The sequence below is a fragment of the Dermacentor variabilis genome, chromosome 7 (genome assembly GCF_050947875.1).
Source record: "Dermacentor variabilis isolate Ectoservices chromosome 7, ASM5094787v1, whole genome shotgun sequence".
Classification (NCBI taxonomy): Eukaryota; Metazoa; Arthropoda; class Arachnida; order Ixodida; family Ixodidae; genus Dermacentor; species Dermacentor variabilis.
In genome coordinates, this window is record NC_134574.1 from 113,386,911 (window position 1) to 113,963,626 (window position 576,716).

The 576,716-nt window shown below is 45.8% G+C and overlaps 19 protein-coding genes across 42 annotated transcripts; 15 read left to right on the forward strand and 4 right to left on the reverse strand.

Moving 5' to 3' along the window:
- Positions 1-2,787: 2,787 nt before the first annotated feature.
- LOC142588792 (endochitinase-like) lies at positions 2,788-21,267 on the forward strand. Its single transcript, XM_075700612.1, has 9 exons — positions 2,788-2,798; positions 3,434-3,492; positions 5,414-5,611; positions 12,320-12,588; positions 14,654-14,763; positions 15,955-16,048; positions 16,819-16,995; positions 19,610-19,729; positions 21,253-21,267. The coding sequence occupies exons 1-9, from the start codon at positions 2,788-2,790 to the stop codon at positions 21,265-21,267; spliced, it is 1,053 nt and encodes a 350-aa protein (XP_075556727.1).
- Positions 21,268-21,300: 33 nt separating this feature from the next.
- LOC142587772 (uncharacterized) lies at positions 21,301-22,053 on the forward strand. The gene has a single exon (XM_075699014.1). The coding sequence runs from the start codon at positions 21,301-21,303 to the stop codon at positions 22,012-22,014; it is 714 nt and encodes a 237-aa protein (XP_075555129.1). The 3' UTR covers positions 22,015-22,053.
- A 3,387-nt stretch (positions 22,054-25,440) lies between these two features.
- Positions 25,441-36,768, forward strand: LOC142588793 (endochitinase-like). The gene is made up of 7 exons (XM_075700613.1): positions 25,441-25,489; positions 27,942-28,136; positions 34,081-34,146; positions 34,247-34,515; positions 35,346-35,455; positions 36,286-36,379; positions 36,751-36,768. Exons 1-7 carry the CDS (start codon positions 25,441-25,443, stop codon positions 36,766-36,768), a joined length of 801 nt encoding a protein of 266 aa, XP_075556728.1.
- A 7,252-nt stretch (positions 36,769-44,020) lies between these two features.
- On the forward strand, positions 44,021-72,373 carry LOC142588794 (uncharacterized). Its single transcript, XM_075700614.1, has 4 exons — positions 44,021-44,435; positions 66,430-66,693; positions 69,344-69,610; positions 71,371-72,373. Exons 1-4 carry the CDS (start codon positions 44,021-44,023, stop codon positions 71,934-71,936), a joined length of 1,512 nt encoding a protein of 503 aa, XP_075556729.1. The 3' UTR covers positions 71,937-72,373.
- A 31,517-nt stretch (positions 72,374-103,890) lies between these two features.
- On the forward strand, positions 103,891-107,203 carry LOC142587773 (uncharacterized). Its single transcript, XM_075699015.1, has 2 exons — positions 103,891-104,083; positions 105,803-107,203. Exons 1-2 carry the CDS (start codon positions 104,074-104,076, stop codon positions 106,366-106,368), a joined length of 576 nt encoding a protein of 191 aa, XP_075555130.1. The 5' UTR covers positions 103,891-104,073; the 3' UTR covers positions 106,369-107,203.
- A 3,748-nt stretch (positions 107,204-110,951) lies between these two features.
- LOC142588795 (uncharacterized) lies at positions 110,952-116,833 on the forward strand. The gene is made up of 3 exons (XM_075700615.1): positions 110,952-110,989; positions 111,877-111,932; positions 116,580-116,833. Exons 1-3 carry the CDS (start codon positions 110,952-110,954, stop codon positions 116,831-116,833), a joined length of 348 nt encoding a protein of 115 aa, XP_075556730.1.
- Positions 116,834-124,821: 7,988 nt separating this feature from the next.
- On the forward strand, positions 124,822-187,553 carry LOC142588796 (sperm-specific sodium:proton exchanger-like). The gene is made up of 19 exons (XM_075700616.1): positions 124,822-125,018; positions 127,777-127,923; positions 129,538-129,703; positions 131,809-131,890; positions 135,352-135,551; positions 137,568-137,669; positions 139,910-139,996; positions 142,314-142,408; positions 150,293-150,353; positions 152,755-153,039; positions 155,513-155,719; positions 161,255-161,440; positions 164,712-164,876; positions 169,158-169,283; positions 171,464-171,556; positions 174,074-174,259; positions 181,182-181,319; positions 185,743-185,943; positions 186,445-187,553. The coding sequence occupies exons 1-19, from the start codon at positions 124,822-124,824 to the stop codon at positions 186,634-186,636; spliced, it is 2,916 nt and encodes a 971-aa protein (XP_075556731.1). The 3' UTR covers positions 186,637-187,553.
- A 392-nt stretch (positions 187,554-187,945) lies between these two features.
- LOC142587774 (retinoblastoma-like protein 1) lies at positions 187,946-221,956 on the reverse strand. Its single transcript, XM_075699017.1, has 15 exons — positions 221,590-221,956; positions 219,235-219,316; positions 215,250-215,387; positions 212,643-212,725; positions 210,528-210,648; positions 210,035-210,133; positions 209,019-209,154; positions 204,514-204,644; positions 203,846-204,022; positions 198,984-199,055; positions 198,845-198,884; positions 198,462-198,496; positions 197,476-197,532; positions 196,986-197,150; positions 187,946-191,420 (listed from the first exon to the last, which is right to left on the reverse strand). The coding sequence occupies exons 1-15, from the start codon at positions 221,772-221,774 to the stop codon at positions 191,235-191,237; spliced, it is 1,707 nt and encodes a 568-aa protein (XP_075555132.1). The 5' UTR covers positions 221,775-221,956; the 3' UTR covers positions 187,946-191,234.
- A 180-nt stretch (positions 221,957-222,136) lies between these two features.
- Bka (FCF1 rRNA-processing protein Bka) lies at positions 222,137-232,248 on the forward strand. Its single transcript, XM_075699018.1, has 8 exons — positions 222,137-222,259; positions 222,455-222,522; positions 223,867-223,938; positions 227,438-227,586; positions 228,327-228,399; positions 231,025-231,112; positions 231,674-231,768; positions 232,141-232,248. The coding sequence occupies exons 1-8, from the start codon at positions 222,257-222,259 to the stop codon at positions 232,187-232,189; spliced, it is 597 nt and encodes a 198-aa protein (XP_075555133.1). The 5' UTR covers positions 222,137-222,256; the 3' UTR covers positions 232,190-232,248.
- A 9,425-nt stretch (positions 232,249-241,673) lies between these two features.
- Positions 241,674-350,562, reverse strand: Cka (Connector of kinase to AP-1). Of its 6 annotated transcripts, none has more exons than XM_075699020.1 (21): positions 350,299-350,562; positions 293,909-294,012; positions 286,234-286,316; positions 284,610-284,688; positions 283,333-283,539; positions 280,192-280,320; positions 275,698-275,773; positions 274,431-274,563; positions 272,432-272,587; positions 268,271-268,630; positions 266,522-266,640; positions 266,115-266,173; positions 264,314-264,430; positions 263,403-263,444; positions 263,240-263,287; positions 262,815-262,936; positions 257,979-258,149; positions 256,419-256,559; positions 251,620-251,730; positions 251,116-251,202; positions 241,674-246,341 (listed from the first exon to the last, which is right to left on the reverse strand). In XM_075699020.1, the coding sequence occupies exons 1-21, from the start codon at positions 350,503-350,505 to the stop codon at positions 246,172-246,174; spliced, it is 2,721 nt and encodes a 906-aa protein (XP_075555135.1). In that variant the 5' UTR covers positions 350,506-350,562; the 3' UTR covers positions 241,674-246,171. The 6 variants fall into 6 exon arrangements, with proteins under 6 accessions (XP_075555135.1, XP_075555137.1, XP_075555136.1 ...); XM_075699022.1 differs by having other exon boundaries at positions 268,541-268,630; positions 350,299-350,561; XM_075699021.1 differs by lacking the exon at positions 272,432-272,587 and having other exon boundaries at positions 350,299-350,561.
- LOC142587777 (AP-4 complex subunit sigma-1-like) lies at positions 350,033-358,159 on the forward strand. 4 transcript variants are annotated; one of them, XM_075699025.1, is made up of 6 exons: positions 350,033-350,174; positions 351,448-351,611; positions 352,662-352,748; positions 355,170-355,238; positions 355,302-355,313; positions 357,266-358,157. In XM_075699025.1, the coding sequence occupies exons 1-6, from the start codon at positions 350,105-350,107 to the stop codon at positions 357,383-357,385; spliced, it is 522 nt and encodes a 173-aa protein (XP_075555140.1). In that variant the 5' UTR covers positions 350,033-350,104; the 3' UTR covers positions 357,386-358,157. The 4 variants fall into 4 exon arrangements, with proteins under 4 accessions (XP_075555140.1, XP_075555143.1, XP_075555142.1 ...); XM_075699028.1 differs by lacking the exon at positions 350,033-350,174 and adding an exon at positions 350,340-350,473; XM_075699027.1 differs by lacking the exon at positions 350,033-350,174 and adding an exon at positions 350,754-350,896.
- A 7,265-nt stretch (positions 358,160-365,424) lies between these two features.
- On the reverse strand, positions 365,425-381,345 carry cnir (cornichon-like protein). Of its 2 annotated transcripts, none has more exons than XR_012829622.1 (6): positions 381,107-381,345; positions 380,676-380,744; positions 374,203-374,318; positions 373,003-373,143; positions 370,999-371,104; positions 365,425-368,167 (listed from the first exon to the last, which is right to left on the reverse strand). XR_012829622.1 is itself a non-coding variant. In XM_075699042.1 (6 exons), exons 1-5 carry the CDS (start codon positions 381,179-381,181, stop codon positions 371,050-371,052), a joined length of 456 nt encoding a protein of 151 aa, XP_075555157.1. In that variant the 5' UTR covers positions 381,182-381,345; the 3' UTR covers positions 365,425-368,167; positions 371,047-371,049. The 2 variants fall into 2 exon arrangements, 1 of the variants encoding a protein (XP_075555157.1); XM_075699042.1 differs by having other exon boundaries at positions 371,047-371,104.
- A 112-nt stretch (positions 381,346-381,457) lies between these two features.
- Positions 381,458-403,137, forward strand: LOC142587780 (deubiquitinase DESI2-like). Of its 7 annotated transcripts, none has more exons than XM_075699036.1 (8): positions 381,458-381,660; positions 387,086-387,147; positions 387,916-387,988; positions 389,611-389,704; positions 392,740-392,881; positions 393,733-393,849; positions 398,973-399,241; positions 401,965-403,137. In XM_075699036.1, exons 2-7 carry the CDS (start codon positions 387,109-387,111, stop codon positions 399,090-399,092), a joined length of 585 nt encoding a protein of 194 aa, XP_075555151.1. In that variant the 5' UTR covers positions 381,458-381,660; positions 387,086-387,108; the 3' UTR covers positions 399,093-399,241; positions 401,965-403,137. The 7 variants fall into 7 exon arrangements, with proteins under 7 accessions (XP_075555151.1, XP_075555148.1, XP_075555153.1 ...); XM_075699033.1 differs by lacking the exon at positions 381,458-381,660 and adding an exon at positions 382,621-382,732; XM_075699038.1 differs by lacking the exon at positions 381,458-381,660 and adding an exon at positions 382,746-382,925.
- Positions 403,138-410,037: 6,900 nt separating this feature from the next.
- On the reverse strand, positions 410,038-443,039 carry LOC142587779 (tubulin-specific chaperone E-like). Of its 3 annotated transcripts, none has more exons than XM_075699029.1 (14): positions 442,757-443,039; positions 441,434-441,553; positions 439,497-439,581; positions 437,470-437,676; positions 433,172-433,360; positions 428,913-429,015; positions 426,352-426,527; positions 424,528-424,657; positions 421,839-421,988; positions 416,898-417,045; positions 416,482-416,544; positions 414,741-414,800; positions 413,576-413,667; positions 410,038-412,328 (listed from the first exon to the last, which is right to left on the reverse strand). In XM_075699029.1, the coding sequence occupies exons 2-14, from the start codon at positions 441,531-441,533 to the stop codon at positions 412,239-412,241; spliced, it is 1,593 nt and encodes a 530-aa protein (XP_075555144.1). In that variant the 5' UTR covers positions 441,534-441,553; positions 442,757-443,039; the 3' UTR covers positions 410,038-412,238. The 3 variants fall into 3 exon arrangements, with proteins under 3 accessions (XP_075555144.1, XP_075555146.1, XP_075555147.1); XM_075699031.1 differs by lacking the exon at positions 442,757-443,039 and adding an exon at positions 442,538-442,736; XM_075699032.1 differs by lacking the exon at positions 442,757-443,039 and adding an exon at positions 441,879-442,447.
- Positions 443,040-443,455: 416 nt separating this feature from the next.
- On the forward strand, positions 443,456-452,516 carry mRpS10 (mitochondrial ribosomal protein S10). The gene is made up of 6 exons (XM_075699041.1): positions 443,456-443,609; positions 443,948-444,109; positions 444,851-445,032; positions 446,839-446,947; positions 450,015-450,104; positions 452,302-452,516. Exons 1-6 carry the CDS (start codon positions 443,580-443,582, stop codon positions 452,392-452,394), a joined length of 666 nt encoding a protein of 221 aa, XP_075555156.1. The 5' UTR covers positions 443,456-443,579; the 3' UTR covers positions 452,395-452,516.
- A 7,669-nt stretch (positions 452,517-460,185) lies between these two features.
- On the forward strand, positions 460,186-495,078 carry LOC142587784 (uncharacterized). Of its 2 annotated transcripts, none has more exons than XM_075699048.1 (14): positions 460,186-460,621; positions 461,104-461,247; positions 464,786-464,871; positions 466,950-467,227; positions 471,961-472,355; positions 472,779-472,878; positions 473,745-473,850; positions 474,727-474,850; positions 476,381-476,438; positions 477,084-477,254; positions 478,760-478,840; positions 482,226-482,317; positions 482,954-483,142; positions 486,014-495,078. In XM_075699048.1, exons 2-14 carry the CDS (start codon positions 461,171-461,173, stop codon positions 486,072-486,074), a joined length of 1,818 nt encoding a protein of 605 aa, XP_075555163.1. In that variant the 5' UTR covers positions 460,186-460,621; positions 461,104-461,170; the 3' UTR covers positions 486,075-495,078. The 2 variants fall into 2 exon arrangements, with proteins under 2 accessions (XP_075555163.1, XP_075555166.1); XM_075699051.1 differs by lacking the exon at positions 460,186-460,621 and adding an exon at positions 460,664-461,007.
- Positions 495,079-498,936: 3,858 nt separating this feature from the next.
- On the forward strand, positions 498,937-513,962 carry LOC142587785 (JNK1/MAPK8-associated membrane protein). Its single transcript, XM_075699052.1, has 7 exons — positions 498,937-499,262; positions 499,346-499,422; positions 501,508-501,665; positions 502,593-502,805; positions 505,451-505,620; positions 510,957-511,033; positions 513,146-513,962. Exons 1-7 carry the CDS (start codon positions 499,241-499,243, stop codon positions 513,359-513,361), a joined length of 933 nt encoding a protein of 310 aa, XP_075555167.1. The 5' UTR covers positions 498,937-499,240; the 3' UTR covers positions 513,362-513,962.
- A 177-nt stretch (positions 513,963-514,139) lies between these two features.
- Positions 514,140-528,203, forward strand: angel (protein). Of its 5 annotated transcripts, none has more exons than XM_075699044.1 (6): positions 514,140-514,272; positions 516,845-517,174; positions 518,917-519,225; positions 522,327-522,568; positions 523,640-523,709; positions 526,486-528,203. In XM_075699044.1, the coding sequence occupies exons 2-6, from the start codon at positions 517,024-517,026 to the stop codon at positions 527,655-527,657; spliced, it is 1,944 nt and encodes a 647-aa protein (XP_075555159.1). In that variant the 5' UTR covers positions 514,140-514,272; positions 516,845-517,023; the 3' UTR covers positions 527,658-528,203. The 5 variants fall into 5 exon arrangements, with proteins under 5 accessions (XP_075555159.1, XP_075555162.1, XP_075555158.1 ...); XM_075699043.1 differs by lacking the exon at positions 514,140-514,272 and adding an exon at positions 514,308-514,456; XM_075699045.1 differs by lacking the exon at positions 514,140-514,272 and adding an exon at positions 514,557-514,973.
- A 5,675-nt stretch (positions 528,204-533,878) lies between these two features.
- Positions 533,879-571,722, forward strand: LOC142587786 (medium-chain acyl-CoA ligase ACSF2, mitochondrial-like). Of its 2 annotated transcripts, XM_075699053.1 has the most exons (17): positions 533,879-534,139; positions 536,589-536,769; positions 537,260-537,388; positions 539,073-539,126; positions 541,564-541,682; positions 543,139-543,186; positions 544,593-544,698; positions 544,784-544,876; positions 548,459-548,607; positions 553,845-553,936; positions 555,569-555,642; positions 557,002-557,109; positions 557,354-557,422; positions 562,447-562,598; positions 569,186-569,327; positions 569,798-569,908; positions 571,543-571,722. In XM_075699053.1, the coding sequence occupies exons 1-17, from the start codon at positions 534,057-534,059 to the stop codon at positions 571,666-571,668; spliced, it is 1,836 nt and encodes a 611-aa protein (XP_075555168.1). In that variant the 5' UTR covers positions 533,879-534,056; the 3' UTR covers positions 571,669-571,722. The 2 variants fall into 2 exon arrangements, with proteins under 2 accessions (XP_075555168.1, XP_075555169.1); XM_075699054.1 differs by lacking the exon at positions 557,354-557,422 and having other exon boundaries at positions 533,882-534,139.
- The last annotated feature ends 4,994 nt before the right edge of the window (positions 571,723-576,716 follow it).

Genomic DNA, 576,716 nt, shown 5'->3' on the forward strand with positions numbered 1-576,716 from the left:
TTGGCTTGCTGCGCTGTCATGCAGTTCAACAGTATTTCGACCTGCTCACGAGAAACGCGTAGGCCGCGGCTGCAATGGCGTACAAAGCACGCCGCCTGTGCCGCACTTCATGCCTATTTCGGGAGCGCATGCAAACTAACCAATACGTGGCGCGAAATAAGGCCATGCAATTTGTCCACACTACACACAGAGTTAATTGTTCTGATTTGAGTGCACATCCGTTTCTTCGTCGTATTTTTTTTTACAGTCTTTGTTTCTTTTTTTCTATGTGCGCGTTGCCCAAGGCTGCCGGAACAGAATAACCTAAAATTTGGCTGCATTTTTACAGCTAAGCTGTTTATGACTCGGTTCCCGGGATTCCTTCATCTCCGTCGACAGAACAGTCGACATAAAACCATTCCACAAACTGAAGCGAAAGTGCCTACCTCCGTTGGAATTACGCATGCAAAACACACGCCAGTATTCGTTTCAATAAAAAAATCCAAAAACAAGGGTCATAACCACATGATAACGATAAGGCGCGTCCAAGCAATGCGAAACACGTAGCGATTGCTGCATGCGCTTGCCGGTAAAGATTACGGTTGCATAAGGTATGGTTGCCCGGAAGCCGCACTTTCATACCTAAAAGAAGAAGCCTAACAAGTGATTTTATTTGTGTTGTGATTGCGATATAAAAAGGCCACGCATAGTTAGGACTACTGAAGATCAGCGTGGGCACTATCAGTGACGACAGTACCGTGCATATAGTCATCTTGATATCAATCATTTCATGTAGTGCATTGCCCAAGCGTTCGAGATTAGGTATCATTGGTCTATCGGACCAGGTAATATCACAGCTTCTTTTGCCAACCACCTTCACAGCGTAGATTGTAACCTAATCTTTCTGTTAGCAAAAGCTGTATTTCTTTATTTTACTACGCTAAGCAGAATACATGTTTAAAATACTTGAAATCTGTTTATAATATGGCATGTGAATGGCAAAAATATTACGCCTACGTTCCTTGTCTTGCCTGTCTGGCCTGTGAAACCACTGTTACCAAATATTCGATACCAAATATTCGATGGTCATCTTAACCAAAAGCAGCGAAACTTACGTTTCATTGCGATACTTACACCTCATTATTTTATTTTTCTTATTTGACTTTTACTGGAAATTTGCGTTGTGGTACACGTTTATTGCATTTTCTTCACCAACTCATCGGGTTAAGCCTGCCATGGCATTGATACCGTAAGCTTCCCTCGTAATCAACTGTATTTATTTATTTATTTATTTATTTATTTATTTATTTATTTATTTATTTATTTATTTAGAGCGCATCACAGAGCATTGTGTGAGAGGGAGGCTAAAAAAATTATGGGGTTTTACGTGCCGAAACCACTTTCTGATTATGAGGCACGCCATAGTGGAGGGCTCCGTAAATTTCTACCACCTGGGTTTCTTTAACGTGCACCTAAATCTAAGTACACGGGTGTTTTCGCATTTCGCCACCACCGAAATGCGGCCGCCGTGGCCGGGATCCGATCCGGCGACCTCATGCTCAGCAGCCCAACACCATAGCCACTGAGCAACCACGGCGGGTGAGAGGGAGGTTACACTCATGAAAAGAGTTTAGATGTACTAGGTACTGACATGTGCTACATGTCCATCATTTGTATTATGGCGATAGCAATTACACGAACACTCCAGGCGCATTTCTGCCGTCGGCGTGGGCGTCGCCGTAATGTTCCGTTTAAAGTGCGAAAGTGGTAACACCGTTGCCGCGCGCTGAAAGCTGTATGCGCGAGTGAAAGCGTGCGAGGGGGAGCAGACGATCGCGGCTAAATTAGACGCGCGCAAGGAAGGAAAGCGGGGAGGAAGCGCGCCGTCTTCCGCCGCGCGCACGATACTGGGCGGAGGGCAGTTAAGGGGGGGAGGGGGGGGCGTTGTACTGCGGCAGCAACTGCGTTGGTGCGTACCCGGGCGGACGCGCGGGCTTTATGTTGAAAGCGATCTGCGGCTTGGGGGCAGAGTCTAGGCAGGCCGAGGGCTCGTAGCATTGCGCGTGCTGTGTTCTCGCCGCTCAGTTTGCGTTGAAGCGATAGAAAGCGCGAAGGTCACATCGGTCGCTGCTGCTGCCGCAATTCCTCACGTCAGCGTTGTCACAGCGAGTGTCCGCGGCCATCGAGTGTGACGTGTGCATGTTTGCCTGTCCGCGCTGATACCATGCTTGTTAATTTAGTTAGTAAGTCAGTGTTCCCAAGCTTGTACGACCGATAAAATTACTATCCTTACTTATTATGACTGTCTACCAATTTGATATCGCAATCGATGCTTCGCCTTTCGGGCGGAACTGCGACTTTTTCGACAACGAGAGAATTTAACAAACATCCCAGCCAACCAGTCATGCCATGCCGGTGAAGCAGAGGATGACGAATTGCTCGGAGGAAGACGGCACGACGCAACGAAGAGGATGGACGGACGGACAGAAGATCCCAATTTCCAGCGTTGGTTACTCTTCTGACATGCTTCATCAATTCCTTGATCACGGGCAGAGTCCCATAGAAGCAGATGAACTTGTAATCTCACTGAACAGCCAATCTCGCCGCATGGTCTTTCGTTAAACGAGGGCACGATAAAGTGCTGATAAGAGTGCGGAATAATTGAGATTGATGCAACGTGCAAGCGCTGCGAAGTGCCCCTTGAGACAAAGCGACATATTCCGGCCGATTGTTCGTACTGCAGTTCGACACTAAACGATGTCTCTTTAGTTTTCCTCGGAAGGGCGCTTCATCACATTCAACGTAGCCATGGCATACAGGTGAGTACTTTAATTTCGCCTTACACTTGACAGCTCAAGCGGATAAATCATGTCATGTGCAGTGACAAGTCAGCGGTACGAAGGGGTTCAAACTATTATAAGCGGTATTTTGGTTTGCTACTTCCATCGAATCGCGTGTAAAATTATTCAGTGGGTCTTTCAGGTTGGTAGAGATTATTTAGGTTTATTGGTTCTAGTATAACTTAGTTCTGTACTTTCTATTCATATAAGGCTTGTGTCACGCTTTGATTTTCCAGGTGGCCAGAACTGGATCGTTTATTTTGAGCATAACACATGGTCAAGACAAGGTGTACAAACGTTCAATCATCACCATTCCCTTCACTCGGAATAGCTAAATTTGTAGCAAACCAAACTTAAATTTGTGTTGCCAGATTTTTTACCACTTCCTTGCTATTGCTTTAGAATCACTATTCTCTATAAAATTCTAACCTATACATATCTTAATACCAGAGAAGGTGAACACGTTTTTTGGACAAGAGGCTCAGTTTCCTTTGAGTTAACCTTTGGCAAGTCGCGCTACATGTTACAGCTCATTTTCAGTGTCGCGTCTTCTGTCTGACCCGACTTCATCTGAGTGGTGCCTTCTGAACTCGCCATTCTCTCCTATGTTACAGGTCTTCGTCTAAAGCCCTCATATTCTTCGCGGTTGCGTACATCGTCGTTTGCTGTTACGGTACGTTCTAAATCCACTAGTCCATGCCACAATTTCATTGACTACAAATGATATCAAGCGGACTTTTTCTCACAAGTCTGCTAGACTTGACATATCTCTGAATTTCTTCAGCTACTACTTCTACTCGCCCTAAGTAATTGTCGAGGCCTGAAAGAAATTGTGTTCACTCGTTGCTTCGTATTTACTTTTCCTTTTGGCTTTGCTTTACGAGTGATAGTAAATATTTTCAGGAAATGCAAGAAACTTTCACTCTGAATTAAGAAACGTAAATTTCCGAGACCTCTCGCTGGTCGTGCACACGGTGCGGTGCACATCAATGTTCCTGAGAATACTTTCCACTGACAGCGAGAAAAAATTACAGTAGACAAACGAATTATCATTGCCTAACTTAATGCGTAATGATATAAAAAATTTCAATTTTTGTTATGAGACCTCCGAGCGGCATAAATGTCCTTTCTAACCGTACGACGCAATATCCTCTCCGTAGCTTGCCAATATAAACGCATATTTCGGTAACGTATTCTGTTTCATTAAGAACTAAGTAAAGCCGCGCACCCGCTGCTGGGTAAAGTAGGATAAAGTAGGGTAAACTAGGGTAAAGTAGGGTAAAGCAGGAGCAACTGCTCCCTGGCGGCTGATAGGCGTCTCTCAACGCTGGCATCGGTGAGGAGCACACCGGCATCGGAGACGTGGCACCCCGATTCCGCACGAGATGAGAACCGACGATGCACCGTCGGCGTGAGTCAGAGCACCCGGTGAAATGTAAGATAACGCTTAGCCTTGACGCTAAGCGCCCAGACCACTGAGCACAGGTGCAAGCAGCTCAGCTTGTGCGCCAATGATGAGCGCGCGCACGACACTCGTGCCAGTGGCCGAAAGCCGAACGCAGCCCTGCTATGTGTACACATCTACGCCGAGCCGAGCCCCCATAGCGGCAAACACTGATGGCGCGTCCACTTGGCCTCGTTGTCGCCGCTGCCAAACGCACTGCTCTTCTCGGGAGTCACTGTAACTGTGCTTCAGCGCGGGCCGCGCCCGCACCGTCGAAAGCGGGACAGCACGGCGACGGCGACGGTGGCATCGAGGGTCCGAATTGCGCCTCAAGCGTCGTCATAGTTGCAATAAAAAGCTGTCTGAGCAGCTTGACGAGTTCAGATTTTAATACTTTGGGACAGTGAATTCGTGTAATATGTGCAACATACCGACCCGCAATATAATGGCGAATCAACGCGCAATTGTTGCAAACAATCGTAGAAGCATTGATGAGCGCTGATAATTAGACTGTCACTGTAGTTACATGCGTTTTATTTGCAGCCTCCCACTATTGACGCATTTTGAAAAAAAGAAACTTTGATTTTTAGTTCGTTGATAGTGCAGTTTGTTCGCATATGCGTGTGGCGGTGCGCGCTACAGATAAGGAGCTCCTGCAGTACTAACCACAGGCGTTACTAAATTAAGGCTTGTGTTGTCTCCCTTACTATTTGGCCTCGTCTTACTGCACTGTCTCACGTTTCAGAAACACCAACCAGCGCAACGCGGCACATTGCTGCGCATATGTATTGAACATTTCCCGGTAATTAGAGACGAATAATTGCAACTTAACATTTCCGTCATTATTTGAAGTGGAGCCAGAAGGATTTCATCCAAATCTAAACGAAATCCTGGCGCAACCAACGTTCCACTGTTTCGTGTAGCGCAACCCGGAATTTTTTTTTAATGGTGCTACCATAAACAAATTTTTTGTCTTATTTGTGGTCCATATTTCGACTGACATGCTTAGCCTCTATGCATTCCGTCGGAACGCAGCCAAAAATTGCTGGGCGCCGAACCGACGACGTCGTGCTCGTCCTCGGAGGGACGCATACGCTGTAGCAGTGATGCGCAACGCGTGACTTACACTGCTTCTCGATCATGTTCGCAGCCGCTGCAGCTTCTGCGAAGAAACCCACGTTCTACACGTTCTGCGTCTGGGACGCCTTCTCCCGCTGGCGGCCAGCGCCGCACAACTTCAGCGCGAAAGACATTCCCGCCGAACTGTGCGATGCGGTCATCTACTCGCACGTGACCATCGACAACGCCACCGGCAAGATAAAGCTGACCGAGAAGGAGCTGAGCCTAGGTAAAGACATCGTGCTCCTGTTACACTCAGCGTGTGTTGATTACTGCCTCTTGTAGTAGTGGCACACACCCACCTTGAGTAAATCGGATAGCCCCTAAACAGATTATTTATTTATTTATTTATTTATTTATTTATTTATTTATTTATTTATTTATTTATTTATTTGTTTGTTTATTTATTTATTTCCACCTACAGCACCATTTAGTCATTGCAGTGAGGGGGCTCACACACAGTGAAGCGAACAAACTACAGCAGTACCTGTGGAGCACTCGGTGCTGCAAAACAATCGAAATAGAAAGGAACAGTAAATTTAATATATGAGAAGAGTAACGCATGTGTAAAAAGTGAAGGAAGCGCTTTAGGAGCTTCAGTAAAACGAAAGTGTCCTCACGCAACAACACAAGAACTTCACTCCAGTGCAACCGCAGTCACTACACATACTGAAGGTAAAACATTAGTCAGAGTTGGTTCCCACATAAAAAAAAGATCTGCTGTTATTGCTTCATTGTGAAGCATGCTAACAGCTATAGCGCACGAATATCACAGAAACTGAATAATTCAGATTTCAAAATAAAGGCATGAACTAAAGGGAAGAAAGGGCTTAATTCAGAAAAGAAGCTGTCGTAAACGACTAAGAAGCTAAAAGTCGTAAACGACTAATCGAAGGTTGACGTCATTCTACCCAAAACTTGATGTGCATTAGCAAAGCAGCACACCAACGTCTAACGTCTAACAAGTCCATGTAGAAAGCCGGTCATTCATACAGCTTCGTAGTAGGAGTATAGTACACCCACTCCGTGTCCGCCATTTTTCTTTCAAAGTGAAAGGGTGAAATATGACCAATTTTCTGAGAAAATTTGCCGCAATACGGCATAACTTGCTATACATGAAACGCCCACCTACCAGGAAGCACTGAGATTCAAAGCCGATGGGAGCCTTAACGGGTCAGTGATCGAGATAACCAAAACACACTTAGGGTGTTAGTGGGGCAAAGCACGAAAGATGAGATCGATACAGATATAGATACGGTTACGTTATAGAAATAGAAATTTTAGCGAAGAGAACAACGGTAAAGCCAAGACGGGCAAAATACTAGACTGCAGTGTACGAAGCAAATGTTGAAGCTATAACGTAAAACTATTCCAAACTCTTCTATTCCAATTCTGCAATCAGCCCTCCATGATAGGTGAGAAACCTTTTTGGACAACACCGCCTTCACCTGTCAGTCGCGCGAAGTCACAAATCCGCGATAGCTTCCCATCATATACGATGTGTACACACTGATTATGCATGATTTGACCGAACAAAAGAAAAATACTTATTTCTGATTCGGCGCCTTTTCGCCTTTGGCCTTCGGCTATTGGTAATATCCTTTCGGGCTGCACCCGCTTCTCCTGCCTGTCACGCGACGTCACAAAAACCGCAATAGCTCACCGCGTCAAAGTGACGTGTACGCGTTAAAGATGCATTACTATGCCGAACAAAACTGAATTTTCTTCTGGATAGCCCCAGGCTGCCCCGTTCCGAAAGGAATAAAATATGGCTGCCGCTCACCGCTCAGGCACTGGCTACTCGCACCTACCGGCGAGCATGGGTTTATTTGCGTGTAAGAAAACTTTTTTGCGTGGCCGTGTAACGTTTTCGAGCACTTCCGGCACATTTACGACCTCGTTCTTCCAACTCTTCTTTGCTGATGATTCGCTTTACCATCATTTTTAACCTTCTGTTGCATGCCGCCGCGATTTTCGACCAGCCACCGCAAGCTAAGTAATGGAAAGTGGACCAATCACAGACGCCGGCACCACCCTCTTCGTCCGGTTGACGATTTTCAGTGCACTGGCTCGGCCCCATCGAGACCTTCTCTACTTGAGTTTGCTCCTCGTCTCTTGTCAGCCAATCAGATAAGCCAAGCCGCTAAGTGTAGGCAATGTTATTCGTTTTTCAAGTTAACAAGAGACCTTCTAGAACGAGTAGAGCATTTGATTGGTTTGTTCAGACAACCCTGCGGGTCACCGCCCGATGTTTGCGTCGGCGGTTACGCAAATTTGACGTCAGATTGGAATAAAAATATATTGGAATAGTTTTACGGTGCAGGGCCCCAGGCTACGTGACTATTTGCTTCATGAACCTTCATAGCATTTCGTTTCTTTTGTTTTCTGCATAATTAAAATTGGGCAGCGCCTGCAAACTTTCTTAATTTTTATGAACAATTGGGCATAGCATACATTGTGTCCCAGCTACCACGCACCGAGCTTTAAAAAAACACGGATAATTGCACACAATTAAAACGAAGTGAATGTTGATTAGAGTCTCGTCGAGAAACCGCCAATAATTCTTTTTATTTACTGGCATTCCATTATTTATTTAAAGGTGATTATATAACTCTGTAGCGACCGTCCGTCCCCGTCCGTCTAGTGCGCATCTTCGTAGCTAAAGCCCACACCCGACGGCGACGTAGGCCAGTCATCCCGTCATCCCGGCGTCAATCCATCACGCTAATTAGGCAAGCCCCACTCTTTTGCCATCGATAAAACGTTCCCTCGCTTTCGGGATATTTTTGTCACATGGCGTTCCTTGCCGCTAACTCTCCCAAAATGCACATGCTTTTTCTTCTCTTCCCGGTATACCTTTCTATTGACAACAAAAGCAGTACTTTCTGTCCTCGAGCTGTAAAGCCATGTTTCTTTTCTCCGTCAGAAACAACATCCGATAACTTTTTAACTCTTGTTCTAATTATCAAGGTGTGTAATAGGTTACTACAACTCGGCGTACACAACGCGCCAGATGAAGTCGCGGAAGCACAGAGGGTAGCGCAACTCGAAAGACTCTCCGTAACCAAGGACAGCGTAATCCTCGAAAAGATCGGCATAAACTACCGCGGATTGAGGGGCCCCAAGGCGCAGATTCGTGCGGATGTCCCGAGCCGTAATAAACACGGAAAATATCCAGAAGAACGTGTACGCCGTGCACAATGTCGAGAGAAAAAAATACAGTATAGGAAAACGATCCTCAAAAACCACGGCGCGCGGGAGGGGGTACTTTTCGTAGACGCCGCCCGGTACCCCAGAAACCGGGACGACAATAGTGGTGTCGGTGGTGGCGAGGGTACCTCCCTCTTGGCGATGGTGGTCATGGACGCGAAAGGAAAGACCGTGAATGCGGGCTCTGTAAGGACCAGATCGTCCGAGGCAGCGCAAGAAACGGCAACGCATTGGCTGTAATCAACGGTCGCCGACAAGACAGAACAATAATCAGCGACTCCAAGACGGCTGTTAGGAACTTCACAAAGGGCTGGGTCTCCACCGAGGCGGCCAAAATCCTGAAGCGCAGAGCAGAAGACTTCAACAACGGCAAAATCACACCTAAATACCTCAACTGGATCCCGGCACATATGGGAGAAGTAACCACAGGATACCCGAGCGCCCCTCCCAAGCTCAACGAGAAGGCCCTCTGAGCCGGGCGAGAACCAACCTCCCGCGGCTCGGACAGTGACGGCACAACATCCCGCAATCCCCGGGGAAGCGGGGAGGACTGCGGCGGAGGCGATTGAGAACACGGAGGAGGCGACGGCGACGAAGTAGTGACACAAGACGACAGGGACAGACTGGCCATGTACCACGACATACTGATACACTATGCGAAAAAAAGAGAAGCATACCCACAACCCCATAAACAACTCGACAGGTCTCGAGAAAGAGATCGGAGGAGGTTGCAAACCAGAACGTTCCAAAACCCAGCACATTTAAACAGAGTAAATGCACGACAATACCCAGACGCGAGCTGCAAGCTCTGCAAGCACGAACACGCAGACATGGCACACATCTTATGGAAATGCACAGAGATCAGAGCAATATATGCAGAGGACAACAAAGAACCGGACCTTCTCGAGGAGCAATGGCTAAGCGCTCTGACTAGCTCGGAACTACACGACCAACTATGGGCTATCCAGCGAGCCCGGGCAGCGGTGGAAAGGCTATGCCTTACCGCACATAATGCCCAGGTGGCCTGAGCCCGGGCTGGCAACCTCGTAGGTCCTTTTCTCATTAAAGTTTTTTCCGACCGTCCGTATAGTCACGCGACTCTATTTAGTATTTCGCGGGCTTTCCGTCGGGCTTGTAAAGTAACTTTTATGTGGCGCGTATCGAGCAACAGAAAGCTGGGTTGGGAAAATTTTCGTTATGGTCTCCAATTTTCTCATATACACTTTTGCTCTCAACATAACACATGAGTAGCTTATCAAGTAACAGTAACTACTTCTGTAATTAGGCGAAATACAAAAAGAATTGTCTGGCTTGCTCCAATCAGAGGCAAACAGCATTACCTTGCTCCTGTCCAGCTGTCGTGAATGGAAGGCATCTTTTCGACTCTTGGGGTCGCAGACTGAAAGACTCCGGTCCTTTCACGTATTTCTCAAAAATACAGCGCTTACAATCGCAATGACCGTGTCAGGCACGACCTCCGCTTTCGCGTGCAACAATTAACTCGAATACCTATTCCGTCTCAGTGTCTCTGATGCAAGAAGCGAACGGTCATATGTTTTGATTGCCACCAGGTTGCTCAGCACCAGCAAACTTGTCTTCTTTTTATCCAGATCCAGAGGCCCGATCTTACTCTAAATCATTCCTCTACAATCCGATATGGATGCTACCTCCACATCGTAAGTCATTCCTCTGTGTCTTTCCCTTTTCCAGGGGGGGCGGGGGGGGGGGGTAAAACTTATGTTTTAGATATATTTACGGCGTTCACAGCATCCCCGACGCGCAGTGGTTACAAAAACAAAAACGGCCGTGTACCATACACTGGGTGGACGTTAAGAACCACAGGTGGTGAAAATTATTCCGGAGTCTCGCACTACGTCGTGCCTTATAATCATATGCGGCTTTTGGCACTTAAAACTTCATAATAACATTTTGATTTTAGCGTTGTTCAGCAGAATTGATGGCTAGACGACACTCGTTTCAACGATTGGCGTAAAATGTTGACAGGGTACAAAATCATCTTAAAATTAAATTTCCGCACAGCCTACCTACACAGCTTAGAAATGATAGGAGTGTGTGGCTGCGTTTAACTTGGCCCTTCCTTACTTTGCGGCTGCGCGCCCGGAATAAGCAGAAATTCCGCTTCGAGGCGCAAGCATCCCCCTGTAAGCTCCTGACAATGATTGTACACGGTGCACAAATCTAAAATGAACATTTATCCTGCGTTCAAATGACATTTCCTGCTGGCATGCGAGTCCGAGTTGTTGCGATAAGGATTGTGCGTTTCGAACATTTCTGATTTGGCCGCAAGAATAAGGAAAATAGGGGGTGTTGAAATACAGTTTAGTGTTCCTTGGAGAATAAGGGGAGCTTACGGTTTGTCAGGCATGTGACTACCTTTGTGCCTGCATTCTACGCAACTACGTTTTGTTTCGCGTTACCTAAATACGCAGACTATCTATCTATCCATCTATCTATCTATCTATCCATCTATCTATCTATCTATCTATCTATCTATCACTCTATCTATCTATCACTCTATCTACCGGTCTGTCTGTCTGTCTGTCTGTCTGTCTGTCTGTCTGTCTGTCTGTCTGTCTGTCTGTCTGTCTGTCTGTCTGTCTGTCTGTCTGTCTGTCTGTCTGTCTGTCTGTCTGTCTGTCTGTCTGTCTGTCTGTCTGTCTGTCTGTCTGTCTGTCTGTCTGTCTGTCTGTCTGTCTGTCAATCTAATGGCACGCCTTATACTTTATCTCCTGGCGAATATACATCAAGATAATCATAAGCAGCTGAGTCTGTGCACCGGCACTGAGAAAGCCTCTTACAGCAATCTCCAATTACTTCTTCATTTAACGCGACAGCGTTAAGGGCCCCATGTCGCAGGAAATCCGGGGTCGGTGTCGGCGGCAGTGTCCCCGGCCAAGAAAGTAATCTCAAATAACGCATCCCTATACACGCAGGCCCTCCGCGTGGCGCAGATGCGTTATTGAAGTAATTGAATTTCTCGAAGTGAAATGCGCCAGAAAATTCGTAAAGTACGACTCGCAATCAACCTACAGAACGATAGCGTCGGATTGTAATTTGAATGTATGAGAAAACATAATTCCGTTACGAGGGAACTCAAACGCAAACCCCTCTTAACGCGAGAGCGTTTTCCAGCTGCCGTTTGAGGTTTATCTTAGTAGGACTGGCACTGCCCGCTCGGTTCCTTGCAACACCGTCATAACAAGAACCATGGAAGCTCGCTTTCGTGCGTATATAGCGTTCGCCGCCAGTTTTTCCAGGAAAACATTACGGGTACATAAACAGCAGCTGCCCGGAAGCGTGAGAAGCAGTCGGCGATCTCTGAATGATATCGTGTTCCATCCTCAAGGCGAAGTTTAAGCGTCCTCCAAATTTTTCTCAGTCGACTACGTTTTACGCCAGCATTCCAAATCTCGTCACACCTCATAAACTCGACGGCCTTTCGGTTCCGTTCATGCTCTATCTGTAACTATAACAAACCGCTGGTCATCCGCTCTAAACGCATAGCATCGCAGACTGGCCAGCTCCAGTTCTTCCGGTCAGTCTCAAATATTCGAGCTTCGGCTACACCAGGGTGCTCTCTAATCCATGCCGCTATCTTTTGAAGTTCTCTAACGTTACTCTTAGTGTCAACTTCCCTTATTTTTTTTTTCTTTCCGTCAATCTTGAGTAAAATGCGCGTTTTTGTTTCCTTATTCTTCCCCACAAGGCGGCTTTCGTGAATTGAGCGAGCTGAAGAAGAGGAACCCGAAACTGAAGTTGCTGCTCGGCATCGGTGGCCCGCACGAGACGGTGGAGAGGTACTGGCAGTTCCTGCGTCAGATGCACCTCTACAGGGACATGGTGATCAGCATCTCGCAGTGGGTCAAGACTTACGGCTTGGACGGCATCGTCGTCGACTTCTTTTCCGGCTCAAGGACGGCGCAGGACACGGTCTGGACGTGGGACACGGCTAAATTGATAAACCCTTTCTTGTGGGTAAGGCTTAAGCGCCACTCTAACATAGCAGACATTCCACGAGACAGGGGTAGGTCCGCGAAATCGAAGCGCGCGCTGCTCCCCCGAGTATAGCCTTTTTTTTTTCGTTGTTGTTTGCATAACTGCACACAGATGGGAACGCAGGCTACATTATAGAGCCGGCAATCTAAATACGCATGCAACTGAGAAATTGCAACTACCCATTCCCCTCATAAAGATTCACATGCGCGCCATAAATAAACGGACGTACTAAGTATACGAGAACTCAATGTAGAGAACGGAATGGCTCCAAACCAAGTCGATATATAGGTTACCCATATTCACCCGCGTTGAATGAAAGTTCATGTACACGGTTGATTAAAAAGGGCTACTATACGCGTAGCACGCTAGTGTCAGTTTTCAAGTACTCCTGTCATCAAACACTCGGTTAACATAGAGTTCATAAAAAAAAGAAATATCTACAAACTAAATTATACAGATAGCTGTCTACGAGGAAATCTCTCAAGACACACGTCTGTTTAGCGGGGCAAGACAATGGACTAAGTAGTTTCGTAAGGGAAAATTCACGTTTGCTAAATGCTGCGCGCGAAATTTAATTCCTGCGTTGATGCAGGACGTCCAACATCGCCAATGGGACAACGCAAATGAAAGAAAACGTCTGAGCGTAATTATCCGCGAGGAAACGCACACAGTGAAGGCCCTTAGGCAAACTCGTTGAGTACGCGTTACGGAAACAGCTGCAGTTCAGGTCCAACTTCCTTATCGGGCTTCACTAAAAAATTTCCTTGATAGCTTTGCAGTTCTCTCGGTAAAAGCAGCAACGAGCATTCTTCACTTATTCTAGAATGCACTGCTGGTTCAAATGACATCTCACACTGGCTCCAATGAATTGGAGCCCCTCGCACCCGAAGCCTCGCCTTAGAGGTAGCGTTTATAAAGAAGCAATGCCTGTCGCAGTATTTGTGCGCGCTTTAAGCTCTTTAGCCCCAAATCGAATTTTCTTGAGCGGAAAAAAAAATTTGACTAAAAAACTTCGGCTTTCATTCGGTGTTCTAGTATTTTTTATTTTACACGTCGGAGCTGAATTAAGTACTCAATAGGCCCCAGACTCTCCGTACAGCCATCTAAGTTTGAGTAAATCGCAAGATAAGTATTTGTTGTTTATGACGAATGTTTTGGTTACGGTTCGTTAAGATAGCGGTGAGAGAGCGCGGTATGAAATGTATGCATGATCAAAAGAAGCGGCGGGATCTGCGGAGTCCTTTGTATTTTTTCCTGTTCGTAGTAGACAAGCTTTTTCTTTCCTGTGTTTTACTTAAGCATCTTGTATGCCGTCAAATTTGTTCTTCACTCCTTCCTTCCCTTCTTCCGGAATATTGTAATGAATATAAGTCGAGCTGCTTTAGTATGTTACGCCTCTACAATAATGAAAATCCAGAACAGACGCCAATACAAAAGGCGGGTGGCGAGGCCACTTTTTTTCTGAGAGAGAGAGAGAGAGAGAGAGAGAGAGAGAGAGAGAGAGAGAGAGAGACTGAGAGAGATGGACCACATTGCATTCGAAAGGATCCAAGGAGGATCCAACGACTGAATTTAGACAAACGCTAAAGTTATAATTGCTCCCCACAACGGACGCAACTATTTGAAAATACGTTGAAATGTATACGAAGTCACATTGACTTAGCTGCGCTAGTGTTTCGGCGAAAAGTTAAAAAAAATGTCGGCATTTCGTCCTTTATTTTTATTTTTACATGCAATCAAGCTCGTGCCGCAAAATTAACGAAAACTAAGTTGTAGAAGAGTACTTCATTATTCCGAAGTATTTTTGTGCTAACCTTTATGTGTCCCTATAATATGGTTCTACACCCTTCTTTCTGGAATGTCGGCAGGCGCTGTGCGGTGTTGTAGTTGCTGCTTGCTCCATCCACTTTTCGCATTCGTTTCGATGTGTTCACGCGTTTGTATGTCTCCGAATATCTTATTTGCCCCCGCCCCCATGCTTTCCATATTTATTTATTTTTCTTTATTTATTTATTTATTTATTTACTTATTTATTTATTTGCAGGAAATACGTGAGAGGTTCAAAGGATACATAGCAAAGTGGCACATCATCCTGACGCTGCCCGCTTTCGACAGTTCCACGCACCACCTGTTCGACTTCAACAGGCTCTCAGAGTGAGTGCGGAACAAGCCTTGCTTGCGCGAATCGAACTTCGCTGCATCCTGACTAGGGGAAAATTATAAGGCGCAGCATCTAAGATCTTTTTTTTTTTTTGCATTACCAAAATGTCGCAAATGGTTATCCTACACAAAACAAAGGCTGCAAGCCTGCGCGGCCGCTCGCAGCACAGTCAGTCACCGCGTAAGCTGCAGGACTCCATAGGATCTCCATCTTTCGGCTCCACGTACAGCAGGGCACATGAACAGTCCGCCCGGCTTCGACGGCGAGCTGCGGCTTGTACTGCTGCTCTCTGCACAGTGGTTGGCTGAGCGCGATGTTGCCTGGTTTGCAGCCGCGCCCGTAGATCTACGTTTTGCTTCTTCAGCAGCGATTCGTCACTTGCGAGGCGGCACGACGCGTGCGCCAGACTACGCGATGTCACATCGTCGATGTTATCGATGTCGTCATCGATGTCATGATGTGACATCGATGTCACATCATAACGATGCTGTTGATGGTGACGATGGTAATTCATTTTCACATCCTTTGAAACGTGCGGTGACAAACGATCACCCAGCCTGCTTGACTTAAACAGGTCCAGCCACATGCAGATGCAAGTGCTACGTCCAACTGCTACGTGCAACTGCTGCATGCCGGGACACCTGGTGGAATACAACCACAACTGCAATGCAAAGTGTGACACGTATCGACGTCACGCGGTGCGCGTGTCACATCGCCTGACAAATGGCGCGACGCGATGCTAAATGCCATGCTAAATGCATTTCTTGGCGTGGCCTTTGAAACGGTACAGTGATAAACAGTCACCTAGCCCTGTTGCGCCAATCGCGTTTCTCCGTTTCTCTATGCGCCTTTCGCGGTGTTGCCTCGCCATCATACCAAACGCAGCAGCATAAGACGACGACGAAAAGCAGGCGATTAGTATAGCAAGTGCGTACGCATTTTTTAGATAGCTGCCGCGGGAGTTTCTGCGTCAAATTTTTTTTTCACTCTGTCGTTTTGTTTGCGCATTACTTATGGGAATGCTGTACCAGTAAGCCTAATCCTCCTCGTTGCTGTGTTTCTAACCCTCCTCTCTTGGATGCGCGTACGCTGGGCTTGTCTTTGTTTCACAGCATGGCTGCAGACATATTCCTGGAAGCGCAGATCACATTCGTGCGACTGTTACCTTTTATTTTTTTTTTCAGACTGGTCAACTTCTTTTTTGTAAAAAGCAGCGACTGCCAAGAGTTTCCGAAAGGCGCAGGGCTGAACGTGTCAAAGACCATGGATATGTCTGATGTGAGCATGTAATTTCTCTAAGTGTGACTTGTTTCTTAGCGAGCTGGTTGAATACTAAGGAATGAATAATAGCACGACCAGGAAATAAACGTCTGAGTAAAATTAGGAAACAGAGTGGCGGATAATTCTTTTTCCTTTATGATTTCATATGGACGGATCGATATCGGCATGGGAGAACCTTAACGCAAAAAAAATACACTCAAATATCATATTCCCAGCACGAAACCACGGAATAATTGCGTCTCATACGCTTGCATGTCGCTCTGATCCTCCCTGTATTTGCTTCGTTTTCCTGATTATCATGATTGCGAAATCTGTAATATGAGCAAGGAAGGCATCTTTGTTTAAAGAAAGTTTAAGTGAATCACCCACATAACAATTAAGCAGTCGTAAGGCTATCTCAAGAATTCTTACAGACCCGCTTTGTCTTCCGATATATTTAAGTTGTCTAGCGAAGAAGATACACTGGCAGTTTTAATGGTGTGACACGCATCAGCTATGGCACATGTACTTCCACAAGAAGCGTTCACTAAGAGTTCAACTACAATATCCCACAAATCGTCGAAGTTGTAAATAAATTAAGTTTCCTCCACACAACTAGTACACAGACTTTATGCCGAAATCGTCCCTAAGATTTCTACTCAGTGCTCATTGCAGCTTTGTGTCGTCGTTCCGTCACGTTCTGATAGATGCCTGCGCATACATCTCATTTAAGAGACCCGCATCAATATGTAGCCCAATTTCCTTGTTCTCCGTTCCGTTCCTCGCAGATTGACAGACTTGAGCTCATCGTGAAGAGGGGCGCCGAGCGCACGAGGGTGGTGCCGGAAGTTGTGCTGTCGGGTCGCACGTACTCGGCTACGGGCTCAGGCTTCGGAAGGCACATTGTGTTCGAGGGCCGACAAGCTAATTACACCAAGCAGAATGGATTCCTGTCATCCTTCGAGGTGAGAAGACGCAGGGTGACTCTGCTGTAACGAACTCTGAGGCGCTGCATTGCTGCTCCAGTCGAACTACCGGAACGCAGCGCGTGTTATTAATGTATGCACGAAGGCATCCTACGTCGTCCTTCAAGCCAACAAGTATTTATTATTCAAGTTACCGTTGAAGGTTCGATATATGAAGAGGGGGCGGGGGACAAATGACAAATAAAGAAGCGATACAGTTGCGTTGATTCTATAAAGCAACAATACTCAAGTTTAACAGTGCAGGCATACACAAACTTCCTGAGACAAAAACGACGCAGTAAAACGAGTACAAAATAAAATTTAATAGTCGTAAAGATGCGTTTATGTGTAATTTATCTTTGACATCAGAAATTGTCGATCAACTTAGAATTGCAAAAGTAAATTGTGAGTAAACGTGTACGCATTCGAGCGAAAATAAAAAAAGCAGCATAATTATATTATTGTGCACTCTGGAAAAATGAAATGTGCAGAAATTCTAATGGAGGTGAAAATAAACGGTAAAACATTGTGCTGGCTTTCCCAATGCAAACATAAAGTAGGTACCTTCTTTCTTCGAGCTAAAGGAAAGGCTAAATGAACACTGTTATTACAAATTTTCATTAAACAAATAATGGTTGAAACGAGATACTGCCTATATTGCAGAATCAACAGCGATCAATGTTCCTCATTATCAGTTAAACCTTCAGAGCTATTTTCACTAGTGAATGAAGACCACCTTTAGCTATATGTAGGGTATCGCCCCAATTCCGTGCGCATCGAACCCCGACCTACTCCCACAAATTTTCTCATCTAACACCTTCATCTTATCTCCTACCATCTTCGACTGCAGTTCCCTTCACTTGCCGCACGTTCTATTGCTCCAATAAGCCATCTGCAGTAGCGCGCGCACAACATATGACCTGCCTGACGCCACTTTTTCACCATTAAGGAGAAAGCCTTAAGTGGCTCATCGAAATTACTCATACCTAAAAAGCCCGGCGTCTAGTCGAGCGGTACAAAAAATATCATAATCAGCAATGGCTCGTGCTAAGATGCAATCGTTCATACCCCCGTAAGCAATGGCTCATACCCCGTAAGCAAGCAAAAAGATGCAATGGCTCAGACTCCCTTAAGGAAGAGGCTACAAGCGTTTAGAAAAGGGAAGCGTACAGGGCATGCATTCATTGAAATCACCCATACAACACACAGAACAGCATACGTTTCAATAAAGAACAACCTCAAAACAAGCATCCAAACAATGAATAAAACGTTGCCTACCCCTCTGGGATCGAACTACGCTCGCCAAGCGAGAAACGTGGGCGGACGTGTGAAGCAGCGGCAGCAAGGCGTTCGACCGTTAGTGCTGTTTCCCCCGGCTAAGAGGATCCAACGCAAAGTCGAAAAGAAACGTCGTTGTCGCTAGTCTGACCCTGATATACGAGTGCGTGAAGCCGTAGCTAAGCGTCGCAAACTAGCCGGGGAAGCTCAACTGCGAAAGCAGCAACGCGGCGATGCCAGACAGAAACGTAGGGAGGAGGCCGAAGCTCGCAGACAACGGCTTGCCTGACGTGTACGTAACGCCGCGGCTCGTTATGACTTGCACGAAGTCTGACCCCCTGATCAATCGCTTAATACATTACCAAGTGTACCGCAGGCTTTCGCCTTCAAGTGTTACAGTAGTGTAACATGCTGCCGGACTTTTTGCTAGTCAAGCTCTGTCTTTCTCTTATTTATAAAAAAAAACTCGCCGAAAGCTTCATTTCGGTCGGCTAGACGAGCTGGACTCAACATATGCTACGCACTTGGTATCAACACGGTGGAGACTACGACTATTTCCGCTATGTATGGATAGCGTCCAGAAACTTAGGGTGTCAGATTTTTCATAGAATATTCTTGAAATACCAATAAGTGCAAAGGCTTGGCCGGCACAAAGAAACACGTACATCGTAGAGCAACTCCGTAGTTACCTATATAGCCCACATTGTCTATACACGGGCAAGGGTCCAAATTAAGTAAGTTTTTGTTCGTACGGCGTTCATTAATAATATCTCAAGCATCACGATAGGCTGCCAACTGCTCCTTCAAACAAGTTTCGATTTTTTTTTTAATGCAAGGCTCAGGTTTATTTAATGAGCGTTTGCTGCGGATGTCACTGAGAAATAGTATGACACCTTTGCTTCGATCTATTTGCCACATTTATGCGCAGCACTGAATATGCGCCAAGGGCGACTTCACAATGACAAAAATATTACTTATTACAGGAAGACCAGCGTACATATGAACAAAGCTTTTTCGTTCGGAGCTGCTATTTGCTTTTCGTGCGGTCGCATTCGCTAGTGATGTATCCACCTTGAACACTGGCTAGCATTTCCTCTTACGAAAAATAGCTCTAGCGTAAGCGTTTTCTTTTTCTTTCTTTTCTTCTTTTGTGAATTCGGGCACCGAGTTCGCGCAGTTTGGCAGAGGACATCAGGAATACAGCAAGACAGAGCGAGCAAGAAAAATGCGTGCCTATAAGCATCGCCATGCTGCCACTCTTGTGTCAGAAATAAGTGTCTAAAAGAATGGCTGTTGAAATGCTTTTCTCGAGACTTCGTGCTCACCTGTGTTCCAGGTATGCTCCGAGATGCAAAGCGGCTGGGAGCAGGGACGCTCCAGCCAGGGAGCCTGTCCGTTTCTGAAGAAGGATGAAGAATACGTGGCCTACGAGGACGACGAGAGCATTCGCCTCAAGGTAGCGCGCATTAATACCATAAAACCTTTTCCTTCGGTTCACATACACCTGGAAGCGGAAAAAGCGGCGGCAGCAGGTGTGAACTCCAATTTTTTTTTTTTTTTTTTTTTTGGGGGGGGGGGGTCGTAGGAGCTCTTCATTTTTGGCAGGCCGCTTCCGGTACTCTAATGCCCGTGCCACGATTGACTGTGGCATATTCTTACAAAATCCAGTGTACAAATATTTTTTTTTTTGCATTCTGGCCTTAGTGTCTGTCGGCGCTGGTATAAGGTCAAGCCAAAAGCAAGTTTGTCGGTCACGGTCACAAAACCCTCAGGCACCGCCTGAAAGATGGCACTTTCGAGGGACGGTAGATAAAACTATACCCCACGGCTTAACGAGGTAACCTTAAAGGCAAAGCGTGCTCCTCTGAGACATTATTCCTTATTAGGCGTTCTCAGATAATATAAAGCTGGAGAACTGTTATGGGCCATAGTAGAAGAAAGCTTGAGGACTGCGTTTTGGTGCGTGCCAATTTCTGTTCTGCCGGTTTATTAGCTTGCTAAAATGCGCAGATGATAAGCACAATTGCTCAAGAACAGGCAAAATAAATTGTCACATACCAACCAACCAGTCGTTAGGCTGTAACATGTACACAGTGACCCACATAACTTGAGTCAAGATTTTAAAAATGAATGCGCGTCGGAAGCGAATTGAACATAACGCATGCTTTCGCAGTAGCCTACAGTAACTCATACAATTCTTTGTTTTCCCCATAACTCCCTAATTAATTAGGTTTAATTATCCAACTTTCTAATTATTGGCTGAGGAGCCCAACTATGATACGCAGATTTGTAGAGCACCTTCAGAAGCCACCGATCGAGTTATTTCCTTTACGATACGTCTCACGTAGCCCTTTTGTCGGGGTTGCAGAAAAAGCCGGCAAAATATGAAAAAAAAAGCCACGTGATGGAGCGTTTGCGCAGTGGTATTATGCTCCACTCAAGCGTGCATGTGGTGAAGAAGGTCGGCTGCATCGTGACTGGCGACGAGGAAACGGCAAGGCGTTCTTTACCTCATCGACAGCGCTCGGCCATCAGCGTGCATTTTCGTCGCCATCCGACGGGAGCCGACCAAGTTGACGTAACACAGGCTCATTGAAGCGGCTCTGGTGGCATATACCGAACATAACATATCCAGTGACCCAGGCTAGCGCGATGGTTGGTTTGAAATCCGGTTCACTCACAGAACAGCAGTCCGATGCTCTACCCATTAAACCATGGGCAACATATTGACTCAAGTTGGTGGCGGAACGGTAAGGTGTGGACAGAGAAACATGCCAAACGCTGGCTTAAGTTCCCCAAAGAATAATAATCCCATTAATAACGTGGGCGTGTTGCCTATATCCGGAAAAAAAATGTGGTATTAATGCGCTAGCTTTCTTAGGGTACATCATGCACTTTCCGGGAGCATAAGAAATAGGCTGTACCGGAAAGGAAAATGTGGTATTTCAGTAAAGCCTATTTCTTCTGCTGTGGTCGTAGTTCCTCGCTCTTTGATGCTCGTTTTGTTTTGCTGCATCGCAGGCAAAAATGATCATGGGTCGCAAGTACCGCGGCGCTGTCATCAGAAGCGTGGACCTGGACGACTACAACTCGCAATGCGCGGGAAAGTCTAACCTCCTCAACGGCCTTCGCTCCAGCTTCAAGGAAGCAACTCACGACATGGACTATCCTTACGATCCTCCGAACGCGGCGTGGTGGGACGCAGACATTTCCAAAATGAGGCCCACCGTGGCACCGCTACCAAAGCCAACAACGACCAACGCAAAGGAGGTATCGACGCGATCCCAGCTCGAGACCAACACGTCAACGAACCCGCAGAAAGGTCCAACGGGCAAGGAAACAACTCCTTCACCAAACACTGCTGCGACGTCGCCGGCAGACGTACCTGCGTCGAAAGTTCCAGCGGAAGTTCAGAGTACGCCTGCGAAGGTGCTACCAACAGAGACCGCCACCTCGCCCGGTCGCGGTGACCTACTGACAGTGACGTCCACAGAATCGTCTGTGACGTCATCGAAACTCGCAACCGGTGCAACGACAGTGACGGAGACGAGCAAGAATGTCTGCAAAGGAGTCAAGGACAACATGATGCTGCCGCACGAGTCAGACTGCAGCAAGTACTATCACTGCGTGCATTCGACACCGCATCTCAAGGACTGCGCGCCGAATACAATTTTTGACATTGAGCGCCAAATATGCAACTGGCCGGCGATCACCAACCGGCCCGAATGCAAGTTGTCTTGATGTCCTGCTTTTAGCTCAACGCATGTTTGTGTACCACAGTGCTCTGGTGATATCCTTGTTTTCGTTTCAATAAATCATATATCTTCATTTCCATTGAGTGTAGTGAGTGACACGCTAGACATATAGATACATAGCATAATAGTGCGAACGCCAGAGTTCGTTCAAATATTCAAGTGACGATGACTGACGTGCTCCAAGTTATAAGCGTTTTTACCTTAAACACATCTGAAATGGAAAGCAGTAGATTTACACTGAGCTGCAGCTATGAATTAGGTGCCGTACTTACTGAACAACACCTTAGAATCTAGGCACACGATCAGCGCCAGAAATGGATCATAAAGGTAGACAACTCCTTATCGTGCTTCATCAGTCATGGCTGAGATAACCTTCTTGCGCCATTCACGTGGCTCTGCATTTCTCTTTCTTAATCTTGGTCGATTTTAGGCATACAGCAGCTGCAAGTTCGTGTATATGGTGCGCCCTTCTTCTAAGTTCATTTCTCAATGCAAGCTGCAGCCACGGCAAATAAAAACTATCAAAAAACAAGCGTGGTGTGAACACGCAGATCTTGCCTACACCTTCCTATGCAAAATCGTGTGACGTACCGGCAGATGTACTGACATTTTTATTTTTCATTTAATTTAGTTTGTTTCCTCGTAGAAACAAAAACAATTTCGAGGCAGCAGGCCACCCTTGTGGCCATGCTCGCGGATTCACAACCAAACTGAGGAACCGTATTCAAAACAGCGCTCGATGAATCTCTAGGTATGCGACTCCAGCGTTGGTCAGGAACTCAAATCCTGTCCTTTCCTTGTATTGTTCTCGCCTTTGCTTCTCCCCCAATATACTGCAGCCAAAGAGGCTCTGTCCCGGTTACGCTTCCTGGCTTTGGTTATGCCACTGGCTCCTTTCTACCTGCCCCTCTCCTTGCGCGATTCGACATACGTATACGCATCGTATACAAGCCATAAACACTTCCCATGCGCTTTTAACGCCGTCATCAACCACTGTTACACATGACTACCGGGCGATAAGGGCCAGCATCGACAGACACAACGCTGCCCCAGAGAAGCTAGGCCTCAGAGTTCAGCGACTTGAAACACGCGAACCGTACAGGCAAAAATAATCGTGCCAAGCACGAGGAGCAACCAGTAGAAAAGGCCCAAATATTACACAGAGAGCCGAGGTGTTATCGCTTTTAACACCACACTATAGCGGCACTATAGGCAAACGGTAATCTTCCCACAACCGCAGTAAACAAAGCGTGTTTTACGTCTTAGAAGAGTAAAATATGTCTCTAAAGCTTTCGAACACTTGTAAAGTAAATTTCTGCAAGTGATGTAATAATTCAACGTACTTCAAGCGTGCGGTCGTACGCGTCATCACCGATAACAAGGCCCTCATTCTGTGCTAATTGAATTGTTACTGCTTCTTATTTTCCTTTCTTTACTTATTTTTTTAGGATAGTGGGAAAAGTTTGTAGGCGTTGCAAGCAGGCATAAACAAGGATTTAGCAATTTTTCATTTAGTTTTTATTTAACCCACTCACATCACAATTTTTCCGAGCATTTGCACTAACGTTCGCTACATTCCCTTTGAAGACAAACTGTGAGGAATCATTTATTTGTCCACGCAGACCATGAAAAGCCACTTATAAACTTTTGGGGTGCTTCTAGTCGCACTAACGCTGTCGCTGTAAATGGAGTTTGCGGTGCCGAGTTTGCATAACTTGTGCCTCCTCTGCAAGCTTGCGTGTCATTACTTTCCGAGGCAACACCAGGAGCCAGATTTCGCAGCAAAGCTAGTCACATTAAATTATATTCATACTCGGTGCTTGAGGGAACGAGAAACAAGTAACGTTGAATAGTTGCAAAGAAACTGAGGCCCCGAGATCCGGGTCTCTGCGTTCCGCCCTAAGATTCCTGACAAAGTAAATTATTTATGTATAATACATCAGGCGCCGGAGTTCACAAAGCTTTCCGATCGTCAGAGCTGTTCGCCGCTGACCGGTCGCCTTGTATAATGATTTGTCCCACGTCACCAGTGGTTGGCATCTTCTTTTGCGAAAAGTTCTAGAGCAATCATTTTTCTTTTAATGCGTTTAACATACTTTGGGAACTAACCACGATTTCTTGCGACTGCCAACTGTCTTCGTGGGCCGATCATGAAGATAATCAGCCTAACGCATGAGTGAAATCCCCATGGTCGTACCGGTGCTGAGGGGAGCATTCTCTCATACTCCCCTGCTGTCGTTGACGCTGAAAGGCTGCGCCTACGGTCGCGGACGCCACCCGGGATGGCGAACTGATCTTTGGTGAAGTGGCCAGTTGGCCGCCCGCGCGAATGTGAGGAACGACATGTAGGGGGGGGGAGGGCACCACCCGTAACACGTAGCGCCACAGTGAGGCACAAATAACCTCCTCCCAAAGCGCGCTACGCACATACTTGGATAGCAAGCGAGGATGTTTCTTTACAATTTTTTTGTGGGTCGTTTGGAGCCACCATACATCTGCTAACGGTTGTGGAGACACTTTCCGATCCTACCATGGAGCTTTCGGGACGCTTATCGGATGGTAACGCTGATCGAAAGACACCGTTGTATGCGCTCTCGTATCGTAGCATCTGTGTTACGGCCATGTTTCGCATTACGACCTAACAAATTATAAGGAATGAACTATATCATCTATGATTAAAATCTATTATAAAATACGCTAAGTCTGTCTAGAGCTTTGAGTACAATCTGGTTTTTGTTGGCAGCGAAATATATTCTGTTAAAATAACTACATTCACGGTATGCTGCAGAAGTTCAGAGGGGCGGCTGCACGGGGTAATAATCCCGCAGCAGCTTGATTAGTATTTCACCAGTGACAGAGTCGCTTTGGCAAGGCATTGTTACGGAACACGCGTGACCTCTTTATCCAAAGATAACAGCGTCAATTAGAAGAATGGCGCAGCGCAGGCATGAGCGTCGACAGTCGTCCGTTATCACGAGTTATCTATTTGGATGTAAATGTTTCATCAAAGCCAGCTAGTTCGGCTGAAGCCTTCACATCGCCGAAAGAGGGCTCGGTACGGGGAGTGTGGCGTAATACCAGTGACATATGAATCACCTTTTCTAAGTCTCATTTTTTTTTTTTTACATTGCCATCAGTGCTCGCCTGCCAGCACCAGTTGGTCCATTCACAACGTGCGCTCTGGCTCTGTTTTAGAATGCACGCCCGATATTTTTGATAAGCATCTTATTCCTCTTTGCTTGGAACCGAAACATCGATTACAGGTGAACATTTCGTTCTTTTTTTTTTTTTTGCTTATGTCAGTCACGCTGGAAGTACTAATAGTACTGAAAGGAGGGGGGGGGGGGGGGGTGCACGATGCGCTATCATACACAATTCACTTTCTTTATTTCCGTGTTTCAGGAGTTCAGCTATGGTTCCCGGATTACGTTTGGCTGCATGCATTTTTCTCCTGACCGGAGGTACGTTTCGTGGGTCTCAGCACCTTCCGCGTTCGGATTAGAGCTGACGAGCTCCACTGTCGTCTTCATCGAGCTTTCCTTACGCACGACAAACCTCTTTATCATGTTTTATGCTTTCAGGCACATATATAACTACAGGAGACACACCGAGGCGCGCGGTAACGCATCTGGATTTATTTTTGTGTAGGAAGCCGACTTTATATCAACTGCTTATTCACCTATCAAATGCAATACCTAATGTATTTAGACTGAAAAATAGTCTCTTACAATATTCATTGTAGATATACTTTTTCGTCAACACACGCTTGAAACCCGCACGTGCATTTTTGTATGTTGTGATTAACACTTTGGAGTGAGGGCTACTGAAGGCGTTGTTGCAGTCTCTAAAGATATGACGGCCCAAGCAACTGTATCCTGAATTGGTGTTCTTTGTTCTACAAGTGATACTGCGCCGTGGGGGTCTGTGGTGATATTGAGCGGCCATGATCGCGTGTATGTGCTCCCTGTCCTCTCTCTCTCTCTCTCTGCCTTCTTTATGCCTTTCTACCTCCCTCTCTCCCGTTCCTCCGTGTAGAGTAGTGTACCAGATTTCCCGCTCTGGTTGACTCCCTGCCTTTTTCCTTCCTTCTGTCTCTCTTGAATGCAGTGTCTGTGAAGCGCACGTTTACATTTTCTTATGGGTACGTTCTTAATATAGTACACCATCGCAGCCAGCTTATTTTACCTCCATTGCAGAACGGAGGCCTTTCCTAACAACTTCTAGCTACCCCTGCCTTGCGTCAGCTTGCTTCATTCTAAGCCTGTCATTCTCCTAGTCTATTCACATCACGTTACCCTCACTCTTTCCGTTACCCTAACAGACCACTGTTCTTCTGCTCTACATATTTCTTCACCTGATAAACACGAAGTTTTTCCTCTTAAGCTACACTGGACTATCCGCTAAACCCGTCTGCTTTCTCATCCACGCCTCTGCCTCCCTGTCTCCTAATGTGAAGCCCACCGTGTTTCACTTCATCGCTAATTGCGCTCCACTTAGCTTCATCTCAAGCATCTTTGTTGCCATGGCAACCAAGTTCCCATCTAGTTGTTATCTCATACTTCCCATCTAGTTGATATCTCACACTAAAAGGTAGAGTGCTGTTATGTTACAATTGCTTTTTTTTATTGATGATGGACTGCTGGTCAGAACTTGGTAGTAGCTGCCATATGAGCTCCAACCATTGTTATTCATCTGAACGTTTCTATCTCACGAAAGCGTTTTCCCAGTGACAATTTGGTCCAGACAAGCACACTCTTCAGAGCTTTTAGAAGCGGAAAACCGTGAGCTCTTAATTATCTTGCAAGGCTATTTTGAACCTTACCGCAGTGTTCTCTATATGTTTCGTCGACCTTACACTTCGCCAGTTCAAATCTTCAATCATTCATCATTAATCTCCAGCGCCGATGAACAGGACGATGTCATCTGCAAACGAAAGCTTGTTGAGGGGTCCCGATTAATTATCGCATCTGATTCTTCTCACTCTAACTTCTTCTTACGCTGCATGCTTGGATGAAGCATTCAAGCTGCTAGATTAGGTTACGTCTCCAGGCATTGCATAGATGAGTCGTGTTGCCACATGAGTCGTGTTGCCACATGAGTCGTGTTCATTAGGCACCTTATCCTCTTTTCTTGTGTAGAATTACAATTGCTGTGGTATCTTCGTACACATATTCTAAGTGTTCTCGAATGCTTTCTCTACTCCTTTTAAATTTAATGGCTCTACGACTACTTTCATGTGTAATGAATCGAATGCCTTTTTATATCCTATGTCGGCCATATAAAAGCGTTGGTTATATTTCACGGGCGCCTAACTACCTGGTGGATAACGTGGATCCGGTTCATTGCTGAGTATGCCCTTCTACATGGTACTTTTTTTCGAGAAGCGTGCCCTACTGCATGGATGTGTATATAAATGAAAGTGTTTGTACTTAAGAACTCAAAGTGCCAAAACACACATGAATATGTCCTTCCATAAGGAAGAATCACATCTTAAAGATGCCGCACCTGAAGCTATTATTCGCCAGTGCTGAGGTCACAACGCTTCCGAGCTACACCGCCGTTATTCAGCTCACCATGCATTTCCTGCTGCTTAAGTGACACTAATTTTCTCTTACTCACTCGTGTTCGTCATTCAATGACGCCCTGAAATGTTTGCGCAGGTCGAATTTAATAACATTTGAAACCATTCTTCTGACACGGCTGTAAGTTGGAAGGGCATTATGCTAGATTCGCGCATACAAACATTACTTGTTTCTTGCAGCGCAGTACTACACAGCGACACTGCCAACTCGCAGCGCGAAAGTGCTGTCCGATGTCGCTGCCAACGTTGAAAGCACATGTCTGCCACTCCGTTAGACGTGTTTATGCAACGCTGTTTAAGTTCCCTGCGCTGCATTTCTTTTTCTTTTTCAGCCGCAGTGGCGGCTCAGAAGCCCAACTACTACACCTTCTGCTTCTGGGACGGCTTCTCCCGCTGGCGGCCCGATCCTTACAAGTCCACAGTTCGCGACATCCCCGCCGAACTGTGCAACGCAGTCGTGTACTCACACGTGACCGTCAACGAAAAAAATGGCTGGATCAAGCTCACCGACAAGGAGCTGACGCTCGGTACGCGCGAATTACTTGTTTCTCTTCGTAGCTCCTCGCTTGTCAACTTCATTCAGAAAAATTACAGGGTCTCTAAAGATCTCCCTTAAGAGGTGGACAGCGAAAACCTACGCTTCTTCCTATCATTCGCCTATTCCTCTTTGCCTCGTCTCTTTCTCTTCTTTCTTTTAGTCCTTTTTGCTCACTACTAAGCATATTTAGTGAGGCGAGTCTAGCAGTATTATTGGAGGAATTAGAGGGTAGTAAATGGGATATAATAGGGCTCAGTGAGGTTAGGAGGACAAAAGAAGCATATACAGTGCTAAAAAGCGGGCATGTACTGTGTTACCGGGGCTTAGCGGAGAGGCGAGAACTAGGAGTCGGATTCCTGATTAATAAGGAAATAGCTGGTAACATACAGGAATTCTATAGCATTAACGAGAGGGTGGCAGGTCTTGTTGTTAAACTTAATAAGAGGTACAAATTGAAGGTGGTACAAGTCTATGCCCCTACATGCAGTCATGATGACCAGGAAGTCGAAAGCTTTTATGAAGACGTGGAATCGGCGATGGGTAAAGTCAAAACAAAATACACTATACTGATGGGCGACTTCAATGCCAGGGTAGGCAAGAAGCAGGCTGGAGACAAGTCAGTGGGGGAATATGGCATAGGCTCTAGGAATAACAGAGGAGAATTATTAGTAGAGTTTGCAGAACAGAATAATATGCGGATAATGAACACCTTTTTCCGCAAGCGGGTTAGTCGAAAGTGGACGTGGAGGAGCCCGAATGGTGAGACTAGAAATGAAATCGACTTCATACTCTGCGCGAACCCTGGCATCATACAAGATGTAGACGTACTCGGCAAGGTACGCTGCAGTGACCATAGGATGGTAAGAACTCGAATTAGCCTAGACTTGAGGAGGGAACGGAAGAAACTGGTACACAAGAAGCCAATCAATGAATTAGCGGTAAGAGGGAAACTAGAGGAATTCCGGATCAAGCTACAGAACAGGTATTCGGCTTTAACTCAGGAAGAGGACCTTAGTGTTGAAGCAATGAACGACTATCTCATGGGAACCATTAAGGAGTGCGCAATAGAAGTCGGTGGTAACTCCGTTAGACAGGAAACCAGTAAGCTATCGCAGGAGACGAAAGATCTGATCAAGAAACGCCAATGTATGAAAGCCTCTAACCCTACAGCTAGAATAGAACTGGCAGAACTTTCTAAGTTAATCAACAAGCGTAAGACAGCGGACATCAGGAACTATAATATGGATAGAATTGAACAGGCTCTCAGGAACGGAGGAAGCCTAAAAACAGTGAAGAAGAAACTAGGAATAGGCAAGAATCAGATGTGTGCGTTAAGAGACAAAGCCGGCAATATCGTTACTAATATGGATGAGATAGTTCAAGTGGCTGAGGAGTTCTATAGAGATTTATACAGTACCAGTGGCACCCACGACGATAGTGGAAGAGAGAATAGCCTAGAGGAATTCGAAATCCCACAGGTAACGCCAGAAGAAGTAAAGAAAGCCTTAGGAGCTATGCAAAGGGGGAAGGCAGCCGGGGAGGATCAGGTAACAGCAGATTTGTTGAAGGATGGTGGTCAGATTGTTCTAGAGAAACTGGCCACCCTGTATACGCAATGCCTCATAACCTCGAGCGTACCGGAATCTTGGAAGAACGCTAACATAATCCTAATCCATAAGAAAGGGGACGCCAAAGACTTGAAAAATTATAGACCGATCAGCTTACTGTCCGTTGCCTACAAAGTATTTACTAAGGTAATCGCAAATAGAATCAGGAACACCTTAGACTTCTGTCAACCAAAGGACCAGGCAGGATTCCGTAAAGGCTACTCAACAATAGACCATATTCACACTATCAATCAAGTGATACAGAAATGTGCAGAATATAACCAACCCTTATATATAGCTTTCATTGATTACGAGAAAGCGTTTGATTCAGTCGAAACCTCAGCAGTCACGGAGGCATTACGGAATCAGGGTGTAGATGAGCCATATGTAAAGATACTGGAAGATATCTATAGCGGCTCCACAGCCACCGTAGTCCTCCACAAAGAAAGCAACAAAATCCCTATAAAGAAAGGCGTCAGACAGGGAGATACGATATCTCCAATGCTATTCACAGCATGTTTACAGGAGGTATTCAGAGGCCTGGAGTGGGAAGAATTGGGGATAAAAGTTGATGGAGAATACCTTAGCAACTTGCGATTCGCTGATGATATTGCCTTGCTTAGTAACTCAGGAGACCAATTGCAATGCATGCTCACTGACCTGGAGAGGCAAAGCAGAAGGGTGGGTCTGAAAATTAATCTGCAGAAAACTAAAGTAATGTTTAACAGGCTCGGAAGAGAACAGCAGTTTACGATAGGTAGCGAAGCACTGGAAGGAGTAAGGGACTACATCTACTTAGGGCAGGTAGTGACCACGGATCCGGATCATGAGACTGAAATAACCAGAAGAATAAGAATGGGCTGGGGTGCGTTTGGGAGGCATTCTCAAATCATGAACAGCAGGTTGCCACTATCCCTCAAAAGGAAAGTGTATAACAGCTGTGTGTTACCAGTACTCACATATGGGGCAGAAACCTGGAGACTTACGAAAAGGGTTCTGCTGAAATTGAGGACGACGCAACGAGCTATGGAAAGAAGAATGATGGGTGTGACGTTAAGGGATAAGAAAAGAGCAGATTGGGTGAGGCAACAAACGCGGGTAAACGACATCTTAGTTGAAATCAAGAAAAAGAAATGGGCATGGGCCGGACATGTAATGAGGAGGGAAGATAACCGATGGTCACTAAGGGTTACGGACTGGATTCCAAGGGAAGGGATGCGTAGCAGGGGGCGGCAGAAAGTTAGGTGGGCGGATGACATTAAGACGTTTGCAGGGACAACATGGCCACAATTAGTACATGACCTGGGTAGTTGGAGAAGTATGGGAGAGGCCTTTGCCCTGCAGTGGGCGTAACAAGGCTGATGATGATGATGATGATGATGATGATGAATCAGTTGTGGTCATTACAAGCCGTCGTTAGACATGTTGGTCATATCATAGTCAATAGCAGTCATTACTGGTCGTTATTAAGCATGTTTATTCATTTCTAATGATTAGTAGTCGTTACAAGTTGTCGTTAGACATATTGGTCATTTCGGAGTCATTAGTAGTCATTATTAGTAATTACTAGTCATTATTAGCCTCTAACAATCTCTATTATAACGTTATCATTCACTAACTGTCCCTATCAATCATTTTTCATCCTTTAAACTGTCTCTAATCTGCCTTCATATGGCATGATGACGCTTCAGCGGACACTCCGGAGGTCAGGTCTGCTGACACAAACTTCACCAAGAGCCTAGAAAGGATTTCGCCTTAAAAGGAACTTATTATGTAAGTCCAACGAACATGTTGGAGCCCACGTGAAGCGAAACTTCAGTCAAGCTCTTTATGATCGCGTTCGCAGTGTCAGACGTCTACACAGCCGTGCTCGGGAGGACGAATGCGATGGCGCTCGTCGAGGCAGGAATGGTGATGGCAGTGGCGTGCATAAAGAAATACGACCATATTTTGCTACATTTAAAGATTATCTGCTCCCTACGTGATAGTGGCACAAGCCCATTCTAGAGAACTGCTCAAGAATGGGCCACACGCGCAGTGCCTAACACCTAAATCAACTAAAATTATGTAAATCACAGAATGTGTACAATAAAATGCGCTATTCTAATAGCTAGACCGACTCTGGAGATACCTGTGAGCCGATAACGTGTGGTGCGGGTTTCGTGTAGAAACTTGTCTCTTATTACGCAGAACAGAGGTTCGGAGGGTTAATTTAACGAACAATTAAATTATGGGGTTTGACATGCCAAAACTACAATCTGATTATGAGGCGCGCCGTATTGATGGACTCCAGAATACTTTGCACCACCAGGGGTTCTTTAGCGCGCACCTGAATCGAAGTAAATGGATGTTTTCGCATTTCGCCCCCATCGAAATGCGGCTGCCGTGGCTGGCATTTGATCCGGCGAAGAGGGCCGGAAGCTTCCTTGTGCCGTTTGGTCTATCAGTATACGGTGGTTATGATATAAGCCAGTGAGCTGCTACTAGCATTCGGCGCACGTTTAAACATCGTATATCCACAAATATATCCACCCAGATGATGACCGACCCAACAGCAGCTATGCGAAAGCAGGGAATGTGTGCAAAGAAGGCGTTGCTTTAAAAAAAATAAGCAACACGGCCGTTAGACGACCGCGTGACTTCATTTTGGAAACTTCATTTTTTTTAACTGTGTTCGTTTCATTCTTTCCAATTTTAACCGAGGAGGAAGCATGACAGCAATGAAAACTAATCTTGAATCTTCCGTTGTTGACTTCACGACGAGAAATTTGTCGGCTCACTGATGCTCCACAAGTTATATTATCATTCCGCTTTGCACAATAGCTTCTTCCATCGGCCCGATTACACATTGCGCCGCAATAGGCCATTCTCACAGAGTAGCCATACTGTTAAGCAGAACAACCGTTTTTCTATCCTCATTTGTTTCTTGCACTTCAAAGGAATGGAACGATCTTCCCAATGAAATCGTATCTATCACCGACATCAGTCATTTTCGCAAAGTTTTCATTGGTATTGTATGAACATTGACAGTTCTGTGTTTTGTGTTTACTAACGATTTCATTGTTAGTTCTTTAACTAACATTGAGCATATACGAGCGAGCATTTATTTGTCTGCATTTTTCCCGCTGTCTGCTTTAGTTTTCTTTCTGCCGAGTCCCCTCTGTAACGCCTGCATGACCCTGAGGGTAAAAGAATTAAGTAGGTATGTAATTAATTAAGTAATTAACCAATTAATCAACTAATTAATAATTCAATAATTACTTAATTCGTTTCTTCATTTATTACTTAACGCATCATGGCCAGAATTCACAGCGAAATCGTACGCTATCGAGCTTCGTAAAAGCAGGGCTCCAACAATCGACACCTCGAATGTGTTATTGAGATAACAATTATGCCGACATTCGAGACGTGAAAACACGGGAAAATGCCACCCCCTACTTGCCTTTTGTAAAGATCAATTTCATTTTTTTTTATTCTTCATTTCTTATCTGTCCCGTCGAGTGGCTGATCTCATCGATAACGGTGGCGCGGTTGATGACGTCCGAAGAAATGACGCCAGCCTAAAGGACGGAAAAAATGAAATGAATCGTTACAAAATACGGCTTCTGCCTTGTAATGGGATGTTGTTGTATTTCTGCATTTTCCATATTCGTGTCGCGTTTAATGATCATCTTTGCGCCATATAGAGTTCTTAGAATTCAGATAATGCACCAAGGTCCCACGTATTTCTAGGAAGTTGAAGAAAAAGAGGAATAAAATGCATTCCACAAAAAACGTGTCAATGTTACGTCAGCAACCACCCACTCTCGGCTGTATCGCTTCCCGCTATCGTTGATTTAGAGCCCTCGTGAACGAAAGATAGGAATCTATAAAAAAGATAGGAATCCATAGGAATCTAGATAGGAAACATAGGAACGAAAGATAGGAATCTCAGGGCTCTAGCTGCTAAATTTATCTCATGAAAGTGCCTCCCGTGGTTGATTGCCAAGGTACGGGACCACTCTTTTGTGACACCGATCGTAATCATGAGTGGCGTTTGCCCAAGTTCTTGCCAACGAGGATACACGATCGTTTTTAATAATATAATCCCAGACAACATGGCAATATTTCAGTTGACTAGCCGCGTAGCATTACTGCAGCCAAAGCTAGTTGTAATAAGAGGAAGGTAATACCCTCTACTATCGAAAGAGCTAAGCATAAGCAAAAAAATTCAGATTCTTTCATTTCCCTCCTGACTCAAGGTGTCTTTTTAAAATTCCGTCTCACTGATTATGCGGAATGTGCATAAACATAGTGGGGCTTCTTTTTTCTTTTTTTTTTACTCAGATCCAGATGCAAAATCGTATGCCAATTCCTTCCTCTACAACCCGATCTGGCTTCTGCCACCGAACAGTAAGTGAACAACTGGCTTTACACAACGTCCTTAGCGTTATTGCCTGCATCAATGCTTCGTATTTACCAAGGCTCTCCCTTCCTCCTTGCGTATTGAAAGGAGTCTTCGCCCAGCTTAGGGAGCTCAAAGATCGCAACCCAAAGCTGAAGCTGCTTCTCGCTGTGGGCGGCCCCCACGATCCAGTGGAAAAGTACTGGCAGCTCTTTCCAGAAGTGCACCTCTGGAAGGACCTGACAGAGAGCCTGGCGCAGTGGCTCAGGGCGTACGACTTCGACGGCGTCGTCCTAGACTTCTTTTCGGGGTCCCAGTCGCTTCAGGATTCGATACGCAGTTGGGACAACGCTCTCTACATCCATCCGTTCATTAGGGTGAGAGCGCTTTACCCTATGTATGTTCATAACAGTAGCCCCACTGAGTGACGTGGACAATCTGGTGAAGCACAGTGCGGCGAAGACCTGTGTGCCTCATATCGAGTTCGCACGCGTAAGCCACTGTACTCTTCGCACTGTTTTATTCTGCATATTCTATCTGTTCTCACTTCTTTTCCTAACCTCAGCTTCCCCTCGGCTGCAAAGTTCAGTGAAGAAAAAAAACTGTTTCTCCGGCCGAGCTCGCCGGTTTCCTATAATTTAAAATTTTGTCTCACTGAATTCTGTACACTCAAGAGAGATAGCAGTGATTGAAGTTGTTGTACGGAGTTCATTCTGAACCCTCTAACCAATCTAGCCTTTTACCTTCCCATCACTCTCGCTGGCCAGCACATGCGATTCGCCCTCTGTTAATGCTTGCGCAAGAGGCAAGCAGCTAATGGTCCAATAGTAGGAACTTATTTCATTATTTGAAACAGCAAAAAAGGAAAGACGATAATAAATTCTCACTTTTCCACCAACCGTTTAACCGCTTATTAACAAGACGAACCACTTGCTGAAACCACTCTTAGATAAGGACAATGATATCTCGAAAGCATCTATCCGCCCGTCTTGAATGGGATGATTGAAATAAAACATAAAATAGAGTGCCTGAACTTATGGGCGCTTGACTTACTCAAAGTAGGTGTGTGTGTGTGTGAAAACATTTATTGTAATGAGGTCCGGAGGCTCGACTTCTTAAGCCAAGTAGGTTCTTAGAGAAAAAACAGTGAAGGACGGGAAGGAAGCGTATACTTACCAGATCATGTTCCTCGCTTGCGGACGTGCAGCAAATCAACCGCGGTCTGCAAGAGCATCGCAAGAGTTGGAGTATCACATTCACGCTGCCGGCATTCGACAGCACTACTCATCACCTGTTCGACATCGAGAAACTGACGCAGTGAGTATTCAGGAATGCAGTACACTCTACATAAGGCAAATATCGCCCAACGCCCGCCTGTGGATATGTGTATGAATACGACTTAGTACCATTGCGCGAAACAGCAAAACTAAATAATTTGCTTTCAGTGAGGATAACAGTCATGTCTTGATCAACCTGTGACAGAGAGAGGCGAAGTGATGGTTCTCACACAAGCAGTGTTCATAAAGTCTTTACCGTTCGTGAATCCTTAGGCATACCCGGCGCCAGCAAGACAGTTTTGTACAGATACATTGCTAAACGTGGTGGTTGCCAAGATGTCCCTGCTGTTTATTACCATAAAACATTAGATGAATCGCTGCCTCGAAGACAGCTATAGCCCGTAGCCTTTCTACGGAAAATAATCTGCTCGTGATTTGGGGCCACTCACTGACATCTGCTCTCGCTACTTTTCTTATAGCTTCTTTCCGGAACCGCCACGTAATTTCTATAGATTAAACGACATTCTTTCATTACAGTCACAGTGTCAACGCTTTGAGCTCTGCTGTTAAATTGATTCGCGATAACGCATTTATCTTTACTTTGCGACGTGAACTCCTTCTCGTCACGAAACTTTTGCGCTTTTCCCGAGCCTTGTCGATCACAATTATATTACCTGACATTTCATTTTTCTCAGTGATATATTATTTCTGTTCTTGTTCATCGTACAAACTCAGAAAGTGGACATTTCATCGCAATGTAGTTTTAAGATTTTTAGACGCAAATCCTACTGCAGAAGAGCACCGGCATCCTCCCAAAACGTGACTTTATTTCCTGCTTTCTTCTCGGCTCTTTTCTTTTTTTCTTCTCAGAGAAGTCAACTTCTTCTTGGTTAAAACTAGTGACTGCCTGGAATTTCCAAAGGGCGCATTCTTAAACGTAACAAGGACCATGGACATGACCGATGCAAGTATAACTAGCCTTTCTACTCCTTGTTTGTCCACCTTCGTAAACATTGTTCTGGTCTTCAGCGCTGTATAGAAATGTGCATAGTTAGCAAAAGCCTGCTCGCTTCTAAAGTCTGGTGCGTGTCACTAAATGGCACCTTGTAAGTCGTGCCTAAAGGATCTATGATTAAGTGCTGCACGTCGAAATAACACAAGCTGACGCTTCCGTTTGCCAAAGTGATGGAGCGTACAGATTGTTTAAAAAATTACGCGTTCTTTAGAACAGCATCCATTCAAGGGCCACTCGGCGAGGCATGTTTGGCAACGATGAGGTGACTAGACGTCATTGCGACGTACCAGAATTCGTGGACCTCGAATTCTCATTCTTAGGTGCACGTGAAAGACTAGCAGCGTATCACTTCTTTGTCAATGCGGACTGTGTATTTAGTAAGCGTAGAGCAGCGTAACTCAGGAGGTGGCCTCTCCAGTCGAGGGATCGCCAAGGGGACTCGAAAAAAGACGACCGAGAGACGTGACCCGAGTGGTCAGCTCCTGTGACAGCGTCAGATGCTCGGCAACACCTGCTTTTGATGTGTCCTACAACGCGGACGCGGAGAATTAAGAATTTTAGAAAGGCCGGACTGAAGCCGAACCTACCTGAAAGCTACCACCTTTCGGTGACACGCAATAAATTCGCATAGACACGGCTGGGGTTTTTCCAGTCGGAGGCTATTATTTGGCTTTCTTTCATTATTTCTGCCTCGCGGCAAATACACCCACATAAAAATGATAGCTCGCCCGCCAATAACATACCTCTGTCCTTAGGTGCGTCCCTAAAAGTATTCCAACAGTGAAGTTCTTAGCCGACAGCATTAAACAGTAGGGTTCAGGCCGGGGCGAGAATGCAGTCGTACGCAGAGCCACCTATTCCAGGCGTCCTCGAGTACGTCCAACAACGTCCGCGAGCAGCGCAATCGAGAAACGCCTTTGGCGAGCACAATAAATAAGCGAAGCAGGCGTCTGGAGGGTAATTTACGACGACCTGTGTCAAGCCGCTTCCTTCGCTCGATTGACATTACAGCCAGAACAATCAAAATTTTTTTCGAAGAGATGTAACACAGCAACCGCGTTTCGGGTAAGCAGCATCAGATTTTTTTTATCAGGCGTCGGGGGGAGGGGGGGGGCAGTAGATTTTCATACAACATTCATTCAGCGTTACAATCCCACTCCATGGCATGATTTTTTTTCTAAAACACGAAGAAATAAGTTTACTCATCGGGGTCACTGAATCGCCATTCTATATAGCGAGGGCGCACGACAGCAAATAATTTAAGAAATACTGGACTAATACGCATTGCAACAGGCGTCTCGAAGGGAGAATACGAATATGTAGCCAGAACCCGCAGAGAATGACGTTCAGGTCAATTATCACTTGTTGCGCTTGACCTTTACCTAGCAAGCGTTCTCTCATTGTATAATTCTGTCACAAACTTCGACCGTTTCTACAAACCAGAAGTGTGCAATCGCATTTACACATAGCAAACTCCATTTACTGTTTCGTGCTAGCCAATGACACTAAATGTGTTGACTCAGTCAATGCCATAAAAAAAAACAAGCACGAGAGTTGTAAGCAGACGCTGCGAAATACGAGAGCCGTGATGCGCCAGTTATGGTAAGAAGCAGCACAGCGACAGTCTGTGTATTTCGTCCCCGTGCAGTTATACGATATTCGATTCTTACATCGTAACGTAGTGTTGCATGGTGTCCTTGTGACAAATCCATGGTCCTCGCGCGACAAATCCTAAAACGCAACACGTTTCCCTTTGTCTTGCAGATCGACAGAGCGGAGTTCATAGTTGAGAAAGGTGCCCCACGACAACGAATAGTGCTCGACATTCCGCTGTCCGGTCGAACATACACAGCGGTGGCTGCGCCCTCCGGCAATCACATAGTGTTCCCCGGTCACGCTGGGCCCTACACGAAGCTGCAAGGTTTTCTCGCATTTTTCGAGGTAATTATGCAGTGTAGTACAGACATCGAGTGGGTTGATGATGCTCTGCAGTCTTCCATCTACCAAATCAAATGAATGTTGTCATGGTGCTGTGAGCAGAGTGACAGCTACGACGATGACAAGTGCTGTGAAGTACACCCCGCAGCGTTTTCTAGGCCAAACGGACATCTTGGTTGCTTCGCGAAAATTTGTGTAGAATCTCTACATTTGCATTTATATTTCTGCCTGCGACAACATCGTATTACTCTTTTTACCACGAGGAGGTTACTACGAAGGAGGAGAATGAGGAGGAAAGAAAGAGGGAAAGCAATGACCCAGAAATGCATCTGTTTGGCTACCCTACTCGTGGGGACGGGAAAGAGGGAATAGAAAATGAGATAGCGAGAGGTAGGAGGGGAGAGGAAAGCCGCGGTGAGCTCGCGCACGCAAGCGAAGGTCCCGAGCAAGTCAAAGGCGTTCACATAGGCCAGTCGTCCTCAAGAAAGTCAAAAGTGCCTTCACAGCTTTGTTGCCCGACCAGCGATGGCCACGGTAGCATGTGCGCGGACAAGGGCGATCGTCGAGGCGCGGCAATGCGATAGATAATGTTTGTCTTTCCGACTTGACGTTTCCGACAGTAAACGTTAGATGTTACCTTCCACGCCGCAGACATCGCATGCACCACTGTCGGTAATTGCAATCAAAGTAGTGTACGCCTTCGTGAAAGCCACTCCCAACCACAGCGGGTACAAAAGCGATGCCTCACGGTGGTGAAGGCCTGGGTGGAGGTCGGAACTGGAGCGAAGGGTTCAGTTCGTGCAACCAGCTGCGCCTTATATAAGGAGTGTTCCACCCTGTTAAATCGAGCTTGCGTGCCAGGTGACGAAGCTGCCTTGCATCGTCTGTCCTGGAAACAGGAATGGAATCACTGTGTTGTTCTTGATGCGACTCTCGGGCAGCTTTGTCTGCGTGATCATTTCCACGGATCCCGCAAGGGCCAAGTAGCCAGTGGAAAATAATTTTGTGGCCTTTCTGTTTGACGTCGTGGTGAAGTTTCACAAATTCAGACGTTAGCTCTTCGAGAGCTCCACGTTTGAGAATTGATTGCATGCGGTGTAAAGCCTGTCCCGAGTCGGAAATAACAGCTCACGTACCAGGACTATCCGTGTCAATAAATCAAAGTGCACTGCGCAGAGCCGTGAGTTCTGCAGCAGTGGACGTCGTGATATGTGACGTCCTGAATCGCAGTGCTATTCCTCTCGTCGGTATAAACACAGCACCGCCACAACCGGTCGATGTAGTCTATCCGTCAATAGAGATGTGTACGTGGCTGCTGCATTTCTCATACAACAGGGGTAAGCTCAATTGGTTTAGTGCAGACGGTGGTAGATCTGACCTTTTCTGAGGCCCCGAAATTCGGAGGTGCACTTCAAGATGGCACAATCACCCTGGAAGAGACCCCGACCTTGCCGCAGGTGTGTACCCCAATGCAAGTGAGGCATGATATGCACTGACAATTGTGCTAAATGGCGTGCGGGGTCTTTCCCCGGTGAGTGTGGTGAGGTGGTGGCAAGGGGCCCGGGCAATGTGCCTGACATGCGCACGCGATTTGCGACGTGATTGAATACGAAGGAAAGCTGCTGCGGCGAGTATTCTAGCGAACTGACAGCGACAGTGCATGGCACAATCGTTTTACGGGATTGCTAACACGCTTCCTATGTTCACCCAAAGTAGAACATTTAAGGTAAATTATATATGAAGCAAAGATTTACAATGGGTGTGTAACACGAATGAAGAAACAAAGTTAAATTGTTTAAAGTGTTACTACAATCCGTAGGAGTTGGCTGCTCGTAGAAAGAAAAAGAAAGAAAACACCAGATTGTGTTTGTTCGGACTGGTTAATTAGGTATGTAGAGAAAGCGCACGCATTTTTCAATGCCCAAATTCACAAAAAATCACGTCGTGAGTACGTTTTACCATTGGTTGTCAGCTTTCGCTAACACTGTGTCCAGCATCAGGATTGGCTGAGGCTTTCTCTTACGAACAATTCTGGCGTAAGATATCTTTTTGTGAATGCGGACACAGGGCCCTCTTTAAAGAAGCTTATATTATATGTAAGTGCCATCCACAATTGTCCGACACCTCATCAATCGTGTCATTATCGAAACGATCGCTGTCATTAAAGGCAAACGATTGAGCACCGGCCAGTGTGGAAATGCTGTTGAATAAAACCTAAGTGAAACGCACTTTGTGATTGCCGGCCTTTCAACCTTGCTACGCCTGTAGCGCCAACATTCACAGAGCTTATGATATGTGAAAGTGTTTTCTCATCAGGGGTAATGAGGTTGCCGAAGCGAAGGCTAATTACGAAAGCATACCGTGTGTCTCAACTAACGCTAGCCAAGCTGTTCAACTAAAAAAAATTTGAAACATGATGCAAAGTACAATTATAAAGCTTATGTGTTCGGTCCGTGGAGGTCCGATAACCAAACACCGTATGTGTTAAAATCCTATATTGCACCGTGTTTTTCTATCTTCTTCTTTCGCTCAACAGCTTGGCTAACGTTAGCTGGGACACCCTATATACGTATATGTGTTTGCTTCAGGAAATATGTATTTTCAGTCTATATAGTTCGTATTTTCAGGAGTGTACGCCATCGGCCTCGAAAAAGTATCGCAGACCTCTTCAAAGCCCTGAGTCGAAAACGGAGAAAAGCAATGTTTTTAAGCTGTGGCACCAACCATGAGGGAGCTCATGTCACCATCCCACTTACATTTACTGCGCTATTTTTCACTGTCCAGTGAGCATGTCACCCGTCAGTCAGCCTTTAGTGAAGTCTACAAATGCAACTGCGGAGAGCTTTGAAGGCTTTCATTTTGCAATAGACGCTAAAAAGAGCTGTTGACCTTCAGCTGCTGTGCAGCGGCCAAGTTGGATGCAGCGTCGTCAGAGCCATAAACCTCCATTTCCTTTGCCATGCACTCAGGAGCACAGCAGGCGATTATCTTTTCTCTGATGTGAGAAAGATATTTACTGTATTACTAGACTAAAGCTGCCGTAGCCCCGTCGAATACGTCTGTCAGCCTGTCATAGCGGAAGGTACAGCTGGTCAGTCTTTTTGTCACAACGACTCTTAATTGCCTCCTAATGACGTTGATTTTTATTGCACGCCTCTCGCCTTCCTGCGACAGAGCCTGTCCGAAACTTTGCTTTCGCAACAGTGCGGACAATGGGGCTCGCAGTGGTTTGTCGCGGGAACACGGGACGCACGGGAGCACTGTGTGCGTCAGCCCGCGTTCACCTGGTGCTCCTGCAGTCTAAATAGAGTCTGTCTTAGCCGCAATGCGCAAGAGGTGCGTGACGTGAATCTTCGTCGTGCTTCGAGACGTGCTCTGTCATGATCCTCACACAGATCATCTTTTTTTCCGGCCTGCGATCTCGCGAACGCAGTTGTGCAGCCACATCAAGGCCGGCTGGAAGCGAGAACGGTTCGGTGAAGAGGCCTGCTCGTTCCTCGAGCAGGCTGACCAGTACGTGTCCTACGAGGATGACGACAGCATACGCCGCAAGGTAAGCCGTGCCCCTGCCATGTTTGGAGGCCCTTTGCGACAGTACCAGCGAAGCGGTCTTAGTATAAAGTGGTTTCTTTTCTTTCTTGTTCCCTTTTCTTATATATTTAAGCGAATGTTTACAGTACCAGCGAAGCGGTTTTAGTATAAAGTGGTTTCTTTTCTTTCTTGTTCCCTTTTCTTATATATTTAAGCGAATGTTTACTTGCCTACCTCCCTGCGACGTCTGGCGTGGATGAGTCGGTCGGTCGGATTCTTGCCGAACAGTTCAGAGGGGATTTAAGAAAAAGTGTCCTTTCGTCAAAACATTAATACGTCTTCGATGGCGGATATTGAATGATAGTCTCTAGGCACAATAGCCCGATTCTCCTTTGCGCGAGACGCGAGGAAGGACCTCACTGAGTCGCCTATTGTGTGGTGTCGCTTTGTCTTGCCCAGCTCACGAAAACTTCGCTTACACCGATTCCCACGACGCGCGAAGTCTACATGATTTTGTAAAAATAATCACTGCCTTGTGTATATATCCCCCAAATCGTGTTTCCGTAGAATCGGCTGCACACTCAAATGCGTCCTGGTGTACAGCTGAAAGTGCTGCAGACGCTCCTGTTAGCTTCGGCGACCTTGGGGACATTAGCTCTCTGATAGCTGAGTGACGCGTTAGCTGTAGCGGTCACGCCCGTGGAATAATATACTTAGTCATGTTGCGCTACCGGAGGAGTAGCCTCGGCTGTTACCTTGACAAAGTTATAGTTCGCGTGTATAGTGCCAATGCACGCCGCATCCGCAACGTAATCGCTGGCGCAGCGACGACGACGTCATAAGAACATCACGTGGTAAAAGGCCCTTTTCGTCGCTGAGACGGATAAGGCAACTGGCTGGTCCTTGTCTGAATGGCGAGCGCACCGTACCGCCCGGAAGTGCTCGAAACCCGCCGCCGATGGAGGCGGTGCGAACACCCGCGTTAATACGAAGACACTGCGAAGGATGAAACGTGGTCAAATGCCTTTTCCTTGTAGCGCAACTACAGTACATGTACGCAGAGGAAGAAAAAGACAGACAGAAACCGCCGACTTCGAACAACGACCAGTTGGGAGTTAGCTTAATAGTTGAACTACCCCGAGGGGCCTTCGTGAGGACCGACGTACCAACGAGCCCGAATCTCAAAAACGAGCGAGGTCATATGAGCGGTATCCGCGATGGCTGCTCGATCGGATGCCAGCCACTTGAGAGGGAAACACTCTAACGGGTGTTTCGAACAAACAGCGCGGGGTCACCTGTTGTACCCAAACGGGACCGTTGCAGTCCCTCCAGGCTCACCGTCGCGTCCACGGGACCTGTAGGGTGCGAGTCTCCGAGCCACACCTTTGTTCGCAATGGAAACTCCGTCTCTTGACAGTACAAAAAGCAGTTAAGGAAAATTCCGCGCTGGGATGGTTGGTTCCACTTAACACTGTTGCGCAGAGCGACGAAGGTACAGGACTTAAGCGAGAAAACAACGCACAACACCTGAGCGCAACCTATCGACTCGTTTATTTTTCAGCAAACTAAGCGCACATATAGCCTGCACGCATGCGCAAGGATGCTCTTCACTTCCCTTCTGCTCCATCACTAACTGTAGGAACCGCTCATGTACCAATTAAACGTAATTTATAACAGAAATTAAATAAATGTAGTATTCTGCCGACAAACCTGCTCGGCGAGGTAAATGCGTTTCTTTATATTAAATATGGTCGTCTATCAAACATGCACATTTTTATAGGCTGTAGGACTCTATCTTCATCATTTTTACACTATGCAGCTCTTTGTTAGCGCATTTGTACTATATTAAGCAAGGTAATTCTCAGCGTAAATACAGCGTATTTCGCGGTGTAAGACTGATAAATTGTTGGGCCGCGTACAATCACAGATTTTGCCAACGTTCGTGCATTTGAATATTTCAATTCAAACTAGCCTAATCGCACGTTTGGCGCGGTACTTCACGCTCGTATTGCAAATCTCGAATTAATATCTAATCGAAGCGGAGCTTCCCATTCCGCATTACCTTTCTCACGCGTTGATTTTACAAAATACTGTTGTTATTTCTTTTTTATTCAGGCGAGAATGGTAATGGGACGGCAGTACCGCGGAGCCGCCGTCAGGTCAGTGGATCTCGGCGACTACACCGGAAGCTGCGCGCAGAAGTCACATCTCCTGAAGGCTCTCCGCTCAACCTTGGACATCACCAATCACTACGTGCACTTCTACTACGACCCGCCGAACACCACCTGGTGGGAGGACGTGCAGCGACGGAGAAAAAGTGCCCCCACCGAGCCCCCACCGAGTTCGACTGCCGAGCCGAGTGGCAGTGCAACGCAGGGTCCGGAGCGAAACGCTCCCTCGACCACGGAGCCGAAGGCACGCACCCATTTCGCGCCATTCATTCCGAGCGCTACGGAGAAGCATTCGACGGCAACAACGGCGACTCCTGGAGCAACCACGCAAGCGGAGTCGACAACGGAATCACTCATGTCACGAGGTACACCGAAAATTACGAGCATGATGAGGATTGTCATATTTATTGACATCCCCTTGGCGCCGCCGCGACGGCGAGTAGTAATCTTGCCTGCACGATCTAATCTGGCTTTACTACACCTGTCACGGTCTAGCATTTTCCTACATTTCCTTCATGGTTCAACGCGATTCGCATTCTTTGGGATACGCGTACTTCACGCGCTTTCCAGGTGTCTACCTGTATTTCTGCTATCTCTATGTGTGTCCGCCTGTCTGTGTCTCTAACCGCATTCCCGCCAACGAGCGTCATTTAGTGGTCAATTGTCTAATGAGTAGAGCATCTGACTGCGGCGCTGAGAGAACGAGGTTTGGAAGACATCCATTGAAGCAACTTGGCTCACTGCACATGTGACGCTCTTCGGTGAACCTCTCTGACGCCAACTTGCGTGACTAGATGTCACCACTACATATGTGCTGCTCTTCAATTATAGAATATTAGCTGACGCGCAAGTGCGGGAAGTTTTTTTTTTTTCGCTGCGTCAGCTCTCGAAAAAGGAATGGCAACGTAGTTAACGCCGTCATGGGCAGATCGGGGATCTCCGTCCGATCGATCATTGCCATGTGTGCGACAGTGACTAGTCATCCACTGATATATCGCGTGCTTCGTCCGAATTCATCTGAATGCACAAGTGCGCACATTCACACCATAGACCCTGATTTACAGCTCCGTATTCCGCCCGACCTTCCACGACATAACTGCACCCTTCTAGTGCGTCTATGCCTTGGAGGGGCACTTTCAAATGCGTACTCCTTTCTTAATGAAATGGCCAACAGCCCACTTTGTGTCTTCTGCGGGTGCGACGAAACAATCACGCACCTTCTTTGTGAGTGCCCCCGTTTCAACCAACAAAGAACAGGTTTCTCAGCCACCCTAGACCAACTGGACAAGCGCCCAATAACGGAAAGCGACATCCTTGGCAACAGGCCTACGCGAACATCAGCGCGATCCGCTATGAAGGCGCTGCTGCGTTACTTAAAAGATAGCGGACTTCGTGACAAATTGTGACTGTACACTGTGTGACGTAGGATTGGACGGTGGCACTGCGTGACACAAGGAACGCCTTCGCAAACCGCGTGATAGTACCCACAAGAACAGTTTTGTATCGTAGTTATGTGTATGCGTATGGTTTTCTTTTATTCTTTTTCTCTCTCTCACCTATCGCATCCCTTTGCCCCTCCCCCGGTACAGGGTAGCCGATCGCAGATAATCTCTGGTTAACCTCCTGGTCTTTCCTTTATCTTTCTCTCTCTCTCAATTACCGAAAAGTTAGAGTGACTTTTCACTTCGTGAACGCGGCTGACGCGCAAGCGTGTGGGTCCCATAGCGCACACGACGCTATCGGCCCTCGGTGCGCTTTTACGCCTACACTGACCGCATCATACGTCTTATTCAAGATAGGACTCGCGGGGCCGCGCCACATAGGCGTAGCCGCCGGAGTAGAACTCCCCGTTAACATTTGCTTACTATCTAAATTACCTAGCCCGGCGTCAGCGCGCTAAGGCAAACAGCAAGTGTCTGCAGTTGATAACTGTAGACGCCCGCTGTCAAACCGCTGGCATGAGGAGCCGCGGCAGCAGCGGCGAGCGAAGTGACCTTCGCGCTGTCCATCGCTTCAACATAAACTCAGCGGGGAGTACACAGCGCACCGAGAAGATACATGTCGTTGGCCCACCTAGATTTCTGCAAAACAAATCTCACGATGACTGTCGACGTAATGCTTTTATCATTCAATCAACGTAAGACGCAGCCTATTGCCACAGTAAAAATTAGTTATGTATCAGGCGTGTACTGCAGCGGGACTCTTCTTTCGCGGTGCCCTGAGCATACTAGGCGCCCTCTAGCGGCGCCACTGCGAAGTCTGAGTGGCGCGCCCGAGAGGCATGGCACGCCGGTGCATACGAACGCTCAGAAACATGTCATGTGGCAACTGGACTCCTCTATAGCGCTTATTTGTGGACACGCTGCGCCTTCTAGTGGCACTGACGAGTAGCGCGGGGCTCAGGCGCGTGCGAACGCTGAGAGTTCCTCCCTCGCTTGTCTTACAACCATCGACACACACTCAGTGACCCAAGTTGGCAAGAGTTTCGTTATAAAGCGGCACATACCCGACGCACTTGTGGCGCAGCTTGCTAAACATTCGGGTTGCTTCCCTTGATGAGCCCTTCCTTGTGAAGTGGATCCGATGCCGCCCAGCATCGAAAAATTTAAAGGATGTTTTATTGCGAAAGCGATTGCGGACACTCCAGGCGCATTTCTGGCGTCGACGTCGCCGTGATGTTCCGTATGAAGTCCAAGGGCGATAAAATCGTCGCCGCGCGCCGTATGCTGTATGTGCGAGGGAAATCGTGCGAAGGTGAACTGGCGATCGCGGCTCAATCTCGCTCACGCAAAGGAGGCTTTGGGAGGAGGACAGGAAAGCGGGAGGGGGGGCAATCTACCCTGTTCCCTCAGCACAGCAGCCCGATGCGCTACCGATTCGACCATGCGTATCCATTGTACCCAAGTAAGCGGGTTACATACATACATACATACATACACACATACATACATACATACATACATACATACATACACACATACATACATACATACATACATACATACATACATACATACATACATACATACATACATACATACATACATACATACATACAGGCGCCGACAAAAGTGGTATACTCCACACAGTCCACGCAGCGGGAGCCGGACCAGCGGCACACTACATCGCGACGACATCTACAGGCGGCGTCTGAGATCGAGACAGCCAATGGGTGCCCTTTATTATCGGCAGACATGATCCCAGGTGCTGCCTGTAGATGGCGTTGCGAGGCAGTTTGCCGTTGCTCCGGCTTCCGCTGCGTGGACTGCGTGGAGTATACCACTTTTGTCGGCCCCTGTACAAACATACATACATACATACATACATACATACATACATACATACATACATACATACATACATACATACATACATACATACATACATACATACATACATACATACATACATACATACATACATACATACATACATACATACATACATACATACATACATACGTTGGGTCCACTACAATGCTTCAGTATGTCTCTTCGTATCTTCTTCGTATCTCCCTTCGTATCTCTCTGAATTTTACTTTCTTCATTGAAATCACTACATTTTATTGTACAGTTACCTATACCATAACGACTATAGTTTTATCAATGTCCTCTTTAAGTTTTTGCACCAATACTCTAAACGTGTCTTGCTTATCTCGACTGCTGACCAGTTAATCCTTCCATGCGCTTTGGATCGCAGCGCTTCAGCAAGTTGGGCGTTTTCTATGGTTCTTGCTCCGAAACTATCTTGGCGGCAACTCCCGATCAAGCACTCCGGGCCAAGCAGTGCCACCTACCACGCGGGGTCCGCCACAAAACACGCCTAAAACCCCGGAGTCGAATGCTCGTACTCCGCTTGTACCAGTCATTCCGAGCGCAAGGGAGAGCATTTGGCGGCAACAACTGCTGCTCCTGGAGCAAGTACGCGAGCGGCGTCAACAACGGAATCCTTCATGTCACGAGGTACACCAGGAAATCGAAGCATGATGAGGATGATTACTTTTATTTGCACCCCCTTTGCGACGGGGCGACGACAAATAGTAACCTAGCCTACTTGATCTAATCTGGCTTTACTACATATATCACCGTATAGCATTTTACCTGCGTCTCCTCGATCTTTTAATGCAATTATCATTCTCGGGATACTTCACGCACTTTCCAGATGTCTACCTGTATTTCTGCTACCTCTAACCGCGTTCCCACCAACGAGGGTCACTGGGTAGTCCATGGTCCAATGGGTAGAGCACTGGACTGCGGTCCTGAGAGAAGCAGACTTGAAACCAAACGTTCGACCCACTTGGGTCACAGAGTACGTGCCGGTCATCTCAACAGGCGACAGGCGAGGAAGTTTCGCCCTATACAAACAAACAACCACCCACATTTACATAGACTCCGCAATTTTTTTTCCGCCAAACACAGTGACCGACGTCCGTGGTGCGACTTCACTCGGACACTCGAACACATGACTTACCAACGCACGCACCGTCTGGCCGACGCCGTCTCGGTGCTACTCAGTGACACACTCAGCAATTGGTCATGGGAGGCGCGACTCTCCGAACGGGACTTGGGAAGCCAATTGGAAATACTCCACCAGGCCTGGCGAGCCGCAATGGCCAGTGTGGCACTCGAAGAGGGGCTCCAGCAGCAGTAACCAAACACAATCTTCATTTCTATAAAGTTGTTTCTCTCTCTCTTTCTCCTTAACGCAAGTCTTTGACGCAAACTTTCTTCACTGCTTCTGTGCAACTAGATATGTGCTGCTCCTCAACTAGAAACAAAAAATTCGGCAGAACCATGGCTATGGGCGTAATGCGTTTACTATTGAATCAACACAGAGACACAACTTATTCCCACCGTCGAAACGAGTTATATGCGAGGCGTGGCGGTACTCTTGTTTCGCGGTTCCCTGAGCCTACGTGGCGCCATCTAGCGATGCCGCTGCGAAGTCTGCGCGTCGGGCCCGAAAGACATGGCGCACCGGTTAGGTGCGAGTGCTGAGAAATGTGTCGTGCGTCAACCGCGCTCTTCTCTCGCGCTCATTTAAAAACACGCTGCGCCTTCAAGTAGCGCTGGCGGGAAGCATGGGACGCCGGTGAGCGCGGACGCTGAGAAATGTTCCCTCGCTTGTCGCACATCGAATGACACATACTCGGTCAGCGAAGTTGACGAGAGGTTCAGTGAAAAGCGGCATATGCCCAATGCATTTGTGGCGCAGCCTGCTAAACTATCGACTTGCTGTCCCTGAGGAGCCCTTGTGGCGTTGATTTCATTCCGCCCAGCATCAACAATACTTTAAAGGATCGTTCTTCTCATTGAAGAGCGGCACACTTTCAGTTGCACATATGTCTACATTGCGCCATGCAACGCAAGTTGCTCGGACGTTTGTTTTCGATCCCTGTTCCCTCAGCACAGCCGCTCGATGCGCTAGACACACGACCATGGGCTACCCATTCTACCCAGACAGGCGGGAAAACGGTTACATACATACATACATACATACATACATACATACATACATACATACATACATACATACATACATACATACATACATACATACATACATACATACATACATACATACATACATACATACATACATACATACATACATACATACATACATACATGCGCAGCCCCAGAATTGCGTGAAGTACCTTAAGAATGCAGATCCATTAAAAGTCAATTAAAACGTTTCCAGTGCATCGCGGAAAGGAATCCAAGTCATATGCTTTGTTCAGAAAATCTTCTCTGATTATATATTCACACACGCGCCGCGTGCGGACTTCGCGGCGACACCACTGGATGGCGCAGTATGTCCAAGTTGAAAGGAGAGAAAGCATCAGCGATGCAAATACGCCTCGTACATGACGCGTCTCTGCAGTGGTGGTACGTTGTGCCGCTACAGCAATTACGTGCTAAGTATATAAATATAGACATTATTTGAGAGATGGTATCTCTCGGAATTTTTACCTTATTCATTGAAATCTTCGTATATATATTGTACAGTTAACTATGACAATAACTACTGCAGTACTGTCAATCTCCTCAAGTTATTTTGCATCAATAACCTAAACCTATCTTGCTTATTTCGACTGCTCACCAGTTAATGCTTCCATGCGCTTTCGATCACAGCACTTCAGCAAGTTGGGCATTTTCTATGGTTCTTGCTCTGAAACTATCTTGGCAGCAACTCCCGATCAAGCACTCCGGGCCAAACAGCGCCACCTACCACACGGGGTCCGCCACAAAACACGCCTAAGACCCCGGAGTCGAATGTTCGTACTCCGCTTGTACCAGTCATTCCGAGCGCAAGGGAGAAGCATTTGACGGCAACAACTGCTGCTCCTGGAGCAAGTACGCGAGCGGCGTCAACAACGGAATCCTTCATGTCACGAGGTACACCAGAAAATCGAAGCATGATGAGGATGATTACTTTTATTTGCACCCCCTTTGCGACGGGGCGACGACAATTAGTAACCTAGCCTACTTTATCTAATCTGGTTTTCCAACATATATCACCGTCTAGCATTTTACCTGCGTCTCCTTGATCTTTTAATGTGATTATCATTCTCGGGATACTTCACGCGCTTTCCAGATGTCTATCTGTATTTCTGCTATCTCTAACCGCGTTCCCGCCAACGAGCGTCGCTGGGTAGTCCATGGCCCAATGGGTAGAGCACTGGACTACGGTGCTGAGAGAAGCAGACTTGAAACCAAACGTTCGACAAAGTAGGGTCACTGAGTACGTGCCCGTCATCTCAACAGGCGACAGGCGAGGAAGTTTCACCGAATACAAACAAACAACTACCCACATTTACATAGACACCGCAAATTTTTTTTTCGGCAAACACAGTGACCGATGTCCGTGGTGCGACTCCACTCGGACACTCGAACACATAAATTACGAAGGAACGCAGCGTCTGGCAAACGCCGTCTCGGTGCTACTCAGTGACACATTCAGCAATTGGTCATGGGAGGCGCGACTCTCAGAACGGGACTTCGGAAGCCAATTGGCAATACTCCACCAGGCCTGGCGAGGCGCAATGGCCAGTGAGGCACTCGAAGAGGGGCTCCAACAGCAGTAACCAAACACAATCTTCATTTCTATAAAGTTGTTTCTCTCTCTCTTTCTCCTTAATGCAACTCTTTGGTGCAAACTTTCTTCACTGGCTCTGTGTAACAAGATATGTGCAGCTCCTCAATTACAAACGAAAAATTCGGCAGAACCCATCTCACGATGGCTATCAGCGTAATGCGTTTACTATTGAATCAACACATGGACACAACCTATTCCCACCGTCGAAACGAGTTATATGTGAGACGTGTATTGCAGCGGTACTCCTCTTTCGCGGTGCCCTGAGCCTACTTGTCGCCATCTAGCGGTGTTGCTGCGAAGTCTGCGCATCGGCCCCGAAAGACATGGCACACAGGTTAGGTGCGAATGCTGAGAAATGTTCCCTCGCTTGTCGCACAGCAAATGACACAAACTCGGTGAGCCAAGTTGACGAGAGGTTCATTGAAAAGCGGCATATGCCCAATGCATTTGTGGTGCAGCCTGCTAAACCATCGACTTGCTGTCCCTGAGGAGCCCTTGTGCCGTTGATTTCATTCAGCCCAGCATCGGAAAATTTTTAAAGGATCATTCTTCTCATTGTAGAGCGGCACACTTTCAGTTGCACATATGTCTGTCTACATTGCGCCATGCAACGCAAGTTGTTCCGACGTTTGTTTTCGATCCCTGTTCCCTCAGCACAGCCACCCGATGCGCTAGACATTCGACTATGGCCTACCCAATCTACCCAGGCAGGTGGGAAAACGGTTACATACATACATACATACATACATACATACATACATACATACATACATACATACATACATACATACATACATACATACATACATACATACATACATACATACATACATACATACATACATACATACATACATACATACATACATACATACATACATACATACATACATACATACATGCAATTTCATGTGCGTACGTACAGGCGCTGACAAAAGTGGTGTACTCCGCGCAGCGGGAGCCGGAGCAACGGCAAACTGCATCGCAACGCCATTCACAGGCAGCATCTGGGATCGAGACCGCCAATTGGCGCCCTTTATTATCTGCAGGCATGTCGCTTGACTCGCGTCAATGTTTCGTGCTTCATCTCGCCAAAATGCCAAGCGACGCTGGTGCTCCGGCTGCCGCTGCGTGGAGTATACCACTTTTGTCGGCGCCTGTACATACATACATACATACATACATACATACATACATACATACATACATACATACATACATACATACATACATACATACATACATACATACATACATACATACACACACACATACATACATACATACATACATACATACATACATACATACATACATACATACATACATACATACATACATACATACATACATACATACATACATACATACATACATACATACATACATACATGTATGTGCGTATGTATGTGTGCATACATGCGTAGCCCCAGAATTGCGTGAAGCGCCCTAAGAATGCAGATGTACTAAAAGTCCAAACTTTTCCAGTGCAGCGCTTAAATGATTCCGCGTCATATGCTCTGTTCAGAAAATCTTGTCTGAATATATATTCACACACACGCCACGTGCGGCCTTTGCGGCGACACCACTGGATGGCGCAGTATGCCCAAATTGAAAGGAGAGAAAGCATCCACGATGCAAATACGCCTCATACACGACGCGTCTCTGCAGTGGTGGTACGTTGTGCCGCTACAACAGTTACGTGCCAGGTGTATAAATATAGACATTATTTGAGAGAGGGTTCCTCTCGGAATTTTTACCTCCTTCACTGAACTCTTTGTATTTATATTGTACAGTTAACTATGCCAGTAACGACTGCAGTACTGCAATCTCCGCAAGTTACTTCGCATCAATAACCTAAACGTATCTTGCTGATCTCGACTTCCGACCAGTTAATGTTTTCATGCGCTTTGGATCACAGCACTTCAGCAAGGTGGGCGCTTTCTATGGTTCTTGCTCGGAAACTATCTTGGCAACAACTCCGGATCAAGCACTCCGGGTCAAGCAGTGCCACCTACCACGCAGGCTTCGCCACAAAACACGCCTGAGACCACGGTGTCGAATGCTCGTACTCCGCTTGTACCATCCATTCCGAGCGCAACGGAGAAGCATTTGACGGCAACAACTGCTGCTCCTGAAGCAACTACGCGAGCGACGTCAGCAACGGAATCGCTCATTTCACGAGGTACACTGGAAAATCTAAACATGATTAGGATTATTACCTATCTGTATCTAGCTGCATTATATCCATCTGTATTTCTGCTATCTCTCTGTGTGTCTGCCTCTCTGTGCCTCTAACCGTATACCCGCCAAGGAGCGTTACTGGGTAGTTCGTGGTCTAACGTGTAGAACATCGGACTGCGGTGCTGAGGTAACCAGGTTTTACACCAACCATTGGACCAACTTGGCTCACCGGGAATTCGGGAGAACCCATCTCACGATGGCTGTCGGCGTAATGCGTTCAGCGATGAATCAACATACAGACAATTAGCCTAATGGCACATTCGAATTGAGTTCTGTATCAGGTGTGTACTGCAGCAGCACTCCTCTTTCACAGTGCCCTAAGAACACTCCGCACCATCTAGCGGCGCCGCTGCGAAGTCTGCGCGTCATCACCGAAAGGCAGTGCACAGCGGTGCGGCGAACGCTGAGAATTGTTCCCTCGCTTGTCACCCAACCATTGGCTCATACTAAGTGAGCCAAGTTGACATGAGGTTCATTCAAAAGCGACACATACCCAAATCATTTGTGGCGCAGTTGGCTAAGCATTCTGGTTGCTGGCCTTCCGGATCCCTTGTGACGTGGATTTGATTCTGCCGGGCATCGGAAAATTTTAAAGGATCCTTTGTGTCGTTGTAGAGCGGCACATTTTCAGTGCAAATTCCCAGTTATCCATGTTGGCATCAAAGAGGTTCATTTAAGGCTAGCACAGATCAAGTGGCACACACTCGGTGGTCCACGACGGCGTCAAAGAATATCTTCGAAAAGTGGCACCTACCGACCCGCGCCAAAAGTGAGTCATGTCGGCATGAAAAAGTTTCGTTGAAAAGCCGAACATACGTACGCATTGCCCCATGCTCAGTGATGCAAGTTGTTCCGACGTTTGTTTTCGAACCCTGTTCCCTCAGCACAGCAACCCGAAGCGCTGCCGATTCGGCCTTGGGCTATGCATTGTACCCACGCAGGCGCGAAAACGGTTACATGCGTACGTATTCATACATACATACATACATACATACATACATACATACATACATACATACATACATACATACATACATACATACATACATACATACATACATACATACATACATACATACATACATACATACATACATACATACATACATAGAAGCAAACATACAAACATACATACATACATACATACATACATAGAAGCAAACATACAAACATGCGCAGCGCTGGAAATGCGTGAAGTACCCTAGGAATGCGAATGCATTAAAAGACCATGAACACTTTTCCAGTGGACGGCGGAAATGAATCCACGTCATATGCCCTATTGAGAAAATCTTGTCTGAATATATATTCAGATACGCGCCACGTGCAGACTTCGCGGTGACCCCACTGAATGGCCTAGTCTGTCCAAAGGCAAAGGAAAGAAAGCATCCCGGATGCAAATACCCCTCATACACGGCGCATCTCTGCGGTGGCGGTAGGTCGGGTGGCTACAATGGTTCAATTGTAATCGCATTAATATCGGCATTAACCGTGACATGGCATCTCTCGAAATTTTACTTTCTTCATTGAAATCTCTACATATTATTCTACAGTTACCTATACTTGTAACGACTGTAGTTTTATCAATGTCCTCTTTAAGGTTTTGCACCAATACTCTAAACGTGTCTTGCTTATGTAAACTGCTGAGCAGTTAATGCTTCCGTCTGCTTTGGATCGCAGCGCTTCAGCAAGGTGGGCGTTTTCTATGGGACTTGTTCGGAAACTATCTTGGCAACAACTCCGGATCAAGCACTCCGGGTGAAGCAGCGCCACCTACCACGCAGGCTCCGCCACAAAGCACGCCTGAGACCACGCAGTCGAATGCTCGTACTACGTTTGTGCCATCCATTCCGAGCGCAGCGGAGGAGCATTCGACGACAACAAGTGCGACTCCTGGAGCAACCACGCAAGCGGCGCCCACAACGGAATCCCTCATGTCACGAGGTACACCAGAAAATCGAAGCATGCTTAGGATTATTACCTATCTGTATCTAGCTGTATTATGTCCATCTGTATGTCTGCTACCTTCGTCATTCCACCTATGATCATCGCTCGCCGGTTTAAACTAGACCATAGCTCAACATCAACTGCCGCAGAACTTGTTGCTATCCGGGAAGCACTTCGATTTCTCTCCGAGGAGCGTCCTCACGCATGGACGATATTCTGCGATTGCAAGCCAGCTCTGCAAACGATTGACTGTGTCCTCAGACGGGGCCCGTATCATTCTATGGCTATAGAAATTACAGAGCATCTCGACCACGCAACTAGAAATGGCCACAATGTCACCTTTCAGTGGATACCGTCACACTGTGGCGTGATAGGGAACGAACAGGCAGACGCTGAAGCAAAAACTGCTTTAGATAATGCTTGTGAAGTACGCATTCCGTTCTCACGAACAGACACAAACGCCCTACTTCGTCGCGTAAACCACGACTCTACGTTGGAACACTGGGCCCAACCTGATCGCCGACACAAGCGATTACACAAATGGGACCAAGAAATGCGATTTCGTATGCCTCAAAAGTTCAATAGAAACCACACGAGCATGGTGCACCGGATTCGCCTTGGTGTCGCATTCACCAACCGTTATAGAAATATGATAGGTGCCAGTGATACTAGCCCAAACTGTGAATGCTGTGAGGTGCCAGAAACACTTGAACATATATTTTGCGTGTGTCCCGCGTACGCGCAAGAACGACAGCAACTTGTCTCTTCCATAGCAAACATCCATGAGAGACCGCTATCGGACGACTTTCTTTTAGGTCCTTGGCCTAATGCAACCAGCGCAGCCCTGGTCACAAGAGCCGCTGTAGCTTTTCTCCAAGCCACTGGGCTGGACGCACGCCTTTAGAGATACCACAACTCTGTGAATTTGTATATACGCATCTCTTCCTTATACCATCATCATTCATCAGCCCTTTCCCTCCCCGTCCCTTTTCCCCAGAGTAGAGTAGCAGGCCATAGCAAGTTATAGCTCAGGCCGACCTCTCTGCCTTTCTGTAAATAAATTTCTCTCTCTCTGCTACCTCTTTGTGTGTCTGCCTGTCGGTGCCTCTAACCGTATTCTCACCAACGAGCGTCACAAGGTAGTCCGTGGTCTAATGTGTAGATCATTGGACTGTGGTGCTGAGGTAACCAGGTCTGAAGCCAACCATTGGACCAACTTCAATCACTGGGTATGTGTCAGTGGGTGTGTGGCGCTGTTCAATTACAATAAAATTCGGCAGAACCCATCTCCGGCTGACTGTGGGCGTAATGCCTTTACTATTGAATCGACATAGTGACACAATCCTGTTACCACCGCCGAATCGAGTTACGTATGAGGCGTGTACTGCATCGGGATTCCTCTTTCGCGCTTCCCTAAGCCTACTTGGCGCCATCTAGTGGTGCCGCTGCGAAGTCTGCGCGTCGTCACCTAAAGACAGGGTACACCGGCGCATTCGAACGCCGAGAAACGTGTCGTGCGACAACCGGGCTCCTCTCTCGCGCTCATGAATGGATGGATGTTATGAGCGTTCCCTTTGTAACGGGGTGCTGGGTTGCGCCATCAAGCTCTTTCTATTATACTGCCTCACTTCCTACCTAGGCTAAAAAAGGCATAAAGAAAAAAACCAATATGATCTCTCATAACCAAATTTTCTGACCACCTATTGCAAACTGTGCTTTTGTACGTCTCCGTTTTCTGTTGTTTCCATACTTTTCTTCCACCGATCTTCCAATCACCTCTTACTAATCTCTATTGCGGACATGTTTGCTTTTCCCCTGCTCTCGCTGAACCCAAGGCTTTAAGAGGCTAGATGTGACTAAATCGACCACTGGGTAGACGTCTTCACATTCTAATAAAACATGCTCCGTCGTTTCCCTAGCTTTACCGCAGCCAATCACCTGCTTCTTCTTCCTTCTTATATCTCGCTTTATAGGTGCGTGTTCTAAGGCATCCCGATCTCGCTTCGAAAAGTAATGAGCTTCCCTTTCAGTTATCATAGATTGTTTCCCTCCTGATTTCGTATATTTTTTTCTCTTAAGTAGTTACTCATGGCAGGCTTCTTTTCCGTTGCCGCCACCCATGAGATTATTTCAGCCTCTCTGACTTCCTGCGTGACGTTCTTTGTTGCTGTGTTGCCCACCCTACAGGCCGCATACTTGTTGGTAAGCTTCCTAGTTCTTTTCCTCCACTGTGAATCAATGTTTTTCCTGTACAGATACCTCAACACTCTCCCAGCCCACTTACTTTCTTCCATATTCCTCAGTAGTCCTTCATAATCAATTTTGCTGTGAGCTTCCCTCACTTCAAAACTTTACTCCGACGCTTATTTCAGGACACGCTGCGCCATCTAGTGGCGCTGTTGAGAAGCATGCGATGCCGGTACGCGCGAACGCTGAGACTAGTCTGGCTTGTCGCACACCAAATGACACATACTAGGAGAGCCAAGTTGATGAGAGCTTCATTGAAAAGCTGCGCATGCCCAATGCATTTGTGGGACAGCCTGCTAAACCGCTGGCTTGCTGGCCATGAGGAGTCCTTGTGGCAAGGATTTGATTCCGCACTGCATCAGGAAAATTCGAAGGATCTTTGTTCTTATTGTAAAGGGACGCATTTCCAGCTGCACAAACCTAGTAATCCAAGCCTCCGTCAATGACGTTCCTAGTAGCGGGGCACACAACCTACTACCCAACACCCAGTGATTCAAGTTGGAACCAGAGGGGTTCATTGAAGACTAGCACAGACCAAGTGGTACATACTCAGTGTTCCAAGACATGCAGCGTCAAAGAATATCTTCGAAAAGTGGCATCTACCCAGTCCCGCGCCCACAGTGACTCATGTCGGCATCAAAGAGTTTCGTTGAAATGCCGCACATATATACGCATTGCCACATGCGCAGTGACGCAAGTTGTTCCGACGTTTGTTTTCGAACCCTGTTCCCTCAGCACACCAACACGATGTGCTACTGATTCGACAGTGGGCTATCCATTGCCATAATTACTTTATTTAGCGCAAAGCAACGGACACAAGAAAGACGACCAGGCCAAGGCGCTACTCTCAACCGACATCATTTTATTGCGTCACTCCTCTTTAGAGAGCAGAATCCAGAAGGACATGCGGAGTAAGCACCATGTGCAGGAACCATCACAATATCCCATCACCAGAGCGCACTCATGAGACAAAAACTTAAAAAAAACATATTCAGCCCTGTACAAGGGTTAAAGACGGCACACTAGCGGGCACTGCGAATGCAGTCTCTGTAAGGAAAAAGCTTCCGATAATTCTGACTGGGTTCGGAGGGCATTAGTGTGCCTTCTTTAACCTTGTACAGGGCTGAATATGCTTCTTTTTTTTTGTTTCTGTCACATGAGTGCACTCTGGTGATCGGTTATTGTGGTAGTTCCTGCACATGATGCTCACTCCGCATGTTCTTCTAGATTCTGCTCTTTATAAAGGAGTGACGCAATACGATGATGTCAGTTGAGAGTAGCGTTTTGTCCTGGTCGTCCTTCTTGTGTCCGCTGTTTGCGCTAAACAAAGTAATTATGGATTTGCACCAACTAGCCCGCCAACGCATTGTGCTGAGTTATCCGTTGTACCTACGAAGGCAGAAAAACGGTTACATACATACATACATACATACATACATACATACATACATACATACATACATACATACATACATACATACATACATACATACATACATACATACATACATACATACATACATACATACATACATGCATACATACATACATACATGCATACATACATACATACATACATACATACATACATACATACATACATACATACATACATACATACATACATACATACATACATACATACATACATACATACATACATGCGTAAAGTACCATAAGAATGCAGACATATTAAAAATTAAAGGTCAAAACTTTTCTAGCGCAGGGCGGAAATGAATCCGCGTCAGAAAATCTTGTCTGATTAACACACGCACGACGTGCTGACTAAGCGAAGACGCCACTGGATGGCGCAGTGTGCCAAAGGGAAAGGAGATAAAGCATCCAGGATGCAAATACGCCTCATAAACGACGCTTCTCTGCAGTGGTGGTACGTTGTGCCGCTACAACAATTCTGTGCTAGTTGTATGAATATAAACATTGTTCAAGAGAAGCTTTCTGTCATAATTGTTACGTTCTTCATTCAAATCTCTGTATTTATATTGTGCAGATAACTATGCCTGTAACGACCGTAGTTCTATCAATCTCCTCTTTAAGTTATTTTGCACCAATAATCTAAACGTCTCTCGCCTATCTCGACTGCAGACCAGTTAATGCTTCCATGCGCTTTGGATCGCAGCGATTCAGCAAGGTGGGCGCATTCTATGGGACTTCTTCGGAAACTATCTTGGCAACAACTCCGGATCAAGCACTCCGGCTCAAGCGGTGCCACCTACCACGCAGGCTCCGCCACAAAACACGCCTGAGACCATGGAGTCGAATCCTCGTACTCCGTTTGTACCATCCATTCCGAGCTCAACGGAGGAGCATTCGACGGCAACAAGTGCGACTCCTGGAGCAACTACGCAAGCCGTGCCAACAACGGAATCTCTCATGTCACGAGGTACACCAGAAAATCGAAGCATGCTTAGGATTATTACCTATCTGTGTCTATAGCTGTATTGTGTCCATCTGTATTTCTGCTACGTTCTCTGTGTGTCTGCGTGTCTGCGTGTCTAACCGTATTCGCACCAACGAGCGTCAGTGGTTAGTCCATGCTCTAATCTGTAGAGCATTGGACTGCGGTGCTGGGGTAACCAGTTCTGAAGCCAACCGTTGGACCAACTTCAGTCACTGTGTATATGCCACTGGCTATGTGCCGCTGTTCAATTACAATAAAATTCGGCCGAACCCATCTCGGGCTGACTATAGGTTTAATGCCTTTACTATTGAAGCGACATAAGAGACACAACCTGTTACCGCCGTCGAATCGCATTACGTACGAGGCGTGTACTGCAGCGGAATTCCTCTTTCGAGCTTCCCTAAGCCTACGTGGCGCCGTCTAGTGGTGCCGCTGAGAAGCCCCGCGTGGAGCCCAGCCAGATCCACCCATGCGACTGTAACCAAAGCGTTGGCTGCAGGCTACAAGATGCCACCCACGCGCCGCCATGCCAATCAGTTGGCGACGTCAAACTTGGCTTGACTCGTCTTGGCGCGGCATTTTCTGCGGCACTGCGAATGTAAGGGAGGAGTGCTCATAGATAATTCGGCGAAATTGTGCAGAAACTCTGCAGTGCACGAACAAAAAAACTAGAGTGAACTGTAGACAGCAAAAAAACTTTAGTTTTCTTGTGGCACCTAAAACTCCCGTCCTATGCTAAAAGGGCCTAGGAACTTTACTTCCTTACTTACTTACTTACTGACTTACTTATTTGCTTACTTACTTGCTTTACTTACTTAGTTACTTACCTACTTACTTACTTACTTACTTACTTACTTACTTGCTTACTTTACTTACTAACTTACCTACTCACTCACTCACTCACTTTACTCACTCACTTTACTCACTTGCTTACTTACTTACTTACTTACTTACTTACTTACTTACTTAATCACTCACTTTACTTACTTACTTACTTACTTTACATACTTTACTGACTTACTTACTTACTTAATTACTGACTCACTCACTCACTTTACTTACTTACTTTGCTTACTCACTTGCATACTAACTTACATTACTTACTTAACATACTTACTTTACTTACTTGCTTGCTTGCTTGCTTACTTGCTTACTTACTTGCTTGCTTACTTACTTACTTACTTACTTACTTACTTACTTACTTACTTACTTACTTACTTACTTACTTACTTACTTACTTACTTACTTACTAACTTACTTACTTACTTACTTACTCACTTACTTACTTACTTACTTACTTACTGACTTACTTACTTACTTACTTACATACTTACTTACTTACTCACTTATACCCCTGTTAAGCGGGCAAGTTAAGCGCACTTACGGGGAGTGCACTTCTGGGCCTCCAGTGACACTTCACGCTACACGGTGCTAAACAGTAAAACAGAGCGCACTCTCACTAAAAAATGGCGGCAGACTAAAACCACATTTTTTGAAGATGTAGATTAAAATAAAAAACCTACTATAAAGCGGTTGATTTAGTTGTATTAAAAATAAAAAACAATCTTAATCAATATTCACTCAACAAAAAAACGAAAATATCTTTATCATAAAAGCGTCACAAGTCAAAGCCGGCCAAGTCAATGCCTAGCCAATCCAGAACAATATGGTGGCGTGCGACGAGGAGGCATTTTCTACTGCTACAACAGAATATCAGCGTGTTCAGTTTTGATTATTTTGTTAAAAGCTCTACAGCTAGAATGAGCTTGTGTGTTTTTTTTCAATGCATTACATTTGATATCATTGAAGCCGCTGGCGGCAAGGCTACACACTTGATCAGCAAAGTGCGTTCTGTGAAGGCACTCCGACCGGAGTGCATTCTTCTGCGAGTACACTCCGCTTGCGACGTTTAGATTTGGGAAAGTGCACTTAAAACCGAGTGCCTTCTTCGTAAGTGCACTTAACATGCCCGCTTGACAGGGTTATTACTTATTTGCTTACTTCTTACACACTTACTTCACTGACTCATTCACTCACTCACCCACTCACTCACTCTCGAAGAATATCTTCTAAAAGTGGCATCTACCCAGTCCCCGCGCCTGCTCATGTCAGCATGAAAGAGTTTCGTTAAAAAACCGCACATATGTACGTATTGCCCCATGCTCGGAGACTCAAGTTGTTCCGACGTTTGCTTTCAAACCCTCATCCCTCAGCACACCAACACGATGCGCTACCGATTCGACAGTGGGCTACCCATTGTACCCACGCAGGCAAGAAAACGGTTACATACATACATACATACATACATACATACATACATACATACATACATACATACATATACATACATACATACACACACACACACACACACACACACACACATACATACATACATACATACATACATACATACATACATACATACATACATATATACATACATACATACATACATACATACATACATATACATACACACACACACACACACACACACACATACATACATACATACATACATACATACATACATACATACATACATACATACATACATACATACATACATACATACATACATACATACATACATACATACATACATACATACATACATACATACATACATACATACATACATACATACACACACACACATACATACATACATACATACATACATACATACATACATACATACATACATACATACATACATACATACATACATACATACATACATACGTGAAGTACCCTAAGAATGCAGACGTATTAAAAGTCAATTAAAGCTATTGCAGTGCAGGGCGGGCATGAAACCACGTCATATGCACAATTCAGAAAATTTTATCCGCGCGTCACATGTGGACTTCGCGGCGACACCACTAGATGGCGCACTGTGTCCTAAGGCAAAGGAGAGAGAGCATCCGAGATGAAAATGCGCTTCATACATGACGCGTCTCTGCAGTAGTGGTACGTTGAGCCGCTACAATTCAGTGCTAATCGCATAAATATAGACGTTATTTGAGAGATGGTTTCAAACGGAATTTTTACTTTCTTCATTGAAATCTTTGTGTTTATATTGTACAGTCAACGATGCCTGTAACGACTGTAGTTCAATCAATCTCCTCTTTAAGTTATTTTGCACCAATAATCTAAACGTCTCTCGCCTATCTCGACTGCAGACCAGTTAATGCTTCCATGCGCTTTGGATCGCAGCGCTTCAGCAAGGTGGGCGTTTTATATGGGACTTGTTCGGAAACTATCTTGGCAACAACTCCGGATCAAGCACTCCGGGTCAAGCGGTGCCACCTACCGCGCAGGCTCCCCCACAAAACACGCCTGAGACCACGGAGTCGAATCCTCGTACTCCGTTTGTACCATCCATTCCGAGCTCAACGGAGGAGCATTCGACGGCAACAAGTGCGACTCCTGGAGCAACTACGCAAGCGGTGCCAACAACGGAGTCTCTCATGTCACGAGGTACACCAGAAAATCGAAGCATGCTTAGGATTATTACCTACCTGTGTCTATAGCTGTATTGTGTCCATCTGTATTTCTGCTACGTTCTCTGTGTGTCTGCGTGTCTGCGTGTCTAACCGTATTCGCACCAACGAGCGTCAGTGTTTAGTCCATGCTCTAATCTGTAGAGCATTGGACTGCGGTGCTGGGGTAACCAGTTCTGAAGCCAACCGTTGGACCAACTTCAGTCACTGTGTATATGCCACTGGCTATGTGCCGCTGTTCAATTACAATAAAATTCGGCCGAACCCATCTCGGGCTGACTATAGGTTTAATGCCTTTACTATTGAAGCGACATAAGAGACACAACCTGTTACCGCCGTCGAATCGCATTACGTACGAGGCGTGTACTGCAGCGGAATTCCTCTTTCGAGCTTCCCTAAGCCTACGTGGCGCCGTCTAGTGGTGCCGCTGAGACGCCCCGCGTGGAGCCCAGCCAGATCCACCCATGCGACTGTAACCAAAGCGTTGGCTGCAGGCTACAAGATGCCACCCACGCGCCGCCATGCCAATCAGTTGGCGACGTCAAACTTGGCTTGACTCGTCTTGGCGCGGCATTTTCTGCGGCACTGCGAATGTAAGGGAGGAGTGCTCATAGATAATTCGGCGAAATTGTGCAGAAACTCTGCAGTGCACGAACAAAAAAACTAGAGTGAACTGTAGACAGCAAAAAAACTTTAGTTTTCTTGTGGCACCTAAAACTCCCGTCCTATGCTAAAAGGGCCTAGGAACTTTACTTCCTTACTTACTTACTTACTTACTTACTTATTTACTTACTTACTTGCTTTACTTACTTACTTACTTACCTACTTACTTACTTACTTACTTACTTGCTTACTTTACTTACTAACTTACCTACTCACTCACTCACTCACTTTACTCACTCACTTTACTCACTTGCTTACTTACTTACTTACTTACTTACTTACTTAATCACTCACTTTACTTACTTACTTACTTACTTTACATACTTTACTGACTTACTTACTTACTTAATTACTTACTCACTCACTCACTTTACTCACTTACTTTGCTTACTCACTTGCATACTAACTTACATTACTTACTTAACATACTTACTTTACTTACTTGCTTGCTTGCTTGCTTACTTGCTTACTTACTTGCTTACTTACTTACTTACTTACTTACTTACTTACTTACTTACTTACTTACTTACTTACTTACTTACTTACTTACTTACTTACATACTTACTTACTTACTCACTTATACCCCTGTTAAGCGGGCAAGTTAAGCGCACTTACGGGGAGTGCACTTCTGGGCCTCCAGTGACACTTCACGCTACACGGTGCTAAACAGTAAAACAGAGCGCACTCTCGCTAAAAAATGGCGGCAGACTAAAACCACATTTTTTGAAGATGTAGATTAAAATAAAAAACCTACTATAAAGCGGTTGATTTAGTTGTATTAAAAATAAAAAACAATCTTAATCAATATTCACTCAACAAAAAAACGAAAATATCTTTATCATAAAAGCGTCACAAGTCAAAGCCGGCCAAGTCAATGCCTAGCCAATCCAGAACAATATGGTGGCGTGCGACGAGGAGGCATTTTCTACTGCTACAACAGAATATCAGCGTGTTCAGTTTTGATTATTTTGTTAAAAGCTCTACAGCTAGAATGAGCTTGTGTGTTTTTTTTTCAATGCATTACATTTGATATCATTGAAGCCGCTGGCGGCAAGGCTACACACTTGATCAGCAAAGTGCGTTCTGTGAAGGCACTCCGACCGGAGTGCATTCTTCTGCGAGTACACTCCGCTTGCGACGTTTAGATTTGGGAAAGTGCACTTAAAACCGAGTGCCTTCTTCGTAAGTGCACTTAACATGCCCGCTTGACAGGGTTATTACTTATTTGCTTACTTCTTACACACTTACTTCACTGACTCATTCACTCACTCACCCACTCACTCACTCTCGAAGAATATCTTCTAAAAGTGGCATCTACCCAGTCCCCGCGCCTGCTCAGGTCAGCATGAAAGAGTTTCGTTAAAAAACCGCACATATGTACGTATTGCCCCATGCTCGGAGACTCAAGTTGTTCCGACGTTTGCTTTCAAACCCTCATCCCTCAGCACACCAACACGATGCGCTACCGATTCGACAGTGGGCTACCCATTGTACCCACGCAGGCAAGAAAACGGTTACATACATACATACATACATACATACATACATACATACATACATACATACATACATACATACATAAATACATACATACATACATACATACATACATACATATACATACATACATACATACATACACACACACACACACACACATACATACATACATACATACATACATACATACATACATACATACATACATACATACATACATACATACATACATACATACATACATACATACATACATACATACATACGTGAAGTACCCTAAGAATGCAGACGTATTAAAAGTCAATTAAAGCTATTGCAGTGCAGGGCGGGCATGAAACCACGTCATATGCACAATTCAGAAAATTTTATCCGCGCGTCACATGTGGACTTCGCGGCGACACCACTAGATGGCGCACTGTGTCCTAAGGCAAAGGAGAGAGAGCATCCGAGATGAAAATACGCTTCATACATGACGCGTCTCTGCAGTAGTGGTACGTTGAGCCGCTACAATTCAGTGCTAATCGCATAAATATAGACGTTATTTGAGAGATGGTTTCAAACGGAATTTTTACTTTCTTCATTGAAATCTTTGTGTTTATATTGTACAGTCAACGATGCCTGTAACGACTGTAGTTCAATCAATCTCCTCTTTAAGTTATTTTGCACCAATAATCTAAACGTCTCTCGCCTATCTCGACTGCAGACCAGTTAATGCTTCCATGCGCTTTGGATCGCAGCGCTTCAGCAAGGTGGGCGTTTTATATGGGACTTGTTCGGAAACTATCTTGGCAACAACTCCGGATCAAGCACTCCGGGTCAAGCGGTGCCACCTACCGCGCAGGCTCCCCCACAAAACACGCCTGAGACCACGGAGTCGAATCCTCGTACTCCGTTTGTACCATCCATTCCGAGCTCAACGGAGGAGCATTCGACGGCAACAAGTGCGACTCCTGGAGCAACTACGCAAGCCGTGCCAACAACGGAATCTCTCATGTCACGAGGTACACCAGAAAATCGAAGCATGCTTAGGATTATTACCTACCTGTGTCTATAGCTGTATTGTGTCCATCTGTATTTCTGCTACGTTCTCTGTGTGTCTGCGTGTCTGCGTGTCTAACCGTATTCGCACCAACGAGCGTCAGTGGTTAGTCCATGCTCTAATCTGTAGAGCATTGGACTGCGGTGCTGGGGTAACCAGTTCTGAAGCCAACCGTTGGACCAACTTCAGTCACTGGGTATATGTCACTGGCTATGTGCCGATGTTCAATTACAATAAAATTCGGCCGAACCCATCTCGGGCTGACTATAGGTGTAATGCCTTTACTATTGAATCGACATAAGAGACACAACCTGTTACCGCCGTCGAATCGCATTACGTACGAGGCGTGTACTGCAGCGGAATTCCTCTTTCGAGCTTCCCTAAGCCTACGTGGCGCCGTCTAGTGGTGCCGCTGAGAAGCCCCGCGTGGAGCCCAGCCAGATCCACCCATGCGACTGTAACCAAAGCGTTGGCTGCAGGCTACAAGATGCCACCCACGCGCCGCCATGCCAATCAGTTGGCGACGTCAAACTTGGCTTGACTCGTCTTGGCGCGGCATTTTCTGCGGCACTGCGAATGTAAGGGAGGAGTGCTCATAGATAATTCGGCGAAATTGTGCAGAAACTCTGCAGTGCACGAACAAAAAAACTAGAGTGAACTGTAGACAGCAAACAACTTTATTTTTTCTGTGGCACCTAAAACGCCCGTACTTTTACTTACTTACCTACTTACTTTACATACTTACTCACTCACTCACTCACTTACTTACTTACTTACTTAATTACTTACTTAATTACTTACTTACTTAATTACTTACATACTTACTTACCTACCTACTCACTTACTTACTTACTTACTTACTTACTTACTAACTTACTTACCTACTAACTTACTTACTTACTTAATTACTTACTCACTCACTCACTCACTCACTCACTCACTTACTTACATACTTACTAACTCACTCACTTACTTACTTACAGACTTACTTACTTACTTACTCACTCATTCACTCACTCACTCACTTACTCACTCACTCACTCACTCACTCACTCACTCACTCACTCACTCACTCACTTACTCACTCACTCACTCACTCCCTCACTCACTCACTTACTCACTCACTCACTCACTCACTCACTCACTCACTCACTCACTCACTTACTTACTCACTCACTTACTAACTCACTTACTCACTCACTCACTCACTTACTTACTTACTTACTTACTTACTTACTAACTTACTTACTTACTTACTTACTTACTTACTTACTTACTTACTTACTTACTTACTTACTTACTTACTTACTTACTTACTTACTTACTTACTTACTTACTGACTTACTTACTTACTAACTCGCTCGCTCACTCTTGAAGAATATCTTCGAAAAGTGGCATCTACCCAGTCCCGTGCCTATAGTGACTCATGTCGGCACGAAAAAGTTTCGTTGAAAAACCGCACATGTGTACGCATTGCCAAATGCTCAGTGATGCAAGTTGTTCCGACGTTTGTATTTGAACCCTGTTCCATCAGCAGAGCAACCCGATGCGCTACCGATTAAACCGTGCTCTATCCATTGTACCCACGCAGGCGGGAAAACGGTTACATACATACATACATACATACATACATACATACATACATACATACATACATACATACATACATACATACATACATACATACATACATACATACATACATACATACATACATACATACATACATACATACATACATACATACATACATACATACATACATACATACATACATACGTGAAGTACCCTAAGAATGCAGACGTATTAAAAGTCAATTAAAGCTATTCCAGTACAGGGCGGAATGGCGCAGTGTATCCTAAGGCAAAGGAGAGAAAGCATCCAGGATGCAAATACGCCTCATACACGACGCGTCTCTGCAGTTGTGGTACGTTGTGCCTCTACACCGCTCTGCGCGAGAACTGACCCGCCGCACAGAATCGGGGACCGCCTCTTCGAGTTCGGAACTGCTGGCTCAAAGCACGCGAGAACGCCTGGTCAGGTACAATGACATCACCAAGCACTACCAGCTAGGCAGGCGGTTGCTGCCCCCACCTCACCCCATGCTGGAACGTCGCCAGGCAGTCATCTGGCGACAATTGCAAACACAAACATTCCCCAGTCCAGTGCGATTGCAGCACATTTTCCCCGCGCAATACCCGAATGCTCTTTGCAAATTATGTCAGGACACTAGAGCGACGCTGTCACACATGTTGTGGAGTGTCGGGTTACATCAGCTACAATGGCAGTAGCTCCGGAGGCTCTTGCGTCGAAGTGGGCCGCCGCTCTGCGCAGCTCCAACCTCAAGACACAAGACTGGGCTGTCCAGCAAGCCCAAGAGGCGGCGACGAGGCAAGGCCTCGAAGTCCCCTCATGGGAGACCTGAGCCCGGGTCATCAAATTTGCCGGATTCAGAATAAAGTTGTTTCCATCCATCCATACAGTCAACTATGCCTGTAACAACTGTAGTTCGATCAATCTCCTCTTTAAGTTATTTTGCACCAATAATCTAAACGTCTCTCGTTTGTCTCGACTGCAGACCAGTTAATGCTTTCATGCGCTTTGGATCGCAGCGCTTCAGCAAGGTGGGCGCTTTCTATGGGACTTCCTCGGAAACTATCTTGGCAACAACTCCGGATCAAGCACTCCGGGTCAAGCAGCGCCACCTACCACGCAGGCTCCGCCACAAAACACGCCTGAGACCACGGAGTCGGATGCTCGTACTACGTTTTTACCGCTCATTACGAACGCGACGGAGGAGCCTCGTTCGACGGCAACAACTTCTACTCCTGGAGCAACTACGCGAGCGGCGTCAACAACGAAATCCCCCATGTCACGAGGTAATCCAGAAAATCGAAGCATGATTAGGATTATTATTTATCTTTATTATGTTCATCTGTATTTTCGCTACCTCTCTGTGTGTGTGCCTGTCTGTGTCTCTAACCGCATTGCCACCAACGAGCGTCACGGGGTAGTCCATAGACTAATGTGCAGAGCGTTGGGCTGCGGGCCCGATGTGACAACGTTTGAAACTAACCATTGGACCAACTTGGGTCTCTGGGTATGCGTGACTAGATATCTGCTCTTCAACTACAAAAAAAATATCGGCAGAACCCCTCTGACGATGAGTATGGGCGTAATGCCGTTACTATTGAATCAGCATAGAGACGCAACCTATTGCCACCGTCGAAACGGGTTATATGTGAGGCGTGTACTGCAGCGGAATTCCTATTTCGTGGTTCCCTAAGCCTAATTGGCGCCATCTAGCGGTGCCGCTGAGAAGTGTGCGCGTCATCACCGAAAGGCAGGGCAGAGCGGTGCGCGCGGACGCTGAGAAATGTTCCCTCGCTTGTCGCACAACCAATGGCACATATTGGGTGACCAATGTTTAGGTGAGGTTCATTGAAAAGCAACGCATACCCAATTCATTTGTGGGGCAGCTGGCTAAGCTGTCGAATTCCTGGCCACGAGCACCTCTTGTGGCATGGATTTGATCCACCCGGCATCGGGAAAATTTGAAGGATCTTTCTTGTCGTTTTAGAGCGGCATATTTCCGGTTTCGCATACCTAGTTTTCCAAGTCTCCGTCAAAGATGCTCCTAGAAGAGCGGCACACAAACTGCCACCATACACCCAGAGACTCAAGTTGGCATCAAAGAGGTTCATTGAAGGCTGCACCAGACCAAGTAACAGGTACTTAGTGTTCCAAGACAGCGTCAAAGAATCTCTTTGAAAAGTGTTGCCTACCCAGTCCCGCTCCATGTCGGCATGAAAGAGGTCCGTTGAAGACCACACATATGTACATATTACCACATGCGAGATGACCCAGTTTGTTTCGACGGTTTTCGAACGCGGTTCCCTAAACCAGCATCCCCGTGACCCATTAGACCATGGACTAGCCATTGTACCCAGGTAGGCGGGAAAACGGTTACATACATACATAAATACATACATACATACATACATACATACATACATACATACATACATACATACATACATACATACATACATACATACATACATACATACATACATACATACATACATACATACATACATACATACATACATACATACATACATACATACATACATACATACATACATACATGAAGCACACTAGAATGCAGACGTATTAAAAGCCAATTAAAACGTTTCCACTCTAGGTAGGAAATGAACCCACGTCATATGCTCTATTCAGAGAACCTCGTCTGATTATATATTCACACACGCGCCACGCTCGGACTTCGCGTCGACGCCACTGGTTGGCGCAGTGTGTCCAAAGGGAAAGGAGAGAAAGCATCCCGGATGCAAATACGCTTCATACATGACGCGTCTCTACAGTGGTGGTACGTTGTGCCGCTACAATAACTTCATGCTAATTGTATTAATGTAAACATCAATCGTGGTATGGTATCGCTCGGAATTTTTACTTTCTTCATTCAAATCTCTGCATTTATGTTGTGCAGTTACCTATGTCTGTAACGACTGTAGTTCTATGAATTACCTCTTCAATTTATTTTGCCCCAATAATCTAAACGTCGCTTTCTTATCTGGACTGCTGACCAGTTAATGCTTCCATCCGCTTTGTATCCCAGGGGATCAGGATGGTGGACGTTTTCGTTGGAAGTTGCTCGGAAATCTTAGTGGCGATCACTCAGAGTCAAGCACTCATGGTCAAGCCGCGCCACCTACCACGCAACCGGCCACAGCGACCGATAAAAGCAGTGACCTTGTCTTGGTGACTGCGCCTGTCTCGCCTAACACGCCAACAGAGAGTTCAACGCCTCAAGTCGAAACGTCGCCTGTCCCGACTACGACGCCATCGGTTCCTTCAACGCCTGAACTCGAGGCTTCGTCTGCCCTGCCCACAACTCCACCAGATCATCCGACGCCCAAAATCACGACGTCTTCTGCCCCGCCCACGGAGCCAGCGGATCGTCCAACGTCTGTTGTAGTGCCGGTAACCAGGAAGAACGAAGGCGACCTCTGCAAAGGTGTCGAAAGCGACAAACTTTTGCCTCACGAGTCGGACTGCGCCAAGTACTACCAGTGCGTCCATTCTAGATCGATCTTACGAACTTGCGCACAAAGCACCATTTTCGACATCCAGCGGCAGGCATGTAATTGGCCGGCGCTCGCGAACAGGCCCGAGTGCCTTTGAAGAGGGCCTTCCTGCCAGTGCTGTATGCAGGCACTTTCATACGAGCGCAGCAGTATATTGAGCGCCCATTAAAGTTCATAGGCTCCCTTTTGAGTTATCTCACGAACGCAGCATTCCGTGCCCAATGTAGGATGTGAGCTTCGTTCTGCAAGTCTTATGGGGTCGATTTCCACACCCTACGCCACGCGTAATTTCTTACACTCACTTCGTAGGCCAATGTTCTAACCGGTTACGTCGTCGTTGCAGCCTATACATACGCCAAGCTGCAGGTTCTAAAAGGACCGAAAAACAATTTTATGGTACCCGTTATTTAAGTGCAACGTGAAGTTCAGGAGTCATTGTGTCCAATCACAAAGTGCTAAAGAGGAAAATTGCACGGAACCTTTTCATCACAATTTTTCAATCTGCAATGAGGATGCAGTCGTACGCTAGAAACATGCTGGAAACAGCGCGACAGCGATTATACGGTGGTACTGGTGGGAAGCAGACAACTGCGGCCCTAGCTGTAGGAAAGCAATATCTTGTTCATCAAGCCAACGTTCTCACTGCTCATGGTTTCTGAAGCAGCGGCTTATTTCTGCAATTATAGGTGGTGTCCAAATTTACGTCCCAGCTACGGCTTCCTCCAAGTAACAGAAACTGATCCCTGAAGACCATGCTTTTGTTGGCTGCATGCGCCAGGTTTTGTTGGTGTTTTAGCGAAGCCAAGCTAAGTGGTAGGATATGAATCTAGTACTATTATTTTAAGAAAGTAATATTTTTTATAGGGCTGACGTTCTTGCTGTTCGTGTTTTTTGAAGTGGTTTGTTTCCTATAATAAACGGTTGAGTGCAAATTTTACGTCCTAGTGACGGCACCCTTCAAGTAACGGAAACTAATCTCGAAGACCATGTTTTCTGGCTGCATTAGCCAGGACTCTTTCTTTTTTCTGTCTTACTTTTTTGCTTTCTCTTTTTCTTTCTTTTTCTTCCTTCCTTCTTTTTTTTTTTTTTGCCATGCCAAGCTAAGGGGTAGGGTATGCGGGTGGTGCTATTATTGCAGTGCTGGCACCCATTCACGGCACAAATGATCGATGGCATTTTGTATCGCGATGGTATTTTGTATATATATAATGTAAGAAGCCAACAAACACTGACACCAAGGACAACATAGGTGAAATTACTTGTGCTTACTAAATGAATCAAAGAAATTATAAAGTAATGGAAAAGAAAGTCGGTGAAAGAACAACTTGCCGCCGGTATTCGCATTACGCGTGCGATGCTCTACCAATTGAGCTACCGCGGCTCCGTTCTCCCATCCACGTTCTTGGGTATTTATGTTTCCTACTAGAACCCTGGGCGTGTTAGCCAGCGCCACCACTCAGAAACCTTGGCAGCGGGTGTGGCACATCCTTTCAGTCACAGGCGTCACGAGTACGCAGGCGTCACATGTACGGGTACGTACACATGCTGCAAAATGCTCAGGCACCTAGCAGGTTTCACGCAGTTCGGGCTGTCCGTACGGCGAATAAAGTAGGCGGAGCACCGTGTGAAGTCGACGTCCAGGTGCATCTGGAGAAGTATACTTACTTGCCTTTACTTGGCTTTATCTGGGAGGCGAAATTTACTATCATGGTCTGTCTATTTCCCCCGCAGGCCCCTGTACCATAAGTCTGGTTGAGCCTAATGAGCCATTTCCCATGAGCAACGTCAGCAGAGTTTATATTGGTTATCGAGTACGGTATCTTGCTTGAGCGACTAACGCTGTTTGACGGCACATTAGTAATGGGACGTTAGATGCCTTAAACATGTGTCTGTCCCTAATAGATCCTACATTGTGTCTGTCCTAAATGTGTCTGTCCCTAATAGATCCTGCATTGAAGCGAGCGAGAGCAGCAGCTCTCAATGTTATGGCGCACTTTACACATTAAGCGGTTTCATATGGTCGAAATTGCTTCACAGTACCACGCAACAAATTGTGCTAGGTTCCACTGCACTTATCAGACGCGTGCTTCTGCACCTAACACTGTACATGACCACCCCGTATGCGTTCACAACTGTTCGCTGTGATTCGTTGTGCATAGTGGGCACCACCTGACATGCAGGCTCGTAACCGCCAGCTGCACCTCTATTTTACTTATTTTACCTCATTTAACTTATCTAACAACTTATTTTACTTCACGTAATTCGCCGTTGAAAACTACAATATTATGAAGTAAGGGCTATGGATATTTTAATACCCTTGCATTTTCAATATATTAAAGTTATTTCATCACCTTGGCCCATGGCACTTGGATAGCTCCAACCGTGCTGACAGTGCAGAAACGTTGAAATCTTTAAAATGCGAAAAGCAAGTAACTCGCGTTTAAGCGTAACGACCTTTGTGCCCTCTTCGCGGCATTGTGGTCAATCAATTCACGTAGCGCTCGCAAATGAGCCTCGAACTTCCATGCAGAACCGCTGAGACGTTACTGGCGATATCATCTCTCAAACTTGTGCCAGCCGATATTCACTACGCGTGCTCTTGGTTGACGCGCTCAACAACAGCCATGCGCAAGTGATATCGTACGACAGTATCTAAAGCACACTGCACATCCCTGCTTCACTAAATGGCGGGCACTGTACGAGTACGAGTACGAGTAACGAGTACGAGTACGAGCCCAAGTAATCTGGATCTCTGTAGTATATGTGTGCACCACACTAGCAGATCAATCTTTTGCCGTCAGCTCTACATCTCGTCTGCTCACTTTGCGCGATCACACTATGCCTCTTGCGATTCCCATTTCGTCTAAGGCGGATGAAGACGACGCCGTCAACGTCAAACCGAGTGGCACCAGTGGGGCACTTCTCTGATATTTGGCGGCCATGCTCACGCCGGGCTTCATGTACCAGGCTTCGAAGGCGGCCCTAAGAAATGTGAGAAGGGTGAACAAAAGTTTCAAAGACAAACCTGCTACGCGTGGTCAATCCATACAAAAGCAATGTACGAAGAAGGGAAACACGGATCAAAACGCGAAGCTTGTTGCGTTAAAAAATGAGTCTGATAACTTCATCAGCACTGCGTCTATCCCGCTCATTTAAGACGCAATGTGACTATCGGTGGCAAATGCCAGGCAGCGGCTTGCTGTGTCGGCCCTGGCACGACGTGCGCCCGCCGTTTGAAGCTCGGGCGCAGCCCGGTCCCGCGGCTCGAAGCCCAGTCCTGGTCCGGGCCCGCACGTACATGGCCGCGAGCGGATTGTGTGCGTGTGCGTGTGCGTGTGCGTGTGCGTGTGTGTGTGTGTGTGTGTGTGTGTGTGTGTGTGTGTGTGTGTGTGTGTGTGTGTGTGTGTGTCGTACAACTAACATGAAAAAGCCCACAAAAACGCTAGCTTGGTTAGAAATTCCTGGCAAAGCATTTTGTTTAACCACTTCAGGCGGTTATGCATACGTTGTACCTGCAGCTCCTCTGCACACTCTGCGTTGAAAGATTACAGGCGCTTGTAAAAGCGGATGTTGTTAATACACAGTTCTTGCTGCAAGGAAAAGCTTAAAATTATATTAGGTGAACCGCCAGCAAAAGTGGCTCAAATATCAAGCGCGGATATTTGAACTATGGAACCAAAATAATCGAGGAGGCCACAATGGAGAAAATAATAAAAGGGGTGAATAATAGCCAACCTTCCCACTGTCTTTCGCATCGTTTTGCGTACACCTCTCCTCACCTTGACTACTTCCACAAACATATAACAATCGCCTTCCTCATGAGTTGTTGTTGTTGTTGTTGTTGTTGTTGTTGTTGTTGTTGTTGTTGTTGTTGTTGTTGTTGTTGTTGTTGTTGTTGTTGTTGTTGTTGTTGTTGTTGTTGTTGTTGTTGTTGTTGTTGTTGTTGTTGTTGTTGTTGTTGTTGTTGTTGTTGTTGTTGTTGTTGTTGTTGTTTTGAAGTTTCGTTTGGTTCGGTGCCTATGGGGCATCACTCCACCCGCTACGAGTGTCATCGCAGCGTCGACGTTGTTGTTGTTGTTCCATAAAGATCTGGCGCAAGCCTCTCTCGAAGATCGGCTAGTAATGGGGTGGCGCAAGGGCTAAATAACAAATAGTAATAACAATTTCGAGGAATGTTATTTCATTAAAAACTGGTAACGTCTCACAGCGTGCATTCGCATGACCGGCTGTTTGCATTTCAGCGCCACTTGTGACCACAGTAGGGACTAGACGTAGCATTTTAAATTACTGCCAGTGCGGTGCATAAACATAATCATTACATGAAATTACATGTTGCATAGGACAACAATATGGGCAATTGCAGGAATTGCATTTACTTAATACACAGCGTGTCAATAACGGCCTCACAAAAGCTTCGTTTCACATATAGATTCCAACACGTTAGCTCGATATGCATTTTTTTTTCCGGTAAGATTTGAAAATTGTGGCGTCTCATTGTCCGTTCAAACATTTATGTTATAACACGCGTGCTGTCTCCTTGAACGCACTGAACCCGTGGTGGCTACGGAGGAGGAAGAAGAAGAAGGTCCCGCGAGCGCGAGCTGCCACGCCCTGCCGCGACCGCTAAGAAGACGAAGGACCGCCGCTTACGGAGGTCGGTCGAGAACGTTCGTCGCTTGGCCGCCTCATTTCTGCTGTGCTCTAGGAATGAATCAGCCGGACTCGACCAGAAGTTACGTCACCATGTAAGTATACTGCGGGCAGTCCGTCAGGCCTTCTGGCCGTTTCCTCGTCGGGCGTCACAATAGAAGCGGAAGCAGGATGTGCACCAGCTGGTGATGCATTTCTCGTCACCGTCTCTTTCCTATTACCCACTCGCCGTTCGCAAATCTTACTCTCGGCTCAGTACTGCTGTGATAGACGGGTGAGCCCCGGGGCCATCTTGTGTAGGACAACCTAATAGTGCAAGAAAGCCTACTTCCAAGTACTTCGCGTATCCCCTATTGGCGACTCGGGCAAAAAAAAAAAAAAGAGCGTCGTGTGATGCTATGTCGAGAATGTATTTTTGACAATGCATATGAAACCGCAATCCTATACTCTTGCAGTTGGGAATCTCAGCCATTTGTCACCTCTGTTTTCTTCTTCAGTCATCTTTCAGTCAAGCTGTTCTATGAATATGCCGATTTGGACACATCTCTCGCCTGATGCTTGAGGTGTTAGTGTTGGAAAACGCCTATATATAGGTTGTACCAGCTAGCATGAGCCAAGCTGCACAACGAAAAAAAAAGATTATAAAAGCACGGTGCAAGATTTCAAGACCTGTGGGGCTCAGTCGTCGGACCTCTGACTACCGAATACCGTTGGTCTTATAATTCTTTCTACCGCACCTTGTTTCTTTAATATTTTTTCTGTTTTAATTAAACAGCTTGGCTAGCGTTAGCTGGGACACACGGTATAGGCTGACAACGGACTTATACGTGCAGTAAGTTCCCGGATTTGTCACAATTCTGATAACTTGCGGAACCGCTTATCTTTGTTAGACTTCAACTGAGAGGCAATGCGCGTCACTTAGGATGAAGCGGTGACCTCAGCGGTGGTGCTCTTGAGCGGCAATGGCGTTTCTTATGCTTCGCAGGCCGCCCGACTACGAGGCAAAGCTGCTCGTGATCTGCGCCATCGTCATCATTGCAAGTGAGTTCGCTGTTTTAGACTCAACGGGAGATACGAAATATTCCGCAAGTTGAACACATCTCGTTTCCCCCGCACATGACGCTTTGGGCGTCACAATAGAAGCGGAAGCAGGACGAGCACCAGCTGGTGATGCATTTCTCGTCACCGTCTCTTTCCTATTACCCACTCGCCGTTCGTAAATCCTACTCTCGGCTCAGTACTGCTGTGATAGACGGGTGGGCCCCAGGGCCATCTTGTGTAGGACAACCTAATAGTGCAAGAAAGCCTACTTCCAAGTACTTCGCGTATCCCCTATTGGCGACTACGCTGTTCGGCTATGACAGATGACGCCGCAATGGCGGGAAATGCCGGGTTAATTTTACGCAATTGGAGTTGCTTCAACGTATTCCTTGTTCTGTATATACAGATTTACACCATTTCGGGTGAAGCTTTGTCCAACAGCAATAGCCATTTGCCTTGCTTGTGCTTCCTCTCTCGAAAACTCTGCGCTCACTACTTTCCTCTCGAGAATGCTATGTCACGCTGATACCGCGCATGCCGTTAGTGAACCTGGTGTACCCGGCACAAAACGTTAAACAAAAGAGAAAGCATGTCAGATTCATGCTGATTATCGTTGTGGTACCGAGATATGCCTCAAAGCGTGGAAACTATTCTTAAGTGTAGGCGCACTGCTATATATTTTTTTTTCATTGCGCCTACAGCGAAACGCTGCCATAGCAGCTGAACTGGAATCTGAGACCTCATCAGCAGCGGGACGATTGAAAGTTAAAAGCGAGCGTAGCATGCAGGTGTTTCTTCTATATTTATGAAAGCGATAAGCGTAACCCACCCGGCCGAAGCAGAAGGCCACAAAAGAAACCCAACGAGTTTCCTTTGTACGTGGTTGGATGACAATTTTTTTTTCTTTAGTGAACTTTCCTCCTCCTGCGGTCTTCCGCAGGAATAATTTGCCATACTCAGCATCCCTGCACTTAGAGAGATCAATAATTTCCGCCTCGCTCTGCAGCCTGCTAGCATACTGGTTAACTCAGATGCTAGAACGAGCGGCCGGAAAGGCATTGCTTCGGGCTTCGATCCTCGGACAGTCTTTTTCTTCAGTTGCGAATCTTTTTTTTTTCTGACAAACCCCTATGGGTTTCCTATAAAGCTAACTGCTGCAGTTCAGGCCCGATGCCGAAAACTCCCCTTTCGTGAAACTTCCTCCGCCTAACGGCCTTCTGCAGAACTGACTTGCCTTATTTCAATATAACGCGCACGCGTTCCGAAAATACCTTCAGCTCATTGTCGCTAAGCTGACTTAGTCAAAGCGTGCTTGCTGCGGGCCTGTTTTTCGACAACTAATTGCGGAGACTTACTCAAGCTTATAAAAAATGCGTTGAGAGTGCGTTGTGAGTGATTCTGTAGATGTGCGAGGTTATACCGATGACGCTTGCACGTGGCACAGTAACTTTCGCGTGTCCATCGTCAGTATTTTCAGGAGTTCTCCAGTTATGCCGCTGAGCTGTATACGTATTCTCGAATTGTTTGAGCTCGTATTCCAATGCTTGTCACTGGCTATACAGCCATCGAATGCTCTTCGTGTCTATGTCAGTCAGTCAGTCAGTCAGTCAGTTTTTATTTGCAGGAAAATCACATCATCCTGCGGGTGGCAGAGACTAAAGGCATGATTGCCTGACGAGGTCTCTGCCCCCGTAACAAAAGGAGCAGTCTACAGCAGTACAGCAGAGAGCTGGTAACAAAAGAGAGGCGGCGTTACAAATAGTACACGCACAGAACCTACATCATACATTCTATACAATATGGGTGTACTTAAACACTACGGACAGTTTATTTTTCAAAAATCACATTGAAGATTCGCTCGTATCACAAAAATACTGAAAAGGAAGTAAACAATTGAAACGGAAATTTACATTTGTCATTGTAACTTAACAATTTCAACCAAAAACAGAGTCGACGGAAAACAAAATGAGCCGCAGTTCACGTTTGAACGTTTTTCTGGGTAGGCAGAAATCCAGAATAGAAGCACAGTTATTTAACATGTCTATTACCTGATATTCCAGATCCTGTTTTCCATAATTTGTTCTGACTTTTTTATTTCTGCGGTTGGGGTTACGGATGTCATAATGCGCCAAGACAGGTGTGTAAATACTGTGGAGTTTCTGTTTATATATTCGCTGTGCCAGTGTCCATAAATATACTTTATTTGCAGGTAAAACATCAAATCTAGGAAAAAGTGGTTGTGTCGGCAACAAACTAATAGGGCCGGTGTGGTTCACAAAAATCCGGAGGACACGTTTTTGCAGCAGCTGTAGCCTATCGTAGTTCCCTTTTGTCGTTGTCCCCCAGACCAGAATGCCATACAAAAGTTTAGAATAGAACAGGGAGTAATATAGTGATTGCTTTAGCCAAAGGGGTAGAAGAGCAGCTATTTTTCTAATACATCCAACAGACTTCGCGAGTTCGGAGAGCAGATAATTGACATGGGGGGTCCAAGACAACTCTTCACTAAACCATACCCCAAGGAACTTTTGCACACTTACTTGTTCTAAGTTATGTCCTCTGTAGTGTAAGTTAATCATTTCTGTATGCTTATTGATTGGCTTAAATATCATGTACTTTGTTTTTACTGCATTTAACTGAAGTTTGTTTTGTTGCAACCATGCGGATAAATCATTTAAATACAGATTGGCCGAATGCTCAATGTCATGCAGTGTTCTACCTGTAAAGAATAAACTAGTGTCATCTGCAAACATGGTTATTGTGGGTGTTCTTTGTAGTTCCGTAATGTCATTAACATATAAGAGGAAAAGTAACGGGCCTAATATCGAACCTTGCGGGACACCTAGTTTAATGTCAAGCTGTTTTGAAGAACTGCAGTCTATTTTAACAAACTGACGCCGAAACGATAAGTAGCTCTTGATAAGGTCCAATGTGATACCTCGAATTCCATAGCAATCTAATTTTATAGCTAAGATTTCGTGGTCAACGGAATCAAAAGCTTTGCGCAGATCGAGAAATATGCCTAGGGTGAAGAGCTGATCTTCAATATTTCTGATTATTTGCTGCTTGACGGCAAGAAGAGCGTCCTGAGTTGTCTTGTTTTTCTGAAAACCATATTGTGAGGGTGATATTATATGATACTTGGTTATATATTTTGACAGTCTGTTATTGATTGACAATTCGTAAATCTTTGAAAACACCGGTAGCACTGAAATTGGCCGGTAATTACTAATATCGTCAATTCTACCTCCTTTGTGTATTGGAATTACTTTGGCCAGCTTTAATTTATCTGGGAAGACTCCAGTAGAAAATGCGAGACTAATGAGATAGGCTAGGACAGGGCTGATAATTAATGATACTCGCTTTACAGGTTCAACTCTAATTTCATCATACCCACTTGCGACATTATTTTTTAAGCATATTATAAGACCATTGATTTCTCTTTCGGTAACGGCATCCAAAACAAATGAATTTACTAGACGAGAAGGCCAGTAGAGCCCACTTTGTTGAATAGACGGCTGGGGTACGGCTGCATTAATGAAGTACTCGTTAATTTCATCTGCTAGCGTCTTACCTCCCATAGAGTCATTGATTACTATTTGGTCAGCCTTAACCGGTGATTGGTTCCTTCCAGTAAGGTAATTTACCTGTCTCCAGATCTTTGCCGGATCCGTTCTTATCCTAGCAAACATTGCTTCATAATATGCAAGTTTGGCTTTCTTTATATCGGCGTTTAATTGATTGCGATATTTTTTTAAATTCTTTGAGCAAGTCACCGTCTTTGCATTTTATGAATTTGTGGAACATATTATTTGTGGAACATATTATGACTGCAAACCGCATACGCGGACAGCGCCAGACACTGTTGCCAGTTTTAGCGCAAAGATACGTTAGGAGTTCAAAATCTTCACTTTCTGCTATCTTGATGAACACAGCGGAATCGCATCAGGAAGAAATTTGCGCGGTACTTTTCCGACCTCCTGAAGGTTGACAGTTCCTAGGCTGCCCGTGACTTGAGAAAGTACAAACTATCTGTAGACATATAAGTCGCTTATAAATTGGCCTCATGTGGTATACTGTCGTTTTTCTATAGATTATGCAAGTTAACTTCTCGACAGTCGAAGTACCGCGGCATAAGATACCGTCAAAGTTTCGTTTTTCAGTCTGCTAGTCAGGAACGCACCTCAAGGTAGTTCAAATGTCAACTATCTCGTGACTTACCATGGTCAAACAACAGCACCACGACGCGATGCTGCCTAACTATAACAATTACCTAACAATAACGTAACCTAACCAAACAATAAGAACATATTGACAGAGCGTGGACAACCAACTATTGAAGGGATACTAAAGGAAACACTAAAATCAGTTTACGCTGAAAATATTTTTTCGAACGTCAATTACTTTTTCGGAGTAAGAGGCAGATTACTGAAAGAGAAAATAAAGTTCGTACTTCATTTTTTTTAAATTTTGCCACTAAAGTCCAGTGCCAGTACGTTATTGTGACGTCACGGATGTCATAATCATCATCATCACCCTGGTTACGCCCACTGCAGGGCAAAGGCCTCTCCCATACTTCTCCAACAACCCCGGTCATGTACTAATTGTGGCCGTGTCGTCCCTGCAAACTTCTTACCGGATGTACATGAAGTTTTCTCGCATTTGGGACATCAAAGTAGTGTACGCCTTCGTGAAAGCCACTCCCAACCATAGCGGGTATAGAAGCGATGCCTTACGTCGGTGAAGCCCAGGTAGAGGTTGGAGCTGGAGCGAAGGGTTCAGTTCGTGCAACCAGATGAGCCTTATATTAGGAGTGTTCCACCCTGTTAAATGAACCTTGCGTGCCAGCTGACGAAGCTGCCTTGCAGCGTCTGTCCTGGAAAGAGGAATGGGATCGCGGTGTTGTTTTTGATGCGACTCTCGGGCAACTTTGTTTGCTTGATCATTTGCACGGATCCCGCAAGGGTCAGGTAGCCAATGGAAAATAATTTTGTGGCCTTTCTGTTTGACGTCATGGTGAAGTTTCACAATTTCATACGTTACCTGTTCGAGAGCTCCACGTTTGAAAATTGATTGCATGCTGTGTAAAGCCGGTCACGAGTCGGAAAACACAGCTCACGTACCAGGAATCTCCTTGTCAATAAATCGAAGGGCACTGCGCAGAGCCGTGAGTTCTGCAGCGGTGGACGTCGTGACATGTGACGTCCTGAATCGCAGCGCTATTCCTCTCGTTGGTATAAACACAGCACGGCCAGAACTGGTCGATGTAGTCTATCCGTCAATAGGGATGTGTACTTGGCTGCTGTATTTCTCATACAACAGGGGTAAGCTCCATTGGTTTAGTGCAGACGGTGGTAGATCTGACCTTTTCTGAGGTCCCGAAATTCTGAGGTGTACTTCAGGATGGCACAATCACCCTGGAAGAGACCCCGACCTTGCCGCAGGTGTGTACCCCAATGTAAGTGAGGCATGATATGCACTGACAATTGTGCTAAATGGCGTGCGGGGTCTTTCCCCGGTGAGTGCGGTGAGGTGGTGGCAAGGGGCCCGGGCAATGTGCCTGACATGCGCACGCGATTTGCGACGTGATTGAATACGAAGGAAAGCTGCTGCGGCGAGTATTCTAGCGAACTGACAGCGACAGTGCATGGCACAATCGTTTTACGGGATTGCTAACACGCTTCGTATGTTCACCCAAAGTAGAACATTTAAGGTAAGTTATATATGAAACAAAGATTTACAATAGGTGTGTAACACGGATGAAGAAACAAAGGTAAATTGTTTAAAGTGTTACTACAATCCGTAGGAGTTGGCTGCTCGTAGAAAGAAAAAGAAAGAAAACACCACATTGTGTTTGTTCGGACTGGTTAATTAGGTATGTAGAGAAAGCGCACGCACTTGTCAATGCCCAAATTCACAAAAATTCACGTTCGTGAGTACGCTTTAGCATTGGTTGTCCGCTTTCGCTAACATTGTGTCCAGCATCAGGAGTGGCTGCAGGGTTTCTCTTACGAACAATTCTGGCGTAAGATATTTTTTGTAAATGCGGGCACAGGGCCCTCTTTAAAGAAGCTTCTATTATATGTAAGTGCCATCCACAATTGTCCGACATCGCATCAATCGTGTCATTATCGAAACGATCACTGTCATTAAAGGCAAACGATTGAGAACCGGCCAGTGCGGAAATGCTGTTGAATAAAACCTAAGTGAAAGGCACTTTGTGATTGCCGGCCTTTCAACCTTGCTACGCCTGTAGCGCCAACATTCACAGAGCTTATGATATGTGAAAGTGTTTTCTCATCAGGGATAATGAGATTGCCGAAGCGAAGGCTAATCACGAAAGCATACCGTGTGTCCCAGCTAACGGTAGCCAAGCTGTTCAATAAAAAAAATTAAAAACACGATGCAAAGTACAATTATAAAACTTATGTGTTCGGTCCGTGGAGGTCCGATAACCAAACACAGTATGTGTTAAGATCCTGTATTGCACCGTGTTTTTCTATCTTCTTTTTTCGCTCAACAGCTTGGCTAACGTTAGCTGGGACACACTATATACGTATATGTGTTTGCTTAAGGAAATATGTATTTTCAGGCTATATAGTTCATATTTTCAGGAGTGTACCCCGTTGGCCTCGAAAAAGTATCGCAGACCTCTTCAAAGCCCAGAGTCGAAAACGGAGAAAAGCAATGTTTTTAAGCTGTGGCACCAACCATGTGGGAGCTCATGTCACCATTCCACTTAGATTTACTGCGCTATTTATCACTGTCCAGTGAGCATGTCACCCGTCAGTCAGCCTTCAGTGAAGTCTACAAATGCAACTGCAGAGAGCTTTGAAGACTTTCATTTTGCAATAGATGCTAAAAAGAGCTGTTGACCTTCAGCTGCTGTGCAGCGGCCAAGTTGGATGCAGCGTCGTCAGAGCCATAAACCTCAATTTCCTTTGCCATGCACTCAGGAGCCCAGCAGGCGATTATCTTTTCTCTGATGTGAGAAAGATATTTACTGTATTACTAGACTAAAGCTGCCGTAGCCCCGTCGAATACGTCCGTCAGCCTGTCAAAGCGGAAGGTACAGCTGGTCACAGTCTTTTTGTCACAACGACTCTTAATTGCCTCCTAATGACGTTGATTTTTATTGCACGCCTCTCGCCTTCCTGCGACAGAGCCTGTCCGAAACTTTGCTTTCGCAACAGTGCGGACAATGGGGCTCGCAGTGGTTTGTCGCGGGAACACGGGACGCACGGGAGCATTGTGTGCGTCAGCCCGCGTTCACCTGGTGCTGCTGCACTGTAAATATAGTCTGTCTTAGCCGCAATGCGTAAGAGGTGCGTGACGTAAATCTTCGTCGTGCTTCGAGACGTGCTCTGTCATGATCCTTACACAGATCATCTTTTTTTCCGGCCTCCGATCTCGCGAACGCAGTTGTGCAGCCACATCAAGGCCGGCTGGAAGCGAGAACGGTTCGGTGAAGAGGCCTGCTCGTTCCTCAAGCAGTCTGACCAGTACGTGTCCTACGAGGATGACGACAGCATACGCCGCAAGGTAAGCCGCGCCCCTGCCATGTTTGGAGGCCCCTTGGGACAGTACCAGCGAAGCGGTCTTAGTATAAAGTGGTTTCTTTTCTTTGTTCCCTTTTCTTATATATGTAAGCGAATGTTTACTCGCCTACCTCCCTGCGACGTCCGGCGTGGATGAGTCGGTCGGTCGAATACTTGCCGAGCAGGTTCAGCGGGGATTAAAGAAAAACTGTCTATTCGTCAAAAAAAATTAACATGTCTTCGATGACGGATCTCGAACGATAGTCTCTAGGCGTGATAGCCCGATGCTCCGCTGTGCGAGACACGACTAAAGACCTCAACGAGTAGCTTGTTGTGTCATGCCGTTTCGTCTTGCCAGCTCACCAAAACTTCGCTCTCACCGAAACCGACAATGCGCGAGGTCCAAATGATTTTTTAAAAATAATCACTGCCTTGTTTATGTATCTGTCAAATCGTGTTTCCATAGAATCGGCTGCATACTCAAATGCGTCCTGGTGTACAGCTAAAAGTGCTGCAGACGCTCCTGTTGGCTTCGGCGACCTTGGGACATTAGCTCTCCCATGGCTGAGTGACGCGTTAGCTGAAGCGGTCACGCCCGCGGAATAATATATTTAGTCATGTTGCGCTACCAGAGAAGTATACTATAGCCTCGGCTGTTACCTTGACATAAAATTATAGTTCGCGTGTAGTGCCAATGCATGCCGCATCCGCAGCGTAATCGCTGGCCCAGCGACGACGACGTCATAAGAGCATCACGTGGTAAAGCGCCCTTTTCGTCACTGAGACGGAGAAGGCAACTGGCTAGTCCTTATCTGAATGGCGAGCGCACCGTACCGCCCGAAAGTGCTCGAAACCCGCCGCCGATGGAGGTGGTGCGACCACCCGCGTTATTATGAAGACATTGCGAAGGATGAAACGGGGTCAAATGCCTTTTCGTTGTAGCGCAATTACAGTACATGTGCACAGAGGGATAACAAGACAGACAGAAAGCGCCAACTTCGAAGAACGACTAGTTGGAAGTTAGCTTAAATGTTGAACTACATCGAAAGGCCTTCATGAAGACGACGTACCAACGAGCCCGAATATGAAAAACGAGCGAGGTCATATGAGCGGTATCCGCGATGGCTGCTCGATCGGATGTCAGCCACTTGGAACGGAAACACTCTAACGGGTGTTTCGAACAAACAGCGCGGGGTCAGCTGTTGTACCCAAACGGGACCGTTGCAGCCCCTCCAGGCTCACCGTCCCGCCCCCGGGACCTGGGGTGCGAGTCTCCGAGCCACACCTTTGTTCGCAATGGAAACTCCGTCTCTTGACAGTACAAAAAGCAGTTAAGGAAAATTCCGCACTGGGATGGTTGGTTCCACTTAACACTGTTGCGCAGAGCGACGAAGGGACAGGACTTAAGCGAGAAAACAACGCACGACACCTGAGCCCAAACTATCGACTGGTTTATTTTTCAGCAAACTAAGCGCACATATGGCCTGCACGTATGCGCAGGGATGCTCTTCCCGGTCTACCTACGCCCTCTGTTGTCAGTGATTATGCTATTCTCTTTATTTCTGATTGAAATAGACGGCGCGCTAACACATACAACATGTGGAACCATAGGACATCAAGATGGACCCACAGGGCTCATGTGTCAGCGCGCCGTCAATTTCACTCAGCAGTAAAGAGATAATAATAATATTTGGGGTTTTACGTGCCAAAACCACTTTCTGATTATGAGGCACGCCGTAGTGGAGGACTCCGGAAATTTTGACCACCTGGGGTTCTTTAACGTGCACCTAAATCTAAGCACACGGGTGTTTTCGCATTTCGGCCCCAACGAAATGTGGCCGCCGTGGCCGGGATTCGATCCCGCGACCTCGTGCTCAGCAGCCCAACACCATAGCCACTGAGCAACCACGGCGGGTAGTAAAGAGATTAGCATAGTCACTGACACTAGCGGGCGTAGGTAGAGCGGGAAGAGCATCCCTGCGCATGCGTGTAGGCTATATGTACGCTTCGTTTGCTGAAAAATAAGCCAGTTGATAGGTTGCGCTCAGGTGTCGTGTGTTGTTTTCTCGCTTAAGTCCTGTCAACTCTGCGCAACAGTGTTAATAAAAACAGCCCTTACCTACTTACACCAAAGGTTACGCGCGCGCATATGACTGCAGTTTTAAGTTCCCTGGAATCCTAATTTCTTGCGTTCAGTGAAAAAACAGACGTAATGTAACTATGGACGTTATTTACAAACATTGTTACATTTTGCGAAGAAACCTTCATTCCACAAAAGAAAAAACGCATTAACCGAAAGAACGCGTAACTCGTGAAATAATCCAACTAAAAGTAAGACAAAACGACCGCGGAAAAGCGGAAAACACAGTGGCTCTGACAATCTTATCATTTACTTTACAGCATAAGACTGCAGAAGCTAAATCACGTTTCTTTTTTACACTAGTTTACCTTCAACTAAATTGTGCATATTTCACTCCGATATGCAATGGTGCGAGAAACACACCTAAAATAAGGCGAAATGAGCGTAGACTTCGTCACTCCCCTTCTGCTCCATCACTAACTGTAGGAACCGCTCATGTACCAATTAAACGTAATTTATAACAGAAATTAAATAAATGTAGTATTCTGCCGACAAACCTGCTCGGCGAGGTAAATGCGTTTCTTTATATTAAATATGGTCGTCTATGAAACATGCACATTTTTATAGGTTCTGGGACTCTATTCTCATCATTTTTACATCATGCAGTTCTTTGTTAGCGTACTTGTACTATATTTAGCAAGGTAATCCTCAGCGTAAATACAGCGTATTTCGCGGTGTAAGACGAACAAATTGCTGGGCCGCGTACAACCACAAATTTTCCCTACCTTCGTGCATTTGAATACTTCAATTCAAACTAGCCTAATCGCACCTTTGGCGTGGTACTTCACGCCGCTCGTATTGCAAATCTCGAATTATTATCTAATCGAAGCGCAGCTTCCCATTCCGGATTACCTTTCTCACGCGAGTACTCATTGATTTCACAAAATACTGTTGTCATTTTTTTTTATTCAGGCGAGAATGGTAATGGGACGGCAGTACCGCGGAGCCGCCGTCAGGTCAGTGGATCTCGGCGACTACACCGGCAGCTGCGCGCAGAAGTCACATCTCCTGAAGGCTCTCCGCTCAACCTTGGACATCACCAATCACTACGTGCACTTCTACTACGACGCGCCGAACACCACCTGGTGGGAGGACGTGCAACGACGGAGAAAAAGTGCCCCCACCCAGCCCCCACCGAGTTCGACTGCCGAGCCGAGTGCCAGTGCAACGCAGGGTCCAGCGCGAAACGCGCCCGCGACCACGGAGCCGGAGGCGCACACCCATTTCGCGCCATTCATTCCCAGCGCTACGGAGAAGCATTCGACGGCAACAACGGCGACTCCTGGAGCAACCACGCAAGCGGCGTCGACAACGGTATCACTCATGTCACGAGGTACACCGAAAATTACGAGCATGATGAGGATTGTCATACTTATCGACATCCCCTTGGCGCCGCCGCGACGGCGAGTAGTAATCTAGCCTGCACGATCTAATCTGGTTTTGCTACACCTGTCACGGTCTAGCATTTTCCTAAATTTCCTTCATGGTTCAACGTGATTCGCATTCCTTGGGATACGCGTACTTCACGTGCTTTCCAGGTGACTACCTGTATTTCCCGTATTTCTGCTATCTCTGTGTTTGTCTGCCTGTCTGTGTCTCTAACCGCATTCCCGCCAACGAGCGTCATTCGGTAGTCAATTGTCTAATGAGTAGAGCATCTGACTGCGGTGCTGAGAGAACCAGGTTTGAAAGACATCCATTGAAGCAACTTGGCTCACTGCACATGTGACGCTCTTCGGTGAACCTCTCTGACGCCAACTTGCGTGACTAAATGTCGCCACTACATATGTGCTGCTCTTCAATTACAGAATATTAGCTCACGCGCAAGTGCGGAAAGTTTTTTTTCGCCGCGTCAGCGCTCGAAAAAGGAATGGCAACGTAGTTAACGCCGTCATGGGCAGATCGGGCATCTGCGTCCGCTCGATCATTGCCGTGTGTGCGACAGTGACTAGTCATCCACTGATATATCGCGTGCTTCGTCCGAATTCATCCGAATGCACAAGTGCGCACCTTCATACCATAGACCCTAATTTACAACTCCCTATTCCCCCCTAGCTTCTACGACGTGATTGCACCCTTCTATAGTGCGTCTATGCCTTGGAGTAGCGTTTTCAAATGCGTACTCATTTCTTATCGGAATGTCCAACAGCCCACTTTGTGTCTTCTGCGGGTGCAACGAAACAATCACGCACCTTCTTTGTGAGTGCTCTCGCTTCAACCCGCAAAGAACAGGTTTCTTAGGCACCCTAGACCAACTGGACAAGCGCCCAATAACGGAAAGAAACACCCTTGGCGACAGGCCTACGCGAACATCAGCGCGATCCGCTATGAAGGCGCTGCTGCGCTACTTAAAAGATAGCAGACTTTGTGACAAATTGTGACTGTACACTGTGTGACGTAGGATTGGACGGTGGCACTGCGTGACACAAGGAACGCCTTCGCAAACTGCATGATAGTACCCACAAAAACAGTTCTATATCGTAGGTATGTGTATGTGTATGGTTTTCTTTTATTGTTTTTCTCTCTCTCACCTATCACCTACCCTGTTCCCTCAGCACAGCAGCCCGATGCGCTACCGATTCGACCATGCGTATCCATTGTACCCACGTAGGCGGGTTACATACATACATACATACATACATACATACATACATACATACATACATACATACATACATACATACATACATACATACATACATACATACATACATACATACATACATACATACATACATACATACATACATACATACATACATACATACATACGTAGGGTCCACTACAATGCTTTACATCGCATTATTGTCGACATTAACCGTCAGATGGTATCTCCCTGAATTTTACTTTGTTTATTGAAATCACTACATTTTATTGTACGGTTACCTATACTTGTAACGACTGTAGTTTTATCAATCCCCTCTTTAAGTTCTTGCGCCAATACTCTAAACGTGTCTTGCTTATCTCGACTGCTGACCAGTTAATGCTTCCATGCGCTTTGGATCGCAGCGCTTCAGCAAGTTGGGCGTTTTCTATGGTTCTTGCTCGGCAACCATCTTGGCAGCAACTCCCGATCAAGCACTTCGGGCCAAGCAGCGCCACCTACCACGCGGGGTCCGCCACAAAACACGCCTAAGACCCCGGAGTCGAATACTCGCACTCCGCTTGTACCAGTCATTTCGAGCCCAAGGGAGAAGCATTTGACGGCAACAACTGCTGCTCCTGGAGCAACTACGCGAGCGTCGTCAACAACAGAATCCTTCATGTCCCGAGGTACACCAGAAAATCGAAGCATGATGAGGATTATTTACTTTTATTTGCACCCCCTTTGCGATGGGGCGATGACAAATAGTAACCTAGCCTACTTGATCTAATCTGGTTTTACTACATATATCCCCGTCTAGCATTTTACCTGCGTCTCCTTGATCTTTTAATGCGATTAGCATTCTCGGGATACTTCACGCACTTTCCAGATGTCTATCTATATTTCTGCTATCTCTAACCGCGTTCCCACCAACGAGGGTCACTGGGTAGTCCATGGTACAATGGGTAGAGCATTGGACTGCGGTGCTGAGAGAAGCAGACTTGAAACCAAACGTTCGACCCACTTGGGTCACTGAGTACGTGCCGGTCATCTCAACAGGCGACAGGGGAGGAACTTCCGCCGAATACAAACAAACAACCACCCACATTTACATAGAATCCGCAAATTTTTCTTCCGCCAAACACAGTGACCGATGTCCGTGGTGCGACTTCACTCGGACACTCGAACACATGACTTACCAAGGCACGCAGAGTCTGGCAGACGCCGTCTCTGTGCTACTCAGTGACACACCCAGCAATTGGTCATGGGAGGCGCGAATCTCCGAACGGGACTTGGGAAGCCAATTGGCAATACTCCACCAGGCCTAGCGAGCCGCAATGGCCAGTGAGGCACTCGAAGAGGGGCTCCAACAGCAGTAACCAAACACAATCTTCATTTCTATAAGGTTGTTTCTCTCTCTCTTTCTCTTTAATGCAACTCTCTGGCGCAAACTTTCTTCACTGGTTCTGTGCAACTAGATATGTGCTGCTCCTCAATTACAAACAAAAAATTCTGCAGAACCATGGCTATGGGCGTAATGCGTTTACTATTGAATCAACACAGAGACACAACCTATTCCCACCGTCGAAACGAGTTATATGCGAGGCGTGGCGGTACTCCTCTTTCGCGGTTCCCTGAGCCTACTTGGCGCCATCTAGCGGTGCCGCTGCGAAGTCTGCGCGTCGGCCCCGAAAGACATGGCGCGCCGGTTAGGTGCGAACGCTCAGAAATGTGTCGTGCAACAACCGCGCTCTTCTCTCGCACTCATTTAAAAACACGCCGCGCCTTCTAGTAGTGCTGGCGGGAAGCGTGGGACGCCGGTGAGCGCGAACGCTGAGAATTGTTCCCTCGCTTGTCGCACACCAAATGACACATACTCGGTCAGCGAAGTTGACGAGAGGTTCACTGAAAAGCGGCATATGCCCAATGCATTTCTGGCGCAGCCTCCTAAACCATCGACTTGCTGTCCCTGAGGAGCCTTTGTGGCGTTGATTTCATTCCGCCCAGCATCGAAAAAATTTTAAAGGATCATTGTTCTCATTGTAGAGCAGCACACTTTCAGTCGCACATATGTCTACATTGCGCCATGCAACGCAAGTTGTTCGGACGTTTGTTTTCGATCCCTGTTCCCTCAGCACAGCCGCTCGATGCGCTAGACATACGACCATGGGCTACCCATTCTACCCAGACAGGTGGGAAAACGGTTACATACATACATACATACATACATACATACATACATACATACATACATACATACATACATACATACATACATACATACATACATACATACATACATACATACATACATACATACATACATACATACATACATATCTACATACCTACCTACATACATACATACATACATGCATGCATACATACACACATACATACGCACGTACATGTATAGACATCTATGTATGTATGTATGTATGTATGTATGTATGTATCTGCATATGTATGTGTGCATACATGTGTAGCCCCAGAATTGCCTGAAGTACCCTAAGAATGCAGATGTATTAAAAGTCAAAACTTTTCCAGTGCAGCGCTTAAATGAATCCGCGTCATATGCTCTGTTCAGAAAATCTTGTCTGAATATATATTCACACACACGCCACGTGTGGCCTTTGCGGCGACACCACTGGATGGCGCAGTATGTCCAAATTGAAAGGAGAGAAAGCATCCACGATGCAAATACGCCTCATACACGACGCGTCTCTGCAGTGGTGGTACGTTGTGCCGCTACAACAGTTACGTGCCAGGTGTATAAATATAGAGATTATTTGAGAGAGGGTTCCTCTCGGAATTTTCACCTCCTTCATCGAACTTTTTGTATTTATATTGTACAGTTAACTATGCCAGTAACGACTGCAGTACTGCAATCTCCGCAAGTTACTTTGCATCAATAACCTAAACGTATCTTGCTGATCTCGACTTCCGACCAGTTAATGCTTTCATGCGCTTTGGATCACAGCACTTCAGCAAGGTGGGCGCTTTCTATGGTTCTTGCTCGGAAACTATCTTGGCAACAACTCCGGATCAAGCACTCCGGGTCAAGCAGTGCCACCTACCACGCAGGCTTCGCCACAAAACACGCCTGAGACCACGGTGTCGAATGCTCGTACTCCGCTTGTACCATCCATTCCGAGCGCAACGGAGAAGCATTTGACGGCAACAACTGCTGCTCCTGAAGCAACTACGCGAGCGACGTCAGCAACGGAATCGCTCATTTCACGAGGTACACTGGAAAATCTAAACATGATTAGGATTATTACCTATCTGTATCTAGCTGCATTATATCCATCTGTATTTCTGCTATCTCTCTGTGTGTCTGCCTCTCTGTGCCTCTAACCGTATACCCGCCAAGGAGCGTTACTGGGTAGTTCGTGGTCTAACGTGTAGAACATCGGACTGCGGTGCTGAGGTAACCAGGTTTTACACCAACCATTGGACCAACTTGGCTCACCGGGAATTCGGGAGAACCCATCTCACGATGGCTGTCGGCGTAATGCGTTCAGCGATGAATCAACATACAGACAATTAGCCTAGTGGCACATTCGAATTGAGTTCTGTATCAGGTGTGTACTGCAGCAGCACTCCTCTTTCACAGTGCCCTAAGAACACTCCGCACCATCTAGCGGCGCCGCTGCGAAGTCTGCGCGTCATCACCGAAAGGCAGTGCACAGCGGTGCGGCGAACGCTGAGAATTGTTCCCTCGCTTGTCACCCAACCATTGGCTCATACTAAGTGAGCCAAGTTGACATGAGGTTCATTCAAAAGCGACACATACCCAAATCATTTGTGGCGCAGTTGGCTAAGCATTCTGGTTGCTGGCCTTCCGGATCCCTTGTGACGTGGATTTGATTCTGCCGGGCATCGGAAAATTTTAAAGGATCCTTTGTGTCGTTGTAGAGCGGCACATTTTCAGTGCAAATTCCCAGTTATCCATGTTGGCATCAAAGAGGTTCATTTAAGGCTAGCGCAGATCAAGTGGCACACACTCGGTGGTCCACGACGGCGTCAAAGAATATCTTCGAAAAGTGGCACCTACCGAGACCCGCGCCAAAAGTGAGTCATGTCGGCATGAAAGAGTTTCGTTGAAAAGCCGAACATACGTACGCATTGCCCCATGCTCAGTGATGCAAGTTGTTCCGACGTTTGTTTTCGAACCCTGTTCCCTCAGCACAGCAACCCGAAGCGCTGCCGATTCGGCCTTGGGCTATGCATTGTACCCACGCAGGCGGGAAAACGGTTACATGCGTACGTATTCATACATACATACATACATACATACATACATACATACATACATACATACATACATACATACATACATACATACATACATACATACATACATACATACATACATACATACATACACACACACACACACACACACACACACACACACACACATACCTACCTACCTACCTACCTACCTACCTACATACAGACATACATACATACATACATACATACATACATACATACATACATACATACATACATACATACATACATACATACATACATACATACATACATACATACATACATACATAGAAGCAAACATACAAACATGCGTAGCCCTGGAAATGCGTGAAGTACCCTAGGAATGCGAATGCATTAAAAGACCATGAACACTTTTCCAGTGGACGGCGGAAATGAATCCACGTCATATGCCCTATTGAGAAAATCTTGTCTGAATATATATTCAGATACGCGCCACGTGCAGACTTCGCGGTGACCCCACTGAATGGCCTAGTCTGTCCAAAGGCAAAGGAAAGAAAGCATCCCGGATGCAAATACCCCTCATACACGGCGCATCTCTGCGGTGGCGGTAGGTCGGGTGGTTACAATGGTTCAATTGTAATCGCATTAATATCGGCATTAACCCTGATATGGCATCTCTCGAAATTTTACTTTCTTCATTGAAATCTCTACATATTATTCGACAGTTACCTATACTTGTAACGACTGTAGTTTTATCAATGTCCTCTTTAAGGTTTTGCACCAATACTCTAAACGTGTCTTGCTTATCTCCACTGCTGACCAGTTAATGCTTCCGTCTGCTTTGGATCGCAGCGCTTCAGCAAGGTGGGCGTTTTCTATGGGACTTGCTCGGAAACTATCTTGGCAACAACTCCGGATCAAGCACTCCGGGTCAAGCAGCGCCACCTACCACGCAGGCTCCGCCACAAAGCACGCCTGAGACCACGCAGTCGAATGCTCGTACTACGTTTGTGCCATCCATACCGAGCGCAGCGGAGGAGCATTCGACGACAAGTGCGACTCCTGGAGCAACCACGCAAGCGGCGCCCACAACGGAATCCCTCATGTCACGAGGTACACCAGAAAATCGAAGCATGCTTAGGATTATTACCTATCTGTATCTAGCTGTATTATGTCCATCTGTATGTCTGCTACCTCTTTGTGTGTCTGCCTGTCGGTGCCTCTAACCGTATTCTCACCAACGAGCGTCACAAGGTAGTCCGTGGTCTAATGTGTAGATCATTGGACTGTGGTGCTGAGGTAACCAGGTCTGAAGCCAACCATTGGACCAACTTCAATCACTGGCTATGTGTCAGTGGGTATGTGGCGCTGTTCAATTACAATAAAATTCGGCAGAACCCATCTCCGGCTGACTATGGGCGTAATGCCTTTACTATTGAATCGACATAGTGACACAATCCTGTTACCACCGCCGAATCGAGTTACGTATGAGGCGTGTACTGCATCGGGATTCCTCTTTCGCGCTTCCCTAAGCCTACTTGGCGCCATCTAGTGGTGCCGCTGCGAAGTCTGCGCGTCGTCACCTAAAGACAGGGTACACCGGCACATTCGAACGCCGAGAAACGTGTCGTGCGACAACCGGGCTCCTCTCTCGCGCTCATGGATGGATGCATGTTATGAGCGTTCCCTTTGTAACTGGGTGGTGGGTTGCGCCATCAAGCTCTTTCTATTATACTGCCTAACTTCCTACCTAGGCTAAAAAAGGCATAAAGAACCCCCCCCCCCCATATGAACTCCCATAACCAAATTTTCTGACCACCTATTGCGAACTGTGCCTTTGTACGTCTCCGTTTTCTGTTGTTTCCATACTTTTCTTCCACCAATCTTCCAATCGCCTCTTACTAATCTCTGTTGCGGACATGTTTGCTTTTCCCCTGCTCTCGCTGAACCCAAGGCTTTAAGAGGCTAGATGTGCCTAAATCGACCACTGGTTAGACGTCTTCACATTCTAATAAAACATGCTCCGTCGTTTCCCTAGCTTTACCGCAGCCAATCTCATGCTTCTTCTTCCTTCTTATATCTCGCTTTATAGTTGCGTGTTCTAAGGCATCCCGATCTCGCTTCGAAAAGTAATGAGCTCCCCTTTCAGTTATCATAGATTGTTTCCCTCCTGATTTCGCATATTTTTTCTCTTAAGTAGTTACTCATGGCAGGCTTCTTTTCTGTTGCCGCCACCCGTGAGATTATTTCAGCCTCTCTGACTTCCTGCTTGACGTTCTTTGTTGCTGTGTTGCCCACCCTACAGGCCGCATACTTGTTGGTAAGCTTCCTAGTTCTTTCCCTCCACTGTGAATCAATGTTTTTCCTGTACAGATACCTCAACACTCTCCCAGCCCATTTACTTTCTTCCATATTCCTCAGTAGTCCTTCATAATCAATTTTGCTGTGAGCTTCCCTCACTTCAAAACTTTACTCCGACGCTTATTTCAGGACACGCTGCGCCATCTAGTGGCGCTGTTGAGAAGCATGCGATGCCGGTACGCGCGAACGCTGAGACTAGTCTCGCTTGTCGCACACCAAATGACACATACTAGGAGAGCCAAGCTGATGAGAGCTTCATTAAAAAGCTGCGCATGCACAATGCATTTGTGGGACAGCCTGCAAAGCCGCTGGCTTGCTGGCCATGAGGAGTCCTTGTGGCAAGGATTTGATTGCGCACTGCATCAGGAAAATTCGAAGGATCTTTGTTGTTATTGTAAAGGGACGCATTTCCACTTGCACAAACCTAGTAATCCAAGGCTCCGTCAATGACGTTCCTAGTAGCGGGGCACACAACCTACTACCCAACACCCAGTGACTCAAGTTGGAATCAGAGGGGTTCATTGAAGACTAGCACAGACCAAGTGGTACACACTCAGTGTTCCAAGACATGCAGCGTCAAAGAATATCTTCGAAAAGTGGCATCTACCCAATCCCGCGCCCACGGTGACTCATGTCGGCATGAAAGAGTTTCGTTGAAATGCCGCACATATATACGCATTGCCACATGCGCAGTGACGCAAGTTGTTCCGACGTTTGTTTTCGAACCCTGTTCCCTAAGCATACCAACACGATGTGCTGCTGATTCGACAGTGGGCTATCCATTGCCATAATTACTTTATTTAGCGCAAAGCAACGGACACAAGAAAGACGACCAGGCCAAGGCGCTACTCTCAACCGACATCATTTTATTGCGTCACTCCTTTATAGAGAGCAGAATCCAGAAGGACATACGGAGTAAGCACCATGTGCAGGAACCATCACAATATCCCATCACCAGAGTGCACTCATGAGACAAAAACTTAAAAAAACATATTCAGCCCTGTACAAGGGTTAAAGACGGCACACTAGCGGGCACTGCGAATGCAGTCACTGTAAGGAAAAAGCTTCCGATAATTCTGACTGGGTTCGGAGGGCATTAGTGTGCCTTCTTTAACCTTGCACAGGGCTGAATATGCTTTTTTTTTGTTTCTGTCAATGAGTGCACTCTGGTGATCGGTTGTTGTGGTAGTTCCTGCACATGATGCTCACTCCGCATGTTCTTCTGGATTCTGCTCTTTATAAAGGAGTGACGCAATACGATGATGTCAGTTGAGAGTAGCGCCTTGTCCTGGTCGTCCTTCTTGTGTCCGCTGTTTGCGCTAAACAAAGTAATTATGGATTTGCACCAACTAGCCCGCCAACGCATTGTGCTGAGTTATCCGTTGTACCTACGAAGGCAGAAAAACGGTTACATACATACATACATACATACATACATACATACATACATACATACATACATACATACATACATACATACATACATACATACATACATACATACGTACGTACGTACGTACGTACGTACATACATACATACATACATACATACATACATACATACATACATACATACATACATACATACATACATACATACATACATACATACATACATACATACATACATACATACATACATACATACATACATACATACATACATACATACATACATACATACATACGTACGTACATACATACATGCGTAAAGTACCATAAGAATGCAGACGTATTAAAATTTAAAGGTCAAAACTTTTCTAGCGCAGCGCGGAAATGAATTCGCGTCATATGCTCTGTTCAGAAAATCTTGTCTTAACACACGCACGACGTGCTGACTAAGCGAAGACGCCACTGGATATAAAGGGAAAGGAGATAAAGCATCCAGGATGCAAATACGCCTCATAAACGACGCTTCTCTGCAGTGGTGGTACGTTGTGCCGCTACAACAATTCTGTGCTAGTTGTATGAATATAAACATTGTTCAAGAGAAGCTTTCTGTCATAATTGTTACGTTCTTCATTCAAATCTCTGTATTTATATTGTGCAGATAACTATGCCTGTAACGACCATAGTTCTATCAATCTCCTCTTTAATATATTTTGCACCAATAATCTAAACGTCTCTCGCTTATCTCGACTGCTGACCAGTTAATGCTTTCGTCTGCTTTGGATCGCAGCGCTTCAGCAAGGTGGGCGTTTTATATGGGACTTGCTCGGAAACTATCTCGGCGGCAACTCCGGGTCAAGCACTCCGGGTCAAGCGGTGCCACCTACCGCGCAGGCTCCCCCACAAAACACGCCTGAGACCACGGAGTCGAATCCTCGTACTCCGTTTGTACCATCCATTCGGAGCTCAACGGAGGAGCATTCGACGGCAACAAGTGCGACTCCTGGAGCAACTACGCAAGCCGTGCCAACAACGGAATCTCTCATGTCACGAGGTACACCAGAAAATCGAAGCATGCTTAGGATTATTACCTATCTGTGTCTAAAGCTGTATTGTGTCCATCTGTATTTCTGCTACGTTCTCTGTGCGTCTGCGTCTCTGCGTGTCTAACCGTATTCGCACCAACGAGCGTCAGTGGTTAGTCCATGCTCTAATGTGTAGAGCATTGGACTGCGGTGCTGGGGTAAGCAGGTCTGAAGCCAACCGTTGGACCAACTTCAGTCACTGGGTATATGTCACTGGCTATGTGCCGCTGTTCAATTACGATAAAATTCGACCGAACCCATCTCGGGCTGACTATAGGTTTAATGCCTTTACTATTGAATCGACATAAGAGACACAACCTGTTATTGCCGTCGAATCGCATTACGTACGAGGCGTGTACTGCAGCGGAATTCCTCTTTCGAGCCTCCCTAAGCCTACGTGGCCCGTCTCGTGGTGTCGCTGAGAAGCCCCGCGTGGAGCCCAGCCAGATCCACCCATGCGACTGTAACCAAAGCGTTGGCTGCAGGCTACGAGACGCCACCCACGCGCCGCCATGCCAGTCAGTTAGCGACGTCAAACTTGGCTTGGCTCCTCTTGGCGCAGCATTGTCTGCGGAACTGCGAACGAAGGAGGGGAGTGCTCATAGATAGTTCTGCGAAATTGGAATGAAACTCTACAGTGCACGAACAAAGAAGAACCACAGTGAACTGTAGACAGCAAAAAAACTTTAGTTTTCTTGTGGCACCTAAAATTCCCGTCCTGTGTTAAAAGGACCTAGGAACTTTGCTTCCTTACTTACTTACTAACTTACTAACTTACTTACTTACTTACTTACTTACTCACTTACTTACTTACTTACTTACTTACTTACTTACTTACTTACTTAAACTTACTTACTTACTTACTTACTTACTTACTTACTTGCTTACTTTACTCACTTACTTACCTACTCACTTACTTACTTACTTACTCACTCATTTTACTTACTTACTTTACTTACTTACTTTACTTACTTACTTACATTACTACTTACTTTACTTACTTACTTTACTTACTTACTTTACTTACTTACTTACTTACTTGCTTGCTTGCTTGCTTGCTTGCTTGCTTGCTTGCTTGCTTACTTACTTACTTACTTACTTACTTACTTACTTACTTACTTACTTACTTACCTACTTACTTACTTACTTACTTACTTACTTACTTACTTACTTACTTACTTACTTACTTACTTATACCCCTGTTAAGCGGGCAAGTTAAGTGCACTTACGGGGAGCGCACTTCGGGGCCTCCAGTGACACTTCACGCTACGCGGTGCTAAACAGTAAAACAGAGCGCACTCTTACTAAAAAAATGGCGGCAGACTAAAATCACATTTTTTGAAGATTTAGATTAAAATAAAAAACCTACTATAATGCGGTTGATTTAGTTGTATTATAAATAAAAAACAATCTTACTCAATATTCACTCAACAAAAACACGAAAATATCTTTATCATAAAAGCGTCACAAGTCAAAGCCGGCCAACACGAATTCCTAGCCAATCCAGAACAAGATGGTGGCGTGCGACGAGGAGGCATTTTATACTGCTACAACAGAATATCAGCGAGTTCAGTTGTGATTATTTTGTTAAAAGCTCAACAGCTAGAATGAGCTTCTGTGTTTTTTTTTTTCAATGCATTACATTTGATATCATTGAAACCGCTGGCGGTGAGGCTACACACTTGATCAGCGAAGTGCGTTCTGTGAAGGCACTCCGACCGGAGTGCATTCCTCTGCGAGTACACTCCGCTTGCGACGTTTAGATTTGGGAAAGTGCACTTAAAACCGAGTGCCTTCTTCGTAAGTGCACTTAACTTGCCCGCTTGACAGGGTTATTACTTATTTGCTTACTTCTTACACACTTACTTCCCTCACTCACTCACTCACTCTCAAAGAATATCTTCTAAAAGTGGCATCTACCCAGTCCCGCGCCTGCTCATGTCAGCATGAAAGAGTTTCGTTAAAAAACTGCACATATGTACGTATTGCCCCATGCTCGGAGACTCAAGTTGTTCCGACGTTTGTTTTCGAACCCTCTTCCCTCAGCACACCAACACGATGCGCTACCGATTCGACAGTGGGCTACCCATTGTACCCACGCAGGCAAGAAAACGGTTACATACATACATACATACATACATACATACATACATACATACATACATACATACATACATACATACATACATACATACATACATACATACATACATACATACATACATACATACATACATACATACATACATACATACATACGTGAAGTACCCTAAGAATGCAGATGTATTAAAAGTCAATTAAAACTTTTCCAGTGCAGGGTGGGTATGAAACCACGTCCTATGCCCTATTCAGAAAATTTTATCCGCGCGTCACATGTGGACTTCGCGGCGACACCACTAGATGGCGCAGTGTGTACTAAGGCAAAGGAGAGAGAGCATCCGAGATGTAAATACGCTTCATACATGACGCGTCTCTGTAGTAGTGGTACGTTGAGCCGCTACAACAATTCAGTGCTAATCGCATAAATATAGACGTTATTTGAGAGATGGTTTCAATCGGAATTTTTACTTTCTTCATTGAAATCTTTGTGTTTATATTGTACAGTCAACGATGCCTGTAACGACTGTAGTACAATCAATCTCCTCTTTAAGTTATTTTGCACCAATAATCTAAACGTCTCTCGCCTATCTCGACTGCAGACCAGTTAATGCTTCCATGCGCTTTGGATCGCAGCGCTTCAGCAAGGTGGGCGCATTCTATGGGACTTCCTCGGAAACTATCTTGGCAACAACTCCGGATCAAGCACTCCGGGTCAAGCGGTGCCACCTACCACGCAGGCTTCGCCACAAAACACGCCTGAGACCACGGAGTCGAATGCTCGTACTCCGTTTGTACCATCCATTCCGAGCTCAACGGAGGAGCATTCGACGGCAACAAGTGCGACTCCTGGAGCAACTACGCAAGCGGTGCCAACAACGGAATCCCTCATGTCACGAGGTACACCAGAATATAGAAGCATGCTTAGGATTATTACCTATCTGTGTCTATAGCTGTATTGTGTCCATCTGTATTTCTGCTACGTTCTCTGTGTGTCTGCGTGTCTGTGTCTCTAACCGTATTCTCACCAACGAACGTCAGTGGATAGTCCATGCTCTAATGTGTAGAGCATTGGACTGCGGTGCTGGGGTAACCAGGTCTGAAGCCAACCGTTGGACCAACTTCAGTCGCTGGGTATATGTCACTGGCTATGTGCCGCTGTTCAATTACAATAAAATTCGGCCGAACCCATCTCGGGCTGACTATAGGTTTAATGCCTTTACTATTGGATCAACATAAGAGACACAACCTGTTACCGCCGTCGAATCGCGTTACGTATGAGGCGTGTACTGCAGCGGAATTCCTCTTTCGAGCTTCCCTAAGCCTACTTGGCGCCGTCTAGTGGTGCCTCTGAGAAGCCCCGCGTAGAGCCCAGCCAGATCCACCCATGCGACTGTAACCAAAGCGTTGGCTGCAGGCTACAAGATGCCACCCACGGGCCGCCATGCCAATCAGTTGGCGACGTCAAGCTTGGCTTGGCTCGTCTTGGCGCGGCATTGTCCGCGGCACTGCGAATGAAAGGGAGGAGTGCTCATAGATAGTTCGGCGAAATTGTGCAGAAACTCTACAGTGCACGAACAAAAAAACTAGAGTGAACTGTAGACAGCAAAAAAGTTTATTTTTTCTGTGGCACCTAAAACGCCCGTACTTTTACTTACTTACTTACTAACTTACTTACTTACTTACTTACTTATTTACTTTACATACTTATTTACTTACTTACTCACTCACTCACTCACTTACTTACTTACTTAATTACTTACTTATCTACTTAATTACATACTTACTTACCTACTTACTTACTTACTTACTTACTTACTTACTTACTTACTTACTTACTTACTTACTTACTTACTTACTTACTTACTTACTTACGTACTCACTTACCTACTTACTTACTTACTTACTTACTTACTTACCTACTTACTCGCTCGCTCACTCTCGAAGAATATCTTCGAAAAGTGGCATCTACCCAGTCCCGCACCTATAGTGACTCATGTCGGCACGAAAGAGTTTCGTTGAAAAACCGCACATGTGTACGCATTGCCAAATGCTCAGTGACGCAAGTTGTTCCGACGTTTGTATTCGAACCCTGTTCCATCAGCAGAGCAACCCGATGCACTACCGATTAAACCGTGCTCTATCCATTGTACCCACGCAGGCGAGAAAACGGTTACATACATACATACATACATACATACATACATACATACATACATACATACATACATACATACATACATACATACATACATACATACATACATACATACATACATACATACATACATACATACATACATACATACATACATACATACATACATACATACATACATACATACATACATACATACATACATACATACATACATACTTGAAGTACCCTAAGAATGCAGACGTATTAAAGTGAATTAAGGCTATTCCAGTACAGGGCAGAAATGAACCCATGTCATATGCCCTATTAAGAAAATTTTATTCGCGCGTCACATGCGGACTTCGCGGCGGCACCACTGGATGGTGCAGTGTATCCTAAGGCAATGGAGAGAGAGCATCCCGGATGCAAATACGCCTCATACATGACGCGTCTCTGCAGTGGTGGTACGTTGTGCCTCTACAACCATTCAGTGCTAATTGTATGAATATAAACATTATTTGAGAGAAGCTTTCTGCCAGAATTCTTACTTTCTTCATTGAAATCTTTGTATCTATATTGTACAGTCAACTATGCCTGTAACAACTGTAGTTCGATCAATCTCCTTTTTAAGTTATTTTGCACCGATAATCTAAACGCCTCTCGGTTTTCTCGACTGCAGACCAGTTAATGCTTCCATGCGCTTTGGATCGCAGCGCTTCAGCAAGGTGGCCGTTTTGTCTGGGACTTCCTCGGAAACTATCTTGGCAACAACTCCGGATCAAGCACTCCGGGTCAAGCAACGCCACCTACCACGCAGGCTCCGCCACAAAACACGCCTGAGATCACGGAGTCGGATGCTCGTACTACGTTTTTACCGCTCATTACGAACGCGACGGAGGAGCCCCGTTCGACGGCAACAACTTCTACTCCTGGAGCAACTACGCGAGCGGGGTCAACAACGAAATCCCCCATGTCACAAGGTAATCCAGAAAATCGAAGCATGATTAGGATTATTATTTATCTTTATTATGTTCATCTGTATTTTCGCTACCTCTGTGTGTCTGCCTGTCTGTGTCTCTAACCGTATTCCCACCAACGAGCGTCACGGGGTAGTCTATAGACTAATGTGCAGAGCGTTGGGCTGCGGGGCCGAGGTGACAACGTTTGAAACTAACCATTGGACCAACTTGGGTCTCTGGGTATGCGTCATTAGATATCTGCTCTTCAACTACAAAAAAAATATCGGCAGAGCCCCTCTCACGATGAGTATGGGCGTAATGCCGTTACTATTGAATCAGCATAGAGACGCAACCTATTGCCACCATCGAAACGGGTTATATGTGAGGCGTGTACTGCAGCGGAATTCCTATTTTGTGGTTCCCTAAGCCTAATTGGCGCCATCTAGCGGTGCCGCTGAGAAGTGTGCGCGTCATCACCGAAAGGCAGGGCAGAGCGGTGCGCGCGGACGCTGAAAATTGTTTCCTCGCTTGTCGCACAACCAATGGCACATATTGGGTGATCAATGTTTAGGTGAGGTTCATTGAAAAGCGGCGCATACCCAATTCATTAGCGGGGCACGTGGCTAGGCTGTCGGGTTCCTGGCCACGAGAAGCCCTTGCGGCATGGATTTGATTCCACCCGGCATCGGGAAAGCTTGAAGGATCTTTTTTGTCGTTGTAGAGTGGCAGATTTCCGGTTTCGCATACCTAGTTTTGCAAGTCTGCGTCAAAGGTGTTCTTAGAAGAGCGGCACACAACCTGCTACCACATACCCAGAGACCCAAGTTGGCATCAAAGAGGTTCATTGAAGGCTGCGCCAGACCAAGTAACAGGTACTTAGTGTTCCAAGACGGCGTCAAAGAATCTCTTTGAAAAGTGCTGCCTACCCAGTCCCGCTCCTACAGTGACCCATGTCGGCAGGAAAGAGGTCCGTTGAAGACCACACATATGTACATATTACCACATGCGAGATGACCCAGTTTGTTTCGACGGTTTTCGAACGCGGTTCCCTAAACCAGCATTCCCGTGACCCATAAGGCCATGGACCAGCCATTGTACCCAGGTAGGCGGGAAAACGGTTACATACATACATACATACATACATACATACATACATACATACATACATACATACATACATACATACATACATACATACATACATACATACATACATACATACATACATACATACATACATACATACATACATACATACATACATGAAGTACACTAGAATGCAGACGTATTAAAAGCCAATTAAAACGTTTCCACTGTAGGTAGGAAATGAACCCACGCCATGTGCTCTATTCAGAGAACCTTGTCTGATTATATATTCACGCTCGGACTTCGCGTCGACGCTACTGGTTGGCGCAGTGTGTCCAAAGGGAAAGGAGAGAAAGCATCCCGGATGCAAATACGCTTCATACATGACGCGTCTCTACAGTGGTGGTACGTTGTGCCGCTACAATAACTTCATGCTAATTGTATTAATGTCAACATCAATCATGATATGGTATCGCTCGGAATTTTTACTTTCTTCATTCAAATCACTGCATTTATGTTGTGCAGTTACCTATGTCTATAACGACTGTAGTTCTATGAATTACCTCTTTAATTTATTTTGCCCCAATAATCTAAACGTCGCTTTCTTATCTGGACTGCTGACCAGTTAATGCTTCCATCCGCTTTGTATCCCAGGGGATCAGGATGGTGGACGTTTTCGGTGGAAGTTGCTCGGAAATCTTAGTGGCGATCACTCAGAGTCAAGCACTCCTGGTCAAGCCGCGCCACCTACCACGCAACCGGCCACAGCGACCGATAAAAGCAGTGACCGTGTCTTGGTGACTGCGCCTGTCTCGCCTAACACGCCAACAGAGAGTTCAACGCCTCAAGTTGAAACATCGCCTGTCCCGACTACGACGCCATCGGTTCCTTCAACGCCTGAACTCGAGGCTTCGTCGGCCCTGCCCACAACTCCACCAGATCATCCGACGCCCAAAATCACGACGTCTTCTGCCCCGCCCACGAAGCCAGCGGATCGCCCAACGTCTGTTGTAGTGCCGGTAACCAGGAAGAACGAAGGCGACCTCTGCAAAGGTGTCGAAAGCGACAAACTTTTGCCTCACGAGTCGGACTGCGCCAAGTACTACCAGTGCGTCCATTCTAGATCGATCTTACGAACTTGCGCACAAAGCACCATTTTCGACATCCAGCGGCAGGCATGTAATTGGCCGGCGCTCGCGAACAGGCCCGAGTGCCTTTGAAGAGCGCCTTCCTGCCAGTGCTCTGTGCAGGCACTTTCATACGAGCGCAGCAGTACATTGAGAGCCCATTAAAGTTCATAGGCTCCCTTTTGAGTTATCTCACGAACGCAGCATTCCGTGCCCAATGTAGGATGCGAGCTTCGTTCTGCAAATCTTATCGGGTCGATTTCCACACCCTACGCCACGCGTAATTTCTTACGCTCACTTCGTAGGCCAATGTTCTAACCGGTTACGTCGTCGTTGCAGCCTATACATACGCCAAGCTGCAGGTTCTAAAAGGACCGAAAAACAATTTTATGGTACCCGTTATCTAAGTGCAACGTGAAGTTCAGGAGTCATTGTGTCCAATCACAAAGTGCTAAAGAGGAAAATTGCACGGAACCTTTTCATCACAATTTCTCAATCTGCAATGAGGATGCAGTCGTACGCTAGAAACATGCTGGAAACAGGGATAGGTAAGCGCGACAGCGATTATACGGTGGTACTGGTGGGAAGCAGACAACTGCGGCCCTAGCTGTAGGAAAGCAATATCTTGTTCATCAAGCCAATGTTCTCACTGCTCATGGTTTCTGAAGCAGCGGCTTATTTCTGCAATTATAGGTGGTGTCCAAATTTACGTCCCAGCTACGGCTTCCTCCAAGTAACAGAAACTGATCGCTGAAGACCATGCTTTTGTTGGCTGCATGCGCCAGGTTTTGTTGGTGTTTTAGCGAAGCCAAGCTAAGTGGTAGGATATGAATCTAGTACTATTATTTTAAGAAAGTAATATTTTTTATAGGGCTGACGTTCTTGCTGTTCGTGTTTTTTGAAGTGGTTTGTTTCCTATAATAAACGGTTGAGTGCAAATTTTACGTCCTAGTGACGGCTCCCTTCAAGTAACAGAAACTAATCTCGAAGACCATGTTTTCTGGCTGCATTAGCCAGGACTCTTTCTTTTTTCTGTCTTACTTTTTTGCTTTCTCTTTTTCTTTCTTTTTCTTCCTTCCTTCTTTTTTTTTGCCATGCCAAGCTAAGGGGTAGGGTATGCGGGTGGTGCTATTATTGCAGTGCTGGCACCCATTCACGGCACAAATGATCGATGGCATTTTGTATCGCGATGGCATTTTGTATATATATAATGTAAGAAGCCAACAAACACTGACACCAAGGACAACATAGGTGAAATTACTTGTGCTTACTAAATGAATCAAAGAAATTATGAAGTAATGGAAAAGAAAGTGGGTGAAAGAACAACTTGCCGCCGGTATTCGCATTACGCGTGCGATGCTCTACCAATTGAGCTACCGCGGCTCCGTTCTCCCATCCACGTTCTTGGGTATTTATGTTTCCTACTAGAACCCTGGGAGTGTTAGCCAGCGCCACCACTCAGAAACCTTGGCAGCGGGTGTGGGACATCCTTTCAGTCACAGGCGTCACGAGTACGCAGGCGTCACATGTACGGGTACGTACACATGCTGCAAAATGCTCAGGCACCTAGCAGGTTTCACGCAGTTCGGGCTGTCCGTACGGCGAATAAAGTAGGCGGAGCACCATGTGAAGTCGACGTCCAGGTGCATCTGGAGAAGTATACTTCCTTGCCTTTACTTGGCTTTATCTGGGAGGCGAAATTTACTATCATGGTCTGTCTATTTCCCCCGCAGGCCCCTGTACCATAAGTCTGGTTGAGCCTAATGAGCCATTTCCCATGAGCAACGTCAGCAGAGTTTATATTGGTTAACGAGTACGGTATCTTGCTTGAGCGACTAACGCTGTTTGACGGCACATTAGTAATGGGACGTTAGATGCCTTAAACATGTGTCTGTCCCTAATAGATCCTACATTGTGTCTGTCCTAAATGTGTCTGTCCCTAATAGATCCTACATTGAAGCGAGCGAGAGCAGCAGCTCTCAATGTTATGGCGCACTTTACACATTAAGCGGTTTCATATGGTCGAAATTGCTTCACAGTACCACGCAACAAATTGTGCTAGGTTCCACTGCACTTATAAGACGCGTGCTTCTGCACCTAACACTGTACATGACCACCCCGTATGCGTTCACAACTGTTCGCTGTGATTCGTTGTGCATAGTGGGCACCACCTGACATGCAGGCTCGTAACCGCCAGCTGCACCTCTATTTTACTTATTTTACCTCATTTAACTTATCTAACAACTTATTTTACTTCACACAATTCGCCGTTGAAAACTACAATATCATGAAGTAAGGGCTATGGATATTTTAATACCCTTGCATTTTCAATATATTAAAGTTATTTCATCACCTTGGCCCATGGCACTTGGATAGCTCCAACCGTGCTGACAGTGCAGAAACGTTGAAATCTTTAAAATACGAAAAGCAAGTAACTCGCGTTCAAGCGTAACGACCTTTGTGCCCTCTTCGCGGCATTGTGGTCAATCAATTCACGTAGCGCTCGCAAATGAGCCTCGAACTTCCATGCAGGACCGCTGAGACGTTACTGGCGATATCATCTCTCAAACTTGTGCCAGCCGATATTCACTACGCGTGCTCTTGGTTGACGCGCTCAACAACAGCCATGCGCAAGTGATATCGTACGACAGTATCTAAAGCACACTGCACATCCCTGCTTCACTAAATGGCGGGTACTGTACGAGTACGAGTACGAGTAACGAGTACGAGTACGAGCCCAAGTAATCTGCATCTCTGTAGTATATGTGTGTACCACACTAGCAGATCAATCTTTTGCCGTCAGCTCTACATCTCGTCTGCTCACTTTGCGCGATCACACTATGCCTCTTGCGATTCCCATTTCGTCTAAGGCGGATGAAGACGACGCCGTCAACGTCAAACCGAGTGGCACCAGTGGGGCACTTCTCTGTTATTTGGCGGCCATGCTCACGCCGGGCTTCATGTACCAGGCTTCGAAGGCGGCCCTAAGAAATGTGAGAAGGGTGAACAAAAGTTTCAAAGACAAACCTGCTACGCGTGGTCAATCCATACAAAAGCAATGTACGAAGAAGGGAAACACGGATCAAAACGCGAAGCTTGTTGCGTTAAAAAATGAGTCTGATAACTTCATCAGCACTGCGTCTATCCCGCTCATTTAAGACGCAATGTGACTATCGGTGGCAAATGCCAGGCAGCGGCTTGCTGTGTCGGCCCTGGCACGACGTGCGCCCGCCGTTTGAAGCTCGGGCGCAGCCCGGTCCCGCGGCTCGAAGCCCAGTCCTGGTCCGGGCCCGCACGTACATGGCCGCGAGCGGATTGTGTGCGTGTGCGTGTGCGTGTGCGTGTGCGTGTGTGTGTGTGTGTGTGTGTGTGTGTGTGTGTGTGTGTGTGTGTGTGTGTGTGTGTGTGTGTCGTACAACTAACATGAAAAAGCCCACAAAAACGCTAGCTTGGTTAGAAATTCCTGGCAAAGCATTTTGTTTAACCACTTCAGGCGGTTATGCATACGTTGTACCTGCAGCTCCTCTGCACACTCTGCGTTGAAAGATTACAGGCGCTTGTAAAAGCGGATGTTGTTAATACACAGTTCTTGCTGCAAGGAAAAGCTTAAAATTATATTAGGTGAACCGCCAGAAAAAGTGGCTCAAATATCAAGCGCGGATATTTGAACTATGGAACCAAAATAATCGAGGAGGCCACAATGGAGAAAATAATGAAAGGGGTGAATAATAGCCAACCTTCCCACTGTCTTTCGCATCGTTTTGCGTACACCTCTCCTCACCTTGACTACCTCCACAAACATATAACAATTGCCTTCCTCATGAGTTGTTGTTGTTGTTGTTGTTGTTGTTGTTGTTGTTGTTGTTGTTGTTGTTGTTGTTGTTGTTGTTGTTGTTGTTGTTGTTGTTGTTGTTGTTGTTGTTGTTGTTGTTGTTGTTGTTGTTGTTGTTGTTGTTGTTGTTGTTGTTTCGTTTGGTTCGGTGCCTATGGGGCATCACTCCACCCGCTACGAGTGTCATCGCAGCGTCGACGTTGTTGTTGTTGTTCCATAAAGATCTGGCGCAAGCCTCTCTGGAAGATCGGCTAGTAATGGGGTGGCGCAAGGGCTAAATAACAAATAGTAATAACAATTTCGAGGAATGTTATTTCATTAAAAACTGGTAACGTCTCACAGAGTGCATTCGCATGACCGGCTGTTTCCATTTCAGCGCCACTTGTGACCACAGTAGGGACTAGACGTAGCATTTTAAATTACTGCCAGTGCGGTGAATAAACATAATCATTACATGAAATTACATGTTGCATAGGACAACAATATGGGCAATTGCAGGAATCGCATTTGCTTAATACACAGCGCGTCAATAACGGCTTCACAAAAGCTTCGCTTCACATATATTCCAACACGTGAGCTCGATGTTCATTTTTTTTTGTTTCCGGTAAGATTTGAAAATTGTGGCGTCTCATTGTCCGTTCAAACATTTATGTTATAACACATGTGCTGTCTCCTTGAACGCACTGAACTCGTGGTGGCTACGGAGGAGGAAGAAGAAGAAGGCCCCGCGAGCGCGAGCTGCCACGCCCTGCCGCGACCGCTAAGAAGACGAAGGACCGCCGCTTACCGAGGTCGGTCGAGAACGTTCGTCGCTTGGCCGCCTCATTTCTGCTGTGCTGTAGGAATGAATCAGCCGGACTCGACCAGAAGTTACGTCACCATGTAAGTATACTGCGGGCAGTCCGTCAGGCCTTCTGGCCGTTTCCTCGTCGGGCGTCACAATAGAAGCGGAGGCAGGATGTGCACCAGCTGGTGATGCATTTCTCGTCACCGTCTATTTCATATTACCCACTCGCCGTTCGTAAATCTTACTCTCGGCTCAGTACTGCTGTGAGAGACGGGTGGGCCCCGGGGCCATCTTGTGTAGGACAACCTAATAGTGCAAGAAAGCCTACTTCCAAGTCCTTCGCGTATCCCCTATTGGCGACTCGGGCAAAAAAAAAAAGAGCGTCGTGTGATGCTATGTCGAGAATTTATTTTTGGCAATGCATATGAAGCCGCACTCCTATACTCTTGCAGTTGGGAATCTCAGCCATTTGTCACCTCTGTTTTCGTCTTCAGTCATTTTTCAGCCAAGCTGTTCTATGAATATGCCGATTTACACACATCCCTCGCCTGATGCTTGAGATGTCAGTGTTGGAAAACGCCTATATATAGGTTGTACCAGCTAGCATTAGCCAAGCTGCACAACGAAAAAAAAGATTATAAAAGCACGGTGCAAGATTTTAAGACCTGTGGGGCTCACTCGTCGGACCTCTGACTACCGAATACCGTAGGTCTTATAATTCTTTCTACAGCACCTTGTTTCTTTAATCATTTTTCTGTTTTGATTAAACAATTTGGCTAGCGTTAGCTGGGACACACGGTATAGGCTGACAACGGACTTATACGTGCAGTAAGTTCCCGGATTTGTCACAATTCTGATAACTTGCGGAACCGCTTATCTTTGTTAGACTTCAATTGAGAGGCAATGCGCGTCACTTACGATGAAGCGGTGACCTCAGCGGTGGTGCTCTTGAGCGGCAATGGCTTTTTTTTATGCTTCGCAGGCCGCCCGACTACGAGGCAAAGCTGCTCGTGATCTGCGCCATCGTCATCATTGCAAGTGAGTTCGCTGTTTTAGTCTCAACGGGAGATACGAAATGTTCCGCAAGTTGAACACATCTCGTTTCCCCCCGCACATGACGCTTTGGGCGTCACAATAGAAGCGGAAGCAGGACGAGCACCAGCTTGTGATGCATTTCTCGTCACCGTCTCTTTCCTATTACCCACTCGCCGTTCGTAAATCCTACTCTCGGCTCAGTACTGCTGTGATAGACGGGTGGGCCCCGGGGCCATCTTGTGTAGGACAACCTAATAGTGCAAGAAAGCCTACTTCCAAGTACTTCGCGTATCCCCTATTGGCGACTACATTGTTCGGCTATGAGAGATGACGCCGGAATGGCGGGAAATGTCGGGTTAATTTTACACAATTGGAGTTGCTTCAACGTATTCCTTGTTCTGTAAATACAGATTCACACCATTTCGGGTGAAGCTTTGTCCAACAGCAATAGCCATTTGCCTTGCTTGTGCTTCCTCTCTCGAAAACTCTGCGCTCACTACTTTCCTCTCGAGAATACTATGTCACGCTGATAACGCGCATGCCGTTAGTGACCCTGGTGTACCCGGCACACAACGTTAAACAAAAGGGAAAGCATGTCATATTCATGCTGATTATCGTTGTGCTACCGAGATATGCCTCAAAGCATGGAAACTATTCTTAGGTGTAGGCGCTCTGCTATATTTTTTTTTTCATTGCGCCTACAGCGAAATGCTGCCATAGCAGCTGAACTGGAATCTGATACCTCGTCAGCAACGGGACGACTGAAAGTTAAAAGCGAGCGTAGCACGCAGGTGTTTCTTCTATTTTTATGAAAGTGAAAAGCTTAATCCACCCGGCCGAAGCAGAAGGCCACAAAAGAAACCCAACGAGTTTCCTTTGTACGTGGTTGGATGACAATTTTTTTTCTTTAGTGAACTCTCCTCCACTTGCGTTCTTCCGCAGGATTAATTTGCCATACTCAGCATCCCTGCACTTAGAGTGGTCAATAATTTCCGTCTCGCTCTGCAGCCTGCTAGCATACTGGTTAACTCAGATGCTAGAACGAGCGGCCGGAAAGGTATTGCTTAGGGCTTCGATCCCCGGACAGCCTTTTTCCTCCGTTGCGAATCTTTTTCTTTTTCTGACAAACCCCTATGGGTTTCCTGTAAAGCTAACTGCTGCAGTTCAGGCCCGATGCCGAAAACTCCCCTTTCGTGAGTAAAACATCTTTATTAATAATATTTGAATGGCGAGAGCAGTGCGGGAGGAACCCTCAGTCCAGGGTCCCTAATATGATTCCGGCGATGTTTCGAGCCCGTTGTATCACAGCTCGGAGGACCTCGGGAGGTCCGTCGCGGATGGCATCGTCCCACAGCTCTTTGTTGAGTAGGGGGTAAAGGAGAGTTGGCAAGGGAGGAAAGAAGTTCGCAGTGCACTTAATCGTGACGTGGAAGATTGTGGGCGAACTTCCTCCGCCTAACGGCCTTCTGTAGAACTGACTTGCCTTATTTCAATACAACGCGCACGTGTTCCGAAAATACCTTCAGCTCATTGTCGCTAAGCTGACTTAGTCAAACCGCGTGTTCGCTGCGGGCCTGTTTTTCGACAACTAATTACGGAGACTCGCTCAAGCACATAAAAAATGCGTTGAGAGTGCGTTTTGAGTGATTCTGCAGATGTGCGAGGTTATACCAATGGCACTTGCACGTGGCACAGTAATTTTCGCGGGTCCATCGTTAGTATTTGCACGAGTTCTCCAGTTATGCCACTGAGTTGTATACGTATTTTCGACTTATTTGAGCACGTATTCCAATGCTTGTCACTGGCTATACAGCCATCGAATGCTCTTCGTGTCTATGTATGACGGCAAACCGCATACGCGGACAGCCCCCGACACTGTTGCCAGTTTTGGCGCAAAGATACGCTAGGAGTTCAAAATCTTCACTTTCTGGTATCTTGATGAACACAGCGGAATCGCATCAGAAAGAAATTTGCGCGGTACATTTCCGACCACCTGAAGGTTGACAGCTCCTAGGCTGGCCGTGACTTGAGAAAGTACAAACTATCTGTAGACATATAAGTCGCTTATAAATTGGCCTCATGTGGTATACTGTCGTTTTTCTATAGATTATGCAGGTTAACTTCTGGACAGTCGAAGTACCGCGGTATAAGATACCGGCAAAGTTTCGTTTTTCAGTCTGCTAGTCAGGAACGCACCTCAAGGTAGTTCGAATGTCAACTATCTCGTGACTTACCATGGTCAAACAACAGCACCACGACGCGATGCTGCCTAATTATAACAATTACCTAACAATAACGTAACCTAACCAAACAATAAGAACATATTGAAAGAGCGTCAACAACCAACTATTGAAGGGAGACTAAAGGAAACACTAAAATCAGTTTACGCTGAAAATATTTTTTCGAACGTCAATTACGTTTTCGGGGTAAGAGACACATTACTGAAAGAGAAAATAAAGTTGGTACTTCATTTTTTTAAATTTTGCCACTAAAGTCCAGTGCCAGTACGTTATTGTGACGTCACGGGTGTCATCATCATAATCATCGCCCTGGTTACGCCCACTGCAGGGCAAAGGCCTCTCCCATACTTCTCCAACAACCCCGATCATGTACTAATTGTGGCCGTGTCGTCCCTGCAAACTTCTTACCGGATGTACATGAAGTTTTCTCGTATTTGGGACATTGTCGTGGAGTAAATACTAACGTTCTCGAAACTTGCAAAAAAATTTTTTGGCTTGATTCCAATAGTATTTATTCAGTTTTTTTCTTTTTTACAAATAATTCGGAGCAGACGCCGTTAAAATTTGTGACGTCCCGGTGAACTGGTTCGGCAACTTCAAGGTGGGATCGCCACCGGCGCTTCCGTTGCTGCGACTTTCCTGGCTTATTAAGCACCGTCTCACTGTAAAGAGAGGCATTTTTTATATGTCTATTCATATTTTATTTATCCTATTTTATTTACATTTTTTGCCCCGCTTTAACGTATGTCAAGAGAGGCGACCTGCGGTACCTTGGTGGTGCAGGCTGGGCTTCCTCTCTAAGCCCATCTCCCATACTGTTAAGAGAGGTGTTTATATTTTGCGTCATAGATGGGTTATTCACCGAGAACCCGCCGTGGTGGTTATGTGGCTACGTTGTTGCGCTGCTAAGCACGAGGTCGCAGGTTCGATCCCGTCCGTTATCGATGAGGGCGAAATGCAAAAAAAATTCTACGTCTTTGTACCGTACATTGGGTGCACGTTAAAAATAAAACCCAGACGGGCGAAATTATTCCACAGTCCGCCACAGTGTACCGTGCGTGACAATCAGATCGTGGCGCGTGAAACCCGGGAAATTAGCCTAACTTAATTTAGTTAATTTCAGGATATTTCATATTATCATTCCATTTATTTTTCTCTCGAGTGGCACAAGTCACAGAGCTCTTGCTACTCAGCGCCCGTCTTGTATTTTTAAAACTGATATTGCGCTGCGCGAATAAAACAAGGACACGAGGAAACAAATACCACAGACAAGCGGTGTCTGTGGTATTTGTTTCTTCGTGTCCTTGTTTTTATTCGCGCTGTTCAACCTCAGTTCTAAATATGAACCAACTAGCCCTCAGCAAGATCTTACTAATGTATTTTTAAATGTCCGTCCCGTATTGTCGCGTTTGCTTCGCCGGATAGCTCGGGGTTCGGGGACCGCATTCGTGCGCTGCGCTAGTGCTCCCCAAGCCAAGTACGCCGACCTTCATCACTACCGCCTAAATAGGGGCACCAAAGAGAAACGCTTAAAACCTTTCAACTGATGAAGTATTCCTTTGAAATTTCATTTCGACTATACTTTCGCGGTGAGAGGTTATCAGGAGAGAAAGTTGCGATTTGTCTTTTTCTTTCATGATTTCGCGCTGAAACATGGGCGCCGATACGTCTGTGGGATTTCACGGATTTAAGTGTTGTTGTTTTTTATTTGGGTCGTTGTGACTCAGTCCAAGTTCTCCTAACTTGCTCATTTCTCACTGGCTCCTTTAGAATACAATGTAGCACGACTTTACCGATGAAAACTGACAAGGCCGGAGGAGACGCCACTAAAATCCATGACGTCACGGAAAACACATGCAGGAACTGCAAGGCGGCGTTGCCAGCTGTTACTCGTTCTTGCGCCTTTTCTGACTCACCAAGCTTCTTCCCGCGTTAAGAGTGTCTTTCTTATATTTCGTTTTTTTTTTTTGCGCCATAAACTCATTTTCTATGACACATGCCTCACATCTCTAACGATTCCATGCGATCATATGAGGGCACACATACACAACGTGTTTGACGTAAGAGTTCCGCGGAAACCCGCAAGAAGGAGAGAAGTAATTAAGGGGAAATTCAGACATCCACCGGTTCTTAGCAAGAAAAACCATACGGATTCCTCGAAAGGACAGGTATAGGGTTCCTTTGTAGCAATTGCTACGAACGGGTGGATGTCTGTTCTTCCCTTAATAAACAACGTGTGTTCATATGAGCCCATTGGATACGAGGCGTACGTGTCGCGCAAAATTTTCCTACAGAGTGCGCGCAGCAGTGCTGACTTACTACCAAAGCGCAAGGACGCGTTTATTTTATTTCCCGTTTATAAGCGTCCCCTCTATATGTGTACATGAACGCGGCGTCGACCGCCTCGCAGGCGTGAGCCGCATGGTGAGCCTGCTGTGGCGCCTGCCCAAGATCGCCGTGAGCGTGGCGTGCGGCCTGCTGCTGGGCCTGCTCGTGGGTCCGGACGCCGCGGGCCAGGGCGCCGAGGCGAGCAGCATCCCGGTGTACGCCAGCATGTACGTGCCTGCCGTCACGTACACCGTGACCATACAGATGCCCTACCACGTGCTGTGCAGCTGCGCCGTCACCTGCCTCACGCTGGGCACCGCCGGGCTGCGTGAGTGACGCTCGGCCCCCGACGTCCGCGGGGGGTCTTCCGCGCCTCCTCTAGCGGGCGGCAGTTAGCACTGCCCGTCGAAAGTATCGTCTTTTTTCAAACACTTGCTTAAACGGGCGGCAACGACTGCTGTCATTACTGTCCGCGCGTTAGCGCGCTACGGGCCCTCGCATGTAAGCTAGGATGAAAATTGTAATTGTAACTGTAATTGTAAATTGTAATTGTAATAATTGTAACGTGCCATGTGCTGTTTTCATCACGCAAACGCGAACATTGCCGCATTTGTCCTAGCGGTTGCCTCCTGTGTACGCGCTCTAAATTAACATCACACAGCATATGAAAGCAGCGGTACACTGCCAAGGAAGTAACCGCTTAGTCCAAGTTTTCGAGAAAAGCGGAAGTGAACTAACTGCTTAGGTTCTGCTTGTCTCTGGGTCTGTTTTGGGAAACGGGAAAAGTTCATCTCACTTCCTTTTCTCGCGTTATTTACGCACCCAACCGGTAAACAACTCTCCGGCATGACAAACCGGCTCGGTGGACGAGCATGAAATGCAAAATAAAAAGAAGGAACATCCCCGATGCAATGAAAGTCAGCACGCTCGTTTTGCCCGCCAAATACTCCCGCATGTACCGGAAGATCACGTGACCGATTCGTCGTGACGTATGTATGCAGAGGCCTATAACAAACATGTTGTTCTTAGTAAAATTAAATTATAGATCATGCAATACTCATCTGCTAACATCGCATTAATATTGAACAATGAAAATGAGGTATAAACAAACACATTAGCATTTACCAAGCACTTACAAATCTGGAAATGTTTTGTATTGTAAATTTGACTTGCTTTACATCTTCTAACTTTATCAGCACTCTCAGGGTTCACCTCACCTTGTTCACCCGATCCCCCCACGTGCAAGCAAGCAGCACATCTGACTACTTTGTCTTCCTGTAGGTTTTCCCTTCTTTTCTGTCTCAGCGAATTTAAGCGCAACCGTTGGAAAAACTGGTGCAACATACAATCGTGTGATCTACGGTGTTTTTTCGTCACTTCTCTTCCGCCCCCAGGAAAAATTTTATGCGCTAGTTATCTGGCAATTAAATAAGAAGAATTAAGCAAGCTATTCATCTCTAAATTCAGGACATGACTTGCGATGTCAAAACTGCTTTGCGCATTGAAACATCCTACTAAATAATTTTGGTCGAGCTACGTCCCACGTAATTGTTCTTTTTTTCTTGCGCTTTGGTCCGCAGCGCGCGAAATACCAAAAATCGGGCTTGATTATTCATCCATGCGTAGTAGTAGTACCAAAATTGGGGGCTCGGACGCTCCAGCACGCGCAAATTTAAGTATCTTTCGTGCAATACGAATAAAGCACGTGGAAAAAAAAATAATTTCGCCGGCTATAGTTGGCCTTCACACCAGCGACTGACAAGAGGTCGCGCGACCAAGTTAGTTTCGAGGCGACGATCGCAAACACCCGCCATGGTCGAAAAGCGACCACTTTCCTGAAGTCGCTCACTGACCGATCTTTCAGCTCCGCTACTCGGAGTCGCAAAGCTGCTGAACCAACCAGCGGTGCAGGAGTAGGACGTCGAAAAAAAAAATGCTGATGCAAATTTTACGAGGCCGCGGTAGGGCAAGCGGACGTCCATAACTTCGTTTCCTCGTTTCCGTTCGCACTCAGCTGTACATTTATTCGTTGCTCGGGATATTTGCTCTTATTGTCGTCCATGTGTGCTTCGCGCTGTGGCCATTACTACGAGCGCTTCCCGACAAATCTTTCTGGCACGGTACTTTCCGAATGGAACGGCCTGCGACGTGGGTCCTTGTGTGTAGGTCTTTAAAACGAAGTCGTAATTGTCGGCCTCCTCTCCGGTGTCTGGCGTTTTCCTTCGTTTCCTCCCCCGATGAAACTTGGCCTACTTGGTATGCGCCTTTGGGTGTTTTCTCATTGCATGGATGAGTGCCGGAATAGACGACATGGGCCCCTGGGTAACTGCCCACCCTTGGCCAATCGCTCAGAATGGTTGTGTGCCGTTGTGACACAACGGGCGTAGAAGCCCGAGATGCCTCACTTCTCTGTGTTTACGCATCTCATCGGCTTTATATCCTCGACGAGCTTCAAACATGGGCTTCGTTCATGTGACACGAGCAACTGACAGCCACAGGCGACAAGGCCTTGCGCTTGTCGTCCGCTACCACTGCTACCCCGCTGACTCAGTCTTCGCTTCATTTAGATTTTAACACTGCATTGTGCCTGCGCTTTTTCCGCGTAACGTGGCCTCCAAACCACGTTCGCAGTGTTGTCGGCACTGCTGAACGGGCTAGCGCTGTACACGGTGCGGAATATAGACATGCCGATGCGGGAGCTATTCTTCTCCGGCCTGCTCATGTCGTACCAGGAGCCCATGGTCATCAGCGACGTCATCACGCCCTCGCCGTGTGAGTACAATGGCTGGTCGCACGACAGGACAGTTTCAACAAATACACGCACAGCTCTGCAAGAATGTTTTATTATTCTCACTTCGGGGATGGTCAGTTCATAAAAGTTTTAAAATATTACGAGATAATAAAGAAATAGAAAAGTCGAATAATATTAATTATTTTTCTTTCTACAATGCCGAAAGAGCCACTCTTACCGTACCGTTCAGTTGGCACGATATGTGTAGTACTAGGGGGAGATGTAGGTTATGTGTGAATGCGTGCAGAGGCAAACATGTGCCCTGCAATGAAGCAGGCTGAAACGCACTCCCTAGGTAAATAATTAAGGCATTGATTGATTGATTGATTGATTGATTGATTGATTGATTGATTGATTGATTGATTGATTGATTGATTGATTGATTGATTGATTGATTGATTGATTGATTGATTGATTGAGTGAGTGAGTGAGTGAGTGAGTGAGTGAGTGAGTGAGTGAGTGAGTGAGTGAGTGAGTGAGTGAGTGAGTGAGTGAGTGAGTGATTTATTGCTTGATTTTGTTCATCGCAAATAAGCATGGGAGGCTATGAATCCTGCCGTAGTTGACAGCTCTCGAATGTTGGCGACCAGGACACGGGATTGGCAGCTCAGAGCTCTTCTAATTGAAAAGCAGAGCTCCGTAATCGCTATGTCACCGCGACGAGGTCACTATTAAGCTACCTTTACCGAGGTCTAAGGTCATATGTGTACGTAGGAGCACGCAAGATGTGCAAGAACACAGGGCTCGAAGCTTCAGAAAGTACTGTATTGCAAACTTGTACGTAACAAAGTACAATTAATTAATTAATTGCCATCAATTGTATTAACTGGCAGCTTTTTCTATTGACCAATTCCGTTTTTACTCGCTAACGCTAACCGCAATTTAATTACTTTCTTCGGTAACCAATTACACGTAATTAGTAACCTTTTTGACACGACAGGCTCATTAACGGCAACGTAGCTTTGAGCACTTGAATTTGGTGGCAACTGCAGTACAACGCCTGCAGTTATGCCACGCCGAACGGCTCCTGGATGCGCAAGTTTAGACAGGCAGACCCGGCGCTCGGTATTGTCACCTCACTCGAAAAATCACGTGGACTGTATCACGTGACAATCTGCATCTCGCGCTGGTTTCGCTTTTCTGTGCGGCACAAGCATCACCACATCGGAACGCCCATGCTCAGTGCGTTTAGATTGCTCTTTTCTGTATTGTCAGTGGATAATTTCCGAACCTTCGTTCGCTAAGTTTTCCGTCCGGTGTTAGTATTTTAGAACATCGCCCTTCCCTGCAACACGCACATTTAGCAAGGTTTGCATGCTGGTGCTGACGTCCTCACAAAAAAAAGAAGAAGAAAGTGAGGCAAGATGGACAACGAAAATGTTGAACAGCACATTATTAGTGAACATAAATAACACGCCAAGAGTTGCAGAGTACGCATTTCTACAGCCAAGCAGGCTGGTTCTATTACCTGTACTTGTATAATGTTATGAACAGTTGCGAGGAAAGTAATGTAAATGTAATCGATTACATTTTGATAACTGCTGAGTTACTTTCCCGTACAGTAATTGGTCACCGTAACCAATTACGTTTTTAACTAAGCAATCGTAATCGTAATCGGTTACATATTTTTTTTTTCTGCAACCTGGGCCAGTCTGCTCTACTTTCATCACTTTTTTCGTTCCCTACTCATGAACTCGTTGTTTTTCGCTCTTTGCGTTGCGATGCGGCCACGCTGGACAACAGTCAAGGCCCGCATCATGGAGACAGTGTTGGCCGGCGAGGCGCTCGTGTCCACCTCCCTCTTCTTCTTCTGGGAGGTGGTCGACAACGCCTGGGACAGCGTCAGCGCAACGCGTAAGTGATAACGGGGGGAGGTGTCGTAGCCATTGTAGGCCGCGAAAGGCCGTATCAAGCCAGTTTTTTTTTTTTTTACAACCTACGGCAGCGACCAATGCATGCGCTTAACGTGAAAGAATATCGTCGCATTTGTTTGTTGTTGCAAGCATCCACGCTGCTGCGTATGTCATTAACCTGTGCGCACAGTAAAGCAGGAGGAAGCCCGGACACTTTCTACATGATTGAGACAGCCAAATGTGCTGTGCAAGACGTATACTTGTTTTTGCTTGTGCGTTATACAATTGAAAAAAAAAAATACAACAAACTTGTGAGACCTCGCAAAACCAGATTTCCAGTGAAGCTGTTTCTTTCAAGCAGTTTTCAATAAGAATTTCAGTTGCCTGTGATCAAACCACTTAATTTAAAGCGTTGCCCGCTTATGACTAGGTCATACTAGCCCGGTGGAAACATTGGCCGCATTGAACTTTTTCCGGCACTTATTAACAGAATCTCTTTTAAAGACAGTAATCTATCCACATGTATTTTTCTTTGCGAAAATATTTGTCTGAATGTTTAATCCAATTTTGCTAAATTTGACCTTGGTGGTTTTCGCAGTTACACCAAAGCAGTGGGTTAAATTCTGAGTTGTTCGTAAAATATAGTTAAACTACGGATCACTTGCATGCTTAAGTTGATGGTAAAATGTAATCAGTCTACAAGCTTTGAACTGCGTCTACACATGCCCCATGACCTGGCCCTAAGTTTTTGCAAATGGACGTAAACAAATTGTCTTGTTTGACCGCCGAGGGCACCGAGGAAACCTAGTACGAACTTCGTATTACGCATAAAAATAAAAAAAAACAGGAGGGCTCTGTAATTCTTTACAACACTTATGATTATGCAAGAATCGTTAATGTTTCACCACACAATACTCTTAACCTGGCCCCCCTTTACATCAAGTATAAACTTGGCGTAACGTATAGTTCTCTCGAGACATTGGGAAACAAGATTTTTTTTTTTGTACCCAGGAAACAAGATTGGAAACAAGTTCATTTTTAAGAAACAGTGAAAACAGGTATATAACGGCTTATAAACAGCATTGGGTGATTATGGCAAATCAGTTCTGCTGAAGCCCGCAAGGTGGAGCAAAGTGTATTAAAAGGAAATAGTGATCCTGTCGATTGTAGCAGGCAGCTATAAAGTAAATCCGTACGGGTTTCTCAGAAGGAAATTTTTGTTGTTAAACATACATTAATGCCTGGCATAACTCGGACCAGGACGATTTCTTTTTCAGCTGCGAAGCTTTCTTTTATTTTTTCTGAGAAGCTCTTATGGGTTTCCTTTGTAGCTTCGGGATAAAGTCGGGTGGATGACAATTCTTTTTCTGCCATTGGGCAATGAAGTTACTGATATTCAAGACTGTTACAAATTTTTGTTTGTGCTGTATTGCTCGCTTTTTTTGCACTGCGATATTCTTCAATAGCTTGGTGCGCATGCAGGGTGTTTCAGAAAGTGACGTTCGAAATTCCTTAAGCATAGGAAAGGTGGATGCTTAAACGATTTCTCCGGGGTTGCTCTTGCCACGGAGACGTAACATGCTAATATTGCTCGAGGTATTGCAATTAAAGAAATTTCTAATATTACGCTAATCGACATGTTAACGCTCACACGACCAATCGTAATGCAAGGTTGAAGCTCATTTTTCGAAGAGCTTTTAGCTTGTTCCAGAGGTGCTAAAAAGCTAATGCTGACCCGCCACGGTAGCTTAGTTACTATGCCGTTGTGCTGCTGATCCTCGAGGTCACGGTATCGATCCCGGATTAATGCACATTGATTAATTTCTGTAATGGAACGTGAAACGGAAATACCCTACATGGTGCATGCTGCCAATTTACACCGCTGGAATCGTAGCGCAAGAGCAGAGGCGCAGCCGAGTGTGTTTGCCCGGGCTGCAGTTATAGTCATATAGAGAGAGATTAGTTATATATAGACATAATTGTACATAGATATCTTAGTTATGTAGTTAGTCTGACCCTCCTAATGGAAGGCGCTGTGCGCACGCCTTTGGCCGTGGCGTACGTGTACAGTTCAAACTCACTTTAACGACCACGTTCCCCCCGCGAAACATTTATTGTTCGTTGAATGACTGAACGGGCTGCGCGAATAACTTTTTTTCTTCGGGCATTTATTTCGTGTTTCAAGAAAAGTTTCTTCGAGGTGGCGCCCTATTGACGGTTAAAGGAGGGTGCAAGCGCCCTATTTTGGGCGCTTGCAACATTTTGACATTTTGTTGTTAGCTTATGTATTTTGAGATGTATGAGAGCAAAATCTTCCGATAACCTAACTAATACCGCATTAGGTCCTGCATTTGCGGGGCCCGTTGTGGCAGTATGAAACACTACTTTGTATAAGGTATGCTTAACCCATTTCACATTTACTTCATTGTACCCGATACTACAATAGAATTTGTTTCAGGTTACGCAATGTAAAGAAAACGCAATTACATAGCTCTATGAAGATGGTCCACTACGGGAGCATTAACACACTGAATTAACCTAATACGAATTTGTCTTACCGCTTGTAGATGTTTCTGCAATCTTAAATTGTTTAAGACAGGGATGGATGAAAAAGTCGCCGTTTCGTCTGAAAGGTGAAGCATCGACTGTGATGGTAAATTAGTGGATAGCTATACGATGTAAGGTTAGTAGTTTTATCGGCCATATAGATTTGTAAACATAGGCATACTAACTAAATTAACAAGCATATAGTTTCATGCGTGCACAAATAAATATGAACACATCTCGCTCGATGACAGCGGAAACTCGTTGTGAAAACGCTGGAGTGAGGAAGCGCGGCAGCAGCAGTGAGCGAATTTACCTTCGTACTGCCTCTCTCTTAAACGCGAACGAAGTGGCGAGAACACAGCGCACACGAAGCTATGAGCCCCCGGTACACCTTTAGGTACACCCATACTCTGTACTCATAGCAGATCGCTTTCAAGATGCGCAGCAGCCGCAGGAGTAAAAGGCACTCCCTCTCCCTACCATCAGTGTCTTGCGCGCGACGGAAGACGGCGCGCTTCCTCCCCGCTTTCCTCCCTTGCGCGCACGAGATATTGAGCCGCCATCGTCAGCTCACCTTCGCACGCTTGCACTCGCACATACAACAGCACGCGGCCACGATGTTATCACCATTGGACTTTATGGCGAACATCACGGCGACGGCGACGGCAGGAATGCACCTGGGGTGTCAATATCACAATAAAATGGAACAAGACACAAGAAGCGCTAATTTCAACTCATTTATTCTTAGACGGCGATATGCGTAACATGGTATGCTCGTTTTAAGTGCGCAAATTTTGCCAAGTAACCAATTCTTTGTTTGATGGAGCGAGGGAATTACTGACACAATCACTACTTGTAACTGTATAATCTGCATAACTATATAAGCAAACTGTGTAATCGCCATGCCTTCGATGATATCCCTGGTGCACTTTTCCGCGCTCGTATACCTACGATTTTCATCACTAAAGTAAGTTCGCCGTGAATAACTAACTTCTTTCCCATGTTTGCCGCCGTGACTGAAGTGCTCTCCTTTGCCGAAACGTCGTCGCTTGCCGTGTGTCACAGGGGTGGCCACGTGGTTCGCGTGGTTCGTGCTGGGCAGCCTGGTGCTGGGCAAGGCAGTGGGCCATGCCATGGCATACGTGCTCGACCACCTGCACTACGAGGCGACGCTCATGTGCAGCCTCTCGCTGGCCTCCGTGTACATCACCTACTACCTGGCTGACCTGTTCATGTTTCGCGGAGGAATGCTGGGCGTCATCGCTATGGGCCTCACCATGAAGTCGTGCGCCACCTCAACTGCCATGACCGACGACGAGCCGTTCCTCAGGTGTGTGTGTATGCAATTGGTTTGGTCATTGCGATAAACGTTCAACGCGTTCTATTCCTGCCATCGTCGAAACATTAGAAGTCAGCGCCACATGGATGGCTTACCCGACAGGTTCTCGCTGTGACACAAGTTTGACTCTTTCATGGGAAGCCAACAAACAAAGGCACCAAGTACAACATAGGGGAAAGTACTCGCACTTATTAATTGAATTAAAGAAATTATAAATTAAAAATTAAAATGGATGAGAGCCCAACTAGCCGCCGGTGGGGAATGATCCTCGCATTGCGCGTGCGATGCTCTTACCAATTGAGCTACCGAGGCGCCGTCTTCCCATCCGCTTTCAGGGGTAATTTTTACGTTTTACTACTGTAACTAACCCTGGGAGTGTTAGCCCGCGCCACCACTCACAAACCTTGGCGGCGGATGTGGAACATCCTTTCTGCCGCCGGCGTCGCGAGTACGTGATCTTTTTGGGTGAAGGCAATCTTTCAATAAACCCACACATGCTACCTGAAGAGATCAATGTTGCCGGATTCAAGATCCGCGTTATGTAATGAACGAGAAGAAAGAGAACCGAGTGTCCCAATTTTTATTAATCCTGTCATAAGAAGCCAACAAAGACACCAAGGACAACATACGGGAAATTACTCAAGCCACGATACAGCTGCTTTTTCGCCCATCTCCTCAGCCATGTGATGTAGTACATGTCTGGAACGGTAATACATAAACTAACTACTTATTATTAATACGAACTAACTACTTACTATTTGAATTAAAGAAATGATAAATTAATGTGAGTGAAAATGGATGAAAACACAACTGGCCGCAAGGGAGGAACGATCCCACCTCTTTGCGTAGAGTACAAGTAATCTCCCCTATGTTGTCCTTGGTGTCTTCGTTTGTTGCCCTTCTTCTGATAGGATTAGTAAAAATCGGGCCCCTCGGTTCCCTTTCTTCAAGTTTGACTGTTGTTACATAAAGTGGAGCATTTTGACATAGTGTGAGGCAAACGTTTTCATGTGCAGGTACTGGCAGTAGTACGCAGAGTACCGCGATTCAGGGCTTCGCAGCACCGAATCGTGCATCGCGCTATGTGCGATGCATGTGGCTAATTTCAGTATTTGAGCCATAAGGGACTTTACAGGGCGGGCAGTACTCGTAGCGGTAGGTAGGCAGTAACAAATAGCAAATACGATGCCGGCAGTACGCTAGGAACTCTATTCGTGTGCATCTTCTGATAGCTTTCGACCGTGAGCATCAGCAATTTCGGAAAGTGTTGGAATATACACACGGTAACAATTTGCGCAGCAGTATGTGGCTATAGACGAGCAGGCCTTCATCGGAAGTTCGAGTCAAGTGTCCCGAGATTTTGTGACATTAACTGAGCAGCAGTTTTGGGGTGTGCTACCGTGGAAGACATCAGGATTGGTGAGTTCCTCGTGGTGCGCTGCGCTGCCCTCTCACATAACTGCGGGAAGTGCCGCTATAGGTACCAAGTCGGCGACGTCGTACGAGATATTTGTTGTGTAGTCCTCTAAGTAACTTAATCATCCGGCTTATCAGGGCAGATAAGCAGTCTGGGGTGTGCTGTCTCTATCGCGATTTCAAGTGCGCGTGCAAAGTACGAATAGCGACGTTGTGACGACCATGAAAAGCTTCTATGCAACAGAGCGAGATCGAGGGCTCGGTTACTTAGGTTTTTTTTTTTTAATACGAAGGTAAACGCAGAGCATGCAGGGGTATGGGATGCGGGATGCGAGCTAATAAGGATGCTTAAATAATTGAGAAAAGATTTGCGGATTTAATGAAGTCCAAGAGGGATCGATAATGTTAGTTGCAACCGCATTATAAGCCTACATGCAGCGAAGGCAAAGAAAGGGGAGCTGAAATCACCTGTGCTGTTAATCGAGACGTATAGGAATGACAAGGTAATGTGGAACGAAAGTGGTTGAAAAAACAACTCGCTGCAGGTGGGTACCGAACCCACATCTTTCGCAACGTGCATGCAATGCTCTGCCATACGAGTCACCGCTGCAGTCATTCTCCCGTCGACTTTCTCGTCTACATTGTAGATCCACCGCGGCCATCGCTGTGTATCTTGAACATTCGGTCAGCAAACCCTCGCACTGCTACCTCATGACACCGAAGCTGCCAATGTCGAGATCCTCGCTGTGCAATCAGCGAGAACGAGGAGAATCGACGGGTTCCATTCTTTAAATTTCGACTGAGCACCCCTACGCTTCCCTGGTCTTCATTGTCTGCTGGCTTCGAGTGGTTGTAACTGTACTCGAGATAAGCTTGACTCGAGAGAAAGTTAATTGGAAATCTCAAGGAATGGCCTTTGTTCTGCGGTGCCCTTAAAGGAGGATGCTGGTGAGCGTGCTGCACTTTCCTTTCGGCAGCGTACCTAAGTCTCTTCACCCGCCGTCGTGGCTTAGTAGCTATGGCGTTGCGCTGCCAAGCACGACGTCGCAGGTTTGATCCCCCGGACATATTTAGATGGGGGGCGAAATCCAAAAATACGTACGTTACATGCACGTTAAAGAGCCCCAAGTACTCCAAAGTAATTCCGCAGTCCCCCCTACAACGACGGACCTCACGATTGGATGGTGGTTTTGCAACGTAAAAACCCAGAATTATATTTTTTAAGCCTTATTAGCAGCCGAACGGAGGCACTATGTAAAGTTTCGCTTTACGTGGCTTCAAGTTTTATGGACGCCAAAGTGGTGACCGTGGTTTGTGTCGTCTGCGAGCGCAGATTCTGGAGCACGTACCGGTACGTTCTGTGCGTGCTGCTGACGTTCCTGGCGTCGATGCGCGTCGGCCGTGACCTGATGCACATACGAAACTACGGCCGGCCCGTCTACATGCCCACCGTCTACTGCATGATCCGCCTCAGCAACAGGTCTGGGCAAATTCTCAAAGTGCCGATTTGCTCCCAGCAGCTTTTGACGCGGGCGCTGGTATCGTATTGCGGTTGTTGTTGTTTTTTTTAAACGAAAAGCATTTCTTGGCATCAGTCTACTAGTGGACGCGTGGTCTCGTTCAGGAACGCGACCACGTAAGCGCCATTGATTTCTGCTTGTGCAAGGTTTGTCTAGCTCTTTGTGCAATAGATTAGTGAAAAGTAAGTTGAAATTCGTACAACAAATGAAAATGAAAAAAGAATGTTTCCAAATGCTTCAACTACGCCATCTCAGGCCCCAAGCTTGCGGTTCCTGGCATGTATACAAAACATGATAACTCTTTCTCTGTGAAAACTTTGGCGAATGTGCCTCTAGATGTTTCCGTCTCATGTAGATTTCGGGACATCGAGAAGGGCACCATCTCGGAGGCAGAAAAAGTTTACCGAATTTGATTCCAATAAAACTCAATGTTCTCGTAGTTTGTGAGCAGAAAAAAAAAAAGATGACAATTTCGCCCGAAGGCGAAGCATTAAAACCCGATATCGAGTTTTAGCGCTCCGCTTGTAGGGGGCCTGAGAATGCTACAGCATGACGAGGGAGCACCGCCCGCTTCGATGGTGCATGAGAAGAGACCGAAGGAATACGCGTCGTCGTTGCTTAGCGCGTTTAGATAGATTTAACTTGACGTTTACTAGTCGTTTCACTGAGACCAGGGGATGCGTCACAGTGTGGTACGCACATGGCCTCTGAGCCTGCAGGTACGTGTGAGATCATAACTCTCCTACCAGCCGAGCAATCCAAGAACTTCCGCCCTGGTTACGGCAGATCTGAGTGAATTTGTTTGCACTCGAGAGAGAAAGTTCAGTTCTAGCAACTGTATTAAGTATGATTTCTTTTAAAAGATTAACTGTATGATTTCTTTTAAAGGATTGTCGAAACTTAGTAGGTTTCGAAATAATTGAAGAAAGAAGTTACAACTGCGCAAACTCCGCATCAAAACTTACATGTAGCGGTTCTGTAAACAGCATATGTTGGGATGAAATGCAAAAAAGAAAGGAAACGTTCGTATACTTATATTTATGTAAAAGTTTTAAAAAGTCCGACGTGGTCGAAATTAATCCGCAGTCCCCAACTGCAGCGAGCCTCATGATCATACCGTTGTTTCTGGCGCGTAAAAAGCTCATAATAGGCAGTTTTAGTTTAGCCTACGCTATGCCACTAGCTAAATCTGCCTCTTAAAAATCAATGGGCACTCTGCTGAGCTAAACTGCGATAGGCGAAAGACTATCTATGACTGCCTCCGTTGCTGTTGTCTGAACTGTTCTGCGAACGGACGCCGCCGTGGTCGCGAGCATGGGATGCAATCACAGCCGCAGCGAGGTTTGTCGCCGATGTGCGCGCACCCCCACGCGCATGTCCGCGCTGTCCCGCGCGCCCACTCGCACAGCGCTGCTGACGCGGCGCCTCCTCTCCTTGCTCCCCTCGCCGGTGATCACCGCTTTCCTGCGTCCACCAAGGACTGCGCACGGACACTCATGAGCCACTAAAGGCCTACGCCTTAATATTCTGCGTTCATCTGAGGCGGAGCTGTGCGCAACCTCTCCCCCGCGCAGGGTGATCACCGTGGTGGTGCTGTTCCCGGTGCTCCGGCGCACGGGCTACCAGCTGAGCGCCCGCCAGGCCATGGTGCTCGCCTGGGTCACCCTCAAAGGCCCCGTCACCATGGTGGCCCTGTCGACGAAGGCCGTCGGCGCGTTCACCTACATGCCCTTCGTCGTGGTTGGTCTCGCGCTTTCCACCCTCGTCGACATCTTGCATGCGCGCAGCCCGAAGCGATCTCAAGAGCGGCTGTAACGTAAACCTGGTCCGATCTGTTCATGGCCCCCGAGCAACTGGCCGCAGATTTTGGGGCCGCGCCACCTTCGTCTGTCTGTCGCGCTACGTCCCCGAAAACTGTAAAAAACTCTCCACCCCAACGTGACGTGTTACGCACACTGATTATGCAGGATGAGGCCGAACAAAAGACAAAAAACAAAAGTGTTTCCGATTGTACGCCTTTGTTGCCATTAGCTATCCGCTATTTGTAGAAACTTTTTACCCCCCCCCCAACTCCGCCTGTCTGTCACGCGGTGTCACAAAACCGCGAACACTCACCACGTCAAGGGGACGTGTACGAACGAAAAATGCGTTATGATGCAGAAAAAAAACTAATTTCTTTTTATAACTGCAGACTGCGTCCTTCCGAAAGAAATAGAAGACGGTTGCCCGCCGATCGCTCTGGTACTGACTACTCGGAGCTACCGGCGAGAATGGACTTCTTTGAGAATAACATTCCGCGGCCGTATAACGTTGTCGAGCCCTTTCGGCGCGCACGCCACGTTGCTCTGCTGCAGCTCTACGACGAGGACCCAATTTACAGGTACTTTTATTCCCTGGAACGCCGCGGCGATTTTCGACAAGCCACCGCAACCTAAGCAAGGGAACACGGACCAATCGCAGACGCCGGCACCACTCTCCTCACCTGGTTATCATTTTCGCTGCACTAACTCGGCCCCACCAAAACCCTCTCCACTTCTGCGAGCTTCTCGCCTCTTGTCAGTCAATTAGATAAAGAAAATACATCACGGTTGGCGACGCTGTTCGCTTAGAAATCAGTCACCTTCTATAAGAGAGCAGAGCGTTTGATTTGGCTGTTCAAGCAACGTTGCGGGTCACCGCCCGCGCTTGCTGCAGTGGTTGTAAGACACGTAAATTTGACGTCAATAGAATGGAATAAAATCGGAATTAAATAACGTTAGGTTTAGCGCCAACGTGGTTTTATAAATGGGTAATAAATGGTTTCAAAACGGCCTCTAACGCGAAAATTAGCGTTAGTTTACTGAGACAGCCGCACAGGCTTATGCAACGAAACAAAAATTGCAGATCCTGCGAACATGTAATATATGTGAAAGCCAAACTTTAGTAGTTAAAGCCCCTAATGATATACAACTAGCGGGTATGCGTACAATTGTGTTTATTTTCGTCATACGTAACGTGTAATTTATTGCAGTATACATTTGTTACCGCACAGGTCGCAACTTTGAGGGCATGCAACGTTTCTGTTTGTGCACAAACGCCGTTCACAAGCTATGGCGAATAGCAAACACGTCCCCGGGTGAAATCGCACTGTGAGGCGTCGACGCAGTGATGTCAATACGACGAAGGCGATGTTTTTCGAGGGAGTAATGGTGAGGAGAGGAGGTAGAATTACGACATAGGAGAGACAGAGCTAAGGTTCGACCATCATGTACACCCGTTTCATTCCTGGTCTGTAGGGAAAAGTATGAAAAGAGGCGCTGACACGGCATCTATATCTTCTTGATTTCCGGCTATGGGGAATTTGTCCGGTATACACATGAACTCTTGGGGTCACGTGCGCAGTGTTTCTGGTGGAGAAAATCAACTTTCAAGTTTATCTTCCGTGCTGCTATACATTGTGCCATAAATATGCAAAAGCCTCTTTAGAGCCATATCCAAAGTCTACAGCCTAAACAGATTCTCATCTGACCCGTTGTCTAATACCCATTGTCTTAGACTATTGCGATGTAGACCTACATTCGATGAGTCTTTGGCGAAAATTACAGGCCTAGGACCCAACTTTCAGTCTCGGCCCATAGCGTCGAAGTGTGGTTCTAGACTCACTGCATATATCGGTCTCAGCGGGAGCGCAGCCATCAATATACAGGCATAAAAAGCGTGCGACACATTTGCGAGCACGTGTAACGAATCCTGTGGCGTCATCTAACGCGTCACCTCATCCAATATTCAACCACTCGTTGTTACGTAAACTGGCAAGCGCTCAACGCTTTCGCTCAGTTGAACACGACTTGTGCTTGCCATTGCAGGAGCGCTTTACTCGCGTGTTGGCCGTGATAGAGAGCTGCCTGATTCCGGCGTTCACGGTCACTCCGCTCATGAGGTTCCTCGGTGAGGCCTGTTTGCTGGAGAACGTTCCTCCTTGCACGAACATAACCATTCGGTCTGCAGCAGAACTGATAGTTGGGCGAGTTGGTACGAATTCATAGTAAAATATTTTTGCGCGCACAATTGACAAGGACACAGTGAAGGGGGACGACACACGAGCGCTCGTGTGTCCCCCTTGCCTGTGTCCTTGTCAATTGTGCGCGCAAAAATATTTTACTATGCATTTGGTCTCGCGAATACAACGGCGCGTCGACTGCATCGCGCGGCCAAGTAGTTCTGGCGGAAATTGCCTCCTCGCGGTAGGATTGTGGCTGTTGGCAGGATTTGCAGGAATTTGGCGAGGCTGGCTGATGCTCGCGGCAGAATGTTCTCGCCCATGCTACGAACATAACTACGCTGCTTAAGGGATTACAATGTTATATTACCCTTTTAACAATCTCGAAATGTTTGCTTTATGCAAAGAGAAGAATATGGCATCAGATAAAAAGTAACCTCGAATGAAGGGGGTCGCGTTGTGCATGCGTAATAAAAACTGCCTGCGACGAACAGTGTGTTTTAAGTCCAGGTCACATGTACAGTGCCCACAGAATGAAAAGCGACACGGAGCATTTAGTAGAACCCTGCATACTTGCAAAGTACGCGAGAGCACCGGGTCACGTCGCTAGGAATTTGGTCACCAAAGGTGACGAGGACTCCGACGTAAGTGTACGCGTCAGAATTACGTCGACGTGACACGAACTGCAGCCGGTGGAAACGAAAGCATTACTTAGCCCTAAACTGACGCGTTTCATTCCCTGAACACTGTACACTTACTTGCCCAAGCGCGCTAGCTCGCATCCGCGCGAATGCGCAGACCGCGCAGCGGGGCTCGTGCGCGTCGAAACGCGGCGCGATCCTGGTGACTACGTAACTCCTCTGTGTTCGGGCTGCCCCGCGTCGGTGCACCTGGCTACGCGACTATGGCACGGGACAAGCAACTCTCAGTTTGGCAGGTTTATATCATGCGAGAATGTATTTTCTTTCCTTTTTGCGATGATTTAGTAACTCTAAAGTAAGAGCAGTGACTTCAATAACTATTTAAGCATATTAAATATGCCACTAACTCGGTAAATATAATATGCCACTAACTCGGTATGAAACGATGTCTGCCAAAGCGTCTATGAGCGATATCGCGCGTGAATGCAAATCGTCTTTCATCGCGAGGCGCGGCAGGCGCGGCAGGCGCGTGGAAGCGAGCTTGCGCGCGTCTGCAAGCGTACATGTGGTCTGGGCTTTACACGGGCATGCGGCGCTGCACAATTAGGAGAGACACACGACACGCCATCCTCTCTTACGTCCGCACTAGGCGCGTTCATGTTCCGCACATCGGAGGAATTTATTTAGCAAGAAAGTTCCGTTAATCTTCCACGTGATAAACTTGCTCTTGAACTATGCCAGAAGTGTGCCGGCCGCGTCGCACGCAGCTTCTTATGGTGGTTTGTGACGTATCTATAACTTACACATGGTGCCAGGGATGCAGCTTCTCACTGTACTGGTCCTAGCTCCAACATGGCGGCTAGGATGACGGCAGTGTATAAAATTCACCCCCGCGGGTTAACAATGCTTAACTATCATACAGATGCGATAGGAGCGCTGCTGGGATTTCTACCAGTACCACGACAAAACTGGCAGAACCACAGCGCCAGGCGCCAACGGACGACCTTCTCCAACATGGCGCCTAGTATGATGTCAGTGCCGCCAACTATAGCCACCGGGTCGTTCTCAATGGCCTTCACATCACAATATAGATATATTTTTTATATTGTAATTTAACAATAGAGTTATGCACTGCACTGCTGTCCTCGGGTATCGCAGGACGGTGGTCTTGATGACGTAAAATATCTCCACACTCGTCACTGTTTTGAGCCACACTAATTCCTAATGGCTGCGAAATAAATTTCTTATATACCGGTATGACACGGGGCACGTTCGATCGTGATCTAATTCGATCGGGGTCAAATTTCTCGGTCGCGATTGGCTCACTAATTCGCAAGCCGCCGAAGGGGGCCAATCGCGATCAAGAGATCCGATCCAGATCACGCTCGACCGAGGTCGAAAATGCCCCGTAGGACCGGGGTATTAAAGCTGCATAATTCCTCCACCGGAAGAGTTGACAACACACTACCAATCACCCATAGAGCTCAGTAGGGCAAGGCACAACACAAGAGTGCCAAGAGGAACGGAGAATAGCAGATGTCAGAGCTGTCATGCTGCGAAGTCTCTACTGGGGCAGCAACATACGGCGCTTTTGAAATGAGAAAATGCATTTTTTTTCACGGCGATTGGAGGAAGACAATATCTTTTTTTACGGTGACGTCTTTCCAACGCCGGAGGATACTGTTAACTGTGTGATCATCACCGTACTGACTCGTGTAAGACCCGCTCTCTCGTGTAAGACTTGCATTCAGCTTATTAAGTGGTCAAACTTTCGAAGACAATTTCACCAGGTTTTCAATGCAGCGGGGTTCCGTATCAGTTGATAACGTCGGCAAAGGTTTAAATTGCTGGAATATCTAACAGTATAGCTACACCAAAAACGACCATCTTTAGCAGGTTACCGATGATACAGTAAGCTCTGGTGACGATGGCGGCGACATCGATAGCGAGAGCGATGAAGAATCAAGCGTAGCTAGATCAATTGTTCAGAATCTGGATTAAATGCATGTGCAGTGCGTAGACAGAGTGTGCATTATTCTGTGCATCATTCGACGTTAGTTTTAGCCGGTAGTCTTCCACGCGACTCGTGTATAGACTGCTTGCGCTGACGTCATCCTATCCATGGTAGCGTGTATAAGCGCGACTGTACGAGGACGTATAGGAAGAAAAAGATACACAGACAACAGCGCTTATACATGGATACCATGGATTCTAACCAACTAGCCCGCCAGCGTGTTTTAACCAAGGTCATCCTAGCCGCCATGTTGGTGGACCAGCAGAGTGAGAAGCTGCGTCCGTGTCGTCACGGGCAAGTTGCCTATAAGCTGCATTATGCCCAGATTCCGAAAATAAAAGTTCGCGTCTCGCACTAGTAAGTCCGATGGATGACGTTGTTAAGTTTACGCTTCATCATCATCATCATCAGCCTGGTTACGCCCACTGCAGGGCAAAGGCCTCTCCCATACTTCTCCAACAACCCCGGTCATGTACTAATTGTGGCCATGCCATGCCTGCAAACTTCTTAATCTCATCCGCCCACCTAACTTTCTGCCGCCCCCTGCTACGCTTCCCTTCCCTTGGGATCCAGTCCGTAACCCTTAATGACCATCGGTTATCTTCCCTCCTCATTACATGTCCTGCCCATGCCCATTTCTTTTTCTTGATTTCAACTAAGATGTCATTAACTCGCGTTTGTTCCCTCACCTCACCCACCCAAGTTTACGCTTACAGCGTACTACATAGAACACGTTGCAAATGCGAAACTGCAGGTATGCTTCAGCTGGACGCCCCCGAGTCGGCGCGAGTGCGGCGCTCCATGAAGTCCATCTGGGGCGCGGCGGCCAAGTCTCGAGAGCGCCAGCGTTCCCAGCGCAACTTCAGCGGCGCCGACTGGAAGTGGATCGAGGAGCACATCTACCTGGCCGACTCGCTGTCGCTCGGATACCGGCTGGAGAAGGCCGAGTCGCATGTACGCGCGCGCGCGGCCTAGTGCAGCGTGATCTTCCTTCAGACATGCAATGACGCGACGGCATAAGCGGCCTTTGCCTAAGCTTACTTAGATTGTTGAAATTAATGTTAGCCCGCAGGCTTTTCGATATACACTGCGTCTGAAATGCGGCTTTACACGTTTAATTGTCGCAGCGTACGGGGCGGAAAGAGGTGCGCGTTTGGCAAGGATGAAGTACCTGCTAGTAGTTTACGGCCACTAACACCATAAGTGTCTCGCTCTAGATCGGAGGCGGGTAAAATTGAATGAAAATTATGTTACGGGTTTAACTTTCCTAAGCTGCACAGTGGTTTATGAAGAACACCGTTGTGGGACGGGCTTCGGGATTAATATGGACCACCCGGGGTTTTTTTAACTTGCACCGAAAGTACGATAACCGAGTTTTTCTTTCTTCCGCGCTCTTTCGAACGTGGCCACCGCGACTGAGACGTGAATTATTTCGCGGTAGAAGGGACGCAATCCGCATTATAGGTTTCTACGTGGCCTTTTTTTTTCTGTCTCCCGCCGTGATTAACTGAACCCAATACTGCTTAAGTTGGGCGATCTGCACGACACAACATGAATCAGCATGGCCCAACCACGTGGTCACTGTGATGTGTGCAAGAGACAGCAGTCGGCCGCGCAACGGGGGCACAAGTAGAGAAAGCCACCGAGGAAAAAGAGAAGCGAGAGGACGAAGAGGAGAGAGCATGGGAATGCACGCTCTTCCCCTCACTATTAGCATACGTTTGTTGGGACCATGGTGTAAAAAAAATTATTGCCCCCTCTCTGCCGTACCGTCAACCTTAGCGCGTGGTGGTGTAAACCTATACCCCGTGGACTGTGTTGTGTACGTCCGTCCTGCGTCCGGTGTTCATATCGGCGCCGCCGCGGTCGACGTGAGTGAGTCCGCGCAGGTGGGTGGTTGGGACATGCGCAGTGGCAATCACGTCTGGCACAGCTCCAGATTTTTCTCGTCGTCGTCGCTTACTGTGGTGCGTGTTTCTGCAAGTCTCTGCGGTGAGAATTATGCAGACGGGCTCGTACAAGCGTCGCGACCGAAGGCGCCACGTGAAAATGACGGCACGCACTCTTAGCCGGCAGCGTGCAGCTCGGACCAGGGTGGCGGTACAGACTTTTTAACTATTCGTTCATCGTGGGCTCCTCTATGTAAGTGGGACATATTCGAAGAAATGTTCCACTTACTGAGTGGCAGTGTATGTTGAATGAAAGTCCCTGAGGGCGTCGGCTCGGCTTCAGGTGGAGCTGCTTGCCTCTGCTACTACATTACCCATCTTAATGTTGTTCCACACAGGTTCCACTAAGTGGAACATATCGTTGCAAAAATGTTTTAGTTACCCAGTGAAACTTGCGTAAAAGAAGATTACTGTACGAACGCCTCATCCCACCACGGAACGTGCCTCTGCTTTTGCAAAGTCATGTGTGCCCACAGCTCATGCTCTGCTCATGTTCTCAACATTACAACTGAGTTGCGACACGAAAAGATTGCACTGAAATAGACGATCCCAGTACTGCGGCGGAAGAGGCGATGAGGATGGCCGCGTTCAGCAAGGATTGGGTAAGCAATGCGAATGCTGATAATTTGCACGTGAGACGCTTGTCGAGAACAACAATGCAACGGACGCATGTCAGTGGCATTGGGCAATAGTTTGATAAGTCACTCAGAGAAGCGACGTTTCGCAGAGAACTTGATATTTTGCGAGCCTCCATGAGCGATTAGGGTAGCGCAGCTCGGCGATGTGAACCGGCTCCTAGATATACGACTGGACTGGGCCGCCTAACCTACGAGGTTATAATTTTGTGATAGTTCATAGCCTAGAGTGTCTCTTGGTATTGGATTATAACCGTGTATAAAACAACATGGGGCTTTCGACAGTTGTTTGCGTTTATCTCCTTTTTTTTTTAAACACCTCGCCAACGTTGTATACGTCCATTGTTCGCGAAACTCCCAAACCACAATGGGTATTGCGTTCGCAGGAACCATTAAAACCAGCGAAAAGAAAGACGCAGCGAAATATGTCCAGCAGGCTCAACCGGATGACCAAGGTCATGTTCAAGGACGAATTCACAGACCGACAAGTGAGTGCACGAACGTGAACATTAATGAATATCTACATCGCGAAAAGGCCGCCTTGTAGTTAGGTGCTTAACCCTTTAATGACGGCTCATATAAGTACACCAAAAAAATTGTTCTTGATCTAGAAGTGAAAAACCACATCGAGCATAAATATAATCAAAGAAAATAAAAATATTTTGTGGTAACTGTTTCAGCAAGAGAGACACCAGGCAGAAAAGTGGAAGCGGGCTTCATCTGAAGCCACCTATGGCTTTTTTTTTAGACCGCTCTCGTTACATGTGAATCATTTCATTTGCTTTTCATCCCGTGTGTGACACCAGTGCATCCGGAGATGTCACATCGCTATGTCCTCTAACCCTGCTTTCAAAAGAGAGAAGTGTACGCCCCATGCGAGCGATCTTGCGCGCGACAGCGACAAGCGATGTGATGGAGATGGCTGTCGCGTTCGCTCGTCGCATACTAGTCGTACCCCATGTGAGCGACGATTTTAAGTGACGTCACCCCGGTGTTGCTAGTATGAGGGCAGTAAATACGCGCCGAAGCTAGCGTGACGCGTGCTTTATTAACTTGAGTTTATGTATTTTACTGTAAAAAGCAGCATAAAATATTTCTAAGGGTCTTGCAGTAGGTTCTTATCCTTGCACGTATAAAAATTCAATCGCTTCCTCCTTCCGTCCGACAATCGGTAGTATTTGAGTGATGTACATACCGTTCCGGCTTCCCAGTATTGGCTACTCGCTCATAGCACTTCCGGGCGACGAGCGACGGATTCTAGATTTCTTGAACAGAGCGATCGAGCGACAAGACCGAGCGATCTGTTCAAGTGACGGCCCGTTTTGTCGCTCTAAGCCATCGCTCGTCGTCGTCGGCCACAAAATCGCTCTCATGGGGTTTAGCCTAGAAACAGGTCAACCTTCTTCCACTCCGTCCCTGCGTTGCTGCTCTAAACCAACAAAATGACGCTTGCCGCCTGCCTTTCGGCGTTGCCCGAATACATTTAGTCAGGAACGTCGCACTCAATACCGAAACTGGGCAAGAAAAATAAGCAGCAGAACCAACGATTTGAAATCTATATACAGCGAAGCTTTGTGAGTTCATCGAGTGTCTCAACACGCGAACACACACACACACACACACACACACACACACACACACACACACACACACGCACACACGCACACGCACACGCACACACACACGCACACACACACACGCACGCACGCACGCACGCGCACACACCCACACACAAGCGCGGGCGCAGACAAATTGTATGGAGCCTTTTGTTAAGCGGAGTGGCTGATTTCTAGCAAGTACGACGGACACCTTGAACGCATCATGGTTTCTGAGGCAGCACGCGCATACGTACGTAGCGCAATTCGAATCTCTATATGCAAGAAGCGTTTATTTCCTCCTTACCGTGCAGCAGTTGATGCGCGAGGGCGAGCTTTCTGGTTGCTGTCAGTCTTTTTTTGCCCCGCATGGCCGGCGCCGCCACTGTCGCGGATGCGCGGAGGCGAGCGCCATCTGGTGGTGGTGCAAGAAACCCAGCGGCAGGCACGGCGCGTGTACTCCGCTGTGATCGGTTAACCTATTGGCAAGACAACAGCAAGACCGCAGCACCCACGTTCACGAGACCCAGCGAGGTTTTCAAAAATTTCGCTTTTTCGGAGTGAAATAAGTTTCATTTCACTCCACGCACGCTGTAGCGCGATTTTCTCTTCTAGGTCACCCAGAGTACACATATTGTTCTTCATTTACAGCTTTCTGTCAAAATAAGCACCGTGGAGGCATTTTAGTACAATTCCGTTAATCAACTTCGCATCATGCACGACAGCATACAATTTAGGCTTCGCGCAAAGCACAGGTGCATCGGAGCGATGGGAAAAAGTGTGACTGAAGGCGATATTTGTATTTTCTTGTATACTTACGAATATCTGCGTTTTCTGACGGTGCTTTTGCTGCAATATCAATCTTTCTTTCTCGTTTTGTTACTCCTTAATGGAAACCAGTATTGCATATTATTAGTATTGCAGTTAGTATTGCAGTATTGCATTAAGGGGCTATTCAGTATTTGAAATGTCCATAGAGTAGTCGTTTTTAAACTGTCGTGTGCCTTCACTGCACTGGTGGGTCAGCGAACAAGTGCTTTGCGCTTACGTTGACCCGAAAACCGATTTGTACTTGTATATGTATAAATGAAGATCACAATGAGCTGAACTGAATTACCTGTGTGCTCCCACAGGGCTCGTCCATCTGCGTCGTACCCGGCCGCGGCACCGCCATCAAGGCCTACATGGAGGTCAACAGGAACATCCGCACGCTACAGTCGGTCAGTGCTTGAAGCTCCATAACCGCGGTGCGCATGTCGGGGCTTGAAGCGGCTGCACTGTCTAAGCGAGGTCCTCTTTCCTACAAAGCACACGACGACCACATGCTCAGAAGAGAAGTTAATGAACGGGTGCTCACTGTTAACTTCATCTTTCAACTCTGAATTACCAAAAAAGTAGTCTTAGGAACGCCAGCGATCAATGTTTGGCGTAGATGTTCAATTTGAAAACGAAACTACCTGGACCCACTTTCGGTGTGTTTTTTGCGTGCGATGGCAATCTTAAAGCGCTATCGCTCTGACGTACCTTTTTTTTTCGTCAGTATTAGCGCTCATGAGCCAATTTTCGGACAAGCGATATGCAGAAAACGATCAGAGGATCAACGTCAAGGCCAGGAGAGAGTTTCCCTGTAGACCCACTGAGATACACTGCTGGGGCCACCATCGGTAGGAAGAGCCAAACAGAGCTTCGCTTTAAAACGTATTCTGTGATTGTGCGAAGCACTTGTGCGCTCTCTGGTCAGTGTTTTCCTCGGTGATGGCTATAAAGAGCGATATGCGGCATATGACACGGTCCCGCGACGTTTGCGACCCCACCGGGTTTGTTGTTGCCATGGTTACGCTACGTATGTCGTGTTTTGCGTACCCAAGCGTCACTGGGTGATAGTGACACCAAATAATTGCGAATATTGCTCGCAAATAGTACAGGCTTCGAGTTACTGCAAATTTCACCCTCCCTGAGAATTCGGCGGTGTCTACATGTGACAGCGAGCCACCAACGTCACGTTCGTGACTGCCTCGGTTTGTTTTCTACTTGTTTTACGCTCGGCGCTAGCCGTTGGAGCACATGCGTTGTATACTAGTCGCGTCGAGTCTTGTGTCAACGATCCGGTGGAGGAGCGCAGTTATGAATCTGAGGGACGCCGTATAGCGTGGATAAGATCCGCCTCAGTTTAGACTGTTGGGTCTACCTTGACTCGAACGTAAAACGACGCACGCGGGCGTCCTTGCATTGCACCGACTTCGGAGTTCATGACCGCCGCGGCCAGGAATCGGACCTAATGCCACAGAGGAGTAGAATGCTAAGGAGTAGAATGTCGCCGCGGAAGCTAACATTGCGCCGACGACTGGTCGGAGCAAATCGAGGTGGAAGTTGGGGCGACTAATGTTTTACAAGAACGCACAAAGCTCTACTTACTACTTATCTGTGCCTAAAGAAAGCCACCTCCAAATTTCGTATTCATGCAGTTGAGGACAAATGCTTATGAACCGCGGGAACCCAAATAAAAACAACATTTTTTGGGGTGGGGGTGGGGGGGGGGGGATATGCATGTAGGGGCTTGTCCACCACTCACGCGCGAACACGAGAGCACGTGGCCACACTGAGCGTAGTGGAGCCAGTGCAGCTAGTGTATGCAATTAGCAAACCTGTGCAGACGCAGTGATGCCCGGCGACGTGGCTTGTTGTCGTCTACTACAACTTCTGAACTTGTACAGGGTTCCTGCATATTTCGCTTAACGTGTTCGGAAAAAAAGATGTTGCGCTCACCGCTGCACTGTTCTTGCTCAAATTTCGGAGAATGATCGCATTTTGGAGTCTACGTCGTTCAGTGCAACACCCGCCACTGTGATTCGCCTGGTTTTTAATAAAGCAACGTAAATTTGCCTTCGTTTATGGAGATGGGCGAGCCGATGCCGCGACAGCGCAAGCATTAGCAGGCATAAAACTTGTTTTGCCACCAGCCGGCAGCTGCAGAAAGCAGCGTTTCAGGGACGGCTGCTGCGTGTTCCAGAGGAGCGGGCAACACGCGGCAACCCTCCCTGAACGGCTGCTTTCTGTAGCTACCGGCATGCGACGACACAAGTTTATCCTTGCGCTGTCACAACATCGACTCGCATCCCCATAAACGAAAGCAAACTTGCACTTTTTCTTAAAAACCAGTCAGTGAACTGTGCCATGTGTTGCACCGAACGACGTAGACTCCAAAATGCGATCTTTCTGCAAAATTTTAGCAAGAGCAGTGCAGCGTGAGCGCAAAATCTTTTTTTTTTTTTTCGAACACCTTAAGCGAAATATGGCAGGGACCCTGTACAAACTAAGATGTGACGTCTCGTCACTTTTCTGTAGGAGATCCCACTAGGTTGCTTGCACCTAAAAAGGAAGACTTTGTAGGGAGGCAAGGTTATTCAGTGCAATACAGTACAATTTGCTGAACGCGTCTCCTACTATGAGTGAACGGCTTGTTACTTTGCCAGGGCGCTTCAGGCGTGGCCCGTTGCGTGGCTTATCGTTTCCGCATGCTAATACTTCGTCCGGCAGGTGTCCTTGCGGAGGCAGTTTGAGAACGGCATGATCCACCCGGAGACCTACGCGAAGATTCTCACCGCCTTACAGACGAAAGTCAAGGACGAGTCGTACGTATGCCCCAGACTTGTACGTAACTGATTACATGTAATTAACCACTTGTAATCAATAATATTTTGGTAGTTTTGTAGTTTAATGATTTCTTCGTTCACCTCGGTAACGCGCACTGTAATTCAATTACTTCCTTCAGAAGCCAATTACATGGAACCAGTTACTCAGATGAGACAAGCTGTAACAGGCGACGCAGATTTAAGCACTTGAGTTCGACGGGAATATAGTAAACCGGCCGCGGGTTGAAATTAACATCGTTTAAAGAAAGGTGCGAGGACATGTACTTGGATTGCTTCCTGCCCACATAAGCGTTCTACAGCCCCGCCTCGTTCACCTGAGTGTGGCCTGCTTGTAAATGTGCACACCTCTCATAGAAGGCCGTCATAGGCGGCCGCGTAAGAGCCGCTGCTCAGTTCTTCATTTGGTGCAGTTAATGATTTCTCTTGTATGGACAGAAGTCTAAGACCGTCAAAGGTGCGTATCTCTATCTATCGATACATAACCAATGTAGACATTTCCTTTTTTCATAATGCGGACAAACCAGTGCACATATTGGTTTCCCGCCTCCATCGTGAAGGATAGATATGCAGGCAACCGTAGGACGCGCGTGGAAAGTTCGTGGGACCGCACGTGCTCTGCTGCAGGTCTCGTCAACGTTGATCTCGTATTGTAGCATAGACATAGCATGTTCGCCATATAACATGGCCGTGTGAACGGAAGCTTGGGGCCCTGTAACGTAAAACTGTTCTAATCTGTTTTTCATTCCAATCTCCTGACGTCAAATTCGCGTAACAGCCGGCGCAAGCATCGGGCGGTGACCCGCAGCGTTGTTTGAGCAGCTCAATCAAACGCTCCACCGTTTGTAGCAGGTCAAGTTTTTTTTTCAGAGAAAATAACATTGCCTAGCCTTGAGAGGTTTTTCCTTATCTAATTGGCTGACAAGAGGCGAGGAACACACCGAAGTGGAGAGGGCCTCGGTGGAGCCAAGGGGAGTCAGCTAGCGCAGTGAAAGTAAACTATATGAGGAGGGTGGTGCAAGCGTCTGCGATTGGCCCGCTTCCCATTGCTTAGCTTGCGGTGGCTGGTCGAAAATGGCGGTGGCGTGCAACGGAGCGTTAAAAGTGCCGCTAAAATGGAAACTCAGCGAAGAAGGGTTGGCAGAGCGATGTCTTGTACGTACCGAAAGAGCTCGACAACATTACCCCAGGTAATTTTTCTATGCGCGAATAAATCCTTCACCACGACAGCTCCAAGTAGCCAGTGCCAGAGCGATCTATAGGACCTTAACAGGGGGAGTGTAAGAGTGGGACTGAAGATTAATATGCAGAAGACAAAGATGATAAATAACCTGGCAAGGGAACAAGAGTTGAAGATGGCAAGTCTGTATCTTTATACATTTCGGACTGGTTTTTTTTTCGGCATAGTAATGCCTACACGGCACTTTGACGTGGCGAGTTTTCTCAATTTTTTGACATCGCGTGACAGAAAGGCGAAGGGAGCTCACCCCGAAAACCTCTGACCTTTGACCAGCAGCTGAAGGCTAGAGGCGAAAAAGGTGCGGAATCTGAAATAATTTTTTTTCCGTTCTAATCGTGAATAATCCGTGTGTACACTGCATATCACATGGGAAGTTGTGGCGACTTTCGTAACGTCGCATGACAGACAAGGGAAGCGGTAGTAAGTAGCCCGAAAGCTTTTTGACCAATCGTGAAGGGCTGACTACAGCAACGTAGAAGAAACAGTTTGGAATAGCTTTACGTTATAGCAGCCCTACTTTATGGCAGACCACGCTAGCGGCATGACATTGCAATTACTTGCAATAAGTGACGCACTTCTTAATGAAATCACTGGTTGTCTGCAACCTTTGAAACGCAGACGTCTCAGCACACTATACTCCTCACTAAACCCGAAACATTTGAAAGCGTACCTCTATTCAATTTTTTATAGGTAAGCCGATGCTATTTACCATAAATAATCGTGACAGGTTTACGGCGTTCGATCATTTAGTTATATATTGTTATGTCTGAAAGTGGGCATCGTCGTTTTCAAAACTTGCTGTTGCAACGTGACCTTAACAAGGTGCCAATATTCATGTTAATGCAAGCTGTGACATGAGATCCGGCCCTCCCAATTTCACTACCATAGACGTGAGCTCAAGGCCTCGCATTATTTGAGACGCCATTTTAGCATTACTTAGGGCAAAGGGTGCCGGCTAAGAATAAAAATCTGAAACTGTATACCTCTTTAAAGCTTCACGCCTATTTAGAGTGAACATGGGCGCAGTCATTTAACAAAGTTGGTGTTGAACCTTCTAGAGCGTTAGGCTCGTAGAATCTTGCATGAAATGTCTGTTGGATTCAAAATGTCTATGTCGGAGATTTAATTACAAAGTTGAAAAAATGTTCGCGTGAAATTACCACCTGAAAGCTAGAAATCGCAGTGTTGAATAATGGCACGCGAAAGTAATTAACTGCATTCCCATTTGAAGAAATAAGTTACTCTTATTCATCATTGCGGTTACTATGCAACGAAAGTGTGAAGCCACGTCATCATCATCATCACCATCATCATCAGCCTATTCATGTCCACTGCAGGACGAAGGCCTCTCCCTGCGATCTCCAATTACCCCTGTCCTGCGCCAACCGATTCCAAATAGCACCTGCAAATTTCCTAATTTCGTCACTCCATCTAGTCTACTGCGCTTCCCTTCTCTTGGTACCCATTCTGTTACCTTAATGGTTCAGCGGTTATCAAGTCTGTGCATTACATGACCTGCCCAGCACCATTTTTTCTCTTAATGTCTATTAGAATATCGTCTATGCCCGTTAGCTCTCTGATCCAAACTGCTCTCTTTCTGAGTAGAACTTGTTGCTGGGCGAGTTGGTTGCGGATCTAATGAATACATTGTTGCGCCAAAAAAGAAAAATACAGACTTGGGAAGGAAGAGTCGTTTCGAATCTGTCATTTCGTACTCTTCCTTCCCAAGTCTTTATTTTCCTTTTTTGGCGCAACAATGTAATCATTTGCTCTCTTTCTGTCTCTTAAAGTTCTGCCTAGCATTCTTCGTTCCATCGCTCTTTGCGCGGTCCTTAAGAGGAAGCTTTAGCCCGGGCCCAACTCCGACGCGGCTTATTCAAATACATGTAAAACGCAAAAACGCTTTCCTGAAATAACTCGATCCTGGTCCGATTTTCATGAAATTTGTTGCATTTGAGAGAGAAAGTTAAATTCTAGTGACTGTTGGAAGCGGAGTTTCGATTTAGGCTCTGAATTTTATTACGATGATTTTCAAAAATTCCAAAGTTTATAAAATATAGAAGCACGAAGTTTACAACTTAATAGCTCTGCATCAAAAATAGATATCGCGGTTCTGTAAATGGTATATATTAGAACATTCAAAGCAAACAAATCCGATATGTCAATTTATATCTTACGTGAAGTTGTTGCGTTGTGTACAAGGGTTCTGCAAAAGCTGTATTTCGATATTACCAAATTTTTCGAGGTTCATGTGTAACATTTCAATTTTGTCCGCTTTATATGTACTATTAGATGCAATTCACAGAATTATGGCATCGTTTTTCATGGTTGAGTTACAGAGTTGTAAACTCAATAGTTTCGTTTTCTTAAAATTTTCTATTTTTGCCAATCTTTAATAACAAATTGACGGTCTAATTCAATATTTCGAGACAAACAGTCACTAGATTTTAAGTTTCTCTTTTAAATGCAATAAACGTCGTCAAGTTTGGTGCAGTGGTTCCCGAGAAAAACGAATTCTCCTTTTACATCTATTTAGATAGACGCGCCCGAGCTAAAGCTTCCTCTTAACTTATTCTCAAGCTTCTTTGTCAGCCTCAAAGTCTCTGCGCCGCATGTCAGCACCGGTAAAATGCACTGATTGTATACTTTCCTTTTCAATGATAACGGTAAGCTCCCATTCACGAGCTCACGATGTCTGCCGTATGCGATCCAACCCAATTTTATTCTGTGAATTTCCTTCTCATATTCCGGGTTCCCTGTGATTAGTTGACATAGGTAAACGCACTCCTCCACAGACTCTAGAGGCTGACTTGCCATCTTTAACTCTTCTTCCCTTGCCCAGGTTATTTATCATTATCTTTGTCTTCTGCATATTAATCTTCAGTCCCACTCTTACACTCCCCCTGTTGAGGTCCTCAATCATTTGTTGTAACTCGTCTGCATTGTTGCTGAATAAAACAATGTCATCGGCAAACCGAAGGTTGCTGAGGTATTCACCGTCGATCTTTACTCCTAAGCCTTCCAAGTTTAATGGCTTGAATACTTCTTCTAAGCACGCAGTGAATAGCACTGGAGAGATTGTGTTTTCTAGTCTAACCCCTTTCTTTATGTGTATCTTTCTAGTTTTCTTGTGTAGAATTAAAATAGCTGTGGAATCTCTGTAGCTATTTTCTAGGGTATTTACTTAAGCGATCTGTACTCCTTGATTACGCAATGCCTCTATGACTACTGGTATCTCTACTGAATCAAATGATTTTTCGTAATCTATGAAAGCCATACAGAGAGGTTTATTGTACTCTATGGATTTCTCGATAACCTGGTTAATGACATGGATGTGATCCATTGTAGAGTAACCTTTCCTGAAGCCAGCCTGCTCCCTTGGTTGACTAAGTTCCAGTGTTGTCCTTATATAATTCGAGATTATTTTGGTAAATATTTTATATAATACTGGGAGTACGCTAATGGGCCTATAATTTTTTAGTTCTTTAACGTCGCCCTTTTTGTGGATTATACTTTTTCTGGGACCCTTGCAGTCGATAGACACTTCGTATAGAGAGCCGCCAGTTTTCCTAGCATTATGTCTCCTCCATCTTTGATTAAATCGACTGGTATTCCATCCTCTCCCGCCGCTTTTCCCCGTTTCATGCCTTGCAAGGCCTTTCCGACCTCATCTCTAGATATAGGAGGTGTTTCTGTATACTGTTCATTATTGTTTTGAATAGAGCGCTCCTGAGTCGTCTGGGTACTGCAAAGCTCAGTATAGAATTCTTCCGCTGCTTTTACTATATCTTCGAGATTTCTGATATTACCCTGCTTACATTTTAGTACATACATCTTGGTTTGTCCTATGCCAAGTTTCCTTCTCACTGATTTCAGGCTGCATCCATTTTTAGGGCTTCTTCAGTCTTTCTCATGTTATAGTTTTGAATATCACTTATTTTCGCCTCGTTGATCAGTTTGACAGTTCCACGAATTCTATCTATCTCTTGAGTTGGACACTCTCATTCTTTGTCGTTTCTTTATTAGGTCCTTTGTTACTTGGGAGAGCTTGCATACTGGTTGTCTTGGTGCCTTGCCTCCCACTTCAACTGCTGCCTCTGAAGCCAGCCTCATTACGGTTTCATTTATTACCTCTATGTAATCATCATCATCTCTCTGTTCTAAGGCTGCATATTTGTTTGCAAGTACCAGCCTAAATTTGTCTGCTTTTACCCTTACTGCTTCTAAGTTCACCTGTTTTTTCTTGATCAATTTTACTCTTTCTCTGTTTAAATTGAGGTGGATCCTGGCCCTCACTAATCCATGATCACTACATTTTACCCTACCTATTACTTCAACATCCTGCACTATGCTGGGATCGGCAGAAAGTATGAAATCAATTTCATTTCTTGTTTCACCATTAGGGCTTTTCCAGGTCCCATTTTCTGTTTGTACGTTTCCTGAAAAAAGTGTTCATTATTCTCAGCTTATTCCTTTCTGCGAATTCTACCAGCATCTCACCCCTAGCGTTTCTAGAATCGACACCATAATTGCCAATTGCCTGTTCACCCGCCTGCATTTTCCCCATTTTTGCATTGAAGTCCCCCATTACTACTGTATACCGCGTTTGCACTTTTCTCATCGCTAATTCAACATCTTCATAAAACTAATCTACTTCCTCATCGTCGTGACCGGACGTTGGAGCTTAGGTTTGTACTGCCTTTAATCTATACCTTTTATTGAGTTTGATTTCAACTACTGCTACCCTCTCGTTGATGCTGTAGAATTCGTCAATGTTGCCCGCTATGTCCTTATGGATTAGGAATCCTACCCCGTATTGCTTCTTATCCGGGAGACCTCTATAGCAGAAGACATGGCCGTTATTCAGCAATGTGTAAGCCTCACCAGGTCTTCTAATCTCACTAAGGCCGATAATATCCCAACCAATGTCTGATAGTTCTTCGAAGAGCCCTGCTAAGCTTGCCTCACTCGAGAGGGTTCGGGTGTTAAACGTTGCGAGGGTCAGTTTCCATTGGCGGCCTGTCCGGACCCAGATATTCTTAGCACCCTCTGCTGCGTTGCAAGTGCGACCGCCGCCTTGGTCAGGTGCTGCGCAGCCACTGGGGACTGAGGGCCATTTCATTGAGGAGATCATTTTATTAGGGAGGTTGTGGCCGAATACTGTGCCAGGGAGGCCAAATCCTGTTCTGGTGAGGGAGTGTCTTTGTTCAAGTTTAGTCATGAAGCCGCGTGCATATACGTAAAGCTGTTATCATACGCGCGTGCACATACACAAAGGCACGTTTATTAATCATAAATGTAACATAAATGTGTACCAATTGCAAATACCAGAAGCCACCTAATGAACGTTCAAGCTGCGACTGTCGAAAAAAAATACAAACTTTATGTGTTGGTGCTTGCGAGGTGCTTCAATTCTACCCTTGAAAAACCTGCTCCATGGAACTTCAGATTTGAACGCGAGGAGCAGGACAACTGGTCATTCTGTGGTCAAATGAGTTGTCGCCTCCATAACATTTCCTGGCCGGATCTTGGTGGCCGGAATTTATGGTTTAAACCTGCTACGTGTGAAACTGCTGTCCTGTCAAACTTGTTACACGTAAATTGCTGCCTTGCCGAAGGCAAGCCTGTCGAAACATTGGCCTCGGTGACATTCCTTGTTCTACCACTGATAATGACTTCAAGCCTCCGTCTTCGTGTGAAATGCTATCTCGTCTCGGATTGTTACTTGCGAAGAGGGCTCGAACTTTCCGTTTTGCCTCCTTTTCACTTCTTGAAGGAAAACAAAAGAAAAGCCTTCTTCACATCATCCGGCACATTATGATGATGGTCCCTTCGCCGTAGAGTCCTTGCGGCGCAAATGTGCCAGAACTCGTGCCAACCATTCGCAGCCGAAACTACGCGAACGTCCGTTTCAACATGAATGCTACTTCGTAGTGCTCCGGCAGCACTTTCAACCAAGGAGCTACATGTGTTGCGTGATGTGCCGACAGTTCCGTTTGGCTTCATGTCACCTGTTTTAATGCGATTAGCATTCATTGGGGAATTTCACCCACTTCCCGGTTTTTTTTTTATAATTTCTTTCACGCCAAGTTGGGTCGCCAGGTGGGTGCCACTGGGTGTGTGTCGCTCTTCAACTCCAAAAGAAATTATTTAGAAGGTACGCGCAGCTCGCCGTAGTCAAACTTGTCTTTTATGCACTGCCAACCTTGCCTAAATATATATTCAGATATGCGCCTCGCGAGAACTTAGTGGCGGCGGCACTAGATGGCGCAGCGTGCCCAGCGCGAGAGAGGAGCCCAGTTACAGCACGCGCCTCATGTATGACGCGCTTCGGGCGTTTGCAACACGGTGCGTCGCTACGCTGTGTCAGTGCTAATCGCATCAGCGTCGACATTCATCGCGCGATGAGTTCTGCCTGAATTGTCGTGCGGTTATTATTAAAACTCGTAGGATCTAAACGGGACACCAGTTAAACTGAGAGTCGCTGTTATCCTATAGATTCATTCTTCCATGAATACGTTTAGGCAGTCCGCAATGTTACGTGAACCGTTTACTAAAGAGTGACTTTTGTGTACCTGTTGGTCAGCCGTATAATTTAGTGCACGCTCTCGTACCTTTTCACGCAGGTTCCTCGACTTGGAGACGATGAAGAAGCTATTGTATTTGCCAAACTGGATGTTCGCCTTCGTAAGTCGCCCGCTCTCTCATCTTTGTCCGCGGTTTTGTCGCGCTGCCTTCCAGAGCGCGCACCTTCCCATTAAATCGGTTCCCATTCGAAATGTGAGAGACCTCGGGGGCCGAATATCAAAAGTTTGCAGACGGAGGCGAAACGTGGACAAAACATTAGCAGCGAAAGTAGCAGTTTTAATGCGTGAGACCGTTCATAGACAGTCCACTATTTGCTCTGTATAGGTTCTTAATCAGTATTGTAAAAGTTTTTCAAAATTGCCTGTAGAAGATTTTGTAAGTCTACTCCTTGAGCTGGATTACTCAAAAAGGCGGGCCTTAATTGCACAAAAAATTATCTGAATGCATATTAACACTAGAAGAACGTTAATTAACTTTAGCTAATTACTTCCGGCACATTGCAATTTACTAATTGTAGCCGAGCAGTTTGTAACTAGTTTCGAGATATGCGTTTCCAAGGTGGGCGGCGAAGTGCATCGGCGCTCCTGTTAAGTTTCCTCGCAGGATGCATAGAAAAGGTGCTTCGTGAAAAAAAAAAAGCATGTGGAACAGCAGCGCATTTTGGTGCAAGTTTGACGCGGTATATATTTCGAAAGTGGCGCCGTTGTCACAATTCGTTCCAAGTGGATATACCTCGCGAACTAATCCGCTACGATTGCTGAATTGGAATGTGTGGCCTTCCGTAATTTGTTAAAATAGATTAGTGAAGCTTTGCCTATTGTGGTACATTCATTTTCATTGAACTGGTAGGCAATTTCCGCCTCTTCGAGTAATCCACACAGCTATGGAATTAGAACTGTGCTGTCAGCCACAGTGAATTGTGCTAAACTCTAAAAGAAACTGCGGGTATACCTGTTGCCCTCGAGCGAAAGTCCAGTTTTAGCCTTCATTTTCTCCGCTAAAGGCCATTATTCTTACGCCTTCAAGTAGCGTTATGAGGAAATACTCTACACAAAGATTTTGGATCATACCCGTTCCGAAAGTTCGCTTCAAGTTCCGAGCACGGTCGGGTTCATTTTTTTTTTTTTTTAGGATATATCTGACGAATGTGCCAGCTGTGAGCGACAGATGGAAACTCGTCACCCATCGCCTGCGAAAATGTACTTGATGTTAATCTGACTGAAGAAAGCTGGTTACTGAATTTGCTGTACATTCTAAGAACAATCTACACCCTTTAGGGTGTACAACTTCGTCCCACAAAGATGAACGTCATTTGTCTTGCTCACATGTCCTTTCTTAAAAAGACTCTAAAGTGAAAAATGATTTCTTATGCATCAGTAAATTACCGTTCTACAACACCAGAAACACCAATCTTACAACGACGAGACGTTTGGTAAGCCAGAAAAAGCGCAAGAACGAAATACGGGTGGCGACGCCTATACTTAAGTTCCCGCACCTGGGGTCTGTGACATCTTGGATTTTGATGGCATCTTCTAGGGCCTACTAACTATATATAGCGGTACAGATTGACTACGTTGCGTTCTAAAGGAACCAAATATTAAACGTGACAAGTTTCGGGAACCTTTATTCAGCCAACGCGGCCCAAATGCGAAAACATACTTCGGAGTCCCTGACGTCACGCTGACGTACCGGCGCTGGGGTTTCGGCGCGAAATTCAAATACTGATACATGGACCTTCATTTTCTCATCGAATAATCAAACTTTCTTTTTAATGACTGCCTGCAGGGTTCTCAAACAATGCTTCATTAGTCTAAACTGATTTATTGTTTCGCTTTAGTGTCCCTTTAAAAGTTCTGTCCTCGCTATGCGAGCCTGAAAAAATGCTGTGTCACGCAGGTAACGTGCACGCCTTTCGTAACCTGGAAGTATCCGATGCGCAGCGTTAACGAAAGGAAACGCGCGCACGATTGATGATTGTTATCGCAGTGGGACCAAGATACGCGTCAAAGTGTGTAAACTGTGAACGTAGCCAAGGTGTAGCTTTCTCAATTGACTTCACTTACAGTGCGTCCTGAGACCTTGCTTGGCTGTTGTGCTCGATAGTTTTGCTTCGATATGTGACGTGACAGTCAGCAGACCCCTGCGATGCTGATCGCCAATCACTCTGCCCCAAGGCGTACGATACTACTCGGAACACTGACAAAGTCCGACAAATTGTCAAGTTTACCATCTTGTCAGCTCCAGTCGACTAAAAAAAAAATACAAACGCACCCTATCTCCGATTGTGTCGAAAGAAAAATAGAAAACGGAGGAATCCGAAAAATTATCAATATGGTGGAATTTGCAAGTGCCCGAAACAGCATCCCTGGTTTTTCGGAGACTTTCGCAACTGTTGAAATTGAAGGTCCCTGAAGCTACACCAGCGTACACCGTATAACTTCGATGCATGCGCATAATATGTATACACTGCTCCCGCTTTTTTCGTTGCGCTCCCCCGCAGAAAAACAAGGTCCTGTCGGCGCTTCCCGAGTCGAGCGAAAACAGCTCGTGGTCGACGAGCGGTTGGGGCAGCGAGCTCCTGTCGCCCGGTCAGGTGGTCACCAACCGGCTCCGGCGCTCCCAGACATGCATCCTCTTCAACGCGCTCGCGGCGCTCTCGCTAGCCGCGCTGCTCGCCGGCATTCTGGTGGCCGACCTGGAGCACCCGTCGCCCCTCTTCACCACCGCCTCGGTGGCGGTGCAAGGGTGCATCGTGCTACTGCACTCGGTCGAGCTTATCGCCATGGTCAGTCGCCCCCGAGCGCGTCCGCCGCGTACGCGGAAGTCGTGGACCGGCCACTTTAGCCGCACCTCAACAGACGACAGAATGGCCGTGTATACGGCGACAAACGAGCTTCACTCTGAGCACAAGTGGGCTCCGGTGGTGATCCGTGCAGGATTGTCGGGTTAGAAGAAGTCAAAATAGCCAGCCAGAGGTAGTCAACAAAAGAAGTCAGTGAGGCTGCAGTCATGAACAGTTCCGTGGGAAAACATTTGCGGGTTCCGTGTATCTGAGACGGCTTCGTTTTGAGAGTTATTCCGTTCGGGGTCTTTGATTTGTGGAAAAAAATCGAGTTTGACGACACTCGACGAGCATTGTTTGGCTATGGAATGATGACGAAGCGAACGGGTGTACATTGTGACGGTTCATGCCGCTTTATTTCCTTGTTTCGCCATTCGTTATTGGAGAGTACTAATGAAGTAGCATACGCGCGCGTGCAATAAGACATTCGCGTTCCAATTAAGATTTTACTGTCAGATTTTCTAGTTAAAATGCATGTGAAACACAGAAATGCTTTCGTGAGACAGCTGGCTTCGCCTGTATGAACGAAATTTATTGCACTTGAGAGAGAAAGATAGATTCTATTAACTGTAAAAAAAAAACTGAATTTTGACTTAGGTCATCTAATTCTTTACTAAGATTGCCGACAATTGGTAAGTTTAAGGAAATGGAAGCACGAAGCTTACAAATTCGTAACTCCGCAACAACCACAAGTATCGCGGTTGTGTAAATTACACCTGCAGAAGCAAGCATCTTAAACGGACAAATGTGGTGGATGAATTTACAGCTTGACCTCAAATTTTCACAATGCTTACGATAGTTTCGCAGGAGACTTGCCCATAAATTGGTGGCATATTTAAAGGCTGTGTATTGTAAATCAAGTTTGTCTGCTCTAAATGCATTAATAAGCGGAGTCTACCGAATTCACATCATTTTTCACTGCCTACAAAGTTGTAAAGTTGAATTTGCTACGTTTATTTTATATAGACATTCCATATAAAGCTTGCTGGCGTAAATTGGAAACACACCTTCTACGGTTCACACATTATAACTTCTTTTAAATGCAACAGATCTCATCAGAATCGGTCCACTTGTTGCCGAGAAAAACGATTCCTCCGTTCCCATGCATTTGGATACGAGTTCCCGCCATATTGGTCGCCATGTTGTCAAGCCCTCGGGGCAATTACGCGCCTTCTCTCTCTCTCTCTCTCTCTCTCTCTCTCTCTCTCTCTCTCTCTCTCTCTCTTCCTTTCTTTTTTGCCGGCAGCCCATCGCAGTGCTACGTGCGGTGTGGTCGTGGTGCCAGGCACGAACTCTAAGGTTCAATTACTGGTCGCTGTGGCTGAAGCTTCTCGAATGCACCAGAATACAAGCACGGCCATCTACAGCGAGATTTCAGTGCATACACTGGATAAAACTACAAGTCGAAATTAGTATGAACACCACACGCCTCTGAACTGGCCTCTCCTGTAGCGCAGACGCATTATCACCGTGAGCACTGCCACCGTCAACGTATTTCAGTATCCACTCAATTGAAGACGAACGCCTCTCCTACAGCACCTCAAATTTCCCTGTGTCGGCTGACCCCAACCCCAACTTACGCTTGCAAACTTCCTAGTATCCATGCCCCAGTAAGAGTAAGATAAAACAATCTCGAAGATTTTGCTGGCTGAAGAAAAGTAATAAATTCTCGGGTTTTAGGTGCCAAACCCACATATGAAAACCACAGTGATTACGGGGTATGCCGTAGTGTGGGACACGGGATTAATTTTGACCACCTGGGGTTTTTAGCGTCCATCTAAATCTAAGTATACGGGGTTCTTACATTTTGTCTCAATCGTAGTGTGGCCGCCGCAGGCCGGAATCGCACCCGCGACCTCGTTCTTCGCAGCGATACCTTTCACTGGCTTGGTGCGCCAAAATCAATTGCAGTAAGCAGGAAATACGTCATGTTTTGGGCACCAGTTATTCTCTGCCGTCGTCGACTCTGCTTCTGTAGCCTTGGCGCCCCCTCCCCCATTCTGTTACTAGTGAACTTTCACTAATCTGCTCTACGAATTTACATAGCCTGCACACTTAAATTTATTCATTTTACTTTCGACACCAATATCCTATAGCCCCCCCGTTAGCTCTCTAAACTTAAGTTGCGTGATTAGGGTGCGTAGCCGGAAGGAGGGGGGGAGGGGGGAGTGACGCCCACATCAGGCATCCCTCCCTCCCTCTCTTCCTCTCTGCCACCCCATATTTGTGTGTAACAAGATACCTGGCACAAAACAACGCACGACAACACCCTCCTGACCTCCCAGGGAAGTGCGAGCTCCCGTTGAAAAAAAAATCATTCTTGTCTGCGCCGCTGTATAGCGTACAGCTTACAAGACTCAGAAGCCCCGTCAGTCTGTCGCGACCCTAACCCGACCCCGTGGTCCACACCGCGCAGTACGCGCGCAGCCCGACGGCGACGTTCCTGGCGGTGGACACGTCGGCGCGCCTCGACCTGGCTGCGTACCTGCTGCAGCTGGTGCTTTTCTGCGTCTCCGCCTGGTGCTCGGCGTTCGACGTGCCCTTGCAAGAGTGCTGGCTGCCCGTCGTCTTGTTCGTCGCGCTGGCCGCGTGCCGGACTCACAAGTTCTGGGTGCACCGGAGGGTGCGTATACCGTGACGCTCGCGTGCGCACGCGCTCTTGTAGCACGTGCAACAAAGTGCGCAGTCGCAGGACAAGTGCAGAGCTTCATAGAAGCACGCAAGTGCGAGGAACGTAGCGCGCTATACGCTCAAACTTCCCCGTGATGTATAACAACACATAGACACACCAACTAAACACTCTGGAGCCCGGGGTCAGCGAGGAAACCATTTCGTCTCAACTACATCGCTAGAGCATACCCAGACAGACAGAAAAACATTATTTATAGCAAGTGAGTTTAAACTCCTCTGGGTCCCTGGACCACCGCACGGTCCCGCACTACGTCGAGACGTTCATGCTCCTTTTGTTCATGACGTCGGCAGCCCGAGCCACCGCAGTAAGCTGCGATGTCGGGTCCGTAGACGAGAGCAGGACCTCCCAGTCCTCCCAGCTTGAGATGGCGGGCTGCCCCTGCGGGGGAGGATCGGCAGGGCAGCGAAAAAGGATGTGGGAGAGTGTGGCGTGAGGGTCTCCCCCTAGGGAGCATGTAGGGAAGATGCCACAGAAGTGGGATAGCAGCTGAGGGGATGAGAGAGCTGGTCTGGAGGCGTCTCCAGAGGATCTGTTGGGAATGCGTCAGGGACGGGTGGGGAGGAGGGTAAGTCCGACGGTCCAAACGGGGTATTTGCGTGAGCTCCGCAAAGCTGTGCACCCGCTCCCTCGAAAAACCCGGATCGAGGCTGTCCTGAGCTCGGCAAATTAAACCTCGAGCCAATTTATCGGCAGCCTCGTTTCCGGGGTTCCCAGAGTGAGCCGGCACCCACCGGAGCTCTACCCTGCGTGGTAAATTCTGGGTGGAGATGTTCAACAAGTTCCAGGCAGGGTTGTGAATTCTGCCTCTGGTTAAGTTGGACAAAGCAGTCTTTGAATCGCTAAAGATGTATTCAGCATCCGAAAGGGCAAGGGCTAAGGCGATGGCGGTCTCCTCTGCTTCCTCAGCTGTAGAGCCCGAGGGAAGATGGTGAGTTAGGGGTCGGGGTAAGGTTGGGTTGCAAGCAACTGCTACAGCTTCATGCGTTGTACATGCAGCGTCTACCCAGATGGCTTTCTCGACTTGTCCGTAATACTTGTGGAGGGCATTTGCGCGAGCTACGCGGCGAGAGATGTGATACTGGGGATGGACGTTTCGAGGAAGGGGTTTCACTACAAGGGGTGTATGAATGTGTCGAGGAATGGCCATAAGGGTTGACTGACTAGCGGGTATGTTGATGCGAAGGGAGGTGAGGATATGGCGGCCAGTGGCGCTCGCGGCAAGTCTTGAATACTGCGTCTGAAGGTGCGCCTCAACTAGTTCAGGAAGCGTGTTATGCATGCCTAGTGCAAGGAGTTTGGCTGTGCTAGTACTGCGAGGTAGGTTGAGGGCTGCCTTAGTTGCAAGGCGGATCATGGCGTTCACGCGCTCGGCTTCCGTGCAGTTCAGCTTGAGATATGGAGTGGTGTACAGAATGCGGCTAAGCGCAAAAGCATGTACAACTTTCATGTTGTCTGCTTCGTCTAAACCCTTGTGCAGGGAAGATACGCGGCGTAGAAGCTGCAACACTGATTGCGTGGAGGCCTTGAGTGTTTTAAGGGTATGGTCATTGCGTCGGGAATCCTGCAGGTAGAGGCCAAGGATGCGCAGGGTGGGAGTGATGGGGATAGGGGATCCTTGTAAAGTGATTTGGATGGGTTAGTTAGCGGCAGATTTTGGTCTAATTAGGAGGAGCGCGGACTTAGAGGGGGAACACTCGAGTCCGATAGATGATACGTGAGCGGAGATCGTGTCGACTGCTAATTGTAGAGTTTCCTCAATTTCCCCGTCTGAGCCATGAGTGGTCCATGTGGTAATATCATCAACGTACAGAATATGTTTTAGGTGTGGGATGAGATTGAGCTTCTGGGCTAAGGGGATGAGAGCAATGTTAAACAGAAGGGGGGAGAGGACCGCGCGTTGCGGGGTTCCAAATTCACCGGGTGTATAAGAGGGTGTGCTGAGCTGATCAATGTGCAAGGAGGCAGTGCGGCCAAAGAGGAAGGCACGAACGTAGTTGTAGGTCTTAGGGCCTACCTGTAGTTCCTGCAGTTCCCGTAAGATGGCAGCGTGTCAAATTCTGTCAAATGCCTTAATGAGGTCAACCGCCAGGGTGGCTTTAGTAAGATGGTTTTAGTATCATCAAGCACATCGTGCGTAATTTGAAGTAGGGCATCCTGCGCAGATAGATGCGCACGAAAGCCCACCATACTGTGGAGGAAAAGGTGATTTTCTTCCATGTACGTTGTCAGTTGGGCAAGGATTATGTGCTCAAAGGTCTTGCCGAGACAAGATGTAAGAGAAATGGGGCGGATGTTCTCGGGGGTGATGGGCTTGTGGGGTTTTGGGATAAACATAATTTTTCCATGCTTCCAGGAGGCAGGGAGGGTACCCGCCTCCCAGCACTCGTTAAAGTAGGTAGCGAAGTGAGATATGGAGACATCATCAAGATTTCGGAGCAGCATTCGTAATTTGATCTTCCCCGGGTGTGGTAGTGCGCAATTTCAATAGGGCTGCGCGAAATTCAGATTCTGTAATAGGAGCGTCAAGCTGTGGTTAGGGTGAGCCCGTGTACTCGGGATGTTTGCAAGGAGGACCTGGAGTGGTATAGGTGCATTTCACCTGCGCGAGGAAGGTGTCGGTGTCCTGCCGATGGTTCTGAGTGAGGCGGCGAATGCTAAGACGCGTCTGAGTTTTAGATTGCGTGGGATCGAGCATGTGGCGTAACAGGTTCCAAGCGCGGGTTGGGGAGACTTTGCCACGGAGGCCGTCACAAACCTGAGCCCAGTTAGCTTTGCAAAGAGTGGCACTATGGTGTTCTATTTGGGATTGAAGCTGGGTGAGTTTGAGTTTTAGTTTTCTGTTGTGCTTTTGAGTTCTCCACCTTCGCGTTATGTTCTCTTGAGCTTCAAGAAGGTGGGCGAGCTTACTGTCGATAACGGGGGTGTCTGGGGTAGTATCGAGCGTTTGGGTATGTTGGCGAATGTCTTTCTGTAACTGAGTAGTCCAGGTGTCTAAGTCGAAGGGGCCCTGTGCTGGCTGCGCTTGCCTAAGTTTACGAAGCTGATCCCAATTAGTGTGCCTAGCGGTAAATTTGCGCTGAGGTCGGCGATAGTTCACCGCTATGCGAATCAGGTGGTGGTCGCTGCCTAGTGTGGCTTGCGTTCTTTCCCACTGTAGGTGAGCCAAGTTTCTACCAAGCGTGAGGTCTGGGCTAGTATCGGCAGTAACACTGTTACCAACCCGCGTAGGTAGGCTAAAATCATTAACGATGGTCAGGTGAAGTAATAGCGCATTATTGTATAAAACTGTGCCTCTGTGGTTGGTGCGTCGATAGCCCCAGTGCACGTGAGCGCAGTTAAAGTCACCGGCAACCTGTAGGGGGTTTGATCCGGCCATTTGGGTTACGGATTTGAGGAGTGGAGCAAGTAGGTTAATCGGCTGTCGTGGTAGAAGATAGCAGTTAAGCGTGAACAGGGGAGATTGTGCAGGGGTGTGGGGTAAAATTTCGATGAAGGTGTGAGCAATAGGGGAGGTAACGTAGTGCTCCGCGTAACGCAAGGTGTTACAGACGTATGTAACCACCCGAGAAAGATCAGTGGAGTCAGAGGGGATAACGGCGTATCCTGGCAGTTGCCTGCAAACGTTGGCATCCTGGATAGCGATAATGTCCGGTGGGGACAATGAATTGGCGATGATCTGCTGCAGAGGGTCGCGCTTTCGCCGAAAGCCCCTGCAATTCCATTGAATAGTTTGTAAGGAATTTTGGTGCCTCGGAGGAGCCATGTTGAAGGGTGGCGGGGCGAAGGAGGAGTGCAGAAGGTGGGACTGCGGGAGGAGAGGCCGCTGAGTGTCCAGGCATAAGATTAGCTAAACGCTCCTCAACCTTGGCCATGATGCTAGATATGACCCTATCCAGTATACCGGTAATGGTAGCTTCAATCGTAGTCTGGCACTGAGCAGTGACCTGCGCAGTAATGCGGTCTGTGAACTTGGCTTCCAGGTTTTGGGCGAGGTCCCGAAATTTGGCGTCCAGGTCTATAGGTTGGATTGGGCTCTCATCAGGCCTCCTCTTTTTCTGAGGAGGTTGGTCGGACGAGGTGGATGAAGAAGATGGGGATAGTGGAGCGGGGGGTAGAGCAGGGGTGGAGGTAGGGAGGGCTGCCTTGAGCTGCCTTACCTCATCCCGCAGAGCTTTCACGTCCGAGTCCTGGGAGGTCATGATGTTCGTCTTGGCAACCTTGGAAGCCCATGTAGTGGTAGACGGGATAGAGCATATCCAACACGCACTACGCCATACGGGTAGAGCAACACGCGCGTATTGCGGATAGTGTGGGCTTGCCTCTCAACCAGCGGCAAGCTTTACTTCTCGTCCGCTTTCATTTCCCTTTACCGTATTGTTCCTGCAATTCAATTAAATATACAAATAACTTTCCCTATGCTTTCCTTGGCTTCATTACCTGTTGATGTCACATGGTTCGGACTAACAAAAATCGGGCCCCTAGTTTCTCCCTTCTCCTCGTTCGCTATAAACACGGTAACCGCAATATATAGCGGGCGCAGCGCCTCATTACTTTAAATAATTGTAACAGCCGCACGGGCACGAACGCATTCATCCTTTGTTGAGCCGCAACGTGGCACTGTGCACGCACCTAACTTCGGACTCCAGACGCTATTTTTATTGCGGCGGCTGCTGCGAACCGCGCCCACGCGTCACCCACGCGCTGCCTCTCGCGATCTCCCGATGTAGCGAGGCCGTCGCGCCACGATTCGCTCTGTTGCTCGACAATTCGCTCCACAATTCGCTCCACAATTCGCTCCCGTGCCAGCCAATGCATCGCGAAATGAAAAGCACGTGCGTAGCTGCGCTCAAATTTCCCATTAGGGAGTATCGCAATCACCGTTGAATTTTCTCATCCCCCGCTGCTCTCCGCGTTCGTTCTCATCCTTCGCTGTGCTCGTTCGCTCAGTTGCGAGCTAGGACTCCTACGCCGAGGCTCGCTGCTGGAACGGGCGCCTAAGAGCTGTGCTCCAAGAAGGCAATCGGTCCCGAAGCTCGTGTTAGCAAGACTAAGCCGGTCTTAAGCAGTTCCTTCTCTCCCTTCATGTAAGACCATGACAGTGGCGTAGCCAGGGTATAGTATCCTAGTTCACTATAGCCAGGAGGTGGCATAAGCGAGGCTCGAGCCTCCACTCCCCCTGAAATTTCTGTGTTAGTATGCGGCTTGTCTAGCTCCCTCCTCCTCCCGTGTCAAATACGAGCCACCCCCCCCCCTTCCACACGCCAATCCCGCCGAAAAAAAACTGGCTATGGCACTGCACAATGATATTGCCACTATCCGTTCTCGCGGAACCTCGCACCGAATCCCCACAAGCGCCATGACAAAGCACTGACAGTGTGGGACATTTCGGACGGCTGTGCACCGTCGTGCACTGCCCGCGGGGTTGGGAGCAGAGAGACTAACGCTACAGCGCGGAACGGCGCGCAGATAATATCGGAGGCGTGGCTCCGCTGGATGGACCAGGCGATCAACCAGCGCGTGTTCCGCATGTACGACATGGCCGTCGCCTTCATCAACTCCGAGGAGGAAGTGGTCAAGAGCGTCGCCGCTGCGAAAGTTAGCGACCAGGTGACGGTCTTCATGCGCGATGAGGCCAACTCCAACAAGCTAGAGGTGGGTGCGCCCGTCGCAGTGTGTATACGTAGAGACCCAGGAATAAGAATCGTCGGACACGTTGTTCTAGAAAAGTTAAAACACAAGCGTGTACATTCATAATCGAGAGCATCTTGCGTAATGAAAGTCTCGCATAGCGTGTAATCCTGCGTAATGATTGCGGAGACTGCGTGCGTAATAAATAGTTCTGTAGTCGAGATAGTATCCTAGCCCGCGCTCTCCTTGCGTCTGGAAGCCCGATAAGCCCGAGGGTGCCTCCTGCACTATACGTGTGAATCATTAGGACTATCTGCGAATAGCCTTCCACTAAAATGATGCGAAAGGCACGCAACAGTAGTAAGCTCCAGTATTACCAGGTAAACAGCCTTACGAGGACGAGAGGATCATCTGCCTTGGACCTTTTCTAGTTAGCCGGACGGATAGGGTTGCCGTACTGCCGGCTGCATTTCCGTGCGTTAATTGTAGCGCGGCTAAAACGCTATCATGCTGCGCTAACGTTCAGAAGGCTTTCAAGGGATGAATTGCCAGCAGGTCCAAGTTTGGCAAAGTTTGCCTCGAAAGTATCCAGACCAAAATGATGGCCATGCGGCACCGCGTGCTTTTCCTTAATGGAGAGTTTCATCGTGTCCGGTATCCCGCTAAACGCATTAGCGGAATACCGCTACGCTACCGCGGAGCGGAATACCGCAATACGCTAAAGCTCTCTAATTACAATCCATACCAATCAAGTCTATGCCAATCCTAACTTAAGTGTCAACAAATACTTTTACTGTGTTGAAAGAGATCCTACACGAATCCTACATAGAACCCAGAAGAACTAATAAAGAAACAATGCGTAATAATTGGGCATTGCGCGGTACGTTCCAGTAGAAAAACTGTGCTTTCGTCTTCCCTCCCCCCCACTCAGCCAGTTTCCTTTCCTTCAATCTCCCCAGCCGTACCATCAGTCGCAGCAACACAGACCACATACATCGTTCTCCCGAACTTTAACAGTTTTTTTTAATTCACTAAGAATCAAGCCACCCTGAAAGCCAAGTCGAGAATTACGAATAATTTGTGGAGATGACGTAAGCCAACATGCATGCGCAAAGAATTTGGTGTTCAGCCCTAGCTTTTCTAACTCCGGCATTGCGTTTCTAAAAGTGTCAATGTCAGTAACAGGCATAATGGCACCAGAAAGCTTGGCGTTCTTGTGCTGCACGATTTGTTATCGCAGAAGATGGAGGCGAAACATCAAAAAGTGCTGCGGAACTTGCCATCAGTTAAACCGCGTTTCTTAAAGCTAAGTTCTTTTTTTTTACTTCGCGCACTTTGGTTGGTTGCATGGTCGAATGGCAATCTCGCACGACAAACTGGAGAGGGTAACAAAAAGCAAGGAAGAGGAGAGAGTAACAGCGGAGAAAAAAGTCAGTTTCGCCCGAAAGTCGAAGCATCGATTGCCATAGTAAGTTAGTAGACAGCCATAATAAGTAAGGATAGTAGTTTTATCGGCCGTATAAACTTTTAAGCACTCGCTTACTAACTAAATTAAGAAGCATTGTGACAGCACGCACAGGCAAACATGCACACATCACACTCGATGACCGCGGACACACTGTCAAAACGCTGGCGTGAGGAAACGCGGCAGCAGCAGCGAGTGAAGTGACCTTCGTGCTGCAACGCAAACTGGGCGGCGAGAACACGGCACACGCAAGGCTACGAGCTGTCGGCCCATCTAGACTGTGCCCTCAAAGCAGATCGCTTTCAAGATAAAGCCCGCGCGACCGCCCCCCACACGCAGTTGCTGCGGAGGCGCCACGCCCCCCCCCCCTCCCCCGCGGCTCCTTGCGCGCGACGGAAGACGGCGCGCATCCTCCCCGTTTTCCTCTCTTGCGTATAAGCAAGATTGAGTCACGATCGCCGGCTAACCCCCGCACGCTTTCACTTGTACATACAGCATACAGTACACGGCATGCGAACGCACCTTGAAAAACGCCCTGCCGCCTACGCTTACAAAACTTGTCAGCACGGAGCTGCCAGACGGTCTCTAAGAACACACAAAATATATATATTTTTTTTAAAATACAAAACAAAAAAGATTATTAACATACTCCACAATTCAAGACTAAAACAGAACACTTGCCAACATTTTAAAGTTTCCCGTAATTTCACATCTTGTGTAGCTGAACACGGGATAGAGGAACGTATTGCGTATTACGACGTACTAGACGAAAATCGCTTGGCTCGATAAACATGTACTCAAGAATGTACAAAAAGAGTGAGCTAAATTGATGCTTACTCATTAACGGTAAATGTCCTGTTAATTAAGCATGCGAATTTTACGGACGTTGATGTGACAATTACGAAGGCTTAAGGTTCCACATAGTGAGTCCTGGTTCGTACTAGGTAGTTAACACCTTTAATTGATCAATTCTTTTTCTGACCCTAATGAGCCATGAATTGTTCTCACAAGTCTGTCCAGTTGTGAGTTTCTTGTGAGGCATAAGGGGGCGCGTTATTTCAGTGTTGCTATAGCCGGCGACAACCTTAGAAAGGTTATATGTACGCTGTCCAACTCGAACACAACTGGCATAGATCGCAAGGAAACTTCATTCCCCCCTAGGTACGCGTACAAATGCTGTATGTATCAAGAACTGTGCACTGAGTACAATACAACTTATCGCAGATGCAATACATCGTACTTGATAATGAACGAAACAAAAGACCGAACAAAACAGTAAGTGGTGTCTGCTTGACACTGGCTTTGCCATTTCCACTTCGAGAACACTATTACAGTGTACGTGCAAAAACATTGTAAGCTTCGAATTTATGAATGGCACCGGTGGACCAAACAAGTACAAAAGCTCTAGTCAAGGAAGCGGAATTTTTGCATCATTCTGGCCATGAAACATTTGCTTCAGGTGACGTGAAGCGGGTTCGCGTGTTCTAACCAGCTTTTTTTTTCTCCTTGTTCTTCGAACAGATCCGTCTTAGTGTCACTGCGTTTAGGATGAAACCTGAACGTCATGGTGAAGTCTGCAGCCGATCCTGACATCCGTGCGCCGTCAAAGTTAATATTTTACCTCGAAAAAAAAAACGAGCTTTTATTTTCCGATAGGCCTATCGTGTAGTTAAATTAGCAGAGCGAAGTCACTGAGACGTGGGCCGAATGTAGTTTGCTTTCAGAGGTTTAAGTGCAGGTATAGGTGCATTTCCATTTTCTGGAAGTGCTCAATGCTTCAGTTGTCGGCGACTGCAGTGGCGTCTTCTTTTCGCGCGCAAAACGGCGCAGCTGCTGAAGGAGATAATCAGCATCCAGCAGCGGTACCCGCAGCTCGAGTGTGTGGCCCGCTCGCGTCTCATCGCGCGGCGCATCCTCAACTCGTGCCTGTCCGCGCTCAGCGACCTGGAACAGAGCGGCCTCGTCGAGCAGGACCACTACACCGAGCTCGTAACGGTACGCGGCTAGAGAGAGAGAGGGATGGAGGGAGGGAGGGAGGGAGGGAGGGAGGGAGGGAGGGAGGGATGTGCAGCCCTGCCAAAACTTCACCGTACTGCTATTAAATGTTGCAGGCCTTTGCGCTGAATTCATGTAAGTTCCGCGAGAACCTCCCCGTACATTTATTAAATGGGCAAGCTTACGCTGCATTCATGTAGGTTCCGCAATAATGGCAGTGAAAACGTGTGCCAAATCGTTGTGGAGGCCATGCCCGACGACTGTGAGAACAAATGCGCAGCCCTGTCGAATCCTCACCGTACTGTCATTAAATGTTTCAGGCTTACAATGAAGTGATACAGCTTCCGCGAGAACCTGACCGTACTGTTATTAAATGGGCAGGCTTACGCTGAATTCATGTAGGTTTCCGCAAGAATGACAGTGAAAACGTGCGGGAAACCGTTGCGGAAGACATGTCTAATAACTGTGAGAAGGAATGCGTAACCCTGCCGAATTATCATCGTTGTGGCATCCCTTGTTAGATTCCGGTTTCAGATTTAGGTCGTTTACGTCAGTGCACCAGTCAGCGCCAAACGCTATAAGTTGCCTGCTGCGTTTCTCCTCGCTGTAATAAAATGATTCTTCGTCTGGTCCCCGGCTTGAGCAGTCCGGCTCTTTTTCTGCGGCCCTGCGTGCCCCGGCCATTTAGGCTTCATGCCGTAGGTCCTCCGTCCGGCCGCCCCGTCGAAGCTACTACAATCGTATTATTAAACGTGCATATTTAGACTGACTTCTTAAATGTTCCGCAAGGATAACATAAAGAACATGTACGAAGTTGTTGCAGAAGTCATCCGTGATGGCTGAAAATGCGATAGCATTAAGTCACGATTCATTCACGAAGTTTGCATATGTTAACTTGACTGCATCTACGACGTTTATAGCAATTGTGGTGCACTGTGCACAATTGTTCTACACACCTATTGCGAATACGTGATCGCTTACACATCTGCTCCTCGCAATGATGTTTAGGTCCGGAGTTTCATCATCATCATGAGCCTGGTTACGCCCACTGCAGGGCAAAGGCCTCTCCCATACTTCTCCAACAACCCCGGTCATGTACTAATTGTGCCCATGTCGTCCCTGCAAACTTCTTAATCTCATCCGCCCACCTAACTTTTTGCCGCCCCCTGCTACGCTTCCCTTCCCTTTGAATCCAGTCCGTAACCCTTAATGACCATCGGTTATCTTCCCTCCTCGTTACATGTCCTGCCCATGCCCATTTCTTTTTCTTGATTTGAACTAAGATGTCATTAACTCGCGTTTGTTCTCTTACCCAGTCTGCTCTTTTCTTATCCCTTAACGTTACACCTATCATTCTTCTTTCCATACCTCGTTGCGTCGTCCTCAATTTGAGTAGAACCCTTTTCGTAAGCCTCCAGGTTTCTGCCCCGTAGGTGAGTACTGGTAAGACACAGCTATTATACACTTTTCTCTTGAGGGATAATGACAACCTGCTGTTCATGATCTGAGAATGCCTGCCAAACGCACTCCAGCCCATTCTTATTCTTCTGATTATTTCCGTCTCATGATCCGAATCCGCCTTCACTACCTGCCCTAAGTAGATGTATTCCCTTACCACTTCCAGTGTCTCGCTACACTCTAAGAACAGTTTACACCCTTTGGGTTGCCCCTTCTGCCACACAAAGATAATCGTCATCTGCCTTGATGCGTTTCCTTTCTTTATCGCTGCGAACCCAGAACTTTCCAGTAACGAATGGCACGCGCGTTATCAGCATAGAACAGTTTACACCCTTTGTAGTGCCCCTTCTGATAACGCGCGTGCCGTTCGTCACTGGAAAGTTCTGGGCTTGCAGCGATAAAGAAAGGAAACGCATCAAGGCAGATGAAGATTATTTTTGTGTGGCAGAAGGGGCAAGCCAAAGGGTGTAAACTGTTCTTAGAGTGTACCTATTGTAAATTGCTGTTCTCTTCCGAGACTGTTAAACATTACTTTAGTTTTCTGCAGATTAATTTTTAGACCCACTCTTCTGCTTTGCCGGGGTTTCGTTTGCAAGAAGAAAGTTCATATTTTTGTGGTGAGCACTGCCTTTATACCATGCGTCCCAAAAACGCTGTGCCAAACTTTTATATATGCAAGTACCACGTAGCCGGACAGACCCAAGGTAACTTTTGTCGTCGGTTGGAGCAAGTCAGACTGTTTTTTTTTTTTTTTTGTATTTCGCCGAACTGCATAATTAATAATCAGAGCAAAAGTGTCAATAGAAATGTAGTAGAACATCCTGCAAAATTTCCGATCCAGCCTTCTGTTGCTGAATACGTGCTACACAAAACTGTTTTTCCAAGACCGAAAAAGAAGTGCCACGCGACTTAATCTTGCAGCACTTTCTTTTTTTGTGTTTTGTGGTTTCATTTTCAATCTTGGAAACAACTTTCACGTGGCACGTATTGAGTGTCACATTGTCATGTCCCACACGTGACGGCACGGAACCAAGGTGACGTGCCGTCACGTATATATATATATATATATATATATATATATATTCCAAATGAACTGTTAAGCTCCAGCTCCTTGTCACTGTTCGCGCCCTTAGATTTAGCGACACCTCAAGGGCCTCACTATAGTGCATCTACATTCGCTCCACACGCCTCATGCTATATGCATTGTTTCTCTTCAATACGTATATATATATATATATATATATATATAAATTCATTAAAGATGTATCTCGCACGCGGCGCCCAGACTAACAGGAAGGATGAGGATGTGCTCTTAAAGGAAGCGTGACTAATGAGCAACGTTAAGTCAGTTTAGATTAGTTAGGTATACTCTAAATGCTCTGTTTCGATATATATACCAGCAGGGTGTGCCAATATCCGGTACTTCCGAATGACGAATGGAATAATGTATTTAATTTAGTCTTACAATTGAGTACGAATACCTTTCTAATAGTTTTTTTAATACTTGATAGCGTCAACCGTGCTCAAATAAAAATAAAAAAGGGGCATAACTACGACAAAACTGTCACCCACGCGGGCGTAGTATTGACATAAGACACGGAGAACTTGCGCAGAGCAGCAAGCTACGTCTCTCAGGGCACCAGAATTTACCGAGTATATACAGCGATCATTCGCACTGTCCGAGGAGTGCTGTGCATACGAACAAACTGCTTATTTGTTTCATATGGTCTATTCGTGCTTATATTAAACAACGGTCCATAACGCACGTGCTTTGTGATGACAGAAACTTGACGAAGTTGCGAACACTGGGATGTCTGAACATCGTTTTATAATTGTGAAAACAGCTGTTCGTCACTTCGAAAGCAATTCGGAAAGCATTCGATATTCCATTCGATTGTGGCATTATACGATCATGTCTCAAAAATCACCATTCGTGCACCCATAATATATGATGAACAAGAAAGGCCTTGCATTTTACTAACGGGAAAAGAAATGAAGACCACAGCTTTCCTTCTTTAATTTCAAGCCCAAACTGCGACGCCGCTAAATATCAATGCGTCGTCGTGGCATCCTGCATTCACTAAATTTTTCACCTGTTCACGCGCTGTTACTGCACAGAAGCTGTCAAAGATCGCTATAGGTTCAGACCTTGGTTTCTTTAGCATGCAGTGCGAATCTCGTTCGTCGATAAACTGTTAAACTGGTCCCTAACATGTCGTCATCAAAATAACATGACGTCATGAACAGTTGCGTAGTAAGAGAACTTCAAGGCGCCAACGCTATCCCTCTTTTGTTTCTCGTCTTTCTTTCTCCTTCTTTTCTTTCTTTCTTCTTGGCTTGCCAAGTCCGGCATTTTCCTTGTTCCCCGAATCATGACAACCTACCTTCACTCACGGTTATATATACTTACTAGTACTATTCCTTCGATCACGTGTGATTAACAGGTGGAGCTGCAGAACGGCTGCCTATTATACATGTGGCGTTGCACTTCCGAGCTCGTGGTCGCGGGTTCGGACCCGACCGCGGCAGCCGCATTTGACTAGGAGCGAAATGTCAAAGAAACAAAGAACGCTCGTGTTCTTCTGTTTAGGTGCGCGTAAAAGAAGCCCCCCAGTTGCTCGAAATTAAAGACTCCACTACGGCGTGCGCCTCAATCATATCGTGGTCTTGGCATACAAGACCACAAAATATAGCATAAACTTAAGAACCGCTGCGTTTATCTAGCACCCCGCATTTTCGTAGTGCTGTCGCCAGTCGTGAACTACACAGCGTTCCCAGCCGTATCACGAAGATGTCACTCGCACCGCGCTTGCATTTCCACAGCGCCTGGAGCAGCTGATCCGCGACCTGAACCGGCTTCCGAGCTCGGTGTCGGTGCCCGAGACCACCGTCAGCTTCCTGCTCAGCGTGCCCTGGCTGCCCGCTGAGAGCGTGCCCCGCCTCAAGAAGGTGCCTCCATTCATCTATCTATAGCGTCTGTCTCTCTCTGTCTTGAAGTCCCGAAAATGCACAGTGGGTAATGAAGGACGCCGACCTTGCAACAATGTGCCGCGCCACTGATTGCTTACGCCTGAAACACGCGCGCAGTGATACACGTAATTTTTGAATAGACATTAGAGCGTTTTAGTTTGCAAACCTCTTATCATTCACGGAGGCGTATATGTGATGATAATGATGATGATGATGATTTATTGGCGTGCCCTTTGAAACGGGACGCTGACGAATAGTCACCTAGCCTGCTTGAATTAATCGGGTATGCTATACATGCTTTTAATTCTAGCATTTTTCTGCACATCTGCACACTCTTCTTTTTTCTCTTTGTCAAAACTTCTCTATATGTATCTTGTACCGCTACCCATGCCTGTAGCGGATTTTCTCTGCCGATACTACAAATGTCTCTTGCTTATATCGACTGCTGACCGGTTGATGCTTCCACACACTTCAAATCCAATCGCTTCTGGACGGTGTACGTTACTTATACGGGTCTCACTGGGTGAGTTTCTTCGCATTCCGTTTGGGTGTGCTCAGCGGTCTCTGGAATTTCGCTGCAGCATACACATGCCTCATCTTGTTTACGAATATTTGCTCCGGTATGCTATTGTCCTTACGCAGCAAGCTCGAGCCACAAATAGTGAGGCACTTCCCTTCGTGTTATCGCACAGATTTCCCCCTCTAAATTCTTTCTTCCCATTCTTGCAATCCTCCGTGGTCTTTTTTCGTTTCCATTGTTTGCCATCGCTTTCTCCGCTTCTCTCAGTTTCTTTATCAATACTCCTGGTTGTCTACTTACACTTACGATTTCCCTGTACTTGGTTGTCAACTTTCTTGACATCTTCCTCCATTCTGTGTCCACGCTGTTAAGGTACAGATACTTACGCGTATTAACCGCCCATTTATTTTGATCCACGCTGCTGAGTCTTTCTTCAAAAGTAATTTTGCTCTGCGCTTCTCGGACTTCAAAAGAGGCCCAACCCATGCCACCCTTCACTGCCTTACTTGTGGTTTTCCCGTAGGCTCCCAAAGCCGACCGGCCTACCGATCTTTGCTTAACTTCCAACCTGGACAAGATATCCGACTTTAAGCACCGAACCGCAAACGTTAGCGCTGGCACCATTACTCGTTTCCAGATCCCACGCACTACTTCATATTCATTGTGGCCCCAAAGTGCTACGTGTTCCATTATTGCCGTATTCCGCTTCACCTTTATTTTCAGATTATCTTTCTGTGTGCTTGAATAAGTCTTTCCTTCGTTTGCGTGTGCGCCGAGGTATTTACATTACTTGACTATGGGTATGACTTGCTGCTGAATTGATACCACGTAATTACTCGTCTCTTCATTAAAGATCATAATTCCAGATTTCTCTGTGCTAAACTTAAGACCGGGACTTGTCACTGCGTTGCCACACGTATTCTCAAGTCTCGTAAATCTCTTGCATTGTCCGCTAGTAGAACTATGTCGTCCGCATACATCAGTCCTGGGACCTTCTGTTGTAACCTTTGCCCTTACGCATGTGGGAATAAATCAAATCCTAATTCACTGTTTTCCGGTCGCTTTTCTAAGCCCTTAACATAAAACGTGAACAACAATGGAGACAGAGGACATCCTTGCTTCATTCCTTGGGGAACTTCCACCGCCTCAGCATACATTTTCGGCCTTTCTGTACAATTGTTACTCGGTCAATTGTCTCTATATATCTCCCTCAGCAACTCCGTGAAATCGCTGTCTATGCATTCGTGCTTGATAACGTCTCATGACGATTCCCGGTCTGCGTTGTCTTACGCTTCCTTAATATCGAGACGTGCTATCCTAGAGGTCTATTCTGAGCTACTGAAATCTCTATGCGCCGAGTTAGTACAAACATATTATCCTAAGCGTCTGCCTGGTCTGAGCCCATTCTGTTGTTCATCCAGTATTGCATACAGTTAAACTATTTCAGTTACATGCTCCCCGACACAGATTCTACGCACCTACATTGCAGACAATGGTACTAAACTCCGTGACATTTTGGGTTGAAGAAAAAGAATATTTGATGCGCTATCTCAGGAGGTAATATTTTGAGCAAAATAAGCTCTTGTGTCATTAGGGTGCGGTACTTGTCGTTAATTCTTCATTTTCTCACATCCCGCAGCTTTACTGCTGGAAGTACAACAAGGGCAAGCAGCTTGTGTCTTCCGGGAAGAAGCACCAGGCCATCCACATCGTCTTCTCTGGAATAGTCAAGGTGTGTACCGTCCCAGCACAGACTTGAATAGCTGCATTAAATGTCTTCAGACTGGAAAAATGTTAGCTCAAGACTCCGTATTTATTTATTTGGCGGGAAAAATTTCTCTTTTTACATTAATATACATAAGAATGTGAAGGCCTCACTTTCGTTCTTTATTTTACGCCGAGAACATCATACGTTTTCTCGTATGGGGAAATGTTCACTCATCGATAGACTTACTTGAAATAAAAATGGAATAATTCGTACTATTTACAATTTTTCATCCGCCCACACTGCGGTAACTTTACTACAGAGGTATCGTTTAATCAGTTGATAAACCTTTATGATTATCGTCTACATAATGTTTTCAAAATGAACCAAAATATTAATCCATTAAGCTATGACAACTGCGAATTTGCGCCAAAATATACCCGCGTATGCCACAAGACATCGCAAACATTGCGATGTGCCACCAAATGAAACAAACTATAATAATCAAATGTTAGGCAGCGTTATTCCTCGAATTACGATCGGGACTGGGATTTTTTTTCGAATGTCTAAGAAAAAAGAATGGAATGTTGTTCGAATGCCATGCATGTACGTTGTTGTCTACATGTGCTCATTTCTGGCTTACGCCTGTGAATGCCTATTCTTTATTTTCTTTCGCTCTTTCCCTTTAATGTTTCTTTTCTTTTTCTTGAGCCCTACAGGACTGGTTACGCTGATATGGCGAAACGAGAACGTGTAACTCTACTTACGTATACTTCGCGTGATCCTCATTTCTTTGCAGTGAAGCATCAAGCTACTGGTGCTCCCGTCAAAGGACGTGGGAGACCGCAGAAGAAGTGGGTTTGGGGGGGGGGGGGGGGGAAATGTACTAGGCGTTTGTTGTCACACGTAGTATTTTTCCAGCTGTTCCGCGGCTCAGTGTGCCGTCATAGCGACCGCGCGGCCGCTTTCGCTCTATCACGTGGTACTGATAGAGCATTTCCACAATAACATGCGCGGCATCGCCACCCTGCGAAGCTCGTGCAGTTCTTTCTTTTCTTTTTTGAGAGAGAGAGAGAGGGGGGAGCTGCCTTTAGTTGTTGGGAATGAGACAGCTCACAACAACTAAAAAATATCCACGGACAGGCGCAAACACCTGTCCGTGTCTATTCTTTGTCTGGGTCCTCTTTTGCGCCTAAAACAATTTATAGCCACATACCAACTAGCCCGACAACAGACGTTACTAAACTGTACTTTTCGTTCATTTGAGTCTTGCATGAACATTCAAAGTGTGCGCTTCTCTTGGAGTTCATTGTTAGTTGATAAGGAGTACCTTGCCATTAACCTGATTAACCCAGCAAGCGTCTAGAACGCCTCCTTCACCAGAACAGCCTAAATATGAAACATAAATTTGAAATTCGGTGTCATTGCGACATACCGGCAATAAGGTTTCGGTTCGAAAATCAAGCACGGGAATTTTGCTCTCATTTTTTTCCACAAATATTTTCCGTGCAAACAGAAGAAAGCGTGGTTTGTAAAGAATTACGGCCTAAATCGATTTACTATTCTTTTTAATATCACTGTTTAACAAGGACGTGTGCGTAAATAAGTCTGAGGGCGACTTCCGAATCTCGACACTAGCGACTGTCGCCACTGCGCCGCCGCTGCTGCAAAAGCGTGCTGGCGGTATAGATGTCCTTGGCGGCCTGAAGGGCAACTGCGCTAAGAAGCATGCTGCGTGTCGGTACTACGAGAAACCCGTTAAGCCCACGAGGTTGAAAGTCAGGGATAAGAAAAGACGGCAGATCCCACGTCCTCTGCGAATCGATGTTATGCGAAGCGGTGTGCCGGGAGCCTATCAGCTTAACGAAACGACCACAAGAGCAGCAATACCTAGGCGGCTGTCACATGACCACGACCTACTGTATAAAGCACGACCTACAGTAGGCCGTGCTCGTGACCTACATGACGCACATGTCATGATATTCATGTCATGACCTATCATTTATGTTTGTCATGCACACTTGTCATACTATGCCAATTTTGCTACATACCAAGACGTAGGCGGTTGTTTCATGACCGACATGACACGCATGTCATGATGTTCAATGTCATGACCGATAATCTACGTTATGTGTAATTAATGTCAAACACTCTTGTCATAATGTCCCAATCGGTACATACCAAGTTAACGAAACGACCGTGGCAGCACCAAGACGTAGGCGGCCAGATAGATAGTATCAAAGTGGCACATGTTTGCCACGAAATGCTTCGCACTTTAAAGACATTCCTGCTATAGTAGTGAGATTGAGGAGGTGCACCCTTAACCTTCGCCTTAAAGTTCACCAAAATAATTGGCATCGACCTTCCAGTCAAGGTTGCCTCTAACCAGAGTACGGGGGGAGAGCGCCGCGGGTTGCCGTTACCACTGTGAGTGTAAATTGGTCGCTCACCTGATCAACCCCGGCACACTAGTGGTACCAGTCAAGCCTGCAGCGCAGACCTCCCCTTGACGTCCTCATCGCGATGCACGCATACTTTTTGCAGATCGAGGGCACACGACAGACTGGGCCCCGACGGCTGCCGGTACTGGCCAACGCCGACTCGATCCAGTACTTCTCGTCCGAAGGCTCCTTCACCGACTTCCTGGTGGCGCCTGGCTCCCTCGGCATCGTCGGCTTCCTCAACAAGACCAACTCCGTCTGTAACGTCATTTGCGAGACCGACATAGAGGTATGTACCCGCAGTTGAGAGATCTGAGCGAGCAGGTCAAGATTTCTATTGCTTATACAGCACAGAAGTGTCTTCTTTTTTCAACGTCTCCCGCCGAGGCTAGTAGGTAGCAATCGCGAGTATCGCTAACGGGTCCGACTGGTTGGCCATGAGCACGTCAAGAGCTGTGGTCAAGGGGCGATAACTATGCCCAAAAAAAGAACAAAAAGGAGCCACGTGGGAAGAGGAGGACAGGGCTCAGTGAAGCCCAGGCAGTGCATGTCGTGGGAAGAGGAAAGATAGAGGTTGAGACCAGCCACAGGAGCCGGGCGGGTCCGATTTGGCAGAGCAACTCACGTAGCCTGCAAACTTGTGCAGCACGGAAGGGAGACATGTGTATCCTCAACCGCAAGCGTTCTCCGAGCACGGGACCGGCGAAGCAAGAAAATGAACGTATCTTCCAGAAACCCGAAGGATATCGTCTGCTTACCCGTGCGACCTCCACAACACGACACCGCTGAATTACAGAAGTTCAATGGCGAAAATGTGACAACATGCAATTTTTCATCAAAATCTGTGCTGCGATAACTTTTGCGGTCGGCTGAAGCGCGGTCAAGCACCGAAATGCGTTTGTCGTTTTTGTTGTCCCCCTTGGTTGTGTATCCCACACCCGCTTCTTGCGCGTCTACATATAGCTTTGACGTGACGTCATGGACGCCATATTCTGACCTCATTCACACTTCAACTGCGCTGCTGCGAATGCGATAAACAGGTGTCAGATGAAGGCACATCTTGGATGGATGGATGGATGGATGGATATTATGAGCGTCCCCTTTGGAACGGGGCGGTGCGTTGTTTATTACTGGGGGGAAATGAAAGCGGAACATGCACTTTCTTTTTATTTAGCGTGAAAAATTCCGGCACCCCAGTTTTAGCGTGCCGTCAAGTGCGACGGTTACAGATTTGTAAGTATTTTTTTACGTATCTGGACCCCCAACTCCGACGCGGTCTATTCAAATACATGTAAAATGCAAAAACGCTTTTCTGAGGTAACCCCTGGACAGATTTGAATGATATTTGTCGCATTTGAGAGAGAAAGTTACATTCTAGTGACTGATGGAAGCGGAATTTCTATTTAGGGCACGAATTTTGTTGCGAGAATTTTCCGAAGTGCAAAAGTTTGAAAAAAAATAGAAGCACGAAGTTTACAAATGCATAGCTCTGCATCAAGAACAGATCTCGTTGTTCTGTAAACGGCATCCATTAGATCATTGAAAGCGGACAAATTTGATATGTCGTTTTACATCTTACGTGAATTTGTTATGTTGTTTACAAGGGTTCTGCAAAAGTTGTATTTCCATATTACAAAATTTTTTGACATTCATGTATAACATATCAATTTTGTCCGCTTTAAATGTTCTATTAGATGCAGTTCACAGAATTGCATTATCGTTTCTCGTTGCTGAGTTACAGAGTTGTAAACTCGATAGTGTCGTTCTTCGGAAATTTTCTAATTCTTCCAATTTATAACAACAGCTTTACTACATAGATAAAAAATTCGAAACCAGCAGTCATTAGATCTTAAGTTTTTCTTTTGAATGCAACAAACTTCATCAAATTTGGTGCAGTGGCTGCCGAGAAAAACTAATTCTCCTGTATGTATTTAGTATAGGAGCACCCGAGCTAACGCTTCCTCTTGAGAGAGAGAGAGAGAGACAACTTTATTTATCCCATCTTAAAGGGAAAGGGGCTGCGGGAAGAAGGCGAGGGAGGTTATCCTACTCGCGGTAGGCCTCCTCTACCACTTCAAAAGAATTTCTTGCGGGCAAGCCAGCGTGTTAAGACGCTTGGCGCGTTTCAATCAGTGCTGCGGAAAGGAACTGGCGCCCCCATTCCAATTCCATTCCGAGGAATTAGAACTTGTCGCAATTCTATTTCTTTCAATTTTCCGAATGAAAAAAACTTAGCCCATTCCCACTCCGGGAATGGCCGGGCAGTTCAATTCCATTCCTGTAATTCCTCAACGTAGAAAATTCATATTGGTAGTTTTATCGAGTTACCGATGAACGCACCATAAAGCTGATTTATCAGACGTGTTAAGAACTGAAAAAATACGCAAAACACGTTACCGATGTCGAGGGATAGTAGCTTGGTGACATATCTCGTGCAGTACAACCACCCTACTGATTCCCATGGGGGCAGTTCTCCCCCTACCTATCGTATCTGCATTGTCAGCATGTTTTAACGGCTTGTGTTGTTTTCATATTGTTTAAGCTTAAATGTATTAATGCTAAAATGACGACATTGCTTATTTTTGCGTAGGTGTCCTCGTGATTTTTCAAATGCTGCAATAAAGGTCGCAAGCAGTGCAAGGTGCAAAAAGAAGCTTTATTTTGGTTTTATTCGTCGAAATTTTGCAACAAAATGTCATGAGCAAAATGGGCGCTTCGCGGTTTAGGTTTGAAAACCCGAAGTGTAAATGACGGCTGCTCCAACATTTAGTTCTAAAAACAAAAAGTGAGATCAAACAGTTGCCTTATAACTATGTGTTGTGCTTCACAAACATGAACTGCTCGAAAGAGGTGCTTGACAGCCGATTTCGCTTCGCTGTCATTATCAGGGATGCCGTAAAAAACACGCGTTCCACGTCAGCTGACGTCGCATTCACAGTGAAAACTGTCGTTGCGAGGCGGGAAAGCGAGGGAAAGTGGCTAGCGTTCGCTTTCCAATAGGTCAGGGGCTTAACCGTGTCTGCAGAAGTTCCCTCCGTACGGTAAAGAGAAATTTCCCCTGCAGAGGTATGATGTATGATGTTTGTATGATGTTTTGTACGGTGTTTTGTATGATGTTCTTAAACATCAGTCTGCTTGGCCTTGCTTCAGAGTCTGCATTCGCTACGGTGCTGGCGCTGTCCTGCTTTAGCAAAAGAGGCCCCTGCCCAGCACAGCAGAACGCATCTGCTCCGCTGTTGCAGCTGAACACCAAGAAGACTTAAACCGTGGGTCTAGGAGGGCAGCCATAAAAAAAAAACGGAGTCAGTCCACGTGCTTGCGAACTGCTTCTCCAGGCTACGCTGTAGGCCTTTAGCGGTCTCTTTGCAAAGGAGTGTGCCTTTGCTTAAGACTTCCACAAGGGAAACTTCGATATTTCACAGCGCGGGAAGCAAAAGCCCGGTTGTCTCGTGCCTTTTCTCTACAGGGGAGCGAAGCTCAGTCAAGTCTGTAGCCAGCCTCAGTTCATATTTAGACAGTTTAGCCTTCATGCACGCGTGCAGAGTTTCTGTCAGGCCTGGATGACTCGAAAACTGGTAACAAGATTTCTCATCGTTCGCAGCTGCGATTTCCACCTCATCGCGATGTGATATTCCAAATTCAGACCGGTCGCATTCAACACTTCTTCCGTGTCTGCGGTGCTCTTACCTATAGGTGCAAGGATGGCGCCGCGTTTTTGTACAACTTCCTCGGCATTCGGGTCCTAAAACAAAGCGAGGACGACAATTAGTGAATATTGCCACTTCATGTACAGGCAGCGCAAATGGCAAACATGGAATGCAACATAGTTTCAGTAAGAGAATGATTACACATTTAATCGTACGGTATTGCACTCGACGGCACACTTACACTGTTCAAGACTTCATAAGACAAAATAAAGTGGCGATATAGACAGTCGTTTTCTCCAGCCCTTCGATAAATTGAGTGCACATTAATGCATAGGCTGCACCTTCCTGTTCTTTAGAAATACATGTGGGGCGCGTAGTGCCATGGCTACGGCACTACGGCTGGTATTATCTTAATGAAATTGGCTTCGTAATTCAAATAAACATACTAGCAGCAGACCGCCGCCTGGCTGACTGCTCTTATATGTCCGGCAACTGTGGTTACGGGCAAAGCAAAGCGATGTGTACTAAGAAGGAGTGACGTACGTAGGATTTCATATTCCCGGGCCGGGTGAGGAAGGTGTAATCCAAATAAAAAGGGAGAGGGAGACCACGAAAGCAGAAAAATAGCAAGGAGGCCCAAAATACAATAAGAGAAAAACAGCTTGAACGAGAAATCAAGCAAATCCAATTTTTTTAAATGTAACTTCGGGGCACCGTGCGCGTTCTTTACATGACGTGCCAGTTTTGTTTTTGTTTGTCTTTAGAGGTATTTCAGAACTGGTGGCTAACGTGGTGAGAGCGGACCTCCAAGTCACGCAAGCTTGGTGGTTAAAGCATGCGGTAAGAAAATGATCCGCAGCCACTATTTGATGGGAAGCACAGTTCGTGACATCGGCCATGGCAGCAAATGCTCCACGAATCCCCAAGATGAAAAATCGAAGCACGCTCGAAAAGTCGGCTAAACATGAGCTGGGGGTAAATGCATAATAAAGCCCCGAAACTGTAATAAGCACAGTTGTCTGCCCTTTTCAAACTGCAGTTATTATATTCATACATTCTTTGTCCATGCATTCATGCCAAATTATTTAACAAAGCTTGGCCCAAACAATTGTTCATGAACATAGTAATAAATGAACGACGCATCAATGCACACGTGTATGAAACCAATATGTCATTTAATAGCTCATACCTGCCTAATGGCGTCTTTTACGGCAACCTGCAGGCTGTGGGCGGCGCAGCCAAATCGATATTTCTCCAACTGATAGAACTCGCTTAAAAGCTCTTTGGTTAAGCGTTCCGGGCAGTCGTTGAAATTATAATCATTATCGTCCTCTTCAGTATCTCATCCGGTAAATGCAAATGCCTTTATCATCGATGAAGCGTTATCTGTCACCACGCGAAGGACCTGGAAAACGAAACAAAAACAGTTAACGGAGGCGAAATTGTACGACTATACATATTTCACCTCGTCAGCGATGTTCCCCTGCAGCAACGCTGCGTCATACTCGGAGCGGATCCGAGGCAGCTGTGTGGCTCCCCGTTAGGCGAGTGGAATAGAGGTACGTGTGAGCCGGGAAGTCACTGTCCATGAATGTTGCTTCGACAGCCAGGAAGTCCTCCGTAGACCGCGACGTCCGTAGGACACGTCTAGTGCGATGCACACGTACTCCGCTCCCGCTAAAGACGATGATATTTTGGCCTGCAGTACTGATACTTTCCCGGGAAAGAACTTCTCTCTGAGGTCACCCCGCGATGGCAACTTGTAGCCCGGCACGGCGACCTGAATCTGAAAGAATACAAAGCAGTTACATTGATAAAAGGCGGCTTATAATATTGCCAAACTTACCGTTAAGAATTGTTTGAGTCCAGTTTCTCTCGACAGCATGAAAGGGTTCATGTCAGCTCAAATCATGTTGATTATGGCATCGTCAAGAGCAGCCTTTCGATGAACAGGCACAGAGCTGCACCCAGCGGGGAAGGCCGACGTTACCTTCAGCTGGCTTGCCAGCCCGTTCTCTTGTTGCGTGTGCTTTCTTGTTCTCGTTCTTGTTTCTCGTTCTCTTGTTCGTGCTTTCTTTTTCGGTTCCGAATCAAATTAGATGAAACTACAATTACAGCATGTACAGTTTCGGAGCAAAGCTCGCAGCGTGTAGCTTGTTTGTTCTCTTCGCGGGTAATTTCGAAAAATTAAAATCCCACTCATAAAAATTCCGCAATGTTCCGCACAACGGATACCAACGGCACACAACCGCGGTTACGCGAAGAATCGAGAAAACTTCGGAGCAACTCAGTCTATAAGGACAGAATTGTAGTAAGCGCGTTGCTTGTAAATGTACTGTGCTTGTAATCAGCCAAGCCATTTTAAAAATACTGCTTCGTTGTTAAATTCGAGGCTCTGACTCACTAATGTTTGAACGTGGGCTGGTTGATTTTTCGCCGTATTTTGACACAAACCAGCGCGTAGACGAAAAAGCGCTCTATTTTCGGAAATAGGCGTAATTTCATTCCGGACAAAAGGCGCTTAATTCCATTCCCATTCCTCCAAGCGTTGTCGCCATTCCATTCCCATTCCATTCCGAGGTCGCGAAAATGTGGAATGATTCAAGAGTCATTCCCATTCCGGAGTATAACTCAGCAACACTGGTTTCAATTTGGCCACCTCGACAGGTTGAGCCGCTGCAGTTAGTAGCGATTCTGCGTGTTCGCGGAGTATTCTGCACTTAGAAAAGTGTAGGCCGCTTTGAAATTTAGGACAATGAAGACAGATAGAGCGTAATAAACAGAGCCTCAAGAACGTCTGGATCCACAAGTATGATCATCAGACAAATCCATGTACTTCCCATCATTCCCATGGTGACTGAACGATAGCAGGGCCAGAGTTCCCTCTAGTGATTGTTTCATGAAACTCTATGCTACGACCTACTGTTATACAGTAGGTCGTGGCATACTTACTGTTATAGACTTACTGTTATACGGTAGGTCGTGCTCTATGCATCCCGTCGTCAGACTGGCAGCCCAGTTGCGCCGACAGCTGGCGACAGGGGTCGAGTTTAAAAGAGTACTGACGTAAGAAAAAAATTCGATCTAGTCATTTTCTGCTTTAATAAGTAGCTAATGGCCCAGTAATCATGGCACGATACCTCAATTACTTGAGAGCGCGACAGGTAATTATTTGGAGTAGCGACCAGTCCTAGTTTCGGTTTCAGAGAGCAACCAGATGGGCCAGAGAAGGAATGTGAACCATGGATGATGTAAACACAGCTGGGCACCTGATCTCAAAAACCTCTGACGTACGCCCTGACGCGCACCCTGTGCTCGCGAGCTTCGTGTAGCTAGTTCGTCTGCTACGCCTGCATGTGCTTTGCGATGTCCTCCCACCTTCGTCGTCCTCGTTTTCGTCGTCCAGCGGCGACGATTTCCTGCAGGCGAGAGTCATCGCCGTATTAGAAGTGCATTCTGCAAAGAATGTCGAAAGACTACTTAACCAGCTAAAACGATTATGTGTTGCTGTTCAGAAGTTCCTAAGCGTCCAGTAATAAATTACTTTCTCTCTCTCCCCGCCAGGCGTGCGTGATCCCGATGTCGCTGATGGACAAGCTGGTGGCCCGGGACGCGTCCTCGCCGTGCATCCTTTACCGCATGTGGCAGTGGGTCGCCGTGCGCATCGCCCTCGACTTGCTGCAGGGGCGAGAGGAGTTCGAGGTGCGTATAGTGCACTCGGTAACTTGAAAAAAATTTAATTATGGGAGTTTACGTGCCAAAGCCACTTTCTGATTATGAGGCACGCCGTAGTGGGGGACTCCGGAAATTTGGACCACCTGGGGTTTTTTTAACGTGCACCTAAATCTAAGTACGCGGATGTTTTCGCATTTCGCCCCCATCGAAATGCGGCCGCCGTGGCCGGGATTCGGTCCCGCGACCTCGTGCTCAGCAGCCCCACACCATATAGTTACTAAGCAACCACGGCGGGTCACTCGGTAAATCTGTTGGCAAGTTCTGTCGCGCCGCTTGTAAAGGAATGATGGTTGTTTTTGTTCACGGTTTGTTTCGTTGAATGACGTTTTCCTCTTAAAAGGCTCGCAGCTGGTCCGGGAAGACGCGCAACCGCGAGTCCGATTATGCTGCACAATGTCGGCTGGAAATTTAGCCCATTGTCCTCCACGGCGCCCGCATACCGGTGGGGGAGGAATGCAAAAAAAGAAAGCGCTAGTATTCTTTTAGATCTAAGTGCACGTTAAATAACTCCAGCTCACCGTTAATACGGACCCGGCCTTCAAGGCGTCGCTCAGTGCGCAGTTTAGGAAATTGTAGGAGACTCTACAATTTAATTTTAAATTTGGCATCACTGAATGTAGACAAGACAACCAGTGTACAGAACGGGTTCCAATGGAAGGAAACCGAAGTCGAGGTGGAAGAGGGTTAGATGATGCGATGGAATTAATTTGCAGGCATAAAGCGAAGTCAGCTGCATGCAGTGGCGTACCAACCATTTTTCGAGTGGTGGGGAGGGGGCACGCCATCTCTCTCTCTCTCTCTCTCTCTCTCCATATATATATATATATATATATATATATATATATATATATATATATATATATATATATCCCTTGCGGATTGCCCGATTGTCATAGCAATAAGAAAGGCTGAAAAATGCGTCAGTGAAAGTTATCTTAATTGCTCATGGGCAGATCTGGTTTTCAATCGCGCATTCTGAAATATTACAGTCTAGTGTTGCCAATATCTTCGGAAGTGTGTCGCTCAAGACGAAAAAGTCACTAAAATTCTCGCTATAACTGTGAAGTGCATTTTAAAAACGTGGGTGAAGAAGGGTAAAAAAAAGGACACCGACCACTGAAAGAATACAAGAATAGACGTTTCGGCTCCCCTGATGGGAGTCTTGCTCACAATGAAATTAAGGACGTGCGATAAAATGTTTATATGGCTTGAAAATATAACTTAAGCAGCACGTGTAGATGGGGGGGGGGGGGAGGGGAGGGTTCCGTCATTCCGGTTGGGAGTGCTATGTGTCATTTGAATTAGGAGGGATTCCAAGTGGTGTATTGAAATCAAATTTCTTTCTTTTTTTTTGGGGGGGGGGCGGGGGATAACGCCAAGATATTAGGGAAAAAAACGCGCACTCTACAAACATCGCAGATCGCTTTGAAGGTGAGGCCCGCGCGGGCGCGCGCTTTAACCACGTCGCAGACCGCTTTCAAGACACACGAGCGCCGGTAACGCGTCCCTACGGTGTCCGCGACTCGTGTGGCCAACGCTGTAGTAAACGCTGCGGTGGTCTCCACTCTGTGCGGAACAGCGGCCGAGGAGGACATCGAGGCACTCTAGCAGCCTCCGGAGAAGAACGCCCCTCCTCCCTCGCCTGACCCCTCTGCCTCGCGCGCGACAGGAGAGGGCACGCATCTGGGCCGCGTTCCTTGCTCGCGCACGCAGTAGACCACTTTCGCCAGCTCACCCTCACACGCTTTCACTCATACGGAACCTCACGGCGACGGCGACGGTAGAAATGCGCCTGGAGTGTCCATATAATTGCTACAGCAATAATAAACTTCAAACGTGTGAACACAATGTGAAGGCTATGATCACTATGTTTTGAAGCATAATCACAACGTGAAGGCTACCAACGGGAAGGCAGCCGTTGGTTCATCATGGTCACAGAGCCTATGCATCGTCCAGCGAGTTTCGGCCACTTGCATCTAACTTTTGAATATTAAACTGTGTTCTAGAAGGCCATTTTGCAAGCAACCTTCTTGACTTTTAAACTACGTCGGTAAAATATCGCCAACTGTTCATTCAAGTCACTAAAGGAAGTCGCCGATTGCTGAATAACAAACTTTGCCGTAAACAGGCAAAAAAGTCACTAAATCTAGCGTCAAAATCTCGAAAATGGCCACACTGATTAAATACCGGTAAATTATGCAAGCAAATTTCATTTTGTGTTTTCAAAGATGGTTAGGTCAGACGGCACCAACAAACACAGCATGATGCAAGTGATGGTACATTAAACCTATTTTGGACAGCCTAGCGACAGCTTTCCCAGCAATGCAGGTTTGCAAGGCACGTCCCACAGGCGTAACGCTTTATTAGTTCGGCTGGCCGAGCTAGCGTCATTTGCTACAGCACGTGGCCGCGAGGTCCGAAAGACAATCCTATCTGCCCAAGCAGGGTAAACGTAATAAATGAATCGTACCTATGTGGGCGCAATTCTGAGGGAAAGCTTTGCCTCAACTGTTCTTTTGTTGTATTTATGCAGTGTGCAGTCGACAGTGCCACCTTTCACAAGTGTGTGTGCGTAGGGGGGCAAACGGCTTACTTTTCCCCTTCACTTCTGACTGTGTGTGTGTGTGTGTGTGTAGGAGGGTGGGGGCCGTCTCACCCCCCCACCCCACCCCACCGGTAGCCACTCCCAGCAGATGACGCCGGCATGGTATCACGCACGTACAGGCTACTATAAACATATATCTCACTCGAGGACCACGAGCACTCGCTGTAACAACGCCGGCGTGATGAAGAGCGCTGGCAGCGAGAAGCGAAAGCTTCGTGCTGCCTCAGTTTCACCGCAAGAACACCTTTCAAGGCCAAATAAATTAAAGCAGTCTTGAAAGTACTGGGAACCTCAATTGCACTATTGAGGGCACTAATCAGTGCCCTGAAGAGCCAATGTGGCCGAGACTCAGCGTGCAGCTGGCGGAGAGGCCAGACCCCATTATCAGTGCTTCAAGCGGCTCTCTGTAGACCCGAGTGGTCTTGGTAGGGAAGCCAGATGCCGTATTCCCGGCTTTCAATAGTGAGGGGGGCCTACTTGCCACCCCCCCCCCCCAAGTCTTAAGAGTGGGGGAGTGGGAACAAGTGCCCCCCTTGACGGGGGGAGGGGGGGAAGTGCCTCCCCGGTAGATACGCTTATAGTATGGTCAGCTGACGAAATAAACAGGTGTCACTGGATATAACTGGAAACGGCCTAAATTAGAATGATGGCAATGATGATCATGGTTGTGATGTTGATTATCATGATATGAAATGTAAGCGCAGTGCCTCATTCGTTCATTTTGGTTCAAGCACCGTATATATTACACAGGGCCGGTGTAGTAAATTGCGGGGAGCTTTAAACAGCTCTTCTTGAGATTCGTAACCTTCCTTGAGGTTGAAACTGGCCACTGTCCCTTCACGGGAGCTCCCAGCGGCCATCCGTTCGAGAGGTATGGCGGCTGCTAAGCGTTACATAGCGAAGGTAGTGTTCTAGAACACTTTAGCGAAGGTAAGCAGGAGGGGAAGGCGTCACAGAAGAGATAGAGTGCTACCATGGCGCTACTCTGATGGATAACCTTTCCCAGTCTGTGACCACCCCGGTTGTGAAGACTGACCTTGCGGGTAACGAGGCCTCGTAATGTGCAAAATACACGGACAGCTCTATCGAACGTTGCACGTCTCTTATGCATGGCGTTCCACATTTATTTTCAGCTAAGCACGAGGTCGCGGGATCGAATTCCGGCCACGGCGGCCGCATTTCGATGGAGGCGGAATGCGAAAACACCCGTGTACTTAGATTTAGGTGCACGTTAAACAACCCCAGGTGGTCTAAATTTCCAGAGTCCCCCACTACGGCGTGCCTCATAATGAGACAGTAGTTTTGGCACGTGAAACCCCATAATTTAACTTATTTTCAGTCACTAGAAGGGGATAAACATTTATTGCCCCAGGTAACTTTAGCTAGACTATTGCCTCTTGGGCACCTTGAGAAACTTGGGATAGTACTGTTTTCATAACTAGTTTATATTAGGCGAATCATCCCTTTCCTTAACAATGTCTTGGTTACGCTTACATGAGAGGGTCAGTGCGAGTCGCCGAAATTATCAAATTGATCGCAGCATAGATGGCGCAGTCTTCTTCTTTCTTTTTCTTTTTTTTTTTTTCGCGTCCCTCCTGCGAGGCGTTTCTACCGCGCTAAGCAACGCCAATTGAGTTAGATCACTTGTGAAAAACGACGCACGTGCTCTAGAGGTCACTGACTGACGCTCAGAGACCGCTCGTGATTAACGTGCGCCGTCTATTGCATAAATATGCGCAGCGTCGCAGCACTGCAAAACAGACTCTCTTCGTGCGCGTGCTGCAGGGCGTGGACCCGGACGCCCTGCGGCGCTACGTCGAGGACGGCCGGTTGCCGTACCTCGGTCGCGCCCGCAGCGTCGTGTTGGAGGAGGACGTGGACTGCGCCGTGCTCGTGCAGGGAACCATGAGCACGCTGGACAAGGGCCGGCGCGTGTTCTTCGGGCCGCAGTTCGTGCCCGAGAACGTGCGCTGCCTCCACGTAGAGGTGAGAGCATTCGGCGGCGGCTTTTAAACGCGGAGCTTTCCTAGTGTAGCCGGACGGCTTTCGATGCCGCGGTCGGCGATTGGACGGGATAACAACAGCCCATCTGCGCGAAGCTTTGCGTCTGTAGCGTCCGACGTGTTTTAGGCCCCGTGGTTGGACAGTAAGGACCCTGCAGCCACATTCATCATCGTCAGGAGCCCACGCACAGGGATCCACACGTGTCCGCAGATAGTGCACATTACAGCTCTATAGCGCAGATAGTCGTGTGAACAGGGAGCTTTAGCCAATTCTTCTCTAAGTTTGTGTTTCCTCTTGCGCTAAAATGCGACGCAATTAATATTATCGACAGTCGTCACGTACATTTAGGTCATTTTCTCGCACACGAAAGGTCGGCAAATGTGTCTGTTACGGACACCTCGGAGCAGTCATCTCTCGCCTTATCTCGACCGAACATGTGGCGTTCGTTGCTAAAAACAACTGCCGCGCCGGCTCCCGCCGCAGGGCAACCCCGCCACGCGACCCCTGCCCGTGCTGCTGCTTCTGTGCAAGCACCGGTACCGACTGCCCACCGAGCTGGACTGGCAGAACATGCCGGGCGAGATGTTCTCCGCCGAGCCCGAGTACCGGACGCGCACCATCTCGCGGCCGTGTCGGCGCCTCTCGGCGCTGTCCGGCACCGCCAGACGGCGCTGAGTGCCCGCCGCGCGCTTCGATCGAAGCGCCACGCGATGGACGTGGCGCGCCGCTTATGAATAACGCACGATAGAATCCTTGATAAAAGACAGCCGTATCACCACTTCGTACACAGTCCTGCGCCTTCCCCTCGCGGCCGCCTTATCTTCGGCGGTAATCGCGCTTTCGAAACCTCTGTGCCAACCGGCGCATTATTAGTGGCTTTCAGGAACTCAGACTCCTGAAGTTGAAGTATGGTTGGACTTGGTACCCCCCAAGACACTTGCAGACATTTTGCAAGCATCGACACAGACGCATGCGATCAAAGGAGCAATGCAACTTCCAAACTTCGAAATTTAAATAAGCTATGATCAGACTTAGCGTATAATTCAGAGGGTTGCACGTACCCTGCTAGGTATTCCAACAGTATAGGCTGTGCTTAATTCGTATCTTCTGCAAGTGTTCTTGCGAGTTTGCTATTGACTTAATACGTATATGAAGTATAATGCACTTTTTCTGCAATTTATGCCTTTTCAGTAAAATTTTCATCACATTAGTTTAGCTGTATCACGCCATTTACGAAATACAGCGAAGGTTAGTCACCCCTAAAAGTATGCAAGGAATTACGTAAAGACGTTTCTAGGTCACTGCGAGGAAAACATTTGTCCAATGCTACAAATTAGTTTGTAATCTTGCCATGGATGTTCGATGCAATAAACACCTTCAACAGACCTGTTCATGCGGCCCTCCTTCATTGTGTCAAGTGTGGCTCAAAGTCGGTTAAATGTGGGGCAACACACCACAGCATTTCAAGGTATATTTTGGCCTCTGGCAAAGTCAAATTAATCGGCCCTGTGAACTATAGTACCACCAAACATTTGTGATATTGAAAAATTTGTGTGTAACCTTATGAGGTATTAGTAGGTGTAATAAAAAGTTTGCATATATGTTTCTGAGTACTGTTTATTGTTCTGTGAACAGTCACCCATAAAGGCAGTGAATAAAATTAAACTAGAATGCAATGCCGTGCGACGAGGTGCGTAATCATGGGACACATCGTCAGTTCAAAAATTCGCCCCGGGCAGGGTGCTGGGTTCAATCCGTGAAACGGGACAGATTTTTCGACGGAAAAGCTTTCCTTTTTGAGAAGCCCGTCAGTTCCTTTGTAGATTCATGAAAAATTGACAATTTTCCCTTTCGTGAACTCTTGCTTTACCTTTAGAGCTTCCACAGAACTTATATGCCATATTCAAAGGAAAAGAATATTTGCATCATGCCTTTCCTGTATGGATAGATAGCACATGTATTTAGACATGCCGACAAGGCAGAGCACACTATCTACTCCTTTATTCACAGCAGAAAAACAACACAAATTACATTGCCACAGAATGATGACAAAGCACCTAATGGAAACAGGCAGCTAACTGTTTACAAAGCAAATTGCAACTCTGTAGACCACACACCATAAAGCTGTGCCAAACAAGCAAACGTCAAACAAACATTTTTGCCCATGAGGAAACTGTCGACCCCCCCCCTGGCAGCAAGTGCCACCGCTGTCTTAAAGGCACACTGCAATGAAATTGTACTTTGGCTAAACATAATTATGAATAGTATATACAGTACTGAAGCAATCTTGGCAAAGCGGCAAGACTCGCAATTCTTTATTTGCAGCATTAAAATAGCCTTTAAGCAAATGACTAATGCACCTGGCAGTTAGCGGACATTACATAAACTTCCAGCATGTCGCCTCTAAGAATATTTAGTGCACCATGGCCACCACCCTATCTCAGTAGAAAAGCCATACTGAGCAGCCACATTGGTTCTCAACATTCCCGAGCCAAGCGTCACTCCTGCCAAACAATAATGGCGATTTTTTTGTTGTCCCAGTATTTCTGGACATATCCGCTCATATTTCAAACCTGAAATCATGGAGGCTGCTCTATACCTACACTACCTAAAGCTAGGCTTTTCACACGAGCAAAAATTTTGTTGTAGTTAAGCGTAAGAGTCACACGCAGCACAAATGCCACAAATGCTACGTCTGCAGCCAAGCTTGAAACACAAAAGCACCTTGCACAAACCCACCTGCCTTTGTACTCCTACTCCTCACACTGCAAAAAAATTGTGACACAGATATGTGTACTCTCGCACTATTTGTACAAATCGCACTGTTTGGACATGCATTTTGGACTGTTGCAAATATCTGCTATATCCCTCTTACTGCAGCTCAATTCAAGCGCTTTGGACAGGTGCATAAGAGCCAATCACTTGCTGTGTAAACTCTCACAGGGTGACGTTTTTAGAAAACTATACGCGATAAAAACAAAGGCAGACAGGTCGTCCACACAGTTATTTCTGTGGTCTGTTAGTCCACACTGAGGAAGAAGGTGAAACGGAGTGAATCGAAGGTGTCCATGATGATACAGAAATGACTAGGCAAACAGTATCTGATCAGAAAGACAAACTAAACCATTTAAAGCAAGTTGCCCAAAATAAGTCATTACAGCTCAGCAGAACATGGCAGCATGCAAAATAAAATTGTACATGCCTTTGAAATGCATTGATCGTCTTTTTCACAAAAAAAAATGCACCAGCCTGTAAGCTGCATCACAGAATGACACGCCATGAAAGTGATTGCACCTATTCAAACATGCCAACAGCAGACTCCAATCGGTCTCAGTCTCAGAACGGTCTCGTATGTATGCTGGGCATTCTGGAGACAACCGTGTCTGATTGCTAAAAACAGAATTCAAGACAAAATGATAATTTTTCTGACTAAGGTTCTTAGCAGTGACAGACATCATAATCATTAATAATTGGCAACACAGTCATAAATTACCCAAGTTTCACTTGGATAAATTGATCAGCACGATTGAAGTCGGCCTGTCTATTAAGCATAGCCCTTTTCTGAAGCTCTGTGCCAGGCACCAGCCTCAAGAAATACAGGCCAAAGTATGTAGCACAATCTAGTGCCGTACCACTCCATATTTTTCTGCATGCATAAAAAGGCTGCATACACAATAAAATCTTCAGGGTACTAAACGTCAGGAAAAAAAGTAGAGGGAAGGGGGAGCTCGTAAAGACAGCATTTCCATCACATAGTTTTTATGATAAAAACTGATTGTTGAAATGGTCGTCGACGGCAACATCTTTTGAGGATTCGCCGAATAACACAGCAAACAACTGCCCCGCCAGGAAGAAGGTAACATTGCACTACGGGCACGCATTGCAAATGCAGAGAAATCAATGTCATAAACAGCAACCCTGTGCACGCCAGTAAAAACTAAAGTTTTCGTGTGCTTGCACAGTGGAACAAATGCACTGCATTAACACTTCAAGAGCCAGCAGTGCAACTGCATTTCAGGCAACACTGCTTTCTAATTTTTTCACCACCTCGGGTCACAAAAAAAAAAAAAAGGAAGGAAGAAAGAAAGACCTTTCCTTTGCCCTCTCACCAACGGCACTGGGAACACAAGAAATGGCAAGAGTCCTCATTGCAGAGGTACAGCATGCAAACACACATACACACACACATACATTTGCACACAGGCTGTGGTGTACAGTAGAAGTGAAGCGAATTGTCAAAGTGAACACCAAATTAGTATTCTGGGACTGGTTACAGCTCAGGGGCAGTACTTTCAGGTGATAACATTCACAGATAGTTTCACAGATTTTGCATGATTCAGCACCAAATGCATCCGTGTATAGGAGTGACAGCATTTCCGGCACTGCACCAAGCTCGCTTTCTTCACACAGTAGCAAGAGCACTGTGAGCCACATGCTTTGACCTATCTCCATAAGGGATCACCCAAGAATAAAGTGTCAGTTATTACATGAAGGCCTTGGCAGTAATTTTTTACCGATATAGATCTACCCAGTGCCTCACATCAATTACCTTTTTTCTTATGAAGACATGCTTCAGTATATGGATTTGAATACCAATTAGGTGTTCCCTGTAATAGACAGCCGTATACCCTACACCACGCAAGTGAGATTAATACTTATCAGATCCTCAATCTGAAGTAAAAAAAAATATCAGACAGCAAGCAAAAAATAGACTGGACAGTACATCTAACTTCAAACTTACAAATGCACACACGACACTTGGCCTACCTTGCATACATCAAAGATCCTCATTCAAAAAATAAAAATATAGCTCGAAGGTTTCTGCGTGCCACACGAATGCTCACCATGCCCTCATTACAGAGCCAACAAAGACATCCCTACGTCCAGCAGGGTCATCCACGTGCTGGTCCTGCCATGCACGTGTTGTAGTGCTCCTTGTACAGTCCTTGTCAAAGGTTCCGAGACAATTGCATAAGTGGCAGAATTTGTGGCCAAATTCCTGTGACGTTTGTTGCTTTGAGCAATCTCAAGAGTGTGAGTAGCACTTTTGCTGTCGATCTCCGAAGTTTCTGAGTAATAAGTGTTCTTCAGGAGGCACCAGTATGTGACACGACAACACATCCTTAAAACTTTTGACAAAGGCTGCACATAGGAAAAGAAAAAAGGCCCGTTGCACAATGCTCGTAACAAGGGTATCCGCATCAGCCATGGCTCAGAAGCAACCATTTTAAAGCTAGACATTCGAAGGCTAGCCCCTCCTGCTCCCTAACCATCTACATTTCCAAGCTGCAACCTCCATTTTGGACGTCTTGCTGATCTCTCACAAATGCCTCAATTTTCTTAGAGAACGCCGGCTTCTTGGTGGGCGGCCCATCCTCCAAGGCATCACCGTCGTGAAAGATACGCTTCCTCGCCACATCTGCGCATGTCTTAATTGTTTCATTGATCCTCAGGAGATCCTGCAATTAATGAAGAAAGGAAGGGTTGAGTCTCTTTTACAGCACCGTAAAGAAACTTGTGCTAGTAAACAAGCATTGTTATATAAAAGAGACTATGTCACGGCTAACAAGGAATAAACATAGTAGTTACCTTATAAACTCGTATAAGATGCGTTTTTTTTTTTTTTTTGCAAGATTTTGACAAGGTGCGGCACTTACAAGGAACCAAGCCATTTGGTCGAATTTTTGCAACAAGTATGAAATCTGCCATAACCTTCTGTGATCAGCAACCATGACAAAAGATAAGACTATCCTTTACATAATGAATTTACTCATTCATTTATGCACACCATGCACTTTGCTACTTGCCTTCGCTACTGCTAGTACTGCTGCTTACGCTCAGTTCACCAGCACATTCGTCGATGAAGTCATCTGTGCCATCCATGCCGTTGGAGATCTCTGGTGTTTTAATGCTCTTAACAATTGCTTCCTATACCACACACCATCGACGCCAAAATTACGGCCAGCTTCTCACTTGTCATGCTCCTCAACATAGCAACAACTTAAAGCTTAAAATGCAGCAGCCTACTTCATCAGATTCTTCCTCTCTATTGTAGACTTCTGGCAGCTGACAGATGAGCTGGCTGCGAAAACTAACCGCATAAAGAACAGCAACTTGCTTGCCGCCACGGAGGAGCTGGTCGTGGCGGCACCCCTGACGTCAGAGGTCAAAGCGCACCTCTTGCCATTTGGCAGTGGTGCACAAAAATTTGCTGATGTGCGTGTGGCATAAGTCCACTGAACGCAATCGATTCTCGGTTTCTTTTTTTTCTTTTCCCTGCTAAGTTGAGGTGGCCCATACATGGGTTTATACGGTATGCAAAAGAGGTAAGGTCTTTCCTGAAGACTGTTATAGGTACTCTTTCTCTTTACGAATAGCCCAGGAGTTGAATAACGTACAAAAGCGTCTGGTAAGTGCAAGGGCTCAAAAGCACTTGAGAGTGTCTTTTTCAGTATGGCATGCATTCATCTTTTCTGACTGCAGTGCTTTTAATTCAGACTGTGTCCATGCCACAAACAGAGGCACCAATTGTGATTCACTCAGAAATGCTGTAATGTATATAACATTGTTATACTGTGCGTTCTACGTTGTACATATTACGGGGGATGTTCTACTCTGCTAGCAGCTGCGCATAGCATGGCTGAGTGCGGCCGCAATGGCCCTATCTTGAAAGCAATCTGCGATGAGTGCACAGTCTATATGCGCCGAGGGTTGATAGCTTCATATGCGTTGTGTTCTCGCCGCTAAGTTCGCGTTGAAGGGAGAGGCAGCACAAAGGTCACTTCGCTCGCTGCTGCTGCCGCTTTTCCTCACACCAGCGTTCTGGCAGTAAGTGTCCGAGTTCATCGAGTGCAATGGGTTTACGTTTGCCTGTGCATGCGTGACACACTGTTTGTTAATTTAGTAAGCAAATGTTTACGAATTTATATGGCCAATAAAACTACTAACATTACTTTGTATAGCTGTCTAATAATTAGATATTGCAATCAATGCTACGCCTTTCAGGTGAAACAGCAACTTTCTTTCGGCACTGACAGTCTTTAAGCTATCTTCCTTAATTAAGAGCAAGCGTTAGCTCAGGGGCTCCCATCTAAACACACGGGAAAGAAAAAATCATTTTTTCTCAGCAACCATTGCAGCAAATTTCATAATGTTTGTTGCATTAAAAAAAGTTAAAATCTAGTGACCATTGCAAATGAATTTTCGATTTAGGCCATTGGCTTCTTTTAATAAAAATTGTGGAGAATTGCAATATTTCCAAAAACGAAACTATCAGGTTTATAACTTTTTAACTCAGCAATGAAAAATGATATCACTATTGTGTTAGTTGCATGTTATAGCAACTAAAGCAAATAGAATTGATGTATTAGGCATGGCTCTAATGTACACCCCTAATATTTTAGTAGGACTTCTGCAAAACCATTATAAGCATTGTAACAAATTTGTTCATTTTGTATATTCTAAAGTATGAGTTTACAGAACCGTGATATCTGTTATTGGTGCAGAGTTATGAATCTGTAGACATTAAGCTTCCATTTTTCCCGAACTTACCAATTTTAGGTAATTTTCGTTCAAAGTAAATAACATTCTGCTTCCAACAGTTACTAGAATTTAACAGTCTCTCAAATGCAACACATTTTGTTACAATCGGCCTTGGGGTTATTCCATAAAAACATTCCTGCATTTTACATGTATTTGAATAAGCAGCATCAGAGTAAATATATGAGAAAGGAGAAATCATTTTTCTCCGCAACAACTGCACCAAATTTAATGAGTTTTGTTGCATTTAAAAGAAAAAGTTTAAACCTAGTGACTGCTGGTAGCGAATCTTCGATCTAGGCCATCAATATTTTAATAAAAATTGTTGAAAATAGCAAATTTTCATAATATGAGACCATCTAGTTTACACACCTGTAACTCGGCAATAACCAGCGATATCGCAATCCTTTAAATTGAATCTAATAGTAGTACATCTAAAGTGAACAAAGTTGATGTATTATGCATGGGTCTCAAGTAAATCACTATCATATGAGTAGAACTCTTGCAAAACCCTTGTAAACAATGCAAGGAATTCATGTAATATATAAATTGACATATCAAATTTATCCACTTTGGATGGTCTAATGGATGCAGTTTACAGAAACTGCAATAATTGTTTTTAGTGCAGAGCTACAAATTTGTAAACTTCATCTTTCAATTTTTTTCAAACCTAACAATTTTTGAACATTTCTTTTAAAAAGTCAGGCCTCATATCAATATTCTGCTTCCAACAGTCACTATAATTTCACTTTCTTTCTCAAATGTTACAAATTTAATTAAAATCAGACCAGCGGTTATATCAGGAAAGCATTTCTGCATTTTACATGTATTTGAATAGGCAGCATTGGAGTTGGGCCCAAGGTAAAGCTTCCTATAAATATTAAAATGGTAAGTGCTCTTCTATGGAGCCCTCAACTACAACAAGAAATTGTCAAGTTTTTATACCAAACACTTTAACCACAGAACATCACTCTCACTGTGCCTTCCCGAGGAAACACAACTTTCAAACACTGAAAACTTCAATTGCAAATACAACAAGCATCACGAATGGTCCTCTAAACAACAACAACGAGGCAATGTTTACATGTGATCCAATGCTGATGCGCAACTCATACAGTAGTACTCATACAGAAACCATCCCGACAACACGGGCCGTACCATTGCATCCACTTATGCGGCCTTACATTACACCCAGCAGCTTTATAGTCTACACTCGTTACAACGGACCCGCGTACAACAGACTTTCGGATATAACAGACCGTATTTCAACTTTAGTTTGTTCTAGGTATTTTATTTATGCAACTAAGTTTTCCTTTAACAGACCACGCTACAACGGACTATCTGCTAGACTTGCAAGGGCCAGCCGACAATCGCAGCTCAATATCGCGCGCGCGAAATGCAGATGGTGAGGAGGGGGAAGCGAGAGTGAGGGGGTTCTACTCCGAGCTGCTGAGCTGTATCTTAAAAGCAATCTGGACAGAGTACGTCCAGCGCCGGTAGCTCCATATGCGCTGTGTTTTTGACGTTTAGTTCGCATTGAAGCAAGACAGCACAAAGGTCAATTCGCTGGCTGCTGCTGCCATGCTTATCTTGCTTAATTTGCTATCACAATGGAAGCTTTGCCTTTCAAGCGAAACTGCGTTTTTTACTTTGGATGTTCGTCACTCATTCTTTGCAATAAAATTGTTAGACATCACAACTAAAGTTTCAGAAGTGAGGTGTTTCGGATATTACGGACTTCGGATAAAACGGACGTTTTTTGACAGATTATCAGGGTCTATTGCAACGAGAGTTGGCTGGAAAGCTATTTGTTCAGAGTGGTAGATGCAGCCTGTACCACACCGGACACTATGCAACAAACTCGGTGCAAACAAGAACAACCTTTACAACTTCAACTGCAGCATTTCACATTAAAACAAAAATTACAAAGGGAGACCATATCACAACCTTTCTGTTCCTGCTAAGAGCGGTAGCTATGCACCCGCTTGGTTTTTGAAAAAAAGTTGCTTTTTCTGACTCATTGCTGAGAGCTCTTACGACACTTAATGGCTAAGGTAACCTCAACTCTAGCTTGAAGCAAGGCAGGGAAACAACTTTTGCTGTTAAATGGTGGTGCAAGATTCTGCTTCAATCTTTTATGCTCTTATGACCATTTACAAGTGTTCTTTTTTATATATAATGGCTTTAAATGATGTAGCACTGCCACCTTGTTAAAAAAAGTGGACATACAAATTTGCTTCTGTTAAACTTGCTTCTGTTAATCCTCCTTGCAATATCCAACATAGAACTCGGTTTCATGGTTATGGCGATATTAGGTTAATTAAAGGAAATAAGCTTGCATTAGAACTCTTTATCACTACTTAAAGGGCCCCTCACCAGGTTTGGTCACTTTAAACATATACGAGTGGTCCATACAATGCGCACTGAACATCGCGTCTGCAAAGTATTACACTGCTGCGCACTATGAAAACAGCTGAAGTTTCAAACCAAATGCCGCACGCCCTTCTTCTCAAAGGAGCCGTGCTCCTAGCTGGAGAATGGAAGTCAGACGCACAAGTGCGCCTATCTAATTTGCGTCGCTGAAACGTCACTCACCACGACATACGACGTCGCGAATTATTCAAGGCTACAGCAGTTATGTGTTTGATCTGTGGCTTCACTACACAATTTGTAGTTTATAAAAATAATATCTACAAACTGAATGTCTGTGAGTCTTTGTTTCACTCCATGCCGTAGCAAGAGTGCCGTACTTCCATTTCGTCCGCTTCTTCCCATGTCGTGTAGTCACACACGCAGAAAACGAAACTATCTGCCATTCTCTACCGGGTTCCAGTGTGCGATCCTGCTCTTTGATCCACTTGTGTCTGCCGAGACACTGACTTACCCCGCTGGTCAGCTACTCTTGTGCACAGCGCACAAAATCGTGCGCTGCGCAAAACAAGATAAACACAACAGCTCATGTCTGAGACCATCACTGGAAGAGCGCAGTGGAGCAAGAATGCAAGAGAAAAAAAGAAGGCGGGGCCCACAACGTTTGCATCACACGGTCCTCCGACTCGGGTATGGGAGAATGCAGGGAAGGAATTTCGCTTGCAGGTGCTAGATGGGGGAAAATGGAGAGTGTGTCTATGCTGGCCGTGAAGCTCACCTCCTCAAATCATAGGTTCACGGCAGTCCAAATATCTTTACCTCTGCTATTGATGAACCAGACTGGAAAATTATTGCAGTAGAACATTTCCCAGAGGGCACGTAACAACTTGTAGTGGATAACTGAAATTTTCTATGTGGCCTGGTGAACGGCCCTTTAAGTACTTTATTGCTGTTACAGACGATGCAGAAACATTTGAACAATGGCCGCATGGGTACCCAAGGCAGTTGCAAAGATTGCATAGGGTTAGGTTAGGTTACACACCTGCTGATATGCACGTTAAAACATGGAGAGATGAAAGAACCCACAGCAGCTACCACTGTAAACATATACTCACCTTGGCTGGGCTTTGGTTGAAGTGGTAAGTGTGGCGTTCGGGTGTCGCAAAGTGGTCAGCCTTCATCGGCGACACAAAGACCTTTATGTTGGGTGAAACCTGGCGTTTCGGTGAGTTGAGCATGTATTTTGCACGTGGCAGGGGGGTCAGGCAAATAATCTCATTCTGCAACAAATGGTTAGTTCCTTAAAGCTAAGTCGATATCAGACAACTCAAGCAGCTCCCCCCTCCCCCCCTTTTCATTGTTATTTGGGAAAGGGTTGCCATAAGGTGCAAGATGAAGCAGTATTATATAAAAGGCCACTACCCAACTTCAAGCACAAACTTAAATAAGATCTTGCGGTGATAGTCTGCTTGCACCAACATTCTTAAGTCAGCCACAGTACTGACGAGTCATGCAGTTTACTCCAAGATCTTCAGACTAACAAAGTATTGTAACGAAGTCTTGGTTGGCATACGAATGATCAGTACAAAAATTTTAAAAACTCACCATCTTTGTGCCTGAACAGAAGCTCTTGACAAACGTAGTCATCCGGCTTACATAGACCTGCAAATTATATGATTTCACTTCTCATCTTCATGACTAGCAACTCTGATATATAAGGATCTAACATTATAAGCAACCTATTCAAATAAATGCCACATGTTGTTTACATGAATAACAGGGCTAGGCAATCCCCAGAACTAACGTGATACAACCATAAAATGAAGTTCTGTGCAAGCTGTTTCACCTTCTGGTAACTGCTTCCTTCCGAAGTGAGTATCATTTTGATATTTTTCTTTTCTCTGGTTATGAGTGAATAAAAGGTTCTGTTTATGGATCTGCATCCCAGAATCTGCAGTGTCAAAAACTATGCACATGGATGGAACAGCAACATTAACACTCTTACTAAATGAACAATATGGTTACATGTTAGCTGCCACAAGTGATGTTCTATTGATCTTGTTTCTTCTGTCAAAAAACAAAGCACTGGATGAATGAGTTTTGGCCCCATGGCAAATAAAGCTTCTCAAATGTGTGATCGCTTCACCAGCTTGAGAGGCAAGAGTCTAAAAAGGAGACAAATGGGGCTGCTTCACGGCAATCAATTTATTCTGCACTTAGAAATTCTAGATACTTCACTACTGACAGTTTCGATGGCACATGCGGTGACCTTCATTCCAGAGGGTACATTCAACGCAAATGTTTCTTGGAAGAAGTAAGCCCGCAACTTCCAGATCACCAAGGAACTTGTTGCACATTTTGAACAAATCACTTCTTGTGGCGCCTGACGACCCTCCACGGCATTTTTCACTTTTGATTCAATTTTCAAGTCTTCATGCACATTCAGGTCAATTAGAACTGCTGCGTGTGTCAGTGATTTCACGTGAATATGAAATAAAACCTGCAGTTGTTTTGTACTGAGCTACACCTAATAAAACAAGCAAAATGCTTTCTTACAGGAGCATAAAAACTAAAATTCAGACGATGCTTACATTATTGTAGAACTTGATGATGTCACCCCGTTCCTCTGAAAAAAAAAGAGAAAAGCCAGTTTCATGCACTGACAACAGTGAGCAGCAAGATGACATCGTGAACTCTGCAACCTTCTTTTACCAGTTTATTTGTAAGCGCAACCAACAGGTGCATCAGCTGTGCCAAGTCAATTTTCACAAATTTTGCTTCACACTCGCGTTACAATTTTCTGCTACAGTTCATTAGCTAGCCAATGCTCCGCTGTAGTGCGAATGCAACAATGAGCCTGCAGTTGAGTGCCAATGACCCCAAGTTCACAAATGCGTAGTGCAATATCTGTTATGCGAGAACACTACCTCTGCGCAATGATGGATGTATTATATAGTGACAAAGTGAACCTCACCATGACCTGCATTCCGTTCCAGGTAAACGCTGCGGTACACCTGCAGAGTACAGACAAGAGAAAGGAGGAGAGATAGTCAGTGTCCAAGTGCCACACCAAAATTTACGTGGATGCCCTCGTCTGTGAAAGTCTTACTCACGTGGCTTTTCTTGTGAGACTGCTCCCTGTAGCAGTTTAGAATAGTCCCGAAATTGGTGGCAAATTTGGTTACCTAGGAAGCAACAGAAAATCTTAGACTGCCATTCAGAGATTGCTTTCTCACATAATTTTTTCCTTACAAGTTTACTGCATTCCATTGAGCATTTTAAGCTGACGTCCTCTGTGCTATCAAAAATAACAGCTAGTCAACCTTTTAGGTCCCGGAATCCAATGTGCAACAAATTCAATTTCTGTGTAAGTAAAACATCACCAGGCTCTCTCTCTCCCTCTCACACACACAAACAAACGCATTGTTGTCTTGGATGAACGAAGTAACAAATAAATAATATTACTTGTAGCACATCTATGAGCACTTGTGAGGTCATGAGAATATACAGCAAGTGACTAAATAAAGTACAACCTCTATATAACCTTTCCTTACACTTGCCACAAAATTATTTTCCTCTGAAATAATTTTTTTTTCCATGTAGCAAGTTTGTGTAGCACTACTGAACAGCGGCTAACATTAGTAAACATCATTGTACTTTTTTATGCAAATCAAACCGGTGAACACAAGTCCTATCAATTTTTTTAGAGTGAATTATGTTGTACTGCACTACTACATGCCATAGTGGTCTTGTCACAAAAGACAACGAGGACATGCCCAGCACGGTGACAGTGCGCGAGCAGTGAAAGTGGCAGAATCAGGCTTCCGCCTCATTGAGCGGGCTCAGCTAGAAATATAATTTGTGGACACCAGGCACCAGCATCTGTCTGGTTTTTCTTCACCCACAAATTGGTGACCCAGACTTGGAAATATCTGAGGGTTCCACGGTAATCTGGTGGTAGGCTTTCACCAGGTCGACCTTGGTAAAAATGGTCGACCTTGGTAAAAATGAGCCTGAGCAAACAGGGGAGGGCCAGTCGTAACGATATGATGTGTCAAGCTGTGAGCGACCGAGGACTGAAAGGAGGGAGGTCGGAAGATGGCCGGAAACTCGACAAGGATGGCTGACCAAGTGTTGGGAACGACCTTGTGTGCCTGGAGAAGCCAGAGCAGTGGAGCGTGACAGGAGACGCCTTGAACAGGAGGAGGAGAACAGCGTCCAGACTGACCAGGGCTGGGGCAGTGAGGTCATTACAAAGAACGCGGCCAGCGTGTTCGGATGGCAGTGACCTCAGCTGTCAGTCGGGCTACTTGCCACGTGAGCTCTTCGAGGAGATGCGCTGTGGGGAGGCGCGACTCTCGCGCGTCCCCTGATATGTTTCTTCCGCATAGCGCGTCTCCTGTAATCCGGCTTCGCCGCGTGGCCTGGCGCCCGCTGCGGTCGGAGTGGTTGAGGCGCAGTACGAGAGATGGCGCGAGTGTTGCGCTGCTAACGCCGCTGACAGACGAAGTTACTTGGGCATCGAAAGACAAGGCGCTCTCTCTTGGGTTCGTGACAGCAAGCAATACGGACGTGCCATGCCGCGCGTGCGCCGATCCATGCTTCTGCGAGACCGTCTCGCGTGGCCACCTTGGAACACGCCACCGTTCGCGTGACCAGCATGGGGCGAACACATTCACTCGCTATCCGGTGGCGGTGAGTCGGACTTCTAGATTTGTCGCGCGCCCATCGGCATGTTTTGTGGATAGCAACTCGGCTAGCAGGCATTGATCTATGAAAGGTGCAATAAATGCCCTTGTGATTGTTTGCACTACTGTGTTGTCGTTCCTTTGTCCCAAGAGTACGGGAGGAGGACCCCACATCTGGCTGCCCAACGTGGGACTCTTGGGGCATCGGACGATAGTTTTAACAGTTTTGCTTCGTTCGAGACCGTTGGTTGAACCGAAGCGTAGGCCTAGTGTGGATTTTGATCGCTAGCATCGGCGGCGTGCTTTCTTGAGCAAGGCGACGGTGGCTGTAGTGTGTTTGAACATGTCAATATGCTAAACCTTCTCGCAAGTGTTTTTTTTTTTATGACATTCGTCGGTACGAGAGCCACGTGGTCTGCATCCTGGGAGAGCGAGACTTAGCGCCCGTGGAGAATTGGCAAGCCTGAAGCGAGTGAGTACAGAAGCCTCGTGGGTGGTCCGAATTTCTCATGTAAATAGCTTCTCCTATCTCTTTGACTCTGATGAAGTCGCGGCTCTGGGAGCCGGGTGGCCGCGGGCCACGGGTGCCACTACGGGCTGATTGGTATTGCGGCCTGGCACCGGGCGCTCCGACACCGTCTGGGACGGTGGGCGCCGTCACCTCGGATGCTGTGTGCACTGAGCGGAGTAGGACCACCTCACAGAGCTGACGTCTCCTCGCGGCTGCCTGTTTTGAGCTCATTTTGGGTGTTGTTTTTTGGTGGCGGCTGTTGTCGGGGTAGCGACGCTTTAGGCCCAAGGCTTTACGAAGCTGCCTGTCGCACGTGGAGGGACACAACCTGGTGGACCGTGGCGTTGAGGTGTTGCAATTTGCTCGCCTCATTCTATTTAGCCTCGCACGAATTGAAATTACTCGTTCGACTCAAGGAAGTGAGCTTCGTTCACGTGAACTTAGCATCTGAGTAGCTGCCCGATCTTTTGATAGCCGAATTGAACATCGTACCACGTGGGCGATGCGCATGCATAATTCCTCTCCCTTGCACTACTTTAGTGTTTGCCGAGTGTGTTGAGTGTACGCAGCGTGATTGGAGTCACCCCTGGCTTGCTGTCACCTGCACATCGTCTGCGCTGCTGCCCCGGACTACGATCGAGCCACCCCGGGCGATGGTGATGCTGTGGCCAGTTCGGTGCAGCGACTTCGGCGGTGGACAAAAGAGCCGGCGGTCACCGACAGCGACGGTGGCTTTTGCCAGCAGGGCGCGTCGGCGCGAGCGACGCTTGCTCGTACCGACTACTGCGTCGTCGTTTCCAGAGTCCTGGCCTGGCATCGTGCCGTCGAGCCTGCAAAGCTGCTGCCGTAACCGGCGGACACCAGCGGTGTACCCAAGGACAGTCGGCTCGCATGCTATGGACAACGTGTGGACATTTCCTCAGCGCGGCTACTGTTGCATGCACTACCTTGATGTTAGACCGTGTGACATGTTTCGCCGGAATATGTAGTGATTTAAGGTTGGGGGGATGTGGGGATGCGAGACTCTCACGCGTCCCCTGATATGTTTTTTCCGCATAGCACGTCTCCTGTAATCCGGCTTCGCCGCGTGGCCCGGCGCCCGCTGCGTTCGGAGTGGTTGAGGCGCAGTACGAGAGATGGCGCGAGTGTTGCGCTGCTAACGTCACCGACAGGCGGGGTTACTCGGGCGCCGAGAGACAAGGCGCTTCCTCTTGGATTCGGGACAGCAAGCGGTACGGACGTGCCGTGCCGCACGTGCGCCGACCCATGCTTCTGCGAGACCGTCTCGCGTGGCCGCCTTGGAACGCGCCACCATTCACGTGACTGTACACGCGAATGACCAGGCGTTGGGATTCAGCATGGGGCGAACATATTCGCTCGCTATCCGGTCGCGGTGAGTCGGACTTCTAGATTTGTCGCGCGCCCATCGGCATGTTTTGTGGATAGCAACTCGGCTAGCAGGCATTGATCTATGAAAGGTGCAATAAATGCCCTTGTGATTGTTTGCACTACTGTGTTGTCGTTCCTTTGTCCCAAGAGTACGGGTGAGAGACCACCCCGCAGCGCATAGTTGTCGCCAGCAGCTACACCATGGGACGGAGGCTCAGAAGGGTGATGAACCGTGGCCACGGAGGGAAAACTGACAGTATAGCCCATTGCTAAACACGGCAAGCTAAATAAGGCAGTGACAGTCACTACAGTAATTCTCTACAAAGCTTAAAGGCACATAACCCCTGCAAATGTGCTCGTTGCACGTTGCAAGAGATGTTACTGAAAATGTTTCACCACGCTTTTACAGAGCTCGATTCTCAGCCTTTGGCACCACAGTCAGTCTATAACACACTTATGGGTATAAAAGTCCAGATAAAAACAATAACCAAGCCACATAAAACTGTCAATTCTCTTGCATTATATATCTGCGAGTCTCAGCGATAGCTCCCGGTACTTCACATGACCTATCACATTATGTCTTGCTCAATTCACATAATGAATAATCAGAGACTATTTCTGCAATATACATCCTGCTTTAGCAACATCTGCACGAGAATTCGGTCCTTACACTTCGCACTCCAAGCTTTCTCAGAAAACCATGTAATTTCTTTATAACATATGGGCATGACCAACAATCTTGATCCTCATATCTCCCCCTGTTGTTCACAGTAGGCCCACACAGAAGCAAATAAACGGGCTAACAGATGGACGAAGTGACAGATAAAAACTTCATTTAGGTATTCCAGATTACAGGGACATAAACGAAAAGCCCTTTACAGGCTTGACAAATGCCCCCTACAAGAAACTCGGCTTTGTGCAAGCGCACCTACATATACAGTAGAACCTCGTTCATGTTTTTTTAGAAAAAAATGCAAGAAAAACACTTACTAACTGGGAAACATATGCTCCGAAGTGATTAAAAAAATTGGCAGACTGAACTGTAGTTGGCACCTACGCAATGAGAAGCATTGCGCAAATTGTTGCATGACGACGTGCATCGAGTTGGTGAGGCCTGAGCATCCCGAGACGCACATTGTTGTTTTTACACTGTTTCGAAAACAAAATCGAGCTGGTGGGCTTTGCCAGAATACGATGCCGCCACAGCGAGACACAACACTCACGGCTAACAGAATCGCATTTAATCGCGTGGTTTTTAGGAAGGATTTAAGCGAAAAGGCATCTGATACGAGAGCAGTTGTGTACCATAACAGTGCCTCATAATAACGAGGCATTGCAACTCCAATTGAAGGCGTTCCGAAGGTAGCATGAAAGCACACAGCCTCACCTTGGCACCGACATACAGCGCACACAACAGAAGTTGATCGAGGTGCCGGTCCCTCATCAGGTCGATGTGTGCCACGAGGGAGTGCTCAAAGCAGGTCCAGATCTTGTGCTGGATGTCCTTCTGAATGCCCAGTCTCTCGCACATGTCAAAGAAGCGCACGGCCGCCAAGTGGTAGACCTGTTTGAGATTGTAGTGGGCGCCGTACGTCACAAAGCGCAGTCAATACAAGAAGTGCTCGACCAAAATGCAGCTTTCCTTCAGATGACAAAATGTACCATACTTGCACAAATATAAGTTTCTTCTTTTTCCAGAACTTCCAACCTGAGGAAAGCCCCTTGCATTATGTTCGAGACCATGGTCTAACTGTAAGATCATTTTCCCCTCTAATTTGCACTTAGACATAGGGTGAGGATTAAAAGAAATTTAAATGTGGGGTTTCGCATGCCGGAACTACAATATGATTATGAGGCAAGCCGTAGTGTAGGACTCCAGATTAAGTTTTAGCACCTTGGGGTCCTTTAATGTGTGTGCAATGCAAAAGTGAAAACATGCAAAAAAGGTGAACTGAGAATACTCAGATGGGACCGGACCCACTGCAAGTTCTGAGAGAGCAAAATACTGGTTCATCGTAGCTTAGCATTTACCAAAAACACTTCAACCATCCACACCTTTCGGAAAAAAAGTGCCAGGGAGTCGCAACGTGGAGGTTTGTTATCCTTGGTTGCCTCGGGCGATGATGGTGCAGGGCTGGCAGTAATGTGTGCAGCACTCTCACTGTGACAGCTACCAGCAGAGCTCCCTTGGAGAGATAGAAAATAAGGAAATCAGACATTACACTTAGTAATATAGTAATGAACACATGATGCTGGAAGCCAGCAGGAAAAGTTGTCAGATGGACAGCTTGACAAAGTTACTGGACCGCACACGGCAACTTCGCAGCATTCACAGATCCAGGCTACATAAAATTCACAAATTGCAAAAAAATTATACAGAAATGTTATCGAGTTTCTGGCACAAGCATTGCTTGCAGAATACATGCACATGCAACAATCTAGGCATACACAAACTGACACAAGAAGCGGTACTGATCTCAAGGGGGAAGAAAAGAACTATTTTTTACAAAGCCCTCAATAACAAGGTCTTGAATGGCAGGCATGTTGAGCACAACATGTGCAAACACAGAAAAGAGACAAATAAGACATGGCACTTTGCCACATGAGATCAAAACTGTCTAGGCCAAATTCAAGTCCATTTAAGTTGGTAACAGGGAAATGATAAATGCAAGCTTCACTTAAAAGTCAGGATATAAAGAAATATTGACATGGCTCATTAGGACCGATGTTTTCCAAGTTCAATGCTGTGGTCATTCAGCATGTTTAGCAGCCTTGGCAGCTACATTTTAACATCTGTAAGCCATAAATAGTTCTATGCCGGCGCTGTCCAGTTAGTGCTAATGGCTCCTTAAAACATATGGTCTCGTTCCAGCACAGCTATGGAGTCTGGAAAGAGAGAGACAACTGAACAAATGCAGAGAGGTTGGCCTGAGGTAACTTCCTCTCACCTGCTACTTTCCTTAGAGGGAAGCGGAGAAAAAGAGGAGGGTATGAGGAGTGGTGGTGAGGATAGGTACTAGTGTGCAATTATGCAAGTATGCACATACATGTCGACGAAGCACACATCTGAACCTGCAACTGAATCAGTACCAATATAAGAAAAACTCGAATCCCCATGACAATGGCACCAAGCTGCAAACGGAGCCAGTGCCAAGTTGAATCTCTAAAACCCAACAATTTCCCTTTTTTTTATTTCTTTTCACCTGTGAAGATTTTTGCAGGCCCGCCTTGTAAGCTCTGTGCCACTTTTGAGTGTGCGCCCGACTTCCTCTTTCATTAACATTTTCTCCACAGAACACCTCCTATCGCCTGTTGGCCTCCTAATTAGCTCACATGCCAGAGCGAGTGCTCCGGAAAGGAACCGGCACAAGTTTCAATCCCTGAACCACATGAAATGTTTTTCTTAACTGCAAAGCTTTCTTTGTCAAGAACCAGTGTGGGCTACCTTTGTCACTTAATCGTTTTTAAGTGCTCTCCTCAACTAGCCTGCAATATAGCCGCATTCGCACATCTGACCTACAACCATTTTCAGTGTGGTGGAAGGATGAGTCACTAAAGTTTTTCTATTGCTTTACAAATTCATTATGGTATCTCCCCAATAACTTTGCCAACCATTCTTTTACTCCAAGCCACCATGCCCTAAACATCACACCTTTCTACGCAGGTACAGACACACCTAAATACAGTTTTATACCATGCACAATCGATCACTGTAATTCATTGCCTGATACAACTCGGCCATTAGTTCCTGAATGCTCTAGCATAGTATAGCAAATGCATAACTAAGCATCTTACCCATATGACACTGTCCTCGTCCAAGTTTGTTTCGTTGTCTTGAAGTCTAATTTTGCAATAATTTTGTACACAGTGTGGTTACTTTCGCATCATTAGGATTCGCTTTGTATGTGTGTGTTTTTATATTTCTTGTCCAATTCCGTCAATAAATAAATAAATAAGTAAATAAATAAATAAATAAATAAATAGTCTTGTCTGGGTGCTGGCGCACGCTACCGGCCAAGCCTGAGAAAACTCGAGAGCATGAAACATATGTAGACCTGTGGCACCATCTACTCAGGAGTTGGTAACACTGCTATTTGATGCTAAGTTTTGTTTTATGCGACAGTTGGCACGACAAAGCTTATCAAGTGTCAATGTTGCTCCCATCTCTTGTATTCCCGCACATTTTATAAATGATGCAGAAATTCAAGAGCTTCTTATGAACTATCATTCAGAAGGCTTCAATGATGATTGTGAGGCATTTCCAAGGGGCAATGACAGCTGCAAAGATGCCATGTTTCCAGAGGAACACTAATTATCTTAATGAAGTCATTAAATAACATAAGTCTTAACCTTTGTTTGATTTTTAAGATTAAAAATTTTGTAGCATGTTCAGCAATGTATCATGAATAAGTATCACTTGAATTTAATACCTGCAAATGAGTTGCTTAGCTAAAAATTTAATTTGTTGCACTTTTGAGTAACACATGGCACCCAAAGGGTTAGCGCAACACTGAGGTGGAGGCCAACTTTCTCGTTCATGAAACTTATTCAGCCCTGAAGATATCTGCAGATATTATGGCGGCCTATTCAAATAGTGGCATGCCTTCAGCAATTTCTCTCATACGTCCTGGCAGGCTGCAACTGCACCATGCTTTCTTCACGTGGAAAGTTCACTGAGTATGTCATGTTAATGGTTTCCTTACGTTTTATTCCTAATTTGATGGCAACAGAGGGTTTACCCGCAGCATTAACAAGCACTGCGATCACGCTTCAATGTTATAAGGACCCATGGCTATAGGCTACGTAAAACTGACAGAGACATGAGGGACAGAGAAAACAACCCTCTATATTTTTGAAAAGCAGATTCGGATGTTTCATTTTAAACCATCCTTGACAAGCGGCCAATGACGTTTTCAAACACGACTCAAAAGTACTTTCAGAGGGCCTAGTTGGTGCATATGTGACATAATTTAAGAGCACAAAAAAAAACGACACGGCACGAAAGAAAAGGGTAGACACAGGACAAGCACCTTTGTTGACACAAAACACAGTTGACAGTAGCACTTGTCATGTGTCTACCCTTTTCTTTTGTGCTATGTATATACAGTGAAACCTCATTAAACCATAGTTGACCGGAGCTCGGAAAAAGTACGTACTAAATGGTAGTACTGCTTAACCGAAATAGTATAAGATCGCCCACTTACCTGTCAAAAATGGAACTCGGAGAGAGTGTGATGAAAGGGGAAAAAACATTCAGCATTTATTTACTTCGCGCGACGAACGTGTTATTTCCGTTTGATGCCGCCACGGCCTAGCAGCGACGACAGCGGCCTCAAACTTGCTGAAGCTGTGAGCCAGCTTTTCAGCCAGCCCCCTTTTCTCAGCAAACACTCGCATGGCAGATTCCTCGTTGGCGTTGCATATTCTTTGTGCACAGGCGCGGTAGCATTGCAGAAGTCACGGGACACTTTTTAATTGCGTGGTGCTGTTCTCGTCACGACGACTGCATTCATGAGGCTGACGTAATGTGCAGCTTCTGCCACTGTCGGGCCTGAATCGTCCGTGCTGTCGCTTTCCGTTTCGTTCTTATCCCATTCGCTAGGTGACACTTCGGCAACAACAGAGGCAACGATGGTGAAAAGTCGAACCTCGTAGCCGACATCTCTTCACGGTCACAGCAGCGCTGCCAAGCAGCTTCTTCGCATTCCAAATGCCACACACCGTAGTCAACAGTAAAACCATGTCGCATGCCAGCGCCGACTTTTCGCATCACGTTCGACAGCACGAATGATGTCTAATTTTTCTTCTATGCTAAGCACCTGGCGTCTTTTTTATACGAGTTTAGGCATGACGCAAGTTCTCGCTTGACCGACGCTACAACACCACAATGCCATAGAATAAAGAACCCACTAGCTGCGTTTACATGGATGTGACAGTAGCGCATCACATTTCCAAGCGCATTTAAGAAAGGCAATGCGACGCCATTTACATGTAGCACATTAACTCTCGCGAGAACGCCCCGCCACACGGATGAGTCGACTCGCGCCCGTAAATCTACCCTTGCCCAACGCATTAATGCGACGCACCTTCCTAGCGCATTACTGCTGTTTACATGAATGCGATGCACTAGAAATGCGATGCGATGCACCACTGTCGCATTCATGTAAACGCAGCTACTGACAATGCTCTCTGGCACGGCGCCCAAATGATCTTGATGTTGATGTGGCTTCACGTGCAAGTGCACAGGGCGCTTGGAGGCCATTGTGCTGATCTCCGAGGCTTGTTGTTCTGCCGGACTGCCCGATAGAGACGACGCACCGCCGTGTTTGCACGACGAAAAGTGGAAACACTACGTGTTAACAGATACATACGCAATAAGCTGGTACGGTTTATGCGGATACAAAACACATTATGTTCGATGGCCGCTGAGTCGGGGATTTGACTTTACTACCTTTAAAACGAAACTAGTGGTTAAGCAGGTACAGTTTAACGTGGTTTTACTGTATATTTTTCTGTGCTCATAAATCATGTGATTTTCAAATATGTTTGTGGAGACTTACCAGTTTCGTTCGAACTGAAGTGCCTCTGGTCACTTCCTGAACTGCTTGGCGAAAGGTGTGCCCCAGGAGAGAGAGTTCCATTGTGGCCATTCTTGTCAGATTCTTGAAACACTTCAATTCGCCACTGAGGAAACACCTAACCAAGCAATCCAAACAAGACAGAAGTTCAAAGGAAGGTTCAAACTTGAAATGATGTGGATTAGTTGAACACAGAGTGTTGTTTTAAGCCAACGCTTCAACAGGGGGACTTGTCTTGGTCAGGGCAGCAGCTGGGTTCCATGGTAGCAGATTTATACACGCGCAACTCACTCTCCCCCACCCTCAATGGGTGGGGAGGAGGAGAATGGGCGAGGGCATGGCTAAGAAATGCTGCCAAGAAAAGCAGTTGCCGCCCTGACAAAGAAAAGCATCTCCTTGACGAAAGGTTGGCTTAAAGTGCGATTCCGTGATCGATTACTCGACATCATCTAAACAAGCAATGCAACTTTAGTAGTGTGATAAGTAACCACTTCAGGAAAGAGAGAATGCAACACTGTGAAACTGAACTCTGTGCCAGCTCACAGAAGATGAAATAACAGAGCTCAAAACAAGACCTTTTTCTGTGTGACAAGATCAATATAATTTTTTTTCTATAACAGGAAACCCAATTTTCCACTATGGCAAAACCAAATTTATTATTTGCTTATAACAAAAAATTAGGTAACCCAGCTCAATGCAGATCTCTCTGTTGCAAGGCAAGAGTAACACAATATGACAACAGTAATGGCAACAGTAAGATGCCCATTCAGGACAGCTGCTTTTCAATGTGGCAAAATAAATCTGATCTATACACTCATGACAAAATGACACAAATGTGGTCCTAACTAAGCGAGGGACAGTAGTCACTGCAATCTATCAACAATAGCGTGACCTTTAACTAGAAGTTAACGATGGGTGCTCTTTAATGAGGCAAAACCAAAGTTACTCTTAGATCGCAGTGAAATGGTGTCAAGAAGGCAAGCACAAAACAGACGCACCTCCTTGCACTGGGGCACAATCTGATGGGAGCGGCTCATCACATCCCACAGGGGAGAGTCATCTTTCCAAGCGAGAGACTCCAGGATCTGCTCCTCAATCTGCACAGAAAACTTGCTGTCAGCATCCAGGAGAAAAAAAATTATTCGAAGATGTATGCCAAACTGAGCGACTGATACATCAAAAAGAGCAAAGCCGTATAAGCAAGTCCTCACACCCTTCAGAAGTACTGGGGTCTATTTACTGGTTGTTCTACCCTTCTTTTGTGTGTGTGATCAGACATATGACATACAAGAGGCTTCTGACAAAGCGACATAAATACAAACACTAAGTATAATTTGCTGTCGCAAGTAACATTTTACGTGATTACACATCTCAGAAGCACAATGATACACAAGAGACTTCAGACAAGAAGCCTCACTAGCCAGTGCAAACACCAACTGCTATCCTGCTATCATAACCAATAGAATATGTGCCATCAAAGATTATCCTCACTTGATTGAGGTGCTTGATGACTTCTCGCCACAAGCCTTTCTCAGCACGGATCAAAGGCTCAGTGATCTTGTAGAAATTGTAAGGCTTCAGACAGAACACCTCCAAGATCCAGGGAAATTCTCTGCAAATCCAGACAAACTCACACACTGCAACAGCAGTGGGCAGCATAGACACTGCGCTTGCAGAAAAGTGGTTTTTAAAAAAAAGGCGCCACATCAGACCCCTTCGATGCCAAGGTCACAGATTTGGCGCACAGTATTTACTGTACCAAACCTTTACGACCAGTATATGCTTTTTGCTGCAAGCACTGAAGCGCACTGTGAATTTGAACACGGATAAATAGCTTAGCAAATAACAAACTGGCAAAACAGAAGCCACAATTAACAGCAAGAAGGAGAAAGCAATCCTTGTACACCATTGCATACATACATTTCCTGCAAGGGGCGGTAACATCTCCAATGGCACTCAGTACGAGATTACGTTTATGATGCGCGCAATGCGCAGAGCAAAAATGACTTGATTCATGAGGAAGTTTAAAGATTACACACACACACACACAAGCAACAGTGCAAGACACCGCTGCTCAGACATTCCAATATGAGAGAAAACCATTCAGGAGAACAGTCTTCCCTAGAGACATACACATGAATGTGACAGGGGATACAAGATTGGCGTTCAAAGCCAGCAATTTTCCTAGTTTCTGCCGCAAATAAGTTTCACGAGGGGGATTCTTCAATGTAACAGCTCTATAGCAAATAGCAATGAGTCACTTTCTGGCATACGTGTTGACAGAAATTGAAGTTTGAACACAGACCAAGCGCTTCCCTTCATGTTAGCACAGAGCATACAATCGAGGTGTAGGAGGAGTTAGAACCTCTGCTGTCTTGTTCTTTCCTACTCCTACAGTCTTGTGGTTTCTGCTGCATGTTAGACAAGTCTATGTTTGCAATTTAGTATGCTGTTTACCATATACAATTCCCTTCTGTTTGTCGCAATATCTTTTCAATATGGTTGGTACAAGCAACAGTTGCATGTGCCTCTTGACCACAACTTTTCTACTCTACTTGCTGCTGCATTTATACGACATTACTGTAGTTTTTCATGGCTAAATAGAAGCAAATTTCAGGTGAGGTAATTGAATATATCAATGAAAAGACAGACAAGCTAGGCTGTCCCCTACATACCGCAATGTCAAGAGCCATCGTCCACCGCTGCTGCGGAAGTCACACATTGCTATGACTTTGCAGTGCATGTTACATTCAGCTTGTAGTAGCTGCGAGTTGCTTGTAGTTGCTGACTCATTCACAAGTTTCGTTTTCGAATTTAATTTTGTTGTTTCCCCCTGTTAACCAGTTTTGTGTAGTTAGTTCTAAGCATGGCGGTTCATTCTGAGAAGTGGTAGTCAGAATGCATAGTTTCATACTAGTATATTAAAAACGAAGCTTCGACATATCCATCTACAGGCTTGCAGCAACCTGTACTGCACTCGCTGTATTTTCGAACGGCCCTCCTAATACACAGCAGAGAAAAACAGTGTGAAAGAGAGGGCACCAACAAACAGTTCCACTACTTTTCAGTTGAGAGTAGAGCACATCCTTGCGCATGTGTTTTTCGGTACGAATACTATCTCCTTTTGCACTGTTATGCCTTCCCTTCACATAAACCAACCAGCCTTGCAAAGAGTCCTTTCAACCATGTGGAAGACTGGTATGACATCCTGTGACAGATTTCGGGGAGGAATACTTCAAAAGTAGCGGCAGTCTCAGGATTCCTGCTATGACTACATGCGCATCCGTTTCGAAATTGGAACATGTCTACTAAACTTATTATCTGAAATGTCAGTGAATTTATCAACTTGCTAAACAGTCACGAAGTGATGATTATACAATTTGTGATGTTTTTAAAAAAATCTATGAGCCAGGAAAAAAAATAACCTCTACTCTATTGGACAATTTCTCAAAAATATGTAAGCCCAAGTATGCCCATACCTAATACCATTTGTCAATCCACAAACACTTCCCTCAGGCTGAAATTCTAACCATCATAACAGCATCATCAAGCACATCAACCATGTCACTACTATTCTGCAAAGATACAAGAAAAGGAAATAATTACCGTTGTGAGTTGTAGCAGAACATTACAATCTCTAGGCAGCACGCAAACAGTGACCTCTGGAAAGCACTGTTGCTCAGGTAAACCTTCAATGCAAGCGAGATAACATACAGGTCAGTTTTATTCATTTTTATCTTGCTAAAAATGCAATACACATTCCTGGTATATTCTTTAGAAAAAAAAAAATGCTGCAACATATGCAGCTCAAAAAAAAATTCTGCACTTTGAAACTTTTTTTTTTTTCAAAATTTGTCATGATGGTTAAGGAGTTATCAGTCACCCCTAACTATCAGTCATATAGATTATTGATTAAATGGGGCTCTCAGTGCACTTAATCCATACCTTCTAAGTATGAGTCTACATGTACATTCTGTTCGCTATCTTTGCCCCGTTTTTGTTGCCTGCCCAAGTTCACCCTCAATGCACTATCACAGATAAATGAAATGCAAGAAAATTGGGGCTAACTAGAAGGCATTATTTTGTTTTGGCTTTCAAGTCTTCTGCGTGATGTCGGCACGATTTCAGCTAGTATGTACAGTTTTAGGCTCGTGCCACCACTGGCGGTGACAGAATTCCACTCTTTTGTTACTATTCGTAAGTGGTGTTCTACTTTACAACTTAATGTCTGTATTTTACTCGTTTATGATGGCACATCTGGGCCTATACAAGCTTCACTGCTCGTATATTGCAAACGTTTTGCTTTGCTTTTTCTGCTTCTTTCCTTTCTAACGCTTGGTCGTGTTGTAAGATACCTGTACCAAACATGCCAAATAAGACCACAATTGAGGTCATATTAAAGCTTAGAGTCAACATGAGAGTTAAACAGAATTACTTGGGCTCGTAATGCCCATTGGAATAATTTGTAGTGTATATCGCATACAGCTTTTGGCAACAATGCAACCAGACGCATGCCTATCACCTCGAAAAGCTATTAACATGACAAGATGGGCCAGAACTGTGAAACTTGCTTGTTTGAAAGGGCACTCACATTACACAGTAGACTTCTATCAATTTGATTCAGGTTAATTTGATTTTTTTGGTTAATTCAATCCCGACCAAAGCTCCTGGCCAGTACCCATGAATTTCTAAGGCCCCAAACTTTATTTTGACAATAAAATTGGCCTTCGCATGGTAAGTCAAACTTGACCAGCCAGCATGCTGGCGCCTGACTCCTATGGTGACCCCAATAGTGACACCCCTTTAAGGGCAGCATGTCTTGGTGGAGCTTAGACAGGGAATGCGTTGAACACACGTGAAATCTCCTGTCAAAAACGCCTATTTTCAGCCTGCCCTAGGAAGATTTTCAAGAAATAACAATAGCTCACAATGTCTGATTATGGTATTTACTCTATTATAACATGACCCCCCCCCCCTTTTCTTCCCCAAGAAGGGTGGACTGAAAAACTGCCTTTCGTGTGCTTTTTATGCATCAAACAACTGTATTGTGGCAAATCCGACTTTAATAACTGTGAGGCAAAGCTGACTTTAGGCAATCAGCCGCCAATGCAATGCCAAATTTGACCCTAGCCCATCCTTCTCGCTAAAAAATTGGGTGGCTGTTAGATTCACAGATTTAATGTTACCACTATGTTAGTTTTCCACTCTGGAAACATACAAAGCGGGCACATGTTTGATTCAGAGGTATGTTAGAATAAGGCAAATACTGTCAAATGAATCAGCAGTGTGTTTTGATGTTTTCTCTGAATCTTTGTTGACCTGACCCACCAGATAATTTAACCAATTTCGTTAGTACCACCAGGACTGAATTAATGGAAATCGACTGCATATGTGCACATCGCATAAAATTGGTGAAAGTGTATCTGAATGCATGTCCACCATCTCGAATAACTACCAACATGGAAAGGCAGGCAAGAACTGTGAAGTACCTAGGTGTGTACCTAGGTACGGCCTGAAGGCATTACTGCAGGGAGGATGAATTGGTTACGTGAATGGTGGTCATGTCATGAAAGGAACTAAACAAACAGTAGATGTAAGCATGAGACACTAAATGCGCAAAAAAAGAATATTACTCACAAATATGTGTACTTGTCATACGACAAGAGAAAGACAGGAAAAGCAAAACCAAATATTTCGGTTATATAGTGATGCTGGTAACATCAACATCACTAGTGGTCAAAACAACCATAAAAGGGCAAATATGAAGCCTCACATGACTACAAAACCAAACATCATTGACAAATGCAGACGCTCATGAATGATAAAGGAAGAATACTGCAATGAACAAGTTTAATCCTTCGTAAGGCACTTTCCACAGCATACAAAATATTCAAAGAATCGAGGACTTCTTTCAGTAGCAATATTCGACTTAACATATATAGAATAAAAAATATATATATATAATGAGACATGTTAATTCAGCTCTTGTACGTTCACACAATCTTCCCGTAGTCTCTTCCATTTTACATGTGTTGCAGTTGTTTCATATACACATTCCCGTCAATGGCTCTATGACTTCAGTGACAAGGACCAGTAGCAGTGAAAGAGCAAAAAAAATATGCACAATCATTATCCTACACGATTCCCCAAACAGGCATCACAACCCAAAAAGCAAAAGTGCTATTTGGGGCCAACAAACAGGGACGCACTAACCGAGAGGTCAGTGTGTGGCTTTTGCTGCTTCATTTCAATGACGATGCTCTCCAGAGCCTTGTAGAACAACATCTCGCCCATCTGAAGCTGTCTGCGAGCAAGGTTGGCATCCGCTCTGCCTTGCTGCTCGAGCAAGTTCTGGAAGGAAAGGGTGCAGACGCTGTACACATGCACAAGGCGCAGTTGTCGCAAATCTAGTGCAGCCAAGCCCCATTGTAATGAACGCCTTCGTTACATGAAACGCCTTCGCCACGCACCAGAACTTCGTTGTAACTGGGCTTTCCCTCCAAACTACCGACAAAGAACACAGTGAGGCACGAAATAGATGCTGTGTTCCCAAATTTCATGCGTGTTGCGGCGCACTGGCAAAAATTGGTGATTGAGGTATGTTGACCCAATAACGGCGCTCTCGAGTGTGACAAGCTGTGGACTTTGTCTTAGGTCAAGCCCCCTCGTATGTACGAGATGCTTGAATGAGGACACACAGACGCGACTGCGTGCGCGACGTCATGATTGCAGCAGCGCATGCACATAGAAAGAAGACTACGTTAGTGATTCAGGCTGGGCACCAATTAAAAGTTTAGCTCAATTAGTCGGTACCTTTTAATCAATTAATTAACAGATTTACATACCTAAGCAAAAAAAGTATTGAAGCCAGTGATTTGTTACGATAAATACACTTTGACAAAACTGCGCTATTTGAATTGACCGTTTCATGGAAAAATTCAAGTGTACTGCGCATTGTGTAAGTTAATCTGGAGTTCCCCGCTATGCCATGCCTCATAACTATATCATGGTTTTGGCATGTAATACCCCAAAATGTACTTTTTAGTTTTTAATCGACAGTTGCCTTTACCATTAATTGAACAATACATTGCGTAAATGGCCATTCAAGCATGTCCAACTCAATCCAACGCACTCCAACGCAATCCAACGCAATCCAACGCAGGAAAGTAAGAAGTCTCTGTATACCTCCACTTCTTCTGGCTAAGAAAACACGTGTGCTAGAGCACACAAAGAGGAATGAAAGAAGACTAAATATTTCAACAGAGTATGCTGCAAGTGCAACGCACATGCGCAGTTGGAACTCATTCTCAATTTCTTGCTGTCAATGCCTGCACTTGTCTGACTTTGGTCATAAGAGCTCAACCGATTAATCGCAATAAAAGCAAAAAATAGTTGCGATTAAAGTGTTAATAGATTAAGTGGAAGGTTACTCAATGAGTCGCCCAATACTAAAGTAAACAAGTAAATATACAAACGAGAATGAAAACTAGGACACGACACTGTACTGATTGGCCCTTTTGCATAGCTGTGCAGGCACCAAGCACCCTTCTCCCCTCCCTTGGCTTGCTGAGATGCTGTCACACCATGGTTTATTCCATTCGTTGCAACAGAACTGAGCAGGGTGCCTGGTCGTTAGAAGTGGACGGCTCTCCCACAGATTCCTTGAAAAGCACTTTGGGTGTATAGAAGCAGCTCCTCATGGCAAAAAGTTTGTTCTAAATGGGGCCACTAAATGTGGGCTCGCCTGCACAGTCGGAACTCATAAAATGGATATAATGAATTACCAAATACACCAAAGTGAACTTAAAGTAAGGTTGGCCATGCTTGATTTTGAAAAGTGTTCTACTGCTGTAACAAAACCAAAAATTCGAGCTCCGAGACAATATCAGTAACTGCAAACCAAATATTAATTCACCCGGCAGCTCAAAGTAGTATGTATTCTGGTAGCAAAAAGAATGTAGAATACTTGGCAAGAGAAACTCAAAACAGCACGTTCCGGATGTACATGCACGTTTTCACCAATTGCTTGGCTTGGCTCATTTCACAGCCAGCAAGTGAATATGGTCAATTCTTTGTGATCTCACCAATCACATCGTTGTTTATTCACGGTGCAAAGCACTAATTTAGCAATGCAAATTGGTGTAATTCAGTGCTGCTTACATGGCCAACAACATGGCAAGCCGCTGCCGGATCCTCAAAATAGAAAGGAGACTCTTTACTGGCCCATCGAAGGCATTGCGCACATTCTTTATTTTTATTTTTTCAAAAAGACCCAATCGCATTTTTTTTTGTTTGCAGGTATTGGTGTGCATGGTTAAAACTTATGCCGAATCTGACAAAGGCATTTTCATGTCGGATCTGACTTCACCATGGCCAGGTTTGATTGTAATATGCATGTAAAAGAAGTTGCATGGCTTCTCTGATATGTTTAACCTAACAAACACCATAGGAAAACCTATAAACCTTCATGTGGAAGCTATGTGAATAATGTAGGCACAAAAATATGTCGCACTGCATGCTTTGGAGTGAAGTTTCATTCGGTTTCCCTGTAGAAATAGTGCGTACCCACTATGGTGGATCAGCAAACAACAGTTAGGTAAAGTCATTCAGTCCTGTCTAGAAAGAAGAGTGTTAGCCAGAATTGCTCCCAGCAATGCTACAGTGAGTTCTGCTAACACATCCAGAGCTTCATCTAGTACAAATGCCCAAGAATAGTGTACGGGACAACGATTGCAGCATGTTGTCTTTTTGCCCACTTTTGCATACATTTTACAGCAAAGCTCCTTATGGCTAGGGTTCCGTGGCTCTTTCCTGTCCATCAACAAATCTGCGTGCGCAGAAATTCAACTCCTGAATTTGACACAAAATCACTTCATTCTATGCAAAAGCTTACACGTCTCATCACTTGGATATGCATTTTCAGTAGATCAGTTACCAATAGGCACCATTTTCCAGATCAGTAGACTCACAGGTACGTGATTTTTTTTTTGCTTGCTTACAAGGGTATGAGCCATTGCTTAAAGCTGTATGAGCCTTCATTGCCTTATGTGACGGGCAACCTTCTCATTGGGTAGGCACAGAAATGCTTACGCATTTAATAACAGAGGTGATACCGAGAATCTGCATGCACACCTATTGTCACTCTTGCTTTATCAAAACTATTCCCCCCAAAATATGTGACAATTGGCTGCTGAGACGACTCTATCATTATGCCGAGTTCCATTTGTTTTTCATAATTAGGTAGTTCACAGTGAAGTTGTAAAAGTTGTGGAATTCCCTTCTGCTGTCAACAAATGGGCTTCTATGGAAGGGAAACAGACAGCCCTATGTTTGTCTGCTAAGATAAAACTCTAGCCCTCCCAAATGTCATTACGCTAATTAACTAAGAAGTAACCTCAATAGCAAATTACCTACAAACAAACATGTTTTGTTCCGTGCACTCCTTTGGACTGCGCCTCGATCAATCGTGTTTTGCTTCGTGCATCGTTTGGCTTTGCTGTCCAACCATGTTCACACCATTAATTGGGGGCGGATTTGGAAGCACAACTAGAGCTTCACTGGCATTACAACTTCACAGAGTGAATTGGCCCCGATTATTATTTTTTTTATATTTGCCCATTTCAACTAAGAAAGTCCAGTTACTTTTCCCGATGCTTTTCCAATGTTCATTCTTTGTTGGCTTCATGCAGTTGCGACGAACAAAAGTTGAACTCCCTCAGTTTCCCTTTTTCTTCTCGCAAAATGCATGCAATGCACTGTGGAAGGTGCACTGGGAGTGCAGTCACAAGAAAGTGTGACCCTGCACGTTCATCTGTGAAGTACACTTTTCATTATGTTTTCGAGGTAACTAAACAAACAGAAAAAAACATGAACTATAAAGACCGAGTAGTGGTCCAACTGTCCCTCCATGCAGAGAGATACCACAGCTGCTGGATAAATCAGACAACACGATACCCTTATGCACTAAGAGATATCATTCGTGTATGCCCCTGGGCACACACAATATGCATCGCACATTTTTACACATAGCTTACCTTCATTCTTTCTTTAAGAATGTGTGTATGCTCTGCTACAGACCATAAAACTGTATGAGCAACTTTTTCTACACTAACACAGTAAAATTATAATGCCATTTCTGCTTGCAGATGATCGTGCAGAGAACTTGGCATGCAAGAGAACGTTGAAGCCATCAATTTACCTGCACGTAAGCAGCGCAGAACGTGCCGCTCATTGAGCTTACAGTCTTCGGGATGCTTGCTTCGAGCGTGTGACTAAATGTGCTGAATAAAGTTGAACAAAACATCAGTAAGCACCATGCCAAGGCTACACAAGTACAAAGAAAGTGTACAATGCCCACAAAAACTCTTAAGTGACACTTTAGGCTCAAAAGCTAAATGCAACAATCAAGTTGTACTTGAGTGGTACTATCTAAATGCTGACATTCTCGTCGCTCCTTACAAAGCAAACAGTGCCTCTTCATGCAGAAATTTTTACATCTAATTCTAGCAACAAGCATAAGAATTTGTGTCCTGCATTCCTTATAGTGGCAGAATACCTTAGTTACTAAGCCACTTTGACTTCCTGACACCTAAAGACAGCCTCAGGGGCACAACAGCATTTGAAGTTTGGTTGTTATTACCTATTGGTATGTTACGAATGTGACAACCCCATGTTTTGTTCAAAAGCCATGGTTACATGCTGAAAACAGCATTCCCATGTGTGTGAATAAAATGACCTCCTCCTGAAGTTCTTCAGAGTAGAACCGATACTGTCTACCCAAACATAAAGGTGAAGCTGCAACACTGTGCAGCCCGCTGGTATGTCGACGATCCTGAATTAGTGACTACAGCACACATTAGTACAAGTTTTCTTGAGTGCTGTTACTAAGAATATGATTAAACCACAGGAATTTGATTCCACATCCATCTGGCTTCAAATCTGGGTAGAATATTATTCGCTTTCGCTTCCAATTTCATTTTGAATTGGATAAAGTTAATTTCCTGATAACGTGGAGTGCTCAGTGATAGTAATGTGATACTCGACCTTCATAGCGGCTGGTGCATTTTGCGCAACCGATAAGCACTGGGTGATCACTGAGGTGCCAAACACATTCGCAATGCATCACAAGGACCCTCGCTTTTATCGCACACCATAATGCACCAGTTTAGTGTTTCAGGTTGCTCCATGGCAACGTAAAAAATATGCCAGCTGCCATGCAGGCCAAGTATCGCATTTCGAATGCTGAGCACTGTACAAGAGGTCTCAGGTGGTTAAGCACCACATTCAGGCTGTTTTTTTTATGCACAGCCCTCAGTTTAGAGCCCACAAATGGTGCAAGCTGATCCTTCTTTGCTGTAATCTACCATGCTGGTGTAGAACATGTGCTACCAAGTGGGCTGGCCTCTGCTACTTGCACGTCTTGCATTTCATTGCTGCACAAAGCTCAACCTTAAGACTTAGTCTACTCTACAGAAAGGGAGACCTAGCAACAACTGGGCATCCACACAAGAATAGACAATCGGGGCCTGGTCACCCGATTTTCCCTATCACCTATCACTACGACCGTCAAACGTGCAGGGTCAGCTCATTTGGCAGTGCATGCACAAAGTAGCCTCGAATGAGCGGTGCCTGCAGTACAAGGAGCTTACACACACCGAAGCACATCACTTTCGTGCTCTACACAAGTGTGCTATATATATCAATGCACAATATCCCATAATACACAGGTTGAGTCCAATGCCAGGAGGAAGATCTCGTTGCAACATACAGCACACAAGTGGAAGGCACGATGTACCTTGCATGAACATCTGTATGCAGGCAGTACACCAGGAAACTGCTAATAAGCTGCATGTTAATCCTTCAGTTGACATTAGCAGCGTAGTGGCAGCTGTCCATGATTCAGCATTATGGCAGCAAGGTAGGCAAACGGGGTGGTTGTCCGACGTTCATTTGGAGGACTTTTTGGGGCACAGCGAAAAGACGAGACACAAAGAAAGTGCCTTGTCCTGTCGTTTCTCTGTGTCTCGTCTTTTTGCTACGCCTCAAAAGGTTCTCAGAATCATGGCATCTGCTATGTCATGTGCAGACCATCCATAATGCATGCCAGTGGTGCACTGCAGGGATGCTTTCTTTTCCTCATACATATAACGCTATCGTAAAGTAGTCATACCAGCCCTAGTCCATCTGCCAGTAGTGCCAGTACTTCGTACAGCGCCTTGAAGTATAATGTCATGCAAGATACATCACTGAATGTTTTTTTAGCCAACGGTAACGCGGCTCCCAACCACCCACGCCTACAATGCCGCTTCTCCACCCAGCAAGCCACCGGTTGATGCTCATTCGTGCCCATGAAAACCCTTGGAAGTGTACACCAATAACCAAGTACGTCTTGCTCATTACAAGCATCGGTACCACCAAGTAGTAAGCAGCACGGGTCGCGCAGAAGCCGCATCACCTAAATGGGCCACGCCCTCCCCCTCGAAACGAAAGCCTCCCTTGTCGCAAGCTAACTGCGTCACTCACAAACGTCGCACGCACGCACAGCATCGCACACCTTAACAGAGCCCTCAGCTCTTCGCTCGGTGCGTTTCTGTGGCCGGCCAAGAGCGCTTGCAGCTTGCTTGCGCACTGGGTGGCCGTCGACATCGGGCTTCGGTTGACGGCCTCACGGTTGTGCATGTCGCTGCGGCCGGGCGTCGGGAGCTGCGACGCCTCCGTCAGCTGCTGGAATAGCACCATGGCTTTACAGTCGGTCCACTGAACTATCTTAATTCAAACCACGGCCTGTATTTCGAACCGGACGTCTATGCAAACTGCTCGCAGTGGCGAACGGGCTGAACTGGTTTTAAAGCTTCCCACTTCGGCAGACAATGCACGTCGCAACGTCTTTCAGGCGCGGAAACTAACGATTCCGGCGAGCCTCCGAGACTCCAGATTGCGCACGTCAAAACCAAAAAACACTCTCTCTGGTCATATTTTCAACAAATTACTACACAAAAATTGCATACGCAATCTTTAAAGTTGATACAGAGACTGTTTTTAGTTTTGAGCTGACAACAAATGTGTAAAAGGAAAAAAAACCTTCCCTTGTTTTGGCACGAGTCGCACTCATTGTCTACCAACAATGTGCTTCTGTTTTCGCTTTTGCGGCGTGTGTTTTCTCTGGCACGTGTGAGAGTGCAGGTGTGCCGTGTGCTCAATCCATCACTTAAACCAAGAACATGGTATGTTGTTCATAAGCGCTCCCATCTGAGTAATTCATAACTACAACAGCAGTAAAACTGGGGTAGAGTGACGTTTTAATCTGTAACCATCCTCAACGGGGTAGTCGTACAATGCTAAAGTGGAGGCCGTCGCTCTTGCAACGTAGGTTTGTGATGGTGTGTGTGTCTAATCCTACTTTTTTTTCTTGTGCGCAGGCCAAGGTGAAGGCGACGCAGAAGGCCGCCAAAATGAAGCGGATGATCAGCCTGCGAGACCAAAGGCTGTGAGTGGCGACTGTCAGTGGCGGCGCGCGTCAGCTGTCATTCTGACACACTTAGAGGCCCCTCTCAACTATTACTCGAAACTGTTTGAGGTCGCAGAAGGCTGATTTGTGACATTGAATTCGCGTTGTAGCAAATAATGACGCTATATAACGGGTAGGCAGTAGCGTTACGTAGTTCTCGCTGATGCCAACATTCGATCATCAGGCGAAACATATTCCACTGCATACGGGCATCAACCGAGCAGCTTAGGTCACAGTTGCCTTATTTATTGCGCGCAAAATAAATTCTGCGTCCAAAGTTGCGAATCCGCCAGGCGAGTAGGAAGAGCTGTCATCGATGCTTTTGGGACGAACTTTTGTGCATCGCCTGTAAAGTAAATGCCTGTTACACAGGTAGGTGTGCTTCCGTGCCTCCTTCTGTCAGACGTGAGGCGCTTTTGTCAGGCATGAGGCGCAGTTTAATAAAGGCTGGGAACAAAAATTGTGCAAATGAATAAAGTGTACGAGCCACGGTCACTCTCCGGTTCCAAATGAGTCGTTCATAGCATCCATTCATCCGCCAACGCTACCTCGCACGCCGAGCTGTTTGCACGTTTTCTGTGCACACATGGTGAAGGCAGCCCGCCTGGTAATTGCAACTGGTAACATTGTGCTTGTAAAATCAGCATAGATAAGTGCCAGGGCCAGAGTGACGCAGTGATTCTATTATAGCACAGGGGAACGGGCTTGGTCAAGCTGCAGTTAAGCGGCTTTTTTCCCACCACCCCCTTTATCTTCTTCAGATGAATAAAATTTTGATTAATGGATATTCTTTTTTGTGCATCACCATTCGCTCGGCCATCATCCCAATTTCGTTACTGCCAGAATGGGCCAGTCACATGTGGTGGATACAATCAATTGGAACCGAGTGAAAGAACTTGGACTACAGTGCACAAGCAGATAAGGATCAAGATTGGTGTAACAGACAGCATTGCTTCTTCATCACACATCTTTGCCCTCATCTGCCCTGTCCTTGGCGGCGTAGTTTTTTCAAGTCATGGATAACCGACTACCCCAATTGTTTATGTTCCCGAGTTAAAGGAACCATTGCTTTATGCTTGTCTAGTAGGCATAAAGAATGCAATAGAATGGAGTTAGAGGATCTGTTGCATTGTATTGGCTGATGCTTGTTCCTCCATGCCCCTTGTTACACTTGCTTATTTCTCTTGTGTATGGAGTTTTCAATTTTGTCCGTGTGCAGTTGAACTTAGTTTCTAAGAAGGAATGTTGCATGACTTTTCGAAGGCATGCTCAATTCTCATCATTTCACCAGTTTGGCCGCTGGCTTTGCTTTTACTCTTGCAGGAAAGCAAAGGATCGTCTGCCACCAAAAAAGAAGAAAAAGGAAGACCCTCATGCCATCAAAGTTTCAGAGGCGTAAGTGTTGGCTTTTCTTTTTGTGTGTGTGTGCACATTATTTGTATATGTGGGATGTTATCTGGTGCTGCAGATCATTCACAGCGTGCTAAAGCACAAAGCCTGTTCATTTAAATAGTCTCGCTCACGATGTGTCATTCAATGTGTGAGCTGGCAGCACGACTTGTTCATTGTTTAACCTTTTCCACTTGTGTACTCCTTGTTAATGTAGCGAAGCTCATTCATATTTAAAACAGTGCCAAAAAACACAAGGGAGGACACAGGATGAGCGCTGTCCCCAACACCTTTATTGGAGCCTGCGCAAATATATACAATTCGCAACGGGAACAAAGAGAGTAAAAGAAGAAAGGGAAGGAGAGTCATCGTCGGTCAACTCCTGCTGCGCATGCGTCAGTAACATTAAACAATACAAATGTAACCATACACATAGCAGGCACAGGCCAAACTGATTAACTTCTAAGGAACTTAAGTTCTTTATCACAAAGAGCTATGGAAGGGGAACTAACACAGGTGGCTCCTAACTGACACATTGAAAATGCTTCAAAGGTTTTGCTGGCCATTTAATTGCTGTACCTTTTCAACACATATGTGTCGTCCACGAGTGGTGAACAGCCACACTTTGCACAATGAACAGCCAGATCGCTGCCAGTCTTAACCTTGACACAGTGCGCATGCTCACGCAAACGATCATTGATACAACGTCCTGTTTGCCCTATGTAAGTGCGGCCGCAATGGGTGGGAATGGAATACACTACATTGGTAGTGCAATCCACAGGCTTGGCGACATGTTTCTTATTGCACAGTCCAGGTGTTCTCCGGCTTTCGTTGACTTTTTTGCACAACCTTCCGAACTTGTTAGGCACGATAAACACCACCTTTACACTGGCCCGGCTGCAGCTTTCTTGATGTGATGGGACACACCACGTATATACAGATCAGCGCTCGTCCTGTGTCCTCCCTTGTCCGTGTTTTTTGGCGCTGTTTTAAATATGAATGACCCGCACCAACTAGCTCGCACCCAAACCCTTCTCGAAGGTCATTGTTCATACCAGTTTGTCGACTAACCATAGGCTTCATATTTAGGGTGCAGTGATTGGCGAAAAGCATGAGAGTCTGTTGATTGCATACCTCCCAACTCTCCCCAATTTTCTGAGAAGTTTACAAATTCGGGTTAGGTCTACCATTTTATGAATGTTTTATCAAGTTTTAGGAAAAATAAGTTTTGTTCGGAAAAGAGTTAGCACACCAGTCTGACCATTCCCTTCACAGTTTTTCTTCTGATTGTGTACCTGCTTTAAGCAAACAGTTCCTAAAGTAGGTGAGATTGGCTACCATAAAGTGACTGAAAGAGTCACTGTGATCTGAAAACAGTGTGTTACTTGTCAGTACATTTGCTCTGCCAAGTTCATTGCTGGTTGTGTGCTGCGTCTAGAAGTAAATTATTGTTGATAAAGTGTGCATGTATCCTACAAGACATGCTTGTCAAGGGCAAACTTTCAAAAATCAAATTGTGCTATTCCCCCCTCCCCCATCCAGTGTCGTGCCCACGGAAATTTTTACAAACTTTGAAGTTCACAGGTTGGCAGATATGGGATTCTAGCATTACCCAAAGCCGATAAAACTAACCACGAAGTTTCAGTTTCGCCACAATAATAAATAAGGAAGTAGATATACAAATGTGTAGTAAGTAAAACCATGTAAACAGCATCTTCACTTGAAACCTTTATTTTCTTCTTTTTTTTTTGCGATAAAGACTTGCCCTTAAGGCATAATTCTTGATCCGTATAATTTTCAAATTTGAGCACTCCTGTGTGGGTGGTATGTGACAAGGTATTGAAGTCAAGTTTCTGTTATTGACTGGTGGTATGTCAGAAAACCAAACCATGCAGATTGATAAATACAGTTTGAAGCAGAGTTTCAGAATTTGTGTAATTGATGAAATCTGGTTACTTATACATGAAAGTACACCCCTTCTAAATGCCTAGTGTATATTGTTCATTAAAATTCTTTGCAATTTACTGCTTATTTAAACACATTGCACCAGCTTCACTTTGGGCAGTGTGAAAGAAGGCTTTGTAGCGTGCATTCATGAAAAAATATGCTCATTGGTGACTCACCTTTCTGGCCAAATAAAGCCTTTTCTTTCCCCCTATGCCTGGAACATTAAAATAGCATGTGTGAAATGCAGAAATGTTGCATTCAACTTTGTTCGAAATAAAACATGAAAAAAGAAAAAAGCTGCACATTAGTCAGCCATGGGGCCACAAAATACATTTCTGAAGCAGGGACAGGAATTTCAGATGCTGTTGATTTCAATTAATTTACTTCCACACCATCTAAAAAATTAGTTGGAGTTAGATCAAGTATATTTAACAAACATTCGCATCTTTGGACTTGCGAACATAGTTGACCTAAAGGAAAGTTGGATAATGATATAGACGCTTTTCACAATTCACAAGTGCATTTCTCTCTGATGCACATTTGCCCAACTGTTGGCAAAATCGATACATTGTTCAAATGAAAACGAAGTGTTAACTCTGCGTGCTGGTGCTTGTACCTTGTCACAATACAAGCAAACCGTGCTTGTGCAAGTTATGCGGAAAAATGACTATGCCGCCATTAGTTGGACAAACTGCCTCGCAAAGCTGGCTTGACAATTATGAAAAAGGTCTGTTGTTGAGCAAGAAAATGCAGCATACGACAATCTTTGCGCAGACTGTGGAAGACCTGGAGGGTCAGACAGAGGTTTGCCATCGTCAGCGCCTGAACAAAAGACTGCAATATTCTGTGGCACTGCCAGGTTGATATCTTAGACTTCTAACAGTGCAGTATGGTGCAGTTCTGCACATTAGCATAACTTTTAGCATTAGCACAATTAGCATTAGCACATTAGCATAACATTAGCGTTAGCCTCTATAACTGGTATCACCTGCTGTTCATAGTGGAAGCATTTCATGCATCGTTTCTCATTGACCACAAAGCAGTGTTTGTAGTATCATATCTGATAGGAGAGTGCTTGAAGCACTTCACAGGAATTTTTTGGAGTTGTATCACATTAAGTACAGGTTGCCAATCTGTGTATTGAGACATCATGTAGACATTGTTTAAGTGCTATCTGAGCTCGATCGTGAGATGTTTCCTGTGACGTAGTCCGCATAACTTATGTGAGGGTATAATGCATTGAGCTCTGCATCTATTGTACACATATTGCTGCTGACAGCTGCAGTGTAAACAAACGGAATTGAAGCAGCAAAGTGCCAAAGGCAAAAAATCTGCTGCAACCAAAGTAGAATGAAATATTGTCAGGATTCGGGCTTGTTGGTTGACCAACCTGAATTTTGAACAGCTCAATGCAAGACTAGGACACACACGATGCTCTGTGCATCTTTTGCTGTCACTGTCCTGCGCTACGCTGTTCGATATTCAGGGCGAAATAATTGGGTTGCTTGCACAGGTGTACTGCACGCCTGATGCATTTCCTTGCTTCTTGTGTCTGAAGGCCACACTACTCCTCGGCGCTGTTCTTCAAGTACAACACACAACTGGGGCCCCCATTCCGGATCCTGATCGACACAAACTTCATCAACTTTGCCATCAAAAACAAGCTGGATGTCATCCAGTCAATGATGGACTGCCTTTATGCCAAGTGTAAGTTAGCAACTAGCCTGCGACACAGAGTTGTGCATTGTAACAACCTTAAAGTCTGCTAGATGTTCCGCAAAATCTGCTAAAGCAGCAAAATTGTTTGCCAGCATAGTTAAAGGTGACTGATAACCAGTCAGTCCTTCTTCTAACTGTTTTGAAGAGGCACTAAAAAGCAAAATAAGTTTAACTCTATTAGTAAATTAATACAAAAATAATACAATAAAGAAAACACTTTTACAATCTGGGGAAGGAATGATATGCCAGAAAAGATGCAACAAACAAAAGACCAGCAGCGACACCGCCTTGAAGATCATGCACCAGTTCACCGTGATGTCATGGAATTTTGCGGTGCCTGCTGGAGCCTAGTTCACGTTTTTATCAGTAAGGATTGACTGCATTGTATTCTAATTACGCTAAGACTAAACTTGGCAAGTTTTGAGAACGTTCACTGCACTACAAGAGCCCAAGTACAAGAGAGTAGTACTTTGAAATTCATGACATAACACAGACATACCGGTGCTCATGTATTTGCACAATTTTTTTTAATTTGGCTTAATTTTGTTTTATAGTAATTAACCTCTTACCATCAGTTAGTGATAATAAAGTTTTGAATGGATACTTTGTCAGTCTAAACTAACTTTTTCTTTAGTGTCCATTTAATGTCAGTTCCTTGCAAAGGATAACGTTTACAAAGGACAGTGCAATGTAGCTAACTGTTGCTCAAATGTTGTCCATCCTAACAGGCATCCCATACGTGACTGACTGTGTCATTGGTGAACTTGAGAAGCTGGGCAGCAAGTACAGGGTTGCTCTCAGGTATGTGGTACAAGTCCACAAGGAAAGGTTGCAAGCATTCATGTTCAGGTTGCGCTGTCATGCACGCTGCGCTGGGTTTCATTCTGTACAGATATGCAAAGCCTGCAAGTGTGCTTCTCCACACACCTCTCATTTGACCTAACCAAGACAGCGGACCTTAGACTAAAATCATAATTAAGGACCGGGATAATGTAACGATTCCATTCAAATTATTTTTCTTCTTGCGCTTCGTCAGTGGTCCAAGCTTCACTTGGCCTACCATCCGTTATCGCCACAGTTGGCCAGTCATGCGCTGGATGACGATAAAGGAATAGAATTGAGTGAAAGAAATTGCTAGATTGTATCAGCCGCAGCGTCAACATGAGGGCTCCCGCCGCTGTCCGTTCCCTGCACCACCCAATCTTTCAAAATGCATGCCTTAACAGTGCTGCTAACGGGTGTGTGGACAGGGCTAGATAAATGTGCGTGAAAGCTTGCTTACAGTAATTTTCGCATCGTCCATACTAACCCCCCAAAAATGGAATTGCTTCTTTAGATTTTAATATCTTGGTGCATAAAGGAGTGCTCTGCAAAACAAAAGAAATTCAGCTACAGTTGACTTCTGTCGATTAGACCCTGACAGCGCCAACAAAATGGATCTAACTATCTGAGGGGTCAAATTAAACAAGATGCAGAAAAACGCTGATTCATTTTGCAGTATTTGCCCGATTCCAACACACCCCCAAACCAAATGTGTGTCCACTTCCTACGTGTCCAGAGGAGAAATTTAACTTAGAAATGACATTAAAAGTACTGTACAAAGAGAAAACTCGCGTGCACCTGATTTTTTTAACAAGAAAAATGGCCAGTGGTCTATTTAGTATGTGTGGCACAATGATGGCCGGCTTAGGTTCACCGCAATACATAAGTGTTATGCGATAAAACATACGAATGCCTCAAAAGTGGTTTTGGTTTCGTATCTGACTGCATCACTCCGGCAATTCTCGGCTCAATTTACATTCAAAAAAGAAAGGCACACGTCAGAATCAGGTAAATAGCATAATCAGATATATTGTGAGCTACAATTATTGCTTGAAAATGAGACGTGAGACGAAGTGTGTTCAACGCATTCGCTGGCAACCTAAGCTCTGCCGTGACAAATGGTGCCATTGAAGGGATCGCTATTGGGGTCATCATAGAAATCAAGCAACACTTACAGGGGCTGCATCAGTGCCACCAACAGCCAATCAGGTGTTTTGCATTGTTTCTTAATGTGTTCCACCAAATCTCCGAGGCCATGGGCTCGCTACCTTCACCAACCATGTCCTCCCTCATGCATGCTCGCGTGACTGTTGTGTATGGGTATTTTCATGTTGATGAGGCACCGACCTCAAGAGTGGAAAACAGTTGTACCCAGCAGAAATTTGGCAAAGTACTAATGTGCCCTGCGTGCTGAAATGTTCATATCTGTGAACATCATTCGTGGCTTAAAAATATCGCATATTGAAAGCAGGCAGTAAATGCTTGGGATTAGATTATAACATTGTCAGTGTTATTCAGCATGTGAACGCTAAATTTTGACCGATGCGAAGTCATACCAGTGCAAGTTGGCGCAACATTGAAAAGGACTAACAAATCAAGTGTGCGCATTGCAATGCTTTTGAGACGGACCGTACACATTGTCGACATTAACACAGCCACAGGTGCTAAACTAGTGTGAATTATAATGTGTGGATGCCACCACTGTGCATGATTAGTGCATGCCCGCTTGGCTAGGGACTGTACTGTACAACACAAGAATGCTTATATCTTTGTTGATCAAGCCTTCATAGCCCCGCAATTTTCCCAGTCTGAAAGTAAGCTATAGCTAGCGCTTAATCTGCGTATAGACCAAGTGCCTCGGTATATAACGGAATCATGTAACCGTATGTGATAGCACACTGTAAAAGTAAAGCTGTGGCAGACGACGACACTTGAGCGTACACCGTAAAACCTCGATTACAAATGTCTTGGGACGACTCGAAAATGTGTGTCACCCAAAGACTTCTGAAAAATCTAGAAATTAATTTATGCAGACATTTACTGCTTTGCTAGTAAGAGCCTTTGACACTTTGCTGGCTGCACAAGGCATTGCTGCAGTTTTAACTCCAAGGGCAAAACTGCAGGTCAGCACTAGAACTCTGGTGCTACATAGCCATAGCTGGCTTTCTTTCCTTCTTTTTTTTTTTTTTTCGTACGTTGGATGCATGCTTTTGGCAGGCCACTATGTGAGGCAGCTGCGTCAGAAATGGGAGAACACAACAGGGCAATACTTGCCTGCACTGGCTGGCTACATCTATCATACTTTATCATTTTTTTTACAACAGCCATTTCCCCCTGAAATTTCTTGTTGTATTACGTGGTGCAATGCTGCCATCGATGATAACTTCAAGATTAAGTGTTGTGATGTCATTAGGAAAATTACGGGCATAGGACAGAGTCGGCTCGTGCAAGACAGGGGCAAGTGAAGCTCACCATGACAGACCTTAGTTGTGCGGAATTCTTCATCTATGCTGCCTCCTTGAGGGGAACACTCGCATAAAGATTGCTCCAGATGTGTTGAAGCAGAGTTGTATGCCGGGACCTCTCTTATTCTCGTCCTTACAGGATAGCCAAGGACCCGAGGTTTGTGCGACTTCCTTGCCTTCACCGGGGTACATACGCCGACGACTGCCTCGTGGAAAGAATCACACAGGTGTGTTTTTTTTATCCCTTCCTCAGCAACCACGGTTCAATGAAGGAGACTCATATTTTAGATTTTGTGCATAAAATGTGCATACCCATTTTTCCAGAATTGATCCCTACCACATAAGCACATACTTGGAACCCCAGTGGAATTTTTTTCCCTCATTGCAGCGGGAGCTTGTGCAAAATCAAAGACAAAAGTTAATGACGGTAATTGCTGTCAAAAGAAAAACTTCATTTTTTTCTCTGCCTTGGCGCACATTTCGTAGCTATATTGCAAATTGTGTAGTTCAACAAGCAGGTACCTCGGTGAAGCTGCCCAATTCGGGCTGCATGGCTAGGCCGTCTCGTAGCACCTCTGGTTCATCCGACCCCGACCAAACGTGTCCCGATCCATGTGCGCTACATGCCAAGTGTGCACATGGACTGCAGAAAATAAAGTCGGGGCCACATGTGCCAAAGACCTCGACGAAGCTTACAATCGTATTTGAGAGACCTGTATGTCACTGCCCTCTTTGTGAATGCTGTTACATTTGTAGTGGTATCAGTGGCATGGTTTCTCCTCCAACAGCACAAGTGCTACATCGTGGCCACGTGCGACAAAGACCTGAAACGGCGGATACGCAAAGTGCCTGGTGTGCCCATCATGTACATCTACCAGAGGCGGTGAGTACAGCGTGCTTATTATGGTATTCACACAAATGTAATGTGAACCCTTTTTGTGTGTCTGGTGTGCCTAATTACGATCTTTAGGAAACACCTCACTGGACTCGTGAGACAAATATAACACTAGGTTTCAAAAACAACGAGGGCTGAGATAATGTTACAGTTACATTCCACTTCTAGTCCTTTTGACACCTTGTAAGCAATAACAATGGCGCTCTCCCTACGTTATTGCCAGGATCAGCTTGTCCTGAGCAGCGGATGATAAGGGAACAGAATTGAGTGAACTTAATCATTACGCTATACCAGTCCAGCTGCTGTCCTCAGCCTTGTTCTAACAACTGTAATGCTTTTTCCTTTCCCCCTTTGTTCCAGGTTTTCCATTGAAAGAATGCCAGATGCATATGGTGCTCCAAAGGTTTGAAGTGGCTAACAAGACCTCTGTTTTCAGACTTGTATTAATAAAAACACAATCTAAGACGGCATGCAGCTCTTCTATTTTGCAATGTTGTGGTCAGAACACTATGCCCCAAAATCAGCATGCGATACAACTAGTACATGAAGAGGCAAGATAACCACTATGCAGCACTGATATAGGTAGTTAGGTGCATAGCAAAACACTTCCCTTGAAGTCGTTGCCTGGTTGCACTTTTCTCTGTAAGTTAAAGGTGTGTGAATATTTTATTTAGCAATTCAGAATTCAGAGTTGCTGAATATTTCTGTTCAAATAATACTATATAAATAAGGGGGATTTGTTGTAGTTCATACGGAGAAGGACCAATGGAAGTGGACACTTCAGCTTGCACTACTGCTGGAAAGCCATTGTTGTTGCCCGCGTGTGCCAGTTTGCAAGCAAATGCATGGATATCACTCCTGCACAGTAGTTTCCAGTCATTAAATTCATTACTTAGTTCATTCATTCATCAGTTGGAGAAGTATGGGAGAGGCCTTTGCCCTACAGTGGGCATAACCAGGCTGATGATGATGATGAAATTCATTACATAAGCATGCCCTGCTTTTTACGTTGTGGGGTCTCAAGCATGCTCTCGGGACAAAGGAACGACAACACAGTACTGTAGTGCAAACAATCAAAAGGGCATTCATTGCGCCTTTTATACACTAATACCTGCTAGCCAAATTACTACACATAGAACATGCCAGTGGGCCTGCGACAAATCGAGAAAGTCCGACTCGCCGCAACCGGATAGCGAGCAATTATGTTTGCTCCCATGCTGGACACCAACGCTTAATCGTTCGCGGGTTCAGTCGTACGAACGGTGTCGCTTTCAAACAATCATCCCCGTCCCTTCCGGTGTTTTGCTCCTAAGCCTGTCGCAGGACTTTCCTGCGAACGGTGGGCTTGCGCGCGAAACATCCGCACCGCTGGCCGATCCTAATACAAAAAGGAATAGCCTGCTCCCTTTCGTGCCCCATTAATCACTCCGTTAGGTGGTGCTAGCAGCGCAACAGTTGCACCACCTCCTAAATATTCTGCAACCGCACAGACCACCGCCGGCGCTTAGCTATGCGGAGAAGCCTGATTACAGGAAACGCAAGAGCCATGCGGGGAAAACAACACCGGGGGATGCGTGAGAGTCGTGCGTGCCCACAAGGTACTCTATAGTGAATTTGTGGTCTCAGTTTAGGTAAAACAATTTATTATTTGGAAAATCTCACCATGTGTGGATACCTTTGATATGACATGCAGTGCTGTAGTACTATCATTGCACAGCTTCTTAACAAACACAACGCACAAGCATTTTGTGATGTGCTGTTGTTTCATTACTGGCAGTATTATTAATGAATCATACACAAGCATTATCTTTCGTGTTAGAAAAATGTTAGAAGAGGGAAATGGGCCAAACAGGTGCCCGTTTTGTCCGTTTCTTTCTTGTGTGCGTGTCTGCACGCCTAGCTTTTCTAACGTGAATCCCTACCAACTAGCTCAACTTTCTCATTCTAAGCTTAATTACCTTTAAATTGTTTTTATGTTCCATCGAAATATTTTTAATAGGCTTGTTCTCTCATTTACGAGCTTCTTAGTTGACCTCAGATCAAGTTAACAGTGTTAGATTTATCAAATAGCCCACATAAATAGGCCTTCTTTTGTCCAGCAGACTCCATGTAAACTCTGTATTTTACTTTTAGAAATTGGAAATATTCTATTCAGTATTCAAAAGCCATTTCTCTCAAATATTTATGTTCAATTCCATTAAAAGCTTTCACTATTGAAACACCCCTAGTGTAAATATGTATGAACCTCAATACAGTGAACCACGATCTTTATATCTTTTTCTTATCAATTTTGGCTTTATCAAAGTTCAACTGCAATGAAGTTTTACATCACATAAAAAGCCTAGCTTCAGAAAGTATAGATATATATTAGTCTTTGTTCAAAATTTTGTTTGAAGTACAAGTGAATGCTTCTTGAAAAGCTAGCAAAAATGGATGTTTTTGATAACTGAAAGAAATGCCATGATACCATTTGCCAGAAAGAACTTATGACTAGGGTTCCATGTTTTTGTTATATTCCGATGAATAGCGAAAATTAACCAGCATGGCAGTTTTCTCTGAATCTGTGAAAACTGAAGAAAGGAAAAACAGAATTTCCTTGTCTTAAATTTTCTTGCCCCACTCCCTTCTCTTATTTTTTACCACCCGCCGTGGTTGCTCAGTGGCTATGGTGTTGGGCTGCTGAGCACGAGGTCGCGGGATCGAATCCCGGCCACGGCGGCCGCATTTCGATGGGGGCGAAATGCGAAAACACCCGTGTGCTTAGATTTAGGTGCACGTTAAAGAACCCCAGGTGGTCAAAATTTCCGGAGTCCTCCACTACGGCGTGCCTCATAATCAGAAAGTGGTTTTGGCACGTAAAACCCCAAATATTATTATTATTATTATTTTTTACCAGCATGATGGTTTCCAAACATTTAAGCCAGACATAAGTTTCCTGGAACAAGGAAGAGGACACAGGAGTAGCCAATACAAGCTCCCCCACAAAGCCCTCTACTCTTGCCACTTAAGCAGAACGAATAAAGGAGAGGAGGCCAGTCCCTCCTTGCCCTTCGATGTTCTTTCAAGCCCCGATAAACACCAATTTCTCTCCGGTATTAAGGTTAGACACCAATTCAAAGGGGGCAAAAAATTAACACCAATAAATAACCCCCGATATTGAAGAAAAATAAATACCGAAAACACGGAGCCTTGCTCACAACCCAGAACGGTGAGGAACAGCATTTAAACAGCAGAATCATGGGCATTACCTTTTCCGTATCCTGGGCTCACTGAAAAACCTCCAAGCTGATGTGCTGGGATTTATGTTATATTATCTGGTTACGACCGCAATGTATCGTCTGCTTGGATGCCATTTAAACGCAGCCCTGCAACCTTGCAAAGATTGCTTCATTAGAGTATTATGCTCTTTTAACCAAGCTAGCCCAAGTGAGGTTTCTTTGCACTTGACCTTTCAAGACTACATATTTGTGAGTGCAATTTCAAGAACCAGCTTTTTTTGCAGTCTCAATTTAGTGATGGATTTAGTGCATTGCATGCATGCAGTGGGTGGGGGTCTTCAGCGTAACACTAAATCAGTGTAAACTAGAAAAGCATTCTTCCAAATTTCGTTTGACAGAAAGTGAATTATTTATAGAAAGGTAAGGGCACATTCTGCTGTTTTACACATTGTCCCAGTATTTCAGTGTGGTACGTCATTGATTTCAAAGTGTGTTCTCACACTTGGGCCATTTTTGTGCAGGGAAAGTTCTTAAAGATTCCTACATACAGTCTTTCATTAGCACTTCTCTGTGTTCATCCTGCCACTGTTTATCCTTCGTACTTCAAGTTTACTACTTATAGAATGTCAACTAGCCCACTCTCCAGTCATTTATTCCTCTATAATGCAATGTGATCTTGCCTTACCAATAAACAATTGACTAGGCCTTAGCAGATGCTGTCCAACTATACGATGTCATGGCCATCTGGTGTGGTAACTTCAGATTAGCATTGTGGCCACCCCTGTTATGTTTTTGCGGCTTTCCTTTAGCTTACCAGGCCACATCTCACGAATGGCCGTATTGCAGCCACAGAAGCATAATTTAATGATAAAATTTCCGTGCTCCATTAAAAAGGACAAAAATATAAACCCTGCCTGAGGCGGGTGTCATTATTTGCAGGCACCTTTCCAAGTAAAAATGATGCCAGCGAGTCAAAGCTAACAGCTGCTCTGTCATCCACAATCCTGATACACAACCTCCAATGAAGTGCTTTGCCTCAAACTCCTTGGCTTTTAGCTCAAGCAGCTTCTGCACTTGAGCGCCTTGGCAATATGTTAATCACCGCTTAAAATGGTGTTCTTTTGTTCCCCTTTCTCTTACTGCATGCAACGTAGAAAAGGGGCAGTGCGTTCATTTAGTGGCAACCACATACTAGAATGTATTTTGTAGAAGTTTTTTGCCAAGGCGTTTCCATGTTATGCCATGACCATTTTGTCATATGTTGTGTTTATTGGGTGATAGAACACTGGAATTTTGTTAAAGGGGGTCAGCTCGGTTTATTAAGCATTCGCGTACGAGAATAGGTATGGCTACATGGCAGTGGGAATGTAGTGTGTGTAGAGACGGGAGTGGCAGAGGAGCCCGAGGACCCAGGCACCACTTGATATTTCGTCTGCTCTAAATTCACGCAGAGGAGGACGAGGTAACGATCGCTAACCCTGTAACTGTGGCCAAAATTTGTTCTGTAGTGTTATAGAATGGCTAAGCTAGTGGGGCTTACAATATGCATTTGGGTCAGATCGTAAAGGGTGGCAATCACACAGCATAAATGCGACACGCCAGTTAAAGCTACCTAAAGTTTCTGACAAGGAATAACCTTTCTTTTTATAACCTGTGGAGCCAAGGAGGACGCATTGTTTAGTGGCCACCAGCATTCACTGAGGTGCACATATGTTGCAGCATCTTGTAATGCTACTTTTGTTTATTTGATTACTAGTTTATGCTGCAGGTTTAAGATTGGGTGCGAGAAGTGTACAGCTGGGGCACTATCTTGTAGCGCCATCTCATGAAAGTTTTGAGCACTTTTGCTCTCCCTGGCATACTTGCACTGAACTTTTTCTTTTTTTTTTTCAGAAGCCTGTTGAAGGGCCTTAATGATAGCTTAGTGAGTCACGTACAGGGGGGGGGGGACACTCATTGTGGCGCTATCTTGTGAAAGTTTTGAGCACTTTTGCTCTCCCTGGCATACGTGCACAGAACTGCAGATGAAGTTTTCGTTCTTTATTTCGGAAGCCTCTTGAAGGGCCTTAATGATAGCTTAGTGAGTCACGTACAGGGAAGGGGTGCTCATTGTGGCACTATCTCGTGAAAGTTTTGAGCACTTTTGCTCTCCCTGGCATACGTGCACAGAACTGCAGATGAAGTTTTCCTTTTTTTTCGGAAGCCTCTTGAAGGGCCTTAATGATAGCTTAGCGAGTCACTCTTAGTTTTGCGATGAAGATGCGCTACCAGTCAGTGTATCTGGGGTGGAGCATCTGTCTTGTCAAGTGCAAGCTATTTGGTAGCAAGGTGGTGTCTTGTCCCACCAGCTTCCTGTCCAGTGAGGGTATAAAGATATGCAGATCCAATGCACATGTTGGAATCTATGCGAGGTGAAGCATATGTAAAGTGGTTAATTAAATGCTTTACTAGTCACAGTGATACCATACAATTTTGCTTACTTTTAGCCTATGCAATGCGTAATCTCATTGAACGTTTAAAGGGACCCGAACACGACTTTACAATTGCTAGTAAGCACAGCGGGGTGTGCCACTTGTGGGCATGCGCGAGAGAGAAAATGTGGGGGCTTTTGCTCCTTGAATATATGGCTCTGCCTGGGCACTACGGAGGAGTTTCTTTGCATGTGTTCTATGTATTTGTCCGTAGGCATGCCGGCATTGCAGAGTGGGGTCAAGTTTGTTTACGCTCCGATGCTGACTGCCAGCACGATGAAACATTTCATTTTATTACCTTAAAGACCCACGAGGGGTACTACATAAGGGCTGGGTACATATATTTGGTGAGCAAGTGTTAACACAACGAAACATGACTGGTAACATTATTGGCGAAGTTGGATGAGCACATGATGGCTGCAATGTCGTTGGGTAGGTCGTTCCAGTCTGCTGCAGTACAGGAAAAAAATGATGCCGCAAAGGTGGTAGTTCGGGCACGAGGTCGGGAAACTTGAAAAGGATGACGAGTGTGATGAGGTATGCAGGCTGGAGGGACGTTGTAGGGTGCGCGGCCTAGCGGACTATGGAAGAATTTATGAAACAAGCAAAGGCTGGCAATGCGGCGACGAAGTGATAAGGGCAATAAGTTGGATTCAGCTTTCAACGCCGACACACTGATGTAAGAATATGATCAATGGATGAATCTGGCTGCTCTATATTGGATTGATTCTTCAAGTGCATTTATAAGGTAAGCTGGGTGCGGGTTCCAAATAGGTGAGGCATATTCTAATTTTGGTCTGACAAGAGATTTGTACGCTAATAACTTCATGTTTAGGGGCTTGGCGGGGCATTGAGGTGATAACATCGCAGATGTTTCCGTGGGAGCAGTAGGGACCGTGGAAGAGGCCATTCCGCATGTATTGAAAATCCAGAAGGCAACCGTGGTTGAATGCAAGTGGATGAAAGGGTGCTAGTGATGCTCGACGCCCGTGCAACCACTATGAGAATGTGCCGCACCCCCAATGTATTTTACGCTAACCTGACCTAATGTTGACCTAACGAGAATGAGACAAAAAATAATGCTAACAACGTATCTGTTGAGAATATGCCATGCCACTCAGAGCTTTTATGCTAACCTAGCCTAAACTTAACCTAAGCTAAAGTTAACCTAACGGAACATAACAGGGCCTAGACGCAAAGACAATAATCTGCACGGCGTAACCGCTGTGACAATATGCCACGCCATCCTAACGCCTTTTACACTAACCTAACATTCACCTAACCGAAACCTACGCTTACCTAACCTAACGTGGACGAGACTCAATAATCCTCACGGCATAGCATCAGGCAATCGCGTTCAGCCGTGGTTGCTAAGGCGCTGTGCATTTATTTCACTCAAGGCGGACCACTCAAAAATATTCCTGAAAAGCCCAGGAGAGCAGGCCCGGCCTCTACTACGGCCCCTATTGCTCCTCCGGGAAAATCACTATTGTTTTTTCATTTTTTTCTTTGTCGCACCGTAAGGCACAACAAAGTTATAATCCAGCATGACTGACTCAGCACCAGTGTCACACGCATGAGAAAGTCTGTTTGATGTATCTTTAGACACAGCGATCACTAAACGGGGCGTCAGTGTGTGCTGGTTCACCTGTTTCACTGCGCCAGCAGCCAGTGTCCGAGCGTAAACTCGACCCCACTCTGCAATGCCGGCATGCCTAGGGACAAATGCATGCAACACGCGCAAAGAAACTCCTCCACCGTAGTGCCTAGGCAGAGTCAGATATTTGCGGAGCAAAGGCCCGCAGATTTTCTCTCTCGCACCCGCTCTTGCTTGCGGCTGCACAGAAACATCGAGCGCCTCGAAAAATGCCACGCCATGCTGTACTTACTTGCCATTGTAAAAATTCGGCCTGACCCACTTTTTATCGAAGTGGAGAAAGGCATTTGAAGTGGAAATAGGCTCTTTCAGAAATATTTCGCTGTAAAAAGTACTTCAATGCGTTCAGCAGAAGCAGAGTTATTGGCAAACAGGGCCTCCGCTGTGCTGCCGTTCCTTCTTCAATGCCTTGCACTGCAAAGGCTACAGTGCAGTGGGGCATGCCCACAACGCTCCGCCTTCTAAATGTCGCCTTGGCGTGAAGTTGAGATTTCATTTTTGGTGCCTACGACACATTAAACATAAGCCAAACATGGTTGTCCTCAGCGAGCCACAGTGCGCTTAGCGAGTAGACTTGTGGCGGCACCCTGCGGCAGCCACAGTATATACGCCATGTAGCCAACCGCAGCTTGATGTCAGCTGTCGGCCAATAGCAACCGTGTAAGGGAATGACGAAATAGTGCATCTAGAAGAGTGCGAGGACAGGGCCTTCTGTTGAAAAGAGCGTTTGAGAGAAAGGTGACTTCGCAATCCGCTTGCGAGCTCCAAGCCCCGCATACGACAGCAAAACTTGGCCGAAATGTTCACAGCAGCGTATGCTACCCGCGGACTATGTTATTTCACAAAGCCAGAAGGGTGGTTCAGGGCTCCTTTAAATGTTTATCCACCACAAAGGTCACAACTTTGTTGTCGTGCACTTTTTATCTTTATGCACTGCTTCATTCACAAGCTATGCCCAACAACAAACTCCAAATCAGGTGGATGCAGTGCGAGACGTATACGCAGCGATGTCACAAGGACAAAGACGATGCATGATGCTTGCCGAGGGAAGAATGGCGATGATAGGTGTGGTGCACAGAAAAGTGCGACGCATGTGAAGCAACCATATGTAGATTCTATACCTCTTGCATTGCAGTGCGAAATGCCCATTCTGGAGGATTGGCCAAGAACGGCACACCCTCAATGGTGCATGCTGGATGACTAAATCAAAGAAAATCAAATAAATAAAAGAATATTTGAAATGTAATTTGACATTCTAATAGCCGATCAGTGTGCTTTAGAGATATCTGTGAGCCGACATATGTTGATTTTATGTAAGAATCACAGTGAAACGAAGCCCATCCTGCAGGATTGGTCAAGAACAGACACTACCCCAGGGGGCACACAGTGAGCAGCTAAATCGAATAATCCATTATATGCAATTCACCATTCCATTAACAGATTGGTGTGCTTCAGAGGTGCCTGTGAGCCTACGCAAGATGCTCAGATTCTGTGTAGGAAGTTTTCTTTTTCTTTATTGCAACAGCAATTATATGGACACTCCAAGCACATTTCTGGTGTCACCGTCGTCGTAATGTTCCATATAAAGTCCAAACACAATAACATTGTCGCCGCGCGCCGTACGCTATATATGCAGGCAAAAGCTTGCGAGAGCCAGCCGACGATCGCGACTCAATTTTGCGTGTGCGAGGGAGGAAGGTGGGGACGAAGCGCATCAGCTCGTCCTCTTCTGTCACATGTGGGACATGGGGATGAGGCAAGGGAGTGGGGGGGAGGGGGAGTTCTACTGCCTATGACACGGCCACCATATCTTGAGAGCGATCTGCGACATGCTAAGTACGCGCCCGCGCGGGCCTCATCTTCAAAGTGGTCTGCGATATTGGTGTGCTTACTGCCACTAGTTTCGTATGCGCTGTGCTTTCAACGTTTCGTTCACGTTGAAGCGAGATGGCATGAAAGCAAATTCACTTGCTGCTGCTGCCGCAATTGCTCACTCCAGTCTACCTGTGTGCGCATGATGCCGTGCATGTTAATTTAGCACAATTGGTTTCCAGCAGAACGTATTGATACAGACGGAGAGGGACAATGACACACTTTGGTGAAGTTAGTAAGCGATTACAAGTTTATACGGCCTACGAAACTATCCTTACTTCCCATAGCTGTCTACTAATTTGCTATCGCAACCGATGCTTTGCCTTTCGGGCAAAATTGCGACTTTTTTGTGTGTGCGTGCATGCGCAAGGCCCGCACGTTGTGGGCACTTTCATTAAACCTCTCCGTGGATATATATGTATCCACAAGTATATCTGCCGAGATAGCAAACTGATACAACTGCCAGCCACACGAAACCTGGAAAGTAGGCAAAGAAAGCCTCGCTTTAAAATGTGTTTTCCTCTAGATAACAGAAAAGTTGCCAACATTTGCTTTTGCTTCATCATGTGTGTGAATGCACACATGGTGCGCATCGTGATGGTGAATTTGTTACACAGTTACGCAGAGACTCGCTTGATTTTCACAGGTTCAAGAACCACACGCTGAACCACTGGGTCACTCACAAACTTTATTTACCATTTTTATCGAAATAAACTTCTTCCTTGTCTTGTCGTTCCAAGCCGGAACCAGCGCAATGACGAAATAAAACAAGACACGAAAAGCGACGTCCCAGCTTCTGCATTCTCACATCGCCACGCTTTCTCCCCTCCCATTGCAACTTTGAAAACCTAGTTTTTGTATTTGCTTTATTTAAATCCTCTGCACATAAACTTGGTAACATAGACATACACAAACGGAGGAGCTCTCCATCTGCTACTGGCAAACATAGATAATCCAAGGACGCTGCACCCAATTCCGAGTCACAGTTACCCCTTAGACAGTGGACAAAAAAATGTTTTAATGTTTGAAACATGGAAGTGAGCCAGCATTCTACAGCACTCATGTCTGCCCCATCAAATTAAAGCACATAAAAAAAAAATATTAAGCTAGTACTGCAATTCCTGACTGAAGCATAAATATGAAATTTAACAGCTCAACCGCAGCATCTAGGAGAATTGAGAACTGTGAACAGTAGGTGAACAAGTCTGCCATGCACTTGCTTTACCAAAAGACTTCCAACATTTTTTTTTTTTCTTGCCATTGCATAGTAGTGAAGCTGCTCAACAAGCTCTCTGCTGCACTATAGTCTGGCGAAAAAAATCGAGCCAATGGGGTACTAAAAACTTGAAAACAAGTGGCAGCTGTCTTGTCCTGAAAGTCCCCTTGTATTGGCTTAATACAGCTTGCTATTTGGAAACTTTATCGCAGAACTTTTTATCGCAGCTGTGATGGTACAACTTGTCATTTCGTTCTACCTACAGACTCGCCACAACCACCTGCTTCTTAGCCAAGCACTGTTGTACAACCGCCAATAGATGGAAATGTAAAATGCCATACCGAGTAGCAGCGTCCTTGGGGGGAAAAAAAATCTACACACATACTCAAGTCGGTTGAAACTTGGCAGAGACCCGCCCTTAAGAGCACGCACACGCACACAAGTACATTTCAAGGAAAAAAAAAAAAACGTTAAGGCAGGCAAATCATAAAACAAGAAAGAATAGATAAATTGCATGTTTTCTTCTACTAATAAACATTCGCAAATGACTACATACAGTTCTGTACACGTTACAATGCAGGAAAAAAAAAATTACACAGGTCAGTGTGTCCCCCACGTCCACAGTTTTCTCAGGCATTCCTCTTTCTGACCTCTCTTCGCCACGTCTTTTAAGCAGTCCTCCTTAAGAGACATGGCACGGCATTCACACAAAGACACTCGCCCACAGGGTGCCAAGCGGCGCATACATAAAGGAGTCTGGCTTGGACAAGTCCTCTGGCTCAACCACTGCCTTGGTTTGCGCTCAGCATCTCACAGGGGCAGCATTCTGCAGTGCGTTCGTTTAATACCATGTTTTAATACAACACTTTTCTGTTTCATTCAACACAAATCGGAGAAATCGATTTTCCCAGGTACTGTATGCAATATTATGTTGAGACAAGGCGCACACAGTGTTCTGCACCGACAATGCAAGACACTGTTCCCATACCCCAGCAATGGCTCTCTCTAGGCATCAGAAGCCGACATCGAAGGCCATGGTTTTGCTAACTGTACGGGCCCAGAGCCGGAAACATGTTGTAGACACCGTGTTTCAAATATTACCTGTCACTTTTACCATGGATGACATGCAGATCCGATGACCTATTCTGAACAAAACAAGCAAGTACTGTGCCGTAACAACTGTGCCTGACAAAATTCACCGCGAAATGCTATCTCTGTGCCAAATTTGAGTGTGAACGAGACAGCCATTGGCCAGAAAGGCCGTTGGTAACCATCTTCTTTATTTATGCAACATTCGGTACACCGGATGGGGGCGATTTGGGAGCGTAGCCCTGCCTTCCTCGTTTAAACTGGCGTGCCTGCAGAGCACAGGACCAAAGGATCGATAAGAGTGGAAAGAACAGGTGCAAACTGTTATAAATAACGCCGAAGTTATGAAAAACAGAAGGATCCTGCATTAATAGATAGCCTGCAAAGAAAATAAAAAGCCAAGTTATGGCAAGACAGCCTTTTCTGGTAGTCCCTCTTCATAACGAGAGAATTTGACAACAAGCAAAGGAAAACTGCTCTTCAAGCTGCCCATTTTTCTGTTCAGGTAAGTAGAAATGGTGGCGGGAAACCAAGTTTCGCGACTCCTTCTGGGCCTAAAAAAAGGCGACGCGTGGAAAGTGCCACATTCTTCAGGTTTCACCCTTTCGGAGCTCAAATACCACTGCCTGGCATAAAAAAAAAAAAAAAGTGTTGGACTGTGACTCGTCTCTCTCCCTGCACAATTTCGTACTCCCGAAAAACGACAGTGCAGAATTACGAGTCAAAACACACAAAGGTGGTAGGAACAACGTGAAAACCTCTAAGGAAGGTAGGGCAAGCGGGGCTGGGTTGGAAGCGGGAGGAGATTTCATTTTCGCGTCCAACAAATCGCACCTCACTTTTTTTTTTTTCACAGCCGAGCGAAATGCACTGACCCCCGATGACCAAAAAAAAAAAAAAAAAAACAATGTACAACTTTGTAGTCCTCCCTCAGCCAACTGAGACACAAGTCATGTTATTGACAGACGACTGCTACTGGTCTGCCGACAGGATTGACAGTGCCCGCCGGCAAAGAGCTTGTCAACACAATGGCTCACAGACAGAGGAAAAAAAAAAAGCACTGCAGTGGCCACCACATCTGCTGCAGCAAGCAACTTTCCAATCAGCCACGTTTTTTTTTTCTCTGTACACACAATACACTTCCACAGCCAAGACGGGACACTAAACGTTTGCTGTGCGTCAAAGGCCATGCTGTTCACATCTCTTCGGTTAGTACAGTTTACAGTGGCGAGCAGAGAATAAAAAAAAAGAAGAAAAGCAAAGAGCGGCACGGGTGCTTTTGTCTTGCTTGTTTCTCTTCCTGCGAGTTCAAGTCAGTCTGTTGACTGCCATGCTCGTCTTCGGCGATGGTGGCCTCGAAAGCTCTCGCCTCTTTTGCCATGCGTCTAACACTAAGAGCCCTACATGAGTCTACCAGGCCTGCAAAACTAACGTCAGGGGAGCCTTCTCTCGCGCCGCTGCCACGGGAAGAATAAGTTTCCATCCAGGCTCAACCGTTTCACGCTCGTGGGAAGGGGCAACGCTGACGACTTTTTGTCAAAAACTAGCTGCGGCCAACTACCGAGCCTCCTTCCCATTTTTTCCCGTGGTTCCGAAGGCTAGAAGACTGCGCGAGTCCGTTGAGGAACCACGCAAGGAACTGATGAAAGGACCGACAAACACACACATACACGCAGATGATGGCACACATACGTCTGAAGGACAATACGGGGGGGGTAAAAAAAACTGAGCTCACAACAGAGTCCACACAAAAAGGAAAGCAGGGGAAAAAAAAAAGTAAGGCGCAGTGCACGGCAGCGCATACACACACAGGGCAAGATCAGAGATTTTCCGTAGTTACTACACCCGTGTGCACAGTTTCTTATCTTTAGTGCACACAGAGACGACAGAGAGGCCTTCTTGGTTTCAACGCTCCAGCAACACGTGGAACAAAGCTACTGCAGCACTATCAATCCTTCAGTGGTAATGGTATCGGCAGCGATGTTGCCGCTTCCGGGAAGGTCACGCCACAAAGCTCGGCATGACAGACGTTGCGATCTTCCTGCACCAGCACACTTCTCTAGGATTTGTGATCCGCCGCCAAGAGAGGAGGAGGGCGAGCGGAGAAGCAAGAAAAAAGAAAGTAAGGAAGTTCACGTCTGCAGTGCTTGGCTAGACGGGGCAGCGATGGTCAACGCAAACTCCCCTGCCGAAAGCCTTCGTATCTCCTCCTTTCTTCAGCCCCTGCTGGTTGCTCCGTTGTTGACTCGGTGGTGCATGCACGATGGCCCTTCTTCCCTCTCTCTCTTATTCCCGCCACCCTCAGATATGTGGCAATGCGTGCCACAAGCAGGAGGGAGGTGACGGATGGGGCAGGACTCGATGACGGTGCATAATGACAATAAACGACAAAAAAGAAAAACGGTATTAAAGGAAGAAAGATCAGGTGAAAACAACACGAGGGGGCAAAAAAATTTTAAAAATTTACAATACGTGGTGAGAGTTTTAATGTTCCTTTTCCCTTCCCGAAACCTCCCCCGAGCAGCGGCGGTGGTGGTGGTTCAATAAGTTAGGTTAGGCGGCTGAAACACGCGCACGCACACACACACAAGGCAACACAGTCTCCCTCTCTCCCGCAACATGAGGAGTGCTTGAAGGCGATCGCCGAGAATGTGTCCAGCTCCCGCTCTTCCTTTGCCCGACACTTGCCGATGACAACGGTGGTGACGCCGGTGTGGTACACGTGGCGGGAGGACCGAGGGGCGGAGAGGCATGTGTGTGCGAGTGTGCGAGAGGTGGTGCGCGGAGAGAGAAGGATCGGTCTCCTAGTTCTTCCCTTCTCGTACCTCTTCGTACGACACACCTCGGCTGCTGCTGCCGGTTTCCTTCTCAGACGAAGACCTTGGCGAGGGCGTCCGCTCCGGCGCTGGCAATGTACGGCTTCGACGGGTGGAAGGCCACGTCGAAGATGGACTCGTCGAACTTCTTGCGATGCGAGGTAATCTCCTGCACGCACGTCTTGTTGTCCAGATTCCACAGCCGGATAGAGCAGTCGTGGCCTGCGCACGTCAAAGAGGAAGACAATGAAAGGGGGGGTCTCAGGGGTGGTTACTTGACAGGTGCCGCAACGAAGTCTGGAAGACAGGGTGCAGTGTCTCTATACAGACACAGTGCCAAGTTTTCAAATGTTGGACGCGTACAAGTCGTCTTAAGCACTTCAGTTTCACTTGCAATGGCTGCAATACCTGGCACAGAACAGTGGCACGTATTGAAATAAAAATGTGACAAAAAAAATAATATCTGGGAAAACATACAACTTTAAGTTATTAAACATGTGGCAGACTCACCTGTACCCGTATTTACACGACTGTAAGTCGACCACTTATATAAAATTTTAAAATCCGAAGTTGGGGGGTTGACTTACAAGCAAAACCGAAACATGGCACCGTCAAAAAAGCGAGACCAACGGGAGCAACAATGTAGTTATAATTTTATGTTTGCTCTGTGACCCTACCCGTAGCTTTTCGCTATCCCACGTGTTTGTTCACTTTTCGGAAGGGTTTTTCAACATTTTTGAGAGTTTTACAGTGCACGCATGAGTGCACGCAACACTTATTGGGGGTGTCGATAGTTGGAATCGCCGCTGTTCCCATTTGCGGCGGCACCCTCAGAACAGCGGCACTTGCGGAAAGTATCGGTAGTTCACGGAAGAGTAGACACCGCTCGCGGGTTTCTCTTTCCATGTTGCACTTAGCTTTCTCTATAGTTTGACGAAGCACATTGGTTTGACGCGTTCCACTTGACTGCCGGCTACGTGCTACTTCTACGCTTCCTCAGTCGTCATGAAGTGCTCCACTAATCATTCGACACTCGTTCACAGAAGCGTTCAAGAGGGCTGCCATCCCTCACGCCGAAGAAACAAATCACTGCGCAGCGGGCTGCGAGTTCAATGTTCCTGAACGGGTGGTGTGAGAGTGGCGTCTGCAGCGAAGCGAAATTTTCACCTGTGACGGCAAGTGAGGAATTTCTCATGTGCCGAAGTCTAGATGCTTTCCGGAGCTGTATGCTAAGCTTGCGGCGTACGTGCCTGAAATGCGTGATCGGTCCCTGCCAATGAAGTGCGACACGGTCATGACACAAGCCCAGACCTTCGCCTTTTAAGGACCTGCTCCGCTGTGAGTACGAGTGGCTTGCGGCAGAAGACCACGAAATTACTTAAAGAAGGGAATTGCGCTAAAAAAGACACGGACGAGTAAGGACATGGACGGGCGCGCATGGACGGACAGACAAAGACGGACATTCGTCCGTGTCTTTTTTAGCGCAATTCCCTTCTTTAAGTATGTACGACCGACTCGCCCAACAACGTGCTCTCCTAAATCACGAAATTACGCCAACCGGACCTGTCAAAAGAGCCTCCCTAAGGGCTGCGTGTGGTTGGGCATTAGGCGTGGGCTGCTGTTCCACAAGATGTGGTGCTGTCATTTGCCAAATGTGAAATTTCGCTGGACGACGACGCACTGTGGAACCATAGCAACGATGATGATGGCAGCACTAGTAGTCCAGTGACTATGTCAGCTACTAATAAATTTTCGTTATCGAATGCGCCCTTGGGTATGCCCTCTTTTTTTTTTACCTGTCATGCGATATGGGGGGTGTCGACTTACAATTGTGTAAATACGGTAGTTAGCATCTCATAATTCAAAGTGTTGCAAGACACTGACACGCACCGAGCCAATGGGGCCCCAATTGGCCAGAGACCACACAATGGTCTTTTTGCGTCTTCGGCAAGCTTAGTATGCATTTCTTGAATTCAGCAGCTTCTTCGAGCAGGGCATTTTGGCGGAAAGTTTCGACGTGCCAACATAGCGCAAACTGTTGCGGTATGAGACGTTGACATGTGTCAAGCTGGGGGGGCCCAAGCGATCCGAGACGGACATTGTTTTCCTATTGCGTAGCGTCTTAAGGTGGCGATGGGAAACCAAAACGCAATCGAGCAGGAATACAATGCCTACGATGCCACCAGAGTGAAACATGATGCTCACTTCGTGCCACCTGCCGCAAGGAACAGCAGCGCTTTTGCATTATCGAATATTAAAAGTATGCAGTACGCTTTTCCGTCGGTGCTATGCCCCACACACTGTGAAACAGATAGGTGAAGCTGCAAATTTCCACGAACTCCGAAATGATGGGTTGGCGGCGACAGCTAGGAATGCAGCGTGCGATGACCCAGGAGGAGGTTTGCTGGTACCGGAACAGGGAACTTTATGCGCACCATCGTTTTCACATATGACAGGCAGGAGGTAGTGTGGGGCGAGCATTGTGGGGAAGCTGCTGTGGTGAGCAACTAGTGTTCTCAATTGCATGCACCTTGTGCGTTTACTTGCTTACATGGGATCTATTGGCCGAAAACACATACAATCACAGTTTGGCACGTACCAAACATTGGTACCGAAAGATTGTGTTTTCCGGGCCGGAAATGTATGAACCGGCAAAAAAGAAGTGTAACTGAAGTGTGTCATTTTTTGCGCTCTCGATCGTGAATGCTAGCGCCACGAAATCACATGTAATGGGATCGTGTTAACAAGGTTCTACGGTATTACGTGCAGTAACAGTTCACCCACACTAGCTGCAAGCACACTGCAAAGCAGAATTTTTTTTTTTTTTTTTTTTTATTGCTATGCTCTGTGTACCTGTCTTGTTTGGACTGAACTCTTTATTCAAAGGGCATCTAGCACTATATACTAGATCGATCACTTTGACGTATATTACTGTCTCTGAACACCGATTGACTAAGCCGTGCATAATGACCGTCACTCCAGTGAGGCATTGCACCAGGCACCACTCGAGCAAAAGCGCCAATCTTCCCAAGCACGATCAACCAAGAGAGCGCGCAGAGAAACGAGAATGTACAGCACGTCCTTCACAGAGTATGCAAATCAATTGGCTCAATGCTCTGAAATGACATGACTCCACATGCCGCATGACGTGACACCCGTTTGCGCTCAGTAATGCATGGATGTGCACCCACACCCTTTATGTCGAAGCCCAGCGCAGAAGGCTAAACAAAGCAAAGAGCTTTCAAGACAACTGACAATACTGTAATGAAGATGACTTGTACGTTAACCCCTTGCTTACATTGGATGTTTGTCCACACATTTCTTATAGAAGACAAGCAATCAGCTTGTCAGTGCTGCTTTCCATTTTCTAGCAATGCCACGGATGGGCCTAGTTTTGTTTCAGTGCTTAGCCACGCTGTTGGTAGATGGCAGCCCACATTCCATGGGACAGTGCAAACAGAAGCGAATTTATTCTTTCTGTGGAGGTAAAACGTGTTGGCAACCAGGGTCATTCAAAATAATTTGGCCATTTTTGGTCGCAATTCAGTATAGCAACGTGGCATGGAAGGAGTTAAGAGGATGAAATGAAATGATGTACCTAGTACACATACAAATGTTGTCAAAACAGCATGACCAACCAGCAGCTTACACAGTGTTTGTCTCTAAACATTGTCTTCTTCGTGCAAGGCAATGCTGCATAATCACTACAATCATGCACCAACGCCTCGTAACCGCTTCTTCAGGTAAACTTCTACACAGGACAATATTTCAAGGTGGCGCTTCGCTTCATTGGAAAGAAAATGCCTCCATCCACCCACACTTTTCCTGCAGATATATTGAGGCCGCGTGCAGCTGTTAACAGTTTTGTGTCCCAACCTCAGGCAAGCACAAAGGGTGGCCCTCAGATCTCATAATCTTCGCGCACAGCAGCACGTTCCTTTTCCCGCCAGGACTGAGAGTGGATACCAAGCAGCCAGGTGATAGCAGCTCACAGCCAATCTCTTATTCGGCCCCATTTTTTGAACTAGCAATACCCAATTTTCTACGAGAATTTTGTGGGCTAAGAAATAAGAAATAAAGAAAACAAACAAAAAATAAAACTAATGTAAATTTAGGGGACTTGTAGGGAACCATATAATAAGGCTGCTTGACTCCAAGCCCACAAGTCAAAGCTCGAAGGACCCTGCTAGCGAAGGCAGATTGTAATCACTGGGCAACTGCATTGTGGCCTGGTTAGGGCAAGGATCTTTGAACGCAACTATTTATGTACAGTGGGCACGCTATTTATGTCAACTAAATTTCGACATGCTGCCAAACATGACATAAGAGAGACATTTCTAATGTGAAGGCTTGAATGAATCACAACCGAGCTAAAGACAACAATACATTGCTTCAACAGCAACAACAAAAAAGTAAAAGGAGGTATCAAATTACTTTAAGCCTTCATGCTGTCACAAAAAAAATGCAGCCGTAAAATAATTCAGTATCCTGTGCTAAACACTCACGCACTTTGAAATCGCCATGCCAGAGTATCAAGGGACGGAGAAGGCAGGACACGACAGTGCCAAAAGATGTGTCAAGAGCCATACATCTGTCAACACAGAATATGCTCAGGAAAATAGTGAATACTTCTAGAAAGCTACTCACTTTAGTAAAGGAATTGTGCATTTGACGGCATATATTGGTAGCAATGAGGACATTTAGGCAACATTTGTTGCTTCACTGTGTAATTCTGTAAAGGACAGAACCGTTAACGAGCACATCTGCAGTGGTAGCATAGGTGGATAGCACACTAGTCTCAGAGATGCCGTTCAGCGACGAAGCCGCCCAGCAAATCAGTTGCCCGAGAGCACGTGCCATTTGCATCAGCAGTGAAATTCCAACCTCCGACTAAGAACCATGAAAGAGGGCGAAAGAGCCACAGAAAGCCGGTCCACCTTAAAAACCAAGTCAGACCGGCAAAAAAAAAAAAAAAAAAAAAAGCAGCGCTACTCACTTCCTGAGAGAAGGTAGAGGCCGTTGGGGTCGATGGCCAGGCTCGTCACTGCATCCAAGTGGGCAACCATCGAGTGCACCATCTTGCCTGCAGTGATCAGCACAACACAACCGAATGCACGAACAACATTTGGCAAACGAGAACAACATGGATTTCACACTAGCTGCAACGAGTACAGCTTTACAGGAGACGCACTTGCCACTGACTGCGACAGTGCTTTCCTGATCTTTACATTACCTGAAGTGGTCAAGCGAACGTGTTGAAACTACGCAAAAAGTGGCAAGTTCCTAAAGCCGCAAAGCGCACAGACAGCTTTTCAATTTGAGTGGCGTTTCGCCAGTTATGTCAGGTGTCAAGAACGTGAGCGCAGCTTGTTTCAACTTCCCCTTGTATTCATCATAAGCAAACCAGGAAACTCGAGAACACTCTGTAAACGCTTTAATAAGTGCCAAAGCAAACTTCTGCTGGCCAGTTGCATTCTGCACGTTTCGGCGACGCACGTACCAGTGTTATTGTCGAAGAAGCGAATGTGGCGATCCTCGTGCGCCGTCACCGTCATGGGCAGGGTCGGATGGCTCACCACACAGTTGATCTGTTTGCTGAGGGCACTCGCATCTGGGAGACACACAGAACAGGCAGAGAGGAGTGAGAGCTGTTGAGCTGGAAGATTCCTCTACAGCAACAAGACTAAAACAGACTGCGAGCGTGCTTGTGTCATCTGAAGTGGTGTGTGGTCGTCTTACCACGTGACTCCATACGTGGCAAGACCACACATCATGTCACGCGCACTTGCCGTGGGCCTCCCGAATCGAGTACTCTTTACCGACGGCACCGATGACCGCGTGGAGCGGTGCCGAGCAACGTCATGCGCATCCCAGCTTTTGCCCGTCGCGCAAACTGGCTTTAATTAAGGAGCCGACGATAACCCACATTTCTGAAACTGCCTGCCATAAAGATAGCAAAAGCCTCCCTCGTGTTTCTCGGAGAAAACTGGAAAGCAATACTTTCTTGTTAAATAATGTTATTAGCCTCCTAAACATGTACCGTATTTACACGATTGTAAGTCGACCCCTTTTTTTAAATTTGAAAGTCTGAAGTTGGGGGAGTCAACTTACAATCGAAACCAAAACATGGCCCTGCCAAAAAAAGCGATACCAACTGGAGCTACAACGTAGTTACAATTTTATGTTTGCTCTATGGCCCTACCCGTATCTTTTCGCTATCCCGCGTGTTTTTTCGCTTTTCGAAAGGGTTTTTCAACATTTTTGAGAGTCTCACAGTGCATGCAACACTCATGGGGGAGTGTCGATAGTTGATGGAAGCGCCGCTGTTCTCATTTGCGGCGGTACCCTCAGAACGGCGGTGCTTGCGGGGAGTATCGGTAGTTCATGGAAGAGCAGACACCGCTCGCGAGCTTCTCTTTCTCTGTTTAAAGGCATTGGTATTGGTTTGACGCGTTCCACTTTACTGCCGGCGACGTGCTACTTCTATGCTTCCCCAGTCGTCATGAGTGCTCCAGGCCCACTAATCGTTCGGCACTCGTTCACAGAAGCGTTCAAGAGGGCTACCATCCCTTACGCCGAAGAAACAAATCACTGCGCAGCGGGCCACAATTTCGATGTTTCTAAACGGGTGGTGCGAGAGTGGCGACTGCAGCGAAGCGAAATTTTCACCTGTGTGACGGCAAGTGAGAAATTTCCCACGTGCCGAAGTATGGACGCTTTCCGGAGCTGTAGGCTAAGCTTGCGGCATCCGTCGCTGAAATGCGTGATCGGTCCCTGCCAGTGAAGTGCGACGTGGTCATGAAATAAGCCCGGACCTCCGCCTTAATTTTAAGGTTCTGCTCCGCCGTGAGTACAACGAGTGGCTGGTGGCAGAAGACTGCGAAATTACGCCAACCGGACCTGTCAAAAGAGCCTCCCTGATGGCTGCGTGTGGTTGGGTGCATTTGGCGTGGGCTGCTGTTCTGCAAGGTGTCCTGGTGCAGTCGTTTGCCCAATTTGAAATTTCGCTAGACCACGACGCGCTGTGGGACCGCAGCAACGATGACGATGGCAGCACTAGTGAAGACGAGTAGCCCAGTGACCATGTCAGCTACTAATAAATATTCGCTATCGAATGCGCCCTCAGGTATGCTCCCTTATTTTTTTTTTTTCCGGTCAAGCGATATGGGGGGGGGGGGGGGGTCGACTTACATTAGAGTAGACTTACAATCGTGTAAATACGGTACATCACCGTTCTTTGCACAAAACTCAGAAGCATAGGCGTTTGCATTAAATTTGCCGATGTTCGATATTCGGCTTTCTTTTCCTTGATTCGATTCGAAATTACGATTCGGTATTCGCACACCTCTAATTCAAATGTAGAATTGATAACAACGATAAATAAAAGGACGAGGAAACACTTGCTGCAGGTGTGGACCGAACCCACATCCTCCACATTGTGCATGCAAGTGCGGAGGCTGCAAATGCGACAAACAGAAAATGCAGCCGATGCAGCTTTACAAAACACTCGGCGGCGTGGCTTGTCCTGCTGTTGGGGTGCAGTTGGTAACTACTGGATTTACTAGACTTTGCTAGCTTCAGATTTGAGGAGGCACCGGCGACATGGCTGATGGCCACGCCGACAACCTGATAAAGCCAAAATATCACTACTTTTTTGCTAGATTCTGTGGCCAAATTGGCACACACTGCCATGCGGGTGGAGTTTAAATGTCGAACAGTGCGCTGTAAGAGGTCCAAAATTTTGGTGAAGACTGTGGTTCATCAGAACTGCAAATTCATAGGGGATGGAAGTGTGCAGCTCTTGGGTACCCTATCCTGGGCTGGGCACCCTCGGGCACCCTCTATCGCCGTTTCTCGTCTTAAGTGCGCAAGCGTGTTTGTGCCGCAGCTCGCACATTCATCGCTGTTCCTTCCACAGCCGGCTCCGACGCCGCTAATCATGCCAGAGTTCCCATACTGCCCCTCCCTCTACGAAGGCGCTGATGGCACTGGCCAGTCGATGTGGTGATTTCGGTCTCAAATTCTTTGCCTGAATATATCGCGACATGAAAACAGCTGCGCTCAAATTTCACATGAAGGAGTATCATAATCGTTGGACAATTTTTAGTCCTTAGTTACTTCCTGTTGCAATGAAATTACATCCAAGAGCCTTATTTCAACCCAGGGAAGAAGAAAAAGCAGGCAAGAACGAAATTTCGGGGGAAGGGGGGGGGGGAACACAAAATATGTGTGCTATGGAGTCGCGACAGGGATAGCGTGGGAGCGTGTGTTCGCGTCTCTTTGCACGGGTTTTCGCCGAGTGCGGTTTGCGAATCGTCGCAAGTAGTGTAGAGCACGGCTGTCCCAAAGTGTTCATCACAAATAGAAGCCACAGACCTGTCTTCAGCACCGGAAACTAACAGCTCAGTTAATACAGCTATGTCGTTAAGGCGAACGTAAGCGGTGACTGAAGCCACATCAGCCATTTGGGCACGATACTTTTGCCTAGAACCGTACAATAAACATTAAAATTTATTACCTTGGCACTGACTGTACGTTCTGGCTGATAACCTAGGTGCACCTGGCGGTGTTTGCACACTTTTGTACTCAGGTGCTGTGTAATTTATTTATTTATTTCGTTTACCCTCAGAATAGAAGAGGCTTCCTATTTTGGTTAGCCAGATCAAGAATGGGGCTCACGCGTAAGGGCCAGAGCGTGATTTACATAAACATCATCTGAACAGCTCCGTACACTTACTGGTACCATCCAGATTATTTACTCAGAATTCGAGTTTTGTTTTGAAGACCTAAGCTCCGAGTTTGCGGATACTGAAATTATCTTCACTTCCATAGCATTAATGCATAAGTTGATGCTCTTAAAGGGACACTAAAGGCAAATGTTAAGTCGAGCTAAAGTGATAGATTAGTGCTTGAGAATCTCTAAGGCGTCAATATTATTGCCAACAAAGCAATAACAATCAAGAAATTGAGGTAAATGCAGGACATGATTAGAGACTTCCCCTGGGGGGGACATTCAAGTACTTGCCGATGACGAAAGCACTCCTCAGTTAAATCTGTCGCTAGCATTCAACTATTTGTTGCAAAAGACATCCTCGTGTTATAACATGAAATAAAATGCTACTGGTCCAATTTCATTGTTTAGAAAAAAGAACTCACCGAAGTTACCCTTGACAATGACGCAGGCGGCCGAAAGGTTTCATTTTAGCTCAACTCCGCGCCGCCCACGCTTTTGCATTTTAGTACTTTCTTGATCGCTTAGTGCAGCAGTGGTTTCGCTGGCTCGCGAAACTCCCACAAACTGCAAGTAGCAGAGAATTCTACTTCCATGCGACATCGCGGGATGCCCGAACGGTCTACACCACTTGACCAAAAAGCAGCAGCAGTGGCGAATCCACCACTCTGTCTCGGCTCAGTACCGCCGTCTGTCGGACACCGTTTTATTACTCACCGACGGTAGCAAAGGGTGGTGTATACGTCACCACTTCCCCAGTTAGGTGGCGGGGGATTCGAATTTCGAAAAAGGCATTCGGACCCTTCAGATGCAATTCTCTCATCAACTAAGTCTTTTCTTAACGCGAAACAAGCGTTGCGAGGTTTCTGGAATGGTATTTAAACAGTCCACATCAACTTGGTATTTGCCTTTAATGTCCTGTTAAGTCAACTCATCATTATAGCCGATATTTCAATAAGTGGTATCGTTATAAGTGGACTGCACTCTAGAGTGAAGTGGTATCTTAGCCTCTGAAGCTGAAGAATTAGAGATGTTATGTTCTACTGAAAACCAATGTGGCTCCTACTTTTCTGTGGGACAGATGAAAGCGCGGACCGTGCATACTACGCGACGCTATCACCACCCCGCGTGTCGCCATTTTTCGTGCTGTGCAGGTCGACTGCCGTCTGCACTGACGGTAGAGCAGGCACCTTTCCGTCAGGTTTAACGTGGCTTGTCACCTTCAAATAGTTCTGAAGCTGAGAGGGTCACTGACTGTACACTAACTGTAAGCTCCATGCAATCAATCCTTACTGTCAGCATTTAAACTTCCCCTGTACATTACGCATACTGTACGTGAACTTGGAACACTTGTTCTAAAAGAAAGAAGGACCAAATAACTGCATACTGCTGGCTTCTTTTCTTTTACATATCGTATCTGGTGCAAATAACCTGCACCAGTGCTCTCGTCCACTGCTAAGCTGCAAACCTACTGCACGCAGGCCACCTGCCTTGCATTTTGTGCACAACTTTGCAAACAAAAAGTGGCCCAAGGGTGTCGTGATCTCTCTGGCTTCCAGCCCACTCACCTGGATTCTGGTCGCTCTCGAGCCGCACCACCTGCTTGCCCGTCTCCAGATCCATGATGACGGAGCGTGACGTCGTGTACGCCACTGCCATCTGGCTGGAGTCGGACCGCACAAAGTCCACCGACGTTGGGATGCCATCGGCTGCACAAAGGGTTGAAAAACCATGTTATACTAAATGACGATGCCGGTTTCAATATTATGCTCATAACGTACAGCAGAACTTGTGGGGGCACTCGACTCTTACAGTTCATGACATTTAGCCTTTCCCACACTACTCTCGTGTCTCTTGGCATATGGCTTCCCTGCGTGACGCACATGCGATGGCTGGGGCCAGTTTTACAGTTACACAGCTATGACCTGAGGCGGGGCAAGTGTCCGTACGCTAGTGCCACCTCAAAGCATGGATAACTTAGGCGCACAGGGAAGCTGTGTCCTCCTCCCTAGCTGCGGAACATAGGCATGTGCAGGCTGACCCTGCACCTGGTGTGCTTGGTAGTAGGCTAACCCAAGGAAGGTGCCCCATTCAGTTTTAGAGTGCAGCATCAGCACGGGCGAGCATGATTGCTCGTACACTTGTGGGCAAAGCGTCTCGCCATGCAGCCTAAGTAATGTAGTATTGGTTGAGCGAAGGTTCGCAATCATCTCTGGCAACTAATTACGCCAAAGCATTAATTTTGGGATGCGAAAAATCGCATCCGCACCAATGAACAGCGACCGCCCTTGGCGGTACGGGATGTGACCCCTTAGTTTGGGTAAAGCTGGCATTGGTCTAAGTTACAGGCACTGTTCTGTGTCGCTTGCTTTTCTAAAATCTGCAAGCGCACTGTCACCGCTAATGGTGACATTGGACACACCTAGTCTTGCAAGGTCTACAATGCACAAAATCATGGCTGCAAAGAGGCATGGGAACAGGCGTATTGTCTAGCATCTCCGAAAAGTGACACTCCGAGAAATTTAATTGAATTCTGGGGCTTCCCGGGTTATTTTTGACCAGGGAATCTTTAACGTGCTCTCCATGCACAGCACACAGGCGTTTGTGCATTTCGCTCCCATCAAAATGCAGCCGCTACGGCCGGGATTCGATCCCGTGACCTTGTGCTTCGCAGCACAACACCATAGCCGCTAAGCCAACGCAGCGGGTGGCACTCGCATGACATTTGCATCGTAGTCCACGACTCAACGATTCAGGGCTTTGCTTTGCTGTCACTTTACTGTCGGTGTGGTACGGGATTGCACGATGGACGAACTTTTGATTTGATTCAGCATGATGTGATCAACTGCTTGTGTGATCTTTGTGATAACTGCTATCTCTTTTTACAGCATGACAGATAAGCATGATTTGCACGATTTCGAGTGTCTTTCTCGCCATCTGTGCTGAAAAAATGACTTTTTGGAGGCACCGACGTTTTCAGCTAAAATTTGTTTTGGAACAGTGCAGATTAGGCATTGAAGATGCTGAAATGTGTGGTTTCCCAAAAATTGTCTGTAAAATCACGAAACTGATTAAATCATGAATTATGATGGATTGTTAATAAAAAAACAGCACCAGCACCAGCTTACCTGGGTCTGGGGCGGTGTAGGTGTGAAGCAGGGGCACCTTGCTGTGTGGGGACCAGAGCCGTACCGTGCCGTCGCCCGAACACGACAGGAGCTGAAGCTTGGTCGCATGCATTGACAGGCCCCACACTGCGTCCGTGTGTCCCCACAGGGTCCCCGACAGGACACCCGGCTCTGCACAACAGAGGCAAAAAGTCTTAACGAACAGCTCATGCGACTGCTGCCGAAACATGAAAGACATCATATAGGCAGTGTCCACTGCCTGGCATACAAATGACCTAGGTGTTTACGAAGTATGCAGATTATTTTTTGTTGCAACCTAAAAAAAAAGAGGCTATTCAAGAAACAGACATGGATTCAATGCACCAACCCCCCCCAATAACGTGCAGGCACTGCCATGACTCAAGCGGCCGTGAATGCGAGCCAGAAATGCAGAGGGCTCTGTCTGTGGATTGAGATGGCTAGCGCAAGGATGCCAGAGCCGCACAGTCGTTGAAGCCAGAGATAGACTTGGGCTGGCCATCCTTCAAAGCACAAAAAGCGCAGAAGCAAGCCCGCGAACAAGGGCCTGGGATTTTAATGGATGGATGACGTGATAAGGGCACGCAGTGTATTCTACTACGCGACTCGGAGGGGCATCCAAACAATATGAAGGCACACTCAGGTGCAAACACTGCTCTTTCTCGCCCACCCCATCGAGACTGACGATGTCAAAAAATGGCCAGTCAAAGAATGCGTACAAGAACAAGAGAGCACACAGTGGAGGAATGCCATGACCACACCAAATCTGTCCTAGAACTCTACAGGATGTACAAAGACAAACCGTGTGCAGAGCACGCTTATGATAACAACAGTGGCAGAAGTGCACTGATCTCTGAGGACCATGCTAGAGCACCGTGCACCTCGATGCATCGCAGCCGCTACGATTACACCAGACACAACGTGCTGTGCAGAGTTTGTGGTGATGCGGATGAGAGTGTAGAACATATTGTACTCCACTGCATGGGACTCGTTCCTGGGCAATCGGAGGGTGCTACGCTTTCAGCGACGCAAGTCACAGCTACGAGCGGCAGGTGGTAACCAGAACAGCAGCACCGACGTCAAAGGAGAGACTATCGCAGTGGTAAAAGTTGACGCGCAGGTGAACAGTGAAGTGTGGCACACTCGCACGGTGCAGCAGCATACTGTATGTATTAGAATATAAGGTGAAGTTTTCTTCCCAGAATCTTTAGTCTCGAAGTCATCCCCATGCCATATATGCAAATTTTGCCTTTAGGTGTGGCTTCATGGGAGTGCGGCTTCCACCTTACAGTGTGGTTTTATGGCGGCGTCAGCTGCGATGCCGTGAAGCCACACTATTAAGGCAATATTTTCTTTTCTTGGGTCGTCCAACTGGCACCCTGACATTATAATCGCGACTGCCTTATAATCGAATAAATACAGCATGTTAGCATGTAGACTTGACAAAGGCCCAATCTAAGTAAGAACTGGAGGCACGTCCCCTCTCCTGGGTTTCTTTATTTTTTTCCTGCATATTTATTTATTATTCTGTGATCTATTCTTACGTATGTACCAAGCCAATCCAGTAAATATACTTCCCGTCTGTCTCGTGTGGCTACTGAAAGGCTCTGGTAGCACACAAATAATATCAGCATGAATCTGTCCAAATATTCGCACCAATTAAATTATGCGCACAGTTAACTCAATGGTGGCAACTGGACGAAAATGCCATGCACTTGTAGCGAGAGGTAACCTTGCAAGCTGGAAGTTGTTGTTTATGCCTATAAAGACCCGCGTGGGAAGAAATCATCCTGTCCTCACGACCGGTTTAAGAGCCAATCCTGTGACTGACGCAACGCGGTGGGCAGTCAATGCTATCACAATCCCTGGGTCAACTTTCGCTCCATCTAAACCTGTGCTGGTCATGCTGAAAGACAGCCTGCCCACTTTCGAAAGCTTATAAAGGGGCCAGCATTCAGCGACTACAGACCGCATGCAGCAGTCCGTGGTGCTCTTCGCAAGATGGAAAAGAAGATTCGCAATTATGACCAGTCTACCGGAAGCTGGTGAGAGAAGGTCAAAGATGAGCAGTGTCAGTTTTTCTAACAAATGCAAACAGTGAGTTTGCAAAATGGAAATATTTTACAAGCTCATGATTCGAAGTTGCTGCATGCGCGCCTCTACATAGAGAGCAGAAAGAACACACAAACATGCACATACACACACAAATGACTGCAACGAAAAGGGAGGAACACTGTACAATACAGCTCTATTCCTATTCTCCATGCATTGCTAGAACTGGCATCAAAGCTGAATCATTGCTCCTTTCCTTTTCATTTTGTCTCTGTATTCTCCTGCAAGAGAAAGGAACGTGTACCACACTTATATGAATTCTAAGCTGGCCTCAATTCTAAGCCAAACTCAAATTCAAAAACCAGAAAACGAAAAAAAAAAAAAAGAACTTTCCTCAAATGCAAGCTGACCAAGATCAGGGTGCCTACCAAGACATTTCCAAATTCCCCGAGTTTTCCAGGTTTTTCCTGAGTGCCTTTGCAAAATTCGCTGAGTGAAACAGAACTTTGTTTTAAGACAAGATGGGCTGACACCATGCCGCTCAACGATGTCATCCTCTAATAATCATGTTAAAAAATAAAGAAACAATTTTATTCAAAATGAAAACAGAAGGGAGGGGTGAGTAAAGTGCACAGTGAATAAAATATCTTCGAAAAACATGGTAAAACACATTGCAAATCAAGTTAAAATTCTCAAATACAAATAAAAAGAGATGCATACAGAAGCAAATATTTTTTTAATGTTAGCTATTTCTATCACCCGATAGCAAGCTCATTCGTATGAGGCCTGAACTTTGTAACAGGTGAGATTCTCTTTCAACAGATGGTAAGTCAACCTCAACTGTCCTGACACTCTCAGCCCGCACACAACACCTCAGTGTTGCATTTCACTGCTTTAAAAAGTTCATTTTGGTTTGCATGAGAGACATCTGTATCTCGGCGTGCAGCCAACACTTCATTTTTTCAGCTCAACCTCCTTCAAAGTGGTGGCACGCTTCCTTTCCTGTTCATTCCTCAATGTATAGGTCTTTTCTGTTCTCAGCCTCCTCCTGCCACATGTTCGAATCACGGACTATTTGAAGCATCCTCTTGGTCAGTCATACAGTCACTGTCCAATTTATCAGACTCCCTAGGGGCCGGGAAAATGTCCGAAAAATCAGGCAGTTCGAAAAAAAAAAAAGTGAATGCATGTCTTTTACTGCCCTTAAGGGCTCTAATCGCCACAGGCACATACGAAAAAGCTCTGAAGGCCTGCCAGTACGCTTATTAGGCATCTCGGTACTCGTACTATGACAGGAGATGGTGGGTGCACGTGTATATAATGGAGGAATACACACTGTGTCCCGTGAAGATTGCCCCTTCCCACGCTTGTTATGCTTTACCGCAATACTTTGTGCGTATGCTTCATCACTTAGCATTGCTGTACTGAGGCGAAGATTACTTTCGGGAACCGGCTTTATGCAATGCGCCGTGCTTTCTGAAGCCAATCGCAGGGACCACAAAGGCGGAGTCGGTGCCATTGCTGACAGCAGCAAATTTTTTCAGTGAAAAACACGACACATAACTGCAAGACTCTTAATAGCGAACGTAGGAGCAGCTAGGCCTAGCGATGCTGCGGTGGTGGCTTTGATTAGTGCCGTTTCGGACCTGCGGTCACGATGAAAAGTCCAGAAAATAGGCCGGCAAAGGGTTCTTATCCATTGACCCTATGGGGTACATGGTGGTGCCGCGAAGCCATCGAAATTATCGGGCGTCCGGAAAGTCGGTCGGTGACTGTACAATGGCAACTCCTCCAGTCGACGACACAGCGTCAAAGGCGATGTGTTACAGTTCCTCTCTGCTACTCAAGCCAGCATTACCATCACTTTCGTTCCCTTTCAACAAACTTGCAGCTAATATTCCCTGATATAAGCACAAATGCCGCAAGTTCTCCCTGAGCATTTCAAGACTATTCAAAATCCCCGAGAATTCCCGGTTTTCCCGGTTAGTAGACACCCTGGAGATAAATAGTAAACAGCCACAAAAGGCAAGTAGCATTTCATGCCAGTACTATCTGGCACTAGCCATGAAGTTGTCCCAACTCGTTCATCGTCGGTGGGCTCTTCTTCCCTGGCTTCTTCATAGAGTGCGTAACCTTCAGTGCGTGCAAGAAGTGCATTCGAAATGCAGCGCTATCTAAATGCATGTCTAATCAGCCTTCTGGGAAGCTGGCTGCACTGCTTTCGCAAGCAACGCACACTCATCTCTTCCATACCAAACTCTCTAGACCGGCTTGGAGGTTAGACGGCCACCAGCACTACTTTTCGATTGAATGTAGCACTGCACTTGCCCGTTGCCATTACACAGACAGCTCGCACAAGCGAGCGTAGGAAAAAAAAAAAAAAAAAACCTCCGTGCCGCCTGCACATGCACTCAAAGCCGTCAAAATGATGTCCTTCTGTCTTTGCCTTGTCCGCTGAGCTTGTCTGCTGCCCAGCTGACTGTAATGGCTACAATTACGCCTTTTCGCAGTGGCGCTAGTGAAGCGCCATTTTCCCATTTTAACGGCTCCTAACAAAATCCTCAAATCTAAGCAAACCAAGGATTTCTTCTACCGGTTGCTTTTTCTTTTTAACTATCAGCTTAGATTAAAACAAATATGGTACTTGATCCTCTCCCTGTGTCTCATGAAGAACTAAAACGAAGCATAAAAGAGCGAAGAGAAAGGGAGAAAAAGGCAAATCCAGGAAGGGCCGGGAAGGACAACCGCGGTGAACCAGCAACCCACCGAAGGAGTCGTACGGGTCGATGGTCGAGCTGGGCACATTCCAGCAGCGGATGGTGTGGTCGAGGCCACCACTGAAGCACTGCTCTCCTGTCGCACCCATCGCCAGGCACAGCACGGGGCCCCTGCATACGCGTGCCAGGCAAGTTGAAGGACTCGAGGAGGAGACGCACAGCTGCAAACACGCTGCTGTGTGCATAGTTGCACAGTTTAGAAGGACATTAAGCTGTGCCGGTGAATTACACTTCTCAAACAGCAGAAACGTCAGTTTCATCATAAGTCGAGTCTTGGAAAGCCAGAAAAGAAAACTAATTGCATTGCATGAGAAACGTGTGCGCTCACTTCGTCACTAAGTTTTACAACTAGGTTTTACTGTATCTAGGAGAATCGTAGAAAACAAGAAGAAAAAGAAAACGGGGTCCACTCACGAATGCGCCCGGAATGTGTAGACTGGTTCCACGTCTAGGGCTGCCGTCCTGCAAACAAGAAGACCAGGTTGTGATCCCGCTTTTGTAGATCTACCCAAACAGTCTTTGGGGATAAAGGAAACAAGGGCAAGAGATGAGCTTGCATCACTGCCAAGATGCTTACGTGCCGTTTGCCAGTAATGGCGAATTGATGTGACAGAGTAAGCTGAAACCACCACCACAGAGGAAGCTCGATCAAAATGCATGTGCACTTAAATGCGCGCTGAACATTCACCACAGTTGCAAATCCACAGCCATTATGGGGGAACTGATAAAGCCTGCAAACCATATACAGCTGGGAAATACCAAGATGAGAAAGATGAAATGAGTGTCAGTAACTTAGGAAGAAAGTTGATAAATTTAATCAGTCTTTAGTCACCTTAACAACATTTGCGGGACTTTTTGGTAACATTACTCAAGGGACTTGCCAAATTCAATGCCTTGGCCGCACTTTATCCAACAGGGGATATATGCGCCTCAATTTGTCGCTACTTCCGACAACATTCCGAGGAGCTTCTGGGCTCAAAGATCCTTTTGTAGACAAAAGCAGAATATATCGACATCCGAGGCCCTTTTAGAAAATTTGGGGTTGCTTTTCATTTTTACATTTGAACTATTGACTCGCCACTGCAGGAGGCAGTAGTCTGAAGCTGTAACCTTTTTAAATATTAAGGAAAACATAAGAAATGAGAAAAAAAAATGAAAATTCCAGCAAGTCATCATCATGGAACAGCTGTGTAAAATAAAACACTGACACTGACCTTAAAAAAAAAAACGAGACAATTGTAAATAAGGCTTCCATGTACTTTTCATTCTTTTAATCTTTTATTTTTATGACTTTCTACACAACTGTGCCATTATCATTTTCTACCAGACGAGCTTTCATCAAACCCTATATTTCATGACCACCATCATAACTCAGTCCCTTTTCACCATGGCGTGTTTTGGGTTGCCACCTGGCAACTTGTAAAAACAAAGAAAAGAAGTTGCCAACATTGAGCAGTGGGACACACCACCGCAGGCTCTGATACTCACTTTTTGGCAGGCACTGTCTTCTGCAGGTTCCAGAGTTTTAACGTGTGGTCCTCTGAAGCTGTGATGAGCACCGACTCGACAGGATGGAACGCCAACGCACGCACGCCGTCGAAGTGGCTGCAGCAGAAGACGGGACGTTGCGGGGCACAAAAAAAAAAAAAAAAAAAAGCACAGAGACAAACCATCAGACAAGGGCTCGCCACAGCCCTCACCAGAGCACAATGAGGAATGGAACTTTGCTTACAGGAGGACAGCTCGGATGCCAACACTGGTGGTGGTAACACAGGACAAAACAACAAAGCACATCATGTGGCCAATCCAGCGTCCACCACACTTTCTCTCGTGTCACCTTTGTCGTTTACAGATTGCGCAACAGAAACGAGCAACAAGGCTACGAACCTTAACAGTTTTACAAAATAGTATGGCCAAAACAAAAGAAATACTGAAAATTGCTTTATTGCTGAAGATGTTAACTGTTTATTCAAAATTAATGGGAGAGTTAATTTTGTAAGAACACTATCGACACACGCTCTGCTTTGTAATCGCAGCAAGAATGATCTGCCCCATAGAGAAACAGAACTGTTAATGAAGTTTACTAATAAAAAAAAACATTCACTTAACAGCGACTGATAATGCAGTTGCCTTAACACAGTGGTCCAATACAATCAGTGGTGATGCTGTGGGTACGTCTCAATAATACAGCGGGTAAAAAAAAAAATCGGGTTGATAAATCGCTTGGGCACCGTGTTTTGTATTCCTTCAACATCAAATTTGCTTTCAACTGGATATAAATAAAAGATGCTAAAATTGTTGGTGTGAATACAACGATTTTGAATAAGCTATAAAATTCAAGCATTTTACAATAAAACTGTAAAACTCTGCATGCACACTGCACAAATACAGAGGAAAGTGGACAGGGCTGACAGCCGCCATCATAACTCAACTGTTAGAGCAATGTCCACCTTCATTTCCCTTTTTACTATTACATAGAAATTAAAAAAATAACAGTTTGTTTCACCTACATGCTCCCTTGTTACCAACAATAATTGGAACACTCAAGTTCCTCCAATTCATTTTTGTCTCACTTAAAGCGACAAGCCCTGTTTCACAGGCACAGGTGTAATCAAATCAGGTCTGCATGCCAGTTACAAGGCTACGACTTCTGTCAGCTTGGTTCCTTGCGTTGATCTCGATCAGCCTGAACTGCAACTTCACAGCAGCAATGCTATTGTGGAATTTACCGTGAACGGTGCAATAAAAATGGAATGAACAGGAACACCGTCTTGCATTACTTTTCTGTTAGTCGCATCCTTTTTGCACCATTAGTAATGAAGGGAAACAATCACCCAACCTTCCATTCTTCTGTTCCATGTGTAACTCTCTACTACATCAAACTCCTGAAGCCAGTATCAAGTGACAACATTAAATAATAGAAATTTCATTACGAAGCACATGGTGTTTGTTAATTACATGAATATGCACTGCCTTTGTTACACCTTCATTTTTTCTTTCTCTTCTAAATGGCCTCTCCCAGTCAGAATTTAAAGATATCCGGTGTCTGAAGAAAAATGCCTCAAAGTAAGTACAAAAGATGCTTGGCCCCGGACAGAGCTTACTCGGCAGCATAGAATCATTTCAACTTAACCAATAATGTAAGATCTGTAAATTTGACTGAATGAAACTTTGCTGCAGTTCTTTGAATTTACGAACACATGTGAAAGGGACGAGGAGGGAGGCACTGAAGGGATTAGGGCCAACCCGTGCAACGACCAGCAAAAGCGAAAGAAAAAAAGACACTGACCTCCTGAGGGTGTACTTCGCATTCCACGTTTTCCTGAAGGACTCCTTTGTGGCTGAAATCTGCAAATAAAGAAAGATATTAACTTTCACACACTGGATGTACTCCTTCATCCAATCAGACGACATACCTTTCAGAATTTCCTTTATGTTACATTACATTATTACATTAACATATAACATATATTACGTAGTGAACATACAACACAATTATTGACAGTCTATCTTAATTCCGTCATAGAAGGGGATATGGGTGGTGCTGCAGCTCTGTAGCACCAGTAAGTGGATTGCGATTTCTTTGGAAATCTTCCTCCACCCTATAGTTTTTCAACCAATTCAATTTGATTATTCAGCCGAGATGTTCCTCACGGGGAAAAAAAAGAAAGGAAGAACGCTCCTTGTTTCACTCACATCGTAGCTGGACTCGGCCTCGTTGTTGACTGTAAGGCCCGCCAGCTCGCCCAGGCCCAATGCTGCATCAATGTTGTCCTCGTCCACACCCGGCGTCCCCATTAGTGGCCTCCGAGGCCCTGCATTGCGAGAGAGCAGAAGCGGCTTCAAGGCACACCGCAACGGAATTGCACTTTGGCTAAATTGGTTACATGTGAGTAGTGGTATGTATTACTACCGAAGCAACGACCGCAAAGCTGCAGAACTCATTGTCTGATCTTCTTGCTAACAGCTTTATTAAAAAGCACCTAAGCAGACGTGTGCACAAGGTGGCTAGCAAACACAAAGTCCCAGCATGTTGTCTCCAAGATTTTTCAGTGTGCCATGAGCAATGCCCAACGTCAGAGGTCATGCCTAAGAGTCACGTATGCTGGGCCATGTGTCACTTTCAGCAAGCAATGATGGCAATGTTTTATTTTCTTTCTTTGTTGCATTTTTCGTTCCGCCGTTTCGGTATGAAGAATGTTTACTTTTGCTAGCCTTTTATGACACATCCGGTCGTATTTCAAGCATAAAATTTTGCGCGAATGCTGCTCTTATATCTACAGTATCTGAAACTGGCCTTTTTAAGTTCCCTGAAATTTTGTTGCAGTTAGCCTTTAAGGAAAACAGGGACACCTGGACTCTGCAGTTTACTGCAGAGCGGACACATATGCATAGGCACGAGTGGATTCCACTGACTAGTGCGCACGCATTTAATGAAGAATTATGGAGTTTTATGTGCCAAAGCCACTATCCGATTATGAGGCATGGCGTAGTGGGGGTCTCCGGAAATTTGAACCACCTGGGGTTCTTTAACGTGCACCTAAATCTATGTACACGGGCGTTTTCGCATTTCGCCCCCATTGAAATTCGGTCGCCATGGCCGGGATTCGATCCCGCGACCTCGTGCTGAGCAGCCCAACACCATAACCACTAAGCGCACGCATTTGGCTCTGACATGACTGCAGCATGGTATTCAATGGGCTAGTTAGTTCCTAACTTCCAAGTGAGCTCAACGGCTGAACTGCGGATGAAGGAGAGAAGGAAGAAAAGGATTAGCAGTATCCTTTGTCCCGTCTCCCTGCTGTATTTTGCCCACAGTTCAGCTATTAAGCCTGCTCATGATGGCAGGCATGCCCACACAGTGGCATTGCTTCCTTCAGCAACTACTGCAGATCATTTATTTTAACAGTGGGCCACACTGCACGTTCTGAAAACCTCAATGCAAGTTTAAGATCAGAGTTCTGTATTAAAGAAACAAAGCATGTTATAAGTACAGTGCCCTTTCAATCAGAAAGTGTCATTTTACTTCAAACACAAATGCAAGCAGTGGGCCTGAAACCATTGTTTGCTTGTGCTATTGCCAGAGTCCCCAATTGAACACAATCCATCCTGGGTTTTTTTTGTTTTGTTTTTTAAGTAAGAAAACTCGCAAGGAACTCTTCAAACAGAGCTTCAAGCACACCACAGTGCCAAGGATGTGGCACCATTCCAAGATGTGCGAAAGTTGCTTCCAAATTCTTTTTTTATTGTTGTTGAGGTCATGGCACTTGTAGCTCTGCGAGTTATGTGGTGCTAGCTGCCATTATACTGCTTCAAGATATGGCACCCGACTCACTGCCTTGCTCGATCCACGTTGCTTCCCAGTGGGAGAGCTGGAAAGCCCACCCACACACTGCCATTAGCCACGAACACCACGGGAAGCCGTCACAATTCGGAGCGACCTACCCGCATCGTCGGCCTCTTCCAAAAAGGTGGTGTAACTGGCGAGGCGCGCAGCGATGGGCTGCCGACCCAACTGGCCGTTGAGGACAACGTCGCCCGACGACGCCATACCAAAGGTTGCGGGCGAAGGGGAGGTGGGGGGGTTCTGGGAGGCCGAGGTGGGGGACGAGGACGAAGGGACCGCAGGGGGAGGGGCCGAGGGAGACGAAAAGGCCGGGATGCGGGGCGCCGAGTTGGTCGCGAAGGAAAAGGCAGGGTTGCCCCCTGGCCCACCTTCCTCGGCAGAAGCGGCGGCCATGGCGGCGGCAGAGCCAGGTGTTGACAGCGAAGCCAGCATCGCTTGCAAGGCAGACCGCTTGGGTCCTAGGATGGCAGTAGCAGCCAGGGTAAGGAGTGCAAGGGAAAGGGCGGAAGAGAGAGAAAAACATGCAAGAAGCACAAGGTCATGCAAGCTCTCTCTCTCGCAAAACTATCACGGGCAAAAAAGAAAAATGGGCATAACAAAAGAACCATGCAGTGCACACTAAATAATCAACTACCTGGCCATCACACACACTCTTGCATCTGGTGAAAAGTGCATGCAGGTTCTGCTACAAGAGAACAAACAGCTGAGAAGGGCCTTGCCAGCTGGGAAAGCCCGGCAGCAGTGTTACGCTCGAACCTGTCCTCTCCATGCTACTAGTGGAGCAGGCCAAATAGTAAAATGCCTTTCCTCTCAAGTGCATGTCTCTTGCGGCAGAAATGTTTTTCTCTTCAAACTACAGTAAAAGCTCGCTAATCCACAACTCGTTAATTCAAAATTGCAGATAATTCTAAGTAGCCGCCGCGGTCTGTCCAACAATGTGTTGAAAGCAATATGTAACGCATCCCGCCAATTCATACTGAAATCCGCACTACTGCCGATAATTCAATCGCTGCACCTTCGTTCACGGGAAGAGTGCTAGTGTGCGAGGGCACATTGGCGATGCTGGCATCGCCATGCAGCTTTGCTATTTCTATCTGCGGCCCTTTGCTTAGGCCTGACTGGCGAGACACACATTTGCGCCTGGCCAGGCATGGCCAACGCCTCCATTGCAGGTCGGTTCTCTCCCTCTCTCAAGGCCTTCAAGATTAAAACGTGGAAGCGGTGCCACATGTTTATTTTTTTATTTTTCTTACTTTCTTCATGTTGCATCTTGAAGGCTATGCTCTTTCTCTATGCGGTCTTCAGCCGAGAAGCGGCACCAGGTAATGCCTGAAACATGGCAGCCGTGGCATTTATCAGCGCTCGCAATACCAAAAAGCATAGCCTTTGAGATTTCTGACTGCTACTTGCAGGAAAGCATCGCTGGGGTATGTGTTCGGACGCCACCTATACATATGATGGAACTCAACAGCGAGCAGCTGGTGCAGCTACGATAGTACAACGTAGACCAACATCACACAAATTCCTTACTTTCATTAGTTTGAATTTTGTGTAATTAGAATTTTCGTAGCATCCCCAATGAATTCGAATTAACGAGCTTTGACTGTAACAGTATAACAAAAAAGGCAAGACATGAGCACTTCTGAGACTAAACTTTCAACACCAATAATGCAATGCCGAGAAATGTGCAGCAATCTCATAGCAAGTGCTAAGCCTTGATACACTCATCATCAAAGTCCAACATGCTGGCAGATGCTCCTTGCTGCTGGCAAAATGCAAATGCTATTCGGCAGGCATGGCGGGCAAGGGGGGGGGGTCTCCAGCACCAAAAGTGACCTACACCCCAGTGTAATCGACAAGCCACACTGTGCCCATCGGCAATTACAGCACAGCCTTCATCAAAACAAACAAAGCCACTTTATGCATATGACTGTAGCCAACTACTGGATGAATCGTTGGCCTCCTGTTGTAATTGCTCTGCGGGAAATCTCTAAAGAGGAAGTCAAACTCCCATTCCCAAGCTGCAGAGCTTCTTGAGACTAAGGGTTTTTCGAGTGCAGCATGACAACACAATCATCCGTGCTGCCAGTAGCTTTGGTTCTTTTGACAAAGTCTTACTAGACACAGCAGCATGCAACTAAAGCAAATGCGCAAGTGTGTTCCCCGTTTGTAAACCATAAGCAACTGTGATGGTGCAAAATCGAGAGGCACTGGTGACAATCTGCATAGCACAGCCCGACTGATGGGCAATGAAATCGAGTGCAGCACAGTGATGCAACGTGCAGCGATGCCTAGTGCAAGCACCTTCAAGGTTCTAGGTGCCACTTTCCACCAATAGCAGCAGCTCGTGTAATGCTGAAGGGTCGGTGCTGCTCATAAAAGGCACTTTTCTAGCTGCGTGCGAATAGTAATTTTTGAAACCAAATTGAATGCAAATGAAATAGTGTCAGAAATGTATCAAATGTACTTTTCAAATAGTTGTTGAATACTGAATAGCCTTTTTTGCAAATATAGAATGATGTTTACATCCTAGTACTCGTGTTAAAATGTTAGTAAGTTCCTTTCATCGCATTGCACATTACGAATCGTTTATTAAAAGCCCAAATGGAGCATTACGAACAAGTAAGCAGTTTGTTTGCACATGCGATTCTTCACATTGCAAATGACCGCCGTACTACATAGTCAGTGAAGCCTGGCTCCTTGAGTGACGTAGCCTACACCACTATGCCTTTTAACTGTACCCACAGGGATAAAATTTGTTGTACTCTTGCTCCAATTTTATGTTTGATTGTGAACAATTCACGTTTTCAAGCATTCAAAAACTATCTGTATTCATTAGTACCGACTGTACAATTCGCAATTTGGAAATTTGAAATATTCATACACTCCTACACATTTCTGCTATTGGCTATTTTTGCCACTTCAGCCATTTCCTGCTTTTGCTATTTCCTGTACTATGTTCCCAACAACTGCAAACAATGCCAAGGCAAGCTTCTGGGCCAGCTCTTAATCCAAATGGGCAACATCAGCGTTCGGCCTCTGTGCACTGTAAATTTTAGAAATTTACAGGCAAAGCTAAGAACACTGTTGTTACTAAAGCAATTTGGAATGCATGCGCTCTTGACCGAAAATGGCCATCTTGGAGTACAAGCAACTATAGATTCTGGCAATCGCAACAACTAATCTCGAGAATCCGTGCTTTATCATGAAACAAGTTGGGTAACAAGTGCAATTAGGAACATGATGAGGGCTTGTTTACCTTGACATAGTTTGGAGATCGTCTTGCAAAATGCAAACGCATCGGTCCACAGTGCATATGCTTAAGCATCGGAGTGTTATCAATGGGCAAGGCAGTCAGCAGGGAGGCTCGAGTGCGGACATGCAAAGCAGCATTCCTTTCGTGTGGTCCAGGGAGACAGCAGGGTTGAAGAGGAAAGAATGAAGAAAATGCACAGGGACAAAGTGGGACATACATTTCGGAAGTACTAACTCCACATTTCAGAACTTCTACTGCTTTGCACCACCTTGAGATGTTGAGAACTTGCGAACACCTTTCTGACATAACGTCGCAATGCCTTAGACATTCACCTTGGTACACGTCCTCAATGTCACCTACGACACAAAGCAAACAGTGAGTGGGATGAAATCGCTAAGCTAAAAAAAATTCATGTCAACAAAAGGCTGACATTCCAACAATCAGCTTCTGCAAAAGCAGATGCACGGGAAGTGTGGAAACAACAAACCTTTCCTCCAGACGCCAATGGTAGCAATGTCGTAACGAATTACCATGATGACACAACAGCCATAAATTATGTGTCATCAGCCATGTATGAGGACTCTCCCTCTTACTGAAACCTTATGGTGGGCTGTTACATTCAACCACTGCCACTGAAAGCTGTTTCTGCAGCTGTTGTATGGGGACTTTGAAAGGGACAGAGAATCTCTTGGAAAGGAACAATATGCAAGTTGCAGACAAGGACGTCAATATATCCCGAGAGAAAAGAAAGCACTGTAAGGAGCCAGCACAACTACAACAGATACCAACAATGACAAGCAACACAACTAGCAGCAGACGAATGGAAGCCACCACCACCGAATTTCCAGCACGCCGTGTCACAAGGAAAGGGTCGTCAGAATGTGAGAGATGCACAGCGGGGAAAAAAAGATGAAAGAGGCTTTTGACAGGGGTTACGGAACGGACAGCCAACGGCACCGACAGCGGCGCACGGCTGAGAAACCCGGCAGGCAAGCCGACTTACTCTGCGACGAGACAGGCGCAGTGACGCCCCTGCGCCCTCGGCGTTCTCGCCGGTACTCCTCGACCAGCTGGTTAATGAGCTGTGGGTCAGCACCCCACCGCTGCGCCATCTCTTCCTCATCTTCCTCCTCCTCCTCCTCGTCCACAGCACAACCGTCTGGAGGCACCCCACTCATCAGGGCCAGCACAGAGCACGCACGCACAATGCCCATGTGCCCCCCACACCGGCACCAATGCCGGAATGGCTTTAAGACAAGTTTGCCTAAGGCTACTAGGTGCCTAGAACAGCAATTTGTAAAGCATCATGGCAAGACAACAGACAAGAAACACGCAAGAAGTCCATGTCCTGTGTGCACATTGTCTTTCGTTTCTTTATGGCGCTACATATGGTGAGCTGGCGTGTCCCACAAGGCACAGGTGGGAAAAAATTATTGCAAACACCAGAGCACGAGTCATCCAGGCCCATATTGTTATCATGTTCAGCCTATTTCCTTAAGTATACACCCTGTTCACCCACTCACTTTGCTTCGGTTCCCAAAGTTGCGCACCTGCCCATTAACACCTGCAGGAATTTGTGCTTAAACCAACAAGGGCACAGTCCTTCCAAGTGCACTAAGCATCACAGACTTTCAACAGCATTGTTTAGGCACATTCCGGTTTGTTGCAGAAGAGCAGCAATGTCAGACGACAGTCTGTGGAAAACTGCTTTCAGGCATTGCGCTTACAGTCCACGTTCACAACTTCCTCACTGCCCCATCTGCTGCAGCACCAGACAGCAGTTACGCAACATGCGTTCCCCATGAACGCTTACATGAGGATGCTTTTGCATGGCTGGACATTATATTGCAAAAGTCATCCCCATAGCATACTTGTAGCAAGCTTCAACTCAGCCCTCTGCTAAATAGGGCAGGCACTGTTGATCCCCACAATGAAAGCAGTCTGTATACTCATATTTTTGCTTTACCATAAGGTCACGACACAAACCATATGCCCATCCCAATAGACTACTGGTGCACATGTATGGTCAATCGAGTGGAATGTAGTACAATGCAGATCCACCACAATAACCTCTTTTCTTTCTCTGTTCTGAGAATAGTTATGAGCTTACCCTTATTAGTGCTGCTTGCTTATATTAAAAGAGAAAGTGAAGCACTTTTTAGCAAAGGAGAATCAGATGCAAACTGCCTCACTGAACATAGAATACACAAAATATTACAAAACTAACTAAATCTTGACTTCATTATCCTCCAGCAAGCCACACCCAATGTCTATGCACGTGCATGCGTGCACACACACAAAGATACATAGACAGACAGTGAGAGCCCAACCCCACCCGACCCCGGAATGCTTCACACACTGCTTTTTGAGCATAGTCAAATCCACCTTCAGCTTGACCTCATGCACTATTAGTGGCACATAATTACTGTTCTTCCCTCTGTTGTGCGGTGGTAACTCAACCCTTGCCCAAGTAGTTATTTGCTGACAAATCCAACCAAATCATGTGCCGCCATTCTTTGAAATTTTGAAACCTGGTGCCACAAAACATCTTAAAGCAGCAGAAAATCAATTTTGGTGGCCACTTCTTGCCTGTGCACAGTCTGTGCAAGCACTGGCTGTGTTCAACTGATGAGGAGAACTTTAACCTCGCTGCTTACTACAATATTGCAGCTTTCTTTTTCTTTTCTTCTTCTTCACTTCTTCAGAAAAAAAACTGCATTGAACATCACCAGAACATACCCTTTCTTTTCCACAGGCAGAGTTCATGCCTCCCGCCAACTCGCAACGCTGCTCACAGGACTCGGCACAATGAAATACCAGGCCACATTACTCTGTTAAAAGTATGGTACTGCCACCTATGATCAATGCTTACTAACAATGGTGGACATTACTGACTTGTCCAGAAGAGTAATGTGCAAAAACTGCAGGGATGATACGAGCTCATCCGAAGCGAGGAAGGGTTTGAGGATACGATGCAGAAGCGGAGCAGCAAGCCAGCTCACCCCACTCGGAGCCATCGCCTTGATTGCGGCCACCTTCCCGCCCACCTTCGCCAGAGTCTGGTCCCAGGAAGTCAAACTCCGTTAGCACGTTTTCAGTGTCGGCTTCCCCTAGCTCGTCCCCGGATCCTAGAACCTGCAAAGAAAGATGGCAGCTGGTTTAGCGCCAATCACCATTCCTACAACAGGCGCAAAGATGTCTTGTGTGAAGAGGATAGAGATGACAAATCCACAGCAGGCGACAATTGCAGCAATTTGTCTCTCCGTTCCATCCTTACCACCTTTTGACACTGGTTTCTATCTTGGTGAAAAAATGCATGTCCTCAGTGCAGCTTTCACCTAAATGGACCGCTGAGCATGAACATTGGCATACAGCCATTTTGAATTGTCATATATCAACCAGGAAAAACAAACTAAATAACAAACACTGCTAGCCTCCTTGAGGTAAATAATGAACACTGCTAGCCTCCTTGACGCAAAGTAAGCAATCCACTTGCGAGAAGTCCTTCCAAGTATGAATTGCATGCCAGCCTCATACGAATTCAAAACTCGCACATTGGCCAGAATTACCAGAATTCTTGCCAGATTGCACTATAACTCTCCCTTGGGTGACTCCAAGCCAGGCTTTGGAGGGATGAGATGACAACGCATTGATGAAAGAAACTCTGCTATTTCATGCACTGCGAGAGTACAGTAAGTGAAGCAGTGTCCTGTCCAAGACAACATTGAAACTCAAGAGCATTTGTACTCTCACAACCATGCCTGCTCACACCGGCCACATGCAGTTGTGCCTTGGAGAAAAGAAGGACATGCTAGCCTCAGGTTAGACAGTACTGAGAGGCACCAGCGATATGCAGCATTTCCTCCAAAATGTGCTCAATTCACTCACTAGGCTGTGTTGTGGAATTGCTGCCTGTATACAGAAAGCGTCAGCATGCCAAGAACATGCTGAGGCATGTTATTTTCATTGTGCCGAGGCCTGTGAGCATAGTGTTGCAAGTTGGCGGTATGTGTGAACCCAGCCAATAAGCCTAAGAAAATGATATGCAACCAAGTTGAATAAGAACTTCTTAAGGAAACAGTTTTACAGTCATCTCAACTGCTTTCCATTCCAGTGGCGGAACATTTACTTTAAGCCAAGTTATTAGGACTACAACATACCTGGACAGGACTTCAAAACGGCAATACAGTAGCACTACTGTTCCGATACATCCAATTTCCCAACCACCAGACAACTTCATGCACTTCACCAGAATGCACCACTACACACCTTTGATTTTATTCGCCTGTTGTCCATCCGCTCCTCTGCCTCGTCGTCCGCGGACACCGCATCTTCCATTTCATCACTGCAGAGCAACAGACGCATGGCGAGTGCCGTTTGTTTAAAAAAAAAAAAAAAAAAAGCTCCACTCAATCACACGCACCCAGAAAGACAGGAACAAAGAAAACCAAGCTGGTCACCTAAACCCCACCAGGCCCGACAATAACGGAACTCGTATCAAGAAATTGGAAGGGAAGCAGCTTTTAAAAGTATAAACTCCTCTGGCCACCAATTCCCCCACATCCCTGGCCATGATCGAGATAATTAATAAACGTGAAACATCCGTTCAATGGCTGTGCCATCTAATCAGAAATTGGTTACACTAAAATTTTAAGCGTTTTTATGCAAGAGATAGCATGACAAAGCTATTCGACTGTTCATGTTGCTTGCATATTTCGTTTTAAGACATGACAGACAGGCGCAAGAATCCCACACATTTTTTGTACAGTGAATTCAGGAACGTTTTTTGAACTTTGGTTCAGAGGACTTCAATGTTCATTACGAGGCATCTTCAAAGGACAGTGAGAGCAATGGAGAGCTGATGGTGTCTGAAGAGCTCTAATTATCGGAATTTAATTAATATGTGATAATTAGTTTTCCAATTTTCACATATCTTTTTTAACATTCAGCAACGTATCGCCAATAAATGGCATCTGAATTTAAAGCCGGCTAATGTGTTATTCAGACAAATTTAATTTGTTGTACTTCGAAAAAGCTATTAGCAACCAAACGTTTCATAACACCCCCACCGTTTTTTTTTCATTACAGTCAGAAGAGAAAGTGTGATTCTAGCAAAGAAACACCAGCTATGGGACCTCAAAAGTGAAGCACTACAGTGGGCTGCATCTCTAAATTGGGATTTCTATTACCGCAAGTCACTGAAGGCAATCACTCATAGCGGCCACACACTACCTCTGCACAGACTACATAAAAGACTAAAGACCGCAAAATAGGCTCCTTGCTTTTCGGGCATGCGTTGAAAACCCATAGCAGTCAAAGCCTATGCAGGTATTGATAAAGCACTTTTTTTCTTTTAGCAGCAGAATAGAAAATTTATGCAGAAAGCGAGTTCTTGAGGATTTATTTTAAAAAAGACTGCGAGCCGATGCTTTGACCCATGTAGGAGTGGCAACAAGACACAAAAGCTATGGATCAGTAAATCAAATTACTTTCAACATGCCTTACTTTCCTCCACCATAATTCACTTTCCTATGTAATTTACATTACATGTACTAGTTCAAAAGCTCTATTCAACGGTAAGTCCAGTGCAAATCGCCTTCAGACTCTCGTAACAGTGCAGCGTCACAGCATTTCCAAGTATTTCCTCTTGTCTGTGATGAATACAGGATGCGTGCGTCTCTGTGGAAACATCGGGAACTCAAGCTCTTGCATGGAGAGGAATAACGGCATGCAGAAAATTGCAGGAAGTAATGCCAATCCTGGATTGCTCTTCACAAGCTGTCCCTCAAACCGCTTCCACCAAGCGATCGTTAACAAAAATGATTGTCCATTCATCATTTTCATCACATGTGTACCATTAGTTCCTTTACCAAGTTCCACCGACTAAGGCAGCATTCGCCTTTTTGAACCATTATAATTGCACACTGGCTATGTCGATGTATACTAACAATGCCAATGCCAATATCGGTTTAGTGATTTCGCCCGCCTATTTTACTGACTCAATAAACTGCCAATCTTATGGTCATAGCCAATGTCCATGTAGCAGCCCCACTGGGTCTACAGGCTGCCGCTGCAATGGCCTCTGAAATGCCTGTGTAATATAGGTATGCATCACACAGTGCTTGCTTAGTACACAACAGAAAATTCTAATAAATTTCAGACAGAAGCACTGCTTCTTTCAGAAAGGAACCACGGACAATGTCAGACGCGTAATGCCACCCTGCGTGCTCAAGTCAAGTAAAAGTGAAACGAATCCTGCATCTACACAACACAATTACCTTAAAGGGGCCACGACGCTATAGTTTCACACCTCTCGACTCTGTGCGACCACGTTCTCTACACGTCAAATGACCACTATGCAAAGTATGAACGAATTTCACGGTCTAGATATTAAGTTCCTTCAACTGGCCTGCACCGCGGTCCACCAGTTCAAGGCGGGGCACAAGAAGTTCATAAATCGTGCAGCTCGACTTCAGTGGTGCAGGCACCGCACGGCACTCAAAAACAAAGAATGTCGAGATGCAAACGTGGCGAGGTTCTCAGTTTCGTCTGCGTAATGAGCGCAAGTTTGAGAGGTCCCGAACTGTTGGTATGGTCGGCTTATGAGGTGTACACACACGTGTTGCACAGACACAGCAGAGGCGTGCAGGCCTGGTCTAAACAATGCTTACGCCCGTGCGCTGCGTCGTCTGCTGCACTGCCGATTCACACCTGCACGCTGACATTGAGTTAGCGCCTTCAATACGGAGGGTGCAGAAAAATCATGAACCAGCCCTGCCCCTTTCGAAATGAGCAGCGTTGGTTCATGGGGTGCCATCGTTGCAGGACTGCTACCAGGGTGCAGCACCTAGTGAACTGGTCCATGCAAATCAACAGACCTATCGTTTAACACTAGTTTCTTTGTCTACTAATGAATGCCTTGGTGGCTTCACCTTTCTCTTGCATTTCCAGCTGCCGGTGACATTCACCATGACCCACCCCTTGTGTCATCTAATGTAGCGGTTACCAATGCTTACCAATAGCTGCAATGGGAAAGCTATCGCTGTTGTTCATTCAACATGACACACAAACATCACTTTGCTAAAATGGCGCGTCAGTTCGGCAATGCCTGCAAATCCATTTTACTGTTTGGCTCGTGTCGCCCTGAGAAGTGCCAGTGAGTGCAAATAGCCGAATTTACCAACTGCAACAGAGCACTGTCGACCAAAGTTGAAACAAAAGATGAAAAAAGTTTTTTTTCAGGCAATCGTGACCACTGCTAAAGTGAAAAAAAAAAAAAATAAGGCACTGATGCCCACTAGAATTGTTTAATGTGCCCAGATGTGACATCTGTATGCGCACAAACTAAGTGGTCACACTAGGCCTAAGCTTCGCGCAATGGAGATGGCAATGAAAACAAACAGGTAAAAGGGTGACAAGCACAAGAGCTTGTGTGCTTCAGCTTCACGAGCTTGTTTCAATTTATTTCAAGTACGAATAACTAACGAAGGTACAAGTGCTATCATTCAGACAAGGTTCCTGTTTACTGTGAATTTTTCGCTTAGCAACATATCACCTCAACACCGGCACAAGTACAATGGCCACCACAGCATGGCAGATTGGCATACCAGTGAGATTGTCTAGCAATTACTCAGAGTTTCATTGCCGTCAGCATTGCGCTGGCACCTGTATTGTGCCCGCCTTGAACTACTGCGGTCACACTTAACATTTGCTGTGAAGACTTGTCAGCAATACTTAGTCGTGATAACTGTTCACGTGCCGTGTCAGCACCTCCGTAGCCAGATGGTCAACGCCCTGCAGACAATGCCCTCAGACAACAACCCGGTGCATAGCAGTCATGGAGAAAGAAATGGCTGCGGTTTATAGACATCACAGGCTACACATCGGCACAGCAGTCACTGCCATTGGGAATGCTAGCCTGGAGCTTTCAGGCTTACAGCCACCGATATAGGGGATGTAGAGCCCACAGAGCTCTGAAACTTGCGGATTAGGTGAACAGACTCCCATACTTTTAGTCGCAATGCAGAAGCTAAATACGACTGTCAGCCACGCCATGGCCTCATCATTAAGCATTTTGCAACTTCCCACGAATGGACATCCACAAGTTCACAATTTCCCTCTGCTACGTGTCTTTTGCTTCAATGACACAAGATGGCAGATCTCCTGCCAGAAACGGCAACAACAGTGGCCATGCAAAAGATGATGCCACCCATCCACTCCCCCTTTCTTTTCACAGAACCTCGAGCTTCAAAAGAACTGTGAGCACAAGGTTGACCCACCTTGTCTCAAGCAACTGAAACCTGTGGGGAAGCCTGCATACACAGGGTTCGTAGCAGTTTTTGTGGAGGAAATTCCAAGCGTTTTGAAGGACATCTAAGGCTGCTGACAAAGCATTTCAAAGGATCAAGGTGCCCTTTATGCCTCACAGCTTCAAAACAATACACTGCCTTCATCAATAAGCAAACATTTCTTTTATTACACACAGAACGAAAGAAAAAAGTACACAAAATAGGCAATGCGAGCAAACTGCCACTGACACCCATAAACAAGGGCTTCGGGGACAGCTAACAAATCCTGTCAGTAGACTCTCGCGTATCTTGCATTGCTACCACATGCTGCTATGGCAATATATGCAACCATAAGCTGCTGTCAGGAACCCTCTTACTTGCAGGTTCAAATCCCACAATAAGAAACGTGCATTTCCTTCAGTCTTTGAAAAACTCCGTCGCACAACTTCATCTTCAGGTGCTGTCAACAGCTCACCTAAAATTGTCGTCATCGTCCTCCATGTCCACGGTTTCTGTGGCCAGGAAGTCAAACGTCGCCAAGACTGAAGCTTCTGTGTCAAGTAGTGCATTCTCTGCCACGTTGACCATCTTCTTACCCGGTACCCTGCACAGGAAGAAAAGGAAGGATACAAAACTATTAAAAACTGTTTCACGAGGCCATGACATAGAAAAGGATACAAGAAGGACAAGAAGCACAGTAGGTGGTAGGCAAAGGACAGCTATTTACAAGCATGCCTCCAATCAATTCTCGCAGGACCAAAAGGAATAGGCAATAGTGACCAGCAAACACAGTATGCAAACATGTCAGCGACGTATTGGGGGGGGGGACCTTCAGCAGAATTTAAAGGCAAAAAGCATCGGTAGCCAATGTATCAGTAACGCTGCATGCATACAAAACCACTATTTCTACTGTAAATTTTCAGTATGCGTCCTGGCGCAGCTTTGTGTTCACAAACCAGTCTGTACTGCAGAAAACTGGCAATATTTATGTGTTTATTTCTCACTGGCAGTACAGACTTTAATTTTAATACCTGCTAACAGCAGCTGACTTACACCCCTGTGACACGGGCACTCGAAAGTCTTTTGAACAAAAAGACTTATCCCGATAAGGAGTTTCGCCTGCAGACATACGGCAGGGAGCAATCTCTTTATTCAGAAGCAACCTTTTCTGCAAACGGAGTTTGTCAATCTCCTTTACAGCTGAAAAGGAGTAGCCTCGAAATCAGCGGACGCCAGCAATTACTACATATATAAAGAAATAAGCAAATACATATTTTTATGTCGCCTAGGCTCATTGTAAAAAATTATTTTGTCTCGCAGAAGGTGCAGTAAACCCAGTAATGTTCATTTTCTTCAGTACTCTCATAAGCAGGTCGAACGGGTCGTGCATGTCACGTGATGATGCTTACAGACATGCGTCATGCAGACGACAAAAACCACGCGTGGCATTGTGAGCATTGATGACCAATGCCACTGACGGAACAGCCCTGGGCGCACGCAAAAAGCAGCGGCTACAATGGTCGAAAACGGACACGTGGACACTTACTAAGTTGTGGGAAGACAACCTGTACTTGTTACGTGCGCACCCTATGGCGGGAACGCTGCAGTCAACGCAATAAAAGAAGCCCAATGTTGCCAGACTAACTTGTACACCTGGCTAGTCCTGCAAACCCTTCTTAAAGTACGGGAATAAATCTTTGCTATAATGTTTCTTAATCTGGCATAGTTAAACTTAATTCGAAAATGTGCAATACAATAAGTTTTCACTGATATAATTCGAAATCATTTTAATTTGCCCAATTTTGTTTCGAACGCCAGCGCTATGCTTTCGGTAGTGTGTCCTGAAGGAAACACTAAAAGATTGTTGGTGCCGTGTATCTGCTGCACTACGCCTCTTTATTAAAAAGTCTCATCTTGGTAAAAGACCCCTTACGTAAAAGACCACTTACGTGCTCCTGTGACAGAGGTTTTACATGCGAAATTGGTGAATTACGACATGTGCGATATACTGTATAGTGCGGAATATAGGTCTAGGTTGTTTCCAAGAAATATTACTAAAAGGTCACCCCTCGACTTATATACCGGCCCTTGGCACAACAGGAATAGTCGTCTGTCAACATGTAGGAGCGAAGACCTTTCGGCATTCGCATCGTTATCGCCCCCTTGGTGTCCGACGCCGAAAGAGGCTTTCCCGCGGGATGTTGTCGTTCGCGTAAACGAAAAGGGCTATATGGACGAGGCCGTCATGCTCGATTGGATTAAGACCGTCTATAATCGGCAACCCGGCGCACTCCTGCGGTGTCCGAGCATGCTCGTCTTGGATACCTTTCGCGGGCACTTGACCGCAGGTGTGAAGCAGGCACTCCGCGGCGGGAGGACGGAACTCGCCGTCATTCCGGGAGGCATGACCTCAACACTTCAGCCACTGGACTTCATGCTCAACAAGCCCTTTAAAGACCATGTCCGTGAACAATCAGTGGATGGGCGGCAACAACCTGACGACCCCAACCGGCCAGCTGCGCAGACCGCCTCTCGCCACTGTGGCCACATGGGTGTCGCAGGCTTGGCGCTCGCTGCCCGACGATATGGTGGTGCGGGCATTCAAGAAGTGTTGCATTAGCAACTCCTTGGACGGCACCGAGGATGACATGTTGTGGGACGCAGCCAGCAAAAAGCAGTCGTCTTCGAACGAGAGTTCAGACATCTCAGACGAATCAGCAGGTGACGAGTCTGGCGGCACCACTAAATAAAACAAAGTTTTGTGCCTTATAATTTTTATGTTGACTTCTTTGCTTCAATGTAAGGGGGTCGACCTATATTCCGCATTATACGGTACATTTTCTCCAGGGTTAGGCTGCTCATCTCCGAGGAACACAGACCCCTCATCTGTTCCCTATAGTGCACACAAGTCTCTGCAACTGAGCACAGCCATGCTGCTGTAAAGTACTGAGTACTAAGTACTGTCGTACATCAGACCTCCTGTAACTGCAGCTCCAGCAGCCAAACATCGACCACACTAGACTCCCAGTTCGCATTTTACTGAGGAGTATAACAAATAATTTGCTCAACAGTTTGTAGACAACGTCCTTCCGTAAATAGCAGGTGCAACATTTAGCCATCACTTCCACTGAAACTTTCAAATTAACGCAACAAAACTTCCTGTGCGATTGCAGTGATGGACCTTCCACGACAGTGTTGTTCTTGCTCCCCAGCTAACTAATGTTTTAATGGGACAGTTGAATTATGCCAACAGAGATGCCAATCTCAGCGACCATATGAAGCTCAGGTGGCACCTTCCTTCGCATGTGGATTCACCATATTACGCATTCGAACAGATCGAGCATTTTTGTAAATACAGCCTACCTCTTTCCTTCCTTGATGCAATGTGCTAACTAACTACAGTCACATACTAAGTTGATGAGAACTAGGTCCACCACAAGTTAATTCTTTCGCACGAACATTCAATCGGCAAGCACTCACAGTACGCATTTCTCGAGTTACTGATCAAGAATCTCTAGCCCCAGCATCATTAAAGGTGAAGCTCACCGTGCAAGTGCTTTACCAGTGGCAGGCCTCGAATACAAAAAATTTCAGCGACAGACAAAAGCCAGCGCACCTCCTCTGCGTGTCTGAGGGACGCTTGACAGGCTCCCCAGGCGCCGTTCCCCCAGCGCTGCTGCCATTGACGGCCGGGTGGACAGCCTTGTCGTCGGGCGCATTCCCAGAGCCGGCGTTGGCTGCAGGTCCAAGCCCCAACAGTGTCCGGACCCGCGCCGACCGCACGTCCAGGATGGTGTCCGTGTAACCGATCTCCTGCAGGTACCTGCCAAGGGCATGGGGCGCACACAAGCTCAATATCGACAGGCGTTAACAGTACACACAAATGGAATGGTAGCCCCACTTATTCCAGGAGTTTCCTACCAGCACTAGAGAGGTGCACAGGAAGATGAAGCATTGAAGCGATTAACAGTGGTCGAAACAAGGGATCTTGCTAGAGCAGACACTTCGACAATGTTGTCCAATCTTTCGCTCTAGTGACAGTAATTGTTCCACCACTTAATTACTCACAACACTGCCCCATAGGAGTCACTTGTTTTTTTTAGGTGCACCTACGTAGTTTTCATTCTGTCCGCTTGTCATGGTAAAACACTCATCATGGATGAATGGGAAAACTTTACTGAGGTCCATCGGAACGTGCACTAGCATGGAGCGGGCCACTCCCATGTCGGGACAGAAAGACCTGGCCTCTCTGCCACGTCGCAGGCCCGTTGGACTGCCTCCCACTTGGACGACCTGACGTCTTCGTTGCCCCATAATGCTGGGCACGACCAGAGCATGCAATCCAAGTTGACGAAGTCTGAGCAAACATGCAAGTGTTTGACGTTTGAATTTTGGGATAAATCGGGTGTAAGAGGGCGGGGCTAGGGAATGCCCCGACTTGCAAGAGTCTGAGTGTCAAAGCCCAAGGCCTGTTCAATTTACTGTGTAGCAGCGGATACTTTTATCTGGGGAGGCGAAAGTGCTTTACGAGTTAACTGTACGAGGCAGGGGAATCGCTATTGTCTGGAACCTCAGCGCCACGCCACCCGATAGCTACGCGGACAGCAACTCGCGTGCGTATGTGCGTGCCAATGTATAACGGTGTAATGTATTCATAAATTTTAAAAGATAAGTAACCGTCAGAATTGAGGGGGCCAGTAAGTGCAGCTGCCTTTAAGTGCAAAGCCTGGATAACACTGACAAAAAAAGAAAGACGCTCACCGAAATGACATATGTGGGAATTCATATGCCACAGAGAGCCGTCACGCAATTTACAGCGGCAAATCCAGGCTTTTTATCTGTAGATCTGAATGTAGTGACAGGCACAAACAAGACAAGACTGGTGACACTCACTGTCTTAAAAGCTGGCGCCCTTGCCTCCACGACACGTTGCTGTTGCTCGTGATGAATAGCTCACCATCCATGGGCTCTTCTGCAAGGAAGAGAAGATCAGAAAGGTCAGTTGAGCCAGTTACTGTAGCCCGGATGACAACAAAGCAGCAAACAGGGACGCCCACAAGGATGGCTGCAAAGGGGTGCCCAAACAGCGTATGAAAGGTAAGCCTGCCTAATGCAGCACTAATGAATGAGGCAGCAGCCCCTTCGCACTGTGCAAAGGGCAGAAGTGCCTTCTTTTTTTAACTTCCCATTTATTTTAATCCGGGCAGAAAAACTGTAGCTCTGCTTGCCTACGCAAGTGATTTTTTCGAGGCAGAAGTGTAGCATAAAAACTACACTTTCTACACCGCAGTTTCGATGAGTGTAGGTAGCAGACGACAGACGGCCTTCGCAAACATGCAGGGCCATTTTGTCAACGAATCTTGGTACTTAAGGTTCACTACAGGGACGGCAGCAAAGTGCTGGCACGACCGTGTGTCACAGAGGAAGTTGACCTGATCTCTCAAGGAGATAAAATTTTATTCATGAATGGTGCATATATGGCAGTTTACGAACAGGCTTTTCCAGATTTCATGCTGTGTTATGCACACAGTCAAGTTGAGTGTGTGCTGTGCCATTCACAATGAATTTAGCTACAGCTTGTCTAGACGTGTTGCTGAAAGGAAACTAGTACATCGGCTTTTAATATTCAGGCAAGGGCATATACACAGCCAGTAGGTCCAGCTTCTATCCTTCTATCTGCTAACGCAGAAGACTACCACTAGCAGTCTGCTCCAAATGGCTACGATCCCGTCCGCAGAGTGAAGCATTAAATGCCAGTCTCTGCCCTGTATTACACTCGTCTACAGGGGCCCGCATGAAGTGCAAGTAAGAAATTAACTGACGATTATGATACTCCCTAAGGAGAAATGTGAGCGCAGCTCCATACATATTTTCATTTCACTATACATTTGGCTGGTGTGGACAATCTGTCTCATGCGGCATGTTGCAAACGAAGTGAAGCGTAGCAAAATAAGTCGCACTGAAGCAGAATGATAGCGGCGAGCAGAGTCGACTATCGTCGAAACCTTATCTGCGGGTCAAGCGCATTGGCTTTCGTACCCGACTCAAAGGTTCCAGTGTAATCACCAGTGCCCACATGGCTTCCATAAAGTACTGCACAATTCACGTCACGCATACAATCAAATTACAAACACTATGGCACCATCTCGTAGTCTCGTGCGGCACTCTGCTTTTCTCACGCCCTCGCGTGAGAAAAGCAGACTGCCGCATACTCTCCTCCTGAGAATACTCTCCTCTGCCGTTTTCCTCCTCACGCGCTCTTCGCTTTCACCTTTCATCTTTCACTGTGCTCATTCACTCAATTACGAGGGACAACGCCAACGCTTGCCACAGGAGCGGACACCTAAGAGCGGCGCTCTAAAAATATAGCCCTAAGATGCACACTGCAGTCAGCCAAAACTAGGAACTCAGAAGAGGCTCTTCCCACAAAAGCAGGCTACATCTGCTTGCTCTGTACTCCGCACACAGGCACAAAGAGAAGGTGCTGTGGCTCGGGCATATTACGCACAGCAATTACCTTTGTTGACATCGTCGAAGACTGGCGCCTTCAACTCGGCGGGGTTTGGATCCGTGTCGTACTTGAGCTTGTGAGACTTGATCCTGGAAATCAGGGCGTTACCAAATATTTATCTATTTCAAAATACCTTACATGCCCCAAGGGGAGCAGTGAGTAAGGGGGGCATCATTGAAATAATGACAAGAGAAAACAGATAAACGAGTCATATGCATCAGAGCGCAGCTCCATTCCCCAATAGCATGCAAAGCGTGCCGTCAGTAGAGGCACCACCCATGACGAAGGACAGGAGGTATTAATCGAAGCACTGGACATGCAAGGCAAAAACATCCCTGTCTTATCTTGCAATAAAATTCCTTTCAGTCAGCTTGCACCCAATGTGCCAAGGCATGCTAAGCTCCTTGTCAAGAGGCACAGTATGACCACAGAGCTGATAGGAAATTGTCAACATGTCCAGACAGAAGATCACAGCAAGCGAACAGAAATGTCCCAAATTACTTCCGCACAGCACACTAAGGACCCCCCAACCTGTACAAAAAGAACATTTAAAAACTCAGGGGGCTTTCATAAGTGCAGGTTGTTCAGGTGCAAATCACACACTATGATGAAAAGCAACACTGCCTTTCCTTGTGAATGGACTACCTCTGCTACATATAATTTCAAGGTACTAAAAGCAAGATTCCCTGTGTCACAAATTTGACTTCCATAGTTAGAACCGGCTGTTCTCTCCACAAGCAAAAGCACACAGGGTGGCCCTCAGATCTCATAATCTTCGCGCACAGCAGCACATTCCTTTTCCCGCCAGAACCGAGAGCGGAGTACAGGCAGCCTGGTGATAGCAGCTTACGGCCAATCTCATCCTGCCCCCCCCCCCCCCCATCCCCATTTTTTAACTAGTACTGCCCAATTTTTTAGAATACATTCATGGGAGTAGAAAAAGGAAAATAAAAAAAGCAAGGGGGATTATAGGGAACCGAATAGCAAGGCTGCTCGACTCCAAACCTCCAGGTCAAGGCTCGAAGGACCCCGCTAGCGAAGGCAGATTGTAATCACTGGGCAACCACTTTGTGCTCAGCCTAACCCAAGAAACATTAACCGAGCATGCAAATGACTTCCAACAAAATTACTTATTTCACTTGGGCTGCTAATGAACCAGCAGGGTGTTAGCGCAGACCTGCAAAACTTAAGATGTAAGAAAATACTACCATCAAAGTAAAAAGATATCAAAATTTGGGGAAAATACTAAAACTGTTTTCTTACTCAGAACATTATTTGTTAAAAAACATTGCGAACTTTGTATTGTAGGGAAACTGCTCCTCTATGTTCACAGTAAGAATGATTGGCGTCACAGCGAAAATGAAAAAAAAGAAAATATCCATGCAGTTTATGAAATAATGTAATGGCAGCTGAAATTTCAGCTGCTGCTATAGCTTTGGCACTCCTGCTGGCAGGTTCACATGGGTCAACGACTGTGTCTGTATTCAATTGACATCAGTGTGTCCCTATAACTTGACTGCAAATGGAAAAATGAGTAGAATAAAACTAAAAAAAAATAATGGTAGGCCCGTTTTACTCATGTATTCCATGATAAAATTGTAGAGGCCTGTTACAGGCACTTCAAGCAAAAACATTAAGTAAAATTCAAAATAAGAAACTGAAAGGTAATAGTATCCGAGCCAAGTAATAGGAGGAGGGAACAAAACATGACGCTGCTCTATACATGCCTGCAGGTATCAAGCTTTCTATGAATGCCACTTAAACAATGATCATTTAGAAATTATTTTCTTGATAAAGATTCTTTCAAGAATAATGCACCAGCAAAATGTGCTTTACTGATAATCCGAGCCAAAAATATGCAATGGAATTGTGCTTTCGGTGTTCTAACACACACTAGATATGCAAGACGTCAAAACCAATATTGGCTTATCGCATTACAACAGGATATACAAGGCCATTTACTAAGAGCAAAGCACCCCAATGCTTTCAAATGCTCAAAGGAACTTGAATTAGTATTGGGCCTGTAGAACATTCTTGCACTAATAGATTCTATCTTTCTGAGGTGCCACACAGGCAAGTGTTTTTCTTACAAAGCAAGCGTTGAAATTAGTTTGCATTCAATACCAATACGGTGCATTGAGGTGTTAATGAGGCGAGTGGTTACATACTACACGCTGCACAGTATTACACTACTATCAGCTACTATCAAGGAAACTTAACCTTTCTGACATAACTACCTGCCAATTAAAACCCAACATTTTGAGCCAACTCGGCTAAATTTCATTGAATTGAACACTGATATCTCCTTGTGAATGAACTGCCTCTCCTCTATACAATTTCAAGGTATCAAGAGCGAGATTCTCTGTCTCAGAATTTAAACTGCAATGGTTAAAACCTGGTGTTCCCGCCACACGCAAGCACGAAGGGTGGCCCTCAGATCTCATAATCTTCGCGCACGGCGGCACATTCCTTTTCCCGCCAAAACCGAGAGCGGAGCGCAGGCAACCTGATGATAGCAACTTACGGCCAATTTCATTCTGAGCCCCACCCATTTTTGAACTAGTACTGCCCAACTTCTTAGGATAGTTTCATGGGGGAAGATAAAAAATAAAGAGAAAAGTAAAAAAAAAAAAGAAATAAAGAAAGGAAGTGAGGTGATCTCAGGGAACCAAATAGCAAGGCTGCTCGACTCCAAACCCCCAGGTCGAGGCTCGAAGGACCCCGCTAGCGAAGGCAGATTGTAATCACTGGGAAACCACTTCGTGCTCAGCCTAATGACAGATACATTAGGAGAGTGAGTACACATGACCTCCAAGAAAATTACCGAGCTTTCTTGAGCTGTTAATGAAACAGCAGAGCTGCTGGTTCATTAATAAAGGCAAATTTTAAGAAATACTAAACGTTGCTTCATTACTCAGGAAATTGACTGTTTATTGAAAAACTGGTGACTGTATTTGCAGGGACACACCGAAAAAGCATAAGCCTCCTCCATGTTCACACAAAGAATGATCTTTGCATTGCAAGATACATGCTTGCATGTATCTTGCATGTATCTTGCAAAGGTTTTCTTTGCAAGAAAACCTTTGCATTGCTCCATACATACCTGCAGATATTAGGTTTTACACATGGATGCTAATTAAGCAAATATTTGTTGAGGATTATCTTATTGTTAAGACAGTCTTTAATCATAACTGACCAGCATAATGTGCTTTACTGATATCAATCAGGGCCAAAGCTCTGGAACAGTGATGAACCCTAGATACACAAGATGTCAAGACAGATACTGGCTAGCCAATCACATTATGAACACAATATATGGGATCATCCACTCTTGGAGTGAATCACCTCAAAGTTTTCAAATGTTCACAGAACTTTAAATTATTAATGCAGACCTGCAGAATATCCTTGCACCAATAGATATCTACATGGGGTGCATCACACAGGTGAACGTATTTCTCACAAAGCAAATGTTGAAATTATATTGCATTCAATATTCATAACGTGTTTCAAGTATTAAATGAGGAAAATGATAAGCGACTATACCCTGCACGGTCACACGAAAAAAATATTAGCCAGTCATAGTGCTAAAAATACTACCAAGGAGGCTAAACTTTCTGACAGAATTTCTGACAGTCTGCTTGGGCTAATTAAGCATCCCCCACTAAAAAGGTGGATTAATTAAAACCCAACATTTCAAGACCAACTCAGTTGAACTTCATCAAATAGTACATTGAATTTCTTTGTGAGTGAGCTGCTTCTGCTCAATGTAACCTCAAGGTATCAAAGAAAAAACAATCACACTGCACCGCAAATTTGACTTTCACAGCTAAAACTCCACAGGCAAGCACACAGGGTGGCCCTCAGATCTCATAATCTTCGCGCACAGCAGCACATTCCTTTTCCCGCCAGAACCGAGAGCGGAGTACAGGCAGCCTGGTGATAGCAGCTTACAGCCAATCTCCCATTCCACCCCATTTTTGAGCTAGTACTGCCCAAATTTTTAGGATGCATTTCATGGGAGTAGAAAAAGAAAAAAAAGAAAAATAATAAAGCAAAGGGGATCATAGGGAACCGAATAGTAAGGCTGCCCTACTCCAAACCTCCAGGTCAAGGCTCGAAGGACCCCGCTAGCGAAGGCAGATTGTAATCACTGGGCAACCACTTAGTGCTCAGCCTAATCCAGCATGCAAATGACTTCCAACAAAATTACTCATTTCACTTGGGCTGTTAATGAACCAGCAGGGTGTTGGCACAGACCTGCATACCTTAAAATGTAAAACATACTACCATCAAATAATATTTGGGGTTTTACGTGCCAAAACCACTTTCTGATTATGAGGCACGCCGTAGTGGAGGACTCCGGAAATTTTGACCACCTGGGGTTCTTTAACGTGCGCCTAAATCGAAGCACACGGGTGTTTTCGCATTTCGCCCCCATCGAAATGCGGCCGCCGTGGCCGACATACTACCATCAAAGTAAAAGGATACTAAAATTCAGTGAAAAATACTCAAAATTGTTTCATTACCCAGGACATTGGTTTGCTGGCTTTGTATCATAGGGACACTGTGAAAAGGCACGCTACTCTACGTTCACAGTAAGAATGATCTGCATCAAAGCAGCAAGAAAAAAAATTCATGTAGTTTATAAAATAATCATGTAATGGCGGCTGAAATTTCAGCTGCTGCTTTAGTTTCAGCGCCCCCTGCTAGCAGGTCCAAATCGATCAACGACTGTATCTGTATTCAGTTGACATAAGTATGTCCCTAAAGTGACTGCAAATGGAAAGAAGTAAAATAAAATTGTAAAGGAGAAGAAAAGGAAGGAAAACATCAGACCCCTATAATCGTGTCTTCCATGATAAAATTATAAATTTTACAAAGCATGTTAGTAACACTTCAAGCAGAAACACTCGGTAAAGCTCAAAATAAGTGAAGCTGAAAGGTAGTAGTATCCGAGTCAAGTGGGAGAAATGGACAAAACATGCCCCCTGCTCCATAGATGCTTGGAGGTATCAAGCTTTAGACGAATGCCATTTAAGCAATGATCGTATAGCAATTTCTTGCTAAGGATTCGTTTCAGAATAACGCACTAGTTAAAATGAGTTTTACTCATAATCTGAGGTGGAAGCCTGCAATGGAATTGTGCTTTCAGTGTTCTAATGTGCACTAGACAAAGAAGACATCAAGACAGATCCTGGCCTACGATTTCAGAACACAATATACAGGGTTATTTACTCTTACAGCGAAGCACCTCAAAGCTTTCAAATGTTCACAAAAACTCAGAAATTATTGAGGCCAGTAGAGTATTCTTGCACCAATAGTTATCTGTCTGAGGTGTCACACAGGCAAATGTTTCTCTTACAATGCAAGTGTTGAAATTATATTGCATTCAATACTAATAAGGCGCATTGAAGTGTTAACAAGGCGAGTGATTCCAGACTAAACCCTGCAGAGCTACAGAAAAATAGATTTGCTCGTCATCGTGCTAAACTACTACGAAGGAAGCCCAAACCTTCTGATATGATTAATTACCTGTCTGGTCGCATCAATTAATTAAGGAGTTGATAACCTCTCCAACCAAACAATGGATTTATTAAAACTCAACATTTCAAGCCAACTCAGCTGAATTTTATTAAGCACCGATATTTCCTTGTGAATAAATTGCCTCTGCTCGATATCCTCTCAAGGTGCCAAAATCAAGATTCCGTCACAATTTAGACTGCGATGGTTAAAACCTAGCGTTCCCTCCGCACACAAGCACAAAGGGTCACCCTCAGATCTCATAATCTTCGCACACAGCGGCACATTCCTTTTCCCGCCAGAACCGAGAGCGGAGTGCTGGCAGCCTGGTGATAGCAACTTACGGCCAATCTCATTCTGACCCCACCCTATTTTTAAACTAGTACTGCCCAATTTTTTTAGGATAATTTCATGGAGGAAGAAAAATGAACAAGAAAGAAACAAGAAAAATGCAAATTGAAGTGATCTCGGGGAACCGAATAGTAAGGCTGCTTGACTCCAAACCCCCAGGTCGAGGCTTGAAGGACCCCGCTAGCGAAGGCAGATTGTAATCACTGGGCAACCGCTTTGTGCTCAGCCTAACCCTAGAAACAATAATCGAGCATGCACAGCAAGTCCAAGAAGATTACTAACATCACTATAGCTGCTAATGAATCAGCAAGACGACAGAGGCTCTTCTAAAGGAAACATCCAGTTAAACTCAAAATAGACGACACTAAAAGATGATAGCCAAAGCAAGATCTGGCAGAGCAGGGAACAAAAACATGCCCATTGCTTCATACATGCCTGCAGATAAGCTTTACACGAATGCCATTAAAATCAGATAGCCTTTACCGATTATTTTAAAGAAATGAAAGAAAGGAAAATTTTCAACATCCATGCAATCAAGGTGCATTTAACGAGATCTCGCTCGAGAAATCAGACCTGTCTCCGACTCAACCTGCAATGCCATAAACAGCGAAAATTTCCTAGAACCGAGAGAAAATTAAGCAGAACATCACATACCTGAATAATGTGCTTTAAAAATAATGCGAGAAAAAAGCGCAATAGTAACTTGCATTCTGTCTTCATCTAAAGCACACTAAATATGTACATTCCAATTAACAAGGCAAGGTGCATGGCTAGCTGCTCTTGGAGCAAAGCAGCTCAAATATTCAAGTGCTCAAAAGAGCTTAAATTCGTAATGAAGGCCCGCAGAAGATCCTTACATTACTAGAGCACTCTTTGAGGTATCGTACATGCTGATCTCTTACAGGGTAGAATAAATGTTGAAATTATATCCCACTGAACACTTAAAGGGTGTAAATGTGTTTAAAGGTGTTAATGAGGTGTACGATTAGCTACTACACCCTTTGCAGCTAAATGAAAAAATATCTGCTATTCAAGGTGCAGAACAAACTACTACCCACTGTGACAAAAGGTGACAAGGTACAAAGCTCCTCTCAACATATAACGAGATCATCACGAGATCGCCATGCCACGACTGTCCGGTGGAGTCCGAACTGAAATAGCATTGGACAACATCCTTTCTGTTGTGCCAATGCTTGTTTTCACCTAAAGTGGCCTAGCCAGTAATCCAAGGTCTATTTTTGTTCATCTTAAACCAAAGTTTGTATGAAAGCAAAAAATCTGTGCTTGAACAGCTTCAGCAATCCTCAGCACCCAACCCACAAAGCAGGAGGCACAAAGCCAATGCCACATGTTTACTAAATCAAACCCGTTATGTCCCAGTGTGGCTATATTGTCATGATTTTAACACTATTCACTTGGAAAGTTGCTGTGATATTAAAAAAAGTATGCCACAGAAGCTAAATTTGCTAAATTTAACGGGATTGCGAGTCACTTTTTGCAAACTGTACGACAAGATATGCCAATTTTTCAGGGAATGAAGAGCTAAAAAATAAGGAAATTCATTCTCAATGGGTTAGATTGCCCACTACTAAACAATCATGCATATTTCCATGCAAATAGGCTTTAAAGTAACATACGTTGCATATAACACCAGTTTTACCCAGCATAGTGCACATAGCTGGGGCAGTCCAGTTCTGTTCTGTTTGACTCTCGTAAACCCATGTGGGAGAAAGCATGCAGTGAACACAGGAGCCATGAGAAGGAACAATTCAAGTAAAGATAGTCAAAAGAATGTCCTTGGCAAACATACCTTTCCTGCTTGAGCGCGAACTCGAGCATCTTTATTCGCCTGATGAGGTCGTTCTTGAGGTTTTCCTGCCCCTTGCGCTCACCCTGTAGAAACGCTATCCTTGCCTGCGCAGAAAGGAAAGGGAAACAAGCTTTAGAATCATCGTAAACCAACTAGCTTAATATCGATACACTCCCTACATAGCGAAATAAAAAGCATTCTTCAAAACAGAACTCTTGCACGCTGTACAGGGTTTGCTCAGCTTATAATCGGGCTATTTAGGCAGGGCATGGATGATAATATTTAGCCTAATTATTTATCCATCTTTCATTGGTGATCACATCAACTAGGTTGTGCAAAAAAATTACGAGGCGACCGTAGTGAAACATAAGCAGACAAACTATCAATAGTTTATTTAAGTGTGTTTAAGCGTTCAGTTTTCCTTAACTACTACACATCTACTACTCACTGTTTCTCACTTGTTTCTTTTTGTCTTACACTACAAATTCAATTCGGACTAATGCATGCATTTACTCATTCTCCCGTATACTTAAGCACCCAAAACAGGGTTTTGTACCAGTGTGTGCCCTCGTATGTGTGCACCAGAATAAACTGGAGAAACAAGCAAGATCCAACCTAACACAAGGATCCAGAAAAACCACCAAGGCAACACGTGCAGCATGAGCAGCCAACACGAGCCACCAAGAGAGAGAGTGTGGCTCACTCCCAAAATCTCAAAACACGAGGGGGCCCCCGAGCATACACTGCTTGCCCCCTTCCCTCTCACACACGAGCAGTCGTTATATGCCGCCTTCCGAGAAGAAGGCAAAGTGAGACGGGAGGGAGCCTTGAACCATGCTGCGGTGCCGAGCACATGGTGCCGTTCAACCCACAAAATTCGGCAGAACGTGCGACGCAGCGCCGAAAAAACAAGAACAGCTAAAACGAGCACACACTCAGCTCACCGTCTGGGCAAAATGCCAGGAGCAGAAAAAGCAAACGAAACAAGTTAAAAGCAAAAGAATGAGAGACAGATAAGACGAAGCAGAGGACAAAAAACAAAAAACTGTCAAAGGAGTACAAGCAGGGGACACTGTCTTCTTGAAGGTGCCAAAGGAAACGACCCACGTGAGAGCACGCCCCACACAGGGTGCCAACCTTGGCCTGGCCTGGCTTTCACTTCTTTGCGACACACCCATAGAACCCCGGCAGAGACAAAGTGTCACGCTCCGCCATGGTCCACGGACGTTCAGGCAGTCGGAAGCAGGTGTGACGAAAGGGGCAAAAATTTGTCAGCGTGACGTCTGTGCAGTTTGCGACATTCAGAGGCAGGAGACGAAGGAAGTCCAACTGCTGCTGCTAAGTGGCACCTAACCAAGAACTTCTGCTCTGCGAGGCAGGCTCAGCACAACACTAAATGAGCGGGGCACTGTCGCTCACTAAAGACACACTAGGTCCGAAATATTGAAAACACGGAAAAAGGCATTACCCTTGAGGACTGTGCAATGTAGTGTAATCCGGGTCCATAGTGACTATGAACACAGCGACAACCTTTCTCAAAGTAGTAGTAGTAGTAGTAGTAGTAGTAGTAGTAGTAGTAGTAGTAGTAGTAGTAGTAGTAGTAGTAGGTGGAAGAACAAAGAAAAGGACGCTCTCTTAAACTTTAAAAATTTTACTTTTCAACACCTTCGGTCAGCAACATTGAGGAGTTTAATAACCTCAGCTTTTAAGAGCTTTTGAGGCACATTTTGCATACATCTATTCTTGCACATCTGAATGTGCACTGCACAATCAAGCAGGGACGGTACTGGCTGTATACAATATGTGTACTTAGCAGTGCGTGCGGACCAGCTGTTTGCAGCAGCAACTTTACCGGCAATTTTATCTTCAGAACTTCCTATGCGCACTTTCTCCCTAGTATATGAGGTGGCCAGCTGCACACCAATGGACCCTTTCTCTAATTAACAAGTGCACTTCTCTGCATTGCACATCTGGACAATGGCAGTGCCAGTCAAGGTTCAAACGAAGACAAAGTGCACACGCTGGGGCTTCTCTCTGACTGGTCTGATCATAAGAGCCATAACTAGATTGTTCATGTCATAGTACAAGCAAGCTGCTCAAACTCACTTATGGTATAAATGACTACACTCATCAGCTTGGCAATCAGCACCACGGGGAAGCTCGCTTTACAGTCATGAAAGCAGTCAATTGGCCAAGCTTATTTAGAGCTGAGCCCCTATGCGCCCGTTCCTGCGGCAAGCGTCGGCGTTGTCCGACGGCGTCGGCGTAACCGAGCTAACGAACGCCACGAAGAATGAAAGCGAACGAGCGGCGAGATAAAACAAAGTTGATAGCGCAGGGGGAGGGCGCAGCAGAACTAGGAGGCGGAAAGCGGAGGAGTAGCAGATGGGAGTTGGCCTGCGCATGCGCAGAGTTCCCGGCGGCCTAGGCATCCACAGCCGCGGGGCTATCATTTGCACTTCCGAGGGGGGAGGGGGGTGCCGTGAGGCGGGGAGGGCTGCGCTCGTCGGGCGTCAGCTGTTGAGGTCAATCCGTGGTGCCAGAGTGTGCGTCGGGAATCACTGCTCCTGCAAGGGGCGATGGCGACCGACTACGAGACCAAGGGACCGGCTGGGTGTTGTCGCTTATACTGGCGGCACGACTTCCCCGCTACGAAGGGCCGCACTTGTCGTCGGTGAAAAGAAAGCGTGAAAAGAAAGGCGAAGTGCCGCGCAAGACGAGCTGTGCGGCGACGGTGGCTATGATATGGCGCCAGAGTAGCGTGCGTTGTCTCTATGGAAACAAAGCACTGCATGAGCGGAGGTCTGTCTGCGGCGGCTGCTGCTGTGAGTCGCACCCACGCGTCAGCCACGCGCTGCCTATTAAGATATCCCGACTAGCGAGGCAGACGCGCCACACTTCACTCCGTTTGGAAGGTGCCGCACTAGACAGATTGCCCGCGCCAGCCAATGTGTGGCAAAATGAAAACACGTATGGATCTGCGCTCAAATTGAGCATTAGCGAGTATCGTAATCGCCGGTGAACTTTTTGTTGCTTTCTCAAAAGATGCTAATAGTAGTCTACACTCAGACCCTCAAAAAAAAGAACAACGCAATAAAAAATTGCTGTTTGTGGTTTTACGCAGTGCCTCAGCCAACTCGGTGGCTGCGACCACCGCAACCGAGTTCATTTGTGTCGCTTCATCACTTCAAGTGCAGTGCTTGCTGCAGTAGCAGCATCAGTCTCCAGAAGTTTCACTTACAGCAATAACTACGACTGCAATAACCACCGCACTAATACTATTTCTGTACATCATTATATACCGGCTTGCGAGGTTCTTCGCACTATCAGTTGCAAAAGAAAGAAAAGAAAGACCCCACAGCCGTGTGCAAACAATATAGCTTGGGAAAACTACTTGTTGCCTCCTTTATTCCCCCTATTGTCCTATCTGCCGAATTCTGTGGTCTTACGTGTCAAAACTACAATTTGATGATGAGGCATGTCATAGTGGGCGACTCCAGAATAATCTTAACCAGCAGGTTTCTTTAATGTGCTCCCAATGCACGGGACACGGGCGTTTTTTGCATTTTGGCCCCATCGAAATGTGGCCGCCGCGGCCGGCGATTTGATCCCGCGGCCGGCGATTTGATCCCGCGGCCTCGTGCTTAGCAGAGCAACACCATAGCCGCTAAGCCACCACAACGGGTCTCCCATTTGACTTCCTGCCAGTGGCGTAACTAAAAAAAATTGCCTTACATCCCAAAACTGCAACACTGGGTCAGAGGGATGTCATAGTAGCGTGTTAGGAATGGCCTGCCGAGGTTCCGACACGCAAAGTTCATCAGCCAGCTGCAGCAGCAGGGTTGGCGTTTTCTGGGAACCGACCGTCCTTCTCCAGCCTCTTGGCGTCACGATGTCTGCTGCGGCGACCGTGTGAGGAGGAAAATGAGTCAGCAACTCTTCGTCGCCGGAATGCCGAGACGAGGTCGACGAACCAGGCTTTGTTAGTGAGCTTGCCACCACCTACCCGGTCTTTCGGGAGCGGGGGAGTTCCCGAGGGAATGTATTTGGCGGCACCGTCCCACGCGCCTTTCAAGACGCAAGACAATGGAGAACCAGGGCGGCCACGCTGCGGGGGCCAGCTCAGGGAATAAGAGGCGCCTCCTTTGGGCAAGACAGTTCTGCGAAGACAGTCTCACCTCGGTGGGGGCAGTGAAACCAGTGCGTACGTGTGTGTGAGCCCTCTTCCTCCAAAAAGGCGGGGCGACTACGATGACGTTGGACGCTACGAATTGGCGGTGAACAGCCGCTTTCCCTCACCTAGGGATCTAGGAAAGACGGAGTGTTTATAAGCAGCTGTTTGTGGGCTGCTAGCGGTGTGCTCGTGCTCTGTGCTGCGTGTTTGGATCTTTGAGCTCGTATGTTGTATGCTTCGTCTTGCGTGCTCCATTTGGGAGCCACGCTAGACTGTTGAATGTATCTCTTATTCTAATGTAAAAATAAATCCTGCACGCCTAGTTCCTCCCTACAACCTACAACTACTACAGGAGGTATCTGGATTAACTTCGACCCCTGGGGCCCTTCAGCACTGGTTTGCGACTACAACCAGCACTTTCGCTGTAGTGCTGGTTTGTCGTGATACCACGTGACTTAGCAGGTGTCACAACAACTGCAGCATGAAGCAATGATGATTTATCTAGGACACTTCAGTGATGTAATGGCGGCACAGTTGGGTGGAGCATCTCTCTCAGCCATTGGAGGGAGGCCCTGAGGTTTTGTACCGACTTATGTGAGCCTCCTTTGCGTCAGTACTTCACGGGCATTTTATTATTTCATTGCCGACATGATGACCATTACTGTGGAGCTGCTGCAGCGTAATGGCCAACAGAGGTGCACCGAAGTGCAGCTGGAAAGTACCCACAGAGGGTCTTGTGTAGCAACTGAACAGCACTGCACTTTGCACAGCTGCCATGCTCACCAATGAAGGCAGACTGGTGTACTGATCTCTTAAAACAGCCTTCATCACATCGGCGAAACAACAGTGCGTGAAAGACAAATGAACTGGTGCTGCAGCCATGTATTACGGAGCACGTACCCCGTGGCCCACATCTGGAATCCCACATTTGTACAGTTTAATGAAATATTTCATCAGAATGCGAAACACCGATATGGAGACTGCAATCGTCTGCTTTGTGCAATGACAGTGTTCCCATGCTGGCAAAAATGTTGTTCCGCTGCTCGCGTGCCAAGGCAAAAAGAGTCATTTCTCGGGGTACATATGTGACCAGCCTAGTTGCACGCGCTTTAGTGTACGAGTGTGCTCAACACAACTATTTACGCAAAAAACATAAGTGCACATAAACCCCGTTTTCAAGAACGCTGATTCTTGGGCTAGTTAGTACGGTTTAGTCATAATGGCAAGACCTATAACGCAATTCAAAAAGACAGGGATGTGAGAGACGTGGCTCTGTCATGTCCCTGTCATTTTGAATTGCGCTAAAGGTCTTGCCATTATGAGTAACCTAATTGGTTTTCTAGGTTGGTATTGTCGCACACACACAAAAAAATCGACTGCTTCTAGCAGCAAGTGCACAAACGCGGAGCATGCTGATTCACCAGCTCAGCAACTCCCCAGTCTATTTGCCCGTGCAGCGAAAAGTTCATGCAGAAGCTACAAATTGCATAGGCTCAACCAGAACCAACTATCCCAGTTTTTCACTCTTGCTTCATGCCGAGCAAACCCGCTCGTTAGTTCAACGTCGCGAACGCGGGTCATGTTACGCAAATTAATCAGGAGACACGTCTCCCTCACCAACATCCTGCCAAACGCCACAGCGCCGTCTGCGGCCGCTACGGCAACTAACTGCCCTCCCCCTCCTCCTCGAGTGCAGCACAACGAAGGGCATTAGCGAAGCGTCACGTGTACGCAGACAAGTTGCGCAACACCCGCTCCCAACACACGAGCAGTCGAAGGGTTGCTTGGTTGCTCAACCGAACTACAGGACGCTCCAAAAAATAAACGCCCTCCACTCTCTCCGATGGGGGAGGGTGTGGTGAGGGCAAGGGTATACGTAACAGACGGACACACGCACACAGCCAGCGTCACCGATAGAAAGCTCAATGAACGCCGCTACAGGGACCCGCGGTCGCACGCGCAATGCATCCCCGAGAGGAAACGGGGAAAGCGGTGTGCGTCCTTTATTAAACGGCGCCGACCTTGGCCCACCCTCGCCCCGCAACCTTTCCGAAACCCCCTCCGCTCCTCTCTGCATACATCGGCTCCGCTAGCCGGCCGCTCTTGGCGCAGTGGGTGGGCCCCCGGTGCCCGCAGGCATCGAAGCCGCCGGCGCGCAGTTTCACGCATGACTTCGCCCGTGGCCCGGCGGCGAGCCGATCATCGCGCGCCGGACGCAGCGGTGCGGCGCGGAGAAACGCCAAAGGCCGCGCTCCCTCTACGCGCGAAACAAGAGGAGAAGAGCGCGCAGACAAACGCAGACACGCACGCCAATCTTCGCGCCTCGTCGACCCGACGGGAGACACGCTTTCAATACCGAACGCTCTCCGTCAATGTTCCGCCACGTGGGCCAAGTACGGTACATCGACCCGTTTTATCTAGTTCCATCCACTCGGTGGAGGGCGGTCCTTCGACACCAAAAGAAAACGTCACGCTTGGATTCGGCGCGACCACGTTTACGCGTCGCTGTTTCCGTACTCGTCGAACCCTAGCGCCTTCCTCTTCTCCCTAAGCTTGGGGAGTGCGGTGAGCGAGAGAGAGACACGGCCAGCTTTCGACCAAAGCGCGCCCCAGGAAGCAAGCACGCCGACTGTAAAGTTGACACAAGACTTACTTGAAGGCAGCAGCGACACGCACGCTGGCAGACCATTTATGTTTAAAACCAAGCACCGATCTCTCCACACCCCACATTTGCACCATCGCCAAATTTCTGGTGGCACGACTAAAAACCAAGTTCCAAGTAGGGGCACTTGGGGTTTCTAGGTTCCACCGTCCTAACCCTCGAGAGGTGACGTGCTGGAAAGACCTCTCCAGACAAAAAAAAAAGGCTTAAGCTTCGTCTTTAATAGCATTCATAGATTCATTCACTGCTTCTCACGCATCCCGGCAACTGCAACTTATGTCACTTTAATGTTCACCGGGAAACGCTGGCGGCGGACGCTAAGCACGAAGGCGAGTTGTCTCGTAGAAACGCGGCCTCTTTCGTGGGCCAATCCCGGAGGCAGTGCACAGCCGAGCAAAAAAAGAAAAACTACATTTTGAGGTTTCTGTTATTTTTTTCACACGTTTAATATTGCAGTCTAACTTTTAACATAAAAGGCATGCGCTGTCGGTGTTTGGTTTCACGACATTTGTTTGTGGGCTGTCGTTCTTACAACTTACGAGGAATAACTTTGTCAAGGATGTAAGACAAGCGATGAGAAACTTTAGTTATACAACGGTGTGGCAATATAACTCACATATATCGCACGCCATATGGCAAGGCGTGGCACACACATACACCGAAATGTGTACGGGTGCCGCGCGAAACACGAAATTAATATTGATCCACCCGCTATCGATAGCTTTCCCCGGGACGTCAAGGACGCAGATTTTAACCATACTAGAACACGAACGCGTCGGCCACGATGACGTAATGCAAACCATCTGTTCATTATTGTTATGTGCTTTTCTATAATACGTCTTACCCGTCGTGGTTGCTCAGTGGCTATGGTGTTGGGCTGCTGAGCACGAGGTCGCGGGATCGAATCCCGGCCACGACGGCCGCATTTCGATGGGGGCGAAATGCGAAAACACCCGTGTACTTAGATTTAGGTGCACGTTAAAGAACCCCAAGTGGTCAAAATTTACGGAGTCCTCCACTACGGCGTGCCTCATAATGAGAAAGTGGTTTTGGCACGTAAAACCCCATAATTTATAAGACGTCTTGTATGGCAACGGTGGTTGAACGCGCGTCGCACGATGTCGACACCCGTGCATTCTCGTACAAGTCTTCCGGTGTCGAGATCCATGCGCCTACAACGTAGTACGCCTAGGCACACGCTACGTGCTGTACTACTACTACTACTATAACTCGGGTTCCGTAAGCATAACCCGCTGACGCGGGCGGCCGCAGCTTCGCAGATCCTGTCTCCTCCCTTGTTGACACGGCGTGAGCGAGACGGCGACGACGCGATGGAACCGGAGGCAACGAGGCTGACGGAAACGCTGGCAGTCATCGGCGTTCTGAATCACCAGACAACGCTTGCGACGAGGCACCGGTTCCGCGACAACATACTGGGCGCATTAAAAAAAAAAAAAACCGCATCTGCGCCCATCTGCCCTTTTAAAAGGGCACCCCGAGCTACCATCTAATCGCCTGCCGGGCCGACTCCGAAGCAGCAGCGGATGCGGCAGAAAGCTGCGTCAGCCATGGCAACAAACAGAGCACGAGGCAAAAGCGATACAACTTGCTGTAAACGCCACTCCAAGCATTGCAGGAAACGACTGTATTGTTGTACGCCTGTACGTAGGGTTGAATGTCCACACAGCGAACGTAACGCACGAACCGAACTCGGAGGCAACTGTTCTCCATTTATTGCCCGTTAAATACCATGCCACCTTCTTGTGTGTGACGTCATTACTTCCGCTTTATACTTCCGGGTTTCCAGAAATCTCGCCTAAGTCGTGCTCACGTGGTGGGTCTCTATAAAGTGTACGATTCTGCGCGGTAGTCAGTGATTTCTAATTAATTATATTTATTACAGACACTTCAGTAACTCGAACTTGTGTAACTACACTTATGCTCCGATATACCTGTAGTGAAACCGATGAATTTTGTACGGTGCTTTCTTTTTTCTGATTTAATTTGAAGTTTCTCCCCAGTTGTCCCAGGACGTAAATCGGAAGTGCTGCGTAAGAAACAAGAGTGTCACTAAAAAAAAAAAAAATGCGGTACAGCTTGTGCGCTTCACCTGGATTTGTCTAGAACCACGAGACGACGGCAACGGCGATTCAAACAAGTCCGGCATCAGTGGCTATGAACACGCTACATACACTGCAATCGCTTCCCGAAACTTTCCAAAGATAATGTACTTTCCCGATAGGCAGCGTACACAACATAGCGTTGATGCGGTTTGTTACATTGAAAGTGCTGAAACCGACCCTCCAACCCTACTTTGCAAGGAATTCAAGGCATGCTTAAGAGTCGCAGAATATCTTCGCAAATTAGATTTTTTTTTTCCAAATGTTTCTATGAGGTGTGTGAACTCCGTTTAATACGCTCAACAAACCTCTTGGACGCTGTCACAGGGATATTTGCCCTGCCGTTGAGCAATTTATATTTGATTCAAGTTGTCTTCCTCGCTAAACTCAGTATATTACATTTATTTTCCATTTCCTTCGGTGTTTTTGCTCAAATGTGCTCTGTGCTCTCGAGACACGAAAATGTATCAATTCCCAAATCACATGCGATTCTCGGCCAGCCGGGCAAGTCAATGCGGGAACGAAAGGTCCCCCCGTGCAGGAGCCACTAATCCTTGATACGCGAAACGAGTGCGATAGCTCCGCAACAATCGTAGCGCTCCTCACAAATTACGCTAACTGCACACGAACATGCGGGTAACAATACGAAGCGTATCGTAATCAGCGAACACGTACGAAGCACGAGAAAAAAAAAAGGGGGAGGAGGGGGCATGATGCGGGTTGGAGGGCAAGTTACCAGGCCTCTTTCAAAAACAAGAGCTGGCATTAAAATCGGCGCAATGATAACGTCCACATTCGTTGTGGTGTCGAACCAATTTTTTTACAGCGAAGCTGTATACCTCTACCGTCCAAGGAAATTTTCGTAAGCAAATAACTCCCCATACGTGGCCCAATGCCGGGCCGACCCGCGGCGGAGGTGCAGTTCGCAATGAAGGAGGCCACATACACAGTTTCGCTGGTCATCCTTCTTTAGAGTGGAAGGGCACAGTTTTTTTCCTCGGCGTTCCTCTAACAGTGTGCGAGGTTGATGGCCGAGACAGCGGGAGCTTCACGATTTTCTCTAGCGCCCGCTGGGAGAAGCAGTATAGTACAGCACCGGTGTTATCCGTCCCATTTCCCTCGTCTTTGTTTTACGCGCGCTTACGCGTATCTCGCACGAATTCCACGGGAGATAGACGCGGCATGGTCCGTTTCGTACCCAACCTCAGAACCCTCGAACGCAACGAGTGCGTTTTTTACTGCTACAACTGAGGGCGCCTTCGCACAGTCGACGATGCACGTCGTTTCAGAACCACGGTGCGATAGGATTGGGAAGTTACAGGTGCCTGCCGGCCAGTTGGGTGCGCGATCGGACGAACACGTGCCTCGTTCCGTGCCGGCGCTCTGTCTGGCTCGCACTCGAAGCCGCGTCGCAACTTCCACCAAGTTGCGGGGTAAATTAACGTCCAGGACAAGCGGGCGAGACAGGGGGCGTCGCTATGCTTTTTTCGGCTATCGAAACAGCACCGCAAGGGCCCCGGACGGACACTCCCAAGGCGCCCCGCGAAATGACGTCCCACACAACGTCACACGATCCCCTCGGCGGCGGCGGCGGCGAAGTTTCACGGCCTCGCGTGGCCCACGACTGCTCGCCTTCGCTCGCGGCGCATTTCTTTCGGCGCGTCCCGTACGACGACGGGCGCCGGCGCCGTGCGGACGCGCTATCCAGCACCGACGAGCCGTTACGCAAGGCCGCGCGCACCGCGGCAGCAACGGTCCGAAGAGCACGTGCGGGCCGAATTATGCCGTACAATACTGCAACACTAGTAGCAGCTCCGCAGCAGTGCCGCTCCATAAAAGACAACACGGGGCCGGGGGAGGGGAGGGTAAAGGACGGGGGGGGGGGGGGGCGCCAGACGTCATGCATCGCTCCCGCCCCGCTATGCACGTCCGCGACCCGCGTGCTTGCCTGCCCCCCTCCGCACATCCATCCCGGCCTCTCCCACTTACAAACACGCCTCGCCGGTGACGACAGACTGCTACGCCGCGTGGTACGACAAACCGCGACAGAACGGAGAGAGTACGCAAGAGAAAGGAGAGGGAGGGAGTCGCGGAACTTCGGCGCGCGAACAACGGGGACTACTGCTTCTTCCGAGCACGGGACACACAGAAACGCAGTGCCCCCGCCGTATACCCAGACACGCCGATGACGCGCGCACAGGCACGCAGCTATGCGTCCGCACGCGAGGAGGGGCGGGGTAGCGCGGTACGCCGCGCTCCGGGTGACACGCGACCGCAGGGAACTTGCGGGCAATTTGGACAGCCCCGACACAGAGCTATTCAGGCGTCCGACGAGAAAGGCGCAAATAGCGGGCGCGCGCACGAACGCGGCACGCCATTTGGAAATCGCGGGTATACCGCACCTGCGCACACCTCAAGACCTGACAACGTACACATCAACACCGGAACAAGGACGGGAAGGAAGAGAACGAAAAAAAAAAAAGAAGAAACCCGACAACGACGATGGTGGACACCGAACGGCTGCCGAAAGCGCCGAGTGAATTAATGCAGCTCGTGCACAGCATTACTGCGCTAAAAATACATAGAAAAATACGACGATTCCGTATTCAAGCGAGCCAGTGACGTGACATAACGTAACCTGCTGTTCCGCGACATCCTGCGGTTGACACTGAAAGCTTTCTTTCCAATGCTACCGAGATATCAAACAGATTGCGCTCAACCGTTCAGTTGCGCAGCCCCTATCGCACCGATTTCGCTCGCCTAATGAAAGCATCCGCCAGCGAAGCTTCCCCACTAGGTCCACACGCGTTAACCAGCAGAGAGCGGGCGCGGCTGCGGAACCGTGTCTATCATTAGGCGACGCAACGGGCCCGACAAGCAAACGCGAAGGGCTCCAATAAAAAAAAAAAAAAAGAAAAACTCGCGCAAGTCGACTAGCTGCGGTACCGTCCGGTTCCATCACGGCGCAACATATCGCGCGGTGCGCAAATCGTGCGGGGGATGCAAATGAGCCGGGCCCGTCTAAAAGCGCGCGCATGCTGCAACCCGTCCACACCGATGCCAGAGGAGGAGGAGGAGGAGGAGGAGGAGCAGCGCGCGCAGGACGCCTCTAGCGACACTTTAGCAAACGAGCGCCGTTCTTCGATCAGAAAAGAGTCCTTAATCCCGGCTCGGAAAACAAAAGAGCGCGAAAAAGCGAACGATGCGCCACGCTGGTCACGACACGCAGTTGCAACAGTACTAATACACGGCGTGTTCCAACCCGCCGTGGTTGCTCAGTGACTGCGGTGTTGGGCTGCTAAGCACGAGGTCGCGGGATCGAATCCCGGCCACGGCGGCCGCATTTCGATGGGGACGAAATGCGAAAACACCCGTGTACTTAGATTTAAGGTGCACGTTAAAGAACCCCAGGTGGTCGATATTTCCGGAGTCCTCCACTACGGCGTGCCTCATAATCGGCAAGTGGTCTTGGCACGGAAAACCTCATAATTTTAACAAGGTGTTTCCGCGAACACTGAAATTTTCTTACAGGTTACCTGTGGCAGAAGATAGCGCAATTCTAGCTCTTGGGGGTGTTCTACTCGAAGCGGCGGACACCACTTGCACAAAAACATTGAAATGCATAATAGAATATTTACCGAAATTCGCTAATCAACTTCCTAACTAATCACCTTATGACCCATAATGCAATTTACAAATTCTAGCCGTCGAGTTCGCAAGGCGGATCCACTTGGAACGAATTCTCAGCATGAAGCCAGTTTCGAGATAATCACTGCAGAACTTTGCGAAAAATGCATAGGCGTTCCAGTCACTTTTGTGCTTGAATGTTCAGAACGACGTTTTGTCAAGAAAGTAACCCGAACGCCAGTGCATTTATCGGCAAAGTTCGGGAATTAATATCTCGGAACTGGTGTCGTCCTGAGAATTCGTTCCAAGTGGATCCGCCTTGCGAACTACTCGGCTAGACTTTGTAAATTATAATATGAAGCATAATGCGATTCGCTAAAAAGTTAATCAGTTAATGTTTTATTAATTAGTCCATTATGCATTTCAATTTTTTTGTGTGCAAGTAATGCCTGCCTCTTCGAGTTGACCAGCTCATGAACAAGAATTGTGCTTTCCGCCACAGCCAAGTTTAAAAAAAATTTTTTTTGAAAGTGTTCGCTGAAACACCCGGTAGGAAGGAAACCAGTTGGTGGCAATTCGTGCCCCGAAAAAAGTAACGGCGGTAAACGGACAAGGACGTAGGCTAAGAAGAACGCGACACTGCAGCGCTGACTGGCGTTTTCCACCTGTGGTTCGACAAGTCACCAGGATGGCTCCTGCTGCGCATGCGCAGTCGCTTATAGCTGTTGCCCAGTCAGCTCGCCAGTGCTTGTGTAAATGCGACATTGCTCAATATAAACTTAAGTTGCGAGTCAGCGCCAGCGTCGTGTTCTTCTTTGCCTACGTCCCTGTACGTTTAGCGCCGTTACTTTTTCGAAACACAGTTACAAATTCTAGGCCGGCGAGCCGAAATGCAGCAGACGCTCGACTATATTTTTTTTGTCAATATGTGCAATTTATGTAGCCGTTAAATCAATAGTGATTCTTCTTAAGTTCTGCGAACAAGTGCGCAAGGAGGCGGAAGTTTCAAGAAATCAAACGCAGTTAGGTGTGCGCCTCAAAGATTTCAGAAACGCATTTGCCCGTTACGCAACTCTTAATTCGAGAAAGGCGAGGCGCAAGGAATACACTCGTTATCGTGCCGCCACGATAAGACGCCAGCAGTGTGGCCTGCGCACCGTTCGTCACGTGTATAATTCAAGTGTTATTGCGCAACAAGAACACACGGACGTAAGAGAAGAACACACACCAAGCGCTTGGTGTGCGTTCTCTTAGGTCCGTGTCTTTTTGTTGCGCAGTAATACTTGTGTAACGGATTACCAACTTACCCGGAATGCTGCTCTCATGTGTATAATACCCCTGTCGCACGGAACGCGTAATGTCATTCGCAGCGAATGAGATTACGTCTTAATGCCATTTCTGTTGCTTCTACACGGGTGTAGTGAACGACATTCACAGCTAATGGCAATCGCCCATTGAATGAGTTTCCCAAACTCATGCAAGCGCGACTCGAGCAATCTCGACGACAGGGGCTCCGCAAAAATATTTATGAAATCGATCAGTTAAAACGAAATGTCGTCAGAGCAAAGGTTGTCATAATTGCTGCTACGACCTTTTTTTAATGATTTTATGACGCACAGCACGACAGTTGAAGTAGTTTGTGCAGCTATACTTGTTCCCCAGTCTCCGACTGGACGCTAGCACCTCCTGCCGGCGACGTTTGCAAACGCTCGTCTGTTCTTTTTTTTTCTCACTTCTGCGCATTGTTTTCAAAGTGGTGCCTCGCTAAAGCTTATTCCACGAACCACGGAAGCCAACTCTGCAGCTTCGTCAGCGGGAGAACGGGAAGCGCAAAGCGCAATGGACCCGCGACGAGAAGCGCGCGCTGCCGAAAGTGTGGGAAGACCACCTCGACGATCTGCGCAGGACGATGCGCAACCCGAAAGTATATACGTGTCGACTGCGAAGTGCCTGCGTGCGCAATCGCCACAAATTGCGTATGCCCTTTTCTGTGCCCATGTTCAATGGGCGCTCTTATGTCATGCGAACCGAATGGCATTCGGTGCAACGAATATCATTCGCCCGCAGAGGTGCTACACTCGAAAAATTGACGTCATTCGGTGGTTATATCAGTGGCGATCATTCCGAAAAAAAAAAAAAAAAACGTGGCGACTAAAGTAGAACAAGGTAGGTATAAAGTGCTTGCAAAAGTTCTCGCTGATGCCTGATTACCCAAAACGTGCAACCAGGCGCCCGACTGTTCACAACATGGCCGACGAGTAGAGTGCATGGCGGCGGCGTGGGCGGCGGCCAGACGCTGCTGAGCTGCAGAGTAACAACATTTTGCGACAGCCTGCCGCACAGACTTTGTCCCTTTAAGGTAACAAGTCCATTAAAACAGGCATAAGTTATTTCTTTACGAGTACGGCTTTCAATGGTGCAAACGCTCTGTCCTCTTTTGCTTTGTTTCTGGGGTAGAGAGTACACATTCGCTCCAAGTGCGAGGCCGAATGAGTTTCTCGAACTCATTCGATTGCAGGAGTCATTCGGTGCCAATGGCATTAAATATCGCTGCGTAGCAGCAGAATAATGTAATTCAATGCTAATTCCATTCGATTCGAATGACATCAAAACGCCCAGCGTGACCTGGGTATTACAAGACCGCAATGGCATTCGATGTGAATGTCATTTACTGTGAATGACATTATACGCGTGCCGTGTGAACAGGGGCTATAAGAGCTTCGCGCACGCGCTATCAGTGGTTGAACACGGCGTCACAAGATGCCGTTAACAGCTAACGCCGAGCAACTCGCGCTGGCTCCCTTCGGCGTAACGTCTAATGCTGAAACACTGTTGGCACAGAGCTGCCGAGACGTCAGCATCGGCAGAAGAAAAAAAAAACGAAGAAAATATGCGCTACGCAAACAGATGCAGCCGCGAGAGAGCACACCGCCGCCGCCAACACGCATGATTCGCCCGCTGTCGTTACTGCATGTGCACGACCTGCAGCGGCAATTTCCTTCTCACTGGCACAGTATTTCTTTTTACGGTCCGGTCACGACTGCAGCCCCCAGCATGTGCCTACTACTGCACCGCCGGCGTCTCTATCACTTATTTTCTTGCTCTACCTCTCCTCCCGCTCTGCCCCCTCGCAGGATCCGGTCAGACAGCTGGCGCTTGACGCCAAGACGGAAGCAAAGCGGCGCGTGTTACGGTGTAACGTCAGCCGCAGTCTCTCTCCCAAAAGCCGGCCGGCAAGTGAGGACCTCTGCAGGCAGCTAGAAGAGTGTCAACCATATGCGGGCGTCTTTTTAGAAGCGTCTCACGGGCGTCTTACGAGCGCCCGCGCTGAGTCGCGATTCCCAAACGGTAGGACGCGAGCACCTGCTTCGGAATACCCCGGCTGAAGTGCTGATTGGCTGTGGCGCCTCGCTGCTGCGGACGCGCAGCCCAGCCCAGCCAATCAGAACTTCAACAGCAGACGAATTGTACAAATCCACTAGGTGGACTCTTACTGAATACCTCCCCTGGTGTCATGCTAAGAATTCGTTCCAAGAGGATCCCCGCCTTGCGAACTCCGACTAAAATGTGTACGAGGGCGAATCAGAAATTATTTGCCTCTACTTTTTTTATTAGCCAAAATAAGGTACATACAGGTAATTACTGATATACGTACTATTCTACGTGTCTGAACTATTTTTTTAGATAGTCCCCACACCGGTTCAGACATTTGTCCCATCGCAGTACTAAATTCGAGATGCCCCTGCGGATATTTCGTCTGACTGTGGAACCACCGCTCATGGTCACGCAAGTCCTCACGTAGTTTTGCGAACTCATAACACAACCACTTCACACTTCTCAAAGCGAGACACCCTTCCCCATACGTGTGCTGAATCTATTTGTGGATTTCGATGGGCGTTCGTTCCTTGGCCCACAGAAAACGAATCGCACTTCGTTGCTCGCACTCTGCGGACGTGTGAAACACAACCGCCATCTTCAACAAATGACAGCAGGACCGTGCCACGGAGCTACCGGCAGATAAGGCCTGGCCGGTCTAAGAAAGGTCCACCGCTATATGGATATGTCAACATGGATATGTTGACTTCGCATTTACGGCCGTAATTTGGCCTAAAAAAAAGTAGGGGCAAATACTTTCCGATTCGCCCTCGCAAACTGAAGTATGCGCCATAAGCAAATCAGTTAAAAACTTAATTAGTGAATTTGTTAATTAGTCTATTACGCATTTAAACTTTTTTTTGTGATTACGCATTTAAACTTTTTTTTTTGTGCAAGTAATGTCCGCATCTTCGTGTAGACCAGCTTCATGGACTGGAATCGTGCCATCTGCCACAGGCAATTTTCAAGCTTTTTTTTTTTTTTTTTTGAAAGTGTTCGTTGAAACAACCGGTATAAAGAAGTGCGCCACGACGACCAGTTATAAGGTGCCGACAGTGGCAATGGCCGACATATGCGTTGGCAAAGACCCCGTGTTCAAGCGCGCGCTTTCGACACCGCAGCAAAGCCAGCACGAAGCGGCGGTATACAAGCATCACGCGAACCATTTTCGACGCGTCTATCGCAACAAAAGTCCAGACAGCGTAATCGAGAATCACTGCGACCTCTTCCCGAAGTGCCTGCCTCGCTGCCGTTCCAGCGGCCCGGTCCTTGAGCGGAGGAATTGCGCGTGCCCTTCCACGTGTTCGCGAACGACCGTCGCGTAGCTCCACGGCGCGCGATTTTCGAGACACGCATGCTTAATATATGCAAATGGCGCACGCTCAGTGCGGCGCCAGCGGCCAATGCGCACGAAACCCACGGGGGCGTGTACCTATCCCAACAGGCATGGGAGGCCGAGAGGCGTCAGCGGCTACAGCACGCACGCGGAAACGTAGGCCCAAGTCCAAAACACGCTGCGACAACAGCGACGGGATTTATTGCGTGCGTGTTTATGAGGGGACAGAGAGAGAGAGCAGACCAAACAGCGATTGTTGGGCAAACAAAGGACGGCTATAGATAGCGTACAAGTGTCGAAGGTAGCTGGTAACAGTTGACTCAGACGGTGTTCCTCCTCGCGCACCCCTCTCCTCCGCAAATACAAGTACGGAGTCGGCAAGATGTGTAGACTCGGTCCGCAGGGCGGAGATCAGAGCAGACGAAAGGGTTCCGACAAAGGAAACACGTCTGCAACCCGAACGACGCTCCTCACCCGAGAGATCGCCGCGACGTGGCAATCAATACCGCGCTGCCGCTATCGGCTCTTGCGCATTTGTTTGCTTCGCGCAGCGAACAAGGGCAAGAAGACGCACCGTCAGCTACAGCCGCGGCTTCCCGGGTGCAGAACACATGCGGCATCCCGGCTCTTCCGCAGCGCATGCACACGCCCGCGCAATAATAATACGAACAGAATAAGAAAAAAATGAAAAAATGCAGCCAAGCGAACGAACCGGAGAGGACCAACCCGGCGTCCCAGGGAAACGAAAGAAAAGGCACAGCGTGGAGGACCGCCCGTAAAACGCAGTGCCACGTTACACCCGCATCGAGGAGACGTCAGACGCCGCGTGTACACGAAGACGGACAATGGGCAGAAGTGCAGGGCGAACCGGCGATGGAAATTAAAAAAAAAAAAAAAAGACAGCGAGAGAACCTCGACTGCCGGACGAGCGACGTCAGTTCCTCTGCGCAGGAAAAAAGATCGGCCACGGAAAATTCGCCCCCCCCCACCACCACCTTGCCGTACATCTTTTTACTTCCTCTCCGTCTCTCTTGTCCCTTACTCCTTCAGCGGTCCCTCAATTCGGGCTGAAATTATCCACGCTCCAGTTCACAGGCGACCGCGCCACCGGACCGACGCCTGACACCACCACTCCCTCCCTCCCTCACCGAGCCACACTCTCACACTTCCTTGGCCGAAGCACCTAGTATATATACAGGCAACCCCTTCAAAACAACGCCCGAGTCTCGACAAAATGAGGAATACAAACACGCATACCCATTGTAACAGAGAGAGAGGGGGAGGGAGGGGCTAGAATACACGGAGTAGAGAAGATGCCCAAAGCGTAAAAAAAAACGAACAATAGAAGAGCAACCAATACTACAGCAGCCGAGCATTTAGAAAGAAAATAAAATCGGCAAGAAAGGCGCAAAAAATAAAGGTCTTTGGGACGCCCGTTTCCTCTGTCACGACTCATGCGCGTTGCAGGTCAAAGCGGGGCTCCTTTCCTTTTGACAGCACATTCGACGAGGCCTGGTACGCTGCAGTCCCGTTATGCACGCGCGCGCGCGAGAGACAGAGAGAGAGAGAGAGAGAGAGGCTACTAAGCCGAGAAAAACTACTCGAACGCGCATTATTCTGCCCTTGCAAGAGGTCTTCACTGCAGCCCCGACTGTTGACTAATGCGAGGAGCTCGTTCGCGGAAATGTGCATAATTTAACGCGCGTTGGCGAGCCAAAATATAAAAGAGCGCGCACTTTTTTTTTTCCCACCTTCAGCTGCCCGTATGAGCGGAAGATGCCGTAACGTATCCACAGCACATATCGGCACCAGGGACTGCGTGCATACGTAAGAAGATGACGGAGAGCGTATAAGGAGCGCGCAGAGCGCTTCGACGGAGAAGCTCCCCGTGAGCGTTGTTGTCCGCATGGCATGGCGATCGCTGCTCAGTACACACACACACACACACACACACACACACACACACACACACACACACACACACACACACACACACACACACACACAGTGCAATAAATACGCAGGTAGTCAAGCTTGGCACAACACAAGAACGCCGACATAAGAGACCCGAAACGGCAAAGCGACAGAAACAGCTAATATTGCATTAACCGAGGGTATTCTTCTTCGCTGCTGGTGTAAATTTTAAGACGCGTACTGTACATACGCAAGACCCCAACGCACACGATGCGCATCTGCTATTCACCAAGAGTCGTAAGAAAGTTCATCGGTTTCCGTGCGGCCCTCGTTTCCAGGAGCGTGTATTCCCGCGTCTCTCTTTCAAGCGCGCCACTTTCTAAACCGAATAGTATGTATTTTCCGCGAAACTTCGAACACCCGTTCGCCTAAAGAGCAATCCCGTAGCGCAAATCTGGCATATTTCGCCACCGCGCCGAACAACACTCGCACTCCGTGCAAAACGGCACTCGTGATATAATTCTAAAGCCCCGTCGAGCCCGCCCGGGGACGTCTATCACGCCTGCAGCGTAAATGCTTCTCGGTCGGAGATACAAGCGCACGCGCGCCCTATACCCACGCACGAGACTCAATTAGCATGCATCCCGCGCTATACAGACGCACAGCCGCGAATTCATCGGCGCCCATGAATATGCATGTCAACGGACGGAGACTGCGCAGGCACACTTGATCGGGAGTGGTCATGCGAAGGGAGCTGCGTTTAGGCGACGTCCCCGTTGACACTCCCCGTGTCTGCACCCGCCGTATGCGAAATGCCGCGCCTTCGGAACCCTAATCGCACCCCCCAAGCCACTCCACCACCCGAATAACGCCCTCAATGCAGTTTTAATCCTTCTCAGAGCTGCGCGCGCGGGGGGAGGCACCGCATAGGGCGCTTAATGGAGGGCAGCGCAATCCGTACTAAATAAATGCCCGCGATAAGACAGCAGGAACATATCATAGCGCACCAAACGCTGATAAGGCGAAGCGGCCAGACGGAACGGCACCGAGTGGAGCAGACGGCGAACAAAACAAAACAAGAACGAATAAGGAACGACAAACGGCCTGCCGATGCAGGCAAGCAGCGCAAGCACCCCGCGGAGGACGGAAGGGAGGGGGGGGGGGGGGAGGTCGAAAGCACTGCTTTCTCCGAACCGGCCCAAGGTCGCGCAATACTCGCGCAAGCAAGCACGCACGAGTACGCCGCCACACGTTATATAAACGCGAAAGCCGCGTAGTGGCTTCGAGATATACATCCGCACACGCTCGCGTTGCAGCTCGCCAAAAGGCAACTCATGTATGAGCGTTACGAGGGATTACTTAACCACACGACACGCTAGGCGTCGCCGCTGTCGAGAGACGCCTCGTCGCAGGGTATAGAAGCGTGTCGTGGGCACTCCATTAACTACAGCCGGGAATAAACGAAGGCGCAACTGCGCAAGCTGCGGCTTTTGTTCTGATCACTCGTCGGTACAGTCACAATGTCCAGAGTCCGCGAAAAAATGCACCGGCCAACCGCTCGGCCCGATATACGAAATGAAAGAGAAAACAGCCTGTACATCAAGTCGACGCTTCAGCTGACGCAGTCAGGCTCAAATGCGCGTCTACAAGGCATGTCCGCCGAGTGCTGCTATAGTAGGGCTTGGTTTACACGTATCCCTTAACTGAAGCGCCCACAACACAAAAATCACACGCACACACACATAACGGTTGCTTCCACCCAACGTGGAAGTGCGTGTCCGCATCACGATTCACCAGCTGGCCAAATGGCTACCCGCGTAACAGGGTTTAACGTCCTTCACCAACCCAGGGCTTGCGTACGTGAGTGACGGGTTTGAGGCTACGCCGACCACACGGGGTAGATGACGCGCACGGTGAGACAGAAGGCGAACGCAAGCGGGGCAACTTGCGACCTACCAAGCGCTCGATTCCGTTTTCGACACCCCCCCCCCCCCCCGCGCCCACCTTTCGCGAACCCTGAAATGAGTTATGCGCACCTTAACTAAGCGTACAGCGCGGCGTTTGTGCATCGTCGCAAGCAGCAGTCGAACCCGATACATTGTGCTCGGGGAGAAGAACGCGCCACACGTGTGACGAGAGAGAGAGATATATATTCTTAATTGGGGGTGAAAGGTGGGGCTAAGTGCAGCGCGGTAACTGTTCTGTGACAAGAGAATTGGGGAGGGGAGGGGGGGTATATGCGTACAAACAACGCGTCGAGACAGTGCTCGAAGAAGGATGGCTCGATTTCCAGCCAAGCGACTTCGCTCGACACCACCCTCTTCCGCTGCACCCAGGATTCATAGCAGTGAGGTTCAGATGTAGAAACATGGGCTACGGCTATGCCAGAGCAGGCCATTCCACAATCCGAAATTCGTTACTCAAGTAACAATAATGATAAAAAAGAAAGGTTGGGGGAGGGGGGGGAGGTACGAAGAATATACCTACGGTACGGGTACCAGTACGGAAAGCACAGTCCGGTAGCTGTAGTTTAGGACTGTCGCCCCCATTACACGGGAGCCAAAGGTCACACACGGCGGGGGTTTTTTCGCGAGGAAGAAAAAGGAATATGCTTGCTCAACTCAACGACGCCAGAACCAGGCACACGCCGTCGAGAGGCAATAATGACGAGGCGCAAACGTGCGGGTGTCGCTACGCAGGTGACAACACAACGGGGTGCGGCGCGGTTACTCACAGCACCGCATTAGTCGTACGTAGTTCCCCGGCCGCCTGCGTCGACGGCGAGAAAACAAGAGAGATGGCGCAACGGGCTCTGGCTGCCGCCCCCCGAGAAGCCCTCGCACCCTTATTGCGGCAACCCTGAGCGCGTCATCGTAGGGGGAAAATAGCGACGGAAAACATACCGCGACTCATCGACGATATACGCAGGGTCTACACGCGGGGAGGATGTTGCACCCCCCCCCCTTCTTTTTTTCTTTAAGGAAACGCTGTAACGACGGAGTGGGTAAACGTTCAAGGATATAAAATCCGCAATGTCATTTTTTTTTCCCCGAGAAGAGGAAACGGTAAGAACTCTTCGCCGCAAAATGCTTTTGAGCAAGCGGACAAACTTCCGTGGCAATGAAGGGGAAAGTACGGAGGGAAAGCGCGCACAAGTAACAGCTACGGCGCTCCTGAAAATGGCCCCAAACAAACACCTTACTACCGCACTCTTAGTAAGGTAGGACAAAATACACCACTTTGCTCTACTTTTATAGCGAAGCTACGTAAGGCTAGGTTCTGGGGGGGAAAAAATAAATTGCGCGCGTCTATCGAACCGCGTAGGTCGATAATTTCTCCACAGTGGTCCCACCGGGCTTTAATAACTCCGCCAACTTACAAAAATGATGTATTAGGTCGAAATACAACCTGCATCAGATATTAAGCTGGCAAGAACAGATATTACACTTTGACCCGTGTCGGCCATGTCTACGTTCGCACCGCCCTCTCGTTGTCGGCGTTCCAAGCGCATCTCTCTTCCTTTCCTTCCGCTCTCCCGTGGTGGCGGTCCCGTAAGCGTGCTGCCCGCCAGGACTGCGAGGCGGAAAGAAATGCGAACCGTCCATGTGGCGCCGATCCCGCAAACCGGAGCACAGTTTCATCGGAGCAACGGCCAGGTTTCAGAGGGAGTTTGTGGGCAAACAATTTGGTGTGGCTTGCGTTGTGTGCGACCGCTTGTGGCTTTCGAGTGACCTCACAACCGTTAGAAATCCGGGGAAAAGACGGGGAATGCGGGAGATGGAAATTCAAGACGACGAGCAAAACGTGAACAAGGTGAATGCAGGAGCCAACGTTTCGACAAGTGGACTTTCCGCACCCTCCCGCCTCATACCCTCTCCCCTTTAGAAGAACCTCACCTATATAGACTGTGGCGAGGAAAGCGTACGTCGCCTTGAAAAAGACAAGTCCACTTGTCGAAACGTTGGCTCCTGCATTCACCTTGTTCACGTTTTGCTCAACCTCACAACCGTTAGTGCACTAGCTGCGGGACTTTGACCAACGCACGATCGCCTTGGCTACGGTGATGCAGCGTGTGCCCTCGGAGTGCGGTGAAGCGCGTGTCAGTTCTACGTGCCAGGATTCGTTAGTAAAAGGTGTCGTGCCGCGTTTTGCAACAATACGTGGGTATGTATGTACCCCGCGGTGCCTCATCATCTTCCGAGGCTCAGCATTGTGGAGGAGCGACTAATTATGGTCGCGCCTCGCCTTCCAATTATATGCATACGGCGTTTGACGCACGGCAATGGACAGTTCGCCATTAACGGGCCCACATGCACAGCTTGGTTTGTCATCCACCTTCAGAGAGGGGGAATGGCACAACTTTTTGTTTCTCTCTTAGCTCCTTCGCGTTTTCGCCGACGCGGAACCGCCGAAAGTGACTCGGCATCCGCTCCCAGGAACCGAAACAGAAGCTGTTGCGAAACCCCGCCGGACTACTTGGCGCCGTCACATGTGCACGAGCTCCAACCCCCCGTAGGCTTCCCTTCAACACCGCCACACAAAGTTTGTCCGCGAGGACAGACCCTTCGACAAGGCTGATTCTTGGGCTAGTTGGTACGGCTTACTCATAATGGCAAATCCTTCAGCGCCATTCAAAAAGACGGGGACGTGACAGAGGCACGATCCTGTATCCTATGTAACGACTTTCCCGTGCCATGATTACTGGGTCATTAGCTACTTACTGCAGCGGAAAAAAAGAAGATCGGAAAGTTTTGTGTCAGTACTCCTTTAAAGGGCCCCTGAAATGGTTCGGACAAATTTTGTAGACGCGTAGGGTACAGCTTAAGTGGAACATTCGTACCACAATTTAAGTGAAGCGTTACGTATTAATGGAGCTACAAGCGATTAGAAGTTACCCTCCTCCCTAGCAGTACTTTTCCTCCTCAACTCGTTCGCCGAGCGAGCGGGGCTAAGTTCCGCCTTCACTGTTTCAGCGTCACGATGCGACGTCACATCGTCCACTTCCGGTTGTTTTGGAGCCCGCCCCCGCCCGCGCGAGACCTCTCCGCTAGCCGCTTGGCCGTCGACCCCAAGCGAGAGCTATCGAAGCAGCGTGCGTTGCGAGCATTCTGTCGTAGCGCCGAACGTGTTTTGTATTCCGGTAACCACAGGCAAGCTGGTCATTTCGGCAAATGACTGGAGGCATAAACTCAAGCTGATGAAGGAACTTTAGCGTAGACGTACGTGAGCGGCCTGATTGGTCTGCACAGTCCATACACTTGTTGGCGCAGCGCTTAACCAGTCAAACAAAGCGCTAATATTGCTCTAACCAAGTGTAAAACATTTTAAACAATTATAAAAACAACGTGTTGATGATTACACTCCTGCGAAAAATACACACCAGCAGCAAAGAACAATACACTTCGTTGCTGCTACTGTGTATGGTTGAGCTTTGTGCCACCAGGTGGCTGCACCGTGCAGACCATTCACATTTGCCCTTCTGCTCATCTCATGGCTCATCCCGTTACGGCACAGTTAAGCGGCCAGACCCTGTCCCCTTGCGCTTGCGTTTGACCTAATACCGGACTCGCGAAACGCTATTGCGTTAGTAATCTTCCGGTGTAAGGTGACGGCCACAAACGCGCAAATCCTGGCGCCGATGGGATAGCGGCAGTCCGATGCGCAGCAGCCAGTTCGCTCGTACGCTGCCTTGCAGAGGGACACGATGTCGCAGCTTGACATATTGCCAGTCGCTACGTTTGCAGTCCACAAGGCACCAAAGTCGAATCATAGTGCTCGCGAAAAGACTGAGACCGACTCTGACCGCGGAGCTCTCGTCAAAATGGAGTACGTTGTAACACAAGCAGACGACACTTGCTGTGTGCCGGAAGTGCTTAAGTGTACTGAAAAATTATCCTTGTGCATTCTCTTTATGTTACTTTCTTTTCATAAAAACAAATTAACTAACATTCCAACTATTACAAAGATCATTTGTTTACCATAAAGTTGGAAAAATTATCGATCACGCGGCCTTGTCAGCCAATCGGATAGCTCGCACCACTGACGTCGTATGGGTGATTTCGGTCATATGGGTAGTGTTGCGTTTCGCCTGCGACACGTGGTTTTGCCGGCGCGACTGCGGCGGGGCGGCAGACATTTTGGCCCGATCGTCGTCGCCGCAACGCTCATCGGCAGGTGTTTCCAGGCGCGACTGCGGCGATGCGACCGCAAAGGATCACCCTCGCATTCCAGTCATTGTGCCAGAACCAGGCGATGCGAAAGCAGGGATCATCCTCTCATTACAGTCATTGTGCCCGACCGGCAGCGCTACAACAGGGTGCTACGAGATCGTGCTCGACATGGTGCTACGGCAGCGCTACAACAGGGTGCTACGAGATCGTGCTCGACATGGTGCTACGGCAGCGCTACGACAGGGTGCTACGAGATCGTGCTCGACATGGTGCTACGGCAGCGCTACGACAGTGTGCGTCACCATTAGCCCATTGTACATTCACGTGCTCGTCTTTTGAGGGGTTCCTTCTTGCCCTCAACTGCGAGAGTATAAAAACAGCTGCCCCCGGACGCCAAAAAGAGGGCTCCGATTTCTTCTGTTGAGTGAAGTGCTCTCCCGTCTCTCTACTTCGGTCAACCTGACCGCCAACTCTTTGCGATGTTAAAATAAACAAGTTGTTTTGTTGTTACCAGTCGACTCATGCTTTGCCGGGACCTTCGGATGCTTCCAGTTGTACCCCAGGCCGCCAGGCCAACGCTACCCTTGGGGCTTGCGACCCAGGTACAACCACGGGCGTCAGCGCCGAGTTCCCAACAGTTCGTACCAGCGGTGCGACCAAAACATCTGGTTGGCAGCGGTGAGATCGCCTCCGACTTCAAACAACTGTCTGCCAGCGGTGAGATCGCGACAACGGAGGCCAGCAGCGAAGAGATGCAGTTGACGGTATGCTGAGCAGCTCATCGACGATCCGGGAGCAGTGCAACGAGCCCTGTGTGATGACTGGTTGCCTGCAGCGGAACGACTGCGCTGGACTCTTGCCTGCGAGGTTTGGTGAGTGCGGGACTTTCTTCTTCTGAGCTTTGCCAGGCTTTTTGTTAGTGTCAGAAACAGAGCTGGTAATTGTGGTTGTCGTTGCTGCCGGGTTAGTTTGCGGCAAGACAATAGTAAGCAGTAGAGAAAGCAGCATTCAGAGCAGCCATGGATTTGAAGTCGTTGCGCAAACCGAAATTGTTGGAGCTTGCAAGAGAGTTGGGTCTGGATGTCTCAGACAAACTAAGAAAACCTGAACTGCTAAAGGCTATTCTTGAGTTAGAGGCTGAGGATGACGAGCTGTCGGAATGCCTTGAGACCATGGAGGAGAGGGAGACTGCAAAAAGACAGGAGCGCGAACTTAAAGAGCAAAAAGAAAAAGAAGAGCGCGAACTTAAAGAACAGAAAGAAAAAGAAGAGCGTGAACGTAAAGAACAGAAAGAGCGAGAGCAACAAGAGCGTGACCGTCAACACGCTTTGGAAATGAAGCGTCTTGAGGTAGAGATGGAACGCGCTCGTAATGGAAGTCAGGCACACGGTGCAGGAGAACGCGTATTGTTCAAAATGACTGACCTGATGCGGCCGTTTAAGCTTGGAGAGGACATTGGTTTGTTCCTGGTTAACTTTGAGCGAACGTGCGAGAAGCAGGGGTTCTCTCGGGAAACGTGGCCACAGCGCTTGCTCACTTTGTTACCCGGCGAGGCGGCCGACGTAGTCGCTCGCTTGGATAGAGAGGAAGCAGAGGATTTCGACAAAGTAAAATCGAGTCTGCTAAAAAAGTACCGGCTGTCTGCGGAAGCGTTCCGTCGGAAGTTTCGGGAAAATGAGAAAGGCAGAAGTGAGTCATATACAGAGTTTGCGTATAGGCTTATGTCGAACATGCAGGAGTGGCTCAAAGAAGAGAAAGCGTTTGGTGACCACGATAAAGTTCTGCAGTGTTTCGGGCTAGAACAGTTTTATAGTCGGTTACCGGAAAACGTGCGCTGCAATGTCAAAGAAGGTATCGCCAGGAAAACTGCGCGTTTTGTGGAAAGAGGTGGAGTCCTGTACCGGAGGTATCTAGACCGCAGAGGGGTGGAGTTCGATCAGCTGATCGTGCCTCAATGCTATCGTCAGGATCTGTTGCGCTTGTCACACGGGGGTTCGTGGTCCGGACACCTAGGAGTTAAGAAAACTAAGGACCGTCTCTTGCAAGAGTACTATTGGCCAGGGTGTTTTCGGGACGCAGACCATTTCGTGAGGACATGTGACACTTGTCAGCGGGTGGGCAAACCAGGGGACAAATCAAGGGCGCCGTTGAAATTGGTACCTATCATAACGGAGCCTTTTAGACGGCTCGTTATTGATACAGTGGGACCTCTGCCGGTAACAGCCACGGGGTACAGACACATTTTGACTGTGATCTGCCCAGCGACAAAGTTCCCTGAAGCAGTGCCGCTTAAAGAACTCAGCTCAGTTGAGATAGTCAATGCACTACTGTCCATATTTGTGCGAGTTGGTTTTCCTGCGGAAATCCAATCAGATCAGGGCACAGTGTTTACTAGCGCTTTGACGACAACTTTTCTCGAAAGGTGTGGGGTAAAGCGGCTACACAGCTCAGTGTACCACCCACAGTCGAATTCCGTTGAGAAGCTCCACTCCGTCATGAAGCGCGTGTTGAGAGCCTTGTGTTTTGAACATCAAACTGACTGGGAGCTGTGTCTGCCTGGGGTGATGTTTGCTTTAAGGACCGCGCCGCATGCGGCTACGGGGTTTTCGCCAGCTGAACTGGTGTACGGTCGCTCGCTTCGATCTCCGCTTCGCATGCTTCGAGAATCGTGGGAAGGCAGGGGCGACGACCCAGTCGTGGTGGAGTACGTGCTTAAGCTCCTCGAACGCTTAAGAAGGGCACAGGAGTTGTCAGGTGAAGCAATGACAAAGGCCCAGCAGAGGGCCAAGGTTTATTATGATCGGACAGCCAGGGCCCGTCGTTTTGAGGTTGGCGATGAGGTCATGATATTGCGCACATCGCTAAACAACAAACTAGACGTGCAGTGGGAGGGCCCAGCACGAATTGTTCAGAAACTGTCGGACGTTAACTACGTGGTAAGTCTGCCAGGAAAGCGGAAAGCACAGCAAGTTTACCACTGTAATCTGCTCAAACCTTATAGACAAAGGGAAGCAGTGGTGTGCATGATGGTAAACGTTCCTGAAGAGCTTCCGGTCGAGCTTCCGGGACTAGGCTCAGTGACGAACAGGGAAGACACCGGTCAAGTCATTAGTGACCTTATCAGTAAAGCACCGCTGTCGCCCGAGCAGAAAACCGAACTACACCAGCTATTACAAGAGTTTCAAGGTCTGTTCTCTGAGAGGCCTGGTAGGACTTCTGTACTTACTCATGATATAGAACTTACCTCCACAGAGCCAGTACGATCCAAGGCGTATCGGGTGTCACCCCGCCAGAGCGATATTATGGAGGCTGAGGTAAAGAAAATGCTACAGCTCGGTGTTATTGAGGCAGGTGAGAGTGATTATACCTCCCCTTTGATTTTAATTGAGGTACCGGGCAAGGAACCTCGTCCTTGCGTCGACTACCGCAGGCTTAATTCCATCACTAAGGATCAAATTTATCCGATCCCTAACATCGAGGAGCGCCTTGAGAAAGTTAGTAGCGCTCAGTTTATTTCCACCCTAGATCTTGTCAGGGGTTATTGGCAGGTTCCACTTACAGAAGAGGCTAGTAGGTATGCGGCGTTCATTTCACCAATGGGAACATTCCGTCCTAAAGTGTTGAGTTTTGGTTTGAAGAACGCGCCATACTGTTTTTCAAGCCTCATGGATAAAGTGTTGCGGGGACAGCAAGAATTCGCTTTACCGTATCTAGACGACGTAGCGATATTCTCCGCATCCTGGTCTGAGCATATGGCACACTTGCGGGCAGTGCTAACCCGCCTGCGCGAAGCGGGCTTGACAGTAAAGGCTCCTAAGTGCCAGTTAGCACAGGCCGAGGTTGTCTACCTCGGTCACGTGATTGGTCAGGGTCGTCGCCGCCCCTCTGAAATAAAAGTGGCCGCTGTGCGAGACTTTCCGCAACCGCGCACCAAGACCGATATTCGGTCGTTCTTGGGTGTCGCCGGCTACTATCAGAGGTACATCCCTAGGTACTCTGATATCGCGGCTCCCCTGACGGATGCTCTAAGAAAAACAGAGCCTCAAACAGTCGTCTGGGACGAGACAAAGGAAAGAGCTTTTAGCGCCCTAAAGAGTGCCCTAACAAACCAGCCTGTGCTACGATCGCCAGACTATACAAAAGGGTTCGTTGTTCAGTGCGATGCTAGTGAGCGAGGCATGGGCGTTGTACTGTGCCAACGGGAAAATGGAGAAGTAGAACACCCCGTCCTGTATGCTAGTCGTAAGCTGTCCAGTCGTGAGCAGGCGTATAGCGCCACCGAGAAAGAGTGTGCGTGTCTCGTGTGGGCCATTCAGAAATTGTCATGCTATCTAGCCGGCTCGAGGTTTATCATTGAGACGGATCACTGCCCTCTCCAATGGCTGCAGACCATCTCTCCCAAAAATGGCCGCCTCCTGCGCTGGAGCCTCGCTTTACAACAATATTCCTTTGAGGTGCGTTACAAAAAGGGGAGTCTCAACGGTAACGCCGATGGCTTAAGTCGAAGCCCCTAACGTAGGAATCAGCCTCAAAATTGTTTGTTACTGATGTTTTTCTTCCTGAGGCAGGATTTTTTTTAACATATTGCTTTTGTTTAGTGTTTCAAAGTGATGATATGCTTTCTAGTGCAATTTTTCAATTTGTGGACGCGTTCTGAGTGATGCTAGACTACTGTAAGGAACTAGGCAGTGGTATAAAAAGGGGAAAGAGCCTGGCAGGGCTTAGTGAGGGTTGTGCCGTGCTTGCTGACTGAGCGGTTGAGTTTCAGCGTAGTTCTAACGCTTGCCGGGAACGAGAACAAAAATGTGAACTCTCCCGAAGTCACTTTGCAGTGTCCCGTGCGAACCTGAACGAGAGAACGAGGCCTTCTCTGTGCGCTGCGCTCAAGAAACGTCGAGGGACGCCCGACTTCGGTTATGAGCATCATCGAGCGACATCCCTCCGGACAGCGGATGCAGTCCCCTGTCCATCGGGATCTCCTTCCCCCGGCGGGGCGGTCTGTTGCGTTTCGCCTGCGACACGTGGTTTTGCCGGCGCGACTGCGGCGGGGCAGCAGACATTTTGGCCCGATCGTCGTCGCCGCAACGCTCATCGGCAGGTGTTTCCAGGCGCGACTGCGGCGATGCGACCGCAAAGGATCACCCTCGCATTCCAGTCATTGTGCCAGAACCAGGCGATGCGAAAGCAGGGATCATCCTCTCATTACAGTCATTGTGCCCGACCGGCAGCGCTACAACAGGGTGCTACGAGATCGTGCTCGACATGGTGCTACGGCAGCGCTACAACAGGGTGCTACGAGATCGTGCTCGACATGGTGCTACGGCAGCGCTACGACAGGGTGCTACGAGATCGTGCTCGACATGGTGCTACGGCAGCGCTACGACAGTGTGCGTCACCATTAGCCCATTGTACATTCACGTGCTCGTCTTTTGAGGGGTTCCTTCTTGCCCTCAACTGCGAGAGTATAAAAACAGCTGCCCCCGGACGCCAAAAAGAGGGCTCCGATTTCTTCTGTTGAGTGAAGTGCTCTCCCGTCTCTCTACTTCGGTCAACCTGACCGCCAACTCTTTGCGATGTTAAAATAAACAAGTTGTTTTGTTGTTACCAGTCGACTCATGCTTTGCCGGGACCTTCGGATGCTTCCAGTTGTACCCCAGGCCGCCAGGCCAACGCTACCCTTGGGGCTTGCGACCCAGGTACAACCACGGGCGTCAGCGCCGAGTTCCCAACAGTTCGTACCAGCGGTGCGACCAAAACAGTAGGGGCGGCTTAAAATTCCGCCGAGCAGTGTTCTGCGATCGGCAGTGATGTGCATTTTTAAAACCTTATAATAAATTACACGCTTTACGCGGGGCACTTAGATGTGTCAATTAATGATCAGAAGGACCTACTCTAACGACTCAGTACGTTTGTAGAAAATCGTCAAAAGCGTTTCAGGGTCCCTTTAAGCTCGCGAACGACCGCCTGCTTCTCATATTCGAACACAATAAGGACGCGTGCCCATAGTCGCATATGCAACGAAAAAAAAAACACTGTTTGCCCAATTCCAATCCCAGAATAACTCGCCGGACCTTTGAATAAAGTTATTCTTCTTGACAAACCTGGGTGCCGAAAACATTCACCGCAAGTTTTCCGGGGTGAAACGAACACTGCACCGGCGACACCGCGCAGAAAAACGCTAGTCGAAGAGGGCGTTGTTCTCTCTCTCTCGCAACGATTTCAAGTGCCGCGCCGGGAAGAAGACCCGCCGCGCATCGGCGAAGGTCAGGGACGTCGTGGCTGCCAGTAATCCCGTAATTGAGGGCGGTTCCCTCGCGCCCCGTCCGCAGAGAGAAGAAGCCTCGCCGAACCAGACAAGGCCGCCCCACCCCTCTGTTTACGTCACGTGTAGTGTGGTGGCCCCCGCAGCGACGATTACTTCCCGTCAATGTGGGCCACGAAGCGCTGTACAAAAGAATCCCGCCGCGTACAACACGGCGACAGAGGCCGGGCGTTGTTGCACCGTGCCCGCCCGCTTGCCTGCACGCACGCACGGGCTCGGCCAGTCACGTCGCGATTAAACCCCAGCGGGCTACTACACGATGCAGTATAAGTAGCACGGTCAGAACTCGCTATCGTCACGACCTAACGATGAAAAGGGAAAAGAGCGCTAAAAAAAAAAAAAAAAAAACGCCGCTTTTATGAACTCGATTACGGTCGCGAGGGGGGGGGGGGAGGCGTCTTCTCGCTGAGTCTTTCCCGTTCTTTCAGTGCTGGTACACCATCTTCTTCCTGTCGTTTTTGGAAGACCACGCGTACTCGCCCCACCGGACTGTTGCTGCATCTCTAACGGGCTTTGCGGCCTCGATGAGTGTCGTGCGATTGATCGGGCTGCCGATCTCCCCCCCACATCATCCGGTCCGATAGGACGCATTTGTCGTCACTTAAAGCGATAGGCCAGAAACGGCGGCAGACCGGCCTCAGGGGAGTCCCAAATTCAACGTCCGGGCGATCGCGTATAGATGGAAAGCTACTGCGGCGTATTGTAACCCGCACCTGCGACGCGCCCGGAGTCGCATATCGCAACACGTTCTACACAGATAAACGGAGAAGCACCACCGCCGCCACCGGGTTGCGCGCGCTTCCCCGCCTTTACCGAAGCCCGCTATTGTAAACAGTGCTGCGACAAGAAATGGAACGAAGGAATGCAAATATATGGGTATCGTCGCCACCGTTTGGCGCTTCCATCTGTCTTATCTAATGTCAGCAGTCAACTCTACCACGGCCGGCGGCGCCACATAACTAAAGCTTCGACAGCCGGAACAAACAAACAAACAAACAAACAAACAAACAAACACACACACACACACACACACACACTACAGCGTATACTCGACATTTCGTAACGCGCTCACGCACCCACGCAAATGCGCGCGCGCGATGCAACGCGTCACGGTGAAACACGGTGAAATGCCGCCGCAACGTACGCAGCTGAAAGAAAGAAAAAAAGAAAAACCCGCGACGAGAGACGAAAACAGAGCGCGCGCCCGCCCGCCCGCAAACCAATTCCCCTCGCTATACCGTTCGGTTTCGCGCCGGGCTAACCGTCTTCGCGACAAACGTCGTTTACCATTCCCGCGTGAAGCGCAAACACGCCACTGCACCTGCCCGCGCGTCGGGAGATAAATGTCACCGCGGGCCATACCTACAACCAGCTGCTAATGTAGCATGCCACGCAGACTCGAGGAGGTGAAAAAGAAAGAAAGCAGCGAGAACGTTTGCAGCGACGCTGATGTCTCTGTTGCACTACAGCCGCTCTGCGATTCAAACGCACCACACTCGGAGGCGCGTGGTTGCCGCAACAGAAGCGCCGGCACGCCGCGAGCTCCGAGTGCCGCGACGCCAGTTGCTCGGCAAGCGCACGCCGCGAGAACGCAGTCGATGGCTCCCGCGCTTGTTTCGCAGACACGTCGAGCGGACCATACGCATATATCACTATGCGCAACGACCACCGCTGAAAGTCCAGCGCGCCGACTGCTTCAGCGGCGCCGTAAACACACAGCCTAGCGGGCGGAGGAAACGGTTTTCAGTTAGCACACGCTACTCACCCACTCGTACACACACAGTGTGAGGCACGCCTGCCGAGACCTCAATGAGCATCGGCGTGCTCTAGTACGGAACGCAGGAGCGCGCTCTCCTCGCGAACGCAGCTGGTCGCGGACAGAGTGCACGAATCGGGCGAAAGCTAACTTCGACACAGGTGCGCGTACGATACCGTTAAGAACGAAAAAAAAAAGTGACGTGGCCTTTTGGTGACTGGCCCATACCGGACGACGTCAACGTATCTTTTGTTTCACACTTTGTTAGGGTTGGCGTCTGACACCACGTGGCGACCGGTCACATTCACCCTACACCTGAGCCGGAGCCCACGGCGCCGGAGCGGTCATTCACCCTACGCCTGAGCCGGAGCCCACGGGCGACCTCATCCCCTTCCCCTCCTCTCATGGTCGTGGCATCGTGTGTGCTTACCTCATCCCCTTCACCTTCTCTTGGCCGGACCCCACGGCGCCGGAGAGGTCATTCACCCGACCTTCTCCCCGGATTCGTCGAAAAGAGGATCGGCTTCTCCTTCCTGTGCTCGGTATTGCTGGAGGAGGGGCCCTCTCTCCGTGCCTGTCACGTGTCATTCGACGGAAGCAAGATCCCGCCCACACTTGTAGAGAGCCTATTTAAGGGGCTCCGAAATGTACTTTGAGAGACTTCATACTTCATGCTTTTCTTATTTTCTTTCAACTACCTTTGAATAAACCGTGCAAGTTTCGCACTAGCAAATCGTCTCGCTCCTGCTTGGTCGCCATGATCTACCGGATGCCTGCAGCCCGCCGAAACGCCACGCTACCCAATAAGTAATGTCGGTCGAGCTTCGATAGGCAGGCGCCGCTACTTCTCGGTAGCAGTACGGTACGCTACCCTGGAGTACGCAACAACTTCGACTGCCGTTCCGGCAAGCGCTGGTCCACCCACCCATCCACCCCGCAATTTTACTAGTGAAATTGAAACTGCTCCTGGTTCTGTGACCACGGCCGATTGCGCCCCGAGGTCGCGTGACGCACCGGAAAAGCGCGCCAAATCCGCCACGCGCGTAGCTGGCGTAACTGTATGTAACTGGCGGCACACGGGCGTTGGTGGCACGACAGACACCCGAACGTTTCGTTCGTGCCGAGAGGAACACTGCTATACACACTCATCGCAACGTCCCAGGCTACGCATTAGATTTTTAGTTGGCGCTTTAAGGAATAAAAATTCCCGGTTGTTCAGGAGCGCACTCTGGTGCCGACGCTCTTAAACTCAAATCTGTTTCGCACGCGAACACGCATCGTGCACGGCGACGAAAAAAAAAAAAAGCTGCGCCTTCCCGACCACCCAGTGGAATCATAATCCAGACCCGAAAGGTCACGTCCTTGTTTGTCGGCAGAGATCCTACGGGACTCGGCCGTCGCTTGTCGCCGACTCATCTGCCGAGCAGCCCCTGCTAAGGGGCCTCAAACAGTCGAGGGCGCTAATACGAGCAGGGGAGTTAAATTTTGGCTTGTTGCGCGCCATAACCACGGTCAGGTTAACAGCCGCGCCGTAGAAGGGCGGAGGCCGGATTAATACAGACCCCCTTCTGGCTCTGTAACGTGCACCTAAGTGCATTTGACATTTCGCTTCCCTCCCCCCTCCCCCTCGCTCCCCGTCGAAATCGCACATTTACAACCAATCAATAAGCGAGGCCGCACGCATCATCTCACTCTAGACGGTGCGATCCGCGCGCGGAATTAGGGTAAATTAGGTACACTGCGTCGCGACGACGCCGGAGTCCGCGAGCCGGAGCTCGAGTTCCGAACCGGCGTTGAAGAGCGAAGGCCGAGAGAGAGAGAGAGAACACAGGCGTGCTGACTCAGGGGTTAAGCTATGCGCCAACAGGTGTTCGACAGAACCGGGCGGTTTACCTGCGCTCTGCAGGTCTCGCCGCTTATACACAATTGCACGCCGTGGCGATCTTTAGGCACACACATTTCCGCGTTGTCGTGCGCCTATAAATCAGACGACGCGTGTGCAACTCCCGGCGGCGTAGCAGATACACCACGACAAAGGCCATGGCGAGAGCGAAATAACATTTTACCGCATCCCGGCTACAGAGGCTAGAAAGGATAACCTTCTAGCCTCTATATCCCGGCTGGTTCACTACACACAGTGACCAGTTTTCATACTGACATTTAAAAAGGAGAGCCGGAATACAGTGACGATTATATTCCAGTTATCTTTATTTATTTATTTTTCACCGGTCCGAGCTGCGCTCCGCCTATACGTCATCCCGGGGATCAGGCGAGTGGTGAGCGTCGGCTCGTATAAAAGAATAGAATCGATCGAAGTGAATCGCTAGGTTATAGACCGGTCCAAACATCGCACTTGTCGCTGCTTCTTTCGTCACTTTAACACGTCGCAACAAGGTCGGATTTGGTAGAATTAACCGGTTAACGAAGCAGCTACCAATCTCAATTTGCCGGCTTCGAACGGAAAAATTAACAATGAAGATAAGTTAGATGCACACATCCCAAACGGAGAAGCTACTGCAGGTAGGCCACCTGCCGGCAACGAAAAGACCGGACGGATCGGGCAAGCAAGGACGTCATGTGTGTGTGTGTGTGTGTGTGTGTGTGTGTGTGTGTGTGTGTGTGTGTGTGTGTGTGTGTGTGTGTGTGTGTGTGTGTGTGTGTGTGTGTGTGTGTGTGTGTGTGTGTGTGTGTGTGTGTGTGTGTGTGCGTGCGCGCGTGTGTGTGCGCGTGTGCGCGTGCGTGTGCGCGTGCGTGCGTGCGTGCGTGTTTTCTCTCTCAATTCCTTGAACGACGTGCATTCGGAAACGCGTCGCGAAATTTGAGTGGAACGCAAGCCACTGGGTTCCGCTGTGACGCAGCGTACGGTTATCGAACCACGCGGCCTTGCCCTCTTACGACGTGGAACGCCAAGATTCGCCACGAGAACCAAACAACGCCTACTATATACATATCCTTGCAAAACCACCGGCATTTCGTCGAACTGTTTCAGAAGCTCGCTTGCTCAACAATGCGATCCCCACTGAACGGCGGATAGTAGTAGTAGTAACAGCAGTAGCAGTACAAATAAGAAAGACGCGAGTCGACACTTTTTTTCAGCGGACGCACGAAGCGGCCTTTCTAAGGTATCTGTCGCGGAACAAGAGAAACAATGTCAACGGCGTCGAGCTGCGCAGTAATCGGTGTCCCCGACAAAGGGCGAACCTTTATTCGTTCCTTACCCGACACGAACGGAAACCCCGCAACGTGAGGCAAACAAACGGAACGAAAAGGAAAGGGGAAAAAGCGAGGGAAAAACGATCGCTAACAACACAATCGACAGCTCCGAGAACGGTGTGCGCCACACAAAAAGGCCGCGACGCGGTCTTCCCTTTGTCCACGCCGGCGGCAGTAAGCCGTCGCGTCAACACTGCCGCGTGGCTTCTTTCTATGTTAGGTGACACAACGCCGCGCGCAAGAGAAGGCTCAGGCGTGCCAGTACGGCAAAAGAACGACAACACGGCAGCTCACACACACACACACACACACACACACACACAGAGAGAGAGAGAGAGAGAGAGAGAGAGAGAGAGAGCGAAGCCAAACATAAGAACGCTACGCAGGCAACCGTAGCAGTCGGGTTTCGCGAGCGCAGTGACAGGCAGCGAGCATGACAGGCACGTTTATATGAACCCGATAATGTCGCGTCGAGTCTGCTCGACGCGCTGAAATCCGGTCGTCGGGGTTCATTTAAACGCTATCGGGTTCGTCTGGTCCAGTGAACGTCGCGAGGCGAGCTCGCTCAACGATATAGAGTTCTACCCACCAGCAAGGATTGGCTTGGCTCGACCAACCCGCCTGCGGGGATGGACGTAAATGCAGTCGGTTTGGCTATAGAGTCTGCTCGGACTTCCGATTCTACCCGCTCCAGTAAAGCACACACGTCTCCGGGACGTTGAATGAAATTCTATGGTTGTACGTGCCAAAACCACGGTTTGATTATGAGCAACGCCATATAGTGGGGACTCCGGATTAATTGTGACCAACAGGGGATCTTTAACGCGGCCGCCAATGCACGGGACAGGGGTTTCTTTCCCCCACTTCGCCCCCATCCACCGCGGCCGGGATTCGACCCCGCGACCTCGCACTTAGCAGTGCAACGCCACAGCCGTTAAAGCCACCGCGGCGGGTCCCCCTGGGATGCACGAATCGGGTTCCAATGTCCGAATGGAAGACCGACATCTGCTAGACGTCACTCCATACGTATATATTCTTTTTCTTTTTGTCAGAAAAATCCAGGCATGCTGCTTTGACTTAATAGAGAGACGGCCTATATATATTACCATACGACATCCAATGTACGTTGTAACAACACGACATACATAACCTAGCATGACATAACTACGTGTTGGTGGTCCACACACGAATGGTCGCCCTCTCAAGAGGGTTTACAGTTTGCACAAGCTAGAGCTATCTATGTTATCTCCATTAGTTCAAATTATAATTCTTAACTATCATATCTGGAGCTCACGCGTACTTCTTAAGGCTTTCGCTAACCCAGTATGTTACGTGTGACAGGCGGAAGGCCTAGGAGAAAGAGCACAGTGCACTTCCTCGCGAACGAGCAGGTACAGTCACAATAAATTTGAAGGTGATCGCTCGAGCGGCGACCGAAACTAGGAGCAGCGCCACGTTACGTCATCACCGGCAGTCGAGTGGGAAACATCATATAGCTTCCCACTCTCTCTTTTGCTGTTCCCTGAGCAGCTGTCACTACCGCCTAGCAACTTGCAGCTTTATTTTTTTTATGCCCGAAGAAACAGGCAGCGGTACACCGCACGTGTCGTGTTTTGAACAGAGGCGTCATTGTCAGCCAAGATACGCTTGAGGCAGCTTCGCACACACATCATTGCCATGAAACGAAAACCCAAAAATGTGAGTTAGACACGGGGGTGACGGGTGCAGCCTGGAAGAGCATAAAAGGGGAAGGAGGCAGCCCATTTTTTTTTTTTTTATCTTCGCAGTTCCGAAATCGGGCCGCTATGCTGCTTGGAAGGCCCGCTGGTCGATGCTCGCGCGGTCACCTTCAAATTGATCGCGACTGTACACACGCGAGTGCACGCCATGTATCTGGTATTACTGCTGTGCGCGCGCGTTTCCCGTTGCGTTTATCACAGAGCTATTGTTACGAATCTAACGTCTATTACAGCAAAGAGCACGGAAAAGGCCCAGGTATGAGGGGCCAGGCGGTCGCGCTAGCTGTCTAGCATCAGCCGTAAACATCCGGCAGATGTTTTGCGCACCTCGACCTACATGCCTCGAGCGAGAACCTATCAGTAGCGGCCTATGTCCAGATGCGATATCGTTATAACGTCACGGCAACATCGCTTGGATGGAATTCATGTTATCCGTGGTATGCGTGTGTAATGTTGTTTGGACAAATCTGCGTATCTGTAAGATGTGTGCAATGTTTATGGCATCGTGTTCCATGGACATTGTGGAACACAATTGGTTATATGGCGCTCGCGTCGAGTTCGTGTAAAGGAACGTGATACAGGGAAAAAAGAAAGATTCAACGTACAGCACGGATACTTTCTTTTTACATCTTTTTTTAAATAAAAGCACTGCGCAACCGGCCTTACGCGTAAACGCGCATAATACTTTTGAGAAACTTACGGCGAAATTGATCGGTAAAATTGTGGTCAGCTGTAGTGAAGAAAAGTGCGAAATTTACGGGCTTTCGTTCTGCGGCAGCAGTCGTGGACGCGTTTCGCCATCGTATTTCACGACTCCCGCTTACTTTATTCATCTATTTCTTGCGACGCAAAACCGGCCGGAAGCTTTACCAGGGCGCCCGTTTTGGAAACGGGCGAAATCGTCCACTCTCCGCGGCGAGAGGGCTCCATCTTCGTCTTTCCTTTCCTCGCGCCGCCGGCCTCGAGAATGAGCCGCCGACGACGCAAGCGTTCGCGATACGCCGACGGTGACGCAACACTGGACGGCCTCAATAACGCGAGCACAGCAGAGGAGAAGAGGAGGAGGGGGCGACTACAGAGCCCCCCCATCTTCGCGGGTCGATCCTGCGTGCAACGTAAGAAGCTCTTCCGCATTCGTGGTGCGTTCCGGGGAAAAGAAAGGAAAAAAGACATCGAAAAGACGCGCGGGTTTGTCCCGTCGTTTCCGGCACGGGCGCGGTGGTCAGGGCTGCGTGCTGCACGGTCGCCTGCCGTGGATGCCGGCCGCGAGATCAATTAGCGGCGGGCGAGAAACGGAATCCCCGCTACGGACGCGAGAGCGACACAGGGCAGGAAACGAGAGAGACTGAAGAAAGAAAAACAAAGAAAGAAAGAAACAAAGAATAATGCGCGCGTGTGTGTGTGCCAACAATCGGGCAACTGCGAAAAATGAAGGTGAGGAGCTCCGACGACAAAGCTGCCGGCGTCCTTGGTGCGTATACACAAAGAGAAGCCAGCGAGCGAGCAACACACACACGGGCGGTCGCTGCAAGGCTGCCATCACAATGGCCGGAGACCGCGGTGCCTGCCGTTCATTATCATCATTACGAGGGCGCGCGCGCGCGCGCAGGAGACAGAGCGTGCAGAGCGCGCGAACAGAGTTCATTTGCATAGCGCGCGAACCGGATGGCCAGCGAAGCGCGAGAGGTCGAGCCGGCTCTTCCTCGCGAATGCGTTTTGCCGCTCTCGCGTTACGGCTTCGGTCGAACACGGTTGCTACAAACAGGCTTATGCGCTAAATAACTGGTCGAGATGCACATAATCAGGTAGAACGATAAAGCCGTAAACTACCCTATAATGAACTTTTGCGTTCCTTGTATGCGGATTTGTTCATCTTGAGGCGAAGAAAACAAGCCAATTGCGAATCAGTTTATCGATAACAAATCTAGACGCGGGGAAGGCAGTAACTGCCGTCCGTAATTGTTTCTCTGCGTCACTAACAGAACGACGTTCTCGGTGTATGAGTTTGGGTAGGCGGTCAGCCAGATATATATATATATATATATATATATATATATATATATATATATATATAACGGAGTCATTGTCCTGTGCTGGCACGTTTCCGACCGTTCTCCCGCGCACGCTGAAACTGCACAAGAACAATATAAATAAATTCCCTACACACAAGTGTTTGAGGCACGCAAAGAGGCTTTTCGGCGCTGACAGCCGACGTCACAGTTCGATATATCGAACGCTCGGCTCGCTACGAGGAGGATGTTTTTGCGCGAGTATCGGTCAGCGAGTGTCCGGGTTCGACCGCGGTACCGCCTCTTCCCGATGCAGAGCTAAGCTGGAACGCTCGCGCAGGCGCCCTCCGGACCGCAAAGCGTAAAAAACAAAATATATGCGCAGTTCGTAACGCCATTCGCGACGACAGTCGGACGCCGAGAGATCGTCGGAGGTGTCGGCTAGTGCAACCACGCGACGGGTATCTTCTCAGTCTCCTGCTGCGAATGATAGTGCGCGCAACCGGAATCTAAACCCACGACATTTCTTTTTTTTTTCTTTTTATCTCTTTCTCTCCCTCTCCAAGGCCACACGTCAGGTGGCCGATAAAACACATACATCAGTTGGAAATTGGCCAGAGTAGAGAGCACCTACACAGTGGCGGTACAACAAGAGCAACCACGGGCGTTATTCTTTCGCGCGACTCTCTCCGAAAGAGAAAAAAAAAAGCGAAGGGAACAAGAAAAAGAACGCCAAACGTTTGCGCGCCAAGCAGCACATGGCTATAGATGGTACATCGCGCAGTGGGTAGCGGTGTGGATGCTGCGCGCTCTACTTTTTGCCCCGTAAGCTCGCGGCATCTGAACCGCAATTCGCGGTTCGATTTTCGTTTTCCGCGACGACATAACGTCCCACACATCAAACTAGTGGCAATTTTTCTCGAAAGCTCGTGGCGCGAATACAAATGGAGGAGGAGGAGGATGAAAAGGAAGGAAGGAAAAGGGAGGTCAACCAGATGCACGTCCGGTTTGCTACCCTGCACAGGGGAAGGGGTTTAAGGGAAGAAAAAATGTGACGGGACATTGCAGTTTCCGGAATACGCAACTGCAGCCGCCCTTTCTAGTTTTCCACTGTCAACTTTTGTCTTTACATACATACATACATACATACATACATACATACATACATACATACATACATACATTCATACATACATACATACATACATAGGCATGCCAAACTAAGCTAAGCTATAGTCGGATACAACTCAAGTCTGCAGTGAAGCCCTGCCCACGCCCTCATTACCGCCAGCCACTATTCCTCCACGCGGCTGCAAATAGTTCGTACTTCATACTTTCCCTATTACCTAAACAAGACGGTAACCACAAAAATCAAATTATATGCGCGTAATCTCGTACGCTTTCACTCGATTATTACAGCGGAACGGTCAAAGCCCAATTTAATGAATTGAAATAAAATGCTCGCTTCGCTGCAACTATTCATTGCCAAGTTTCGCTTCCGTCGACAGCGAAGTTTCACGAGTAAAATGGCGTAAAGCAGTGGAATGAACTGTACCGCGGACTTCCGAAGAGTAAAAAAAGCTCAGACTCCATAAACTCTGTCCATGTCTGTTGCGCACCCTCATCGCTTCCGCCGAAGAAAAGGCTCCTCAGGAACAGCAGACGCTCCGGACGTATCGAGCACGACGCCGTTCTGAAATGGTCGCATGACGACTGTTTTGTTTGCTCCTGTGATTGGCTGGCGGAGTAACAACCCCGCGCAGTCCGTGTGCCTTAGTTGCCAAGTGCTGTTACTTTTTTTTTTTTTAAGTTGTATCTATATACATTAGTACACGAGTGTGCACGCATTTGGCAACACCGCGCAGCTCGGGCCGTAACTGTGCGAAGACAATGCGGTATGAACGTTATCTATTTAGGTCGCTTTCAATCTTCTGCGTTCGCAGCAGCTGCCTCCGATTTACGAAGGTGACCTATAACGACCCTATGCAAAAAAAAAAGAGAAAAAGAATTTGGCGACGAACTAAATGTCGTACACGAACAGTGCTGGGTGCAAGTGAACGGAATTATCCACAAACGTCGCCGTCGTTGGCTTCCCGTGGCACTCAAATGCGAGATTGAAATGATGATGTTCGAAGTTTATTGGCGCAAAGGCACCTAAGGCAGAAGAGAGCCAGGACATGTGTTTTGGTTTAGTAAAATTGTAAGTTTAGGACTATGACTTGAAATAACGGTGCAAGATTAAATTGCCGACAACGGTGAGAGGGTCAATAATGCGGTATTCACAGTTAAAGGTGTCCCTCATTTTTTTTTTTTTTTGTTAAAAAACACGTCCGCGTGCCAGCTCCCCGAGTGCGAAATTCATAGCGTGCACTAAAAAAAAAAAAAGAAAGAAAGAAAGAAACGCTTCTTCGTCCGAGCTATATGCCAAAAACCCTGTTGCGTGCCCACGTGGTCACTGTTTTTACATATCTCAGCAACCTCGAGTATCGTTCGTATTCGCTTAGCAGTACCTGCCAATTTGAGAGAGAGAAAGAGATAGATAGAGAGAGAGAGAGGCGCGTCGAACCGTTCGAAGAGGGACGCGCGAAATAAATGCCCCGGACACCGTGGTCGCGCGCCCGACAGGCGGGAGCGGCTTTGTGAAGGGAAAAGCGCGAAAGACGGGACAAGCAAGCGAGTGCCAGAAACACACACACACACACACACACACACACACACACACACACACAAACACACACACACACACACACACACACACACACACACACACACACACACACACACACACGGCTCAGCGCCAAGAGTGCGCCGCCAGACCACGTTAAACGCCAAACGCACGAGCAAACGCGCTCGATAACCGAGCGAGACCGGAATCGAGCGAGGCCCTCTCTCGCGATATCACACGAAAGTCGCAAGCTGAGCTCTGGTTTCTTTTGTTTTTGTTTTTGTTTTTTTAAGCCAAGGACTGGCGCGCATGCGAAACGCGTTTCCCTCTCGAGCTCCCTCCTTCCCACAATCATGAGTGTCAACATTCGTGAAAAATCGCGCGAGCTTATTATACCTCAAAAACCAGCCTTTGCAAACGACGCGCTATGCCCACAGAAAAAAAAAAAAAAGAAAGTCTGCCGAACCACATCGCGCTCGAGAACGAACTCAGGGCTGCCTAACCAGATTGTCTATAGTACTACTTTGGCAATAACGTCAGGTTCCCAGATTTTTCCACGGTTCTCTCCAACTGGTCTTTTCTTTGAAACATCACTGGAGCATTAAATACACTGATCATATATATATCGTTTTGGGGGCATAGCCTGGCCGGGTGGTCCAAATATTGTTAAAGACCCACGATTCAGTCAAATAGTATTTGACTATTTACTATTTACTATTTGACTGAATCGTGGGTCTTTAACAATATTTCGACCACCCGGCCAGGCTATGCCCCTAAAACGATCAAAACACGCGATTATTTGCGGATTGCGTAGGTTCAGTTGAAAACTTCGCTTCCTTCGGGCATACACTATTGTCTCATTCGCCTTACTGAAAAACAGAAAAAACGAAGCCGGCCATAAATTCCGTTTTTCCGTAAATCCCGATTACTGAAGACTTTCTTGGTGCAAGAGTCACATATGGCTAACGAGCGCCAGGCCCATGGTAATAAGTTGTCAAATGTGTCATGTGAATGATATGTGGCCGTCAATTTTCCAGAAACTGGAGAATTCCTTAAGTGTTCAAGGTTTTTGCAGGTTTCACCTGATGGTAGACGCGACGAATCTCAAGGCACCAGCTATACATGTATAATATATAGTCAAGCTTTCTCGTGTGCTCCTCACCTCCCGCGTGGTAGCGCTGTTCTCGCCTGATCGCGGGACGAACTAGGCCCACAGTCGATCCTCGCAAGGGCTTCGAACCGTCGACCTAAACGCCGAACCGGCTCGGCCGTCCGAATCCCCGCGGAGCGGCAAATCACGGAGTAGCTGGCGCCTGCCGAGTGGCACACTGTGAAACGCCTCGTAACTTGCGAGCGAGTAAAACGAAAAGTTTAAAAGTCCACACCGCGAGCAAAGGCTTCCGAATCGCACGCATTTCCGCGCCGAGCGCCGAAAGTCGCCATGCAAAATAAAGTAAAACAAAGGGGGTCACGTGCTACCCGCGTCGTTTAACGGCCCCCGCCTGCCCCTTTCGTCCGTCGCTGCGAGCCTAACGTCAACAATTCCGCAGATTTCTCCTCGCCAGAGTCGAGAAGAGATTTAAAAGACAGTAGCAAGTAGCCCGCGTAAATACAAACGACGCGCACTCCGGAAGGAGGCCGACGGTAATCTAATAAAAGAGAGGCGAAGTTCGGTTCCCCCTTTCCGTGGGCCAGAGACGGCGACGAGGAAATCGAACGAAAGAAAAAGAGACGTCTCCGAGGGGGCGGAGGGCTCAGCCCTTCGCCGCATTGAACCCCCTGAATCTTGAAGGCGCTCGAGCACGTGCGGTTGACGTTTTCCCAAGGCGTGCGCCGAATTAATGGGCCCGAACTAAGGGGGGTCGTCTACGTTTTACGGGCACTCCACGCCCTCCGAAGATTCGAGCCTGCCCTCGCGGCAGAGCGCTGCCGGCTCGATGAACGCCTCGGCCTGGCCGAGACTGAAGAGACTGGCTGAAGAGACAACGTAAAGTCCTAGATTTCTTTTTCGTAAGTATTATGTTTTGAAGCGTGAAGGCTACCTCCGACTATTCAGAAAGAAAGCGGTCGACGACCTCAGTAAATTTAAAAAAAGGAATGCTGACAGGCCTTCCACAACGGCATCGACTTCTTCGCGGCAGTGGGCCCCTCGCGACCAATAGCAAATATCGTTCACTGCCTTCAATGCTACTCGGAATCGGGAAGCGATTACACAACATATACCCTCGTAGTAAAACTTCGGATTCATTCGGAATTGTGTGACAGTGGTTTAGCCATATTCTCGCATCCAGCCTTTCGATAGTACACACACAAATTTCATCCAGACCGTTACGTTACGACGTCGCATTAGACGAAAAGTAAATGACCAGGCATTTCGAATACGGACAGCGCCATTACAGGCAAACCAACCACGCTATGTTGCCCCTTCATCCCTGCGTTTATGCAAAGCAAAGAAGTTTTTCATCATGTCAAACTTGAGGAGATGGTTACTCTGTATACCTACGTGGAGTTACCGCTTCTGTCATCCAACAGTCTCATTACAAAAAAGAAAAAAAAGAGAGAGAAGGGTTTTTCACGTTCGTAATAGACCAGTCAGCAATAAGAACCGACATGAAAATCAGTGATGTGCCCGAGTTGTCTTCGGGTCACAGGATGATATTCCCATTCCTTCGGCCAATAGCAGCCGCGAGCACTGAAAATGGTGGCGTTTCGAAGCGGTCGCACCAGTGCGGGGGTCTCCGAAACGTCGGCAGGGGGAGTCTCACTGGATTAAGAGAGTTCCCCGCTGTAAGCCAGCAGCTGGTCACGCAGAGGCCCGCCGTTGCCATGGCAACGACGGGAAGAGGCGAGGACAAAGCAGCAACAAGTTCATATGGCACTATAGCGGTGCCCCAACTCTCGGAACGGGTCGCTCCGCACAGAACTTGTCCATATGTTCCTTTTCTTTCCTTTTTTTTTTTCGAATAGCGTTGGCAGTACATGGTAAAATGAAATTTAATCAGGGAACCGTTCCGAAAGCTCATCTCCTCACGATCCCCGAAAACAGCCACGAAGCGTTGTCGCTTTTTCAATCGGCTCCTAAATTACCGGCTGGTATGTTACGACCACGGAGTGTGCTGTGCGTGTACGGGAGTGGCAGGGGTCAGTATTTCCACGAGTGACGCCGCGCGGTGCACAAAACAGAGGGCGCTGCAGCATGCGGCACGCAACCGCGCTTTCGGAAACTGGGCGTCACCGCAGCGCACAGACCGCCCGGCTTTTTTGTCGAGGAACGAAAGCTTGCCGCACGAAAGGAGAACGGAAAAAGCCGAGAGAACCACGATAGCCCGGCAGAAAAAATGAGGCGCCGATAGGATACGTGTCGGAGACCCGGAGGCGTTCTTTCAGAGACTGAAGCGGGTCGTGCGGCTTAGTTGCGTAAATACGGGCAAGAGCTTGATCACGTGGCACAGAGGAACGTACTGACGTCAAGCTTACATTTTTTAAATTTCTTTTTAATCCCTTGAGGCGCTGTGCACACAATTGTGTAGGCCGATGTTGTGCATCAACAGCAAAGGCACTGCGCCTTAACATCATGCAGGCAGTCGTCCACCACAACTATTACTTAAAATTGTGGGGTTTTACGTGCGAAAACCACTTTCTGATTATGAGGCACGCCGTAGTGGGGGACTCCGGAAATTTAGACCACCTGGGGTTCTTTAACGTGCACGCAAATCTAAGTACACGGGTGTTTTCGCATTTAGCCCCCATCGAAATGCGGCCGCCGTGGCCGGGATTCGATCCCACGACCTCGTGCTCAGCAGCCCAGCACCATAGCCACTGCGGAATCATCGCGGGTCACAACTGTTACGATCCTTAGTCGACAAGCAACATTGACTGGCGATATCCAACCATTGGGAAATGGGTGGAAGCACGCTGAAGTGCATACGGATACCCGTTCATAAATGCAGCTACGCAAACGCTATCATCACGACTCCTCCAAACAGCCGCCGCGCCGCGCGCCTTCGTAGGCAAACAAGTGCTCTCAAGATAACGATGTCAATAAGTTCAGAAAGAAGAAGGGGTGGAAAAATTAAAAAAAAAAACGTTCCACCGAAACGAACACACAAAAGAATACAAACAGCCAAACGCTCGTCGCTACAGGCAAACGCAATGCACTACCGCTCCTTAATGACTCTTCGCTGCTCGCTTCCTCCTCCGTCCTTGCAAAAAAGAAAGAAAAAAAAACCCTCCTAATGACTCCGCGGTTGTACGTCGACGAGCACGCCGCAGCAGGGGGAAAAAAAATCTCCGCATCTTCCCACATTCGAAGTGTCACTAGCGGGAACACGAGGCAACAAAAGGAAAATTACAATTTAAAAAAAAAAAAAGCTCGCTGACGGAGGGAGCAGCGCAGCGGCACAGGTATGACCTGCAAACGTCTCTCTTCCAAGCCCTCGAAAAAAAAAAAAAAAAAAAGATGGCAAGGTGTGCGAGCAGCTTACCCCGACACTCGCGGCGCCTTTCCGTGCAGCACCATTACCACCACCACCACCACTACCGTTCGAGTGGCGAGAGCCCCAAACGAAGAGGAACGAACAAGCAAAGGTCACCCGCCGCTGCGCGCACCCCCGGGGCGACACCAGCGGAGGAAAGCGAGAAGGTGGATGACAGGGGGGGGGGGGGGGGGGGGGGCACAGCGGTGTTGCGGACGTGTGTGTAAATGGGCTTCCAGCACGCTGGAAATAGATGATCTGGGGCCGACACGTGTACGAGAGTGGAAGTGGCACCACAACCACCACCTTCAGCGGTTCCCATCGTCTGCAGATCAAACGCGCGGGCGAAGCGTAGGGGAAGAAAACGTGCCGTAAGGGTTATGCGCATAACGCAGCGAATGATTTGTTCTTCCTCGTTCGGCGTTTCCCCCGGGCCCGAGCAGCGTTATACGGAACAGCGTACTATAGGAGGGAGGCAAGATTTCGAAAAACCAGCTTAATGCCCCCCCCCCCCCACACACACACACCATTTCCCCGCGAAGGAAACGTTTCTCCGTTTTCTTCCCCCGTCAGGGAAAAAAAAAAACGTAAGTGGGAGGAAACGTTCGTCTTGCGCAAAAACAAACGCATGCCATTCTCGGAAGAACAGGTAATAATCAACGTCCTCTCAAGAGCGAGACTGCATTTTGAGCCACATACTAGGTCCAATTTTAAGATGGGTTGTAGCCCATGTTCTCAACGGCGCACCCCACCACAGAGCACCGCACCACGCCATACCGTGCGCTGGTCCACATGGACGCTGCCCAGCTAGAAGAAAAATAACGTCTGCTGCGTGGCGCCATCTATCGAGGCGACGCAAAACCCGCGCCGCGGAACTCACGGGCCTCTGGCGTTCAAACGAGCGAAGGCAACCCTGTCTCAGCGGCAAAAGATGACACTGAAGTGTACGGTGCCCTGTATCTGCCTTTTGAATGTCGCCCCCCCCCCATTGCATATGACAAAACTTCAGCGTAATAGAAGTTACAGATTGAGTGATACCGTGGAACAAACGTTAGGCCAAGCCATCAAGAACGCTTTCAGCGAAATGCGTCCGCTTCCACGAGGCTTGCTGCTTCTAAGCTCATTCACATTCACGCACACTATAAGACTGCCGCGTACAGCTCGGTTGTTATAACTGCAAATAACGCCTGGCTAGCGTATATTGGCCTCGAGCTCCACCACTGGAAAAGCTGGCGCCACCGTCGGCGTGACGTGCTAGGAGGGATCACGTGGACATAGCGGCCGCGTCGGCTGCTTCGGGCGCGCCGAAGCGAGCTGAAAACGACAGTTTAAATTCCCTCGTACGCTGCGGTCCTCATTTAGTGGCGAGATTTTCCCGCTTCGAGTGTCTCCTTTACAACGCTTGAAAGCACTACAATAGGTAGTGGCTGCCTTTGAAGGCGCACAACATGGTAGGCTACTGCTCGGTGCCGCAATGCCGGACGCACGCGACGGAGCACGGTGTCAGCCTTATTCACACGTAGCCGCAGGACAAGAAGCTGTGTGAAGCTTGGCTCGCGAAACATAAAACCGGCAAACAGTCATCCGCTACAACTCGGGTATGCAGCAAGCACAGACACGAGGAAGATTTCTGCTACGGCGCCCGGTCTGCGATGTTCTGAAAACGCGCACTGAGACGCTCGCCTGAGTCCGCTGCCCGACTAATGTCATGACGGTTTGGTCTATGAACTTGTCGATGCTGTAGATACTGGCAAGTTCAGTGGAGTGGAAAGGCAGCGGTAAGAAGCACATTTAAAAAAAGCATGGCATATGGTAATGTTTGTGTTATGAATTAATGCACTGGATTACAAAAAAGGAGCAGCGGGGAATTGCACGCTGAGAACACCGATAAACATACAGTGCGACGCAACTCGAGAAATAGTATTGAAAGGTCAAAGAATTTAGTAGAAAGAAAAGATTGAATCGTCGCGACGGCACATCACAGTCCCCGTAGGCGTCGAAGTCTCTACAATGAAAATATTTTTGAACAGCTCTGATAGCGCCCACGCAACAATGGTTGCTTGTATACTGTCAAATGCTCATATTCTGCGGCCTAAAGCTCATGGCACGGTGCCAAAACGCGCGCGCGGAGAAAGCGAAACAGTGCGCGGACTAGCATGCAGACGCGCAGTCGGTCGCTGCGAATCTGCGCGATCGCTGCATTGAGGCTTCATTCTATTACGCTCAATTTAGTTATACAAACACTATAAGAACATATTTCGCATAGTTTGCTCTGAGCGTTTACCTACCTTTCACGCGAGAAGCCGGTTCGGGAGACTCCATTGCGGCGACCGCGCGCAGTGACGTTCACTGTAGTACGTATTCGGTAAAGAGATAGCGTGAGTAAACGATTCTGTGCTTCCGGTTTGCCCAAGTTTATTTTTAGACAGTAAAAAATTTCTCTTGTTTCGAAAGTACTTACAGAAATGTCCGGGAGAGCTCGCGGGTGGTGTTTTCAGTGAGCGCTGACAGCAAAACCTATGAGGAGCGCGCCACGTGATCCCTCATACTACACCAGCGAGGCGCTTCCGATAGATGGCGACACCGTAACTCCTCGCCGCCAATAGAGTTGGAAGAGAAAACGAGAAAGCACCCCCCCCCCCCCCCTTACTCACGCTCGCTCGAGGCGCTCAAAGCACGCCCAAACGGACCCTGGAAGGCACGTGCTTATCGGCTTATCGCCGACAATCTCGGCCGAGAACGCGGGGAGACTGACGAGTCGACGACCGACAGTAGACAAGTTTTAAATGTAGCGGAATAGCGGGATCCAAAATGCGCATGCTCAGAACGCTAATAACGGCCCGTAGCATTCGGCGTGTGTATACGCATGTGATTTCTCAGACAACGTTACCGATTTTTCGTGGTTTACGTAAAATATGGCGGCGGTCCCGTTCCGGCCGCCCGCTTGGAAGTGGACTCGGCGTTGCTTTTGTGTAATTCACTTCGCTCGAAAAATGACTGCGTAAACGGCGTACGCTTACTCTCAGGCCGCTTCGGCGAAAGAGTATTCAGGATACCCTTGTAGAATTTTCGAGATCGCTTCACGTTTCGAACGAGAAAAGACCTAAATCAAATACTAAGACACGCTCTCATGCAAAACTCGTTTGCGGAACGGTAACGCTATTTCCGTTAACCCCACGCTATTACGCTAACGCTAAACTAAAGCTCAATCTAGTGTCCCCGCTTCAAAACAAAACGTGGGCGCTGCGGAGAGAGAGATATCGAATTTTCGAAAATGAAGAAAATGTACGCTATCGTTCCGGCAGAAAGACGATGAAATGCTCCATTAAAATTAACCTGCGGGGTTACAACGTACCGTAGCTGCACAGTAGATAACCTATACGAGGGACGCCTTATATAATGGAGGCAACAAATGCTGCAATGCGGGCCTACTACTGGTATGACATCTTGGAACACGAGTGTAGCGCATACGCGGTCAGAACCCAACACGAAAGACACGGCGCCATAGTGGAGGACTCCGGCTGAAACCCCCGAGTGCCGAGACAGATTTCCCTTTCAAGGGTGCCCAGCTTTATTTCACGCCATGGAGAGCACATTTCTACAAAAAAAACGGGGGGGGGGGGGGATGTTACCTTACTCGAAACTTCTTTAGCTATTAATAATTGATTCGCTGAACCGTCCGCACGCTACAGCGTATCATAAAGGTCGCTGCAGGCTAAGTTTCCCACGCTTAAATCACAATTCCGAACACCGGGCTGCGTAAAAATTTACCGTATTTACTCGTCCCGGCACAAAGCCCTTCAGACACAAAGTATCACAGAGAGCTTCCAAAATAATGTATTAATTTTTCTGACACACGAACATTGGCGGGAAAAAATAAATCTGGACCTTTAACGTGAACATTTTAGTCACATCAGGTCAGTTGTGGATATTTTTTTTTTTTTTGGAATCCGATGAACGATAATGGCCTCATATGATAAAAATAACGTATTTGTTGAAGTTGATGGGCAGGTTAAGTTGAGGGCCTTCTGAGGCAAGAACAATTAACAAAAATTTACAGAGGAATACGCTTAACTCGGTAGTGCCCACCTCCTAAAATACCATTCTTTTCCATCACACTTCTCACTAAACTGATACAGTTAACGGTTAGCCTAGGGCTAAAGTTTACATTCAGCCTTAAGTTGAAGATATTTGTCTTTGTCACTAGAGATAATATTGAAAGTTACGTCTCCTCGTCGATTTATCGTGATCGAAAGAACACAATACTAAATCACTCCAGACAGGTGACGTGTTCTTTGCCAACACGACGATCGTTCATCCCGAGCGAAAAGATTGATTGCTGCAGCACAAATGAAGGACTAGGCTTCCCTTTGTCCCATTTCATTTCGCGCCGAAAGCTCAGCGTCGGTCACGTATCTCCCTGTTGTACATCACGGGGACCACAGCGGTTGCGTTTTTTTTTTTTTTTATGGGAGCACGAACAGCAAACAGAACGCACGATGCACAAAAACGTAACATCCGTTAACGCTTGCGACACCACCACGTACGAGGCGAAAATCTAATCTCGCACAAGACATCTCAAGTTGAACTGAAAGCCAACAAACTACAGAAAACCAGCTACATAAAGCTCAAAACTGCTGCTCGGTGGTTAGATCGAACGTCGGTATCTTCTAGTTATGTTATTTTGCATTTACTGCGGGGGGCACGGCCATTATGTGCTGCCCCCACGTGGCCACTTTCTGCGTCGTAAGTCACCACACACACACACACACACACACACACACACCTGCTAAAGGAAACCGGCTCGCAGAAAAGCTGTCACATCAAATTATTTAAGGCTCCCTGCGGTTTGCCAGTAGTTTTGCGAAAGTATCGAAGTACATGGCCTCCATCCAACGCAAAACAAATTAAAGGTAAAACAAATGTTTAAGTGTTCTTAACCAGGGCACCTGCTCCGTCACTATGAAGCGCGCGCTGGAACAGTGAGCCCCCCGGAAGCCCGCACGAAAATTGGCACGACCCAGTGACACCGCTGCTGGCACGAACTTTTCTCCAAAGGCCGATTTCCGCTCGGGCCGCACCGCCCAACTGCCGCACGCGTGCGGTCGTGCTAGAAACCACACTTGCCGCAAACTGGTGCGCAAATTTCCGTTTACGCTGCATGTGCAGACGCGGGGTAAACCGAAATGCGCGCACAAGTGTTCCTTACACGTGTGCAATTTTTGGCACGACCGCACGCGTGCGGCAGGCGTGCGCTGTGGCCCGAGCGGAAATCGGCCTGAAGTTCGAAAGATGTTTCAGTCATGTGCGCCTGCCATTTCTCAAATGTAACGCAACAAATACCGCGAAGGCTTCTGCTTTAACAGTTATCACGAACACCAATAAATGTTTATATAATCAAGCGAGCATGCTAAATAAGCTTCAAATCAGGAAGCGACGAAGTTACAATAGCGAGATTGTGGGCATCTCAAAGGAAAGAAGGCCAACAAAACTAACCTCTTCAGGCGTTGAGTGCAAAACTGCGCGCAAATACAGTGCATCAAAAATGAGAGCACCGATGTAAACAATATCTTATCAAATGTGCCGCAAACATATTGAAACGCTTCTTATTGGACATGTGCTGTAAGTTTGAATAATATGTGTAGGGTGGTATAATAAAACGAGTCACAGGGTAGACGTCCCGGTATCAGTACGTTCGCCATGTAGCGGGTTCACTTCTTGCATTCGTTTTTACAGCGTTTTATATCCGGCATATATTTCTAATGGGCGCTTCCCATGCGTAGTAGACGCGAAATGTTTGTGGTCTCATGTGTGACGTTCCTGTAGAGAGTTCGCGCATGATGTCCACATTCCGTTAACCTGACCAAACTCGCTCAAATTTTTAACAAGTTACGCTAAAAGCTCAAAAATAAATTAGAAAAAGAATGAAAACTGGCGAAACTAAACTCGATGGAAATTGGCGCCTAGCGCAAAACCGAAACGCATATCACAGCTACCGCTTTTCCAAGACCTGCAACGGGACAGTGCGGCAAACCAAACAAAAGCAATCACGGCTTGCCCTCGCCTCTTGAGAAGAGGGAGTGCGAGGTGATGAAGCCCTTGTTGCACCAGTAAGCACGACGCGCGGCGTAGAAAACCGAAACCCAGATGCGCGCGTGGTTTATTATTTTTTTCATTGTTTATACGCGGTTGGGAAGATCCCGTCTGCAAACACAAACAAAGAAAAAGAAAAATGAAGGACACGGGCTTCGTGCAGAACTCCCTCGCCGCCCCAGTAACGTAGGACATTGGACGGCAGCTTCCCACGCGAGAGAGAAACGGCGGATAGAAGTTAGACGTAAGGCCATTGCGCATTGTCGCAACTCGCTGCAAAGTAAATAACGGAAGGATAAGACAGAAATAAAAACGCAAAGAACGAGAGGAGCTTGTGCAACGACGCACACGAACATGGCGAAAACCAACTGTTGCGCAGGTCAGGGCGCAGCAAGCGTGTCGAAGTGCACGTACACTGTCAAGTAATGACCCACAAAGCGGTGGCATTATCAAGGGCTGTAAAAACATGGCAGATAGGAAAGCTATGGGCCCAACGGAGAGGATAGCTAACGTTAGCGCAGACGACGTCGGACGGAGTTCAGGCTGGATTGCGAGCGCAGCCAACTTTTAAAAGCCATAAACGCTCCACACGGCATGTCAAACACGGCGATTCTTTTTTTCGTCCGCAATCGCAGTGAGTGTCGTCAGTACCGTTATTGATTGCAATATAGAGCGTACCAAAATACGTGCTTATTTTTACAGGCGTAGGAGGGGTTTGCAGTGACAGGAAATGAAACGTCCTTGCCAATCTCGTTCATGGATTTTAGCACCGCACGCTGTCGTCATGACTATTAATGCGGAAAACTTGGCGACGTAGTGCAAAGCACATAGTGCTAAAGGCGCTGACGTGGGAGCGCGCACGCGTGCGCGGAGTGGCGCGAGCCAGTCATAAATGGCATAAGCAGCGTCGCGGAAAATAATCGCATTAGGGGCTCAGTCGTCAAAATGGCGGTGTCCGTACGTCGATTAAAATGGCCTACAAGCTGCGCGTAACTGCTTCGGACGACGCATAGAAAAGCAGCAGCCACCATCTATCTAGAAGAACAAAGCGAAAGTCAGCGTATCGAACAACGGCAACATACTGAGAAACAGGAACCGGTAATCAGCTGCGAGCAACGGTTCACGGAGGGAGAAGCAGAGGGCGCAGAGAACTCGTCTGGTAACAAACGGCACTTTGGCAGACGACAGCGAGGGGAGAACACATGCCGCGCTCGTAGCAGGGGCAGTACTTGAACGTACAACACAAGACGCAGCAACAGCAGCAAAAACCGATAGAGCGTACACCGCGTTCGCGACATCGTTTTCCTCCCGGCGCGAGCAAGGCAAAACAATCAAGCCGGCAACAAAAACAAAGCGATCAACAAATGCCGCCGCTGCAGACGGGCTTCTTTTTTTCCTCAAGCATACCTGCCGACAACGCGCGCCTAGATCGCTAGGACACGGAAGCGAGGCGCGCACACGAAAACGGAACGACGCGAAGACAGCAACCGAACAAAAAAAAAGGGGGGGGGGGGGGGAGCCATTTAAAGCAGTAGCCGCATCATTGGGCGCTTCCTTCCGACAGAGCCGCTCACTGCTTCCTACCGACGGGCGCACGGTGAGTCGGGTCGGTGATGAGCGTCGCCCCATAAAGAATTCACGAAAGGATCACACGGTGACGAAACAGAGCGGCGCTGCACACGAGTATAAAAGAAACCGCCCCGTTTCTGACGAGGGCCGGATCAAAACACAGCAAGGGCGCATACTACGCAGCGATATGACGGTACGGTCTTCCTTCAAACAAGATCGCATCGCTGGGATTCCTTCGGCGTCGACAGTCGCTGCAAGACCTGCGTGTAGGCAGCGTGCAATAAGACGCCGCCAACGAGGTCTAGGGCAGCGATCGAATGAACGCACAAGACGTCGCGACGGCCGCGTAGAACGCAGGCTGGGCCGCCCCCGTAAACCACGCAGTACGTTTATAGGGTTAAACGAAAGGATCTCCGAATAGCAAAAAGAGAAGAATGAAAAAGGCGCATCGAAAACTGGAGCAGCCGCGGACGCAACAGCTCTAACCTTGGACACAGCGAGCCGACGGGGGATTCTTCCGTCGACGGAGAGACAGCGCATCCGAACGAACGCTGCCCAGCCCGTCACGTTTTTGAATGTCCGGGCCTTTCACGGGCTGATGCCACACAATTAGCCACAGTAAACTGCACTCGATTCGCGGCCGAAAACTGCGATCGTACGTTTCTAAACACGAGCGACAGCTCGTTCATCCCGGTCCGCAGAGAGGCAGCAGCGGAGGAGCCCGACAAAGGAGCGCCGAGATGGCGACGCTAGCACGGCACTTAGGAGCGCACGGGAAACGCCTCGGTAGCATTTCCTCGGTCCCGGCACGGTTGCCGCCGGCTCGCGTACGCGTTCCCGCCGCGCTTCGAGGCACTGTCCGCTCTAATTCGGCCGTTCTCGACGTATTTTAGGCCTAAGGGAAGGAATAAACCTGAGCGCCATATTGCTTTTTTAAGCCAGCGCTAGCCATTGCCAGAGGCAGTACGACGGTTTGTATGAAAAAGCGGCGTTCCGGGATCCGACCTGCGAAACGCCACGGACACTGTCAACCGTCGGCAAACGCGGGTAAGTTTTTATCGCCGTCGTACAGACGCGGGGCGCGACGCTGACAGGGCGTGCGAAGACAGGCACAGCCGCGAGGCGGTGTTCGGGATGCGAAACAGGCGCAAGCGTCACTGCACACACTCACTTGGAACTCGGCCCTTTCGACGTCCCACTGGGCCCTCTCCATTTCAAAGCGGGCCCACTCGTGCTGAATGAAGTGTAATATCCCGGGTATGGAGTACTGGGGCCTTTGCGCCGGTTCTTCTTGGCTCATCTTGGCGTTCATGCCCATGGGGCCCCCCGGCGGCCCCAACTGACCGGTATGATTCGGCGCTGATGAGACGTCCTCCATATCACTGCATGGTCGCCATTTACATGGATCCAGCCGTGGCCGACGACGTCACTCGGAATGCCGGGATACATTTTCCGCCGAGCGACTGACGTCATTGCACAGCCGCTTGCTTCTGTAGGGTAGAGATGGCGCGGCGAACGCCGCAATAATTCGAGTTGGTGTCGTTCGAGGGCGCCATGCGACATGCCAGACTCGCAGCTTGTCCATGTGTTAGGTTCTTCTGGGTTTCGATCTGTCTAGTATCTACTGCAGAATTTCATGTGCGACGTATGCGCGTTCGTGGGAGTCTGAAGCGGTCCAAATCTAACTTTTACTAGCGTTATCGATATCTTTAGTTAATGAATTGCATGCGACAAACGTATTTCTAATGCTTAAAAGCACACAACGCAAGGTATCTGCACTGACCGCATACTTAATATACTTCAAAACCGTTGTCTTTGTGACGGAGCTACTCCGCTGCTTCAGATGTGTTAGCATTTCTATTTATCAAGGTCGCGGGCAATTCAAAACATATGACAGCAAATAACTAGTGTTGCTTAATGGTTTCTGTTGTAGTAATTGTCAAGCGAACCATTCGTATGCTTTGCAAAAAGCACAGCGACGCGAACGAAATAGCGGGCCTGGAAGCATGCTTTGCCACACTCGTAATCGGGTCGCGGCGAAGACAGCTTGTGAGGAGAAAGAGGGGGCGAGTTTTCGAGCTGTCGCTTTGTGTAAATGATACAGTGCTTGCTGAAGCAAAGCTGCTGCGACATCAGTAGAATGTGATCTGCGCGCGAATAAAGATAGAGTGGGCTAGTGCCATCACTGCTGCTGAAAAAAGTTGCTGAACCATTTGATCGCATTTACCAATTTAAAATTAGTTTGTAGGAGTTGTGTTTGGCTTTGAAGTTGCTAATAACAGCTTAATCCCATTTCCTTGTCATTCTGTACGATATGCAGCCCCTGGATGCGAGTTGAATGAAGACATGTACAAATTCCTGTTGATAGCCAACTGCGAACAGCGACTGCGTTACGCTTATTACTTTTACCCGGTCGACAAAGCGAAAAGGCCTTCGTTGGAAGCCGCACTGATCCAGAAATGTCTTTCCAGAAATCAAAACAGCGTGAGTATTGGCTGAATATTTTGCAACAGTTGGTGTGGCGATGCATGCGACATCGGTTTGCTAAAATTCGATCCAGGTGAATGTTTAAAATGAGTCCTCCATATGCCGCTTAAACCCACACATTACCCGCCGTGGTTGCTCAGTGGCTATGGTGTTAGGCTGCTGAGCACGAGGTCGCGAGATCGAATCCCGGCCACGGCGGCCGCATTGCAATGGGGGCAAAATGCGAAAACACCCGTGTACTTAGATTTAGGTGCACGTTAAAGAACCCCAGCTGGTCGAAATTTCCGGAGCCCTCTACGGCGTGCCTCATAATCAGAAAGTGGTTTTGGCACGTAAAACCCTATGATTTCAATTTCAAACCCACACATTCTCATCTGTTTGTTATAATTAATGACCAGAGTCATATATTTATGAAGGATTCAACCGCGGCGATCAAGCGCGCAGCTGCAGCGTTTATCACAACCGATCTAACAGTAAGAATTGGGCGACGCATAATTACTTATGTGATGTTTTCCAGTTTTCAGTGGCTTCCAAGCTCCAGTCTTGCGTTTCGGTAGCCCGTATATCAGTAGCAAGAATTCAGACGGCGTTATAACGAAACAAGATAAACTATTGAAAGTGTAGCTTGAACTGGATGCCATAAATCGATAATGTATAGTTAGTGCCCACACCGCGATTTGTACGTTTCGCACTCATATTACTTGTCACACCGCAGTTCTGAACTTTTAATATAAAACAGTCAGCATACTTGATGAAGCACTGGTGTAAACCGCCAGTGGAGTTGACATGAATCTTACAGCATGTATGCAAATCATTAGCACATGGTTTAGCTTTTTTTTATGTTAAGGCAAACTGTTATAACTACAAAGGCAAAAAAATGTTTGCAATAATTTCCAAAGAAACCTATAGATTGATAAGTTGCCAGTGGGCACACATTTGACAAATCCGTTTAATCGTAGCAGGTATAGTTAAATGTCAGCATGAATGGGTAGCACTGTCTTACAAAACGCATCACAAGAACGACACCTTTCTTCATTCTATTTCTAGTGCTCATTTTTCCTGCACGGTGGCTTCAACATTGTGTACCGCAGGACAGGACAGCTCATTTTCGTCATTGGCACAGATGACGATGAGGTAACTCACTTTTGGTAATTTGTGCTACACTTGGGGGTGTGCAACTTGCCTTGTCATCAGATGCAGCCGTCACACGAGGTTGTACATCCTGCTACCCTTTCACAACTAAAATCACTCCATGGCGTATCCGCTTCCTTACCTTTCCAACTGGTTTGAACATCAAGTGCTTGTAGTGTATTAATGTGGGGCATTTGGAACTAGAGACATTGATGACCGTAGAAGAGCTAAGAGTTCACATCATTCGCTTACTGAATCAGGTTCACTGAACTGAACTTCACTCTGAATTAGCACTTCTTTCATTCCTCTCTACCGGGGCTTTCTTCGTTTCATACTGGTTTCATAATAAGTATAACGAGCCTGTATGAACACATTTAGGGCCACTTAGGGCCTGAGGCCCACTGAATTATTTTTGTTTTCGTTTTATTTTGTGTTGATTTGAAATGTTTTATCATTCACTTATTCTGAATAAGCATGTCATGGCCAAGGTTAGCTCGTGACTCACTAAGGGGATCATGACAAAATGCAGTATTTAAATAGTACACATTTACACACACTTGTTCTCGTTAAAAAGATAGTCATATTTAGTTTTAGATCCTCTCAATTCACTCTTGTTTTTTCACAGTAGCATTGAATTTGTGTCATGAAGATTAACCAACCCCTGTTATAAAGAATGCTTTTTACTTCGTTAAGCTGTCACACATTAAAATCAGTGTTAAAATAAAAATTAGTTTGAAGCATTAAAAAAAAAAAGTGACATCTATGGGCTTTTTAGAGCAAGCGGATCAGATTATCAGATTAATTATCTTGTGGTAGAATTAATAGAACTTGGTTTGCTCCATGATGTGTGTTTCCGTTTACAAAAACCACGGTGGTTTTTGTAGCTAACAACCACATTTCATATGTTGTTCTCTGTGCCGTGCAGCTGTTTTCCTTCCATCTTATCAGTCAGCACTATTTTTCAGCCTTATCGCTCCTTATCACAGACAGCAGCACCTCTGTAACTCTGCCCTCACTCTCGTGGCAGGAACACCCTTCTGCTAGCTCCGTAACAACAATGGAGCCTATGTCGTGCACCTGAATGCTGCAGACCACTGATTAAAAAGAAAAAGATAATCAGTAGCAGCTAAGTGTGCAGAAGTTGCAGTGTTGATATCAGTTTGAGGAACGATAAGAAGTGTTTTGCAAAGTATCCACCGAAGTTCAGGGAAACAGCGTGGTCGCTACCTATGTTGACCCTTTCATGTCTCACTGGGTCCTCCCAGTTAACCATAGTTGCTTATTCAGCAGTTTCTTTGTGATCCTTATCATGTTTACCATAACCTTCAGTTGTTGCATAAAAAAACAATTTCATGTGTGTGACAGAACTCAACAACTCGAATTAACTTCAATCACATCAGATACAGAGCTCCTGTAGCTGCCTTTGGAAGGAAGCTCTAGCCCTGGGTCAACTCGCATTTTCCTATTCAAGTACACATAAAATGCAGTAATGCTGTTTTTTAGGCATGTGCTGGACCAACTAGATTTTTTTTTTTTTTGCATCTGAGAGAGAAAGTTGAATTTTAGGAACTGCAGGAAGTGAAATTTCAATTTGAGCCCTTTACAAAACTTGCTGAAAAACAAATGGTAAGTTTCAAAAAAACAACTGAAGAATAAAGTCTACAGATATGTAACTCTCCGTCAACAACAGATATCGCAGTTCTGTAAACTACATCCATTAGAGCGTCTGAAGCGGATCCTACTCACAAATGAGTGGTTTATTTGAGAGCAGTGTAGAGTACACCAATTTGTGAGTTTTAGATGTCTTAGTAAGTGCACTTTAATGAATTGCCATATATGTGCCTATTACTGAGTTACAGATTTTAAAACTTGGTACTCTTTTTTTTTTCAATTTTGCAATTTCCAACAATCTTTTGTTAAGAAATATGCAGCTTGAATAAAAAGATACTGCTTCCTACAGTCACGAGAATTAGAGCTTTTCTTAAACGCAACAAACCTCATCAAACGCACTGCAGCAGATGCCGAGAAGAATGAACTCTCCATCCCCATGTATTTATACATACAAGCGGCCGAGCTAAAGTTTCCTCTGTGAAAGCAAGGAAGCAGATACAGCAAACATCCAGACTTTGGCAGCACCCAAGCTTTTCATTTCGTTTAAGAAAAAGTAGAGAGGTTATTAGACAAAGCCAGACGGCACCACTATCACACAAGGTACCGGTTCTGTCCAATGTTAGCCTTGCCTACAGAGCTACAAATGCACCACACTTTTATTTCATTTTTTTTTACTTATGGCACATCGATGGTTTGCTTCACGCAGACATCGGATGGTGAATGCATAGGTGTGGATTTGATCCTAGGATAAATTTAACACAGCAGCCTCCCCTGCAGAGGTCACAAGCGAAACATCAACCTTGTTTATTGCAGAACAACCTCGCCGTGTACGAGTTTGTGCGCGCTTTTGTCCAAGTCCTGGATGCCTACTTCTCAGGAGTGGTAAGTAGCACAATGCATGTAACTCATACATATTTCTAATCCATTCTTTCTGTTCCATTTCAGACTGAAAAGAAGGTATCCTTACTTTTAAAAAGTACTTATCTTTGTTTTTTAAACTTATCATCATCATCATCATCATTTATTGGCCCTTAAAGACCCCTGGAAGGGGCATTACATAAGGGGGGCATTATCACGCATTACTGACCAAGTGAAAAGGGGTAGCTGTTCTAGCAAACGGCGACAATAACTGCTCTGTTTATTTTCATCTCAATTAAACAAAGAAGAAAATAATTATCTGACCCGGTTAAGAAGGGCTACCTTGTCTACGACACACACTAACAAATGTGCAAGGCCTCGCTCATTGCTCACTAAATATTTGTTTTTTGTACGTTTCGACACGAAACTGCTTCAGTAAAGCTGTAAAATACATTTTTGGGCATTTCAAGTGAACCTGTGCCCATTAAGAGGGCCAGATTAGAATACCAGGGTAATAGATTGCAAGGTCATGAATATCTGAGGCAGCCTATGGCCATTGTTGGTAACTTGTTTTTGGATAAAGTCACCAGGTCATGGCCCAAAGCACTGCATCGCAAGGGAAAGGTTGAAAAATGATATTGATGGCTTGCCCGGAATTTCATCTTTCTCATGTTTAAAATGTTCCTAGACGACTTCCTTAACATTTTTTTCTGAACTAAGCTTTTAATTACCTCCCACAGCGCCCAGTCAGTGGTCAGAATGGGAAAGGGGAAAATAGCTTTTGATTTTCCAAAGAAGTATCACATCTCAAGGCAATGCTTGGCATAGAAAGGCAGCGTTGGCACACTCAGATGGCTCATTAATAATCTCTTCAGTTCGTCTTTAGAAGTAGCAACAAATGGAGTAGCATACGGTATCCTATGTGGTTGAATTGGGGTGCGGCATTGGACTTTGCCCCCCCACCCCCACATTGTCTCAAGTAATTCCACCAGAGCACTTTACTGGCTATTTAATTCTCTAAAAAGAGGACTACGAAACTCGCTAGGACTCCAAACAGGCAAAGTTGTCGTTAATGTGACTAAAAGCCCTGCTAAGCTTAGCAATTTTCTTGCTAAGTTACCCACAGTGCCTGTGGCTATGTCCAAAAACGTGCTTCTCCTTGTTAACATTGCAGACCAGTTTTTGGTGTGCTATAGCCGTCTCTGCTTCTGCACTTGAGACAAAAAGAAAGGAGTGAAAATTTACTTACTGTCGTCACTGCCCTCTTTAGACAGCCACTGTCATTCACTCCGTGTGGAGTGTGTCACCGAATGGATAGCTACTATCTGACTGGGTTTAGTAGTGAAGGAGTGAAGCAGTAGAGAAGACGGCCGCTTGTCCAACCAAGCAGGTGAAGCAGGGTGTTCACATAATGGAACATGTTCGGTGTGGACGGAACAACATGGAGATAGATGGACACAATGCATCCGTGTAATTTTGTCCATAGTCAATGCATTTCGCAATGAACATCACCAAGTGTCCAAGTGTTCCGACGCCACGTACTGTTCACATAACAGGAGGTGGCCAGTTTAGCCATGCCAGAAGAGAGAAATAAAATGGCGGTTCACTGGGCAGGTTATCACACAGCGTCAGTACAGTAGCAGTGACAAGCTGACAAGGAAGGCCTTGATTAATGATTAGTTGATTCTTGACAATACAGCTGACACAGAGGGCGACTGAAAAAGTTTTGCAGGATGATATCTGGAAATTAGTAACCTCCCAATCCCAGGGATGTTTCTTTACTTTGCCAGAATGCTGTACGATACCCTGTGACTAAAGCGTTCACAGGTCATTCTCAATCATTCTCATCACCAACTAGCTTGTAGATGCGTCACATTTGGTGATTATGTGGTGCACTTGTGCTACTGTCGTTGAGTGCAAAAAAATTTATTTACTTTGCTAAAAAGGAGGTACCCGTACACCTCCAGCTGAAGTAATTGCACATTTAGCCATTGTGACATCGGCACTGCCTGTGCTTCTCAGAGAAGTGCCTTAACTGTGGATGGCACCAGATTGTTGCAGAGTTCTACAAGCTCCACCTCATCCTGCAGCACATGGTCAGCAACGGAAGTGTGTCGGAGACCAACGTACAAAACGTCCTGGAACGGCTGAAAGCTTTCGACAGTGCCTGACTGTGCCTGTGGTTCAGTATATCTTCATGGTAGGGAAAGAACCATTTGAGATACGAAAAAAAAAAAAACAAAGCACGCTTTTACTATCTTCAGAAGCGTTGGCAGAAACAGGAGCAGACGTATTCTTGCAAAGTCGTCTGCTTTGTGACCGGCCCTGTTCGTGCACTCCAGCACATCCTTTGAGCCAAGACGCTTAATTGTGGAGTTTCAGTGTGCTGCACACTTTAAACATGTGCAGGGAGGTCCACAGCCAGGTGTCGAGATACGCACAAACTGACGATCATACGTACTTTTGCCATGCCTCCATTGCAAGCTATTTTATGTTGTTTCAAAATATTTCCATGCATCGTCAGCTGGATTTGTGCAGCTGTCTGTCGAGCTCATTTCACCCGAACATTTGATTTCTTCTTCTTTTTTTTTTTCCTGTAGGAATCACATAAATGAACGTACGAATTAAATATGCTTTGCCACCTTTTGTCGACTGGTAATTTCAGGCTGTATGCGCATGCTGTGGAAAAAAAAAATTATTTTTTACCTCGGCTCTCTTGTCTTGTAAACTGTTGTGAAAGGTTGTGCAGAATGACTTCATGCATGTAAACACAAACGTAATTCTGTCACTAGCTAAGAATTCAGGAGAAGCTCCACCCGCAATAACGCTTATCACGTTCTGTTCATTTCTGAACTTGTGAAGTTCTCCTTGTGTTCCACATAGACACAGTTGTGCACTGCACCTTAGTAGTACAGTTGAACATCAATGTCATGAAGATGGATATAACGAATTATTGGATACACTGAAACAAACCTAAAATGCTGCTTGCGAGTGTGCAATGACTATATGCTTATAACAAAATGTGCACGAATGTCCAAGATCTTCAAATAACAAATCGAATATTGCCCGATTCGATTCGGTCTTTGAATCAAATAGTCACAATTCGTAAGCAGTACAAGTATTTCTTGAATAGTTTTCTAATATTTTAAGTAGTCAAATGTGCACGATCAAACAAAAAATTGGAGCAGGACTATGATAAACTTATCCTGGTGGCGATAGTAGGCACAAAACACAAAAGGTTATGAAGCGGAGCACGCTATATGTCGCTCAGGGAGCCCAGCCCTTCTGGCTAAACCAGGATCATTTAAACTTAAAGGGACACTAAAGTGAAAAGTGATTTCTTCTGCATCAGTAAATTACCATTCTACAACACCAAAAACATCACACTTACAGCAATAAGACGTTTGGTAACCCAGAAAAAGCGCCAGAACGAAATACGGGTGGCGACGCCTACTTGATTTCCCGCACATGGGGGCTGTGACGTCTTGGATTTTGGTGGCATCTTCTAGGGCCTACTAATTATACATAGCGGTACAGATTGACTACATTGTGTTCTAAAGGAACCAAGTATTAAACATGGCAAGTTTCAGGAACCTTTATTCAGCAACGCGGCCCAAATGCGAAAACATACTTTGGAATCCCTGATGTCACGCTGACGTACTGGCGCTGGGGTTTCGGCGTGAAATTCAAATACTGATACTTGTACCTTCATTTTCTCATCTAATAAGCAAACTATTTTTTTGAAATGACTGCCTGCAGGGTTCTCAAACAATACTTCATTAGTCTAAACTGATTTATTGTTTCGCTGTAGTGTCCCTTTAACAAAGAGCCCCACATACGCAGACAAACTGCTTTTTCGTTCCTAATGCTCCATTTGCACTTGCGATAAACAATGCTTCAAAATTTGCATTGTAAGTACAGAAACTTGCTAATGTTATGACTACACTAGTGAGAGCGTGAACATTGTTTTATAAACAGGCCCCATTTTTAATTAAATACCGCTCAATTTGATTCATTTCTGGCACTATTCAATTTGTGCACAATTTGTTCTCATAAACTACTATTTGCACGCCTCCAAGTCATAACGAATATTGCATGTAACAATGGTACTTTCATGTCGGTGCAATTTCATTATACCAATGTTTGACTGCAAAAAATCTTGGTCAGTTTTGCACAGCCAGGAGAGGCCACTTTAATAGAAGGGAACGCAAACAATTAAAAAACCTAATGCACAAATGTGCACACAAAGCATAGGTAATTATCGTAGCAGGCAGTGAAGCCCACAGACACATGTATGCTCACATATATCAATCACAACAGACAGCACATTATATGAAAGGTAGTGCCAACACTCTATTTTTTTAGCTGTGCATTCATCTGTGTTTATCAGCTTGCAGCAGTTTCCGTCTCGCAAAACCAGTGCAGGTTCTCAGCCAATAACACTGTCAAAATTCTTTAAGCACACATGCACACATATAAACACACGCATGCAAAAAAAAAAAAAAAAATATGCAGGATGCAGAAGGACATGGGACACACACACGTACATGTCTCATCTGCATCCAGCGGTATTTTTGTGTGTGCACCAAACGATAAGAATTGGAGTGGAACAGCAACTAGACTGTTAAGCATTCTGCCAATAGGTGGCAAAGGGCATAAAGTCAATGTAGTGAGACTTAAAAACACTTGAATGCACATGTATGTAGTAGAAGGCACAGGAGTGACGATTGGCTAGTGTACCTATATAGATTCCCGTTGTTATGAATTTGCTGCTGCATTTTTTAGTTATGGGCTGTAGTGACAGAAAGAAACTGAGGCATGGTCAGTTGACTCGGAGCCCATCTGCGAGTACAAGAATGACACATAAGCTGTTTTGAGTCTTGCAATGCCCAATGTGTCATGTACGGGGTTTTTTTTTTTGGACTATACCAAATTATTATAGATAGCCTGTGGCAGATGGCATAATTGTAGCCCTTGAGCGACGGACTTCACATGTGTGAGAAATTGAAATGCACAATCTACGAATAAACAGAAGATCACTAATGAGGTTTATGACTAATTACTTTAGAGCACATTGCATTTTACGAATCGTAACCAGTGAGTTTACAAGACATATTCACTTGGAACGAATTTTGAGGATGGCATGGGTTTCAAGATATGCACCATAAAACTCATCGTAAAAATGCGCTGTTGTTTCAGTTCTTTCAACAAAACACAGTTTTATATGTTAAATTTCAAAAGTAACTGGAAAGTCCATGCATTTTGTTGCACACATTGGAAATTAATATCTAGAAATTGGATTGCATTGTCAGGTTTTACGTGTGAAAACCACGATTTTATTATGAGGCATGCCATAGTGGGGGACTCCGGATTAATTTTGACCACCAGCTAGGGGATCTTTAACATGCCCCCAATGCATGGAACATGGGTGTTTTTGCATCCGACCCCATCAAAATGCAGCCACCGCAACCGGGAGTTGATCCTGCGACTTCATGCTTAGCAGCTCAACACCATAGCCGCTAAGCCACTGTGGCGGGTAAAATATCTCGAAATTAGTGCCATTCTGAAAATTCCTTACAACTGAGACACTTTGGAAATTCACCAGCTACAATTACTATATTACAATATGTGTGGTAAAGTAATTAATGCAAATTTCAATTAGTAAATTTTTTTGTTAATCAGCCAATTATGCATTTCAATTTTTTTTGCAGGTCAAGACCGCCCCAGAGTAATCCAGCTCAAGGGCTAGAATTTTACTATCTGCCACTAGTGACATTTAAAAATTCTGTATAGTCTAAAAAAAAAAAAACACCCATTGTATGCTATGCTGCTTTGAAACCTCAAAATTCTGATTTAAGCGCTGCTTAAACGCAGTGGATAGCTTATGGTAGCACATTTAATATACTGGAGAGTTTACGGTTGTGGGTAGTTCAGCAAACCAGTTACTATGTAATTACTCTGCTAATTCTAATTAACTTACAACACAAATATGTTATTGTACAGATGCACTCAAACATGAACCAGTTGTTGTAACTTTCCCTGATGCGCAGCTGTGTTCAGGCATTACGAGGTTAATTAGTACTGACCGACAGCTTATATCTGCACGCAACTGTAGAAAGAGTCCTCGTGACTTATCAGCAGGTAGCATTTCGTTAACTTTGCATTTGTACTACCAAGATTTGTTGTGACACTACGAGCACTTCCAAGAGTAGGTTCTTTTCATAAACAAGCCAGCCATCCTCCTATGCCTTTTGCCTATAACGCAATATGTTAAGCCCAGAAACCCAGTCGATTATTGTTAATGCCACTAAGGCGCGGTTATCCTAAACAAATAAATCGTGACCTACGCTGTTGGCAGAATTCCCATATTGTCCTATTTCATGCACTGCAGGCAGGTATACATTTCTAACAAAAGTAACCAACTCCACAAAACTCTTAACACTATTTTATGTCAAGAAAAGTTAGAACCTGATCATCTTCACATCTGCCCATAGAGAGTACATTGTTACCTAAAAGCAATGAGACATTATTTGAACTGAATTAGTGCACTGAACTACAGCGTTAATATGTACCCACTTAGTATTCACAGTCACGATGAATCCCGAATCCCATCACCATTGAACTTAATATATTGGCTGACCACTTAAGCCGTAGTGACTTAGCGCATGCCAGATGGTTAGTGCCTAGCATTTAGTTTTTTCAGTGCATACAATCCCGGAATCAGGGAAATGTCATGCACGCTGACCATACATATTGAAATTGCGGTGCAGGGACTTTTCACGGACAGCAGTCCCCACCGATAGTAACATCAGTACAGGATGATCACGACACGTTGCCTGCTTCCATAGCTTTCGACGCTTCCACGTCGTCGTCCACAACGACTACGTGGAAGTGACCGATGATCTTCCCATTTCAAATGCGGTGCGTTTGCCATTATGAGGGCATTCACAGAGAAGTGGGGCGTGATGGAGAAACTGGCTTGTGGCCTTGCCGAGTTTGAGGATGCCGTTGTCTTTTCAATCTGACTTTTTGCGGCCTGTTCACAAATTAAACTTCTCTTCGTGTGTTTTTGGAGAATTAAGACGCAGTTCTTTTCTCGCCCCCAAGTCCATAGCCACTCATCTGCCATTGTCGGTTAATTAGTACATCAATTAGCGTCGCGATTGTCTTTACACGAGAAGAAAGCAGCCCATTTTTCAGCATAGTGTGCACCTGACACATGTTGCCCCCCTCCCCCCCAACTACAGATTAACGAAGTTTAGCTGTAGTAGTTTTTTTTAACTATTTACACATGAAACATCGCTGCAGTGAATCAGAAATGCTACTATAGGCTTTGCATTAAGTTTTCCGCACTTAAAACAGAATTCAAACTCACCATATCAAGAATGAGACACTGGCTTTGTGGGGCTTAGCTCTGTGGAGTAAAAATAGTGCACTTCCCGCCAAGGCTTCAGATACATTCATATACCGGCAACAAAATTATATACTTGAGATCGGTACAAATATCCCAACATAAATGTAAAGTTCCACTAACATTGATTTAAAAAAGAAACGAATACGGTAGCAGCGTCCCTCCTCAATATTGCAGAGCACCACATCAGAAGTGCAGAAACTTTCAGCATGCCACAAGAAACAGCCACAAATAGTAAAAAAGGAACAAGTTTATTCTCAGTAAAACACATTCACCATTGAGCAGCCCTACAAAACCATCTGCACACAAACAACACTGGGAAACACCGAATGTACAGGGGGGGGCCACCTCATACATGCAGACATACAAGCAAAAGGCTGGAAAGTCGAAACCTGAAGACATGCCAGGTCAACAAAGAACATTTAAAGCGCACACTAAATCGCAGCAGCAACCAATGTATTCACACAGAGTGAGCCAGTCAAGCTTCAGTCAAGTTAATTGCACATCCAAGAAAAACATGGCCATGGATGAAGCGCATTTTTTTTTTTTTTTCGGGCAAAGCTGCAACTAGCCCAAGGAGATTTACAAGTATCCACATGACAAAGTTTGTCACATCCATCTCTTCTCCAAGTCTGCATTTTATTTCATGCTGTTTGTCCATCACCAGTTTGTCACATGGTCCTTGAGCTCTATCACAACTTATCTTACAGCTCGCCGTTACCAATAGTAAGATGTCATTGAAGAGCAGCACGAACCTTGTTTTAAACCAACAGTTACGTGTCAACATTTCCACAGAAGCTGGTCACCATGAATCTTTTTATCTCCAGTAGCAACTGTTCACTGACTATTGAACGTGGGTTTTGGATACCATTGTCAACATGAGAGAGAAGATATATGACCACTAGATTTCAATCGCTCATTTCCATTAATGTTAAGCAGCTCAGGCAGGTACATTTTATAGAGGAGGACGAAAAAATTGTGGCTCCAGGTTCCTCTAACCTAGACGCTGGATGTGACCATACACATCATTGAAAAAAAGAGAGAGAGAAACAATTTCCAAGTCATGCCCGACTACCATCATCACCACACGCACGCGCACACACACATTCGTGACCAATTATTCCTCTTTTATTGAGCCACGGTGCATATTGTGCATATTTCGCTTCTTCGTATCAATGCTCTACATCGGGAGCCCGCACCGACGTGGGCCCCCAACGCTACATCCTTTGAATATCCGAGTAGTTGCACAAATTGCCCAACAAGGTCATATTCCCACCGCAATATGCAAAATCGGATAAAAGCTGGTGCCAAAAGTGAAATGCTGGCATGTGGGCACCAACACTAGCACAGCTGCAGGTGTAGCACTAACAGCTACCTGGTACAAATACCAGCAGATAAAAGTGCATTGCAACCAGGCACAATTCCGTGCAGCTTTCAAAATGAAATGTGACCAATATGCCACTGCCACACCATCACTTGAAAGGCACAGCTTTACCAGCACAGCTATGGAAGCATGAAGTACCACATAGACCCAGAAAGCAACCTGCCACGTAACCACCCCAGAGACCGCCACACAGCTAAAGCAGATTGCAATTTTGGCTGAGAGCAGTATAGACAACAAAAAAGAGGGCTGACATATCACAATTCCTTTTTTCTTTTTCTTTCGCCACTCTTTTAGCCCTTCTGCATAGGCTTGTGTGCCACCGTAATGTCATCATCACCTGCTCGGTGCAGCTAAGATGATAAGAATAAATCCAAAAGAAAGGAAATGCCACAAAAAAACTAGCCAATCGTGCAGAAACAAATTAATAATGCCACACCCTACAGAAGCCAATAATGAACATCATCACATGTAAATTTCACAACAGTGCAAAGATGCCTGCAGTGGGCATGACCGAAGAAATGAGCACGACACCATACAAGCACCAATATCTTAACTCCACAGACTGCGGTCCAAAAATAAGTAACTAATAAGTAGTACAGAGGCAGCAGTAACCAAAAACAAATAACCACATAGCAGAGGCTGCATGTACGAGCATGTCAAGGTGACATCTGGCCAAAGGACGACAGTAAAAGACCGCTGAATCGATAGAATAAGGGTTCATCTACATACATGCAAGAATTGAACCATGCAAGATGTATGGAAATAGCTACAGAAACCTGCCTGAACTGATTAATGCTCTACTGTGATTCAGGATGATTAAGACTGGGCATTGCTCAGCTCTAACAATGATCATAGAAATCAAGCAGCCCAAATGTCAAGTGGAAACGAAGCTGATCCAGATGAATGTCAGCTTGTAAGAAACAAAGCAGAAGTGAGTGCAGCCAAGTTTTCACTGCACATAACTACTCGACATTGTTGTTAGCAGCCAAACTGCTACAGTACAAGCATGGCCCAAATTTCAGCAAGTGTTGACTGTACGCTTGATTCACACGACATACAAGCACAGCAGAATTGTCATGCTAGGACTAGCAGGAAGTGTTACATGAGCTGAGCGGAGAGTACAACCAGTATGAACCATAGCACATACAAACTGGATACATAAAAGTTGTACAAAATGTCACACTTCAACGTACATACAGCACACATTTTATTTAATGCAACCCAGCTTGAAACCAGGGGTTCTAATATAGCTGGTTACTGATCACGTCTGCACAAACATCTTTGTCCACTGCAATGTAGTTGACATTCCAAATCTATGTTTAGGTAAGGGAGCCAGATATAACTGGTTCTGGCTATATTGCCCAGTTAGGTCAAACTCAAAGTTTACTCTGACATGAAAGTTCAGTTTTTGTCTAAAATCGTGTTTAAATTCGGCACTTGCCCATTTGTTCAGGAGAAGTAAGAATTCACATCATCTATGGTGTTAAATGAGAATCAGATTTTTTCCGGTTAGAAAGGAAAGATGGCGCAGCTTGTTATACTGCAAGAGCAAAATCCAGCTGGCACCGTGTTTCACCATAACAGTGACAGATGGCGCCACTACGCATTGTTCAGAAAATCTACATCTTGAGTTAACGTCAGTCCAGACGTACAATTCCAATTTATTCCGGATGAAACAAGCCAGTGCCAGTGCATGGTGTTAAGAAAATGCACTGAGGAATGTTGCCTCCGACACAAATAGCAGTGCATACCAGTTAATGGTTCAGCCAGAAGTGTTTACGCCAGACTCCCTTTATGAACACAATATTTGGTAGAAGGTGCAGTAGTCCTAACGATGCCCACAGCGTACACTAAGTATGCCCGCGACTGTGCCCAATAAGTATAAGCGCTAAGAAGTATGGGAAACTGCAGCCGGTTTCGTGCTCAAAAATTGACAAAATCCGGCACGCACTAACCAGAATTTGTACCAGTCACCATTTACATTTTTCTTTCTTCATTTGAACACACTACTACAAAAGCTGGCATACCTAACACTAAGACACTCGCAAAATGCATACCCTTGAGGCACACTTCTAGTAATAAAGGACAAAACCCCCAGAAATGCTGCTGGCTGGTTCAAGTTCAATGCTAGTTCATTCACTGGCAGCAAGACCTACAAACAGATAATGCTCAAACATGTCACCCAAAGTAAACTCTCATCAGAAGAAACGGTTGACACTCATGGCTGCTGGCAATCACAACTCACTCACTTCATCGATACAAAGCACACTGGAAAGTAAACCACTTCACAGTCTTAACTTTCCATTGTTTGAAATGTACATCCAAAGCTTCCACTTCCTTACATTTTCACAAGCTAGGAACAGAGCTGTGGTGCATTAGAACTGACATGGTCTAAAGGAATGCCCTTAGTTAAAAAAAAGAATAAAGAAAAAAATGTTGCATTTTATACCTTGTAGTTTGTGTGAACATGCGGCAAGCTTGTTCAGACTAGTTATTCGTGACATTTGATATTCTCAGAGTTAGCTGCCTGTAACTGTAAGCAATCTGAACTAGAGAATAACCACATTATGCAGTGGTCAGGGCCAGTACCATATTCCTCAGAGTTAGCTGCCTGTAGCTGTAAGCAATCTCAACTAGAAAACAACCATGTTAAGCATTATCCAGAGCAATTACCATAATTAATCTCTTGGGAAAGCAAACATCTGAGTAGACAATGGCACAGCACACCAGAAAAAGACACTGAGGGACAACCATGTACAGGGCAGTTTGAAATTGAGCAGGCACGAGAGAAGAAAAGTTGCGCCCAGAGGATAAATCGCATCACTGACAGTGCATATAATAAAATATCACCGAAAATATGTGCTAATTTGCACTGCGCTGAAACAAGGCAAGTCGAGAAGCACTAATAAGAAGAGGGACAACCAGACTACCGAGGGTTGATGCAACACAATATCACTGAATCTCTGTTTGGCTTCTATAGCTGATGCACCTTTGGCAACAAATTCACGCCTGTGTAGCCTAAGAAGTGAACAGACACACACCGCAGTAAAACGTGCTAGTGGTAAACAAACTTGGACTTCAAATGCACGGTACATGCATACTAGTGATACCAGGATAAAACAGCATGCCATTTGCTCGAAATATACATCAAATTTCAGCATACAGTCGAGAAATCAATGGCCCAATGGAAGCCAGAATTAGAAAGGGCATTTTTGCTCCGCTGAAGAGTGCTATGATTACAAAGGTACAGATTCAAAAACCAGAGCTGCTATATCAACCTGAACTTGGTTGCAGGGTTACCGCAACCAACAAGTGACAGCTAAGAGTATGTTCATAGCGCAAAATGTACCCACTAACATATCGCGGCATCTGCCCCTGGTGCGGCGACACACGCCATACACTCTTCCACATCTCGTGAGGGTGCGGGGGCAAACCTCAACACTTAAAGACGCCTAGCTCGTCATTTGAGCGATACCCTGGTGGGCCAAGAAGCGCTTGTTCAGCAAGTTTGTCGAGCAGCCACGGGCAGTGGTGTGCTGGAATGACGACACCACACACTCAACCTCAAGAGCAACGACCTCCATAGTTGAAATAAATGTTTTCTCTCTCCCTTGCAGCGCAACCACGTGGGAATGACAAAGAATGGCCGAGAAATAGCGCACTGTTTCAACTATTCTTTATTCTTACCCGTGTACTACTCACACTATGACACTATATCTCAGTAATGGCATACCAACACTCCCGAACTGCCATGACAGCTGAAAAGTGTCTTCACTTCAGAGGTCTCAAAGGAAGGAGCACGCCATTTCACTGAAGTGTCAAGCTCTAGAACCAGGGCACTGGAGCTGCCACACTGAAGCCTTGTGAGGCGCTTCCGATGGCATGGTGCAGGCATGGTTTGAAATGAAGAGGGCCGTAAACCTAGTGGAACGATGAGAGAGAGAGAGAAAAAAAGGAACTGAAATTCGGTACGAAAACAATGTGAGAGTATTGCCGACTGTTGAAACGACCAGTTTTGTTGACTTCCTTGAGCCTGGAAGTGGCCGGCAACCCCTCTTGTGCAGGTGCACGAACCACAAACAGGCTTGTGGCGAGATCTCCTTGACTCTGGCTCTTGAAATGGGAGCTTCTTTGTCGCGGTCCGCGGGACAGACGCTCCTGCAGAAAGAGACGCGAACATATCCACAAAGGTATGACAACACATACAAAATATTGTAGTTCAGACTAGGGAAAGCACGGGGAAGGCAGGAGATGGAAATTCAAGACGATGAGCAAAACGGGAACAAGGTGAAAGCAGGAGCTAACGTTTCGACAAGCGGACTTGTCTTCTTCAAGGCGACATGTGCTTTCCTCGCCACCTCTTCATGGCTCAGTCTAGTAAGGTAACAAAACCAAAGCATGAGCTGCACTGGTTAGTATCTTATTATGAGACATGAGCCACTGCAAACGTGCCCTAATTCTCTCTTTATTGTTTGTTAAATGCACAGCGTAACTTTACTGCCAAGTGGATCTGTTCCAGAACAATTAGCCACCATGTAACAAAGATAGCGTGGATTGATCAGACAACAGTTATGCAAATGTGCTTGATCAGGTTTCTTGTACTAAAAGCACCATACAGTCCAATCTCAATATAATATGAATATAACAAATTATTGTATAGTATAACAAAGTAAATCTAATGTCTATAGCCAATATCAGCACACAACAGTAGAACCTCATTGATATGTTCCTGTTACGTATGTTTCCCGGTGCCAACATTCGCAATCAAGAACACAAAAAATGACCCAATAGAGTTATGCTCACTCTTTACCGGTTCATACGTTCCCAGAAAACACAATTTTTCGGTACCAACATTCAGTAAGTCGCCAAATTGCGATCGTATGATAGGTTTTCCGGCTGTTAGATCCCACGTAAAGAAGAAAATGCGCGATCGAGAACAGTATATAGCTGCCCGCTGCAGCGGTTTCACCGCACTACTCGCCCGCCCGTTTTAACGTCAAAACGCCGGCGCACACTCGGTTTCTCATTTCAGTGCCAGCAAATCTTCTCCGGGGTTGTTGCACGCAGCATTTACAGCCGTCAACGCCAATCCTATATGTGATAAGCATTTTCGCCTATCTGTTTCACAGCGCATGGTGCCGTCAGAAGCGTAGCGCACACTTTTAATACTAGACGATAACCGAAACTCGCCACTGCAGACCTGGATCGTGTAGATTTTCGGCCACTAGATTCCATGTGAACAAGAAAAGGTGCGAGGCACTCACGATCGAGAACAGTATATAGCCGCCCGTCTTGCGTGGCACCATGTACAGTCTCTTATTCCAGTACCAGCAAATCTCTGCCCGGGTTGTCGCACGCCGCATTTACAGCTATCGCCACCAAACCCGTTTGCGATAAGCATTTTCACCTACTGTATCTGTTTTGCAGCGCGTAATGCATAGTGCCAATGGTAGCATACAGCGCGCTTTTAGTAGGCAATAATGCAAACATGACGCCGTTACCTGCTGCAGCCGGCGCGATGTGAGCACCACGTTTCGCCTCGGTGGCATCCGGTGTCGCCCACCAGGTTGATTTCGTCACTGCTTCCCGTCTCCCTCTTAAAACACCACGCAATAGGAAAACAACAAAACACATCTCGGGCCGCCGGAGCGCCACCAGCTCGACGCACGTTGGCGCCTCGTGCCGCAATGATCCGCGCGACGCTTCGCATTACGTAAGCTGCCGAGAATAGTTGAGTCTGTCAAATTTTTTAGTTGCTTCGGATTGTAAAGTTTGCAAGTTAGTACTTTTTTTCTAACAGTTTTTTCCAGAACGTATGAACGAGGTTCTACTGTACGTGCTTACAACGAATATCAGATGTAATGAAAGCATTTACTTTCAGGTTCGATGCAACATCATTACGATGAAGTGTAACTGTATTGCAACAGTAGCACATGTGGTCTTGAGCACATGTCCTACCCCAACCCCCCTCCCTTTCTTTTTCGCCTACTTCCTCCTTTGGACAACATCAACACTGGCGGGCTTTGTGGTAAAGTCACCAGCACAAGCCTTTGGACAACAAAGATTCAACCTAACCAGTAGTGCACGGAGCCGCAAGGTTGTGTCGGAGTCGCAAGGCAAAAGAAGAGACTGGGTGGTCTGGGGAATGCAGCTGGATTGATGCATGCATGCAGCGATTACCAGTTTTATAAAAAACGAGAAAACTGATGAAACAATTGGCATGCAGAAATACGGGGGCCATTAACACCAGTAGTGAACCAGCAATAAGTGGAGAAAAAAGAAACGGTAACCAGCTTCAGTGGTCAGTTCACTGAGAAAACGGAGACTCTAAATGGCCACACGATAAAAGCCCAAGTCAGAGGAGGTTTCTATGTCTTGTGCTCTTGGAGCCTTTGGTATATTGTGCTTTTATGATCACAGCTGTGTCACGATTAAATTTTACGACTTTCGTACACTTTTGGGTGAGGTTTGGAGTGTCCTTGAGCAATGAAGTAGTGTTTTTGATCTGTGTCGACTGAGAAACAGGCGTTTTTCCGATAATAAACTTGAGTTTGAAATAGCACTTGTCCTGTTCTGGTCTTTTTGTGCCCTTGCGCTTTTTGCACTACAAGTCAAACATGAATTCTTACAATCTTGCCCAAATTTCAGTTCTTGTAGGTCATTAAACTGCACTACAAGCGTGCATGCAGAATTTGGTTTTCTTGTCTACTCAACTGTTCAGGCTCCATGCATGCATTTTCGGCCCCCGAAACATTGCGACATTGCTTGAACGCGCACAGACAGTACAAACAGAGCAATGGCAGATGACAGCATGTGATGTTTTCGCAGAGCGAATTCTCCATATGAGGCGCATGAGGACAGTAAAATGAGGTTTTAGACACTCTGAACTTTGATGCAATGCATGCATAACAGCAAGGTCAGCAACTGCATTTTTTCAGGGCACAGACAGCGCATTCAACAGATCGATTAGTACAATCTGCACAGCTTACCATTTGTATTTGGGAGATACTGAAATGGAGAAGAAATCTGGTTCACACCTCCTAGTAGGTCTCCCGCCTTGTGTCGGGATTTGACGTCAGCAAGGCGATGATCATGCTGCACAGCAGGAGGAGCATAGTGGTTAGCTGAACAAACATCTAGCAACACACTGTATGTTAACAATTTAGATGAATGCAGAACCATGTATATTTAAAGAGAAGTTTTCTTTGCCAAGTATCCCTTGTTTGGCGTGGCTGCTGTTGGCTGCTGGGTCATTCAGCATCTCGGCAGACATGTTTGCACTTATACTGTGGTGGTATGCTTTGTCGCGTGGCTAGGGCTGAAGGCAAGCTCCGGATCTAGCCACACACAGTGCCTGAAGGGTTCATTAATTAGAAGCGTGCATGAATTGCACGAACGAGGGAGAACTGGCAAAGGGCGCCAAAAAAGGAAAATGAAGACTTGGGAGGGAGAGTACAAAACAACAGATTGAGCGCTGAACTTCAACTGATTTTATTCTTATAGCAGGGCAGGGAGAATGAACAAATGCGCATGTGTACATCAGTGTTGCGTAGAGCGATTACAGTGACGTTTTTAACAGTTGCAAGTCGTTTTCAAACAAAAACAGACGTATCACTAATACAACTTGTGCTGCTCTCTTTTATGTGATATGCCTCCAAAAGTCTCTTGCTAACGTATCACCACTCCTGCCAAGTATCTTTATCTCACACAGTAGTGGCTAGCATCTGCCTTCCAGACGAACCATGCAATGTGCAGGTAAATGTGCATTACCTTTGTTGATTACAGACAAATGCATGGTTTGTCTGGAGACACGCACGTGCACACACACACACAAATGTTATATGTGTGGCGTGCCAAACTCAAGTACCGATGAACAGGCCTATATAACCCTTGCATACTGACCGACAAGGTAGAGCCAGGAGGCGCACCTCTGTTAGGCACAACAAAAAATAAATTCCTAGATAAAGCCTGGACACACAATGCCTGCTCACATGGAATGCTAAAACACACCGACCTCTTAACGGCAGAGCAGACTTATATTGAACAAATTGTTCGACTGACTTGATTTTCTTTGATTCAGCTATTCGGTAGGTACCACTGGGTTTGTGCCCATTCTTGGCCAATCTTCCAGAATGGGTACGTGCCACTGTGACACAAGAGGTATAGAATCCTTAAATGCAGCAAGATATGCGTCGCACTGCTCTGCGCACACACCTGTCATCACAATTCTTCCCTCAACAAGCATCATGCATCACCTTCATCTTCATTGCATTGCTTTGTAGACACCTGAAAATGTGCATCCTTTTAACTTGACATTTGCGCTTCAGCATAGTTTGCGAGCTGCATAGTGAATACGCATAAGAATCGAAAGAGATTAAAGCTGCGACTTTCCTGGGGCATAAACACTGCATGAGCTTTCACGCTGCATAGGATAAAAGTAAATGAAATTGTATGCATCATCGTTAGTTTTTAAAGCATGTAATTTACCATTTCATTAAAGCTCTGCTTCATACACATTTTTACATTGTCTCTTGTGTCTCAACATTTTTGTTTTCTTTATATATATATATATATATATATATATATATATATATATATATATATATATATATATATATATATATATATATATATGAGTGGCATTAACGGGTGAACAATAACGTGATACTTATGGCTCTGCAAGCTATTTCTATTATGTAAATTAAAGCCAGCATAGTGTGGCCGCTTCGTAGTGAACTTCACAGGTCAAGAAACGCCGACTGCTTCAAGGCCTGTGCTCTCCATAGTTCTTATATGTGTTATCTGATTAAGAACACTATTAAATGTGCTACTAAACTGCCCAGAGCTCTGAAGATAGTGCCAATCGTTGATGAAAACTGAAATGTTCTGCATGAACTATAGTTTAGAAATAACTGTTTATGGCATACCATTAGTGGCCTGCAAGGAAAAGGGGGGCGGGGGGGGAGATACACACAGCGAAATGCTGTGCTCACCAGTAGAGATAGATGAAAAAGAAGATCAGGTAGAAGGCCAGACGGATCATGGAGTCTCGCAGATGCCGCTTGAGGTTGCCCCGGTTGTGGATCTCCGTTGGGTCATACACGCCAAAGTTGCAGTCAGGTACCGAGAGGTACCTGCACAAACACACAGACTGCAATCCAGTGGCACACAAATGGCCACAAGGCATCGTGATATGTGACAAGGAGTGGCATGTATGGCAGAGCCAGCTTGTCATTCCGTGTTCTCTTCGTCTTTTCATGTCTAATAATCGTTTCATTTGCTAGTTGAACTGAACTGTATCGTTCATTGCTGAACTGTAATGATTACTTCATGCTTTCATCGGCCAGCCCGGTTTTGCTGTGGCAACAGTGTCAGAGGAAAAAATGGGCCACATGGAAACAAACAAACAACCACATTTGGTCAGTGACAAAGGTGTGAGGCTATTCAAAATTTAAAGTTTTAATAGACTGGTTCCTTCTGCTCGATCTGCACTTGGCTGGGGAATGTTATATTCGAAACATTCAAATATTGATTTATGATATAATATACAGCATGAAAATGCGTAATCATGCCTACAGGGTAAAAGGTAGTCCAGGTTACAGGTAATTAGATATACCTAGACGAAGCCTTAGTCCTACACTGGGCTTCAAACAGGCTGGTAACTACACATCTGGCAGCATGTTAAATAAGACATTATTATTTGAAAATTGTCCCCACTCGGTTCAAGTGGCTGCATTTTATGACTCCACATACAAATGCTGCCATAATTAGCCTACCTGTGAGCCATACTCAGCATTATTGGCATACTAACATACAACGAAAGGATACAAGTGGCTCTGGCCAATGCAGTCATTGCATTCTCAGCTCTCCTTCCGTAAATTTTTTTGCAAAACTGCGAGACAATATTTGGTCCAAGAAGGAGCAGCAACATAAGGAGCAGCAACATAGTACACACACCAAAGGTATCATGGGAAACTAGTCACAACTAAAATTAAACAAGCACTTATATTGTAGTACACTACAATTGCTGATAATAAAAAGCGCAACACTTTAATTCATTAGTGAAATCCTTAGATTCGATAATGTGAAAAAATAAAACTGCTTAAGATAGCAGCGCAGCAATTTAAAACAGACACTCTCCTACAGTATTCATTCATTTTACACATAAAAGAAAGAAATTGTTGGTAACTCACTTGTAAACCTGCCACACGACCATGGGGACACTGAGTGCAAACAAAATCCAATGGAAGTTGACGAAAAACAGCAGAACGGTCAGGATGGCCTGCGCGATCACCTCTGGTAGGACCCACTGCGGTAAGCAACAGGAAACAGTCACAACTGAACAATGGCATAGATTACACGCCACACGTCCGAACAGGATGTTTAAGACCGAGCTCAGGAGTGGATGCCGAGTATCATAAACCTGCTCCAGTTTTCAACTGTCACAAGTTGCGATTGATGACCCAAGGGGTTTGGCATCGCAATGCAATGTATGGGCTTAGAACGGCGCCATCAAGGGTTGTTCGCATCGGAACATTTGGTGTCTGGAGCGGTGCGACATCTTCTGCCATCAAAATGCTGTGTAGTTCACACTGCTCACTTCTTGCGCCACCAGAGCTGCTGGAAGCTCTTGAAATATTGCGATAACAAAGAGAGAGCAGGCAATATTTTACTACTAGCGCAACCTGCCAAGCCAAGTATGCATCAACTTGCACGCCTGCAGAGTTTCTGTGATGCGTAATTGTGCTTTGGTGGCTCATGAAAGCTTTGCTTTCAGATTCCCATAGTGTATGAAATCTGTACAACTGATTTTTTTTTTTTTTTTTTTGCAGTCTTCTCATTTTGCATCGAGGCGTCATTTGCAGAGTGCCACAAGAGATGACTTGGCGGCTGGTTTGCGTTCCGATCGGTACATAGCAAGGGATTCCAGTGGTAACAGTGGCAGAAAGTGTTCTGGAACTGTTTGGCACAAAGAAGGCTTTTCTGTCAGAATCCACTGGCACCAAATTGGATTCCGTGCCGCTCTAGACGCCAAATGTCTTGGCGCGAACGCTTCTCAAGGGAGGGCTTTTGATTAATTTCAACAACATAGGGTTCTTCAATGTGCACTGTAATCTATGCACTTTAAGATGCATTCTAGTACAGTCCACCATTAAAGGGAAAACTTAATCAGCAATCAAAGGAACCCAATTTGATGTTTCATCATCAAATTTATTGTAAAAAGGTGCTCGATGTGGTGCATTACGTAGACCTATAATAGTAAAAGATTTATTCCAAGGCCCCCACGTTACTATTGAACTGTAATCAGTCCCAAAACTAACTTGGTGTTCCTTTTAACCCTTTATATGGCAACATTCTTTCCAAGTAACGATCAAAATTTTCACAATTTCTTTCATGACTAATTCATTGTGAACAGCTTTTGTTATTACAATATGAGCAATTTATTTTTTATTTTTTGTTGTATTTAATGTCAATTATTTTTTAAAAGCTATTGAGTTGCACATAAGCAAGGCCACAGAAACAGTTTACATATATAAAGCACGAAATTTCTTCGAACAGAAGTGAAGCATATTATTGTTATCCTCTACGCAACGCGTTACTGCTGGCCCAGCAGGGAAAAGCAATCGCAAAGGCGTTGGCAGCAAAGCAGTTTTATTGAGCTGCGCCCATGCAAGAGAGGTCTCCAGATGTTCTGAATCCTTCTCCCTATCATTAGTGCTAAGCCCACAAGCTCTAAATATAACTCTCTGGAGCTTTCTTGCTCTACTCGCTTACTCGAGGTGAAGGAACTTTCAAAATCAGTACAATAGAGATATGCAAAATTTTGGAACTAGCCTTTTCTACACTACTGGGTTACCCCACACAAAATGCCGGTCTACTGCTCGTTTCGTAATTAAGCCGAGGCTAAGCCAGCATGCAGTGAGAACATAGCAAGGGGAAGATGGCCAGAATAAAGGCACCAGCCGGCAACCTTTTGCTTTATTTTCACACGTACAATGACAGTCACCATTCTGTGTGGGCCAAACAAAACACAAAACAAACAAAACAAGCACTGGCAGAACTTCGCACATCCCTAATTGTGGCACTGAAAAAGGTGGCCATTGTCCCTGCAGTTGCGTCAAGTTGTGCCGCCATTTTCGAAACCCAGGGGAGCCAGACCTTCTCTTTTTTTTACGCCTATTGCTGCTGTGCCCTCAAAAAATTGTGTTTTCTGCTAAACTGGTGCCCTTTACTACTGCAGCATCCACATCAAAATGATGAAACAACTGCCACTCATCCGTGGCACTCAGTAGACAAAAGGAAATCCCTGGACGAGTGATACTTGGCACTGGCGCGGAAAGGGTTAAGTAAATACGGAGACATATTTTCAAAGTTTCAAAAAGTCTATGACATGCTTCTTACATTTAAAAGGATCACACAGTTAGGAAGTATGAAGGTTCAGGAACACTTAAAGGATACCTGGATTTGATGCGGTGAAGGTGCCTCGAAATGCCAGACCTGGCATCGTCAACATTGCCCTGGCATTATGACACACTGCAAAATTTGCTGACACCTTGCGACAACAAGGCTAGCTGCGATGGTGTGGCTCATTATAATTTATTTTATTTAGTAAATACTGCGGCCCTATTAAGGTCCAAGCAGGGGAGGGAGTGCAAAATTGTCGACGCATGTATTTAATCATTTCGAAAATTATGGGGCTTTACATGCCAAAGCCAGTTTCTGATTATGAGGCATGCCGTAGTGGAGGACTCCGGAAATTTCGACCACCTGGGGTTCTTTAACGTGCACCTAAATCTGAGTACACTGGTGTTTTCGCATTTTGCCCCCATCGAAATGCGGCCGCCATGGCCGGGATTCGATCCTGCGACCTTGTGCTCAGCAACCCCACACTATAGCCACTGAGCAACCACGGCGGGTGTACTAATTTCAAAAATTTCAAATGAACAATGAAACAACATCTACAATAATACAAAAGCAAGGTACAACATCAGTAAAAGATAATTAGCTTAGGAGGCATAAGCAAATGCGGGCCTTTTGGTAATGCCTTCGACTCAACGATCTTTGAAAAAATATATATATATTTATACACATTGGTGCATGCGAAAATTGTTTATTATGTTTGTGGCAGGATGCTTTTGTATCTTTGTAAAAGACATCCTGAGGTCGAATCCCCAGCTTACCCAAGTATACAGAACAAAGCATCTTAAGCCCGGTGACTTTCCTCCTTTCTGATAGTGATTCAAGATTTCCTAGCTGCAACAAAGCTGTTGGAAAAATCGTGACATTTATAACCATTGTATATGAACTGGCATATAATCTTTGGATGTATTCACTTTTTTTTGTGTGTGTGTGTTGTCAGACATGTGCGGAAACAGTTCCTTACCATGTTCGCATACTCAAGAGCCACTCTAATAATTGCTTTGTGTGCCTTTAGTAGAACTGAACTAGCCAATTTTTTTTAGTTCGTGTTTTAAAGAATGAACAAAAGTGCTGCACGCTCTTATTTTGGTTACACTTGCACGCAGCAGCTGCAGCAATCACAGGAACAGACTTGGCCACTGTATTGTGGTGCCATGACTACCTAACCTACCACCTTAATTGATTCTCACTAAAGCTGGTTTGTAGAAACAAGTATTATAGTAAACTATTTAAGGCACTCTGGGCACTTCCCAGTGTTTTTGCTAAGGTTCATGGCATTTGTACTTTCATTTAACATTAAAATACGTCAACTTGAAGATGTCCCGATCTTGCTCCTTCAGCAGTGGAATGACACAGTACATAAGTGTTGTTGCATCCTGTGCTCATTCAAATACAACTGCCATTACCAGTAAATGAAGCCACAACAACCTTCTGTATCACAAGTTATAGGTGAAACTATTTAAAACCTTGTATGGATGCTGTATATGCAGCACAATATTTCCGCAGACATTACTGTCATATGTTAAAGGCTGTGTATGCGACTTAGGACTCAAGCCAGCCCCATTTTTCATCGCCCCTTAATGTAAAACAGTGCCACTGAATCACATAAGCATCCTTTCTACAGCACAGAAATAACATGCTCGTATGACAGGCAGTGAAAGCATGATTAAAGGGGCCTTAAGTATCCACCAAGGGGGAGTGATTTCTCAGGACAAAGAACAATGAAACAAAGGACTCTCAACAATGGTGCATCATGGCGCTTGCAGTTGCCTACAGCTGCCGAGACACTTCCCAACAGCAGCCGCTCAATAAGCCCTCGACATCAGGGTTGCCAAGTCGTAAAGTAGCCAAAAAATTTCCCAAAGTAGCCAAATACTAGCCAACCAAAGCCACAGGCAAGAAAAATAACCAAGTTCCAACTTGGCGGTTAACAAAAGAAGCAACACTGCGCTACTCAATCAGATTACAGAAGACTTCTTTGAACGACAAATTGTAATATACTATATTAAATTTTAACACCGCTGAAGACAGATCTAAAGCATATCTTAGGGCATGCTCAGCAATAGTGCGCATGCAAAATGTAATTTCACATGAAATTTTGCAGTTTTAGATTAACATCTTACATTGATTCTCAGGATAGTCAAAAAGTAGCCAAGGAATGTTTTTGTAGTTAGCAAGCACCTAAAAGTAGTCATTGTAGCAGGAAGTAGCCAAACATGGCAACCCTTTTTAGCAGCATGGGTAAAAAAGATTCTTCAATGAGGCCCATGAAAAAAAGACAAAAACTTTTAATTTGATGCGACAAATTTAAGTACTATTTTGATGGCCTACCCTAGAATACAGGATCCATGTAACTATTTGTGGCAGCTGCTATTACATTACAACACCTTTGAAAGACTTCGCACTTACCATTGCATTGTTCTCAATCAACTTTAGAAAAATATATTTTTTTTTAGTCTGCATTATTGGTCAACAATGCACTTGGTTTCTTTGTCTCTCTGGTTTGTTCAGTAAAATAAAATGAAACGCTACCACATCCTATGCATCACCTCACCATCAAAGAATTGAACTACTGAACTGAAACGTGGACTTGTTTCACCACCATTGAGCAACTAAAGGCACTGGCAAACCGGGCAAACAATGATGCCAAGTGGTCCAATGAATGTTGTAGGCCCAAAAACTAAAATCTAAAACTAAATCCTGCTGCGCAATTTAAGTGACAAAACAAGGCATGGTAAGTGCAAGACCTCCCTAGAAAGAACTATTTGAATAAAAATGCTTGTCACTGCCTCCTTTGAGATTTTGCCAGTTGTTCTTGGTTTGTAACAAAGGGCACATTATACGCACCCTTTCATTTTTATTATGGCTATTTAAGAAAATATTGGTGCCTGTAGGTGGTGCCGCCTACTCCTGTGACATTGCGCTGAAGAAAATTATTATAATGAAAACAATGACATCATATCTGTTCTATCACTGTGCTTGCGTATTTTTGCATTCACCATGTCCTTCATTTGAAGCTGCATACTCTGCTCAGCACCCAAAAGCAGACAACAGACATTCGACAGTACCAAAAGCACAAGTCGGGCACGCTTGTAGTGCCGTCTGCAGTCCACCTGCTTTCCAGTGCTGAAAAACTATGGAGCATTTACTAGCTAAAGCCTTCATGTTACTCAGCTGCTAAGTTGATGGCGAAAGGAAGAGCTTCTTGCATTTGTCGCCGCAGTGGTGGCACAGACGTACGGTCAAACCAGAGTAAGTATTGAGACATGCTACTAGTGAATGGAATATATTTGCGTGTCATTCACTGCTGAACTCAAAACTTGCACAGGGCCCACACTGGCCAGCACAGCTGGGAACACTAGAATAGCAGCTTGGGCTTGTTGGTTTTCCATCCTGCTAGTAACAGCGCAAAATGTAGACAAGAGACGAGACAAGAAGACACCACAAGTGCTGCGCAAAATGTAGACAAGAGACGAGACAAGAAGACACCACAAGCGCTTGTGGTGTCTTCTTGTCTCGTCTCTTGTCTACATTTTGCGCTGTTACTAGCAGCTGGGAACAAGTCTTCTCTTATGTGAAACATTTTGCTCTACGACAACTAAATCAGAAATATCCAATGCTTATGTAAAGCTAGCAGCAGTACACACATACAAGAAGTTTTATTGTTATTCTTTATGCAGATATATGAACAAAATCTGCCTATCCTTTTCTTCCAAGACACTATAACATCCAAACTAAGATCAAGACGTGTTAATGGTTGACAGCAGGCAAGTCAACATCACCCTGTTTTATCATCAAGGTAATTAGTTGTCAGCAAGCCACACCATGCCCAGGACACACATCGCTACAAGGATGGAAAATGGGCAGCATTTAACAAGAACTACATCACCAGTCATACAAGGTACACATCATAAATCCAGTTTCACACTTGAACTTTCCAAGCTGTAGCAATATAACGTTATAATAACCTAGGCTGCCGAACTATTGTAAAGACACAGGGCATGCACTGAACTTGAAAACCGCAATAGCAGCCAAACTGTCTCGAATGAAATTTTGTACTAATAGACTACGCAGTTCAGTAGCAAGAAAAATGGTTAGAATGAGGAAATGAACTGACACGTTTCCGTGATTTTGATCGTTTTTCCTTTGGAACGCTGTGCTGCCGATTCAGGTGCTTTCAAATGAATATTCTTCTGACAAGCTACCAAACACAACTTGTTCACTCGCGATTGTAGCGTTCACTTACCCCATTCAGCTTGGAACAGCATTGCTGAGCGTTGAGGTAGTCGCATTCTAAATCAGAAAGTGTAATCACCTATGCTTCAGATAAGGAAAGGTCAGTGTCTGGGAGAACAAAAGCTGTCATTCCGCACGTGAAACGTTAGCGGGAGTAGCGAATGAAAGCATCAACGGAATAACAAACTCCAGACGGAGCAGCAAAGCATAAAGTTCTGAAGCAATGTTTCCCTCCCTTTCATAGTAGCTCTGGTAGCTCCGCAACATGCGTATTCCTCTCAGCAGAGCTGCGAAGAAATAATTTAAACGTTCGTAGACCGTCACTTTGAGAGGGGAGGAGCTGTAGTGCACTGAGAATCCACAACAACAGCCACTGACCAGGAACAAAACAAGCCGGTGAACCCGGTAAGTGACATGCTCGCCGGCAAACTCAAAGGATACGACGTAAACGGTAAGGAATAGCAGAGCTCCCGTGTCGAAGAGCGAAAACACAAACAAAGCTACGTCGTTGACCATTGTCTCGGCGCCTACCACGGTACCTCAGCGGGACGGAGATAAGCACAGAAATACGGAGCAACTGAAACTACAAGACTTCGCACAACAAAAGACGTGCGCATAGAATAAACGTGCGCTCCTTGTTTTCAGCTCAACATCGGCCGCGATGCGATGCACGACGCGCCCCACGCGCCCACTTCGTCGGCGTAACGCGCCTAGCGGCGAAGTTCAAAAGCTTACGCAATCTCAAACGCAGCATGCAACTTCCGTGCGTTTCGCAGTTCCATCGGTTCTAGCCTCGATCGCAGCTGCGGCGTGCTATTGTTTAGCAATGGCCGCCGGCGCTGTGTGAACGACGATCGCCAGTCAAAATTGATCCCGAGTCGCCACAATGCAGCGGATTGCATAAGGCGCGATATTAAGCGAGGACTGTTGAAGGCAGGCGCCACGGCAGCGACTCGCCGGCGGCGCAAGACGTCGCCGTATTATTCTATTACCAGGTGGGTAACTTCGATATCGCTCCGTTGTGTTCTCTCTTCTCTTGTCAGATGGTGGACGCTCAGAGGTTGATGTATGCGAGAAACGCTTTGTATCATTGTTTCTGGGTGGTCTCGTCAGGCCTTTAGCGGTGAACTCCACGCTCTTGCTTTCTTTTGCAGCGCCACATGCGTAGTCCGAGATTTTTGTTACGAAAACGTTGTTCAATAAGTGTCACTCGTCAGTGATTTTTTGCGTTCATTCATTCTTCTGCAGTGCATGAGGTGGTCATAACTGTCGATTGATCACCGTTGAACGAATAAAATTTACCCTTTTCGCGCCTGGAGTTATTTGCAACCGGCGAAAGCGTGCAGTTGAGACTGCGAAAAGTTTCTCGACTGCTATGTCAGCTACATTGCGACACACTCGGCTATGGAATCATCGATTCATCGAATTCTTCAGTTCATGTCGGCGTGCATACGCCTTCGAGTGTTTAAATAATCACGGGATGTTGTGCATGCAGTATACGATAACACGACGATTGTGTGTGTGCATGCAATCTGACCGACCATAAAAGGAGAGCCCGACGTGAAATGCGCGCGAGCGTCGTTGATTCATCGCGTTCTTCGATTGATACCTGCGTGGCCCATACGCCTTCGAATGTTTAATATTCGCGGGTTGTGGATGTCGTGCATGCAATAGGCCTCAATGACTGTGTGCGCACTCCTGACTGATAAAAGGCTAGCTCGGCGTGAAAATGCGTGTAGCTAAAGCGACCGCAGCCTTTATCTCTTTTACGCTCTGCGTAATATCCCATCTTTCCTTTTTTTAGCCACGATGCTCAACAGCCGTTCGGCTTGAATGCATCGAAGAGGGGACTATGTGTAAGCATCTCGAAGCCGCGCTTGCTACAGCGTATGCGCGCTCCTCTGTAATTCGTGACTTCTTTCTGTGTACAACAGCTGTGTCTATTTTGTGACGCGGCGCCTCCCCCGACGATGCTGTCGTCCGGGTCACGTCTGCGGCGATCCAATGAGGAAACTCGAATCAGCTGTGTCGGGGAAGTCGTCAGCGGCCGAGCCCGTTGCCCGAGAAGTATGCGTTGCTTTTAAGTAGCGTTATTGTGGTCCCGTGCGCTTGCTAGGTTCGTGAGCGAAGTGGCAGTGAACTGTGCAGTACGTTTCACCGGTTGGCCCCGGCGTGCTGGGATGCAGTTTTATTACCGTTGCGTCTTGTGAATTGGAGCGGAGCCAATGAGAAGTCCATTGCAGGGGCGTGCGCTTGTAACGTTGAGTTCTTTTTATTTCTTTTTTTCCCCTCTCCTTTTTCTCTTCTTTTTATGCGTCTGTGTTCTTTATGTGACCGTTGGGGATCACATATGGTGCTTTTAACTGGTTCGTAGCATTATAATCCAACAACTACCACAAAATGCTTCTATAGTTAACTTAGATATATTCATGAGCTACTATTTTACTATTTATATTTTACATGCCTTCTGACAGTAGTTTTGTAGTTTAGTAAGTTATTCATTAGTTGCTTTCTTTTTTTTTTTTGTTCTGGTCTCCGTTGATCTTAACACAGTGAACCCAGGGGTAACAGGGGTAACCAGTCAAGGACACATATGTAGAACACACTAGTGCATTTGTGATTCGCAAGGCTGTCATCCAGTGGATTAACATAAGTATTGCATCTGAACACCAGATGTTTGTTCCATAGTGTATGAATAAGTTGCAGCAGAACAGGAAAGCTGAAAGAGTAAGTGAAGTGGGGCATCAAGATTTCGTTATGTTGTCAGCGACTGGTTTAGTGGTCACTGTTACAGTTGTGCCCATGTGGTAGTTATGGTTCATGTGGCCAATCTGCTCTTTATAAATCCCATATGTTAGCCAGGCTTAGTAAACTTAAATCTCAAGCAGTATTCAGCTGTATTTGAAGGAAACAATATGCGCTATCTGGCATTTTTATACAAATACAGTTCAGTCTGCTTATAATATGCCACACATAATGATATATCAGGTGCAGTGACTAGCCACATTAGTGTTGACTCTTCAAAGAATCTGTTGCATATAATGTGTTAGCACACACTACTAGCTACTAAGGCAGGTTACATTTTGATTATGCTTTGATTGAGGACATTTTATAGAGTCAAGCCTCATTGTAACGAAGCCATGTCCGAAATGTAAATACCTTTGTTATATCCAATATTCGTCATAAGCATATATTTGCTATATCAGACAATTCATTATGCAAAGCTTTCTTTTTAAAGCATACAGAAGTTTTGAAAATTGCTTGTGGCAGATAGCATAATTTGTCCTTCAGCTGGATAACGCTCAGCTGCGAACTTCGAGATAAATTGAGAGCCATAATCAACTAATCAAAAGATAGTGATTGCATTTCTGATTACCTTACGGCACACATTTTAATTTACTGATTGTATCCGGTGAGTTTGCAAGGCAGGTAGACAAAACCAATTGTGCAACTGGCGCGGAGTTGTGTGCTTACTTACCTACCACTTGGTTTTTTTTGCGAAACACCATTTTATGCATGGAATCGCAAGAGTATCTGGAACAGCCGTGCATTTCATCTCACGCTTTGGAAATTAATTTCTCGAAACTAATGTCATCCTGTGACCTCACTGGCTGCAATTAGCAAATTGTAATATTTGCCATAGATTAATGGAAAAAAGTGTTAATGAGTGAAATTTGATTGAGTAGTCAATTATGCATTTCAATTCTCGTGTAAGCAATGTTTGCCTTTTTGAGTAATTCAGCTCAGGGACTACAATTATGCTATCTGCTGTAGGCAATATATAAAAAAATACAGTATATGCCGCAATTATATTGAAGTTCAGTTGTACATGGATATAGTAGACACACTATGTGTTCGAAAGACTAACTGCCCACTTTGCTAGTTGACTTTCTGAAAAATTGTTTTTGATTATGAGGCAGCACGTTCTCTCTCTCTCTCTCTCTCTCTCTCTCTCTCTCTCTCTCTCTCTCTCTCTCTCTAAATATACCAATCTGGGAAGTACTATAGAAGTACACATAGCAGGCAGTGCTATGAAGGCTAGAGAGACACCTCTCACTTCTTGCATACGCGACCAAAAAAAAATATGCGTCACATATGAAAGACATAATTCAATGTAATATTAAGTATCATATTTTTGTGTTGCAAAATGTGTCATAATTATTACACAGAATACATTGCAGATTTAAGCCTATTTACCACCAAACTACAAGAGTCACGTCTCTGTGTCCAGCACGCCTTCGACACGCTTGTGCCCCGCAGTTCTTTCCAAAATAAATAAGGTCGGACACTTTTCAGACGGGCCTTGTAGCAGGCGCACATTAAAGAATCCCAAGTGGTCAAAATTAATCCGGAGTCCCCACCCTATGGCATGCCTCATAATGAGATCGTGGTTTTGGCAGGCAAAAACCCAGAATTAAATTTTAAGATTTCATACGCAGCTGCCTAAGGGAAGAAGTTGGAAGCATAGTGTACTGGCCCATCGTCAAGAAGACACTGTGCCTGTATAAAGACTTTGCCTTGTGTATTGCCTAGCCCTTGCATTGTGTATATTTGCTTATTTGGACAGCAGCAGACTGTGGCAAATGTTTCCTCGACCGGTTGCCTGATAACAGAGTGTCATAAACTTTCGCAAGAGAAACTCGCTTGCTGCACTACAATACAAACAAAGATACAACTTAGCGGCAGTGATAACAGCGGGCACGGTTGGTAGTTGCTTACAGTCAGCCTCTATTTACAGAGCACCATCATGCAAATGGCAGCAATTCGAAAATTAATTTACTACATGCTTTGGACGCAATCTTATCAACCGGCCCTACATACTAGGTGCTGCTGCAGCGCTCATGACTATGCAATCTCATCAGTGCAGCATTTTCTGTGTGAAAGTGAATGCGTAGCAATAGCAATAATGTTCCAGAAGCAAAGTAATTAAAAACCTGACAAATAAGCTCGTGGCAATGCTATTCTGCTTGTTAATATAAGAGATGGTTTCTTGTTACTACATTTTATTGACATTCTTGCAGTGTCCACCTTGTCTAGCACAAGGTTTCCATGATGGATGCACATTTGAAATCCTCTTAACTAATTGGGAAAATTCATTAACATAGTGTTGCAGCGATGAAAATTCTATGGCATTTACAGTCACTTTTGTGTGAAGTGTTCCGTGATCGCTATCAGTGACTATCTGATGGAGAGATGGCTGCCAGGCCTGGTAAGATCCTTTCAGGAAGCATAGGTACAGTGCTAGAAGTACATCTTGCTTTTTTTTTATTTATTTCCTCATATCCTCATATGAAAGTGGTAAAAACAATACTAGCATTTTTCGTGTTCTTTTATAGTTGTTCTCATGTTTCTACAACATAGATATGTTAAAGGGCGGCCAAAATTGCTCAACATTTGCTGCAAAGGATCCAGATTTCTTCCAGGGCAACTTGGCACCAATTCTTTTCTTTGAAATGAGCATTTTCGTCCAGCAGATGTCTAACCTCTAGCTGAAAAGTACAAACCTTTCAGCTTATGTGTGATGCCCTCCTGTGACCTGCCATTTCTCTAAGTTCGAAGTAGAAAAGGTCAAAAGCAACTGTGCTTTTGACATGATGGGACATGCAGCTGCCAACTTAAGGGCAGCCTCTTAAAAGGACACTTCAATGTAGCATTAAGATGTTGCCTTAGCACATGGCTGACAATTGAAATACAATGGAGGGGAGTGGTATAGCAGTGCAGTGGCACGGTGGAAGCACATTGTATGGTGCTGTGTTGTGAATCACGTGATATTTATGGGATTTGCAACTTAGCTTCAGTTGTTTCTGTACCTTATGGTAAGCCCTTCATTTTTTTATTTTTTCCTAGTTCAGTGAACTTAGGGTGCTGTGACCTTTCTTCTCGTGGTGTCAGCGTATTTTGTCAAGCGGAACTTCATAGAAGCTGAGCAGATACCGAAAGGCTCTTGAAGACTTGAAAGGGTGCCCTATTATAACTTTTGAGAGATCGAATGGGTGCCGCGTCACAACTCTGACGCTACAAAAAAAAAAAAAAACTTTTTAATGTGCACCATATGCATGAAGTTGTTGGCAATTAAATGCTGCACTGACTGATGTGGAGTGATACCCAAGTGGCTGTACCCATCATTGCACTGGGGTCCTTGGTCTCGTACTAGCATGGCCTACTTCAGGGTCTACTTTCAGCCGTTGGTTCAGATGAGTAAGCCTCGTCTTTGCCACACCGAAAAGCCAATGGCAGCCTCGGAATAGCACCCCCGTACAAACTATCCTTGAAAGATTGGTATATCCATAGCAAAGGCAAAATTTGCCAATAGTTCCATTGCTGGTGAGCTCACAGCTCAGACATTTTTTGCAAACTGTTCAATCCTGCTAATCCATTCACCCCAATTTTCCTTGTTTGCTCCTCATCACACCTCCGCAGGTCTGGTGTTCCAGTGGACAGGCATGGCTCGGGAGCCTGTCACTCTCAATGTCTATGACATGGTAATCATTTCAATACCATCTTCGTGATCATTAACAAGGTGATAACATAGGAGTCGAGAACTGAGCTGGTTGGTGCTCATTTGCCCATTTACATGGGAACTCCGCGAGAAGACAAGAAATAACCAAACAGACGCACAATCTTCGTTACCGCACCTGTGTTGCCTGCCTGTTGGTGTCCCCCTTTCTCTCTTTTGCACACTTGAGCAATTATAGGATAATGGACGTCAGGCCAAACATATAGCTGCTTGTGCACAGCATGACACGATTGGCAAAGAAACGAGAGGCAGCAGTCACGTTTTTTGCAATCAAGTAATTACGGACACAGTTCTTGCATATCTTCCACTGGTTGTTCAGAAGCAATTGTTCTTTAATAGCTAATATGAAGCCATGAAAATGGAAGCATGTTAACGCTTTTATTCTATAATTTGTAAGTGTGAAAGCACAACCAAGTAAGCTCAAGCGTAAATCTATATAACTGTCATTCTGTCTTGGTTTATTTATCTTAAATGCAAAGGGGGTACAAATAGGGTGTTTGACTACTGTGACAAGATGTGTGAACTACTTGTTTCTATTAGGATTTTAAAGAGCGCTTTCACTATTTGCTTGCCAGTGTTACGAGGCTTGTATTGTGGAAGTTCTATACAAAGTCTGTAACATGCTTTTTTATTCTCTTTCATTTACAGCATTAAACTTAACCTGAAGCTTTCTTGTTTGGAATTTTTGGTCACCCTAAGCAAGTTTCTGTATTTATTTTGTTTCCATGTGCAGTACTGGATCAATGAATACACGGCTCCAATTGGCCTTGGAGTATTCCATACAGGTGTAGAAATTTACGGGACAGGTAAGCATTCATTTTTGTTACTTAGAACAGTTCAGAAAATGAGAAAGAATTGAGGTGCCCAAAACATGAAAACTAGGCAGAAAGCGGGATATGCTGAGGGAGTCGTCCAGAAGTGCTCGTGATTACAAACTGGTCAGTGTTTTCGTTAAAGCTGCAAAAGGTTTCATCCCAACAGTGTGAAGGAAAATAACGATTGCATTTAGGTTAGCTGCCATTAGGAAAAAGGCACACCTTACCCCTGCAAGCTGTTCAGATGAAATCTGAGAAAAAATTAAATGCAGCTTCATAAGGTCATTAAAGTTTCGTACACTTATATTTGTGTGCACCAACAGTTGTTCATTGAAAGTTAGAGTAACATCCGGTCAAGACAGGTTTGGCGGCAACAGCTGCCAAGAGTTCAGCAGCAGTCAGTGTTGCCATCTCTGTTTAACCTTCCATTTCTGTGGCTATCAAGGATGTCTACAATTGATGTCTTGTATTAGTCCATCACAGATGGCACTAATACAAGTATAATCACCAGCTGATTATTCAGAGTAGGTGATGTCCTCCTAGAAATCTGAATAATTGGGATTCTGAAAGTTTCAAACCAATTCACAAGAAAGGAAGAGCCTTATTTATTCCACAAGTGGTCAGGAAAGCTCATTAATGCATTGCTTAGGGCATGCACACGTGCATTTTACCTGGTCATTGTATTGTGGCCACTGCACATTGTCGATAGTATGAAGACACGGAAGTACAATATCTACATCTCCAGGCCATGAGAAACTGATGTTGGCCGCACTTTGCTGGCCGTAATATTGCAGCTTTTCTTGTGCCGCTGTTACTGGCCAGTGCTTCCCTCACTTCATCATGACTCTTGATGGTACAGACAAGTGGGGGCGAAATTTTTCGCCATTTGAAGCTGCCCGATGATTCTGAGTGGCAAAAATTTTAACTGCGCTCAACAAAGTCGCCCCACACTATGTTGTCATTTGCAGTGCTGAGGGAAAAAAATTCAAAATCCTGTAATTTAATGCTACACATTGCAGTGTAGCATTAGATTACAGGATTTTGCGTTTATGCCTGCGCACTGATAATGACGCCATCGATAGGAAAGCACGTGGCTATGGGTTGTGTGCATAAGTTTGTGTATGCCTTCGAATAAAGTTAGTTATGAGTTCAGCACTGCCCCTTCAAGATGTTCCACAAATGCTATTGTAAAATTCTACAGGTGATAGATACGAAGGGTTTCTTCACAAGCATCTCTTAATTCTGAACTCCATTGCTATTTCGAGGGTATATATATTAAAAACAAAGTGGGTAATACTGACTGTAAACATTTAACTGAAAAATCAGGCTGCTTACTTTCTTTTGAGAAAGCCTTAGATCTTTGATGTCCATGTGTGATCCATGCAAAGTGACCTCAGGAACTATAGCTAAGTTATGCAAAGCTTTTTGTGTGAGTGATCATTTGTTCTTGTTTTAATGCCTGCCATATCTGTTGTCCCGTAATCGACCAGTGTCTGGGTCATGACAAATCGCAAAAGGAAGTTAGACACAAACAGTTCTTTTGATTATCTTTTTTTTTTTCTCATACGTGGCGTTACCAAGTTTTGTGCATTCCACTCTGTGTTGCTTTCCAGAGTATGCATACGGGGGCCACCCATTCCCTTTCTCGGGAATCTTTGAAATACCGCCAAAATTCGCGAATGACCTCGGAGACCAGTTCAAGTACAAGTGAGTAGCCGGCTTCAATGAATTTTGCCTCTTATGCACTGAAGTCAATATAAAGCTGAAAGAAGGGGGGGAATACGCTTGGTGAGCAGGAGGTATAGGTACCAGTTTGCATTAACCGCGAACCGCGCAAGACTTAAGGTCAGACCAGACATACGCTTACCAGCGTGCGCATCTGTTCCTAGGTCATTGCTGCTCGCATGCCGTGTCTAAAGGTCAATTATTGATATGAGAGTGCGTGCATATCTTACGAAGGTGCAATTTAAAAAAAAAATGTGTGCTATCTCCGCTCCTCCCATGTCATGTCTGTGGGATTTTTGAGAATTTTAAAGTTCACAGGTTGGCAGGTGGGCTAGAGGATTCTCTGCTCTATCATCAGAGAGAAAATCAGGGTTAGTAACCAGGCCACCAACACTCCACTTTCGCTTGCCTGTCTATTGACAACTTACGCAGCACCTACCTTACTTCAACAGTTTTTGTCTGAACTACCGTATTTACTCGATCATAAGGCACACCCAATTTTCCACTACTTCCATGGCAAGATAAAGAAGTAGCAGTTTGTTGTCAGATGTTAAAAGTTGCAGTTTCGCCCGAAAGGTGTAGCATCGACTGTGATGGCAAATTAGTAGACGGCTATACGGAGTAAGGATAAGTTTTATCAGTTGTATAACCTTGTAAACATACGCTTACTAACTGAATTAACAAGCACGGTGTCAGCGTACACAAGCAAACATGAACACATCACACTCAATGAGCACAGACACTGGCTGTCAAAATGCTGGTGTGAGCGGGTGCAGCAGCAGCAGCGAGCGAAGTGACCTTTGTGTGGTCTATCACATCATCAATGCAAGAGCAGTGAGAACACAGCGTGCACAAAGGTATGAGCCATCTGTAGATCCCTCTCAAGATACGGCGCGTGTGACTGTGCAAAGTACACACTTGTTGGCAAAGTCATCGTCGGCCCCTGTCCCTCCCGCACTGCCTATCCGCTTTCTTCTTCAATAATATTTCTTTAATATGGCATGCGAGATTGAGCCGCGATCGTCAGTGCCCCTTGCACCCGGTTGCAAAATGAGTAGTTGCTGTCAGACCACAACGTCGCCGTCCCCCGTCCCCCCTCTCTACCTGCCATGCCCCCACGGCCTTTCGTGTGACGAAGATGGCGCGTTTGCTCTCTGCTTTCTTTCTTCGCGTGCGCCAGATTGAGCCGTGATCGTCAGCTTCCTTCACATGCCTTCACCCTCACATACAGCATATAACGCACATCAACAGTGTTATTGCCCGTGGACTTTATGCAGAGCATCACAGCGACAGTAAAAATGCAGCTGGAATGTCTATATAATTCCTATCGCAATAAAATGTTTATTGCATTTCAGCAAGAGTTGTGGAGGGGGGATGGGGAGGGAGGTGTTTAAATGCTACCAATTGCATTTTTGTTTCGTGCTCCATTCTAATGTGCATGTCATGTTCTAGCGAATTATTAAAGAAGAAAAGTGCCCGTTATGATCAAGGACTAAATATGGCAGTTGATTTGTGATCGCTGTAGCGTACAGACTAAATTTACATACCAGACAAAGAAGAGTCACCTTGACACATGGCTGACCAGCAACTGAAATCTTTATTTGAGGAAGAGGAAACATGACTTCATTTGTTAGCCATCCATGTGTGGTGTCGCATCTTATTTGTCCAGTCTGTAAATTTAGGCTGTACGCTGCAGCAGCATTCCTTGCTCACACCATCCCCCGGTCTCTTCATGTAGAACACGGAACCCTACGGAGGTGTGGTGTGCCTGCAAATTTAAAGACTTACACGTGTGAACAAGAGTATGCAGTCGACCATGCATCACTATGTACCCCTTAATTCTGCTGGCAAAAAAAAAAACACAACTTACTACTAAGTGTTGCTTTGGGGGTACATGTTTCATAGACCTTTTTATTGTTTTTGTTGTTGTTGTTGCTGTGTCTATATGTACCAGAGGGGCAGCAAACTAAAATTTATAGCAAATAAAGTACGGTAGACATGAGGGGAACTTGGAAAATGTTGTCTTCTTGGAAGTTAGCCTTGTCGTATGTTCACTGAACCAGTAGGAGCTAAACAAAGGCCTTTAATGTGTCCAGTAATGTTATAGAGAAACACAACGTCATGTAACTAAAGGTCAGGTGGATCTGATCAGCTGTGTAAATTGCTGCTTGCTGTCACCGCTTTCCGTTATACAAGTCATGTTGCCACCTTATATGAAGTGCCTTGTGTGCCTAGTTAAGCAGCTGTCCCTGCTCTCATTGATACTCCACAAGCTGGTGATGCTTAACTTCCTAAAGGATTACCAACACATATATTTAAATTTGAAGAAACTCTGCTAAATGCTTTCCGCACCTGTAAGTACTTGGCAAGTACTGTAAACGTTGGGAAATATCACCATTGGTCCAGCATATGGTCTAAATGTGTTACTGGAGGTTTCTGCGGCACCATTTTTTTGTTTTTCGGGTAAAATAATTCACACAATAAAAGGTAAACAAGTACTCTTTGGCACACTGCTCTCACTACCTCTCGCATCACTAATTCGCTGTGAAAAGCCAGTTTGAAACCGCATTGTTTGCTGTCAAACACATGATCTCATCACATTTAACCCTGCCCCTGCAATTTAATCTTGCTCAGTGTATCATACTATCTGCAACGCTGTTTTGATACCTGAAAATTCTGGTTTAAGCTTAGGAATCTTTACTGATACTAGTGTTTCTAATATGCTGGAGAAAGTTATCACATCTGCATAATTGAACAAACCAATGAATTAGGGCGTTAATTGAGTCACAACGCAAGCAACGTCTCGGTTTCGTCTTCTTTTTTCTTTCTTTTGCGTGCGTATGTGTGTACATGCGTATACATACTCTCCGTGGCCGGAAATGGAGGTGAACAAGTTGTAATTTTCTTTGGTGTGAAAGTGCGTGTAGGCATTACAGGGTTAACAGTTTGGTGCATGCATAATTGGCACTTCACTTAAGGTTACCTGTTGCCTGCGTGTATTATGACAACACGTGCAGGCAGAGCATCCTGGTGGGCCACACAGACTTCAACCAGATGGATGTACGCAAAATTGTTGAGGAGCTGGGCAACGAGTTTCGCGGGGACCGATACCACCTCATGAACAAGAACTGCAACCACTTCTCGGGCGCCCTGACCAAGGTGGCACAACATTCTCTCCTCTTTGGCGCACATTTGGATTGATTGATTGTTTGTGTGTGTCCCTGCACGTGCAATTTTGAGGGTGGAGAGTGTTGTGGAAGACGAGGAGTGCTTTGGCAGTGTCGTGTGTTTCATATTGCCACACACTTTTCTGTTTTGTGGAGTTGCTGCTGTCAGAGTTATGTTGTCATGTAGTTGTGCACCCGTTAACACGTCGTTCGTACATTTGAATGTTGTAGGGTTAGTTCTGGAGAGACACCATGTGATCCTGATCTGCTACAGTATTAACTCCTGTTGCCTCTGAAACATGTGCACAGAGGCCGTGAATCACATGTTCGCGAGGTGCAGGACTCTGCATAAAGTAGCAACTGCCAAAGATGCATGATAGTGCAGTGGTTAGTGTGTCTAGCTCCCAACAGCGCACATTGCCACAGGGGCACGAGGTTGAATCCCAGTGGTAGTCAGAGTGGCTGCCAAAGTTTTGCTTTTCTTTTTTCACTGTATAGCAAATCCAATGCTGAGGTTGCCAAGTCTAAGTGGCGGTCTGGGGATGACGCTGGCCGTTGTCAGCGCAGTGGAAGAAACGGATGGGCAGATAGACACAGAAGGCTTAGTTTTGAGCTCTTTATTGCTGTTGCTGCAATAAACAAACAAACAAAGCAGTCTGTCAAATTCCGTGATACTGCCTGCCCAGCCATGTATGTTGGCAACAGTGGCAAGTTCTCTCCCTTTCAAATCTCATTTTGGGGCTGCTACTTGTAACCAGTGTTCGCAGACGCAATATGGCGGCGAACACTGGCATGCTTGCATTGGAGTGTCAGCTAAGCGCAGATGTGGTTCCCTCTCTACAGATCTTGTGCGGAGAGGAGATCCCGGCCTGGGTGAACCGACTGGCCTACTTCAGTTCTTGCGTGCCTTTCCTCCAGCGCTGCCTGCCCCGAGAGTGGCTGACGCCCATCGCACTCCAGGCTAGCTCCCCTTCCCTCTGAGTCACACATTAAATGCACCCCACTGTGCCCAGGGGGCGCTGCTTTCCATGCACTCCTCTTTCTGCCTCGCTCTGTGCCTGTGTGCGTGTGTGTGTAGTGGTTTCTACTCGTTTATTTTTGGATGGGTGCAAAGCGTGATACAGATGTGGAGAGCATTTGAAGTGGCTTCCTCCTCTGTAGAATGACTAGCCAAACAGGAACTTTAACTTGCCTGTGTAATCAATTAGTCATTAAGCAGGCTATGGGAGTGGGCAGGGTGTAGAGTAGCATGAGATGAGGAATATAATTTGATGAACACAAGACACTAGACGCAGACGAATCAGTACCTGTGTTCGTCAGTCTTTAATTCTTGTTTCAGGTTCTACTGTACTGCATGCACAGAATGTCTGAGTTCCCCGTCTGCTCGATTTCTTTATTTCTATTAATTTTGGCAGGTGACATTAAGAATGCCACGTCATTCACTGTCGCTGCGGCATGCATACCTGCCAACCTGTGCACATAATAATTAGTAAAGTTTAGGAGGAAGCTAAATACAGCAGAGACTGAAAATCAACGCACTGTACAGTAGAACCACGTTCATGCGTTTGGAAAAGAACATGCTAACCGGCAAAAAAATGTAGAATCCAAGGTCACTAAAAGATTCTGTAGACTCAACGGTAGTTGGCATCTACGTAATGCGAAGTGTTGTGCGAGCAGCACGAGACTGCGATGCACGGCGAGCCGATAGCGCCCGAGACGCGCATTGTTTCTGCGGCTTCGGCAAGCTTTCATTTGCGCTCCTTGTATTCGTCCTGGGTCAGTAGCTTCTGCCAGGAAGTTTGACTGCCCACACGGCAAGAATCGTTTGCGGCACGACACACTGACTTGCGTGCGTCAAGCTGTTGGAGCTGGAATGACCCGAGATGCGCTTTGTCACTTTCCTATTGTGTAATATTGTAAGACGGCGACGGAAAGTGAACAAAATCAAGCTGGTGGGCAACGCTGGAATACAATGCCTCGAGATCAAAATGCGACGCTCACTTTACACTGCCTCTAGCAGAGAATGGTGGCACATTTGGGTTATCACCTAATAAAAGCGTGCAGTACGCTACGAATGGCACTATGCCACACGTGCTGTGACGAAGGTATAGATGCCTATTGCCATAGGGTTGGCGGCGTTAGCATGCGATAACTAGAAATGCGATTGCAACAGTCCGGGAGCAGAGTTACTGGTACGGGAAGGGGAAACCGAGAGCTTGCTGGCATTTTGACGTGGCACAGGCAGGCGAGTACAGCGGGGAAGCTATCGGGAACGCCTACTGCTCTCGATTGTGCGTGCCTCGTACCTTGTTCATGTGGTATCTAGAGGCGAGAATATGTATCTCATGATTGAAGGTCGGCGATCTACGAAAGCTTGGTTCCAGGTGATTATGTTTTCAGGGAACATATTAACCGGTAAAAAAAAAAATAAAGAGTAACTGTGCTTGGTCATCTTTTGTGTTCTCGATTGCGAACGTTGGTGCCTGGAAATCACACAAAGTGCGATTGTATCAACGAAGTTCTGCTCTATCTAGATAACTGACTTTTCAGGCACTTTGCTGGTTTTGCCACCTTCACGAACACGTCTGAATAAGCTTACTCGAAGTATTACCTCCGAGATTGGGCACCACGTGTCGCCCGATTTTGGAGGCCATAAGGGCAGCACAGGCATTATCACTGATTTGTTGTACGCACATGTTGCAATCCTGTGCTGCTTCATGCTTGGACACCATTAAAACTTTCCTGAACAGAATCTATATTCCATAGAACTTGGCGAAACACTCATGAAATTGTAGAGTGAGCCCATATTCGTACGTTTTATTTAAAATTCGGGAGAGTTAGCCGGTATGGGCACAGTTTCCTCTCTTCCTGTTTTGCAGCGCATGCATTTTCCTTTTGTGAGTACATGTTGCCAAAGTACTATGGATCGCTGACAACAGTGCCTGATACAGCTAATGTTGAAAAAAAAAGTAGTATGCAATCCTGCATTGAATCAATAAAATACTTGTTAATTTTTGCCTGTGGACAAAAGACAAGCAGCTTTGAGTTGACTAGTGGAAACCTCCTTAGTAAGACTCCTAGTGTCTATTTATTTATTTGTTTAAAGATACCTTACAGGCCCCTAAAGGCATTGTGTAAGGGGGGAGAGTACACTCAAAGATTATACAATAATTACAATGCATATGTGAATACATATACAAAAAATACAGTGTAAAAAATGCGCTAACATGCAGTAATGTGGTGTTAAAAATTATACAAAAGACAAACTGAATGCTTTTGAACGCGAGAGGTCAATGAACAAGAAACTTTCACAAAGTGAAATATGACCAATAGAATTGCAGAGCAAGCGGGACAATATTTAGCTATAACAAAACCATATTTAAGAGATAGCAGCACAATAATAACGCTGCAGACGCTTGCATAGATAACTGTAACCAAGCAAAAGGAAATGTAGGGTGCATCAAATCATTTTGCCAGTAAAGAATGTCGATGAATATCGGCCAAACGCGCATATTATCACTGATGTTTACTTTTGCAGTGACTTCTGCAATCTGCCAACATATGTGCACGAGACTTGTGTAGGATATCTACATTTGTCTATTTTTTCCTCCGTGCTTTCCACAAAACCCCTGAGGATGTGTGCGTCCTCAGAGTTATTACAGCTCAACAGTCTATTTTGGCTCAAGCACGTTGCCAAGAGCATGATTTGCCGACAAAGAGTGGTTGTGTGAGCTTGATGGTATTCATCTTCAAATTGTTGTAGTATACACGCAGACAGAAACTCAAGGTACAGAAGGTAGAGCTGCCTGTTTCACATACTTTTTGTGTCGATGTCCTCGTGCTTGTGCAAATTTTATAAAATTCACCTGCATACAGTTGTAATGTAGGCTTCTTGTCAAGCTACTGGGAAGCATTCCCAAGCACTTGATACAGAAGACACTGTCAGTGTCCGAAAGTGTCACAACTGGCCCCGTCGACAAACACACAGTGTATTTTCATTATCTATTCAAATTGGCCATCCCCCATTTTATTCACATTGGTGCTTATTTTTGTTGGTTTTTCACAATACAAGCCACAGCTCAGCCTTTCTGCAATTTGCTACCCTTTAATTGAGTGTATAAGTTATAGAAAAATCTCCACTCCTCATTTTGGAGGTGCTTACCTGAATGTTCAAGCAAGGGCTTGAATCGTGCAAATCAAAATGGCCCATACAGAAGCGTAACGCTGTGCATAATATCACAGCAGAGGTTGTGACACGTGAAGGTGAATCTGTGCCCTTGACAACGAAATCTGCTGTGGAACAAGTTTATCTGAAATGACCAGTTGAAACTAAATTTTGTTCCCCAGATTTAAAAAAATATGCTCCAGGTCGGCCATTGAAATTCACCTTTTCCATGGCTTTGTTCTCGTGAGTCACCCCTGTGTAACACGAAAAGCCACTTACATGAAACATTTGACCCGCAGGCAAACTTCAAAGGCTTTGTATCAGTGATAGCAAGTTGCCAAGTAATGGTGAAGTGACACTCGAGTGGAAGCTTTGATGTTTGGCACTGGGGAATTTTTCTTGCAGCAGTTTATTCTCATTTGGGTGAAGCTTCTTTATTGTTAGTAAATGTTAGGTTAAACTGCTTCGTGCAAGCAGCCCCAGGTCTTTTATGCCACGTGACGATACTGTATGTTGAGGGGACGGATTTCTTTTGCTTCTTTGTTTTGTCACATCTGTGATCATACATTGACCTTTAATGTTCAACACTCAGTTGACGATTGTAGCTCAGTAGCAACTTGCCGTGTAGCCCACTGGCTATGGTGTTGTGCTGCTGAATTCAAGGTCATGGGTTCAATCCCAGACGCACTGGTCGCATTTCGACGGGGGGCGAAATGCAAAAACAGCCATATATTTAGAGTTAGGTGCATATTAAAGCACCCCCATTAGTGAAAATTTATCTGGAGTTCCCCTCCCCCCCCTACTATGGGCTTGACTCGCAATCAAATCGTGCCTTCAAGACACACAACCTCACAACTTTGCTCACCGGCATGCCGTTTGCAAACTGTTGACAAAGTACATTTTCTTTCTCTTTTTTTCTTTTTCTTTTTCAAGTATTATGGAATGCGCATATTTTCTATCCAACTGCTTCTCCATTGATTCCCACGTGCAGCAGCGTTGCCAAACAAGGTTGGGATAACAAGGTTGCCAAAACATGACCCCATGTGTAATGGCACAAGGGGGGAAAGAAAAACTGCTGTAAATGTGTCAGAGATTTACAAAGGCACGGCACTTCAACCGTCTGCATGCGCTCTATGCGACTTGGAAAGAATCAGTGTGGCAGTCGTTGCTGTCGCACTGAAATTTTGACATTCATGTGTATTCGAAGTTCTGACTCTTTTTGTAAACTTCATTCGGCGTTCGTCCTGCAAACAGAAAAGGCAAAGGAAATAGTGCAGGCGCCATGGGAGTGGTGGCGGGGACACAGCCGTGACAGTCGGTGCTAGACTGCATGCTTTCCTCCATCTTGTGGCCTCTTTTGTGTATTATTCAAGATGATGGCTTGCCAATAATAGCTCAGCTTTGTGTATTTCGCTCTCCACTTCCCTCGCTGCTTTGCATTCGCGAGCAAGAAATTGTACTTCATGTATGAAAGAAAGATGCAGGCCTGTGTCGTGTAATTCTACGTAACATTGAGTCTTGCACTTTTATGCTGCAATATATAATGTAGTTATTACATGGAAGGTCTTGCAAATGTGAACTTGTTTACCATTGAACGTGCAGAGCAACACGTTTTTGCAATTGGTAGCCAAAATGCACCATTTGCACTTGCAACTAACACGTTATATCGCATACTGGAAACATAAATAGTGCACAAATAGTGCATGATTTAACGCGACCATACGTCCGCGAGTTGGTAATTTATTTTGTAGAAGGCATCGCAGATAGAAAACAACTGCATTGGGAAATGCGGGGAGTGGGACTTCCGTGACCGCACTCCTTGCATAGTTTCCACAGCCTTGAATGCCGACTATGAGGCGCAACGTATGCTCGGCGTTCACTGCGACGCTTCTGCAACCTGTCCTGCTTGCTTGCACAGGCCAGCATCCAGGAGGGCAGCACCTCCAGGGTCCACAGTCCCTCGTCAGCCCACCCTCCGTCACCGCCGCCAGCGCCGAATCCCACACGGTCGTCGCAGAAGCGCGTGCCCCGGATCTGACACGTGGCCCCCGAATCAAGAAAAACGGCGCGACCCACACCTTCCCTCGGGCCTTTGCATCCAGCTCCACTGTTGCGAAGCATGGTGCTACTGCCATTGGTCGTCCATCATTGAGATGTGGCCGGGGCATGGCTGTGACTCTTGCCGTGGTGAGCGGTGCTTCTTCTTCTTCTTCTTTGTCGCTCGTCTGCAATGTTGCCGTCTCTTTTTCAAGCATGTCGCTAAACTGAACTAAACAGAAGCAAGAAAGTCGCTACATTTTTGCTAAATTTTGCTCCAACGTTGCCTAAATTGTCCCTAAAACTGTACAGTGATTTCGATACATATAATGTGCGCATTTTTGTAACACTATGATATAAGCTAATGTGGCGTACGCCTCTACCAAAACATTTCGCGCTCTCCAAGTGACCGTGCAGGCGAGGAATAAACAGGAAATGCTTTAGCACAGTGTAGAAGAATTAGTTCATCATGCATTTAGAAAACTGCACGATGGCGCCTGAAATCCTGCGCTTACCTCCAGGTTTTAAGATGAAAAACTGAGCATGCTTCAAAATATGACGTGTCTGCTGATTTTCCCATTAGAAAAGTGCACTTGGTCCACATTATGCCTTCTAACTTTCTAGCTTTGGGCGCTTGTGAAAGGAGAAATAAATTATGCGACATAATCTCGCTCATGGTAGCATGGTGATGCAGATTACGTGACCCATATACAGGTTGAATGCTATATTGCTGCCCCTTGATCTACCTGAACATTCCATGCCATACCAATTTGGGGGGTCCGAGAACCGTGAGAAAAGGAAGCAGTGCGTTGATTCCCATGAATAATCCCAGTCACTCCGATACGCTCGTCTTTCTACAGTTCAAATGTCCTAATGCTGTGTTCTAAGCCGCACAACAAAATTTATCGTAGTAAGTCTTGGTATCTTCATTTACTACTACTCTTGCAAACGACTGCCAATCGAACTTACCTAGTGAAACTGCAGCATCCATAGCGTTAAAACCATTTATAATTTTTTCATCCCTAAAGAATGAAAAAATGTGCCTTTTGTGAGCACAATTTAAAAGCCTCTTTTCCTCGGTGCAACTAACCGCAGTGTATGGCTTCCGTAAGTGCAGACCACTGTTGCGTCATCATGGTCACAGAGTCGACAATGCCATGCAACCAATCTTGACTGCCTTTTCCTAGCTTTTGAACAATAAAGCGTGTTCTGGAAAGTCAATTTTGAAGCAACTTTCTTAACATTGTGGTCATTAAAATGTCGGCAATTGTACGTCATGTCTATAAAAAGTCGCTGGTCACGAAAAAAAGGAAAATTTCTCTAAATAGACCAATAAGTCGCTAGATCTAGCGACAAATTGCTAAATGACTATATTGCACACCTGTAGTGTCCTGTTTGTGTTGGCCTCAGCAATCTCTGCCACGGACTGCTGCCACAATGATCGCCACAGACCTGTGGCGATCATCAACTGTTGGCAGCAGGTGAAATTGTCAACGTATATGCTATACCTGAGAAAATTCGTGCATTAAAGCTTCGTTTTTGAGTTACTACAGTTGCGACGAGGGTGTCCAGCAACTTGTCATGCACCCATGCCTGTCGCCATTAGGCAGTACAAAACCGAGGGTCTAAATTGAGTGATTTTGGAGGGCATATACAGGAACACAAAATGGAAATCTTAAATCAGTCTACAATGGCAGACTATTCTTTGAAAAAGTTTACCAGCATTTCCTTGGTGGAAAAGGGTTGTTTTGGAGGCAGTCATTTTCTTTTGAGTTGCACATTCAAGCCTGGGGTGATGCATGTGTCTAGGCACTTTCACATATTTAGGCCGTTCTTTTACGGTAAAGTTTTCGAAAGTTCCTAGGTATAGTTTTTACCTGCTTTACAATGTAGCGAAATTATTCTTTGCCTCTAGACAACTTACCAACTACTAGCAGACAAGGCTAAAGTCCATACTGTCGTGGGGAGCTGGTGTGCAAATGTCAGGGTGATGGCTTTTTTTTTTTTTTTTTTTTGCACTTTCGAAATTTTTTTCCGCTTGCCAAGCTTTGCCTCAGTGTGAGGTGCAATGTACTTTGTAGTCCCGAAGCAACTCCCATCAACCCAGCTTAATGCCGTACCTACACTGTCCCTTTGGCATCCTGACACAATACCTTGATGATGAAGGACAGTGCAGTCAAGGACTCTGGTTTTTCTAGTAGATTTTATCTTCTTCTGCTGAATTTAAGGGTCGCTCCTTTCTGAAGCTGCTCATATGGGCATTGTGTGCTTTGTAATGGTCCTTCTTCTCCATGTCGAAGTAATGGATGCACTAAATTAGTCCCAGTATTGTCTTTTTTACTATGTGAAGGAAAGCAGAGCTGAACTTTAGCATTCCGCACCATTCCAGGAAACTGTTATGTGGCCTTGATGGCACACAGGCGCCAAGGCAGGTGGTAAGGATGAACTCTAGACAGATGAACTTTTCATTTTGTCAACTTGGCAGTGGCACCATGGTTTGGTGTTGGCACACTCACCTCTTGTTTCCAGGAAAGTGCAGTTTTATTGTTGTTGAGAGGCTGTGCATCATGCCGACTCTTTATCTTCAGTTTTCTTGTTCATTGCACCAAGGAGCTGATTCCAGCAATAATGTTGACACAGCAAGAGAAAGAGGGGGGGATTCATTACAAGATAGTGCCCTAGCTTCACATTTTTTTTTGGCGCAGGCATCATCCAAGAAATTGTCATGTCGTCCATGTATTGCCGTGCATGTCTTGTATTTCCATGTCAGACTTTTTTTTGCTGTTCAGTTGACAGCAGTAGAATTCCAGTCAACTGTTTCCATTACAGTGAGCACATTTCGTGTTCTTACTTTCTCTTTGTTTTCATTACAGGAATCAAAGGTTTAAAAAAAAAAATGGAAGAAAAGCCAGTTGTCAAAGCCCAACGCGTGGTCATTCGGTGTGGCCGACAATGCTTCGCACTGGCCAGCTGGCGTCCTCCGGTGCTACACACCCATTGTGCCATTCATCTATAGTGAAAAAGGAATCACCACTGTGCGACACACTTGAAAAGCCCCGTATTGATTGCGTGTGTGCATGTGTGTTAGCGACCTTGCCAAGTTTTACATGGCAGCGTGCTGTGGAAGGAAAGTCGCCGAGTCGCCCGAGGAAAGCTGCACATTCGATGAAGTCCCAAGGTCACGTTGCAGCAAGTCGCCTTATACCAGGCACGCTCCGACGAGTGCCTTGTTGTCAAAGCGCTTAGATTGCCATCAGGCGTTATTGAACGTACGAGAAGGCTTGAAGGCGAAGCCTCAGCCCCGCTCAAGCATGATGCGGCAAATCGCGTGCATTTTTGATAGCTTAAAGAGCCTACTTTCAAGATTGCGTTGGTTTGAAAGTTCAGAGGAACCGTTTGGGCATTCTCGTAGCTACTGTTGTGGTGGCAAGATCTTTTTGTGTAGCCGTACTGCCATGTGTCTTTTTCTCCATTATTTCTTTTTCTGCAAACGTAGCAATGATGTTGCACTTTATGCCAAATCTCTCGTATATACCATGGAACGTTTTTGACCTGGCTCGTTCTTTTGGGCATTTTGCAGCATATATTTTAGATTTACGGACGTGTTTTGAGATTTAATTTTTGAAGCTATCTTGAGTTCTACGTGTTGTGTCATCTCAAGCAACCACTGTTGCACACCACAGTAGGCAGTCAGTAGCTCACACTGCCAAGTTCTGCGGTGTATTTACTTGACTTGAGCAAATGCACTACACAGCTTGGCGGTCGCTACAAGTCATAACTGTGGCGTACATCGGGCAGTGTGCGAGCCGTAGATTGTTTGTCATGATTATGCCATTTATACATGAGACCAAAGTATCGTGCAAAGGACAACAGGTATGTTTTTGTTTCTTTATATGCCATGTAGCACTTGTTTGTGTAACATTTAAGCATTTATATTACTACTCGTCTCGATGAAGCCTTCGCAGTCTTATAACGTGTCTCCAGTCTTGTATGTTTCACTGTGTGTATTTTTGTAACAAATTTTATATAAATTGTCTCATAGTTTACCAAGACTCGATGATTTAGTATTAAATTGTGCTTGTTATACCTTGTTTCAGTCAATCACTTGCAGCTTCAGTTAGTGCCTTGGTGATGACAAAGTGCATTTTAACTGAATGCTCTAAGCTGTGCGCTTTGACTAGCAGCTGCATTCCGCAGCATTAGAGTGACAGCCAGCAAGTATTTTGAGCCTGCACAACACGATAGATGTGCCGAGTTAAAAGGGACGATGAAGGCAAGTATTTAAGTCTAGCTACAGTGATAGAGCACAATCCCAAAACTTTCTCTTGTGATTATTATGGGCCACAAAAGGACAATCACTAATAAAATAGCAATCAGAGATGGTACACTCTGTGAAAGTGAGAAATAAAGCAAGGGAACTGGTGGAGATTTGTGATCAGTCAGCTGACACAGCTAAAAAAAATCCTACATTGTGCTGGCAATCCCGAGGCTCGTGCTTTTCTACCAACCTGGAAATCCGGAGAGTTGCAAAAAGAGAGTGCCACACTTCCGCATGGAATGATGAAAGGGCAGTGTAAAAAAGGTAGGATTAGCGAATTCTCCACAGTCCATACCCAAGCTTCCCATTCCCTCTCGTGTTAAAATGTAACGTAATTATCTTCCTGTTGGCAGCAGCAGTTGAAAATCGCAGCGTATATTGCATATAAAAATGTCATTGAGGCTGGTTATGTATTTTCACACAGGGGTGGTACAGATCCTGTCTTGTGTATTTTGAGGCCATCGGCGGCTCATTGGCCATGGCGTTGTGCTGCTGAACTTGAGGTCGAGGGTACGATTCCCTGCCATGCGGCTACTCATGCAGAGGGTGGGGGGGGGGTGAACTGCAAGAGCACTTGTGTGCTTAGATTTCGGTGCACGTTTCAATTTATCTTGAGCCCCCTTTCCCCTGCCACGGCATGTCTCGTAGCCGTCATTATTTTGGGACATTGAACCCCGTGACGTGATTTGGCATTTTGAGGCACCATTCTATCACTGTACCTAGACTTTGCGAGTGCTGGCTTCTAGCATGCCATTGAAGAAGTGAAATTGACTACATTTTGCCCATCCTTACTATTATGTCTGCATTTCGTTCTTCCTCCTGCCCCCCCCCCCCCCCAACTCTGCTGAATCTCCTCAGTGACTGATGTCTTGTGTGTGGGTGCTACTTGTTATTTCACTGCCAGGCACACTCTGTTGGATGGGCTGTTTTTAGCATTTAATTATGTTCTAGTAGAGGTGGTAGTAATTGAGTGCAGTAAGGTAGACCTTTGCAACAAATAGCCACAGTTTGTGTGCCCTTTCCTGTTTTTATTGGAGGTGCTTGTGGCTTGCTGCTTGATATTTAGGTCTGGCTGAGTGTCATGCTCTTATGTAAAGTTTTTTATACTTAAAAGAGATCACTTGGTTCCACAAGGAGCTTGCGTAGCTGTAATCACTGAACAGCATGATACTGTGTTCTGTTGGTGGTTGAAGCAAATATTGCAGGCAACCTCATGTGAGGATTGTCATGGTTTCTGTGTTGTAACACGTTAATAGATTAGCAAAGTTGGAACCCATTTTGAAGGGACAGCGCAGGACGACGAACACAAAAGACAGGAAACACACAGGACAGCGCTGCCTCTTGTCTTCATCATCTTGCGCTGTCCCTTCAAGATGTTCAACCAGTACCAACTCGCCCAAATGTCGATTGGAATCCATTTTTCACATCAAGATCACACTGGCAACAAAGTGGAAAGCCAACATGCAAAATGCCTCGAAGGAGCGTATGTATACATCTAGTACATGAAAATGTAATCCAAAATGAGTTTAGCTTGTCACTGTTGGCTGTCGAGGTGCATCTTCAATCAATGATGAGCTGATATATTGTGCAGCAACAGGCTAGATTTGTTTGCGATACGGAAAGGGCTGTTACATGAACACAAAGCAAACCTTGTGAGCTTCCTCAGCAGTGTTGTAGAATGGTCTGCGATGCTGTAAGGGTCTCCCTGTGTTGTGAAGTTTGAGTTCTTTGCAGCAGACGGGTGGTACGCAGACGACAAGGCATTGCTATGCTGAAACACATAAGTTGCTGATGGCAGTCAGATGTGTTTTCTAGTCTGCATGTAACTGTGACACCTTCATCAACCTTGCCCTCTATAGCACATTGCCAAAGACTTGCTTCTCGATGTCGGGATTAGCGAGGGACTGATACCACTACATCCTGCAGCCTACACATTCTACCATTGTCACACAGGCTTCTTTGAATAGCACGTACTTGTCACAGTTTCGACATGGTGTGGCAAAACTCGCTTATGTGAGTGCCGCTGTTGTTATGGCCCTGCAGTATGATAGCAAAGCAGTACCTTTTCTTCCTTTTAGCCCCTTCGGCCATTTGTTGCGATTGTCACAACTGAGAACTTTCTTTTTGTTTTTCTACTTATGCTTAAGCAAACCACCCCCAGACAGTGCATGTTACCAGACAAGACAAGTTATAATGCAATTTGTCCTTGCAGAAAGAAGGTTCAGTGAAGGTGACGCACTGCTTGATTGCATTCTGTCATATGGAGACAACATATAGCAATGGAATGTGTTAGTGCGACTACTACCGGCTTATTAGCCATTAAAGATGTTGAGGACAGACTGTTCATGATGGCCTCGTTGTGGATGGCACATTCACGGAGCCCGTGCCGCCATGAAAGGTTGCGCCTTTTTAATGTGCACTTTTGCCACACGGTTGTCAGCGTCTGTGTATATTTGATGATTCGTGAAAGAAATGTGCTGCATTTTCAGACACATCGCATTCAGGCTCCTGCCATTTGCACATGCAAAATGACTACAGCTTTCAGTAGAGCATGGCGGACACCTAGCCAATGCTGGATGGTGGTTAGCCATCTGGTAGACATGAATGAAATCACTAACAACAGTGATGTATTTGTTAGGCCTAACAACATTATAATGGTCAATTTATGCTCGCAGGTACTCGGTTGTTCAAGTGAGTACATGAAGCAAAAGCAGATTTTTACTGCAGTAGAACCCTGTTGATACATTTTTTAGGGGACCACGGAAAAAAAAAAAAAGCATGACCCAGCAAACACTACAACTGATGACACTTTAAGCAGCACTACTGATGAGCCAAAGGTACTCTCACAGTGTCTGGTTTGAACATTGACAGGAAGTCATTAAACAATTGAAACCTTAATGAAGCTCATTATCACTGCTTGACATTTAGATATTGAACATTAAATACTTTTTGGAGTAGTCATAGCCATGAATTGCACTAAAATGAAGCTGGTAATCTTATAGCACTTGGGTCAAATCTTCTATAATAACGGCCTGTTTTTGCGCACTTGTATGTATTTTTCAGTTTCCATGCAGCCTTGTATATCGAAGCAACTATGCAAGGTCTTGAAGGCCACAAGACAGAGCCTACAGTGAAACTCCATTGATAGGTTCCTCACTGTTGCATTTTCCTGGCTCGTATGTCTCGTTTTCGCAGTCCTTACCTAAAGCCAATGTGTTATGTTCCCATTTCATACGTCAGGATTGTGTAATGTTCCCGTATCTTGCATTGCGTTTAAACGCTGGTCACAAATTTAGTGGTGCAGAGGCAAATTTGCTCTCGTAGATTGCTACTAATGTGATAAACGCAGACTTGCAGTTATGCCAGTTCCCTAAAGTCGGATTCTCTGCAATACGGCTGTATTATGTGGTGAAGCATGTTGAGTAAAAAAAAAATGGGAGGCACCGTCTCAACATAGTATGTGTCAAGTCCAACCCTAAAATGCCAGAAGTATGTGATCGTCAGTCCTGATATATGGGTGTCTGTGCTATTGTGGTATTTGTCAGTTCCCTAAAGTCAGGTTCTCTGCAGTACAGCTGTCTTATGTGCTGAAGCATGTTGAGTTAAAAAAAGAAAGGGGGAGGGGCGGAGCACTGTCACTCAACGTACTACATGTTTCTTAATTATACATGCAAGCACATGCTGTTTCCGGTCACAGTAGGAGCATTGAGACGTCTCGTAACTGTACTGGCAGCCATATAGAGCCATTTGCGACGTTTCTGTGGAAATTAAGGGCCCTTCCTTAGTGTTAAAATAATTTTTCTCGCGATCCCTTGAAAAACGTATTAATGGGGTTCTAAGATGGGTGTGGGGTGAACCTTTGTTCCTTCACCCATTTCTTGGCTTTCGACTTCATGACCAGTGTTGAGGTCGGCAATGATCTGAACACTGCAATAGTGATCCTTCTCTGTTTTTCAAGTAGGCAAGGCTGTTATGAAAGCAATACTAAAAATCTTTGAAAAAGTGATCAGTCCTTAATGAGGATTATTACTGTAGCTGCAAAAAAGCATATTATAAAAGGTGAAGCATTTCTTTAGGAGTGTACCATTGCAAGGATTTGTTCATATCCATGAACTTGCTGTTCCAAACATTTCGACAAGCATGTTTACATTACTACTCTCTCTGGGACCTTTGCTCACTCGCTGCATTCAGACTTGCCCCATTTCTATGCAGCGCTGCACTTGTTTCTTGTAAGAACAGTGTGGCTGTAAATGCATGCACTGTAGTGTTTTACTTCTGCAGTTAGCTGGGGGATATCACACAGTATAATCTATGCAGTTTTACCGATGTTCGCGCAAATCGGTCCACATCAAAAAGTTTTGCATATAGCTGCTACTCTAACCAAAAATTGACTTGAAGGCACTCGTGCAGTCACAGTTCTGAGTGGTGTAATAAACCTGGCACAGTATTGTTCCATGCATGAGCCGACTGCAGTGCGTTCACCATTGATAACACAAAAACTTCAATGTTGTTTAGGAATTGTGTTGTAGGACTGTGTGAAGAAATTCAGCTGCCCGACACTTTGCCACGTTTGATAAGGTTAGCGTGTCACAACTCCTGTTCTTTCTTTGGCTGTTGAGGCACAATGTTAGGCTTAACATTAAGCCTAACTGCTCTATCCAGCTGAAATGTGATGTGCTGTATATGTGTTGAAGTATGCCAGTGCAACCAACCAGAAGTCGTCTGCTGTAAAGGAGAAAATTTGCATGTGCTCTACTGTCATGTGTTCCGTTTAACAGTGGACTGCACTGTGAAACTGTGCAGGTTATTTCACCTTGTGGTGCATTCATGGTAGCTGAATAGGAGCAGAAGCACAGAGCAGCAGCAGAGTAAGAGCAAGACTGCTTGTTCTGCCATTAGAACATTGATGAATAGTGGCAAATGTGCCATGTGACCAAGATTGTTTCATGGTCTGCAGCTACCATTGAATGCAGTCGTACAGTTTTGGCTGCTTGACTAGCAAGCACTGGACACTGAACTTGAGCCTAAGGCTTAAGCAACGGTCAGTGATAGTTACAAGGTGCCACCAGTCACTCTTGTCGAAAATGTCTGTTGTTTAAGGCGTTGATGTCATGAGGGGGTCATCTCGCGTGAAGCAGCTACATGGTGGAACAGGGTTTTCCTAGAGTATTTCCAAAAGTGTGTTCAAGTACTATCTGCACTGTACTAATAAGCCTTACATAGTAACGAGATGTCCCCCCCCCCCCTTCCCCATTGTTACTAAGGGCACTTCAAGTCCTTGGGATCTGTGAAACTTGCCTAACTAGTTGTAGTTAATGTAGCATACCTATTATGTTTGTGTGGCAGGCAGGCAGGCAGATGAACGATGATGCATTACGGTACCTGAGCCCAATCTTATGTGCTAAGGTTCGAGACGGATGCACTGTGTAATAGATGGGAACCCAGTTGCCTTTGATGTTCCGCGTTGAGAGAGTAGCACGGTTATCGTGAAGCATTGGTGCGTCGTAGCTTGCTGCATCTCGTGAAGCTGATAACGAAATGCAGCTTGCCGTAAAATGTGCTGGTGTTCACATCAATGCAATCAAGATGCCCATGTTGAATTACCCGAGAGAATGTGTGGTTACCCTTGAGTGTTTCTGTTGACTAAAACTGCGATATAGGAGTAGTGACATGATCTCATAGCAGCAAATAATAGTGCAAGCCTCGGTAAACTTGTAACAGCAACCTGGTTCAGTCCGCATAGCAAGTGTGCAGGATTGCTTTTTCATTCTGTGTGCCCAGGATGTGCTCCCAGATTTTCTCGTCTCCTTGCAGAACACTTTTACTTACATTTTGCGGCTACGCGCTTTGCACTTGTGTTCCCATTACTACTAAATTATGCAACAAAGCTGCAGAAGCTTATTTCAAAACTTGAGTTCTATTTTGGGTTTACTGGTTCGCAGAGAACGCGTGCGCATAGGTTTAAAAGATGAATGCTGTCGGGCCGAACTTTGTACGTTACCATTTGCGAGGGGACACTTGCCTGTTTAGGCAGTCTGTGCTCTGGTTTGTGTATTCTATGTATGCCTGGTGCAGCCAGCCATGTGTTTAGCCCGGCTTTTGTATTTATATTTGCAAAGTCGTCGCACCTCTACACAGACTGCAGAACTTTTACTCGTGTCCTTAATTCACTGGCTGTTATATGCACACTCTTGTCTTTTGATCCCCCATTGTGCTCATTGTTGTACTGTGCAAGCATGTCTCAACGTTTCAGGCACCTGTGTGTTTCTTCTTTTTTTTTTTTTAAGGCAGGGGCCGCTTCTTTATTGCTGTTGTAGCTGCCAAACCATCAAAGTGGTTTGCCTGCCTGTGTTTTTTCTCAATGTGTGTGTTATGTTTTTTTGAGCACATCAGTGTTGAAAGGTGTGGAGTCATTAAAAAAAAAATTGCCGAGAACACACTGTGTGGGGCATTCTTGTCGCTGAAAATGCAAAAAAAGCTAACGTTCTTCGTATTATCAATTCGTGGAGGCACTCCATGGGAATTGAAATTCAAATATAGACCCAGCGAAAAATCGTGAAGATAAGAAGCCGTACACAATATATGCTCAGTAGATTCAAGGTGGTTGCATGTCCAGTTCCACAAAATGTGCAATATGAATATGGAGTTTATTTGGGCTTGTTATTTACAGCAATTTCACAAGATTTCCATGCATGTTCCTTGAGCTCTTCATAAGGCATAATTATTCATATCAGGATTTTGTGCTTTTCAACTTGTAAGGAAACATCAGCATTCATAGAGCACACAACATGTTTCTCACTAATGGCTGCTGCCAAACATTCTAATGCAATAGGCAGCTTGTTTCCCACATGCTTAAAGGGGCCACAACAACAATTCTCCAGCTTGAATTATGTATTGCACGTTAAACTGTCGGTTAAACCCTCAAATTTTGTAAGCTAGCAAAATTTGAGTGCATTCAATGTGGCAGACAATTTGCATATGAATATAACTTTTTCTTTTCTCAGTTGAATTGTACAGCAGTCTGACAACACTAACGGGTGACAAAACGAAATCTCATTCCCAGCAAAGATTCCCTCAAAGTCACACAAGCCAATCACAGACCACGTTTTTGCATACTGCAGTTGCTGGAAGCAATTGCAGGAGGTGGAAATACGCTGTGATCACCATGCAGCGGCAGTGGCGGTCAGCCCAAGGTAGTTTCTGCAAGCACTGTTTGATTTGCGCTGCTTTTTTCGCGAGAGTGAAAGAATTGCATGCACAAATCAATGGCGGCAGCCTCGCTGCGCTGCTGAAGCATGCAGAGCAAGACATCTGATGTGGTTTTGGACTGCGTTGAAAGCGGATAACGCAGCAGTGGTCGCGAACTTCCTGCCGTCGCACTATCAGTGCCAAAATGATATGCACTGTTGGCGGGAGGGGCTTCAAGTCAGAGATTTCAAATTGAAAATTTCAACTTGGAATTGTATGGCGACAGCCCAGTCTTTTTCTGTGTGGCCTCCCTACTCTCGGTTATAATCATACACTGAAAGTAGTTGCACAACTATGGCATGGCCCCTTTAACACACCATCCCCCCAAACACCTTCACTAAAACAAGTGAAAAAAAGTACTTGTAATTAAATGTGTTTGTTGCATGCCGTAAAATATACCTGCACCTTTTGCAACGAGAGTTCACTTTCATAAAATTAGCATGTGCACTTTTGTCATCATAAAAATACCATTTCTGACAAGCCAACCAGTCCCTTGGCACGAAACCTGGCTGTGCACATGGCTATGATGGACGCTGTTACAAACTACAGCATATCACATGCATACACCTAAAAACTAGTGTCGACATCACAACAGCTAGTTCTACAAGCTGCTGAGGCAACATGGCGATGCTGCCATGTTGTTGCCATGGCAATGTTGCCTCTGACAATGGCACAGCATACTGAAATGATTTGCGTGCCAAAAGGAATATTTGCATAAAGAGCTGAGCACAATATAAATTTCACACAGCTAAGGGGCCAACCCTAAAGCAAATTGAGGGGTATGTATTGAAAGTGCTGCATGTTACTGCAGAAATCTAGGGAAGCTATATCTGAAGGGCTGCACAAAATTGCAAGAATGGGGTGTGTACAAAATTCTGAGACAGCCAGAAAAATTATGCTAAATAAAATGCACCACCTCACAATTTCTAACGTTACAATTTAATACAGGCAGTGACATTTCAGATACCGTTGACACTTTCGATGTCTTATTAATCAATCGCCTGTTTAAGCATATTACAGGTTTCCTGTCCTATGCATACCTTGAAATTGCATTTTGAAAAGGCCTGTATATGTGTATATATATGCTGCACTCTAGTCTTATATGAGGAAGCTATCAAAGAACAGATGAGCGATATTGATAAGTTAGCTGGAAGAAAACGCAGCAAACCTTCACAGAAGGTCTCTGCACGAAACAAGTACACTAGCGGATAAGCGGACGATAAAAAAAGAAAGCAAGTGAGGTTACAAGGTTTCCTTTCTGTTCTAACATCTCTCGCAATGCACAGACGCATACACACACACACATATGGACAGCAAATGTTTCAACTGCAGTGCTGCAGCAAACAAAATGGCAGATGTGGCTGATGACGTCTTGACACGCATCAGCCTTTGCAGGCTAAACCACGCAGAAAGACGATGGCGGGTCGCTCTGTAGCATCGAACACAGTGCACTTGTCACAGTGAGTTCAAGGCAGCTGGTCTATACCACACGACACGAGCACGGGCTGTGAAGTGTACCCGTTTGCCCATCACAACACTTCGCTCAAAACACTCCACTCTGAACCCATGGCGTATCCACGCCTACCAACGCACATAGATGCGACTGCCGTCGGTGATGTCATAGAAGCTGAGGTCACGGCGTTCCTTGTCTAGCACCGACTCCTTTCCTTCCTGGAAAAGAACAAGAGGAAGTCCGAGATGTAGTCGAGCAAGGACATCATGCAATGACAAAGATGTACGTATTAGCAATGCAGGACTTGGCTCCAGAAACAAAGAATGCAGCGAACGGTGCCGATACCAGCTCCACAATGGTATCATGACAGTGCAGTGTCGTAAAAGTTGGGGAGACATGTAAACAGCTCTTCCAGCAGAGCAACCATTTGATTTGTCCATACAAAAAAGTTTGCATATGGTGGCACATTTCCAGCTGGTCTTGTTTACTACTGTGTTAGAATGCAGAACTGGCCCGTTTTGCCCAGGGTAAATCACAACTACACGTTTGTGGATACGAGGGACCAAAAAATGTAAGCCTCAGTGAGAGGAACAGTCTCGCCATCCATCCCTCATGGCGAGACATGAAAACTTCGGTGCTTCATTAAATTGTGGTCAGTTAATACAACTGTAGAATGGAAAGATGGGTGAGTAGGCACAAATAAATTTTCTTTAGAATTAAGCAGGCACAAGCGACGAGAGTTCACTAAAAAAATCTACTCACACGTAATATAACTGAATCATATCAAAAACAACACCTGTATTAGCCACCCATCACTGGCACCGTTTGACAGAGAATAAAAAATTCTTGAACACCTGACTAGCTTTCAGTCAGTGAAGTCCTTGACTTGAGTTTGAAACTTAAAGCTAGTCAGGATTAGCTCAGTGACCCTTTAGCTCATTTAGCTTTATGAATGGCAGGAGATGCAATGGCACCATATACATAAGGTGTTGGCGCTCGCCACCTGGCATTGACCACAAATCCTCTTCGTCATGGCTTTACACGGCTAGTCCTAAAGAAGCACCTTCTTTCACTTGTAACATGGATGTAGCAGCTTTACCAAAATGTAGCAGAAGATGCCCTTTTCAGGCTTGTAAGGTAGTTTGAATAAATAAATTGTAGCAGCGTTCCAACCACTGACTGTTTACGATATCTCTTCTATGCATGCTGGAATACATCTGCTGTTTGTTATATACATTCTGCCCTTTTATTCCTTCACAATTCGCCCGCTTATCTGCGACTTCCTTGAAACAGAAATGTCCACGTGTTTCTTCCTTTCATACGCTTGTCGCTTCTGCATGACGAATTCCACAAGAATATGAGCCACTTAATACTGCCTCTGACACGAAGGAAGTAATTGGAAAGGATAGACATAGATTCTCTGTCCTGAGAAACAGCGTGCAACATATCCCACCACACTACTCGCCTCAAGACTTGCCAGAGAAAGGCAGAAGCGGCTTCCTTTCCGAGGGAAGAGCTGCATCACCAGGGCTTTCAGTTTCTCCACTGACATGGACACTACACCAAAATCGAGGAAAAACATTCACTTGCAGATCGAAGAAAGTGCTTACAAACATGCATGCTTGCAAAGGTGCAAGTTGTGCAGCGTTTGTAAACACGCTATGAACATACACTTGCAAAAACAAAATCTAATGCTATAGGAGAGCTTTCTGGCAACTTGTAAGATAAAATAAGGAAATTGATGTTGCAATTACAATGTCAACTAACTATAGATAATGCAGTTGCGCCCGTTCGCTCAAATACACTGTAGCTTAAAGATGGGAGCCTTCAGCACAGGGTTAGGCCCTTGTCTAGCAATGGTAGCCAAATTGAGCATTGCAAAGGAAATTGGAGCGTATATTGCCACATCTTGGCAGTGAAGTCAACAGATTGTGTCACAATGTCACCTGATAAACACAACACATGTTTTGAAGCACTAACACCACATGATGATGCCAATGCCCATGATGATTATTCGTATGAGTCTTTGTGCAAATGCTCTCACACCAACAATGAAAGTCGCTGACACATGGGTGTTACCATAAACTTTTGCTATAGAAAATGTAGGAATTTGCTAGAGAACAGTGCTTTGATTTGCTACAAGTGCCTATACCTGGAACTAAAATGATCTACCCTGCTTGCACGCATCATGTATGTTGTTCCACAGAGACAGTTTTATGCTGCATTAGTACCTTTTCAGACATCAATGACAGCCCACAGGTGATATCCATGACTAAGGACTAACGATGAAAATCTCATATCGTCACACTGCGGTTCAAACCTACTGCAACTTACAGCTTCTGTAGCAATGACGTCGCACGCGGGGCTGTGCTGTAATTTGTTTACTAGGAAAGCAACAACACATGAGTAGTGTTGACAACTGAACACTGGTAAGCGCAATTCCAAGATGGGACAGAAGATAAGACACAGAAGCACAGGACAAGCGCTTCTGAACCTTCTGAAGTATGAACCAACAAGCCCAGCAACAAATTTTCTTAAAGTAGTGCTAGCTAACCTTCAAAATCTGATTCTTAAATTGAAACTGGAGGGCAATCATGGTCGCACTTGTTCAGATGGCTCTCAGTACTTACACGGTAGGCGCTTCCTGATTGGCCCTCGGTCGGGTTCCTGTGGAGCATGAATTTCAACAGCTGGAGGGAGCACTTTTGTCAAGGAGCACATCACGAGTTGATAAGTTTGAGGTAACAGGTAGAACAAGGGGACCACCGCAGATCCATTACTAGACAGCCTCTAAGCAAGTGCAGTCCATAAGCATCATGTTAAGCACAAAATCGGCTGATTGACGGACAGCAAGTAATGTTTCCAGGTGACACCTGGGCTGTTACAAAAATTCTCATTATGAAAGGCTCTGGGTTGGTTCCAACCTCTCGCGGTTCCTTAATCCATGCTGAAATCTAAATGCACAGGTGTATGTGCATTCCGCCTCCCAATGGAACACGTGATCTCTAGCTCAGAAGCATAAAGCCTACGTCAGTGAGCCAGCGTGCCAAGTACGAAGTGTGACGCATTAAGACGCGCTTTAATGTTCTGCAATGCAGCTTACTACATTATCTCCAACTGCAAAATGGCATTGCAAGAATTAAGCTAGGGGTGTTCAAAAAATGAGCATTCCTAATGAAATCAAATACGAATATTCCAGAAAAACAACTTTTGAACACTGAATCAAGTCTCGTGTATGTACATACATACTTTCTAATTTCTATAGTGTATTATAAAGGTTATGTGGAGCCTACTTGGTAAAAAGAAGAATTATGTTATCTAGTAGATATACTGCTGTTCACAACTTCTGCTCAACTGAGGAGCTTACAAATAAAAAAACAACTGAAACGTGATCACACGTGGTACACCATGACAATGATGGTAATGGAATGCAGGAACAGCAAACAAATGTGTAATAATACTACCATGCACCATACATTGTTTCAGAGAAAATGGCAACAACATGGCATGATTGTCCTAATGATAAACCGCCTCGCCTACATTGCAAAAGCAAAGTTGTATAAGCTGCCTAAAGGCTAGACATCTTTAACCCTTAGAGGGTCAATGATGTAAATATACGGCGCCGCGATCACGTCCAAAATGGTCGAGGCCGTATATTTACGGCACCATCTGTACATTCAAAAAGCACGCCATTTCCAAATTTTTTCTTTCCTGTCATGTGCTGCCACTATGTGGGAATACAGGGAATTTTTTTAGCGCGTCTCCCTCTCTCGGTTTTCATTGCATGGTGTGTTTTAGCACTAGTTTGCTCCCACGCGTCTATTTACTACCGCTCGCACATTGGCGTGCGACCGGCGGTTTGGGTTGTGTTGCCCAGCCAGTTTCGGCTTCTTGCGCTTGCAAAACTGATGGCTGTCTCATTACTATTCGCTCAAAGGGCGACCGCTTGTTTCTCGCTCATTTAGTGCTCACAGGGATGCGCATAGGAAGGATGCTGCCATACATGCATTCTTTTTGTTTTGTTTTTTGTTGTAGATGTAGATGTGAACAATAGTTGAGTCTGTCAAATTTTTTAGTTACTTCGGATCGTACATTTTCCCGGTTAGTACATTCTTTTCTCATGTTTTTTTCCAAAACGTATGAACAAGGTTATACTGTATTTGAAAGCTTCAAATACCATAGTGAATACTCAAATTGAATACATACCAAATAACAAGGACTATTCCATTCATATCTGAGATTTCAAATATTCACTCCTTTAAACTTAAATATAATAGAAAAAAGGAAATGCTTGGGAGCCTACGAGAGAATTTCAGACTGTAGCAGTTGTGATATGGCAAGTGACACAAATAACTTGGATGGAAAGGATACTGATGACCCTCTTGTTAAATGAGGCCGTCTTGCCATCTGGCACGGTTTCTGGTGCTCCATAGGCTGAAATGAAGAAAGAAAGAATAACAAAAAGTAAACGATGATACAAGTCAGATCAGTTAAAATTACAGCTCAATAAATAGCAGTATAGTAGCTCACACCTACTGAATCATGGTTACAGATTACAAATATTACCTTTCAAATCATGGTTACAGATTACAAATATTACCTTTCAAATCATGGTCAGGATAAACAACATGAGCTATGGTCATGCTAAAGAGGCCAATATGCCTGCAGGGATAACACTTTTTAATGCTTAAAGAAATCATTTGTCCCAGTTAAACCTCAATTTGACAGGTTTTGGTCTACCGAAATCCTTGGTTCAGCACTACAGACTAGAAAGAGGAAGGACTCACTTTTGAGAAGGCTGAGGAACCTAGGGTGTTCACGGAGGAACTCTGGAGAAGGTGTGCCCCCTTCTGCAGTTCCACCACACTGGACCCACAATGGGAAGAACCGGTTTACGTAGTAGATGCCAGCTTCGCGCCTTTCATCTCTGGTGACCTGGACAGTATCGGATGGACTAATGCAATGGCAGCCACCCTTTAGCCAGACTGACTCATTGGCTGAATATGCAGGCACAAAGAAATTCAGCATGGACTTACCATGTAACAAAAATTTAAAAAAAATAAAGTGGTAAGGAGGCACTAAAAATCTTGAAGGTCGCAACTGAAGACTTTCAGGGTGGTGGCATTTCATTTTCCATAAGCTACCACCAGCCAAGCATGTGGACAATCTCCGGCTATATCTCTATAGATTGCTGACAAAACTGGCCATGTAATACGGTGGCAGCTGGTTTTCACACTGTCATAAAACCTCTGGCTTGCTTACCTCACGCACGACACCATTAAAAGTTTTCAAGATCTTGGTACTGTAGTAGACAAGCCATTATACAGGGTGTCCCAGCTAACTTTAGCCAGAGTTTAAAAGTATACCAATGCACTTTAAGACGACACGACCAAATTCATGTTGCTGACTATTATACGGAGTAAGTTGCACCATTTTTTTATTCTGCCTAATTGCATGATTAGCAAAGATTAATTAACCAACTTCCAAAGCAACGAAGTTAGGCAAAAAAAATTCAAATTAGACAGTTTTAGAGCACTTCGCAAAACATCCGATTAAACAGTTTCTAACTTTATTAATTATTAGTGTTTTTCAGCTTACTGCGGATGCCCGCGAAATAGCAAAAAAGTACAATGTGACATGTCCGCTTGCGCGCCGTGATTGCAGCGCTCCTAAACTGTCCGTGTGCAAACGAACATAGCATCTAGCATGACGCGCTGCTGCTGAAGAGGCAACAGGGCAGTGACACAGGAGTTTGCTGTGCAATTTATGCCACTGTTGTGCTTCCATCACGGCGGTTCATGATAGCAATAAGCAGACGCAGCGGCAGCGCGCCCGGCTAGATGCTATGTTCGTTTGTATGCAGAGCACTTGGGAGCTCTAAAATCACGGCGCACAAGCGGACATGTCACGTGATTTTTTTTTTTTTCATGGGCATCTGCAGTTCGCGGGAAAACACTAATGCTTAATAGATAGAAAGTTGGGAACTGTTTAACCAGATGTTTTGCAACATGCGCTACAACTTTCTAATTGGAATTTTTGTCTAACCTCGTTGTTTCAGAAGTTGGTCAATTAATCTTGACTAATTATGCAATTAAGCAGAATACAAAAAATAGTGCGACTTACTCCATACAATAGTCAGCAACATGCATTCGGTCACGTCCTCTTAGTGTGCATAGGCATATTTTTAAACTCTCGCTAAAATTAGCTGGGACACCCTGTATAAACTTGACTTCTGCAATATGGCACCGAGAAACTTCAAAAACCAAAAGAGTCGCCCTAACACAAGAAATAAACCTAATTCTGTCATTTACTACAGCTATACAGCTTAGACCAATTATAGTGTACCCATTCATAGCGCAGAACTGGCTACAACGCGGCCTTTTCGGACTCCTGTTTACCCTACAACAGAATTACATGTATGTGCGTACTGCTTACACTGCAGCTGAATAAGTCAAATTACCAGTTATAATCCAGCTTCTGTGGGAAAATACCGCCAACTAGCGTGGCAGCGAGCATGCTTCTCAACAAGGTGCACCAGCTGGTGGGAGGGGAGAGCAACGAAAGAGATGAGGAGGGGGACGAGGAAGAGCATGAGACGAGGAGCGAGCGAATAAATTAATGGAAAAAGGAAGAAGAAACGCGGCGGCACTGCGATGTGGGCACTCGGTGGTTGCCTAGGCGACGAAGAAGCTTTCTGCTCAGCTGCTTACCATCTGCTCTGCACTGAGCACGGCTGCAGCTTCTGTGCACCCGTCGCATTGCGCGTCGTCGTGATGTGCAGATATAGTGTGTGCGACCTTGACTGCTGTCAGTTTAAGCAGTGTTCCATAAAGTTTAGTTTGGAACATACACTTCCGCCATTCCTACCGGTGCGCGCACATACAGACTTCATAGGCGTGTGCAGTAGTTGACGCGGCTTATCGACCGGGAAACCAAACTACGCTTCGCACATGCTGCTGTCACTTCGGACCGTAAGCATGACCAAATGTGTAATCTCTATGTAATTGTCTACTGGTACAAAAATGCCAAGGGCAAGCTTCCCACAATGGCATGCCACGCGACACCCCCACCGGCTAGGCCTAACCAGTACGCCTCATCGGCGACCAAGTTTTGGTTTGGTGCCAAGTCTATGAAATACATTGCAGTGGCTGTTCGGCACGTTGAAAGTTGAGAAACCACCTTAATTATGAAAGAGAGCGTATGGGTAACGTTTGAATGGTGGCAACTTGGCCCGTGGTGGCTATGTTTTCGACACAGTATATACGCAGATCAGTTCGAGAAATTTGAACACTGTTGTTTTGTTTATAGTGCGGTACCGCTTTGCAGATATTTGCCATCCTGGCGACTTTAACCGGTCTATGCTGCATTTGACACTTAGCATACGTGTATTTTGTCTAAAATATCTACGGAAAGTGTGGTGCCATGAGAAAACCCAAATACGATCAACAACTGATTTTCCGGACATTCCCAATATTTTGGATGCCTTCATGCTACCGCTATGTCCCCCATAGAGCTAATATATAAGGGCATCTGAAATTCTGGACGGTGAAACACTTTGTCGTCTGATTTTCCTGACTTTCTGCCATGACCACAGGTCCAATATGTCAATAACTGAAGCCACCACCACTGCCATTTTTATTATCTTACAGCATCGAACCCGTGCTCTCACACACTGATCCGCTAGCAGCCGTAGTCACCATGGCAACGCTTGACCTAGCTGCTTCAACGTTCGCTACCAGGCTTCCTGCTGCTGCCCCTGTCAGCAATGGTGCTGGCTGTGCCTTTGTCATACTTGCTTTGAATCTTTTAAGTGCAGAAAGTATGGCAAGGGTCAACTTTGCATAATGCCGATTCCCGAAAGTAAACTTCACCGCAATACAGCGATGTTATGCAGTTAAACATATGTTAAAACATACACGGTTAAACATATGCACTGTGTTGCGGTGAAGCACAACAAGAGCAGGAAGGAGCCACTGTCATAGGACACAGTATGTATTGCTTAATTATACATGCAATATGAGTACCTATCAGAATATGAGTACCGACACGCCTAATAAGTGCACTGATAGGCCTTCAGAGCTGTGTCGAAACATGCCTGTGGTGATTTGAGCCCTTGGGGACAGTAAAAGGCACGCATTCATTTTTTTGGTGCGCTCAACTTTTTCTGACGTTTTGCAGCCCCTACCGAGTCCGAAAAATCGGATGCTGGCTGTAATCTCGTGAATCTGAAAAATCAGCCCCCCCCCCCCCCCCCCATTTGTTATACACTACTGTAAGCTGAAACAGGCAAATCCGGCAAGTACAAAATATGCCACCATACCATCATGGCTCCTCTAAAAGGTGGGACTGCAGTTTATAGGCAGGTGAAAAGTAAAAGCCTTTTAGAGCACAGCTCTTAGATGCCCGCTTCTGCAGTGTGCATCGGCGTCAGTGTAACCAAGCAAACGAGCGCAGTGAAGGATGAAAGAGCAAATGTGGAGCACAGCGGGGGATGAAAGACGCAAGGAAAGCAGAGGAGGAGGGTATGGTGAAAGCATTAGAAGAAAAGCGTAGTGCGGCGACGATGGCTATGAGATGGCGCCAGAGTAGCGCACATCGTGTGGGAGGTCTGTCTGCGGCGGTTGCTCTGAATCGTGCCTACGCGTCACCCATGAGCTGCCTCTCGTGATCTCTCAATTAGCGAGGCAGTCGCGCCTTACTTCGCTCCGTTTGCAACCTGCTGCACGAGCCAGTGGTCTGCGCCAGCCAATATATCGTAAAATGAAAACACATATAGAGCTGCGCTCAAATTTCGCATTAGGGAGTATTGTAATCGTCGCTGAATTAAAAAAAAAACAAACTTTCAATCCAAGTTTGGTGTTATGGTCTATACATGAGTTCATATGGTAATAAAGTCACACCTCGTTTTAAGAAAGTGGCATCAGACATGAAAAAGCCTTCATTATATCCAATATTCTTCATAAGGATATGATATGCTTACAGTGTTTATATTTTACTGGTGCCCCTTTTCTCCTTTTAAACACTGTTATGAAGTTATTGCACAGCGTGGGACACATCTACATGTGTCCAAAATTTCCAGAATGTTGTTGCCAATTTTACAGTGAGTCTTATGCAACCAGAATGCGCATGTGACGCAAGTAGTGGCATACATTGCCGAACATTTTATTTATTTTTATTTGGTACAATACTGCAGACAATAGTCCAAGCAGGAGAGGATGCAAAAAAAAATAAAGGAAAGAAAACATCCATGGTAACAAATCACAAAGTATTACATAGTAAGGGTGAAGTTGACGGTAATGAGCACCATACATGAACACCAGCGATCACGCTGGAATGGGCGATGCATCATGTATAAATAGCCAGTGCACTTGACTAGTAGGTCAGATTTCAATGACCAATGACTGCTCTCGAAGCTGTTGCTGCACTTCAAGTGTTACTTTTCTGGGCCCAAGTTAGCGCACTAAAGAGTTAGATTCATAGTTTTTGGAACTGTCAGTTTCTTCATCGTCACTAATCTGTGAAAAGTAATACACCAGTGAGAATAATTTTATATTTACTACGTTATATCCAATAATCTGTTATATTCATGTTTGTAATATCAAGGATCAACTGCATTTACTCCACATTACCATAACAGGACAGGTGTGCTTGCTTGTTCAATGAAAACATGGGCAAACGTGCATTTTAGTGACCCTTTTGGATGGCCCGTGCTGGCCTCCAATACTGACCAGCATCCTGTCGAGGAGCTGCAGTTTTCCCAGGTGGGACACCAGGAGGCACCGCGAGATGTGCCGCCTCTCACGGACTGTCACAGGGTTCCCTTTCACGAACAGATCCTCCAGGCACGCAAGCTTGTTCAGCTCGGCTATGCTGACCCACTGCAACAATGAGAACATTGGTGGCATGGCGTTTGTCATGCATTACTTCTGACTGCATCATCGTTGGGCTTAACTGCAGCCATCATACTACGCTCCATTTCAGCCACCAGGTGCAACGCTGTGAACGTCAAAGAGACTTCTTGCAGTGGCTGCATCCACACTTAGAAATAGTTCCGATGTTCTTGATCACAATTGTGCGAAACTGTTCGTTATATACCCTCAGTAGCGAATGAAGAAAGTTTTAAACCTTAGAAACAAATAAACTGTGGTATACAGCTACTAATGCGTTGTTTTAGACAAATTTGTTCTTTGTTGCTTTTCTTTCTTTTTAGGTTTTTATATTTGCATCCCATCACGGCAGCCTGATGTGCACACTCATGCAAGCAAATGCTGTTGGCGTGCAGTGAAGCATGAACAGAAGGGGCAAACTTTTATGACTGAACTTCTTGCGTGGCTTCCACAACGTTGGACCTGATGGCCGAAATGTAGTACAGTTTAATCGACAATGTGCAATGCAAAGTTCAGCGCACAAAATTTATATGCAGTGTTGACATTTATTGTATTTTTTCCTCATCTGTATATTACCATCATCATCATTCTTCATTGCCTGGATATACTCATCAACATCGTCATGGGCTGCGCCAGGGGCCTTCGCCGAGTCTCTCGGGCCCAATAAAGGTTAGCCTAATTGCTTCATCACATTACATTGATTATGACATACTTGTTAGCAATTTTCTGTATATAAATGTCCTTGCATAACTACTTGACAATGCTTTTAACTGTGTGGTCGTGTCTGACTTTAGTCTCGTTATGATATGCTCACAGTTATTTTTCATAGTCAATTTTCTGTTTATATTTTTGATTCTCCACTCACAAGTATCTTACCTTTTTCAATGAGTTTCTGAACTTATTGTTACTCTTGTCAATTTAAATCTAGGTTACATCTTCATTGTTCATAATGTTTCTGTACTGAGCCTCCATCTGTTACTAACCTTGAATGTCTCAAAAATTAGTCGATGTATCGTGAAATAGGTATGGTGTCCTATGGGTCAAAGCTATCACGTCTGCAATCCATGAGGTAGAATATTCTTTCCTTACACAGTTCTGCCATTCTCACATCTTGAAAGCGCGCAGAGGCGTTTTAAAGCTTTTCATTTTACACCAGCCACACGTACATAGACAATATTACTGCTTTTTCACTGTGTTCGCCCTTGTTGCAGGAGCACTTTGTGACGAAATTTGTTTCCCTTTGTTCAGATGGACAACCCATCCCAACAGAGACCTTAGCAGACTGGTTTAATTCAGGTGTGGTGACTGTTAAGCTTGTCAGCTTAACTATTCTGGCATGGCTGAACATAGAAATACAGAAACCCCAGTGGTAGCTAACAGTCATGACTTTGAAAGGCAGTTTTGCTGTTCAATATTTTCAATTCTTCACTCACTAATATCTAACATATCCACAAATACCTCACATTTCTCACCGGGTTTCTATATACTATCACTTTGAGCCCGAATCGCATCCTAAATTTTTCAATCAGGCTGTACGTGTTGCCTCGCTGCCTAATTCATTAAATTCCACTGTGTGTCTACTTGCACATAAGCACTCTGTACCTGTTCTGCCTCGTGTTCCCTATGAGGTCTTTATTCTTGGATTTATACAATTCACTGTGTGAAAGGCATTAGGATGTTTGCGACAAGCCCCGATCGCGAGGACCATGCAAAACTTTGCCCGAGGCTACCATTCTAGCTATAGATTTATTCTCAGCATATCAAAGAAGTAAGAGCAAAAGGAGTGATGATAATTAACGCGGACAAACTCAAGACATCGGTTGCAAAAACTTCGAAATACCTCCAAACTAAGTCACCCTCGCCCAGTTTTCGGGGCTCTGGACACCACATTTTGCTCACCCACGACACACAACTGCAGTGCCCAATGGCAGCAGGGCGTTCATTTTGTGCAGCGAAACTTGACATACCATGGTTGCCAAGCCTGCTCAACTTTCTTGAAGGCGTCGTCTCTATGGCTAAAACAGCTTCCGTGAGGCACAGATGTTGGTGAGCCATGTGCTCGCTGTGTTGATGGCAGAGTTTACTTAGTTACAGCACTTTCTGCACAGCTGTCGTGATAGATAATAATTAAAACTGCTACAATACATGTCATTGTTTTTGTTTGTTTTTTCGCAAGGCTCCCAATACTGTGTGAATGCAAATCGCACATTGCGTTTTTAACCAGCGATCGTAGTACCGCAGATCAGCGTCAAATCCACTGCACTAAGTGCACTGAATCAGCCCACTATGATGGTGCTGTAGGTGGCGTATGAATCTTGATGCCAATGACGTGTTTCCGGCTCCCATTATCTTTTCTGCCACATGCAAAATCATAGCCTTTAAGATCCACACTTTTTATCCAGAGGGCGCCACCACTGGGGCACGGATTTGGAAACCACCTATTCGCGACGCCCACCGAGCTTTCTCGGGTGCACCTACAGGGTCGCTTAAATAAAAGGCAGAACGCCAACAACGGCAATTTTCTGCCCACCTCTTCAAGACGGTTGTTGTGAAGGTTCAGCGACACCAGGTTGGCGAACAATGGGGTTTTCTGGCCTGGCGGTGTATCCGGGAATGAGATGCTTGTCAGGTCGCAGTCAGCCAGTGACAGGCTTTTTAACCTGAGCACAGGAGAGCAAAGTAGTAGAACGCTTCAACTCTACTGCTTGCAACACAAAGCAACAAATTCTGAAGCAGCTAGCACACAGGTTTCACAGCTCAAGAAATTTGGTAATCTGCATCTAATAAGTAAGAAATATCCCAAGATGTGTGTAGTTTCTGCTGATACAAGAGTATCTGCTGATACAAGAGTGATAAGAAAAGCCAATCTGGGCAGTGCAGATTCTTACAGTATTAGTGCAGTAGAGTTCTACTAATCAACACCATTATCTTCCATTAAACCACACCAAACAGCAAACAGGAATAATAAGACCAACTTGTCTGGCTTATGGGGGCCACAGTTGGGTCATAGATTAAATTTTCTTTTAAATCTTTATTCTCCAAATTGTGGTGTTGAAAGCATGTATATGTATGAAGTTTATATGCTTATTAAGAATATAGGCCACATTTTGGTTTATCTCACTTGGTACTAATTTTATGCAAGCTTACTTTACTCAGTTTTCTGGAAAAACGTGCAGAAAAGCATTTTATCAGATTTTGCTAAACAGGGTATCAATGGCTAGTGCATGATTCAAAAAATCCAATAAGATCTAACCTTATTTCTCTGTCTACTTTAGAACAAGAGTAGCGAGACTTCAAAGTTGGCACTAAACTGGTAGTGTTAACTCAAGTCTCTGGAACTATTCTTTGAGTGCACTGTAAATAAAGTGCTATCTCTCTCTCTCTAGTCATTGATACCCCAATTTAGCAAAATCTGAGGAAATGATTTTTTGAAAGCTTTTTCACAAAATTAAGTAAAGAAAACATGAATAATATTACAACTGAATCAGATAACAAATATGGATTTCACATTTAAAATAAGCACTTAAAATTACGTATATCTACAAGTCTTCAGCGCCATAACTTGGAGAACAAACATCACAGTAGAATTCCGTCAATTTGACTCTGGTTAATTCAATTTTGCAGTTAATTCGATCCCAACTGAAGGTCCCAGTCAGCGCCCATATATTTATATGGTCCCTAACTTCCGTTATTTCGATCTCAAAAGTTCCTTCTCCGATTAATTCAAACTTGCTTAATCAGTTTTGCCGCAATACAGCCTTGTTATGTGGTGAGGCATACCAAGAATGAAAAGGGGTTACTGTTATGGGACATAGCATGAGTTTCTTAATTATACTGGCATGCAAGTGCTATCTCCAGGCACAGTATTAGCACTGAGATGCCTAACAAGCATACTGGCTGTCATTCAGAGCCGTTTCTGACGATGCGGTGGCTCGAGCCCTCGTTTTGCACGCCAAGCGTGTCTCGTATAAGAGACTGCCCCAGTACGTGTTCCTTAATTATATACACGCACAAACGCACTGCACACTGAGAAGCGGAGAAAAATCATCTGTGTTTTGGGAAACCTAGCGAAAATGAATGCAGTAAGGTGAAAAAACTCAGAAAGTCGATGGGACAGTTACAGCCAACAAAAGAGCGCGGGTCTATCTAAAACTCCGAAATAATTCCTGGCTAAGGGCCTGCGTGCAATCCATAACTCAAGCTCAAAAATTGGGCATCACGGCCCCATTTATTGAATAATTACCTTTAAATGGAGCACGCAAGCAGCAGTAAACCTGGAACAGCAATGACTTGACCCAGGCTTAATGGCCATTCAAGTGCAAGGTGTGGAATTCAAACAGGCACAATAGCTCACCTTGGCAAGTGTCCCAGATGGCAGACAGTCTCCCAGGAGGAGAGAGGGTTGTCCTGTAGTGAGAGGCATTCGAGCTGCTGAAACAGCGTCTCGGGTGGGGGCCGCAGAACACTGATGCCGTTCAGCGACAGAACCAAGTTCCTGACCCAGGGCCACATCTCTGCACACTGCAGGGCCTGCAGCAGGAAAAGGACGTTTCCAACTATGACATTCTACTGCTCCCACAACCTTCAAAAAGAAAAAGAAGAGCCAGTGAAATTCATTTAAAGTGACACTGCACAGACATATGTGTGGCTTTTAGCAATCAGCTTCTTCAGGGTCAAGAACGCTAGTACAGTTGACTCGCATTGTTTCAATCTTGACAGCATCAACAGAATTTATCTAATTATCTAGCGAGCTGAATTAGAAGCATAAAAATATCCAAACGCACCACACTCCTTCCGTCGACAGTATTTAACTGAGCCTAATGCGCCCTCGAGTTAAAGGGTCCCTGAAACAGTTCGGACAAATTCTGTAGATGCGTAGGGCACAGCTACAGTAGAACATTCAAGCCACAACTTAAGTAAAGCGTCTCACATTAAGAAAGCTACGGACAATTAAAGGTTACCGTCCTCCCTAGTCACGCCTTTTCTCCTCAACTCATTCACCGAGTGATAGGGGCTAAGCTCTGCCTTCACTAGGCTCTGCGTCATGATGTGACGTCGTGCTCTCTGCTTCCGGTTGTCTTAGAGCCAGTGCGTAAAGCCTCCACAACCTCTCCGCCAGGCCGTCGATACTAAGAGAGAGCTATCAAATCAGCGCACATTGCAAGCATTCGGTTGCAGCGCAGAGCATGTGTGCTATTCTGGTAACAAAAGGCAAGTTGGGCATTTTGACGGATGGGTGGAGGCGTAAACTAAAGCACCTTCATACAACTATTGATGTGATGAAGGAGCTTTAGTGTAGACATGCGTGAGTGGCCTGATTGGTCTGCATGGTCCAGCCGCCTGGTGGCAGAGAGCTTACCAGGCCAACTACAAAGTTAATATTTCTGTAATAAGGTGCAAAACATTTCAAACATTTAGGAAAACAATGTGTTCATGATTACGCTCCTTCCAAAAGTTTACACCAGCAGCGAAGTAGAATACACTTGGGTTACTGCTATATTAGCTCTGTGTTTGGTTGAGCTATGTGCCACCGGGTGGCTGCACTGTGCAGGTCACACATGTCTGCGCCTTTGCTCCTCCCGTAAAACACCCAGGCTTACGCTTGCGTTTACCCGAATACCGGACAAGCTAAACTATGTTGTGCTAGTAATCCTTCGGCTTGAAGTGACGGCCGCAAACGCGTAAGTGCTGGTGCCAATCGGATGCTAACAACCAGCACTGCAGTCACTCCACTCGCATGTTGCCTTGCAGAGGGACATGATGTCACAGCTTGACGTGTTGCCAATCGCTACGTTTTCAACACAGATCGAGACCAACACAGACCACACAGCTCGTGTCAACACGGAGCATGTTGTAACACAAGCAGACGACATTTGCTCCGTGCCGAGTGCTTGACTATAGTGAGAAATTCTCCTTGTGCATTCTCTTTCTGTCACTTTCTTTTTCATAGAAACAAATTAACCAGCATTCCAGCTATTACGAACAACATTTGTTCCCCATAAAGTTGGAAAAATTATGCAAGACGTCGTGCCTTGGGCAGCCAATCAGACAGCTCAAGTTACTGACGTCGTATGGCCACCAAACATCACATAGCCTAAGGCGGCTGAAACACCAGGGAAGTAGTGCCACTCTGATTGGTAGCAATGTATGTTTTTAAAACCTTATAATAAGTTACATGCTTTATGCGAAGTGCTTAAATCTGTCAATGATCAGAAGGGCCAACCGTAACGACTCAATACATTTGTACCACATCGTTAAAATTGTTTCAGGGTCCCTTTATATGCACGCTTAGTTTTTATGGCTTCATAGTGCAAAACAATAGACAACGAAATGTAGTGTGCATCAGATTTTATAACAAAAATATAACGTGCCTCCGATTCCCTGAATCTGGACATTACGAATCAGATTAAACCTGGTTAAACTGAAATTTACACTTTTCAGATAGCATAGATATAGAGCAGCCTCCATGCAAACATTTATGTTTGATACACAAGTGTATGTGTCATGAAAAACTAGTAAACGTAGATGTTTTTTTATGCCAAAGCTTTTAAAAATGCCACCCTATCACCACTCACCGAAAGTGTCACACGACTAAGAACGTGCAACTCCACGGCACGACCTCCAAGATTAGTCGTTGCCTGCAGCTGCTCGCAGTGAGCTGAAAGATCTCCGAGGCAATGTGCTGAGACTGGTGTCATACCTGCCAGCCACCAGGTGCATGCGTCGTCTGCTTAGGTTCTACTTAAAGGCTGCTTATAAGAAAATTAGACAGTTACCAGTCATGCAGCTTCGCCAACATTAGTTCAGTAGTACATACTACACATTTATTACCAATTTAGTCAAAGCGAAATTTAATTTCAGATGGCCTTCAAGGCTTTGCTATCCACGAAATGGGGAAATGCAGAAATCACCCACCTGGTCCCAGCTGTAGCCAACACCTCGCAGGACCATCTGCCTGACGGACCGGAAGTAGTCCCGAAGTTCTGCAGGCTCCTTTGGTATCTCCAGCATGTTCTTGCTGCAACAGAGAACAACCACTTGGCTCGAGGGTGTGAAATAGCATGGCGACAATGAAGCAAGACAGTGCATGATAATTGATGAGGCCAGATGTGTGCCGTAGTCGCGTACGGGTGCAACATGAAATGGGCCACATCTATTACTACACCCCGTTTCATAATTAGCAGGCAGTTATTCGCAAGCTATGCATGTAATGCGGTGATAGAAGTCTAACTCTGCGTGGTACTCAGCGCAGTTTTTTTCAATGTGGGATGCTCTCAGTCGAATAAAATAACTGCTTGATATGGACAATTAAGAGCAGTTAGTGTGCAGAGTGCTATTGACCCTGATGCCACATGACACCATAGGACACCTTTTGAGTGCAGCCGAATGCCTGAATGCCTCCATGTTATACTGTATTGACTCCCATAATTTGCTACTTTTTTTTCGCAGTTTTAGAGCTCCAAAAAAAGGGTGCGCAAATTACACGGAGATTTTGTGAACACATCTGAAATAACATGCAATATGTAGTAATGCGTGCGTGGTATACACATTAAAAAGAAAATAAGTTATAGCACAAACGAAGGGTACTTGTTTATTTAACAGAATTAGCATGTACTTTGACCAGCCAGATCTGGTCATGCACGCTCTAGTAGGAATCACTGGTCGAGAGGTCCGACTGGGAATCATCGTCGCGGCCGCTGTCACCGCCCTCCCAAAGCGCATCGTCCTCGGTTCCGTTGTGGGGATGCGCGACCCTCACACGTCCCCTGATAAGTTGTTTTCCCGCATAGCTCCCATCTCCTGCAATCCAGCTTCCCCGCGTGGCCTGATGCCCGCGGCAGTCGGTCTGGTTGAAGCGCAGTACAAGAGATGGCGTGAGTGCTGCGCTGCTAACGCCGCCTAACGGAGGGGTTACTTGGGTGCGGAAAGGAGAAGGCTCTTTCTCTCTGGTTCTGGGACAGCAAGTGGCACAGCAAGTGGTACGGACGCTCCGCGTGTGCGCCGATCCATGCTTCTGCGAGACCATCTCACGAGGCCTCGTTTGAACGCGCGACCGTTCGCGTGACCGTACGCGCGAACGACCAGGTGTTGGTGTCCAGCATGGGGCGAACATATTCGCTCATTATCTGGTCACAGTGAGTCGGACTTCCTAGATTTGTCGAGCGCCCATCAGCATGTTTTGGGGATAGCACCTTGGCTAGCAGGCATTGATCTACGAAAGGTGCAATAAATGCCCTTGCGATTGTTTGCATTACTGTGTTGTCGTTCCTTTATCCCAAGAGCACGGGTGAGAACCCCACACCGTCGAGCGCGTTCGACAACCCCGTCTTCCTGAAGCTCTTCTCGACAATACTGGGAGAAACCAGGTCCCACGCTGAGAGTATCCACTCGCAGACCGTCTGTAGTGCTGGTCTCTTTATTCTGCCAGTGGGATCAAGTGAGCCCATGCTCTCCGCTGGCCATCCATTCCACCTACATCTTGCACGCGTAGTTCTTGAAGGGTTTATTTACGAAGACATAGGCAATGAATCTTTTTTGCTCTAGCCACTTCTCAGCAGCACGTGATTTGCAGCGAATGCGTACGCATGTGTCACTCTCAGACTCTTCAGTTTTGTGTGCCTATGTTGTTCTTGGTGTCAATGTTTATTGGCTTCTTATGATAAGATCCATAACTGTAGGTCACGTATACTACTGTACAGTCATCGACTGATTTTTTTGGACACGGACGGGGTTGCAGGAATGTCTGAATTGTCAGGCAGGCCGTAAAAACTAATTTAAATGGTAAAATCAATCAGTCTTTTTTTTACACCACCACCACAGCAGAAAAATTGGTTGAGGCCACAAGTGCATTTCGCATTCGACCATCACGATGTGCGTCGTCACGAAGTGCAGATATTCCGCATAAAACTTGACTCCACGACGCTGTCAGTTTAAACTGTATTCCACAAATTCATGAGTTCGGAACACTGTCCACACCCAAGCTTTCGCAGGTCCTACCAGTACACACAAATACAAATGTTCGCTATACGCATCCGTGTTAGTTGCTGTATTCATGGGTAGTTTCCTAGGAACCCCACTTCATGTGCGCGATCTCACGCCAGATCGACTTGTATTCGTCTACGGGACTGAAATATGGGTGTGCGAATATTGGAAAATTTGGAATGGTATCCACTAATACATCGTTAATATTTGTATTCAATTCAAAGCTAGGCATTCAAAAATTGTTGAATATTCAGTTGGATATATATATATATATATATATATATATATATATATATATATATATATATATACAAAACAAATCGAATATATTGCTGACTGTACAGGAGTAAGAACGATTCTTAATATTTTTCTATCTAACCTAAGTATATGAATGAGAAGAAAGAGGATTAAGCGAGGGGCCCGATTTTCTTTATTATTATTAATCATATCATGAGAAGCCAACAAACAAAGACGCCAAGAACAACACAGGAGAAATTACTTGCACTTACTAACTGGAATAAAGAAATGATAAATTAATGGCAATGAAAGTGGATGAAAAAACAACTTGCCGCAGGTGGGGAACGATCCCACTTCTTCGCATTAAGCATAACACACGTGAAATGCGAAGACATGGGACAAGCGGTACAGTGAAACCTCGTTAAACTGTAGTTGGCCGGAACTCGGAAAAAGTATGTACTAAACTGTTGTACCGCTTAACCGAAATAGCATGAGATCACCTTGTTTACCTGTCAAAAACGGAACTCGGAGAGAGTGCGATGAAAGGGGAAAAAACATGCAGTATTCATTTACTTCGCGCAACAAACGTGTTCGTTTGATGCCACAGCGGCCTAGCAGCGATGACAGCGGCCTCAAACTTGCTAAATCTGTGAGCCAGCTTTTCAGCCGGCCCCCTCTTCTCAGCAAACACTTGCATGGCAGATTCCTCGTTGCCGTTGCATATTTTCCGTGCACAGACGCAGTAGCGTTGCAGAAGTCGCGGGGCACCTTTTCATTGCGGGGTGCTGTTCTCGTCCAACGATTTCATTCAGGAGGCTGACATAACGCACAGCTTCTGCCGCTGTCGGGCCTGAATCACCTGTGCTGTCACTTTCCGTGTCGTCCTTATCACTCTCGCTAGCTAGGCGACACTTCAGCAAAAACAGAGGCAACGATGGCGATAAGTTGAACCTCGTAGCCGACATCTTTTTGCGGTCGCAGCAGCGCTGCCGAGCAACTTCTTCGCATTCCAAATGCCACACACCATAGTCAACAGTAGACCCATGTAGCGTGCCAGTGCCAACTTTTCGTGTCACGTTCGATAGCACGAACGATGTCTAAATTTTCTTCTATGCTAAGCACCCGGCGTCTTTTTTATATGACGCAAGTTCTCGCTTGCACGACGCCATAACTCTCTGGCACGGTGCCGAAATGATGTTGATGTGGCTTCACGCGCAAACGCACAGGGCGCTTGGAAGCCGCTGTGCTGGTCTCTGAGGCTTGTTGTTCTGCCAGGCCGCCCCACGGAGACGACGCACCGCCGTGTTGGCGCGACGAAAAGTGGAAACGCTACGTGTTAACCAATACGCACGCAATAAGCTGGTACGGTTTATGTGGATACAAAACACATTATGTTCAATGGCCGCCGAGTCAGGGATTTAACTTTACTACTTAAAACGAAACTACTGTTTAAGCAGGTACGGTTTAGCGAGGCTTTACTGTATGTGGAGTAAAGTGGAATATAGATCTAGATAGTATCCCAAAAAAAGACAGCTAAAGTCGCCCCTCACCTCATATAGCACACTGTGAGTCATTGTCTGGCCAAGTCAAGGTCAGTGGTCGACCTATATTCCGGTTTATATGGCTGATTGCTTTCACTTGAGTTTTTTTTAAAGGTTAAACCCACGGAACTGACGCAATAAGTTTTTTGTTGTTGTACAAGCACGTGCAATGACATTTCATCGTGGTGACCGAGTTAATAAAGTTGCACCTAATACACAGGTGCACCTTATATATGCCTATTTTTTCTTCTAAAGTCGCGAAAAAGAGAAGGTGCGTCTTACACACCTGAAAATATGGTTCATCGTTTTTTTTTTTAAGTAGACGACAGTGCCACTGGGAAGTTTTAATAAATCAAGCTGGACCGAAAAATTGGCCGACATTTGTAGACATGAGGAGGAGCCTGTTGTGCCTACCTGAGATGCAGCTCCGACAAGTACGGCAGCTGACGGGTGATCTGCGCCACCTGTTCCCATGACGACAGCATGGTGTGGGTGAGCACCAGGCACTGCAGCTTGGGCACCAGGCTCGCCAGCTCACCATCATTGCCAGGCCGGTCCACGGGCATATTTGCGAGGACCACTTCCCGTATGGTCTCGCCACGGCTGCAAACCAAACCATCACAACGTGCAGAGCATAAAATAGCACGTTCCCAACCTGTTATGGTGTAAATTCACAGGGCAGAAAAAGATACCAAAACGAGAATGCGAATGAGTCCAGCACTGTCCTGTGGTGGCAAATATGCTGAGCAAACTCGCAGGTACCTTAAGGAGGCCCTGAACCACTTTTTATCAAAGTTGAGAAGTGCACTTGGAGTTAAAATAGACTATTTCAGAAATAAAAAAGAATAGTACTCCAATGCATTCATCAGAAGTGTAATTATTGGCAATCAAACGTCCCCTACGCAGGGCTTCCTCTCGTTCTTCAATTGATTGCACAGCGAAGGATAAGGCGGAGCCAAGCATGTGCACAATGCTCCCCCTATTGAGTGTCACTGTGGTACGTAGTTCCAATTTGATTTTGGATGTTCATGTAGACGCCACTATTTCCGATTTTGGTGCCTATGACGTGCCAAACGCGGTTGTCCTCCGCAAGCTACGGTGCACTCTGTCAGTGGACTCATTGCAGCAGCCCGCGGTGGACGCGGTACCTATGCTACGTAGCAGACTGCAGCTACGTGCAACTGTGGTGTCTATGCGCAGTCAGTGTTTGCTCTGTGAATGGACAGGGCTCGAGTGAGCACTCACGCTCATTTGCTCCAGTCTGGCCTCGCTATGTGGTGTGGACTGGCTTTGTCCTGCACCAGCTTGACCAACGAATAGAAGCCACATCCAACTTGGGCATTTCGGAGCATTCTCAATAGGCTCAATACAAAGTGAAGTCTGCAAAGGCGTTTACACAGAAGGGGCTAGGAGTGAGCACGCAGTGGGAAGCATGTGTGTGGTCTGATCTTAAGTTTTGTGCGGTTCGAGGCTAGTTGAGTGTTCAAAACTAGTCAATATTAATGAGGCCCAATGGCTATGACACCAATAAGCAGGGTGGGCAAAGTTTAATTTTTATGCGGGTGGCTACGGATCAGCATGAGCCGAAGTCGGCTTCTTCTGGAAGTACATACCTATAATCTAAATTCGAAAGCACATCTTCACTTACTTCAACCTGTTTATCTAAACTGCATCAATAAATATACATAGTAACAGTAGAAAGAAGCACACTGGTCCAAACACCTTTATTGATTGATGTCAACTACTGACCAATGAAAGCCATGTATGGGAATCTGCTATACCGGGTGTTTCACCAAACACTATAAAAAAATTTTAATATTGCCTGTCGCAGATAACACAATTCTAGCCCATGAGCTGGTCTAGTTGAAGAGGCGGACATTACTTGCAAAAAAAAAATTGAAATGCATATTTGACTAATTAGCAAAACTTCACTAATTAGATTTTTACATAATTTCCTTATGGCACATATTGTAATTTACAAATTCTAGCCGGGCAGTTTGCAAGGCGGACCCACTTGTAGTGAATTCTCAGGATGACACAAGAGATATTAATTTGCAACTTTGCGCAGAAATGCATTGGCGTTCCGGTTACTTTTGCGCTGCAATGCATAAAACAATGTTTTGCTAAGAAACTAAGTGGAACGACAGCGCATTTTCACCACAAGTTTGGCATATCTCTTAAATGCTGCCATCCACGCAATTACTTTCAAGTGGATATGCCTTGCCGTCTCACCTGCTAGAATTTGTAAATTGCAATATGTGCCTTAAGGTAATTAGTTAAAAACTTAAGGAATTTTGTTTAATTAGTCGATTACGGATTTCAATTTTTCGTGCAAGTAACGTCCGCCTCTTCGACTAGACCTGCTCATGAAGGACTAGAATTGTGCTAAAGACCACAGACAATTTTTAAAATATTTTTAAAGTGCCAGCTGAAACGAAATATTATTATGTATTACGAAATAAAGCATCCAGAAAAAGACTGAGGAGCAGGCCTCTGTTGAAGAGAGAGCATTTGAGAGAAAGGTGACTTCGTGCTCCGCTTGCGAGTTCCACGTGCCACACACGACTGCAAAACTGGGCTGAGATGTTTACAGCGGCAAGTGCTATCCACGGAGCGTGTTTCTTTACTAAGCCCAAAGGGTGGTTCAGGACTCCTTTAAAGTGACTTGTCTTCTTTTACCGGTTCATATGTTCCCGGAAAACACAATTTTTTGGCACCAATGTTCAGTACATTGCCAAACTGCAATCGTATGACAGTTTTCGGACCGCTAGATCCCATGTAAACAGGAAAATGTGCGAGGCGAACACAATTGCAAGTGCCCTCTGTGGCAGCTTCCCTGCAACACTCGCCCGCCCATATCACGTGAAAACGCCGGCGCGCACTCAGTTTCTTATTCCAGTAACAGCAAATCACCTCCGGGGTCATCGCACGTCGCATTCAAAGCCACCACCCTATTGCGATAAGCATCTTCGCCTATCTGTTTCATAGCGCGTGGTGCCATTGGAAGCAAACTGCACGCTTTTGATAAACTATAACCTAAATGCGCCACCATCCCCTGCTGCACGACTGCAATCGTATACGTTTTCCGGCCGCTAGATCCCATGTAAATAAGAAAAGGTGCGAGGGTTGTGCGACTAAGAACAGTATCCGCCTGCAGCATCAGCTTCCCTGCAGCACTCTACGGCCCGTTTCACGTGAAAACGCCAATGCGCACTCAGTTTCTTATTACGGTACGAGCAAATCTTCTCGCTGCTCGTTGCACACCGCATTCATAGCTATTGCCACCAAACCTATTGCGATAAGCATTTTCACTTATCTGTTTTACAGCGCATGGGCCGTAGTTCCATTAGAAGTGTACTGCACGCTTTTTAGTAGGTCATAATCCAAACATGCCACCGTTCCCTGCTCCAGGCGGTGCGAAGTGAGCGACAGGTTTCGCTTCGGCGGCATCCAATGTCGCCCGCCAGCTCGATTTCATTTCTGTTTCCCATCGCCGTCTTAAACCACTGCGCAATAGGAAAACAACAAAACGTACCTCGGGCTGCCAAAGCCCCACCAGTCGATGCGTCTCTTGCCTCGTACACGATTTGTATTACATAGATGTCAACTACAGTTGAGTCTGCCGTATTTTCAGTTACCTCAGATCGTACGTTTTCTCGGTTAGCACGTTTTTGCTCACATATTTTTTTCCAGATCATATGAACAGGCTTCTACTGTATATAATGCTTTCAAGAAATAAAATTTAGGTGGAAGTCGGTGCTTGTCCTCGTCTACGTTCTTCTCATCTCCATTTCGTTTCCACACTGCGAATGTGCCTCACCGGTGACCATCTAGCCCGGCCACATACTAGGACACAAAGTCTAACTGGAGATTCTCTCTTGTCACAGATGAATCCCGCTTGCGGTGGAGCCCTGCTTATTGTGTTCCCATTTGTTGCATAATCCATTCTTAGGATGGCTCCCATATAGTAGTAGGTGGTTCGTGGCATGGTGAATTCAGCATGCAACACGGGAATGGCACAGCAGTGGGTTGCATGTTCTTTTTGCTCTTGCTGTTCACATTGCTCGCCAAATTTGGACACAGCGTGTTTTCACAGTTCCAGGTAATTCCCGATTTGGTGAGCTCATAGCTCTTATGTACTTTTTGTTTTTCAGTTCTTACATGAGATACTGCATGTGTCAATAGATTTTGCTGCATACAGACAGTATATGGACAAGCACTTCATCGATCAACATAACAGCACATCTCATGAAGCCATATTAAGGTGGGGCTTGCGGACAAAGGCAGATGAATACAGTTATGACCCTGCAGGCCTTCACCCCACCGCCCTTTATCACCACCTTTAACAGTATTTCATCGTCCTCACAACCACAAATAAAGGACACCAATGACAAGGCCTGCACATAAATTTTTATGTGCAGATGTCTACATAGTGCCTTGTATCAGCCACTTTTTTTTTTACACAAATGAAAAAAGAAGTGTTATACTCGCTTTATTACTACTGAGGTGAACCTTTTAATGAGTTTGCCATACTGTAGTCTCGACTACAACCACTGCACATGCTTCAAGTGCACTAGACTATGCAGGCTGAGACAATCAAGATCACAACTCACTAAGATATTTGGGATTGCTATCAAACTAATAATCAAAGACTACATCTAAGCATAATTGCACACTCCTGGAACTACCCTACCCCTCCTCGGTCCACACACCTGAGAATGGCAGTGATCTTCTCGGGGCCGACAAACTCAACATTCCGGTTCCGCGTGAACTCCAAGAGCAGCACATCTTTGTCTTCACTGAGACTGGGTGCCTCTATATCGGATAGAGACGAGAAGTACTTCTCGCGCACGGCATCCGCGACGCTCAGCGTCCGCTCCACCTTCTGCGGACGAATGAACGACCCGCCTGTCTCCGACCTGCGTACCGACAAGAGGTCAACATGAGCCCTTAGCTATACATATATCTTTTTTAGTCACACATCTTCAGCTTAAACCAGCGTTGCTTTTTGATGAGAAAAATCTGCATGCTTGAACATGCAAATTTCTCAACTGGGCCACATACTAGCTGCACAAAGTATTCGTCCAAGAATTTTGCATGTACTCTATGTATTTCTTCAGTCTTATAGCTAAACCTTATTTTTAACTGACTGAGGCAGAAATATTTTTTTTTAAATTTTGGTTGGTGGCAAAAAAATTTACATATGTACATACTCGAAATATTGTTGGCCCCTACGGCCATTACAGTTAGTGTCAGGTGGCACCTCCGTTTCACTTCTGTATTTATTCGCGCTCACCACTTTTTATTGGTCAATCAATGAAAAATGAGCTTTACTAATACAACTGAAGAAATACATAGAGTATATACAAAATACTTATACATAGTTTACTTATACAAAATACATAGCTTATGCATCTATATGTGGTCCAATTACACATGGATCAAACCTGAACAGGTTTTCTCAACAAGAAACAACACTGTTGCAATTAAAAAAAGAATGATTGAAGAGAGAGAGGGCTAATACATTTGACTGGGCATGCAAAATTTATTACAAGCAAGACCAAATCATCTGGTAACTTTCATTTCAACTAGCACTGTGTTCCACGTTATTGTGCCAAAAAACTATAATAATCACTCCCCATAAACAGTGCTACAATTAGGAAGATTTAAATTAACATTACTTGCTTGCCTGGACATTGGACATCCGCTCACATTCATAGTGGCAACAATTATTAGTTCTTTTGACTCTCAAAGTGTCCAGCCATGAGCCATGCCGAAAGCTGTCATCATCATGCCACCATGACAATCATAACATGTATTCTGTTGAGGATGCAAAAAAAAAAAGTGTTCATAGATTAATCTCATTATGTGCCTAAGCTTTTTTTTTTCTTTTTTTGCCAGTAACACATTACCATCTGAACTGACCATCTCATGTTGCACCATTAACACCTGAAGAACATATCTTTTTCTCATAGAAAAAGTACCAAGTGGCTTTCTTTATGACCTGAAATGCTTCAAAAACATGTTTAAAGAACAAAAAGATTTCTAAAATCCTTGTATGGCAAATAATTATTGTTTAGAATTATGAACTGCCCCCTGCACTCCTTGGAACTTTGTGAAAAAGAGTGTTTAAATTGTAGTGTTCCTCTACTGATGCTGTGCAAACTACTGCATACAACTAGCAGGTATGTTAGTGTTCAAAACACAAAATGAGTGTTCTCACACTACCTACACCAGATTGTGGCTTTCTTACAAATATTTTTTTCCCATTGCTGTCCCATTTCAGGTAGCAGAAGACACAATGGCACAACCGTGTCGGGACCACTAGCTGCCATCTAGCGTGAAAAAACAAAGGAAGCACAGACGATAGAATGGCTGCTGCCAATCTAAGTTATATAAAAAAAAAAAAAACTTTGGTGGACTCTTTTTGTTATGAGCATACAGAAAGTAGCAAAATGCACGACAAGGTGTGCTCATCATAAGCCAAAACATGGCAATTTTTCGTGACGAGCTGAGGCCATCGAAATCCTTAAGGGGTTACGGCACAATTCAGTACGTAGGACAAACATTTCCACCATATTAAGAATGGTATGAAATGCGTAAATTTTTTAAAGAAATTCCTTTTTCAGTTTCGAAGACTACCACAAGACACAAGAGGGCTTAACGTATGCACTGACGCCTTATATGGCACTATATTCAAAGCACTTGTAACAGCTTTCAATTAAACTTGCCGGCTCACCTTGTGTGAAAGTACTGGACACCATTGTGGCATCCATTGTGCTTGCCACGGTATGGGTCTTCCCATTCAATGCCCAGCCATGTGCCTGCAATCATGACAGAAATAATGTGCACAAAATTACAAGGTATCATCATTTTCAATGACAATAGCACACTTCCAGTAATGATGTAACTGCAACCTATATTAGCACAAATTATAATAGCACCAATTGCAATAGCACAAGTCTTTTTGCATATGGAATGAGGATCTTGCATAACAAATTCCTAAAAAATTACAGGGTTTTATGTGCCAAAACCGCACTCTGATTACGAGGCACACCACAGTGTCGTAAATCTAAATCTAAGTACACTGGTGTTCTTGCATTTCGCCCCCATCGAAATGCGGTCACGGTGGCCGGGATATGATCCCCTGACCTCGTGCTTTGATGCGCAGCACCAAAGCCACTAAGCAACCATGGCAGGTGCATAACGAACTCCTAGGGTAGCACAGAAATGTTATGACAACACAACACATGATCGTCCAGCACTTTCGACACAATGCCTGAATCACACGAAGATTAAAGCGGTACTTATTAAATTTCTTGGCTGGAAAATGGCAAGAAAGCAAGGATACAGCAAAACAGAACTTAGTCCTTAATGACATGTTGCCGAGTGAGTTAACTCGCTGCACTTTTTTTCTCTCTCCTGGATTTCTTAGTTCTTCAAGGAAGAGCTCCAATGTACAAGGACAACACAGGACATCGTTAAACTAACCACAACATGCTAAAGCGAATGCATCATTTAAAGCTTGTTTGAGGCTAGACTTTAGTGTGGCTGTTGAAAAGTAAAATTTAATTACATAACTCTTCCTCTTGCTGGGCGCTTTGCAGATCAAAGAGGACGAAAGTCGACACAGGAAAAACACACTACAGGAAGTGAAACAGTCAGGATCCCAAGCGTGTAAATTGTACAGGAGTGAAGGCACTTAATTTGCACGCAATATGGTGAGCAGTGCTTTTCTAGGAAAGCAACCATTTGCAACCAGTCACTTTGCGGCCAACCTGGTAGCGCGACCACTGTCAGTTGCCGGTGTGAATGAGCCTTTACCTCCAAGGCAAGTTTTCCAAAATGCACAGGAAGTATTAGAAAAAAGGATGGAATAACAGTGAAACCATGATTCAGATCAATGACATGCTGCTTGTGAAGCACACCCTTATCAATTTAGCAGTTGTAAGTTTTCACGCTCGGCAAGCATTTCTGTGCTTAGCATAGCTCACTAGCAAAAAAAAAAAAAAAAGATGTTTTTTAAGTGAAGCAATAAATAAAGGAGCTGTAGTCACGACTTCAAATCACAATATGCTGCGTCTACATTCCTTGGCTTGGCCGTGCCACTAGGAGAAAACGGTAGGAGAAAAACGGTGTCAAAACAGCAGCTCAGGAGCTGTACATTGTATCACAAAAAAAGTAAAGACCAGTTGGCTTTTATTTTTTATTTTTTTTAATAAGGTGTACATTACTGAGACACACCGGTGCCAAAGTTACTCTGTCAAGAGAGTATACAAATGCTACTGCTGTTGAGCCTGCCAAATTCCTCTATTCTAGTGAAAATCTGCCACATCCAATCTAAGTGGGCTACTCCATCCAGAAATAACTTGGTGACAAACATTTAACACGCGAAACTGCAGCAGTATTAGTGATTCAAATGATCCTTGATGTGTACGTCGACGACAGCAATCAATCTCTGCAACACATACCAGTGTCACAAATGCAATGCCTTGCTTTATAATCCTGTGGAAATTGACAGATGACGCATATATAAACTTCGGTCCAAGAGACTCGTTTTGCCCCTTCTCTGTGATGCACACAACAGTTGGGAGACCCATTGAAACGAGACCTTGTTCGGCGTGTTTTACAACGAAGGAAAGCGAAGCAGCAAGCAAGAAGGCAGCGCTCTCTCACCCTTGGTGTCCACTACCGGTCCACAGTAGCGTACCACGCCGTAGTGACGGTCACAAGACACGCGCGTGCCCACGGCGACCTCTTCGAGTTGCTCGCCCATGATCCGAGTTTAGCGCGCATCTGAAATAAACACACGCGCGCGCCGAACCATGTGGCGTGAAATGGGTCACGCCGAGGTTTACTTTACTCTGTTATACTCGGTACGCCCCCAGCGCGAAAGTTTCCACCGCTCTGTGAAACAGGCTTAGGGAGGGGGGGGCAAGGGATCCGAGTGCCCCAGAGGCGCCGCGCCCAAGACCTTCGCACAAACCGCTTCCCATATCTTGACTATCTCAATGCCACAACTGAAACCGCACGACACAGCTGTCCCTGAAAATATTCCGCGTTATGCGCGTGTGTATATAAGTTAATAATGAAACTCTGATAATGAAACTTAGTACGCAACTGGTGTTCCAGGAAGATGAGGTTGATCACAGGACGCATTCAAGAAGGTGATGTGGTGACAAGGCGCATTACTAAAGTAATACGTCGCGTTTACAGTAACAGGCGTGCCACATGTGGTGATTATCGAATGGAAGGATGGCTTTCGCAAGCAAACACTGCCGTCTAAGGCCAGAAATTAACAAGAAAAAAATTACAAAACATTTCAATCGCTGCAGTACCACTTCCGTATTTACCTACGCAATGCGGGTGCTGGCGCTGGCTGGCACGCGGGTTGCAGTGAAGCATGACGCACGACAGCCAATACAGCTCACGGCGTGTGATCGAAATCACGACAGTTTGAAAGTACCAAGAAATTAACAAAAAAAAAAAGGCATTCAAACCATGAATCAGCTACAACCGAAAGTACGCGATACGAGCATATGACATGGACACAAGTATTTTCGAAAATCGTAAAAGTCATACAGACGACCTAGCATCCGTGCTCACAAAACAGCGTGGGCGTGCGATAGCGTAGGCGAAATCGGAGGTACAGTTTAGTTTAACGCACGAAATTGACAATCCCTACAAAACAGACAGAAAGGGACAAGCGTACGAGAAAGCAACGGCCAGGCAGACGCCAACGAAAGTAAACGAGAGGCACCAACGGCGGGGGCAACCTACATTTTTTTCCCATGGAAAGCGTCCAAAATATCGCGCGACAGTCTGGGTTAGCGGAACGCCGTGTCAACTCGATCGCCACTCGGGACGCTTTCGTCCCGGAACAGTCAGCTCAAGAAAGCTTTGTGGGCGCACAACAACACGCCAAAAGATCAAGCTCTTTGTTGTGCAAAGCGGCGATTAAGCAACGCATCGCACGGTACACGCAGATGTACTACGCACAGAGTGTAATCCACGGGCTGGGTGAAGGTCGCGTAGAACTCGCGACTACGCTTGCTTCGCTCCTCTTCCAATCTGAAGTTTTCGCTCCTCTGCTCCGATGGCCTAAAAGATCACTATAGCTTCACGTTGTGAGGGGCAGCGGCTCTAGGCAGTCTATCCCTGCACGATGTTGTCTTCCGCGATAACGCATTACACTGGAGCGCGAGCGTGCACCTTTAACTCCAAGAACAAAGAGACCGTCTACAAGGAGCAGTGTACGAAGAAAACATCCAAAACAGCTGAGCCAAAATTTTGACGGAAGTGGAAGTGGCTGGATTGATAGATGGATGGATGTTATGAGCGTCCCCTTTGGAACGGGGCGGTGGGTTGCACTACCAAGCACTTGAAAAGTAATGAGCTTCCCTTTGAGTTATCATTAAGTGCTTCTTTCCTGATTTAGTTTTTTCCATAGAGGAAACTCTATGGTTTTTCCCCTAAGTAGTTACTCATGGCAGGTTTCTTTTCCATTGCCGCTTGCTGGCTTTGCGCAGCCATCGCGACCTCGGTTAGCTGCACTTAGCGGCGCTATTTCTTTATTCTATGGCGCTATCCTTCGAAGCAAAAGCTGCCAGTGCGTGCAAACCTCTAATATTTTTATTCAGGCGTTTGCCTCACGATAGTGCTCGCTGTGGTCTTTACATAGAAGTCTAGCAGCTTATTCTCACGGTTTTCCGGTTCCGCTGAGTTTGTTTGATGGCGTCTGCATCCTCTGCTGTGCACGGTTTGAGCACGTGCGTTGTTGTGATGCGTTCGTGAATCGCGCGGGATTAAACTCTCCGGCACTATGTGTTCCAAGGTTTTCTCTGTCGGCAGGGTACGTGCGTTAGCGTCTGCTCACTGAAACATGCAACTCTGTGTCAGCGAATTGCCGAGCGTGCTTACCGTACTTAGCGTTGCCGTCCGCTAGCTCCCAACTTTAGCATGCGTTTTAGCGACAGGAGTTTTGTATTAGACCAAGGAAAACAAAGGCAGATGTCCTTTCATAGAGTTTCAGAAAGTTGGTATTGCCTGTATGAAACCAGACAGCTTGTCTTCGCAATTAAGACGTTCGCAACTTTAGTTACTGTCGAATGCTTATGTCCCATAGGAATATTAACTTGCCTACGCTGGCGCCTTATACTAATTTGTTTTTGTTTATTTTTGACATTCCAGGTCCTGACCAGCGGTGTGAGGAGCAGTTTATGGTCTGACGTCCTTACCGCGAGTACTGTTCGATGTGCGTTGCCGGCGCAGCGGTTTCGATTGAGTGGTCTGCTCACCGCGCCCCAAGTACGACTATGTTCACAAATCACGGCTAACCAGGCAGCTGGACAGGTAAGCACCTGTGAGTTAACGGCGTTTAGATTGCGAGTTAATAAATTTTAATTTGATAAGGCTGGGGCGTTTCAATCTCCCATTAGTCTTTGTATAATTGCACCAGGTGATTTTAAATGGAGGCAAACTCCATCATTAAAGATGTTCCATGCCAGCTGAATTACTTGAAGAGGCAAGCATTACTTGCACGACAAATCGCGCTTTGGTGTTAGCTAATTAGCAAAGTTACTCAAGTTAACTTGTTGTTCACTTTAGGGCACACGTCCCACCACAGAACTAAAGCCCAGCAGTATGAAATTGCATAATTTAGCAGAAAATCTGTGCTTCGTACGAGTTACTTATATATGCGCATATGGATATACATGTATAAGCCATATAGATGTAAACATCCATATATGCATGCATATGCAAGTTTATGTCTGTATGTGTGCCTATGTAAGATGCATTGTAATCAACAGTGTACCAGCTTGTACTATTTTCCCTCAATGGACATTTTGCCAATGTCTGTCAATTCTCTCAAGCTGTTAATTCAGCTTTTTTGCCTAGTCTCTACCTGCTCTCCTGTACCATTGTTGAAAATAAAATTGAGTTTAGTTGTGAAAAATACGACCTCAACATCTGTGACATGAAAGTGCATTGACGTAGCAGTTGACACTTGTCAGAACGGCATTTATCTGCAGTGCTTCTGCCAAATCCAATCAGTTGGCCAATGTCTTGGCTGTCTCCATGGTCTGATTCCAGGATCCTGCCTTGCCTATGTCAGAAGTTCAGTCAGAGGTGACTGCAGAAGACAGCAGCGAACCTGACAAGCTCTACAAGAGAATTGAGCTTGAAGTCAGAGGTCATGACCCTGCAGTCCTTGAGAGCTACAAGTGGTATGCAATGGAGACTGCAAAGCTTCTGGACATCAGCATCTCAAGGACGTGAGTTCTTCCTTCTTAGATTGTCGACCTAAAGCAGTTCTCTTAGCTGATTTACATTAATGATGTCATTGGCAAGATAAGCTTGTTGGCCCATGAAAGGTTCCCCTAGCTGCATGGTCATGCTGTTGTAAGTGTCCACCCACCTTGAACACCTTTTTTGTAGTTTGTGTAATCTTAGTGTATACCTGCATAATCTCATCTTCTCACAAGGTGAGGACAGTGCTCGGACAGAAACACTAGCCGAAGGAATGAATGGGATGGATAGAACGCCTTATTGGGCGTACTCGTGCCCAGAAAGCAAAGCAACACTTAGCTGGCAAGTAGCAACGAGCATGGTCAGCAATCACCCAGTTGAATTGCAATGTTTTCAACATTGCGCCACACATCATTATTAGGAATTGCAGTGCTAGAGCCTGGCTGCCGTTTATACGTCCATCACAAATTCTGCAGCAGTGGGTAATGTCCACATTAGCTCAAAAATAACATTTGTGACAGGTGCACCATCCAATTAGGAAGGGCCCGTCACTGTCAAGGTGGCGATAACATTCACGAGTGTTTGGTACAGCTAGTGTGTCGTGTGCAAAGTGATTGCATGATAACAGTAAAAGTGAACACTGCATGCATGGCATTAGGTTGCTCAGTCTGTGGGCACTTCGCAGTGAGAAGCCACTTGCTTTACAGAAATTGTCTTGTTTGAGCATAATATCACCTAGGCATTCGTTAGTGGTTTGTTATGCCTGCATGACCAATGCTTGGTAGCAGTTAAGCCTTTGATGTTTCAGCAGTCGTTAATAGCTGTTCAGGATTGCTGAGACCTTTCTCCTGGAATTTGAAGCTCCCATTTCAAACATGCATCATGGAATTACAGTAGCAGGTTGTGAAATTCTGCACCAGACTAATGCAGCCTACCCAGCCCCCACTCCCCCTCTCTCCCTCCCACTTTCTGACTTCAGTCAAGTGGTTGCTTCACCGGAAAAAAAATGAATGGCTACGCCACTGACCCATTGGCTACCAAATACTACAGACGCTATGTGGACATTCATTCCAGTTATTTTTCAGCTGCACACACTACGCAGTAGTCTGCTGTGGGCTCTTTAAATAATACTCTACTGTAAACACTGAAAAAAAGGCAAACAAAAAAGTTTTATTTACAATGTGGAGCAGTTCAATTTATAGCTGTAACTGCTAATCACATTTATTTTTTTATGGAGAAGCTTGAAATACTCAGGCATGCGGAGAGCTGCACTGCACTTTTCACCCTCTCCCTGTTGTTGGTTCTTTTCTCTCTTTTTTCATTGCACGCTCTGCACCATCTCGATAGATTTTGCTTGCCGGGGTTCAGCAGAATCTGATAACAAGAAAGGCACCCACTGCTCTTCTTCAAGGTGCATAGGTGTTGCAGTGCACGTTACGCATGCTCAAGCACTCTACAAATATCAACCAAATATTAAAAAAAAGAACCCTGAAGCTGACAACTAGCACCATCTATTGACAACATTTCTAAACTTGTCCAGCGTATTTATTGGTCATTGCAGCGTCTGCAGGTAGCTGTATCAACAATACCCCCTGTTCTGTATTTCGCAGGCTTTGACAGCCAAAGGCTTAACGTATTCCTACCTAGACGCAAAGTGCCGACGACTGTTGACGAGAGGTGTTGGCTGTGCATTTGAGCTATATCACTTGCAGCAACACCTGGATGGTGTCCAGCATTTCTGGGAGAAGATGCGCTGTGTTGTGCAGCTGGGGACGTTGCTACAGCGTGTAAGCGCAGTGAAAGTTGGATGTGCTTCCCTGTCTCCTGTCCAGGTGGCAGCCAAACAAGGTGAACGAGAGGTGGACACTACTTAAGGCCCCGTTCGGCAAGAAGAAGCACATGGTCCAGTACGAGATGAGGACATACTTTCAAGTCATTGAGGTACTCCCTCGCCCTGTGCTAGGTTGTTCTGTTGCTGTACACACTGAGCTTCATTGGCGTTTTACTTGTGCTTGCTGCAACTGCAAAGTGGCCATGGCAGGTCGTGTAGTATTTCATTCTTATCCATAGACGCCACATTCTGATGGAAGCGGATTGCGAGAACTCTTCTCTGACAAGCTTTTGGTGCATGTTTACCCCATGCGTTGCAGATTAGTTCAAAGCCCCTCAGTGCAACATCTTTTTGAGTCCCTGTGTTGCTTTGCAACAGTGAATCCACTTGCTCACACGTGCACACGCTCGTTCTAATCACTAAATGGTTATTCTACTTGGAATCTGTTTCATTTACTTAACAAAAACTCTGATGTTTCCCGCAATACTAACAGTAGCAAAGGTGTTGGTAATAGCATCATATATGAGGGCCAGCACACTACAGTCTGTCAGTTCCCTCTATGTGAAATGGTGTACCAACAAGTTCTTGATGGGGGAGGGGTGAAGGCAAGCTACAAGCCCTCATAACCACCCTCTCTCTTACTATATATATATACCAGGTGATCGTTTTTAAGTTTTACAGAATTTTCAAAAATGACTTGTGGTGCTGGCATAATTCTTGTCCTTGAGCTGGAATATTCAAAGAGGCAGACATTACTTGGACAAGAAATCTAAACACATACTCAACTATGTAACGGAAATTCACTAATTAACTGCTGAAAAGAAAAACGAAAGACAGCAAAGTGGCAGCGAGCAGCCAAGTGTGTGCGAGCAGTGGTAGGAATAAAGAAGGGCGAAAGATAAGCGGAGCACGTGGCACGGAGTCCGGCTCGGCTAGTGAGCTGCCACTGAGTAAAAAGCGAGTGCCAGCAACGGTGCCGACACAGCCTTGGTGCCTTCTTCCTGGCGTTTTCAAATTCGAGATTTTGAACCCTTTAATAATAGTGAAAAAAAACATGGGTTGAAACTACGGGCAGAAAAAATTTAGACTTAACCAATATTTCAGAGTTTGAGCTAACGGTGATTTACTTTGTGTGTGTGTTTGTGTAAGGAAAGTGCAGCCAAGTGCGACAAAAGACTTGGCGGGGCAATGAAATTAGGAAATCCGCAGGCACAAGTTAAAATCGGTTGGCACAGGACAGAGGTAATTGGAGATTGCAGGGAGAGGGTTCATCCTTCAGTGGACATAAGATAGCCTGATGGTGATGAGGCTGATAATATATCAGTGGCATTTCAATGACAGGATCAGTGACATTTATATTTACAATTAACAGCTCTGATTAACAATCACATATAGTGAACCATTAGGGACCGGTAAATCATAATACTCTATCTGGACTCTGTCCTCCCGCCGTCAAGTTTAAAACACCTATGCTAATTTTGTGTTTTGAAACTTGATTAGCCAGCCCTAAGGAACTCGGGATGATGCAAGTGGTGCAAGTTAAAACTTGTGTTGAAGGAAACTGTTCAGCAGCAGCCTCCTTGGCGATGCAGGTGTTGCAAGTCATGTCACGACGAGTCACACAAAACAATCCTCGCAGCTCAAGCAGTCATTACGTAGAAATAAAAAAAAACTTTACTTTCATAACTGCTATTCTGACAGAAAACCTTGCCCCAGTCTCTCTCTCTCTCTCTTTCTCTTCTTTACTTGCCAGTCTGCAGATGACACTGCCTGCTTTTGAAAATGAGGGGAGGGGGGTTGCAAGTGTCCTCATTTGGCAAACACGTATGTGTTTGTGTGTCTGTTTATTTGTGCTATTCTGTAACCATCAGTGCAGATTGCTGAGCTCAACTTCCTGTGTTAGATGACTTCTCGTGTGACCTACAAAGCTTAAATAAAACACTAATGCATAGGGTATGTCTGGAGACCACACTATCTAGCTGTGCCTGGCTTTGTTTCCCATGTCACCGCACATCACTTGACATACTGTCTTGTGGACTTTAAATTTCGTTTATATTTGTTTTTCTCTCTTGACATGTAGCTTATGGCACATGCAGCTGCCTCTTTATAGCTTCTGGATTGTCTCGGCACAATTATATGCAACTGCGGGCATTGTCTTGTGAATGCATTCTAGATTGTAACAGAAACTAAACCAGCATCTGCAGTGAAATAGAAATGGGCATTCGGCAAACACCCCTAAATTGTGAATTGCAGCTCACCAGTCAACATTGTCAGAATGCTGGAAGACACTGCTGATAATTTCTGGTGCACAACATACAGATGCCCAAAATTTGAATCACTAAGGTGTTTCAATGCAGAGGCTGAGTAGTTGAAAGCAAATTCCGACCCAGAAGAAGTGAGCTTAAGCCGAATTTCTGATGGGCCACCAATTTCTCTTGCTGCTACTGCGCTGTATCTTAGGATGAGTGTCCACAGGGGCCCAGTTCGCAAGCAGGAAATCTGCAGTGAAATAGAAATGGGTCAGAGTGCATTCGGCAAACACTCCTAAATTGTAAATTGCAGCTTACCAGTTTTCTACCAGAACTCGGAAGGTAACAATAAAACTTGATAGGGAAGCTGAGGACTGTACAACAGTGGGTGACAGAATGAAAAGTGGCATGTGAAATGTTAAAGAGACAGGAGGGTGGCAGTATGGGTTACACAGCAAGTGCAGGTAGCTCGTATTCTAGTTAAGACTAAGAGGAAGAGGTGTAGTTAGTTGCGCAAGTCAGGTAACACATAGAGCAGATAACGAACGGTCTATTAGTACAGCAGAATGGGTGGCAGATGTTTTTCTGGTGGAATAAAATTAGAATATTTGCAGGCATGAGATGGAATCGACTGAAGTAAGATTAGGGTGCCTGGACATTGTTGAGAGAGGGCTTCGTCCTTCTGTGGACTTTAACAAGGTTATATTGATGCAGCTACACAAAAACAGATGTGTTTGCTTACTTTGGCTTTCTGCATGCATGACATCACCTGCAAAGCACAATCTTGAAATTGGCTCAATCGTCATCTCTGTTGTAACCTGTGTATATGCTACAATTTGTCAATCCACTCTTTGTTGGATTGCGTTTTTTGGTGCCACCTTAATAGCTTACCTGACTGACACCTTGTTTCCTCCCACGTTGGCTCCAGCTCAAGCATCTGACAGGCTCCACAGCAGACACCTACCTCGAATACGTCCAAAGGAATCTTCCAGAAGGCGTCGCCATGAAGGTCACAAAGGTGAGACGTCTGTTCAACTGGTGCTCATTTTTGCGGCAGCTTTGGACACATCAAGCACCAAATGTTGCCACGCATGTGTGCCATTGGGAGAACCTGCATTTCCGTGCAGCAGTCTACACGTGCATGCAGTTGTAAATTAATGTTGGCTTGCTCAGGCTACAATCAGTGGCACTGGATGTGTAAAAGAGTGAATGACCATTGCGTCTACTCCGTGGCATGAAACAGAACAATTCTGTCTCCCTTGAGTGCAGATGGCCACGCTAATGAGTGCAAGGCAGCTATATATGTAGCACCACACTCCATGAATTAGGCTAAGACATAATGGCCACAGCAGTTACTGTCTGGCAAGTCCTCAACTGGCATGCATGATGTGACTTGGCAAGCACCCCCCCCCTCCCCCTTATGCACTATGCTTCACTACAGTTACGCAGAGTTGATCATCAAGGGTCAATGGACTTGCTTGTGAGGATGGTGATATGTGGGTGTTTCTGGTGCAAGCGACGAATTGCTGGTATGACAGACTCTAGTAACGATTGAAGGGATGCTATAGGGAAAAGCTAAATCAGTTTAGAGTGATACACGATTCTCTAAAAACTCTATTGTCACTGATATTGCAGTAATAGGTAGGCTATTAAAAGAGGAAAATCTAGGTCAGAGTTACATTCTCTAAATTTTGCACCGAGACAACAGCACTCGTATGTCGGTGTGACATCACAGACTTCAAAGTTGTTGTTGTTGTTGTTTTTTTTCATATGTTGGCCGCGTTGGCTCGATTCCAAAGTTTACGATGTTGAGTCTTTGGCTCCTTCAGGATAGAAATAGTCCATTTTTTTTTTACCGAAAAACAAGTAATTAGACACCAGCAGACTCCATCAAAATCCACGACATCATGGCAAGCTGGTGTGGGAAATTCAAGGTGGCAGAGCCACCCTTTGCTTTTTCTTTTTGTCTTTTTCTGGCTTGTCAAGTCTGTTCTCGCAGTAAGAGCGGCATTTTTTTTTATTTAATTGTAGAAGCATAACTTACTAATACGGGATACATAAACAAGGACGAGGAAGGACAGTGAATGTTGCCGTAGCCCACATTTCAAGGAAAGTTGTCTTCATCTAGTAGCCATTTCTCATCAGTGCATGCCGATTGTCTCCTGTGCCGCACTGTCAGTTTCCTTGAGCAGCACGCTCAGCTTGGCTCCTCGTCTAGCTAGACATTCATTGCACACCTGAAGTTCATGCCCGCACATCAACATAATGGATGGGAATAAAATGTGATCTGGGAAGTTAAACATTCATTCCAAGTGAGAAAAGCAACAGTGAGCACTGATTAATTTGTGCTTCCACCTACTACTGGATATAGGGTAGATTAAAATTTTTTTTAGTTAATTTCTTGCTCAACTGATTCACTCTGTTTGAATAGTCAAAATTTCAGTGCATATGCAGAAAAAATTTCAAAGCTCCTTCCAATGTGAAAAAGTGGATGTTGAAGTCGCATTTTAAATTCTGGGTAGTTCATGGAAAGCAGAAGTTGGGAAGCAACGCTATGTTGTGTTTTAATAAACCAATTTCACTATGTTGAGTGTTATGTGATGTGGCCCTGTCGGCACCATTATGACAGTGGTCTTCGTGGCTTTCCCACTGTACGTTGGGTTCAAGGCGACCTCGACTGGAATGCCAAGGTCAATGCCATTGTAGATTTTTTTCAGTGAGATTTTTTCAATGAATTTTAGGAGGAAGTTAAGCAGTACACCTCTTCAACCTCACTCCTATTGTAGGATTCTTTTTTTTATTCTCAGCTTGCTGCATTTTGATCTCGAGGGCTAAGCCGGTTTCTCATGGTGCAGTCATGCATCTTACCACATCTTACCATATTTGCCCTTCAGCCCTACGGAGGTGTAATGAAATTCCTTGTGAAATAAGTCAATTGCTTTGCTTGGTGATGCATACTGGAGAGTTTGGAGAGTTGAAGCCTTCTTTTAGAATGCTGTAATATGCCCTCCAATCATTTTCCTGTAGCAGGTTGTATAGAGTAGACAGCAGTGTAGGTGCAAGGTTCGCATTCATGGCCTGCTGCTCAATGAAGCACTCGTTTATTTGAATTCCTAAGAAAAGTTTGTATCACAACTGAGATCACTCGTCATTGCCGTGCCTCTTTCAAATCTTGCGTTGTTAATGAAATGTGTCTTTTCATTTTCTCTTACTAGACCACACTGGAAAGGCTGCCAAGTTATATAAAGCCTCCGTCACATGAAACCAGTGATGCCAGACCAGCATTGCAAGAAGATGCCTCGAAATGAGGAGTTAGTTCTTGTGTAGTAACAAACTGAAAGAAAAAGGGAATTGGGGCACCCTTTTGGAATCTAGTGAATGAAAGATGAAATATCTCACAAATAAAATAAAGCCGTGTTTGCAAGCAGCATTCATGTTCTGTGTGCGTGTGTGTTTTTCTTTTTTTGGTCTCTCAGTTCGCCACAGCAGTGGCTTGGTCACAGAGCATCCGCCATAACTGCAGGAGGCATTGGGCTTCAATCGCAGTATACTGCTGTGAACCGAACCCAGTAGTTCTCTGTTAGTCTCCGCTCTGGCGAGCAAGTGGTTGTTGAGGTTTTCATCTCGTAAGGTGAAGAGGGGAGGCCTATATGAAGAATTCTTCTGACGTGGTTGCCTGGGGGCTCATTTCCCAAGTAGTGAGTGGCTTTGTTTAATAAAAGAGCATCTACCATTACTAATGGGAGGCAGGCTATAACTGCCAGCTGGAATGCATCAGTACAGTAGGTGCAAGCACTGCCAGCCAACTGCTTGATCAATTTGAGACTCCAGTGCTTCGAAGGATGGCATCCCAAACTAGGAGAAATCCTCCCTTTTCACGTGTTCAAGATGCCACGTAGGAAATTGCTGCAATGGAAGCAGCCCCAAATCTTCTTTTCAAGGTTGTTTGTGCCCACAGGGTTTCAAAAGGCATTTCTGTGGTGCAGTCTTCTCTCCAAGTAGTTCACGCTTTAAGAAAACTGAGCGTCGGGACAGGTGACACCTGTACCCGCTTTTACCAGCCGTTAATGGTGTCAGCTGCTCTGTATCGCACATTAAAGCCTCATTTGCAAGCAACACCTCAACTGCAACTGCTGTTTGCAGGTCAAAAGCACTAACATTTTTGATCACGTAAAAAGTCTAGTTTCAGACACTGTAGGTATAGAGCAGCCTCTTCGCAAAATCTTAACTTTTGAAATGCAAGTGGATACGGTCGTGCTCACAAAAGTAGACTTTTTTGAAATTGATGCTGAAGGAAGTGCCACCTAAAATAGGTGTCTTTATGGAAGGGAGAGGGTGAAAATGGGATGGGGGCAGAGTATGCCATTTGCCCCGCCACTTTGTCAATCGGGCAGTTTTGGCTGCACACTGGAAAATCCAACAAAACAACATTTGAGGCCAAATTTTATTTCTGAATACAGTGGCTGCATAAGTAATGTCTATTTATTATGTTTACTTTGCTTAGCAGCGAGGATTGCCTTTTGTGCCTCGCCGTGGCACGCTGTAGCAAATGGCATGTGGAATGTACAATATACGCCTACGGTATATCGCAGAGAATGACTGGTACTGGGCAGTTCCCGCCATAACAAATTTCAGCTTGCGCTGCTTGCATCATGCCCAGTTTTTGGGGACAGCCAAACCATATTTGTTCGCACTAAATCAGCTTGTTATATTTAACCAAGGGTGAGGGGAGGGCTCCGGATAAAGCATTATAATCAACTATGGCCAACGTGCCTTAAGGTACAAAATTGATGTAATATCAAACGCCTGACCTGTTGAATCTCTGTCCAGAGATATTCGATATAGCATTGCAGTCTCGGTCTCTTGTTACCAACAAAAAAATGAAGTTTCTCACAGGCCTGACTGCCGAAGGTGATTGTGTAAATACGACTTCATCTATATAGATATGACGGTGAAAGCGATCTCGAATGTGCAGAGTCATTACAACACCATCGCAACACTGACTTGAATTTCTTTAAACGGCACCTGTTACATCTGACGTCTGTCCATTTAATTTATGGGCTGTTCCTACATGAGAGTTGCACTAGCACATGTTTTCTTCTTTATTTCCTTCTTTTTTTGCAGTGAAGCTGTTTTTGTCTTTGCTGTGAAACTACAAAAGCACTTGAAATCGTTATACGCTAGTTTTCAATTTTCTGAAAGAACTTAAAACAGTCGCAAAGTTTATATTTCGAGATAATATGGGTATTATTAGGGGCAATAATTATGGAAATTTTGAAGTGTATGTGTGACAATGAACGGATGAAATAAAAATTTATAAAGCCTCGTTTTCGGCATGTTTGGAGGCTTATAATAAAGCGCTTCAAGAGTTTCTATACTTCTTTGGCTTATGTTTATATTAGTTTTTAGATCTTGAGAAAATGGGGGCCACTTCGGGGATGTGTACTGAAAAGTGGAACTGTGTAAGTTACTCATGTGCTCTGAAAACAATTACTGAATATTCACATTTACCAAATTTTTATGTGCTATGCAAGGCATTTAGTTGCTTTTCCCCAGTCTCCTCAGTTAAGTATGCGAGGCACAGTGTTGATATTTTGTTGAAGTAGGAAGCAGTTTCTGAGTGAGGAGCAATAAATGTTTATTTTCTGTAGGTTCATACAGCCTTTGCAAGAAGTTACCTATTAAGGGTTCCAGGGTGTCATACTGTTGTTACTTGAAATGTTTCCCAGACTCCTGAAACAAGTGCATAAGATAGCAATTTAAAATTCTGTCAGAATAGGGAGAACCCTAGGCGTAATGTGTTGTGAAACTTTTGTGTTCCTGCTTTAAATGGAAACGATCCAATTTATTACTGAATCCAAGTTTTTTTCCCTATTTTTGTGCGTCATACAAAGTTCGTAGTTTGCTCCTCTTGCGTCTCCGGTGAAATAAACGAAGCACCTTGTTTATATTTGAGGAAAATTAGGGGCATGGTACGGGTAATCTGTAGGTAATGTTCCAAGTGGGTGGAATATATGCGTCTTGATTAAATACAGCTTTTTCGAAAAAAGAATGCTTAAGCAAGGGTTTCAAGAATGTTGCTCTGCTGTTGTCAGCTACGTTTCCCAATGTCCCAAGAGAACTCTACGTTTCAGAAACTTTATACTTAGAAGGAATGGACGGCATCTGAAGAGCAATGTTTCGCAAATTTTTAACTCTTCCGGCTTACTTAAAGCATTACGAATAATTATTAAACCCTTGTTTCTTTTATTTTGTTATGCGTGATATATGAGATTCGCCTGGTGTCTTCAGTGAACTAAACGAGGCAGTGTCTTTATGTTTAGTGACAATAAGGACAGGGTAATGAGTGGTGCACAGGCAATTAGAGTTTGGAGTGAATTGATAATGGCGGCTTTAGTAATAAATTACTTATGCAAGAGCTATGGATCATTATGAGTGTGCACCTTACTACAAATGCCACCGAGATCAAATTTAGCTAAAGTGGTTGGAACACTATGGCAAAACTCTGTGCGAAGTTGAATACGGTTGGATCAAACACAATTTTTGTAAAGAGTTTCTTAATAAAACGTTGGAGACTATGGTGCGGTCGCTATCAGCTATGCTTCCGACATTAGCTGGAGGTTACAACAGGTTCATGTTTCGTGGAAAGGGGAGGGGATTCGTGGTAAGTGAAACATAATACAATATATTTATGTACCTGGCCTAATTGTAAATGTTGCAAGTAATTACTAAACCCTCGTTTTCTTTTTCTTTTCTTTTTTTATCTTTATGTGTCATACGACATTCAACCAACACGGCACTTTGGCATGACCTACAAAACTAGGCAGTACCCACAAATCGCTGAAAATCTAGAAGGCAATGGTCTGGGATTTGTATTATAGCTGTTAACCACCACTGCATGAGTCGTCTGCTTTGGTGCAATTAAGTTAAAGGCCGCTAACAAGAGCAGCCTCACATCTTTGCAAAGGCTGCTTCAATGGAATATTACATGCGTAACTAATTTATGAAAAGTGCAATTTCATTGCAGTTGGCCTATGTGTACTTGTTGTGTGTGGCATACACAGCCGTTGGCTAGTACAGCTTAACTTTTCTCAAGTTGAACACCAGCTTCTAGATAACGGAGTGCTTTAAAGCTTTGTCTGTAGTGGGATATTGAAAGGCTTGTGTTACCAGTGAATGCATTCTTTCAAAAAAAATGTGGTCCCACAAGGTGCTGCTTGCGTCCCCCATTGAAATATTTGGCCTTTCCGTCCTTTCAACCTAATGTCTCAAAGCATCCGGGCCACTTATTATCAGAGAAGTATAGTGTTGAACCAGATTTACAGTTATCCACATCAGTTGCACAAATCGAAACATGGATGCAAAAAAATACATTGCTCAACATGCTTTTTGTGTCTATCCGCCAGTCCTGAACTGCAATAATGTTATGAGACAAGCACACAGAGTGCAATCTCCTGGTGGTTTTAGCCAGTAGGCTTGGTGTGTGAAGCACTAAACACTTCTGTATGCATTGTTACAGTTAAATCTCGCATACTAACCTGTAAGGATATTTTCATGGAATGGTAACTATGATATGCAGTCAAGCATATGCAGCTAAGCAGGTAGAACGTGATGAACTTCCTCATGATAGCATCAGCTGCTTAGAAGCAGTTGCCAGAAAAAAAGAGTCCTTGGTCCTAGGCCAAGGAACTTGTATGTGTGCTAGAGTACTGCTTCGCTTCTTGACGACTACCGCACTCAACCAATTGCCTTCCACATCATAAGGAATTTAATATGTACTACCATGTGTTTGTGTCGCAACTATCTCATGCAATTAAATATAAAAGAATTGAGGCAAAATTACCACCTTTACTTACTGACCAACTTTTATAGCAGTGGTGGTAATCAGGATTTGCAGAATAATTGTTAATATGATTGTTGACAATAAAGTTTTCACAAATTATCTTTTGAATTAATGAGTTTAGGGGCATGTCACTGCACAACTGAAATTAGTACTCAAAGCATAAGCTTATGCCAGCAATTTTATGCCTAGCAGGTTTCGAGAAATATAAACTGAGATTGGGCTGTTCCAGTTCACGTTAGTCCAAACTGCATTTTTCCACAGTGTAGAAAAATACTCGGTTTTTTCATGGAACCTGTTCTCTCTAAACTTTTGGACTGAACCATAATTTGCCAGATACCATGATAGGGATTATATTGCAGCAGAGTTCTGTATCACTAAACAATATGAACTGCACACACATGAATAAGGCTTCACTATTTTCATGCGTGGTCCGAAAAAAGTCATTTTGTCATGTTGTTACAACATACATTAGACGCCATGTGATCACCGGCACAGTGCCATAGCCACAAACTACGACGATTCAGAACAAAAATTCTCTGAAAATTTTCGACGAGCCTCCGTTGTTTAACCTGAACCTATGGTGTACCACCTTTTACTTACCACATTCAATGTGAATGGAATTTTAAGCGCAATAAAGCTCAAGGAATTTAGCATTTTCGAAGATCTAGTCGCTTAAAAATTTAACAACAAAACATTAATTACACCCCCAACCAATACGACAGCTTCGATAAATCTTCAAGAAAACTAGAAATGTATCCAACCAATATGACATAGCACATACATCTCTGCGATGTCAGTCATTATAAAGTAGAATGAATATCAATAGGACATCGGCTACTTGATATTTGCAAAACACATGTTTGTAGGATGCCCTTTAGATGTTATAGACGAGACGTAGATGAATGGATCATACCTGGATGTTGAGAAGATATTGGAGGTTCACTGGGATAAGGAACGAATTATTTAGTGAGGAAACTGCCTTGGAACAAATCGTACAGACCACTTTATTATGATATGCTGTGATCTTATTCTGCTTGCAGCTGCCACCCTCTACAATTGTCATTTCCCTGTGCAGACACTGCAGAAACAACTTTCACAAAATCAACAACAGGTATTTTCAGACTTTTATCTCAGAAGTCTCACTTCTGAATATGGATGTCCATAAAGGTGTTAAGTGTCGGTACCTTACACTCTTCAACAAGTTCGCACCCTTTGGGGCTTATCTTGCCACACAACAATAATCGTTATCTGTCTTGCCCGCATTTCTTTTCTTTAATGATATGCGCCCCGTACTGCCAGGTCACGAACGGCATGCGCGTTATCAGCGTGGCACAGCATTCTCGTGAGGCAAGAGAGCGCCGAGTTTTCAAGAAAGGAAACACAAGCAAGGCAGATGTCGTGATTATTGTTGTGTGACAAGATAAGCCCCAAAGGGTGTAAACTTTTTAAAGAGTGTTTTGTTGTGGGATCGATAAGCTCCAAAGAGTGCATATTCTTGACAGGAAATTTCCTGTCAAAAATGGAATGGCCACTGATAACGCGCATACCGTTTGTGACCTGCAAGTACCGGGCGCACACCGTTAAATAAAGGGAAGACACGCAAGATAGATGATTATCGATCAGGGACAAGGTGTATAAGCCACATAGGGTGCAAAAGTACTGTGCATCTGACTCACCTTTCCTTTATGACGGTGCGCGGTGGTGAACACCATGCGCGTTATCAGCACGACCTACTGTATATTATACAGTAGGTCGTGGTTATCAGTGTGATATTGTATTGTTGACAGAGTAGTGAGCGCAGAGTTTTTTGTATAAAGGAAACACAAGCAAGACAGATTATTATTGTTTGGGGACATGACACACCTCAAATAACGTAAACTTTTTTTTAGAGTGTAAGATGTGTTTAAATTTGTGCACTTAAGCGGTGTAAAAAGAGCGCCACATACACTCTTAAAATAATTTGCACCCTTTGGAGCTTATCGATCCCATAACAACACAGTCTTTAAAAAGTTTACACCCGTTGGGGCTTATCTTGTCACACAACAATAATCGCCATCTGCCTTGCTTGCATTTTCTTTCTTGACAACTCAGCACTCACTACTTTTCTGTCGAGAATGCTGTGTCACGCGCTGATAACGTCCAAGCCGTTCGTGACTTGGAAGTACTGGGTTTGCAGCGTTAAAGAAAGGAAATTTTTATTTTATTTATTTATTTATTTTGTGGGAAAACAGATGACAGTTATCATTGTGGGACAAGATAGGATCCAAAAATTTCCTGTAAGGAGTGCAATGCCATGCATGACAACGCGCGTAGTAGCTAGCGCAGAGTTTTGAAGAAAGGAGAAGCAAGCAAGGCAGATGATGAATATCGTTGTGGGACAAGATAAGATCAAGGGTGCAATAATTTATAAGAGCGTAGATGACCGTTATTGTTTGGGGGCAAGATAACCCTAAAGAATGCAAGCTTTTCTTGGAGTTTATCTAAAAACGTTCGCACCCTTTGGGGCTTATCTTGTGACACAACAATTCCTCATCTATCTTGCGCGCCTTTCCGGTTTTTAACGCTGCGAACGGCATGCGCGTTATCAGCGTGACATATTATGACAATTATATATTGTTGTGGGACAAGATAATTAAAGGGTGCAAACTTTTTAATAGTTTAATATATGGTAACGGCATTATAAGTGCAGATTTTAATGTTGCTGATCGAGTGTATTTTTTGATGTGCGGAGAGCACTGGTACACACTAAAAAGAATATTGCATTCTTATGGGCTAACCTTTTCCCTTCTACAATTATCGTCACATATATTTGTGTCAATTTTTGTTTGCGCCCTTTGGATTTATCATGTGGTCAAACAATAATCAGCTGTATTGCGTGCTCCCCCCCCCCTTTTTTTTATTTCACACTGCCCGCCCGCAGTACCACTTTATTATATGGCAGTGACCACACGTACGCCGAGCCGTACGGCATGTACGCGCTGGCGTTTGAAGCGTTTGAAGACCGTCCCGATTCCAGACCATGAATCAGATCGACGAGCTTGAGCACTGGAAATATGCAAAGTGAAAGGCCTTCGACTTGAGAAGCGAAGCCATTTATCCCTACGATAAAACACGTTTTTCCAGAAAATCGTAGCGTTGACACTGCAACTTCAAAATTTCATAAATTCCGCCGGGCTTCTCGCCGATAGCGATGCGGCCCGGGCATCGAACATGGGTTTTCCCAATGATTTGACAGCTGACAAACCGTCACATAAAGTTGGTTCTTTATTCTATGACATGAAGTTGAAAGACCCTCGCGTTGACAGCACCGATTGTTTCAAACTAAACTCACGTTAAAGCTCATTCGAAAGAGTGGCAGCTTCCGGATCTATCAGGCGGCAACAACAAACCAGCTACAGCTCAATAGGATAAACAGAAAGAAAAGGTGTCGGCCTCTCACGTCCTTCGCGCTGTTTCACCGTCGCGCCGTTTGCGTTCGCCGTGCCACCTAGCCAGGCAAACACAAACACCCCTGCTGCTATGATATCAAATACGTGTTTCTGTTGCTGCTGTGATCGGGAGCGTCTCTCAGCTGGAGCTTCCTCTATGCCGTGCTGTCAGAACTGCGACTGTTGCGAAGGGGCGCATCTCCGGTGAAAAAAAAGAATACATCGCGTACTTTGCGTCGGAAGCGAACAGTGCAAAGACGACGCGTAAGTTTCGTGCTTGTGTTGACCGCTCAAACACGCCGTGCCGCCGTCGTGCGTTGAACCGCGAGAACCACTTGTTCGTATGCATGTCACACTTCTTCGATGTTGGCACCGTCCCACGTACCGTTTGTTTCCTTGTGTTTCTGCCTTTCCGCGATCACTCCCCACACCTTCTCAGAATGTTACGCAGGGCGATCAACCCACTCTTGACCGTGATCATAAGGCGGACCGGTGGGCTAGCTGTGATTAATCGCCTCTATCCGCGCCCAATTACGACCCACTACATGCTGCTTGCCGAAAGTATGCGCTGCACTGCTTGTTCGCTGATGACGTGCCTTGAAAGAGTTGCTGGTTCGTCGAAGGGCCAACAGTAAACTTCTAATCCATCGGTAAACTACTTGCGTGCCGCGAGTGATCTCTTTCCGTTTATCTCCGCCCGCCGAGTTGGCCATCCGAACACCGTGTTGTTTTCTTTCCGCTTTCAGATTGGCGGTCGATGACTGCTCGTATGTTACCCGTGTGCCCCAGATGAGTTTGCCGGTCGTTCTGTGAATGGATCGAGCGACTTTGCGAGTCTCCGAAGGAGCGTCGCACAATCACGAAACGCCGCCCGATGATTCGAGCCTGAGGTGAGCCAGGCGGCGACGATTGCTTTGCCCTTGGGGCGGGGAAAACGGAATCGCGAGGTGTTCCCTCTGCCGTGTTGACGAATTTGCGCCCGGTATGATGCACGATAGTCGAAAAAAAAAAAAGTCAAGTGTGTAGCGGTTTTGGGTCGCGTGTGTTTTGTACCGCGGTATCGCAGAGCCGTTCAACATCGGGGCGCCGACGACGTGGACTCTTAATGTGGATGAGAACTCGGCGTGCAAAAATTACGACGACGCAGCTGTCATATGCAGCGTGTGCTGCGCGTGGGAGTGAATGTTGTAGTCACGAGTCAGGTTGTAGACGCCTGCTCGCAGCTTTCACAAGTGTCTTTGGACGGGGTTGGACGCATAGTTGTTGCTTAGCCGAAATGCGTTTCATGGTGCACCTCTATATCGTCTTCAATTGCGATAATACTTGCGCGCCGGGAACCGAAACTGAGCTTTCGCTTGTGTCACTTTCTCTTATCGTCAGTGTTTGGAAACATATAATCAACTTGGCATGTGACTTGAGAGCAGCACACTTTCATTTAGAAAGGAAGAGTGGACTTATGTGCTTGTTGCTACGCATTCTTTGTAATTATGTGGCTAGCATGTAAGATCGACAGGTCAATAGGGTGATAACTTGATGTCTCGCCTGAGTGCTGTTTGTCTGTAAACCAGCTGCGCACCAGATGGGTGCGCAGATGCAAATGCGCAAATGTAGGCCACTGGGCCGCTCATTTTACCTTTTCTTGCTTTTGCCTCTGGCAGTGCACTTCTTAAATTTTATTTTTGCTGCCATTGCTGGAAGGCAGAATATTGTAGCCAGCATTAAGCATTGCCTATAACGAACTGCCCTTAGGTGTGTCGCAAAACCAAGGTAATTGATTGACAGGGTACACCTGGTAACAGGACGGAGCTTCATGCTAGTGCTAAAAATGACTGTGGACTAAACCGTTAATTCCAAAGTGCATGTGCTCGTGCTTATATATATCTGCTGTGTAGATGATTGTGGCCACCATGCTGGGAGTGGCAATGAAAGTACTTCACTGCTTATGCTTGTATGTCCACATATGACACTTCCTTTTCTTAAAAGTCGATATCGTCGCACATTCAGGCACTGTGGTGGCTTCACAGTTTGACTGTTGCATGGTGCGCCCATCCCGTCCTGTGTCATTCTGTTCGAAAAAGGGTGGTGTGTTTTGAGGTACCTCTTGCAGATGTTTTCTCATGAGATACACTTTGCTTTTACATGTGTTCTCAACATATGATCTCTATGCCTATGCAGGCCCTATTGTTCCTTGCTGCTGTGCCCCTTGCTTTATATAGGCAATGGCACCAGGATGTAAGGGTGCATGGTGGTGCCATCTTCTTGCCCTGTACTGGATATTTACTATAGTCTGTGCCTTCTCACTAGCTTCTTAGCTTGATCTTTCACCGATATTAGGACCTGTAGCTCCAGTATAACTCCAGTACTCCTGGAATCACAAGGACATTTGTTTTCAACCTGCAACACATTAAAAGCTGTCCAGGCATTATACTTCAGGTCCAGAAGCTCTGTGTGCCAAGATAGCTTCTGCAGTGTTGCTCAACTAATGGAGCATTTTCTTTTATGGAGCAGTTTGTATGGATCTACCATCTCCTTATTGCTTTGGGAATAGTGTGGACTTGAGTAACATGTTTCACTCCCCATCCCTTATAAAATTATTTAATTCAGGCAAACTAGACTGGTACGTTGTCTGGCCAAACCACGTCTATGATGCCATATTGAGTAACCAGCCGGGGAAAAAAAAAATGTTGGCGTCCTTCGTTTGTGTTGCTTGGACCTTGTCCTGTTAGAAAAACTTCAAATAATACTCAACAGAATTGATGTAAGGCTTGCCTTTGTAAAAAGAAGAAAAAAAAAAAAGGCCTGCACCGACTGCTTGCCTCACGAGGTCAGGAATAGATGTACAAAGTTCCTCTTAGTTCAGAAGCTAGTGATGCCTCATGCAAGTGGAACATTTGCTTATGAAAGCTTTGATGTCGCTGCTGAAGCCAGGCTACCAGGTGGACTCTCGTGCTCGAGCCCAGGACCTTGCAAATGCAGTGTGTGCTAGCTGAAGCACTTCCTGGTGTAGACTTGGTGGAAGGACTAGCCTTGAGCCTCTGAGTAAAAGTTTTTGTACAACAGACAACTTAGCCACACTGGCATATTTGAATAGTCTGGGTCTCTGATTCTTACCAATTAGTGCACGAATCATGGCATTGATAAGTCTGTCTCAAGCTCAGCTGTGGTCCTATTTAGCATGTCAGCATAGGATATTTAGCATGTCAGCAGCTGTTCAACTGTCAGAACTTCGTAATCCTGTACCACTGAAGCAAGGCTTTTACTAAACTTTCAGGCTTCCTTGAAAATACTACTTCTGCATTAAACATGTGCTTGCCTGGCACATGCGTAATGCACATTTTATGCATTCTGGGCAAATATGCCCAAAAGGTTGTGAACTGCTTTTAGTGTGCATTTCAACATTTCTTTGTTGAGAAGAGAGGCACCAAAGGTTTATAGTCGGCCTCTATGGGAAATTGCAGAATGAACACATGCATCTGAAAGTGGGCGCAGGCCCACATCACCAGAAGGGCTTCCTTCTCAACTTAGGGGAATATTTATCCACTTGTGGCTACTTTTACCATGAGTAATAAGCTACGGCTAGGCAATTACTTCGTTGTCAACTTGTAGACATACTGTGCCCAACTCAAATGACGATACATCTGCTGATGTCACCTGAGATTTATGAGGGTTGTAACAACACGGAACGGGTGTTGTTTCCAAGGCTCTTTTGATGTCGGAAAACAGTCACTTTAGTAGCTCATTCCTCTGCCAACTGAACATCGCTCAGTAATAGGTCTCTCAAAGGCTTGGCTTTTTTTTTTTATTAGTTACCTGCTTTGGTAGCGCAGTCGCTATGATGCTGTGCTGCTGATCTTGAGGTGACAGTTCAGAAGAACTTCAGTTTGGCCTAGTTGATGTTTTCTGCATATCATATTGACCGCAAATAAAGACGGGGACAGCGGAAGAGAACACATAAACAACACAGGCTTCACCACCCGTGTTGTTTATGTGTTCTCTTCTGCTGTCCCCGTCTTTATTTGCAGTCAATATGATATGAGGTGACGGGTTTGATCATAGCCGTGGTGGCTTCACTTTGATTAGGGTGAATGCAAAAATGTTTGTGTGCTTGGATTTAGGTACACATTATAAAACCCCAAGTGGTCGAAATTAATACAGAGTCCCCCACTACATTGTACCTCATAATCATATTGTGGTTTTGGCACCTAAAACCCCAAAACTTATATAAATTATTCAAGTTATCAGCCAGTCTTGGGAGGAACTCTGCTTGTATGTCAACGTTCAACAAGGTGCATATGCCTGTGATTGGTCTGCAATCTCCAGTACGTGTATAAAGTTGCAATCCGTACAGTTCCTGTTCTCCCTGTTTTGCATAAGGATATAATATTGTACAACGCACTCAGTGCTAACTGTGCCCTAACTTCGTTACAGTACGTCCTCGAACGAAAGTGCTGGAGCAAAACGAAATCCCCCTGCCAAGCCACCCCGACGGCGTCACTCGGTCACATCGTTAAAAGGTTGGTACGCTTAAAATCCTGTCATGATGAATCTGCTTTCCTCAGTGCACAATGCGAAGCGATGTCAACAGAGAAAGGCCATTGTGACTTGACAAAGCTTAGCGATCTCATTGGCAGTGAAATGTCCTCATTAGGCTTGAATGTCATTAGGGCTCATTTTTCACCAAGGAAGCTTTGTTTTTTCAGAACAACCCATCAGACATCTGCCTGAGCATGTCTTGCATGAACTTTGCAGCAGACTAAAAGCATTCTTCTGAATACTGCTATTATTCCGCTATGGTATGCACATTTGCAGAGATGCTTCAATGTACTAGAAGCATGGGAAGCATATCATGCTAAATTCTTGGTGACATCTCTCAAGCATGCACATCATTGTAATCTGCCATTGAGCTAATAGCATCTATCCCTCCTATCTGCCTCTCCCTTGTTTTTGTTTTTTAAGGCTTGATAATAGATTTGGAAATACAGTTACACCTCGACATAACGAAGTACATAAAATTGACAATTTGCTTCGTTATATCGAAATTCCGTTGTATTGAAATTCAACCTTTTATGCAGATAAGTACAGTCGCCAATTGATTTTCCTTACCCGGAAAGGGGCCGCAGAATTTTCCTGAATTATCGAGCAGTCGAAAAAAGCTAATTTGAATGTGAAAACAATTCCGTTTGATCCATTTGGGAGCCGGCCACAAATGACATGGTTTCATGCCATGTCAATGATATCTTCACATTGGCGGTACGAATTAAGCGAAGCCAGCCACGCTTGCCACGCTTTCGCATGCACTCCGCCTCTGCGGCTGATAGCATCACCTGCACTGGGACGACGCTATCAAGGAAAGTCCCGGCAGCGGGGAGTGAATGCTTTGTATGCCTCTCGCTCCAACGGGTCACCGAAACTAGAGATTACATGACCTCCAATGCTAAACGTGTGTGAAGACAGCTTACATTGTGCCACACCGTCTTGCTACGCCCACTCTTTGCACACGTGGCAGATTACGTCTAAAGCAGGGTGTGCAGCTGCGTATGCGCTCAGCCGCGCTTACAGCCATGCGCAGCCACAAGTGAGACGCGCGCCAGAAATCGTGATGCACGCCAACTTATCGCCCCCCCCCCCCCCTAGCGCTTCGTGCGCGCTTGATCACGCTTTTGCGAGCTCGTTCCCCTCGCCCTCTATCCCATTGCTCGCGCGAGAAGGCAGCACTCGTGAAGCCACCATTTTTCTTTTCTCACCATCGCGCACTTTCAATCGCACCTAAAACATGCGGTGCGTTGGGCACGATAGGATTTTATCGCGCTTGGACTTTACAGGGAACATAATGCGGCGCCACTTCGGCCGTCACTCTTGTCCAGCGGCATTTGAGAGGTGCGTTTGCAAGCAACCACTTGTAATTCAATCGTCTGACCATGTGCATCGGCTGAAGATTCCATGTATTGTCTCGGCATTCCTTTGCGGCAGCAGTGAAATTTCGTTGTGTTGACATCGCATGTAAACACACTTCATATTATTGAGGTTCTAAATACATGGTATTCTATGGACAAGAGGTTATGAAAAGTTAAATACTTCGTTATATTGAGAATTTTGTTATATTGAAGTTCGCTATATCGAGGTTTAACTGTATTTACCTGTGTTAGCATAATGCTGCTGCTTGGGCTAGATTATTTGAAGAAGTGTACCTTGCTTGCACAACAAATTGCAGTTAGACAATTGACTCAATATTTACTGTGTTGTAGATGTCGTAATTGTCAAATTAAAGCCCCTTGGTGCTTGAGCCATGCCCATTTAGTACAATTATAGAGACTGTCATTATAGTCAATTATAGTCATTATTAGTCAATTATAGTTATAGTCAATTATAGTCAATTATAGTCATTAATTATAGTCATTTGTCAATTATAGATAACCTGTCACGATAATTATTGTGAAGTGCTCTGGGGTTCCGTTCTATGTTTTTCCAAAATGCACGTATAGTGTACAGCGATACAAAGCTGCATGAAATGCCGGGGTATTTTTGAAGGCATTTTGTAGGCAAGCTCTATTTGTGCGACACTTCTGCAGAGTTTCTGCCGAACTCTTTGCAGACACGGAATCGTACAGCAGCCTGTGCCGCCCCACGCCGAGCACCACATCTGGTCGCCAGGGGCGTCGGGGCGACGGCGACCCTTGGGCTGAGCACGGCCAGTGGATCCTCGACCCCCCGCCAAACTTTGGCGGCGGCGCCCCCCCTTGCTTCTCTCTGAGCTATGGGGGTGGCCACGGCAGATGTGGAGGTAGCAGCACGCCGACGCCCGACAGCCGAAACGACTTTCGCTCTCTTCCCCTCAGCGCTGCGCAGGAACGCAAGCTGTGTAATTCAACGGTGGGTGCAGTGAGATTCACGGGAGTTTGCTTAGCATTATGAATGCGCAAATGAATGAGATATATCTTTAGTCTGTGGGAAATTATGTAAACATTTATTGTGTTTTCGCTATTCTGATGGACCCTCTATTGCAATGCACACCCCGATATTCATACCGGAAGAAGTGATAAACCTACGTTGGGCAAACTTACAGGGCAGGCAGAAAACGTTGTGCAAAATGAAAATGAATGGCATTGTGCAAAATTAAAAAATTTAGGTTCTTAGGATTCTATGTGCTGTATAGAGAAATATACAGGTTTTATTTACATATCTACATATATGTGGTACGTGGTGGCGCCGCGAAGGCATCCGAATTATGAGGCGTCTGAAAAATCTGTTTTTGAGTGTACATCATTGAAATTTTGGTGCTGTGTTTATTAGCTGAAGGTTTTCAGCTCACTTTTATTATATGTTTGCTGTAGTAGTTTTTAGTTGTACATTCGAACCCATTTATAATGAACTTGATAGTTCCGTAAAAAGTGGTTGTTATCAGTAGTTTGTTATACATGGACTTGCCCTTAAAGATGCTCAAAAATTAAGCACACTGAATATGGCATCGGCAGTTGTAATACGGCAGCCCTTTGGTCCGCAAACCAGATTTTCAGCTTCAGTTTTGTTCTCGGTGCGTTCTCGTACATAGCTGCGATAACGCATTAGAAACACCCATCTAAAGAACGAAATGCGGCGTCTTATAGGTTTTTCTAAACGGTGCCAGGTTACAGTCGGCGGTCATTTTGAAACTGTAAGCGCAACCGCCACTCTTTCTTTGGAAGCTTGTGATATATTTTACTACCAGCAGGACATGACTGTATTCTGCACACGAGAGCGAAGGGTTGCAGTTGGGTGGAGGTGTAAACTTTGGAAACTGCTGTGGCGTGGCACCATTCTGCAAAGGTCTCGGAGACTCTCAGCATTACTACCGCGCGTCAGCCACACAAGAGCCGTAGAGTTACGTTATCTTAGGTGCTTTGGGGGCGGAAAAAAATTGCGACGTTCGAGAGGTAAAACGTCGTTGCAAACCATTATCGGCAATTGGCAACGCATAAACGAAGCGCCATGGAACCTTGATCTCCCGATAACGGCACAGTAACCACCAATTCTTTGCAGCATTGCGTGGTGGCAGCCACGTAGCATTCTCGCTGACTAGGGTCATATCGAACGCTTCAGTAGCCATTGTTCCAACGGGGATAAGGCGTAGATGGTCGTTCGAAATCGTTGAAACAGCCATAATGCATGTGGTGCTGCACAGACAATTGCATAAAAAATGAAAGTGACGCCGTCGTGGCATCCGATATCGCACCAGCACATGCCCTGTGCCATACTGTTTCTGCTGTATGCCTTCTCCCTGGAGGCGGGCCTTGAATGCGCGTGATCACGCATGCCCTTCTCCGCGGATGCCGAAATCTATGCGTGGCGGTCGCTCACTCGTCTCAAAGGCCGTATTGTCGTCGCGGTTGGTCTAGAATGGGGCACACACTGCCGTGCACCCAAGTTTGGTAGCGCTTCCATGCTTTGGTACTTCACACGTGCCCTCTTTTTACCGTGACCGTTTTCGAAGTTTCGTTGTAACAGTACAGCAATATTAATGAATGTTCATTATACTGGAAGCAGTTTCAATTGGGAGGGCCGGAGAATCGTAAATGCATTTAAATATGGTCATTATAACTTATAGATAGTTGTATCTAGGATTGTTAGAAGTGTGTTCAACTGTAATAATGTAGTAGATCCCTCCTGCCGTTTGTAAACTTGGGACCTCCGTCTGCTTATGTCACTTTGTACCACTTTCATTTTTTCACTACTGAAGATTGATTGATTGATTGATTGATTGATTGATTGATTGATTGATTGATTGATTGATTGATTGATTGATTGATTGAGATCCACACAAAGTTTTATTTTCACAAGCTCCACAATCTGCTGAAAATGGTCAAATCTTACAGATAGTTCTAAAGTTCAGTCGTTTGAGATGGTGCATGACGTTGCTAGTAGGAGAAGCCCAACCGCAATGTTTACTGAAGTGCAGATACACTGCTGATTAAATTGACAGACTTTTAGAGGCACAGTAATGAAAGAATTAAGCATGATGAACTTAACGCTAAGCTCTTAATAGCATTTTTGATACGCTGGAGTGAGATTTTAGTTGTGAATAATTCAGCAAACCAATTACTAATTGATGGATTAAAATACTAATTCAATTTCTACTCGAACAACGTTTCAAAGCTTCTTTTTGTCTGAATGTCCTCTCGATTGTCAGAAATAAAGGTTAAAAAGTTCTGATTTTGCTTGATGTGGAATGGCATTTGGGCTTTCTCGCGGAACCTGCCGAATTTCATTATTACCATCGCGAGCATGTGTGCACGCGATCATGTCTTGTCTATTCTTGTCTCGACGCTTCATGTCTTGTCCATTCAGTTCCCACATTGTTTGAGAGTAAACATCAATCAGTAATGTTGTGATGTGTATGATGGGGCTGGCCAACACACAGTTCTGGAAGGGTGATATCAGTACCGAGGATGAGAAGAGTTGCAGAGCGCTGAGGGATCTTTATTTCGGCACCCGGTGTGCCTTTTGTGTTTGTTCCACCCCTTGTGCCGCAACCAATCTTCCCAAAAGTCTGCAGACTTGTCCGAAAGCAAAATGTTCCTATCTAACAGGATAAACATAATGCAATTGCCTAACCCCCTTGTGCGTACATCCCATGCTGAATGCGGGTTTGTGCTTTCGACCTTGCTGTGCCATTTGACAAATGAAACTTGCTAATTGCAAAGGATTTGCACTTCAATGAGTTGCTTTGGTGTGATACCAAGTGAAACAGGATACAGTTAATGTACAGGAACATTCACACTTGTTCTCAGGGTTCTATGTGTATCGTTCTCTTTTTTTGCTTTTTGTATGTGTAGCCTAGCTATTGCAGGCAGAACTTCCTTTTAATTTATTTTGCTGCCCCTCCTGTTCGAAACGGAGCCAGCAGGTTGCATCTCCTTGTTGTAGGCACTGGTACTAAATGGGGCTGAAATTTTTAATCACACCTTATGCATACCTCAACCTCAGTTTGAGCTAGTTGGTGAGTCATACTTCAAAAAAAATGTAATGGCACGAAAAAGATGTGGATGAACACGTACGACAGGACAAGCGCCTGGCCTGTTGTATGTATCGTTTGTCTGCACCTTTTTTGCTCCGCTGTCTTCCTGAATTATGAACAGCTGCGGTGTAATAAGCTTTTTAGAGTGGCAGATCTTTAAGTTTGCGCATCACATTGCCGAAAAATATTCATGGGCGAAGGCAAAGCAACAGTAAGGGAAGCTATTGAATTAATGTGAGCCCACGCTGGATTCCGAAGATTGGGCCACTCACATAGATGTTCAACAAAATGAACCCAAGGAATTGTTTTTGCCCATGCTGGTCATCATCATCATCAGCCTGGTTACGCCCACTGCAGGGCAAAGGCGTCTCCCATACTTCTCCAACAACCCCGGTCATGTACTAATTGTGGCCATGCCGTCCCTGCAAACTTCTTAATCTCATCCGCCCACCTAACTTTCTGCCGCCCCCTGCTACGCTTCCCTTCCCTTGGGATCCAGTCCGTAACCCTTAATGACCATCGGTTATCTTCCCTCCTCATTACATGTCCTGCCCATGCCCATTTCTTTTTCTTGATTTCAACTAAGATGTCATTAACTCGCGTTTGTTCCCTCACCCAATCTGCTCTTTTCTTATCCCTTAACGTTACACCTATCATTCTTCTTTCCATAGCTCGTTGTGTCATCCTCAATTTGAGTAGAACCCTTTTCGTAAGCCTCCAGGTTTCTGCCCCATAGGTGAGTTCTGGTAAGACACAGCTATTATATACTTTTCTCTTGAGGGATAACGGCAACCTGCTGTTCATGATTTGGGACTGCCTGCCAAACGCACTCCAGCCCATTCTTATTCTTCTGATTATTTCCGTCTCATGATCCGGATCCGCCGTCACTACCTGCCCTAAGTATTGCACTCCAAAGCCGAACGAGAAGCCTTTGCGGGAAAGTCCTGTGGAGCTCATCTATGAGCAAGTGGTCAGTCCATGCTCCCTGACATCCCGCAGCCAAAGAGGAGGAAGTAACTTCCTGTTGCACCTGAGATATATAGGTTGTTAGATGGCACTAGCATAGCAGCGTTTGTGCCTCTTTTGTAGTTGTGCGACTGTGATGCTGGCTCCCACCACTGCACGTGCGTCATGCAGGGAAGCTGAACCGCAGGAGACCTGAAAGTAATGCGGCGAACATGTGCATCGGGGAATGTCACAGTTGAGCGTCGCTACGATAGTTGGTGTAGTCATTATAATGAGACTATTCTGCAGTCTACGTTTGCGTATTTCTGGAGGCAGGGCATTGCCAGTGAATTTGTAACTGAAGGGACCTGTGCCATAGGATCCTTGGCGCAGGTTCTTTCAGTTACAGATTCGTTATCATTGCTGAGGCTTCTTATAGAACTGCAACAGTCATTGTCAGCACTTTCGTCATCTTGTTCCACGTAGAGTGCTCGTTCTAGCCAAAGGCAACGAACTCGAAACAACAGTATCTGAAAATGTACATAAAAAGCAACCCACATCAAAGCAGATGCCCAGCTATTGCTTTGCAGGTTAGTGTGCGCTGCATGAGGCTTCATTCCTTTTTTTTTTTTGCCCTTCTAAGAAGTTTTGTTACTTGAACTCGCAGCCCAGCCAGCCAGCGGGAACCTCAATACGAACTGGTCTGCACACAAGGCCTTCACTCCTCCCAACAAGCTCAACCCCTTTGCACTATGCCAATTTCCCGCCGAGTCCTGTCGGAAGCTCGGAGCGGGACGTCCCCGACGTTGTATCGCGACCCATCCTAACAGTCGCCACAGCGGCGACTCCCGGCTCGTTGAGCACTTCCACCTGTCGCCGAGGGTGTGGTGAAAGTGACAGGTCCACTGGCACTATGGGCAGTGCCAATGGTGGTTGCGCACCAGCCTGGCTTGTGGCGCCCCCTGGCAGCCCACGCCGGACTCACAGCGACCCTGTCATCCATCTAGACGAAGTTGATGAGGAGCAGGCAGATAATCCGAGCATCTGGACATACACACCTAGGTGGGTTCTGCTTGATCCTTTGTATTGAGTTAAGGTCACCAAATTAGTAAGTGCTGGCAAATCATTTTGTCCAAACCGGAGCCACCTTTCTGTAGTTACAACACGGTGTTACGTGACCACCACCCATTTACAGTCTTTCGCTTTATGTTTCCTTCAGTCTTTCCAAACCTCTACTTCTTGCAAGAGTCATTTGTTGGCCATTTTAGAAGAGTAATCTCCACTCTAGCTTGACATAACATTTTTGTTTGCAGTTTTCTTAGGCCTTATATTTAGTGTCTGCCCAATTCAATGTTTAAGTGATGTCTCTGGCGTGGTTCAGATGTTCCAAAGACATCATCTGTCTAGAAAATGCAGGCTTCTACGATTGAAGCAGCAAATCATCAGTCATAGTCTGCTGTAAAGTGAAAGTGGCTTGTCATTCAGGTCCGGCTTGGTCAACAGCAAACCAGATCATTCTGCAACTTTGCGGGCACGAGCAGTGGTACCCGAAGAAGTGAAAGCGCTGCAAGAAATTAACAGCAAGGTAAGTTCGGACTTGCTTCACTTGGGAAGGGTTCAAGTTTTCTCACTGTTTCAATGGAATGCAGGAATACTTTGATGTAATGGTGTCACATTATATTTTTCATTAGACTGATAAAATGATGCCAGCAGTAACTGGCAGTACAGAGGCAGTCATAGTATATACAAGCAAACTAAGATTATTGCAGTCATTTTGTTATCACAGCCCTGTTTTCAGTTTCAGAATATAGGTACCGTCTACCTTGCATTTTGTTCATTCATGCTTTTCACTTGGGTGACTTGGCAGCTGTGGTGTTCCACGGATGGGCACAAGGTCACGGTCATGAATTTGAAAAGACGAGCATAAAATAGCATGAGCACAAGGAAAATGGAAAATCATAGGATGAGTGCTGCCTCGTCTTCACACTACATTTTCTGCTCGTCTATTTGTATTCACGAAAATGTTCGAACTCGCGCATCAAATTATTTTTGCTAGCAGTCATGGGTTGAATTTGGAATCAGAGAGGCCATATTGCAATGTGATTGATTGATTGATTGATTGATTGATTGATTGATTGATTGATTGATTGATTGATTGATTGATTGATTGATTGATTGATTGAAAGGTTTGTCGGTTCTAAAGGTTCCAGCCACTGCGCTAAAGAATCTGCAGTCCAGGACTGCAATGGGAGCTGCAAAAACACCTATGTTGTCAGATATTGGTACACATAGGAAAACCCCAGAATGTAAAAAATTAATCCAGAGTTTAGCGCACCGATGTTTCTCATTGTCCAAGTGTCTAGTTAGAGTATGGAGCTTCACTAGCCAAATGAGTCATCAATTAGTTGTAGCTGCCACACTAGTGCTTATAACTTGTTTGTCACTGCGCAGCTGTGGAACCAGGTGCAGCACCTTCAGTCCCAGCTGGAGCTGCTGCGAAGAATAAAGTCGCCAGACAAGCCTCCCTCCACCTCGGCCAATGGCGTCAGCTTTGCAGGTTTATGGGGGCTTTGCCCTCCTTTCTTTCATCCTTTAACTGGCGTCAGCTGGTTGTTGAGACGCTGTCATCAATGTGCATAACAAAATATCCCCACTGGCTCGTATGGTCAGCCCAGTGCGCTGCCGCAAACACTGCCGATTAAGGAACGTTATCTTTCCTTGAGTTAGCATGGCGCCTGCCGTGGTGGATTAGTGGCTTTGGCATCGCTCTGCTAAGCCCGAGGGCATGGGATAGAATCCCGGCCACGGCAGCCGCATTTTGACGGGGGCGAAATGCAAAAAACGCCCCTGTGCCGTGCATTGGGTGCACGTTAAAGAACCCCAGGTGGTCAAAATTAATCCAGAGTCCAGATTAATCCAGAGTCCAGATGTGAGGCTGACTGCAGTCTGCTTAATAAGCATATTGTGGTCTTGGCACGTAAAATACCACAATTTAGTTTTAATTAGCATGTCCAATGAGACACGTATTTTAAAACATAAGTGCAGTCTTATTTGCCCCACCAACATGGGCTCTAACCAAATGTTTTCTGCGCAATGCATCTACACTAATGTTTAGTTTTCAAAACACGCATTATCCCAGCTCTCGCCAGTGCGTCCATACATTGAGCGGGAATTTGCACTCCGAACTCCACTCGTGCAGTTGTGTCAACTTATGTACAAAAGAGAGGGTAGTACAGTATGATCAGATTGATTGCAAACTTGCTTGTTAGAGCTGCAAAAGCCCTTACAGAATCTATCGCTGCAGATGTTTATCAGCGCAAGTAAAGGGCTGCATCATTATTTGTAACCAATGAGGCATCGACAATGGAAGCTAATGCGTCTGGTGGACAGACATTCTGTTTACACTAATAAAACAAACCATTGATTGTTGCAGAACTGCTGGCAGACGTATACTACGCACAACGAGAGCGGGACGACTCAATCAGTGAGCGGCTGGCCAGTGCCAACCAAAGCCTGGACCTGTGTCAGAAGGAACTGCAGAAGCTAGCAGAAGCAAGGTCGGTTACACAGGCTCATTCTTTCCCATTCTGCATGTTTCGACATTGAAAACTTCACATTGCATGTCCCAGTGCAATTGACACTGCATCGCCTTTGACAGTAACAGACAATATGGTTACTGTATCTTTGTTTGTTCATACTTTTAGCCCCCAAACAGACAGCATGGTTACTTTATCTTTGTTTGTTTGTTTGTTGATACTTTTAGCCCCCAAACTGGTAATGCTGCCCCAAGAAGGCTATTGCAATAGCGGTAATACTGAGAATAAAAGATGATATATTTCACTTTTGTATAGAACATAACTCATCACAGTAGACAGTGTAGTGTATGCCTTTTGCTCAGTGAATCTAGGAGCACAGGCAAGATTGTCCACATGCATAGTAAAATAGTGCACGGTGATCATGTGGCACATGGTAAGAACAGGATTGTAATTTTAGGGAGCTGCATATGTTGCCTACATGCTTATAGGTCTTTGCATTTGGTTTGTGTGTGACGTGTGCTCTGTGCATCAGCCTCTCTTGCATCACCATTGCTGCAAGCACTCGCATAGAGGCAAGCCCGTCTTTAACAAATTGCACGTAGTGCACGTAGCAAGTTCCTGAATCACTGTGGTCTCTGCCAGTGGATCTGGAACGCCACAGGGCCCGGCGTAAATTTAAAGGCTAGTTGTAAAAGTCATTGCTTTGTCTGGCGACCGACGACTGTGCTAGTCATTCTCGCTGCTACCGATTTGCTTGCTTCTTTATTTTAGATGGCAGGGGTTTTTCCATTAAAGACTGTGTTTCCTTTGGTCACTGTCGTAGTGAATCTTCATTTCAGTCTGTGATCATGTGAACGAGACAAATAATCCACGCCTTCATTTGCAACCCTCAGAAAAGGAGTGTAAAAAAAAAACAGAGTGGCTCTTATGTAACTACCTTATCAAGCCAACGGACAGTAAGGCCAAGAAAAGCATTGGGAAGGTTAACAATGTGTTTAACGGAAATTTGAAAGTATTAAGGCAAAAGGAAATAAAAGTGGCAGAGAAAGAAACTTGCCACCAGATGGAGCTGAACCCACAGTGTCCGCATGTGTGCAATTTTGTGCAATTGTGTGCAATTGTGTGCAAGTGTGTGCAAGTGTTTGCATGTGTGCAATTGAACTATGACTGTGGCTGTTCCCCATCCACTTTCTCGGATATTGGTGTATGTGTAAACAACATGGCCGTGGTAGTGTTAGCCATCACTACTCACAGCACTGGTGCTGGACTGGTTCATTTTATTGTTAGAAAAAAAATCAGACCCCTGAGTTATCCTCATTCTTCCCTCTCATTGCACAGCGAGGGTCTGGAATTTGGCAGGGCTGTTGCTGTAATGCAGCATATGAGGCTCTGTCAGCCAGTTTCATGTACAACGTAACACCTGTGGTTGAAAGGATGTCCCACGTTCGTAGTGAAGGATCGGGAGAGATGTTTTACTTTCACATTATGCACACTGAAGGAATTGATTATTGCCCTCACTGTCATTTTTTTTTCTCTCTCTTTTCCTTTCAGGAGTGATGCGTCAGATGGCTCGGATGAGGAAGAGAACTGCGACAACCTGGTTCTGAGTGTGAGTCTGTTCGACCTTTCCGTCTTGGTTTTTGTTCGTGGCGACACAGTGATTTATTGATCATGCTCTGAAGTCATTCACTTAAAGCGATCTGTAATATGGCTGCCAAATGGCTCATATTGCAGCTCTTATTAGGACTAGTGCTGCGTGGGATGTGTGTAGTCTATACCAGTGGCCTTTTGCTTAAGAATGGACACCTCGGTTTCTCGATGTGCAATGAGTGCAAAACTACCTGATGATATTCAGCACATGCTGTGTGTCACTGTCGCTGCTATGCCACTGCGTGGTTAGCAACGACGACCTCGTACATGGAGACAAATATGGGCTACTGATATTTAGGGCCTTGGGACAGAAGTGAGGATGCAGCCTGAGCCACGAAGGACCTTGCTGGTATACTTACACCAGTCAGGTCTTGTAGGCGTTCTTTGAACTTCTCGCAGTCATGTGTCCTTGATTTGTTTGTTTATTTCTCATTCTTTTTTCTGTTTATTTCTCGTCATGTACCATGTTTACCCGATTCTAATGTGCCCTCGTATCTAATGCGCACCCGATTTTTGTTAGCTTAAAGTAAGAACATAAAAGTGTACCTGAATGTAACATACTACCGATTCATAAGATAAAAATATAGCATACCTCCCTTTGCAGGGCCTCGACAAGATACTCCAGGGTCTGGAAGGCAGCTGGGCACCGGCACGGGTGACACGGCACCAGGAGACGCTGCTGGCAACTGTGCAGCGTCTGCGTAACCACCGAGGCAAGAGGGCACGGCACCGGCTGCGTTCTATCCAGGCCGAGCGGGACGTTGCACTCGAAAAGGTGATCATTTTCATCATCCTCTTTATCCTCTGAGAAACGTACCCCCATTCACAAGCAGGCCTCCGCGTGAATGTCTTCGAAGACTCCGTTAATTGGAGTGCAGTGCTGCACCTTAGCTGATGTGGATACAGTGAAACCTCGTTGAAATTTAACTGCCTAAAACTTGCTAAAAACATAGTTGCGACATATGCCTGGCCCAGTCTCCGTAGAGACAAATGTACTAAGGGACCACTTAAGCTGTAGCGGCTTGTTATATGCCTACCCATTAGTGTGCACCCCGATCACTTTTTGTTATGTAACATTCAGCTGCACTACCTTGACGAATGGTGTGTCTGACAACCATGCTGTGCCACAAAAAAATCTTCAGACTTTTCGTAAAGTGCAGACACCGGACTTATCAATGATTGCGGCTTCGGCACAGGTGTGATAAGCATTGGAAATTAATGGAGGTGTGGTGGCGGCCTCAGCAAACAGTATATCCACTGATGAACACGATGGCATGACTTATCACTGCCAAACCTATTGCAATAAGGATCTTTAATTATCTGCCCAACATAGCATGTGGTATAGTGTGCAGCGCCATCTTAAGCGTACTACATGCTTTCAATGAGTGATGCGTCCGGCATCCAGCGTCGACCGTCTTTTCAGCAAAAATCATTTCGAAGCATGTATACCCAACCACTCTTCTATCACCAATGTTGCTCATACCTTGTCTGTCATTCTTTACAAAGTTATTCCTTGGAATCTTGAGAATGACAGCCCACAAACAAATGTCATGGAAAAAGAAACACTGACAGCACATACCTTTTATGTTAGATCTTCTCAGACTGAAATATTAAAAGTGAGGAACAGTAACAGGAGATCAGTCCACGCAAGAGGCCGCGTTTCTACCAGAAAGCTCGCCTTCGCGTGTAGCGTTTGCCGCCGGCATTTCCCAGTAAACATTACAGGTGCACAAGCTACAGTTGCCCGGAAGTGTGAAAAGCAGTCAGGAATCTTTAAATGCTATCGCGTTCCACTCCTAAAGGCGAAGCTTAAACGTCCTCCGAGGTTTTTCAACGAAGTTTCACTGCACTCTGCTTCAGTAACACTTCTCAGCAAGTAATGCAGGGAGGAGCTGCTTGAGAAATGCTCGTCTGCTTCAGTGGCTTTGAGCAGATACTGAAGAGCGCTTGCTTACAATAGTTTAATTCAAGAGCTACCAAGGAGCAGTCTTAAAGTATAGTGTCTAAGTTGGGGTGGGGGTGTGAGGGGAGTTGCTGAACTGTCCCCATGCTCAGTGGAGTTCAGAAGAATCTGAGAGTTGAGATTTTTGAATTCACATTCAGGGCTGTTCAGAATTTTGATGGGTGGTTCTACCTGATCTGTCCCGGTGTATGTCTCTTGATGCACAAATAGGCATATCTCAGTGCTGTCTTGTTTTTGTATCTTGATTTTGCTGGAAGCTGACTGGCTATATCCTTTTTCACATTCTTAATTAGAAAGTGTATTTCTTTTTTGTTCAGGTTAAAGTCCTCGAGAAGGAAGTTCAAGAGCTGCACATGAAAGCCATCTGGAAGAGCGAGAACTGGGGCTGCTCCAGCAATGTGAGCAACAACTTCCTTGCGTTTGTTCGTCTCTCCTCTTAAAGTAACACAAGAGGTGATTGCTGAGCCAATCTTAGATTGTCAGATTACCCTCGTAGAAACCTTGCAGCAGTTGTTTTAGTGGCAAGACAACCAGCTCAGAGAAAATTATGACTGACGGGGCTCTCCACATCACCACCATTGTCGTAATTTATGTCCAGCGCAGTACGAAGGCCTCTCCCAGTGTTATCCAGTTACACCTGTCACGCATGCGCTTACTCCATCCTACGTCTGCAGGTTTCCTAACCTCATCACAACACCCAGTTCTCTGCTGTTTCGTATGCGCTTGGCGCCTGTAGTGTTACTTCAATAAAGCGCCAATTTTCTGCTCTATGCATTGCATGGCCTGCCAAACAATTCCTTTTTTTTTTCCTCTTAGCGAGCAAACATAGAATATCAACTACACCTGTTTGCTCTATAATAGACACTGCCATCTCCCCCTATGTTACGCCTATCATTTTTCATTTCATTGCTCGCTGGAACAAAAAATGATAGGCACTGAACAATTATCCCACATTTTAAATTGCCCGCAATAAACAGTGTCTCTCGCGCAGCTGCGCCGGCTAACCTGGAGGCCATGCTACGCACACTGCTATCGCATGTGCAGAGTCGGGTGAAGTGGCAGATGCTGCCACACTCCCATAGATAAAGAGCACCAAAGAAACTGACAGAACAATGTGAAGAGGTACTACAGCTGGCTTACGTTAATTCGACCCTGGCGGGACCGATGAAATTTATCTAATCATCCAACAGGTTGAATTAAACAAGATGCAGAAAAAACACCAGAATACACCGGTAATTCATTTGGCAGTATTTGCCCTATTTCAACATGCCCCCAAATCAAACACGGCCACTTTTTTTAGAAAACGAACGCAGAAATAAAATTAAAGCTCCTAAACGAATTTAAGAAAAAAAAACCTTAATGTTCACCTAATTTTCTAGCAATAAAAATGGGCAAGGGTCTAATTGTGTTGCACAAAGGTGGCTGGTTTCCTAAAGCCAGCTTTGCCGCAATGCACTCGTGTTTTGCGGTAAACCATATGAACGCTGCAAAGGCAGTTTTGGTTTTGTCTGATTGCACTGTCCAGCCAGCTTACGGCCCAACTATTGCTGAAAAAAATTGCTAGAAAATTTTCCCCAGGCCAGGACGAAAAATAGGCTTTTTCAATGGGAGATTATGTGTGCTCAACACATTCACTATTCCCTAGTCCCTGCCAAAACTGCCACTGCCACTAAAGGGGCCGTAATTTGGTGTCAGGTGCATGTGTGCTCACCAGTCAAGATCGAATTATCCGGTGAATGCCAATTTTAGGTTCGAAATAACGGACTGTGGGGCCATAGAAATACAGGAGTGTTGGCCGGGAATATTGGTCTGGATCGAATTAACCGAAAAATTGAATAAATCGGAGTGGAATTAATGAAAGCCTACTGTACCAGCAAGGTCGTCTAGAGGAAAGTTTAATAAAATCGACCAAAATGGGTTTTCTTTTCGTTGAGATTCAATGTGATCAACTCAATTATTATCTGTGATTAACTGCAATTTACTAATTATAACTGACACATGTTACTTTATTGGAACTGGTATCATACTTTCACAGTTATGGCACCACTCCGGTCCTACATATTGCATTTTCATGCTTACAGAAAAGCTGTTCTGAGTAAAAGCAAATCTGTGAGCACCGTGGAGAACAAATCTGTCCTTATTTTGCATTCAGGTATTTATCGTTGGTACCATATTAGAGGTGTTGTCACACTGGGCGACACATTGGCCAACATGGCCCGCCTCCACTCGTCCCAGTATGCATTCTGAACCATGATGGTTATCCCTTCAGTTCAGTGGAGCCGCCAACAATGTGCCATTTTTGGACAGTGTTGCCCCAGTGTATTGCACATTGGGATGGTACCCAGAGTGCTGAATGTTCGAGGTGTCATCTGCAAAGTTTCATTCAAAATTCTTGTCATCCTCGGTGATCAGGAAAAACAGTACATCAATGCAAGAAGACTTTTTCGCACTTGTTAAGCTGAGGACCGAGCATGGGACTTCTCAGCCAATTCAAGGGATCAGCGCAGCGCATGTTTCAGGCTGGTTCTAGTCTAGGCTGTGAACACACTAGCATATCACAACCTGAAGGGGACACTGTCATTTTGAGAACTGGGTTCATGAAGCAAGTGGCAGTTATAAATGTCTGATGTAGTAAGCCAAACTAACCATTATTGAAATACTAAATGTTTTCACTTCACTGAATAGGATCTGGAAACATTGCTGAAGGATTGTTGCACCTTCTCTTTGCTTGTAAAAGTAAATGGTATAATTCTGCAGCAAGCCCTTAGCAGACTCTGGTTAATAGATAAAACGTCCGTCAGAATATTATGCAGCTGGGAGAAAACTTTACCCATTTGCAGCGTCCTTTGTGCGGTTCTCACACCCATGCTCTTGGGGCAAAGGAACGACAACACAGTAGTGCAAACAGTCACAAGGGCATTTATTGCACCTTCACAGATCAATGCCTGCTAGCCGAGTTGCTATCCACAAAACATGCCGATGGGCTCGCGACAAATCTAGGAAGTCCGACTCACCGCGACCGGATAGCGAGCAAATATGTTCGCCCCATGCTGGATCCCAACGCCTGGTCGTTCGCGCGCACAGTCACGCGAACGGTGGCTCTTTCGCACGAGGCCTCACGAGACGGTCTCGCAGAAGCATGGATCGGCACACGCGCGGCACGTCTGCGCTGCTTGCCGTCCTGAACCAAAGAGAAAGCGTGTTCTCCCTTGCGCCCCCAAGTAACCTTGCCATGAGGCGGCGTTAGCAGCCCAACACTCGCGCCATCTCTCGTACTGCGCTTCAACCGCTTCAACCGCGGCGGGCCCCAGGCCACGCGGCGAAGCCACACTGCAGGAGACTGAAGCTTTGCGGGAAAAACAACATATCAGGGGACGCGTGAGAGTCTCGCATCCCCACACCTTTTCTGCAGTTTTTTAAAGCATGAAATGCTTTTAGCTCCTATTGTAGGCTACCTTCAAGTGACCTTGAGCCAAAAGCCAGAGCCGTTATCTGGGCACTCGAACGAGAACACCCGGGCATCGTTGCGAGAACAAAACAAGATCATCCGGGCAACCAGTCAAATCTTAGGAAAATGCAGCCTCTGGCCCCCAACCCTTAGTATAGGACTGCATTACATATGCTAGTTACTGCCCAAACATGTTACAAAAAATAGAGACTACCCATTTTGTCTTTTAAAGTTTTGTTTATGAGGTGAAGCTCCGTCTTTCCCGGACAGGAAACGTGAGTCAACTGGTGGGTGTTCCCTCCCCCTTCTTTTCTTTCTTTCTTTTCTCTTTGCAGGATGCCGTGCAACAGGCGACCAACGAGCGGAATGCTGCACTCGGCCGACTTCACGAGCTTCAAGAGAGCCTCGCAGCACAGGCAAACAATGGGTGTGCAAAGAGCATTATTCCTTGTCCTCGTTGAGGTGTCTGTTGAAGGTTGATTCATATGGTGGACCTTATCCCCGTTAACGTCCATGGAGTGAGTGGGCTGTGGCTCTACAGTGTTGAACCATGCTGTGAGCCGACAGTATGCCACAGTATGACACCCCGACAGTATGACACCCCAACTTGCAGGCCACATGCTCAGCATGTGTTTCTAGAGCACATGTGAAAACTCCCAAAACTCCTTGACATTTTTTTTTGGTAGCCAGAATTACAGCCTCTTACAAACAGAATTTGTTGGTTTACATTGGTTTACACCTACCATTAGGTTTGTTCCATTACCCATGCAATCAGACCAAGGAAGCATTGTTCTGGGTTTTATTTAATTTATTTTTACTCTCAGAGCCTTTTGGCATTGTTCATAGGAGTTTGGCTCATATCAGTCTTTAAAAATAAAGGTTTCAATTAGTGCAAGTTGCCTGAACTCATGCATATATTTACAGCAGCTCCTTTAATAACTATCACAAATAAGATTCTTTTGCACCTGGTGCTAGTTCGTCACGGCTTGGTTTGGCTTTACTAGTACATCTCTTGATGTTTCTGAGTTTTCACCATTAATATTTTATTTAATTTTTAATGCAGTGATCGAGGAACTGGTGATGGGGTCAAGGTATCAACAGAAGCACAGACAGACTTCATTGGCGTTCAAGATGGTGTTGATCTGGTGGCAAGCTCACTTCTGCAGGAGCTCAAGGAAGAAGTCGGTCGGATCAGCCAACGTCTCGACGAAGAGGCCACGTCGCGGCAGAATGCAGAGCTGAAGTGTCAGAGGTAACACCTGCGCCACATCTGCTTTTTTGTTTTATATTTACATGGTCTAAAAAATCATACAGTTGTAACTGGGTTGAAAGAAAAACCACAGATCCAACGCATTACTGGACTCTAACGTTCAAGTTGGTGAAGTAGCAGCATTAGCGTATGCCACGGGCACAGCCTCGTCGCCTGTGGCTGTTAGCTGTCTGCTTCACGAGGATGAAGGCAATGTGTGACGCTTGTCAAGGGAAGAATTGTAGTGACAGGTGTGTGCACACAGAATTATGACACATATCAAAGTACGCTTAAGGCTTCATGCACGTTATGTCACAGTGACACATTTATTCTAAAGGGATTTGCCAAGAATGGGCAGATGCCCAATTGTACATACCCAGCGAACCAAGTTGCTTTCTAGGCCAGACAGCAGCCAGCAGCGAGTTGTCTGTTCGGGCACACAACCAATGACCCAAGTCGTCTATATACAGTAGAACCTCTTGTGAGGAGAGAGTGGCGGCGTAAGTGGACTGACAGCTCCATGTGAGGTGAGGTGAGGCGCGGTTGTCAGAGGCCGTGCGCATGGTTGGCTGTAGTTGCCAAGGGAAGGGCCAGTTGGCACGAGTGCTGCGGTGACAGAGCAAGGACGATGCAGGTGGCGCGTGGTGTGTGTGTTGCACAAGGTGTGCACGGATGGACTGCACGTGGGCAGTGGAGGGGAAGAGCTGCAGAGTGAGGTAATAAAGGGAGTGTTTGTGACGAAAGTGTCGGCCTGTCGTCGTTCGTAACGCTCTGTATAACGAAGTTGTGGTTGCAGCGAAGAACTTCGTGATATCGCATATTTCGTTAATTCGAGGTTTTACAGTTGCAGCGTTAAAAACAAATTCCCAGAGCATTCCTGGTGGATAGTAGCTCGTGAGTAAGCGCTCATAACAAATTGCAAGATAGTCGAGCTGTAATAGCACGTTATGAGTGCCAGCGTGTGCTGTGCAGACCGTGCCGAGAGCAATGCATCGACGTGGCTCACAGTGTCCGTGACATGCGTGTGTTGCGTCGCCCAGCACCGTAAATCTTGGACACCATGACCGACCACGTTTAGTGCCCGCATACAGCATCCACAAATTAAGAACAGAAGTGGAAAAAGATGTGGGTATTTGTCCTGAGCAAGAATAAGAGAAGTCAGTTTTGCCAGAAAGGCGAGCATTGAAGACAATAGCAAAGAAACAACTATACGAAGTAAGGTTCGTAGCTTTATCAATGTCACGCGTGCCCAGGCAAACATCAACAGAGCTCACTCAATGACCATGAGCTTGCTTTCATAACGCGAGCGAATGCTTCATACAGTGTGTGTCTCAGAAACTTGATATTATGCCACCGCCAATACTAGACGAGCAGGAACACAATGCGCACCAAGGCACCAAACGTCTCGGCTTGATTTGTGCACTCTCCGTGGTGAGATTACCTCCAAGATAAGGAGAGCGTTCCCCCACCCCCTTCGCTACCATTTTAACACGCGTTAACTCTCTCCCTATCCCCCTTGCCCAAAAGGAATCCTCAGATCGTGTTTCTCCGAGTGCTGCAAGCTGCCGCGCACCCTGCGGCCTCTGCAAGCTGTTTACCAATTCGAGAAATGGTCCAGGGTGTTTCCTGACTACCGTGTCCCGGTGCAAGCAGTTTGGTGTTCTTGCTGCTCAAACTTTTCGTGTGGAAGGACACTTATAATAACTTTTGCCTCAGTTGCAATTTTTATAGATTTCGCTAGATTTACTAGCCACACAGACTCCAAAGTATGTGTTTGAAATGTCTGAAAACTTAGTTAAATTTAAACCTTGTCATGAGATTACTTTGTTATATCGCGAAAGAAATGCATGGTTTTCCATGCAACTAAGATTGGCTTCTAAAAATAGCTTGTTACCTCGCCAGTTTCGTTAAACCGACGTTTGTTATATAAAGGTTTGACTGTATGACAACTATATCTAGTGAGGAGACGACAAATGCCAAACCCTGTGGAACAGACAGAAAAAGGTTAGCCTCAAAAAAGGTAAATCTGAAAGTGGGAATGAAATTAACGCAGCTAACATGGTACTGTTTGAATGTATTTAGATGAAAGAAGGTGTATGGGCATTCACAAGTGGCATTGGACAGGGCACCGACTGCTTTTGTGGTAATCAGGGTTTTTGGAGGAGGCTTTTTTCCTGCTGTGGGCTTCATCCTGCAGCACAGATGGGCCACTCGGTAAAAACAAAAGCGAAAAAGATACATTCACGGCACCGTAATGTTGATTTGATCATTTTTTTTTTTTCGAGTCAGTGCATTGCTGAAGCACATAAAGTATAGCACAAAGCAGGTGACTACAACACAAAGGTGCAGAGGCAGGAGACGAGTGCTATCACTGCAGTAGTACTGGCTCTGCACCTTGTGTGTGTGCAGTTATTTCATGTTGAATTTTATGTGCCGTAATGTGGGACTTTGGCACAGAGTCCCATCTATATGAAGGCCGACACGGCCTACTTGCACATCAGGGTTTATTTGACAGAGTTTTAAAGATCTAAACTTTTTCTTATGCCAAGGCGACTCATCACTGGCCAGCATTCAGGTACTCACCACACTTGATAACATTGGTGCAATTACCATGGTAATGGCTGCCAATCTTGGATTGCTCTTGCATAAAAGAAGCTTTGCAAATAGAGACCCAGGTTATTGCAATAAACCCTAAGTGGAGCACAAGAACACAAAGCATTGCTTCGTGCACCTCTGGTCGAGCTGTCATGAAGATGTACTTTCGCAAAAAGTTCTTGCTGAAGGATTGTCCTTGGACAGTGCCTTAGAAGTGCCTCTTGAAGACAAAATGGGTAGTTTAGTTGGTGCTTATCATATTTCTTTGAATCATTACAGGTTGGAAGAACTGGTGAATGGCTTCCAGAAGCGCCTCAACGGACTCAACAACAGCTTCTGACGACATCGAACTGTGGGACTGCTCGTGCCTTCAACCATTGCAGCATTCAAAAGTTGAACACCAGCTTTTTAGGCCCCTAGGGAAAGGTCAACATTCCATGCAAATTGTGCATATTCTTTTTTCCTGGTTAATAGCTAACCGGTGTTGCCACGTTTTCTGCATAATAGATAGAGTGGCTATATAATAGAGCTTTGAGAAAGTGAAGAGTAGGTTCTCTTCTTATTTCTTTAAAATTTGTTTGTTAGTCTTGTTCAGTGCACTGTGTTTGTTAAGTTGTTCGACACGCTGTGTTTCTTTTGCCGATTCTTCACTGCCCGAAATTTTTCAGTATGCACAGGCACACACTGCACCTTGAGCACCACTGATGTACTATATATATAGAAGCATATTTTCTTCTGCAATTATATGAGCGACAGGACAAAACCCCTGTCCAACAATAACTGACCTCTTATTTTAAAGGTGCAGCATCTCTACCGAAGAGAAAAGGTATAAGAAAGTTTGCCTGCAGTAGTTTAGCTCAAGGGAAGAGACGTTCTTCAGGGAGTCCTGCTTTTCACATTTGCTCTTACCTACGGCTCCCTGCAGGCTTCTAGCTCTTTGCTATAGAGTTAGTTGGACAAGAGTGCTGACTCGGCCAAAAAAGAAACTAGTGTAACAAAGATGATTGGATAATTTCTATGTGAGCTTTCCAAAAGGGAATGCTCAACAAGTAAAAAGTAATTGTTTGCCACTAGCTGGCCCTCACTGCTTTGCAGCGACTGTACCCTGCACTGTGGATTGTTGCATGTTTACGCAGAGCTGCTACATAAAGGTGCTGATTTGCATGAGCTGCTGTTTCTAGAACTGCCGAACCTAACCTCCAAGGCTGACAAATCACAGACATCAAACCGTTTATCACATGATATGAAATAGAAAGGGCCTTTACTGGTTTAACTGGATAAGTGTCTGGTTAGGCTTAGCTAAGCCTAAGTGGCATTCAGTGTGAATTGATTTGCTGTACAACACAAAACAGATGACTTTTCAGCTGGTGATGATTCAGCCCACACCACGGTAGTTAGTTCGACCCAGCATTTGAACTCTGTGGCTGCGTTCACCGGTACGAGACTTGGCAAGCTTGTACTTGGTGTGTATATCTTGACAGGTCCATTGGATTTACCTCACACTTCGTGAACTGGTTCACCACAGGTCACTGTTAGGTCTGTGCCTGTACAAAAAGAATCCAGCACCTCTTGCATGAACATGCACCGCCTTTTTGGCATATGCAGAGAATACTGTGCACGTTGTCTGGAAGTGCTTGCATTGTGTAAGGTGAATGACAATGTGCTAGCACCACCATGCTGCACTGGTCAGATGAATAGCAACGTGCAGAAGCGCCTGAATTAGTTCAGTAAGTGCAGGCAGGTTGGATAGACCCAACAATGACATTGTCACTCACTCAGGCATGTTCCCTATTTGTCGGGCAGATGATGAGCCGGATAGGCACGATGTATTCACTTGCGTTCATGCATGCATTGCATAACATTTTGTGGCTCACACTTCATTGTGGAGAATGTCTCACAAGAAAATTTGCTGCAAATGGCAAAGCGAAAATGCATGCCACAGTGCAATCATTTGAAGTAGTAAGCAGAGTTGAAGATAACAAGGCAGTGGATCAAATGTTCATCATTTACACTTGAAGAAAGAGGTTCAATCTGTTGAGTTAGAAGGACTTCTGAGTCAAGCACTTCTGTCTATCTTGCTGCACGTTCAAGCTTTGTTGACACCCATAGCATACTGCATTATATAAGCAACGACTCAAGAAGTGATTAGCAAGTGTTGCGCAAGAGACGTTCACTTCTACGGGACACAAGTCTCTTGCTTGATAATTATTTTTTTTCTTGCCAGCTGTTTTGACTGTTTGTGTGACAGCCAACTCGCCATCGCGTTTGTGGCCTCCTCTCGGCTGAAACAGTGGCATGTTACAGGGACCAAGATCGACATAATCCACTTTGCGTTGCTTTTGACTTTCCAGCCACCTGCTGAATGATTGTGTTCTTTAGTTGATGTAGAGACCCAGTTTACACCTGCGCGTAGCGTCTATTACTCTGTTTTTTCTTCTCCTCCCCACTGTCTTGGTGACGTAGTGCACAAAAGCTCAGGTAATATACTCACCACTTGTGAATAGTACAAAGCACGGCGGCTGGGCCGCTCTTGCCCTTCTATGACTCCTTGTGCAATATGAAGGCCGCGCAGCCGGCCGGCGCCCTGGTTTGCATGTGCACTTAACACACTCCTAGCAGGCGTAGGATGGTGGCTGCTGTGTGGACAATGTCTGGGGGAAGGAAAGGTTATGTGGACCACGGAAGCAGTAAGAAAACTGGCTTCTAGCTGGCTGCTTGTGTTTCACAAATGCTCTAAATTGAGCTGGTTACAGTTTTACACGCCTTCCACATGCAAATTCTTTGCAAAGTAGCCAAAATTCCCTTCCCCCCTTTTCCCTTATTTTGCATTTTCATTCATTTTTGAGTTTGCAGTCGTGGCAATTTGGGCCTCTTGGTATGGCCATTAGTAAGATTGCTGGATTACTAGCACTCTGTCTTGACTATTTTTTACGTCTTTCCCATGTACTCCGCTACAACTATCTTTCTAGTAAAGTTCAGTTTTCAGAATTTTGTATCGTTGTGATTTGAAAGGTGGATTACATGTATGAGTTATCGTTTGTGACCACACGGAATCATAGTGGAAAGGAGAATGTGCACTGAGAAAGAGGCTGTAGCCTACAATAGTGGTCGTGTCGAGCAGTCAGCGAACCCAAGGCAATCGCAAATGCCAATGCAGTATGGAGAAGTGCACATCCTATGCTAAGCATGATGACCGAGCACGAGCAGGGCATGAAAGAACAGGCCAGTCTTCGCCAGTCTCTCACTGGCGTTAGCTGTGCAGCGCTAGGACAGGACAACCAAAACCAGCAAGAGGCCAGAGGCGACTGGACCTGTTTCATTCCCTGCTCATGCTACGTCACTTTACCCTGCCCGCTGTTTGTCGGTACCACCAGCACTTCGGCGACAATGGCCGCTAAAGCCTTTCCCTCGGCATACAGGCAGGCTTTAAACGTAGCTGTCAAAACAGGTAACTAAAAAAGTAGAGTAACATGATCCTTGGCTATCCTGACCGTAGCACAAAAGCTGAAATGAACTAATTTTCTTCATTTGAAGCAAGCGAAGCAACAAGAACTCAAGTTCTAGATGCGTAGTGCATTAATTAACCTGGTTCTGACAGTATTGGTACAGTCTGTGGGGACATGTACAGCTCAAGCTCGAGGGTTGTGAGGTTAATTTCAAATAAATTGGCACTTGGGAAATTCTTTCATTAATAAACAAACAAATGGTATACCACCTTTGGTATACTGCTCAATGCCATTATATGTGCAATACATTAGGAGGAACAGGTGAAACAAACAAACAAGAGTGTGTATTGACATGGCAATATTGTACAAGCAGACTTATTTAGGGTATTAATGCATTGTTTAAACTCTGGCCTCTTTCTTCGGTGTGCACAATGTGGGACAGACCATTGTTGCCAACCCACCACTGTAGCAGAAGCTGCTGGTAGTTGCAGGTCTAGGTGAACTGTGTGGCAGCCATGGTTGGGAAGTATTTCATTTGTCAAGAGTGATCATTTCCATATCGTATTTCACGATTGTGCACGTTGGTACATGATTACAAAGAGAAGTCCGCTACCAGAAATGTATGACAGCCTGTTCACCATGAACATAGAAAACAAAAAAAGACAGTCCACAGTGGCCTGCTGTGTGGCCATTGTGGACATTAACTTTATTTCATCTTATGCATAAGCTAGGGACTTTGGTAGTTAGGGCAGTTGGCATTATGCATTAGTAGAAATATTGTGCCAGTTGCAAGCACGGTGAAATCTCTAGCGAAAGCGTCCATCTGCACATGTGTATGCACGTATGTGCACAAGTCAGCACATGCCTGTGTGCACCTCATGGGGGTGATGATGATGTGATGAACATTGTCGTTGAGTCTTCTCACTGCTTCTGTGGTCCGCAAACCTCCGCTTCCTAGAGTACGCTTTAAGTTGTCTTTTATTTCTTCTCACCTAGATCTTTATTTATTTGTGACCACCTTGATGTTGGTTGGGTGAGGCACTGTAATCTCCGTTTCTTTTACTTTTCGTGTTGTGCATTTTGTGGCATGCCATTATGATTTTAGAAATCGGTAAGGGCATGGTAATATGAGTATAATATGTGCACTTTGGTCACCTGCGTGCATTGCAACTGTTCTGACACATGCGAGCAAATGGCCTCAGATCTTCTCACGGTTATTGGTAATGTCTGTGTATGTGATAGAGACAGTGAACATTAAGGCAGCTTTAATGGTCATGTGTTTTTTAAGGCATGTTTCTAGAAAAGATATGGTGATTTTACTAGGAAAATGACTATTCCTTATAGTCATCTCTGCTTCAGAGAGCAAGATGCAATAGCTGTGTTAATAGTGTCAGAAATATTTGGCTATGACAAAGTTTCACGGAGCTTTTGCAGCATGTTGCTGACTTGGAAAACAAAAGAAGTTTAAGAAATTGAAGATGCTCTTCTCGATGTCGTCACTTACCAGCAGCAGATGGGTTCTAAAGTTGGTCTGTCTTTCTTTTATTGACCTAACATGGTTGCTGTCAAGTGTTCAGCGGCTTCTGATATTCTTGTGGTTTCTTTTGTGGGTTATTTTTTTTGGCGTATCGACTTCTGCCAACTAAATGTTTCGTCTGTTAAGAGCTGAACTCTGCTATCTTTTTGTGTATTTGTATGCTTTTGGTTAGCACTGAAGTAATGTATACTCGTAGCCACTTCTTTGATGCTACCAACTCCTTTTAAAAGTCGAGCTGCATTTTGTTTTGTGGATGGCACTTGCAAATTGCACTAAAGGCAATGTCCAAAGCAGTGCACTTTATCTTATCTGCTTCTGCGGAAGCCATGTTCTCTGGCCCCACTGCGTAGCTAGAGATAAACGACACATCCTCTTGCACCCCGCGTAAACACTCAAGTGCTGCCCGTGCGTCCGAAGTGCTGCCATGCCAGCAGTATCTCAGCAGTATCTGTGGTGCTCACCGCAGACTGCCCACCCTGTGTGCCCTTGAACACGTCGAACTTTAAAACCATCACCTGATGCGAGCACTGATATCTGCTGTCTGTGCCTTTCCAATGGCAATGTAATTGATGTCCGTACATTGTCAACACACCGTCCTGATGCCAGTTTCCAAAAGCACCAGATTTCATGCGGGTGCCTGTCCTCAGTTTAGCAGTCAGTGAAAGCACATACGTGCTCACAGGCCTGCTTGTTCAGCAATAAATATGTCGTATTTCATGGTGATCGTCACGAAGTCCTTGTCGGCAGACAATGATGTTTAGACACTGTAGTGCCATGCACATATTATATATGCATTTCCTCCTATTGGAGTATTATTTTCTCACAAACTGCTAGTTGTATGGTGCTAAATGGTTCAATGCAATCTGCATAGTATGAATCGAATGTTGCCTAAATGAGGGAGACGAGGGTAAACAGTTCTTTCTGCAAAACTGCTTGCCCATTTAAGTTCAGGTTTCGCACGCAGCTAGCTTTTCATGGTGTAGATTACTTGGTACTATGTGTGGATGCAGTAGTTACCTGTCTTATTCAGGATAAATTAAAAGCATTTGTCCGCAGCAGTGCCAGCCAATAGATGGTAGATTTCCTCAACTATGTAGCGATGGTGGCTGTCACTGTTTCAGCAAGAGACAGCATAGACTGTCTCGCACTAACAATTACAGGTGGTGCCATTGTTTCTCTCACTAAAAAAGTTACCTTTTTGGTCCAGCATTGCTGCGAGACTGCGTGTAGTTATTTATTTGCTTATTACACACTTATTAGTCAGTTGGGATTTAGTTACAATATAAAATTAGCATATTGTTAAAATGGTAATAGAATCAACTGGAATAAAGATGAAACAAACGTTAAACAGTCAAAAATCAGCAACCTACAAGCACTCGTAAAAGGAAAAATTAGTTGCTCACAGTTTTGGACATTACAAGTGACCAATTGTGTACAATTGGCACGTAACAAATAGATAATTAGAAGGCTTTTGATTTATCCTGTATGCAACAGGACAAGTACTACACTATTAGACATTAGAAGTTATGCACTGTGAAATAATACTGCCATGCAGACTTTTAGTGTAGACGTACCAGTGGTGAAGCCAGAGCAGCAGTTTATACCGTCATCCTTGTTTATACAACATTCACCACAGATGCGAGTGCAAAGGAGGAAGTTTGGAGCTTGACGTCGTTTCGTTGTATGGAGATGCAGTCGTGCATTTACAATGTCTGATGTTGAAGTGATTAAGAGTATGAGGCAGTGACCTGGAGTGTGTGATTTCTGGTGTGCGATGCTCGAGTCCATAGTTCTTACAAGGACAGCCATCGGTCTCACCTTTGCGCCTCTCGATTGATTGTGCTCCTATTTGAAGCACATATGACTCCGATATAATTTTTTTTTTCGCTCACTTTGTGCCTTGAGCCAGCAATGTTTTTTCAGTGATGCCACTTTCATGCCTTCTGTTCGTGTAGCACATCTCTATCAAACAGCGTTTCACTGCTCTAGGCATAGAGTTTCCTACAAGAATCCCTAGGGGGAACTCTTGGCACTAACATCTACTACGGGAGCTGCAAGCGCGTTGGTACAGCCAGCATGGAAGCAGTGCACAGAATTGCCTAAACTTACTCCTTCTGGCTTCAAATGGCTTTGCGACTTTGCAGATTGGTGATTTTTGGCCAAGTGTGATTTTGACCAGGTGACAAAAGGTATCCACCATGACTCTAGGAGACCCATTGCCTTGCTGTGTTTGGAAAACTGTGAATGCATTGAAATTGAAAAAAAAGCTTAAGCATAATAAGTAACACCACAAGACCACCCTGAAGCTCCAAGCATGAATATAGGACAAATCCTAGTAGTAACCATCATACCCATGGTAGCTAAATGGTTGCAGCACCAGAATTTCCTTTAGTAATTTTTGTAGGAAACTCTGTGGCTGTAGAAACACAAGAGACATTCGGTTGACTTAGATTGATAAAATGCACTTCTGGACTAAACAAATGTGTTGGCCATGCCATTAGTGGAGGCGTTCGTGTGTCAGAAAAGGACGCAAAAACAACTCAGGGCTGGCAATGCCACTTTGCTAAATAATTTACGGGCCAGCATATTTTGGTAGCGGCTGCTCAGCAATGGATAGTTGTTTATATCACTAAAATATGGGGATTGCATTTCATTTTAGAGCAAGCAAGGACTTCACAACTTCTGTGGACTTTTCATGTGGAAAAAGGGGCTTGAATATGTTTAAAAAAGGTGATGTTTGTGACATCAGAATGACATCATTGGTGTCATGGCTTGAGTGTGAAATTCAAGAAGAAAGTTTTACTGTTGTTTCGTCCACTAATAATTGACTCTTTTCTGCCAAGAAAATGCAGTTGCAAGTATCCAAAAATGACAAAATATCAGTGAATCTAAAACATATTGCTGTTCAATGTTGCCTGTAAAAGCAAGCTTAAACTTTTAATTTTCTTTTTTTCACTTACATGTGCAGAAATTGTCTATTCGGGCAAGTGCTGACGCGATTTGAGTTTGTTGTATTAAAGCAAAATGTCGGTTTGTAGTGACCACTGGAAGCAAATGTGTTATGGGCCTTCAAATGTATTGCAATATTTTTCTTTTTTTTTTAGTTTTATAGAAATATGGGCATCCAGTTTATGACAGTAACATGGCAACACAACAGGTTATGTGACCAGCACCTGATAGAGCGCATGAATGTGGCAAAGGTTTCCGGTTAACTGTGGCACTGATGCCGCCATACCGCTGTCACATGAACTGAAATTTTTGGAAAACTAATGTAGCCGAAATAATGCGTTCACATAAAGTGTAATTCAAGGTCTTGATGGCTTTGAATGCTCGAAAAAGTTTGGTTTATAGAATTGCAACATCTGTTTTCATTGGAGAGTTGCGTAGTACTAAACTTGATGCCTTATGTTTAGCAAAGCTAACTTTCTGAATTTTGTAAATAATTTTAAGTAAAAAATAATTGATGGCCTAAGCAAGAAGTTTACTATCATCTGTCAGTGGAAGTGGGCTTTTCCTTTCATATGCAATAAATTTCGTTCAACTCTGTTAAGGTGCTGCTCAAGGAGGGCTTTCTTGAATTTCACATTCGCATTCAAATAGTGCTAATGCTTTCTCTTAATGTGATTAATACTTTCTGGGCACGCACATGCACATTTCCCACGTTGGAGCAGCCCGCTTCGTGATGACTCGCGATGTGCAGGACTTCCATAAAGTTTTACCATACCGTACCATGCACACGCCATAGACAGCTGCCTTGATTGCATCTCTTGATTCCTCGCACCGACCAGATTTGTGGCCGATGTTTTGAGGAACGTGTTTGTTCACGACGAATTCTACAATGATGCACTTTCTGCTTTATGGCATTCAAATTGCTTCCCACATCTTGACCGGTGTTCGTTGCGTCATGTTGGCAGCAATGCCTGCCGCGTTGATGACAAACGTCTATGCATATATCTATGGTACCCATGGACTGTGACTTGTCTGCTAGCCTGTTAAATTTGCTTTTTGCTGAATATGAAATGGCTGAATATGTTTCCTTGCATGGATGTCAAAGCCAGTAAAAAAATTTTTGCCATTTTTTTGCCAGCTGTTTATAGATACTGTGCTTGAAGACAGCGCTTCATTAGAAGGCTTGTGCTGCAGCGTGCAGTGTTAGTATTATGGATGCTCCAACCGTGAATGTCCGATAAGAGGTAACGTATATCATTGTGATTGTTATACACAGTGTATTATGCATAGTTCCCATGTGATGCACAAAGGTATTTTTTTAGCCTTTATGAAGAGGATTGATAAGATGTTTTGTCCGTTTTTGTTTGTTACGCAATATTGTAGGCTCGTGAAATACAAACTGCAGAAACCTACTCTTGTCCGTTATTCTTTACTACACTTCACAATGTTGCCTGTGGCACACAAATTGGTGTGCGCTAGGTAAGTTATCTTCACTGTGCGGTGTATGTGTCTGGCTGTTCATCGCTCTTTCTTGAATGCTGTCGGGCGTTGGGTGCAGAAAGTCGTATGTAAAGGGGTCCCTGAAATGATTTTAGTATTTTCTAAGAGAATCTTTGAGGAGAGCTTGCTCTAGGGCTAGTTGGTACATGGTATTTAGAATGAAGACGGCGCACGCCAGTGGACACGTGGACATGGGACGTAGAGAATATCCTGTGGAATTTTTACTTGCATATGTATTCTAACAGTGCATTATATATTAACCCCACACAGCCCAAACACTGCATGAATAAGAATTAGAACTTGTTTTCCTTTGTTTCTGGCCACGAAAAGTACATTCGTATCCAAAGAGAAAGTGTAAGAAATTTATTCGTTTAGTAATTAATGACTGGCTTTCTGAACTGCCCACAACTGAAAACTTGCTCTAGCATAGCAAGAAATACTACTGTGAACTTTGACTTGAACTTTCTCACTCTTGAATACAAGTTTAAAGGTGTCAAATTGAGCGTATCAAAAATAATATATTGGGCTATGTGGGGTTAAAAGCTGGAGGTCATTAAAAATTGCCCTCCCCTTAAGCTGCAGTGTTCTCTTCATATTTTGCGCGCTTGGGGCTTTGCCCCACCTCTTTGGGCACAATGTCATCCGGCAATGCGAATAGTTTTTTGCTTCTACTTGATTTGAAACAAGTGTCTTAGATAATTTTTCCGTTCTCCTTACTCCCCATTCCAAAAGTGGACAAAATCATAGTTCTGGGACTTTTAATTCAGGCCAACAGCTTTAATGGCGAAACAATAAGGAAACTAGATGGCTGCGCACTGCAGACCATGAGGCTGATCCGCAGGATTGCCAACAGGCGGTCCGGGATGAGAGAAGCGAATCTAGTTAGGCTAGTCCAGGCCTTTGTTATAGGTAGAATAGCTTATGTTGCTCCCTTCCTCAGTTTTAGGTCATTCGAGAAGAAGAAGATTGAGGGCATCATACGTAAAAGTATAAAACAGGCGCTGGGGCTTCCCATCCGCACTGCAAATGAAAAGCTTTTAGCTCTAGGGCTCCACAACACTTTTGAGGAGATTATTGAAGCAGTGAGGATCTCGCAGTATGAGAGACTTGCGGGAAGCCCTACGGGCAGGAAAATCCTAGCTAGGCTAGGCATAAACTATGTGGGGCAGGAAGGCATCAAAGTCGACCTGCCGCGAAGCGTGCGGAACCGACTAATAATCCCACCACTACCTCAAAACATGCACCCAATCCATCACAAGGAACACAGAGAGAAACGGGCCGAGGCTCTTGAGAAGCGTTTCAAAAACTCAAAGGACGTGCTCTACGTTGATGCTGCAGACCATGGCAACGGCCGCATGGCCCTAGCTGTAGCGAGCGCTGAGACTAGATTGATAGCCAGTGGCACAGTTCCAACGGATTGCTCTCAGATTGTATAAGAATCTGCCATATCACTTGCAATTGCAAGTACTTCAGCCAAAATTATAGTCAGCGACTCTAAGGTTGCGGTGATGAACTTTGCCAGAGGCAGAATTTCTCCCGAGGTGAACAGAATCCTGCAGACCTGCAGAGATAGCAGGAAAATTGGAATAATCTGGGCACCTGCGCACGCCTCCCTCGCTGGGAACGAGGCGGCCCACGAATTAGCGCGAGGACTTGCATTCCGAGCTGGTGGGCTAGCCGAAGGCTTCACGGGGCGGGACCGCTTAGTGTGTTACAGAGAGATCACACAACACTACAGACTAGGGCGGGTTAAATATCCTCCGGCTGATATATCCTTAAACAAGAGCCAGGCCTCCACTTGGCGTTGCCTGCAAACCAACTCGTTTCCAAGCCCGGTGTCGTGCAGCCTCTACTACCCGGGTCAGTACTCCAGCCAGTGTAAGCTATATAAAGCCAGGGCTAATCTTGATCACATTCTGTGGGAATGCCCACAGGCTCCCTCTGAGGGAAGAATAAAGTCTACAGAACAATGGGAGATCTTATTACTCAGCTCCGATCCGGAGAGTCAACTGAAGACCGTCCGACTGGCCGAAACCGCCGCTAGGGTCCAAGGACTCCTGGCTGTCCTCTAGGTGGGAAGGCTTAAAGCCTCCCCTACATCTGTTGGACAAATAAAGGTTTACCATCCAATCCAATCTCCTTACTGTGGTGGTGGCAGCAGCAGCCTCGCTGTGAAGTTTGCTTCCAGTGTTTACATCATCTAAAGTGTGCAGCCACTGCGGTGCGCGTCTCACATGCACCTGCAATGCAAAGTGAGGGGGAATAAGAGCACAGCCATGGCAAGCAAGTGCATTAGGTGCTTTTTTTTTTACTCCTGCCAGAAGACATCGCTACACTGTTATTCCATATGATGCATAGCAAGTAGTACTATGAAGGCTTTAAGAGATTCTCATTGGTCGTTTGTGATACAAAAAAATGCTTCGTCACATGTGTTTTTGATGTACAGCCTCTTGCTTTTGTCACGAAATTTGACATGTTTATTACATGGCGTCGTAAATCTGAACTGCTTTGTCCACCAAACGAGCAAAGTGATGCATGCCTGCAGCCAGAGGCCACAGCGCACCACTTGCATTCTTGACCAAAACTTGTACGTCATGTACTGGATGCACAAAGGTGGAGAAATGTGTGGTTTGATGCACCCTTACACCCACAAGTTGTAGTAGCAATGGTCAAGTAGTAATTATGTAGAAAGCATCGTAGATTGAAAGTAATTGCACCAGGAAACAAATGAAGCCAGACTTCTATGACTGCGTTACTTCTGTAGCTTCTGCAGCGTTTCCTGCAAAGCATGAAACGGAGTATAGTGGTCATTTCTAAAGGGCCAGAGCACAAGTTGATCTGAGGTAATCCCCTTCATGACCCAGCATAATTAAGTCTTCACCATTTCATAATCAGAGTTCCGAGTTGCTGCTAGTCTTCCAGGGGAGTAGTGCCCTGGGCACGTCTTTAGAGTCGTTGGTAGTTTCAAGCTGCATGCTGAATATGCCTGTGGGTGTGGCTCATTTGTGCTTGTAATAAGAGAAGTTTCAACTTTGTTAAGTTGAATCTGATATAGTATGTACTAGAGTATTCTAGTGTTCTCTATTCTGTACACTCTAAATTCGGTCGGGACTGTTCCGCGAAATTGGAGACTGCTGGAAACCCTATATTATGCTCGTAGAGTTTCGTACCTTTCGTACAATAAACTCTGATTGTACTAATATCATCAAGCCGACGATACCGCGACCATATTTTAGTACGAAACTTCCTGATTGTTGTAATTGCTGACATAAGTTTCCTACAAAAATTATTGCTCATGCTGCCCTTGAGACATGGCTCATTCTTAAGTGGCCGGGTCATTCAAATGAGAACAACTATCACTTGCCGCAATTTTTTGCGCACCATTTGTATTGAAAATACAGATTAATTTTTATAGAATGCATATTTCGTCCCATAAAAAAATTCGTAATAAGCAGAGACCTTAGTAATATCTTCGCGATTTTCTTATCTCTCAACTTATTCATGCCGCAAGTAATGTTCGATCATAAATATGTTCGTAAGTAATGAATGACAAATCTTGTTGGGGCCAATCTTGTTTTCCCGTAGCTAACTGTACGAACTCATCAATTAACTTATGCCTATATTTATCTCTACTGTCGCTTGCGCTACTTTCAAAATAATGCCGCTGTGTTTTAATTCGCATGTAATTTTATCAAGCAAATGTGTATTATGTAGTTTTTTTATGTGTCCCTACGCTAGCGCCAACTAGCATATTGCGGTAGTGGTACCAGGCCTTGCTAAACGGGAGAACCCGCTTTTTAGGTCTGCGTCGGAACGAAACTTTTCTGCTTAACTGGATGACTTTCTGTTGTTATAAGAAATTCGTACAAAATGCGACGATCTCAGATAAACAATATAGTTTGTTTCTTGGGCAGCGACAGGGCATGAATGCGTCGAATGCAAACGTAGCATGCGTGTCGAACGTTTCATCGTCTGCTTGCAGACGCGCATAGCGCTGTTCGTACACTTTCGCTAACGCGAAATCGACCGACGAAACGCTTCATATACGTTCCTACGTTCAAAGCTGGCTGCGCCATGCAGAACATTTATCCCTACGGTAAGAAAAACGACATCTCCTTGCCCGTTCGAACTCGCGGGCTTTGTAAATGCACCTGGATAATTTCCTGTCATCGTGCGCAGAGCGGACCAGGACCCACTGCCCTGGCCTGTACTGCGGCCGAATCAGATTCGACAATGGTTCCTACAGCGATTGTGGGGTACGTGTACAAACTCCCGCACGTGCCTGACGTAGTCGTCGGAAGTGGTTAAAATTGATGTGCAGATATGTTTCGGATTGAGCCCCTTTCTGGAAGCAGCCACGATTAGGAGGAGCTGGAGCGCGAATATCTCCACCTTCTGTGCCGCGGATTGTATCTAGGAACTTCGGGAAGAAGTTGTGCATGCACAGAGTGATGGGCACTGACGAGTACGGAAGTCGGCAGTGCACGTGCTGCGTTTCATTTCTTAAAATACATTGTTGATTAGATTCTCTAATTGTCAAGCTTCTTCGTTCATGCTTATTCCCAAGCATCACGTAAGAGCTTGACCAGACTGCAAAACGTAAGAAGGGGCGTGCTGTTTAACCATGCACAAATTTCTCGCATCAAGAGTGTAGCAATTGGACATCAAACACACCATTAAGTTGGCAGGTATAGATATGACTCTTATTCTGGCTAAACTGCTGTACTATTCGCATGCAAGTTTCACACAGCCATAGCATTTCATGTTGAATGCATGTTAGTAAAACTTTTGGATATCTTACTTGTGTCTGTTCCGTTCAGAACAAATAAGTATTAAGCATACATTACATGCAGCAATGCTCAACAAGAAGTGTCGAATTCGCAGCAACGGAATGATGGCTCTCGCTGTCATTCTTAGGGCAATACAGTAAACCAGGGCTGGCCAGACAGGCATAGGCAAAGAGCCCTAAAACATAGTCTTTTCAGTCAAGAGCCTCTGTAAACAGGGGAGCGTAGCAAATTTTCTTTATTTTGTCCAAGACATAGCTGGTAGTCGCAGTGAATGACACTCATGTAGTGATTTATCATTGTGCCTCTGCATTGTGCTTCCCCATGAAGTAAGCACCTTGAAAGTAGGCTGTCCGTGTGTGCGATCTCTTCTAAAGCGCAAACAAAGGTGGTCTTTAGAGGCAGAAATATGAAGGAGGGAAGTGGGGGTGGGTACAGATGCCAGAGAGTCCCACGCTGCAGTTTGGCCACCCCTGCTGCAGATTATGGGCAAAACGTGGTGTTTGCTTTGCTTTGCCATTAAAGTGACAGACGGCAGTGCAGTTCCATTCCCACAAATTCTGCTCTCTCTTTGGCACCGCCATAGTGGATGCATACTTCTTATTTATTCTGGATGAAACAACTAGCAGTGCACCAAAATGTGGTATTAAAATGCATCCACCACAAAATGTTACCGCTGTGCAAAATTCGAGCTCGAATGAGCCAGCAGTTTAATCGCAAGGGTCATGTATACGTGACGCTTCGGCCTATTAATGGGATTAGAATTCTTTGAGACCTTCACCCGTCTTGAGGTATATTTGTCTGCATTTAACCTCTTTCATGCCAACTTGGGTCACCGGATATGTGCCACTATAGTTGGGTACAATTTTAGAAGGCAACGGCATTTTCCCCTCAAAGGCGGATGCACACGAGCCTCCACCAAAGGGCGCGCACTCTAGACTGATGTCATGAGCCGGCCGGCTGGTGACCCCGCTGACGGAGACCGCGGCAGCCCGCACTCGGAACTGGGTCGAGTTGCGTCAGCGGGACTATTTCTTTAGTTAGTCGCGGAAGCAATCGGCTGCCACACTTCGGTCATCTGGGCGGGGCCTCTCCTTAAGTTCTACTCGACTATAGGTGTGTTCCACTCTTTGATGAACCTCTTTCACGCCAACTTGCATCGCTGGGTATATGCCATTGGGTGCTGGTTGTAATCAAACCTGCATCATATATATATTCAGGCATGCATCATGCGTGGACTTTGGAGTAGCACCGTTGTCTGGCACAGGGTGTCCAGACGGAAGCACAAGAGAAGAGTCTAGCTGCATTACACGTTTCATACATGACGCCTTTCGGCGGGGAAAGAAAAATGTGTAGCTACATTGCTTCCGTGCTGATCACATTAACGTCATTCTTTCCGGAATTTTTATGTGAAATTCCATATGTGACAAGCTGCAGTGTCCAGAGTCTTGTAAAAAGCAACTGTTTACCGGTTGGTAGCAGTTTAATGGTGCCACCCAACCGGTCGGTCACTTTTACCTCCTTGGCATAAGTACCTGGTGCACTCGTCCTCAGGCCTGTCCTCGTGGATTCCGGGTTTCTCATGAGAGCAAGCTGTGCCTGCCATGTAGTGACCTGCCCCAGTTCTACGACTGGCTCTACTTGGGCTTCATGGCACTGTTGCTGCTGGTGGTCGAGTGGTACATCATTGACAAGACCATGCGTCGCCGAAGGTTGGTGTTCTGCTTGACTTCGTGTGAGAAACATGTTAAAGAGACACTATGTGCAAACATTAAGACATGCTAGAGTGACACATTAGAATTATGACGTGTCCAGAGCGACACTTCTACCAAAAACAAAGAACGGAGCTCTTCTAAGCAACAAAATGACATAAACGTAGGATACAATCGGCACTGCCACTCTGACAGTACGGTAGCGATTCCCATCACATAACATGTCCCGTCTATACTTGGTAAGTTAGACAGTCACTGACAAAAAGCATACCTATTACATTGCATTTCCATGTGAAAGTAAATTTATACAGAACTCGTTGGCTGTGTGGTGCTCTTCACACCACATTGTTGGTGTTTTTTATGGGAGTGTGGCACTTCCTATCGGAGCATGATGGAGCATGGCCTCTGAGATTGCTAGTAGGTCTCTTCAATTTGTCCTCACAGGCTGGTCAGGATGGCTCGAGGCATTTGATTTCAGCCAATGGGCATAGGCTTACGCAGCGTCTCGGGCAGTCGTGGGCAGTGTGGAATGGCAAATTGAAGAGACCCAATGAAGCTGCATGAGGGACAAAGTTCATAATGAGTGCTTTGAACTGTAGAAGAATTGGGCTGCTCTTTCACTCACTGTACTGTGTGCAACTGTCTTTTTTTGGCACTAAACAAATGTTGCTAGGTTTCTAGAATAGTAATGTAATACTCAATATTGATTAAGCATTCACCTTTCCGTGTCCTTTCTATTGTGTCTTTTCACCTTAGTCACAGCAAGAACCAACATGTCTTAATAAAAAGTATTTCAGTGTGTGCTGTCCGTGAGGTAGAAGGGAGAGACAGGGTGCAGACAAGTTGTGCGTCGTTTGAAAAGAAGTGACGAGACCCATCAATCAAAAGCTCCCGATGTGTGTCTCGTGTCATCTGCCTTTCCCGCAGCTTCACTCCCGAGGTGCTCGCACTCCACGCGTGCGCCCTGTTCGAGACGGTGCTGGCGGCGGTGGTGACGCTCCTCACGACGCCCCCCGTGGGTCAGGTGCTGCTCCACACGTGCCGAGTGCAGCGCCTCTCGGACTGGTACACCCTGCTGCACAACCCGACGCCGGGGTACAAGCACACGCTGCGCTGCACCCAGGAGGCCGTCTACCCGCTGTGAGCACAAAAGGAGCTTCAGTGCACCAATTGGGGTTGAACACTTTCCTGGGGAAGCCATGGTAGAACAGGACGGAAAGTTACACACAGACACGTGCAAACACACGTGGATCCGGCAAATGAGTTCTGCGGAAATCCGAAGGGCAGAGGGAGTTTTACGAAAGGGAGAAGTTTCATCCAGCTGAGAGCAGTACGGAGCTACAAAGGAAACCCATGTGGTTTTCTTGGGAGGAAACCCATATCGGCTTCCCTTGTGGTGTAGTGATACTCTATCTAGGCTGGATGACAGAGTGTGTGTCTGTTGCTGCGTATAATTAATTTAATATCTGTGGGCGTGAGCTGTGATTGAGAGACAAAACTATTTCGGGCAGAAGCAAAGACAACTATGCAAAAGAAGCATCGCAGGCATTTTATTAATGAGGTAGAAGTGAGAAGTGCATGGTAAAGAGCGCATTTATGACATAGCTGTTCAAAAGTGTGTGCACTTGAGGAGTCTCGTCACTGAATCTGACATGCAGTGAACAGTCGTGTAAATGCACGGGAATCCCAGCTGCGTCTTTGCATAGACGTTTGTGGCCTTGCCTTTGTCCAGCAGAAGGCACAAGGGCTGACTTTAGGATAGATAAAATAGCGGCAGTGGGCAGTTCCAAAGTGGAAATTGGCCTAGTGTTTTACTCTTTCTTGAACCATGCTTCACTGCACTGCAGTCCATACTACTGTAACCATGGTTACGGTTCACTGATGTGAGTGTGGACATGGCAGTGGCAAACTCTAGACAAAATAGAAATCCCACTTCAGTGGCAAAATGTCTTGCATTCTGGATTGCACAGGATGTAGTGCAGAGAGAGAGAACATTTTAATGTGAGAAAAACAAGGCGTTCAGCAACACATTTGAACCAGGCACCTCAGCCATACCTGGAATGACATCACTACTGTCTCTGCCAATTGGAGCCCATTATCCATTTCGCGGCACCCCCCAGCCTCTGCTGCTTTCTTTGATGGCTTGTTAAGTGGTGATTATTGTATTCGTGGGGGAATAAGTATAATAACTTGCTGCAAGCACACCTTTTTGGAAAAGTGCTTCAGCTTCCTTTTAATGCAACATCAGCAAAGCAAAGTAAGGAATGTCAGCAAAGGTCTTCAGCATTAAATGTGACAAATCCCAGTTTCGATTGGTGACATTTTTCTTTCTGCAATATAATGGCCCAAGCAGGCTGGTGATTCTGTCGGAACGATGAACGCACTCTTTTCAATATAGGAGCCTTGAGAAGCGGAAGAGAGCTGTGGCAAGCACAAATAATTAATTACCTGTTACTTTTTAATTAGAGTTGAACCTTGGTATATATAATGAACATGGGCGTGACCAATTATTGAGTGTAGTGGATGTAAATCTAAGATGTTTCTCACCAATACCAGCATGTAATGAATATGTGCTATAATGAGTTTAGAATATAACGTAGGTAATTTCGTGTCTGATGCGACTTCGTTATAATGCAATTTGTCTCCTAATTTCAGGGTCAGGCAGTGAGTGGGCATTATTCATCTCTCTTGACACGCAAGCAGAAACTGTCAGAAACAACATGCGAGCTGTTCTTTGTAGAGAGGATGTACAGTGAGAGAAATGTGGGAACATTTTGCTGGGGAATCTTGCTTCTAAGAGGGCCTTTGCCTAAACACTGCGGATGATTACCTGCATTAATTGCTCCATTTAACCGTCGCTTAAACTCCCATCCAAATGGGATCATAGTGGCTGTTATGGAGTTCGTAATGCCGAAGCATAAGTTTTTTGTCACGAGTGGTAGGCCTGTGTCACTGGGCACACGCAGCATAAGGTTTGCCGCCTAGCAGTGCCAGGGCCTTTGGCAACAAGAGGTGTACGCGCCACGTAGGCACTCTGTGCATATGCGCCGCCCAGCTACGAATAAGAACTGCAGTGTAACATGCAAATGAATATTTTAGAACCAAACTAATTTGCAGTAACAATATGCCATTATTCGTTGGTCTGTGGCCACTGAAGCGGTATCTACCTAAGGCCCCACCCGTGCTTTGTGCCAGGTTGCTTCGCTCCCCTTTGCGGGAACCCTCTGTGTCAGGCCTGGCAGTCTAGCACAGGAAAAGAACACCTACTGCAGAAGTCGAAGGGGAATATGATATAATAATATGATATAATAAGTATTAAAGAAAGGAAAAGCTATGGGTCTTCCAATCATGAGTGCAGTGCTGTGACCGCTATGCTGTGAAAGACAAACTCAGGAACAGCTTATTCCCGAGTATTTATCCTCTATTGCGTAATGCAGCTCGGCTAGGGACAAAGGGAGCAAAGTATGTGCTCGTACTATGGTAGTACCTAGGCAAAAGCATATTTAGAAGCAAGATTCTGCAGCAAAACGTCCCCAGATTTCTTTCACCGTACAGACCTAGCTCCAAAGAACCGACTCCTAACAACATTACGGGAAGTTATGAGAATTGAAAGGTGGTGGTGCCACCTGCCTTCCGTTTTTGCATACCTTCTTGCTTACCATTCCTTTGCCCACAGTAAGCCTGACCTATTTAGTATCACACAGTGTAATCTGCCTGCCTGGCCTAACATAACCTACCTCCATTTAAAGTCTCCGTCTACTGCCACATCTTTTCTTACCATGCAGGTTTTCGATGATCTTTGTTTTCTACGGCCTCTGCCTGGCATCCCTGCTGCTCCTGCGGCCCCTGCTAGTCTACAAGGTCTTTTCTGGTCAGGGAAAGAAGTCAGTCTTCCTGACCATGTACGCCATTCCTGCATTGGGCCTCATTCATGCCACTATGGGCGGGCTGCTGTGTGAGTAACACTTTCGCTTGTAGTGAAACACAGCATACACCAACAGTCTCTTAAAGAAAGTTACTGAGTGGGTGCCGAGAGAAAAGAAGTGCAGTCGAGGAGGGCAGAGAATTAGATGATGCGATGAGAGTAGGAAACTTGCAGGCTTGCCATCTGGCATAAGACAGGGTTAATGGACGACCTTAGAAAAGTTAGCGCTGCCTGCGACACCAAGGGAATTATAAGAACTTTGAGGGTCAATTTCGGTTTTGGAAGCCATGTGCTGCGCAGCTAGATACCGTGGCCACCGTGGGGTGCTGCAATGAGCCCGCTCACCATGCTTGCCATCGAAGCATCATTGAAGCGCCTTGAATACTGCGTGCTCTTATTGGTTTCTGCGAGCGACTGTTGTGATGCAAGCCAACTCACGCTTTGATGTGCACAAGATGTCTCGTGCTGTATCTGCACAAGCTGGCGCTAGGCGCGGAAATGTGTGAGTGCAGCATCTGACGCTTTCTTTTTTCATGGGCTCTTTGTCTACACTTGCTAACACAACCTCCGTTCTGTAAGAAATGTCTTAGAAGTTGTCTGGCCGTGAAACTTGCGAAAGGCTTGTAAACATCGTTGGACTGCTGCTGCCATCAGTAGTGGTTGTAGTACAGCGTTTAGTGAAACACTGTGCTCGTGCATGCTCTTGAAGATTAAAAACACACTCGCAGGAACCTCGTCGCTGTTGATATTATACACCAAGGCATATTTGTCAGCACACTTTTCGAAGTAAGCACCATTGGCAGGAAATGTTTGTGGGCAATCCATCGCTGGCCCCCAGCAACTTGTCAAAACGTTTTGAAAGACACATTCACAGATCTCCATTCAAAATAACATTCTTGATATTCTAACCAGCATGAAGCGTATTCTAGTGCATAACACATGTTGAACAGCCCCACAAGAAACTGTTTATGCGCTGAATCACTTTAAGTATGATTGCGGCTGGAATGTCTTCGTGCATACGGACAGCCAAAATGCAACGAAGTAGTAGTGTACGTAAAACTTCATGCTCTGATGACGTGTCACTGTCTTCTCAGTGTGTCGTGGCTGCACATTTCGTGCATTTGGCAAAAGCAGCAGGTCATGACTTGCGAACTTCGCTGCAGATACAAAAGCAGGGGCCAACACACGAATGCACATGGCCTACTGACTGTGCGGAGGATGTGATGGCTGCAGTATCCGCACGGCATTTTGTGGCCACTCAGGTCGCGCTTACCTTTGTTGACTGCTTTGTAATTTGTTGTGCCAAAGTTGACCAAGACAGTAGAAAAAGGGCTTGGCTCCACTTGGGCTGGGCACAACCTACAAGGGTGGCTGCAAGTGCAGCTGATGACAGAGCACCTTCCCTCAAGATTCCTATAATGCTTTACTGGCAGCCGCTTGAACATGTGTGCCACTTTCTAAAGTCATCCATTGGAAATTGCTTCAGGGCAGCTTTTGTCCTGCAGTGTACGCGGAATAGGCTGATATTGATGCATAACTGCGAGTCGACCTAGTTGGAACATATTCATTTTTAAAAACACTTTGAGCGCAAAACAAACAGGGACGAAGACCAAACAAAGCGAACACCAAAGCTATCATCCTTGTGTTGCTACTTTTCTTCGTCCCTGTTTGTTTTGCGCTCAAAGTGTTTTTAAAAATGATATTGATGGTGACTAACTAGGCGGGACTGCATAGGTGCATTGTGTGTTGTTCCAGTTGAACATGGCCATCATCACGATCATCACCACAATCATCACCACAGTCACCAACACTATCCCCACATCCGTTATCGTCATCAGTCTATTTAGGTCCTCAGCAGGGCAAAAGCCTCTCCCTGTGACATCCATTTACCCCTGTCAGCCTATGCCATCGTGTGCCTGAACGTCTCCTTATGTCATCACACCATCTACCGTATTTACTCAATTGTAATGCACACCTGATAGCTGAAACCAGAAATCAAAAAGGAAATGCTCTCTACCATAACATGCAGCTTTCATATTTCAATGAAAAATGCAGAGTCCTTGATCATTTACTCACCAACTATTCATGATAAAAGAGGGAATAATTGAAATTTCTGCTCACTTGTAAAAAGAAAATTATTGCATTTGAGCTACAGTGGACCGGACATCACTCATAACTGCTGTTGGAGGCCTCCTTATTCCTTTTGAAAACCTGGAGCGTGTTCATCTTTGGCACTGTCTATGGCATCTGAGATACCACATTTCTATATGTCTTGCAGACTATAGCAGCCTAACAAACTTATGGATTAGGCAAAAAGCTGCCACAGCTGCAGCGCTGTGGATTGGATTGCATTACAGAAATCTTTAATGACAATAGCTTGTTGCTGTTTTAGTATAGTTTGTATTTTGTACTCAAATCTAATGTGCATGTCATTGCTTGGTACATCAGAAAAAAAGTGCATCAGAATCGAGCAAATACAGTAGACTTCCGTTAATTCGACTCTGGTTAATTAAATCCTGACCAAAGGTCTCGGCCGGTGCCCATGCATTTCTATGGGCCCGAACGTTGGTTATTTCGATCCTAAAATTGGTATTCGCCGGGTAATTCAGACTTGACCAGTCAGCACACACGCATCTGATCCCTATGGTGACCCAAATGATGACCCTTTTAGTGGCAGCGTCTGTCTTAACTGACCTTAGGCAACACTGAATGCATTGAACGCACGTCATCTCCCGTCGAAAACATGTGTTTTCAGCCCTCGTTAGGAAGATTTTCAATAAATAATGGTAGCACACAAGATGTGATTACAGTATTTACCTGATTATAACGTGTGCCTTTTGTTTTCCAAGAAAACTGGGCGAAAATTGCATGCACGGTGCTGTTGGATACGAAAACAAAACTGCCTTCGCAGTGTTCATGTTTTACCACATAACACAGCTATAATGCGGCAAAGCTGATGTTAAAAATAGTGCGGCGAAGCTGACTCTAAATTGGCTGCCGTATTAAAAAATTTCGTGCACGTTAGATTTCTACTTTGTTTAGGAGCTTTAATGCCATTTCTGTGTTAGTTTTCTACTTTGCACACATAGAAAGTGGAGGCCCATTTGATTAGGGGGCTCTGGAATATGCTGTCAAATAAGTAAGCTGTTTGTTCTGGTGTTCTTTCTGCACCTTGTTTAATTTGACCCGCTGGATAATTCTGTCACTTTCGTTGGTCCTGTCAGGGTCCAATTAATGGAAGTCGACTGTACGCTATTTTATCTGTCGTTGAAACTGTGCTTCTCTTCCCTTGATGGCCATTCTGTTAGCACAGTAGACCACCAGGCAATAATCTGGGCCACCTGAATAGCTGCAGTGAAAAGCTCATTATAACAAAACTGGTAATAATGAAACCAATAAGCGAAACGAAGTAATGCTAATTCCACTTGAATTTCCCATAAGAACCTTTGCATTTCAACCCTCCTTTCAACTGTCGAAGTGGGAATTTTTTATAACGAGACATAGCAACTATCTTCTTTTAGTCAATGCCATAAAAAAACAGCAAAGTGTGTGGCTTGCAGCACACGAATGAAGCATGATTTTGGTGCTTGCTGTATTGCCTGACTGTGGCTGCACTAAACTTGCTGCGCGTGCAGTCAAGGGGTTTTTGTGCTCTGGTATCACATTTCATAACAATCTGTTGCATTGTTTTAACTTGGAAGGAAAGAGTGCTGCCTTTATTGCAGGAATCGGCCACTGCGTGCAACTGTCGTTAAGAAGAGGGGAAAATGAAATGGGTCATTACAAAATATGGCATCTGCTCATATTTTTCCATGTCGCGTTTGATTTATCAGTGTTAATTATCACTTATCAGCCTCTGATCTCGTGCACTGATAAGTAGTGCCTCTACATCTGTGCACCCGATGGCGACAAAGGTGGATTGGCATTCACAGCTATATTAGAGAAACTAGTCTACTCGCTGACGAAGACGCAGCAGAAAAGAATTTTTTTAGGTCCTTTTGCAAAGCATTGGGGGCTTTGGTTAACTCACTGCAACCCACCACCCTCTAATGAACAATGTTGGCTGTGAGTGTGAACAATGGTTATAATGCAGTAATAGATATAACGAAGTAATTCTGGTGTGGCGTGCAAAATCAGTGATGACGATGAGCCACGATAAACAGGAGTATATTTTTACTGAGCAGAAGGCCCTGGCTGACAGTCATTCCTCGATGGACGATTCTCCCGGCCACCTTGTGCTGGTTGTTTGTGATCGGAGCCACATACCCGCTTCGCTTCCTAGGCTATGGCCTGTCCCTAGCCAGCCACCATTCCCCTTATCTTCCTCGATGTCGATGCTGCTACGCTGGCTTCTAATTTGTGGGGTTCTCACCCATGCTCTTGGGACAAAGGAACGACAACACATGCAAACAATCACAAGGGCACTTATTGCGCGCACCGACCAATGCCTGCTAGCCGAGTTGCTATCCACAAAGCATGCTGATGGGCGCATGACAAATTGCGGAAGTCCGACTCACCGCGACCGGATAACGAGCGACTATGTTCGCCCCATGCTGGACACCAATGCCTGGTCATTCGCGTGTACAGTCACGCAAACGGTGGCGCGTTCGAACGATCGTGTTTGTTCATTCTAGGGTAGGCCTCGCGAGATGGTCTCGCAGAAGCATGGATCGGTGCACGCACGGAGCGTCCGCGCCGCTTGCCGATCCCGAGCCAAAGATGAAGAGCCTTCTCCGTTTTGCGCCCAAGCAACCCCACCGTTAGGTGGCGTTAGCAGAGCAACACTCGCACCATCTCTCATAATACCCTGCAAGCATACCGACTGCCGCAGTGAAGCCACGCGGCGAAGCCGGATTACAGGAGACGGGTTCTATGCGAGAAAATAACATATTAGGGCACGCGTGAGATTCGCACAGCCACACAAATTTCATCTTGATTATAGCGAGTTTTTGCTCAATTTGCTGTGTTTGACCCTCCATGCACTCAAATGTGCACAGATCCAGGAATTTTAACATTTTTACATAATTCCGATGTATACAACATGCGTTATGCAATGAAAGACCTTCTGGTATGCGTCAGTGACACTATCAATTGCAGTTGATGCACTGTGCAAACGTATTTTGGCCTGTATCGACACGTTGCCTTTTCACAGTTGCATACATAGATAAGTATTTCTTTTATTTTTTTTCCCCTTGAACTGAGGTATTTTGATAATCACCTTCGTTACATTCCGTGCACCTGGTTGGGCTAATGTTGCATCACATATTGGTTCAAATTGAGGCAGTTTGATAACCACCCTCCTTAAGTTATATGTAGCTGGTTAGGGCTAATGCTGCATCAGTTATTGATTGCCATCTCTGTTCCAGATTACGCATTTCCATACATCGTGATAATTTTGTCCGTGGTGTCCATGGCTTCTCACTTTGCATTCAGGCTTGATCAGGTGAGCACACTGCCATGCGTCCTGTAGAAACTTGTGTGGGAATGGCACCTGGTCACGTAATCTTGTGTTTTGTGAGGGTAATTTGACGTTTTGCCTGCATTACGTGCACTGAAAGCCATAATTCATATGGTTAAGGCTAAGAAACACTAGAACTCAACAACTCTCGCATGCAAAGTGTCTGTTGACCATCAACTGTCTCGGTGCCTTGTGTTACAGACAGTGCGGGATTATTGTTTGTTGGAACTAAGACAAGTGGGTATTGGACAGAGTACAGTTTGCATTGTAGGAAACACTTGCCTTTGTATATCACTAGGCGCAAGTATAATCCTGGTGCATACACTCGCAGAGCAATCGAAGACAAGAGGCATCTCTTGGGTGCCTGTCGAGGCCGTGTTTCTCGGGTGCAGCACATAGCATTCCGACAGAAATGCCAAATGAGCTAAATTTATTGACAGACCAGAAGTTTATACAGTCGGCACGTACTGCTTGCCGATACAAACAATGCAAGTCGGTTTGGCAGGGTACACATGTCAAAGAATGCTATTTGGTAGCACTTTAGTCTTTTCTTACTTCCTTTTCATTGCACATTAAACATTAAATGAGTCAAACAACGAACGTATGTTGCTGCCTTTCTTAAAGGCGAACTGAAGCAAAATTTTGCATGGCAAAAAAAAAAGTGTTTGTAGTGGTAGGGTAACCACTGGGGGGGGGGGGGGGGGGGGAGCCGGCTCAGCACAAAATCTTGTGTCGGAAATGTGAGTGGGTGTCCCATCTGAAAGAAATTGCAAAAATTATTATTTTCTGTATCAAACTGGAAAAAAAAGAAACACCATTGTTGCTGCCTACTGGAAGCAACACAGAACCCACACTTGGCCTCACTAAAACCAACTTACTTGCTTGCTGCTTCACACACAGTGTGTGTTGCATGCAGCTGCACTTACACAAGACGTTTTGAGCATGAAATGCTTTTAGCTCCCATTGTCAGCGATCTTCAAGTGACCTTGAGCCAAAAGCCAGAGCCGTTATCCGGGCACTCAAACGAGAACATCCGGGCAACCAATCCAAACTTTAGAATATATGCTATCTGGCCCCCAACCCTTTGTACAGGACCACATTACATACGCTAGTTACTGCCCAAACAGGTTAAAAAAAAATATTGCTTCCGAGTTCTTCCTAATGTTTGCTCATGATATCACTCAAGCTGTAACTTCTAGTATGCTGAACCTTTATTTGTCATTTCCAGTAGCGACGTTCAAAAGGCAGATACAGGGCACCATACACTTCACTGTCTTCTTTTGGCACTGAGACAGGGTTGCCTACCTGTGCTCATTTGAATGTCAGTTGTGCGTGAGTTCCAAAACGAGGGTTTTGCATCGCCTCGAGAGATGTTGCCACGCTGCGTGGCGCCTCCTTCAGGCGCTTTTCTTCTTCTAGCTGGGCAGTGCGCTCTGTCTCAGCATATTTCGTTGCTGGTTATGCCACCTATAACCGGTTTTCTTCTACCTGGGCATAGTCCATATAAACCCGTGCACAGTATGGCGTGGTGCGGTGTGATGTAGTGGGGTGTGTCGTTGCAAACATAGACTACACCCATTTTAAGATTGTGGCTGGTATCATATTCAACCAATCTGCTTTGCCGGTTGCCATTTTATGCTTGCATCTACTCTTGATTACGGGAGAGCCAACACTTGTTGGCATATAATAATGGCAAAAAATGCTATTGGGACAGCTCCCAATTCTAAGATACATGTCATATTTGCTTTATCGGCATGGTGGGATGTTTGCGTACAGAACACCTCTAGGGAGATGTGGATGGGTGTCACATATTCCGTTCACATTCATATATAATTAGGTGTTGCAGATGACAGGAGTGCCTGTCATCTGTGACGGGGCTATCTGAGTGCTGTTGATGATAAATCTGTGTGATTGATAGCCTACATGGCTTTTCTACAATTACTTTACTGCTTTGCTGACATATACTACTATATGTCTTTAACAAATTGAGATCAAGTGAGATTTTGTTGCAATTGTTTGTTAACAGAGCTTCTGCAGAAAATATAGTATGGCCACATTCATTTATCTCACATTCTCTCCTTTGTTTGTCTCTTTCAGTCCATGTGTTCTCTGTTCTCACAAACTCTGAAGGAGTTGCGGAACCTGACAATTCTCATCGGCCATTGGTTCCTCCACGCCTATGGAATCATCGCCATTACCCAGTTGCGAGATCCAGCATTCCACTGGGCGCTCCTCGCCGTCGTCCCCTTCCCATCATTGTTCTACATCCTGACATCAAAGTTCACAGATCCCAGCAAGCTACATGTGGAGTGACATGCAGTCTTAGCTTGTGCCAAAGAACATATGCGTATGTTTAAGCGAGGGCTTTCGGCGTTTCTTTGTTTTTATGGTACTTGGCACTTTCTCGGTTGCATGGTCCATAAGATGTAGCCTGCTTTGGATCTAGGCAGCATTGCCTATTGATGAAATGACATTGCCCATAGACGTGCCCAAAAAGTTTGAGGTTCTATTTCCTGGACTGTGCACCTGCAACAAGGACATCACGTGGCATGCTTCTGTGGTCGCTGGCGACAGTAACGGCGAGCCTTGGCACTGTAATAAGGTTTATGTTCAGTGTGTATTGCCTATTGTAAGGACACTGTGGCCCATTTGTAACTGTCAACCGGTGCATGTTATGTGCAGTTACACTTCAATCAATTTCTATTAGTGTCATTGGTTTTTCCCTGTGTTTTGTACTTGGGATGTATCATCCTCTGCAAGTGCTCTACAGCCTGCCTAAACAGATTGTACCACTTTTCTAAAATGTAATATTCGTGGTGAGCTGGCGATTGCTCACGGAGAGAATGATTACTGTAAATATGCGAGTTGCTTGATTTTCGTGGCATGTAAATATGTGTAATAAACTGTCCCAGCGCTCGAATCGTTTGCCTTTGGTAGTAATTTCATTACGTGTGTATTTAAAATACATTTTTTTAAAAACGTATCAGTGCCTCTGAACACAAAGCAGCGTTACTTTGACAAGGGTGCGGTGAGAAGGGTGCAGCCATAGAGGAGGCTATGCTGCAGCAGACGACAAAATAGCGACAAACCGCGCAGGTGGCGCTCGCATCGCCATCAACACAAGATGGCCGCCAGTTGGTAAATAAATTCCCCAACAGATTCCCACTGTTCGCGGCTTCGAAAATCGCGGTGGATGTTATCTGTGCCTCGTGGACCTGTCTGACGTAAGTTCCTGCCCTCCCTCGTGATTGTCATCGAGAGTGAAAAGGGCGTTTTGTTGACACCTCATCTGTGTGGTTATCAAGCACCGGCGATAATAAGCAAACGTCGGGCACAGCTGCTTTCTTGTCGTGGTCAATGGGCACAGGAAAAGTATGAGCCATGAACAGCCTTCGCCGGAGACAGCTGGTTAGTTAGTCTACCGCATTTTCGAAGACCGTTCGCGTCGCCTTGACGCGTGCTAACTTCTCGCGCTTCTAAAAACTACCTACTGCAGTTCCTCCCCCACGTGGAGGTATATTAGGTGTATTTTCTTTTTCCAGATGAAAGCTAAGCGTTGCCCGCGTTGGCAAATCTCCCGCTGCTCCCGAAATAGTCCGAACCGATTTGGAGGAACGCAGTGTGGAATAGCCGTTAATGCTTATTCTGCTTTTCTTGCGGCAGCAGCGCGCAATTGCGGTCGATCTCGAAAGCTGTAGCTCGGTTTCAACCGACTCGAACTACCGGTTGCGCAAGACTCCTTTGAATTCGCGCAACCGTCATCGCACGTGTCTGATTCTGCGGCGTCTGTTCGAAAGCACGTACTGTAGACGCAGCGACGCTGCGCCGATCGGTGCAGGTGTAGACTTTCGATTGGCTGGGACCGTTCGCCTGAAGGCGCTTGGCACCTTCGGCAGAGAATGAAGCGTGGACGAAACTTTCCACGGTAAAGTATCGACGTTTCAACCGTGTCGTCTCAATCGCAGAGCGCCCGACTCGCTAAAATGCCTCACGTTTCCAATCGCATTTGAAACGTGCCTCGTTCCAACGGCAGCGAAAGTGTGCGGTGATGTCTGCGTACTTTCGTTTTCTAGAGGTCACGAGAGCTGCAGTGTGCCGCTTTTACCTACACGTCTTCGCAAAAGCCCTGCCTGTTAAGGTCACCGGCTCGGTTATCTTGAATTCTGAGATGAAAGGCTGTTACTGTTATAGAAGGGCGAAGTTAACTAACGATAGTTCACGGAATGTGGAATCTTGCAATGTGTGCCCGTAAAAACACAAAAATATATTATTGCGGTAACTGTTCCTGTAGCGTAAGTCCTTGTGTTGCCAGGAGACAACTGTTTACAGTAGTAGTTAAGCTTTTTGGAGTAGCATCACATGTACAAAGCACTGGAAAAATAAAACGGGAACTGAAAAATGCTTTAGGACACTGTCCTGTGACCATTAGAGTTTCAGAAAGTTCTAGCTTAATGTTTAACAAAGCAACCTGTACTTCTACGCTGATAATGTAATCGTTGAGCTCATCATTGAAGCCGCGGAGGTAACCCAACCACCCACTTAATATTGTAGCCTTTGAGCAAAAGCTTGGGACTTCAGAAAGATTGTTAGAGGTTACTTGCCAAGCTGTAAAAGGGTACTGCAGACCACTCACCTGAATAATTTCTTATAGTGAAACCCAAACAAGCTGCTTGGTTTCTTATTCAACAATTCATTAAATTTCAAAGTAAGAATTGGCATCTACACTATAACCTGCTCCCTCCCTTATGGTGTTCTTAAAAGAGTCAGAGAGCATTCGTTTTAGCTGTCGCCATAAAAGAAAGTGTTGGGGGGGGGGGGGGGGTCATCATACATTTGGTAAGTGTGAAGGTCATCATTGAAATGATGAATTTATGAAGTTACCAAAGTCGGTTGCTCTGTGAGACAGGTGGACAAGCAAACAAAAATGATAGTTCCAGATATGGTTGCTGCTTCCAACAAATTCTGTTAGTCATTTTTTACATGGCTCAGGGCTGATAGTGCCTGCTTACTGGTGCGTGCTGGGTGAAAGGAAGTCTCAATTGCATTGTTAAATTTTCATAAGGGTTGAACGAGGAAAATAATTGCCTGCATAGCCCTTAGGTTCACTGAGACCTGGTTGCGGGATTCTGCAGAACTGATTGCCATATTCAGTGACCTAGTTTGTGTTTCCCCCTGTAGTAGACATTGACCAGAATAATGCGTGTTATAATTGATCAGGCACACGAAAAAACTTGCAGGAGTGACTGGCAGTTCCGAAATGATACTAGTATATTGAACACTAACCAGAAGGCGTTCAAGAGGGGTGCTTTCTTGTCAGTTCTCAGAGAACTTCTTACAATGATCTTGCATTCACAAGGGTTTAGCAAAAGTGCAGTAAAAACTTACATTTGACAAGCATGTTCCTGTAAGCGTGAGCAGCTGGGTTGGTGGCACAGAGTTCAACCAGAGAAGAACTGTTATTGTAGTAACCGGCTATGTTGCACTTAGCTCCGAGTGTAAAGTATCGGCAGGAATGTAATAGTTAACACGGAGCCAGAATTTTTCTTCAACAAGAACACCCACGTAACACGGGAACGTGCCCGAAGAATTGGGAGTTCGACAAACTGCCACAAGATGTCAGTACCAGTGTTGTTGCTGCAGTTCACATTTCTGGCAACTTGGTATTCTGTCAAGGTTAACAGGTCTGCGGACAAGCTAGAATTCCCTAATGTCCACTAGAATATCGGCTAGCCATGTTTGCCATCAACCAATGAGTTACCCTGCTTTCCCTGTGCTGTTCTTCCCTATCGGGAGCAGGTGCCCATGGCCAGCAGGCGCGCGGTGGCGCTGCAGGTGACGGCATCCCTCAGCTCAGTCGGGGTCGTGCGCGATCTAGCCCCCTGCCGGTTGCACAACACGGTCCACTGCCTCGTGTGCAGCCGCATCAGTGGCAACAGCAGCAGCAGCCAGGGCCACAGCCGGAGCTGCAGCAGGCAATGTGGTGGCCCGGTGCCGCGTTCCGCTTGATCCGGCCCCCCGTGCTAGTGTTACCACCCGCGGCGGCGGCCGCACAGGCTGCCGTCGAGGTCTTGCCCAACAGTGTTAGGCCTGCAGCTCCTCTGCCGGTCGCAAGCTGGATTGCCCTAGGTGAGAGCTTGTGAGCCTCTGGTGCTTTGCACGCAAAAATGTGGAACCAATATGATGAGAAGGGCTTAGGACGAGTGCCGAGTCTCAACGAATAGGTTTGTTGAAACACGTCTCTTGGTTTCCGAGTGGCACAGTGTGGTCAGTATTGGTCATCTTTATATCGTGATTTGTTTTCTGCATAATTTACTTTTTGTATTTCTTTTTCCTCCTTTTTTTGTCCACATCTGCATCTTAAACATCGCAGTTTTTCCTGGTTTGAAGAAAAAAAAAATACTGGGTGGTGAAGGTGGCTGTTTCTTTAATTTAGTCCATGGTTGATGATGTTGTGTTGTGGCAATTGCATGTTCGGTTCACGGAGAAGAGAGGATCGCTGCGCAACCAAGCTGAAAACACAAAGTGTGAGTTGCGAAACAGTAAAGTTGAAAAAGCGCCCACGGCACTCTGCAACACTTCGAAGCGAGGAGAGACATTTCATTCAGCCTTCCAGTTGAAAGTTGGTACTGTTCCCTTTTGGCCAGTGACATTTTTTGCACCACCACCATGGCCATTGCAGTGCTTTACCATTTAACTTGGCAGCGATTAACTCCTGTGTCTTCATTATAGTTCATTAAGCAACATTCATGCACCCTGCCTGGTTTGTTGACAAAGGGATGAGACATTATGGCTGCTACAACCTGTCCCGTTAGATTCTTAGAGGTCAAATCATGTAGCGCTCTTGTGCTTTTTTAGGTGCATCATTTTGAAAGGAAGGCAGCAGTATGTGTGGGAGATAAAAAACAGGCGGCTTGTTGTTGCTCAGTGGAATTGGCCGAACAGCTGCAGCCGTGATTGCATGGTGGCACGTATAAGTGCTCTGGTACATTTGTTTGTTTCTCGCTGTTGCTTGTATATTGGTCTCCTTGTAAGCTGCAAAATGCAGCCAGCTAGTTGTGCTGTGAAGGCACTGCCAGAAGAGGAACTTTGCTGTCGCTTGTGAAAGTGTGTACTTTGTTTTCAGAGACTCTGCTTTGGTAGCGAAAGCACAAAAGTGTGTAAAAAAAGAGTTTGCCAGGTCTGGATAGGAACGGGTGTCAATTACTGCACGAAGAACTGTCCTCGACGCATGAGATACATGACAGTCATGTTGGTAAGGTTCGAGTCTGTGCTTTTCTATTCAGTATACAGTTGTTACCGTGGAACAAGACAGAGGAATGCAGGAAGGGGCAAACTTGGAGTGATCAATAGGGGCGGGACAGGTATGTTGTTGAAGCCAGTGTGTCAGCAAGTGGACTTGTTGAAGACGTTCTTTGGCTCCAGCAAAATCCCTTGTTCAAACACTGTTGATGCTTTGTTATCCCAACCACATATAGTGGTTTTCAGTGCAAGATTATGTGAACATGGCCAGAGACCCAAAAATCTTCATAAAGAGATCTTCCGCAGTGCTTTTAATGTAAGTGCAATGGTATTGGCAAATTTGGACAGTTAGAACAGGTACCTTAGGGTAAGTTAGTTTTGTGTAGCTTGTCAAAACAAATGCGCACATGACATCATATACTAAAGATTATAAAATTGTATAGACAAAGGCAACATGACAGTGAAAAAGAAAACAGGACAATTTCAAACTTGTGATTTGCGCTTGTCATGTCTTCACTATCGTGTTGTCTTTGTCAGCTTGAACATACTTGCCCAGTAGTGTGCAACGTTTAACCTACAAGATGGCCTGCTGCCGAGCGGCGCTGACTTGGTTGCTTTTCTGGCTCCAGGCAGGGCCCGACTGCTGCACGCCAACAGCCAGGCTTCCAAAGCCATGGCTACCAATCCAGACCTGTTGCTGGACACCGGCCATTTGCCACTGCCCTGCACCAAGCGCAGGCCAGGGTCACCGGTGGTCAGTGACCTTGCCGACCCCTCCTCTGGAGCCAGGCCGAAGAGGCGCTTCTCTGAGCAGCCACCAGCTGAGGCGATGATGGATGTCACTGATGCTGTGATCAACGATGACCAGCTGGACAGTGGCGTTGACCCTGCCACCACAGCAGATGACGTGAGAGGATATGATCCAGTCCTTGCTGCTGGTAAGTTGCTTTTAATCCTCCCTGATTAAAGCTGTGTCACTTTCCACGTGCTCCCTGCCTTTCTCGAGATAAATTGCGAATGTGGAACCATTATAGACTGGTTGCACCATCTACTCAGAAGTTAGATAAACAAAAATTTTATGGTGGGCTTTTCTTTTCTTTTATACGATAGATGGCTCAATGAAGCTTCACGCTGGAGCCAAACATCTCAGTTGAGCTAAAGTGGTGGATTAGTGCTGTATGTTGTTCAGTTTTGCATTCCTTCTTTTTGAGGCATCACAGATACAAATATGGCTAAATACACGTTCAATGAAAATGGAGTGGAACACGATTGCAGTGAATGCAGGCACGATCAACAAAAATGTTGTTTTCGACCGATCACAGGCGTGTCATTGACTTGCAACTCGCAGCAGTTCAGCGTCAGCATCGCCGAAACCGCCAGCCGTCTGCTCTCTACGTTTATGAATAAATTGGAGCCCTGGACACCAAGGGAATGATGTGTTTGTGATGTATGCAGAGCGGTCTTTTGCATAAGTGGAACCTTGATATAACAAACACGGATGTAACAAATTTTCGTATATAACATAGTAATTCTGAAATATTTCGCACCAATATCACCACGTGACAAATACAAGTAGAATCTCGGTTATACGATCGTGCCTGATACGAATTTTGGTACATGAATTTTTCAAAAGTCCCAGCCCACATCCATTAGCTTACAACATGTCAAATTTCTAATGTTGCAAACTGTTTTTTGTGCCATGGTGAATGATACGAACAGTCAAGCCACCCTCTGTAGCTGGTGGAGCTACAAAGTCAACCAAAGATGCGCTGCAGCGTGGATGCAGAAAACGAGGGCCAACGAGGGGAAAAGTTGGCGCGACTGGCCCTCGCACGTCTCTGATGCAGAAAATAGTCTGTGCCGTGTCGCGTGCATGCATTCTCATGGCGGGAGAGGAAAAAGGAAATTGTTAAAATCAGGAATTTTGAGCAAGTCACCCATTTTATTGCTGTGTCCCTCCTTAATTTCAGATTATTCAGAGCGCAGATCCTAGGGCATCGGTGTGACCGAGCAAACGAGTGCAGCAGATGAAAGAGTAAATGTGGAGCATAGCGGGAGATTAAAGAAAGCGGCGAGCGGGAGGAAGGAAGTGGAGGAGGGGGGTCTGGCGAAAGTGTGAGAAGAAAAGCGTAGTGCCGCGCAAGACACGCACTGCGGCGACAATGGTTACGAGAAGGCACCAGGGTAGCGCCTGTCGTCTGGGAGGTCTGTCTGCGGCGGCTGCCGTGAATTGCACCCACCCGTCGCCCAAGTGCTGCTTCTCACGATCTCCCGATTAGCGAGGCAGTCACGCCACACATCGCTCCATTTGCAACATGCCACTCGAGACAGATTGTCCACACCAGCCTAAATATATCGCAAAATGAAAACAGATAGAGCTGCACTCAAATTTCGCATTAGGGAGTATCGTAATCGCTGGTGAATTTTTTTCGTTCTTGAGTGATACGAATTTTTGTGCTCTCCCAAGAGATTCGTATCATCTAGATTCTACTGTGTTAGGTATAGGAAAGGCATTTTTGTATTGTATGCGGCCTCATTATAACCGGATACAACTGTACATTGAAAATTGAGACTCCTTTTTTGTCCCCTTAAGCTGTAGTGGCATATGGTGTCTGCTGATCCAATTTGTTGGTTATTTGAATATCAAATTACGCACATGGTACAGTCTAGGCTTAGGAGCGCTAGCTTGTCAGATTTGTAATTCAGTAGAACCTCATTTGTGCATTTTGGAAAAGAAAATGGGAGGAAAAAAACTTATTAACCGGAAAAAACGTACGAAGCCGGAAGGCAGGAAAAAATTTGGCAGGCTCAGCTGTGATAGACATTGGTGTGATAGAAGGCGCTGCGCAATTCATTGCGGCATGAGACGCCAGTGTGTGCTGAGCTGGTGCAGCCTGACAGGCCTGAGACGCACTTTGTCGTTCTCTTGTCGCGTAGTGTTTTAAGACAAGAGACAAGAAACCGAAGTGAAATTACGCTGGTGGGTGACAGTGGAATACGATGCTGCCAGAGCGAAACGTGACGCTCACTTTGCGCTGCCTGCAGCGGGGAATGGCAGCGCATTTTGGTTTTAGCCTATCACAAGCATGCAGTACACCCAAGACGACGCTACACCACACGCGCTTTGACACAGATATCTAAGTGGAGACTCCTATTGCAGTAGGGTTCATGGCCATAGCTGTGAATGCGGCAACCTGCAAGGAGGTTTGCTGGAACTGGTAGAGGAAACCAAGTGCATGCATTTTCACATGACACAAGTACTGCAGGGAAGCTGCCGTGGCGGGCGCTTACTCATCTTAATGGCACGTGCCTTGCTCCTTTTCTGGTTCACAAGGGATCTAGCGACTGGAAAACGTATCGTAAGATTGCAGCTTGGTGATGTACTGAATGTTAGTGCCAAAAGATTGTGTCCTCTGAGAACGTGCAGTCATCAAAAAAAGGGCGTAACCGTATTGGATAATTTTTTGTGTTATCGATCGTAAACATTGGCGCCGGGAAATTGTGCGAAACGGGATTGTATAAGTGAGGTTCAACTGCAAACAGTTTCCTTGGCTTTTCTAAAAGCCTGTTGGCCCATGTGATGATTACCGAAACTTTCACAATGGCAATCTATAGTTGATTGAGTCACATTGTGCCAGATCCTGGGCAGTACCAACTCCGCAAGTTACTTTACGTTCTAAAATGGACTGGAAGACCAAACATGACCCTGTACTTGTATGCCCTGCCTGTTTAGGAAGCTATGCACGAACTTCAGAGTCCTGCACCTGTTGCTCTAGGGTGGACAGAAATAAAGTTGGTATTATAGTTCTTGAATCATGCACAAGTCACTGATACCTTGCTTAGCGAAATTTGTGGGAATGTTTTTACGAAAGTTTTTTTTTAGAAAGATAAAGGAGATTTGCATAAAATTAATGGAACAAGGTAAACAAAATTGGACCTCATATTTGAAACAAGGACATAACATTACCTATAAGTGCGAGCTTTTGGCACCTTAACTATAAGAATAACAATTTGAAAACACGTTTTAAAAACTTTTCAGCGAATGTGCGGCAGCGCGTACGCAAGAGCCGGTACTGGGTGCCTACCGATCTGGGACAGGTGCACAGCGCGAGCGGCAGCTCCAGCAAGGACCTCGTGTTCACGGTGCTGTCGTACAATGTTCTGGCACAAGGCCTTTTGGAGGACAACCCCTACCTCTACCAGCACTGCCACGAGGAAGTGCTCCAGTGGTCCCTGCGCCGACAGAACCTCCTTGTTGAGCTCAGGGAGGCCAACGCTGACGTGAGTGGGTGGGAGGTGGTCAGGTACACACATACCTGCCGATTTGTCAGAATTTTCTGTTGTGTTTGCTAGTTTGAGCTCGTTCTACAATTTTACTAATGTGTAATTTTTTTTTTTTTTCAAAGAATTCAGTTTGCGAAAAATATTCACTCATCAGTGTAGACCATATCCTTGGAAGTGTTCTGATAGTGAAAGCGCACTGGAGGGGTACCTGATTTCAGCAAGTTCATAAGACATGTTCAGACAAGTTCCTGAAGCAGGCGAAATGGGCAACAGCAAGATCGCTGAAAAAGTCATGGTGATGTAAAAGCAGTGTGTTGCTTGTTAGTCGCTGCTATTCAAAGTTTGCTGCTGCTTGTGGGCTGCATCTAAAGGACTAAAGGAAAATCATCGTTAACAAAGTGTGCATGTATCCCAAAAAAGGTACAGAGTGAACTTCCTTTCCCAGTCCCCTTCCCCCATGAAATGCTACAAAGTTTTTACAAATTTTAATGTTCACAGATTGGCAGGTGTACAGTTAGGTTTATTTGCAGTATCAGAAACCAGTTGCTAAGGAAACATTGATACAGGAGTGATGTCAAAAGGCTGGCTTTCTGCACTGCTCTGTTTGGTCTAGGTTGTGCCCATCGCATAAGGAAAGATGAAAAAGGAAAAATAAAGTTGCATTATTTTTGGAGCATGATTATGGGTACAGCACAGTTTTCTTTCTCTGGGTGGTACTTTTGCTAAAAGCAGTCTCGCTTTGTGTTTGTATGGTAATACCCGTGCCATTGCATTCCATCACCAGAGGACAGTACACTGCCGACCGCATGGTTGCATCTCGCTAGTACCAGATCTGATCCGTCTATACTCATACTGGAACAGCGTGCGTTGACTATCTTCTGTTCTTTCTCTGTAAATCAGTGCTACGAAAGCAGCATGTGGGACTGCAAAGCCTGGGCTTTCACATTTGCCTCATGGGCGGTCAGGGTCGGCCACCTGTGGCCTGGGACTGCGGCATCACAGAGCATCGCACAGTTAATCTGACTTGCCCTCTTCACTGATTGTCCTCCCCCCCCCCCCCTGCTCCAGATCCTCTGCCTGCAAGAACTTCAGCAAGACCACTACGAGCTGGACTTCAAGCCCGAGCTGGAAAAAATGGGTCAGCATAGCTTCCTCTCTGCTCAGTACTGCCCTGTAGGTCTCTTTAATGCGGCTGCACTTTCTATACTAGTTCAGGGAGTTCAGCATTTTTGTTGTTGATTTGACAGTTCACCATATGCCGTCTGTATTGAGCCCTCTTTGATTGAATTTGTGTAACACCATTTGAGCACGAGTTCATGGTTCTGCATGTACCGCAGTCAACGGCCTATTTTTCGGACTCCCTAGGGACTGCGGAAACGTCAAAAAAGCGGGCTGTCTGAAAAAAACGAGTGCATGCCTTTTACTACTCCCAGTTGCTCAAATCGCCACAGGCAGGTCCAAAGTAACTCTGAAGGCCTGCCAGTACAGTTATTAGGCGTATCAATGCTCGTACTCTGACAGGAGGCGGCAAGTGCATGTGTGTCTAATTAAGGAATACATACTGTGACCCGTAGCGATTGCGCCTTCTCACTCTTCGTATGCTTCACCGTACCGCTTTGCGTATTCTTCACTGCACTACTGTGCCTATGCTTCACCGCGTAACATCACAGTACTGAGGCGTAGCTGACCTTTAGGAACCGGCATTTTGCGACGAGTCTTGCATTCCGAGCATCGAAGCCATTGACGAGGATTACAAAGGCGGAATCGATGCCATTGCTAACAGTAGCAAATTGTTTTAATGAAATACACGGCACCGAACAGCAAGAAATTTAGTAGCGAACGTTGAAATAGCTAGGCCTAGCGTTGCCGCGATAGTGGCTACGGCTGCCAGCGGATCTGTGTGCAAGAGCGCCTGTTCGAGGTGGCGAGATAATAAGATGGCTGAGGTGGTGGCTTCAATCAGTGCCGTTTTGGACTTGCGGTCATGGCAAAAAGCCGAGAAAATCAGACGGTGAAGGCTTTTTGCACCCAAAATTTCAGACATTCTTATACATTGAATCTATGTGTACCGTGACGGGACCGCAAGGGCGTCCGAATTATCGAGCATGTCCGGAACATCTGATGTCCGGAAAGTCGTTCGTTGACTCTACTTAGGAAATGCAGGCGTCACGTGAGCTATTGGTAGCACATTACGTGGCATAATGCTGGTTGTTTAGTGATGCGTGGACATAAATATATTATACTTTGGTCACAACAGTTTCTCTAGGTGGCATGAGAAGGTGACGTACAAGTTTGTCGTGCGTGTTGGTAAAGGCTTGCAGCACTTTGCTTTAATTGCTTTAATTTGTATGGCCTTTTTAAATGAATTTTGTGGTAAAAATAATGGCATCCACGCCCACCATTCCATTGCCACCACGTATTACTATCGTGATACAGTCGAACCTGAGTATACAGAGCCCGGATACAATGAATTATTGTATATAATGAACAGTTGTAAAATCGCCTTGAAAATTTTTGTATAGATGTTTTATTTTACATGTTCTGAATGATTGATATATCAACTATTTTGCGATCCCCTTTGAGATCGATATATCCAGGTTCGACTGTATCGATTATTACAGTAACTAAAAGAATATGCCCTGGTCTTTGCTCATGTGCATTTGTTGAAAATGCTTAACTGCCCACAGCAGCAGATGGAGCCGATTCATTTCTGCACTTTGCTCCTTGATATCGCAAGTCGCGATGAATGCAGGTGGTGTGGTGGGCTATCACGACATGAACTCATGGAGCACCCCGCACGACACTCTCGAGAAGTGGTTTAGAAAGTGCAGTCACCTTGAAGAAACCTTATGCACCGCCTGTCAAGTGTGCCTTGGTGCAGGGCTATGTGAAACTAGATTTCTTAAAAAGTGTAAGACTCATCATTGTCTCTCTACATAAGATGCAGAGGGGGTTTCACTACATACTAACCTGCACAGCTGTCACTAAATAAGACAGCCAAAGTTGGCAATGCCAGGATCTTTGGCTTGGACAGTTCCTTCACTGCTGCAGAATTGCACTGCTACTGACGTTCGCTCACACTTATGGTGCATTCAAGTGGTTCCTACTGCCCTGCAACTCTGTTTGCAGCGATTTGGAGCCCCTTCGATATTGGAGCCAGAGGAATCTGGCCTCAGCTGCTAGTTCAGCTGCTTCCAGAGCAATCGAAGTAGCCGCATTAGCAAGGTTCTGTCAGATCTCAGTTGCACTCCCAATTCGAATATGAGAGTGCCTTCAAGTGCTCTGAGCTCTAGCACAATGCCCCGAATGAGCCAGACAAATGTGTTCCGAGCTGTCAATTTCGACCCGCCAAATGCAAACTACACTGCGAGAGCACTCTAAAGCTATCAAATGCAACCAGTCGAATGAATAATTAGTAAGTGCTTGTAGCCATGAGGCATAAACCATATTTGGTCTATAATGTAGTGTATGCACTGTATGCAGTGTATGCAGATTATGGATGAGGGTGCCTTAGATGGGAGATGTAGTGTATGCACTGTATGCAGTGTATGCAGATTATGGATGAGGGTGCCTTAGATGGGAGAAACGATTGTTCAGACTTGTTTGTGCTTGCATTTGTCGTGGGTTTTAGCTGCAGCAAAGTGTTAGTTGTGATCACAATATCTGGGCCAGCCCACAAAGCAGGAAACATTTACTGGCAGTGCGGTGATCTTGATCTGCAAGACAAAGGTCTCCTCAGGATACTGCCACTATCCTTTATGCCATCAGATGCCTCTTATAAATAGTACTTGGCCTGAACTATGCTTTCCTTTGTGTGCCGTTATCCGGTTGCACGCATTTGCTGGTGGGGATCTCAACTGGCTGCTTTGTTGTGTGCTAACTTCTGTAAGCCACATCCTCTTGTTCTCTTTCAGGTTATGGCTGCCTCTACAAGCAGCGCACAGGCGACAAGCGGGATGGTTGTGGCATCTTCTTCCGCAAGTCCATCTTTGAGCTGGACCGCTTCGAGCCAATCGAGTACGCCCGCTCCGACGTGACCGTTCTCGACCGTGACAATGTCGCGCTCATCGCCATGTTGAAGCCAGTTGCCGGTGCTGCCAAGTTTGGTAAGGACTTCCGGCTGTGCGTGTCAACGACCCACCTGCTGTTCAACCCACGTCGGGGAGACATAAAGCTTGCCCAGCTGTGCCTCCTGCTTGCTGAAATAGACCGGTTGGCATTCTGCGGTGACTCACCAGATGGCGTGCCACTGTACTTTCCCATTCTGCTGTGTGGCGACATGAACAGTGAGCCACACTCCCCACTGTATACTTTCCTCACCCGTGGAAGCCTGTGCTACGAAGGACTCCTTTCTGGTGACGTGTCTGGGCAGAGTGACGGTGCGAATCGAGGAAGATATGTGCCCCTCGACGCCAGCCTCCGTCAGCTCAACATCTCTGTTTCTTCCCGATATCTACCAGTGCCGGCTAAGGAACATGCGTCTCAGCATAGTGACACTCCTGCAGCTGATTCAGCACAGCAGGGCGTAGAATCGAACGACGCTTTGAACCTCGCACAACCTGGATCTGCAACAAGCAGTGCTGCTGCAAAGGAATCGACGAGTGATTCCCTAAAGAACGACTCACCATCAAACTCGGCCACAAATAGTCCTGCAAAGGGCTCACACGCGGAAAGCTCTGCCGTAAAAGATGCAGCGGCAGCAATGAAGTCATCTGATGCGAATGGCTCGACGCCAGCCAAGGAAGAATGCAGCAGCAGCCGGCAGCGCATTGTGAGGCACTTCCTGAACCTGATCTCCGCCTACAAGCACAATGTCAAGGGTGCTAACGCTGAGGTGACCACGCATCACCAGCGTGCGAGCTGCACCGTCGACTACATCTTCTACTCGGTGAAAAGGAAGGACACAATGTTTAGGGAGGGCCAAGTGAAACATGCCTGTGTGGTTGAGGGACCTCTGCGGTTGTTGGCGACGTACCGCTTGATGTCGCAGAACCAGCTCATGGCCATTGGCGGGCTGCCTAACGAAGTGCAATCGTCGGATCACCTTCCTCTGATTGCCAAGTTTCTGCTTAGACCGCCCAGCTGAACTGAAGACCGCCCATTTGATAGCTGAAGATAAACACGTCACTGTCATCGCACTTCAGTCAGTGTAAATAGTGTTGCTTCCAATACGGACACCATGGCGTTTCATTTTTCAGGCACCACCAAAGCAGCGAGTATGGTGCTGTCGTCATCAGTAGCGTGTGCGCTGCGACCAAGAGGCATTACTCCCATGTTCCACCAACCGCTGCATCATCATATAGGTGCGCTGTACAAGTTCATTTTACTGTAAATTTTAGGAGACACTGTTCATCACCGATGCTTGCGAAAAAGCAATCATGGGATCATTGCTGGTTTTAACACATATTTCTGTACAAATCTCACGACACTTAAATATAATTAATTGTGAACGTCAAAAAAATATTTGGAATGGTAAATTTTTATTAGTAGTGTGATCAGTGTACCCTTAAACCTGATCAATCATGCTTCCTCAATTAACTTTGCCCTGTCTTTTGGAAGCCCATGAGAGCTTTGTGCTGGAATGAGAGTGAAATTATTTTTCCATAAATAAATGTTCATTGTAAGTACTGTATTTAACCTATGCCTCTGGCTGCGATGTCATGGTAAGCAATGTCATGTTTGTGCTGTTCATAGACTTGCATAATTAATTAACAGCAGGGGCTGCTGCACAAGCTCAATCCATACAAAAAAGTTAAAAAAAATGTTTGGGGTAAAAAGTAGCCAGTGTGGGAATATAATAAACTTATAATTATCAATTGGAATTGGTTGGTATTCGATTCTATTCAAAAGACACCTTTACAATTTAAAATATTTGAATACCCAAAATTTTGTGGTTGTCAGTTCTTTTTTTTTTTTTTTTGTCAGCTTCGCCGTTGTACAGCCGTGTTATGTGGCGATACGTACAGAATTCATTGTGGTCAATATCTGCCATGCAGTGAAGCATGCTAAAGGTAAGAAATGGGGCACTGTCACGGGGCTACCGCTGGTGCTTATGGCAAGCTGACACTGTCAGCTCAAGTACTCGCACTGGACTGCTTCTCCATGCATTTGCACAAAACCAGATGCCACATGGAAACTTCTGCATCTGCTGCTAATCTGGCTGAATGCTTAAAAACGCGGTTTCCAAACTCCAAATTTGACCAACTAGCAAGCTTGGGTCTGCATTTAGACCCTTGCTCAAAAGTAGTTGAGTACCACTAGGATGCTTCAATTGTGGACTGAATTAAAAAACCTGGAATTAGAAGAAGCAAGAAAAATTTCAACACCAGAAAACCCAGATATGTCTTAAAACAATGAAAGCTCCTGAAGAGTCCCTTCCACGTCAGCACTGTGGAAAAGCTGGTAAGCTCATCAGCAAGCGGCAATTTTCACTCGTTCGTGGCAGCAATATTCAATTCCACTAGCACAGGTTGAAAGATATGTGCATGATGAAATTTTTGGCCAAGAAGACCCTGCATGAGTGTTGGTGTAAGCATGGTGCCCACTGTTGGCTCGACTTGGGAAGAGCTGCCTGCTGCTAACAGACACTAGTGTGTCCAGTGAGCAGCTCTTTTCGGTGTTTAAAGAAACCGTGCCATGCAGGAGGGTGTCGCTGCTCCCCGAACATGTAGAACAGCTACACTTCATTCATGACAACAATAAATAACTGCAGTTGTGATACTGTCAAGCAAGTGTTGTACTAGGGAATTTTGTTGACCAGAAAGCATATATGACTTGGGAAGAGCTGCCTGCTGCTAACAGACACTAGTGTGTCCAGTGAGCAGCTCTTTTCGGTGTTTAAAGAAACCGTGCCATGCAGGAGGGTGTCGCTGCTCCCCGAACATGTAGAACAGCTACACTTCATTCATGACAACAATAAATAACTGCAGTTGTGATACTGTCAAGCAAGTGTTGTACTAGGGAATTTTGTTGACCAGAAAGCATATATGACTTGGGAAGAGCTGCCTGCTGCTAACAGACACTAGTGTGTCCAGTGAGCAGCTCTTTTCGGTGTTTAAAGAAACCGTGCCATGCAGGAGGGTGTCGCTGCTCCCCGAACATGTAGAACAGCTACACTTCATTCATGACAACAATAAATAACTGCAGTTGTGATACTGTCAAGCAAGTGTTGTACTAGGGAATTTTGTTGACCAGAAAGCATATATGACTTGGGAAGAGCTGCCTGCTGCTAACAGACACTAGTGTGTCCAGTGAGCAGCTCTTTTCGGTGTTTAAAGAAACCGTGCCATGCAGGAGGGTGTCGCTGCTCCCCGAACATGTAGAACAGCTACACTTCATTCATGACAACAATAAATAACTGCAGTTGTGATACTGTCAAGCAAGTGTTGTACTAGGGAATTTTGTTGACCAGAAAGCATATTTCTGTTCATTATTTGCTGTGCAATAAACTTGCGAATTTCTTTTGGTACCTCTGGTTGGTGAAAAAATGTTGCATTTTTGCAAAACCAGTAGTATTCATGTTCGAACAAAATTGTTTGAATTGCACTTTGTCTTCATTGTTTGAATTTGCTTTGAGACGAAGTTTGATACTATTTGCACACCCCTAGTTAAAAGCTGTCTTCCGGATTGGAAGCCACACTAAACTGGTGGACTGTTATTGCCATGTTAGCCAAGGTAGGCAGTCTACCTCGCTTGATTGATGCTATACTTGCAGTAATGATTTCTGTGAATGAAAACTCTTATTAGAAGTTGCGCTAGTTCAACCCACTTACAAGAAAATGCTACTGCCAAGGATAATATGTGCATTGTGATAAGTGAGCTATAGGGGTAAAGGCAAGATAAAAAAATTTCAATATTTCATTGAAAAAAGTTTTCCCAGTTTTATTGGTTTTAATCACACAAAAGCATTCGTAATGCGAAAGCATATGCCCCATTATGCAAAACCGAAGGGTGGTACCGAAAATGCTCTGATCGACGTCAAATTTTTCGGGGAAGTTCCTGTAAACAAAGTAAATTAATTGCTTTCAGAAGAAAATTTGTCACATTTCGGTCTAGGAGGAAATGGAAACCGGGCCTCTGAGTTGCGCGATAAACAAGCTTTACCGACGCCACTGCGGCTCCATGGTTCCGGCTGACTAAAGGTGTGCCTAGTGCATGCATCATTGCACAGTCCCATTGCAGCCATCTGGCTGGCTAAGGGCATGTGACGGCACAGCCAGTGGGGAGGAGGTGGTGCTACATCACAAGTGTATAAAATGAACGTGTTCATGACAATGCTTTCTCATTCCTGCATGTAAGCAGACCTAAATGTCTCTTCCCGAATATTTTTTAGGGTGTGCCACGCGCTGATGTTAATTTTGGAGCACAGCTCTTTGGCACCCGTTTCCGCATTCGTGTAATCTATTTTCGCGTAAGCAATCTAGGGTATGTCGTACAGATTAGGCGGAAATGTTGTTGAGCAATGACTAACGGGTTTAATGTATGCGGATTATGTTGTACTGTTAGCAGATAGCCAGGAAGATTTGCAAACTCTCGTTAATTACTGTGGAGACGAAGGAGACAGTGTAGGTTTCAGTTTTATTGCAGCTAAGTCCGGTGGGATGTTTTTCAACGATACAACTGATCAGGCGCTTATAATACAAGGCCATGAAATGCCCCGAGTGGCCGAATACACATATCTCGGGGTATGGATAAACAAAGGGCAGATGTACACGGAAGAGCATGAACAGTCTCTCATAGCAAAAGGGCAAAGAGATACTGGGATAATGAAACATTAGGCATTGTGGGGGTACAACAGGTATGAGGTACTGAAAGGTATTTGGAAGGGAGTAATGGTGCCGGGGCTTACTTTCGGGAATGCGGTCCTGCAGAGGTTCAGTCGAGACTAGAAGTAAATCGGAGAGCTGTTGGAAGATTAGCACTAGGTGCCCACGGGAGAACCACAAATGAAGCAGTACAGGGGGATATGGGCTGGGCATCGTTCGAAGCACGGGAAGCTCAGAGTAAAATCACATACGAAAAACGCCTGAGGAAATTGGTCGATAACAGGTGGGCAGCTAAGGTATTTAAATACCTATACAGAAAGAGCGTTGACTCACAATGGTGGAAAAGAACTATGAAGCTAACCAGTAAGTATGCCAGACACGAGGACGAAGAAAGACAGGGCATTAAACGACAGGTTAAAAACGCGGAAGGTAAAAATTGGATAAATTCAATGGAAAAGAAGCATAGCGTGGAACTATATCGATACTGGAAACAGCAGATCAGAAAGGAAGCGTTTTATAACTGAAGAGGCAGTGCCCTACTCTTTGAAGCTAGGTCAGGATGTCTTAAAACGCAGAGCTATAAAAAGAAATTTAACGAAGAAGATATGTACTGTGTGTAGTAAATATGTAGAAACATTAGAACAACTCGTACTAAAATGTGATGGTATCCATCCCAATGTTGATGTGGGCACAGTCGCGCTTCCCGAGGCCTTAGAGTTCAGAGACGACAGTCATGTAAATAAATATGCAGTAAAAATTAGCAAAAGGCAATTGGGGGATTAAAAGCAGAGAGGTGACATACGGTTAAAAAGGTAGACATATTTAAAGAAAATGGCGAATTTTAATAACACAACCTGTGTTATTAACACAGGTTGTGTGTTATGTTATAAAAAGCTGAGCATGGTGGCAACTGCTATCACCCCGTTTCAAAGGGACGCCCCTACCTTCCATCCATCCATCGCGTCGGCCTCGCCGTTGTGCCTCGCCGTAACCAGCTCCATGGCCGGGTCCAGCCCGCTGCTCTACCTGCGCGCGCTCCTGGCACCATGTCGCGCACGGCGCGAGCCTTACTTTCCCCTTGTCCTCCAAAGCCGAGTCACGTGTTCTCGCCTATCCTCTCGCCCCCTTCCTCCGCGCAGCGGCGTTGCGGTGACTCTCGCCGCTACCGTCCACTCCGCCCTCGCCGTCCCTTCTCACGCTGTCGCGGCACTGCCGCGGTGCCAGCGCCGGGCGCTCCTAGCCGCCTCGCGCGTGATCCACGGCTCTCCGTCTCCGAGTGGCTGTATGGCTCTCAGCCGTGTCTCGCTTCCCCGTTTGCGGGGCGCGTTCCTCAGTCGCATTTGTCGCCTCTGTCATTGCTTGCCGCCTCCACTCTTGCCTTATACCTCCCCTTGCGCAGTGTCGTTGCGGCGTCACTAAAGATCTAGCGTTTCGTCCCCTTACTTCCCACGTACCCCAACCTTGTGCGGCCACATTGAGGCCTGTCTGTCAGTGAATGAGTGTGTGACCTCTACTGAAAACACCTGTTCTCCACCCGTTTTCTCTCCTCATTTCACCGTAGAAGAAACATTAAATAATAATTACTTATCCCCTCCCCCTCCCACCCTCTCCGCGGCGCTGACCCCCTATAAGATGGCCCATCGCCGGAGCGCCGCTCGAAAGCGGCCGATCGCGGTGTGTGCTGTCCAATCCGAAACGCAGAACCGCCTCCGTTCGGCACTGCGTGTGTATGCGATTGCCTGTTGATGAAATAAGGCTGCAGCTGCGCTCAAAGATTGCATTACCAAGAAGCCTATATCATAGGCCAATTTCTTTTTAGTGACATATCTCTCTGTGATTTTAGTTTTTTTTTTTTAAGTCTTTTCCTTCTGTCCTCTGCCACTGGCGCTAAAGATGTTTTTTAACCTAGGCGGGGCCTTTGGCCCTCCCCGCCAACTCGCAGGACACGCAATAAAGTTATTTCCTCCTCCTCCTCCAAAGTGATGCTTTCAGGTTTTGTGGCTCATGAATGTGCTTTAACGCCGATTGGCAGGAAAATTATAAATGTACGAGGGCGACGGAAGTGTTCAGAGCACTAGGAGGAAGTTCAGTGCTTCCAGAGTCTTGAAGGACTCTGGTGCTACTTTAGCATGTTGCACAAACGGGAGCAACGCTGAAACATAACATACCTCTAGCTTCACTGCAAGGCACATCTACAGCAAACGTACCTTTGTACCATTTCGTAGACTGTTGCGAAACAAATATTCACATGCGCGAGTAGCTGCCCCCGCATGTGGCCATATCGCTTAAACGGGCTGGAGGTCGGGGCATCTATGTTCTAACGCCATATGCTAACGACAACTCTGCTAAAATAGCGCCGGCTGTTACATCCGTCGGTTGTGGCGCAAGTTTTGCAGCTGGCGTTGATGCATGACCGACGTCGGCTATGTAAACCTAGGCTGAAATGTGAACCAGACAGCATGCTAACGTTACAAGTGGTTACTGTAAACTATTTTTTTTTTTTTTTAACAGATGTGCGCTAACATTCCACGCGTGGGGCGCCACCGCGCGCGCGTGTCCCCACACACGGGACCCAGCTGACGGTGACTTAACAAGTGGCGCGTGCAGCAGTGTCCGTCTGACTACACTGACCGTCGTGAATAGAAGAAATCTCCTGGGAGGGGGTGCGCGGCAGCTGATCCTCGAGACTCTCAGTCGCGGAGAGCGAGCGCGTTGCGGCGATGCCTATCGCACTTTTGACAGCTCGCCGCCTTGCCGTGCGTGCCGTGGTTGTCGCAGAACGCTGTCGCCGACCGCTTTGCAGGTATGCTTAACCAATGCCTCCTTTGCTTAACGCAACGGTTCACTATGTGTCTATCGTCGGTCGAAGTTAATTGAGATGGACAGGCCGGCGCATATATCGTTGGGGTCGTATATGGAAGCTCGGTTCGTTTTTAAACTTTTCTCCGAAGCGGTGACCGCCCACTTGTGAAGGGCGGTATATTGCAATGCTGCATGCGGAAACGGTTAACCTCGTTGATATATATATATATATATATATATATATATATATATATATATATATATATATATATATATATATATATATATATATATATATATATATATATATGCTCACATACCTACAGTGAGCAGCCCATGTATGCATGAGGGCTCCCCGAGCATAGGGAGACGATTAAGCACTAGAGCATCAGGATTTTCAGTGTCACAGATTTTCCTGTGTCTGTTGTTAATGGAAATACAAGTTTATCTTGTTGTGTTAAGCCCTCGCAGCATTTTATAACAATGCATATTACGAAATCATAAATTGTTTGCCAAGGGAGAGGAAAACCTATCTTTACTGGAATGTGTCGATAGAATATGGTTCTGTCCTCATATTTGTATGTAAGTTATTGTGTAGGCACTTTTTGACTCATTAGATTGGCACCATGGCCATGTTGGTCTTGGGTTCTATTACTGCCTGTGTTGGTCACTTACAAATGGGAGAAGAATGCAAAAATGTTCATTTACATATAGTTTCAGGAGCCCATTACAGTACCTTTGTAGTGAGTATTCAAATCTTGATATAGCGATTCCAGATATATCGTGTTGTTGTATATGACAAAGTACATACAAAAAAGTTTCTCGTCAATACCAGTGTGTAACAACTATATGCTTATGACAAATATCGAATAAAACGAAGGCATCTTCCCGTTTGATATGACTAATGAGGTTCAACTGTACATTGAATTCAGAACCCACCACTACATGCAGCACCACAGCTTTCAGCTTTGAGATGCTAAACCCCATCAATTAGCACATTCAAACAGATCAACTCAGACAGTCACATGATGCACATGATGATGCCATTTGCCTAGGTTTCTTCCTATAAACAGCTCTGCTCTAGTTATTGGTATGATGCAGTTGTCTCTGCACAAACCGACTTTCTGCTTTTGGGACCTGCTAGATGTTGTCCAGGCTCATTTCCTCGTATTGTCAAGGTGGCACTGCTTTGACCCATATCTCATCTGTGGCTGTAATTTTATTACTCATCTCATATCTTAGAAGTCTAACATTCCTGGCTTATCTCTCTCCAAGAGGTGAATCCTAGTTTAAGCATGCAGGCTACATATCTTTTGTGGGATGCCAGGGGATGCACTGCTGAGATACGTAGAGTTTTTAAACAAGGCAATTTTGCATAGAGGCTTCCTGCATCAACTTTACTTATATGTGCCTGGAGTTGAAAGTTCAGAGTGCCACCGGTTACGATTGCTGCAGCTGGTTGCTTTGACATCAGTTGAGCCAGGCTCATTACAAGACTGTAATGCAGTTATTAGGTCACAATTAAGGTTTACTGCCTATGTGCAGTCACTTAACTTTGCCATTGTATTTGCATATTGAAATAGTTAAGCACACTTTGTTTTATTCACTTTTTAACTGTACAATGTCATATTTTAATCACTGTTGGTGACAGGTTGTTTCGTGTCCATGTGGGTGTTCATGGATCAAGAGCCTTGTGTGGTGGTGGCTGTCTCTATCAATTATCTAACGTCTTTTTTTTTAGGCTGGTCAAATGCATGTGTGAGTAAGAGGCATGTTGTGCCAGTCTATAACGGGAAGACATTGCTGGCATTCTTAGAAATGCACTGAAGAATGTTACTTGTACCTCTGGTTCAAGTAGGATTGTGAAGTTGTGGCGTCCATGCAAAAATTGTGCACCGTCAGACAGTGGTGGAGCCAGGAATCTTTCAGGAGGAGCGGCAGGGAAGGGGGGACGTGCTCGGTGTGCCCCCCTTGGTCACATCTCTGCCATCAGAGGCATTTATATAATAAGTGTGAGGAACTGGGTGAGTTAATTTGGTTGATTAATTCTGGAAAACTTAGAGACGAAACATGGGTGGAGACATGCTTTGATGTTGATCAAAGGAGCGAAAACTGCTGAATTCTTGTGGTCAACATTTAAGAAACCTTAATAAATGGAACATGAAGCTAAGAGTTTTGAACAGGGCAGGCTGGTGCTGATTCATTATGGTACCTATTCACTCATATGGCACTGGTGGCATACTTATGCAACGTCACAGGCATAAAAATGAAACATTGAATGTTAGTTAAGTTCGCTGTTTTACTTTTCGAGGTAACTGAGCAAGGGTTTATGAGTTGCAGGTTGGATTACTATGCGTGTGTACTTTCTTGTCTGTCATTGCATCTCTCGTTCTGTGTCTATACAGCAAGGAGATCGATCACACTGGGCACCTTTTATTCTGTATATACAGTCAGCCTGCAGCACACGGGAAGCTGCAGTCCAGCTACTGGCTTGAGCCATGCACCAAGCCATTGTCCGAAGACACCCTGGGCACATGCATCGACACGGCGGCCCACAAGTGGGGGGACCGCGTGGGGTGGGCCTTTGTTCAGGAAGGGAGGCTCTGCACTTACGCCGAATACAAGGACCAGGTCAGGGTGGCTTGATTGTTGAAGGGATGCTAAAGGCAAATACAATTAAGTCAACCCTTTGATTAGTTCTCCAGACTGCGCAAAGCATCAATTTTACTGAGATTAGAGCCTTTGTAAGCGAGATAATTATTTAAACATAGAACAGGAGCTGAGGTAATATAACGATTCCATTCCAATTGCTTTACTTTTCTCACTTTGTCAGTGGTCTGGAGAATGCTCTGCCTAGGTTATCGCCAGGATTGGCCAGTCGTCGTAAGCGGTAGATGATAAGAAAGGTATAGAATCAAGCAAATAGAATCGCTATGTTATATACATTCCAAATGATCAGCTTTGCTACGGGTAGCATCTTGGAAACCAAAGCATTTTGGATTGGCTATAGCCTAGCTGTGCACCAGTCATGTCTTTTCTGCTTAGCTAAGATGCTTAGCTTAATTCAGGATGAACAACAAAAATTTTGGTACTGTTCAATGAGTGGACCTCGCCTTTACAGGTCGACCGTCTGGCCCAAGGCCTTCTGTCTGCAGGATTGGCCAAGAGTGACCCCTTGATGATCTGGTCACCGAGCACCTTTAATTGGACTCTTGTGGCCGGTGCTGCAGCCAAAGCTGGTGTACTTTCGGTTAGTGTTGGTGATTAGCAGGAATGGCATGCTCCAATGATATGTCAAGCCTAACTCACATGCACTGTCATTGTATTTGTAAGCGTGAGGTGTGTGATCTATTGCAAGTATAAGGAGTAAATGAGTCCTTGTAACGTGCAGTGTGTCACATGTTAGTGTGACTTGCTGCCCTAGACGGAACGTTAGCCAACCCTACCTGAAAAGAAAAATGAGAGGTATATGTAACTGTATATTTAGTAAACTCGTGTTCAGGATGGCAACAGCTATTATAAATGCACATTCAGCATGACTGCTGCAACCACTTCAGGTGTGCATGTGTACCCGTGCGCCATGAAATAATTGCGGAATGCCAACTTAAATGTTTCATGTTTCCTTGCCTTGTGTGTCATGGAAACTCAAGAGTCGCTGCTTTGGGGTGCTCATAACAGCTGGCGCCTTTCTTTAGGGTGTTACAGACCATATTAGACAACTGCGAGGTTGTTTCTGTATAGTACTTGTCAACTTTCAGCACTGCTGATCTATCCTCTGTATGCGATTGCACAATAAATATGAGTGCCACATTTTCTAGTCTATAGTTCGCACCTCGTGTATAGTCCAAGTGGGGCTGCATCCAAGCCACCCACCAGACTACAATTAGTGGATTTATAATGAACATGGTAAACCCAGACTAAACTTTACTGAAGCAAACTATCTGTACATATATATCTAAGATATGCCATCCATTTTATTCTGTGCAACCTGCACACAGTGTATAATCTGCAAGTAAAGTATTTGTTCTCGGGCATTAATCATTAAAATCATTTGTTAGAAGATTGAATAAAAGTTACTCTAGAACATAATTGTCATGTGAAGACGAATTGAAGCATTGAAAACCAGCCACTTCTGGTACCGCCACCGATATCAGCTAGAAATATTGTTCTTGGAGAGCAAAGATCATTGCTCAGGTAATTTCAATGTGTGAACTAGATTTCAAAGAGGTTGTAGTTGTGTTTGTACCTGTCTTTTTTTTTTATTGTGCTAAAAGTAAGGGAGCCTGGTTTTGACAACATCAATAGTCCTCTGTGGCTGCGAACAAAAATGATCTCACAAAATTAAATTTCGTGTAGTCTGCACCCTAAATAGTGCACGCAGCATAAAAGTTCAACTTTCACAGATGTATAATATACAGTGGACAATGTAGTGCTGTAGAATTACATTCATACACTTTCCAAGGGTCTCTGGACAAATAAACATAGGAGCCAGGAAAACATAGAAGTAAGCAAGCCAGGAGTCTGTGAGCTTTTCACCAGGAGTGCACAAACGCATATAAGCAACCACAACAGCACAATAACCAGAAATTCTTCATGTTTCGAATGTAACAATGACTTTCTCCAGCATTCCAGAATAATACAATAGTTTTCAGAAAATAAGAACCCTCAGTGACAGTCTGCCTTGGTAGTCCAGTTATTGTACTTAAAAATGTTCTTTGAACAGGAACTGGCTCTGACTGAGTGGTGCATTAGTTACCCAAACAAGGGGGTAAAATCTAGCTTTTGATATGTTATTTCTCTATTCAACATAAAGCTCTGTACACTGTGCTCAGTGACGAATGAAAATCTGTGTACCAAAAAGAAAGTAAAGTAAGAATAAAGAAAAAATAATTGCATGAAATGGTACAAGTGCTCTTCTTGGGTTTTGTTTGCAGGCAAGCACTCACTTTGGCCTGACACCTCCAGAATTCGAGAAGTGCCTGACAACTGTAAGTATCATGGTTTGATCAAACAGTGGGCACCTTTGGTGCAGCTTGAAATTAAGATGGTTAAATCATTTAGTGCAATATAGCACAATAATTAAACAGACAGTTGGGGTACTGTTCCTGCGTACCCGATATGCAGCTCCTGATGCCTTCGGAAATCTGGCTTCCTAAGCACAGGGGTCAAAGTGATACAGAAGTGGAGTGGGCGCAAAAGATTGTGTAAACCAAACAAAAATGTTTTCTGTCTTAAAAATTTAATAAGGAAAAAAATCAGTAGAGATTAAAAAGATAAGATTACATATGGAGTGATTAAATATTTACATAGAAGAAGTTTTCTTTAAAAGAAAAGTAAATTTGCAACAGCAGCATCATGGACCAGAAAGAAGGGTGAGAATACCAGAGGATCCATAGAGGTGTGTTAATCAACAGAAAATGGAAAACAAACAACCTAAAACCAGCGCAGCACAGTTTGTGACATCATAACATGGTAATGAAACATAACTTCATTCAGTGTTCAAAAAATTGGAAGCAAATTAGAAAACAAATAAGCTCAAGTCACAGCTGAGGGCTGTTCTCCAAAATGACTAGCAGGTGCTCGCATGAATGACGGGCACCTGTTGCAGGTGTTTCAGCGCTTGATTAATGCTAGGATAATAAAATAAAAACAAGAGAACAGGAGTGCACACATATGGTATGTATCAGGCCTCACACCTGCGGTTGCTTTATGTCGTTCTTGCACAACATTAGTCATTTATATTTGTTAAAAGCTTTTTAAGGCCGGCTAGCTGTTCAGTGTGAAATTGAAACACATTCAGTTGTCATCACTGTTTGCTTAATTGAGACACGCAGTGTCGTTTTTAAGCAGGCGGGTATTGTACATTGCACTGCTGAAGAAAGCAGGGGGTCACTGCATTCATGCATTGATGTTGTTGGCCGTGACATCAGCGTGGTGCTTTTCCTTTTGCTCACAGGCTTACCAATTACGCTGAGCAATGTGCATTCTTTGCTGCAATATCAGTTTAATAATTCATGTACGTCTAGCCAACAAATTATCCTGGTTTGAGAACTCTTTTCACGGTAACCTGAAAAATGCATCGTCTCACAGGCTGATGGTGGAAAAAAACAAAGGAAGAAAAAATTCAGTTGTGTAATTATTGTTGACTTGCACCGATATTATTTGTATCTTTTGCCACTGGCTGGCAGTTTTCGTTTGCATTGTTTATACGTACTGTAATTTATTATTGTTCTATTTTTCAGTTACTATACAAGAGGCACTGTCATTCTCTAATACTATCTTATGACGCATTTAACTCTGGCATTACTGTGCTTCCACTGTGCTGGGCTGATTTTCTCAGTGTTCCCTCACAAATATGACTAGACGAAATGCTGGCACTGTGATCATTCAGCTACCATGAAAATGATTAGTAGTAAATGGATTTGTCTAATTTTCGTGCTTGTGCTTCAGATGTTTTTGTGGCCCTGTTTGCTGCGCTTTATCTTCCTAAATTTCCCAGTATTCATAGTTTTCTAAGTGCAGCTAGCCTATGCGCACATGCGTAATCACTGCAAATTGTTGCATTTATAACGCAATGTTTTGTCGAAAATGATCAGCTTGCAAAGTCACAAAGCCGTCTGAAGCCAGCAAGACGAAGTTGAGGCGAATCCATGTGCTAATCCTCGTGCCCACGTTGGCCGAACTGCCATACCTGCGGCTCCCACAGATGCTAGCACTACAGTTCCTTCTAGTAATTTTCTGTAGGAAACTCAATGCATTTTCTCAAGCAGTTTGGCTTTGGGACCTCCCTACATGCAATAATAACATACCCAGTGAAGCTTGGAAGTATTCGAGTGTACTATCACACTCGGTATGAGCTACAATGGCTGACGTGCTTTGTCGCCTGCTTTTGCGTTGTAGCTCACACTGAGCGCAATAAATGTTGAATGTGAGAGAGGTAAGTATGTGTGGAGTTGAATGTACAGGAAAGATATTCACTTACAGTGTGATTATGTTTGATTGATAGGATTTAACATAGTACCAAAGCAAGACAGCAATACAAGAGATGCCACAGTGGCAGACAAATTTTGACCACTTGAGGTTATTTAACGTGCACTCAAAGCTCACCACACGAGCATTTCTGCATTGCATTCCCACTGGAATCCTGCTGCAGAGGCAGGGAATTGAACCCACAACCTCTTGCTCGGCAGCAGAAGCCATGGCCACCATGGCAGATACAGTAAAGGGGCTTAACATAAGCACCTTGTTAGTATTTCAATATTATCTCGGTGTGTCCTAATTTCAAGGTATGAGCTTGGTACAGGACAGCAGTATCTTGATTTCTAGCACATTATTGATGTTGTTTTGGTAGAATCAGTTCAAAATGGAATGAATGGCATTCAGCCTCACCTTTGAATACCTTTCAAGAAGCGTGCTTTATGGCAGGTGAACTTCAAAGGTATCTACATTCCGCGACCGTTCAAGAGCTTCAACTACTACGAGATGCTCTGCTCCTTGATACCTGAATTGAAGGATTCCCCGCCAGGGCAGTTGAAGTCGAAAAAGTGAGATTGCTTTTTTGTTTTCTTCAAGAAATATTTGCCTTGACTTTACCCCCACTTTGCAGGTGCCGGCTGCAGTCTTGCCAATTAGACATGAGCCCATTACCCACTGCTACACTACACACTAGGCTGCTACCTACTAGCCTTGCTACATTGCGTTGCTAGGGCCTCATAGATGGCAACACAGTGCTTTCTCAACTTTTGGTTTCTTGCGGCATGGTGTGCGTGTCGTACATTTGTTTCAGAGAGTGATGCGCACCAATGAGTGCGTTGAAAATTTCGTCCAGAAACGCAGAACGGAGCAGCGTTGTTACAGATTTGGCACAGGATGGCCTGGGATGCGAGTGGACACTTTCTCATAAGCCTTGAAATGGGGCGGCATCGATATCTATGATATCTATGGCATTGATATGCTATGATGAGACTGCAGTGAAACTCGATCATGCCATATACAGGTGCGAGCACTTTGATGAACACTTAACACAGAATGAGTTAGGTTTGATCTGTAGACTGGTTTCCGTTGGACCACCACTGAGCTGTGGTCAGACGTATCTGTAGTGTAGAGGTGCTACATATTGAGCGAGGCATATCCCAGCAAAAATGTGTTCATGTACTGTACACATGCAAATCACCGTTAAACAAGAACAGTGTTCTTTGCAAGCACCGAAGAAAGCTTCACCTAAAATGATTGCCACAATGCATGGGTTCTGCATATTTTTGTTTCTGCTTTGCACCTGCATGCAACAATTAGTATCTTCAACGTGCAACCGGAAGGGAAGTGTTGCCCTGGGGTGACTTTTCAATGCTTCACATTCTAGCAAATATATATATAGCCAAGTTTTAGAGCTTCAGGCCTGACAACTCTCAGTGCAACTACTTAACAGTGACAGCTAATTGCTTGGCTAATTAACGATGGAATGATGAAAGGTTAATCACAGAGGCACTTGGCAGGCTTAACTCTTCTGGTGGACACGCGGGGCACTGAAAGTCGTGGAAAGAGCTCGTAAAAAGATTTAATGAAAAGCATTTGTAAAGCTAATTCCTCTGTTTTGCAGATCATACAACCTGTACTAATTCCCTGAAACGTAGAACACCATTGATTTCTTACCGTAATCACCAGGTTTACTTTATTTGGAGGGGTTCAGCGCTGACGCTCTTGAAGCTAAATAAATTGTGCGTGGCCGTGAGCACCACGAACAAATAACAACAGTGGAGGTTTAAGCAGAAACATGAGTGCAGCGTTTGCCTGTCCTAGGCCATACGGTGGCTGCCAGGTGGCAGTGATATCATGCTGTTGCTCAGAACAGAGGTGTGGGCCACGGTGGACAGCAAGCATATGTGTGCACCGTTACACCATTCTGAAAGCGTTATTTTTTTTTTTCCGAAAGAAAGTGCAGGTTCAAGCAGAAGTGTCCCATATTTTTCTTACTTTCTTTCCTTTTTTTCCCAATTTCCGTAGGTATCCATCTCTGAAGACTGTCATCATTGACAGTGACCAGAGCGTGCCGTGAGTACCTTTGATCAGTTGGTACTGTTTTCCTGAAGTATGCGCTGTAATGACAAAAACTACAGTCGAATTTTGCACTCTGTTACAGTCAAGTCTCATCATAATAATGTTGAATCTCACATAGAAGTGCCTTCGGTATGTCTGGTATTCATTATAAGCATATATTTCTTTAGGTATTGATTTGGCGAGAAAAAAAAAATATTTTTTTTTCATGTTAGATAATTTGGTATGTATTGTATATCCATAATCATCATATTGGGGTTTGACTGTATTGGTGAACAACGTGGGACCATGCAAAATGTTAGCTGTACTAGGAGTTATAACATAATGGGCCTTGTGGGCTTCTCGGCCATCAAGTGGGCGGTAATTTAAAATAAATGAAGAAAAAAGAAAGACGAAATGCAAGGTAATATAAGAGTTGTCACATTGCATACCAAAGGTGTACGAGAGCACATGGGCACATGTCCATTTCCTTTCTACCAAAAGTACAGGAATAAAATATGCAAATGTATAGCATTTAATTAACTGCTTCACGAGAGCTTTGCTTCCCGTAGATGCCAAATAGTGCGTTGGATTTGCTTATTTTTATTATTTGGAGAATTTCATATCGCGGTACTGATTCACCGAAGCTCTTGCACACTGCTTCAGCTGCGATGAGGAGAAAAGTTGGTGCGTAAGTGATTGACAGAATGCATTACTAAGCCACTTTCAGCCAAGCGCAGCGGAGTTCAACTCATGTACTGTCATTTTTTCTTGTTGGGCCATCTGCACTGTCCGTCATGCTGTTCGCAAACCAACTAATAACACAATTTCATACTCTCTTATGGTAGATTGTTTCAGTGTAACATAATGGTTGCTAGTGTATCCGTACGCCAGGATACCAGAAGACATTCATATCAGGGAGTAGCAGTGCTGGTGCGGTGATGAAACATTATGCTGTAGGATCATTCTTATGTTGCCTGAATCTTGTCCTTTAAGATTGAATGATCCCGAAATGCCTTCATCATGAATATATCCTTGTCAGCATGCCAGCAAATAAGTTGAATGCAGTTAGTCATTGCTGTGAGAGTCCCGAACACTTTGGCTGCACAAAGCCAAAGTGCCCTCCTTGCAATGACACCTTCCAGGATTCAGGTATTCGTGCATGCGAGTACATGTGGACATTGCTGAAGCTTCGCTAGGTGCATTTTTAGTTACGCTGAGATGAAATGTTGCGACGCGGTCGTCTTTCTTATGCAAACTTAGTTAATGTCTCTAGGAATTCTCTATGTTCTTCAGCACGCTCAGTGTCTGTTATGGCTCTGTAGTGAGCTGAGAACACGAATTTATACTTTTATTTCCTGCTGCTTCAATGGAAGCTGAGCGCACGCCAACTTAATCTCTGCGTGTGCCCATTGATGCTGCAGTGGTTGCGTTTCCCTGCGAGATCTGATGCAAGGAGGAGAAGCCGACCTGCAGGCAGCACAGAAAAACGTGACCGCTGGTGATCCATTCACTATAGTGTTCACTTCTGTGAGTCTGTAGCATGCGCCTACGCTGCCTTATGCATGGTGGCTGTTCTTAACCATCTCGCGTCTTTAACCTAGCTATTTTACAGGGCACCACTGGAGCTCCCAAGGCAGCTGTGCTGAGCCACAGCAATTTCATCAACAATGTCCTCATGTACGACCAGAGGGCAAAGCTCACGCAGGTCAGTCACAACAGTGCTCAGCTTCTGCTGTGGTTTGTAACAACTCTTGTAGGCATGTAAGGTCTCTTAAAAGAATACTGACACGTATTTCCAAAGGTGTAGAAACTCGCCACACACTTCCTGCATGTATGATGGCCATACTTAGCGTACATAAGTTGGGAAACACAATGTAGTTTAAATTGTTAGAAATCTCATCTTAATATACTGAACCTGGTGTCACTGACATTATCGAGGCATCATGACACACAGCAAAATGTGCTGACGTTGTGTAGCAATAAGGCAGGATATGATAGTATTACTCATAAAAAAAAATTAACTGTAGTGCAGCATGCATTTCATTAGGCTGTGCTAGCCTGTGGCAGCTGCAGCTACTGCAGCAAGTGAGCTGACCAGTCTATAGTGATGTCACGACACATCAACCTCCCAAGTACCAAGTGCAAGAGTGGTTCGTAGAGGCAGGTGTATTATAGTAAAATATTTAAAGATGCCGAATTCAGGCACGACAAAGCAATGGCTCGTTTGACAAGCTTAGTGTGTGATGATTCATAAGGTAGAAGGCTTTTCTTCACGATTGTTAGCTATGACAGCAGTACCTATGTGCAAAAGAGGGGCATATGCATCGGCTCTTGTGTTGTGCCTGTGCTTTGCGAGATGTTTTTAGCCAAATTGGGCCGCCACTTACAACCAGAACTTGTAGAAAGGTATGTTTTCAAAATGTACAGATATGCTGACGACTTTCTTGTTTCTTTAAGTGTACCGAGTGAACAAACGTCCCTATCAGCAGCTGATAGCACTAATAATAATAGTGCTAATAGCTAATACCTCACACACTAAGCTCGTCAAATGAGCGATTGCTTTGTCGTGCCTGAATTTGGCTTTGAGAAAGTCTTGTATGCACAAGGCCGAGCGTAGCTTCAGTTTGCAGGTGCCACGTCTGAAAACGTCGTGTTACCGCTCCCTTCCAGTCTGCTGGTGGTCACAGACCTTTTAAAGAAGCTTGAAATGGCACCCACTGCAACCTCACAGGAAATGCGGAAACCAAAAAAGGTTGTGGTGATGCCATACTTACATGCAGTTTCACACAACCTGAAGAAAGTAGGAGGCAAGCATGCGGCTTACCATTTGTGTGATTGGCACAATGTTGTATGCCTTTGCGAGAGCCAAGTGGTGCGAAGAAATGGGGCTCGTTTCTTAGATCTCCATGGAGATCTTTGGCAATGGAGATTGCAGATCACCAGCGCAGTGACACTCTTTTTAGACTGTATACGGAGACGATGTCACTCTTGCGCAAATTCAAGCAAATCTGATCGCCTCCAAGCGTAGTATGAGGCAGGGCATTAGTAGAGATTTTTCAGCCACTCTAAGCCTATTAACATTTTTTTTTACTGAACAAGTTTTTCAGACTGTTAGATTTTTTGGACTATTTTTCGGTCTCCGTGAGGTCCAGAAAATCGGTCGGCGACTGTATGTATGTCCACTTCAGGACAAAGGCCTCTCCCAGCAATCTCCGGTTACCTATCCCAGTCTTGTGCAAGCTGACTCCCAAGTGGTGCTTGCAAGTTTCCCAATTTCATCACACCACCTAATTTTCTGCCGTCCTCGACTGCACTTCTCTTCCCTTGGCACCTATTCTGTAAATGTAATAGGTCACCGGTTAACAGGCCCATCTGCCCTATGCATTACATAGCCTGCCCAGCTCCATTTTTTTCTCAATGTCAACTCAAATGTTGGCTACCCCTGTTTACTCTCTGATCTACCTGCTCTCTTTGTGTTTCTTAATGTTACACCCAACATTTTTCCTTGTATCGCTCTTTGCGTAGTCCTTACTTATTCTCAAGTTTCTTTGTTAACCTCCAAGTTACTGCCCCATATATTGGCACTGGTAGAATGCAATGATTGTACAGTTTTATTTTCAGTGAACGTAGTAAGCTCCCATTCAGGATTGGGTTATGCCTGCCTTTTTGCTCCAACCCATTTTTATTCTTCTGTAAGTTTCCTTCTCATGATCAGAGTCCCCCGTGAGTAATTGGCCTAGATAAACATACTCCTGCACAGACTCTATAGGCTAACTGTCAATCATGAATACTTGTTTCCTTTTGCGTATTAATCTTCAGCTTCATTCTTGCACTTTCTCAAAGTCCTCAATCATTTGTTGAAATATCTCCAGTGTTACTCCACAGAACAATGTCATCTGCAAACCGTAGGTTGTCGAAATATTCACCATTGAACCTCATTCCCATAATGGAGGTCATACGGTGTGGTTAAGTGCATCAAAATGTAAGAGGCCTCACATTTTACTCGCAAACTTTTTTTTTCTTTATAAAACCCATCAGAATGGCTCTTAACTGTGAGGGTGCTGCAATATCACTAAATACATTTGATTGGTGGATGATTGGTCTTCGTGTTCACGACATGACCTGTCATAAGATTAGCGAGGTATGTCACAAAATTTATTTCTTTTGCAAGTGCTGTATTTGTATTTTTGTGCTAGGACGATTGGGTTACGTGTGTTCATTGAACTGTGCCGCATTTGTAACCCTACAATCTGCAGGTAAATGCAGAAGTTCAGCCGTCATCATTTGTTGTTTTGCATGTTAGTGCAGTAAAGGTGCCTTACACACTGCTGGCAAAGTCTTCATTCATTCCTCACCTGCATGGACACTAGACAAATGTGAAACATTTTGGTCGATGCATTACATCATGTTTTCCTCTATTATAGTGTTGCAGATCAGTTCTATGGAAGCTCGCGAGGTGCATGAAGGTTCATGAAAGGGGGAAGTTATCATCCACCTGCCTGTAGCAAGAAGCTGCAAAGGAAGTCCATCTGGGTTTCTTTAGTAGCTTTGTGCTACACTTGGGTGGATGACAATTTCCCCCTTTCATATTGCCGAAATGCATACATTATTTAAAATACGTTCGACAGTTTTAGCGAGAACTTTAGCAAACTTGCAGCAAAATTCTGCTAATATTTTGCAACTTTGTCTTCGTTTCGTGACATGCTCGAAAAAAAGTTGGCAACACTGGATGTGTGTCGTTGGATTTCAGAAGCAGTCACCATGAATGCAGATGGTACTGTACTTGCAGGCAAAGGTGTATGTCACTTTCATCCCTAGTTTGTACATCTTGCATGTTGGACAAGTAGGGTCCTTCTGTGGTGTGATGGTGGCTAAAATTTTTCAACTTCTTGTGGTTACATATGCAGGGAGCACTTGTCTCATTTCATTAGCTGTCATTGGTTCGAACATGATGACATGGTAAGATTTTACAACCTGGCAGGTTGGCAACATCTAAAACAACATGCTATTTTCCCGAGATGCAATGCTGCTTGCTGGGCCTAGGAGGGTGGCAGATGGGGCTCGTTAGTAATCCATTCTCGCAGAGGTGTATTGCATGAAGCAGGGGAGAGGACGTGTTTGTCTGTTGCTATTTTGTTACCTGCTTCACACTGTACACCTCTGCTTGGGCTCGTTTTCAGACATCTACTTGTTGCAATTGGTTCCATGTGGCCCCTCCAAATATATAAGGCGAACCTTTGATGTAAAAAGAATGTCACTGTTCTGTCGGGCATGCCCGTCACTGCAGGCCACAGTGATGTGCAACCCACTGCCCTTCTTCCACGTGTATGGCCTGAGTGTCGTGCTGGCTCGCCCACTTGTGCTGGGTGTCAAGGCTGTCGTGCCAGCACCTGCATATGACGCTGGTGCTGTCCTGAAGGCCATCCAGGAGCACAGGTGAAGCAGGGTCTTTCTGAAATGTCTTTACAAAACATAATCGTGTTCTCCGTTTAGCTGCTCAGTCACAAAGTTCCGTTTAAGTGCACATGCAGCCAGTTAATCAGTAAGACGTTCCACCAAGTGCAACGATGCTGGGTCAAATACTTGGTCGTGGGCCCCGTCAGGTTCTTGTACAACGTTGCTTGATTGTACACATGTGCTTGAGGTGACAAAATTACTTAGACAGCTGTGCACTTGTTTGGAGGCCTAATCACAAAACCAGTGGGTTATTCAACCCACTGGTTTAGTGATAGTAATTTAAGGGGACATGTCCGTTGAAATTTTTTTGCTGCTTGATTTTGCAGCTTTGCATAGGTTAGTGGCAAGGAATAAAAATATTAGGTTTTAATGTTTAATACTCTGCATCATTTCAAGCAGGTAGGGGAGCTTAACTGCTTGTATCATTTATCTAAGCGTTACTGAGACAACTAGCGCTTACTGTGGAATTAGTCGTTGACTAGATAACTACTTTGTGTCACTCTGTTAGACGACCTAGCAATAAAAACAACTGATGTCTTCTGATGGCCAAGACATCCTGCTGCTTTGCACATGCTTTTCAGTCTGCTTACCACCTATGATAGTCGTGTTTCTGTAGGACCAGCTGTAGAAAACAAAATAAAGCAAGAAACAGTGATCTGTTAAGATTGCAATGCACAATTGGACAGCCCGCTGTAGCAGTATCTGGAAGATAAAGACTTGTGCAGGATATATTGGAGAACCATGAAATGGAACCTCTCAGTCGGGTGCCAATGTTTTCTTAAGAGCGCTCATGACCCCATGCGGCAGCAGTTATCCTTGGCAGTGCTTCAACAGGCTCCTCTTCCCGTAGTGGATGGGACAAGGGTTGGGGTGAAGGTCGATTGCTTGAAGAAAGTGTAAATTCTGTTGGTGAAAAAGTTGCACTGTCTGCACTAGGAATAGAAAAAAATTCGCCCCGTACAACTTTTTGTGCAGCCTCTGAGATGTATTGGCCGCCCACCCTTTTCCTGTACTATTTTCCAGTCTATAAGCCGCACCTTTGTGTAAGTCACACCCCTCTCAAAATGGCAGTTTCTCCAAAAAAAAAAAAGAAGAAAAGGCTCATATAAGTCGCACTGGTGTATAAGATGCACCTGTTCATTCCGTAAGCAATTAAAAAAAAATACAGTGACATTTCACTTCGTGAACGTGGGTCATGCGCAAGCGAAGGTGTGGACACTCCAGGCGAATATTTGCTGTTGTGGTTGCTGCGATGTTCCACCTGAAGTAGTCCAAGGGCGATAATATCGTCCCTGCTCACTGTATGCTGTCATGTGCGAGTGAAAGCGTGTGACAGTGAGCCGAAACACTCACAAGGGAGGAAAGCGGGAAGGCAGCACGGAAGGAAGGGGGGGTGGCTTGTACTCTGGTTGCAAATGCGTAGTTTGCGCAGCATTGCGCGCTGTACCTTGAAAGCGATCTGCAGATACGGCGACTTCGGAGTTGGTCGACTTGCAGTTGGCCTGCCACCACTTGCGTTGCTGCTGCGTCCTTCTTGCATGGCGCTCGGCAACTCGATTATCACAAGGAGAACCCGTTACCTCCATAGGGCGCACACAACCCTTGGCAACTGTCGGAGGAGGTCAACGCAGCACGCTTTGCATGGCCATAGCATCCAATCCAATTTTGATGGCAGTTTCTCCTGGGGGGAGGGAAGAGTATATAACTCGCACCTTTCTATAAAATGCACCAACAAAAAATTCAGAAAAAGCGCGACTTATACACCGGAAAATATGGCTCCATTTCATTCTTAACAGGCAACACTGTGGAAGCTACGCAAATACTGTCAAACCTCGTTATAATGAAATGGGATATAATGAAATAGTGGACCTAACGAAGTAAGTGAATTTTCTTATGAAATCCCCATGGAGATTCATAGTTCGGTACATGCAATAATGGATATAACAAAGTAATGGATATAACCAAATTATTCTGGCTCCTGCGTCAATTTTGTTGTAACAAGGTACATATATTACTGTAGTTTGCTTACAGAGGTCTCACTCCACACACTCTGCAGTGCACTTGTTCTTGATCTGCGAAACTTTCTTCAGAATAACTACCTTGTATGTATTAGAACTACTATACTTGTGGACAAAAGATTACATCAAATCACATATTAATTGTACATCCTTGTACTTACAGTATGTGGCGCGCTACGCTTTGGTTGTGATTGCAAGGAGTGCACTGTGGCCACTGGTCACAGGACTGGGTAACTCCTCTCATTCGGTAATGAATAAGTTCAGACTTATGATGCCTTCCATGTAATAACTACATCATGTTCTGTGAGTCAGAAGTGTGAGACTTATGGTATCTTCGACTGGTCACCTGTATGCCCCGAAGCAGAGTCGGGTAGATCGGTCGTTTCCCGAGCTCAAAGGTAGGAGACAAGCACGCAACGCAAACATGCGACTCGCTCTCGGAAGAGGAAATTGCTGATGCGAAACCACGTGACTACTGCCAACGTCCGATGTTTCGCCTATCCAAAGCTCCCGGCGCTGCCGGAAAAACCGGCGGACGTGATGGCGGGACGAACGTTCGTCGAGACGCCAGCATGCAGTGGCCTAGGTTGCCAGGGTTACGGTGGGCCGTCGCCAACAGCAGCGACGCGGCGCTGCGATGACGTTTCAATCTCGATGTCCGCTCCGACGACAGGGCTCGGAGCGCCTCAGAGCGCTCCAAGATAGAGGAGAGCAATCGAGAAGAACCACCCGAATGCATGGCGCGCACCCTCTTTCTACCAGCCGAAGACAACGCCGCTCGCGAGAGCGCTCCAGAGTGCTCAGAAACAACCAGCCGAAGATAGCATTAATGTTACACCAAATTACATACTTGTGTCTTTCATTGATATGTGATGCACTATTTCTTGGTTGCGAATGCAAGCAGTGAGCAAACTGTCTCTGGCCTTCGTGGCATTGCCTGCTACATACGAAACGGAGGGTAGGTTGACTTATTTTGGGAAATTATCTTGGCCTTCAGAATGTCAGGTATGCCATAGTCTGACTCCTTGGACGATGTACAAAATTTTTGTGGCTCAGTGCATGACAGGCTTGATGCCCTGAGTGGCTGTTGCATTCTGCCTGTGAGTGCAAGGTTGCATTGTTTGATTCTCGGTCACAGCAACCGCATTCTTGCTGAGAAAAAAGGCAAAAAAAGGAAAGGGTGATTTACCCTCCCTTTCGTGCATGTGCCGCACATGGTCAAAATTATTTACGGTTCCCCACGGCTTCTCTAACAATCCCCAGTCTTGCTTTGGGAAATTAATATCAGTCAAGTTTGAGGCCCCCTGGTCTGCACACTTTCCAAAGATCCACCGCTCTTACAAACCACCAGACCTCCGTTTCCCTGTGAGAGAGGAGTCTGTTAGACCTCGCTCTTGTTTTTTGTCAATGGTAACTGTATGTGCACGAATATAATACAGGCTGTTCTGCGCATGTGTCAACAACTGAACAAGCTTATTGAGTGTGCAGAAACCGTGGACTCTGAAGGGATAACACTAGCACAAGTGAAATGACAGTGCTTGTCTTATCTCTTTTGTGTCTGGTTTCTGCGTGCTAAGTTTGGTCAAGAAATACCAACTAGCTCGATCTCTCACATTGTGAACAACTGATGGGAAAGCATCTTGCAGTGCATTTGAAGCTATGCTCCAAATGTAATGGGAGATTTTCCTCCAATTTTGTGATAACTCAACCACAAGGCAACTCAGCTTTACCAGAAAGCTACCGTACGAATACAACGGAGAGAAGACTGATGAAGTGGGCGCAGTAGTGAGCCCGTGTCTTCAAGGACATCACAGTTCAAGGCGGGCAGGAGTGGATGGAGTATCCACTCCCGCGATGCGTGCGCATATGGGCACATCCACGTAAACGCAGCTGGAATTAATGACATATTCGAGCTGTTCGTTTTCAAGTGCTCTAGAGCACTCTGGTGGCGCATGCTATTTTCAGCTGGTCAAAATTGAGTGCTCAGAACACATTCGACCAGTTCTTTCAGAGCGCCATGCTAAGAGCGCTCGGAGGCACTCGATCGGTGAGCATGACTGAGATCTGGCGGAAGTCTGGTCACGTGGCTTCTGCAGCTTCCGTTGTTGGCGTGGCGTCTGCCAGGGTGGTGTCCTGGCGCCTGTGCCCCCTGTTTGTTTACAACAGAAAAAGCGCTGATGTGTTTCCTGTGCTGCCCTCTGATTGCTCTGGCGAGCAGCTGCACATTCGACTTGGTCACACTTTCTCTGGCTTCGATCAAGAGCAGGCTTTACATTGTTGCAGTTTGAGTGCAACAGTGCACTCAGTGCACTGCACCACAGTCCTGTTAGAGCATTCCAGTGCAGTGCAGTGGTGATCGCCGTGGTCCCACGTGGGCACCAACGCATGAGAACATCAGGCTGTGCGGATGTGCATCACATGTCATGCTGTGCAAGAACATTCTATTATCTTAAGGCTATGGCGATGGTTGCATTAGATATCTTCACTTCCCGATGTATAGTTGTAATAATTTCTTTTGCTTGCCTTTTAGGTCAACTACTGTTTTCTCTCACGTTATATTCATAGCCAGAATACCTACACCTGTGCAAATGCAGTGGGTGCTCTTGCCGCAACTTTGGAGCTGAGCTGCAGCGTGCCCTGCCCTTGTCTTTCAGAGCAAATAAAATAAAACTGAATGCTCCACTCAGTGTTTTCTTGATGCCGTCAGACACTTTAATGGCAAATAAGATAACTTGTTTTCATGGGGCTTGTTCGTTTCCTTTCTTTAGGCTCCCACTTATCTTTGTTTGACTGATGTAATGCCTCGTTAGTTAGTTGACTCGTTAGTTAGATGACTCATTAGTTAATAAAATTCTCTTTCTTCTGCTTACCCGCTATTGTTGCTTACTGGCTATGGTGTTGGGCTGCTGAGCATGAGGCCGTAGGATCGAATCCCGGCCATGGCGGCCGCATTTTGATAGGGGTGAAATGCGAAAACACCTTTGTACTTAGACTTAGGTGCACATTAAAGAACCCCAGGTGGTCTAAATTTCCAGAGTCCCCCATTACAGCGTGCCTCATAATCAGATGGTGCTTTTGACGCGTAAAACCCCATAATGTTTTTTTTTCTTTTGCTTACATGTCTATTCCATCTTTTGTCTTGCAGTTGTTTCACGTAGTTACTGCATATATATGTTGAATTATTTTTTTTTATTTCAGATGCACTGAGCTATGTGGTTCACCTACCATGTTTTTGGACATCATCAACTCTCCTTTGAGGAAACAGTTTGACATCTCATCTCTCCAACGAGGTCAGCTTAACTGGATACTAGGAAATTAAGGCGTCATATAGTGCATGATAATATCAGAAATGTGTTTTTTTTTTTCGTAGTTGAGGATTGCACAAAAAAAAAAACATTAGAGATGGAGTTCATGATGAGTGGCCATATAATTGCAGCCACTGACCAAACCAAAAGGGCGAAGGGTGAAAAATCGACGCTTTGTGACCCTTACAGGTTTCTGATTCATTGTGAACGAGATAAGAATCAGTCATTGGATTATTTTGCGTATTTTTATTTTATATTTATTGCACTAGCTGTTGCAGATTCCTTGGGCTTATAAGCTGCTCAAGAAAATTACATATTGTCTTGTCATGGCAACAAATAAATGAATTAGCTATGAAGTTTTTTGTATATCTTGGAACATACAGTTGTAGGTGTTGCTTCAGCAAGTTTATCAACTATGGTGCAAAAAATTTAAGTTGGCGGTTACTGTGGCTACTTTAAGGCGAAAGTCTTGGACTGCTCATGGGACAAAAATTTGACCGTCTGGTACTATGACACCAAAATTGGGGGTCGAACCCTCGACCTTTGGTGGGAGTCGAACTCACGACCTTTGGTGTTAATTGCGGCAAAGTGAATTAAAGCGCAGTTAATTAACATAGAGTTAATTAAGGCACTCAAACCCACTACCTTTGGTGGGAGAAAACAAGTTATAGGAAGTAACAACGCATTCGAATGAAAATGTCAAGTAATGTAATGGATCGTGAGCGTGCAGACTTTCGCCTTCATCCTTTTAGCGTATGCTAAAGTGACTGTCACTTTTTGTAAAGGCTCTGTGCGATCTATCGGCGGCTAGCAAACTTCTATTTTTGTGATTTTGCTTATCTCAAAACTCCGTCTGTATTATGTTATTTTTTCCAGTTTTTACAACTTTCAGTTAATGGGGTTTTGTTGTTTCGTACTGTGTTGTCTTGTTGTCATGGCAACAATAAAATAAATCAGATATAACATTCAGATAACACCCAGATAACAATCAGATAGCAATCAGATAACATTCAGTCGTGGGTGTTGCTATGGCAAATTTATCAACTGTAGTACATACTGTGTGTGTAATTAGAGGTTGTTATATGTTCAAAGAGTAGTTTCAGAAAATTGCCGAGCTTTCTTTTAAAATGTGATGATATGGGAGTTCAATTCATTGTCTCACTGGATGCAACTTCGCCATTAACATGCGCCATTTGGTTTACTGTGCTGTATAAATGAAACGAAACAACACAAGGAACAGTGACAAAATGGTGCCATATTTTTGCATTGTGCTTTGTTTTGCAGCGCTAGAGCAATGCAATAAACCAAAAGAATGCGTTATCAATTGGCCACCATTGAAACCTTCTTGTTGCTTTATCTAGCTCATGATGTCACAGGTCATATCACAAATAGTGGCAAAAACATGACTTCATCACTGTTCCTGAGTGTGTGATAAAAACCAGAGATGACTGCACATTTTTTGCTCTTGTGTGAGTACAGTGACTATTATGTTATTCTAGAAGCAATGAATCCTGTCTGGCATATCTATCAAGGCTTAATGATTCTGGCACCATGGGTCATCGACCTATCATTGCAATTATTTTGTGCACTTGTGTTAACTGGGGTGAGCTTCTGCAGGGGAGTCCGGTGGAACTGTCGTCACCCCTGCGATACGTAGCCTGGTCCGGGAAAAGCTCAATGTGAACTTGAGAGTGAGTACGGAAAGTTTTATTGATGCTAAATGGACACTTGCTTTTGGTGTCCATCCTTGTGTGTAAACTGAAAAGTTATTGTGTTGCATTATCAGAGTAGTCTGGCTTGCAGTTGAATGTCTGAGGATGCTGCAACTGTATATCGTCCCTGTTCATAACCACAAATAATGAGATCTTGGTGGCAGAGAAATAGCCACACCATTCAGCAATCTTTATACTTCTACTGCAGACCGTAATTCATGACCCAAACTGTGTGTAACTACTATTTGACTGAGAATGCCTCACTGAGCATTCCTGCTCCTGGTAACAGCTTCTGAAGTAAGTGTAACTTCTATGCCTTCAAAGAATTTCTATTTTGGTGGGAGTGATCTGCACATCTTTGGAAACATGCCACAGATGCTGCAACTACTGTGCTGTTTCTCTAATGTACTTGCTAGTCGGTTAATCGCTAATGTTTCACCATACTTGAAGGAAAAAAGTAAAAAACTAAATGCCAGCATCAGTCTATCAAGTTTCCTACAATGGTATTGAAAACTTATTGAATGATTACATGGGGAGGTTTTTAAGCAGCTTTTCATGTGGCATTCACAAAGGAATGTTAAATGTAAGTTTCCTATAAAGATGTTGAAAACTTAATGTATGATTACATGAGCAGGTTTTAAACAGCTTTTCATGTGGCGTTCATGAATATATGTTGAACGATGAGAGCGCTAAAATGTTGTGAAGAAATTATTCTTTTTTCAAGATGATTAAGCTTGCATTACTGGAATGTTTCTTAATTACGCTAAAGCTTTTGAATGAATTGCCTACGCAAAGCTTGCAAGTTTTCAGTTATGAATCTTCATAATGCAGCACACCGCTGTTTCACTTTATCTTGTTACCAAAAAACATTGGTGTTTTGTTTTACATAGCCTGTTTCTGTTGACTCAAGTTGCCAGACGCATGTACGTATTGTGCACTACAGTTAAATGTGCACTGACAGTACCACTTGGTAATTGGTGCTGTGCGTGAAGTAGCAAGTTCGATTCTACATCTTTGCAATTATGTCCCGATGGAAGCTTGAACACAAAAGTTTCTGCATACTTAGATACAAACACATGTTAAAAGTGCCCACACAGCCAAAGTGAATCCAGAACCCCACTACTACATCACTCTTCATAGTCCAGGTGTTGCTCTTGGATGTTGAAGTCGATCAACGAACCAGTTAGTAAGGAGAGATACTGGCACAAACTTCGCTACTCTGATGCCTTCGACACAACATGCACTTTTTTAAGCGATGGAAACTTGGGTATCGTTAACCCATCCTACTGCAATCCGAAATACTGGGGTTGTTTGAACACTCCTGCGACCATCATTCAGGTGGGCTATGGCACGTCCGAGCTGACCACGGCGGCCATTGTGATGAGCAACGACGACCCTGATGACAAGCAGCTAAACACTGTCGGTCGACCGCTGGCCGGCCTGGAGGTGAGGTTGTCTCCCTTCTACCCAAATATAGGTGCCAGCCACATGCGTCTTGCTAATAAAAACAAACTGTGAGGGGCCTAGCAGTGATGGGAAAGGAGTGCCTTCTATAATGACTTTCTGAGTGATCTGTTCAGGTAAAGCACTTATACAGCAGCCATTACGGACATCTGGTGCTGATTTGTGCTGCGCCTGCTTTTTGATTTCACTGCATGGTCACTGAGTGCATATGTTCATTCTTTTCCAGTGTCTCCTTTGCGCTTCTGCTCATGCTCGTGGTGCACATGGTTGCCTCTTCTGCTTCATCTGTCTGCATGTCAGTACGTTCCTCTCTGCCTTGTTAATCGACTGTGAACAGCTGTTTGCTGTACTCTGGGTCGGTGCTGTCTGTTGTCCGTCCGTGCTTGAAACTCCTTCCCCTTGCATACCTGCTTACTGCCTCAAATTTTCTATAAAGTTTATGAATTACTTGGGCTTGTTATATGATTTTACAAATGTGTCAAGTTTTATGCGATAAAAGGGCTCTGCTTGCAAGAAAGTTTAACACATTGGACCAAGTTTGTCCAAGTTTGTGTGTATAGTATTTCTGAAAAGGCATGCTCAGGGCAAGCTTTTAGAAAAATGTGTGCTGTTCCCCCTTCCCCTCTGTGTCATGTCTGTGGTTTTTAATGTTTACAGGTTGGCAAGTACGCCGTCATCTTTCGCCTCTCACTGTGCACACTTAGAGGTATGGAGGAGTGTGAGGTCATTGCCCCTTTACTGAACATAAATGAATGCAGTACAGCCTGCACCTCTCAGTGCATCATGTTATGATGCACAAGGCTGTTGTAAACTAGCAGTGAGGTTAAAGAGGTCAAGCAGTAATCGGCAGCAGTTTTTCACTGTTTTAACAGATTGCCAATGTGTGCCCGTTGGTACATACTTGAGCGAAGACACAACACTTTTGAGACCGAACAAAAGGAGCAACACACATGTAACCAGCTACTAGCACCACCTAGGTGCTGCTTGGGTGGGCAACGTTGGTGTATGGAAGAATAAAGGTAGTCCGTTGCATGCTGCTGTATGTGCTGGTCGTTTGCTGCTGCTGACTGCAAGCAGCTGTCGCAGCTGTGGTATGGCTGTTGCCGCTTCTAAGCTATGCTCCCTAGCCCGTGACATCACACAACCTCTTGTATGTGTCTTTTGTCACATTTTGTCATGTTCTGAAGCGCTGTTTCATTGCCCCACTGTCTGTGATGTGTAGGTTGCGAAAGTTGTTTGATAACCTTGTCATAATTACTTGGTGCAGTGCATCCGCTATGTACTTTTACTATGAAGCTGTATATGGCTAGCCGATTCGTCCATCTATCCGTTCGTCCGTCGGTAGCCTGTACGCTGAAAACTCCTCTGGCGCAACCCCATTCGCATGCGCGAAAAAAAAAAAGAGAGAGAGAGAAAGAGAGGCGCACAATTAGCCAACACCACCTGGATAGCACAAGGCCTGTTTACTCCGATCCATGACGTCATGCTACTTGGCCCGAAATTTCCATTGACAAGGCTGGCGTGATGAAAGTGGTGACGTCAAAATCACTGCTACCTACTCGGGAGCTTGCCCATTAGATTCTGTGGCAGTTGGGCCAGGTAACCTGACGTCATGTATTAGAGTGAAAAGGTCTTGTGTTATCTAGATGGCCTGGATTAGCTGTGCCAGTAGTCACATCGTTGCTCTCCGTCGCAGCCGAGCGCACGCGCTGCAGTTCCTCTCTGGCTCCAAAATGGGTAGGCCATGCGTCATATGTGCTCCTGAGGAGTAGGCAGCTTTTGACCAGCAATGCCGCGAGCAGAACTGGGAATGAGCCCGTCTGCGCCGTGTCGATGCTGCAGCCTGGGCACAACAACAGGCTTGTGCAGTCGAGCACAAGCAGCAACTGCGTATCGAGGATCTGGCAGCCTACCAAGCCGCCATTTAATGAACCGTCGGGATTAACCCAGTGATAAACACCGGGGTGGCACATTTCAGCTTCCTTGGTAGACCATCTGTACGGAGTGCTTGTGTGGTGATTTTTTTTATCTTGCACAAGCTGGACAATGTGGTATCGAATTATGATGACTGGATTAAAGAGCGGGTCACTGTGATAGATAACATGGTGACGTAGCTAAACATGCTCACAGCTGGAATTACTTCCGTCTTTCATTTTTTTTTTGTAGACCCATCCTTGAATTCCGAAAGCACAGACCCACTATAATTTATTAATCATTATACTTAATAAATTAATATATACTTTGCAGTATATATGACTTGCAATGACCTAAAACTTGCATTGAAAACAACTATTGTGTCAATGCCATGGCCACACGTGTTTTTAGGTACTGGCTCCTGAGCCAGGAAGACACCAGATCAAATGCCAGAAGTGACGCAGTTCCTTGCTAGCATGTCATTACATTGACAGATGTACTATTGTCTTCGCACTTTTAGAGCATGATTAAAACACTTTTTATGGTAAAGGGGGTGCCTTGAAACACTTTTCTAATAAATTGTAGAATGGCCTCACTATTTAAAGCACGTCATGTTACGAATCTCATGCCGTAAACATCTTTCGGGCCATTCAACTATAAACTGAGTTACCGCACCGATACCCAGCTTTCTCTCTCTTTTCATCTCCGCTAGTGCGCTGGAAGCTAAACAGCGTATAAGCCAAGAGGGCAAAGCCCCGGCCAAAACTTGAGCATCGTGGCGGCAAAAGGGCTCTCGCGGGCACCCCGTGGCGGCCGTGGTAGACTACGCTACACAGCATACCACTGCCATCTCAGAGGCCATGCGCAGCTGATGCAGCTACGCACAGTGATAAGATGAAATAATCTTTCTGTCTTTTTGAAATCGCAGACATGTATAGTTTTCATTTATTTAACTTAATATTAGCGATTATGTATTACTGAGAATACTCTCGTGGTCACGAAATCAGCCAATAGCACTGGTTGGTCCAGCTGCTTTCAATGATGCTGCATGATGACACTGTGGAAGCGAGAGCAAGCAATCTTTCGCTGTTTTTTGACCTGAGATTGTACATTCCCTGCTGCATGCAGTGCTGTAGTATTTGGCTCCCACGTTCAGGGGCAGTCTCTATAACAGATCGGCAATGTTTTCTTACTATGTTCAAAAAGTGTTTCAGGGCTCCTTTAGGTTAGAGAAAATGTTGGAACTTTTAGGTGACACTTGCTGCTTCTTGCTGCATAGTGAACAAAAAAAGAAATGCGGAGAAAAAAAAAAAAGGCAATCTGAGAGTACACACGTGCAGTTCCATAGACGAGTACTGGGGAACAACGTATAGAGCTAGATCATAAAACAAATTCATAATAGCATCACCATAAGGTTGCTTGCTATGCAGATTACAACAGTAGGCCTGGACACGATGGTCCCAAAAACATCCCATGATGTAATGCTTTCCACAAAAAATTTTCAAGGCTGTAAGTGCACTTTAATTTTAAAGCTTTTTATTAGTCATGGGCCAATTTTTTTTTTCTTGCTGCGGCACACATTACTCTAAACTAGCTCTGCTTTGTCTGCCTGTCTGTGCTTTCCATCATGCCATTGTTGTCATATTGTCACCATTGTTTTCATTTAGCTGCAGCAATGTGTAGTTGGGTGCTGGACATGTTTAATCATAGAAATTGGAAAAATAAGCGGGTATACGCACTTGCCAATATTTCTTACAGGCTATGTGCTCGTTAACACTCACATGCACTCGCACTCGTCGGCGTTCCAACACTCACGCCCACTCATGCTCACCAGCACTCACTAATGTTAATGGTCACTTCCATTCACACTTGCCGGCACCTGCTTAGGCGCGCACTCGTGTCTGCTCCCAATCGCACGCATACTCACGTCCACTCAAAACCACTACCACTCATTTTAGTTGGTTCTTACGTTAACTGGCGCTAACTCCCATTAGTTTCCACATCCTCTCACAACCTTCATCACTCACTAATGCTCATGCCTGTGAAGTGAATGTGGAGCGAGTACAAGTCGATATGCTTGCGAATGAATATGCCAACCCATGGCTACTACAGGATTGCTTCTTGTGCTTGGCAATTTGTGCGTGGTTTTGTGTACTTCACCGACTCTGAGAGCGCCGACATCTGAGCATGTTTGTCGGAGGGCACGGCAACCAATTCTGCCAGATGCTTCGTTTTAAACAATTAGAATTAAAAAAAAATTGCCTGTCGCAGGTAGCACTGTTCTAACCCTCGAACTGGATTGCTTGAAGAGGCAGACATTATTTGCACAGTAAATCTAAATGCATGATTGAATAACTACAAGAAAATCATTACGTCTTTAACTAATTGCTTGGCATCCTATGTTGCAATTTATGAATTGTAGGCAGTGAGCTTGCTTGCTTGCTTGAGTGAGGATGGCAGTAATTACAACAAAGTTGAGCCAGAATACACTGTTGTTCCACATACTTTTTAAGCAAGATGCCAATTTATGCACTGAAGCACTGGAATGCCAACATATTTTGTTGCACACTCTGGGAATGAGTATCTTGAAACTGGTGCCATCTTGAGAATTCGTTACAAGTGGATAGGCCTTGTGAACTCACTGGCTTCAATTTTTATATTGCAACATCCACCGTAAAGTAAGTAATTAAAATGTTAGTCAATTATGCATTTCAATTTTTCATGCTAGTTATGCCTGCCTCTTAGAGTATTCCATTTCAAGTACTATAACTGTGCTATATGCCACAGATGATGTTTTAAAAATCTGTATAGGTTAAGAGGAAAAAAAAAGATACCTGGTACAGTGGGACAAAGATGGCATAGTGTGCATAGTGTAACAGCAATTCTTGAGAGTTTCGGGGTGCTAGAAGTAATTGGCAAGTGTCTGTGGTTGCAGTAAATAAGTTCAGAGCTGGAGGAATCACAAAAGTTTGCCAATTACGTTCAACTTATGTTGACAATCTGACACTATATTAATCATACGATAATCTGTTTTTGAACATCATGTTGTGAGCACCCGAGGGAGAGTAATGGTGAACGTCGTCATCCTTGTGGCTTCAAGAGCATGACAAAGTAGTGATACATTTGATTCCAGTGATTGCTGATTCCCTGTGATGACAGGCTGTTGGAAAATGAAGTTATAATTAACTTATTGATGCGTTAGTCACAGGAAAGAATGCTCTGTAAACTTGTCGTGCTGCACCCGATGTGCCGTCAGACACCAGCTTCAAGCATGCCAAGGTAAAGCAAAAAAATGACACTCTCTGTAAAGTTCATGCAGTTTTGTGACCGACTGGAGGGTTTCGTTTGAAAGAACATGTTTTGAAATGTTGTACAAAGCAATAGCAACGCTGTGTTTCTATCCAGGTGAAAATAGTCGACCCCACCACGGGCGCAGAACTGCCAGTGGGCACACCAGGAGAAGTCTGGGGCCGCGGTCCCAATGTCTTCCTTGGCTACTACAATGATGAACAGAAGACGAAGGAGGCCATGACACCTGATGGCTTTTACAAGACAGGGTAAAGACAAATTGTAATGTACTCTAGTGTGCTAGAACATCAATTATTTTATTTATTTTATTTACAAATACTGCTATCCCATGAATTGGGACATTGCAGGAGTGGTACAGAAGATTATACATAAACAATATTAGGAAAGTGCATGATTACAAATGCGAGTGGAAAGATTTACAGAGAAAACAGTACAGTATCATGAAGAAAACACATGATTTGGCAATTCTCGTACAAAATGATCAACAGACATTTCACGTAATGTGCCATCTAAATAGTTCCACAATTCGACTGTGAAAGGAAAAAATGAAAATTTGAAGCTGTCTAAAAACGGCATAAATGGCACGATGTTAAGCGGGTTGGAACGGCGCGTGACATGTGCTGAAAAACTGCCGAAAGAAAAGGGGGCGTCAACATAAATATGCTTGTTGATAATCTTGTGAAGTAGGATAATGCGATCACATATGCGTCTGTGTTCAAGTGCGTCAAGTGATAACATGCGGGCGTGAACTATGGGAGAGAAGTGACGGTAATAATGCTTATATATAAATCGTATTGCTTTTTTCTGCACATTTTCAAGTTTAATGATGTCTTTGGCGAAGTGTGGCGACCAGACCGCCGATGCATATTCAAGTACAGGCCTTACTAAAGATTTGTATGCCGTCAGCTTACAGTTTTTGGTTGCACCTTTTAATGTACGTTTTAAGAACCCGAGTTTCCTGAGTGCCTTGGAGCAAGTTAAATCTACATGCTTAGACCAATTCAAGTTTGAACAGAGCGTTACAACTAGGTACTTAAACTCGCTCACGTGCGTTAGTTGATGTGTGCTGCTAGTGTACGAAAAATGAAAAGGATTTTTCTTGTTGGTGAATGTCATTGATACAGTTTTGCTAAAATTTAACCTCATCTGCCATGTGTTGCTCCAATCACAGAAAGAAGAAAACACATTATTTAGAGTAAGCTGGTTGCATGCATTATTTATATTTGAATACAGAACACAGTCATCTGCATATAAATGGATTTTAACTAACGTGTTATTAGTTATCTAGACGTCATTAATGTAAATGAGAAATAAAAGTGGCCCTAGAACTGATCCCTGCGGGTCACCAGATGTTATATAGACAGACGTTGATTGAGAGTGATTAAACATGACAAACTGTGATCTTAATCGCAAGTAGTCCTTAATCCAGCCTAGTAGTCGGACACTGTGAGTTCCCTTGAAAAAGGCGCCAAGTTTAGTAATGAGCTTACTAAGAAAAACCAAATCGAATGCTTTTGAGTAGTCGGTAAAAATGGCGTCCATCTGACCGCGATGATTTAGGCATGATGCAATGTCGTGTGTGAATTCAAGTAACTGCATGAGAGTAGAAAACCCAGCCCGAAAACCATGCTGATTATTAGACAGAAGATTATTGTTAGACAAGTACAAGACAATATGTTTATGAATAATGTGTTCCAATACCTTGGAGCAAGTGCATATTAACGAAATTGGTCTATCATTGGAGAGGCTTTGTTTGTTACCAGACTTAAATACTGGTACTACGTCAGCTATTTTCCAGGTTTGTGGAACGGTCTCAGTTTGGAGGGATTTGTGGAAAATAACAGTCAAGTACCGGGCAGATCACTTAGAATACTTTTTTAAGAACATGTTAGGTATATTATCGGCTCCAGCACTTTTGGTTGTGTCAATTTGCAAGAAAAGATTCAAAACTCCGTTATAACTTATATCCAACTTCGGGAAGGATGGCAATTCAGTAACTAGACTAAACATCGGCCCAGTATCGTTGTTGCTGTCAAATACCGATTTAAAATATTTATTAAAAGCTTCAGAGATAACAGGAGGTTTAGAACATGGTTTACCATTGACAACAAAAGATGAAGAACAGCGACCAGACGGAGTAATTGTTTTCCAGAATTTGTGTGGGTTGGTTTTCATGAATGTTGTCAGTGTGTTCGCATAATAAAATTTCCTGGCGTCATGCATTTTGGTTCGTAGAGCCGTTTTCAAGGAAACTAGAAGCGCGCCATCACTTATATGTTGTGACTTACATCGCTTGCGAAGTCTCTTTATGCGACGGATAAGTTGGATAATTTCCCTGCTGTACCAGATATGTTTGGGATTTCTTTTAACACACTTCTTGGGCACAAAGTTACACAGACAGTCATGCACAACTTTATAAAATCGCTCGACCAACATGTCAATACTACCAGTGTTCACTACTAAATAAAAAAATCATCAAAATGTGATGCCAAAGCACCAAGTATCATGACATCATCAGCACCAGTGTAGTCGGTAATCATCCTGTATTCTGGTCTTTTGGGTTCAGGTGCAATATTCAATTTAAGAATGACTGCTTTGTGATCAGACAGACCATCACCGACTTCACATTCGAACCCACATTTAACCAACTGCTCATTCAAAAGCACAAGATCCAGCAAAGAGTCACCACGCATAGGAGAGTGGACAACTTGTGAGAAATTGAAAGAAACTACCATGTCAATGAGCAAGTCACACTGTACCTTGTTGTGACCAGTCGATACGAGTGAAGCCCAATTTATGCATGGCAAATTGAAGTCCCCGCACAAGACCATTTTGTAGTTATCTAATCTATGTGCTGCGATATAATCATTCAGAGCAGGAAACACATTGTAATCGGCATTTGGAGGACGATACATAACACCTATAAGTAACGTTGAGAAGGAAATATTAACTTTGCACCAAACTGACTCTGTTTCTGGAAGCTCGGGTAGCAAAGAAAAGTCGATGCCGTCTTTAATAAATAAGGCCACATCGCCACCGCGACCGAACGATCTATCTTTTCTCAAGACGCAATAACCAGGTGCTACAAATTCTTCATCTAAGATTGAGTTATTGAGCCAAGTTTCGGTCACACAAATAATAGAAGGGTGGTGAGTTTCTATAAGCCAGCTAAAATTAACAATTTTGTTGAGTAAACTGCGAGAATTCACATTTAAAAGCGTGAGGCAAGGTATTTTACTTTGAGCATTTTCGTTCAGTAATCTGGTTTCACACTGGTCACATCAGTCCCGGTGGAGCGATTCACCATCTTGGTTGTTCACAAGCCTCACGCGTGTTAGACTGCGAATCTCACATATAAGCGGCACGATCGATAAAAAGTTTATCGCGGACCAGCTTAATCTTTGCCCCATTGTGCTTTTCTTCTTGCGCTGATAGCCAAAGCAATGTCCTTTTTTGCACCATTTCCCGAGAATAGTCGTGAGAGATACTGTAATTGGTCCCTTTCAGTTTGCTGCATTGTTTGAATATGGCTGCTTTTTCATTATAGTCATATAACTTCATAATAACTGGTCTGTGTCCCTCTTTTTTTCCTATGACCAATCCTGTGAATGCGCTCCACCGATGAAATAGTGATGCGAAGAGTATCAGAAAATATTCCCTTCAACGCTTTTTCTTCAATATCCTGTCTTGTTTCGTTAATGGTCTCCGGAACACCGAAAACAATCAGAATATTTCTTCGTGCTCTGTCTTCCAATTCAATCAGTCTTTGTTGGTGTTGGTCGACTGTGTGATGAAGATGTTGAACAGTGCTTTCAAGGGTAGTTAACTTACCGCACAGCTCGGAGAAAGATTCTAGTTTTAGTTCAATGCCAGCTAGTCTAGCTTCCATCTGTGTCTGCTTGTCCAGGATTTGCTGCAATAACGCCTTTGTTGTTGGACCCGGATTGGTTTTAACGTCCCCGGATAGCATAAGTGAAAGACGTGACCCATAACACACTGAGCATTTCAAAAAATTTCACTGGGAGCGGCAGTATTAAAAGAAAAGGATCATTTGAGCAAAAATGTGATACAGAAGTGTAATATCCAACCTGCAAGATAATCCACACATGTTTTAACGACATGTTCAATGCCGTACCGCCGCTTCCACTGAAGACTGGTCGATGCAGGGGCGCTTTTATACGCCCGGTGTCAGGTGCCGTGCCCCTGCCGGGGTGTATCCAAAGGCTTTCCTCGGTGACGTCACAGTGAATGATGAAGGATGATTCAGGCAAGGCAGGGAGTCTGTAGCTCGTTCCTTGCGAGGCAGTCATAAGCGGCACAATCTGCAAGATAATCCACGCATGTTTGAATGTTCAACGCCGTACCACCGCTCCCACATTCTGTTCATTGGCTGATGCATTTGAAGGTGTTTCTGTGCTTTGCATTAGCATATTGAACTGTGCGGTTCACTGGGGTGATTTATTCCATGTGCTTGGGGTACTTAGCATTTTCTTTTTCCTTTCTGCCTCTCATTTTTCAGCATTTCCCTTGCCGTCTGTTGTGTGCTAGACGCTGCTTAAGATGACCTCCGTTATTCCTTTTTCGAGAGCAATATAGTTGTTTCAGGTTTGTGTACAGTGTGTATCGCCAAGTGCATGCACATGAGAACACAAAGTGCAGAGTCAAGCATTTGACTTGCGTAAGCGCATGCAGATTATATTTAGTATAGTCTTACAACCCAAAGACTCCATAACCTTCATCTTCACGTTTTTGTAAACAGGAACTTTGCAATACAGTAGACTTCCATTAATTCGACTCCGATTAATTATATCTCTGATGAAGGTTCCATCCACCACTCATGCATTTCCATGGGCCCCAACTTTCGTTATTTTGATGCTAAAATTGGCCTTCTCCGGATAATTCGAACTTGACCAGTTAGCATGCATGTGCCTGACGACCCCTATCAACCCCTGTAGTAGCAGTGCCTGTCTACAGTGAATGCGTTGGTCTACAGTGAAGGTACAGTGAATGCGTTGGACACACGCCACCTCCCGTAAAAAATGCCTATTTTCGGCTTGCCTGAGCAAGGTTTTCAAGCAGTAACCATAGCCCATAATGTCTGATTATGCTATTTATAAGTTTCTAACAAGCACCTTTCTTTTTTAAAGAAAATGGTGCCGAAAATTGCCTGCCTGAGCAGTGCAGTTGGACGCGATGGCAAGAACTTCGTGTCCTTCACCGCATAATACATATTGTGGTGAAGCTGACTTCAGGAACCCGGCCGCCATCGTGCGACGCATATCAGACCCTTGTTCATTTCTCTGGCTAGAAAATAAGGTGCACATTTGATTTCTACTTCAATTAGGAGCCTTAATGTCACTTCTGCATCAGTTTTCTGCGTTGGACACATAGAAAGTGGGCCTCTGTATGATTCAGGACACATAAGAATTGGAAAAGTACTGCCAAGTGAAGCAGCAGTGTGTTTTGGAATTTTTTTTTCGTGCATCTTGTTTAATTTGACCCACCAGATAACTTGATCCATTTCATCGGTCTCATCATGGCCGAATTAGCGGAAGTCGACCATAAATCTTTTGACTCGCAGAACTCTCGTTGCTTGGCGGGCCGTCTGGTGTAATAATCTCTCTGCAGCGAGGTACCGCCTCTAGAAGCATCTGGCCCGCTAGCTGATGGTTCTCCATTTTTGTGTGGCAATGGGCTCTCCAATTAGTGAACGTTGCGGGACCTGTGCAGAGGATTCTCTTAACATTGCACCACTCATCGTCCTTACGGCTGCTCAAGCTGATTGAACATATGGAGTGTAAAGCATTGGTAGAAGTAAAAACTGTTCTTAGGAGGCATGTGCTCAACTACTGCTGTGTGAGCCACATGGCACATTTATTGCTTTCTCTGTCTAGCTAGCAGTAAATTTTCACACTGGCAGACTAAGAATGTTCATTCTACCCTAATCTTTGACACTGTCAAAAGCTAGGTCTGAGCACTTGCTTACACTAAGTGTCCTCACTAAATCATGAACAAGCAATGTCAGTGCAGCCAGCGATGCGTCATATGGAGTAATTAAACCTCTGTATAGCAAAGCAACATTTGTAGCCAAATATTGTTTGTTATATCCGATGTTTTTTATAAAAGAACAAACGAAACTTGGCACCAACAAATCCATAGCCGGGGCTGTGCATGAAAATTTCGCTAGCCAAGCCAGACCAAACCTTTGCCTGGGATGTGCCTTGTCTGCCTTTCATAGATGGCACCAGTGCACATTTCTGGTGGCACCAGTGCACATTTTCTGTTGTTTCTAGTGGTTTAGATGTTAAACGGAATGCATTTAGTATGACTCTTGTGAGAATTTGGCATTTTAATGATGGCTCGCATAGTGTTTTGAGCCACATGCAAAGGAAAATTTGCTTTATGACAGTACCACATCAAATCCTGCATTTGAAGTTTTGTTATAGCAGTGGAATACTCATTGAAATGAAAGCATGGTAAACTAGGTTTTAGATTTCATACATTATAACTCTGATTCATTATATCCACATTATTGAAGTTAGGCTGTTTAGTACTCAAAGGATTGTATTCTAGCAAACAGCCCTTCATACATTCCACGCTGGGAGGAACAGCGTATTTTTTGTACAATGGTAAAAAGCTGCGGGTGCACAATTTACTTTTGTCTTTGCTGAAACACCTTCGCTTCTGGCTCTTAGAACTCTTACCTTAAAGACCTGGTATGCTTGGTGTTACAGAATTAAGGAGGGCCACACAAAGAGCCACTTCTGGAGCAGCCTGTTTTTGCATTCACTGTGTTGACTTGCCTATTTGCTTCCTTTCCTGTCGAACTGTGCAGCGACGTTGGAGAAATGGACGACGATGGCTTTGTAACCATCATTAGCCGCCTCAAGGATGTGGTGAATCGTGGTGGAGAGAAGGTGTACCCAACTGAAGTGGAGGAGCTGTTTCACACTCATCCAGCCATCCAGGAGTGTCACGTGAGCAGTAACGCTGCGGCGGGGGCTCGTTTGTGAAAAATCGGGGCTAGCTTCACTGCTTAAAGGCATAACGTGGGACAGGTTAGGTCCCACGTTAAGTGAAGCACTAACTTGGAACTGATTTTTTTCCGTAGAAGCAGGTATGCGTTCATGCTTCACATTGTCAGTCTTCTTGTCACTCCTGAACGTGTCCCTTGTTCCTCCTCTAAGCAGCACATCTAGCCATGAAGCCATGTGAGAAGGTTCTTCTAGGCTGAGGGGTTGTGGCAAACTCGCACGTGCTTTTACACCGAAAATGGACAAATGTAGGTTGTCAAGGCAAATTTTTGTAATGTGATGGCCTTTCTGTCAGTGGTTAGCTTGTGTATTTGTAATGTAACAGTGGGATGACAAAGAATATACTTGTATCATAATAAATGGCTTGCATTGATGAAGCATTCTTCTTTTTTTTTTCGTATTGGTACAATTAGATCCTTGGTGTGCCGGACGGACGGTTAGGTGAGGAGGTGTGTGCTTGGATTGTACTCAAGCCTGATGCCAAGGTCACAGATGGAGAACTCAAGGAGCACTGCAAGGGCAAGGTGTGTTCGAAACAAAATCTCCTCATTGTAGGGGACGGACTATCAGTTTAAAGAAGCTCTGACATGGCATTCTTGTCATGTTTTTTTTCTCTTTAAATGAAGTTTCTTGACCTCAAAACCCTAGAAAAAATTATGGTTGATCCCTCTTTCATATGAATTGGCAGAACACGAAAGTGAAACACGTCTTCACAGAAGCTGTTCACTGCACGCATCAGAGCACTGTGCAAACCCGCCATAAACTAGAGGCATTTGCAAGCCGTACAAGCAAAACTGAACAGGTTGTTAGTAAATCACTTCGCGAACTCGCATGCTGCTGCAGCGAAAGGCACAATTTGTGGGCTGGTGACCATGTTACAGGCTTGTTTGGCGCGCTGCATCCTGGTTGGCGAGTCGCTTCGGCGAAGGTACGAATATTTTGGTCTGGCTCCGTAGTGTATTGGGCAGCCAGTTTCGTTGGGATGCGCTTAGCTTCAGGAATGCAAGTGGCAGAGTTCGCAGCATGCAAAGACATTCTGCTTCACGCTGGTGTGTCTTTCACCGGACCAAAGCGAGATTCTCCCTTTGATGTCATTACCATTCTGCACCGCTTAGCGCAGCAGTTTTCTTATTCGGTGTCATCGCAAGTGAAGGAGTAGGCGGCGTGTAAGCACTGCTGATGCATGTTAAAGCTGCACCCCGTAGGCGACGAGGTGTCACAGGATAATCAGATGCGAAGGACACACCGTGCGCGGAAATCGCATCATCGCCTCAGCAGAAGGCCTACAACAGGCTACACCGCGTTGGAGCCTCCGCTGCGCTGAGAACCACCGAAGCGCTCACTGTCGGTGCTTGTTAGTGTCATGATGCAGCACTTCGCTTCACTGCTCCTAGATGGCGACACCATCCCTGTTAGAGCATATCTTGTATGTTTGCACCAACGTCACGTCCATTACAGGAAGTTGATGGTGGACACTGTTAAAAAGCACTTAGGTGTTAAAATACTTGCAAGCCTCAGAGAGCCCTAAATAATTTACTATAATAGCTTTTCTATGAACAAGTTTGGTTTCATATCCCAAGAAATGTATGTGTTGTGATATGACGCAGTGTGTGGTCACATGGGTGCAGAACATAGTGACGTTTCGGCACTAGTGCCTGTTCGCTCGGTTGCCTGCAGTGCTGATACCTTGGGCTACGCAACGAGTAGCAGCATTGCAGTCAATTGAGTGAGCACTGATGCAAGTGCCAAAGCATCAGTGTTCTGCTCCCTTGTAGCACGGGACAAGAATTACATGAGAGGTGTCATCATAGGTTCAACTGCCTAACTGTAGCCACACAACAATTATTGATTAAATTAAGTATTATGTAATATGCACTTTATGTTAACAAATGCTCAGTACAGTCAGGGCACAGTTATTATTGCCGTCAAACAACTTACGGCTACAGAAGTAGCCCAGTGCATCCTGTGTGCCTTATGTAATCAAAAGGACTGAAGGTCTGTGAGAAACATGTCATTAGCAGTTTCATTTGTGGCTCTAGCTTGTGTGACCTAATGATGCTTTAGTGCCACTGTGTAGACCAGTCCTTGTCACACATCACATCACATTACATCACATGAAGTTAAGGTTCTCATGGCTTTCTTTTTCTCTGTTTTTCAGCTGAGTCATTTCAAGATTCCTCGCTACTTTATCTATGATGCCAATGTTCCTAAGACGCCAATTGGAAAACCACAGAAGGCTCGAATGCGACTGTTGGCCTCTGAGAAGCTCGGTCTTGCAGGATGAGCCCAATGGATGTCTGTGATCTGTGCCTTACAATATATTGTTTTCTAATACATGCTACAGTAAGATTTTCATCTAGTATCTGCACTACACAAACAGCATGAAATGGAGATCCAGGCTACAAAAGCATCTGCAAGTTTTATGAGGTTGTGAAGCTGTTGTTTTGACCCATTGCTTATACAGTGGAACCTCGACCATATGATTTTCTCAGGAACACACACACGAATATCATAAAATCTGACCAACAAAAATTATAGTACATGGCTTTGTGCTACAGATCAAGCTGCAAGGAACTTCAGTTTAAGCTATAGGCTGATACTCTGCAGGACTCGGAAACCAAAACTGCCAGAAAAGTAAATGCAAGAAGAACGCTGCATGTACCAATCATGTTTTATTGTAGGGATTTAGTATACCGTGTACGTCGATCCTCACCAGGCAGCATGCTAAAGGGTCATTTATCACTTACACAAGTAAAAAAAAATTTAGTATTTAGGCCTGCGAATTCACAAAAACATGATGCGCCTTACATTAAGGGCATAGGAAAACGTGTCTACGTTTTCTTGTGCGCATACGACCTTCTCGTCGAGTTTCCAAGGGCCCTGCTCAGCTGCCATCTTGTTTGGACAGGAAATTAAAGCAGCCCTGCATCATTTTTTACTTTGATGCTGTCTTTGCAAAGCTGTCTACTTTGACATCTTATTAGTGAGAACTGGAACGATAGTTAAGATGGCCGCTGTCTGCTTAGCTGTCTACTTTGCAATCTACGGTGAGTATTGGAACACATCCTAACTGTGCCAGTTCAAAGGCAAATAATCAGGGTGAAGTGTTGCTAAAAGGGCAAACACGCAATGAATGTTTCAGCTAAGGCACAGCAAGCTTTAAGGTTTCATTGCAGGCTAAAGAAAATGCGTGTTCTACTGCAGGCGTTTGCGTGCCATTGCATGCTTCATGCAGCTGTAGTAAGGCTGGATGGAGTGATAAATAGTGCATGAATCGCGAAATAATAAATTATGCAATTATTTACTGTTCACTGCCGCCCAAGCAAGCGTTCTCATAATTGTGAACAGTACGATTGAAATGTTAGTTACATGGAACAAAAGAATTCGCATGTCTGCTTATGACATATTTATTTGGACTGACTACATAGTACCCATTTTTTTTTAGTGGAAAGAAAAGCTTACTGGTCAGAGTGTTAAATGAAAACACTGTTGAACATTTTTTTCTATCTACAGTGAGGATTTAGTAGTTCACTGGAAGCATACTGCAAACAGTGATACGCGAGCGCAATAGCAATTATACACCGTCATTGGTGGGAGGCAGACGACAAGTGTGTCCATACTGTAACAAAGTATGATTTTGTTTATCAAGTCGTTCCTGCGATTCATGTTTTCCAAATTGTAAAATGATTTCTGCAATAATAGCTATGTCTTATTGTAGTTTCCTGTCCAACTGCTTTCATATTTAACCAGTAAAAATGAAACCAATCGGATCGAAACGAAACGACTCCTTTACGCGTGGTACGGAGTTCAGCATTTTGCCATAGCCACGCGTGCGTTTTTGATTTCCGAAGCATAGAATAATGCGAGAGTCTCTAATAATGTGCCAACTACAATTTTAAGCAATTATTATGATGTACTTCATAGCAGTTGACTTAGGTCCAGTAATCTCATAGAATACATCCGAAGTGCCAAGATTTCACTGCCAGGTCTCGCCATTCACTGGCTTTCGAGACTGTCGTTGCCGATTTAAAATTTACAATTTCTACTTAAATGGCGAACAGCGAGCTGGACTCTATCACTATAAATCATGGTCATGTCATTTCCATAAATGTCTCACGACACATCCTGGCCAGTTGTCAGTCCCTTTCAGAAAAATAAATTGGGACAATGCTTAAGGTTTGCCTTTAAGAAAGGAATGCGATAGATTTCAAAGATACCTCACTGCTTGTCACTCTTCTCGGCAACCGCGGCTTTCTTGCAGATGTGTGGAGCCGAGCGCGATGGTGTTGCACGGAACTGATGGACTGCGCCGCTCGGAAAAGGGGTTTCAGTTTCCGCGTAATAGAATAATGTTTTCTGGTATGTTTAAATTAAACTCCGACGCTATCATGCCGGTAAATTGTGTTTAGGCCGTATTTACGATTTTGCTGACGTATCTTACTGTGAGGAATCTTTTGCCAAATGACGTTCAACGCCGACATCGGATTTTTTATGACGTGGGGCCCTTAATGCTATCACATTAATATATGTATTCATGATACCCTACAAACCTTCAGGAAGGCATTGGGTAAGAGGAAAGCTACGGTTACATCAATGTAAAATGCGTTAAGCAACAAGGCAAAAAGGAAGCATCAGCGTAACAAAGCTTTGTTCGCACGATGTTATAGCATGCAAGATCAATACAGTCCAAACCGTAAGCACAATTGTAACGAAAACCAAACAAAAATTGGAGTAGATCAAAAAGTTGAAATCTATATAACAACAAAACTTCTGTGCGAGTACATAAACAGTTTAAGCATGCACGCGCACACACACAAATTATGCCGACCCTTTTGTTAAGCGCAGTTGCTGACTAGAGAGTTTTCAGAGGCAGCATGCGCATATACGTTCGTATCGCAATTCGAATCCATTCTATCCGCAAGAAGCATTTACTTCCTCATTACCCTGCAGTCGCAGGTGCGCGAAAGCGAGCTTACTGGATCCTTTTCTTTTTACTCCGCACGGCCAACGCCGCCGCTGCCCTACGGAGGCTAGCGCCATCTGGTGGTGGTGCAAGGAACCCAGCGGCGCGCGGCGGCCATGCTCCGCTGTGATTGGTTGGCTGTTCGGCAAGGGAGCAGCCAGGCCCCGCCCAGCACCCTCTCTAGAGGGTGTTGCCCACCTCTCATGGTCACAAAACCCGGCGATGTTTGCAAAGAAAAGCTTCACTTTTAAAGCAGGAAAAAGCACGCATGGTAGGATACTAGAATATATTACATGATTTCGTACGCGATTTCAATACGTGGCTGCTATTGGCCAATAGCTCGCATCAGTCAAGAAGGGTGTTTGCACCAGTGCGCTTCTTCCTACTGTTACTGTAATACTTTTTGACGACGTTTGATAAACAGCCTTAAGTGAGCGAAAATATGCTTTTGAATTTCGATAAAGACTTGCGTACTTCTGGACGAAGCCGACTATCGTCTGCTCACGCTCGGCCGTGGCCGGCGGCGTAGCAATTAAACTTTGGCCACGTTACTTATCGATGTCGTAGCCGTCGGGTCTCGCTGATTTCGGCCAGTTTCGAACAACCAACTAGACTCGAACCACGCGAAATGTAAGGTAGGACAACACTTCTGGCCGTTCTTGGTTATGCGCCTTGGCAGGCTTCGCTTCGTAATGATTGAATGATAGCGCTTTAAAATGTACAATGCGAAAGGCGAAGGTTGTGGGATCGTTCCCGACCTGCGGCAACTTGTTTTTTCATCCACTTTCATTCCCAATAACTTATCGTTTCTTTATTTCATTTATTAAGCACAAGTAATTTCCCCTATGTTGTTCTTGGTGTCTGTATTTGTTGCTTTCTTGTGATATGACTAATGAAAATCGAGCCCTTCGGTTAACCCCCTTTCTTCTCGTTTATTACATAACGAGGGTCTCGAATCCGGCAACATCTATGCCTTCAGGTAGCATCTGTGGGTTTATTGACCGGTTGTCTTTACCCAAAAAGACCACGTTCTCGTGATGCCTACGGCAGAAAGGATGTTCCACATCCGCCGCCAAGGTCTGTGAGTGGCGGCGCTGGCTAACACTTCCAGAGTTCTACTAGGAAACATAAATACCCAGGAAAGTGGACGGGGAAACAGCGCCGCTGTAGCTCAATTGGTAGAGCATCGCACGCGAAATGCGAAGGTTGGATATGGCTACTTCTCGTCGGTCAAGCTGGTGCAGGACAAAGCTGGTCCACACTACGCAGCGCGGCCAGGCTGGAGCATATGAGCGCGAGCACGCACTCAAGCCCTGACGGGCAGAAAGCAAACGCTGCTCGTGCGTACTACGGTTGCATGTAGCTGCATGCTGTCTGCTACGTAGCGTAGATTCCGCGGCCGCCGCGGGGTGTCGCGACGAGTCCACTGGCTGAGCACACTGCGGCTCCCTGAGGACAAACTGCCTTTGGCTACCTTTGGCGTGTCGTAGGCGCCAAAATCGGAAGTAGAGAGAGAGAGAGTGAGAGAGAGGGCTCTTTACTGGAAAAACAGGGAATTTTGCCGGGGCGTATATAACCGCTGGCATGCTACTCTGTATAGGGATGGGGAATGGGATTAAAAGATTCCAGAAAAGAGTGGGAGAAAAAGAGAATAAAAATAAATATGAAATGTCCGAGTGGACCTGGTACTAATATTTACAGGTGACATGGCGGGTAAATTTAGGCTTTTGTATCATGACGTTCAGTAGGCGGAGCGTTGTGTGCATGCATTGAAGAAGGAACGGGAGCACATCGAACGGGATCATAAGTGACCTTTGATTGCCTTCTTCGGAACGTATTCCAGCACTTCTTGCGAATCCCGGCCACGGCGGCCCCATTTTGATGGGCAGTTCGGACGCAGTTTTCGATTACGATAAAAAGTGGATCAGGGCCACTTAATTAACTATACATTTAAGGTTTAGTTTCAATTACGGAAAATTCCTTTTTTTGTGATACCATGATGACCCTTTAAAACCATTTTGTGAACTAGAATAGGAAATTTGTATAACGCCTGTTCATTTTGTGAGAAATGTAATGTGGTTGGGTAGTAGTAGAATTATGCCGATATCACATCCTTGGGTTTCTTGGTTCAAACAAACTAATGCCAGCATTTATAAAAAAAGAAGCTTTATTTAGTATTGATCTCGGGGGTTTCAGTGTGGTAAGAGTTGTTACATACATTACCCGATTTCTAGATCACAGTAAGTTGACCATACAGCATTTCTAACGGATTTCAAGTTATTACTAGTAGAACTTTCAGCAGGATACATACATACATACATACATACATACATACATACATACATACATACATACATACATACATACAT

What these genes read in the sequence shown, in the direction of transcription:
- LOC142588792 (XM_075700612.1), top strand. An exon ending in CATCGTCGTTTGCTGTTACG is followed by an intron (nt 3,493 to 5,413) that starts GTACGTTCTAAA and finishes TCATGTTCGCAG; the next exon opens with CCGCTGCAGCTTCTGCGAAG. An exon ending in CGAGAAGGAGCTGAGCCTAG is followed by an intron (nt 5,612 to 12,319) that starts GTAAAGACATCG and finishes CTTCCCCACAAG; the next exon opens with GCGGCTTTCGTGAATTGAGC.
- LOC142587772 (XM_075699014.1), top strand. Translation starts at nt 21,301, where the DNA reads ATGATCATGGGTCGCAAGTACCGCGGCGCTGTCATCAGAAGCGTGGAC.
- LOC142588793 (XM_075700613.1), top strand. Translation starts at nt 25,441, where the DNA reads ATGGTTCCCGGATTACGTTTGGCTGCATGCATTTTTCTCCTGACCGGA. An exon ending in CTGGCTTCTGCCACCGAACA is followed by an intron (nt 34,147 to 34,246) that starts GTAAGTGAACAA and finishes GCGTATTGAAAG; the next exon opens with GAGTCTTCGCCCAGCTTAGG. An exon ending in GACATCGAGAAACTGACGCA is followed by an intron (nt 35,456 to 36,285) that starts GTGAGTATTCAG and finishes TTTTCTTCTCAG; the next exon opens with AGAAGTCAACTTCTTCTTGG.
- LOC142588794 (XM_075700614.1), top strand. Translation starts at nt 44,021, where the DNA reads ATGGTAATGGGACGGCAGTACCGCGGAGCCGCCGTCAGGTCAGTGGAT. An exon ending in GGAATCTCTCATGTCACGAG is followed by an intron (nt 66,694 to 69,343) that starts GTACACCAGAAA and finishes TTTGGATCGCAG; the next exon opens with CGCTTCAGCAAGGTGGGCGC. An exon ending in GAAATCCCCCATGTCACGAG is followed by an intron (nt 69,611 to 71,370) that starts GTAATCCAGAAA and finishes TTTGTATCCCAG; the next exon opens with GGGATCAGGATGGTGGACGT.
- LOC142588795 (XM_075700615.1), top strand. Translation starts at nt 110,952, where the DNA reads ATGAATCAGCCGGACTCGACCAGAAGTTACGTCACCAT. An exon ending in ACCAGAAGTTACGTCACCAT is followed by an intron (nt 110,990 to 111,876) that starts GTAAGTATACTG and finishes TATGCTTCGCAG; the next exon opens with GCCGCCCGACTACGAGGCAA. An exon ending in CGCCATCGTCATCATTGCAA is followed by an intron (nt 111,933 to 116,579) that starts GTGAGTTCGCTG and finishes ACCGCCTCGCAG; the next exon opens with GCGTGAGCCGCATGGTGAGC.
- LOC142588796 (XM_075700616.1), top strand. Translation starts at nt 124,822, where the DNA reads ATGGCATACGTGCTCGACCACCTGCACTACGAGGCGACGCTCATGTGC. An exon ending in AGTTCTGGGTGCACCGGAGG is followed by an intron (nt 155,720 to 161,254) that starts GTGCGTATACCG and finishes AACGGCGCGCAG; the next exon opens with ATAATATCGGAGGCGTGGCT. An exon ending in CCAACTCCAACAAGCTAGAG is followed by an intron (nt 161,441 to 164,711) that starts GTGGGTGCGCCC and finishes AAAACGGCGCAG; the next exon opens with CTGCTGAAGGAGATAATCAG.
- LOC142587774 (XM_075699017.1), bottom strand. Translation starts at nt 221,774, where the DNA reads ATGGTGCTATTCCAGCAGCTGACGGAGGCGTCGCAGCTCCCGACGCCC. An exon ending in TCATCAAGCACCTCAATCAA is followed by an intron (nt 210,134 to 210,527) that starts GTGAGGATAATC and finishes TTTTCTGTGCAG; the next exon opens with ATTGAGGAGCAGATCCTGGA. An exon ending in AGTCTCACAAGAAAAGCCAC is followed by an intron (nt 198,885 to 198,983) that starts GTGAGTAAGACT and finishes TGTACTCTGCAG; the next exon opens with GTGTACCGCAGCGTTTACCT.
- Bka (XM_075699018.1), top strand. An exon ending in GGACTGCCTTTATGCCAAGT is followed by an intron (nt 227,587 to 228,326) that starts GTAAGTTAGCAA and finishes CCATCCTAACAG; the next exon opens with GCATCCCATACGTGACTGAC. An exon ending in ATGTACATCTACCAGAGGCG is followed by an intron (nt 231,769 to 232,140) that starts GTGAGTACAGCG and finishes CCTTTGTTCCAG; the next exon opens with GTTTTCCATTGAAAGAATGC.
- LOC142587777 (XM_075699025.1), top strand. Translation starts at nt 350,105, where the DNA reads ATGAAAAAGCGGCGTTCCGGGATCCGACCTGCGAAACGCCACGGACAC. An exon ending in TTTCCAGAAATCAAAACAGC is followed by an intron (nt 351,612 to 352,661) that starts GTGAGTATTGGC and finishes TTCTATTTCTAG; the next exon opens with TGCTCATTTTTCCTGCACGG. An exon ending in TTGGCACAGATGACGATGAG is followed by an intron (nt 352,749 to 355,169) that starts GTAACTCACTTT and finishes TGTTTATTGCAG; the next exon opens with AACAACCTCGCCGTGTACGA.
- Cka (XM_075699020.1), bottom strand. Translation starts at nt 350,505, where the DNA reads ATGGAGGACGTCTCATCAGCGCCGAATCATACCGGTCAGTTGGGGCCG. An exon ending in ACAGGCGAATAAAATCAAAG is followed by an intron (nt 274,564 to 275,697) that starts GTGTGTAGTGGT and finishes CTTTCTTTGCAG; the next exon opens with GTTCTAGGATCCGGGGACGA. An exon ending in CCTCTACCTTCTCTCAGGAA is followed by an intron (nt 246,342 to 251,115) that starts GTGAGTAGCGCT and finishes TGACGTGCGCAG; the next exon opens with GCCACGACTGCTCTATCCGG.
- cnir (XM_075699042.1), bottom strand. Translation starts at nt 381,181, where the DNA reads ATGGTCAACGACGTAGCTTTGTTTGTGTTTTCGCTCTTCGACACGGGA. An exon ending in GTCGTGTGGCAGGTTTACAA is followed by an intron (nt 373,144 to 374,202) that starts GTGAGTTACCAA and finishes GTGTTTGTGCAG; the next exon opens with GTACCTCTCGGTACCTGACT. An exon ending in TTTTTCATCTATCTCTACTG is followed by an intron (nt 371,105 to 373,002) that starts GTGAGCACAGCA and finishes CCTGCTGTGCAG; the next exon opens with CATGATCATCGCCTTGCTGA.
- LOC142587780 (XM_075699033.1), top strand. Translation starts at nt 382,636, where the DNA reads ATGCTGTCGTCCGGGTCACGTCTGCGGCGATCCAATGAGGAAACTCGA. An exon ending in TCTCGGGCGCCCTGACCAAG is followed by an intron (nt 392,882 to 393,732) that starts GTGGCACAACAT and finishes CCCTCTCTACAG; the next exon opens with ATCTTGTGCGGAGAGGAGAT. An exon ending in TGACGCCCATCGCACTCCAG is followed by an intron (nt 393,850 to 398,972) that starts GCTAGCTCCCCT and finishes TTGCTTGCACAG; the next exon opens with GCCAGCATCCAGGAGGGCAG.
- LOC142587779 (XM_075699029.1), bottom strand. Translation starts at nt 441,533, where the DNA reads ATGGGCGAGCAACTCGAAGAGGTCGCCGTGGGCACGCGCGTGTCTTGT. An exon ending in ACAACAACCGTCTTGAAGAG is followed by an intron (nt 421,989 to 424,527) that starts GTGGGCAGAAAA and finishes TCATTGTTGCAG; the next exon opens with TGGGTCAGCATAGCCGAGCT. An exon ending in TTTCTCTGGCAAGTCTTGAG is followed by an intron (nt 412,329 to 413,575) that starts GCGAGTAGTGTG and finishes GTTCTTTTCCAG; the next exon opens with GAAGGAAAGGAGTCGGTGCT.
- mRpS10 (XM_075699041.1), top strand. Translation starts at nt 443,580, where the DNA reads ATGTGTTCCAAGGTTTTCTCTGTCGGCAGG. An exon ending in AGGTTTTCTCTGTCGGCAGG is followed by an intron (nt 443,610 to 443,947) that starts GTACGTGCGTTA and finishes TTGACATTCCAG; the next exon opens with GTCCTGACCAGCGGTGTGAG. An exon ending in CATACTTTCAAGTCATTGAG is followed by an intron (nt 446,948 to 450,014) that starts GTACTCCCTCGC and finishes CGTTGGCTCCAG; the next exon opens with CTCAAGCATCTGACAGGCTC.
- LOC142587784 (XM_075699048.1), top strand. Translation starts at nt 461,171, where the DNA reads ATGGATCGAGCGACTTTGCGAGTCTCCGAAGGAGCGTCGCACAATCAC. An exon ending in CAGAAGCTAGCAGAAGCAAG is followed by an intron (nt 474,851 to 476,380) that starts GTCGGTTACACA and finishes TTTTCCTTTCAG; the next exon opens with GAGTGATGCGTCAGATGGCT. An exon ending in GCAGAGCTGAAGTGTCAGAG is followed by an intron (nt 483,143 to 486,013) that starts GTAACACCTGCG and finishes GAATCATTACAG; the next exon opens with GTTGGAAGAACTGGTGAATG.
- LOC142587785 (XM_075699052.1), top strand. Translation starts at nt 499,241, where the DNA reads ATGCAGAACATTTATCCCTACG. An exon ending in AAGACCATGCGTCGCCGAAG is followed by an intron (nt 501,666 to 502,592) that starts GTTGGTGTTCTG and finishes CCTTTCCCGCAG; the next exon opens with CTTCACTCCCGAGGTGCTCG. An exon ending in CACTATGGGCGGGCTGCTGT is followed by an intron (nt 505,621 to 510,956) that starts GTGAGTAACACT and finishes TCTCTGTTCCAG; the next exon opens with ATTACGCATTTCCATACATC.
- angel (XM_075699043.1), top strand. Translation starts at nt 514,423, where the DNA reads ATGAGCCATGAACAGCCTTCGCCGGAGACAGCTG. An exon ending in GCCTTCGCCGGAGACAGCTG is followed by an intron (nt 514,457 to 516,844) that starts GTTAGTTAGTCT and finishes TATCGGGAGCAG; the next exon opens with GTGCCCATGGCCAGCAGGCG. An exon ending in CGCAAGCTGGATTGCCCTAG is followed by an intron (nt 517,175 to 518,916) that starts GTGAGAGCTTGT and finishes TTCTGGCTCCAG; the next exon opens with GCAGGGCCCGACTGCTGCAC.
- LOC142587786 (XM_075699053.1), top strand. Translation starts at nt 534,057, where the DNA reads ATGCCTATCGCACTTTTGACAGCTCGCCGCCTTGCCGTGCGTGCCGTG. An exon ending in GACCGCTGGCCGGCCTGGAG is followed by an intron (nt 557,110 to 557,353) that starts GTGAGGTTGTCT and finishes ATTCTTTTCCAG; the next exon opens with TGTCTCCTTTGCGCTTCTGC. An exon ending in TCTGCTTCATCTGTCTGCAT is followed by an intron (nt 557,423 to 562,446) that starts GTCAGTACGTTC and finishes GTTTCTATCCAG; the next exon opens with GTGAAAATAGTCGACCCCAC.